Source organism: Procambarus clarkii, chromosome 65 (assembly GCF_040958095.1).
Source record: "Procambarus clarkii isolate CNS0578487 chromosome 65, FALCON_Pclarkii_2.0, whole genome shotgun sequence".
Lineage (NCBI taxonomy): Eukaryota > Metazoa > Arthropoda > Malacostraca > Decapoda > Cambaridae > Procambarus > Procambarus clarkii.
Genome location: NC_091214.1, coordinates 18,065,175 through 18,519,630, shown reverse-complemented (window position 1 = coordinate 18,519,630; position 454,456 = coordinate 18,065,175). Strand labels below are relative to the sequence as shown.

Here is a 454,456-nt window from a genome sequence, read left to right as displayed (position 1 = left end):
GCTGTGTTACCCGTCCTCCGTGGTGCTGTGGTGGTGGTGCTGTGTTACCGTCCTCTGTGGTGGTGGTGGTGCTGTGTTACCCGTCCTCCGTGGTGGTGGTGCTGTGTTACCCGTCCTCCGTGGTGGTGGTGCTGTGTTACCCGTCCTCCGTGGTGCTGTGGTGGTGGTGCTGTGTTACCGTCCTCTGTGGTGGTGGTGGTGCTGTGTTACCCGTCCTCCGTGGTGGTGGTGCTGTGTTACCCGTCCTCCGTGGTGGTGGTGGTGCTGTGTTACCCGTCCTCCGTGGTGGTGGTGCTGTGTTACCCGTCCTCCGTGGTGGTGGTGCTGTGTTACCCGTCCTCCGTGGTGGTGGTGCTGTGTTACCCGTCCTCCGTGGTGGTGGTGGTGCTGTGTTACCCGTCCTCCGTGGTGGTGGTGCTGTGTTACCCGTCCTCCGTGGTGGTGGTGCTGTGTTACCCGTCCTCCGTGGTGGTGGTGCTGTGTTACCCGTCCTCCGTGGTGGTGGTGGTGCTGTGTTACCCGTCCTCCGTGGTGGTGGTGCTGTGTTACCCGTCCTCCGTGGTGGTGGTGGTGCTGTGTTACCCGTCCTCCGTGGTGGTGGTGCTGTGTTACCGTCCTCCGTGGTGGTGGTGGTGCTGTGTTACCCGTCCTCCGTGGTGGTGGTGCTGTGTTACCCGTCCTCCGTGGTGGTGGTGCTGTGTTACCCGTCCTCCGTGGTGGTGGTGGTGCTGTGTTACCCGTCCTCCGTGGTGGTGGTGCTGCTGTGTGTACTGTGGTGGTGGTGGTGCTGTGTGTACTGTGGTGGTGGTGGTGCTGTGTTACCCGTCCTCTGTGGTGGTGGTGCTGCTGTGTGTACTGTGGTGGTGGTGGTGCTGTGTGTACTGTGGTGGTGGTGGTGGTGTGTGTACTGTGGTGGTGGTGGTGGTGGTGTGTATACTGTGGTGGTGGTGGTGGTGGTGTGTGTGTGTACTGTGGTGGTGGTGGTGGTGGTGTGTATACTGTGGTGGTGGTGGTGGTGGTGTGTGTGTACTGTGGTGGTGGTGGTGGTGGTGTGTATACTGTGGTGGTGGTGGTGGTGTGTGTACTGTGGTGGTGGTGGTGGTGGTGTGTACTGTGGTGGTGGTGGTGGTGTGTGTACTGTGGTGGTGGTGGTGGTGGTGGTGGTGTGTACTGTGGTGGTGGTGGTGTGTGTACTGTGGTGGTGGTGGTGGTGTGTGTACTGTGGTGGTGGTGGTGGTGTGTGTACTGTGGTGGTGGTGGTGTGTATACTGTGGTGGTGGTGGTGGTGGTGTGTGTACTGTGGTGGTGGTGGTGGTGTGTGTGTGTACTGTGGTGGTGGTGGTGTGTATACTGTGGTGGTGGTGGTGTGTGTACTGTGGTGGTGGTGGTGGTGTGTGTACTGTGGTGGTGGTGTGTGTACAGTGGTGGTGGTGGTGGTGGTGTGTATACTGTGGTGGTGGTGGTGTGTGTGTACTGTGGTGGTGGTGGTGGTGTGTGTACTGTGGTGGTGGTGGTGGTGGTGGTGGTGTGTGTACTGTGGTGGTGGTGGTGGTGTGTGTATACTGTGGTGGTGGTGGTGGTGTGTGTACTGTGGTGGTGGTGGTGTGTGTACTGTGGTGGTGGTGGTGGTGTGTGTACTGTGGTGGTGGTGGTGGTGGTGGTGGTGTGTATACTGTGGTGGTGGTGGTGGTGTGTGTACTGTGGTGGTGGTGGTGGTGGTGTGTATACTGTGGTGGTGGTGGTGGTGGTGGTGGTGTGTATACTGTGGTGGTGGTGGTGGTGTGTATACTGTGGTGGTGGTGGTGGTGTGTGTACTGTGGTGGTGGTGGTGGTGTGTGTACTGTGGTGGTGGTGGTGGTGTGTGTACTGTGGTGGTGGTGGTGGTGTGTGTACTGTGGTGGTGGTGGTGGTTGTGTGTGTGTACTGTGGTGGTGGTGGTGGTGGTGTGTGTACTGTGGTGGTGGTGGTGGTGGTGTGTGTACTGTGGTGGTGGTGGTGTGTGTACTGTGGTGGTGGTGGTGTGTGTACTGTGGTGGTGGTGGTGGTGTGTGTACTGTGGTGGTGGTGGTGGTGTGTGTACTGTGGTGGTGGTGGTGGTGTGTGTACTGTGGTGGTGGTGGTGGTGTGTATACTGTGGTGGTGGTGGTGGTGTGTATACTGTGGTGGTGGTGGTGTGTATACTGTGGTGGTGGTGGTGGTGTGTGTACTGTGGTGGTGGTGGTTGTGTGTGTGTACTGTGGTGGTGGTGGTGGTGTGTGTACTGTGGTGGTGGTGGTGGTGGTGGTGGTGTGTATACTGTGGTGGTGGTGGTGGTGTGTGTACTGTGGTGGTGGTTGTGTGTACTGTGGTGGTGGTGGTGTGTGTACTGTGGTGGTGGTGGTGGTGTGTGTACTGTGGTGGTGGTGGTGGTGTGTGTACTGTGGTGGTGGTGGTGGTGTGTGTACTGTGGTGGTGGTGGTGGTGTGTGTACTGTGGTGGTGGTGGTGGTGGTGTGTACTGTGGCACTAACCTATGACTACTTACCTATGAGTGAGTACTGGGGAGTGAGGTCAAGTGCTTCATGCCTCGCCTGCTAGTCCTGTTGTATCTGTTGCCTTATAATGAAACACACCTTCCACGTGTGTCTTACTTTCTCACAGTTTAAATAAGCTGCCATTGACCTCCTTGTTGATTCCCGTCTGTATCTTCTATGTTGTGATCATGTCTTCTTTCTACTGACCTCCAGAGTTGCAAGGGTTGTGTTTTGAAGCTTCTAACTATGGTGTTAAGCTGAACTAGGCCATTACACTGGTCTAACCAACGTTTGATTATATCGCTGACACAATACACTATCCCCGTGGAAATAAGAGGACGTATTTTTGTTGTATTTTGTTTTGCAGACTATTGTATTTTGTGGTGATGGCATATATGGTGATTATGGTGCGTGGTGACCCATAGTCACCCTCCTGTAGTGATGGTGAGGCTCCTCCTGGCCGCAGTGATGGTGACGGGGAGAACTGGCATGAACTTACTGCGCAAGTCATGGTGAAGGGTCGACTTGTGTGTGGATGGTGAGACATTACGGGCTTGGGACCAGTGGTATAGTGGATAGTGCCCGGCCAAAATAGCTGGACTTGATGAGGATGGTGGCAGTGATGCCCGGTGATGATGGTGCGTGGCTGTGAACATTGACAGTGACAAGAATATCACGACCAAGCCAAGATGATGATGGTGATGATGGTGGTGGTGGTGATAATGAAGGCCCGTGCCGACCATGATGGTGAAGGATGATGGTGTAGCGACATGAGGGAGAGGGAGGAGGAGGAGGTATAGTGATGGTGGGGTGCTGCTGCTGCTGCTGCTCCAGCTGCTGTGAGTGATGGTGCGCTGCTGCTACTGCTGCTGCTCCTGCTGGCGGCTGCGGGAGGCCTACCTAGCCACCACCACCACCCGTCCCCCTCACACAGGTACTGTTCTTCTTGCCGCCATATCCACCCCTATTTTCCACCACCACCCGTCCCCCTCACACAGGTACTGTTCTTCTTGCCGCCATATCCACCCCTATTTTCCACCACCACCCGTCCCCCTCACACAGGTACTGTTCTTCTTGCCGCCATATCCACCCCTATTTTCCACCACCACCCGTCCCCCTCACACAGGTACTGTTCTTCTTGCCGCCATATCCACCCCTATTTTCCACCACCACGCGTCCCCCTCACACAGGTACTGTTCTTCTTGCCGCCATATCCGCCCCTATTTTCCCACTATGTTGACATTAAATTTTTCCCATTAAACACCTATCATTGCCGGTATAGGGGAAGCCTTGTCTTCCACATGGAGCAGCGTGGAGAGGCTGGTGGCGTAACAGTGAGAGGGCCTCGTCACATGGTTTCAACACCCAATAAATAAACAGGGAACGTGTCGATCTGTTCACCGCTAGTTTGGTAACATTGGCCGCTCTATGTGTTTCAGCTGATGTGTATTGAAGTTAGGATTGTCTTCAATATCTCTTCCTGCCAGTCAAGATAGTTTTAAACGACCAGTGGTGTCATTGTTGTCACTTGGTGGTGTTGCGTTAAGCGGGTTGTAAATATGAGGAAGTGCGCGAGTCGTGCGTGGGGGTGGTGTGCAGGCACTCACGCTCTACCAGGCCGTCATTGGTGAGTGCTTTAAGGAAGTGTGTCATGGGCTGCCTGCCGGCCGGCCTGCCTGCCGGCCTGCCTGCCGGCCTGCCTTCTCACGGCTGCTTCCCCTTCACAACAACCTTCTCTATCCTCAACTTTACAGTACCCAATATGTGGGTATACGTTCATGCTGAGGGTCACGGTCCGATACAGCCTGGTGGTCCGTTACAGCCTGGTGGTCCGTTACAGCCTGGTGGTCCGTTACCCACACCCACAGCCTTGCCTGTGGCCAGGTTTGCAGTGTTGCTGTGTGGTGGAAGGTGTCTCCTGGGTGTGACCCCACATTAGGCGGGACCAAAGAGCCGAAGCTCAACCCCCGCAAGCACAACTAGGTGAGTATATTAATGAAACATGGGTACGGACACGTACTAATACGTACAGTACCTTGTTGGTCCCCTCAAGTGCGTGTGTACTCTCGCACTTGTAACCAATCACTGAGCCTACCTTACAGGGTTGGGTGTTAGCTCCTGGAACCCATTCCCAGACACTTTTCTCTCTCCCCGATAACTGGTATGGCTCCGGGGAAGGGAAGGGAATGTTCAGGGGAAAGCGCCAAGCTATCACCACTAAATAGCACTGGGAAGGGGTCAGGATAAGGATTTGGGATGGTACGGAGGGGCAGGAATGGTGCCCAACCACTTGTGGACAGTCGGGGATTGAACGCCGACCTGCATGAAGCGAGCCCGTCGCTCTACCGTCCAGCCCAAGTGGTTGGGCCGAGGTCGGGTGAAGCAATAGGGGGTATGATGTAAGCCGTGAGGCAGCGGAGGCCATGCAGGTCAGCCAGGGACGTTATCTTGAGAGTTATCTTGAGATGATTTCGGGGCTTTAGTGTCCCCGCGGCCCGGTCCTCCACCAGGCCTCCACCCCCAGGAAGCAGCCCGTGACAACTGACTAACACCCAGGTACCTATTTACTGCTAGGTAACAGGGGGCATGAGGGTGAAAGAAACGCAGGAGAGAGAGGTCAGCCAGCACGCGACCTCTTCACCACCAACATTTCCTGTACTGAACACTGCGTGGTGACGCTCCACGCGGCTGGCGTCACTCTCCAACCCGTTCTCGCACTTAAGTATAGTCAATATTGACTTATTAAATAAGTGCATATGTGACATACTAATGTATTGTGAATATTTTAGTTTACCTTGAAAAGCTTCATACAAAACACCAACCTTACCTAACCTTCTTAGTATGTTAAGATAAGCATCTTATTGCTTCGTAATTACAATTATTACTTAACCTATTATAGGTATAGTTAAGTAATAATTGTAATTACGAAGCAATAAGATGCTTATCTTATTGATAAGAAGGTTATCATACTAAGAATACATGCTTAACATACATGCTTAACATACATGCTTAACATACTAAGAAGGTTAGGTGAGGTCGGTGTTTTGTATGAAGCTTTTCAATGTAAACTAAAATATTCACAATAAATTAGTATGTCACACATGCACTTATTTAATAAGTCAATATTGACTAAAAGAAAGTGCGAGAACGGGTTGGACTCTCACTACACCAATCTTGCCAACATTTGCACTCGTCAGGAGCCTGATTCACGAAAGCACTTATACAAGCACTTACGAACGTGTACATCTTTCCTCAATCTTTGACGGCTTTGGTTACATTTATTAAACAGTTTACAAGCATGAAAACTTGCCAATCAACTGTTGTTATTGTTATAAACAGCCTCCTGGTGCTTCGGAGCTCATTAACTGTTTAATAATTGTAAACAAAGCCGGCAAAGTTTAAGAAAAGATGCACAGGTTCGTAAGTGCTTGCGTAACTGCTTGGTGAATGTGGCTGCAAGTATTCGTGACCCAGAAGACCTCATATGCAGTACAGGATGAAGGGAAGACAACTTCCAACTACTGACAAAAGTTAACACTTAAGACTGGACATAACTTTAGACCTCTTAACACCAGAGGCACACGACAACAGGATAACGAGGGGGGGGGGGGGGCATCATGTGTTATCCTGCCAACCGTCCGGTTATCCTTCACCACTTTTGACAAAGATCTCACCCCGAGCGCTGTATACCTCCTGTGTGAGACCTATTATTTATAGTTTGCTGCCCCGGCATGGAACCCCTTCCTAAAAGCAAATTAAAATGTAGGTATGAAGAACGCCTGAAGGAACTGGAGCTCACTAGAGAGCTCAAGGGAGCCGGTCGGCCGAGCGGACAGCACGCTGGACTTGTGATCCTGTGGTCCTGGGTTCGATCCCAGGCGCCGGCGAGAAACAATGGGCAGAGTTTCTTTCACCCTATGCCCCTGTTACCTAGCAGTAAAATAGGTACCTGGGTGTTAGTCAGCTGTCACGGGCTGCTTCCTGGGGGTGGAGGCCTGGTCGAGGACCGGGCCGCGGGGACACTAAAGCCCCGAAATCATCTCAAGATAACCTCAAGATAACCACTACTCTGGACGTTTCCAGGTTCCAGTTATGTGTGCTCGTTCCACTGTGGTTTACAGTAATATGAACATTGCTTCTATATCTGCTTTGTTGGTGCCTCCCTTAGTATCTTCGTTAGCGTGTCTGACCGTCTTCTGCCAGAGCTGTGTGATCCAGTTCCGGACAGTCTCTTCACAAGGCTCCGTCCTGGACCGTTATGTGACGGTTTCCGTCCGTCCTGGACCGTTATGTGACGGTTTCCGTCCGTCCTGGACCGTTATGTGACGGTTTCCGTCCATCCTGGACCGTTATGTGACGGTTTCCGTCCATCCTGGACCGTTATGTGATGGTTTCCGTCCATCCTGGACCGTTATGTGACGGTTTCCGTCCATCCTGGACCGTTATGTGACGGTTTCCGTCCGTCCTGGACCGTTATGTGACGGTTTCCGTCCATCCTGGACCGTTATGTGACGGTTTCCGTCCGTCCTGAGACCGTTATCAAGCTATTCCAGTTTTGACAATGTTGCTTTGAATGTTTTGTTTATTGCACTTTACACATTTATTTCTGTAATAATTGTGTATCTGTACTTAAAAGGTAGAATATGTTAGGTCATATGGCTCGAGCACATTCAGTAATCACATCCGCAGCATGATGGGAAAAATGTACATGACTGTAACTACTCTTGTATATATATAAATAAATAAATAAATTAATAAAATAAAGGGGGCTTAGGGAGGACCATTACACTGAAACCTGGCAGCGTCGCTCCGTAGACTTAGCCAAGACTGTAAACAGTTTCGATGAGAAAGAACCAAATAATTTCCTGGACACAATATTGGTAATGAATGTTAAACGTCAAGATAATTGTACTCATTTAGTGTACAATTATATGTTGTACTCAGAGTTAATTTTATATGAAAGTTAGGCGAAATGGGCGGAGACTGAAGTTACAAGAAGTCGGCGATCTTGGCGCCACGTCGACTTCCTCTGGCGTCACGAAGACTTCCTCTGGCCTGCAGATTCCCGAGTCTATTGGGCACCTACATTTGAAACTGTGTATGGAGTCAGCCTCCACCACATCACTGCCTAGTACATTTCATTGAGGAAACTAGATTGTTTCCTCCAAGGAGTGCCGGACCAACCGGGCTGTGGTGGGCCGGAGGGCCGCTCCAAGCAGCAGCCTGGTGGACCAAACTCTCACACGTCAAGCCTGGCCTCGGGCCGGGCTTGGGGAGTAGGAGAACTCCCAGAACCCCATCAACCAGGTATCAAGCAGGATTAACTACTCTGACACTGAAGAGGTGCTTTCTAATGTGTGTGTGGCTCATTTGGGGTACTCAGCTTACACCCATATCCCCCTGTGCAAGTACCACCCGTGTTAAATAATATTTTATCTACCCTATCAATTCCCCAGAGAATTTTGTATGAGGTTATCATGTTCCCCTGAACTCTTGTGTCTTCCAGCGACGTGAGGTGCGATTCTCACCACCTTTCCTTGTAACTCATACCTCGTAAGTTATGGGACTAGTTTAGTGACATACCTGTGAACCTTCTCCAGTGTATGTAAATTACCTAAGTGTAGTTAGGTTGTTTCCGCCTCCCCAGTGGAGGCGGAAACAAATGGGTATAGTTTTTTTTCACCCATGATGCCCCTGTTGACCTAGCAGTAAATAGGTACCTAGGAGTTAGACAGCTGCTACGGGCTGTTTCCTGGGGGGGGGGTGTAACAAAAATTAGGCCTGATCGAGGACCGGGCCGTGGGGCCGCTAAGCCCCGAAATCCTCTCCAGATAACCCCAAGAGATGAAGAGAGTTACAGGATGAGAGGCAGCAGGCTCCTGGTGTCCTGTCTTCCAAGTACTGTAATGTGATACTTGGAAACTACTCATGGTTTAGTCTCCATCACCACCTAACTTGCCCAACCGTCTACCACTCTCCTGGAACACGTCATCTTTCTAATAAATAAATAATAAATAAATGTTTATTTAGGTAAGGTACATACATAAAGAGATTTTACAAAGTTTGTTGGATTAATAGATAGAGCTAGTACATACAGTGCCTAAAGCCACTATTACGCAAAGCGTTTCGGGCAGATAATGTTTCGGGCAGATAATGTTTCGGGCAGATAATGTTTCGGGCAGATAATGTTTCGGGCAGATAATGTTTCGGGCAGATAATGTTTCGGGCAGATAATGTTTCGGGCAGATAATGTTTCGGGCAGATAATGTTTCGGGCAGATAATGTTTCGGGCAGATAATGAATAATGTTTATTCGATAACTTTGTTTCCTTTGTTTTAATCTGTGTTCTCTTGTTTTTAAAGTTTTTCAAGAATTTTTCTGTCAATTTTGTCTTCATGTTACTATTTTGTACGTAGTGATCATACCACCTCTTTTTTTCTGTTTTTTTTAGCTTTGTCATTAACATCTCTAACCTCTCCTTATATATATATATATATATATATATATATATATATATATATATATATATATATATATATATATATATATATATATATATATATATATATTATTTTTTTTTTTTTTTTTTTTTTTTTTTAGTTCCGGAAGCCATTTAGTTTCATGTCTTTGCACCTTTTCCAGTTCATTGATATGCGTCTTGAGATATGGGCACCATACGAACGCTGCATATTCTTATTTTAGTCTCACGAAGGTCATGAACAATTTCTGTAATATTTTCACTATCCATGTATTTAAAAGCAGTTGTGAAGGTGGAGAGCATAGCACGGGCTCCTCGCACAGTGTTGTGTGTGGTCCTCTGGTGACAGTCTACGATCCTGAACCACCGCTACATCTCTCTATCACAACTCTTTGAAGCTTTTACCATAACTTGTGGGTTGTGTGACCAATTTTCTTGTATCCCACATTCCATAACTGGTATTTATTCACATTAAATTCCATTTGCCAAGTGCTACTGCATACGCTTTTTTTGTCCGGGTCTTCTTGAAGGGCATGACAATTGTCATGGTTTCTTATGTTCCTTAGTAGCTTGGCATCATGAGCTAACACATTCGTATAATTCTGTATTCCTTCTGGTAGATGGCTTATATAGATAAGTAAACATTACTGGTGCTAGAACTGAACCCTGTGGCACTCCACTAGTAACATTTCTCCAGTCTGATAAACGCCTCTGATTTCTGCCCTCATCTTTCTATCAAACTCCTTTATTTATATCAGCAGTCTCCTGGTCACTCCTCCAGTATCTTATAGTTTCCAAAACAACTTCTTATGAGGGACTGTCGAAAGCCTTTTTAGGTCCAGATGAATGCAGTCAACCCAACCATTACTATCCTTTCTTTCCTGTCAACCCAACCTCTGTGGCTCTATCATAGAAATTAAGTAGATTTGGTACACGGGATCTTTACGTTCGAAAACCATACTGCCTGTCTGTTATTATTTAATTTCTCCCCAGATGTTCTACTTATTTGGCTTAAAAACAAAATTGTAACACTTGTCAACGATACAGGTACATAATTAAGAGGGTCTGCTTTATTTGTGTAGACTGGGACTATGTTTGCCCCTTTTTCCTGTATCTACCAAGACTCGTATACACAAAGATGTGTGAAGACGTGCGTGTGTGTGCGTGAGGCTCAGTGATTGGTATACTATACATGCTTAAGGTATGTATAGAGAGAGATTAAGCAGCGACACACATCCTGTCCGACCACTAGAGGGGCACTGCTGCTCATCCTGTGTGAGGCAGAGAATATACGCCACTTTGAACATCTTGGTTTATTCGTTGTTGGCACAAGTGAGCGGTGCGATATTCAGGAATGTCTTGACAGTTCTAAGTGTAGCGTATACTGCACGCCTGACCTTAGTTACTGTTCGGTCAGACTGCATCTGTGGGGCTTATTGTGTACTCTGTGATTAATTACATTATTAACGTGATGTCTTGTGGAGCCTTAGTCATTGTTGGTATACTTGTACTGACTTGCTGCTTTATCATCCTTACTTTCCAGTCACCCCTTCCCCGCTCTCTCCACCCTCCCTCCCCCACTCTCTCCACCCTCCCTCCCCCACTCTCTCCACCCTCCCTCCCCCACTCTCTCCACCCTCCCTCCCCCACTCTCTCCACCATCCCTCCCCCACTCTCTCCACCCTCCCTCCCCCACTCTCTCCACCATCCCTCCCCCACTCTCTCCACCCTCCCTCCCCCACTCTCTCCACCCCTCCCTCCCCCACTCTCTCCACCATCCCTCCCCCGCTCTCTCCACCCTCCCTCCCCCACTCTCTCCACCCTCCCTCCCCCACTCTCTCCACCATCCCTCCCCCACTCTCTCCACCATCCCTCCCCCACTCTCTCCACCCTCCCTCCCCCACTCTCTCCACCATCCCTCCCCCACTCTCTCCACCATCCCTCCCCCGCTCTCTCCACCCTCCCTCCCCCGCTCTCTCCACCCTCCCTCCCCCACTCTCTCCACCATCCCTCCCCCACTCTCTCCACCCTCCCTCCCCCACTCTCTCCACCATCCCTCCCCCACTCTCTCCACCATCCCTCCCCCACTCTCTCCACCCTCCCTCCCCCACTCTCTCCACCCTCCCTCCCCCACTCTCTCCACCCTCCCTCCCCCACTCTCTCCACCCTCCCTCCCCCGCTCTCTCCACCCTCCCTCCCCCACTCTCTCCACCCTCCCTCCCCCAGCTCTCTCCACCCTCCCTCCCCCACTCTCTCCACCCTCCCTCCCCCACTCTCTCCACCCTCTCTCCCCCCACTCTCCACCTTCCCTTCCCTACGCTCCCCCCCCCCCCTAGTACACTCAGCCCCTATATTTATTTTTCTTAAATTTCTTTGACAGTTGAAAATGAAGACTTGTTTATTTTACAGGTGTGAGGTGGAGGCGGCGCGTGTCAGGTCTGCTACACTCCCTCCACGCCCAGGCCACGCCCACCCCCGCCCCCGCCCACGCCTCTCCGTCATGCGGGAGGTTGTCGTCGCCTGGTGAGGTCTCCTCCGTGGTGAAGTACACGTGTGAGCGGGACTCTCCCACCCACATCTCCGCCGCCCTCACTCTCCACTCCCTCTCCTCCCCCTCTTCCTCCTCCTCGTCGTCACCCACATGCGCCCACACTCCGCCCACAGCTCTACCCGCCACGCCCACGGCACCCTCCTCGCCGCCCACGCCCGAGGCTGCTAGCCATGCGCACCAGTTTGAGGGGTCATCCCCACGCCTGGTGAGAGAGTCGCTCCTGCACGCCCACTTTCCCAGCGCCCATGCCCGCACTCAGTCAGACTCGTGGCACCAGGTGTGGGATCCCATACCCGTGTTGCAAGAGTGTGGTGGGCCACTCGCCCCCGCCCCTCGACCCCACCCCACCCCCACCTCCGCCGGCTGACGTGAACGGCAAGTGGGGGGCGGGTGTTGATAGCGGCGGATTACAGGTGGATATCAGGGAGGTGTTGGCCGGCCACGACACAGGAGGTGACGCTTACAGGTGTGGAGGCCTCGAACCTGGTCTCCACCACACAGCAACACCCCACTGAGCCACCCACACTTCGACACCAGCACCTTGCGCACGTTCCTCCCGACGCACGCCCGCAGCGCACGCCCGCCCTGGACAAACTCTCCACCAAGCAGAGCAGAAACTATCACACTCTGGGTAAAAAGCTGAAGAAGATTTTGTTCAGGTGGTCTGAGCCAGCGGAGGCCCGGGAGGTGGAGCCATCTGGCGACGAGAGCCAGCTGCCCTGGAGGAGGAGCCACACCCCGGCGGAGGAGCCAGATAGCGAGCCACACCCTCACACTCGACACGACACAAGCACGTGCGAGGATGGGGAGCGGCGTGCCAGCACGGCGGGCGGCGGTGTAGAGGAAACAGATAGTGGAGATAGCACAGCAACGGAAGTGAGGTCAGCGGGACAGGAGCTGGAGGCCGGCCCCGCGAGGCCAGTGTCTGCCCTACCACCGACCTCTTCACGCCCTCACGCAAACTCGCTGCCTTCTCCTCCGCGCGTAACCCCGCTTGCCATCGCCCCCTCGCGTAACCGCGCTGCCATCGCCCCCTCGCGTAACCGCGCTGCCATCGCCCCCTCGCGTAACCGCGCTGCCATCGCCCCCTCCTCGCGTAACCCCGCTGCCATCCCCTCCTCGCGTAACCCCGCTGCCATCCCCTCCTCGCGTAACCCCGCTGCCATCTCCTCCTCGCGTAACCCCGCTGCCATCCCCTCCTCGCGTAACCCCGCTGCCATCGCCACCTCAACACCACCACAGGGACGCGAACGGAGGCGTGCCTGGGCCACAGAGTATTGTGTCACCGGCCACCACTCGCACTCAACTTGCAGGCCACGCGCCACACGCACTCACGCAACGCTCGCCGGTAGAGAACGTCGGCGGTGGCGCGGAGACAAGTGAGGGCAGCGAGAAGGGCACGAGAGTGGAGGGAAGAGGTGGTGGCGGCGAGGGCGGGGAGGAGCAGAGGAGGAGCGTGTCGGGTGAGAGGGGAGGGCGACGGGAGAGTGTTGGGAGCGTGGCGAGTGAGGGCGGAGGTGTGAGGGGCGTGAACCGCGTGGTGTCGTCCACCTTATATCAGTGGCGACGACTCCAGGGCAGTGTTGGCTGCCTCACCACCGCCCTCAAGCAGCGCTACCACCACCACCGCCTCGTGCGGCAACCCTCACCTCGCGCACTCGCGCCGAGCGCAAGAGGCCGGGTAGAGCCACCAAGAGGAGTAGAGGAGCCGAGGACAGCATCCCGCAGAGCTCCTCGCCTCGCGCAGCTTGCAGCATACCGCGTGAGGACCCAGCAGCAGGGAGAGGTAGAGGCAGGCGACGCCTCGCCAGAGACCTCTCGCGGCTCAACTGAGGACTTCGGCACCGAGCAGTCCGTCAGTGACGTCTTCGGCAGTGAGGTCACCAGCCTAACGTCAGTGGAGGCGCGGGAGTGTGCACCAGTGTGCACGTCGCCGGTGGGAGTGTCGTCCCCCAGCACGTCGTCTGGCACTACCTCGTCAGACGACACTGGAGACACCAGCACCGGCACCGTCATCTTCAGGTCTCTCAAGCTCGAGTCACTGGAGGACGATGACGCTCTTCCGGTGGCGGTGAGGGACAAGGATGGACCTGTGGTACTGGACGAAGACATCACGGTAGGAAGACCCGCCACAGAGGAAGATCTAGCCACCGCAAGATCAGAGGAAGATCTAGCCACCGCAAGATCAGAGGAAGATCTAGCCACCGCAAGATCAGAGGAAGATCTAGCCACCGCAAGATCAGAGGAAGATCTAGCCACCGCAAGATCAGAGGAAGCGGCGGAGACCGCGAGCGGTGTGGCGCCACACCAGGCAGGAGTGATGAGCGGAGATCAAGCCACCTGCAACACAAGAGACGCAACACTGATGCCGCGGCGAGGCAACGACGGTGTTGAGTGTGAGGGGGAGCCCGCAGCCAAGCGTGCCAGCCTGCTCCTAGTGTGCTGTGACGACCTCGGGTCAGCCTCTCCCCTCACCTCGCCGCCACTCTCCACCAGCAGCCCCCGCGCAACACTCTCACACACTCGCAAACTGTTCTGCGAAGCTATGATGGGCGGAGGTGACGACACCGCTGAGGGCGCCGCCGCCGGTGCCGCGAAGGCAGTTGTTGAAGCCGCCCCAGAAGCTGCCCTCAACGCGCGCTGTGACACTGAACCCGGTGATGGCGGAGGCGAGAGAAAGTCTGGCGAGGACAGTTACACAAACGGGAGCAGGGTTAGTGATGAGGGTGACGCCACCAGAGATACCTCTTACAGTGATGATGACAGACCTACCGCAGACATCTCGTACAGTGAAGATGATAGTAGACCTACCACACACCCCTCTAGTGAAGAGGGTAGTAGAGCTACCAGGGACACGTCTTATAGTGAAGAGGGTAGTAGACCTACCAGGGACACGTCTTATAGTGAAGATGATAGTAGACCTACCAGGGACACGTCTTATAGTGAAGATGATAGTAGAGCTACCACACACACCTCTAGTGAAGATGATAGTAGACTTACTAGGGACACGTCTTATAGTGAAGATGACAGTAGAGCTACCACAGAAACCTCTTACAGTGAAGATGGTGATAGAGCTACCAGAACTTCTTGTTATAGCGAGGATATCAGTAGTAGTAGAGTCGCCTCTTACAGTGAAGATGAAAGTAGTAGCGGCAGCAGACGCACGTGTGGCAGTGAGGGCAAGAGTTTGGAGCACACCGCCTCAGACTGGGACTCTGAGGGAGCGACTCTTGGCCAGCAGGATGGTGGTGTTGGTGTTGGAGGGACGTCTTCCACACCAAGTAGTGGTGGAGAGAAGGCTCACACCTCCAGTGATGGTGGCAGCAGCAGTGGTGGTGGAGGAGACGCCAGTGTGGACGCTTCTTGCCTCCTACAGACTGCTGACAGTGTATCGAAACACCCGGGTCACATTCTGGCAGTTGGTGAGGACCTTGATCATGGACACCGGGATGGAAGTGTGACCCCGGTAATTGGTGGTGATGACAGTAAACAAGCGCCAAGCGTAACCACAGCGCCTGGTGGTGATCAAAGACAACCATTACCAGTTGTAACCTTGGGGATTACCGGTCATGTAGTTCCGAGGCAAGGTGACCCGTGTGACACCGGGGTAACGAGTGATGACCTTGATCAAAGACAAGAACCACAAGTGACCTCATTAATTAGTGATGACCTCAGTCGGAGAGGGCAAGAACAAAGTGTGAGCGCGTTAATTAGTGATAGTCCCGATGATGCCCACAAGGAGGAGGGGGACGCGACCCCTCCAGACCTCGGTGATGGGGAGAGCTCGGGAGTGTCGAGTGAAGCGGTCAATTCCGGTGATGGGGCGTTAGCGGTGAAGGGCGAGGTGGTTGAGAGTGGCGAGGGCGCCTGCATGAGCGGTCTTGGGGAGAGTGAGGCCAGCGATGGGATAGTCAACGGAGCCGGGCCCAGGATTCTTATCACGGCAGCTACGAGCGTGGGCGGCGGGGCCAGCACTGCGCCCGCCATCGTGGTGGAGAGTAGCAGTGCTGCCTCAGGTTGGGGCGGCTCCCTGGAGGGGGTGGCCTTCCCCCTCACCCAGGACACCTTTACCCCTACCTCCACCCTCGCCGCCCACCTGGCCGCCCACCCTCGCCCCCCTACCCCCAAGTCGCCCATCACTGTGGACGAGTGGGTGGCAGCCCTCCCTCCCCACAGCATGAGGTGAGTGGAGCTCTTTATTGTGTGTCTCTTTCCAGGTTATCACAGTTGGTAGCCTCATGTAACACACTACATCTTCACGCTCTGTGACACGCTTCAGGCCTCCACTGTCTCCATGCAACACCCTAGGCCTCCACTGCCTCCATGCAACACCCTAGGTCTTCACTGCCTCCATGCAACACCCTAGGTCTTCACTGCCTCCATGCAACACCCTAGGTCTTCACTGCCTCTATGCAACACGCACATTTCTTATCTATTCTCTATAAACATCTTAAGGTTTTCGCTGCAACACATATATTTTGGTCCCCATACTTGTGTACACTTGAGGCTGACCAAGACGGACAGTTTCCCCATCTTGTTGCTTTTACACATTAAGAGCCAATTACATCTTTCTTATGGCACCAATTACAAAAATCATGGTGAAAAGTACATTTTAAATGAAAGGTTTTCCAGTATTTTCACTTGTCCTCCTCCAGGCACCCACCACTGGTGTCCTCCTCCAGGCGCCCACCACTGGTGTCCTCCTCCAGGCGCCCACCACTGGTGTCCTCCTCCAGGCGCCCACCACTGGTGTCCTCCTCCTCCAGGCACCCACCACTGGTGTCCTCCTCCAGGCACCCACCACTGGTGTCCCCCTCCAGGCACCCACCACTGGTGTCCTCCTCCAGGCACCCACCACTGGTGTCCCCCTCCAGGCACCCACCACTGGTGTCCTCCTCCAGGCACCCACCACTGGTGTCCTCCAGGCACCCACCACTGGTGTCCTCCTCCGGGTACCCACCACTGGTGTCCTCCTCCAGGCACCCACCACTGGTGTCCACCTCCTCCAGGCACCCACCACTGGCGTCCTCCTCCTTCAGGCACCCACCACTGGTTTCCTCCTCCAGGCACCCACCACTGGTGTCCACCTCCTCCAGGCACCCACCACTGGCGTCCTCCTCCTCCAGGCACCCACCACTCGTTTCCCACCCCACACAGACACCCAGTACTTGTGTTCCCTTATCCCCCATCACTGGATTGAACACCACAAGGTCTAACATTGCTAGTTTGTTCTCTCCCTTCTCCAAGTTGCTTCAGGACCTATACCTATCCATAATCTCCATCCTCTGTATGGTCTCCCTCCATGGGAATTTTTGTTGCCTACTCAGTTACCGTGTGATTAAAGTCACCGAGAGCCAGAAGCTGATCACACTCGCATACCACCATTGCTGCTTTATCTCTGACCTTTAGACTGATACCCACTTTGGCTATAGATACTTGATAAAATCAATAGTGCTTTTTGAAGAACAGTGCTGTTCCTCTTCTCCTACATCACCTTTGTTTTATTTCTTTAATTGCAATGATAAGTGCCTAACTTATTCATTATACCATCTGCATTTGTGAACATTATTCATATCTGTTAAATATTATTAATGGGATTGTATTGTTTGTAGGATCGTAAACATGATCAAGATTTGGGGGAGGGACAAAAGATTCATACATTTTGAGTCATTCTTATAGATCATGATGCTTAGCTGGTGGGGCCAGAGCTGCATTCTGCTCTCATGTTGTTTAAGTGCATGACTTTTCCCATAGAGCAGTATACAGTGAACAGAGTAGTGCAGTAACAGATCTATTTTAGTATGGCTGCAGTAATTACTATGCTTAAAGGGGCATGCATTATTAATATTTGTCATCACATTGAATGTATTGCAATTTCCTTTATTCAGAAAATGTTAATTGTGAATCATTACTATTTAAGAAATTTGTTATTTGTTTTCATTGAAAATATTTTTCAGTTTAACATTGTTTATATGTAAATGCTGTTGATGTAAGATGCAAATAAAATACAGGATATATGCATATTTTTTATTAGAAAAATAGGTGCAATTAAGACCAAGTGGATCAAGTATAGACTTAAGTTTAATACTTTGTCAGCAAAACACAAATTTAACACTTTAGATAGACACAAATTTACTACACCAAACAGATAGAGAATGTCTTGATATTACTGTACACCACATTGAAATGTGCAACTCAAACTATTGTAATTCATTTTTATATTTGCCTCGCATGAATTTAGGCAATGGAATTAGTCCTGGACAGGGTACCTGGCCGGGCACTTCGCATATGCATTGCCGATCACAGCCCCAGCCAAAATTTGCTGGGTTGTCGAGGCTGTCACGCTCCCTTTCTTCCTCATCCAGTTTGCTGTCAGTTTTGCAGAAGACTTTCCTAAAATGATCATGAATTTCTGAACGAGACTTTGAGTCCACATCCATCAGGACATCCTCACCACCGTCTAAAAATATACGTATAAATGGTGTTGGGGTAATGTTCTTGAAAGTGGCAATCTGGAAAAAAAAGGATAATCCATGTAAGAATAAAATGCCTAACATAAAAAATTGGCTAGCTTTACTGGATACAATATGTGCAAAATGCAGAAATCAAGCTATTTTTAATAAAAATTATTATCCTTTTTTTTTTAAAAACAGCTATACTGTATTAATTTCTATAGCAAGTGCAACATGTGCCTTCAATTTTTTTGTTTATCTGTAACCTACTTTACTTGGCTCGATTACAGTGAATAGTTTCATACATAGTGCTGCACTGTATGTAATTCAGTGTGTCCTGTGATACCTTATTCTCTCCTGTGAAATCTTGCTAAGTCACTACTGTATAAATTCAATTGTAGCAATACAGTACTTGTAAACTTTTTATATGTTAACTTGGCTACAAGTCTGCATAAATGAAGCAAAGACAACTTGTATTGTATCACTACCTATACATTTATATGTCAAGACTTAGATGAAATAGCATAGTTAATAACTTGCTATGCCACAATATTCAAATTCTGTTATTCGAATCTTCAATGATTTCTGTCATAAAATTTCACAATGAGTTGGTCCATTAATCTAGAGCATGCTACTCTTCTCAAGTTTTGGAGGGTAGACCTTGTTTTTTTCCAACGCACATTGTGTTATATGATTAAATATGACAATGGTGGTAGCAATGTTAGCCTGGGGCACATTTTAAAAATTAACTAATTGTTGCATGCATATACCTGTCCTGTGATGGTATACCATCACAGGATGGTATACCATGTTGCATGCGTATACCTGTCCCTACCTATAATAGTCAATTTCATTAAACACTTATAATTGGTTGACTTAGAGATGCAGTTTACTAATACAGAAAATGATACAACAAAAAGCCCTATGTTATATTTTAAATTGTCAATAGCCGATTTAACCTCTCAAAAACAAGTAGAGTTTGGTCGAGACTTCAACATGCCATTTTGTTATACCTGTATATCTGGATTTTTATACTGTAGTTGTGGTAGGTGCCAGAACACAAACTCCTGCAGTCCCTTATGGTGGTCTCCAATTGTGTTGTAATTTAACGTCACCAACTGCAAAAAGATCCAATGGGGATATTAGTTAAATTTTCATATCTACTAATATATATACTGTATATTATATATATATATATATATATAAAGTACTTAACATTTACTATTCAAAATTGTAGATATTTTATACTCATAGAGGTAAGTTAATTGTATAATTTTAGTAGTCAGGGAGTTTATGTTTGTGCTTTACTGTTACAATCTTCTGATTAAATCTTTAATGTGGCTGAAACAAACTGCACAACAAACCCACACATTAGAGAATAATAGAGAATTTGGAAACAACTTTTATTAGTAAGCCATCAGTTGATTGAAACTAGTCATCCCAAGTTGAACCTTTACCTAATGATCATGAACAGTTCTCTACCTCTACAAGGAGGTAGTAACTCTCTTCTTACAAATGACCCTGTGGTGCTCTCTTCCCCTTGTAGGAGACCCCGTGGTGCTCTCTTCCCCTTGTAGGAGACCCCGTGGTGCTCTCTTCCCCTTGTAGGAGACCCTGTGGTGCTCTCTTCCCCTTGTAGGAGACCCTGTGGTGCTCTCTTCCCCTTGTAGGAGACCCCTGTGGTGCTCTCTTCCCCTTGTAGAAGACCCCGTGGTGCTCTCTTCCCCTTGTAGGAGACCCCGTGGTGCTCTCTTCCCCTTGTAGGAGACCCCGTGGTGCTCTCTTCCCCTTGTAGGAGACCCCTGTGGTGCTCTCTTCCCCTTGTAGGAGACCCCTGTGGTGCTCTCTTCCCCTTGTAGGAGACCCCTGTGGTGCTCTCTTCCCCTTGTAGGAGACCCCTGTGATGCTCTCTTCCCCTTGTAGGAGACCCCGTGGTGCTCTCTTCCCCTTGTAGGAGACCCCTGTGATGCTCTCTTCCCCTTGTAGGAGACCCTGTGGTGCTCTCTTCCCCTTGTAGGAGACCCTGTGGTGCTCTCTTCCCCTTGTAGGAGACCCTGTGGTGCTCTCTAGTAGGAGACCCTGTGGTGCTCTCTTCCCCCTGTAGGAGACCCTGTAGTGCTCTCTTCTCCTAGTAGGAGACCCTGTGGTGCTCTCTTCCCCCTGTAGGAGACCCTGTGGTGCTCTCTTCCCCCTGTAGGAGACCCTGTAGTGCTCTCTTCTCCTAGTAGGAGACCCTGTGGTGCTCTCTTCTCCTAGCAGGAGACCCTGTGGTGCTCTCTTCTCCTAGTAGGAGACCCCGTGATGCTCTCTTCCCTTGTAGGAGACCCTGTGGTGCTCTCTTCCCCTTGTAGGAGACCCCTGTGATGCTCTCTTCCCCTTGTAGGAGACCCTGTGGTGCTCTCTTCCCAGTCTTACAGAACCCTCTCCAGTTGGAGATCATGTGGCTCTTCCCCCATTCTAGGAGACTGATTCTCCAGTTAATTGTCACAAATAAAAATTGCCATTTGTTTTCCATATTGGTCTGCTCTTTAAAATGGTACCGAAGAATTGTATACAGTAATATCCATTAATGGCTTATTATAGAATTCTGCGACCAGTTAGCTGACCCCAGGCCTATCATGGCACCGAATGCGTAAGTAATAGAGAAGCGTAACTCCGTAGCTCAACATTTAAACAATAGACTTTAGAGGCGCCAGATCAATAATCCAATAACTAAGTTAAAGGGGAGCGGAGGAGGCCTAGAGAGGCGGAGAGGGAGTGTGGGGGATGGTCGGCCAGCCAGCCAGCAAGGCAGCCCGGCCGGCCGAGCGCAGTTGTCCGCACCTGAACTCTCTCTCGCAGCACGAGTTTCGACGCATTCAGGTACTGAAGTGTTCGCCGGATTGGTGCTCGACCCTTCATAAACGGCATCTTGCTCACTGAGGTTAGGCAAGGCCGCTAAATGGGTCGGTCTGGTCTGGTCTCGCAGCAGCACCCACCACCTTCCACCAACGAATGTAAACAAACTAGTCAGCTGGTGACAAAGGCGCAGAGCTTTGCGCACCGGGAGTCTGGCGTCAGGTGCGTTCGGAAATCCCACTATGGCACACTTGACTCTATACAAAGTGGTTTCACATGTATATTTCTTTGATATTAAACCATTAGTTAGAGAATTAGCATGTTTAAAAACACTGGTTTTTATTTTAAACCATATGTAAACTTATTTTTTTTTTTTTTTTAGATATTTAAACAAATATTGCAACAATTTGTTTGGTATCATTGGAAACACCAAAGCTCTATATAGTTTCCTTACCTGTTTCCTATTTAAACAAAACTAATTTATTATTAAAATATATAACATAAACAAATATCAGCATGTTTAATAGCACCGCTGTAAAGCCTACTAGAGTATTGTGTTAAAATTAAAAAAATCTGATGAAACTAACAAAGATGCAATTTATTATTATTATTATTATTATTAACAAGCTCGGGGTATATACAGCAGTGTGTTCCTTCCCTATTTTACACGAGACACTCAAGTAATGTTATAAATTCCTCGATAATACCTGCTTGATGGGGTTCTGGGAGTTCTTCCACTCCCCAAGCCCGGCCCGAGGCCAGACTTAATGATATAACTTTGTGCAGTATATAGTTTCCAGTGACTTGTATTTAATTAATTAGATTGCTTTTTATGTTTTCATAACAAAATAAATACGAGTATAGTTGGTAACTCCAGTATTTCCCTATTTTGGAGTGAAGTTGTCAGAGTTCTTTTGGTGCTAAAGAACTTTTGTATCTTTCGGTACAAGATTTTGAAAATTTTGATTTGAGGCCTTAAAGAGCTCATGAATCCTCCCTTTGCTTGAGTTGTCACTAGTATATATTTAGTACAGCAAAGAAAGCAGTGAAGTCTGTTAAGAGAGACCATGTTGAGTTCTATTTTGAATGTAATTACTACAGTCAATCATCCTTGGTAACTACAAATGTGACAGCTGGCACATTTTGGCAAGGGAGGCCCAGAACCTGGCAGGCAGCATGCGAGGGGAAAAGTCCAACAGGCAGCATGTGAGGGGAAGAGTCCGGCAGGCAGCATGTGAGGGGAAGAGTCCGGCAGGCAGCATGTGAGGGGAAGAGTCCGGCAGGCAGCATGGGAGGGGAAGAGTCCGGCAGGCAGCATGGGAGGGGAAGAGTCCGGCAGGCAGCATGGGAGGGGAAGAGTCCGGCAGGCAGCATGGGAGGGGAATGAGTCCGGCAGGCAGCATGGGAGGGGAAGAGTCCGGCAGGCAGCATGGGAGGGGAAGAGTCCGGCAGGCAGCATGGGAGGGGAAGAGTCCGGCAGGCAGCATGGGAGGGGAAGAGTCCGGCAGGCAGCATGGGAGGGGAAGAGTCCGGCAGGCAGCATGGGAGGGGAAGAGTCCGGCAGGCAGCATGGGAGGGGAATGAGTCCGGCAGGCAGCATGGGAGGGAATGAGTCTGGCAGGCAGCATGGGAGGGAATGAGTCCGGCAGGCAGCATGGGAGGGAATGAGTCCGGCAGGCAGCATGGGAGGGAATGAGTCCGGCAGGCAGCATGGGAGGGAATGAGTCCGGCAGGCAGCATGGGAGGGAATGAGTCCGGCAGGCAGCATGGGAGGGAATGAGTCCGGCAGGCAGCATGGGAGGGAATGAGTCCGGCAGGCAGCATGGGAGGGAATGAGTCCGGCAGGCAGCATGGGAGGGAATGAGTCCGGCAGGCAGCATGGGAGGGAATGAGTCCGGCAGGCAGCATGGGAGGGAATGAGTCCGGCAGGCAGCATGGGAGGGAATGAGTCCGGCAGGCAGCATGGGAGGGAATGAGTCCGGCAGGCAGCATGGGAGGGAATGAGTCCGGCAGGCAGCACGCGAGGGGAATGAGTCCGGCAGGCAGCACGCGAGGGGAAGGGTCCGGCAGGCAGCACGCGAGGGGAAGGGTCCGGCAGGCAGCACGCGAGGGGAAGGGTCCGGCAGGCAGCACGCGAGGGGAAGGGTCCGGCAGGCAGCACGCGAGGGGAAGGGTCCGGCAGGCAGCACGCGAGGGGAAGGGTCCGGCAGGCAGCACGCGAGGGGAAGGGTCCGGCAGGCAGCACGCGAGGGGAAGGGTCCGGCAGGCAGCACGCGAGGGGAAGGGTCTGGCAGGCAGCACGCGAGGGGAAGGGTCCGGCAGGCAGCACGCGAGGGGAAGGGTCCGGCAGGCAGCACGCGAGGGGAAGGGTCCGGCAGGCAGCACGCGAGGGGAAGGGTCCGGCAGGCAGCACGCGAGGGGAAGGGTCCGGCAGGCAGCACGCGAGGGGAGACTCCAGAGAAGTGGTGGGGAGAGTCTCTCGTCTTCAGTAGTGTCTAGCGATGGGACATGGTTACCTTACCTGGAGGTTACCTTGAAATGGTTTCAGGGCATAGCGTCCCTGCGGCCCGGTCCTCAACCAGGCCTCCTCATTGCTGGACTGGATTCTTCCCTTGGTAGCTACACTCATACCAGTATTTATCATTAAGTGCACTAAAGTACAGTATACTCATGCTTGTGTTCTTCTTTCCTGCCAGTGACGAAGATGAGGGGGACACATCATGGATCAGCACCGCCGCTGCAGATGACCAGACTGAGGATATTCTCAACCTAGGTGCCGAGGGTGAGTCATTAAACCGACTGGAGGTGGGTAAAGATGAGCGAGTTTGTGAAAGTATGATTGTATGAACATATTCGCAAGGGTCTTGATAAAAATTCGAACCTATGCTCTGGATGTTCCCAGACTCGCTCTAGTCAGCTGTGTGTGAACATCCAGCGCATAGGTTTGGGGGGCTGATAGTCAAAGCCTCCTGCTGGCCTGGGACAGGCCTGTGTAGGCTCTGGCTTGCTACTGCTGGAACCTCTCTGGTATAGCGCAACTCCTCTCTATCAACCTCGATGTACAACTCCTCAAGTATATAAGAGGGAACCAGGAGCTAAGCCCCACCTACCAGGAGATAGCGTCTGGCTATCCTCCTACTACACCTAGACAGGGGCTTGTTTAATGCGAAGAACAAAGCCAAACGTCTGCAATTACCAGCTTAGCACAAGTCGAGGTCACTTGACAGGCTCTGACCTCTGGCCAACATGTGAACAATAACATTCAAAAGGTGTGACTTTTGAAATGGTAAGGACCTGACAACCTGACACCGCCAATATTGTGTGTGAACTGACTCTTCTTGTATCGGTGAATATTTAAATACAGTACAACCATTTATAGGGTTACACCCCACTAGGAGTCCTAGTAGCTTGCTCTCCCCCCACTAGGAGACTCAGAACCTTGCTCTTCACTAAGAGACCTAATAGCTTGCTCCTGCCCCCCTCCCCCAGGAGACAGTAGCTTTCCTCTTTAGGAGATAGTAGCTTGCCTCTTTAGGAGACGGTATCTTGCTCTCCCTTCCCTAGGAGACAGTAGCGCGCTCTCCTCGAATGTATTGTAACATATTTCATACTCTACAGGAAGGTATCAAATTCTTTTAAGGCACTTATGATTCTGTTCAAAGGTTCAAATTCAGTATGGTGGCACTGTCAGCCATCTTGCTCCAAACCATCCCAAGACTGAGTAGCTATAGAAAAATAGCTATGGAATTGATATTTTAGTTTTAATCAACAATTACTCCTACAGAGTCCATTTAACACAAGCTTCATTTAGTAGATTCTGCAGAAATAATTGTGCCTTGATCATTTTAGAATTATCGAGTTAAAATGTACTACATATGTAGTATCTGAGGTCTTGATTGAATCAAAGTACTGTATCGGTATAAGTAATAATGCAATACTGTACCGTATTGATCAAAATATTGTATCAGTGCTGCTCTAAAATCTACACTGTATCTTGAAAGTCTAAACGGATATCATCAGCATTGTATACAACGTTGCCCAACATAGCTGCCTTTAAAAATCTGAATAAGAAACTATTCAAAATCTTGTATAGTATAACATCAGACCAATCCTGCAATATGCAACACGAGTGTGGAGTCCTTATCTTGTTAAAAAATAAGTTGGAGAATGTCCCGAGATTTACCAGACTAGTATCCAAATTTAGGGATATGAGTTATGAGGAAAACCGAAGAATTTAAACCTCATAACTTGAAGACAAGAGTTAGAGGAGACAAGGTTAACAAACATAAAATTCTCTGGGGAACTGATAGAGCAGATTAGGACAGAATAAACATGATTAAGGGTTCATGAACAAGGGGGACACACACGGCCCTCCTCCATATCTCTTGCCTTTTACATTTAGTTTTCCTTTCTTAGAAATTACTTAGTTTTTTATATAGAGGTGTTTGCTTCTCGTTCACATAAAGAACTCTCATTCTTTCAGGATTAGTAGTAGTATTGTATTGAGATATTCCTTTTATTTCTTGAAGATTCTTGATCTCTGTGTGTAATTCCCACATTATCCATTTTGTCGGTGATCCACTTAGTTCTCGTTTTTCAAGGATATCTCTCTCTCTCTCCATAAGGATACAGGTGTACACCCACACATGCTTATGCCAAACTTTTGTATACATGTTGCAGCTGGACACATGTGTGGCTCGGAATCCTTGGTGACCTCTTCACTTACCACCAGCGGTGCATCACGTCTAACACTGGCTGATGCTTCAGTAACTTCTGTTACTACTGCTGGTGGTGTTGCTGCCTCACTGCCAACCTTCAAGTCAGCGAGTTGCAAGAGCATAACTGAAGAGACCACTTCATCGTTAATTGGCCATTTGCATCACCCACCTCTGTCACACAGTTTACCTAGGTGAGTTACAAATGGAGTAACATCCATTTTCAGTATCTGCATTAAGGGCAATTATGATATGACTTTATTTCTGAAACTGTTTTTGGAAATTACAATTTTTAGTAAAAACATTGAAGATATTGCAGATTGCATTATGTACTGAAAAGAGAGAAATGTGACACTCATTTTGTTGTAAATGAGAAGACTATTGGATGGAATTATGCTTATGCACTTTTTTAATGAACTGTAAATGTCTATAAAAGCATATAGTGGTTAATATTTAGTAAAAGATTTAGGCAAGTGTTACACAATACAGTGGTACCTCCATTTTCAAATTTAATCCATTCCCAGAGACGGTTTGAAAACCAAAAATTTGAAAATCCAAAACGAATTTTGCCATAAGAAATACAGTATTGTAAATTGAATTAATCTGTTCCACACCTCCAAAAATATTAACTTAAAAATACATTTTATACATACTACTACTTATATTTTGTACTACAGTATGTACAAGTATATCTTACCTTTATTGAGGATTCTCGTTGGAGCGTGCCACGCGCTCAGTCAGCCCATACTTGTATCAACAAACTCGAGCACCGAGGCAAACCACGAGTACCGAGTCAAATTTTTAGAGGAAATTGAGCTTGAGAACTGAAAAAATTGAAAACAGGGGCATTTGAAAACCGAGGTTCCACTGTACTGTACTGTACCATACTGTAAAGTACTGTACAGTACAGTAATACTTTATTTAAGAAAAATCTGCATCGAGTCCAAACGTGGATACTGCTAACAAACTTAACACTTTCGCCCGCCAACGACTAAACCTCTAGTCACTCATTTTTCTCCCGATTCCTCTGCGACGACGCGGTGCTGAGTCACTCATTAATTTAACACTTTGGCGCACCCAGCGCGCCACCCCTCAACTATGCAATTTGGGTCCCAGCGTTTCACGGGAGCGCGCGGTAATTCTGAAAAGTGTATACTCTCTTCAACTTTGTCACCTCAATTCTCGTCCTATGAGATTAAATTTGGTATCATTGTGTTCGCAATAGAATTCTCTACAGCACTAAATGCATATAAACTCCAAAAGCCTGGCTAATTACCCGCAGCAAACAGAGAAAGTGCGAACGCGTTACCCAGGAGGGCGCAAAAGCGATAAAATGTGTTCACTCTTTTCACTCTGGTCACCTCAATTTTCGTCCTAGGTCTTTCATTTTGATATCAATGGGTTCGCAAAAGAATTCTCTAGAGGAATATTAGCATATAAAATAAAAAACCTGGTCACGCTCCACCCACCGAGTTGAAGACGGGCCACGCGTTAGCCGCGAGTGAGCGCCCAGACGCCTTCCAGCTACACTCCCAAATCCTGCCCACAAATGTTTAGTGGAGTCCTTCTATCTGTTGTGTAGTAGTTGTACATCACATAAGCATTGTAGATAGCCATTTTCACAAAATAGAAGGTCATTTTCTTCGTCCATTTGTGAGTTTTCCTTGTGAAGTGATAATCTTAGATCATTTGGTCAAAGTGATCAACACCTTTCATGTTTGTATTGTAGTCACAGATTGCATTCGGCTTGTTGACAGTTACCTGCTGCACTAAGGTTGTTCCATCATGATAGGCGCGCATTTATATAGCAGTCTGGTAAAGCTGTGGCAATGCCTGCTGTTGGTTGGTGAAGGTCTCAGGTGGAGTCATTTTCCTTGGCTGTTGTGCTTCCTGTGGCAGGTTCCTCTTCTGCACGTTGGCACCATTCTTTTAAACCCCAGAGAGATGGCGCCTCCTGTGATTCAATGCCGACCCCTTTGCAGTTCGCCTCTTTGATGGGGCAGTGTTAGGGAGGGGTGTCTGGCCCATGTTGTTAACTCCTGCTCCCATGATTATGGGCATTTTTGTTTGTTTCCCACGACCTCTGGTGGAATTGGTCTTTTCCTCTCCCTCATTTGAGGTCGGAGCTCTCTGGTCAAGAGTCCTGTCCACTGCTGCATCAGGTCATTGCAACTTGGTTGGCTTCAGACATGGTCAAAGTGACTTTGTCCCTGTGTTGGGTGTCTCAGTCCTGAAGCGAGACTCGGCAGACGTCTGGTTCATCCACAATCATTCAGTTTTGAATCGCCTCATTCCCTGCACAACCTTTCACATGACCACTGTGGCCCAAGTTCAACTGGTATTACAAGTGGGATCATGGATGATGTGCCTAAACCTCAAGGACATTCAATGGCATATCCCAGTTCATCCAAGGTTCAGGGACTGGTTAGGTTTTATTGTGACATGTTGAGTTTACTTCTCTCAGATTCTATCTTTCAACTTGAATTTGGCTTCCCATGTCTTTACAAGGTTAAGGGCTAGGCTACATCTTCTCAGCCTTGGGGTGGGGCTATGTGACCAGTGCTCACCAGATTGCCCAAGGTCAGTGGTCGGGTTCGTTCCTTCAGGGGCACAGCACAATGCACGTGTTTGTAGCTATGTGGCATGCACTGAGGAGGATTTGGTTTCCTCCGGGCTCCATGCTCCAGCTTCACTCTGACTGCTCCATGGTGGTCCATTGTCTGAACTGTAGGGAGTCACTTCAGTCTTTGCCCTGTGGCGATAGACACTAAATACAGTTGGGCTTCTGGATTTTGGGGGTTTGGTTCTCTGCACTTTAGGGGTGCGTCCAGTATTTTCACTGACAGGTTACCTTGATACCATCCCATTTCCATGGAGTGGACCATCATCAATACTTCCTTCCATTTGGTCTGAGAGATGTTCAGGCTTCTTGAGATGGATTTCTTCTCATCAGTGTGGAACTGGCGTATCACTCCTATGTGGCTCTATTTCCCAATCGCGAGATTCTCATGGTGGATGCCTTTCAACTGGACTGGTGGAAATTCATACATCTTTTACCCCGGTTAAGTTGTTGCTCCAGGTTTTGTCCATACTGAAGTCTTTTTGGGCTGGGGGATCCTTCTGGTTCCTTGGTAGCTGGCTTATCCTTGGTTTCTGGCTCTTTTTTTTTTAGCCTGGTGTCTGTCCTTGGGTGTTTTTCCATGGCTCCTCAATCAGTGGATCGGTCCATTGATATACCTCGCTGGTTCAACCTCCTCGTGTCTTTGTGACTGGTATTTATTATGCATGTCTATCGCCATTTGTGTGGTGAGCAGGTGGCTTGCAGTATTGGTGCCCCACCTGCATTTGTCTTCGAGGCAGTAGTATAAAATGGCTTGGCATTTGTTTCACTTTTTCTCTCCCTCCATTGATTTTCCTTAGTCTCCTGTTCCGGCTGTATTGTTCTTTTTGTTGTGGTTGTTTCTTGACCGCCATCTCATGCCTAATACTTTTGCCTCTTATTGTTGCCTCATTCTGCAAGTTGTCTTGGGCCTTTTCTTTCACCTGTGGTCAGCTCCTACTCCTTCTGAGCCATCCTGGTTGCTTGACAATGTTCTGGCATTTCTTTCATCCCCTCAGTTTGTGTCTTCCTCCTTCGGTCTGGGATATCTTTCTTAAGACTGTTTTTGTTGGTCCTTGCCTGCAACTGTCAGGTTGGGAAGCTTCATGCCCTTCCTTGGAAGTAGGGGTTTTGCTCTTTTGGCCCAGGTGGCAGTTTCTTCATCTACAGCTGTCTCCTCCTTTTCTGGTGAAGAATGAGTCATCGGGCATCTTTGGTGGTTGATACTTGGGTGGTTCGGCCGGGGGTGCATCAGTTGTTGTGTCCGGTGACGGCTCTTCACCGCTACCTGTATGCCACTGGTGCTGCCTTAGTGGATGTTTTGTGGGATGATCCTGTTTCCATGGTTCCCTGTTCCAAAGCTCTCTTTTTCCCAGGATTTCCACATGGTTATTAAATCTAGTCAGCCTGCTGTCTACCCCAGCCCATAATGTCTGCAAATACACTGCTCTTGCTGTGGTTTTCTCCAACATGTCTTGGGTTTGGGTTTAATGGTTTTGGCCGTCTAACAGGGTTTTGGTGGCCCAGTATTTGGTCACTGTCCTGACCTCTTGTCATTCTTGCATTGCTTTAGGCCATGTTTCCAAGCCTTCTTCTTCACTTAAGTACCTGCTATCTCTCCTCTCTGGTAAGTCCCTTGCTTTTATTCCCTGTGATTAGTTAGTTTCAGGGAGTCACCAGGGGTTGGGGAGGGGCTCCTCCAAATATCCAGCATTGAATGAAATGAAATGCCTGTTTCTGAAAGCTCCGGTGGCACTCTAACACCCTGTCCCCCCCCTCCCCCTCCCCTACCATTTGCATCACTGTTCATTTGCTCCAGAACTGACCTGAGAAGGTAGGCTTGGGGGTGTGGGGGATTAGCTGGGGGTGTGGGGGACTGGTTGGGGATGTGGGGGATTAGCTGGGGGTGTGGGGGACTGGTTGGGGATGTGGGGGGGATTGGCTGGGGCTCTGGGATGCCTGGTGGGGGTTATTAGTACTAATGGGTTCGAGGTACTGTATTTTTTAATGTTTTGATCATTGTATTGAATTGTTTGGGGAGTTGTTTGGATGTTTCGAGCTTTCTTTTTCTTTGAACCTAGCAGTTGTTATGTAATGCTTCAGGTAAGCAAAACAGAACTCCCTCAACTGATGTGACCTAGCAGATACGAGCAATATCAATGAGTTAGTTCCAGGGAGCCACTGGGGCTTTACTAGAAGGAGGCATTTCACTGATGACCAAATCACTCAGTCAGAAAACGGAGAAACGACGACAATTTGCTCCGTCCTGGAACATTGTCAAGTTGTGGACCATAATCACATGATAATAGTCCAGGATGGAACAAAACGTCGTCGTTTCTTTATTTTCTGATGCCTGGTTTGGTCATAATTTCTTCAGCCACATTATTGTGACTCATCGCCAGGCATTTCATTGCATTCAATGCTGGTTATTTTGAGGGGAATGATACCTCGCCACTTTATGAAGGTAGAAAACACGTTGATGATGATGTACAATACAGTGCATATATTTGTGATGTTAAAGCTTTTGTGTTAAACATATGGAGTGGATATTGTGTGAAAGCACTTTTGATGACCAAAATTATGGTGATTAACATCATTGTGTTTCTTGCATTCCTAACAGGTCGCTGACCCTGACAGATGTGACAAACACCTTTCAGAGTCAGCAGAGGCAGGCACAAGAGCAGCAGCAGGCAAATTTGGTGGGTATTGAAGGAAGACGATCTCAGTTTGCTTCACTCCGAGAAAAACAATCATCTTTCCAGAGTGAACTATCAGGCCTCTCACTCCAGAGCAAGTATGTAATATTAGCAGTGTGTGTTGCTCTTGAATATGAATTGCTTCAAATCATTAAATTTAAAGAGCGAAAGAGAAAAGATTAGTTAAGTTTATATAATGAAATTTCTTCTTGGTACAGTATGTTTTTTGCTGTTAGGTGATGGGAGATTTTGGATAATATATATTTATGAATTCACCCTCTTGATAACCATTGTATAATGTGCACAGTCTTCCTTCTATGTCGGTGTATCAGCCCTTGAAGACCTGTGTAAGTGTGCAAGTTATTTATGTTACATACTGTACTATAATTTAAATTTACAGCAACTATGTGAGAAATGTTGGAATAGTGCATGTTGCATTATATAATGATGTTTTGGGTCATTTACAGTAAAATGAATTACAATTGAAAGTCCGAGGTCCTCTTTACTGGGCAAGTATGCCAATAAAGCTTGTTCTGTAGTCAATTCTCATTCAAACTCGACATGGGTGATGAAACGCCAAATTAGTTTGGTGTTATCAGAAATATATTCCTTATGAGTGAACATACCAGTATGTTGCATAATGGATAATACAGTTTTAGTGGGTACTACCTGCCAGGCATATTTCAGACATCTTGGGAAACACTCCTGACACTCACAAAAATCCAAGAATGAAGAGAAAGGCATTCATTTATAATATTTGGGGGTCATGGCCCTATCTTTGACAAATAAATTTAAGGGACTAGTGCCTGGGGAAATACTGGAGATGAGGATAAAATCTCCTTACTGACAGGTTCTTCTGATAGATGTCCTTCACATCATAGGTTGAAATCAAAATTGTTGTCTGTGAAATTTGCCTTCAGTGTGTGTGTTGAACAAATTATGGTATGAATGATAATGCCTATAATATGGTTCTGGTCATGTCTTTAATGATTTTTGTAGATGAATGCACCATTAGGGGAAAGAGTTGATGTCTTGATGAAGTCAATGAGCTAAGATGTCTTGTTCACAACGTGATTAACATTAAAAATGGCATAACATAAGTTCTAAAAAAAAAAGAAGCTAAAAATAGGTGTTAGGTGTAATGTTAGGTCTATCAGAAGAACCTATCAGGAAAGAGATTTCACCCGCATTATCATAGGAGTTAGGGTTTGATAGAAGCCTAATTACAACATTTTGTCTCAACCACATGAAGTGACATTTAATTATGCCACCAACTGTTGACAGCATATACACTGCAGGATCCCAAACCTGTGCCAGAATTAAAAGGTTGACGTCACACACCTTGTGCATAACATGTGTAAAACACAAAATGTTATTTCATATTTTAGTTGGGTTGGGTGGATTTGATTTAAATGGTAGTAATGACATAGACAGGTGAAACTCAGAGCCTTCTTCATTTACCGGCTTCAAGAGCATGCTTTGAAGGTCAGAGAACCTATAACTTGAGAGGATTTCGGGTTTAGCGACCCCGCAGCCCGGGCGTCGACCAGGCCTCCTCCTCCAACCTGCTCGGACATTGTCCACCACATGGTGTACGTGGTCTATGAATCACTTACTGTGTTCTGGGGGTTGTATTTTCACGAATCGACCCCTATCACTCTTTGCAGTGAAAGGATTAGGCTAAAAACTGTTTCCTCTATCTTCCTGTTCGAGGCCAAATGCCTCTCCACCCCATGAAAGTGGAAAATGGTATAGTGATATGAAAATTGCTGTTTTCTTTAATAATATATTGCAGCATGCTACATGTACTTCAATTAGAGTCAAAGAATACTGTACTGAAGTTCATATTTATTTCCAGCATAATATTAATAACATACTATTGAGAAAATCAGTAGGAGCCATGAGGATTGATGTATCACATTGATACATCATGTTAATGTGATTTCATTGTGCACTGTACTATTAATACCAAGTGAAATAAGAATAAAGCAAAGCAATATTTTAAGCTACAGCTTGCCATACTTTTCATTACTCAGCAGGTCAAGCATTGACTCACTGCTCGATTCCCGACAAGCTGACCCTGTAGAGGTGCTGCTCAACCTTGGGTTTGGAGGTCATGTGCAGGACGGAATTTCGCGTATTCCGGAAAGGTTCCTCAAACCCTCACAGGTATCGGTACATTCTTGTATTGTCTCGGTGCTTTTTTACATGCTGGTACTACAGGAACACCTAAATTTCTAACTTAACTGTCTAGACCTTTTTTAACCACTAATATTGATAAAGTTTACAATAGTGGTAGTCAGTGTGTATCTTGATCATCTTGCTCATTACAGGTGGTCACCTCATTTACCCATTATACTGTAGCTGGAGTAAGGTTGCAAACACACACGTCATAAGAGAGAGAGATTAGTGTGAGGCTGAGGTTGCAGATTGAGAAATTGAGAATGAGAAATGAGAAATGAGAAATTTCTCATTGAGAAAGCACCGAACTGCTTGTCACTATCAGCTAGTTACAGTAGTAATGACTTCTTAATCCCACAATTTAGACTGAATTTAGACCGAATTTATCCTAATTTGCCACCGTGGTCGAGTTCAGATGGCTATGAGGGAGGTGAACCTAATGAATCCCTTCTGCAGTGAGCCTTATAACCTAGTTTTAGTTCACATTGACCTTGGATAGTTACATGGCATGTGCAAGATACTCTAATGTGTTTGAGAGGCTTTTTAAACAAAAATATATTCTTAAAAGAAACAATGCCAAAATATGTACGTTTTGCAAGTTGAAAAGTAGACATCATGCAATTTTGATAACTAGAAAATTCTCGCATTTTGTCAGCTGATCTCATGAGATAAAAATTTTATCAAATGTGTTGATGGTTGTTCTTTAGTATTAAAATATGAAGCTTGATCAAAGATTGTAATAAGATAATTGTAATATTTTAAATATGAGAAGACTGTAAGCCTAACAAACATTTTGTGTTTATGAGAAATATTATGAACTGATAATTGTCACTGGATAATTTTAGGATATTGATGTGCTGAGCAAAAACATGCTTTATATTATTGTTTTATCCATAAAAGAAAATGTTAAGAACAGACAAAGATAAAAATAGAAAGTACAGCAAAACTCCCTTCACTTGTTTCTTTGTGCTTCCTTCAGTGATGTGTCATTGTAATTTTAAAGTACGGTATTTAAAGTTCCTAGTGCTTACTTTTATCCTGCCAGCATGCATCCTTCACTTACACCATCCTTTCTTACGCTCATGCATTCCAGGTACAGTATTAGAAAAGATCTTCTAAGTATGATACATTTCTTTGATCTCTAAATGGTTTCTGGTAGCAAATCTAGAATCTTTGGGTTACAGGTGCCTGGCAACGACATTGAAGAGTTCATAAGATCTGAGGATGAAATATCGGAAATGATGGAGACGGCAGAGATGATGCCTGGAATTGACCCACAAGGTATGTGTGCATTCAGCTTTCATATATTATCACATGATCGCTAAGCTTGATAATGCTGTAATGCTAACTGTGCTGAGCATAAGCCGGAAAATGATCTCATGATGACTGTAGTGAGCATCAACTGTGAATACTCACATGGTGGCTCTGATGAGCACCAAGCCAAGTTTCCTGCCATTGTGACTGTTAGGGTCACTTGTGATCTAGCCGTGACAGGTATTGGCTTGTTCTTCTCCCGTATCCCTGCTTGAGACCAGGCTGCCCTTGTTATAGCTGTCTGTGAGCTTCTGTAAGCTAAGGCCCCTCAGTTGCTGCCTCAGTGTGATTTCTAGGAAAAATCTGGGACTCAAAGGCTAAGCCAGTGCCGGAGAGAACCAGCCAGAACATTTGAAAAAAAATTGTCAACAATCCTGTGACCCAAAGCGTTATGTGCGCCAAGCGTCATCTGTACTATTGAATAGGGGATTCCAAATGACAGTATCAAATCCAAAACTTGAAAACAGAACGTGATCCGGTGGCCCCTAGGCAGAGGTGTCGTCCAGACGTCCGCTCGTTGTTAAGGTTGAACCAGGAATCCAGCACTGGTTGACATCAGGCATCATGACTGAGGGTTTGTTTACATGGGAGCCAGCAGCTCCAGTGGTGCTGCCATCTGATGGTAGGCAGCATTAACTGGTAGGCGGGGGCAATCCACCCAGTCACTAAATGACTGGGTGGCTTGTTTGCCGTTTTGTTTTGCTTACTCTTTTTTGATCTTGGTGTTGTCTGTTTTGTTTCACTGCTTTCTGGAAGCTTGATCAGGGTGATCATGTGTCTCCTACTTCCTGTGCCTCCGAGAGGACCAGGTTTTGGCCGCTGGTTCTCGGTTAGATGTTAAATACTCTTTAGGCATGATGTGATTTAACAATGTGGAGCTATCTCAGTGCAGCTAGCAGCAGGGAGCCACCCTCTTTCCCTGAAAAAGAGATATTTATAATTACATTCAATGCGGGTTATTTATTTGTACATTTTCTTAAATTTTGTAGTGTTTTTAAGTTTTATGCTGTATATTAGAGAGGTGTCAAATGAAAACAGAACACTGCTGAAATCATACCATTATACTAAGCAATAATGATGAAAGATGAAATTTTTCCACATAACCTCCTTGCTTTTTTGACAAACATGTGGGTCAGCATTTGACCAGTGGACCAAATCCTAGTCAGAGAAGATGTCAGTGATCATGGTGTTGCTGTTATAACATCTGTGTAATGTCATCACTGGTGTGGAACTTGTTTTCATCAAGCGTTTTCTTCAGGAGGGTAGAAGAGGTACCGACTGTTCGTGGTCTAGGCTATATATACCTCAAACCCCAGTCCTGGGAGCCTTTCATCAACAATCCATGATGTTTGTTCTTCATGGTTAAATGGAGCTCTTCACTCTGAAGGGTGAAGAGCTACTGTCACTACTGTCCTTACTGATAGTAGATACCCTAAAAAAAGAAATGGGCTATGATTTACCCTGTTCTTGTAGATGACCACCATAACCATGTTTATCAATGGAATGACCTCAACTTCTTGAAACAGCAAGTAAGGGGGATTTACGGCTGCAACCCGTCCTCAGACCAAATTCATTCCATCCAGCGGTCAACCCCAAAGGCGCATTCGTAAATTTTAACATGTCGTTCATTCGAAACAGGAATTTTTTCAAATATAAATTAATATTATTTTATATTACCATATTGTATCTATTTAGGTACTGGCTAGGTTAGGTTTTTTAGGTTCTGTTGGCGATTATTTGTATTTGTAGTACGTGAGTGAAGCAATAACAGCGTTGTGCTGAACAAATTTCGTTAGTGAAGCACTTGTTCCGGAAGTGTTCAAATGTCATCAGTTTTGAGTCATGTGTAAACCGTTTTAATTCATAAACAGGGGATTTGGCGGGTGCATGGAATGGAATTTGGGTCTTTGTTTGGACAACCGGCTGACTGACTAATCTTGAGGTTATCTTGAGATGATTTTGCAGCTTAGCGTCCCTGCAGTCTGGTCCTCGACCAGGCCTCCTTTTTGTTACACGCCCCCCAGGAAGCAGCCCGTAGCAACTGTCTAACTCCCAGGTACCTATTTACTGTTAGGTGAACAGGAGCATCAGGGTGAAAGAAACTGACCATTTGTTTCTGCCTTCACTGGGGATTGAAACCCAGAACCTCAGTACTACGAGGATTGAAACCCAGAACCTCAGTGCTACGAATTCCGAGTGCTGTCAACTCGGCTGTCACGCCCCCTGACTGTTCTATGATTGTTTTGATTTCTATAAAGTTTCACGCCCCCTGACTGTTCTATGATTGTTTTGATTTCTATAAAGTTGTGACGACAAGTCATCACCAGTGATAATTCTGAGCAGAAATTTGCTACTGTCAATATGGGACAGGAAAATCTGTGCAACTCATAGTCACAATGGTTTTGATGTTTTTGTTTAACTAATGCATAGCCCATTTAGAACACTTCTCTGGGGCCAAGAGCAGTATGCAGTATATAATAAACATATGATATGATTAATAGGGATACAATTATCTCCCACCAAGGTTTCTGCTTGTTTGAAGGTTTGTCCTGATTATCAGCAAGATTTCTTGAAATTTTTATTTGAACTTGTATACTCTGGATCTTGAGCATGTAGTTATACATTTATATACACTCAAGTCGAATGGCTATTACTACTAACTGCACCTTTCGGGAGCCGGTCGGCCAAGCGGACAGCACACTGGACTTGTGATCCTGTGGTCCCGGGTTCGATCCCGGGTGCCGGCGAGAAACAATGGGCAGAGTTTCTTTCTCCCTATGCCCCTGTTACCTAGCAGTAAAATAGGTACCTGGGTGTTGGTAAGCTGTCACAGGCTGCTTCTTTGGGGTGGAGGCCTGGTCGAGGACCGGGCCACAGGGACACTAAAGCCCCGAAATCATCTCGAGATAACCTTTAGCAGGCATTAAGTGAATATGCCTTGAAGCTCGTCTTTTGTATTCCATATTAGAAGAAGGGGGTCTTTACAGTTTGGCTACTTTCATTTAACTGAGAGTAATAATAGATGGGTGGGAATGAAAACACTATCAAACTTACTCATATTAAATGGGCTGTACTGTATTACAATGTTTTTATTCAGCGTATAGTACTCTAAATGAGGGTGTTTCAATTTTATTTGACACTTCTCATGTACGTGTGTGTGTATATATGGCATGCATGCACACTCACTCACTGTGTTGTGTTTTACATAACATAATTTGTTTAAAAAGATTTCATACAAAAAAATAGCTCTAATGGAAACATGAAGGTACTCAATTGATTCAAGAAAATTATAAATGCTATCAAGCTAATTATTGCATGATATGGTTGAAATATATTGGTGTTGTGCAATACAAATTTATGTTGGTATCAGTTTCCAGTAATCTTAAGTGTGCATGTTTTCCTATTTTCTCTGTGTGTACTTGGCATAACAGATTAATTATTCTTTAAATGTTAATTGTTGCTAAAACAGTGATTGACAAGAAACTTACAATGCTGGATACTTTAATCATTCATAATAGGTTGTGTAATACAGTATATGCATTTTTGCTGGTAGATCTGAATATTATAGCTCATCACTAAAATGAGCTTGGTATCAAATAGAATTTGTTTCAACGTTAGACTTGAACTATGTTTGCCAAATTAGCCACAGCTCGTAACATAACATGATAAGCTGCAGTTAATAACATTGTTCTAACATTCTTAATTTGATGTTAGTGTAGTGTGAGTTGGTAGTTTAACACATGGGTGGTGTGGAGGTGCGTGTATGCAGGGGGGACCATCTTACAGAACTGATGATGATGAGAGGTGGGCTGTCTCCTAGAGGCCGCCGCCGTTACCGGCGTCGTTACTACCTGAGACCTCAGTCGCCACAGCCCTCAATCCGCTCGGCTCCACCGTCTCTCCATCATGTGAACAAGTCACGTTTCCTCACAGTCCAAAGAGATGGACATGCTCAAACCTCAACAAAGACATTCTTCAAGGACTTTTAAATATTGCATAATAATCTAATTGTTTAAATATTTAAAACGGAAATTTAGGTACAGTATGCACATGTAAATACAACACCGTTAAATTTGTTTTAAACTTTTTTTTATATAGTGAAAAGGAGGATTTTAATTGAAAGAGCAATATTTGCTGTTTCAATTATTTGAAATAGTTAGGGAAGGCATTATATTAACTTCCTATTAACAGTTTCTGAAAAATCATTTTATGCATGTAACCAATCACCGGAACTCTGTTTTTAGTGTTACTGTACAGTACAGTACTTTATTTTATATTTTTTGAAAATTTGCTCAGTATTATGAACAGTGCTCCATGAATTGTGGCTGCTACTTTGAATGGAGTGAAAAATGGTGCTGACAGGAGTAGAAGCAGTACAGTATTAAACGTATATTTGTATATATGGTAGTGTTCACAGTAGTATACGTCACATAGTTCTAGGTATATAATATACGTAGGTTTACAGTAGTGTTCTAGGTAGCTTGGCGTCCAAGTATTATAGTCCAAAGCTGGTAGTATACATGATGGCATATGATCAATTATATTGTTGGGCCCTGTTTAATGTACATCACAGTTTATTGTTGATAATACTCATATATTTTGGTGACAGCATGGCAGAACTCTCACGTGGCCCTCAAAGGTATCCATTTATCTGTATTAACACTAGTGTCTATAGTAGGTTATGATAATGATTCGAAAATCATAAAAAGTCTGTGTGTGTAGGGTATAGGACAATAGGTTAGTGCATGGAGGACCCAGGTTCTATAAATGAAGAACCTTAGTTGTACGAGCAACTCGTATTGGAAGGAAAGTTTGTAAACTTAATTTTGATGTCATATTGCACTTTTTTCAAATACACTACAGTGGTACCTTGTTCAAGCTGTCAAATTGGGACCGGACCTGTTCCAGTTTTTACCAAGGATTCCGGTCCACCAAGAATTTTGCCATTTCTCACTATTAATCTCTCTATTTTGTTTTCTGACCCAAAATTATAGAAGACATCCTTGTGCATATGTAGACAACAAATGGTATTTAAACAATGCTTTTTAAATATACTTGTGGTTAAAATAGGAGACTAAAACATAAAATTTGAAAGAAAAAGATAAATGCATAAAGATAAAAGATAAAAATCAAGTGTATTCAGTATAAAATGTATTTGTAAGTTAATATTTTGGAGGGTGGGGAACGGATTAATTCAATTCCCTTTATTTCTTATGGGAAAAATCGCTTCGACTTACGATATTTCGACTTACGATCCACCTCTGGGAACGGATTAGCATCGTAAGTCGAGGCCCCATTGTATATCCAATGATGCCATGAAACCTTTGAAATTCAAAAGACATTTGCAATCAAAACACCCGGATTTAGCTAGAAAACCACTTGAATATTTTCAAAGAATGCATGAAAATATGCAAAATCAAATAATTGCTTTAATAAAAATGACTGTTGGAGATAATTCTTTATTAGTGGTCTGCGGGATTTAAAATTATGAATTTAGTGGTCCGTGAGATCCAAAAGGTCGGCAACCGCTGCACTAGAGTACTGTACTGGGAGGGCGGGACACCACAAGCACGCCTCTCATCCTGTAACTACACCTACGGAATTGCTGTACTACAGTATTTTTAGTAAATATTCAAGTGAAGAAATTTCAAAAATGAAATAGCATATTTTTTTATAGCCATTTACTGCTAAAGGTGAGAGAAGTGTTTAAACTTTGAAAAAATATTATATATGGAAATTTGTTCAGTCAAATCACTATTCCAGTTCAACACGGCTAACTTTTTGCTAATTCTTTCTGGCCTCTGAGGGTTCCGGCCCACAGCGATCTGTTCGAGCAAGGTCCCACTGTACATTATTTTTATTTTACTACAGAGTAAAAATAAAATACTCAATATATTTCAGACAAATACTTAACTATATTTCTTAAGAGTTCAGTAGAATAAAAATGAAACGTAATATATTTATGGAAGAAGGTCAATAGTTTTCCTTTATGGGATCATTTATGGGGAAAAACAAAATATGACTTTCTTTTTTACATAGACTGTAGATAATATCATTACAATTAAGAATCTGTATCAACAAAAGACATCATTAATGGCCATTTGGTTCACTTGCATATCACTTAAGGTTGACCTCATCTCTTCATGTAAATACCATTAAGTATTACTAGTTCTCTAGGTGCCTTACTCCTTATGAGTCTTAGTAACTTAGGGTATTGACTATTCTGTGATCTTTATCTTCCCATCCATATCTCTGCACTCCTCTTGCCTATATATGAAATCTTATTAATTGATTAATAATTTCTCTGGTGTCATTGAGACATTCATCTAACCTCCGAGTATGGATGTAGTCTTGGCATGACACCACTCTGAAAGAGTCAAAGCCAAGGAGATAAACTATAGGGGGGTTATTCCTTAAAGCTTTAGCACCTTGAGGCTGTCTCTTATCATTTACCTGGATGATGAGGCTTGACAAGCCTGGCTTAACTTCCTTTTGGGTCGCCGAAGGCTGCACTTGATTTACCATGGAAAAGTTGTGTTCTAAGCTGCACTGGGACCTGATGAACACCACTAAAATAGGGAGGTAGCTTTACCATATATGATGATTGATACTATTATCACCATTATAGATACTGTATATAGTATCAGCCTATGGGCTAGTTTTCTATTTTAATACTGGCCTATGGGTTGCTGCACTTTTTGTATACAGAATATCATTAAAAACATAATTTGTATTTTACCCGTTAAACAATGCAAAAAGATTTTAATATGGCCCAAAATTAGGAACAATTTGTAATCACTTGCACAGATGCCAAGTGCATGGTTCCTGTTATTACTAGAAACAGTTAGGACCATTCAGCATTTGTTAAATCTGCCAATCCAGAAAATCTAATTTTGTTGTACTTTTCTGGGGGGAGCCCCGTCGGCTCCCCGGAGCTTTACCGGCTGATATGCTAATGTCAGACTTTGGCATCAGTCATGTGTATGGAGTTCTAGGGCCTACCGGGGACCACGAGCCAGAACCTGGCCCCCTCAGAGAGGCAAGGGGAGCAATGGCCTATAGAAACCCCCGTGTGGTTGGAAGCATTCTATGTCTGCCATCGACCGGGTCAAGCATCCAGAAAGGTAAGCATTCCAAAACAAACCCCTATTCTGGTGAAAATTGCTACCTAAGCCGAACTAGTGAATAGAACTCTTCAACAGAAAACACGGAAACTAGTATGACGTCATACGTCACCGCGCCGCTGTCTGCGCAGCTCCCCCCTCCCCGGGAGGGGGAAGGGGGAGCCCCAGACCTCCCACGCCGGCTATCCACCCATCAGTTCTTCGGCTGATGCTATAGGCAATGGTTATGTGCTCCGGCTCCAGTGGTTGTTTCAGCACTGTACCTAGAGTGTGGTGTCTGTTTTCTAGGTGGTGCGTGAGCCGGGTGTGATTCTTCAGTACTCGGGCTGCATGCGCCTAGGGTTCCCTTCCCTAGGTGCCCTGTAAGTACTGCCCTTGGGGCTTGGGGCCACCTTCCACAAGTTCCTTGGGTCCTGCCCCTGCTTGGCCGTTTACCGCTTGGTTTTCGGCCGCTCTTTGTGTGCTCGGGTGTTCTGTCTCCCTTGTTCGCCTTAGAGTAAGGGGCAGTGTTTGCACTGGTGGGGCGCGGGGTACTGTGCAGCTTGTCTTTACCAATCATAGCGGCCGGCTCTGTTCCGCTTGGGTACGCTGTCCTCTTGCGGGGTTTTCTTTTTCTTTTGTTTATATACCTGGTGGGGGGGTCTGCCTTCGTTCTTGCCCCTTGTGTCCCTTGTGTTCTGAGTATTTCTGGTGGTACCCCCTGCTAGGTCCCCGTGAGTGTACACGTCCCGGGGGTTCAGCTCTTAGAAAGTTGTTTGGTAGCTTGGGTGCCGGTTAGCAGTACCCTGCCTGGGATTACCTGAGCGCGAGTCCTCTTAAAGTAAACGCTCGGGACCCTGGGAAACCCCTGGGGGCGCGCGGGTCCGATGGATGTGACCCCAGAGCCCCCCCCTCGCTTCCAGCGAGTTTGAGGGTTGCTCTCACCTTTTGTCTCTGGGTGACTCTCTGTTTTGCCTCCGTCTGCTGCCTGTGGGGTCGGTGACACCTTCGACCCGGTGTCCTGCGAGTTTGGTTGCTCGTTGTGGCTCGGTTACCCAGTTGTGCTAACAAAGCGGGTGCGGGCAGCAGGGGCGTTGCACTTGAGCCTTGGTGGTGGCAACGTTCTCGTGGTTTCCTCCCCGGGAGCCCCGGGGCTGCCCCGTTGTATTTCGTTTTTCCCCTGGTTCACCCTTCCTGCCTGCATCCGGTTCCTTACCGTCTGTAGGTTCAGGGCGGGGTGTTTGGTGGTGTTGAGACTCGGGCAGTCTCGGGGAATTCCCCTTCCGGGGTAGTGACGGGGGCATTTGGGCCTGTTCCTCCAGCCGTGTTGTATGAGTCTGCCAGTGGGCTCCCTTCCTTAGTGTTTTCACGGCTGCCCCGGTTTTCTGGTACGGCCGGGGCTTTGGGGGAACGGCTCGGCCCCGGGGCCTGTCGTGTAGGTTCCCGGGGCTGGGGAGGGGCTGACTTGGGGGGCCTTGGCCCCGTTAGACCCCGTGGGGGGTTTTATCCCCCTCTAGGCGGGGCTTGTGGTTACGCGGAGTGGGGTTTTTCCTCCCCACTCGCCGTACGTGCTGTTGGACGTCGGCCCCTCCCCGGGCTCGGTTCCTTGGCCTTTGAGTCGGTTGGTTCCGTCCTGTGGGTGGATGTTTCCTCCCCCGCTTTTTGGGACGGTGTTTTTGTCATGTTTCCCCGTTCGATGGGGTTCTGCGTGACTTTTGATCTCGGGTGCGCCTGCGCCTTCGTGTGCCTTCGGGACTAGTGTTGGCTTCTGTGTTCTCGAGGGTACGGGAAGGTTTTTCGCTACTTCCCGCATTATTGGAACGTCTGTCGGCTCCTAGTACTTGTCGCCCTGTTGGGCTACTTGTCGCCCTGTTGGGCTACTTGTCGCCCTGTTGGGCTACTTGTCGCCCTGTTGGGCTACTTGTCGCCCTGTTGGGCTACTTGTCGCCCGGTTGGGCTACTTGTCGCCCGTTTGGGCTACTTGTCGCCCGTTTGGGTTCCCTTTTTTTGGGCTCTTTGCTTCTTTGGCCGGTTTTCTTGTTCCTGCTTCCTCTTTTGGCTCTTTTTCTCGTGCAATAGTCCTGGCTGGCGCCTTCCCGCAGGGAGGGTGTGCGGTTCGGCCAGCGTGTTATGCGCATGCGCCGTGGAGTTTGTTTTGGTCTGGGCGATGGTTCAGTGCTGGGGTTTTGCGCCCTTTTTTGCTACAGTGCTTCGCCTCTCGTTCTTCTCCCTGGCTGCGGTATGTGCCCCTTTGCGCCAGGGGTGTCCTGGTTCCCAGTTGTGGGGAGGACACCGCGGTTTTCTGTGTCATGGGTGTGGACCGCCTCCTTCGCCTCTCCCTGTTCTCCTGCGGGTCCGGCTCTGGCGTCTTCACCTGGCGGTGCTCCCAAGTTCTTCTGGGCACGGTTGAGTCGTGTCAAGTTCGAGCCACCATTCGCCAGGTGAGTTTCTGCGGTCTGGCGTCTTTTGGCCGGGCGCTGGATGCGGCGGTGTTCATATACCTGTCTTTATTTAGGTATAATTTTGTACGACTGAGACCGTTCGCACACCAGTGACTGTCCCTTTATCACCCCTTCCTGTCCCCCTCCTGTGCATGTCCAACCCATGCTACAGTCGTTCAGGGGACCCTCCTTTTTTAATGTTGTGAGGTGTGGGGGTTGTAGGGTTGGTTCTGTACTCACCTGGTGAGGCTCCTGGCTGTGCTTGCAGGATTTGAGCTCTGGCTCTTGGGTCCCGCCTATCTGGTAGAACTTGCGGGATAGTACCAGTGGAGTGCAGTGGTGCTATTGGCACTTTTGGGGAACACTGTATTACCATCAGTGGTCTGTGCTTGTTACACGACCTACTTGCGAGCATAAGCCTTCTTGCTGGTTCGTCCGTGGACTTCCAGGGCGCACTGGCCTGTTTTCGTATGGCAGTTCCGGCCCGTCCTGGTTGTGGGGGTATGTGGGCCGGTGGACTGCTCCTAGCAGCTGCCTGGTGGGCCATCCTCTGGCCGGTCTGGCCTGACCTTGGGCCGGGCTTGAGGTGTAAAAGAGCTCCCAGTACCTCATCCAGCAGGTATCGAGCGGGGTTTCTCCGCCGTCGGTCGCCTGGTGCAGGTTTCTGGGCCTGCAGGGTTTTGTCGTGTCTCCGTTGGCCCTGTCTGGGGTCTGCCTGCTCCGTTCTCTGCCTTTGCAGAGGGGAGTTGCTATTTACATGTTGCATGTTGCAGTGGTGCCTGTTGCTGCTGCTGCTGCACGTGAGCATTGGTACCGTGTTTCACGGTGGCGTGTCCTTGTTCCTGTGTCCGGTTGTGGAGTGGCGCTTTGCTGCCGTTTTGTGCCTGGGGATTGCGTGGGGTTTTTGTCCCTGCCTGATTGTCCACCCCTGGTTGTTCTCCTGGTTTTTTTTTTTTGTGCTTCTGCTCTTTCTTCCTGCCTCTTCTGCAGCAGGAATGTTCTGCGTGTGTTCTTAGGCGTTGGTCAGCCTGTGTCCTGTGATGTGCTTCTTTGTTTCGGTCTGTTGCAGTTGTTCGGGCCCCTTGGTTCGGGTCCTGTTCTGGCGGCGACCCTTCCGCCTTCTTTGGTTTTCCTAGCTTGCCCTGCCGGTTGTTGTTGTTGTTTTATTTTTTTTGGGGGGGTTCTTGCGATGTCTCGCGTCGGACCCGTCGTTTCTGAACTCCTGGCGGGCTTGCATGCTTCGGAGTTTTTCTGTTCGGCAGACGTTCCATCTCCTTGTGCCGCCTGGGTTTCGGTGGTCGCGCCCGAGATCTTCTCGCGGCTCCGCCTTTTTCCTGGGCTCGGGGGGGCCTTGTCGGGGCTGCTTATGTTCTGCCTCGTGGTCTCGCCTCCGGTTGGTGGTCGGGTGGCTTCGTGGTAGGTGTCCCACCTGCGTGCTTCTTGGCGGCAGTATGGGGTATTTTGGCGGTCCTTCCTTTTCCTGTCCCTTCTTCGGTGGGTCCTTCTTGTTGGCTTGGTTTACTCTCGGCTTGGTTTTCTAGTGGGGGTTGGGGGCCGTCGTCTTGCCACATACTGTCGCCTCTTTTCGTGCGGCGCAGGCGGAGCCGCTTCAGCTTGCTTTCGGTCTTGGTGTTGCTTCTGCACCGTTAGTCAGCTGTCTTGTGCGTCATTTCACCTCCGGCCTGTTCGTGCGCCGCTTGCACCATCCTGGTCTCTGGTCAGCGTGCTCTGTCTTCTCCTCGGTTGGTAGTGCCCCTTCGGTTCCGGTGTGTTTTTTCGTCGGCTCTTTCCTTTGGGCCTTTGCCTCTGGGGGTCGGTTCGCTGTGTTTTCTTGCTCCTTCGGTTTTAGCGTTTTGGTTGTTTGATGGCAGCAGTCTCCATCTTTTCTGGCGCGGGGTGGGGCTGCTGCATTCTGGAGGGGTCCAGGGTTTGTTGGTGCTTCGTTGGTCGGGCCGGGGGTGTGTCGTTTTTGTGTTCAGTGGCGGCCCTCTGCTGTTGTTTGCGTGCCACGGCGTTTGGGTCCGGAGCGCGTTTTGCGTTGATCCGGTTCTGTTCTTCCCGGTTCGCGGGTGATGGTGTCCCGGGTGGTCAGCCGTGTTCTTGTGGCTAAGCTGCCTGTGTTCTTCCCTTATGCCTGTGGCGTTCGTGGCTTCGCTGCTCTCGCTGCCGTCTGGGCGACGTGGCCTTGCAGTCTTTCGGGCATGGATTTTTGGTGTTCGTGCAGGGGCCTTGCTGCTCGTGGTTCTCGTGTTGTTCCCGGGATTTTCGGGGCTGTGGCGCCTTGGGTTGGCGTTTGCTGCCGGTTGTCTCGCCTCCTTGGGGGGTGCGTGGTGTCCGCCTCCCGGTTTTGTCCCTTTGACCTTCCTCTGTGGGTAGTTAGCTCCGGGGAGCCGACGGGGCTCCCCCCAGAAAACCAGCGTTGAATGTAATGAAACGCCATTTTCTGGGTGAGACCCGGAGGCTCCCCGGCAACCCTCCCTCCCTCCGGTCGGCGTTTTTCGCGTGTTTTGACATCCAGCCTCAGAACTGATGGGTGGATAGCCGGCGTGGGAGGTCTGGGGCTCCCCCTTCCCCCTCCCGGGGAGGGGGGAGCTGCGCAGACAGCGGCGCGGTGACGTATGACGTCATACTAGTTTCCGTGTTTTCTGTTGAAGAGTTCTATTCACTAGTTCGGCTTAGGTAGCAATTTTCACCAGAATAGGGGTTTGTTTTGGAATGCTTACCTTTCTGGATGCTTGACCCGGTCGATGGCAGACATAGAATGCTTCCAACCACACGGGGGTTTCTATAGGCCATTGCTCCCCTTGCCTCTCTGAGGGGGCCAGGTTCTGGCTCGTGGTCCCCGGTAGGCCCTAGAACTCCATACACATGACTGATGCCAAAGTCTGACATTAGCATATCAGCCGGTAAAGCTCCGGGGAGCCTCCGGGTCTCACCCAGAAAATGGCGTTTCATTACATTCAACGCTGGTTTTTTGCCATTTTTTTTAATACAGTTTATACTAGCACGAATGATGTAACTGGAATTTGTGCAGATGTTGATTCCAAAACAGTATAGAAAAGTGCATTTATAATATTTACTATAGAATATGAAAAATTCACATCTGTAAAAGTTTTGTACATTTATTACTTAGTATTGCAAATGTGGATAAAAAAGTTACTCAGTTATGCAGACATGTAATCTGTATGGCTGAGGTGCAATCAACCAAGACCAGATAAAGTTTTGTCCATTAAATCCAAGTTATGGCACCAGAGAAATTATCAACCATTAATAAATCCCAAAGTTCAGGGGGCCAGAGAGGAGTGTCCTCTATACATCTATATAGTGGAGTCTCATTTGAATGGAATGATTCATTCGGGTTCACTTTCACTGCAAAAGAATTTTTATCATTCAGTTAACTATTTTCTGTCCAAAAATGAAAATACTTTTATTAGTGCAAGTGACAACATGCTTTCATGCATATATTGATACAAGGATCACTTGGAAAAAGTAACTTTTTTAACATAATAAATAATAATACAGAATATTTAAATTTAATGGCTCCACATTCCAGTCCAGCAAATGCAAGGGCTTGCTTATCCAGAAGACTCATTATTTTCTTTTGTAATCGATTGCAGTTATCTTATGACCAAAAAGGAATACTTGTGTTGCCTTCTGCAGAACTGAGTCCCATTCAGATTGGACACTACTGTTGTGCATTATAGCTTTTAGAAAGGAAAATAAGATTTTCTGTGAGGCACAGTAGTGTTGGCTTGCCTTGTCACCGACTGGCGGCAGTAGTCACTCCATTACTTAATGACATCTTGCCAAGTGATGGGCTTTCTTGTGTCAAGCCTGGATTTTGCACATTACACTGTACTTTGTCAACAATCTCAAGACATGATGTTCAAAACCCTAACCGAGTGGTACTTTATATTTTGTTGGGCTTGGTCACGTTTGTTTTGGTCTGGGCTGCCAGATTCTGTGAATTGTGTTTCAAATAAAAACAATTCTACTGTACTATATCAAATTTAATAAGTCCATTCTCCACCCATACTTCAGCACGCACTGTAATTTATAATAAATATAAATTCAGGATAAAATGAGTGTAAGTGTTGGAGAATTACATAAACTGTAAGTTTTGAGAAATTTTAAATTTGCATTCAAAATTACAAAATAATGCATTTCTCAAGCACTCATTTTGTTCTTAGTGTTCCTCTCATTTGAGTTCTTGGTGAGGCATTCATTAGTCTTATTCATACATTGAGGCAGTTAGTGCTTAAATTTTGTGATAGACACTTAAGTATTTATATGGAAATATTGCAAATCTTTTTCCAGTGAATCAAGCTCAGGTGTGAAATGGTTGATTGTTAATACACATGGTTCCAGTGTGCCCTTTCTGGCTTAAAACATTGCATCTAGCATATAGTCTTTGATACAGATAGGTAAGTAACCTGTGTTCATTTTAAGGGGGGGCCCCCTCCTACATAACTCCTCAAGCTTAGTGTTTGTACAGTCAAGCCTTAGATTAGGGAGATGCACCTGCCTTCTGAGACCCCATCTTTGCCTATGGAAATGCAGGACCAAAATCTTACACTCTTTTTGAGGTGAAGAGAGCTTTTGGATCAAATATCAACCTAAACCTGAGAATATATATACCTAGAAAGTATAAGCACAACAAAACGAGAAACTGCTTTTGGAATATTAGGTAACCTCGGTTAACAAGATGAACGTCTGTTGCTGTAGTATAAACACCCAACTGTAGTATGCTTAACTGCCACTAGGCGAGAGCCCACATCTTTTGGGGTCCCTTAAAGTCATTTTCAATGTTAGTGAAAACACAATACAGTATTCCTGTACATTACATTAATAATAACTTGAGTATGAGTAAAATCAATATCACAAAAACACTGGCAATACTGTACAGTATAAATATATATTTTACCTCACTTCACCAAGTCAGTCATGGTCAGAGTAATAGTTAAAATATGCACAACATTGCAAGAAATCTCTGCAATAACTCTTCTGAGAATACTGCAATGTGTGTATCATCTCAGACATATAACAGCAATACACAGGTTGAATGTAAACTGCTGTATATATTTATATCAAAATGCTAATTACCTTGACAAATTATGCATGATGCCTAGACCAATACATATGAAGGCTACTGTACACAGGTACTAGGGCCAGCCGAGATAGCACAGATACACTCATGTCTGTCTCATAAATATTGCTCACTGTTCCAACACTTCAAAATATCACTTTAATTTGTGCACAGCAACTCCCGGCTGCTGCAGTTAGGCGAGGCATGAGTAATGCTTGTGCACCTCTCTCCGAGCCTCACCACAAACGTAAACAGAGTTACCTCGGGATTACAAAAGTGTGTTTCAGACTGATGCTTACTAGTAACACTGAAGTGATTCTAACGCTTGATGCAGTGAATATCCATCGCCACTGTGTTTCCTATTTATAAAATGGACATCAGCATCATGTACATCTTCCTGACAGTCTTTGATTTAGCACTAATTACAGCCAGTCCTTCAAAACAGAGCATGATCACTTGTCCTACTGCAGTACTCACAACAATTTGCGGCTAGGAGTGAAGAATGTGGTACATTGCTAATACTCCGCAATGTTCCTCCATGAACCAGTTGACTTGTTGTAGATTGCAAAAATAACTAAAACACATCTTCCAGTCTTACATAGACCATCACAACAGCAGTACCTTCCTGTCACACAGCAGAACACTCATGACTTTATCAGTCTTCCTCCAAATATTCGTCTACAGGTGTTCATACAGGCTGCTAAGAGGGTGTCCTCTGGTTCATTTATTTCATATAGAGAGTAGTGTTGTTTTGAACTTGAATCAGTCCAGCTTACAAGGCTCAATGAAAAAAAGGTTCTTATCACAGCAGAACACTCACTGTGACATCAGGCAGGAAAGTGATGTGCCTCTTCCCAATCACAGGCAGTTTTGCTGTCACATAATATCATAGGTATCCTCTCATTGGTTACACAAGATTGTGTGATCTCTGAATCATCATTGATGGATATGATATCAGAGCTCTACCAGGCTCCATCCTGTTTGACTAAAATGACTAATTAAAATACAGATATAGCTTCATATTGACTTACTTACATAAGATTATGTCCTAAAATCAATATTTCCAAGCAGTCCCTCATGCTGATTGTGGGCGAGTATGTCTCAAAGAAGCTTGGCAATGTTACGATGGAGAGCATATCTTAAAAAGTGCTCGTACCTGTGTGTACAGTATCTCTTCTGCCAATCCAATGTTCATTGTAGGCTGCTTTAACATTCTGTGAATGATATTGTAGTGACAGAGAATCTTATCTCACTGTATTTGTTAATTGTTATATCACTTGAGCATTATCATGTTTGATACTGTAGTATTTTTAAGTGTTATGTATGTTTGCCACTGTTAGATATGAATCACCATACCCAGAATTTTTAAATTTTGTACTCGGTACATTGCTAACTCGCCTAGTAGAGGGGAAAAAAAAAGGAGAAAAAATCTTGTTTGGTTATTAATTGTTTGTTTTGCATTTTTTGTGTATACATCAAATATATAATACTTTTCACTTGTTTCAATAGAATTTATATAGGTCAAGTGACAGCATTAAATATACAAACAGTGCTTAATTAGTCTTATGCATGTAAGATAGATAGATATACAGGTATATTTATTTATTTATTTTACTTACCCACCTACCTAATAAGAATAAGCATCTTGGACTATTAGGTTGTGTTGTAAGTTCCCTGACAAGCCGAGTTTTCCTGAAATTACTGGTTTGTACATACATTATTTTTGCAATATTTTTTCTTAGGGAATGATAAAGGGTTTTCATTATATTATATATGATTTAATATTTTTTTAATTTTAATTCAAACTAACATAGAAATTTACACTAATACAGTATGTGTGTGTGTGTGTGTAATTACATAAGTTTAATTACCTAAGTGTAGTTACAGGATGAGAGCTACGCTCGTGGTGTCCCGTCTTCCCAGCACTCTTTGTCATATAACGCTTTGAAACTACTTACGGTCTTGGCCTCCACCACCTTCTCACTTAACTTGTTCCAACCGTCTACCATTCTGTTTACAAAAGTGAATTTTCTTATATTTCTCCGGCAGCTTTATTTCGTTAGTTTAAATATATGACCTCTTATTCTTGAAGTTCCGGGTCTCAGGAATTCTTCCCTATCAATTTTATCGATTCCTGTTACTATTTTGAACGTAGTGACCATATCGCCCTCTTTTCTTCTATCTTCTAGTTTTTGCATATTTAATGCCTCTCTCTCTCGGCATCTCTCCTCGTAGCTCTTGTCCTTCAGTTCTGGGAGCCACTTTAGTGGCATGTCTTTGCACCTTTTCCAGTTTGTTGATGTGTTTCTTAAGATATGGACACCATACAACTGCTGCATATTCCAGCTTTGGTCTAACAAAAATCGTGAACAATTTCTTTAGTATTTCTCCATCCATGTATTTAAAAGCAATTCAGAAGTTAGAAATTGTAGCATAGGCTCCTCGTACAATGTTCTTAATGTGGTCCTCAGGTGACAGTTTTCTATCTAGAACCATCCCTAGATCCCTTTCTTTGTCAGAATTCTTTAAAGATTTCTCACATAATTTATAGGTTGTGTGGGGTCTATGTTCTTCAATTCCACATTCCATAACATGGCATATATTCACATTAAATTCCATTTGCCAAGTGGTGCTCCATATACTTATTTTTGTCCAGGTCTTCTTGAAGGGCATGACAATCATCAAGTTTTTTATCTTCCCTAAAGAACATTTACCAGGCGCAAGAACTGAACCCTGTGGTACTCCACTTGTGACATTCCTCCGATCCGATACATTGCTTCTGATTACAGCCCTCATTTTTCTATCAGATAGGAAATTTTTCATCCATGTTAGAAGCTTACCTGTCACCCATCCAAAATGTTCCAGTTTCCAGAACAACCTCTTACGTGGAATTCTGTCAAAAGCCTTTTTAAGGTGCAGATAGACGCAGTCAACCCAACCATCTCTTTCCTGTAAAATCTCTGTGGCTTGATCATAGAAACCGAGTAAATTCGTTACACAGGATCTTCCAGATCGAAAACCATACTGTCTGTCTGATATTATATCATTTTTCTCCAGGTGTTCTACCCATTTAGTTTTAATTATTTTTTCAAATATTTTGACTATTACACTTGTCAGTGATACAGGTCTATAATTGAGGGGATCTTCCCTGCTGCCACTTTTGTAGATTGGAACTATGTTAGCCTTTTTCCACACATCAGCTACAACTCCTGTACACGGGGATGCCTGAAAAATCAGTTGAAGTGGAATGCTGAGCTCAGGTGTACATTCTCTCAGAACCCATGGTGAAACTCCATCTGGACCAACTGCTTTGTTCTTACTTAGCTCCTTGAGCATTTTTTCCACTTCCTCTCTAGACACCTCTATGTACTCTCTGTTGTTCTCTGGAATTCTTATTGTATCTGGTTCCCTGAAGATTTAATTTTGTACAAACACACTTTGGAACTTTTCATTTAATGTTTCACACATTTCCTTTTCATTTTCCATGAATCTATTTCCCATTTTCAACCTCTGAATATTATCCTTTCTGCAATTTGTTGTTTATGAATTTATAGAATAGGCTTGGTTCTGTTTTACATTTACAATCCCTTTTTCAAAATTTCTTTCTTCCTCTCTCCTCACTGCCGTGTAGTTGTTTCTTACATCTTTGTATCGTTGGTATGTTTGGGGGTTTGGCCTCTTCCTATATTGATTCCGTTTTTGTGTCCTTTGGTCTCTGGCCCTCTTTCAATTTCTGTTGAACCAATCCTGTTTCCTAGTTCTGCACCTCTGCTTTGGTATAAATGTTTGTGCTTTTGTGTGTGTGTTAGTGTGTGGGTGGTGCCTAATAATCCCAACTGCACTACATGGCCTAGTATGCAAGGCCCAATTTGCTTAACAGACAGAGATTATTTGCTTTCAAATATTTCTTTTCAAAGATTGATGGATAAAGATTAAGCCACCCAAGAGGTGGCACGAGCATGAATAGCCCGTATTCTTTTCAAATTGGTGTATTCCAATTAATATTATGATATTTATTAACACTTTCGCATTTTGGGTGAGCAAGCATTACTCCTACCCTAGTGGTTTTGGACGTTCCGCGGGAGCTCGTGGGAGCGTGCGTTAATACTGAAAAGTGTAGACGCTTTTCAACTTTGTCACCTTAATTTTCGTTCTAGGTTTTTCAATTTTGTATCAATGTGTTCGCAATAGAATACTCTACAGAACTCAAAGCAAATAAACTAAAAAAGCCCGGCTTACCACCCGCAGCAATAAGAGAAAGTTACCCGGGAGCGCACTAGAGAGATAAAATGTGTTCTCTCCTTTCACTTTGGTCACCTCAATTTTCGTCCTAGGTCTTTCATTTTGGTATCATTGTGTTCGCAATAAAATTCCCAACAGGAGCATATGCATATATTGTCAAAAACTGTGGCGCGTTCCACCCGCCAACGTGATGAAAGTAGGTGATGAGACCAGGGATGAGCGCCAGGCCATCCATTAGAGAGCGCGGTAATACTAAGAAGTGTATACTCTTTTCAACTTTGTCACCTTAATTCTCATCCTAGGTTTTCCAATTTGATATCAATGTATTCCCAATAGAATTCTCTACACGATTAAATGCATGTGAAGTCCGAAAGCCCGGCATACCACCCACACAAAGCAGACAAATTGAGAGAGTTACTGGGGAGCGCTAAAGAGCAATGAAATGTGTACACTATTTTCACTTTGGTCACCTCAATTCTTGTCTTAGGTCTTTCATTTTTGTATCATTGTGTTCGCAATAGAATTCCCTACAGGTGTATATGCAAATATAAAGTCCAAAAGCCCGCCGTACCACCTACAACAAACAGAGAAAGTGACGGTGCATTACCCCAGTGAGCGCTAATAAAGAATAATAAAATGTGTTTACTCTTTTCAACTTTATTACCTCAATTCTCGTCCTAGGTCTTTCTTTTTTATATCAATGTGTTCGCAATGAAAATCCCTACAGGTGTATATGCATATAATGTCCAAAACTATGGTTTTCACAAAGCCAAATGTTTTTAATTTTTGATGCCATCCTTAGTCATCAGTGAGTATTGAACTAGTAAACTTTTGACTCCATACTTCATCGGTGGGCAAAAGTGTTAAGAACATGAATTACTGACTTAGTCATGTTATGTTAGGTTGGTTGGGTAAGGTTTGATAAAATTTCTTTGTTAGTTTGAATTCAAATTAAAAAAATATGAAATCATGTATGATCTAATGAAAACTTTATCATTCCACAAGAAAACAATATTGGAAAAATATATAATTTCAGGAAAACTGAGCTTGTCAGGCAACTTGGCCTACAGTACAACCTAATAGACCAAGATGCTTATTCCTATTAGGTAGGTAGGTAGGTAGGAAAGAAAACAAAAATAAGTAAGTAAATAAAAATAAAATTAATATATATACTGTATATACATATATATATAATATGTCAGCATTATAAATACATATAAATAAATGTCATATCATTTGTGTACAAAATGTGAAACATATATATCTCTGTGATACTTGATACATATTTTCATCTTCTCCATAACAAAATGTATTTTACAACATGAAGATATTAACGTACCTTAACTGTGATCTCGCCAAGATATTTGACTTGTCACCTACAACTATTCCTTCAGTTACTATTATAAGGTACCTCCTCAATAATAAATATAAGAAATAAATATACTTCTGTGTTTTGGTTATGGTACATTCTAATTCCTTACACCAGGATGTGATAGATGTTGTTACTGGGATATAATCTATGGGTGGCCTTATTGCTTGAGGTGGTAGTCATTACTACTGCTTTATATATGTTTATATATAACTTAATATATATTTATAATAAATATACAAATTTATATACTTTATAAATATATATACTGTATATTTATATATATATTTATACTGTATATAATAATTAGTATATTTTTGTAGCAGTCTTGCTTGTAAACATATGTTGTTGAATATAATCGAAATGGGTAAGATTAATGATTCTGGCACGAATCTTCTCAATATTTCTTATGTTTTTCTTCACTGTCGAGGTAAGTTGAAAAATTAACTCTTCAATGTTCATTTTCACATTTATGGTCTGATGCCTAGGGATATGTTTCGCAAGGCACTCCTTACATTTTGAAAGACAAATTTGCAATGCTTTAGCAAGAGCATATATTCTCTTGGGGAGGTGGTACAAGACGTGATTGAGAGGACCAAGTGGATGAATGAATATCAATAGGCTATTACATGCATGAACATAAGTAGCTTATGTTCTTGCTTCTACTGTCTCTGTGTTGGTTCGGGGTCGTGCTGTGGCCCCGAACCATTCTACCCACTTCAAGACCCCGAACCAACACCGAGCCGTCATTTGATGCCAAATACTGTCGCCTCGTATCGTGCAGTGCTGGTGGAGCTGCTTCAGTTTGTGTTTGGGGTGGATATCACTTCTGCCCCATTCCATAAGTTTTCTCATGCTTTGTGTCACCTCCGGCCCTGCTCATGCGCCACCTGAGCCTTCCTGGTCCTTGGACAGGGTGTTCTCTTTCATCTTCTGTTTGTGGTGGCCCCTTCGGTTCAAGTGTTTTTCCAAGGCTCTTTTTCTGTTGACATTGGCGTCTGGGGGAGTTGGGTTGGCAAGCTTCGTGCTGTCCTCCGGCGCAGGGTTTTCTGCTCCTTCAGTCTTGATGGTCATTTTGTTCGGTTGCAGCCGTCTCCTTCTTTTCTGGCAAAGAACGAGACTGCAGCTTTCCGGAGGGGCCCTTGGGTCATTGATGCTTGGTTGGTCAGGTCGGGGGTGCATCATGTGTTGTGTCCGGTTGCAGATCTATCGTTATTTGCGCACCTCAGCCCTGGTGGCCGGGGACGTTCTTTGGGTTGATCCAGTTTCCCTCATTCCCTGTTCCATGGCTCGAGTCTCCCAGATTGTTCGCAGGGTCATTAAGTCTAGCCAGCCTATGTTCTATCCTCGTACCCATGACGTTCATAAGTTTGCTGCTTTGGCTGCCATCTTTGGCAACATATCTTGGGCTGACATTTGGGTGCAGGGCTTTTTTTGGTTGAACAGGGTCCTGGCCGCCCGTTATTTGGTCAACGTCCCTAGTCCTGGTCATTCGTGTGTGTGAGACTTTTGTCGCAGGTTGCAGCCAGTTGTCTCGACTTTGAGTTGAGGAATGAGTAGCGGCTGCCTCCCTGGTAAGTTCCTCTTTTACTTGTCTTTGGTTAGGTAGCTCCAGGGAAGCCAGAGGGGCTCCCCACAGAAAACCAGCGTTGAATATAATGATACTCCATTTTCTGGGTGAGCTCCAGAGCTCCCTAGCACCATTTTTCCCTTCGGTCGGCAGTTTTCGCTTTGTTTTAATGATCAGCCTCTGAACTGGAGTTGTTGAGTAGCCAGTCGGGGGGTCTGGGGCTTTCCCCTCCCAGTAAGGAGAGGGCTGTATGGACGAGCAACACAGCGGCGGGGTGTTATGTTTGCTTGTTTGCTTGTTTTAGGTTGGGGATTCCTGTACCTCTGTTCAGTCTTCGGTTGCAATTTTCTTACTATGTGTGGTCTGTTTTGTTGTGCCTACCTTTCTGGGTGCTAACCCTGGTCGATGGCAGATGTGGAATGCCCCCAAGTACAAGGGGGTTTCCATAAGCCATTGGTCTCTTTGCCTCTCTGAGGGTTCTGGCTCGTGGTCCCTCAATAGGGTGAACTCCAATTGACTGATGCCCCAGACTAACATATAGCATATCAGTCTGATAACTCTAGGGAGCCTCCAGGACTCACTCGGGAAATGGCATTTCCTTACATTCAATGCTGTTTTTGTGGACATTGATGACCATTTCTGTTGTCCAAGATAAAATTTTTGTCTGTTGGGTTCAGGAGTCCTTTGACCCACGAGCGGGTGCCAGTTGTCAGTGTTGGACTTCTGTTTTGGACGAGCATGCTTTTTTTTTTGGGCTGGCAACCTGTTAACCTTTAGGCTGGGGTCACATTGCATGATTGGGCTTTGCACTACAGGCATTTGTAACGCTTTCTCATAGCAGTGTGGCAGTGCTGCTGATCCTCATCTTCTTTATGAGAAAGGACACTGCATATTCTGTTGCTTTTGTTTTAACCTTCGACAATCTGGTTCACTCATCTTCTGTTTGTACATGGATTGTACCTGGATGGGATTCTGGGAGTAGTTCTACTCGCCAAACCCAGCCCAGGGCCAGGCTTGACTTGAGAGGTTGGTCCAACAGGCTGTTGCTTGGAACTGGCCTGCAGGCCCACATATCCACCACAGCTCAGGTTGGTCCGGCACCTCTTGAAGGAAAACTATCTAGTTTTCTCTTAAAGGTGTCCATATTTGCTACTCAGCTTCCTAGCCATCTGCATTGATTCACTTCCTAAACAACTTAGGGCTTTGGATCCAGTGAGTAACAATGGAGAAAGGGGCTGGAGCAGTTGGCTTCTGTGGCTGCCCACTCCCCAGGAAATTGACAAAGGCTGTGCAACTTACTAACCTTTCTTCAATTACCCTATTTCTTTGGTACATTATGTGCCTTTGGGGTTCAGGACCTTCCATTGTTGATGCCTTTGAGTTGAAGGCAGTTGCTATAGATTTTAAAGGCTTTTGGCTCTTCCTTCACAGGTATCAGAGGTGCTCTGTTTGTGCCTTCTCTTATTTACTCTGTTCGATTTTAGGAGCTCCACGGCCAGGTTACCGTTAAAGGTACCTTTGGCATTAACAGCAGTGGACCACAAAGATCACACTCATCTTTAGGCGAGTCTCCATTCTTGGGCAGTACAGGGATTATTCTCTATGTAGTTGCAAATTGATGTATGTTCCTCATCTGGGGATTCCTTGTCTATTGCTTTGCTTTCTGCTGCTGCCACAGATGCCATTCTCAAGCTGTTCAATATATTCATGTAAAATGCAGTGAGTGACTTCTGTGTGACTCATGCTCATGCTGACGGAAGAAATGAAGTGAACAAAAATCTACAAGTTTATGTACTCACCTAGTTGTACTCACCTAGTTGTACTCACCTAGTTGTACTCACCTAGTTGTACTCACCTAGTTGTACTCACCTAGTTGTACTCGCCTAGTTGTACTCGCCTAGTTGTACTCACCTAGTTGTACTCACCTAGTTGTACTCACCTAGTTGTACTCACCTAGTTGTACTCACCTAGTTGTACTCACCTAGTTGTACTCACCTAGTTGTACTCACCTAGTTGTACTCACCTAGTTGTACTCACCTAGTTGTACTCACCTAGTTGTGCTCACCTAGTTGTGCTCACCTAGTTGTACTCACCTAGTTGTACTCACCTAGTTGTGTTTGCGGGGGTTGAGCTCTGGCTCTTTGGTCCCGCCTCTCAACCGTCAATCAACGTGATTGACAGCATGTGATTGTTGTCTCACGTGTTTGCTAGAACCACTCTCTTTCCTCCTTTTCCTGGAGGAGGAGGAGGAGGAGGGAGCTTTCTTGAGTTTTGCCAAAACAATATGGTGTCCCCAGTCTTGATTAATCAAGAATAATAATGAATTTGAAATACCCTGTAGTTGTGAAGATTTTTGTGAGATGCTGAATTTTTGTGTTTATACAGTATTTTTGTTTAATTTTAAAAAGTTTGGAAATAAATTTTAAGCTATTCAAGAAGGCTAACGGGGTCCATGAAGATATCCCCCCCAAAATTTTTTTAGTAGAAATGGAAGCTGTAGCAATTAGAGAGTTTTGAATTTTTCATTATTTGAGTTTTCATTATTTGAGTTTTCAAAACTATTGAGTTTTTATTATTCATTTATTTCTGTATGGTTTTGCATTTTATTTGATTTCTTTGATTTCTTTACATAACTGGCTTAGTAATAGTCAAGTTTACTACCAGTAATGACCAAGCTATACACATACTGCACTATGATACTGACTTTGGAGAATGTGTGTGCCGTTGTAAATTTTGTTGCTGCTTTTTTTTTTTTTTTTAGTTTTCATACTTATACTGTATCTTTATTTGTTTATGCATATTATTTCCTAAATTAAACTGTTTTGTTTCATTCTGTATTTATTTGTATGTTTATTTACAACCTTCTGTTTTGTTAATTCTTCTGTTTGGTTGTTCATTTTTGTGTGCAGCTCTGCGTCGGTCATCTGTAGCAACAGTTTCTCCCCTGATGACACAATTGCTCGATAACTTGCGAGAGAATCGCTCTCGCTCTATGATGGAGCGTGCCAATGAGGAGCGTATTCGCTCGCCACAGACCCCACCTCAGTCAACTGGGATCAAAAGATTTGCTGCAGTTGCCAAAAAGACTGTGGTAAAGGCTTCTATAATGAATACACTAGCAGCAGCAGGACGACCAAACAGGCTATCATCAGTGTTGAATCCTGAGAACCGACGACTCTTGGATCTTCAGGGACAGAAGTCACCTGAGGTCCCACGAAAGCGACTCATCATTGGCCAGGCCTCCTTTGACCTTGATCGTGATGGTAAGTTGCTCAATGATGAAGTAGAACCTGGGGAAGAAAGCCCAGACGATCAGCCAGAATCCGATCCTGAACTGGAAGAAAATGATGATAACTCCAGAGACGAGGAAGAACAAGATGAAGTTGACGAGCATCATTATCGACATCACACAGCCCTACATCACAAAGACTCGGTGTGGTCCATGGCCAGTTCAGCTACTAGCATTGACAGTAGTGAAGAGGAGCTGCGTGATCAACGACGACGCTTGCAGCTGAGCCTTACCCGTCGTCCCCTACCATCCGATGGCCCTGAGACACCAACAACTCCAGGAGATCCTTTGGACTCTCCCACACCGGTAATGCTATATTTGATTTGATTTTAGTATCCTAAGAGAAAGGCTTTCTTAGTCTTATAATGAGACTCGTTCCTTTTCCCCTACAGTATACTAGGAGAGACTTTCCTCCTCCCTTATAGTATCCTAAGAGAGGAGAGAGAGAGAGAGATTCTTTCTTTCTTTACAGTACTGTAAGATTCCTTTTTTTCCATAGTATCCTAAGAGTCTACAGTATTCTAAGACACTTTTCTCTACCTTGGCAGTATTTTAAGAGATGCGCTCATTTTCCTCCACAATATCCCGAGACAGAGACTTCTTTATCCGTACAGTATCCTAAGAGAGAACTTCCTTTTCCTCTTCTGTATCCTATCAGTGAGAGCTTCATTTCCTCTATAGTATCCTAAGAAAGACTTCATTCTTCTCTATAGTATCTTGAGAGAGACGTCACTCTTCCTCTACAGTATCCTAAGAGAGATCACTTTGCTGCTGCAAGAAAAGACCTTCCTTTTCCTATGCAGTAATAAAGAAAGACTTTCAAATTCCTCTACAATATACAAAGATTTTCTGTATCTTTGTATATTGTATATACATACTACTGTATATCTACTGTAGTATACTACAGATTTTCATTTTCTTCCACAGTATACAGTACTAAGAGCAGATGTTGAATTGTTTGTCTGTTGGACTTTAGGATAGATTAAGTAGATCAAGCAGGACTTGAAGTAGATTTTTGCTGACCCTAAAGCATCTTAGGATGCAACAATTAAGATCAGTATGTAATATTATATTCCTAATTATTATTGTTTTCATAAGATTTTGGCATTGTAATCAGAAATATCTTTGAATTCTGAAATATATGTTAAATAATATCCCACATTGTATCAAATATTACTGCTCAAGACCTCTGATTGGTAGTGGGAACAAAATTGACACTCCATAACCCTAGCTGTATGTGTTTACATTTAACTGCATGTCTATGGAGAAGAGATTGCTTGGGACTCAACAAAATCAGTGTTCAATGTAGTAAAAGGCCTCTTTCTGGTAGGGTGGGCATTGGTGGCTTCCTGAAGCTATTTTACTGTGATGGTTTCCCACTATTGATTCACATCATCAATAGAAGTCTTGTATGGCCTACTCAGGGGACAAGTGCTAGAACCTTCCCCCCCCCCCTCCCTCCCTCCCTCTCAGAGAGGGAGGGACAGGGAGCAGGGGATTGTTATGATCACCGTCATCGAGAAAATGCCCAGAAAGTCAGTGGAGTAATGCAAGGTCCAGAAAAATGAACCACTGAAACAGCCAAACAACTTTGCAAATGAATCTCTCAGAAACGAGGTCGAACCTCTCTTAGTTATGGCTTGCCATCAATAGGTGGCAGCACCTCTGGGAACTCAGCCTTCAACACCATCTTTGCCTCAGTACAGAGCTGAAAGACCATAAACTGATAAACCTGGTAGAGGGGAGGGAATCAGGGAGTCTGTGATGCCCTACCAGAAAGAGGCATTTCATTACATCCAACGCTGGGTTTCTGAAGGAACCAAACAGTGACACCCGAAAGTAGAAGAAAAACAAAGGACTTACTGGGATGGGGGAGAGTGAAAATGACACTTGTGAAGATAACACACTGGGACAGGAACTCGACCCAGGGCAACACAAGCGCAACACAAACCTTGGAACCTCGACCGGGGAAACTTGACCAAAGTAATGAGTCTCCAGGACTCTATTCAGAACAAGTTAAGTGAGAAGGTGGTGGAGGCCAAAACAGTCAGTAGTTTCAAAGCGTTATATGACAAAGAGTGCTGGGTAGACGGGACACCACGAGCATAGCTCTCATCCTGTAACTACACTTAGGTAATTACATAGGTCATTACCCCCCAAGCATAATGCCTTGCAAAGGAGTCAAAGATTTGTACTACTAAGAGTGAGACACCCTACACAGTAGTATGGCCTCTAAGGGAGAAGCTTCCAAACTCACCAGAGAGATCACTGTCAGGACAGGGGCAATGCCAAAATGAGCACTTGTGGGAAGGAATCTTCCTAAACACATTCAGCTCAAGGTGAAGATGTTTAAATTCAGACATCAACATTAGGACTGAGGCCAAGATGGTGTTAGATGCTGAGAGTTCCCAGTGGGACTACCACCTATTGGTAGCCAGCTGTAACTAAATGGGGGGTTCAACCTAATTTCTAAGTGAATCATTTGTGGACTCATTTGGGTGTGTCAGTTTCTTATTTTTCTTACCCTTGCAGTTGTCTGTATTAACACTTTCGCGCTCTCCGCAAAGGTCACTCAGCCAACCGAATGTGCGCGCTGCGTTTTTATCGCTTAAGCGTAAAAACAAAAATGTGTATACTCTTTTTACTCTCCTGACCTTAGTTCTCATGCTACGTATTTCATTTTGGCACCAACGTGTTTGCAATAAAATTCTCTAGAAGAACATTAGTAAAATAAGTCACGAAACATATAGGGATACCAGCACCAAATAAATAACTACGTAGATGACTCGCCGTGAGCGCCCATCAGCAACAAAATGTTTTTACTCTTGGGATTATAATCACCTCCACACTTGTTCTACAGCGTTAATTTTGGTATCAATGGACTCGCAATGAAATTCCCAACACGGTGATATGAATATAAGCGTTGAATATTGATGCAGCCCGCCCGCAAGAGTGTGGGAAGTGGTGAAATTGTTACCCGGTATCGGTGACGGGACGACGCACAGCGCTTTGAAAGTTTATACTTATTTCACTCTCATGACATTAATTTTCTATGTACGTCATTCATTTTCATGTCAATGTATTCGCAATAGAATGTTCTATGTGCCCATAGGTAAAAAATATCAACAAAGCGTAAGTTAGAATAGCGACAAATATAAAACAACGCTGGAACATATCAGTGAGCGTCAAACACACACGAAATATTTTTACTTTTGTTATGTTTGTCAAGATTATACTTGTTGCACACAGTTATTTTTGGTTGTATATTGATCGGAATAAAATTCCCTAAACAGACATATGCATATAATACATGATATGGGGGAAGAATTACCAGTATAAACGGCTAAAGTCACCCACCTGCAACCCGTTTGGGACAAAATACCATTTGATCGACGTTATCCACACCTTTCATGAACTTATTGTACCATGCAGCCTAGTGGTGAGAAAGAGAGCCTCATAGCGCGCAGTTTGAAACAAACCCAAAGTAAATCGGATAAAAATTGAATTTTATACAAATATTTTAAAAGTTGACATAACTTTATGTCCACTATGCGTTTACGTTAGACGAAACCGAACGCGCCGGCGCGTCCAGATAGCGCGAAAGTGTTAATTTGCTGACTTTCTTGATATTTCCTCAGTGAGCCCTGGGCTGGGCTTGGGGAGTAGAAGAACACGCAGAACCCTCTTCAGATATCTCCAGGTATAACAGTCCCCTGCTCCTTATGCCTCTGTTAAAAGAGGGGTGTGGAGGTTCTGGTTTTAATCCCTAGTAGGCCATACATGACACTTTTGGTTGGTGTGATTTAGTAGGGGGGGGGGGGTAGATGAGACGACTTCAAGAACCCACCATTCACCCCTTCCAGAAAATTATTTTTATTCCTGATTTTCATTACTTTTCAATAAGAAAAAATATGCACTTTCCATATCTACCATTAAAAATCCTTAAACAAAATTTTAGTGAGTAGCAAATATCTTCCCCCACTGTTTGGTAGAAAAAATTATACAATTAGCTCAAATTCTGGCAAGAATTTGAAGCTAATGTTTCTGAAGCATAATGAAGCTTGTTTCTGAAGCATAGAATGTCTTAATAAATACAGTAAATTACCTATAATTACCAATGAATATACAGTGGTACCTTCGTTTCTGAATTTAATCCATTCCCAGATACTGCTTGAAAACCAAAATGAATTTTCCCATAAGAAGTAATGTAAATTGAATTAATCCATTCCACACGCCCCCAAAATTATCTTTTACAATGTACACAGTATATTATATATAATACTGTTAAGTAGGGAAGGCCTAAAGACTTTTATCATCATATAAATGGTTAAAGCTTTGTAGTAAGTGTATGGAACAGCCAATTATAACAATGGACTATGTGGGACTCTTCACTTATAACTACATTCCCTGGTCAGGGGGCAAAGGTAAACTCACGAGCAGACTTTCACGATAGATGGCATGAATTTATAGCAATCGTGATAAGTATCATCTTATCTTGAGGTTATCTTGAGATGATTTCGGGGCTTTAGTGTCCCCGCGGCCTGGTCCTCGACCAGGCCTTCAACACCAGGAAGCAGCCTGTGACAGCTGACTAACACCCAGGTACCTATTTTACTGCTAGGTAACAGGGGCATAGGGCGAAAGAAACTCTGCCCACTGTTTCTCGCCGGTGCCCGGGATCGTACCCGGGAACACAGGATCACAAGTCCAGTGTGCTGTCCGCTCGGCCGACCGGCTCCCCACTAAGTAAGAGAGGTATAGAAAGCCCAAGCTTAGCGTTACCCAAATTATTGATGAACATATTTTAAGAAATTAAAATAGATGATGATGTTTGGCATTGTTGTATGTACAGTCCTTTTATTTGAAGTATATTTAAAAGGAAGCAAATAATGTTAGGTAAAAATGACTTGAAGCAAACACCCACTGCAAAGTGTATGGGGGACTGAATAAAGCAGCCTATTTGACACAAGGAAACACTCTTGTTTCCATAATCTGTACACTAATATGCATGTGTGCTTTTAATTTTGTGTGTAATATGATAATTTCGTTACTGGTACTCATTCATTAAAAGTAAAATAACTGTCACCTTTGGCATTATATTATTATTATTTACATTAATCTTGTAAAACACCTGACTAATTTGAGGCCTGACCACTTTCAGCAGTGTGGTATGATAGACTCTGCTGAACGACGTCGTAAACTGCTAAAGCGTTTGGGTAGCAACAAGCGCATAAGCACAGTGAGCAGCAGTAGCAGTAGGGAGGTGGATGACCTGATTCCAGAGGAAGAATTGGAGGATGACATCCCATATGGAACCTCCACACCACCAGATCATATGTGAAGCAGATGCATCGGTTCATAGCTCCAGTGATCCAGGAACCTGTCATCATTCTAGTACACCACAGCAGTTTACTCAGAATTTATCTCTTCAAATGCATAGGAGTGGACTTGACTCAGGACAAAGCATGTTGGGACAGATGCCTGCTCACAGCGCATTTCACCATACGCATTTCCCACTTCGATGTTCTGCATGCTGTCTTGATCCCACAGTACACCACTCTGCCATGTTTTCATCCTCTACTATTGCAATGGAAAATCCTAATGAAACTTCAAGGTCTCATTTATTAGCACGGCCCAATGATACTGGGGAATCGAGGAGTGCGCCAAATCAACGGGTTGGGAGTGGCCTGAAGAGACAGCAACATGTGGATGATGGTTGTGCCGATGCTGCCTGTCAGTCACAACCGACTCTACAGCTACCTTGGCCTCAAGTGCCACAGCACCACATGCATAACTTAGCTTCAGACCAGGTCAGTTCTTGCCACAGATGAGATCAATTCTAGTCTTTTTCCAAAAACAAATAAGGTAAGCATTAACCATATATTAAATAAGCAGCTTTAGTCACGGATAGGTCAGTCAGGAACCATATCACTTTAGGAGGCACACCACTTCAGTCATAGGCCAGGTATATTCTAATTACAACCAAGTTATTTCTGTGGGGAGCCCCTGGAGACTCCCTGGAGCCTATCGGACTAATACAATGGCCTCTGGAAAAAACCCCCTGTGGTTGGGGGTATTCTTTGTCTGCCATCAACTGGGGGTTAGGCACATATCCGAGGAGAGTCCAACGTCCTGGAAAACAGCCTGTCCCGGTTCATTTCCCTATCCACGGAATAGACGGTTGACACCGACTCCTTCAATTGGCTCTGCCGGACATATGGGCTCCAGGAGGTAGATCTTTTCGCGTGAGCTTCGTCAAGGTGTCTCCCGATATATGTAGCACCCTTCCTCGACTGCGAAGCCTTCATAGTGGGCGCTTTTCAGCAGGACCGATCAAGATTCCTGTACCTCTTTCTCCCAGTCCAGCTGTTGCTTTCAGGTTCTGACTCAGAATCCTACCACAGAAGAGTTGTCCTAGTGGCCCCCTTGGTGGCCGGCCCAGCCTTGGTTTCAGGCACTGCTTGCTCAGTGTTTGTACCCAGACTCCATGGGTTTTTCCATGGTTTTCCATGGCTCCGCTTCTGTCAGCAGATCGGACCGGTCCGGTACATGGATGGTTCGGTCTACTCCGCTCTTTGCTTCTGGTCTTTTTGACGTGGGTTTATTATCATATGTATGGTGATCAGGTGGCTACATTGATGGTGTCCCACCTGCAAACTTCATCTTGGCGACACAATGAAGTTTCCGGGCGTTCTTTTCACCATTTTCTGTCTCCTTGTAGGTTGTCTTCTATTTTTGATCAGGATATCTTGTCCTTTCTTGGCTCTTTCAGGACGGTCATATGATGCCGAATACCGTCGCCTCGTATCGTGCGGCACTGGCGGATCCGCTCCCGCTTGCATTCGGGATGGATGTCACTTCTGCCCCATTCTGTAAAATTTCTCGTGCTTTGTTTCATCTCCGGCTTGCACTATGCGCCTGATTGGGGAGCTTCTGTTTGCTCGTTTGGCTTTGGGTTAGCAAATTTTTAACCAGCTGTAGTTTGTTTTGAGATTCCTACCTTTCTCGGTGCCTGACCTGGTAGATGGCAGATATAGACTGCTTCCAACTACACAGGGGTATTTATAGGCCATTGCTCCTTGTGCCTCTCTGAGAGGGCCAGGTCATGGTGCTGGTCCCCGATAGGCCAAGAACTCCGTCAATTAACTGTTGCCACGGTTGAGTATATACACATCCGCCCATTATAGCTCCAGGGAGCCTCTGAGTCTCACCCAGAAAAAGGCATTTCATTACATTCAATGCTAGTTTTTCTCTGGATTTCTTTCCTAGGGGGTCTTCCTAGGGTCTCCCTCTTTGACGTTCAGGGTTCTTTGTTACAAGAGATCTTCCTGTTTGAAAACCATGCTGTTTTCTGTTATATAATTTCTCTCCAGGTCTTCTGCCCATTTGGTTTTAATTATTGTTTCTAGTGATTTGACTACTATTGTCAGTAATACAGGTCTGTATTTGAGGGTCTTCCCTTCTACCATTTTTGTAGATTGGAACTGTGTTTGCCTTTTTCCATATATCTACCAAGACTCCTGTACATGAAGATGTGTGTGTGTATTAGACGATTATTGCGTGTATGTTGGGTGGTTATCGTGTGTGTATTGGGTGGTTTGCTGTATGTGTGTTGGAGGGTTGCTGAGTGTGTTGGACAGTTGCTGTGTGTATGTTGAATGGTTACTTTGTGTATATTCTGGGTATTGTGTGGTGTTTGGGTGTATCTTCTTGAGGTTATCTTGAGATCATTTCGGGGCTTTTAGTGTCCCCGCGGCCCGGTCCTCGACCAGGCCTCCACCCCCAGGAAGCAGCCCGTGACAGCTGGCTAACACCCAGGTACCTATTTTACTGCTAGGTAACAGGGGCATAGGGTGAAAGAAACTCTGCCCATTGTTTCTCGCCGGCGCCCGGGATCGAACCCGGGACCACAGGATCACAAGTCCAGCGTGCTGTCTGCTCGGCCGACCACCGTCCCATTTGATTTCCGTCCCATGTAGCATATATTTGTAGTACAATAATTTAATTTACTATATTGTGACACTAATCCTTTCTACCACTGCCCATGGGATGGGTATAGGGTGCATAATCAATGACTATATCAACATTGTGATATATAACATGTTTAAATAGTGTAATTTGCATCAGAAACGTCTGTGTATTCTAAGAGTGCTTATCATACTGATAAACTGTAGCTCTAATATGTCAGAATAATTGTGTCTGTCATATTCTCATTTATAATTAATCTTGGCTGTTGTTACCAGAATTCATTATCACAGTAATTGTTATTCTTATTAATATGCCAGATACGATTTGGAGGACATGATGGCTCTCAGGATGATGGTGGGAGGCTGGGTGCAAGTGGACACTTGTGTCGGTCGGGAAGTGCCCAGTCTGACTCCTCAGGGCTTCATGGAGGGAGACACGGCAGAAGGGGACACCAGAGGGTCTTCTACGCACCCTCCCTCTGGGTCAGCCACTGCTCCTCCTGGCACGGCAAGTCACTCAACTGTAAGCACTGTTTCTGTTCTCGTCATTTTAAAAAAAATCATGTCATTATTTTTGTGAATTAAAGTATAGTTTTTTCAAATACTTCTTAACAAAGACTTTAGAGCCCAAGCTTCCCAACTGGTGGATTGTGACCCACTTTGGGGCTCTTTTGAGTATGGTTCTATATTAGAAAATAGAGCCATCCCATAAAATGTTAGGAATCGCTGCTCTATAGAAAGTATGGTTACTTTTCTGTGGGGAGCCCCATCGGCTCCCTAAAGCTATCTGAACTGATATGTGCTATATTAGTGTGGGGTCATCAGTCACAGAAGTTCTTAGGCCTACTGGGAACCACAAGCTAGACCCTGGTTCCCTCAGAGAGAGACAGGTAGCAATGGCCTATGAGCACTTTACATTTAAAGTATGTCATAATTGCCATCGACTGGGGAAGGACCCAAAAAGGAAGGCAAATCAAAACAGACCTGTCTGGCTAACCTGTGTAATCTACATCACAAAAGATCAAAATAACTTCCTTAGAAAGAAATCAAACAAGCAGCCCTTTGCTACCCCCTCCCTTCTATAGGAAAAGGAGGGGGTGGGGACTGGCAACCCACCGCTCCAGTTCCTAAGCTGATGTGCTTGTGGTCAGGTCAGCACCTCTTACCTCAAGTTCATGTTCTGGATTTTTGCTGTGTGTGGCTGTGTGTTGATGTGGTGTCCAGGTGTGTTAGTGTACAGGAGCACCATGTGCCTATGGTCACCTTTCCAAGGTGCTCCGTGAGTATTGCCCTTGCATGTCAGGTTTATCTTCTCTGGGGTGTTCGGGAATCACTCCCCATTCGAGGACTTCATTGCTTGGTGTTGTCTATCCCTTAGGGTACGTCGGGGGTCTAGGGTTTTCTGTCTTGCCTCGGGTAGGGGAGTGGGTGGGGCACACTGCAGCTGGCACAGCTAGCTTAACTTCAATGAAGTGGCTGATGTTTCTCTCTGACTGCCAGTTTGTTTGTTGTGTGTCTTCGGGGGTTTTGTTTTCATTTTCTTTTCGTTTACTGCCATTTTTGCCTCGTTTAGATGGAGGTCTGCTTAACGTATTATTAGGCATGCCTAAGTTGTGTTGGTAATCCTCCTCTGTTGCCCCCTAGGTTTCATAGCTACTACTGGTGGTCAGTTTGCCTGCTACCTGACAGGGTTCTACTGGCTTAGCTCGCCCCAGTGCCTGGGCTTCCCATGGGGGCTAATTCACCCTACGGGCCCTGGAAATCCCCAGTGGGCTCGATGTTATGTCATGGGGGCTGAGTTAGGATAAAAATCAAGGTAAGGGAGTTCCACCTAATGGGGTTAGGAAAGGCCTGACCACCTAGGGAAACAGATTCCCAAATAAATAATGAATTATGAAAGAACTGCTGTCTAGTGCAGATCACCTAACCCCTGAACCAGATGGGTGATGGAAACTTCAGCTGAAGTTTTACATTAATATAATTTATTAACCCTAAAACCCCCAAGTACAACAGAAATACTTTACCACCTAAATCTTACATTACCTCTCTGACTCCACATTGGCAGGAGACAAGATTTACATACAGCAAACTAGTAGCTACAATGGCTACTTCTTCCGAGCCCGCTCTCACCTTGTGCGAAGTTGATGGTTGTATGTTGCCCCTGCCTCGGGGAAACGATCATCTGTACTGCCTCCGTCACTCTGCCTGTTGGGTTGGGGACACCACCAACCTGTGAGTCTCGCGGGCCTTGTTCCCCACTTTTACTTCACCTTGCTTATTCCTTGTCTATTGATCTCAAGGGTCAGGAAGCGGCTGCATTTCATTCTCGATTCTCCTTACTGCAATGAGCTGGGTTGGTTGCCCGGTTGGAGGCCCCAGAGCTGCCCCACTTGGGGCTTAGGGTCCAGGATTTGGGGGTGTTGGTTCGCTTCGACCTTGGTTCTTTCCGCGCCCCTGCTTCCTTCCCAAGTGGATGTGGTTTGCGCCTGTTCCTTTTCCCCTATCCCCCCATCCCCTGCTTCCAGCTCCCAGACGTCTGAAGGTTTCGAAGTCAGGGCGGGGTTTAGCACGGGATGAGGCTCGGGTGGCTTCGGGAGCTTGCCCCCTTCCAATTCAGGCGCAGAGATGGTTGAGTCTGATTTTCTCGCCTTTTCCGCTGAGGCTTCTGGGTCAACCCAGCAGACTCCCTTCTTGGAAGTTTTTTCCACAGGCTCCCCCACAGAAAATCTGCATTGAATATAATAAAATGTCATTTTCTGGGTGAGCCCCAGAGGATCCCTCGACACCCTCCCTTCCTCCCTCCCTCCGGTCGGCAATGTTTCATCATTCAAGAAATTGAGTGGTGAGTTGCCGGTCCCCCTTCCCCCATATGGGGGGGGGAGAGGGTTGGTGCTAACGAGCAGAAGTGCTAGTCACATAAAGGGTTGGCTTTTTGGTTTTTTTCTAGCAGAGTTATTTTCATGTTTTGTGATGTAGATTGCGAAGGTTAACCAGATAGTGGTCTATTTTGATTCACCTTCCTTTCTGGCTCCTTCCCCAGTCGATGGCAATTATGACAGACTTTAAATGTAAAGTGCTCTTACACCATTGCTCCCTGCGCCTCTCTGAGGGGACCAGGTTTTGGCTCGTGGTTCCCAGTAGGCGTACGAACTCTTGTGACTGATGACCCCAAACTAATGCAGCACATACAAGTTCGGATAGCTTCACGGAGCCTCTGGGGCTCACCCAGATAATGGTGTTTCATTACATTCAATGGGGGTTTTTACACTTATTTTGCACAGTGCAAAATCCCCCAAAATATTTATTTAATTTTTTTGCCCTGAGGGGTTACTTTGAAATCAGTGTGCCCTGTTTTCAAAATTTGCACTGAAAATGGTGTTCCTGGAAATCCCATTTAATGTAGGGATGTGTTACTGGAGACCCCATTTTATATAGGGATATGTTACTGGAGACCCCATTTTATATAGGGATATGTTACTGGAGATCCCATTTTATATAGGGATGTGTTACTGGAGACCCCATTTTATATAGGGATATGTTACTGGAGACCCCATTTTATATAGGGATATGTTACTGGAGATCCCATTTTATATAGGGATGTGTTACTGGAGATCCCATTTTATATAGGGATGAGTTACTGGAGATCCCATTTTATATAGGGATGAGTTACTGGAGACCCCATTTTATATAGGGATGTGTTACTGGAGATCCCATTTTATATAGGGATGAGTTACTGGAGACCCCATTTTATATAGGGATGTGTTACTGGAGATCCCATTTTATATAGGGATGTGTTACTGGAGACCCCATTTTATATAGGGATGTGTTACTGGAGACCCCATTTTATATAGGGATGTGTTACTGGAGACCCCATTTTATATAGGGATGTGTTACTGGAGACCCTATTTGATATAGGTATGAGTTACTGGAGATCCCATTTTATATAGGGATGAGTTACTGGAGACCCCATTTTAAACCAAACTGCTTAGTATTTTATGAACCCCTAAAGTATGATTATCCTTGTATGTTCATTTATGGGATCAAGCAGGTATCAAGCAGGGATAATACAGTTATCATCCAGCATATCGTCCTAAAATGAAAGTACTGTATGTATAGTAACTATGTGGTCGATATTACAAATATGTCATGATGGACCAATAGAAAATAGACTTTTGTATTCTTGAATTTGGACATATAGGAAAATTTTTTATATTTATGTAGCTAATAAAACCTAACCTAACCATCCTAGGCCTAATACATATTATCTGATGCCTAATCTAGTACATATATGTGCTATGCTAGGCCAAGGAATATTTAAGTATGGTTTTTAGTTTCATTGTATCTGGAATCTACAAAAAATAGTACAAAAAGTGTCTTTCTTGGGCTCCATTACTACCTACTGGTATGATTGACGACACAGTTACGAAGCGTACCATCGTTTTAGGAGGATGGGTGGCCATTATGTTGATTTAGCTTATTATTGTCTGGATTTTACACCCCTGATGCTAAAATGAATATACTCTAATAGCTCTATACGAATGTACAGTACAGTATTGAGTTTATCTTGATCCATGAAAAGAGCCTGCGATAGTTTCATGATTGCCTTACGATGCAAATGCAGTTATCGTCACAAATGTCACTATACCAGTGCAGTAATCATCACAGCATAAAATTCCATTATAGTTACATATGTATACTGATTATAATCATATGGTTTTCACAGCTATATATGGTTGTAATGAAGTACACCAGATCAAACAATCATCATTTGAACATAATAAATGAATTGCAGAAGACCTATTGGCCCATTTGAGATCTACTTATATCCACCCAAATTTACTCATATATGGGTCAATTGGCCCATATAAGAGAGCTCCTATCTACTGTATATCCACAATATAAATAGGAGCCACCTTGTAGAGGCCAATAGGCCTTATGCAGTTTCCTTAGTTTTATGTTTTTATTTCTATACAGTATACATTTATTCACTCATATACACATATCAGATTAAAAATGATTGTCTAGACATCCAAGGTGAAGTCACTGTGAATATCTGATGTAAGGTCTGGTCGACAGATGGGGCTGGCCTGCCGCATGCTCAACTTGTTCATTGCACGAAACTGGCTACAATGTAGATATTCCGATTCTTTCCATTTTATCTTACATTTTGCATCCAAATAAATAGACCCATTATGGTATTGGACCCATTGAGATATTCAGTTGTTTGGTACCTCAATGGAGGGGGGGTGGGGGCTTCCATTGCTGCCATTCCCTTGTGGGAAAAGACCCTGTGGATAGCTTCATTTCTGGTTTATTGACGTTCACGCCTCAGTGGTACCCCTTTGTCCTATCTTCGTGTCTGGGGGAGAGTAAGGGTGAGTGTTCTGGGGGAGAGTAAGGGTGAGTGTTCTGGGGGAGAGTAAGGGTGAGTGTTCTGGGGGAGAGTAAGGGTGAATGTTCTAGGGGAGAGTAAGGGTGAGTGTTCTGGGGGAGAGTAAGGGTGAGTGTTCTGGGGGAGAGTAAGGGTGAGTGTTCTGGGGGAGAGTAAGGGAGAGTGTTCTGGGGGAGAGTAAGGATGAGTGTTCTGGGAGAGAGTAAGGGTGAGTGTTCTGGGGGAGAGTAAGGGAGAGTGTTCTGGGGGAGAGTAAGGGAGAGTGTTCTGGGGAAATGTACTAAAAATATGTAAATATGCATCACATAAGTATATATGTAGCATAGTACTTAGTTTGTTATAATGTAATATTTGTAAATATATACAAGTCCACCAACGTTGTATATACAGGTTATAAAACTGCATGTTTAATAACTAAAATAAATAACAAGGAAGCAAAATGAATGTTGTGAATGCCCCTCCAATATTACCAGTAGTCAGTAAAGTTGTGTGGACAATTAGATACAGTGCTCTGACAGTGGGAGACATTTTGCGGGCAGTGGGATACCAGCCCGTCCTCCTAAGGTTCCCCAACATCAAGAAACTGTTGTGCTAAAGTGCCCTGATCCTAACCTACCAGAGGACCCAAAACAGAAAATGGGATAGTTTGTCAATTTTGCGAGCCGTTACCATTTTCTTGTACGACAATTTTTTGCCTTGGGTAAAGTATGCGTCAAAATGTGCTATTTGGAGGACGGGTTGGGCATGCGTCATACAAACTGGGGATATAATTATCATACTCATTCCTTATCTCGTTGATTTAGTAATTTTTGTCTATTTTCGGTGCTGCAATATAGAGGTTGCGGTAGAGGTGAGAAAATTCTGCAAGTTTTAGGGTTAAATCCTTCTCGGCCTGGAATTAACATCTCAGATGTCTACACCTACTCTACTCCTTGCCTTGTATGTATCAGTGTGTGTGTGTGTGTGTGTGTGTGTGTGTGTGTGTGTGTGTGTGTGTGTGTGTGTGTGTGTGTGTGTGTGTGTGTGTGTGTGTGTGATCCCATGTAATGCACAGTATAAATATTGTGTAAGAGAGATGCTACTGAAGGATTGTTTGTGACTTAACAGTTGTTGTTTTATAAGGGAAGAATAAGGCATAATAAAACAACTCATGAAACAAATAATAACTAACAAAAATATAAAAATTCAGGTTAGATTGTAATGCTTAAAAAAATTAAGCATTGAATATAATGGTAAACTATGCACACCAAGTACTAGTGTGATCTTTGCTTGCCCGTTCATCATGGCTAGGATACTTGTCAGGATTAAAGATCAAACTACTTTGATCTTTGATAAAAAGTCGAAGTAGTTTGCCCGCTGAGAAAGGATGCATTTCAAAAATTTAACTCTGCTACAAGAATATGTTTGAAAATCTCAAATGGCCAAGTAACTCTGAATTGGCTAATTCCCACCAAGCTGATTACTTGAAATATTGTATCACCAGGTGTCACCTTGAACTAACAGAGTGTTGGGGTGAGCCATCCTACCCACACTCGAGCCACAGTGAACACCCAGTATGGGTTAGTGGGACTCCGTGATCGGAATGGGCAGTTACCAAGGTACAACTAAAAAACTGGGTATTTCATTACTCTTTGCTTTATTCTTTTGTTGCCCCCCCCCCTTCCCTCAGTAGCTCCTCTCAGCTTATTCTTAGCAGAGACTAAGAGAGGAGCAAACCATGTGAGGATTCATGGTTATGAGAGGATTCATAACCATGTGAATTATAACTGAAGAAGTAAAACAGGTAATACCCATGTTGAGGGTGCAGTACATCAGCCAAGTACTAAGCCACCGTAATAGATTGGAACACCAGAAACGTTGGGTCCAAATAGACATAGACAGACATGGAGGAAAAGGCCATGAGAGAGGCATAATTTGAGACCATGTGCCTGAGAATAGTGACCAGGCTGACTTAACCACCCAACAAATCAATTGGGACTAGCAAGCTCTGGAACAAGAATTAGTAAAATGACCCAGTGTGATTAATCTGGCATAGCCTGCAAATAATAATGCAAGGCATTAACAGGACAGAGAGTGTAATGGACGAATGAACTATGTCTCAGGGAGAAGCAGCTCATGAAGGAAAGGTAGTGCTGTCTGTCAATTGGAAAAATGATCCCCATGACGAACACTAAGAAAGTGCTACGGCAACACAAGATATACAGTATGAAAAAATCACACACCAGAAGATGAAGAAACAACAACATTTCGGTCCATCCTGGACCATTATCAAGTCACATTTGACTTGATAATGGTCCAGGAAGGACGGGAATGTTGTTATTTCTTCATCTTCTAGTTTGTGGTTTGGTCATCATATCTTCATATATCATGTTATTGTGACTCATCATCGACACAAAATATGATGCTTTCTTAACATGATGGCCCGAAGCCAGAGCCAACCACAGTGTGAAGCGTAAATAACAAAATGCCTCTGCACCAGACTGCTGCTCAACAATGAGCAACTTTTCTTAGCTGAAAGAAAGAGAAAGATCTTGGCTGAGAGCTGCACATCCTTGTATGATAATGCCAAGCAAGTGAGAGTTGTCTTAGGTGGGTCAAAGGGTTCTTGGTGATATTCAAGGTAATCAATTGGTTTAGACGAAAGAGTTGATTTTTTAAGTACTGTACTGTATTTCCTATCTCTATGGTTGACCTTGGTAATGAGGGTGATTTTGTATCCTCATGAGCTCCCCAGCCATGACGAAGGGGCAAGCAAATATGGTTCTTGTGCCCCTGATGTGCCGAGTTTGTCGCTGGAAACCTGGTGTCTTCACTATTATCATATACATCCCAGTGTTGGAAGCTTGGGGTAGCTACTGAGGAGTGCAACTCCAGAAAAGTATAATTTCAGATTGTGTTGAGTACACAGCATTGTAATGCTTCAGTCACACACACATGTTGACCATGCCTTCATTCATATATGCTCTCATTGCAAGTACAGTATATAATAATGAATTGCTAAGTTTTCATCAACTGTAAGAACTGGAACAAAAGTGCCACATATTCTAACAATAACAAGAAATATATAAAGGGCAAACTAGGTAAGTTTGGGTCACCATTTCTTCTCTTACTCTCGGGGGAAATTGCTCATAGCTAGTTTTACCTAATCCACCACCTTCCCGGTGGAGGTGTAAACAAATGGGCAGAGTTTCTTTCACCCAGATGCCCTTGTTCACCTAGTAGTAAATAGGTACCTGGGAGTTAGACAGCTGCTACAGGCTGCTTCCTAGGGGTGTGTAACAAAAATGAGGCCTGGTCAAAGACCGGGCCGTGGGGACGTCATGCCCCGAAATCATCTCAAGATAACCTAAACTAGGTGAATTAGATATTGTCAGTGTTTTCATCTAATTTGGTAGATCTCTATAGTCATAATACACTTTTCCTCTTAGGTGAGTATGTCAGTTACTATTTCAGCTATTCCCCATTGGTGAGTTATACAGAGCTTCACTTAGCTGTTTTATTTCCCATCTAGTTACATTCACTTTACATTTCTGTTTAGAAAAGCAGCCACGTTTCCATTCCAGTTAGTTATTCACATAGCTAATGCAGCTAGTTATTCACATAGCTAATGTAGCCTATTATTCACATAGCTAATGTAGCCTATTATTCACATAGCTAATGTAGCCTATTATTCACATAGCTAATGCAGCTAGTTATTCACATAGCTAATGTAGCCTATTATTCACATAGCTAATGTAGCTAGTTGTTCACATATTTTATTTGGTAGAAGAATAAAACCTTAATTAGCTGTGGTCTACAAAAGTGGCTGTCCTGTAAATCCTTTAATATGAAGGAATATTATTTATTCACTTGTTATTAGCGCTTCATCCACTTACCGTATGTCTGCTTAACTAGCTATAAAAATATGCCATATAACTGGAAAAAAGTTGGTAGTCCACAGGCCAAGGTTGGGGGTAGTGGTAAGCATTGTATTCATATACTGTATTGGAATTTATTTTAATACGTACATGGTTACCTTACCTACCTTGAGGTTACCGTGAGGTGCTTCCGGGGCTTAGCGTCCCCGCGGCCCGGTCGTCGACCAGGCCTCCTGGTTGCCGGACTGATCAACCAGGTTGTTGGACGCGGCTGCTCGCAGCCTGACGTACGAGTCACAGCCTGGTTGATCAGGTATCCTTTGGAGGTGCTTATCCAGTTCTCTCTTGAACACTGTGAGGGGTCGGCCAGTTATGCCCCTTATGTGTAGTGGAAGCGTGTTGAACAGTCTCGGACCTCTGATGTTGATAGAGTTCTCTCTCAGAGTACCTGTTGCACCTCTGTGGGTGATTTCCCATACTAGTATGGTAGTGAAGTGTAGCAGGTTTTGGCATCTTTCTGGCTTGTATTAGTTCCTATAGTTATGCTTCCTTTTGATACACAGGTGTGCTTTTCTGGGCTCAGTAGCCTCCTGGTGATTTAGCTTTGGCTCAACGGCACTCAAAGCACCATCGAGCCTTTGAACTTGCACAGTGATCGAAAACCAGACTCGGAATCTTGTATGCTCTTAAAAGTGAGGGGAAGCATGCGGATCATAGATTGACCCAAAACCAAGAAAATTCTCCTACAAAGTACAGATGCAGCAAAACAAACCATTAATCTTGATAGAAAGATACGAAAGAAAGACAGAAAAAGCAAGCAATAGTTTGCCACACATGAACCGCTGTGTTAACTCACACACTTCTAGATGTCAGCCGATGTCACCTGCAGATCCAGCTACAGCACTGTTATTCGCGTACCTGGTACCCACTATAGTGTTCTGGATCTGATTCATTAATCTTTCTGTCTACATAAGTGGTGTGGTGTTCGAGATATTTTTTCCCGCAGGGAAGATGGTAGCTGTGCTTTGTTTATTATTCCAAATTATGATATATAATTGTTCCTCTATCCACACCAGAGATACCTTGTCTGAAGAATTTGTGTATATTCTGGGACACAGAATAGTCACCACAAAAGGAACTCTTTTTTTTCTTTTTTTTTTTTTTTTAGTTGCCCCTGTGGTTTGGGGCTTGGTCCTCAATAACAGATCTATTGATGGGAATTAAATATGTTAGTTGTGTGCTTGTGTTTAGCCCTTGACCCCTCATTCATGAGTGCATTGGTGCCTTGCTCATTCCACTGGGATTGCACTTGGGTTGCAATAAGTGATTCTTCTATTATTTATCCATGGCATCATTTGCCTTTCCTCATTCCTTGTATGACAGGGTTTGGTGTGTAAATGTTGGCATCATTTCTGTTGCATTATTCTGTTGACCTTATTGATTTGGGCGCTGGTTAACCCACCTGGCCAGCTTCTGCTCGTTCAACCGCCTTGCCTCAACCACTAGTTTGGGTCCCTAAATTACCTCTATTTGAGGGCCAGTAGACAGCAATCTACGGTAAACCTTCCATGGCCTAATCCTTCTTTAATTGTTGTCCCCCCCCCCCCCTTGGATTTCTTGGATGGCTTGAGAGAAACTCCTCCTGTCCTTGGTGCTCCTGCTGTTCTTCCCTTCTTCTTTGGGTGAGGGAGCCGGTCGGCCGAGCGGACAGCACGCTGGACTTGTGATCCTGTGGTCCCGGGTTCGATCCCGGGCTCCGGCAAGAAAGAATGGGCAGAGTTTGTTTCACCCTATGCCCCTGTTACCTAGCAGTAAAATAGGTACCTGGGTGTTAGTCAGCTGTCACGGGCTGCTTCCTGGGGGTGGAGGCCTGGTCGAAGACCGGGCCGCGGGGACACTAAAAGCCCCGAAATTATCTCAAGATCTCAAGATCTCTGGGCCCTCATTCAATGGGTGTTGAACGTGCTCGTGGATGGCCAGAGGACAGGTTAAAACCCTGGGTGACCACCTGCACTGCCATCTAGTGGCGGTTAGAATATTTACCTCACAGCAACAATCTTTTCCTCTGTTTGCCTCCGGGCTACTAATTTCCTGCAATTAGTCACTTGTTTTATTGCCCTTATTCTTTCTAGGGGATTTTTTCTTTGTTTTCAGTTGATCTTTGATCTGCAAACTCCTCTTTTCATTCTTCATAGAAAGAGCCAAATCCTGATCTGAGCTGGTGGTAGGCAAGGGTGGGTGTTGAAGGCCTGGAGCAGTGTTCCCAGGCTTCACAGCACCGTACAATATAGTACTGTACCTGCTTTTAAGCTCGGGAAGCTACTGAGGATCCACCTGAAAAAGGCATTTCATTGCATTCAATGCTTATTTTTTTTATTTAAGCTTCTGTGTATTACAAAGTTTCACAATAGCATTTCTATTGCAAAATATTTGGTTTATTTTAATTTCTGTAACAATTGTGTATAAATTAACTGATTAATACATAAACTGCTGGAATGATAAATCTTTATTGTTTAAAATAAACATGTTTTGCTTAATACAGTATATAATAATAATTGTTTAGTGTATAGATAGTGTCATACAGTCTGATTGTGTAGAATTAGTCTGCAAATTTTGTAGAAATTTGACTAAGTTGCACAAAGTTTTAGGTAGTGTAATAAAATATTGTATTAAATTACTTCTCATAAATCTTACTAACCTGTTTTGCCTGTAGGTTCATTTACCTCATGTAGGTAGAGTGCATGTGTTCAAGGGTAGTGATGCTTGTATATGTGGGTGTGTATGTACAGGGTCATGGATGGTGGTGGAGTCGAGAGAGTGGGTGCAGCATGGACACCATCCGCCACGTGCCACTCAGCCGTACCTTGGCTCTGCATCCTGGTCACAGTTCTCAAGGCCAGTTCAGCCATCGCACGCATGGTCTCGAGCAGACACCCACTCATCGAGATCACGACAGCAGTATCCAAAGTGGCCGTGTCCGTAGCCTCGTACCTTCACATAGCTGTCGGGTTCGTGATACTGGTCATCCTGTAGAGAACTCTGTAACCATGAATCCCTTAACTGGCAGCCCCATCCCCAGCTATCAGTCCTACATTCATCACACCCATAGCTTAGATTGTTGCTCAAATACTCTCAACCGTAATACAAATCCTACATCATTATATCCTAGTCGTAGTTTAGACAACTCAACGCTCCATGCATACTGTTTAAAAAATTCACACAAGAATTCATCATCAGTTATTTCTAATAGGCAGCATACATCACAGTGCATACAATGTCTTCCTTCTTATCCAGAACCCACAAATGCATTACATAGTTCGTATCGTCCATGTGAAACATGGCACAGACAGCACACATCCGAGCCCAAGCCAGTAACACACAGACGACACTCTCTTCCCGAACCTCTACACTCCAGTCAGCTTCCCAAGTCATCACAGCCACAACCACAGCCACCTCAGCAGTTGGCCCAGTCATCCTGGCTGCCGGAACCTCAACAAATTTCCTTGGCCCACTGGCAGCCTGTCACTAGTGAGTATCTGTTCCCTTCTACTAACAGCAACAGCTTGGCTAGCTCCCACATCTCTAGTGTGACCAGTGCAGAAGACCGGAGACTTGAAATCGCCACCAACAGTCCTGTGCACCAAACCTGTGAGGCACAGTCCTCCTCACATGTAAGTTAATGTCTATACAGTATAATGAACCTTGTGTGTGTGAGAAATTGTTGTCACCTTGAAGCAGTGTTAGTTATGCTGTGTTGAAGTTGAATGTAATTATTGGGTGGAATAGGTGAGTGGAGAGTAGTTTACAAGTAATGCTTCCAAGAGCATCAGTATGGTTCACAAAAAATACTTTGTCATTGCTATTAATAACCAATAAAACAAAGTGTGCTATTTAATGAGTATTCAATTCGTCACCTTAAAAAAATTTGTGATTTCCTGTCCCCCTAGTGTTATTACACCTAGATTATGATAATTATAAATTGGACACTTTAAGTTTTCATAGATAGTTGAGGTTTCTGTAGAACATAGGTGTAAGGGGAAAGATATGAAGATGAATGAAGGATTTTAGAGTAGAGTACAGGATGCCTAAAAACCTAAAAAAAAACTTAATGCTCATTGCAGTGTAAGGATTAATGAATGTGCCATGGTACAAAAATCACTATATAAATTGCTTATTCACAGGAGCTGCTGAGTACCCTTCAGTCATACCGACAACAGCTGGTACAGCAGGAGCAGCTGTCCCACCAGCTGCATAAACTTGCTGCCGACTCTGCTGCTTGTCCTACATCAGCCCAACACGTGTACCTTCAACTGCACAATATTCGTGCTATCAGGGTTGCAATCCGTGCAGAGGTCACCTACATGGAGCAGCTGATGGCTGCGGCCGGACCCGACTCCCTCGGTCACTCATGTGTCACGAGTGTTATTTCACAGGTGAGCAAGGCAATGATAAGTGATTGAGCAATGTGCTGAAGTGTTGAAGTCCTGTGACTGCATCATCATTAATACCCTGCTGCCTGTATCTGCATTATCATTAATTTAAGAGGTCGGAAGCTCAAAGAACATTTGAATTTAATGAAAATTAATTGAAAATGTTTTACAAATCTCCAATAATTTGGCAGCAGCGTCATGAAAATTTCATCCCAATACAGTATGTTAAGAAATGGATTTTATGCGAATATTTAAAAATAAAAAAATGTTCCGATAAGAACAGCTCCTATTAACTGGAACTGAGGGATAATGCTATGGTAATTACAGAGTAATTACTCAGTAATTACATTACTGAGCAATACATAATTACACAAATAATAATAAGTATATTATTATGCTGTATTTTGTTATATATCTTATAAATACATTGCCCAATGCCAATATCTGTTAGTTTCAGCAAAGTCCAACAATTATTTTTTTCAAAAGGGGGGAGTGGGAGGGAGGGAAGGGAAGGGAAGGGAATTGTCGGCAAAGTGCCAAGCCATGACGACTCTATAGCACTGGGAAGGGGTCAGGATAAGGATTTAGGATGGGACGGGTAGAGGGAAGGAATGGTTCCCAACCACTTGGACGGTCAGGGATTGAACGCCGACCTGCATGAAGATTTTTATTTTTTTTTTTTTCATTTTTGTGGGTTTTTCTCCTTTGTTTATAATCTGAATTTGTTGTAGCTTCTACATCTTGTAGAATGCATGCCGTCACTATGTATGTGAAGAGTGAATGAAATTGGTCAACAACTTAATCAGCCACAGGTGGCAAACTTTTTTTTTTTTTTTTTTGTTATTTTTTTTTTTTTTTTTCCTGAAACATTTTCAGATTTCAAACTCTCTTCTTTGTCTCTTCAGGTTGTATTGATGAATGGGGACCAGATATGGGCCTTATCTCTTGTATCATGTATACTTATTATTCTTATTAACCCATTATCCTTATTCCTATACAGTATTTGTTTTTTTGGTTGGGCTATTTTTTCTTGACTTCATTTCAACACATATTGACCTACAACTTTCACATATTCAAGTATGAATGCCAAGCAGTGTTTATTAAAACATTCAAGTATATTGATAAATTAGAACTACCATATTCATTGTCAATACAGTAATTTCAACTGCAATTACCTCTAAAACAGGAATTTCAACTTTGAGTCAAATTAAAAAATATCCAGTTTCTGAGCGATTCTCACCATTTTTACACATGTGCAAAGTTCTTAGTTCTAAAGTGTCAAAAAAAGTATATTCATAAACCTATAACTTTGGAAGTTATATATTTTTTGCGTCTAAATATGGCGCATATTTTAAAGGCCACATTGTCATCTCCATCACTGGCTGATATCTCCAGATGAAGGTGGGTTCAGCTGGTTCTTCTAAGAAAGTGGGTGTTAAGAGTTTGTCCTCATGGATTTATGGTTGCAGTAAAGTGTTTTGACCCGTTCCTATTGAGCAAGTGTGGTAGTTTCTTCTGCGTTATCGGCTCCTGTGGGCAGCCCCACGCCATCTACCCAGTTTAAAATGGAGAATAGTAAACAATAACATTATAGCAGGAAATCATCCTGGAAATAACCAACCACAGGTCAGAGAACTACTGAGATTCTGTGATAAATTCTCGCTCAGTCAGCAGATTACAGAACCAACTAGGAACGAGAACACGCTGGACCTGATATTCATGAACAATGATGAGCTAATCAGAGACATTACTGTCTCAGACACTACGTACTCAGGACCACAAGATCATTGAAGTGCAAACTAACATTAATAATGGTAGTAGGCCTCAAGTCGAAACAACAGTCGAGAAGAATTATTCAGTAAATTCAATTTTAATAATAAAAGGATAGACTGGGAGAAAATAAACAGGAACCTTACAAACATTCAATGGGAAACTGTTTTTAAGTAATAAAAATCCTAGACAAGGTATAGAAAAACTGACTTCGGAAGCATATGAAGTCTGAAACACGTGCCTTTGAGGAAAGCCAGAAAGAGATCCAATGTAGAAAGTGAACGCAGACGACACTACAAAAGAAGAAGAAAAAAGGAAATGCTTTAAACAGACACGACTTTCCATACAAAGAAGAAATAATTTAAACGGGAGAGATTGAAGAAATCGAACAGAGACTGAAGCATTCATATCAGATTGAAGAAAGGCAATTAGAACAGAAAGCAATTCAAGAAATAAAGAAAAATCCAAAATATTTCTTCATGTGTGAAATCAAAACCAAAAACCACTGCCAGTATTGGACCTATTCATACGAATGAAGGTTCATACACGGAGGATGACAAAGAAATTAGTGAAATCCTAAAAAAACAGTATGAGAACATGTTTAACACTCCAATAAACAACATGAAAGTGGAAGATCCGGACAACTTCCTTATGCGTGATATCCAAACCCCTGTAAATATAACTGATATCAACACGAGAGTGGCAGATTTTGAAAGGGAAATTGACAACATGCTCATGCACTCAGCCCCGGGGCCAGACTCATGGAATTCAATTTTTATAAAGAAATGCAAGGTGCCAGTAGCGCAGACACTCAGTATAGTGTGGAGGAAGAGCTTGGACACGGGGGAGATACCAGATACTCTTAGATCAGCAGGACATAGCCCCTCTACACAAGGGAGGGACCAAAGCATTGGCAAAGAATTATAGACCAGTTGCACTAATATTTCCACATAATAAAAGTATTTAAGAGAATGATCAGGAATCTGGTCACTAGTTTCATGGAAACCAATGACCTCCACAACCCAGGCCAATATGGATTTAGAGCGGGAAGATCATGCCTCTCACAGCTACTTGACCACTACGACAAAATCACTGAGGCATTAGAAGAAAAACAATACAGATGTGGTATACGCAGACTTTGCAAAGGCATTCGATAAATATGACCATAGGAGTGATAGCACATTTATTAATTCAAGAATTTATTTCCATGTGCACAGGGGGGGAGGGTGCCATATTTGGAGTCCGAGCAGCACAGTGGTAAACATAATACAGGGTACAAAACACAATCAAATCTGCCCATAGTAGGAAAACAGCAAGTAAAGGATTTGGGAATAATGATGTCAGACGACCTAACGTTTAGGGAAGCATTACCAAGCAAATATTGCGTCATTCAGAAAAATGATAGGATGGATTACGAGAACTTTCAAATCCAGGGATTCCATCACAATGGTTGTACTCTTCAAATCACTTGTGTTGTCCTGTCTTGAGTACTACTCAATACTTTAAGATACAGTACTTTTATCTTTAAACATTTAATTATAGTACAATACTAGTACTGTATATTGTGTATGAAAAGTATATTAATTTTTGTATCCCTAGTCATTGGAAGTTTGTTGTTGCAAGTACAGTAGTTGTTAACTACTTGCAACAACAGTAACTACTTCAACCTGTAATATGTATTTGTTTATCTAAAATATATAATGATAGTATCATTATTAAGCTTTATTGCATGATTTGGTACAAATTTGAAGCACAATTGTCTAGTCAAAATTTATTTGCAGATGATGAGCCTTCTTCAACAGCAATCAGAACTTTGCCATGACCTGGAGACACTAACTCTGGCATCACAGCGAGCTTCACCAGAACCTCCTGGTCACTGTACCAGTGGTCAAGATCCTTCATTGTCCCATGGTCATTCCTCTAGTCAGTCGGTTAGATCATCTCCTCCCCGAGAATCCCTAAAAGACAGTGCAACTTCTCCAGATCCAGTGAAGGGAAGCTCATCTTCCTTGAGTTCAGAGAACCATATTACCACTGCAACAGTCAATTCTGAACTCTCTAAGCATAGTTTAATCAGTGACGGACCTTCCGATCATAATGTAACAGCTCAGGATGAACGTGTTCCTTTGAGGCTTGAGGAGTTCTCTAGTACAGTGGTAGGGGCACAGAAACCACGTGATACTAATATTGATACTCCAAATTCACAAGGAAATTCAAGCTACTTTTCCTTAGAAAATGACCTCTGTTATCAACGCTCATTCTCACAAGAATCTTCAAATTACTTAAGTACGTTGAGGAGGCAGGAAGTCCAGCTGTGTACAGAACCCGTATCGCCGCCAGTGAGAAGTACATCAGAGGCTGCTGAGGCACATGCCATCCAATCCCCTGACATCACTGGCCAGGTATATAGTACTGTATAGTAATTCTAATACTCGGTAATTTCACAAACTTGCTAAGCCACCATGAATAGTATGGTATTATGCAAACACTCTGTTTCTACATATAGTTTCCATTCTTTTATTTATATATAGAATACAAATTTAGACCATATCTAAAGGTCTAAATCAAATGAAAACAATGGCTTCACAAGCTTCCAGTAACTCCAATCTATGGCCATTGCCGACATGCCAGTTTTCTATGGCTGTCTCATCCTACCAGGAGCATGTGATATTTCATACTGATTTGGCCCCATTATAGGGGCAGGGAGCACTCAAAACTTCCCCCAAGAAATGTTTTGGAAGCAAACAAAACTTTATAAGAAGCAAATAATCTTTCCAACCTTCCCCGCTGCCACCAGAGGGTGGATGGTGCTACCTTTGGCACCAATGAGGTTCCTGTCTGGTTTTCTTCCCTAGCCCTCATATAACTAGAAGGCTTCTTTCTATTGTGCTCAAGGATATATTTTACAGATAAGTGGCCAGCCTCTTATATGGACTTAGTTTCCCACATAGTGGATGTTCACAGCTTAATGTAAAGTAAGAATAAGAATGTAAATTAAGATTAAGTATGTTCCCATGTATACAGCACTGTACAGTACTTAAAGTGATAAAAGGTAATATACACATTTTATAATTAACTTTATTGACAATCAGTGACTGTCTGTCACAAAATTAAGAGAATGTAAGTACTGTCTTTACTGCCATACAAGACCTTATTTACATGGATATTTTATAAAAAGAAAAAATATTTAGTGTTTCATCATAAATTGTTTGAAAGGGATTTTGAAGTGGGATTTTACGGTAAATAAATTATTTTGTGCACGTAACTCCAAAATAAATAAATAAATATATATATATATATATATATATATATATAATAAATATATATATATATATATATATATATATATATATATATATATATATATATATATATATATATATATATATAAATAAATAATATGCATGCATATACGGCATGCATATGTACCTTTGAAGGTGCATACTGTACCTTCAAAGGTACAGTATGTAATGTGTTACATGCTTTATTTGTACTCGTACATTTTACCTGAACTTGAGCCGCTGTTGTCCATACGCTCTGAGGCTGCCACTCTGTTCTGAGAGATAGTCCTGTATAAAACATAACCACCCCTATCATAATGAATACTAATATTTACAGTGATAATATGACTGTGAGAATATTGGTTGTGTAGGATTTATTATTTGCAGGTGGTTGAGCTGGTGCGGCGGGAGGTGTCGGGGCAGACAGAGATGCTCCAGGAGCAGCTACACAAGCAGACCAGGGATGTGGCTGATATTAAAGACATGATTCATCTCTTAATTAACAAGTTACAGTGATCGATGTGGCCATGAAAGCAGTTAATGCATGTGTTAATTTATTTGATTTTTAGTGACAATACTGTACATTTAATGATGTGAACATGCCGCTGATCAATAAAAGCCAACCTTGATATTAAGCATTTCCAAAGCTTGAACACTTCAGTGTTATGTGCTGTTTGGATACATTCATTTATACTCAAATAATGGAATAAACATCCATTTGCTGATGCTAAACTGACAGCATTTAATTATAAAGAACATGTTCATCAGATGTCGGGTGGACTTCAACTAAATAATGTTATTGGCTCACATCATATTGTAGCTATTACAATACCTGTCATGGTTTTTGTGTTTGTCCTGTATTTCAAAGGTACAGCAAGCTGACACAAGTTGTGTGCCATATGTTCCACAAAATTATGCTGTAATTTTCATTTATTAGACTTCCAAGTGCCTATGTTGACTCCCGAGTGCCTTTGTTGACCCCCGAGTGCCTATGTTGACTCCCGAGTGCCTTTGTTGACCCCCGAGTGCCTTTGTTGACCCCCGAGTGCCTTTGTTGACCCCCGAGTGCCTTTGTTGACCCCCGAGTGCCTTTGTTGACCCCCGAGTGCCTTTGTTGACCCCCGAGTGCCTTTGTTGACCCCCGAGTGCCTTTGTTGACCCCCGAGTGCCTTTGTTGACCCCCGAGTGCCTTTGTTGACCCCCGAGTGCCTTTGTTGACCCCCGAGTGCCTTTGTTGACCCCCGAGTGCCTTTGTTGACCCCCGAGTGCCTTTGTTGACCCCCGAGTGCCTTTGTTGACCCCCGAGTGCCTTTGTTGACCCCCGAGTGCCTTTGTTGACCCCCGAGTGCCTTTGTTGACCCCCGAGTGCCTTTGTTGACCCCCGAGTGCCTTTGTTGACCCCCGAGTGCCTTTGTTGACTCCCGAGTGCCTTTGTTGACTCCCGAGTGCCTTTGTTGACTCCCGAGTGCCTTTGTTGACTCCCGAATGCCTGAAGTGACCTCTGAGTGCCATCCTTTTGTAGTTTGACAAAATTAAAGCAAAATAGTTCAAGAACAAAATGTTCAGAAAATTCTGGAAAAAAAATATATATATATTTTTTCATTAAATATATATATTTTAATATATATAAAATATATATATTATTTTATTATATATTAATAAATAAAAATATATATATATATTTTTTATTTTTATATACAGTATTGTTCAAATCCAAGGATCCCATCACAATGGTTGTACTCTTCAAGGCACTTGTGTTGTCCCGTCTTGAGTACTGCTCAGTACTCACTTCCCCCTTCAGAGCAGGAGAGATTGCTGAAATAGAGGGAATACAGAGAACATATACGGCACGCATAGACGCAATAAAGCACCTAAATTATTGGGATCGTCTCAAAGCCCTCCAAATGTACTCACTAGAAAGAAGACGAGAGAGATATCAAATAATATACATCTGGAAGATACTGGAGGGCCAAGTACCAAATCTACACAGAAAAATAACAACGTACTGGAGTGAACGATATGGAAGAAAATGTAGAATAGAACCAGTGAAGAGCAGACGGTGCCATAGGCACAATCAGAGAACACTGTATAAACATCAGAGGTCCACGGTTGTTCAACGTCCTCCCAGCAAGCATAAGAAATATTGCCGGAACAACCGTGGACATTTTCAAGAGGAAACTAGATTATTCCTCCAAGGAGTGCCGGACCAACCGGGCTGTGGTGGGTATGTGGGCCTGCGGGCCGCTCCAAGCAACAGCCTAGTGGACCAAACTCTCACAAGTCAAGCCTGGCCTCGGGCCAGGCTTGGGGAGTAGAAGAACTCCCAGAACCCCATCAACCAGGTATCAACAAGGTATATATATATATATATATATATATATATATATATATATATATATATATATGTATATATATATATACATACAGAAAGTATATACATTTCCATATGATTGTGATAAATCATGTGTGTAGTTTGTAGTGGAAGGAATGGTGTGGAGGTGTCTGGAGATGCGGTAATATGCAGCCGTGTGTGTGTGTGTGTGTGTGGGGGGGGGGTAATAATGGTGTAGCATGTTACAAGCAGTGGGAAGGAGCAGGGTACAATCCAGGGGGCTGAGCTTTATTAAAGGGACCACTTGATATCTCTGCATTCTCTGAGATATTGGTACCTTCAGTGGACTGCACAGCTGAAGTTCTAAGCATGCTTATTATTAAAATGTTAAATGTGTGAAATTTTGTGGAGTCATGTATTTTTGGCATGGGTGTATGTTTGTAGCATGTACAATATTAGTACGGTTTGGACCAGGCTCGTCTCACAGGTGTGTGACAACCTTTTGTGATGCTCATCTGTGATGTTATAGTAATGTCTTTATTTTCTTTGTGGCTGATTAACACAAGTGAACTATAAACTAAATGGAATTGAAGCCTCCTTAGCCCGTTAGTTATATTTTTAACTATTGGTATCATTAACAAGCAAATATTATCTATTACTGTATGTATTGTATTGTATTCTAGTGTGCCTGAGAAGAGCTTTTTCACATTGTATACTGTATCTCGACTCCTCAGTCTGGCACGTACAGTATCATCCTCATTCCATTTCTCTCGTAGATATACACTTCTAGGAACAATACCTTTTTTTTTACTGTACAATATTTTCTTCATCATGTTTCTTTTATTTCACTAAAGCGTTGTGTGTATGTGGTTACTCGACCCATCCTTCAGGCTGCCCGATTCACCTTACTCCATGCATGTTGGATTCCTCCAGAATTCTGTGCCCTCTGTGTCCTTATCCTTCTCACCTTGTCTGCTGTACCACTCATCACTGCTTCCTCACCACTCTTGCTTTACTATAACATTGCTACTTTACATGTCGCCTCTGTAGCATCTCTCGGCTAAATTTATTATTTCCATTCGCATCTTTATTTGTCTACATTCCTTCTTTCTGTTTTAAGTTTTACTTGGTAATGTTCCACTTTTTATTGCCATCTCCCTCACCTTTGTGTGTGTCCAGGTTTGGTTTGTAGCTCCTCCTTATGCTACTCTCTCCATGTTTGGTTGTCCAATCACTTGGGCTGGACGGTAGAGCGACGGTCTCAGCTTCATGCAGGTTGGCAGTTCAATCCCCAAATGTCCAAGTGGTTGGGCACCATTCCTTTCCCCCAGGCCCATCCCAAATCCTTATTCCTGACCCCTTCCAAGTGCTCTATAGTCGTAATGGCTTGGTGCTTTTGCTCTGATAGTTCCCTTCCCTTCTTGTTTGGTTACTACTTTCCCTCATGTTTCCCTCACCCATATGCCACACCTGCCATGGGGCATCATACCAGTCCACACCTGCCATGGGGCATCATTCCAGTCCACACCTGCCATGGGGCATCATACCAGTCCACACCAGCCATGGGGCATCATACCAGTCAACACCCACCATGGGGCATCATTCCAGTCAACACCCGCCATGGGGCATCATTCCAGTCAACACCCACCATGGGGCATCATACCAGTCCACACCTGCCATGGTGCATCATTCCAGTCCACACCTGCCATGGGGCATCATTCCAGTCAACACCTGCCATGGGGCATCATTCCAGTCCACACCTGCCATGGGGCATCATTCCAGTCAACACCTGCCATGGGGCATCATACCAGTCCACACCTGCCATGGGGCATCATTCCAGTCAACACCTGCCATGGGGCATCATTCCAGTCAACACCTGCCATGGGGCATCATTCCAGTCAACACCTGCCATGGGGCATCATTCCAGTCAACACCTGCCATGGGGCATCATTCCAGTCCACACCTGCCATGGGGCATCATTCCAGTCCACACCTGCCATGGGGCATCATTCCAGTCCACACCTGCCATGGGGCATCATACCAGTCCACACCTGCCATGGGGCATCATATCAGTCCACACCTGCCATGGGGCATCATTTCAGTCCACACCTGCCATGAGGCATCATACCAGTCCACACCTGTCATGGGTCATCATACCAGTCAACACCCGCCATGGGGCATCATACCAGTCAACACCCGCCATGGGGCATCATACCAGTCAACACCCGCCATGGGGCATCATACCAGTCCACACCTGCCATGGGGCATCATACCAGTCCACACCCGCCATGGGGCATCATACCAGTCAACACCCGCCATGGGGCATCATACCAGTCCACACCCGCCATGGGGCATCATACCAGTCCACACCCGCCATGGGGCATCATACCAATCCACACCCGCCATGGGGCATCATACCAGTCCACACCCGCCATGGGGCATCATACCAGTCCACACCCGCCATGGGGCATCATACCAGTCCACACCCGCCATGGGGCATCATACCAGTCAACACCTGCCATGGGGCATCATACCAGTCAACACCCACCATGGGGCATCATACCAGTCCACACCCGCCATGGGGCATCATACCAGTCAACACCCGCCATGGGGCATCATACCAGTCAACACCCGCCATGGGGCATCATACCAGTCAACACCTGCCATGGGGCATCATACCAGTCCACACCTGCCATGGGGCATCATACCAGTCAACACCCGCCATGGGGCATCATACCAGTCCACACCTGCCATGGGGCATCATACCAGTCCACACCCACCATGGGGCATCATTCCAGTCAACACCTGCCATGGGGCATCATTCCAGTCAACACCTGCCATGGGGCATCATACCAGTCCACACCTGCCATGGGGCATCATACCAATCAACACCTGCCATGGGGCATCATACCAGTCCACACCTGCCATGGGGCATCATACCAGTCAACACCTGCCATGGGGCATCATACCAGTCCACACCTGCCATGGGGCATCATACCAGTCAACACCCACCATGGGGCATCATACCAGTCCACACCTGCCATGGGGCATCATACCAGTCCGCACCTGCCATGGCTAACATTTATTTGATCCAGTTGTTGCTATTTAATTTGCTTTGTTAGAAAATTATACAACATTTCCTTAATTTGTAGCATTATTGCTCCATGTTATCCACTTATCTCATCCATTCGTTTCTAATCATTCTAATTCTAACCGCCCCGCCCCAGGATGCAACCCCACAACAGTTGACAAACTTCCAGGTACCAGTTCACTACTAAGTGAACTGAGGCATTAGATGAAAGGAAATGTGTTCAACAATTTCTGTCCCTGGGGATTCGAACCTGGGATTCCCTATTGTGAGTCAAAAATAAACCCAACTGTACTACAAACGGAGTTTTCAAATATAGTATAAGGTGGCTTGATGATTTTGCAATATTAGTTGACTCTTCCTAAAATAAGTAGGTTACAGTACATAGAAATCTTTATGAATATACATTTTGTCAGGATTTTTCTGGCATCAATTAGGTAGTGTAATTAATTATAATGAATAAATCCTATAAGAGAAAGCACTGATGTTGTATAAACCAGATAGATTGCCCTTTATTGATGTGAATGATGGTTGTGAGACCTTGCTTGGTAATACCAGTGATATTTCCTGCATGTTGTTGGGATGGCTCAAGCCTTGAAATCATCTTGTGCCATAGGTACCGAGTGCTCAATAATTACCCGTCCTGTAGTTCATCTTAAGCCTGGATATGATGAATTAAAAGTAAATATATTCTTCAGCCCTGCCTCATCATTAGTTGCTACACACACACATTTGGGTTATTTGTCACACAAAATCTTTGCCTCCATTAATTTTAATGTTTGCAAAATACTTCCTTATCAATCTAGTGTGCAGATGTTTTGTGGCTTGCCCATTCACCCTTACCTCCCGATCATAGATTTCCACTTGAATTTTCCCCAGCCCAGCATTATGTATAGCCATACAATCCAAACAGACTGCTCAAGTTCTTTGCTTCCATCACATCTTTAGTCTTAATTCTATTTACCGTATATTAAAGGTCTCGGTAATCTCTACTGCATTCTGCTGTAACTTGTATACGTCAGAATACCAGTTTTGCAAATATGTATGACTTACTTGACCCCTTTCATTTACTAAAAGCCTCACAACTTTTACTTTTTTAATAAACAATTTTCATTTATGCTTTTCCTCTCTCACATGTATTATTATTCTCAGTTTGTCTCCGTACTTAGCAATTTTCATGCTATCTCTTTCAGACACTAGAACCTTCATGTGTTTAACAGTTACTGTACTCGTAACAGCCTTCTACACACATCTCCATCAACATTAACCCCATTTCCCACTTTCATGGGGTGGAAATAAATTTTCCAGAGATATCAGATGAACAGTATACAAAAAATCTACCTTGTTACCTTTCACAGGCAAGTAATTAGCAGCATACATATATCTGTAGCAAGATTGCTCTCAGTATTGACATCCTGAATGGTCTCTATAACTCTTGAATATTCTGACTATTCACAGTGATTTATATCCTTCTGTTTTAGCACTTTCTTTGGATGATTACTGTAATTAAGTCATGGCTCTTGGAAGCCTCCATCAAACTGTGAAGTTAAAAATTATCAACAGCGAAATTATGTGCATAAATCACTTATTTTTTTGTTATTATTAATTTCATTGCCAAGCAAATATATATATCCTAATTACTGTATATTCATCTAATGTTCAATTATGCAATTTTTTATTGTAGCTTGGGTAATTTCATTCCACATGTTCACAAATTTATCTGTATCCACTGAGTATTTTTTATTTGTGTGTGTGTTCCTGTGTATAAGGAGTTGCCATCTTTTGCCAGAGTATGGACTATGATAGTTCAATTTGATACATGTTCTACCAAAGCAATAAGACAATTATAGTATTGTATGTCTGGCATCTTGCTGTCACATGTTTGTCTGACTTTATTCTTTGTTGACTGTAGAAACTGGGTGCCAATGAAATAACAATATTGAAAAAGGAACTACAGTGTTGAGTACACTGAGCCCAATTTTCAGTATTGCTTCTGTCCATCTCTCACATTGGTGGGATGCCAGATGTTAACTCTTTGTCCAGTGATAAAATGTGAAATGATCAATGTGCCTTCCTATAGGAATTAGTCAATATGAAGAATCCATTTACAATATAACTAATAATTTAATATAGTGCTAAGATGGGCTTAAATGCAGTAGATGTTCATATTAAGTTGCTTGCCAGTCTCACTGGTGGTGTTTGCTTATGTTATGGGTGTTGTCCCATGTAGGTCAGCAGTGATGTGGTCTTATGTGACAAAGTGGCATTTATATTTGTGCATTGAACTGTGTTCAGTATATATGTAGTTTAATACCTCGTGAAATTATTTTACAATGGGCAGTGTAACAGCATTTTATATTTAGAATATTGTTGAATGCTTTATCCAATGAAAATTACGATATACATTTCACAGAAAGCTTTTGATTTTACTTATTAATCTTGCTTATAAGTTAAAACCACTTGTTTTGTTTGTAAATTATATTTTAAGAAAATAGAAACAACTGAAGCATATAGCTTATGAATAAGCAGTAGAGTATCAAAAATCCATAAGTCAGAGTGAACCCGTACAGGTGGTATGTTTGCGTAATGAACACAACCTCCCTCAGTCTTGGATCAATGTTACTGATGTTCGATAAACATTACTGACAGTGGTCTAATGGATCAATGTCAGTTACATTATTTCAACATTTGTTTAGATTTCAAGACATTTGAAAAGCTTTGACACTTAATTATATTTTTACAGAGATTTTAATAGTTTCCAGATTTTTAATGCCCTACTGTATTTGGATCTGCATAATTATAGCTATGCATGCTTCTTTTTGAGAAACTTTTCATAATGTGTACAGGCAGCCCTCAATTGTCTAGAAGTAGACTTACATCTCTGGAAAGCCTATGAAGGGAACAAAATCCCCCTCAAAGGTAAATAACATTGATGTAACATTGAATTTACATTCATAATGTTGATTTAACATTACTCCAGCTTATTTTGCTTGCTGGAAAAATACTGTACATATCACATTAGAGGCACTGAGAAATATTAGATTATATCTAAAATGCCAGTTTCAAATTTTTTTACTTTGAATATTTAATGCACCCTACACTTTTCATCCTCAGATATAGTCTGGTGCACAGTGAATTGCAGAATGTTTGGGCTGTGCTAATAAAACAAGATTGTAATTTAAAAAGTTAAAACAAAAACATGTAGCATGTAGCTGCTAATACTAGTGAGAAAGCAATAGACCCCGTATAATATCTTGCTTCCTCTGCCTACTTTAATGCAAAGCTCAAAAGTGCCTAATGTCATCATTACAGATGCTGCACACATTTAGGGCTGCCTATATACTATTTTAAAAATTATTAATTTTTAAATCTGTCCCAAAGTGAACTGTGAGTGATAATCTTTTAAGTAAAATGACAGTACAGTACTATAAATATATATATATATTCTTTCAACTATTTATTACAATTTCCTGCATTCTAAGTGGTTCTTTGTGCATTATTGTCATCAGTGCAATGTTGATTATGTAATTCTAAGTGGAAAACATGCAAGGAGGCTTAATTAGGGGTGTACTCAATTAAATATTATGGATATTTGAAAATTCAATATCTATCTTTTATATATCTTTTTGTCAAGCAAAGATATGCCTAACATGTATGTGTTAAGAGGAAGTCCCTTATCAGTGAATGTCTCCTTGACGAGGTAAGAGCTTGTGTGCTATCCACAGGTAGGTCAGGGTGCCTCCTGCTTCCCTTTCCCTCCACCTTATTATGATGGTGCACAAGCACAGTGCCCTTCTGTGTGATAGCCGTGCATGGTGACCCGTACATTCCCTTATGTTCCTTCATCTGGTAGTTCAGCCCAGCAGCTGCAGCCCCTGGAACTTGTACTTACATTGTCGAAGCCCCCTCTAAAGAGGTAGCCACTCGCCTAGCTGCCCTATCTCATTGGTGAGGCCACAGTTTTGGTACTCTTCTTCCACCCAATGTTGAGATGACAGAGAGTGAAAGGACTGCCATGAGGATAATATTTCTTGCAGCCCAGAGTTATCCTGTCCTCCAGATTGACACATTCACTCGGCCCCTTGCAATCATCATCGTCAGACAATAAGTCACAATTATGTGGCCGAAGATGTGATGACCCAACCACACATAAGATGAATGAACGACAATTATCAAGTCTTGCATGACGATATTGGTCCAGGACAGACAGAAACGTCATCTCTCCATCTCCTGATGTGTGGTTTGGTTATCACATCATCTTTCCCCCTTAATAATTACACTTTCGCGTCCCCGGTGGGCAGGCCACTGCACACCCCAAGGTAGCCCGAGCGATGTTTATATGCTTTTCAGCTTACCTCAATTTTTGTGCTACTACATCGTTCAATTTGGTATCTAATTGTTTGTAATAGAATGCTCTAAAGGAATATTTACATATAAGAACACACCTGATGGCCTGGGTGTTGCAACATTATCACTAGTAGAATTGTTGTCATCCTCATGTTTGTCATTTTTGAGAGGCCAATCAATCCTTGTACTGTACTCAAAGTATACTAGTGACCAAATGATTACAGTACTTTTGTCAACTGGAGGGATGTAAATTTCTTGGTATCAGTTGTGTATTTAGCACAAAAGCATTATGTATAGCCACAGAGAATGGGAAAACATTAGTCCATTTTAAAACAAAACACATAATACTCGGATAATAAATGGAATTTTTACAAATATTTTCATTTTGGACGGCACTGCCGTCCTCAGTATAACTACAGTACGTGTGTTGATGTTAGGACGTTGGTACCGTAATCTGGATGCAATAGTGTTAAAGTGGTCAAGGTAAAATGTAATAGATCTTCTCATCTTTGGTTATTCATGCTGGTACCAGATGCTCCATTAAGGAATACATCCCCTCAGTACCTCTGCAATAGGTGTTGGAAAGTTGGGTAAGGAACCTCAAAAACACATCGCTACCACTTCCTCCCCCTTCCCTTTTGTGGTTTCTCAGATTTATTCTCCCATGCTCACTGCATCAACGGCAGTGATGTCCACCCTGTTTTTTTGGCATGCTTGTCTACATTACAGATTTGAACAGGCTATCTTCCACCTTAGACATTGGGATTGCATTTGTTTCCTCCTTTTCTACCATGACATGCTAGGGCATTATATCATGTTCCACAAGTTTCCACGCCTGTACCCGGGCCCTTTCTGGGCCTGTACCCGGGCCCCTTCTGGGCCTGTTCCCGGGCCCTTTCTGGGCCTGTACCCGGGCCCCTTCTGGGCCTGTACCCGGGCCCTTTCTGGGCCTGTACCCGGGCCCTTTCTGGGCCTGTACCCGGGCCCTTTCTGGGCCTGTACCCGGGCCTGTACCCGAAACATCCACTAGCTACCATTCATCCCCCACCCTCCTACAATCAAAGTCTGTCGGTGTTCTTTTGATGCCACCAGCCAGTTTCTGTCCCACCTTCCAGTTCTTACCCTGCCTGTCCTCCAGATCATGTCACCACTCCAATCACCTCCAATCATGTCACCACTCTGCCTTTTCGTCCTCCTTTATTCACTATGGGCCTCTCCCACTCAATCTCGTCTTCCTTCTCACTCCTCTCGTTATCATGTTCCCATATTGGCATCTTAACATTATCGCACTCTTCGAACGCCCCTAGCGTCCACAATTTTTCTCTCGAGTCCAAGTTGTGGATGCAAGCGGCGTCCAACATTTTAAAATATTTGTTAAAAATTTAAATTTTATCCGATCAATCTGAGTGTGGTTTTAAAATGAGCGCCTTTAGATTGTGCACAATTTGATACCAAAATGAAAGATGTAACACGACAATTGATGTCAGAACACTGGGAAGATTATAAATACTTTTTTGGTCCAAATTTTAAAATGTTTGTTAAAATTCCATTTATTGTGCTATTATGGGACTAGTTTTAAAATACTCGCCTTTATATTGCGAACAATTTTATACCGAAATGAAAGATGTAACACAAAAATTTGTTATCGAACTGAAGAAGTATGCACATTAGGGTTGCGGTCTGCCAATTGGTGCTCATTCACGGGTAACTTTGTGCTTTGCTGCGGGGAGTCACGCCGGGCTTTTGGACCTTATATGCACATACACCTGCAGGGAATTTAATTGCGAACACAATGATACCAAAATGAAAGACATAGCACAAGAATTAAGGCGAGAAAACTGAAACGAGTATACACATTTTTACAGATTTTGGTGCTCACAGGTAACTTTTGCCGACTTTAGGCTTGGCTGTGGGGAGTCACGCCAGGCTTTTGGACACATGCATATAAACCTGTTGGGAATTCTATTGCGAACACAAAGATACCAAAACGAACGACGTGGCACGAGAATTAAGGTGAGAAAACTTAAATGAGTATTCACATTTCGGTGTCGCCGCATATGACGTCAAAGTCTGCAGAGCGCACGCTCTAGGCACGTTAGTGTTAAAGAGATACTTAACACCTCGTGCATATCAAGTGTTTTTTCAATGTCTAGCAATACAGATGATACACAGAGAGCAATCACACAAACATGATATATCAATGAGAAAATCCATGAGCAATGATGAGGATTCAAAACTATGTGCAGGGTATTCCCAGGCACCAGGTCACATGAAAAAGGATTGCAACCTGGGGTTCTAATGAACCCCTGAGAGTTCCTGAGGCATCCACTGAAGCCGAACCAGTGTATCACACAATCCTCTCCCATGCACTCTGGCTCTGTCGTCTAGGAATGTTCCACCTACCAGGTTGCAATCCATTTCTGTGCTGTTGTCTGGGGCGTGTGCCTGAGAATACCCAGCACATAGGTCTTCTCGTCAAGGCTCTTATGGATTTTCTAATACAGATGATAAAATCAACTGGAATTATTTAGCCAAATGTATAGCTCCCCTTGAGCTTCAGTAGTAATCTGGGAAAGTCGAAAATTCCAGGAGCACTGGAATCTTTCCTTAAAACTACTCAATAGCTCGGTCGACAGAGCTTCGGCCTTACACGCGTGGGGTCCGTGGTTCGAGTCTTCTATAGTCCAGGTGAATGGAATCAACTGCAACTCTTAGGTGACTTGAACAAATAACCAATGGACTGTCATTTGCCACCCTGACCTGGTATAAGTTATACAGCATGAGATTTTACCGAATCGACAGGAAGTCGGGCGTGGCGTGGTGGCGGCTGGCAGTCTGTTGGTCGTGGGTTCAAGTCGCCTAAGAGCTCCAGTTGATTCTCATTGATATACAGTATATCAGTGTGATTTCACCAATACAGATTGGTGCTACAGTCTTCCTGGCTTGGTACCTTCTTTTGGTAAGTGCCTTAGAGAAATGGTATACTATTAAGTTTAGCCATTTGCATAAATTTGGTGAATTTAGGTTAATTTTTTTCATTTTGTTGATAGTTCTACCACTCGTAGGACATCAAAGTTTTAGGTTTGGAAATCTTTCCTAACGTCTGTCAGTCATTGGTCTCTCTAAAACCCTCGGGGAATGTTATACCTTTAATATCGCTTTCCATGTATTGACATCCCAAATATCTAGGATCTGAGCATAAGCATATATAGCACCATCTGCATCATAGGTCTAATGTCTGCCCACATTAGGTTCTACAGATCAATGTCCCTTGTCCCTGGTTAGTTGTCTAGGCTGTTTAAGGATGATTCCATACGATTCAGATTATTAAAAAAAAAGTTACTCAAAGTACAGTAATTAATTTATTGATACCTTAAAAACCTTTATAAATATCACTGCCCTTTCAGCAAATCACAGAGCAGCTGTTAATTAGTAACAACATAAAAATATAACACCATTATTCTGCACCATTTTCCCAAGACTGTATAAACAATTGACAGATTCAAATTGGTTTTAGTAGTAGACAGTACAGTCACTAACATTCTTGTACATAACTACTGTAACCAAATTCTGTCTCAATCATGGTGTGTTTCAACTGGATAAACCAACTGGTTACACATTACCTGATGTTGCAACATCTGGCGTGTGTAGTCTTATTACCATTACTGATGCTCATAAAAAAAAAAAGTTAAAAGCAAAGTTCCTTCATGAACTTGAGATGAACCTGCATATTACCCATGTAATGAAATGGTTATTCTCTACTCAGTTTAGGTGGCAGATATTATATTGTATCAGGTGGGTTTTTATGCATGCCAGACTGAGTAGCCAGTAAAATCACATTATTACCTATCTACACTTAAGGCCACAATCTTCCAACTAGCTCCTGAAGGTATGAAATTTTTAATGACAAAAAATCTCTTCCAATCCAATAGTGTATCTAGAAAACTAAGCACAGAAGAACATTCTCTCTCTCTTTAACAGATGCTTATATTTGTTAGTAAAAATGCCTTACAACTAAAAGAACAGCCATAGCTATCAGAAGATAAACATTACATAAGACTTGTAAAGGCAAGGCTGATAAATTCTTCATAGGTGATGGTGATGACACCCTTCATCTCACGATCCCGGCTCTTGAAGGCTTCCGTCAAATTGCGAAGTTGAATATTACTGACAATGAAATTATCCAGTGTAACCTTTCTCATCCTTGGTGAAAATTTGGTCACCAAGAAACTAACGAACTGCGGGGAGAGTCGGTAGCCCATCTGTTGCAGGGCTGTCATGAAAGAAAAGTCATAATTACATTACATTACTGTAATATCCGTTCTGATACCTTACAAGTATGTTTAATGGTACTGTATTATTAATTATAATTATACACTGTGAAAAAATTAAAACAGGGCCATATTTTTAATAACAAAACAAAATTGCCAAAGATTAAATCAAGGGACAAATGACCTTAAGATATATTAGGAAATGAAGACAGATGAACATCCTGAAAATCTGAACATTCCATGAGATTCACAACTAAATGGAATAATGTAATTTGGACAATAGAGCAGGGAGGTATTCTATTAGATGCCCGCTAGTGTGAGAGTGGCCAACATGTCACCTAGAAAGTGCCGTTTCCCACCATCTATTATACTGGTAAGAGCACTGCAGCCCCTTTTACAGCTTACATCCCCAAAGTGCAAAAGAATTTTTTGGTTTATAATATAAATGCCTCGATGAGGCATTTATATATTACCTTACAACAAAGTCTATGTAGGGAAAACAGCATAAACTTGAGATCAGAAATTAACACCAAAAAAGTATGTATAATCATGGCTGGAAATAGTGCTGGAGCAAACCATAGTTGGGAATTGGATCACAGTATTGATTTCAAGGAGTATAAAATAATCTATTAAAGTAATATTAGAACTAGAAGGGAAGTAGAAAGGGTTCTAATTAATACAACACTTCAAATACTTCAGCTGGAAACAAAAGCTTTACTTCTAAGGACAGTAGTCTCAATAGCCACTCTCTTTTAGGAATGGAGGGAGTTACGAGGAATAGCATCTAGACGGATACCTTTAGTAACAACAAATCCAGTTCTCAGAATCAAGATGCCAAAGGACAACCGCTCTTAATTCACTAGAAGACATCCCCTCGGAAACATTGAGAGGCAGGAATGGAGATGACTTGATCAAGGGGACAAGAAGAAGAATAAGAGGACTGGATCCCCTGATAGCAATCGTATTAGTCATCAAGATAAATCTTGTCCAAACCATATACTCTGACTGTCTTGTTCAGACCATTACATAAAATACTTATATACATAAGTAGGTTTCAATCCTAATTATTACATTCAGCAAATCAGATGTCCAATACTGTACACATAAATTTACGTTTTCGCCTCTTGTACTCAATTTTGACTTGTGAAATGCAACTCGTTACCATCTTTATCCAACCCTTCCCCTCGTTCATTTCAGCTCTCAAATCCTCCCGCGCTCACTCACACTTTACCCTTCCCTACTCCATGCATACCCTTCCATCTCCCTCTGCACTCCAGTGTTGACTTACCTGCAAACATTTCACTCTCATCAATAGTTCCAGAGTTGTCTCTGTCATAGCGACGATAGACCTCAGTCCACTGGTTGATGAAGTTAAACAACTGTCCAAATTCATGGATGTTGATGGTTCCACTCCGGTCAGAATCAAACATTGCTTTAACAAAAATAAATATAAATTAAATCAATTTATATTCAGGAAAGAGCTGGGTTAATGCTAGTTTGAAAATATTGAAGAATTATGGAGCAACCCACTGTGTAATATATTAGATCATTGAAGTGTTTCAAGCGTATGTTAAGACATTTATATCCACCCAAACTCGTATATTTAAGAGCTTCTTCATATGGACCTACAGGTATAGGCCTTCTGCAGTTCTCTTTATTCTATGTTCTCATGAGTAATGAATGACTTTATATTCTGCTTAAAAGTACATCAAGAAGAAGAAAAGAATTTACAATTTCTATCCACATACAATACTTTGAGCTTGAAAAACTGCTTGAAGATTCAAATATCAAATGATAATTTAGTTTACTTCCAATTAAATTCCTGGTAACATGCCTATAAAGTACTATCTTTTGGTTTTAGAATCCTAAAACCCAATTTATTACTACCCTCATTTTTTGCTTTTCACACAGTATATAATACAGTATTACCAATTTGTTAAATAACAAAATTCAAACTTCACAAAGGTGGGTTTTAATAATGTTTTATTAGTGGTTTAATAATGCTTTATTGTCCTAATTAAACTAAACTAAATTAAACAAAAAATATACTATGATATGATAGATATCTGCTATTTGAGAAATTATTCATGTTATTGTCATCTGCACCAGAGTTGGTGTATGACATCTTCACAACCAAGATGATGCTTCAGTTAACAACGCCCAAACATTTTGCACATGTTTCATACATGTTTTGGTTTACATTATAATACCTCACAAGCATTGTCCATGTGATTATGTAGCGTACTGTATTTGTGCTGAAAAAAGTGGGAGTATTTAATAATGTTCAAGGCAGGCATTTCATTAAGAGAAGTGAAAACAACAATTCTTGCTTTGGGTGCCCAGTGTCCTATATTAATTGTCACACCTACATCAAACAATTCTGGGTTCAATTTCCATGGTAGGACAGATGTTTGAATATGTTTAACTCTATGCCTATGTTTACCTAGCAGTAAGTAAGTACAGTACAACCTCGATTCAACGTACCCCGATTCAACAAATCTCCGGCAAGTTCGCACACTTTTCCGGCCGGATTTACTCACCCGGTTCGACGAACAATGGTTCGCCGAAGCGGGGAATGTTCGGATTTGTTTAAGGTGAGAGAGCGTTCACAGACTGGTGGAAAACTTTCCCATTCTATTACAGATTACAATTAACACTTTCGCTCGGGGATGACGCAGCATTGCGTCATCCGTTTACTGGCGGTAATGCCGGGGATGACGCAGCATTGCGTCATCCACTTTAAAAATTGGCCAAAAATCAGGTTTTTATCCGATTTTTTTGGGACTGGTTTTAAAATGCGCGCCGATGTCTTCCCATTTTCTTTGTTGCGCCTAGTGGCCCGCAGGCGGCGCGGCACACGCCGTCGGCCCATTGTTTTCGCTCCACTGTTGTGACCGGTGTCGCCTCCCCTCGCGTCTCAAATGTGTGAACATTTCGGCTATTTTCCGTGGCTATATTTCTTACTGCGGCTTCAGAAACTATCTACTCTTACTCCACGATGGATAGTGATCATGAACAAGGCCCTTCCAGGAAGAAAATTGCGAAAGAAAGGCGTGAAAAGCAGAAGCTGAGTAGTGTACAGGAGAAGTACAAGCATGTGAGACTAACTCCCACCATCCACTCCACCTATACAAAACATGGGTTGACCCTGCAGGAAACGTTTTCCAGGAGCAGGTGGAGTGGATAAAACAAATGTTCAACCCATGTCATGTTCAACACACAACACTGAGGTGGTAAGTGCAAATTTTTGTATTATTTATTTATTTTTTTTGTTCATACTTTCCCGTATTGTACAGGCAATGTTGTTCAATTGGCCCTTATATGCACATATCCATCCGAAGAATTCTATTAGGAACATTTTCATACCTAAATGAGCGCTGTAACACAAAAATTGAGATTACCACCAGGAAATAATACTAAACATATGTGGGCAGGAATTGGGAGTGTAGCGGGAAGGCGTCTGAGCACTCACTCCTGGCTAACGCGTGGCCCGTCTTCAACTCGTCGGCGGTTGGAGCGTGACCAGGTTTTTTATTTTATATGCTAATATTCCTCTAGAGAATTCTATTACGAACCCATTGAGACCAAAATGAAAGACCTAGGACGAAAATTGAGGTGACCAGAGTGAAAATAGTGAAAACATTTTATCGCGTTTGCGCGCTCCCGGGTAACTCGTTCGCACTTTCTCTGCTTGCTGCGGGTAATTAGCCGGGCTTTTGGAGTTTATATGCATTTAGTGCTGTACAGAATTTTATTGCGAACACAATGATACCAAATTGAATCTCGTAGAACGAAAATTGAGGTGACAAAGTTGAAGAGAGTATACACTTTTCGGAATTGACGCGCGCTTCCGTGACATGCTGGGGCCCATATCGCCCTGTCGAGGGGTGGCGCGCGGGGTGCGCGAAAGTGTTAATAATTCGCTCATATGACAAGTTCGATCACACAAGTGGACCGCACAAGTGGTCCACAAGCTTACGATGTTGGGACAGAGTTCACAGAGTGGTGGAAAACTCTCATTCTATCACAGATTACAAATAATAATTCCTTCATAAGACAAGTTGGATCACACAAGTGGGCCACACAAGTGAACCATATAAACCAAACACCAGCCAGAATGGTCCACACAACAAGTGAAGCATATGAACCAAACACCAGCCAGAGTGGTCCACACAAGTGAACGACTGAGTTTCCATGATTTTCATTCACTGATTTGTGGCACACGTATCTTTGTAAATTCATTTAAAGGCTAAAGCGTGAATAGCTAGCTAATGTGTTGAAATCTTCTTATAGACATTTTCTGTGATGAAATAAGGTGAGTGAGGGTGACAAGATGAGTGAGGGTGACAAGATGAGTGAGGGTGGACAGATAAGGAAATACTGTACAGTAAACCTCACCTTTACAGCGAGGTTTCACTCACTTTCGTCTGTCATCATAGTTCAGTGACCCATGACTTTGAATGTTTCAGATTAATAAATAATTTCTAAAAAAACTGGTGTTTTAATAATGCTTTATTGTCCTAATTAAACTAAATTAAACAAAAAATATACTGTGATATGATAGATATCGGCTATTTGAGAAATTATTCATGTTATTGGCAGCACAACTCTAGCGCGAGTAGACGGGTCTAATCCGTGTGCACACCACCATCCTGAGGTTATCTTGAGATGATTTCGGGGCTTAGTGTCCCTGCGGCCCAGTCCTCGACCAGGCCTCCACCCCCAGGAAGCAGCCCGTAACAGCTGACTAACTCCCAGGTATCTATTTACTGCTAAGTAACAGGGGCATCGGGGTGAAAGAAACTCTACCCATTGTTTCTCGCCAGCTACCATGCTCGTTTTGTTCGATTTCGTCGCCACAGTTCAGTGACCTACGGCTTCAAAATAAAATTAATAAATCAGATCCAAAATAAGTATTTTTTACAGCTCTTATTATCGTAATAATGTTGCTAAACTAAATATATAACCCAAAAATATAGAATTTGATGTAAATCCAATATTTGCGAGAAATATGTTACTGGATCTGGATTACTATACACCCAACACCAGCCTACTGTAGGGTGTATAGACCTAGTCTGCGTTCGTACAGTAGGCACCCAGTGCCCTTAGCTTTGTCTGCGATTGACATTTATCCGCCAGTGGAAGAATAATCGTGGAATTTACCATTTTTTTTACTACAGCTGTATTGTTATACAATAAAATGTCTGAGGGGCTTGCTAATAATGCCTTATTAATGCCAAAAATGAAGCAATATTTTGCAAGAACTAGTAGCAGAAAATCAACCAGCACGAGCACAGCCGTACCCAGCACGAGCACAGCCTTACCCAGCACGAGCACAGCCGTACCCAGCACGAGCACAGCCGTACCCAGCACGAGCACAGCCGTACCCAGCACGAGCACAGCCGTACCCAGCACGAGCACAGCCGTACCCAGCACGAGCACAGCCGTACCCAGCACGAGCACAGCCGTACCCAGCACGAGCACAGCCGTACCCAGCACGAGCACAGCCGTACCCAGCACGAGCACAGCCTTACCCAGCACGAGCACAGCCGTACCCAGCACGAGCACAGCCGTACCCAGCACGAGCACAGCCCTACCCAGCACGAGCACAGCCCTACCCAGCACCGGTACAACAGCAGCCAGCACCATCTCAGAAGCAGCTGAAGCAAACACAGCAGCAGCAGCGAGCACCAGCAAAGCTGATGCAAACATCTAAGAACATCGTGTGTGGAAGTGTACAGTTAGAATAAGTGTTAAATTTAAGTACATAGTGTTAGTGTTCAAATTAAGGTTGCAGTACAGAAATTTTAGTGTAAAATAGTTTTCATAAACTGTATTGTAGTACTCAACATACAGCAGAACTACTTAACAATACTGTGCTAACGGCATAATACACTACAGTATGTATTTACTGTACAGCATTCACAACTCCATGAGAATTCAAGATGGACATAACTCCAACAATAATTTAAATATCAACTGTAACACAGAATTTTTTTTAGTAAAGTAGTAATATATAGGTACAGTATATAATATGATAATGCATATTTATTGTTTACAAGAAAAAAAAAAAAAAAGACACCGACGCAAATGCCTCTTGAAGGTCACATCTTACAACGAATCCAACGCACCGGGGTTGGTCCCATATAGTGCGTTAAATCGAGGTTGTACTGTACCTAGGATAAGCACCTGTTGTTGGATGCATCCTGGGAAAGGTCAGTAGATAGCCTAATAGGGTCATCGAGATCCCCCCTTGACAAACTCTGCTTAAAAAGGCTTTTAGATTTTGCATGAGTTCACTTTCTGGCTCCATTCTAAGCAGGATCACATCCTCTTCTGTATTTCCAAGCACCTTTATAAGCCAGCAAGAAACTTCAAAAAGTTCTCCTGTGCACAGATGCAGAATGTCAACCTATAATGACATCAGAACAATCTTGTTTCCACCATATAAAATGAACTTCACTGTAAATTTACCTGCAAGAGGATTTTCACAAATATCCCAGGTGCACAGCAAGGGCCTACTGTATCAATACAATCCAAATTTCCATAACCCATAATAAGTCAACTAGAATAAACACTTACAAATCATGAGTTTACAAGCCTCTTCAGAAAACTGTGACCAACTGCCATTCTGGAGGGCTTGCTGAAGCTCAGGGGCATTAATATGCCCCGAGTTATCTTGATCCACAGCACGAAACCACGATACAATGTTTGGGTCTATGCCTGGAGGGGCACCAGGATTCCCTAAGAAAGAAAAGTACACGTTTACGTTTTGTAATATAGATACAGATATTTAGGAACAACTTATCATTTACTTCAAGTTACTGTAATGTGATTTACACTGTTCCCATGACAATCGCAGAATGCAGCCCTATAGTAAAGGACTTCATTTAAAAAGGCATAAAAATCCTGTAATGTAAATCATTTACAGTATATACATTAAGGTGCAAGTAGGGCATGACATCCAATATTCTGGTATAATTCTTGTACACAGTAGGTTATGCAAAACCCCCGTGATATAAGGTGAGCCAGAACATCTAGCACACGAGGTTCATACCTGCCTGGGACTGCTGTCCTGCGTATCCTCCTTGTGGCTGCTGACCAGGATAACCCCCCTGGGGCTGCTGTTGGCCCTGCTGGTATCCAGCCTGCTGCTGCTGCTGCTTGCTGTTGCTGTTGTTGCTGCTGCTGCTGCTGATAAGCAGCATACTGCTGCTGGCTTGGGTACCCTGATGGAGGTGCCTGTTGAACCAGGAAAATTTACTTTAATATCCATAGTACAGTATTGAAATAATTTGACAAAAACATGCACTGAATGATGGCCACAAACTACTATAATTGAGTATATCACTAATTATCCACTTTATTCTTGACCAATTAAAATTAGGAGCATTATACAAAAACTGATTTATTCACTACAGTATATTAAATGCTCTATAAAGATACAGATTACTTAGCAGAACTAAAAGTTACAAGTTAGAAATGGTGCGGAGAATAAGAATGATGTATATAGGTTATTAGAAAGTCTGCAAATCTAAATACAATAAGGACACACACACACACAATTTAATAGTCTAAAGACTGGAATTGGGGGCAAGACGAAGGAATATTTTCTTGTGGGAAGGTGTAAGCTAGGAATACAGAAGATTCATCCATGGAAGAGGGCAGGTCACTGGAGGGCAAATGGTGAACAGAGTGTAAAGGGAAACGAGGGAAAGCGGGTGTAAACAAAGTCCTGTATATGTAACAACGATTAAAGGATGTAGATTTATAGAATGGACAAAGAATTTGCCAGAGGCACTGAAAAGCAGCATTGTACATGGCAAAGAAATGAAAAGCTAAATATACCATTACACAGACATTTAGAAAGAGCAAAGTGTGAAAGAATCATAAGAACTAAACTACTAAAGATAGTTAACAAAGTGATTGTCAGAATAATAGTACAAGAAATAACCAAGAAACTGATCAGTGATAAACATGCGAGGCTCTGGTGGAGGAGGATGTGTAGATCGCATATTTGCATCAAGGCAATTAATAGCAAAATGTGGCCTTTATGAACTAGAAAACGTATGACAAAGTTAATCAAGTTACGGAGAAGAGAAAAAACAAAGTGGTTGTTTAATTTAACAAAAACAAAGTGCTCAAAGTGGTTGTTCAATTTAAATACCTCATATGTTTGCAATGAAATCCCAATGACATGATATATCAATGACAATCATTCTGAGGCAATGTGGTGACTAACTGGTCGCGAGTTCAAGTCACCGCATTGCATCAAAATTATTTTAATTTATATATCATGCAATTGTGATTTCATTACAATCTGACTGGTGCTCAAGAATGGGGAACGCCATTATCGTAGGCCCGAGTGTGGTCGGGTTGGCTAGAAAACCCCGGTTGGGCCCCGGGTTTTGGGGCCTCTAGAACCTCCCAAAGGACTCGGCAGTTTTGGGTTGGTCTTTTGTACCTTTTATACCACCTTGGCCGAGCCATTAAGGTAGGCAGCTGGCAATCACCAGGTCACGAGTTCCAAGTCACTCCATTGCCTCGATATGATTTTCACTTCAATGTTATTTACTAAACAAAAAATTTGTACAAGAAGGTAGGAGTAGACTGTGTATCAGAAGGAAAGTGGTATTTACAAATGAAAGCATGATTAGAAAGACAAAATAGGAAGAAATGTGACCAGAAGGCTGCATGAAGTAGTAGTAGTGCTGACTATAATGTATGGATGATGCACACACAGAAGCACTGATGCACACCCTAAGAAGCAAATGTTTTTGTAGTAAAGTAAGCAATGAATGTGAGGAAAGGTGTGGAGGGGGGGGGGGAGAATTTATTTTTGAGTAGTATATGCAGAAATGATTTAGTCATGATGCACAGATAATGACACAAAGGCAAAGCGTGTGTATTTTGAGTGAATTTGAAGGTAAGAAAGTTGAATGTAAACGAGATGTGAAGATACAGCGAGTGAAAGGAAGAAAAAATTTATGTATGAAAGTGAGTAAGAAGAGGGCTGTGACAGCATTTGTAAATCCTTGCACATGACAACTCGTGAGAACCATTAAACAACTAATCTCATGAAGCAGTGGGGGGGGGGGGAAATCCTACTAATGATTTACTAGTGTAGTGATGCTGGTTTTCTATGATGTACAGTACAGTGTGGTGTACGTGATATGGTGAATGAAAGGGTGTCATCTAATGTTTTAGTTATATTATTATATATATATACACACACACACACACACACATACCCTTCTTTCCCTATATTACGTCCTCACCCTGTGAAGAATCAAGTGGTGCTCCAAACATAAATATCCATTCTGAATAGTGTTTCCCCAGTACCAATTATTGAAAAAAGAATTTTCAGTTTAAAATACATTATGTAGGCACACACAAAACTATTGACTACATTACATATAATGGTTATCAAATAGGTGCATCACTAGCACTTAATATATTTATGAATTAACACTAAATAGCAAATTAATTTTGTGTTGCACAAAATCTTGACAAGGCAACACAAAACTCAGGTGTTTAGATGCAAGACAAGTGTAACACTATCTAGCTCGTGCAATGGACCACCATAATCTATAAGGGCAATTGGGAAGCCTTAACACAAAGTCTGCACATGCTGCCGAGTGAAATGTTTACATCAGTCAAACTGCTGGCATTACTAAAGGCTTCAATACTCCCACTACACACCCACTAAATCATGCTGTGACATCCATAAAAGCAACAGCTATACTATATGCACTTCAAACTACTACAGTAGAATGTTCGTGTCTCACCCCTTGAGCCTGACCAGGGTAGCCTGACGGCGGAGCCTGGCCTGGGTAACCTCCCTGGGGCTGACCGTAGCCTTGATAACCCTGCAAGAAATATTTCCATCAATGCCTATGTTAAAGTAGGTCACCACATTCACAGGTGCAAGGGCATCAATGCTCACACCTGCATCATATCTACATGCTTGAAGTTTAATCTACTCTTGTGTGATGACAGCTTTTGCCATAAATTAAGAAACAGATGTAAAGCACATTCACATTATGTATTTGACCAAATGCCACACACTAACTTGGAAAATTACAGTAGGTAAATAGTATAACTAAGGTGGTCACAAAAGAATTTTTCAGAGATCAATGAAAGCAACAGTAATAGGAGAATTCTGATTAAGGGAAAAGCTTTAAAGTAAAGTATGCAAAGTTTATCAGTTAATCCAGAAGTACTTACATTACAAGAGTCTAGTACACACAGTAAACAGCTTGCCCAAATGAAACATTCAACTACACCTGGCAAGTTTGTCCAGGCAAAGACAAATGGATATATAAAGCATTGCAAGAAGACCTAGGTTAAGAGGTTTAGCTGCAGATAAAATGGTTAATGAAATTCAATGCAGTGAAGTGTTATGTAACAGAACTAGGGAAAAGTAGCTATAGATCAGACAAGATAAACAAGTTAAGGGAATAAGATACTGAAGATACTATGAACATCCGATATATTTTCTTGAGAAGTTACTACTGTATAGAGCAAGTCTCCATACAAATAAAAGTTAAGTGCCAAATTTATTATTCATCGCCATTGGACCAGTGGAACTTGACAAATTGACTAGGAGCTAGTTTTTCACAAACTAATCAGTTAACATAATATAGATGAAATAGCCATAAAATTAATAACCCTTTTGTTATAGTTTTTAATAGTTCATCAGCCAAAATTAACTGTCTTATGCAATATGATAAAATACCTGGGCAATATGCAGGATATTGTAATGGTATTTACCAGTTATAGGCTGTTTTTTTCCTTCAGTTTTTGACCATTTACCTTGTACCACATCCCAGTCAGTCATGAAACATAGATCAGGTACATCTAGCTCCTATGCAAGGTTATCATCACTTACATGGCTGGACAAATGTGTGACTGGTTTATTTGTAACATTTATCTGACCTAAGTTTAAATATGCAGTAGTGATTAGTGGTGCCATCACCTGAAGAAACACATCAACATATTAGGAACAGAAAAGTACGCTACCAAATACCAAAACTGAAAGTTATATGTGAATTCAAAATTAGAGCTTGCCACACAGGATTACTCTCTAGTTTAATTGCATCAATGGGTGTCAAAGACTGGACGAGGAAAATTTCATTATTCCATGTACAGATACAACCAAGAGTACGGTACACTAAAACAAAAAAGCCTACAGGAGATGAAAGAATTTTTTTTCTTTCCAAATGAGTTGGAGCAGCTGGAATATACTGCTGAATGTTTAAAAACACTTTAAAGGAGTAAATACAGTATTTCAAAAGTATATTAAATGGGTAAAGAAAGACGGGACATCAAAAGCCTGTTCTTTTCTACGAGTACAAATGTTACAGTCTCACTTAGCCAGTAACCGGATTCTTTACTAACCAACGGGGCCTTAGTGCCTCTTCTTACTCAATCCCACCCCAAGTCAAAGGTAAGTTATTAAGAACTGGCAGTAATAATCAATCCAAAGGAAAGGGGGTAAACAACACTAAACAGAACCATCACCAAGTGTACTTAACTATATATACAGATATGTACATGACAACACTGCAGGTGTCACTTTCGCACATGACACTAAAATAAATTCTGCAATCTTCTTTCCCGGCAAGTCCACTTTAATCTTTTATCGTACACCACTCAAGGTTCCCTCCCTGAGTCTGTCTTCTATGGTGCTCATGCCGGCAAGTTCACCCTTCTCAGTAAATCATGAGCCAGTCCTATACAGTATTGTCATGGTGCCAGAACACCACTTCTACTCTCCAGCAACACACCGGCAGACTTCCACACAGGCTTCAATTATAACAAGCCTTAACAGACGGACATTGATTCTATCTCGTAACTCAACTTGGCCATCCCGGGGTACGTCGGTCCAATCACCAATACTTCATTAAGTATCACAGACAAATCACAATCTGCACCGACTCGGCAACTTGTACCCACTGGAACACATCTTTAGTTCAGGACTGCCCTGGGTGAACTGATTCCTGTAGACCAAGATACCACCCACATCACTTCTGAGAAGTAAAATGTGATTAGTAAGAAGGAAACTACACAGGTGTCAATAAGATCACAGCCTTCCACTGGGGAACAGAAAATGGGGTCGGGTGCGCTCAACAGATGGTGTCGACATCGTCACAACAAATTAGTAATAATGTTAGTGATATTTGTTTTTTGTATAATGGGCTTAGGCCTTGAGCCAAGTACTACAATATGTCACCTCTTATGTTACATTTGACAAGTCTGTGTATTAGTAACATTTAATATTCATATTAAAAATGATTTTCACAGTAAAGGATGACATCTTTCTTACTGGCCTCCTTTTCCAGAATTTCTATTTTCCATGACTATTAATATAATAGATAATATTTAGTTTACTTAGTAGGTTTGTATTTTTAATAAAGCCACTAATTATACACAGCATTCCAGGCATATTCTAATATTAATGTGTGCACTAAATTATAGGGGATAATAATACACCAAAATATTTACCCGTGGTTGGTTGTCGTTGCTAACTAGGTCAATATCCTGTGCTATTTTGGTTTTGAGTCTTAGAACTCATCTTTGAGGTCAACTCATCTCTTTCATCAAAAGTTCATGACTTCATCGTTTGAAATTGTGCGGCTTTTTTGAGGAAGAACTGGATGGTAAAGGTATTCTTCTTTTAGGCGAATGTTGTGCAACATTCAACATGATAAACATGTCTAACTCATTTAGGCTAATGTTTTCCACTGTCTTTCCAGCTGTGTCCATACCTTATCTTAGTGCATTTTGATGAAGAAGCTTCCATGGGTATGGGAATAGATACACGATGTCTTTTTTCAACCAGAAAGGAGATGGAGAGAAATATTGAGAAACTCTTTCTTCTGTTATTGCTGCTCTTTAAACAAACCTAACCCAACCCAAGCTATCCTATCCTAAGAGATAAAATATTTTATACAGGGTTCAGGAACTGGTACACCAGTTGATTGACATCGAAAAGCAAGACCAAAGAGCCGAAGCTCAACCCCCTGCAAGCACAACTAGACGAATACATACAGTTTTGTGCACGAAGTATGTGTAACATGAAGGGAGCCAGTCGGCCGAGCACACAGCACGCTGGACTTGCGATCCTGTGGTCCCGGGTTCGATCCCGGGCAACAGCGAGAAACAATGGGCAGAGTTTCTTTCACTCTATGCCCGTTACCTAGCAGTAAAATAGGTACCTGGGTGTTAGTCAGCTGTCACGGGCTGCTTCCTGGGGGTGGAGGCCTGGTCGAGGACCGGGCCACGGGGACACTAAAGCCCCGAAATCATCTCAAGATAACCTCAAGATCTCAAGATAACGTTACTATGACAAATTTTAATGCAGGCATTAGTTTTGGATCCTACTGGTTTTCTTTACTGGAGCATACCCCAAGCAATCAACCAAGATATGCTTGAGAGAACTCGCAACAATTCTCACGGTGACATTTCTGCTTCATGCACTAGAACTACAGTGCGTCCCCAGTAGTGTAGTGGTAAAACAGTCACCCGGCGCTTCGTGAACGCTTTGGCTTGGGTTCGTATCCTGGCCAGGAAGGATTGACCGGGTGCCAATCCTTAACTGTAATCTCTGTTCACCCAGCAATGAATGGGTACCTGGTTGTTAAACGATTTGGCGGGTCGTATTCCAGGGGAAAATGAGGATAAAGGACCTGCCCGAAACACTATACATACATTCTTGTAAAGTCCCTAGCGTGCAAACTCTTGTATAAATAAACAAAATAATATGTAACCCACCCTAGTCTTCGAATCTTATTGGCACTTCACCAGTGGCACACAGGTAGTGTGAAGGGCCATAGTGCAATGGTTGGTTTTACATTTCAGTTTGTCATTTGTACGAAGATGCCTTTACACCCAAAGGGTTATAAACCCGTAGACTGCCTACCCGCCAAAGCCATAATGCCAAAACTTTTAAATTTGTAAATCCAACTGGAAGAGATCAGGGCAAATGAGGGGACCTTTGACAGTACTTGGAGGGCTTATAGGATTTGGAGGACATCCTGTTCTCACCGAGGCCCCTAGAATGTTAGTGGCCCTCAGGTAATTAGGTCCCAAGAGGCCATTAATATCTTGCAAATTCCTTGATATTTCTCTCTTGATCTTTAAACAGGACCAAAGTAGTTAAAACTGAAGAGAGGTTTAAAGGCCTTCTTTGCCTCCTCATTGGTGTCTTCATATCCAGGGAGCCAGAATAAATATGGAGTACACTTATACAGTACAGTACTGTACTGTACTTGGTGGCCAGGATAAAAATCCATTTGTGAGCTATGCAGACCAAGGGATGTGTGGAGTAGTATTGCTTCATGGCAACTTTAAATGGAATCAATGTACACTGTAACCTTGCTCAGGCAAATTAAAGTAATGCTGGAAAGAATTCACTTGTAAACTAACACTTGGCAAGCTGGAACATGGTATTGTCCTCACCAAGCTCTCACGTTGAAGCGCTCCAATTCAAACCTAATGTACAGTATAGTACTGTACTCTCACTTCATGAAACTTTCAATTCTCCTGACTTTAGTATACAAGAAAAATCATGCAATATTGGGGGTAAAGTTTTATTTAGAGCACAATAATTATTACTATTTTCTATGCACGTTTTCTTTTTCGATGCCATATTGCCTTATCGTAGCTGGAAACATCTCTGCCATGCATAGCAGCTACAGCACAAGTAGTGTTGTTACCAGCAATCATTATAAAATATGATGTGTGTGTACATACAAAATGTAAGGTGCGCATACATTTACCTGGTATGCACCAGGTAAATTGTAATAACCAGTATTGAACAACAACCAATGTGGTCTATGACTTTTGTGGCCTCTTTAATCGTTTTAAACTAATACTCTACTCACAGGATGAGTAAGGGGGGAACAAAATAAACTGTTGACCAGACCACACACTAGAAGGTGAAGGGACGACGACGTTTCGGTCCGTCCTGAACCATTCTCAAGTCGATTGTGAGAATCGACTTGAGAATGGTTCAGGACGGACCAAAACGTCGTTGTCCCTTCACCTTCTAGTGTGTGGTCTGGTCAACATTCTTCAGCCATGTTATTGTGACTCATCGCCTGCAAAATAAACTAGTCCTTACTGGTAGAACAAATTATAGACCATCACTTTTTATTTTGATAATTCATTACTCCTTTGTAAAAAGATGTCTAGTGGTAGTCAGGCTGAAACAAGCACAGTGATAAGGGAAGGGAGCCGAGCTGGCTGGTTCTGCTGCTAGTAGAGGGGCCGGTAATGGCACTGACATTGCTCCCAGCAGGTAAACTTTGCTCAAGTTCCGTTCAATCAATGCAAGATCATTATCAATATGAACCCAATGTTACATCGTTGCCTGCCCAGGTTTCTAATAAAAGAAACAGGACGACTTGGAATTCAATGGCAATAGAGAATAAGTACCACTCCTAAACCTAACTCCTACACATCCTTAGAAATCAGCACTCATTTTTATTTCACGAGAAATTAGAATTGCCTAAATGAGCCTTCCCTAAAAAATTATTAAAGTTGGATTGAGGTCTATGGAGTACTACACCATTTGTTTGATATTTGTGACAAATTGTGCTGGCAGAACAGCGATACTTTTTTATCCCGTAGCTGTCTATATACACCTCATGGACCCCATGAGTGCACCTTCCCATCAGCCTGTATATAATGAACTATCTACATTCCTAAAGTACTGTATTGGCATCAGTATTCAGACAATTCATCACATCTGAAAAAGTGCTATGCAATCTATGATAGGTCTATGGCCCACACCAAGAGGTAGAGAAATATTTGTTTATGTATGTATTTAATTATTTATTTAATTATTTATTTATACCCTTGTATATATATTCAAGAGTTCTTACATTCTTGTAGTCACTAGCAAGCATAGTGATTCGAGCAGGTCCTTAATCCTAATTTTCCCTGAAATACGACCTGCCAAATCATTTAACAACCTTTTACTTTAGCAAAGCCTTTGATACAATGCCACATGAAAGATTGATTAAAAAGATAAGAGGCTCACAGTATTGGGGTGCTATATTAAGTTCCATTTATGTTGTACAGTATACCTTTCCCTTTTGTCCATTCATCCACTTGTACACCTCTTATGTCACCCCTAATTCTTCGCCTTTCTAGAGGATGTAATTTAAGCTTCGTCAATCTTTCTTCATGGTAGGTTTCTAATTTGGGCGATTAACTTTATCATCCTGTACTGGACGCGTTATATCCATTCTATAGTACGGCGACCATAACTGAACTGCATAATCTAAATGGGGCCTAACCAGAGCAAGATATAGCTAAAGAACACCAGGTGTGTCATTACTAACACTGATAAATAAATCCCAGTGTCCTATTTGCCTTATTACGAACATTTATGCATTGATTTTTTGGTTTTAAATTCTTGCTAATCATAACTCCCAGATCCCTTTTGCAATCTGACTTCACAATCTCAACACTATGTAGCTCATATCTTGTAACTATCATCATTACCTTGACTCAAAACCTTATTTTGTCAGCGATAAACTGCCTCTGCCAATCTTTTGACCATTGCAAACCCCTATTTAGATCGTTTCGAGTGATAGCGAGTCTTTATTTTTCGGTGTTTATTTCCCTCCCAATTTTTGTATCATCGGCAAATTTGTAAATGTTGCTGCTCAAACCTGAATCTAAATCATTTATATATATTATGAATAACAGAGATCCCAGGACAGAGCCTTGAGGCACTCCACTTACAACATTTTCCTACTGACTTAACCCCATTTATACTAACTCTGTTTCCTTTGGTATTCCCTAATCCAACTTAATATAGCACCCCCAATACCGTTAGCCTCAATCTTTTTAATCAGCCTTTCCTGTGGCACTGTATCAAAAGCTTTGCTAAAGTCAAGGTACACATCACAAACCTTACCACAATTAACTGCCTCAACTATGCTGGAATAAAATGACAGCAAATTTGTTAAACATGAACAGCCATTAGTAAAACCATGTTGCGAATCATTTATTAATTTATGTTTTTCAAGATGAAGACAAATGGTATTTGCAATTATCGATTTAAGTAACTTTCCCACAATACTGTAGTCATTAAGTTAATTGCCCGATAGTTTGACGCACGTGATCTATCTCCTTTCTTGAAAATTGGAACCACATTAGCAACCTTCCATGACTCTGGCACTCTGCCTGACTAATGATTTATTAAATATGGTAGACAATGGCTCACAAAGCTCCTTTTTGCATTTTTTAAGCACTCTGATAAACAGTTCGTCCAGTCCTGGGGATTTGTTTGGCTTGAGTTTTACTATTTGTTTAATAACATCCTCCCTGGTAACTGCTAAACTAGTTAACCTGTCCTATTCCCTACCCACATAGATTTGTTCAGCTGAAGGCAATGTTAAGTTCCTCTTTAGTAAATACTGTACAGTGATAAAATATTTATTAAAAATACTCCATCTCTTTGTTACTAATCAGTTACCTGACCTGTCTCACTTTTTAATTGACCTATCCTTTCCATTAATCCTAAATTTTATTGGATAAGGTTAGATTTAGGAAAGGACCTGGGTAAATACTGGTTTGATTTGTGGAACCAATTACCACATAACAATCAAATCAAATGTTTATTCAGGTAAAAGTACATACATAGAGGATTAGTTACAAACATAATGTTGGATTTATAGAAAGAGCTAGTACAGACAATACCTAAAGCCACTAGTACCCATAGCATTTCGGGCAATAATAGATGTAGGATCCCTCGATTGTTTCAAGCGTAGGTTTGAGATATATATATATATATCAAACCTACGAGATTGAGTGGATATAAATAGGAGCTGCCTCGTTAGCCAATAGGCCTTCTGCATTACCATCATTTTTATGTTCTTATCCATTCACTCCTGGGTGAACAGAGGCTACAGTTAAGGATTAGCACCCAGTCAATCCTCGCTGGCCATGATACGAACCCTGGCCAAAGCGCTCGAGAAGCACCGGGTAAGTGCTTTACCACTGCGACACGGGCACTGCTTATCATACAGTCTGCTTATCATTTTGTTATCAAATACAATAGCTTATCATGGCTTAAACTATTTATTATTGTTGGGTACCCTCCCAATCTTTTCAAATAAAAAAACTAGTGATCTACAAACAAATCGTCTCCACACTGACCCAAAAAATCTAAAACAAAATAAGAAAGGCAAGACTCCAGCATGCAGACTTCAATCACCACATTCCTGAGAAGAGATGAAGACTTGCTGGTCCACAAGACCCTCGTGTTCACATAATTAACCTGAACATCTCCAACTCTCTGGCAGGTCACTACATCACCCTAAATACAAATCACTCGGAAAATATCTCGAATTACGAAACATGCAAATGAGATCATTTATCTTATAAGAGAAAAATGCACTACTGAGGAAGTAAATACAAAAATTGGAGGGAAAAAGGGAGAAAGCAGAAAGTGAGAGGGTAAAGAGAGAGAGAGAGAGAGGTAGAGGTGGGTGAGGTAAGAATAATAAGAGGGAGAGCCAACCTACACTCATGGTGGCGGGGGAGCGAGTGCTGGCTGCTGCACTGTTCCTTGCTGGGGCCTCAGACACAGCTCCTGCTGGTGTGTGTGTGTGTGTGGGGGTGATGTGGGCGGCGGTGGGCGCGGGGTATGGGTGCGGGCGTGACGCCACACCCGGTGATAACGGTGGCGGAGGGTGGCGAGGAGGGACCCGTGGTGGGTACTGGTGACGGACAGGTGGACGGCGCTGCTCTCTGCTGCCTCGCCCGCACCGCTCAGCTGACTGACGCACCCTGCACGGCATCCGTCTTCACCCCGCGCTCACACGAACGGCGCCCCCTCCCCTCCCTGGCCTCCTCCTGCTGCTGCTGCTGCTGCACCCCTGCTGCACCCCGCCACCCTCACCAGCCACGCCGCCTGCTGCTGCACCCCTGCTGCACCCCGCCACCCTCACCAGCCACGCCGCCTGCTGCTGCACCCCTGCTGCACCCCGCCACCCTCACCAGCCACGCCGCCTGCTGCTGCACCCCGCCACCCACGCCGCCTGCTGCTGCACCCCGCCACCCTCACCAGCCACGCCACCTACTGCTGCACCCCGCCACCCTCACCACCCACGCCGCCTGCTGCTGCACCCCGCCACCCTCACCAGCCACGCCGCCTGCTGCTGCACCCCGCCACCCTCACCACCCACGCCGCCTGCTGCTGCACCCCGCCACCCACGCCGCCTGCTGCTGCACCCCTGCTGCACCCCGCCACCCTCACCAGCCACGCCACCTACTGCTGCACCCCGCCACCCTCACCACCCACGCCGCCTGCTGTACCCCTCCACCGTCACGAACGACGCCGCTTACTTGCTGCGACGTCCACACCCGTGATGTTGCACGGGTTGATAGATCACGAATGCCGCTTGCTGCTACGACATCCACATCCGTGATAGATCACGAACGCCGCTTGCTGCTGCGACGTCCACGCCCGTGATAGATCACGATCGCCACTTGCTGCTACGCCGCAAAAAACATCATTGCAACACGAGCAGTCACCGCAAACGGACCTACACCTCTCCTCTCTCTCTCCACTCTACACAAGACAAGGCGCATTACCTTAGGAGCACCTTTCTTGCTGGCAAGCTGTGTTCCCACACAGCTGCCGGCAAACCATCCTACACTCCAGATTTTCCTGACAATCCGAGCCATTGCCAGAGAACATAACATACAAAAGGAAAGTGCGACTCCCCGGAGCTCTGAGCGCGAAATTGCAGCAGCTACTGACAAGGCAACATCAGTGGGACCAGTTGACGTCCATATGCATGGTAACGAGGTCATGGAAATCGTGGCAACAAAAGCGGACCTACAGAACCTCCTGGATCCGGAACGCCGGGTCCCACTACTGAACTTCACACCAATTCCTCCCAGACAAATCACTGCCGGGAAAACGATATTCCCGAAGTGTATGCCCGAAACGCTTTGCGTAATAGTGGCTTTAGGCATTGTATGTACTAGCTCTACCTATAAGTCTACCAATCCTTGTAAAAATTTATTGTATGTATGTACCTTACCTAAATAAAATTGTATTGTATTGTTGATATTTGTGTACAGGTTGAACCATTGGTTAGCGGGTGAGGTACCCGACACCATAGTGCGGCAAGTGAACGAAGACAACCCTACTCTGAAAGTAACAACAGCTCTACTCAAGACTAACGACGCCACTTACCCACGATGAAGATAACCTTCGAAACAGCAGAACAGGCCTAGCAGTGAAGAACCGGTACAAGTGCTTTGGAATTGCCTCCTCCCCAAACCAGATCGCCATGGAGAAGGTCTATAACGTGAGACAGTGCTACAAGTGCTTCAGCTATGAACACTTCTCCAACAAGTGCCCAGAACAAACGGCTAAGTGCAGCTCATGCTCCGGCACTCACAACTACAAAGACTGTACAGCCACCACCAAGAAATGCGCGAACTCTGGAGAACAGCACAAGGTAGGAGGTGCTGTTCCTTGCCTCCTACCTCTGCACAAAAAGGAGGGAGGAACTGAAAGAAAATTAAAGAGTAGACCACCACGCCGCCGACCACCCAGAGGCAAGTCGCCGCGACCTTAGACCTTGGACCTGACCAGTTGTTGTTGTTGTTATAGATTCAGCTACTCGGAACAAGTTCTAAGTAGCACGGGCTATGGTGAGCCCGTAACTCACCTGGCACAGGAGCGGGGCAAATAGCACGGGCTATGGTGAGCCCGTAGTGGACTTACCTGGCACTGGAGCGGTGCCCCTGACCAGTTCCCGAGCCTTCCTTCTATAAGCCAGATGCAGACGACGACTTTACTAGCCCTACCAAGCAGTGACTCCTCTCAGCAGATCACCCGGCCTCCACACTGGGAACCTAAGGCCGGCCACACACGTGCAGTTTTAACTGACAGTTATAACCGTTCAGTTAAAACTGTCGGTTAAAACTGCACGTGTGTGGGTATCTCAGTTGCTCATTTCGTCAGTTCAACAGAACTGTACAGTTCTGTACAGTTCTGACACTTATGTACAGTTGCGTCTTCCTCCAAAGACACTGGATGCTCAATCTGGGTAGCCCTGGTTCCTTCTTCCGTGGCCCACGATGAATCCACTATGACTATGACGAATCTACCCTAGCCACAGGCCAGCCAAATCACAGTCCCACTGGGTGCTTCGTCGTGGAGGCCTTCAACCACAATCCAGCCTGTATAGCTGGCAGGTAACGATCAGCTTCGCTGTGTAGGCCACTCCACGACTGATACTTAGGGTTACGTGCCCTAGCCAGGAGCCTCGTGTGACTCGCTGGTCACTCTCCTCATACAGCACCACAGTGGTTAGTCTCTTCCACCAGCCAGCCCCGGATAAGGCGATTCCCGACACTGCCACGCCTCAGGCAGGCTATTACACTCTCAACAGAGTCCGTCCGGGGGTGGCTCACAGCTTCTTCAGCAGACTGGTGAAGAGACCTTGGCTGCCTTGGGTAGACTGCCCTATCGTCCAACACAGCAGTCCCAGGTCGACTCTGCAAGCAGACACGTCATTAGTATACTGGGGGCACTACCTGGGGTCACCAGGAAGCATCCCTTACCAGCTTAGACACAAACGTCCACCTCTTCACTCCATAGATGGCGTTCACTGTCTAAGCACCACTGTCTAAGCACCATTAGACATGGCCAATTGTCTAATGCTTTGTTTGTGCATTTGTCAGAAAAAGCTCACCAAATTGATTGGGAGAGTGCTTCTTCAATAACAAATTGTAAAAGCACCTATAACAGAAACATAATTGAATCTGCTTTGATACAGATCACCAAAGAAAGTAATTTGAATATTAGCAGTGGTCTATATAACTTAGATCCATTTCTAATAGATCAGCTAAAGGGCGATTTAAGTAGGATCATTGAAAAACATTTGTCTCACTAATTCATTGTATATATTTACCTCTTTATGTTATAATTACCTATGTATTATGCTTGTATGTCTGCTGTATCAGATGGGCCATTGGGCTACATCGGATGGGCCAATTGGGTGCATCTGATGGGCCAATGGGCCGTCTACGTTGTCCAAGTATTGTACCTCACCTTACTTCACCACTCTCTCCTGCCTATTTATACCCATCACTCGATCTGTAAAATCATTCCTTCTGAAGATGTATTTAATATGCGAAAGTACTTCCTGGAAACAGGAAATTCCTGTTTCATTTTCCTCCGTGGTCCGACATTGTCACATTCTTAATCACGTGTTTATTTTCGTGATATACACACATATATATATATATATATATATATATATATATATATGACATATATATTTATATATTCATATATATAGGACTTTTTCTAGTGATACTTTAATTATTGTTATGAAATTGAATGTTACAACCGCTTGTGTTGTATATAAAATGTTTGAATGTCGTGTGGTCAACAATCCCTTGTTAACAAGCAGCAATTAACCTTTGACCTGAGATGTAAACAACATGAAATGACCCATCTAATCAATACACTTCAAAAACCCCTACAAGAAATCCCTTGTGATTCCACAGCCAATCAGCTCGCCTCTTGAGAACAAGCCGCATTGCGATTCGCCCACTGGGCGCACAAGGGCTCCTTGCAGCAACGTCCCGCACAGTTGGGACACGAGCAGCTGATTTCGGAGTGAGGAGGATGCCACTCCGGACCAAAATGTCAGCTCGTTGGTGATTTGGAAGGAATTACGGAGGTCACCGGCAAGATGGAGGCGTGTGGGGCCTCAGAGGAAGGTGTGGAGGGTGAGTGCTCGTCCTCAAGCCAGACGCCCGAGGCTGAAGCACTTCCGCCGCTCGTCTGGCAGCACCTGGGGCACCCTGGTAGGACTCTTGGATAGTCTGGCCTTCCTTGTGTCACACTTGCACACTGGTGGGCGGTAGTGGGTGGTGCTGGCTTTGTAGGGGCGAGACTTGGGTGGGGACAGTTGCGGGTGTGCTTGTGTGTAGGCTCACACTATAGGCCTACGCTCGTGGGGGGTGGATATCTTGACCTAACTTGAAGCATATTAACATCCTGCAAAGTCTGATATATATCTCTTTATTTCTCTAAATGCTTTGTCGTGTGGCCTCGTGTGCTGGCCTGGTGTATACTGTACAGTATTTGCACTTTTGATAGTATTGCTGGACTTGGAGTATTGTCCTGTCCAAGTTGCATGGTTCCTGCAATTGATCAAGATGAGACAATATCAGTGTAGTTAATAATAACTCCAGTAACCAGGAGCACCAGCACTAGGAGGTACGCAGGGCATTAAGAGGCATGCACAACACAGAGACGTGGACATTAACAGTAAAATGCAGTTTAGCTGAAGGTGTGGTAATAATTGGGAGAAAGTGCTAAGCTATTACGACTATAGCACTTGGAAGGGACGAGCATTTTGGGTAGGATAGCTGAAGTCAAGTTGATAGAGATTTTACAGCAATAGCTTATAGGCTATTAGGGCCTTTCAACAATATTCTAATACATTATTTACAATAATATCTCATTCGTAAAACTAATTTTTTTTTTTTTTCATGGTTTGTCTGGAATGCTATATATTTAGAACAAACAGGATTTTAAACATCGTAGAACTATAGAGGAATTGCAAATCTTTTTCCATTTTATTTCATTTCATTTATAGTTTTTTTTAATTTATCATTCAAAAATTTCTGCATGCTCTATATTCTGTACCTGGGAAAATTATATTATTTTGGGGGAGCTTGGAGGACCCTAGTGTTAACTATAGTAGTCAAGCTGCTCATACTCAACAGTAAAAATTATTACTCGGTGGAACACACTACCTTTGTATCGGCGAACATTGTACAATGCCCCATTATGTCGGCAGATGATTGCCATGAAGCAATATGAGAAATCAACACTAAATCCACACATTACTGCAGCAAAAGTGATAACACCTTTTTCTGAACCTATGCCAAGTTCAGGATGGCTAGTCACGTTTTCTTTAATGTGAGAGTTTAGCGTTTCCTGAATTGTATTTTATGGTTTATTATTGTCCATCAGGATTATAGAGGCTGCTCTCTCATTGTTAGTTTCTAACCTACAAACACTGCTTGTTTAAATCTAGAACAAAGTTAGGGATTAAAACTGTGTTTAGTATACATTGACAAATGTATATCTTTGTTTATATACCTCAAGTTAATTTGTCAGTATAGGTGTGTGTGTGTGTGTGTGTGCAAAAATTTTATTTCAACTTGGCATAGCATTGTTGTGAGCATCGCTTAACATGTCAAGTTAAGCATCAACTTAAGCTGTCTTAAGTTGATTCTTTTAAGGTTGTACCAATTGATCATTTCTGATCTAAACTGAACATTACTTAGGTAAGGTAATTATTAGGAGAAAGTGCTAAGCCAGTATATGACACATTTATACTTCTTAAAGTAAGTCGGATAAAATGCATCGTTAGTTTCACGTTATCTACCAGTTCGGATGACTGCATTGGTTTAGCAATTTCCCTTGGAGAAACACCCTACCCACTGAAGACTTTCATTTTTTTTCCTACAACTAATCTTGTCTTTTTTTCCCTCGTGTACCTGTACTCTTATTTCATGTGACAGCTTGCAAGAAATATATAGATAAGAGAATTAGTGAGGTATGTTATGCTAAGACTTTCCAGTTATTCCAGAACAATAATTGAAGGTAATACATGTAGGCAAGGTGGAACAGTTTGGAATCATTCCTTCATTCTATTTTCTGCATGTTCTTGTAGCAGTTAATGGAGACTAGATGTGAAAAGATTAATAGGTTGTGTTTTGGAAAAAAAAATTGAAGCTGAATAATCCAATTAGGTCCAGTACCTTGCCTAAGGCCTAAATACTATACCACCATGACAAAATGTTAACACCAGTACATGTTAGTAAATTCATTACAAGTTTTATTTACTTCATCAGTCTTAATATAATTTATCTAAGGAAGTACTAGGAATAAAATTAAAGTGCCAAGTAAAAATGTACACTAATATAGATCTCTTTCAGGTTTGGAGAATCTGTTTCTAGAATAATATTTAAAGGTCTGCACTTGCATAGCAGTTTCTACTTGTGCATCATAGCAGGCTGAGCCATGCCTCCTAAGAGATCTTTTGCTTGAACTGTACATGTACAGTACAGCTACACGAGTAGTTTTGTTATATCTTTCAGAAGACGGCACCTTTCTGCTTTCTTGGCTCGTACTGCTGCTCGCTATAGTCCTCGTCCAGAATTTTGCTATTCTAATGATTTGAATCATTTCCTTCTTGTCATCATGTTCATATGATAAGACATAATATTTGCAATGTATTTAATTTATACAATCTAGAGGCACTTAATTATTCATTATTCATACAAGGTCTGTTTTGTACTGGATCATCATACTGCTTATCATACCATAGCTTATCAATGGGCTATAATTTTCTCATCCTATTCAAAATCATTTTTCCTCTCCTTTAATATGTTTAAATATACAGTGAACATATTTAAACAGGCTCTAATGACATCCTATGCTTCAGAGTTGCAATCTAGAGTAAAGGAATTGGAAGAAAGGGAGCGTAAACTTGTAGAGAAGCACGCACGTCTTGAGGAGGACTTTGGTTATCGCCGGGCCAAGCTAAAGGAACTCTACCTCCAGAAGGAAGGCAAGTAATTTTAGGAGAGTGGGAGTGTGGGGCTGAGGGTTATACTTATCTAGCATGCCTGGTTTCTTCCGGAAATGGTTTTTCTAGAATAGCCCCACGTATATTAAATTTTTCCGATATCTTAATAATGTGGATGAGCAAAAGAATTTCTCGGGCTTTTTTTTGCCAATAAACAAAGACATTTTGGAAGAGGTCCCTAAAGTAATACTCTTAATTTAGCTCGTGAGTGTCCAACAACTAAAAGTCTAGTGTGCATGTCATCCAATGTAGATGCAAAGTTGAGATTGGTTTGGATGTTTTGCTTGATGCATTTATAAATTGGTGTAGCCATGATAAATACTGTAGTAATTTTTAACGTGTATTACTTGCTTGTTGATACTCTTAGAGTAGTTTGGACAAAGCAGTTTCAAGATTTTTCAGTTTAGTTTTTGTATATACTGTAGCTGGAACTGCATAAATACAATACTGTACTTTATTTTTAAATCTTTCTAGTTTTTAGACATTCGGTGATTAATTTTTTCCATGTACTGTTGCAAAAGAATTTCCAGTGTTAAGAGGGTTTTAATTTTCACTTTGAGCCACAGCATGATTCTGGTACTGTAGTTTGAGAGCATATTTTTGCCTGTTCTTTAGAATAACATATTTTTATGTAAAAATTCTCAATATCAAACTATGATGCACTAGAAATCATGGTGGCTTGTAAAATTGATGGGCTTGTAATGGTTCTGTTGTTACATAAAGTATGGTGACAATAAACACAAACACTAAGAGAATATATATATTTGGTCGAGTATACAGAAGTACGCAGGTGATACTTTGGTGAGCAATGGTGTGAGTTGAGCGCACTGAACGTTGTTACAGTATCTCACAAGTGTCTGTTCTAGACCACACTTGAAAGTAGACTAGTTATTACTTGCGACTCTGCTGCTTGTATGCTCGGGCAACACCTCACCGTTCTCCAAAGGTTGACAGAAATATTATGTAGAAGTTGGGAAAGGTTTGAGTTCCATAATTAGTACTAAGAAGAGCTTTGCTTCTCTCATTAGGCTAATGCATTTGGAGCGAGAGTATATTATTGGGATAATCTACTCGCTACAGGCTGTTCCGTATTCTGTTTGTGGGTCCTTGGTTAGATTATGTTCAGGCGATTTAGTATATAATTTTCATGTGATAACTCGAAAGGAAGAGCTGTATATTTATGTGCAGTGTATTTTAAGACTGAATGTCAAGAGATTTTGCAAAATAAAGTGAAAATAAATTAAATTTATTATAAATTGGCTGTAGTGACCAGATTTTTAAATTTCCCAGTTATCCGTACAATTGATGTGCAACTGATTGTAATTCTTGTTGCATCCAGAGTTCAAATGAACATAATTGTTTGAGTAAATCCTGTCCGAACAAGTCCACATCACACGTGTGCAATGAAGCCCACACAACCTCTACAAATACTCTTCCATACTCCTCTTAACACTGAGGAAACATTAAATTTAAAACATGTTCATAAAATACTAAAAACGTTTTATATATTAGTTGACACATTTAGTTCCAACATTGGTAGAGGTAAAGATGACATGATGCTAATATTGTCACAAGGGAACAGTGAACATATTAAGCCAGGTTGGGTTGTGGGGGGAATGTTTTGAGTTACCAGTTACTGTATTGTACTCTGTAAGGCAGTGTTACACTTTGCTAAAACAGTACCATACTGTACATTTTTCATGTTGATTTTGCAGAGGAGTTGAGGGTGCAGAGCGAACAGAACAATGCAGTAGAGACAGAAGTAGAGTTGTTGCGTGCTCAAGTGAGACAGCTGCAGGCAGATCTGGAGGAGGCTCACAGTGCTGTAACAATTGCTCAGTGCACTGCTGAGAATGACATTGCTGTAGAGCAGCGCAAGTGTCAGGAGGAGATTGCCACTGTTCAGCAGCTTATGAAGGGTGAGTGTTGCTCTTGTACTAAATACACAAGTTTAAGTCAGAGTGAGAAAAGAATAGATTATGAGCAAAATTTAAAAATTTCTCCCCTTGTACGCCACCAATATTTTTTTTTATTCTCGGTTAAACACTGTGTGGTTTTTCTTTGTTGAATGGAGTTGTGAATGGTGGGTGTTGCAAGGTTTAGTTGATGACATAAGCGAGTCTTTGCTCTGAAATCTGCTAGTTTTGTAGTGTATTGTATAGTATTTTTATATTATTGGTTATATATGCAGTTTAAATTGTTGTGCTGAATTGCCTAATGGTAAAACCTTCTTCTTCCTGTATTAATAAAAATGTATGTGATAGTTTTCATGTTCTCCAGTAATTGGCGGGGAAGGTTGATGAGGAAAGAGGTAGATTTAGGGTATGAGAGGGGAATGGTGCATGGGAAAAGAAAATGGTTGGAACAAGGGATTGGAAGGCAGGGTGAAGAGGAAATGGGTGGGTTAGAGGAAGGGGGGGGGAGGGGAAGAATCACTGGATGATAGAGGAAATGGGTTGGTGATAGAGGTTGGGGTGGGGAGGGGTTAAGAATGGGTGGGTGGACGAATAAGGGAATCTAATAATGAATGGAATGGGAGTGTGATAGAATTGGGGGGGTGAGTGTATGAATGGAAGAAAGGTGACTGTGGGGGTTAGCAGCATGGAGTGGAGCCGTGTATGACTAGACTGAGGGAGGGTGAATGGCGGGAGTGTGGGTGAATGAAATGTGCTGTCCTTAAGATGAACCATGTGATTAGAATGGGGGAGTGAATGATTTCATTACAATGGTAGGGTATGTGGATGGATGGATTGAACGATCAATCCAGCAATTGGTGTGTATTCACCTTTTTGTATTTGCGTAGTTGTGCTTGCGAGGGTTGAGCTCTGGGTCTTTCAGCTCGCCTGTCAATCAACGATAAATTCCCCCCTCCCCATAAACACCCTTTCCCCAGGAAGCAGCCTGTAACAGCTGTCCAACTCCCAGGTATGTATTTACTGCTAGGTCGCTAGGTCTCCCGTCGCTAGAAAGACGACGGGAGAGAGATCAAATAATATACACGTGGAAAATACTGGAGGGCCAGGTCCCAAATCTGCACAGTAAAATTACAACATACTGGAGTGAACGATATGGAAGAAAATGCAGAATAGAAGCAGTGAAGAGCATGGGTGCTATAGGCACAATTAGAGAGAACTGTATGAACATCAGAGATCCACGGTTGTTCAACATACTCCCAGCAAGCATAAGAAATATTGCCGGAACAACAGTGGACATCTAAAGGGGAAATCTAGATAGTTTCCTCCAAAGAGTGCCGGACCAACCGGGCTGCGGTGGGTATGTGGGCCTGCGGGCCACTGCAAGCAACAACATAGTGGACCTAAACTCTCATACGTCAAGCCTGGCCTGGGGAGTAGAACTCCCAGAACCCCATCAATCATGTGTCAACCATGTAGGTAACAGGGGCATCAGGGTGAAAGAAACTGCCCATTTGTTTTCCCGCCATTGCCGGGGATTGAATCCCGGTGTCCAGGATTACGAATCCTGAGTGCTGTCCACTCAGCCACTAGGCGTGTGCTTGCCTAACAGATACTACTGGCGAGTGAGGACTTGGGTTTCTATTTCTCCATCTTTCTAGGGAGGGAATACTTGTGTTTGAAAGAGAAGCAATATTAATGCAACCTTTCTCCTTGAATAATGTATAGTATTTTGACTTTAAAATCCCCAAATGTCCAAAATATGATGTACAGTATTACGTATAAATCATAGTGGGTCAATATAGATAGTTTTCTATGCATGGGTCGTCGCTTAGGTAAGCTAGGGAAATTTAGTACATCGCTTTGTCCGTAGTGACAAATCTAGCTAGTAAAGTTAATGTCAAAGTGTTTCTAAACTCAATCATTTTCACTTCAAAACAATGATGAAAACATTAAAAAATATTCAAATACTGTATAGCCTTATTAAAAAAAATAGCAAATCTTAGAGCGCCTTGGGCGCTCTGCGCAGTACAGTGGTTAGAGGATGAGCTGGTTAACGAAGAACCTTTCCTCTCGAGTAGTACATCGTATTTTGACGTACAAATCCCCTATGGCCTGAAACTGATGGACTAAAAATCATAGCAGTTCACAAAATTGACGTGATGTTCCGTTTTCTATTTGGGAGGTCCTTGGTTAGGTTAGGTTTGGGCAATTTATTACATAAGTTTATGACGTTATGGGTGCTCGAGAGGATCGGGCTGAACGAACACCGTACACTGTAACGTTTACCTATGAAATTGTATCGCTTGATAATGAGAGTTAATAGGAGCGATTGTCAAGTGTGCCTGGATGATAACAATCAGGGTGTTATCAACTTATCACAGCCACCTGATGACTATAGTACAACAGTGTTGATAGCCAGTATTGGTGTACTAGTTAATTGTTACAGTTGTCTCGTCACTTGCTAAGTAACATTTAGAAAGATGGAAGTTGTGTGCAGGAATCTGACATATAAACAAATCTCTCGGTACGAGGATGGACATGGTGCTTGTTTTTGTGGCATTAGATTAGTAATGGAAAGTTCAATACTTGGGTAGGACTGGGGTGAGGCTGTGTCTGGGGTGGTGGTGGTGGTGAGGCTGTGTCTGGGGTGGTGGTGGTGGTGAGGCTGTGTCTGGGGTGGTGGTGGTGGTGAGGCTGTGTCTGGGGTGGTGTTGGTGGTGAGGCTGTGTCTGGGGGGTGATGGTGAGGCTCTGTCTGGGGGGTGATGGTGAGGCTGTGTCTGGGGGGTGATGGTGAGGCTGTGTCTGGGGGGGTGATGGTGAGGCTGTGTCTGGGGGGGTGATGGTGAGGCTGTGTCTGGGGTGGTGATGGTGAGGCTGTGTCTGGGGTGGTGTTGGTGGTGAGGCTGTGTCTGGGGTGGTGATGGTGAGGCTGTGTCTGGGGTGGTGGTGGTGAGGCTGTGTCTGGGGTGGTGGTGGTGGTGAGGCTGTGTCTGGGGTGGTGTTGGTGGCGAGGCTGTGTCTGGGGTGGTGGTGGTGGCTGAGGCTGTGTCTGGGGTGGTGTTGGTGGTGAGGCTGTGTCTGGGGGTGGTGGTGAGGCTGTGTCTGGGGTGGTGGTGGTGGTGAGGCTGTGTCTGGGGTGGTGTTGGTGGTGAGGCTGTGTCTGGGGTGGTGTTGGTGGTGAGGCTGTGTCTGGGGGGTGATGGTGGTGGGGCTGTGTCTGGGGTGGTGTTGGTGGTGAGGCTGTGTCTGGGGTGGTGTTGGTGGTGAGGCTGTGTCTGGGGTGGTGGTGAGGCTGTGTCTGGGGTGGTGGTGAGGCTGTGTCTGGGGTGGTGGTGGTGGTGAGGCTGTGTCTGGGGTGGTGTTGGTGGTGAGGCTGTGTCTGGGGGGTGATGGTGGTGGGGCTGTGTCTGGGGTGGTGTTGGTGGTGAGGCTGTGTCTGGGGTGGTGTTGGTGGTGAGGCTGTGTCTGGGGTGGTGGTGAGGCTGTGTCTGGGGTGGTGGTGGTGGTGAGGCTGTGTCTGGGGTGGTGGTGGTGGTGAGGCTGTGTCTGGGGTGGTGTTGGTGGTGAGGCTGTGTCTGGGGTGGTGTTGGTGGTGAGGCTGTGTCTGGGGTGGTGGTGGTGGTGAGGCTGTGTCTGGGGTGGTGTGGTGGTGAGGCTGTGTCTGGGGTGGTGTTGGTGGTGAGGCTGTGTCTGGGGTGGTGGTGGTGGTGAGGCTGTGTCTGGGGTGGTGTTGGTGGTGAGGCTGTGTCTGGGGTGGTGTGGTGGTGAGGCTGTGTCTGGGGGGTGTTGGTGGTGGGCTGTGTCTGGGGTGGTGTTGGTGGTGAGGGCTGTGTCTGGGGTGGTGTTGGTGGTGAGGCTGTGTCTGGGGTGGTGTTGGTGGTGAGGCTGTGTCTGGGTGGTGGTGGTGGTGAGGCTGTGTCTGGGTGGTGGTGTTGGTGAGGCTGTGTCTGGGGTGGTGTGGTGGTGAGGCTGTGTCTGGGTGTGTTGGTGGTGAGGCTGTGTCTGGGGTGGTGTTGGTGGTGAGGCTGTGTCTGGGGTGGTGTTGGTGGTGAGGCTGTGTCTGGGGTGGTGTTGGTGGTGAGGCTGTGTCTGGGGTGGTGTTGGTGGTGAGGCTGTGTCTGGGGTGGTGGTGGTGGTGAGGCTGTGTCTGGGGTGGTGGTGGTGGTGAGGCTGTGTCTGGGGTGGTGGTGGTGGTGAGGGCTGTGTCTGGGGGTGGTGGTTGGTGGTGAGGCTGTGTCTGTGGTGGGTGGTGAGGCTGTGGCTGGGGTGGTGGTGAGGCTGTGTCTGGGGTGGTGGTGGTGGTGAGGCTGTGTCTGGGGTGGTGGTGGTGGTGAGGCTGTGTCTGGGGTGGTGGTGGTGGTGAGGCTGTGTCCTGGGGTGGTGTTGGTGGTGAGGCTGTTGTCTGGGGTGGTGTTGGTGGTGAGGCTGTCTGGGGTGGTGGTGAGGCTGTGTCTGGGTGGTGGTGGTGGTGAGGCTGTGTCTGGGGTGGTGGTGGTGGTGAGGCTGTGTCTGGGGTGGTGGTGGTGGTGGAGGCTGTGTCTGGGGTGGTGGTGGTGGTGAGGCTGTGTCTGGGGTGGTGGTGGTGGTGAGGCTGTGTCTGGGGTGGTGGTGGTGGTGAGGCTGTGTCTGGGGTGGTGGTGGTGGTGAGGCTGTGTCTGGGGTGGTGGTGGTGGTGAGGCTGTGTCTGGGGTGGTGGTGGTGGTGAGGCTGTGTCTGGGGTGGTGTTGGTGGTGAGGCTGTGTCTGGGGTGGTGGTGAGGCTGTGTCTGGGGTGGTGTTGGTGGTGAGGCTGTGTCTGGGGTGGTGTTGGTGGTGAGGCTGTGTCTGGGGTGGTGGTGGTGGTGAGGCTGTGTCTGGGGTGGTGGTGGTGAGGCTGTGTCTGGGGTGGTGGTGGTGGTGAGGCTGTGTCTGGGGTGGTGTTGGTGGTGAGGCTGTGTCTGGGGTGGTGGTGGTGGTGAGGCTGTGTCTGGGGTGGTGGTGGTGGTGAGGCTGTGTCTGGGGTGGTGGTGGTGGTGAGGCTGTGTCTGGGTGGTGGTGGTGGTGAGGCTGTGTCTGGGGTGGTGGTGAGGCTGTGTCTGGGGTGGTGGTGGTGGTGAGGCTGTGTCTGGGGTGGTGTTGGTGGTGAGGCTGTGTCTGGGGTGGTGTTGGTGGTGAGGCTGTGTCTGGGGTGGTGGTGGTGGTGAGGCTGTGTCTGGGGTGGTGGTGGTGGTGAGGCTGTGTCTGGGGTGGTGTTGGTGGTGAGGCTGTGTCTGGGGTGGTGTTGGTGGTGAGGCTGTGTCTGGGGTGGTGGTGGTGGTGAGGCTGTGTCTGGGGTGGTGGTGAGGCTGTGTCTGGGGTGGTGTTGGTGGTGAGGCTGTGTCTGGGGTGGTGTTGGTGGTGAGGCTGTGTCTGGGGTGGTGTTGGTGGTGAGGCTGTGTCTGGGGTGGTGGTGGTGGTGAGGCTGTGTCTGGGGTGGTGGTGAGGCTGTGTCTGGGGTGGTGTTGGTGGTGAGGCTGTGTCTGGGGTGGTGTTGGTGGTGAGGCTGTGTCTGGGGTGGTGGTGAGGCTGTGTCTGGGGTGGTGGTGAGGCTGTGTCTGGGGTGGTGTTGGTGGTGAGGCTGTGTCTGGGGTGGTGGTGGTGGTGAGGCTGTGTCTGGGGTGGTGTTGGTGGTGAGGCTGTGTCTGGGGTGGTGGTGGTGGTGAGGCTGTGTCTGGGGTGGTGGTGGTGGTGAGGCTGTGTCTGGGGTGGTGGTGGTGGTGAGGCTGTGTCTGGGGTGGTGGTGGTGGTGAGGCTGTGTCTGGGGGGTGATGGTGAGGCTGTGTCTGGGGGGTGATGGTGAGGCTGTGTCTGGGGGGTGATGGTGAGGCTGTGTCTGGGGGGTGATGGTGAGGCTGTGTCTGGGGGGTGATGGTGAGGCTGTGTCTGGGGTGTGATGGTGAGGCTGTGTCTGGGGGGTGATGGTGAGGCTGTGTCTGGGGGGTGATGGTGAGGCTGTGTCTGGGGGGTGATGGTGAGGCTGTGTCTGGGGGGTGATGGTGAGGCTGTGTCTGGGGTGGTGGTGGTGAGGCTGTGTCTGGGGGTGGTGGTGGTGGTGGTGAGGCTGTGTCTGGGGGTGGTGGTGGTGGTGGTGGTGAGGCTGTGTCTGGGGGTGGTGGTGGTGGTGGTGGTGAGGCTGTGTCTGGGGTGGTGGTGGTGGTGGTGGTGGTGAGGCTGGGGGTGGTGGTGGTGGTGGTGGTGGTGAGGCTGTGTCTGGGGGTGGTGGTGGTGGTGGTGGTGGTGGTGAGGCTGTGTCTGGGGGTGGTGGTGGTGGTGGTGGTGGTGGTGAGGCTGTGTCTGGGGGTGGTGGTGGTGGTGGTGGTGGTGGTGAGGCTGTGTCTCGGGTGGTGGTGGTGGTGGTGGTGAGGCTGTGTCTGGGGGTGGTGGTGGTGGTGGTGGTGGTGGTGAGGCTGTGTCTGGGGGTGGTGGTGGTGGTGGTGGTGGTGAGGCTGTGTCTGGGGGTGGGGGTGGTGGTGGTGGTGGTGAGGCTGTGTCTGGGGGTGGTGGTGGTGGTGGTGGTGGTGAGGCTGTGTCTGGGGGTGGTGGTGGTGGTGGTGGTGGTGAGGCTGTGTCTGGGGGTGGTGGTGGTGAGGCTGTGTCTGGGGGTGGTGGTGGTGGTGGTGGTGAGGCTGTGTCTGGGGGTGGTGGTGGTGGTGGTGAGGCTGTGTCTGGGGGTGGTGGTGGTGGTGGTGAGGCTGTGTCTGGGGGTGGTGGTGGTGAGGCTGTGTCTGGGGGTGGTGGTGGTGAGGCTGTGTCTGGGGGTGGTGGTGGTGAGGCTGTGTCTGGGGGTGGTGGTGGTGAGGCTGTGTCTGGGGGTGGTGGTGGTGAGGCTGTGTCTGGGGGTGGTGGTGGTGAGGCTGTGTCTGGGGGTGGTGGTGGTGAGGCTGTGTCTGGGGGTGGTGGTGGTGAGGCTGTGTCTGGGGGTGGTGGTGGTGAGGCTGTGTCTGGGGGTGGTGGTGGTGAGGCTGTGTCTGGGGGTGGTGGTGGTGAGGCTGTGTCTGGGGGTGGTGGTGGTGAGGCTGTGTCTGGGGGTGGTGGTGGTGAGGCTGTGTCTGGGGGTGGTGGTGGTGAGGCTGTGTCTGGGGGTGGTGGTGGTGAGGCTGTGTCTGGGGGTGGTGGTGGTGAGGCTGTGTCTGGGGGTGGTGGTGGTGAGGCTGTGTCTGGGGGTGGTGGTGGTGAGGCTGTGTCTGGGGGTGGTGGTGGTGAGGCTGTGTCTGGGGGTGGTGGTGGTGGTGGTGGTGGTGAGGCTGTGTCTGGGGGTGGTGGTGGTGAGGCTGGGGGTGGTGGTGGTGGTGGTGAGGCTGTGTCTGGGGGTGGTGGTGGTGGTGGTGGTGGTGAGGCTGTGTCTGGGGGTGGTGGTGGTGGTGGTGAGGCTGTGTCTGGGGGTGGTGGTGGTGGTGGTGAGGCTGTGTCTGGGGGTGGTGGTGGTGGTGGTGAGGCTGTGTCTGGGGGTGGTGGTGGTGGTGGTGAGGCTGTGTCTGGGGGTGGTGGTGGTGGTGGTGGTGGTGAGGCTGTGTCTGGGGGTGGTGGTGGTGGTGAGGCTGTGTCTGGGGGTGGTGGTGGTGGTGGTGGTGGTGGTGAGGCTGTGTCTGGGGGTGGTGGTGGTGGTGGTGAGGCTGTGTCTGGGGGTGGTGGTGGTGGTGGTGGTGGTGAGGCTGTGTCTGGGGGTGGTGGTGGTGGTGGTGGTGGTGAGGCTGTGTCTGGGGGTGGTGGTGGTGAGGCTGTGTCTGGGGGTGGTGGTGGTGGTGAGGCTGTGTCTGGGGGTGGTGGTGGTGGTGGTGGTGGTGAGGCTGTGTCTGGGGGTGGTGGTGGTGGTGGTGAGGCTGTGTCTGGGGGTGGCGGCGGCGAGGCAGTGTCTGGGGGTGACGGCGGCGAGGCTGTGTCAGGATTCGTTCCTTGGGGATGCTGGCGGGGGCGCCGCGCCAACTGGGGTGGCGATGGCGGTGATGGCGGACTTTGAGGGCGATCTCCAAAGAACGAGATTAAATGGCCACAGAGAGGTTGCAGTTGCCGCAGTCGGTATAGCTTGCGGAGTTCATTTTCCCGTGCCTCACGGCTCCGGATGTGCTCTCGCTGTGATAGTTAAAAAATAATAATTTTTTTTAATTGCGGGAGATAGGCGTGTAAGCTCTTGCTAGTGAGGCAGTTGTTGAAATAAGAAGATATGACATGTAATTGTTAGCGGTGGTGGTGTGTGCATTGTGGTGTTCTCAGGGGGTGAGAATGAGTATATTGGACAAATACTTGTAGTGTTCATGGTGACACACACGTGTATAGTGATATAGACATGTGTATAGTGATGGACACACGTGTATAGTGATATAGACACGTGTAGTTTGTGGTGGTATCCTATGTTCTTAAAGCATTAATTCCAGTGATTCACCCGTGTGATGTTAATAGTAATATCACTCGTTGTGCATTTGTGTGTAATATGTATATATCTACATATGGGGCGATATACACACCTGATAACTGTTAAGTGTTGGTGTTACAGTGTTAGCGAGTGTGGAGACCACGTAGCTCCACCCACCCTAGACCTAGCACCTGGTCCTTACCTGTGGACAATAAGAAAACACCAAGATGGAGTTAAATAATAACAATAACGATATTTTGAAGACATTTACGCGACGATTTACGAAATTGTTTACTCTGGATGATTTGGCCCAGGAAGGTAGGTGCTTTATATGTTGCTGGGGGTGGTTGTGTAAGCTGGGGTGTTGTTGTTGTGGGTGTTGTGTAAGCTGGGGTGGTGTTGCTGTGGGTGGTTGTGTAAGCTGGGGTGTTGTTGTGGGTGGTTGTGTAAGCTGGGGTGTTGCTGTGGGTGGTTGTGTAAGCTGGGGTGTTGTTGTTGTGGGTGGTTGTGTAAGCTGGGGTGTTGCTGTGGGTGGTTGTGTAAGCTGGGGTGGTGTTGTTGTGGGTGGTTGTGTAAGCTGGGGTGTTGCTGTGGGTGGTTGTGTAAGCTGGGGTGTTGTTGTTGTGGGTGGTTGTGTAAGCTGGGGTGTTGTTGTTGTGGGTGGTTATGTAAGCTGGGGTGTTGTGGGTGGTTGTGTAAGCTGGGGTGTTGTTGTTGTGGGTGTTGTGTAAGCTGGGGTGTTGTTGTTGTGGGTGGTTGTGTAAGCTGGGGTGTTGCTGTGGGTGGTTGTGTAAGCTGGGGTGTTGTTGCTGTGGGTGGTTGTGTAAGCTGGGGTGTTGTTGCTGTGGGTGGTTGTGTAAGCTGGGGTGTTGTGGGTGGTTGTGTAAGCTGGGGTGTTGTTGTTGTGGGTGGTTGTGTAAGCTGGGGTGTTGTTGTGGGTGGTTGTGTAAGCTAGGGTGTTGTTGCTGGGGGTGGTTGTGTAAGCTGGGGTGTTGTTGTTGTGGGTGGTTGTGTAAGCTGGGGTGTTGTTGTTGTGGGTGGTTGTGTAAGCTGGGGTGTTGTTGTTGTGGGTGGTTGTGTAAGCTGGGGTGTTGTTGCTGGGGGTGGTTGTGTAAGCTGGGGTGTTGTTGTTGTGGGTGGTTGTGTAAGCTGGGGTGTTGTTGTTGTGGGTGGTTGTGTAAGCTGGGGTGTTGTTGTGGGTGGTTGTGTAAGCTAGGGTGTTGTTGCTGGGGGTGGTTGTGTAAGCTGGGGTGTTGTTGCTGGGGGTGGTTGTGTAAGCTGGGGTGTTGTTGTTGTGGGTGGTTGTGTAAGCTGGGGTGTTGTTGCTGTGGGTGGTTGTGTAAGCTGGGGTGTTGTTGCTGTGGGTGGTTGTGTAAGCTGGGGTGGTGTTGCTGTGGGTGGTTGTGTAAGCTGGGGTGTTGTTGCTGTGGGTGGTTGTGTAAGCTGGGGTGTTGTTGCTGTGGGTGGTTGTGTAAGCTGGGGTGGTGTTGCTGTGGGTGGTTGTGTAAGCTGGGGTGGTGTTGCTGTGGGTGGTTGTGTAAGCTAGGGTGTTGTTGCTGTGGGTGGTTGTGTAAGCTGGGGTGTTGTTGCTGTGGGTGGTTGTGTAAGCTAGGGTGTTGTTGCTGGGGGTGGTTGTGTAAGCTGGGGTGTTGTTGCTGGGGGTGGTTGTGTAAGCTGGGGTGTTGTTGCTGGGGGTGGTTGTGTAAGCTGGGGTGTTGTTGCTGTGGGTGGTTGTGTAAGCTGGGGTGTTGTTGCTGGGGGTGGTTGTGTAAGCTGGGGTGTTGTTGCTGGGGGTGGTTGTGTAAGCTGGGGTGTTGTTGCTGTGGGTGGTTGTGTAAGCTGGGGTGTTGTTGTTGTGGGTGGTTGTGTAAGCTGGGGTGTTGTTGCTGGGGGTGGTTGTGTAAGCTGGGGTGGTGTTGCTGTGGGTGGTTGTGTAAGCTGGGGTGTTGTTGCTGTGGGTGTTTGTGTAAGCTGGGGTGTTGTTGTTGTGGGTGGTTGTGTAAGCTGGGGTGTTGTTGTTGTGGGTGGTTGTGTAAGCTGGGGTGTTGTTGCTGTGGGTGGTTGTGTAAGCTGGGGTGTTGTTGTTGTGGGTGGTTGTGTAAGCTGGGGTGTTGTTGTTGTGGGTGGTTGTGTAAGCTGGGGTGTTGTTGCTGTGGGTGGTTGTGTAAGCTGGGGTGTTGTTGTTGTGGGTGGTTGTGTAAGCTGGGGTGTTGTTGCTGTGGTGGTTGTGTAAGCTGGGGTGTTGTTGCTGTGGGTGGTTGTGTAAGCTGGGGTGTTGCTGTGGGTGGTTGTGTAAGCTGGGGTGTTGTTGCTGTGGGTGGTTGTGTAAGCTGGGGTGTTGCTGTGGGTGGTTGTGTAAGCTGGGGTGTTGTTGCTGTGGGTGGTTGTGTAAGCTGGGGGAGGGGGGGTGCAAAGGGGCTTTATTGTTAGGTTTTACATTGTCGGTTTGATGCCCTTTAGGCGATATTCTTAGTACTGTATCTAATTATTAAACTGTTCCTCCTAGAGCTGGTTCATTTGTATGACACGTGGATCATTTTCATGAAGGGATACATTGTACTAAATTTTGATTGAAACCTTTCCATTCCGTTGTCATAGCCACCATTTGCGTGGCATAATTAGTTGTAACGGTTAGCAAGATTAGTTACGGCTAGATTGTGATGGGTTGGCTCCTGGAGGCCATACCGGTCCATGGGCGGCTACTTGACGTGGTTGTCGGATAACGTATTATCTCCTTGCACCTCGACGTATCTGTGCTCTGAAATCAGCCTAATGTGAGTGAGATGAGCGTGTACATTCATCGCCTGGAGACTAGTTTAACACAACCTTCACAGCTAGATTACCTGTCAGATTAGCTACTGAACCTAGTAGCCATGGCACCTAGTAGCCATGGCACCTACTAGACCTAATAGCCATGGCACCTACTAGATTAGGTGCCACAGTCATGATTCAACAAGCATTTACGCATAAACGTACCCGAACCTCTACATATTTGATCAGTCTTCGGCGGCTTTGTTTACTAAATCTTTCACGGCTTTCTTTTAATAAAAGTTTATCGAAACTTGCCAATCAAATGTTAGTGTTATAAACAGTGTCCCAAAAAGCCGCCGAAGATTGAGAAAATGTGTACAGTTTTTGAGATATATATACAAGAGTTGTTACATTCTTGTAGAGCCACTAGTACGCGTAGCGTTTCGGGCAGGTCCCTGGAATACGATCCCCGCCGCGAAGAATCGTTGTTACAACCAAATACACATTTTACTTTTGAGTTAAACAGAGGCTATAGTTAAGGATTTGCGCCCAGTAAATCCTCCCCGGCCAGGATACGAACCCATGACAAAGCGCTCGCGGAACTCCAGGCGAGTGTCTTACCACTGCACCACGGAGACTGGTCAACGTGGTTCGTTCGTGGATTCGTAATTTGGGTTCGTGCCGGCATGATAATGGCTGTGTGCGTGTCTTAGGTCAGTCAGGTTAATTAAGTGCCCCTAGGCCTGGGCAGGGGCCATTAGCACTGCCTTAGCCTATCTGCGAAAGCTGTAAAGTATTTATATTTTTCATGTTTGTTTTTGTAAGTAGCGACGCTGGACGAAGTATTTATATACTGTATTGAGATTTAAAGCTTTTGCCTTGTGTGTCAAGATGGACACTTCTAAAGTATCGTCAGAGCGTCGACCCAAGACAGGAGGAGGACGGGCTGAATGCCTTCAGCGAGATTAGCCTAAACTATTTTCATAGTTTGTCAATCCTTGAGCACTCGTGCCGATGCGTAGTCAACGACTGTAATTTTCATACATTAATTTTTATTAGTACTGTACGTAAATTTTGTAGTGGTAGATTTTGTAAAAAAAAAAAAAAAAGTTACGTATTGACTGGAATACAGTATGGAGTTACCAAAATTTACCCTAGAGCCGCCATCTCGAATGACCTCGATGAGGATAGAAAGCCTGCGGCTTGTCAAAGTTTCCGTCCCCCATTGTTCCGAGAAGAGTCGACTCGATAATTTGAGAAGTTTAGTCATTGGACACAACCTTTTCTAATGTGGTAATATATTTTCGTAGGCGAGGTCTCCATTCTTGAGTAGAGTAATTCAGGAGTTGGCACTCAGTGTAGTTGACGGGAAAGTACCCGAAATGGATTCTTAATTGTGACCCTCAACTGACCTTGTTCTAGTGTTCCATTTACATAATAGGTTCAAGTTAAACTGTGCAGTAAGAAGGAAGAAAAACAGTACGGAACACATCTGGCACTCTGTAAATTACCTGTTCTATGGGATGCCTCACTAATTTGAGGACATTTGTGTTGTTAATTGTTACCTAGCAGTAAAATAGGTACCTGGGTGTTAGTCAGCTGTCACGGGCTGCTTCCTGGGGGTGGAGGCCTGGTCGAGGACCGAGCCGCGGGGACACTAAAGCCCCGAAATCATCTCGAGATTGCCGGCGGAGGAGGGCAGTTTGTTGTGCACCCCATACTGAACGTAGTCATAACGATCCATAAGGTTATGCCTGCTGTCTGTGTTAGAGATTGATTGAACGATGAAGATTAAGTCACCCACTGGTATGAATAGCCCGTAATGCTGTACGCGCACAGTACGAGAGGTGGTGTATTGGAGGCAGGGCAGATGTGTTGAGTGACAACTTGATGATTACAGTGAGTTGTGTGTAGTGTAGCGGATGTGGGGGAGGGGGTAGGCGAGCACACTTGTGCGTGGCTGTACGTGAAGTTAGTGGACCCGGTGTTTGAGGGGTGGGGGGGGCGCATTTAAGAATTAAAGAAAAAGGAATGGAAGGGAAGTATGGAAGATTGGATTTCGGGGGGCGGGGGGAGGAGATAGGAAGAGGGAGGGGGGATAGGCAGAGGGAGGGGGGTAGAGATAGGAAGAGGCAGGAGGAGGGAGGGGGTGAGAGAGATAGGAAGAGGCAGAGAGAGGGAGGGGGTGAGAAGAGAGAGAGGAAGAGGCAGAGGGAAGGGGGTAGGAGATAGGAAGAGGCAGAGGGAGGGGAGAGAGAGGAAGAGGCAGAGGGAGGGGGAGAGAGGAAGAGGGAGGGGAGAGAGGGCGGGAGAGTTGTGGCGGTGGGAAGTGGAAACCTGTGGCAGCTGTTGTTCAGTGGCTGGACAAGCTTGGTGGGCGGCAGGCAGGCACGCGCGGACCGTGTCTTGTGCTCTACCAGCACGGTTGATATCTCTCACACGCCTCCCTCGCTACCTCCTGGGTTTATGAAATGCAGTGAACAACATTCCCTGGCTCCTGAGGCCGTATGTAATGAGCGTTCAGTCAGCACCTTTCCGCACATGCATGCAGTCAGTCAGCACTCGCACTCTTCACACATGCATGCACTTTCTATCATTGGTGAGTGGACCAGAGTTGTCATGCACTCACGTCTCTCCCTCACACTATATAGGAGCACGTGCATCCTCCCTCCCTCCCACACATTATGTAGGTTATATATGTCTCTCCTACACTATATAAAGGTATTCATGAGTCTCCCTACACTATATAAAGGTATACATGCGTCTCCTTACACTATACATAAAGGTATACATGCGTCTCCCTAAACTATTAATATACTTGCGTCCTTTCCTCATAGAATATAAGGCTATACATGCATCCCTCCCCAAACACTGGGAGTACACTTTGCTGCATTGTAAATATTTCTGCATGCTTACCTTTGAATATAAGGCAGGAGGACTTGGGGGCTCAAATGCCCTCCTTGCCTAACTTTGCTAACCCTTTCCTGTCATCGTTAAGATATACATTTCCTGTCCACGAACATATATTTTGAAGACGCCAACATATTTTGCTGTTCTTGCTTTTACACGATGATCTTTTAACCTGTCCAGTACGAGTATATTGTGGGAGAAGCAGACGTGTGCAGGCGATGAGTCGCAATAACGTGGCTGAAGTATGTAGACCAGACCACACACTAGAAGGTGAAGGGACGACGACGTTTCAGTCCGTCCTGGACCATTCTTAAGTAGATTGTCTTGAGAATGGTTTAGACGACCGAAACGTCGTCGTCCCTTCACCTTCTAGTGTGTGGTCTGGTCTACAAGCAGACGTGTGTGTGTGTAAAGTTCTGTAAAATCATTGCATCATCACGGTGTATATATTGCTTGGGAAGAGGGCGGATGCGATTTCTTTTTTAGGTGATTGGGATGTATTTTTATCCAATGATTGACATCCGGAGGGAGTAGGGTGGCGGCGTGACGGTCGACTGGTCAGTATGACTGATGGCTGCCATTGCTATCCTGCCACCATGATCACTACTTTTCCTAATACCCAAAACTGCAGTAATTGTCATCCTAGTGATGGTGGGTTTGATGGCTTTGTTTACAGTTATTAAACAGTTAATGAGCTCCGAAGCAAGAGGAGTCTGTGTATAACAATAACAACAGTTGATTGGGAAGTTTTCATGCTTGTAAACTGTTTAATAAATGTAACCAAAGGCGTCAAAGATTGAGGAAAGATGTACACGTTCGTAAGTACTTGCGTAACTGCTTCGTGAATCTGGCCCCATACACAGCCTCAAATGTGGAAGGTGACGGCTTATAGGCTCTGGAACCTGTACACCGGTTAAAGGGTGGGAGGCACAAGGAACACTTGCATGGGGGGGGTGATGTGCACTTGGCACAGGCAGTGTGCTGGGGGAGGGGGGGATGATGTGCACTTGGCACAGGCAGTGTGTGCTTGGGGGGGGTGATGTGCACTTGGCACAGGCAGTATGTGCTTGGGGGGGGGGTGATGTGCACTTGGCACAGGCAGTGTGTGCGCTTGGGGGGGGAGGGGTGATGTGCACTTGCACAAGCAGTGTGTGCTTGGGGGGGTGATGTTGTGCACTTGGCACAAGCAGTGTGTGCTTGGAGGGGGTGGTGATGTGCACTTGGCACAGGCAGTGTGCTTGGAGGGTGGTGATGTGCACTTGGCACAAGCAGTGTGCTAGGGGGGGGTAATGTACACTTGGCACAAGCAGTGTGTGCTAGGGGGGGGGTAATGTGCACTTGGCACAAGCAGTGTGTGCTTGGGGGGGTGATGTGCACTTGGCACAAGCAGTGTGTGCTAGGGGGGGGGGGTAATGTGCACTTGGCACAAGCAGTTCATTATGCAGTTTTTTTAGGTGGATATTACAACATTTGTGGGTGTCACACATTGAATATTATGACCAGATTAGCAAGTCCTGTGATACCTGTTTAAATGTCACTGAAAGTTAAAGAATAAGAGGTGACAATGAAAGTGTTGTACAGTATTTGACTATCAAGCAGGTATGACATCTTTTAAGAAACATTTTGATATTGGCCAATTAAACATAACAGTAGTTGCTAATAATTTGTAAAGTGATCATAATCAAAGGAAGCAAATGGTTTTTTTTATTTTTTATAATGGTAAACATGTGAAATAGCTGATTATTTAAGGTACCGTAATAACAATTTGATTACATACGGTGAAAGAATGGTATGTGGGTGTACGGGGCTTTGGTGTATTGGGGGGTCGATTTGCCTGTTTGAGCGATTTGTGTAGCTTGCTAAGTGTTCTTGACCCTTCATGCTGTTGTGTACTGTATTGACCTGTATCATTCTCTGCTGGTAGAATATAATACAGCAGATAGTTCATAACATTTTGACTAAAGATTGTTACATAAAGTATTGTATTGTGCTTTAGTATTAATTTATAGGCTAAGCCCATAATATAATTTGTTTACAAATGTCTCCCAGAGCATAGGGGAAATTTGGGAAAATGCTGTACTGTAAGTACTAGTATTTACGAAAATGCAACCGAGTTCAGAAGGTATTATCTAGCTTATTGTAGTCACGATTGTGTGTTTGGCAGTCACCAAGAGTAGTTGTTTTCTGCACAGAATCGAGGTATTTTGTGAACTGGGGTTGCAATTTTTTAAATTTTATAGATTGCAGCATGCAGCTAATACTCCTTGTAATAATTTAGCTTTAGCTACTTTACTAGATACAGGATGTTCTGATGTTCTGTGGCCAGATTCACAAAAGCACTTACGCAAACACTTACGAACCTGTACAGTACATCTTTTCTCAATCTTTGGCGGCTCTGTTTCCAATTATTAAACAGTTAATGAGCTCCGAAGCACAAGGAGGCTGTTTATAACAGTAACAGTTGAATGGGAAGTTTTCGTGCTTGTAAACTGTTAAATAAATGTAACCAAAGCCGTCAAAGATTGAGGAAAGATGTACACGTTCGCAAGTGCTTGCATAAGTGCTTTCGTTAATCTGGCCACAGTTCTTTACTAGATACTAAATGTTCTTTAAAATTGGTTAGGCATTTCTTGAGTACAATGTTGAAAGAGGTAGAAATGTGGTGCTTTAGCAACAGGTGTTATGCTTGTCCACCTTACATTTCTTAGTGTTAGAAAAGACTAAAACTTTAATGTCAAGTTTCATTTGCATCAGATTAGGTCAGATAAGAGTTGTCTTCATTATGCTTAGTTATTTCTGTAAATTTTATTTAAAAAATTAAAACCTTGAAATGATTACCTAATCTACATTAATCACTGACAGAGGAGGTGGCAAATGCTGTTGGGCAGACAGGTGGCCGTTATGAAGGGGAGATCAAAAGGTTAAAAAAACTTTCGGAGAGGTTAGAAACGGAGAAGCAGCACTACCGACGCTTATACGAAAGACAATTGGAGGTAACATGATTGGTTATTGCAGTTTGACCTTGTAAAGTAAGGAAATATGTTTGAAATTGTTTTGACTAGACATGCATTTTAATTTATACAATAAACAATTTGTATAATGTAGTGCTAAGGTACACATTTCAGGTAAGTGACAAGGAAACTTAAGTTTGAGCAACACTGAAGCTTGAAGACTAACATTGTTTTGAGCCATGACAAAATTGGTTGCATGCAAAAAATGTTGGGTCATTTTTGACAGTACCTGTACTGAATGCCAAGTGTGCCTCGATTATTTAGAACATTTTTTCTTGTGCATGCCTTATCATAGTTGATTTCCTTTGCATTATTAATTTGTGTTTAAGCTAAATGCTTAAGTGCACTGCAGCTTTGTTTATAACCATAAGACCACAGCTTGAAAATAAGAAAACTGTAAAAATACAACTACACTGAGGTGTAATTTATGGGCATTAAAAAGCAAACAAAAATGTACCTTGTTTGAAACCATTAAAAGATAGGTTGGTAATAAACTGGCTTAGTCTTGGAGAGTTGTCCAGATAGTCTTATAAACTGGCTTAGTCTTGGAGAGTTGTCCAGATAGTCTTGAAATTCATCAGATCCAGTAGTGTATAAAAGAGCAAATATTGACAACAGAAATAAAATGGTGAATTTTATTATTACAGCAAATTTTTTTTTCTTCATATCAACATGAAAATTCAGTTACTTCATTTCTGCATTTGGTAGTAAACATGTTGCATCAAATTTAGCCATTAATGTACATTAATTAATGTGCATAACCAGTCTAGGGGGAAATGATAGTAAAAATTTACATAATGGGTTCCCATTATGTAAAAACAGGTACAGGAATCTGTTTTAGGCCACTGTTGAGGTTCTCCTTGGCCAACTACTGATTCAGGTGAACAGAAGTATCTGGGGAAAGGAAATATGTCAGTGTATTTTACGTAAACTGAATGTGTGAAGCTTTGCCCAAGAATGCTGAAGTGTCTTAAAAGTTCATTAATGTGATGTGTACAGTAGTTAGAAAAAAAAGACTGTAATGGAATGGTTATTACTTGGGGGGGGACCAAGTACTCTGAGCTTGGTTCTGGTACAAAACCAGGCCTCTGAAATTCCTCCATGCCTACTGGAAGCTAAAACCCGAACCTGGCTCCTTGTATAACGAGGATAGCTTTGAGATGCAAAGTTGACCCAAAGTTGGGGAGAGCCTCGCTAGACAGCATGGGTGCAACATGTCTAACAACTGCTAGATGGAAATTAAAAGCCCCAAGGAAGGTAAGGCAAATGATGGTTGCCATAGGGAGAATACCTGCATCATAATGCACCCAGCCACTACCAAATGTCAGTCCAGGTTACCTTGGCTCTCGGCCAACCAGCCTTCTCGCTCTTCAGCTGTCCATGTAGAACCCCATACCCTACCAAGAGGAAGGTCAACAAGGTAGAAATGTGGAGCTATTGGGGCCCCACCATAGAAGGTTGATTTATTATTCTAGATGTTTGGTTTCTGGGAGGGACCCCATGGTGTACCTCCCACAGCCTAATCTAAATTCCTTCTCTCGAAAATGGAAAAGACTGATTTGGATTACCAGTTAGAAAATGACAAGTGAAGGGTCTGGGGACAAAGATCTGCAGCCACACACCAAACTCTTGAGCATAACAAAAGTGTGGCGAAGCTGAGGGACATCAACAAGAAACAAATCTAACAGGACTCCCTAGAAGCCCCAAGCCCAAATATTGGCAGTTAACAGAATGGAGAGGGAAAGCAGTCAATGAAGCAAACATTCACACGTTAATAGAGCGGGGACAAAAAATCGGCTGGCATTTGGGACACTTGGGACTAGTTCTGGAATGCTATCCCAATTATGGTGTCTACACCTTAAAAGCACCTGAGAAAATATGAAAAGGAGCAGAAATTTGCAACAAGGCTGGTCCCAGTGGTCTGAAATAAGCATGGAGAGAGATTTTAAGAGCTATACTTAACAATACGGTAAAAGAGGAAAGTGAAGCTGTTTAAATGGGACACAATACTTAAAATAACAGATGAGACATGGTCGTGATAAAATACTGTACTCATAATATTAGAGTAGGAAAATGGAATGAACTCAGAGGTAAAACTCCATGTAGAATTTAAATGGTAGATAAGGCATGCGAGTTAGAAAACATTACATAAAGACAACTGACCACTGAAAGGTATGGGTGGTGTGGTTCAAATAGATGCGTACTTAATCCTGTAGGCACAAATAAGTGCGAGCGTGGCAACACTTGCCGAGACGTAATTGGTCAAATTGGCATGGAATATCGAGCAGAAGTTCTCCAAAAGATTGGTCGTAGGTCCCATTACTATTCATCTGTGAATGACTAAACTGTGGGATGGAGTCCTACAAGTCACTGTTTATGAATGTTGCAGCATTATTAACCATTAAACTGCACAGGCTATTTTAATGCATTCTGTCATGTGCAAGAAAAAAGTGATTTTTTTTTCTTATGACATTGTTAAGTAGCATCCAGGAAGCACAAAAATCCACATATAGTCTCCCTTTCATGGCTGTATTGGCCCAGAGAAATTGTTTTTTGGTAGAAATGAGGTGACATGTCAGAGTGAAATGACTTAGTCCATTTATTTGTATTGTTTCTCATTTGTATTTTAGTTTTTCATGCTCACATGTTGTACTGATGTCAATAGTGGTCTGTATGATGCATAACTTTGGAAATGTATGTATATACAGATGGGTGCATATTAAATATATGCACCCATCCTGTATTAATTCACACAATTTATTCACTTGGACTATGAGAGGTTATCTTGTTATCTTGAGATGATTTTGGGGCTTTAGTGTCCCCGCGGCCCGGTCCTCGATTACGCCTCCAACCCCAGGAAGCAACCCGTGACAGCTGACTAACACCCAGTTACCTATTTTACTGCTAGGTAACAGGGGCATAGGGTGAAAGAAACTCTGCCCATTGTTTCTTGCTGGCGCCCGGGATCGAACCCGGGACCACAGGATCACAAGTCCAGTGTGCTGTCCGCTCGGCCGACCGGCTCCCGAGAGCCTGGAACCCATGACCACAGAAGTGGAAGACTGAAGTTCTACCAACCAGGCTACAAACACCCACAATAAAAGGATCCCAGAGAACCATCACTGGTATCCAACTCTGACTTTAGGCCTGGTTGGTAGAACTTCAATCTTCCCCTTTTTGTAGTCGTGGGTTCGATGCTCCGATGGTCCAAGGGAATGAAATGTTATTTAAACATTTATTGTGGTTTGCAATTTATTCATACAAATACAAATCTTGTGATTTGTATTTGTATGATCACAAGATTTTTAAATCTTGTGATTGCACATACTGTACCAGTAATACCTATTTTGCATGCAAATATGTATGTACTGTACATGGATATACTGTACAGTATATATAGGGGTCCCGATAGTACAGTCGGGTTCGTTCTCGACGCACAATCGAGAATTCCGGGTTTGAATCCCGGGCGGGGCAGAAATGATTTGGCACATTTCCTTTCACCTAATGTTCCTGTTCACCTAGGAGGGATTAGGTACTCAGGAGTTAGTCAGCTTGTTGTGGGGTTGCATCCTGGGCAGGGTCAGTAATTCGGTCTTTGGGGACCTCTATACAAGCCAAATGTGTGTGAATAAACTCTGCCTTCCTGTTCCCAGACTCGGTGAAATATACTGTATCACACATTGGCTGTTTAAAAGTTCAATGGTTCTTAGCCTGGCCACCCTGCATGTTGTTTTGCTAGATGTGCCAGACATGGTCTGCATCTTTAACACTTTTGCTGCCTGATGACGTTGTCGTCATCATTAAACCAAAATACTGTGTATGCCCGATGACACAAACAGCGTCGTTAATTTTTAAAAATTTGTAGAAATTCCATTTATTGTTTGAATACTATAGGATTTGTTCTGAAATGCACACCAACTTCTGCCCATTCTCTGTATACCCCATGTGGCATCCTGACCCTGGTGTGTGGGCACCTACCCATGCTAGAGGCTCACTGTTCTCGTGACCTCACTAGTGATTGCCGTGGCTCTCCTGGAGTCGAAACGTTTCCCCATTCTGGTTATTTTATCTCTGGTATTTGTTGTTACTAGCTTTATAAACACTACAAATAGACTTCCAGATGGATACTGATCAAGAAAGAGCAAATCCAGGACAAAAGCAGTGAAAGAAACATGTATGAGGAAACAGTTAGTGGGGGTTTTCATCGAAAGTTTAGAAAAGTGAGACTTATATTTTCCTGTTCGCAAATATCCCTTTACAGCATTCTATTGCAAGCAATTTGATACCAAATTGAATGATGTAGCGAGAAAAATTGAGGTTATCTTGAGATGATTTCGGGGCTTTAGTGTCCCCGTGGCCCGGTCCTCGACCAGGCCTCCACCCTCCGGAAACAGCCCGTGACAGCTGACTAACACCCAGGTACCTATTTTACTGCTAGGTAACAGAGGCATAGGGTGAAAGAAACTCTGCCCATTGTTTCTCGCCGGCGCCTGGGATCGAACCCGGGACCACAGGATCACAAGTCCCGCATGCTGTCCGCTCGGCCGACCAGCTCCCCGAGGTTGGAAAGCCAAAGAGTATAAACATATGTGGGTGGTGGGGAGTTAGTGCGCACCGCTCGGCCTACCTTGAGGTGCGCAGTGAAAGTGTTAATAAGGCCTTGGAAGGAAACTAAGGGACTTTGAATTTTTTCCAAATATGGCAAATGATCAATAGAGATTTCTAGTGTCAAATTATGTCCTCCCCTTCTCTCTAGAATGGGTGGGGTTTTTCAATATTATGAGGCACTGTAATCATCTCAAATAGTTGGAGCATATGGCCCAATCACTTTCAAGTGATTGCAGCAGTTTATGGGTCAAGATTAGGAATAGAGGAAAATTAGTAGAATACGCCAAGATGACCTAGAAAGGCTGCAGAGTTGGCCCAAGACATGGCTTTTTGGAATTTAATACCAGTAAGTGCAGGATGATGAAATTGGTGAAGGGGATAAGAAACCACCAGAAATTGGTACATATTGAAAGGAAACAACTGCCCTGAAATTACTAATCTTAAAGGTCCTAAGAATGACAAAAGTCTTATCCTGAGGCATTTGCAAATAGGATATTGTAAGCGATATATGAAAAGGTTTCTTTTGCAAAGAGTTGTGGACAATTAGAATAATTTAAGTGAGATGATGGATACCAAAACCATCAGCAGTTTTAAGTCATGGGACAAATTATTGGGAAGGTGGACCACAAATGGAAGTTGTCATCCTGTAACTTGGGAAAGCATACTGAATAGGAATGTTTGTATATACAGTATACTGTACATCCACAACCCTTTATATATTGCAGTAGGAAGGTAAGGTGTTAACAGTTGCTATCTTTGTTGCTGAAAAACCATTTGATTCATAATGTTTCAGGTACAGCAAGCTTAAGGTACTTTAATTTGTTAAGAATTTATCAAGTTAATTATCTTTATTTTTAATCTAATTAACACTTTGAGATGCAGTACTGTACTGTATATAGATATTACCAAATTGGTGCTAATAGTTTCCCTGTCATGCTCAGGAATCAGATATACGAACAAAAGGCGAGAGTTTGCTGAGCCCGGGAGTTTTGTCGGCCGTTACAAAGTCTCTAGCGAAGAGAGTTCCAAGTCTGAGCCCATCAGCGTTAAGTACACCAGAAAAGACCACTTCTAGCTCTGCTGTAGGAACTCCCTCCTCATTAGGCACAGGGGTTGATGCTGAGAACTTGGAAGACAGTATGAAGAGGGTGAGTATCTAGAGCGGTCATACCTGCAATAGAAAATATCACATCTGTTGCAACGTGTGCATTGGAGGATAACGGTGCCAAGTGTCTCATAATCAAAATTGCAGAAATGGCTGGAGGTGCTTGCCAAATAATTACTGCAGACACTAAAGTTGTAAGATACTGTACCAACATATCATTAAGATAGCCATAATTAATATACTGTACATGTACTGTATTGTATATATAAATGTAAAGTTACAAGTATTATTCATTTTACTCTATAGGCGTTCAAATACTTAAATCTTAGCAGCATTAACAAACGTGCATACTCGGATCTATGCATATCTAATCTAGTAGATTTAGAAGATTTATCTCCAGTAGTTTGCTTTGGCTGAAATTGACTTGAGTTATTATATAGAGAATGGGTACAGTATAGGTTTGTGAAATACAGGCAAATAAGCTACTGTGTTTATGGTTAAAGTTCAGTAAGTAGATTTTGGATTAGTAATATGCAAGATATCAGTTAATCGTTGAGAGAGGATGGGAGTGGGTTTTTTTCCGACAACTACTGTCATTCCTTTTGGTGCAATTTTCTTGAACCTGTTTAAAAGTAATTACGTACAAAACGTAAGTGAAGTTCAGCTTTGGAAAATAGCGCTAGCCATCATGAAATTCTGCCATCTTATGTTTATTAAATACAGTATTTAGGTGAATATTGTGTACCATTCTTGTAGGTATACATTATCAGAGATCTTTTCTTATGCATTGAATGCTATATTACTTGAATGTTTCCCTGTAAATCTTTGACAATACAGTATGCCCTTTGCTGGTGAGATGCTTTCTGGGAAAGCTGTGTTCTACGTGAGCTTGCATAAATAAGTTTATTCTGTGCGGGAAAAGTAGATTTGTTCCAGACCAACTAAAGTTTCCCCTTCATTTGTTCCAGACCAACTAAAGTTTCCCCTTCATTTGTTCCAGACCAACTAAAGTTTCCCCTTCATTTATTGGTAACTTGATGTAACGGCTACCTAATCAGTATTTCTAAGGACTTTCCATATCCTAGCCACAAATATTCAGTATAAATTAGATTGTACACTCTACATTCATGTAGAAGAGAGACTTTTACATTTTGTTTCGTGTGCATCCTGGGGGTGCAACACGAATTGCAGAATGTTGCAAGAATGTTTACTTTTTCTTTAAATACACAAAGCTCAGACCACACAAACGATGCCTTGCACCTTGTTGATAGAGCTTCGGCCTTGCACACAGTTAATCTCCTAGAGCCCAGGTGAATACATTGCACATTAAGTTTTATCGAGTTAAGAGGAAATGCTTCAGCTATGGGAAATTTGCAGTGCACTGATTATACTTTATAAGGGTTTACTGTATCCACTACACACCTAACAGGCTCTGCATTTCATTTACTACCAGTACAATTTTCATATTTTTAAGTACAGTATACTGTATATATATATATATATATATATATATATATAATTATAATTTTTGTTTATACATAATGTACCCAAGAATGTAATAAATATAAATTACTACCTATCTATTGATGATTTCGAGGATTGACGTGCCCCATGGCCCAGTCTCTGACCAAGCCTCCTATACCTCTATGTACTTTTTACCTGAATTCTTGAACAGTAAGTGTAATTAATTGACAATTGGTACACTTAATTTTATTATTAGTCAAATATTTGGCCATTACAGTACTGTATATCATTAAATGTCTAGCCATTTGGAGTAGAATACCTCGGAATATTTATTGGACAGTACTGTATATAAGCAGCACTAGTAGTGTATTTGCCCTTTTATGGGTTGGCCTCTGTAAGTTACCAGTGCCCTGGCTCTGATACTAGTCATCCACCAAACTACCAAGGGCCAGATTCACGAAAGCACTTACACAAGCACTTACGAACCCTTATATCTTTTCTCAATCTTTGGCGGCTTTGTTTCCAATTATTAAACAGTTAATGAGCTCCGAAGCACCAGGAGGATGTATGTAACAATAACAACAGTTGAATGGGAAGTTTTCATGCTTGTAAACTGTTTAATAAATGTAACCAAACCCGTCAAAGATTGAGGAAAGATGTACACATTCGTAAGTACTTGCATAAGTGCTTTCGTTAATCTGGCCCCAGGCCTCTAGACTTGCACAGGCCTACCAAACACCAGGACCAGAATCTGATGTGCTGGTAGAGGTATGAGGAGGGAGAGGGGGAGATCAGAGATTGATCCAAAGCCAAATACAAAGGAAATATAAAAATACTTAATTGATGAGAATATGGAAACGGAGGCAGTAAATTTGCCCATTATCAACAAAAGCACGAGTTGATGACCAAACCACACGCCAGAAGATGGAGACGACGTCGTTTCAGACCATTGGGAAGTCGATTGATAATGATCCAGGACGGACCAAAATGTCGTCGTCTCCTCATCTTAGTGTGTGGTTTGGCAATCATATCTTCAGCCACATTTTTGTGACTCATCGTTTGCAAAAGCATGAGTTAGTACCCAAGCTTGCCTGCCTCATTACTTGTGTGCCTGGTATGAAATACATTACTACTCCTCCACAAGGACAGTTTTCAAGCCAAGTGGTGTTAACACTTTCGCGCTATCTGGACGCGCCGGCGCGTCCCGTTTCGTCTAACGCTAACGCATAGTGGACATAAAGTTGAGTCCTCTTTTAAAATATTTGTATAAAATTCAATTTTTATCCGATTTACTTTGGGTTTGTTTCAAACTGCGCGCTATGAGGCTCTCTTTCTCACCACTAGGCTGCATGGTACAATAAGTTCATGAAAGGTGTGGATAACTTCGATCAAATGGTATTTTGTCCCAAACGGGTTGCAGGTGGGTGACTTTAGCCGTTTATACTGGTAATGCTTCCCCCATATCATGTATTATATGCATATGTCTGTTTAGGGAATTTTATTCCGATCAATATACAACCAAAAATAACTGTGTGCAACAAGTATAAACTTGACAAACATAACAAAAGTAAAAACATTTCGTGTGTGTTTGACGCTCACTGATATGTTCCAGCGTTGTTTTATATTTGGCGCTATTCTAACTTACGCTTTGTTGATATTTTTTACCTATGGGCACATAGAACATTCTATTGCGAACACATTGACACAAAAATGAATGACGTACATAGAAAATTAATGTCATGAGAGTGAAATAAGTATAAACTTTCAAAGCGCCGTGCGTCGTCCCGTCACCGATACCGGGTAACAATTTCACCACTTCCCACACTCTTGCGGGCGGGCCGCATCATTATTCTACGCTTATATTCATATCACCGTGTTGGGAATTTCATTGCGAGTCCATTGATACCAAAATTAACGCTGTAGAATAAGTGTGGAGGTGATTACAATCCCAAGAGTAAAAACATTTTGTTGCTGATGGGCGCTCACGGCGAGTCATCTTCGTAGTTATTTATTTGGTGCTGGTATCCCTATACGTTTCGTGACTTTTTTTACTGATGTTCTTCTAGAGAATTTTATTGCGAACACGTTGGTACCAAAATGAAATACGTAGCATGAGAACTAAGGTCAGAAGAGTAAAAAGAGTATACACATTTTTGTTTTTACGCTTAAGCGATAAAAACGCCGCGCGCACATTCGGTTGGCTGAGTGACCTTCGCGGAAAGCGCGAAAGTGTTAATGTTCATATGGGAATTTGTCCCTTAAGGTTAAGGATGGGGGTGGAGTCGTGCTTAGTAGCTGTCCCTCCCCCACCTCTTAAATTGAAGGCTGTATTTATGCTCCATATCTCGTGTATCTTTGACTGGTTCACCTCAACATTATGGGATGCCTTCCTTGGTTTTGGCTCACATTTCCCATTTCTTCACTCATTTTCCCTGAGGCATTTTTATATTTTAGCCCAAATAGGAGTACAGCTTGAGGTTATATTGAACAATAAACTTTAATAAATTCAAGTTAGTGCTAGACTTCTCAACTTGAATAGAAATTTGGGCTATTCTGATTTCTGCCAAACAAGAATCCCGAATACATATGAATTTATTCCATTTTTGGACATTCCCCGTAAAAAGTTGACCAACTCAAATGGGTGGTCTCCACATGATTTGGATTACAGCGCAGAGCTGGTACAGTGTTTATTAAGTTTGAATATTCCTGCCTAGTCATTCCATGATGTGCCATAGTTTTCTGATTGCAAGACTTTGGCAGTGGGTTTGAGTCAGTTGAGTACCATTACCTCTCTTCACCAGTCCAGCCTCTTCCTGTCTTATCCAAGTTGAAGACCTTTGTTGCAGTGTTCTTCTTGTACAAGGTTTTAATGTTCCCTGCCCTTGATTATCTAATTCAGCCTAGGCTTCTTTCTTATAGGAGTAGTTTTTATTTTGGCTTTGGTAGTCTCATTATCATGCTCTTCTCCAGGAGTAGTTTAGCTATTTCTGGCCTGAAGCTATTATATAAATATGAAGCTATTTAGCTGTGTCTGGCCTATTTCCTCCAGCCTACTGTTTTCGGTCAGGTCTCCCAACTTGTGAAGGGGTTCCTTAGTTATTGACTCTAGTTTGTCCAGTCAGGGGGTTCATCATACACTTTGTCCTGTTGCTGCTGTACAGCTTTACTTAATATGAATGCTATTCATGTTTCCAGGCTGGAATCCTGGGTCCTTGTTTCAAAACTCGGCTCTCTTCCCCTAGAGGGTTGTTCAGGTAGGCCAACTCAATATTTATTTCCATAATATGTGCAGAACTGTGCTGTTATTGTGACATTTTAGTTTTTCAGATACGATACTGTATGTCTACAGCTAATTGCCAGGCTCTTGAGTTTCCTTATGGTCCAATATGGTGTTAACTGGTTTTTTACATACTGGAGCTCGTGTCTCCACCTTATTGGTTACTTGGGCAGTTGTCCAAGTAACCCACAGGCTGGGTGAAGACACTGCTTTTGAGGGGGCCAATGGGGCAATACAGCAATGCATTGTGTATAATGAAACACCTTTGTGCTGTTCCTCGGTAAATCTCTAATGTGCCAGTCTTCAACTTGGGGTTCGAGAAGCTACAGACAGTATATGAATGAGGCTTTTGGCATGCCAAGAGTCTGGTGGTGGTTGTGCAAGTTGAAGGTTGTTTGCTTGCTGCCAAGTATTATTTCCTTTGTTAATTTTATTTGAATAGCATTGATTGTGATTTTGCCTATGATGCTCTAGAGAGTAGATCAGCCTAAAACTGAGGAAAGTCTCTAAAGTTAGCTTACTTAAGTTGGCTTACCTAAGTTAGCTTACCTATTGAGCAAACATAATTCTGATCATGGTTTTCGGTAGGTCACAGAAGTCTTGGAGGCCTGGCACATTTTTAGAGGCTCAGTAGTACCAGTCATGAGCACCAGAAAGCCACCGAGGGACTGCATGGCGTGGCATTTAATTACGGCTTTTTTTGTTATTAAAGGCCCAGGAAGATGCAGATCTGTTGCGATCATTGGTGGAACCACTGGAGGAGGAAATCCAAGCTCTTAAAGAGAAGATCCGTGCTCAAGATGCCCAGTTAAGAGCTCATGAGGCCCAACAGGCAGCTTCTCTTCATACTGCTGACCTCGTGGCTCCACTCCTGAAGGGCACTGATGCGGCGCAGGTGGTGAAGCAGCTAGATGAGAAGGTGAGCTAAGCTAAAAGAGCACATTAATGTTATTAGCTACAGTATCATGTACATGGTATTTTCATTTGATTAATAATTTTTATTACTTTCCAGCTGAAGGGTGTGAGCAGTACTCTGGAAGCGGAGAAATCATCCCGGGCAGATTTAGAACTGTATACAGCCATTCTCAACACGCAAAAAACTGCTCTCACTGATGAAGTTGACAGATTACGTACACAGCTTACAGAACTCAGACAAGTATGTACAGTACTTTAAATACTTTAGGCAAAAGATAGAGCATTATAAATAGTTCTCTTAATTTATTCAGAAAGGTAGTGTCATCTCATGATTCAGGAACTAGCAATTTTATTTGTAGGGAATGAATATTCATAAGGAGCACTGTACACCTGACTGTGAAGTGGCAAGGTGGATGAGTCTGGTTTGGCCAGGTTGAGTGGGCAGGCTGGCTGGAGCCTCGGGTGACCTGGGTTGGGATGCCGTTGGGTGGCATTCACACACATCATTATGGTATTTATCTCGCCGCAATGATTATCTTCATTATCTGTGGGGGTCTAATTTAAAGCCATTGCTGGTTTTGTTGTGCGTAAGCTTTCTGGGCTTTTTCCTTGTATTTAGGGTGATCTTTAAAACTCAAGCTTCCCTTCACCTTTGAGGCAAGTTCTTGTCCACTTTCCAATAAATGGCAAGTTTCTGAAACAAGATGCACCTTCCTAAGGCTTGGCCAGCCACACTTTAGTTTGGGGACCTACTGAGGGCCCACCAGGAAAGGAAGTATCATTACATTAATTTTGTTATTTTTTACTAATTGTTTGAATTTGTTGATTAGATTTTTTTTCTCCAAACAATAATTTCTTGCCCGTCTGTTGTAGTACAGTATTTGGCACTGTTACTCAGCTTAGTTTTAATGTTTAATTTGTGTGCATGTGCTGTATTATATTCTTTGGAACTAATTGTCTGTTGGTGTGAAGTGTACACTGGTTAGGTAATTGTGAGCTAGTGCAGTATGATCACATTTGGGTTAATATTGTTCTTGGTGCCATTGTGAATAAGAGACAATTAGAAGATACGACTGACACACTTATATTTCGGTGGCTGTCGTGCATATAAACATTATACAGGGTACTGTATTTCTATAGGTTTAATTGGAAAACAAATTTTAAAGTAGTCTGAAATCGACAACAATTGTTAATTATCGGTGCTGTTGTACAGGTGTACGAGACGGAGCGACGCCAACATAGAGATCTGAAGCACACTTGGCAACGAGCCAACGACCAGTTTCTAGAGACACAGAGACTCCACCTTGCTGACATGAGGCGAATGCAATCTCTCTTGACTCTTGATCAGCAGCGGAGATTAGAAGGCAAGTTCTAGTTTCTAGTCATTGATAATTTTATTTGTATTGGTATGCTTGTCATTTAATTCATTAATGGTGTAGAAAATGCTTAATGCTGACAATGTGTAGATGAAACTCCAAAGTGGGATGGTTCTTGATCGGTGATATCGTTCAAGAAAGCTTCAGAGTAATGTTATCAATCAATAATATTTTCTTCAAATTTAACTTTTCAAACTCGACAGCAGTGAATGATTTACGTTCCACCACTTTTGCCTGGATCCATAATTCTTATGCCTACTTAGCTACCCAAGATTTCAAATGTTTATAAATATTTTTACATTTTTCTTTGTCCAAGTTTGGTTAGGCTACACGAACATGTGTGTGTGTGGGGGGGGGGGGGGCATGTGATGGTGATATTATACTGGGATTCTGGCAGGTTGTTTGGGAACATTTCTACTTTTGGGTTTTTCTCATTTTTATAACGAGTCTTTTTTTTCATCCTCTACTGCTACAAGTATCTTCGATCCTTTTCTTATGCACATAACTATGTACAGTACTTGGCTAGATTACGGTCTAGCAGCCATTATTCAGACCATCTTTAGTGTCAAGATCCTTAAAGGTATTCCAGCCTTACTCTGTTCTGATTATTGGTTTTGCATTTGTAACCTCGAGAGGAAATCGGCTCCTTCATAATCGTTGAAATACTATAAACAGGAAGTTGTAGCACCAATCCTTGTGTGCACTACCAGGTACCCCTCTCTCTCTCTCTCCTGATACTTCTCCTCTGTTACCCTTTGCTTCCTTCTTGAGTGGTACTCCCTCCCTCACTCATAAAAATGCACCAGCCTGCTTTCCTTACTTGAGTAGGAATATCTAATGTGGGACAGTATGAATGTGTACTTTTTTTAATGTACTCTCATAAATCTTGTTCTGCCTGTTAGTGCCTGCCTGCCTGCTGCAATTCAAAGCTAATTGGCATAGTGATTTAAGCTAGGAAACTTTCAACATTTACAGATTGAATATTATGCAGGAAACATGGGAGTACCATGGAGGCGCAGTGCAGTGATGTGGCGAGTGTTGCCAACTGTGGCAGGACACTTGGTAACTCTGGAGGATAGCAGGGCTGGCAACATATAAGATTAGGAAAGTACATAGAGATTGAAAGGACATGGATTAATTCTTGGAATTTTTTTTTTCATTGGGGTGGGAGGGGGTTTCAAGAATGACCTGAAGTAATTGCATACATTTAAGCATATTGTGTGTCTTACCCAATTGTTCCCTTGCAGAATTACAGCGGAGTGAAGAATCGATGGCCAGAGCTCCGTCCATCTCTCTCTCAGATTCTCGGACAGAGGTTAGACAGGAAGCCAAGCCAGCTTCCCCCCACTTGTCTTCTCTTTCCCCAGCTTCCAGAAAGAGAGGCCAATCTCCATCTCCAGAAAATGAGGTATTATTTTTAGCAAGTGGGATGTTTCAATGCATTGCTTTTATTAGCATGGATAGATACAGGAACATATGACTTCAGACTCGTGTTAGGAGGATTAGATCATCTCTTTCTACAGCTGGCTTAAGCTTTACCATAATAGTTTTGCCTGGAACATGAACCAATAATATGTTCACAACCAAGTCCTCCAATTACTATTGGGGAAAACAGGCAAATGGTTAAGGATAGGTAACAGTGAACTCACCCTGACCGGGGCTTGAACCTGGCTGAAATTGTTCACAAAGCATGGGATAAGCAGGCTAGATTGTTTTGAGGGTTTTATCAAGTTTAAAGTACAAGGATCAAGATTAAGGATAAGGCTAAGGGCCTTATGGATTTCTTTTTAATATACTGTACCTCAATCATTGATTGCTGGGTTTCAACCCTCTTAAATATGAATTATAAGTTATATTAATTCACTGCAGATTGATGATGATCGTTCTTCATCGTTGCTTGACCTGGACGAAGAAGCTGGTGCTTCTCTGCCTGCCACTTCACACCATACACATGGGTAAATGTCACCATAACAATCTACCACACGTGAAGATTACTGTACAGGGTGTTTGTGTTGATTTCTGCATATCTTGTTTATCTTCGTCTATCAAACTTCACTACAGCAATAACCCAATTCTACTGTACTCTTAACTCACGCATTTGGACATTGTAGTTGGACTTTGTTGCTCTTGTTTGGTTTATTGGAATGATAGGCAAGATGAGGTATGTATGGAGGTGTGTAGGCAAGATGAGGTATGTATGGAGGTGTGTAGGCAAGATGAGGTATGTATGGAGGTGTGTAGGCAAGATGAGGTATGTATGGAGGTGTGTAGGCAAGATGAGGTATGTATGGAGGTGTGTAGGCAAGATGAGGTATGTATGGAGGTGTGTAGGCAAGATGAGGTATGTATGGAGGTGTGTAGGCAAGATGAGGTATGTATGGAGGTGTGTAGGCAAGATGAGGTATGTATGGAGGTGTGTTCTGCTCCTCACCGCTCTTGCTTATTTATTGCTTGCATCTACTTCATTACAATCAACTTGACGTTTCGGTCCGTCCTGGACCATTCTCGTCGTCCCTTCACCTTCTAGTGTGTGGTCTGGTCAACAAGGTGTGTACTGTATGTATAATAACGCAAACCAGTTTTCCCTCTTTTGCATGAGGTGGGGAGGTATCAGATTAGAGGAGAAAAGGTAATGCTTTCTAGTAAAAAGGCTATTCACAAGTACAACATATAGCATCAGATAAAAATCACTACTACTGTCCACTCCATCAGTCAACCACAGCAGCACCCCACAACTTTGCAAGACCAGATGATCGTTAATGTGCATTCATTGCACACAATTGCTCCCTTACAAGTCACTTCCACCTAACTTTTTATCTTATGACCTGTGTTATTCAAGGTCTCTTCCCGCTTCCTTGCACACTGACCAAGTTTGCTCACCTTCTTCCTGGCTTTCCTCTTTTCCCCCTCATGTCTTCAAATTAATTACCTTTCACACACTTCACCAATCTCGTCCATTCGTTCAATCAATTTAGAGGTTAACATAAATGTGGGGAATCCAGGAAATTGGGATTTGTGGCATTAACAAATATAAGCATATATAAGTTTTATTTTAAAATTACAATTACAAATTACTCTTTAATTATGACTCTTGTATCCAAATTTGCATGGATACATGTTCCATCCACGGTGTTAATAAAATTTTAATCAAAATTAGCAAAAAATGTGTAAAAAAATTTTTGCATGGCATCAATTGATGTTTGAGTGAGGCATTGCTGTATTTGGTACTTTGATTCATTGTTATTGTCCTTTCATTGATGACTATGAAAGTAGTTAACATTGGGCATTTTTAAAGGGTATGACCCCAAAATGGATGGTTGTGCTAGTGAAGAGGATTTAGATTAAAATAATCGTGTACCTTGTAAACAAAATCTGGTTAATTGAAGTGTGGTACTGTATTAGTGAACAGATGGGGTTGTGCAGCATTGAAGTCAATAGTTTCATAGCAGAAAGGTTTCCAAGGGTTGCAACACTGTTGAGGGGGGTAATGTTTTTAATGTACACAGAAAGCACAGTAGCATGTTGCATCAAATGAACAAATCCACAAGGGCTGTAATGAGGGTTCGAACTTACACCCGGGATGATCCCAGACGCTGCCTTAGTCGACTAGGCAACAACATGGTCAAAAGAATTGCAATCGGGAATTTCACCGAATTCACACTGATCCTGTAGCCTCTCTGAGACAAAAATCAAGGTTTTACACAATTCCCCCCATGTACTCGGGCTCTGCCAATAAGCTGTTCTACCTCTTTGCTCTCACTTCACAATAGCGTGATTCTTTGTGTAAAGAAGTAAGGGCGAAGAGGTAGAACTTAGTGGTGGCTGGTGCAACTAATTTTGGTGATATAGCTTCATGGAGCTCACAAGGGACTCCTCTAGAAATTGTCACATATATCAGTAATGACTTCACAATAGCATGATTCTGTGTGTAATGAAGTAAGGGCGAAGAGGTAGAACAGCTTGTTGGCAGAGCCCGAGTGCATGGGGGGAATTGTGTAAAACCCTGATTTTTGACTCGGAGAGGCTGCAGGACCCGTGTGAATTCGGTGGAATTCCCAGTTAAAATTCTTTTGACCATGTCGTGGCCTAGTCGACTAAGGCAACGTCCGGGATCATCCCAGGCGTAAGTTTGAACCCTCTTCACGGCCCTTGTGGATTTGTTCAATCTTTTTAATGTTTTGTATTTATGAATTGTCAATACCATAGGAGTGAGCAGAGTGATGATCAGAGCAGCGAGGCAGAGACGCACAGCCTCCCTCCCGACAGCCTTGCCCCAGACAGTCTTGGACCTGACAGTCTTGCTCCAGACAATTTATTGGCAGAGCGGTTTAGTCCAGACAAGATGCCCCAGTTGACGCACGATCAGCAGAAAGCTCTTGCAGGTGAGGCTTATGCTCTAGCAATGTTGGCTGTGAATGCTGTAAATATAAACATTGCAGTTGTTGCAGTCAAGTATGCCATCACATGCCAGGCTGTTGCTTTGGATTAGACGGTGTTGTTCAGATGCTGCCAGATCAGGATTACATCAGCTGGAGATTGGTGCACTGCAATTATCATTATTGCATTTATAACCCATTCTGAATTTTGACATTATAAATTTCTCAATTTTCACTTGTATGCTATTAACATTTTGTTAAAGTGTGTTGAGTATTAGAGAAATTGTTTACAAATTGATAAGTTTCATTTAATTACAATGTTATACTGTAAAACCCAAATAAAGTGAATCTGTCAAACTTCAATTTTTTAATTTAACTTCATACTGTCTCTATCATGAAAATGGAAGTAATAATTTAATTTTTGTTCATAAATGTTATGTAATGCATGCACTTAGTGGGCAAGTAGAGTATAGTTGTTACTTAGTAGTGTCTATGGGGAGCAAGAGCTGCTCTTGTGCCCTGCCTCCTCATACCTTTTAAGTCTCTAGATGTACTAGTTAACTGTCGGTGAAACTATGGATGAAGGTCACATCATCCCTGAGATCTGGAACTTCCAGGGTTTGAATGTTGGCATAAAGAACCTAGTTAGCAGATTACAGAATTACAGCCTCCTTTGCAGGTGATGAGTCACAATAACATGGCTGAAGTATGTTGACCAGACCACACACTAGAAGTTGAAAGGGACGACGACGTTTCGGTCCGTCCTGGACCAATCGACTTGAGAATGGTCCAGGACGGACCGAAACGTCGTCGTCCCTTTCAACTTCTAGTGTGTGGTCTGGTCAACAGCCTCCTTTAGTAGCCTTTTGTGTATCTTTGTATCCAATTCTTATAATGTATTTCAGATATGACTCCAGATTCTGAAGGCATAACCCAGAGCGAGTCACTAATGTCTCCGGGCGAAGACGACTACATGGCTATTGAATTTACACCGAGCTATAATGCCATGCACAGTGGGACATTAGGGGTGGCAGGTGGGAGAAGAGTTGTCAGTGAGGCAGAGTGGAACCTCCTGAATGATGAGATTCGTCGTGCCAGGAGTCGCATGGGTCGCTCTTGCCAGCTGTGTGCCACCTATCAGACACAAATGCAGAAGGTAGGAGATCTTTACCAGTACTGTTTAATGGTGTTTATGCAAGGTAAAAACTATTTTGATGCCTTGTTAAAGGCTGCTATAGCGTCAGACAAACTATCAAAGTAGTCTACAGGTAGTCGACGTTATTCTGCAGCTCTTGCTTGGCTGGCTAATCTATTTGGTTGCTCCCTAATGTAAGATCTGCCATGTTCATGGGAGAGTATAAGGAAGTTATGCTTGATGACATTGACACCAAAATTGCATACATTTCAAGTATTCTGCAGGTCACATTGGTCTTGAGAGCACAGATCATTCCAGCTTGATGAAATGTTCTCTAGAGATTTTTGTAATACTGTACTGTATTCAGTCCTTCCAAGCCCTTCATTGCATCACAAATGACGACTGATAGTACTCATTAACTACCAGTTTCATCGCCCAGTCACCAGTGCAGAGATTGTCAGATGCAATTTTTTTTTTTTATGTACTGTACATTATAATAATATAGTGTCATGGTAGGCTAGATTGGGTGTTCCCCAGTGCTCCTCAACACCTTCACGTTTGTTAGGAGATGGCTGAAAAGTTCCATGGGACACTGGTCTCTGAATACTGCCTTTGCCATCTACCACTGGTCTTGTCTTGACAGATATATTTTCTTGCATTATGGAACAGTCTAGTGGTTGCTTAGTGGAGCTTTTTATATTTTTCTAGAAGCTATTATTGTAAAATGTTTAGCAATTGACATAATGAACACAATGTGTAATCATTATTACTGTACAGTACAGTGAAACTTGGTGACCCTTGAGTTTAATTTGAGTTAACTAGCTGGAACTGTTGCCCAAGACAGTATTTCATCAGTCTGCTAAACTACCTCAGCTGTAAACTAAACAATTTCATGTACTGTATGCTTATCACTTTGAATCAGAAAATGTTTTAATTTACATGGGTGATACAGATATTAAATGTGAATTTAAATTAATATATTTTTCTTCTATGAAATAAAAAATGAGCTTAATTTTGTTAATTTTTAGGCTCAGAGTGAGCATCGGGAGACAGAAAAGCAGCGTTTAGAGCTGGATAAAGCACTTGCACGATATAAGGATGATTTAGACAGAGAGGCACGTTATCGACACGTCATGGAGGAAAAATGGCGAGTCATGGCAGAAGAATATGAGAAGAAGGCAAGTTATAACTTCCACTAGTAAATGCTGCAGAATTCAGATTTTTACATTTAGAACATTGCAAGTAGTCATTGCAAATATTAAGCAGTGCATCTAATAGTTTGATCTTGCAGGTGGCAGGTGTAGCCACCATAATAGATGCAGCTACTGGGAAACATAACGAAGTTGTGGCAAGATTCCGAGCCACGGTGACAAATCTACACGATCAGTTGAAAGTGCTGACGGAACGAAGAGAAGCGGTTCAACACGAACTTACCAGGTGATGCGTGAATGGAATTTATGAAAAGAAAGTAACTTTACTGATTTCTTTAGTATTTCCAGGTAGTATTGGTCGGCAATGAGGCATATTATTTAATGTTCTGAAGATATTCACTATTGTCAGAGATTAACCTTTTTATCATTTTTGGAATTGAATTGTACAGATATAATTTTTATGGGTTGTCCGTGTGTTTCGACACAAGGTGCATGTTGGCTAAGTTTAGAAACAAATGTACTGCCAAGACAAGGTTTTAGTGTAAGGATTTCTCTCTACTTCAGAGAAAGGAACTAAGTGTACAATGTGTTTATAAGTAAACTACTAATGACAAGCTGTGTAATTTTGACATCTAAAGAGAGAGAATGATCGAGTTGATTTTTAGAGACATAATATTGCCATGAAAACCACCTTAAAGGTGAAGACCTTCCTTGTAGACCACCTTGAAGGTGAAGACCGAGATGGTATAGAAATGTTGAAGTGCTCATAAGAAAGTAGAGTATTGTATTAGTAAATACACCTACAATCGCCATGAAGTAAAGGAATGCCTAAAAGGGGGTCGTGTGTAATAATTTGTTGGCATGTTATGTACTTGTAGATAGGTTAAGAAAAAAAAAAACTGCCTTCAACAGACTTTTTCAAATTAAAACTATCATGAAATTAATGTGATATTTCTATTTGGCAGACTACAGAAGGAAAATGATGATTTAGTTGGCAAACATAGTCAGCATTCTCAACAGCTGCAGAATGAAATAATTAACCTTCCTGACAATATGGAGGTGAGTCGATTCCTGGCATGTATTAGAGCTAGTGTGTGGGGGGTGTGGTCACACTTTGAATTCTATAGACGACACCTGGCACAAATTGTTACAAATTCTTTCCAATCTTCATTACCTTATACTTGCTGGGATTGAATTGTAGCAGAAATTTGTCCGCTCATAATTAAGGGGCCTAAATCATGTTTTGTTTATTTTTTAAGTATATTTCAATAGATAGCCAAGGTTATTTGCTACTTTTTAGCTTTATTTGAAAGAAATTGGTCAACTCTTGGGTAATTTTTTTTTTTTTAGTTTAAAGTTGCACCTACTACCTAAAAGATTTTAGGAATAATGGCGAGTGTCCAACTATTCAATTTTTTATATTGAACCTTAAATGTTCTCCAATTAAATATATAGAAGTTATATAAAAGTATATACTGTGCTATGTGAAGTAAATTACCTAATTAAAATGGATATTGTTGAGAATTTGTGGCTTTGCATCTTGGGTGGGGAATTTTTTTTATTAAACATAGCCAATTTTGTGCTTTTTATTCCTAGATTGTAAAGTTGTCAATGGATTTTATGAAATTTGAAACAGGATTACACAACCAGATGGACTTTCAAGACTAATGTAGCATTTTTTTAAAAATGACCTAAAAAAAATTTTTTAATCGGATTCATGATTATTTTATTATTAGGAAACAAGTTAGAAATTTCTAACTTTTGTTATTATATGCACATATATATGCTTGTTCAAATGATTGTAAAACCTTGGAATTAAATATTTTCTTGTTTTTTCTTAATGTTTGAGTAACCACCTTGTTTTATATTTCTTTGATATTTTGGTTTAAATTTGAAAGCCATGTTTAGGTTATTAACTTTGTTGGGCCCCTTAAAGATCTCTACTCTTCTTAACTTTGTGTAGTCGCCTAGCAGTGATATGTATGTGACGACACAAAGTGGTAGCAGTGACGACACAAAGTGGTAGCCGTGACGACACAAAGTGGTAGCCGTGACGACACAAAGTGGTAGCTGTGACGACACAAAGTGGTAGCTGTGACGACACAAAGTGGTAGCTGTGACGACACAAAGTGGTAGCTGTGACGACACAAAGTGGTAGCTGTGACGACACAAAGTGGTAGCTGTGACGACACAAAGTGGTAGCTGTGACGACACAAAGTGGTAGCAGCGACGACACAAAGTGGTAGCAGCGACGACACAAAGTGGTAGCAGCGACGACACAAAGTGGTAGCAGCGACGACACAAAGTGGTAGCAGCGACGACACAAAGTGGTAGCAGCGACGACACAAAATGGTGTGTCCAAAATGGACACACCATTTTATGTCATTTATATATTAGGAAATGTGGAGGGCTCTGGAGGGACTCTAGCTCTTGTACTAGGCAATTTTTGCCCTTTAGCTCACTATCATACTTGCTTTTGAAAATGTTAGCAGTAGTATTATTATTGAAATTGAAATAAGTTTATTGAGGTAAAATACACACAAAGGGATGAGGTAGCTCAAGCTATTCTCACCCCGTTCAGTACATCGTGTTAATACACACATCACAAACAATAAACGTATTACCGAACATTCTGAGAGATAAACATATACAGTTCCTCCTTTACACAGTATTATCATTGCACTTCACTGGCGTACCACTTGCACTGCACGAGCATTTTTCTATATAAATCTCCGGTTAATTTCCATCAAATTTCAATCTCCATGTCCTCTCCTGTTAATCCTCACTTTGACAAAATGATATCTGTTCATGTTGTACTTCTCTTGTTTAGTAGCTTTTGACAGTGTATCCTCTGGTCTTTTCCTTCACCGAAGTTGAGTTCCTTAACTTATCTTCACAGCTTGCTTCTCCCAGTTCTCCCACTTCAGGCACCAGTCTTTTGCAAACCTCTGGACTTTATTAGTCATCCTAGGCCTCCTAAGAGGATTCCATTTTTGGACTATTATAGAATGGGTCTGAAGTATTTTGTATGACTCTTGAGTTTCCAAGTTTTCAGGAGGAGCGAGTCTGTCCAGTTTTGGATGTCAATAAGTACTGTATCTCTTACAGATCCTTTATATATATACATTGTTTTCGTATGGTAATTGCTTCCCTATTAGGCACTGGAGTATGTAGTATTGAATACATATCAAAGTTCCTTGGACAGTTACAGCTTCTCCTATCTTGCTGTGAATTTAGAGAATAACACATTTTAAAATAAAATTTACAATAATAATTTTCAGATACAAATATTCTTGACATATTGTATATTCTTAGGAAAAGAAGCTCTAGAATATGGAACTTTTACTCAAAATGTAATTATGCACATTTTTGTAAGAAATTATTTTTCTGGTCTCAGGAGATGCAGCTTCTCTTGCTGAGGTACCGGGAAGATATCATCGCTGCCAAGGTCTCGAAGGAATATCTAGAGGAGACTCTAAAATCTGAAATTTTGTTCCTTAAAGATCAAGTAAGTTATCGTTACCTTTGTACATTTAATGTACATTATTCATATCCTGAATGTTGCTGCGGGTTGGTGATGCCTTGTACGTCAGGTTGTAGAGCAGACTTGAGCTATCTGTACAAAATTGATGTGAAGGGTGAATATACCTAAATACTAGTAGTAGTAGTAGTAAATTTGTTGATATGTTTGCAAATGGATGGTCAGAGGGCTTGTGATTAATGGTGATTGTGCTAGGAGTCATTAATAGTTTCATGCACTGCTTGAGTGGTGGACTTTGAACCTTTGAACCTTGGGTTGACATGTGTTAATGACATTTTATGTGTACATTATTTTCCTTTTAAAGGATGAAGGAAATGCCTAATTATGAAATGATAAATTTTACAGACAATGACATTTTTGTACAGGTTTTAGCTGAGCAACATGAAAAAAACACCATTGAAGATCGTTTGTCATCAGAAATAGACCAATTAAGGTAGGCCTTCAAAGCATGTTTTCTTTTATAACTATTATTTTTAATTGCCAAATTTATGAGTTGAATACTTGAGCTATGAGAAATATTTTCTTACATTTTAAAATGGGGAATTGTTACGAATGTTAATCTTCAGTCATTTAGAGAGAGGCACAGTAACACCATATAATTTATATGTACTATATTTACAAAGGTCGGGCCCAAGAGCAAATAGATAACAGACTTTTTGTCGGTTATGAATGAATACCTACCCTAAGTTCTTTTTGGTTCTCAAGAGATGGCACAGTTGTAGAAGTGTTAGAGATGAGCTGCTAGGTACGCTGGAAGCTGTGGGCTGAACTGGTCACGTCAAGTAGTCACTATTCACACAATGTGACTGGAGGGGGGGGGGGGAGATGTAATCAGTGTGATTACTGTGTAGCACTATGCGTTTCTGTTCTCGTATTGGCTTCCTTGGTGATAATTTAGCGCCTTCTGATTATTCCGCACGTTTGGTGGTGCTACATAGCCTTCCCGGTTTGGTGCCTTCTTCTGATAATTACTTACTTACTGTGTAGCACTATTAAATAATAAATATAAAGTATTATACCCCACATACCTGTGGGTATGTGGGGTATGATACCTGTGAATTTAGTATAAAACACTTGCTAGAAGAAAAAACTAGGATGGCATTTGGATATAAGGAGGCATGGTAACATTGACAGAGGGACAGATTGATGAAACAGACCACGGTGTTGAAGTACTGAAGACTTGTGACATGTGTTATGGGAAGCTGTTACCAGTACAAGTGATATGTAAATATATACACTGAAATTGTGATTGTACTGGGATATGAGGACCTGCAGTGTGCTGGGAATACCTCACAGCATCACCAAGGAATTGTGATTGTACTGGGATATGAGGACCTGCAGTGTGCTGGGAATACCTCACAGCATCACCAAGGAATTGTGATTGTACTGGGATATGAGGACCTGCAGTGTGCTGGGAATACCTCACAGCATCACCAAGGAATTGTGATTGTACTGGGATATGAGGACCTTACTATAACTGATATAGGGATATAACTGCCTTTTACTGGTTTTGACTGCGACTTGTGTCTGAATGCTTGACTGACTGACTGTGACTTGACCAGTTAGCAGCAGCCATGGTCGTGACTGTAACTAGCTCTGACTTCTTGCTGCATAACAGGAGCAGTGAAATCTGTGAAGGGAAAATGGTGTACCACCACCGGGTGTGCCGCCCTGGTGGCCAGTCAAGGTAACAAAGCATCTCGTCCAGAAATACAAGTTTCTCATCCTGTATAACAGTTCTTTTGCCCAAAATATAAAAAACTATACAGCTGATCTTAGAGGAGGTAAGAGTTGGGATACAAAAACCACTTTAAAATACAATAAATGCATGGTGAAATGTACTAAAATAGTTTTTTCCACAAAATATCCTTGTAAAATTGGGGGGTGTCTTATGTGAGGGTGCATCTTTTATGCTGGCAAATACAGATAATTAGAGTATCTAATCTATAATAGATAGATTAGATAGGTAGATAATTATCTTTTGCCTGATGAAAACAATTATGTAGACAGCTGTACATTTATGAGAAGATGTCTAAATTTCTAATTTTCTTTTATCGTTAGAGAGAAAGTTGGGTTACTGGAGAGTTTAGAAAGTCAAATGAATATGGAGCGGAGAAGCAGAGTTGAGAGTGATGCTCAATTGAAAGAGATGGAGAGCAGACAATCTGAGGCCCAACTCAAGAATCAGCAGATTATATCTGCCCTCAAAACACAAGTGGCAGAGCAGACACAGGCCAGGGTTTGTTAATCATGCACGACACTTTTAGATTGTCTCCAACACTTCAGTTATGTACTTTGCTATAATTGTAGTTACAACAATTGTCTTCGTACAAATTCTTGAGAAAAGAAAACATTTTTTAAGTTCGTATTTATCATCGTTAATAAATTGGTACTGTCTATACAAGTTATTGACAATTATTTTTTGTCTTCCTGAATCTTTACATCATGTATATTCTTAGTCTATTGTTTTTATCATTAAACTTTGAAATTCAAATACAGAAAATTCTATCGTAACTATTTCATGAATTGATATTGGTTGTTGACAATGAAAAGGCCGATAACAAGACTGAAAGCTTACTAACTACTGCACCTTCAAATACATGGAAGATGTAACAGTTTGGATTTTATGACAAGAATGTTAGGGAAGATTTATATATTGATGAAATGCTTAAAATAGAAAAATCCGTTCTGTAGGCTCGATTGGAGGCAGAAGTAGTAGAGCTCCGTGGCAGGGTGTCAACACTACAGCACGACCTGGATACGTCTGAGGCAGTACAGCGGGATTTTGTGAGGTTATCACAATCCTTGCAGGTTCAGCTCGAGAAGATAAGACAACAAGAGAAAGAGGTACGTGTGCTTTCTGTGAAGTATTTTTGTTTAATTCTACTGAGCTATGAAAAGTAATAGAGGTTTGTGACCTGAACCTCAAAAATAGTAGTCGTTAGGTCAGTAACCAAATAATAAGTACTATAAAGCTTTCCCATGTGAGGTTCCTGCCATTTGATATGTGAAGTAACAAAGAACTTATAACTGTAATGGTTTGCTCATTAACCAATCTGTATCAATGCACCTAAATTTCGATGCCATAACATAAGGCTTCTTGTAGGCATGTTGCAAGCCGTGGGTTTTAAAGATATGCTTTACTCCTTGTTTTGTTAACTCCCGTATAAATAGACAATTTAACGATCTTTTAAAATGTGTGTTTTTAACCATAAAAGAAGAAATGTAGGATATTCTTCAGTAAGAGTATTAAAAAGTTCTCATTTTATACCAATTACTTTGCTTTGCTATTTTCCTTACGTTGACACACAAAGAGGAATATTTTATATTGTGTTAAATTTCTTCTTTACCTAATGTTTGCACTTGAAACATTTTCTTAATTATGAAGAGTAAGACTAATTACTGTAGTAAAGTTGGGTAGGTTCTGGTTTTGAGCAAGCCGGATTATAATACTCGGGCTCGTGCATACATTAATGGTGTAGTAATCCTTTATGAAACCTGACAAATTAGAATGTGGACTTGTATAGTGATCATTATTCTGACATTTAACATTTTTTTTAGGTACGATGGCAGCACGAAGAGGACCAGGAAGAGTGCAATAGTTGTAAACAGAGATTTTCTGCTGTTGGGCGGAGAAAGGTAAGATTCCAAGGGTTATATACTAATGCTTTCTCCTTTTCCCCTACATCACATCTCTGGGAAGTGTTCAGCATTCATTTTGAGTTTTACACTTAAATCACTTGAAAAGATAATACACATATAATGGAATATATCTAATGAAGTGACATAATAATGAACTGGCAGTTTAGTTTAGGATAGGAACATAGCATATCAAAATTGCTTTGCTTCTATGACAGTTTGAGATATACTAAAAGATTGGGCAGCTTACATCTGTGTGAACTTAAAGCAGGCATTTGATAAAGCACCTCTATGAGTTTGTTCTGAAAGTTGAAAAATGTTAACTGTACAGTAATGGGAAAACTACTAGAATGACAATGTTTGTAAAGAGCCGAAAGAGGAGTGGAGGCGATTAGACATAAATTGGACTCAAGGACTGTTACCAGTGTGGTTCATATGTCTTTGTGCATGCCCATGGCAACGTTCATAGTATACATAAAACCTAACTGCAGAGATACAGATCTACATGAAAATATAGATAATGTTAAGAAAATGACCTAAAGGACTGCCACTCTAAAACAACTTTGACAAAATAGAAGCATGGTGGTTTCAGCAACATGTTTGATGGCATCAGATTTAGATAAAGGCCAGTACAAGTTGTTTTAGTGTCTAATCTAGTTGTTTTAGTTGGGATATGATTAAAAATTCATTATATTCCAGACTCAATTTAGATTGTGATCAATTACATTTGTACAAAGTTTTTATATTTAATATTTTTATAACTTTTTCAGCATCATTGCCGTCACTGTGGGAAAATCTTCTGCAATGAGTGTGTAAGCAAAACTGTTCAGAGCGGACCTCATAACCGTACATCTAGAGTGTGCGATGTCTGCCACACACTTCTGGTGCAAGATGCCACTCCATACTTCAGTTCTGAGCCACCACATTCTCCCGACTGACCTGACAGACCCTCGGTTGCTTCTCCACACTGATCAGATACAGTAGACCGATGTCGCTCGTACCACTGACTTCCCTGTGCTATATATACCTGCCAATCCACATTATCATAATGCCAGACCACACACTACTATCCTCTTCGTTTGACAACTGTAATTGTTGAATATCAATGTGCCATATAGGTGAGGTGTAAGATTCTTAATTTGTCAACTTCTGCTTCTGAACTCTTATACATTTCGGATATATCTTTTTAAATTTGGATTTTTCTAATTTATGCTTTTAATAATTTGTGTAATGAATAAGTGCACTGATGTAAGTCTGCACTATTATTTGACCTCAACCTAATAATTATAAAAGCATGTGTTTGTACAACATGTTTTACATTGGCATTTGGATTAAGTAAACCTTAATTACTTTGCATAGGGTCCTTGTCATTAAATCTAGATGGAAGTTTACTGGATTAACAATGCTTAAGATGTCTGCTCTGTTTGCAGATGTTGGCTTGAGTCTCACCATCTGTATACATTATATAACTTAGTCTAAACTTAAGCCATCCACGTGAGAACTTTTTCTGCATACCTAGTCTCCTCTCTGCCTTATAAAATATTAATGCCTTTTTACTAAACATTCCCTTAAAACAAGAGTGGGAAACTTCGAGCAAAGGTTACCCCTCATAAATTATGCAAGCATCTTAGGATGAACCTCATTTATTTCATCTAATTTGGACTAGTGGTCATTCCAGTGAAGATTGGCTGCCAGAACTTCACTTCAGAATGTACATGGACTAGACCATTGTATAAAATTCAGCAAACTGATCAGAAAACATCGCTCTGTGTGCCTATCATGTTGATAGATGAATGGTGATCTTCAGAAGATAACACAGTTTCATGCCAGGTTGTCTCCCTGCGTGATGGTGCGATCAAAGTGTACAAAGTGTATATTTTCCCAGTGTAGCGTTTTGGGGAGTGCAATGGTTGTCTTATTGTAATAGTTTCCCCATAATAATGACGACATTCTAATGGCAAGTCTCATTGTATATTTTATGCTAAATATTTACATTTATAATGTGGAAAGTTTTATGTGGCTATTAACGGCTTCAGTTTACCAAATTGCATATTGTCGGTTCGTGATGTCTTGTATAGTTTCAGGAAGATTATGAACAAATAATGTGACGTTTGACATCTCTGGTAATTAAAGAAAATGTGTTGTGTATGAAAGATTTATTGTATTCAGTGTGCAAGGCTGTTGATGACAGATCTCTTTATGGAAGCATACGTTTTCTCCAATTTACTTATATATTCCCAATTTCTTGCAGCTGTTGGTGCTGTAGATGAAATCAGATACCAAATCAATTTATTTAATGTTTTTTTGACATATTGGTAACCTATTTTTGAGAATCTACTTAAGTTTTGCAAATGTGATGCATATACAAAATATTTTTGACTATATATATTTAGCACACACATTGACAGTCAATTTATCCCCTTCTATATTTTACCCCAATGGTAACTAATGTCAATAACAAAGCATTATAAAAAAGAAAATAAGGGGATGATAGGATGCAAGTTTTAAGACGGGAGAGGGATCTCTTGGTCTGTAGATTGTGAATGATCATTGGGCACAAATTGAAAGTGAACTCTGTACAAGGTGAACAGAAGGTTCACGAATATGCTAGTTTAGGAGGACAGTCTGATAACACATTGATTTTAAGAGGCATTAAGTTTCTTGTAAAATGAGTAGGGGAAAGGTCAAGCTGACCTTTCAGAGAATGGCAATACAGTAATCCAAATAAAGTGCATATAATAAATGATATTGATATTATATTATAGACTTAATAGATAGTTTCCTGGAAAAATTTATCATTCCATTGTACATACAACAGTGGATTTTTATAAATTTTGATTAAAACCTTTTAATTGTTTTTTTATGAATTTGAAAAGTTTAAGTGATGAAGATAATTTTAATAAAAGATTTTAAATTTTGCCGCAGTATTATCATTTATAAATAGGATTTATAATTGTTATATAATTGTTTGTTGAAAACGTGTGTGTAAAGATTAATATGTTCAGTAATAAATACTGTCAAGAATCCTCAAAAATACGCTGTTTTGATCCTAGAAGCATCTTTCCAAACTGACACATTCCAGCCATGGGTATTGCATTGGCACATCCCTTAAACACTGCTCCAGCTGCAACCATACTGAACTATATATTTCATCATTTCGATACACTGTAGGCACTGCCAGTGCACAGTGTATGGGTACAGTATATTCTATGGGCACTGCTTTATTACAGCAGTGAGATTCCAATGAGTTGAATTTGTTAATGAGATCACAACTTGGGTTTCTAAAAATGTCAAATAAATGACAGCATTAGCAGTCATTCTCCTGCACGATGTTGTAACTGGAAACTGGGAACTCGCTGTCTGAGGATATTAAAATATACTTGAGGCCTAAGGTTATTCTGTCCTGCAGATTAATACTGTACGTTCATTTGACCCTCGTGGATTGTCATCATCATCGGCCCCTTCAAGTAGTCAAGATCACTTTTGATGGTAGGACCCATCCGTTTTCTGTAATTCTTACCTGTGCTAGTTGTTCCATTCAGTTGTACAACCCCGCTGCAATAGCTGTTAAAAATTTGGACATGGTTCCTCAAGGTGCAATAACAAGATATCCCTTTGACCCCTTTGGTAGTGGCACCTGACTTTACGAGGAGAGGTGGTTGTTCTCCCCAAGCTTCGTGCATTAATTACAGTGAGGCTACCCTGCCTTCTTGTGCACGCATGTGCACAAGAAAGAAATTTGAACGTGTCATCCTCGCCTTAAAACATTGCGATTGTATATCAAACCATGAGGCAAGATGCCAGGTCTGCGCTCTACCAGAGATGACACAAGCAACCACCATACACAGCATCAGGGGACCACAGGTGACACAAGCCACTACCATACACTGCATTAGGGACCACAGGTGACATTCATTATTCACAAACACTTTATGTAGGTCAGTGTATGTATTATGTATGTAGGTTAGATTAGCACTTTATAAGCACTCCAATCACCTTTTGTGGCTAATTGTTCAATAACTCATTGAACTATATGTTTAACAGATCTCTTGCCCTGATAACGGAGGACGGAAGAAAAGGTCTTCATCTATGATGTCTGTGGTAGAAACAACAACTCACAAGGGGGCCTCATGGCTGAATGGACAGCACTCTGGGATCGTATTCCTAAGGAATCTGGTTTGATTCCCGATCGAGACAGAAACAAATAGGCAGAATTTTTCACCTGATGCAGCTGTTCACCTAGCTGTAAATATGTACCTGGTATACAGCTGCTTCCTGGGGATGTGTGCGTGTGTAACAAAATATATGCAGTAGACATAGAGGATAATAGATTGGTTAGAAGGGCTAATAGCTCGATTCTGCAGGCACAAATAGTAAATAGAGCTTGAACAATAGCATTTTTCACCTGATGCAGCTGTTCACCTAGCTGTAAATATGTACCTGGTATACAGCTGTTTCCTGGGGATGTGTGCGTGTGTAACAAAATATATGCAGTAGACATAGAGGATAATAGATTGGTTAGAAGGGCTAATAGCTCGATTCTGCAGGCACAAATAGTAAATAGAGCTTGAACAATAGCATTTTTCACCTGATGCAGCTGTTCACCTACCTGCAAATATGTACCTGGTATACAGCTGTTTCCTGGGGATGTGTGCGTGTGTAACAAAATATATGCAGTAGACATAGAGGATAATAGATTGGTTAGAAGGGGTAATAGCTCGATTCTGCAGGCACAAATAGTAAATACAGCTTGAACAACAAATACAGGAACTTGGACTTAAACTAGGTAACACAACGCTAAAGTGGGGCTCTAGAGCTAAATCTTGTTCCACACAAACTCAAGAAGGTAGGCACACCCTGTATCTTATTGTTCCATACACTGTACCACAGTGTACCTCACTGTACCCCGGTGTACCTCACACTGTACCCCGGTGTACCTCCCTGTACCACAGTGTACCTCACTGTACCACAGTGTACCTCGCTGTACCAGTGTACCTCACTGTACCCCGGTGTACCTCCCTGTACCACTGTACCTCACACTGTACCTCCCTGTACCACAGTGTACCTCACTGTACCACAGTGTACCTCGCTGTAACAGTGTACCTCACTGTACCAGTGTACCTCACTGTACCCCGGTGTACCTCCCTGTACCACAGTGTACCTCACTGTACCACAGTGTACCTCGCTGTAACAGTGTACCTCACTGTACCAGTGTACCTCACTGTACCCCGGTGTACCTCCCTGTACCACAGTACCTCACACTGTACCCCAGTGTACCTCCATGTACCAGTATACCCCACACTGTACCAGTGTACACCACACTGTACCAGTGTACACCACACTGTACCAGTGTACCTCACACTGTACCAGTGTACACCACACTGTACCAGTGTACACCACACTGTACCAGTGTACACCACACTGTACCAGTGTACCTCACACTGTACCAGTGTACACCACACTGTACCAGTGTACCCCACACTGTACCAGTGTACCCCACACTGTACCAGTGTACCCCACACTGTACCAGTGTACACCACACTGTACCAGTGTACCTCACACTGTACCAGTGTACACCACACTGTACCAGTGTACACCACACTGTACCAGTGTACACCACACTGTACCAGTGTACCTCACACTGTACCAGTGTACACCACACTGTACCAGTGTACCCCACACTGTACCAGTGTACCCCACACTGTACCAGTGTACCCCACACTGTACCAGTGTACACCACACTGTACCAGTGTACCTCACTGTACCAGTGTACACCACACTGTACCAGTGTACCCCACACTGTACCAGTGTACACCACACTGTACCAGTGTACACCACACTGTACCAGTGTACACCACACTGTACCAGTGTACCTCACACTGTACCAGTGTACACCACACTGTACCAGTGTATACCACACTGTACCAGTGTACCCCACACTGTACCAGTGTACCCCACACTGTACCAGTGTACCTCACACTGTACCAGTGTACCACACACTGTACCAGTGTACACCACACTGTACCAGTGTACCCCACACTGTACCAGTGTACCCCACACTGTACCAGTGTATACCACACTGTACCAGTGTACCCCACACTGTACCAGTGTACCCCACACTGTACCAGTGTATACCACACTGTACCAGTGTACCCCACACTGTACCAGTGTACCCCACACTGTACCAGTGTACCCCACACTGTACCAGTGTACCCCACACTGTACCAGTGTATACCACACTGTACCAGTGTACCCCACACTGTACCAGTGTACCCCACACTGTACCAGTGTACCCCACACTGTACCAGTGTACACCACACTGTGCCAGTGTATACCACACTGTACCAGTGTGCCCCACACTGTACCAGTGTACCCCACACTGTACCAGTGTACCCCACACTGTACCAGTGTACCCCACACTGTACCAGTGTACACCACACTGTGCCAGTGTATACCACACTGTACCAGTGTGCCCCACACTGTACCAGTGTACCCCACACTGTACCAGTGTACCCCACACTGTACCAGTGTACCCCACACTACTAGTGTGCCCCACTGTACCAGTGTACCCCACACTGTACCAGTGTATCCCACACTGTACCAGTGTATCCCACACTGTACCAGTGTACCCCATACTGTACCAGTGTACCCCACACTGTACCAGTGTACACCACACTGTACCAGTGTATCCCACACTGTACCAGTGTACCCCATACTGTACCAGTGTACCCCACACTGTACCAGTGTACACCACACTGTACCAGTGTACCCCACACTGTACCAGTGTACCCCATACTGTACCAGTGTACCCCACACTGTACCAGTGTACCCCACACTGTACCAGTGTACCCCATACTGTACCAGTGTACCCCACACTGTACCAGTGTACCCCACACTGTACCAGTGTACACCACACTGTACCAGTGTACCCCATACTGTACCAGTGTACCCCACACTGTACCAGTGTATCCCACACTGTACCAGTGTACCCCACACTGTACCAGTGTATCCCACACTGTACCAGTGTACCCCATACTGTACCAGTGTACCCCACACTGTACCAGTGTATCCCACACTGTACCAGTGTATCCCACACTGTACCAGTGTACCCCATACTGTACCAGTGTACCCCACACTGTACCAGTGTACACCACACTGTACCAGTGTATACCACACTGTACCAGTGTATACCACACTGTACCAGTGTATCCCACACTGTACCAGTGTATACCACACTGTACCAGTGTATACCACACTGTACCAGTGTACCCCACACTGTACCAGTATACCCCACACTGTACCAGTGTACCACACACTGTACCAGTGTACACCACACTGTACCAGTGTACACCACACTGTACCAGTGTATACCACACTGTACCAGTGTATACCACACTGTACCAGTGTATCCCACACTGTACCAGTGTACCCCATACTGTACCAGTGTACCCCACACTGTACCAGTGTATCCCACACTGTACCAGTGTACCCCATACTGTACCAGTGTACCTCACACTGTACCAGTGCACCCCCACACTGTACCAGTACTCACCTAATTGTGCTTGCGGGGGTTGAGCTTTGGCTCTTTGGTCCCGCCTCTCAACTGTCAATCAACAGGTGTACAGATTCCTGAGCCTACTGGGCTCTATCATATCTACATTTGAAACTGTGTATGGAGTCAGCCTCCACCACATCACTTCCTAGTGCATTCCATTTATTAACTACTCTGACACTGAAAAAATTCTTTCTAACGTCTCTGTGGCTCATCTAGGTACTTAGTTTCCACCTGTGTCCCCTTGTTCGTGTCCCACCCGTGCTGAAGAGTTTGTCTTTGTCCACCCTGTCAATTCCCCTGAGAATGTTGTAGGTGGTTATCATGTCTCCCCTTACTCTTCTGTTTTCCAGGGATGTGAGGTTCAGCTCCTTTAGCTTTTCCTCGTAGCTCAATCCTCTCAGTTCTGGGACGAGCCTGGTGGCATACCGCTGAATCTTCTCTAACTTTGTCTTGTGTTTAACTAGGTATGGACTGTGGGGTGCAGTGGGGTACACTGGGGTACCAGTGTACCCCACACTGTATCAGTGTACCTCACACTGTACCAGTGTACCTCACACTGTACCAGTGTACCTCACACTGTACCAGTGTACCCCACACACACAGTGTACCCGGCCGTAAACTCACTCACCTTGGGAGAAGGAGACTTGATCAAGCAACAAGTAGTGATCCACCTCCACAATAACGGTAATCAACTTGTCATCTTAATATTGACGTCTACTTGTCCAAACTAGCATCAACTACCATTTATTTGGGTGATAATTATCGTGGAATTATTTGCCATGATGACACTTTTGGCCTTAAATAGAAATGAACAAGTTGGTGGGGACCCGAAGTGAAAGTTTTAGGCTACAACCTCTCATTTCAGCACCTTCTAGGGAGCCATTTTCTAAACCGAATTAGTCTTTCGGTTTGAGTTAGAGTAATGGTGAGTGATTAGTGAGGCGTAGGTGGCTATGACGATATAGTGACCATGAGTATATATGAGGTATAGGTGCTGGGGCCTCGATGACGTATTAGTGACGTCACCAAGTGTGGTTTAGGAGGGAGTGTGAGGCGGGAGCCGCAGTCAGTGTGATCTTAGCCGTGCTCGAGGACGGACGCTCGCCGTCTCTCTCTCTCTACACACTACCATCCCCGCCACCTGTCTTACTGGGCTGGCACTCCCCCGAGGGACTATAAGGCTGCTGGGGACGACGCTGGCACAGGTGAGAGGCGGGGCTGGGGAGCTGAGGCACGACTGGGCCTTACTTAGCTGACTTGGAGGGGGGGGGGGGCCGACCCACCTGTTGACTAGGATGGTGAGTCCCCCCCCCCCCAGGCCGCTCCTGTGGCGGATGGTGAGCTCATTATCAACTCACCCTCCCATGAAAGGCATGTTGTTGCTGTGATGGTGACTTTGGTGGTGCTGTGATAGTGACTAGTGATACTATTGCTGTGATGGTGATTGGTAATGGTGTTGTGATAGTGGTAATAATAAGAGGGTTGACAGGCAGGGAACTCCGGTCAACTGGGGGAAGATGACCGCCAACTGTCTCAAGTGGAGTGCCCGCGGTCAACCATCTCGCCTCTTCTCCATATTATAATACATAAATCATTTATATATATACACACAGAGATCACAATAACCACGGGAGACATCTCCCGTCACGCAGGGTACAGTCGCACCTCCACAGATCTCCAGTATCAGCTCTTGATACTGGTAATGGCTCGAAAGGGCCACCACTTACGGGCTATTCATGCCCGTGTCACCTCTTGGAAGGCTTAATCTTTATCAATCATCATCACAATAGCGTGATGCATCAAATGAACAAATCCACAAGGGCCGTGATGAGGAAGTTGTATTGAAGTAAGGGGCGAAGAGGTAGAACAGGTACGGGCTATTCATGCCCGTGCCACCTTTTGGAAGGCTTAATCTTCATCAATCGCAGAACAGGTTATTGACAGAGCCCGGGTGCACGGGGGAATTGTGTAAAACCCCACACTAGAAGGTGAAGGGACGACGACGACGTTTCAGTCCGTCCTGGACCATTCTCAAGTCGATTGATCCATTCAATCGATCCATCTCAAGTCGATTGAACCAATCAATCCATCACGGGGTGAGAATAGCTTGAGCTACCTCATCCCTTTGTGTGTATTTTACCTCAATAAACTTATTTCAATTTCAATCCATCAAGTCAACTGGACCAATCGACTTGAGAATGGTCCAGGACGGACTGAAACGTCGTCGTCCCTTCACCTTCTAGTGTGTGGTCTGGTCAACATACTTCAGCCACGTTATTGTGACTCATCGCCTGCATGTGTAAAACCCTAATTTGTGTCTCTGAAGGGAAGGGAATTGTCGAGAAATCGTTGATTGATTGATGAAGATTAAGCCACCCAAAAGGTGGCACGGGCATGAATAGCCCGTAAGTGGTGGCCTTGAGCCATTACCAGTATCAAGAGCTGATACTGGAGATCTGTGGAGGTGCGACTGCACCTTCGTGACGGGAGATGTCTCCCGTGGGGAAGGCGCCAAGCCATTACGACTATATACCTCTGGGAAAGGGTCAGAAGAAGGATTTGGGATCTAGGTTATCCTGAGGTTATCTTGAGATGATTACATGTTTGTTACATGGACCGCGGCCCGGTCCTCGACCAGGCCTCCACCCCCAGGAAGCAGCCCGTGACAGCTGACTAACACCCAGGTACCTATTTTACTGCTAGGTAACAGGGGCATAGAGTGAAAGAAACTCTGCCCATTGTTTCTCGCCGGCGCCCGGGATCGAACCCGGGACCACAGGATCACAGTCCAGCGTGCTGTCCGCTCGGCCGACCGGCTCCCCGGTGAATAGGATTTTTAGATTGATATCTGGAAGCTTTAGCAATAAAACATGTAATGCTATTTCTCAGGTCATCTTGCCCTCATAGTCCCAGTTAGATTACGATAGTGATTATCATATTCTTATGATAGTAACATTGTGTGTGGGGGAGAAGGCAGCCCAAGTGTGTAGTTATGGCTGGAGCGGAAAGTGGGGCGGTGAGAGGTGGTGTAGGGAGACGTGTGTAGATTGGTAGATTGTACACTTTGAGAGACGAAGTGTACAGGTGTGGGCAAGTGGTGAGAGACACAGTATACAGGTGTGGGCGGGTAGTAAGAGACACAGTATACAGGTGTGGGCGGGATAGGGCAGCGGCCTCGCCCACAGTATAGACCAAGAGCGGCCCACACGACGCCCACGCCCACAGTATAGACCGAGAGCGGCCCACGCGACGCCCACTGCTACACTTCCTGGTCCGCGTTGCGCTCCTTCGTCTGGTAATGTGTAAACATTTTATTTCCCCGAGGAGGAATATAATTATACAAGTGCTTCTCAAGAACTTGCCTCGAAGGTCAGCCTCCAGTAAGGGCTAAACTAACTAACGATGCTTTCTCTAATTCCTTTTTCCAGCGTGTCAACCCAAATCCTTATCCTGACCCCTTCCTAGTGCTATATAGTCGTAATGGCTTGGTGCTTTCCCCTGCTGGTAGTTGCCTTCCTTCTTATCCACTTCAGCTTCCAAAAGCTTCGTAAAATGTGCATACAGGGTTTTGTTACGATAGTCACGAATATTATACCCACGGGTACCCGGCGTGGCTTCAGAGAGAGACACACACACACACACACACACACACACACACACACACACACACACACACACACACACACTCACTCACTCACTCACTCACTCACTCACTCACTCACTCACTCTCTCTCTCTCTCTCTCATAAACACTCATACACACTCTCACTCTCTCTCTCTCTCTCTCTCTCTCTCTCTCTCTCTCTCTCTCATAAACACTCATACACACTCTCACTCTCTCTCTCTCTCTCTCTCTCTCTCTCATAAACACTCATACACACTCTCACTCTCTCTCTCTCTCTCTCTCTCTCTCTCTCTCTCTCTCTCTCTCTCTCTCTCTCTCTCTCTCTCTCTCTCTCTCTCTCTCTCTCTCTCTCTCTCTCTCTCTCTCTCTCACTTTAAAGATATAGATAACTACACGACATACTTAACAATACAATTGTGCTGCTTCCATCTGTTATAAATAAAACTAGTGCACTATTAATTACTTCCTACTGACGAAAATTAAAATTAAATAATTAACGGTATATGCCGCACCTCTGTGTAACAGGTGTGTACGACGCCCAGGGTGAGGCTGCACCTGTGTAGCAGGTGTGTACGACGCCCAGGGTGAGGCTGCCGGCGTCTGCTGCAACACTTGTAAACTGAAACAAGTTTACTAACGTATTCGTGTAAATACTGATCACCTTACAAAAAATATGACAGCTTCTAAAATTGACAAGTAGTTGAGAGGCATTTTTAACCTTTTATCTGAGGTAATGATGAGCATTACCTGTCTCCCAATGTTAATTTTTAAATCAGCGCGTCCTCCTAAGGTTTCCCCAACGTCAAGGAACGGTCGTACTAACGTGCCTTTATCCTAACCTACCAGAGGACCCAAAACAGAAAACGGGACAGTATGTCAATTTTGCGTACCGCTTCCATTTTCTAGTACGATGATTTTTGGCCTTAGGTAGAGTATACTGTACGTCAAAATGCGACGTTCCATTAGGAGGACGTTGTTTTAATTCAAGTTCAAATATGTTTATTGAGACGAGAAAGAAATACATCTCAAAGGGATAGAGTAGCTTAGGCTGGGATGCTCCCGGACGCAGGTTCGAATCCTCGTCACGGCCCTTGTGGATTTGTTCAGTAGCTTAGGCTATTTCTACCCCCCCCCCCTGTTGTTTTAATATGGTCTGGTTAAAGCGACGTTCACCAAGTGAAACTTTTATATTTTAAGACAAGGGGAAATACAGTAGTCGTTTTTTTAATATTCTTATTAATTGTAGTCGGTGATTTTCACATGGAATATCATAGCACTTACGGCAGAGACTGCGAGGGAAGCTATGTTGTTGTTGTTGTTTTAGATTTAGCTACTGATGATGAAGATTGAGCCACCCAAGAGGTGGCACGGGCATGAATAGCCCGTAAGTGGTGGCCCTTTTGAGCCATTACCAGTATCAATAGATGATACTGGAGATCTGTGGAGGCGCAACTGCACCCTGCGTGACGGGAGATGTCTCCCGGACCAAGTGGTGTGTTTAGCTACTCAGAACGAAGTGTTCATGTAGCACGGGCTATGGTGAGCCCGTGGGAAGCTCTGTCCTGTGTCGCTTTATATACACACCCACCTGTCACCTCCGTCGCCTCACTACACCCTCACAACACCCACTTATCATCATTGATCATTTGTTATAAAATTCAGAAAATTACATCAAAACCAATGAAGATAATTTCACATCAGTGTTACAGAAATACTGATGTGAGCTTATCAACCAGCCGGTCGGCCGAGCGGACAGCACGCTGGATTTGTGATCCTGTGGTCCTGGGTTCGATCCCAGGCGCCGGCGAGAAACAATGGGCAGAGTTTCTTTCACCCTATGCCCCTGTTACCTAGCAGTAAAATAGGTACCTGGGAGTTAGTCAGCTGTCACGGGCTGCTTCCTGGGGGTGGAGGCCTGGTCGAGGACCGGGCCGCGGGGACACTAAAGCCCCGAAATCATCTCAAGATAACTCAAGATAACCAGTATTTCTGTAATAATGATTGGTCAATTCTTATTGTCACGAACGAAGCAGATGGTTCTCAGTGAGAATAAGATACGCAGAGATTTTTAATAAGGAAAATGCTTGATTGTTACTACAATAACAAATACAATTTGTTATTGTGTCCGCGCGCGGTCTACATGTGTGGGGTTTGACCACACCACACTAGAAGGTGAAGGGATGACGATTGATTGATTGTTGCCGCCGAAGGCGGCTAGTTTATTGTGCACCCCATACTCATCCTGTGAGCGGTAGCGCAAAAGCATTACAGAGGGCACAAAAGGTCTTTATCAGACCTCATCTCAGATTATTACATAAACAATTTCATCTATCCTTCACACCTTATAGTTACAATGTCAGCTAGTTACAGAGAAAGTGCTATTTCAAGAGGTACATATTTACAGTAATTCATCATACATTAATGGTAGGTCGTTTCGGTCCGTCCTGGACCATTCTCAAGTTCATTGTGGCTGAACTAAACTGAACTGAACATGATTGATTGATGATTATGCCCGAAACGCTTTGCGTAATAGTGGCTTTAGGCATTGTATGTACTAGCTATACCTATAAGTTAAACAAACCTTGTAAATATTTATTGTATGTATGTACCTTACCTAAATAAAATTGTAATATTGTAAATTGTTGTAAACTACTTCAGCCTCGTTATTGTGACTCATCGCCTGCATCTGTGGGGTGTCATCCCTTTTCTGCTGTTTGTTCATCTATAAAAAAGTAATTGCAATGAAATCCCAGTGGTGTGATATATCGGTGGAAATCATTTTGAGGCAATGGAGTGACTTGAACCCGGGTTCTGGTAATTCCCAGACACCTGCCTTAAGCGATTTGGCCACGATGATACAGAAGTCGACCAACCCGGAACTCTACTGAATTCACTGGGAGGTTCTGGAGGCCCCAAACCGGAGCCCATAAAGGGGTTTACAGTCGCCCTGGGGCCAGATTCACGAAGTAGTTACGCAAGTACTTACGAACGTGTACAGCTTTCCTCAATCTTTGGTTACACGTATTAAACAGTTTACCAGCATGAAAACTTGCCAATCAACTGTTGTTATTGTTATAAACAGCCTCCAGGTGCTTCGGAGCTCATTAACTGTTTAATAATTGTAAACAAAGTCGCCAAATATTGAGAAAAGTTCACCAGATGTATAGGCTCGTAAGTGCTTGCCTAACTGCTTCGTGAATCTGACCCCTGACCACACACTGGCTTACGGTGATGGCGTGCACACTCTTACGCCTCGCATCACAGTGTAGTGAAATCACAAAGGCATGATATATCAAGGCAAAGCATGTTGATGCAATGGGGGTGACTTGAACCCGCGTTCAATTTGTCTATGAATCACCAGAACGCGGGTTCAGGTCATTCCATTGCCTCAAAATGGCTTTCATAATAATAATAATAATTAGTATTATGCATGAACAAACATAAAAATATTGTGCTTCTTTGCACAACCGTTTTTCCCTCGTTTCATCTGGCCTTTCTGCTTAATTATAATTTACTGATTGTCGTTTCTAATTGTTGCTGGTTTTCCTTGTTTCTTTTTTTTTTTGAGATATATACAAGAGTTGTTACATTCTTGTACAGCCACTAGTACGCGTAGCGTTTCGGGCAGGTCCCTGGAATACGATCCCCGCCGCGAAGAATCCTTGTTACATCCAAGTACACATTTTACTGTTGAGTTAAACAGAGGCTACAGTTAAGGATTTGCGCCCAGTAAATCCTCCCCGGCCAGGATACGAACCCATGACAAAGCGCTCGCGGAACGCCAGGCGAGTGTCTTACCACTGCACCGCGGAGACTAAATAACTTTGTAGGCTAGTTAATACTGCCGCTTTCTGCTTGTGTATGTTGGTGTTTCCTGCTTGCTTCCTCTACTGCTTTTGTCTGCTTTATCCTACTATTCTGTGCTCCTTTACACCGCCGCTTTCCGCCAGGTCGCAGCCTAGTTAATACCGGGTTTTGATCGGTATAACTTGGTAGCCGAGAACGGTTTAACGTTGTCAGGCCAGGCACTGAGCCTTCCCTCTGTTGTTATAGATTCAGCTACTCGGAACACGTTCCAAGTAGCACGGGCTATGGTGAGCCCGTAGTGGACTTACCTGGCACAGGAGCGGGGCAAGTAGCACGGGCTAAGGTGAGCCCGTAGTGGACTTACCTGGCACAGGAGCGGGGCAAGTAGCACGGGCTATGGTGAGCCCGTAGTGGACTTACCTGGCACAGGAGCGGGGCAAGTAGCACGGGCTATGGTGAGCCCGTAGTGGACTTACCTGGCACAGGAGCGGTGCTGTGTGCCTTCCCTCTGGGCTCTGGCTAGTGTCATCAACACGAGCCCAGAGCCTCTCCTGTTTTATAGGTTCGCGATGTTTCCTTCGTGTTTACGGTTAAGTTCCTGGTCGAGTAGACGCGACTGTGAAACCGGAAGCAATTATGTGTAGGTAACCGGTGAGGGCGGGGGGTTGAGGAGGGGGGGGTTAATACACTGTTACTGTGTGGTGTTGGGGAGGTGGGCTGTGGGGGGGGGAGTGTTGGAGGTGGTATTGTTTTCTTGGATATACATTGTCATACACTCACACCTGTCTATCACCACTTCCTCTCCACCTAGCCCCGTCCTCCTATTTTTCCCAACGTCAAGAAAACTCGTATCCCCTTTCTCTATCCACACTTCTCTATCCTTCAACTTCACTGCCTCTCAGTCCCTCTCCGAGTCCCCCAGTAAGCGCCAGCCTCTCTCCACCTCTCAACTATATTCCTCTCTAAATCTGCATATTCCACAGCCCTTCCTATCAATCTCTCCCCTCCGCCTTACCAGTATTGGATCCATCTCCTACCTGCAACCCACGCCGTGATAAACACAAATATATGAGTGTTCCGAGGATTTAGTAAACATTGTCTCCAAGACGAGCCTCAACGCCTGGTATACCAACGCTGATGGAGTCACCAACAAACCAGTTGAAATAAAAGAATAAATGAAAAAGAAATTGATGCATCGGTGGAAACGAAAATCACTGTGATTTCTGATGCAGTATTTCCAGGTGATATTAGATAATAAGGAAATATAGGGGGGGGGAAGGCAGGGATGGTGGTGTGGCACTTGTAATAACAGGAAAGTGAATGTTTGAGGATGCTCCCGGACGCAGGTTCGAATCCTCGTCACGGCCCTTGTGGATTTGTTCACTTGATGCATCACGTTAGTGTGATCTGTGTGTGTAATCCTGCCACTCGCAAGGGTGCGAGGACAAGCTGAGCTGTGGCATTATGACATGATACAAGGATAGACTAATAGAACTGAGCACCAAATTACCCCAAAAGATAAGATAAGAGAAGAGCATATATCACACCCTACACAAGTAGAGTGTAGGGTGAATTAAGTAATTAGAAGCATACCTTGCCTTGCGGCTACCTTCCTAGGGTCAATGTCCCCGCGGCCCGGTCTCTGACCAGGCCTCTTCGTTGATGATCTGCTCAACCAGGCTGTTGGATACGGCTGCTCGAAGCCTGACGTGTGTATCACAGCTTGGTTGATCAGGTGTCGTTTGGAAGTTCTCTCTTGAACACTGCGAGGGGTCGGCTAGTTATGCCCCCTTATACATAAACATTGTTGCGAGCTGTGTAGCACTGTTGGAACAAGGGGAGGTAGTAGAGAACAAGGGGAGGTAGTAGAGAACAAGGGGAGGTAGTAGAGAACAAGGGGAGGTAGTAGAGAACAAGGGGGAGGTAGAGAACAAGGTGAGGTAGTAGAGAACAAGGGGGAGGTAGTAGAGAACAAGGGGAGGTAGTAGAGAACAAGGGGAGGTAGTAGAGAACAAGGGGAGGTAGTAGAGAACAAGGGGAGGTAGTAGAGAACAAGGGGAGGTAGTAGAGAACAAGGGGAGGTAGTAGAGAACAAGGGGAGGTAGTAGAGAACAAGGGGAGGTAGTAGAGAACAAGGGGGAGGTAGTAGAGAACAAGGGGAGGTAGTAGAGAACAAGGGGGAGGTAGTAGAGAACAAGGGGGAGGTAGTAGAGAACAAGGGGGAGGTAGTAGAGAACAAGGGGAGGTAGTAGAGAACAAGGGGAGGTAGTAGAGAACAAGGGGGAGGTAGTAGAGAACAAGGGGAGGTAGTAGAGAACAAGGGGAGGTAGTAGAGAACAAGGGGGAGGTAGTAGAGAACAAGGGGAGGTAGTAGAGAACAAGGGGGAGGTAGTAGAGAACAAGGGGAGGTAGTAGAGAACAAGGTGAGGTAGTAGAGAACAAGGGGAGGTAGTAGAGAACAAGGGGAGGTAGTAGAGAACAAGGGGAGGTAGTAGAGAACAAGGTGAGGTAGTAGAGAACAAGGGGAGGTAGTAGAGAACAAGGGGGAGGTAGTAGAGAACAAGGGGGAGGTAGTAGAGAACAAGGGGAGGTAGTAGAGAACAAGGTGAGGTAGTAGAGAACAAGGGGAGGTAGTAGAGAACAAGGGGAGGTAGTAGAGAACAAGGGGGAGGTAGTAGAGAACAAGGGGAGGTAGTAGAGAACAAGGGGAGGTAGTAGAGAACAAGGGGAGGTAGTAGAGAACAAGGGGAGGTAGTAGAGAACAAGGGGAGGTAGTAGAGAACAAGGGGGAGGTAGTAGAGAACAAGGGGAGGTAGTAGAGAACAAGGGGAGGTAGTAGAGAACAAGGGGGAGGTAGTAGAGAACAAGGGGAGGTAGTAGAGAACAAGGGGAGGTAGTAGAGAACAAGGGGAGGTAGTAGAGAACAAGGGGAGGTAGTAGAGAACAAGGGGGAGGTAGTAGAGAACAAGGAGAGGTAGTAGAGAACAAGGTGAGGTAGTAGAGAACAAGGTGAGGTAGTAGAGAACAAGGTGAGGTAGTAGAGAACAAGGGGAGGTAGTAGAGAACAAGGGGAGGTAGTAGAGAACAAGGGGGAGGTAGTAGAGAACAAGGGGAGGTAGTAGAGAACAAGGAGAGGTGGTAGAGAACAAGGTGAGGTAGTAGAGAACAAGGTGAGGTAGTAGAGAACAAGGTGAGGTAGTAGAGAACAAGGGGAGGTAGTAGAGAACAAGGGGAGGTAGTAGAGAACAAGGAGAGGTAGTAGAGAACAAGGGGAGGTAGTAGAGAACAAGGAGAGGTAGTAGAGAACAAGGGGAGGTAGTAGAGAACAAGGAGAGGTAGTAGAGAACAAGGGGAGGTAGTAGAGAACAAGGAGAGGTAGTAGAGAACAAGGGGAGGTAGTAGAGAACAAGGAGAGGTAGTAGAGAACAAGGGGAGGTAGTAGAGAACAAGGAGAGGTAGTAGAGAACAAGGGACAAGAGAGTTGGGAGCCATTGCAACATACGACAGGTTCCAAAATACATATAAGGCCAAATATGTAAGACTCTCACTCTCCTTGTACTCTTCCCCTCTTACTGTCTCTCACTCTCCTTGTACTCTTCCCCTCTTACTGTCTCTCACTCTCCTTGTACTCTTCCCCTCTTACTGTCTCTCACTCTCCTTGTACTCTTCCCCTCTTACTGTCTCTCACTCTCCTTGTACTCTTCCCCTCTTACTGTCTCTCACTCTCCTTGTACTCTTCCCCTCTTACTGTCTCTCACTCTCCTTGTACTCTCCTCTCTTACTGTCTCTCACTCTCCTTGTGCTCTCCTCTCTTCCTTTCTTTTTCTCGATCCTCTGTCCCTCCCCATCTCCTCTCTCTCCCCAAAGCGCCTTCATGCCGTCGTCAATGTTAATGTACTTGTCTTCAAAAAACAGTATTTTCTCAGATGTAAATTAATAGTAATGTATATTATAATTGTTGGTATAGTCGGTCCTAGGATACGATAGGCTAGGTTGTTGTTGTTATAGATTCAGCTACTCGGAACAGGTTCCAAGTAGCACGGGCTATGGTGAGCCCGTAACTTACCTGGCACAGGAGCGGGGCAAGTAGCACGGGCTATGGTGAGCCCGTAACTTACCTGGCACAGGAGCGGGGCAAGTAGCACGGGCTATGGTGAGCCCGTAACTTACCTGGCACAGGAGCGGGGCAAGTAGCACGGGCTATGGTGAGCCCGTAACTTACCTGGCACAGGAGCGGGGCAAGTAGCACGGATAGGCGAGGTGTTTCGGGTCTGTTGGGAATTATTTGTATTTGTTGTACGTGGGTGAAACATTTACTATAAATACAAGTGATCGCCAACAGAACCTAACCTAACCTATGCCTATATATACACAATATGCTAATATATTATAATATTAATTTATATTTGAGAAAATTCCTGTTTTGAATGAACAGCATGTTAAAATTTATGAATGCATCTGTGGGGTCGACCGCTGGATGGAATGGACTTGAATCGAGGACGAGTTGAAATGCTTCACCCACATCCAAATAATCCCTAACACAACCTAAACACCTAACCTAACCTACGCCTAACAATACATAGAATTTTTATGTATAACAATATTAACTTATATATGAAAACAAATCAATTTTTAATACACAGTATGTTAAAAATTGATGAATCCGTCTGGGGAGGACAAGGCTGCAGCTGTAAACAGCCTAGTGTGAGGACGGGTTGGATACGGGAGACATCTCCCGTCACGCAGGGTGCAGCCGCACCTCCACAGATCTCCAGTATCATCTATTGATACTGGTAATGGCTCAAAAGGGCCACCACTTACAGGCTATTCATGCCCGTGCCACCTTTTGGGTGGCTTAATCTTCATCAATGAATCAATGGACGGATTGGAAGGCAAGCACAGTTCAGCTTGCCTGGACACGGCTAGGCTGCCACTGTGCTCAATGTCAGCTGGGGGTTGACACATACGCGCCTGTGTGTCACGGCGTGTTTCAGGACGTGACCTGCCTGCACGCCATTATTGAAATGACAGTTGCGGCGTTGGCACAATCTGACTGAGGTTAGTGTGTGCGCGCGTCGATCCTAACACCATGTACATGGAGCTTAGAGCTGATTTTAACTACTTAACAAATCACACACAGAGATCACACTAACGTGATGCATCAAATGAACAAACAAATCCACAAGGGACTACGACCCCTACAAGGGTCGTAGCTCAGTCGATTAAGGTCATCCCAGTGTCTGGGATGCTCCCAGACGCAGGTTAGAATCCTCGTCACGGCCCGTGTGAATTTGTTTACTTAACAAATCTTTAGAATCTGGTACTCTAGGAGTCGTAAATGTAATAATTATATTTGAAAGTGGAGGCCACTCATTCGTCCAAGTGACTTATCAGTGTTTACATGGAAACCAATGTATGGAGTTTATGTCCACCTCTTCCTATCTCTCGGTGAACTCCACTTGTACACTTCTCCACTCAGCCACTTTCTTCTTGTATCTCTCTGGCTCATTTAGGTGTTCATAGTGCTCATGTGTGACGCCTCGTCCTTGAACCTCCATCTTATAATTTGTCTCCCCGGTTCCTTTGCCGAACTACTTGGGCTGGACGGTAGAGTGACAGTCTCGCGTCATGCAGATCAGGGTTTAATTCCTGACCGGCAATTCCCCCCGTCTCATCCGAAGTCCTTATCCTGACCCCTTCCCAGTGCTATATAGTCGTAATGGCTTGGCGATTTCCCCCCCCCTGATAGTTTCTTCCTTCCTCGGTTCCTTCACGTTTATTTTATTTGCTATTTCCTGTCCTGGCTACCTGGTGTCGACGTCCTCACGGGTGACTGGACGAGGTGTGGAGGTTTGTCCCACGGGGGAGGTAATTTTCCCACGCTATCCCCCTCCCTGTCCCCCAGCACCCCACACTGGTCCCCGGTGTTGGGGGTCCCGGGACGGTGGAGGTGTTGTCGGGGTGACCGCCTGCAGGTTGTGGGAGTGAGAGACTTGCTAAGTCAACTATTGCAGCTTATGTATAAGCTAGGGTGACGACCCCTGGCACCTTGTCCAGGCCGGTTGTGTCTGGGGTCCCGCCAAACACACACCGAAACTACGACGTTGGTACAACGTTCGAACAAGTTTTAAAACCTCCTAACCAGTTATAACATCCAATATAGCAAGTTGTAACAACGTTCTAATACGTCATAAACACGTTAAGCCAAGATGTAACAACTTTATTACAAGTTGTAACAAGCGGAAAATAGAGACAGTTTCGGTTTGTGTTTCCAAGGGCATTCCTTCCAGTCTTAGGCCTTCCCTAAGACTGGAAGACCCCAGTCTTTCCTTAGACCCCAGGCCGGGTCTAGGCCTTAGGCCTGGGTCACACTAGTCTCCTAGTAGGAGACGAGTGTGATCCAGGCTGTCAGGATGCACAAACAAACGCAAACGAGCACATACACACTAAGTACAGTATGACGATCCCCGGTTCGATCCCTAAGCCAGACAGAAATGGTTCGGCAAGTTTCCTTTCACCTGGTGCGTCTGTTCACTTTGCTGCACATTTCTACCCGAGAGTTAGTGAACTCTTGTGCGTTGCCTCTTGGGGGGGGGGGGAGTAGAAGGCCTGCCCTCGGGGGGTGGGGGGGACCGCGATATAAGCCTATTAGTATATGCTCTTCGTGCCATATATATATATATATATATATATATATATATATATATATATATATATATATATATATATATATTGTGACGGTAAAGCGTTGGTGTTCGGTTGTTTCAAAAGCTAGGGGCAGGGCCTCGTCACATTAAAGAAAAAAAAGAGAAAAAGCTGGAACTTTCGTCTGTGGTAAGGTAATGGGAAGACACACAAAACACAAGTAAATTTAACAATGAAATTTTAATTACGTTAGAAAAACAAGACATGAATAAAATTAAGCATAAAATATACAAGGCAGGTCAACAAACAAAATAATAAGAATAATCACTGGCAAATGAAAAGTTACGTTAAGACAAGTGAGTAATAGCAAAATAAATAATAATGATGCCGGAATATTGGCTTCGAGCTGCCACCTCCCTTAGTACACGAAAGCCAAGGCTTAGTCTACCAATGAGAGATGTCAACTGCAAGGAGCACTGGAATATTCTGACTACTCTGGGCCACTGCAGCCCAGACATCAACTTGTGGCGGAGGGTGGAGGGCAGGTGCGACGGGACACCAGCCAATCAGCGACAGGCAGGCAATGGACAAGCAGTTTGCCGGTTTACGGTGGCGGGGGCGGTAGCAGGTGTGCCGGTGTGCTGGATACGTTTTGCTCTCTGGGCAAAACGTTTTGGAGATACTTGCTGGATATATCTTCTATATTATCTGTTGTTGTTACGTACTTTGAAGGGAAGAGCAGGCTTAATCTCTCTCTCTCTCTCTCTCTCTCTCTATATATATATATATATATATATATATATATATATATAATATATATATATATATATATATATATATATATATATATATATATATATATATATATATATATATATATATATAGTTTTATTATGCAAGGTTATACAGTTACATATCTGATTTTATACAAAAAATTAACATTAAGAGGACACAAAAAAAAATTTCGCTTCCTAGAGGCTGTAGATTTCCTCGAACTCCTCCGACGCTGGGCATGAACCGAGGATGCAGCTAGCATTCCCCCTCTGGATCGCGACACTGAGGCGCTGAAAGAGAAAACTTGCTGCTCTAGGGTCTCTTGTGGTGTCAATGAGCTTGGAACCAAGATCCTTAAGAAACCTTCTTGCACTCTCTCCCCATGGGCCTAGGGTCTCAGACCCTATTGGTCTGAGACCAATATATATATATATATATATATATATATATATATATATATATATATATATATATATATATATATATATATATATATATATATATATATATAACTTTAGAACACTTTCCCACCATGGAGACTCGAACCCTAGCCAGCACAGAAGCCTTCCAGCAACTGGCATAACAGGTACGCCTTAACCCACTTAACCCATATATATATATATATATATATATATATATATATATATATATATATATATATATATATATATATATATAATATATATACCGTGTCCAAACCCCGTTCAAGGAACCTATTTGCAACATATCTGCACAGTCATTCATTTTCTCACGCGTATGCACGTGTTCATTCATTTCCAAACGTGAGCACACACTCATATCTCTCTGTAGGTGCGTGTGGATGCTTACTCTACTGTTTTAACACCATCAGTAATAATAATTAATAATAATAATAATTTATTATTATTATTATGTTTTATAATAATAAATATTACGTAATATTAAGTAATATTACGTCAGAAACAGGCATCTGACGACAAAATCTCACGACTAATTATCAGAAGATATATATATATATATATATATATATATATATATATATATATATATATATATATATATATATATATATATATATAAGAAGTTATATTGGGGGTTAACAGAGAATATAGAAAGTAAGTTGAATTAACATTGTTGTAAAGCCTAGCACGCATGTGTACTAGGCTTTACTCTACTGTATATATATATATATATATATATATATATATATATATATATATATATATATATATATATATATATATATATATATGTATGTCGTACCTAGTAGCCAGAACGCACTTCTCAGCCTACTATACAAGGCCCGATTTGCCTAATAAGCCAAGTTTTCATGAATTATTTGTTTTTCGACTACCTAACCTACCTAACCTTACCTAACCTAACTTTTTCGGCTACCTAACTTAACCTAACCTATAAAGATAGGTTAGGTTAGGTTAGGTAGGGTTGGTTAGGTTCGGTCATATATCTACGTTAATTTTAACTCCAATAAAAAAAAATTGACCTCATATAGAATGAAATGGGTAGCTTTATTATTTCATAAGAAAAAAATTAGAGAAAATATAGTACTTCAAGAAAATTTGGCTTATTAGGCAAATCGGGCCATGCATAGTAGGCTGAGAAGTGCGTTCTGGCTACTAGGTACGACATATATATATATATATATATATATATATATATATATATATATATATATATATATATATATATATATATATATATATATATATATACAGGAATTGCCCTAGCGTTTCGGGCAATTTCGGGCAAGATGTCATATCTGACATCCACAAGGGGCGGGCGGGTTGGGGGTGGGGGGGTGCGGCCAGTCTGACTAGGGGGCAACGCTCCTATTCTCCTGGTTTGATAGTTCTTTTTGTAACTGTTGTCGATCGTACCAACATGTAGTAATGGAGCCCCAGTATGCCATATATTGTAATTTTTGTTTTATTGAATGAGGAGAAAATAAAGCTAAAACTAAACCTCAATACTCGTAGGCCTAGCATACCACTTATATAGTAGGCTTCAGATAACGTGTTAGAAACACGTTATCTGAGGCCGCGGGGACACTAAAAGCCCCGAAATCATCAAGATAACCTCAAGATAACTGCTCTTGTAAAGTTATTTCCCCAAGGCTGATAGATAGGATGATGAGGTTAGCTTTCATTGGCAACAGAAATATACCAACTTTTCCGGGTTGTCCAAATTCAGTACTTACAAACGTCTACTTTCTGCTGTTCCATCACATTATAATACACTACTTTCTACCACATCTATAAATACTTCCATGTTAGGAGAACGGTCTGCAGTTTTCTAGTATAGAATAGGACACAATCTGGGAGTTATATTAACTTGTAGATAGAGACGCGCGTGGCGGTTTCACCAACAGTAAGTTAAGGGTCCTCTGATAGGTTAGGTGGGCAGGAAATTCTCATAAAGTTTCAAAACGTTATGAAAAACGTTAATGTAAAGTGTCCTCTTATAACGTCTGCGCGTAGGCGGGACGACTCAAATAGAAAACGGAACAGAACGTCACTTTTGTGAGTCGATTTCATTTCAAATTACGTCCAAATTTAGTCCATATCGCGCATACGAACCAAAAGTGACGTTCTTTTTAGGAGGACGGGTTGCACAGGGCAAGGTTCACAGTGATTACAGTGAGTCAGGTCATTACAAGACTTGACTCACTGTTCTTGTAAAGGTATTTCCTCAAGGCTGGTAGATCCCAGCCACCATGTCTCTGTACTAAGAGATGAGGCTATTGCTATCCCTCTTTTGTTTATATAACATCTTAAAGCTGGTGCTTTTTTTTTTGCATTCTTAATATTTAAATGTATAATTGATAATTGGATGTTTTTATATAAGACTATAATTCAGGGAAGTAGATTTCTGCAGAGATCTACAGGTAACTGCAGAAGGCCTATTGGCCCATAGGATGCTGCTCCTATTCATACCCACCCAATCCCAGTCATAAAGAAAATTTTATCAGTGTACCTCACTTCACCTCTCTCCTGCCTATATATGTCCACATCGTTTTACTTGTAACTCACCCTTTTGAAGATGGATTATTAAATACGAAAGTACTTAAGGAAATTCCTGTTTCAATGCTTCTTCCGTGGTCTGACACTGTCACATTTTTCATCACGTGTTAATTTTTGTGATTTACACACACACACACACTGGTGGAGGCTGTCTCCATACACAGTTTCAAGTGTAGATATGATAGAGCCCAATAGGCTCAGGAACCTGTACATCTGTTGATTGACAATTGAAAGGCGGGACCAAAGAGCCAGAGCTCAACCCCCGCAAGCACATCTAGGTGAGTACACACACACATACATACATTATATATATATATATATATATATATATATATATATATATATATATATATATATATATATATATATATATATATATATATATAAACACGCACACATATTTGCTGCATGTCCTCGACAAAATGAATTATTGCAATCAACCGGGAAAATTATGGGATTATTTTTGTTTATTATTGATATATACAAGAGTCCTTACATTCTTGCTCTCTGTTCAATCCCAAATCCTTATCCTGATCCCTTCCAAGTGCTATATAGTCGTTAATGGCTTGGCGCTCTCCCCTGATAATTACGTTACCTCTTACATGCTTGTAAAGCACGCTGGCGTTTCGGGCAGGACAGAATTTCAGGAAGTATTGAGTTTCACATTTTAATACTTTAGTTGCACTGGATGGTGGTGGTAGCTGGCGGTGGTGGTAGCTGGTGGTGGTAGCTGGAGGTGGTGGTAGCTGGTGGTGGTAGCTGGCGGTGGTGGTAGCTGGTGATGGCGGTAGTGGTGGCGGTGGTGGTAGCTGGTGGTGGCGGTAGCTGGTGGTGGTAGCTGGCGGTGGTGGTAGCTGGTGATGGCGGTAGTGGTGGCGGTGGTGGTAGCTGGTGGTGGCGGTAGCTGGTGGTGGTAGCTGGCGGTGGTGGTAGCTGGTGGTGGCGGTAGCTGGTGGTGGTAGCTGGCGGTGGTGGTAGCTGGTGGTGGCGGTAGCTGGTGGTGGTAGCTGGTGGCGGTGGTGGTAACTGGTGATGGCGGTAGCTGTGGTAGCGGCGGTGGCAGCTGGTGGTGGTGGTGTGGGCGGCATTGAGGTAAAGCGGGGTCAAGGGGTGAAAGCAGGACAAGGTGGGGGGTGGGGGGGATGACGGGTGGGGGGTAGTGTAGAAAGGGAACCTTGTGTGACCACCGCTGTGTGTCCGGAGGAGCAGGTTGTCCTCCTAGGTGTCAGCCCGGGACATGGCTGTATCCTGGGTAAGTGAAGTGATGGCTAATCACCCGTCTTGCCTCCCCCACGGCAGGAGGACCTTGGACATTTATTTAGTTATTTATATATATACAAGAAGGTACATTGGGTTTGTGAGAATACATTGGATAGTACAGTATATACATTCTTGTAAAGCCACTAGTACGCACAGCGTTTCGGGCAGGTAAACATAACGTTTCGGACCTAACCGCTATACTGCTAAACTTCCTCCACGCGACATGTGCTCTCATCAATACTTTTCAGGCGCGTTGATTTGGATAATTAGCGTTGAACATAATGAATGGTTTTTTTCCCTATGGGAGTCTTGACCTTTCACTGACGAGGCTTGCAAAATTTTACTTTTATAATTTATTAACAAAAAAACCTATGCCCATCCTGCTGGCAAGTGGGAGTTAAGGTTACAGTTACATAATGGGTTCAGGAACCGGCCAACAATGTTCTTCAGGCCATTTAAAAATTGTGTTGGCATATTTACAAATAATTTCAATTCGCCTATTATGCACCGGATACTCGTCCAGTAGGCGGCGGGGGAAAGTTAAGTCACAAAAACATGCTCTGCCCCGTAGTAGGCGACCTTGGGATACTTTACTTAGGCTTCTTAGTATTTAATTTTGAAGGAAATAAGTTTACATTTTTTAACAAATAAGTTTACATTTTTTAACAAATAAGTTTACATTTTTTAACAAATAAGTTTACATTTTTGAACATGTGTGATATCTTTATCTAAATTCCGATATTTTGTTCACATACCATCACAGTGACGCAGGTGTTTATCTTGATTTCGGGGCTTTAGTGTCCCCGCGGCCCGGTCCTCGACCAGGAAGCAGCCCGTGACAGCTGACTAACACCCAGGTACCTATTTTTACTGCTAGGTAACAGGGGCATAGAGTAAAAAAAACTCTGCTCATTATTTCTCGCCGGCGCCCTGGATCGAACCCGGGACTACAGGATCACAAGTCCAGCGTGCTGTCCGCTCGGCCGACCGGCTCCCGGTGTGCGAATAATTGTGGTGACAGCAGGCAACACCGTCAGTTTCTGTACACCGCTACGAACGTAATGTTTATAATGAAATAAAAACGAATATGAACCCAATAATTATTCTAACCCAAATAATTAATCATAGATTACGAAGATATAATTAACTTGAGGATACACAGAGCTTGGGCTAGTGAGACAGCAGTGAGACTGAGCTGACGTGTTTTGTTTTTAATGATGATGATAAGGTTTGATTAATACTATTAATAATACATGCTGAGAAGTGTTTTTGTGGTGAGATGAACCAAACCGGTTAACATGACCAGTAAACAACCTGCAGATCCTTAAGCCTTTAACCAAACTCAACCTTTTTTCCTGCAGGCATCAGCAGCAGGAGCAGGAGGGATGTGGGCGTGTGTGCTCCTGGTGGGCGTGGTGGCAGTGGGCGCTGCTGCCGGGCAAGGGTGAGTAGCCTCATGACGTCGCATTCAACCACCTGAGTTTGGATATCTCTCTCTGTCTCTATATATATCCGTCTGTATGTCTGTGTCTGTACTCATCTAGTTGCGCTTGCGGGGGTTGAGCTTTGGCTCTTTGGTCCCGCCTCTAAAACCGTCAATCAACTGGTGTACAGATTCTGGAGCCTATTGAACACTATACGTACAGCCACATATATACATATTGACCTCTATACATACAGCCCCTCTCTCCCTCTCCCCCTCTCTCTCTCTCTCTCTCTTTCTCTTTCTCTTTCTCTCTCTTTCTCTCTTTCTCTCTTTCTCTCTTTCTCTCTCTCTCTCTCTCTTTCTCTCTCTCTCTCTTTCTCTCTCTCTCTCTTTCTCTCTCTCTTGTAAATTTCAATATATTATTACTGTATTGCATTTATCTTTTTAGAACTAAGTATTCACCTGAATTTATCTGAGGACCACCATCTCTAGTGACCTGAATGGTGACAGGAAGCCGACGGCTTGTCAAATGTCCCACCTATTATTCCTGAGGATTATTTTCCAGCTGAATATAATTTGTGAATAGTCTCATGTTTATGTCTTGAATGTTCCAAGTGTGTTTTGGAGCTGAGCACTGGCTTGCTTCGAAGAGCTGAGCCCTATGGACTGCACCAGTTTAAACTCTATGGACTGCACCAGTTTAAGCTCTATGGACTGCACCAGTTTAAGCTCTATGGACTGCACCAGTTTAAGCTCTATGGACTGCACCAGTTTAAACTCTATGGACTGCACCAGTTTAAGCTCTATGGACTGCACCAGTTTAAGCTCTATGGACTGCACCAGTTTAAGCTCTATGGACTGCACCACTTTAAAGCTCTATGGACTGCACCAGTTTAAGCTCTATGGACTGCACCAGTTTAAGCCTATTGCCTGCGTCAATTTAAGCCCCTGGCCTACGTCAATTCTTTTATTTTGGGGGGATAGCGACCAGGAGAATCCGACCGATCACGACTCCAGTTTAGTCACCGGATGTTGAAAGTTTACCCCCTGGCCAAGTAGGACGCCTACTCTGCAAGATGCCGTCGAGGGTCACAACAGTAGCCCCCAGAGCCCCGGCCAACCTTAGACAGGAACCCTTGTAACTCGTCACTATGCTTGGGGTTCAACCCGATAGAAGTCCCGCACGAGGCTACGACGATCTTTGTGGTCATAATCGAGCTCGAGGAAGGGTTTCAGCGGCTGTGGAGGGGTCACAACAGTAGCCCCCAGAGCCCCGGCCAACCTTAGACAGGAAGCCTTGTAACTCGTCACTATGCTTGGGGTTCAACCCGATAGAAGTCCCGCACGAGGCTACGACGATCTTTGTGGTCATAATCGAGCTCGAGGAAGGGTTTCAGCGGCTGTGGAGGGGTCACAACAGTAGCCCCCAGAGCCCCGGCCAACCTTAGACAGGAAGCCTTGTAACTCGTCACTATGCTTGGGGTTCAACCCGATAGAAGTCCCGCACGAGGCTACGACGATCTTTGTGGTCATAATCGAGCTCGAGGAAGGGTTTCAGCGGCTGTGGAGGGGTCACAACAGTAGCCCCCAGAGCCCCGGCCAAGCTTAGACAGGAACCCTTGTAACTCGTCACTATGCTTGGGGTTCAACCCGATAGAAGTCCCGCACGAGGCTACGACGATCTTTGCGGTCATAATCGAGCTCGAGGAAGGGTTTCAGCGGCTGTGGAGGGGTCACAACAGTAGCCCCCAGAGCCCCGGCCAACCTTAGACAGGAAGCCTTGTAACTCGTCACTATGCTTGGGGTTCAACCCGATAGAAGTCCCGCACGAGGCTACGACGATCTTTGTGGTCATAATCGAGCTCGAGGAAGGGTTTCAGCGGCTGTGGAGGAGTAGGCATACACTTTACTGTGACGAGTCTAGTTATGGATCAGGGGCCAGATTCACGAAGCAGTTACGCAAGTACTTACGAACGTGTACATCTTTCATCAAATTTTTAATATTGAAAATGTACCTTGCACACAGGGCATAACATTGCTCATCACAACAATCAAATCGACACTACAATACAGCAGAGTGATGAATAAAGTTACCTAAAAGGCCTAGTTGGTAATGACTGGTAAAACATCACCAGTCATTGAAAGTTGCACAAGCGGGAGTTGCAGTAAATAAAGCCAACCAAACCCTGGGAATTCTCAAACGATCCTTTAATTTCAAGGGAAAGAAAGTGGTTATTGCAGACGATGAGTCACAATAACCTGAGAGAAGACAAGACGAAAGGTCGTCAGTTCGTCATTTAGAGAGTTGTGGGCTGGGTGTCTAAAATGGTTGAACACCTGTACAAACATCTGGTGAGCCCCCCCCCTCTCTACTGCAGTCAAGCATGGACACCTCCCCTTCAAAAGGATATATCTTTCTTAGAGAAAGTACAAGGCATAGTGACACAGTATAAACATCAGAGGTCCGCGGTTGTTCAACATCCTCCCAGCGAGCATAAGAAATATTGCCGGAACAACCGTGGACATCTTCAAGAGAAAACTAGATAGTTTCCTCTAAGGAGTGCCGGACCAACCGGGCTGTGGTGGGTATGTGGGCCTGCGGGCCGCTCCAAGCAACAGCCTGGTGGACCAAAGTTTCACAAGTCGAGCCTGGCCTCGGGCCGGGCTTGGGGAGTGGAACAACTCCCAGAACCCCATCAACCAGGTATCTTCCCAGAACTAAGTTGACTCATACCAGGAACACTTGAGGGCCGCAGGACTAACAAAACTGCAAACCAGGCATGATAGGGTTGATCTCATCCAAAATACTGAACCAACTTGCTGATGGTAATCCAGACCCCGTCTTCCAAAGGTCAGCTTTAACACATACAAGGGCCAACAGCATCACACGCAACAAGCCACAGTGTAGGACATAAAACACCAGATACTTCTTCACCCACAGGGTTATAATCCCGTGGAACCGCCTACCCGCCGAAGCCTTCAATGCCACAGCTTCTGCAATTCAAAATCTACTTTGAAAATTTATCGGGAAAATGGGAGAACCTCTGAACAACTGCTGGCATCTGTCCCCGTCCTGGCCTCTAGATAGGTGTTGGGTCTCGGGTAATACTAGTAGAGCTAGTACATACAATGCTTTGCGTAATAGTGGCTTTAGGCATTGTATGTACTAGCTCTATCTATAAAGCCAACAAACTTTGTAAAATCTCTTTATGTATGTACCTTACCTAAATAAAAATTATTATTATTATTATTATTATTATGATGTTAGCAGTGTGGCGTGGCAAGTTGTGTTAAATGTCTGCTGGGGATCCGTTACTCCGGTGTAGTTAACTACCTGATTCACCCTTTTACAGTTGTTGGCGTAGCCCCTGGTTGGTGACGTCATACTGTAGTCTTACACACACCTTAGGAATGATCTATGATCTGCTACCAGCCATGTCCACCTCCCCCCCGTCTACCTACCATGTCCACCCCCCCCCCTCTACCAGCCTTGTCCCTCCTCTCTACCAACCTTGTCCCTCCTCTCTACCAGCCTTGTCCCTCCTCTCTATCAGCCTTGTCCCTCCTCTCTATCAGCCTTGTCCCTCCCCTCTACCAGCCTTGTCCCTCCTCTCTACCAGCCTTGTCCCTCCTCTCTATCAGCCTTGTCCCTCCTCTCTATCAGCCTTGTCCCTCCTCTCTATCAGCCTTGTCCCTCCTCTCTATCAGCCTTGTCCCTCCTCTCTATCAGCCTTGTCCCTCCCCTCTACCAGCCTTGTCCCTCCTCTCTATCAGCCTTGTCCCTCCTCTCTATCAGCCTTGTCCCTCCTCTCTATCAGCCTTGTCCCTCCTCTCTACCAACCTTGTCCCTCCTCTCTATCAGCCTTGTCCCTCCTCTCTATCAGCCTTGTCCCTCCTCTCTATCAGCCTTGTCCCACCCCCCCCCCCTCTCCCCCTCCCCCCGCAGCCAGCAGTGTTTTCTCGTGGCCATCTGGGCCGAAAAGTTGAGTTTAAGGATCATTCGTGGGAAAAATGTGATATATTGTTACGGTTCATTGTGGAGGGTGAGGGTAGAGGCCTGTTGCGAGGGGCAGCCAGTTAGTGGAGCGCTTGCACCAGGGGCCAGATTCACGAAGCAGTTACGCAAGTACTTACGAACGTGTACATCTTTCCTCAATCTTTGACGGCTTTGGTTACATATATTAAACAGTTTACAAGCATTACAACTTCAGAATCAACTGTTGCTATTTTTATAAACAGCCTCCTGGTGCTTCGGAGCTCATTAACTGTTTAATAATTGTAAACAGAGCCGCCAAAGTTTGTGAAAAGATGTTCAGGTTCGTAAGTGCTTGCGTAACTGCTTCGTGAATCTGGCCCCTGGTCTCCTGGGTACCTGCGGGCGTCTCGCCGCCTGGCTGTGACTCCTCACACCACAGAGCCAGAGAACCCAGCTAGTGATGTTCAGCTCGGGGGGAGGAACTAGGCGTAGGTGTGTGATCCAAGGACATGCCGGCAAGGTGTGGGCACACACGCCATATCCACCACAACTGGTTTGCCCTCCCTCAGGTGTGTGTGCGCGCGCCCTCTCTCTTCCCGCCCTCAGCTACACCGCCACACCCAGCCCCTGCCTCCCGCCCTCTCTTAGCCCCCGCCATCATTGCTTCCCTGCCCGAGTTATCGCTTCGTGAACTTCCTCGTCGGACTTTATCTATCCACCTTCTCTTCCCTCATACTACCGTTACCATCCCTTTCTCTCCACTCCTCGTCATCTCCCTTATCACCTCCCTCCTCATACTCCCGCCCCTACCAAGGTTATCAACCACTTATCACAAACTAATGAGCCTTCAACCCTGAGTTCTTGGTGATGTAGGTGATTACTAATGTGTTGGAGAATGGATGTTGTGGTGGAGAAAGAGATGGAGGAGGATGTGGTGGAGGAGCCAAGCCTCCTCCGCCCTTGGGCCCATCTCCCCCAACGCCAGTCTGGAGGGGGGGGGGGGGGCAGGTGTCCCTATATGGCAACCACCAATGGCAACATTGCTTAAATGTCCCTCCGTGATTGCCTAAACATCTTGCCACATGGGTACAGCCTACTCTTCAGTCACTTGAGGGTGTGGCAGGCAAGGTGGCACCTTTACTTTTAATGCTGGTCAATTAATTCATTTGCATCCTAATATACTACATCAAGCTCACTGTTCGAAATTGAAGACCTCATGATGCGCATATATATATATATATATATATATATATATATATATATATATATATATATATATATATATATATATATATATATATATATATGAGAACAAGCCTGAATGGTCCCCAGGACAATATGCAACTTTTCAGCTGCATATTGTCCTGGGGACCATTCAGGCTTGTTCGCATTTGTGTTCCTCACGTGTGCCCCAAAGAATGAGGTGATTTGGTAAAATGCTATGCCCAAGATTACTATCCGAGTGCCGGCGGTGGGGTGGTTCAAATAGCCTCGGCTATCACCTCATTTTGTCCGGTCGTGATGGTCAAGTGGATTAAGGCGTCTTGTACATACCAGTTGCGTTGCTTCTGGGAGTATGGGTTCGAGTCACTTCTGGGGTGTGAGTTTACAGTTATATATATATATATAATAATATAATATATGGTCCCTGACAAACCAACCCGTCCTCCTAAGGTTTACCAACGTCAAGAAAACAGGCAGTGTCCTCTCCTAACCTACCAGAGGACCCAACACAGAAAACGGGACTGTACGTCACATTCGAGACCCGCTTCCATTTTCTAGTACGACAATCTTTGGCCGTACTAGAAAGCTGTACAATAGTACAGCTTCTTGGTGAACAAACTAAACATTGGTAACCGAACATGTGGGGCATTAAGATGTTCATACCCTTAGACTGGTGGGTAGAGTGACAGTCTTGTGAGCCGGTGGCTGAGCGGACAGGACACTAGACGCGTGATCCTGTGGTCCCGGGTTCGATCCCGGGCGCCGGCGAGAAACAATGGGCTGAGTTTCTTTCACTCTTTGCCCCTGTTACCTAGCTGTAAAATAGGTACCTGGGTGTTAGTCAGGTGTCACGGGCTGCTTCCTGGGGGTGGAGGCCTGGTCGAGGACCGGGCCGCGGGGACACTAAAGCCCCGAAATCATCTCAAGATAACCTCAAGTTAGGGTGCAGAGGGATAAGTTAGGTTCCACTGATTCTTGGCTGTTAAATATTAACTCTTCGAGCCTTAAACAAACTCCGCGGCCAAATTCACGACGCTTTCTCGCATTCTTGTGTGAGCAAATATTTTACACTCGTCTTGAGTTGATGTCCAGAATCACCTAGACTTTGTTCATAACTATTTATACAAATCGTTACAGTTATGTCTGAAGTGAACAGGTGTAGATCTGTGATAACAAACTTGCATTTGTATACATGAATTGACGAGGCTTAAAGCAACGGGGCGTTAAACTGTTGGAATAACGGGTGTGCTGATGTATGATTCTGCATGATACTGACCATGATAAGGCCTTGAGGGGGGTAGAAATAGCCTAAGCTACTCTATCCCTTTGAGATGTATTTATTGCTTATCTCAATAAACATACTTGAACTTGAACTTGAATAAGGCCTTGCTGCTCTAGAGGCAAGAGTGCCTCTCTGTGAATGGTCACGCCATATACAATCACAATAATTTGCCAATACAGAGGCACTACTTTGATGTTAAAGTGTGTAAATTGTGTGTTAAAGGATACCTGGTTGATACCTGGTTGATGGGGTTCTGGGAGTTCTTCTACTCCCCAAGTCCGGCCCGAGGCCAGACTTGACTAGTGAGAGTTTGGTCCACCAGGCTGTTGCTTGGAGCGGCCCGCAGGCCCACATATACCTGGTTGATGGGGTTCTGGGAGTTCTTCTACTCCCCAAGCCCGGCCCGAGGCCAGACTTGACTTGTGAGAGTTTGGTCCACCAGGCTGTTGCTTGGAGCGGCCCGCAGGCCCACATATACCTGGTTGATGGGGTTCTGGGAGTTCTTCTACTCCCCAAGCCCGGCCCGAGGCCAGACTTGACTTGTGAGAGTTTGGTCCACCAGGCTGTTGCTTGGAGCGGCCCGCAGGCCCACATATACCTGGTTGATGGGGTTCTGGGAGTTCTTCTACTCCCCAAGCCCGGCCCGAGGCCAGACTTGACTTGTGAGAGTTTGGTCCACCAGGCTGTTGTTTGGAGCGGCCCGCAGGCCCACATACCCACCACAGCCCGGTTGGTCCGGCACTCCTTGAAGGAAACTATCTAGTTTCCTCTTTGCCCACTGGTAGGACGTTGTTGTTAAAGATTCGCTACCCGGAACAAAGCTCCAAGGAGCACGGGCTATGGCGAGCCCGTAGTATTTGTGTTAAAGGTGTAGGGGAAGCAGCGGGCCGCGTGTTTGACACCTTTAAAGGTTAAGTGCGGGTGTTTGGTGTGGGGCGGGTTGTAGTAATTGACCAAACAAATCCCAATTCTCGGGCCTCGTAGCCTGGTGGATAGCGCGCAGGACTCGTAATTCTGTGGCGCGGGTTCGATTCCCGCACGAGGCAGAAACAAATGGGCAAAGTTTCTTTCACCCTGAATGCCCCTGTTACCTAGCAGTAAATAGGTACCTGGGTAGTTAGTCAGCTGTCACGGGCTGCTTCCTGGGGGTGGAGGCCTGGTCGAGGACCGGGCCGCGGGGACACTAAAAGCCCCGAAATCATCTCAAGATAATCTCAAGAAAGGTAACAGTTTATAGTGAAAGTGAAATTATTAATAATTTCCATTTGTGTAATTCCTGATAATTAGGTTATTAGAGGAATGTTCTTAGCCAGCAAATATAATGGACCGTTGTTGATTCTTTAACTTTTTATTAATTAATGAGGCAGAGTGGGCGGTATTTTTGGGTGGTCTTAGTATGGAGGCAGTCACTTTAGCTACACTGAAAGATTTTCTGACTCATTTGTATGGATACCGTCTGGCATAGGTGGTGACCAGCATGATGATAAGGACAAGGCGACAGAAGCTAGACCTGGGGATTCCAATCTCTCTTGTTAAAACCCGCACTATCTTAGCAGTTTCCGTGGTGTAGTGGTAAGACACTCGCCTGGCGTTCCGCGAGCGCTATGTCATGGGTTCGTATCCTGGCCGGGGAGGATTTACTGGGCGCAATTCCTTAACTGTAGCCTCTGTTTAACGCAACAGTAAAATGTGTACTTGGATGAAAAAACGATTCTTCGCGGCAGGGGATCGTATTCCAGGGACCATAGGATTAAGGACTTGCCCGAAACGCTACGCGTACTAGTGGCTCTACAAGAATGTAACAACTCTTGTGTATATCATAAAAAAAAAAAAAAAAAAAATCAGGAAACTATATATCCCCTGTGAGATGGCGATATTAGATGAACTGGTGACTAGCTTTTGACGACTCGGTAATTCTTCATAAAGAATAGGGTAGCAGATGTATTACCTAGTTGTGCTTGCGGGGGTTGAGCTCTGGCTCTTTAGGCCCGCCTCTCAACTGTCAATCAATCAACTTTTTACACACACACACACACACACACACACATCCCCAGGAAGCAGCCCATAGCAGCTGTCTAATTCCCAGGTACCTATTCACTGCTAGGAGAACAAAAGCATCAGGGTGAAAGAAACTCTGCTCATTTGTTTCCGCCATCGCCGGGAATCGATCCCCCAGGAGAGCGTGAGAGAGGGGGTTGGCGGCCCCCGGGCAGGATAACAATGAGGGGGCGTTCTTTCACTTCACCCGGCGGCCATGTTCCCAAGATGGAGAAAACTTCACACTGCACAATGGCAAGATCGTCATTGTCTTCTCGAAAGTGTGCTCATTCTTGCAGTGTGAGACTGTTTCGCTTCGTGACAATGCTCAAGTATCTTATATGTCGTAATTAAGTCTCCCCTGTGCCTCCTTTTCTCTAGCGTTCGAAGATTTTGTTTCCCCAAGCCAAACCATCTTTATGTGCATAAATATGTGTATTAAGGAATTGTTACTTAGCACATTCCTAAAGAAAATTCGGTGTTTATAACCCTCGTTAACAGCACAAAAGAATAATCTTGGGCTGGTTTCCGATTAAACGTAATTATCGTGGACAAGAAACATGATCCGTTAGGAAGGGATTTCCGGTAATTTTGTGAAATATTTCCTGGATGGGCGAGTATTGTCTTCAACCCAAGAGGTGAGGTCCTGCCGGGAAGTGTTCTGAGAACACGGTTACCTTTGGGACTGGTTGCCTGTGGGACAGGTTGCCTGTGGGACTGGTTGCCTGTGGGACTGGTTGCCTGTGGGACTGGTTGCCTGTGGGGCTGGTTGCCTGTGGGACTGGTTACCTGTGGGACTGATTGCCTGTGGGACTGGTTGCCTGTGGGACTGGTTGCCTGAGGGGCTGGTTGCCTGTGGGACTGGTTGCCTGAGGGATTGGTTGCCTGTGAGACTGGTTGCCTGTGGGACTGGTTGCCTGTGGGACTGGTTGCCTGAGGGGCTGGTTGCCTGAGGGGCTGGTTGCCTGAGGGACTGGTTGCCTGAGGGACTGGTTGCCTGAGGGACTGGTTGCCTGAGGGACTGGTTACCTGAGGGGCTGGTTGCCTGTGGGGCTGGTTGCCTGTGGGGCTGGTTACCTGAGGGACTGGTTACCTGAGGGACTGGTTGCCTGTGGGACTGGTTGCCTGTGGGACTGGTTGCCTGTGGGACTGGTTGCCTGAGGGGCTGGTTACCTGTGGGACTGGTTACCTGTGGGACTGGTTACCTGTGGGACTGGTTGCCTGTGGGACTGGTTGCCTGAGGGGCTGGTTACCTGTGGGACTGGTTACCTGAGGGACTGGTTACCTGTGGGACTGGTTACCTGTGGGACTGGTTGCCTGTGGGACTGGTTACCTGTGGGACTGGTTACCTGAGGGACTGGTTGCCTGTGGGACTGGTTACCTGTGGGACTGGTTACCTGAGGGACTGGTTACCTGAGGGACTGGTTGCCTGTGGGACTGGTTACCTGTGGGACTGGTTACCTGAGGGACTGGTTACCTGAGGGGCTGGTTGCCTGTGGGACTGGTTGCCTGTGGGGCTGGTTACCTGAGGGGCTGGTTACCTGAGGGACTGGTTACCTGAGGGACTGGTTACCTGAGGGGCTGGTTACCTGTGGGACTGGTTACCTGTGGGACTGGTAACCATGTCCCACCCCATGTTTATTTGTTACCTATGTTTTCTAGAAAATGAATTTCGGTAATGTAATCGTACACGCGCACACAAACAAATGGGCTGTTTCTTTTACCTGTTACCTCTGTTCACCCAGCAGTAAATATGTACTCCCAGGTTAGTCAGCTGTTGTGGTCTGCATTCCGAGGATAGTTGTGTGCGAGAGAAATATATGTAGTAGATATGATAGAGGAAAATAGGTCGGGAGTCAGTACATTAGACAACCAACGCTTAGAAAGGCGGGGTCCAAGAGCTAACATCTCGATCCTGCAGGCACAAATAGTAAACACTAATACACACCACACACATGCACAGAAGACAGGAGTTAGAGGAGATATGATCACTACATACAAGGTTCTCAGAGGAATTTATAGGGTAGTAAAGACAGATTATTTAACACAGTTGGTACACGAACAAGGGGATACAGGTGGAAACTGAGTATCCAAATGAGCCACAGAGACATTAGGAAAGAACTTCTTTAATGTCAGAGTAGTTAACAAATGAAATGCATTAGGCAGTGATGTGGTGGAGGTAAACTCCATTAATAGTTTCAAATGTAGATATGATAGAGCCCAATAGGCTCAGGAATCTGTACACCAGTTATTTAACGGTTGAGAGGCGGGACCAAAGAGCCGAAGCACAACCTCCGCGGGCACAATTTGGTGAAAACAAACACACACACACACACACACACACACACACACACACACACACACACACACACACACACTCACTCACTCACTCACTCACTCACTCACTCACTCACTCAGATGGGACATGGAGATGTTATAAAGTATTTATTTAGCGTGAGGTTGTAAATGGAATGAGCTAATGAGCAAGTTGTAGAGACAAACTCAATTCACAACTTTAAAAGCAGGCATGATTGGGAAATAAGTCAGACGTCATTGCATTAGACAACTGGCAGCTACAAAAACAAGAGTCCAAGAGCTAGAGCTCGATCCTGCAGGCACAAATAGTGAGCACACACACATTGTAGAAGCAACCCCCTTAGTGTGATCACTCTGGTTAATAATAATAACAATAATTATTATTATTACAAAATAATAGCCTAATAATAATAATAATATTATTATTATGGTGCGACTTTATTGTGTTGTAGGCTTCGCCTACCTCCAGCGTATGATTGGTTGGTTTGAATCCAATGGGTCTTTATGATAGGTTGATTTGAATCCGATGGTTTCTCATGATTGGTTGATTTCATTCCGAAGGTTAATTATAATTTAGAAGGATTAATTTGATTAAGATATCTCCCCACAATGTTTAATAATTGCTCGTAAGGAATGCATTAAATACGTAAGGGAAATTACACTGTAATCTGTTTAAACATAAACAGTGATCATAAGAACTGTCCGAAACGCTGCGCGTACTAGTGGCTTTACAAGAATGTAAACACCATGCTATGTAGCCTCACAAACCCAATGTACCTTCTTGTATATATATAAATAAATAAGTCAGCGTGTCTCATACATAAATAGGTTAACTGTCAGACAATGTTGCCATTATCTTGTTCCATTCACCCTCTTTACTGAGTACATTATCTGTAATTATAATCTAATAAGTCTTCCGCCATTTGTAATGTCGCGAGGATACGGTGTGTTTTGTGTGTTACGTGTATTGTTGGGATCGAACTGTTGACAACCCAACACATTTAATTTAGGTTTATTCTGAATGTTTATCCTAATGCTTCGTTGTACTACAACGGGGTACATGAATCAGAACAGGTGTCAGCCTCAGCCGGACCTGTTGTCAGGTGCGACACACTGTGCTGAGGTCTGACAAAGACCAAGAAAATAAGATGCTATAAAACTTCATCATGGATATATTGTGATATATCTCTAATCACCTTATATACAATATTTTACATGTATATATGCAATTGACGATCACAAAACACTGATCATTTTATGCGGAAAATCCACAGAGAAATATGAAATGAGGTGAACGTTTCGGCTTTGTTAAAGCCTTTGTCTGCTTTGAGTCAGTCTGGTGTTGACAAAGGCTTTAACAAAGCCGAAACGTTCACCTCATTTCATATTTCTCTGTGGATTTTCCGCATAAAATGATCAGTGACATGTATATATATATATGTGTGCATTGTACACAAGTACAGTTAAATATATATATATATATAGAGAGATACTACGACCATGCTACGGTCGTCGCTGGTCCGATTGATCTTCCCACTTATAAATCATCTACTTTCCTGCAATTTGTACCGCTATCAGGAAAATCAGCGCGTTACCTCCATGCCGACCTCTAAATCTCAAAGCTGTTATCTTCCATATATTTCAAGAACGTCGACCATGCCTCGAGGTCCTCTTCCTTCATGAGGGTGGAGCACACTAACAGTTGGGTCCGTTGGTCACACATCCAAACGCGACGACAGCATGTTGACTCAATGGAGGGGAGTAGATGTCTGTCTCTCCACATGCTCCGGCCAGCACACGTTACCTCGCCCGGTGGTTCTGATTGGCTAACAGAAATTCCCGCCACCGGACGAGCCATACCGTGCTGACCGTTAACGACCTCCATGGTTGTTAACCTCGTTCTTCCTGTAATAATGAACGTATGACTTAAATAATCGTGCCTTTATGCGATGAAATAACACGATACGATATATCGTAACACTATGCAATGTGTCTTATAAAGGTGTATCTTGTGGTGATTTGCTGTATATATCACATAGACCAATGGTTGGTTGGTTTATCCTTCATAAACATTAGTTATATGCCAAACGAAAAATATGACTTGGCAACTCGCTTTGTTGATGCCCGCTTGCAGTGCTGCAAATATAAGACTGACTTAAATGTCCCCATGGACCTGTGAATGAGGTTCATTTTTGTTTTAACTGAAGTAGTTTAGTGGTTTTAACCACCAAATCACTTCACTGGAAAGGGAGGGGACCTGCTGCATGGGTAACCACCCGCCGTGGAGAGAGGGGGGGTTGGGGGATGGGTCCTGCTGCATGGGTAACAGCTTCTTCCCCTTATGAACCTACCCTGGCTTTGCGCCCTGGAGAGGCCACTCCAGACCGACAACCAGAGCCCAACTCCATAGTCTCCTGAGACTAAGTAGTTTACAATTGAGTAATTAATGACTGCAATTCATAAACTAGTATAGATTTGAAAGGCATAACGGTATGCATGGCAGAGGCCCAGACAGAGAGGGTCGGGGCCCGTGCAGGAATATCCCTACTGACAATGTGTGAATGGGGGGAGTGTCGGCCACATACCCATTCACTGTGACATTACGCAGCCTCGTGTTTGTAAACATGGTGGTGTTGTCACCTAGTTGTGCTCATGCTGGGATTGAGCTTCAGCGCCTGTGTCCTGCCTCTCATCATACAGTCGACTGGTTGACAGATTCTAGAGCATTGTTGGTTCTCTCTCTCTCTTAATAAATATAATATACATGTGTATGTATGTATATGTCATACATATATGTAGTACTTATATATTTACCTTAGCAAATTCATTTCGTAGCGCACTTTATTTATTCTCTAAGACACTGATTTTGTTTGTATATCAACTGTCATTAATTTCCCTCTGATTTCCTTGACGTAATTAATCATACGTCTTTCTACTCTCGTATGATTATCTTAAGGAAATATGTAAGGACTTTATTTTTACTTGTGACTTAAATGGTCACATTTAAACTTATAAAGCTTAGCTCCTTATGCTAATTACTTACGCATGATATTATTAACATTATTGACAAAATTAATATGCAACTTTGCCTAATCCGTGTAATTCAATTAGGTCTTATTAGAGTGAGATGCTGCACGTTTCACTGCCACACTAATCCTCCCACTAGGGCACTTAGAAATGCTCAAACCCAGGAAGGAAATAGAGTTTATACCTTAAAAACAAAATATAACTTGGCATATACCACATATGTACTTATTAATTAGCCAAATAGTGACTATAAGCAATAAGTCATATATGTACTGTCTTGAGCGGGTTGCCAGGGGACGTAATGAGGTGTTGAGTGTGAGGGCGTGAGGATAAGGAGAGGGTGGTGCAGGGAAGTAAGGAGGAAGGTGAGTCAGGTGGGTGGTGGCTGGGTAAGAGGAATTAGGCGTCATGGTTGGTGGTGGTGCTCCCAGCCACAACACCTGTTGCTGCTCGCACTACGCCTCCTCCTGTCTCTCGCTCCTCACAGTGTACCTACACTTGACGCCTTGTATGGTCTCCCGGGTCATCTCCCCCACGCCTCCCCCCACTCCCTTCCCTCAGGAGAAACTGCTTTGTGTATCTCTGGTTCATTTAGGTGGTGAGGACGCGTTGGTGTCACCTCCCCCCACAGTCTTCACCCACCTGGGTCACACACTAGGGGGCAAACACCCACCAAGGTCTGTGGTCACACACTAGGGGGCAACCACCCACCAGGAAGTAGCCAGACTGTTGGATTATATCCTGTACTGTAATCGTCTGGGTGTTCTACAGTGACATACGTGTATACATAATACGTTTTGCGCCGTTCCCGGGAACACGGGTGGCACGGGGATGTGATTTTGATTCCCATACACTCCAAGGGCATGAACACACGTTGCTTTTTACCATTGTGTTAGCTGGCTAGCTAGCTGGTTAGCTGGCTAGCTAGCTGGCTAGCTAGCTGGCTAGCTGGCTAGCTAGCTGGTTAGCTGGCTAGCTAGCTGGTTAGCTAGCTGGTTAGCTGGCTAGCTAGCTGGTTAGCTAGCTGGTTAGCTGGCTAGCTAGCTGGTTAGCTGGCTAGCTAGCTGGTTAGCTGGCTAGCTAGCTGGTTAGCTGGCTAGCTAGCTGGTTAGCTAGCTGGTTAGCTGGCTAGCTAGCTGGTTAGCTGGCTAGCTAGCTGGTTAGCTGGCTAGCTAGCTGGCTAGCTAGCTGGCTAGCTGGCTAGCTAGCTGGTTAGCTGGCTAGCTAGCTGGTTAGCTAGCTGGTTAGCTGGCTAGCTAGCTGGTTAGCTAGCTGGTTAGCTGGCTAGCTAGCTGGTTAGCTGGCTAGCTAGCTGGTTAGCTGGCTAGCTAGCTGGTTAGCTGGCTAGCTAGCTGGTTAGCTGGCTAGCTAGCTGGTTAGCTGGCTAGCTTCCTAGCTGGTCTTTAATTTAAAATGAGGATGTTGAGGAGTTATAGTGACTAGTTAACTAACTAGCTGCCCAACAAGGTTATGATGCTGGTTGTCAGGCAATCGTCGTCTAGTTACTAGAGACGTGTCCGGAGTACAAATATATTTAGGTTGTCTTGCCTCCAACAGGCAACCTTTTTTTATTGATCGGAGAGAGCGGGAGAGAAAGCAATGGTTGGTAAACAAATCCACAATGGGCCGTGATGAGGGTTCGAATCTACGTCCGGTACAGTGTGTGTACAATGGTTGGTAGTTTACGAGTGACCACGCTTACCAGGACGCTGGCGGGGGGGGGGGCACTACGCAGCCCGTTCTCTCAAGTTCCCCAACGTCAAGAAACTGTCGTAGTAAGGTGCCCTTATCCTAACCTACCAGATGATCCAAAACAGAAAACGGAATATTATGTCAATTTCGCGAGCCGCTACTATTTTCTAGTACGACAATTTTCGGCCTTAGAGTATACGTCACAATGCGACGTTGTATTAGGAGGACGGGTTGCTCTACGACCCTGATTACTTGGTCACACACTAACACTTAATTTGTGGATTTAGTGTTTTTCCTGCCCGAAACGCTTTGCGTAATAGTGGCTTTAGGCATTGTATGTACTTGAGGTTATCTTGAGATGATTTCGGGGCTTTTAGTGTCCCCGCGGCCCGGTCCTCGACCAGGCCTCCACCCCCAGGAAGCAGCCCGTGACAGCTGACTAACACCCAGGTACCTATTTTACTGCTAGGTAACAGGGGCATAGGGTGAAAGAAACTCTGCCCATTGTTTCTCGCCGGCGCCTGGGATCGAACCCGGGACCACAGGATCACAAGTCCGGCGTGCTGTCCGCTCGGCCGACCGGCTCCCCCGGTACTAGCTCTATCTATAAATCTATAAATTTTTGTAAAACCTCTTGTATGTATGTACCTTACCAGAATAAACTATTTATTTATTTATTTATGTATTTATAACACCGCGTACACAACATGGGGAGCGGCAGGAGGCTACTGCCACACTGTAGGTTAGCTTAGCATTTTAAAAGCACCGAATCACCTTCTGTGGTTGAGTGTTCAATAAACCCTTGAACTCTATGTTTAACATTTCTCTAACCCTGTCCATGGAGGACAGAAGAAAATGTATATATGCTGGTTAGCATTGTAAATGTATGGCCACGTCTGTGGTAGAAAATAATAAAAAAAAAAAAAAAAACTGCCTCTTGTGATCAGCCCCGGCCTCGGGTAGCTATAATTTGTGTTCTTTTCGAGGGCTTATTTGGAGGCGTGTGGGAAACGTCAGAGAAGTGTGAGGGCTTCTGTTAGAGGAAGTGTTTGATGAGGCATCGTAGCAGAACTAGTTCTTCCTGTGAGTCAGTGCTTCTTCTCACCCCCCCCCCCTCCTCCACATCCCCCCCCCCCATACCTTCCTAGCTCTCTCGCACCGTTGGCGACATGTGGCCATTGTTATTGTTGGTGGAATGTGACAGAGGTACCTGGTTACCTGGTTGATACCTGGTTGATGGGGTTCTGGGAGTTCTTCTACTCCCCAAGCCCGGCCCGAGGCCAGGCTCGACTTGTGAGAGTTTGGTCCACCAGGCTGTTGCTTGGAGCGGCCCGCAGGCCCACATACCCACCACAGTCCGGTTGGTCCGGCACTCCTTGGAGGAATAAATCTAGTTTCCTCTTGAAAATGTGTCTGTCTGTTGAAAGGTGTTAGTGTCTGTCTGTTCCACAAGACGGCTGTATGGAATGTTAACATGAGACTGTGCCCGTCTATTCTTCAACCTGTTCTCACCACAGCTTAAACAACGAGTAATATTTTAGTCTAAAGTACAGTTATTATCCGAAGTACAGGGTTGTACAGGGGTTGTACATTAAGTACAGGCTTGTACAGGGGTTGTACATTAAGTACAGGGTTGTACAGGGGTTGTACATTAAGTACAGGCTTGTACAGGGGTTGTACATTAAGTACAGGCTTGTACAGGGGTTGTACATTAAGTACAGGCTTGTACAGGGGTTGTACATTAAGCACAGGCTTGTACAGGGGTTGTACATTAAGTACAGGCTTGTACAGGGGTTGTACATTAAGCACAGGGTTGCCCGAAACGCTACGCGTACTAGTGGCTTTAGGTATTGTATGTACTACCTCCATCTTTAAAGCTAACAGAATGTATGTACTGTAACGCTGTAACTATGTATGTACTGTAACGCTGTAACTATGTATGTACTTCTCCTAAATAAATTATTATTTATTATATACGTGACTGTAGATATACATAACTAAACACGAGTTTACATGATTTTATAAGTTTTTGTCATGTTTTGGAAAGAAACGCAGTTTTAAGTTATTTTATTAGATTAAATAGGCATTAATGGGGATGATAGACTCGTAGCCTCATAAGCGTATTTGTTGTACACTATAAAACTTTGGGTATTAGGTGAAGTTTAGTACTCGGTGAAATTTGGCGGAAGTTGAATATCGATGGAAAGTAAAAGTTTGACTAATTAGGCTACCTAGCCTATTTTGGACTAAGTATTTAGTCCAAATTTTGTATTTAGCATAATGATGACGTTATATGTTAACAACTAATTTAATACCATTTATCAGAGACAAACCAATTTGAGAAAGTTAAGTGTTTTTGATGCTGTGAATAATTTAACGTTTTTTTTTTGTTGGGCGAATGGAAGCAAAGTTTTGCCAGAACCCTAAGATCCCTCTCTAGACCAGCTGGGTCCTCGCTAGAGCAGTATACACGCATGAATACACGTACGTATGCGTGCATCCGTGCGCATACAATGCTGGACTGCAGCACGCCATAACTCAGGCACAGGAGTTTTGATTCTGGCGTGCGTGAGTCTGCGTGGGCCTGTAGCCTCGCCCACACACACACACCAAGACCAATAAACTAGAACTAGCCTAGTGCTCTTTGCTGGGTATTGTTGCCTAGGCCAGGCCGGCTCCTGAGGGACACACACACATTATGACCTGTTTGCTCAAGGCCTGTTGGGTGTGCACGCCCACACACACACACTCTAAGTCTCCTTCAGTCACCTGCACTATTATATACCACGCTACATATTACCACTGACATTTACATCCAGTTATGTTGACAAGTTACCACACGTGGGTGATAACTGCTGGAGGATGTGGATAACACCACAGGATGAAAATCCAGTACGCAGTCAAAATAATTCCGGTGGCCAATCTTGAGTAATTCGTAAGGCTAATGTGTCATTTCCGTCATGCTGTCAAGGCCTTGACTTTATAGCGACCTTGGAACATTTATATGTTGATGCCATAGGAAAGCCATAATTTGGATCTTGAGGCGGGATCCAGTGGTGATGGTGGGCGGGCTGCCTGTACCAGGTGGTGGGCGGGGAGGTGGACCTGGGTATTTGTATGACAGGTGTGTGGGTGTAGGACAGGTGTGTGGGATGTGTCACCGGTGCCCCAAGATACATACTAACGTCAGACACTGGTGTCGCCCCTAGCCTTCACATCTTCTCCAGCCATACAAGCGAGAAATGCATAATCTGAACTTGGAAATATTAGAGTGACAGGCTCCAACTAAACACAGGAAAATAACACCAGACGAGCCCAGGAGGCATGGCAGGAAGTGCAATATAGCCACCTTAAAAAGGTAGAGGTACAATAGGTGTGCTGAGAGAGAGAATACTATCACATCAAGTGACCAAGACTATTCAACACTTCCCCTACACATAAACAATCCATCTTCCTGTTTAGATAGTACCTATAGTCACGAATTTGTACGTACTTAGCTGTTAGTAGTATACTGACTAGTGAGGAATTCTTTTAAAACAAATGAAGCTAAAAACAAATATTCTTAGGCCTAGTATAGCACACATATATACTATATTAGGCCTCAGATATTGTGTATTGGGCCTAGGGAGGCTTGTTTTGTTTGTCAAAGCAACACAAGTAAAAAATAGCTTTCCGGTTGGTCTAACTCAATAGTTCAGATTTCTACTTTCTAATGTCGATGTAGGTGGGTCTATACACTATAGTCCTCATCGTCACTATTAGTACTACCATAACAGGATTGGCTGACGTGTAAGAGGCATAGCTGGCCGACCTTTACAGTGTTCAAGAGAAATTGATAAACACTTCCGTAGGATATCGGATCAATCAGGCTGTGGGTGATTCATACATCAGACTGCGTGTTGCTGCTTCAAACAGCCTGGTTGGCCAGACCACCAACTAGGAAGCCTGGTCAGAGACCGGGTCGTGGAGACGTTGATCCCCGGGACCAACAATAGGGATGTTGTTTTAGATTCAGCTACTGGGAACCAAAAGTTGCAAGTAGCATGGGCTATAGTGAGCCCGTAGTGGACTTACCTGGCACAGGAGCGGTGCTGTAATGGAATAACAGGTTGGTATAGTGTCCCTCGCGTCCTGTACAGGATATGGTGTGTGTGTGTGTGTGTGTGTAATAAATTAGCTCCCATAATGGATCAAAATTTCAAATAAAAAGTTTAATTTCTGGCGATGAAGCCAAGAAAAGACAAGATGTGTGCTTCTGTGATAGTCTCAGACGATGGGCCGTGCTAACTGCGTGTGACTGCAAGTGACAGGATGAACCACCCAGTGAGGTTTCTTCCTGCTATTGAGACGTGTTCTACTACGTGTTCATATGGCGACGTGTTCATTCACAGGATGAGTGACGGTGCTCAATATTCCCTCGACTTGAGGCACAATTACCTAAAACGTGTTTCATTTCTTCAATGGTTCCCGTCTGCCTGGCCGCCAGCCATCTCTCCCTGCCGGGGGCGGTAGACAGAGCCGGTGCCCAGGAAATAGGTTGAAGAGAAAGTGTGAGAAACGGAGTAGGAGTGAGGATGGGGTGACAGCCGTCCGTGTCTGATGTTACCTACTTCTTGTTCCAGGTAGAGAGCTGTGTGTGTGTGTGGGTGTGTGTGTGTGTGTGTGTGTGTGTGTGTGTGTGTGTGTGGGTGTGTGTGTGTGTGTGTGTGTGTGTGTGTGTGTGTGTGTGTGTGTGTGTGTGTGTGTGTGTGGGGGTGTGTGTGTGTGTGTGTGTGTGTGTGTGTGTGTGTGTGTGGGTGTGTGTGTGTGTGTGTGTGTGTGTGTGTGGGTGTGGGTGTGTGTGTGTGTGTGTGTGTGTGTGTGTGTGTGTGTGTGTGTGTGTGTGTGTGTGTATGTGTGTGTGTGCTCCTAGCGTCCTGACCTCTGCCTTGTGCCTGTTGGATCAAGCATGCTTCCTCTCTTTGTTAACTCCTATACTTGTACACACTAGTGTACTCTGAGTACGGGGGGGGGGGGTATGTAGGGGGAGTATGAGGGGGTATGTGTGGGTGTGATAGGTGTGTGGTGAAAGCCTATCCGGGGTAGGTTGTCAGCGACTAGGGGAGGTACTGTCGCAAGTCAGCTTGACTTGGAGGGTGACCTGTCTCGTGTTGGCCTGGAGGATGACTTGTCTTGACCTGTTCTAATCTCCACTCCTTCAATCCCTCCCCCGCCCCCCCCTCTGCAACCTTTGTATCATGTGTGTGTGTTAAATTTCCGGTGTGTTGAGGCAGGTGTGTCACCATCTAAGGTTACTGTTGCAAGTGGGGGGGTGGTGGTTAATGGGTCAGTCGATGGTCACAGTTTCCACACTGACATTCACACTTTCAAGCGCACCCTTCACCAAGATGACGTGAGTATGTGTACCCCACACGTGTGGTCGCGGATGGTGGACGGGGGGGAAATAAAAAAGTCCACTACGGGCTCACCATAGCCCGTGCTACTTGGAATACTTTGTTCCAGGCAGCAAATCTTAAACAATAGGTGGAGGGTAGGAGAGGGGAGGAGTCGTGCTTGTCTGAAGGGATGCGATCCTGCCCGCTCAAATAATACATTGTATTTTGACGCTAAAATACCCCCATGGGCGAAATTAGAGTCCTATAAGTCATAGTGGCTCACTAACAATTACGTTTTCTATACTCCGAGCCAGCTCGTCCTCGTCAGTAAAGGCCAGAAGCTCGTTAATCCAGCCGCCAAACCCCCTGTTTATGAAAGAAAAACGTTTTACGCACGACCCGTCCTCAGACTATGTCCATTCCATCCAGCGGTCGACCCCAAAGATACATTCATCAATTTTAACGTGCTTTTCATTTAAAATAGGAATTTTTATCAAATATAAAATAATAATATGATAGCATATTGCACATATATGCATTGGTTAGGTTAGGTGTTTCAGTTCTGTTGGCGATTATCTGTATTTGTAGTACGTGGGTGAAGCATTTACAGCGTTGTGGTTCGAACAAAATTCGTCAGTGAAACACTTGTTCCGGAAGTGTTCGAACGTCAGCAGTTGTGAGTCGTGTGTAAACAGTTTTTCATTCATAAACAGCTGGGGTTTGACGGGTGCATGGAATCACTTTTGGGTCTTTGTTTGGAGGAAATTGAAATTGAAATAAGTTTATTGAGGTAAAATACACACAAAGGGATGAGGTAGCTCAAGCTATTCTCACCCCGTTCAGTACATCGTGTTAATACATATATACACACACATGTTTGGAGGACGGGCTGACACGACTAACTGATGACGTTCGAACACTTCCAGAACTAGTGCTTCGCCGAGGACTCGTGTTCGAACCACAACGCAGTAAATGCTTCACCCACGTACTACAAAAACAAATACTCGCCAAGAGAGCGCAGATTTGGATGCGAGCCTCCAGCACGGCTCTCCTCCCTCCCTCTGCGTGTGTGTGTGTGTGTGTGTGTGTGTGTGTGTGTGTGTGTGTGTGTGTGTGTGTGTGTGTGTGTGTGTGTGTGTGTGTGTACTCACCTAGTTGTACTCACCTAGTTGTGTTTGCGGGGGTTGAGCTCTGACTCTTTGGTCCCGCCTCTCAACCGTCAATCAACAGGTGTACAGATTCCTGAGCCTATCGGGCTCTGTCATATCTACACTTGAAACTGTGTATGGAGTCAGCCTCCACCACCAAAAGCTGTGTGTGTGTGTGTGTGTGTGTGTGTGTGTGTGTGTGTGTGTGTGTGTGTGTGTGTGTGTGTGTGTGTGGTTTAGGGAAGTGGCGTCCTTGTACACATGACGGTCGACATGTCCTTGTGATTGTATGTCACGCCCAATGATTCACGTTCCCAACACTGTCACGCAGGTCTCTCTATATACAGGAAGACAGGCATCTCCTGTCGTAACCGCCTCCCCCACCCCCACCGTCTATATCTGAACTTGTATGTATATATATTTAGATTTTCTATTCAGGTAAAGGTACATACATTGAGTTACATAATGATTTTTTTAAACAGATAGTACATACAATACCTAAAGCCACTAGTACGCGTAGCGTTTCAGACAAACGCTACATCTCTCTCAGAATGTTTGGTAATATGTTTATTGTTTGTGATGTGTGTGTATATATGTATTAACACGATGTACTGAACGGGGTGAGAATAGCTTGAGCTACCTCATCCCTTTGTGTGTAGTTTACCTCAATAAACTTATTTCAATTTCATACATATACGTGTACATTGTTTACTGTTTCATTGTGTACTAAACTTGTTTACATCAGTCCTCCCGGATTATACAGTATTGGGGAGTCTCACTGGTCTTCATGGTAGCTGTTTACTAAAGCTGTTTACTTCTCAAGCGCGATATTTGTCGAGATGTGGGTGTAGTCCCAGGCAGTAGGCTTCACCTCGTGTAGCCTACTGCGCCATACTGGCCTCCTTGTCAGCCACTGTCAAATAGCTACTCGCTAATAGTTATTACATACATATAACGGATACGCGTGATGGCTACTGTTTTTGTGGGTATGTGTGAGTATATTCACCTAGTTGTATTCACCTAGTTGTATTCAGCTAGTTGTGTTTGCGGGGGGGTTGAGCTTTGCTCTGTCGGCCCGCCTCTCAACTGTCAATCAACTGTTTACTAACTCCTTTTTTTTCACCAAACACACACACACCAGGAAGCAGGCCGTGACAGCTGACTAACTCCCAGGTACCTATTTACTGCTAGGTAACAGGGGCATTCAGGGTGAAAAACTTTGCCCATTTGTTTCTGCCTGGTGCGGGAATCGAACCCGCACCACAGAATTAAGAGTCCTGCGCACTATCCACCTGGCTACCAGGTGTATAGGTTCCTGAGCCTACTGGGCTCTATCATATCTACACTTGAAACTGTGTATGGAGTCAGCCTCCACCACATCACTTTCTAATGCATTCCATTTGTCAACCACTCTGACACTAAAAAAGTTTTTTCTAATATCTCTGTGGCTCATTTGAGCACTCGGTTTCCACCTGTCTCCCCTAGTGCGTGTGCCCCTTGTGTTAAATAGCCTGTCTTTGTCTACTCTATCAATTCCCTAGAGAATCTTTATTGTGGTGATCATGTCCTCCCCTAACTCTTCTGTCTTCCAGCGACGTGAGGTTTAATTCCCGCAGTCTCTCCTCGTAGCTCATACCTCTCACTTCGGGTACTAGTCTGGTGGCAAACCTTTGAACCTTTTCGAGTTTAGTCTTATCCTTGACTAGATATGGACTCCATGCTGGGGCTGCATACTCCAGGATTGGTCTGACATATGTGGTATACAATGTTCTGAATGATTCCTTACACAAGTTTCTAAATGCCTTTCTTATGTTGGTCAGCCTGGCATATGCCGCTGATGTTATCCTCTTGATATGGGCTTCAGGGGACAGGTCTGGTGTGATATCAACCCCCAAGTCTTTTTCCTTCTGACTCCTGAAGAATTTCCTCTCCCAGATGATACCTTGTATCTGGCCTCCTGCTCCCTACACCTATCTTCATTACATTACATTTGCTTGGGTTCAACTCTAACATCCATTTCTTCAACCATTCCTGCAGCTTGTCCAGGTCTTCTTGAAGCCTCAAGCTGTCCTCTGTCTTAATCCTTCTCATAATTTTGGCGTCGTCAGCAAACATTGAGAGGAATGAGTCTATACCCTCTGGGAGATCATTTACATCCGGGTCCGGGAGTGTGTGTGTGTGTGTGTGTGTGTGTATGTGTGTGTGTGTGTGTGTGTGTGTGTGTAATTACCTAAGTGTAATTACCTAAGTGTAGTTACAGGATGAGAGCTACGCTCGTGGTGTCCCGTCTTCCCAGCACTCTTTGTCATATAACGCTTTGAAACTACTGACGGTCTTGGCCTCCACCACCTTCTCACTTAACTTGTTCCAACCGTCTACCACTCTATTTGCGAAGGTGAATTTTCTTATATTTCTTCGGCATCTGTGTTTAGCTAGTGTGTGTGTGTGTGTGTGTGTGTGTGTGTGTGTGTGTGTGTGTGTGTCAAGTTGAGGTTGTGTTGACATTTTGAGAGGCCGTCTTTGGCTGACCTCGTCTGGCAACCCACATCATTTCTTTGCTGTTGGCTCTTGGACATTTCCCATGCTTTCTGTATGTGCCTGCCAAGTGAGGGGGGGGGGGCGGAGTAAGTAAGTGGGGCTCGGAAAAAAAGGTGGAATGGGCATCCTTTCGTTACCAGCCGGACATGAACGTAATTATTAGTTAGTGTGGACCAATATAAACACTCCCGTGAACACTAACGAACACCACCCCCGCGTCTGAGACGTTATACAAGTCTGAAGTATTACAAGTCGCCGTCCCCCCCCCCCACGCCCGCATGGCGTGATATCAACCCCCCCAAGTCTTTCTCTCTCTGATTCTTGAAGAATTTCATCTCCCAGATGATGCCTTGTATCTGGCCTCCTGCTCCCTACACCTATCTTCATTGCATTCTGACCAACATCAGAACAATTATTGCTCTGACTATATTACAAGTCGCCGTCCCCCCCCATCCACGCCCGCATGGCGTGATATCAGCCCCCCAAGTCTTTCTCTCTCTGATTCTTGAAGAATTTCATCTCCCAGATGATGCCTTGTATCTGGCCTCCTGCTCCCTACACCTATCTTCATTGCATTCTGACCAACATCAGAACAATTATTGCTCTGACTATATTACAAGTCGCCGTCTCCCCCCCCCCCCACGCCCGCATGGCGTGATATCAGCCCCCCAAGTCTTTCTCTCTCTGATTCTTGAAGAATTTCATCTCCCAGATGATGCCTTGTATCTGGCCTCCTGCTCCCTACACCTATCTTCATTACATTCTGGCCAACATCAGAACAATTATTGCTCTGACTACAGGATCCTAGAAGGGAGCCGGTCGGCCGAGCGGACAGCACATTGGACTTGTGATCCTGTGGTCCCGGGTTCGATCCCGGGTGCCGGCGAGAAACAATGGGCAGAGTTTCTTTCACCCTATGCCCCTGTTACCTAGCAGTAAAATAGGTACCTGGGTGTTAGTCAGCTGTCACGGGCTGCTTCCTGGGAGTGGAGGCCTGGTCGAGGACCGGGCCGCGGGGACACTAAAGCCCCGAAATCAACTCAAGATAACCTCAAGATAACCTATTATCTCATGTTCCATGTTAATGGAACCTAATGGCTGTGTTCCATTAACAGGGAGCTTGTTAGTTCTGCAATAGTGTCTCCTCCTCCGCCTCCGTCGTCTTGCCCTTTCAATCTCCCGCCTCCATACTCTCATTCCAGTCAAGACCTTTGGTTCTTCACGGTTTGCTCCCTTTTTGTGGTCGGCTTCACCTTTGGTTTCACCTGTGTTAGTGGGGGTGGTTGCTGTCTAGGGGTAGTTCTCATGTGAGAGGGGGAGGGGCAGGTGTGGGAGGTCACAGGTGCCAGGTGTGGGGGGTCACAGGTGCCAGGTGTGGGGGGTCAGGTGACAGGTGTGTGGGTCACAGGTGCCAGATGTAGGGTGTCACAGGTGTAGGGTGTTACAGGTGTAGGGTGTCACAGGTGTAGGGTGTCACAGGTGACAGGTGTAGGGTGCCACAGGTGACAGGTGTAGGGTGCCACAGGTGACAGGTGTAGGGTGCCACAGGTGACAGGTGTAGGGTGCCACAGGTGACAGGTGTAGGGTGTCACAGGTGACAGATGTAGGGTGTGACAGGTGTGGGGGGGTCACAGGTGACAGATGTTGGGTGCCATAGGTGACAGGTGTAGGGTGTGACAGGTGTAGGGTGTGACAGGTGTAGGGTGTCACAACTGACAGGTATGGCTGGGAAGAAATGAGGAAATGAGAAATATATGGCTGGCAAACCAAGAAGGAACAGTTAGCGAATCACCGAAGCAGTAGATGGAGAGGTAGATAAACTGGTAGATAGATGGAGAGGTAGATGAACTGGTAGATAGATGGAGAGGGACATAAATGGCGTGAGGTAGATAGAGGGAAATGAGGATGGAGAGATTCAATGAGTGAATGCACACACACAAATCACCACTAACGCCTACTCTGTTTTGAAAGTCAGCTACGTCCGTTCATTGGCGCTGGCTTTCACCTCGCGTTGATTGTTTCTGCATGGGGTGGCGGCGGCGCGTTCGGGGTCACTGGCGCCCTGCCTTTCACCTAATGCCTCTCTTCACCTGGCAATCAGGCAGGTTTTGCTTGTTGCGGGGTGGAATCCTAGGAGGGAGGGATCAGTCATTTGACCTTGGGGACGATCTCAATATAAGCCTAACATGGATATATACACACTGGCTGCCTGTCCCCCCGAAGCAATGACTGTTTAATAATTGGAAACAAAGCCGCCAAAGATTGAGAAAAGATTTACAGGTTCGTAAGCAAGCGATGAGTCACAATAACGTGGCTGAAGTATGTTGACCAGACCACACACTAGAAGGTGAAGGGACGACGACGACGTTTCGGTCCGTCCTGGACCATTCTCAAGTCGATTGTGAGAATGGTCCAGGACGGACCGAAACGTCGTCGTCCCTTCACCTTCTAGTGTGTGGTCTGGTCTACATAGACGATAAACATTACTGGTGCAAGAACTGGACCCTGCGGTACTCCGCTAGTAACTCCTCCAGTCAGATGTATTGTCTGATTACTCCAGTCAGATGTATTGTCTGATTACTCCAGTCAGATGTATTGTCTGATTACTCCAGTCAGATGTATTGTCTCTGATTACTCCAGTCAGATGTATTGTCTCTGATTACTCCAGTCAGATGTATTGTCTGATTACTCCAGTCAGATGTATTGTCACTGATTACTCCAGTCAGATGTATTGTCTCTGATTACTCCAGTCAGATGTATTGTCACTGATTACTCCAGTCAGATGTATTGTCTGATTACTCCAGTCAGGTGTATTGTCTCTGATTACTCCAGTCAGATGTATTGTCTGATTACTCCAGTCAGCTGTATTGTCTGATTAATCCAGTCAGATGTATTGTCACTGATTACTCCAGTCAGATGTATTGTCTCTGATTACTCCAGTCAGATGTATTGTCACTGATTACTCCAGTCAGATGTATTGTCACTGATTACTCCAGTCAGATGTATTGTCACTGATTACTCCAGTCAGATGTATTGTCTCTGATTACTCCAGTCAGATGTATTGTCACTGATTACTCCAGTCAGATGTATTGTCTCTGATTACTCCAGTCAGATGTATTGTCACTGATTACTCCAGTCAGATGTATTGTCTCTGATTACTCCAGTCAGATGTATTGTCTCTGATTACTCCAGTCAGATGTATTGTCTCTGATTACTCCAGTCAGATGTATTGTCACTGATTACTCCAGTCAGATGTATTGTCTCTGATTACTCCAGTCAGATGTATTGTCTCTGATTACTCCAGTCAGATGTATTGTCTCTGATTACTCCAGTCAGATGTATTGTCTCTGATTACTCCAGTCAGATGTATTGTCACTGATTACTCCAGTCAGATGTATTGTCTCTGATTACTCCAGTCAGATGTATTGTCTCTGATTACTCCAGTCAGATGTATTGTCCCTGATTACCGCCCTTATCTGTCTGTCAGAATATTTGTCATCCATGTCAACAGTCCCTTCTTGAGATTATCTTGAGATGATTTCGGGGCTTTTAGTGTCCCCGCGGCCCGGTCCTCGACCAGGCCTCCACCCCCAGGAAGCAGCCCGTGACAGCTGACTAACACCCAGGTACCTATTTTACTGCTAGGTAACAGGGGCATAGGGTGAAAGAAACTCTGCCCATTGTTTCTCGCCGGCGCCTGGGATCGAACCCAGGACCACAGGATCACAAGTCCAGCGTGCAGCGTCTCTCTGTCACTCTTCCAGCATGTTCCACTCTCCAAACCAACCTCTTGTGTGGGACTGTCTCAAAAGACTTTTTTCGGGTCCAGATCCTTTTCTAGGTGTGTACTCACCTAGTTGTGCTTGCGAGGGTTGAACTTTGGCTCTTTGGTCCCGCCTCTCAACTGTCAATCAATACACAGAGAAATCACACTAACGTATTATATCAGTGGACAAATTCACAAGGGCTGTGATGAGGATTCGAACCCATGCGCTGGATGTTCTAGAGCGCGTCTGGGAACATCCAGCGCGTAGGTTCGAACCCTCATCGAGGCTCTTGTGAATTTGTTATTTGTCAACCAACTGGTGTGCAAATTCTTGAGCCTATTGGGTGCTAGGAAGTCTACATTTGAAACTGTGTATGGAGTCAGCCTCCACCACATCACTGCCTAATGTATTACATTTGTTAACTACTCTGACACTGAAAAAGTTCCTTCTAATATGTCTGTGGCTCATTTGGGTACTCAGTTTCCACCTGTGTCCCCTAGTGCGTGTAACACCTGTGTTAAATAAGCTGTCTTTATGTATCCTGTCAATTCCTCAGAATCATGATTGTCGTGAACATGTCTCCCCTAACTCTTCCAGCTACGTGAGGTTCAGTTCCCGTAGTTTCTCTTCGTAGCTCATACCCCTCAGCTCGGGTACCAGTCTGGCAGCATACCTTTAAACCTTCTCCAATTTATTCTTATGCTTGACTAGATATGGACTCCCGCTGGAGCTGCATACTCCAGGATTGGTCTGACATATGTGGTATATAAGATCCTAAATGATGCCTTACACAAGCTTCTAAAGACAGTTCCTATGTTAGCCAACTTGACATATGCCTCTGATGATATCCGGTTTTTTTTTCCTACCACAAACGTGGCCACACATTTACAATACTAACCAGCATATATACATTTTCTTCTGTCCTCCATAGACAGGGTTAGAGATCAGTTAAACATATAGTTCAGGGATTTATTGAACAATCAACCACAGAAGGTGATTCGGTGCTTTTAAAATGCTAAACTAACATACATACGTAAATACATAGATACACAGATTTACGTATGCCCTACATAAAGTGTTCGAAGCCCTCTTGAAGGTCATTTACGTATATCAAAAACAGGATAGGTCTGAGTACAGAACCCTGTGGGACTCCGCTTGTGGCATCATCCATCCCGAGACCTCACCCCTCACAGTAACTCTCTGCTTCCTATTGTTTAGGTACTCCCTTATCCATTGGAGCAGCCTACCAGTTACTCCTGCCTGTTTCTCCAGCTTGTGGGGTACTGTGTCAAAGGCTTTCCGACAGTCCAAGAAAATACAGTCTGTCCGCCCTTCTTTCTTGCTTTATCTTTGTAATCTTTATCTGGTGGTAGATTGTTGACCAGACCACACACTAGAAATTGAAGAGACGACGACGTTTCGGTCCGTCCTGGACCATTCTCACAATCGACTTGAGAATGGGCCAGGACGGACCGAAACGTCGTCGTCTCTTCAATTTCTAGTGTGTGGTCTGTTCAACATACTTCAGCCACGTTATTGTGACGCATCGCCTGCTGGTGGTAGAATTCTGTTAGAGCTGTGAGGCGAGATGTGTGCGCGTGCCAGGACAATACATTATTGGCTGTACAAGAATGTAACAACTCTTGTATATATCTAAAAAAAAAAAAAAACATTACGTGCGCGTATTAGATCTATGCGGGAAGGTGTGTGTACATGCGCGAGTGTCATTGTACGCGTGTGCGTACATTATAATGCACGGAACCAGTACATCTGAGTGAAGAACAGTACAACCTTTGGGTAGACATGTGGGAGGCGGCGGCGGTGGTGGTGGCGGAGGGAATGGAAGGGGTGAGGAAAGAGCACCAGTTGACCCGGCCACACCGCGGCACTTGGGAGATAATGTCAGGAGGCAAGACGGGTGAGTGGTGAGGCCAGCCCCTGGAGGCTGGGGCGTGGTGAGGCCAGCCCCTGGGGGCTGGGGGCGTGGTGTGGCCAGCCCCTGGAGGCTGGGGGCGTGGTGAGGCCAGCCCCTGGAGGCTGGGGGCGTGGTGAGGCCAGCCCCTGGAGGCTGGGGCGTGGTGAGGTCAGCCCCTGGGGGCTGGGGGCGTGGGCGTGGTGTGGCCAGCCCCTGGAGGCTGGGGCGTGGTGAGGCCAGCCCCTGGAGGCTGGGGCGTGGTGAGGCCAGCCCCTGGAGGCTGGGGCGTGGTGAGGCCAGCCCCTGGGGGCTGGGGGCGTGGGCGTGGTGTGGCCAGCCCCTGGAGGCTGGGGCGGGGTGAGGCCAGCCCCTGGAGGCTGGGGGCGTGGTGTGGCCAGCCCCTGGAGGCTGGGGCGGGGTGAGGCCAGCCCCTGGAGGCTGGGGGCGTGGTGAGGCCAGCCCCTGGAGGCTGGGGGCGTGGTGAGGCCAGCCCCTGGAGGCTGGGGGCGTGGGCGTGGGCGTGAGGAGGCGAGGAAGGGCAGCTGGGAAACAAGGTCAGTCGTGATTGACACAACACGACACTACTTGAGGGGTTCTTGACCTTGTATACAACAACAGACCCCATATGCTCTACCTAATGTCCCCAACACCACTATTAGTTACCTGTATGACTGCAGAGGAGGTCAGTAGCTATTCATATGTAAAGTAAAACCAAGCGAGAACACAACAGCTGAATGAATACTATAAGGATTTTATTATTTACTAGCTCTACCCGGCCACGCGTTGCTGAGCCACAGCATCCCTTCTTTATCCCCTCGTCCTTCCCCACCATTCCCCACTCCCCCGTCCCCTCGTCCTCCCCACCATCCCCCACTCCCCTCGTCCTCCCCACCATTCCCCACTCCCCCGTCCCCTCGTCCTCCCCACCATTCTACCGTCCCCTCGTCCTCCGCACCATTCCCCACTCCCCCGTCCCCTCGTCCTCCCCACCATTCTACCGTCCCCTCGTCCTCCCCACCATTCTACCGTCCCCTTGTCCTCCTCACCATCCCCCACTCCCCCGTCCCCTCGTCCTCCTCACCATCCCCCACTCCCCCGTCCCGTCCCCTCGTCTTCCCCACCATTCCCCACTCCCCCGTCCCCTCGTCCTCCCCACCATCCCCCACTCCCACGTCCCCTCGTCTTCCTCACTTCCCCGTCCGTTGCATTCCCAAATGATCTGATGTTCCCATCACTGAAAAATAAGAACAACAGTTAAATGAAATGAAAAACAATGAAAAAAGGAAAAAATAAACTATACTCGCGAAATGAACAGTATGGTAAACAACACAGCTCAATTCCAACGCAGTGTCACACGAAATAATTAAATCAAAATGAGAATAAATCGAAATCTATGAAAATTCAATTTAACAATGCAGTCGGAAACATTGAAATTGAATCGTAAGATATTTAGTATAGCGTGTGTTGCTTGTACGTCCAACAGATGGCGCTGTTTTGCAAAAAAAGCATGTGTTTACCTATCACAGGTGTGGCATGTATATAGTAGGCATATAAAAACACGCATATTCGAATGCAACGTTGTGTCAAAATTCCAATGAAGTTTCAATGCTAATTTCAAAATCGGTGAAGAACTTTCGGAAATTAGCGATTTTGAACAAAACGAACATTTACATTTGTATTTCCATAGAAAATCGGCAAATTAGAAATACAATAAGTACAACTAATGAGACTTTTATCGTTATTATACAACCAGTAATTATACAGCAGTCTCCGTGGTGTAGTGGTAAGACACTCGCCTGGCGTTCCGCGAGCGCTATGTCATGGGTTCGTATCCTGGCCGGGGAGGATTTACTGGGCGCAATTCCTTAACTGTAGCCTCTGTTTAACGCAACAGTAAAATGTGTACTTGGATGAAAAAACGATTCTTCGCGGCAGGGGATCGTATTCCAGGGACCATAGGATTAAGGACTTGCCCGAAACGCTACGCGTACTAGTGGCTGTACAAGAATGTAACAACTCTTGTATATATCTCAAAAAAAAACAAAACATAGAATCGGGATAGTTGCTGACGATGATGTCCATTCTGATATGTAGCAACTAGTTTTTACAATTCCAGATCCCCATACCCCTCGTTAATTGGTGCCCATGCCCCCGACGGGGGTATAGATACCCCGGGTTACAAACCCCTGTGCCACCATTTGGTCACCACTTGGTCCGGGAGACATCTCCCGTCACGCAGGGTGCAGTTGCGCCTTCACAGATCTTCAGTATCATCTTTTGATACTGGTAATGGCTCGAAAGGGCCACCACTTACGGGCTATTCATGCCCGTGCCACCTCTTGGGTGACTTAATCTTCATCAATCAATCAATCAACCCCTGTGCTCATGGGAGACATCTCCCGTCACGCAGGGTGCAGTCGCGCCTCCACAGATCTCCAGTATCTTCTATTGATACTGGTAATGGCTCAAAAGGGCCACCACTTACGGGCTATTCATTCCCGTGCCACCTTTTGGGTGGCTTCATCTTCATCTTAACACATTCACAAAGGAGACATCTCCCGTCATGCAGGGTGCATTCGCACCTCCACAGATCTCCAGTATCAGCTTTTGATACTGGTAATGGCTCAAAAGGGCCACCACTTACGGGCTATTCATGCCCGTGCCACCTCTTGGGTGACTTAATCTTCATCAATCAATCAATCAACCCCTGTGCGTTGGTGGCATGTACAACACTTGATACATAGCCAGGACAGTCATCCAAGACGTGTAGCTAAGTGTGTGTGTTTACATTAGTGAACTGTTGTGTAAGTTAAGTGGTGAGGCACTTGAAACTCGACACGTGTCAATGGGTGGCTGGAGGGTCGTAGTAAGTGTGTGTGGGTGAGTGTGTGTGTGTGTGGGTAAGTGCCTGCCTCGACTACACGGTCTCTTGGGGGCTACACCTGGTGTCTTGGGGGCTACACCTGGTCTCTTGGGGGCTATACCTGGTGTTGGGGATACACCTGGCCTCTTGGGGGCTACACCTGGCCTCTTGGGAGCTACACCTGGCCTCTTGGGAGCTACACCTGGCCTCTTGGGATCTACACCTGGCCTCTTGGGAGCTACACCTGGCCTCTTGGGGGGCTACACCTGGCCTCTTGGGAGCTACACCTGGCCTCTTGGGGCTACACCTGGTCTCTTGGGGGCTACACCTAGCCTCTTGGGGGCTACATCTAGCCTCTTGGGGGCTACACCTAGCCTCTTGGGGGCTACACCTAGCCTCTTGGGGGCTACACCTGGCCTCTTTGGGGCTGCACCTGGCCTCTTGGGGGGCTACACCTGGTCTCTTGGGGGCTACACCTAGCCTCTTGGGGGCTACACCTGGCCTCTTGGGGGCTACACCTAGTCTCTTGGGGGCTACACCTGGCCTCTTGGGGGCTACACCTGGCCTCTTGGGGGCTACACCTGGCCTCTTTGGGGCTACACCTGGCCTCTTGGGGGCTACACCTGGTCTCTTGGGGGCTACACCTAGCCTCTTGGGGGCTACACCTGGCCTCTTGGGGGCTACACCTAGTCTCTTGGGGGCTACACCTGGCCTCTTGGGGGCTACACCTGGCCTCTTGGGGGCTACACCTGGCCTCTTGAGGCTACATCAATCCTCTTCATCTCACCCCCACCCACCCAAGATCAAGAAAACAGGAGAAAGTTTCCTAATCCCTTGATAGGTGGGGCGTGGCGAGCCGACCTTGTGTGACCTGTAGCCCGATAGGCTCCGTACCCACGCCAACATTTGTGTACGTAAGTGTTCTTTCACTAGTGTGTCAGCAGTTGACCAGCACTGCCGTGCTATACACCAACATTATAACCAACATAACAAACATAGCCTATGAGTAAATAAGTCATTATAACCAACATAGCCAAGGAGGCCTGGTCGACGACCGGGCCGCGGGGACGCTAAGCCCCGGAAGCACCTCAAGGTAAGGTAGCCTATGTCGCCTGTTAGTAAAACATATTCTCTTGACACTCTTCCTCTCTCATGTATATCTATATGTACACAACTCATCCTTGGGCCGTAGCTATATGAACATATTATAGTCAGTTTTCTAATTAAACAATTTAGTACAAAAAGCCAACTTTAAAAATGGAAAAAAAACAAATAACGCGAACGTGAAAACGGGACATCTGAAAGGGACGGTTGGGAAATGGAGAATCGAAGAATTAAGGACCAACTCAAATGCAAATTCGAAAACCTTTTATATTGTATATTATAATCGAGTCCCAGTCTGGCCGGTCAGAGACCGGACCTCGGTGGCAATGACCCCCTGGAACTACCAAAAAAAAAAGGCATCCATAAAGGTCAGTAGGTAATGTGATGGGCTGTTGCAGAATAGTGCAAGGAATCACATGGTTTTGCAAGATGGATAACTCACACTGTGTGGTGTTGCAGGACTTACAGCGTGATGGGGTCGCGACTGTTGCGACCGAATAGGGACTACCATGTGGTGGTGTCGACCCACGGGACCACCGACCCCGTCAAGGTCAACGTGGAGGTTGGCGGCAAGCAGGACGCTGGCGGTGTCATCCTCAACCGTCAGTTGGCTGACCTCCAGCCGGACTCCACCCAGGTCCTTAACTTCCAGGTAGGTCCCGCTCCAGGTCTTCAACTTCCAGGAAGGTCCCGCTCCAGGTCCTTCAACTTCCAGGAAGGTCCCGCTCCAGGTCCTCAACTTCCAGGTAAGGTCCCGCTCCAGGTCCTCAACTTCCAGGTAGGTCCCGCTCCAGGTCCTCAACTTCCAGGTAGGTCCCGCTCCAGGTCCTTAACTTCCAGGTAGGTCCCGCTCCAGGTCCTTAACTTCCAGGTAGGTCCCGCTCCAGGTCCTTAACTTCCAGGTAGGTCCCGCTCCGGGTCCTCAACTTCCAGGAAGTCCCCGCTCCAGGTCTTCAATTTCCAGGTAGGTCCCGCTCCAGGTCCTTAACTTCCAGGTAGGTCCCGCTCCAGGTCCTTAACTTCCAGGTAGGTCCCGCTCCAGGTCCTTAACTTCCAGGTAGGTCCCGCTCCGGGTCCTCAACTTCCAGGAAGTCCCTGCTCCAGGTCTTCAATTTCTAGGTAGGTCCCGCTCCAGGTCCTCAACTTCCAGGAAGGTCCCGCTCCAGGTCCTCAACTTCCAGGTAGGCCCCGCTCCAGGTCTTCAACTTCCAGGAAGGTCCCGCTCCAGGTCCTCAACTTCCAGGAAGGTCCCGCTCCAGGTCCTCAACTTCCAGGTAGGTCCCGCTCCAGGTCTTCAACTTCCAGGAAGGTCCCGCTCCAGGTCCTCAACTTCCAGGAAGTCCCCGCTCCAGGTCCTCAACTTCCAGGTAGGTCCTGCTCCAGGTCTTCAACTTCCAGGAAGGTCCCGCTCCAGGTCCTCGACTTCCAGGAAGTCCCCGCTCCAGGTCCTCAACTTCCAGGTAGGTCCTGCTCCAGGTCCTTAACTTCCAGATAGGTCCCGCTCCAGGTCTTCAACTTCCAGGAAGGTCCCGCTCCAGGTCCTCAACTTCCAGGTAGGTCCCGCTCCAGGTCCTCGACTTCCAGGAAGTCCCCGCTCCAGGTCCTCAACTTCCAGGTAGGTCCCGCTCCAGGTCCTCAACTTCCAGGTAGGTCCTGCTCCAGGTCCTTAACTTCCAGATAGGTCCCGCTCCAGGTCTTCAACTTCCAGGAAGTCCCCGCTCCAGGTCCTTAACTTCCAGGGTATGGATTTCCAGACAGGCACTTGTTTCGTATTCTTAGACTTCCAGGTAATCCCAGACCTTGTTTCCAGGTAAGCCTACAGTGCTATTTTGGTGTCCCACACAATTTACCATCCTAGAACACGTGTTGGTCCAAACACGTGTCATTCAGGCCATACCTTTATCCTAACACCTGCCTTACTGATTGCATCCAACATTATCTGAACTCAGAGACAGGTATTAGACCTGTGTGTGTACCCACGTGTCACCTATGCTGCTGTAATTGTTGTTATCATCACCTTGTACTCACACACACACACCTGTAGCGCACATGTGTACTCCCACAGATCGGGGAGCTGGGCCCGGGCGAGTACAACCTGAATTGTTGTCATCATCACCTTGTACTCACACACACACACACACCTGTAGTGCACATGTGTACTCCCACAGATCGGGGAGCTGGGCCCGGGCGAGTACAACCTGAATTGTTGTCATCATCACCTTGTACTCACACACACACCTGTAGTACACAAGTGTACTCCCACAGATCGGGGAGCTGGGCCCGGGCGAGTACAACCTGAATTGTTATCATCACCTTGTACTCACACACACACCTGTAGTACACAAGTGTACTCCCGCAGATCGGGGAGCTGGGCCCGGGCGAGTACAACCTGAATTGTTGTCATCATCACCTTGTACTCACACACACACACACACCTGTAGTACACAAGTGTACTCCCACAGATCGGGGAGCTGGGCCCGGGCGAGTACAACCTGACGGTGAGCGGGTACTGGAGGGCTGAGCTTCCACAACACCACCATGCTGGAGTACGTGCACAAGTCGTACTCGGTGTTCATCCAGTCGGACAAGGCGGTGTACAAGCCTGGGGACCTGCTCAGGTTCAGGGTGGTGGTGGTCAACCCCATGCTCAGGCCCACCGTCACCGGCGCCATCGACGTCTTTATTAGGGTAAGGCACGGCAGAGGTGGGGGGGGGGGGTTGTGGGAGAGGCAGGGGGGGGGAGATGGGGGGGCTGTGGGAGAGGCAGGGGGAGGGGAGCTGGGGGGGCTGTGGGAGGGGGAGTATGGGGGCCATTTACCCCCGTGATGAAGAGTTGATGAGTGTTTCCTTCAGTAATGTTACTTTCAATAACACACAAAGTTCACGGTGGTTGCAAGTGAGAGTAACGGAGGAGTGTGACAAACATTGTTACCTTAACACACGATGGTAACAGCCGGGAGCCCCACACCCTCCTCCTCCTCCAGTATACCTCAGTATACCACAGTAAACCTTCCCAAACTTAATACTTTATCAATATTTAGTTATACCCCCACTCAGTTGAATGAACGCGCCAAAGAGGCTACAAAAATCCTACTTGTGTTCTTGGTGTGTATATTGAAGACGGAACTCCTAACATCGGGTCCAGTACTTGTAGACGAGCTCCGAGTACCCTTACTCAAGGAAACACTCGAGTATCTCTCTACTATTTTTTTTTTTTTAAAGTGAACATAGTGTTAGTAGGCCGTGCCTCGCAGGCGCGGTTGGTAAGCCTAGTGCCCCTGTAAGCCTAGTGTACCTGTAGGCCTAGTGCACCTGTAGGCCTAGTGCACCTGTAAGCCTAGTGCACCTGTAGGCCTAGTGGGCCTAGTGCCCCTGTAGGCCTAGTGCCCTTGTAAGCCTAGTGTACCTGTAGGCCTAGTGCACCTGTAGGCCTAGTGCCCCTGTAAGCCTAGTGCCCCTGTAGGCCTAGTGCCCTTGTAAGCCTAGTGCCCCTGTAGGCCTAGTGCATCTCTAGGCCTAGTGGCGTGTTCATTGTAATGTTATATTTATGCTTGTGTGTGTGTGGTGTGTGGGTCAGGACGGGGCGGGCCACCGCGTGAAGGAGTGGCGGCGAGTGTTCACCAACAAGGGCGTGTGGTCGGGAGAGCTGCAGCTGGCCGACGAACCCGTCTTGGGCCGCTGGAACATCACCGTCGACGTCCTCGGCCAGACCACCTCGCGCGCCATCACCGTCGCCTACTATGTCCTCCCCAAGTTTGAGGTGATCGTCTCCCTGCCCCAGTACGCCACCTTTGACCAGAAGGAGATGGTCGCCACCGTCGAGGCAAAGTACGTGTCGCTTTCTGTTTTGTTATTATTTTCTACCACAGACGTGGCCACACATTTACAGTGCTGCTAGACCGCTATAACCCTAGTGGATAGATAAGGCCGGGCTGGATGAGGGACTACAAACATAATCTCTCCTCTTCAGTAACATATACACGTAACAATCGCTCGAGTTGATAAAGACTCACAGACTAAACTTCATCTACAAATAATGTTAAAGACTCACAGACCAAACTTCATCTACAAATAATGTTAAAGACTCACAGACCAAACTTCATCTACAAATAATGTTAAAGACTCACAGACCAAACTTTATCTACAAATAATGTTAAAGACTTACAGACCAAACTTTATCTACAAATAATGTTAAAGACACACAGACCAAACTTTATCTACAAATAATGTTAAAGACTCACAGACCAAACTTTATCTACAAATAATGTTAAAGACTCACAGACCAAACTTCATCTACAAATAATGTTAAAGACTCACAGACCAAACTTCATCTACAAATAATGTTAAAGACTCACAGACCAAACTTCATCTACAAATAATGTTAAAGACACACAGACCAAACTTTATCTACAAATAATGTTAAAGACTCACAGACCAAACTTCATCTACAAATAATGTTAAAGACTCACAGACCAAACTTTATCTACAAATAATGTCTACTTTCGTGCCTGAGGGAATGTGTTGTGGTGTTGTAAGTGATGACTGTGACCTTGTGGTGACCTGATGTGATGTTCCCCGGCCAGGTACACTTACGGGCGGCCGGTCAAGGGGGAGGTCACCCTGCAGGTGACGCCCACCTACAAGTACGGCTACCTACAGGCGCCCTACGACGACCCCATCAGAGTGGTGAAGCAGATGAAGGGCAAGGCTGACATTGTCATCGACCTCCAAGGTGACGCCAGGTGAGTCTTCCCCTCTCAAGGTGGACCTCGGGTGAGTGTCGCCTCTCAAGGTGGACCTCGGGTGAGTCTCCCCTCTCAAGGTGGACCTCGGGTGAGTCTTCCCCTCTCAAGGTGGACCTCGGGTGAGTGTCGCCTCCCAAGGTGGACCTCGGGTGAGTTCGTTAATCTTAGGTGACTCCCATGGAAGTCTGACAAACTGACGCCATCCCACGGTGAGAGTCAATTAAAAGTAAGTCTATTGAGAAAATAACATGTATCCCAAAAGGCTAGAGTAACAGGTAATTTCTGCCCTCCTCGGAGGTGAGACACAGATGCACTGTGTCCCGAGGTCAACACATCTGTGTCTATGGGACACAGATTCACGCCCACTTGCTGCCGAATGTCCTAGACACATTAAATTTCATTTTGCGATGATAAATATAATGGTGAACTGCTGCAGGTGATATTTACGAGAGTAAATGTTAGTGAATATGACCTTGGTGACGTGGGCCGTGTTGCAGGCTGAAGGGTGACATATAATGAACTGGTGCAGGTTATATTTACGAGAGTAAATGTTAGTGAATATGACTTACGGGCTATTCATGCCCGTGCCACCTCTTGGGTGGCTTAATCTTTATCAATCAGTGAATATGACCTTGTTGACGTGTTGACGTGTTGACGTGTTGCAGGCTGAAGGGTGACTACGCGCGGGAGCTGGAGGTGACGGCCTACGTGGAGGAGGAGCTTGACGGGACGCGTGCAGAACGCCACCTCGCGGCTCACCGTCTACCGCTACCCGTACGCCCTCAAGCTCATCCGCACCTCCGACAGCTTCAAGCCGGGCCTCAAGTACACAGCTTTCGTAAGTTGTCAGCTTCCTGCACGACACTCGTGTTCATGTCTTGTCTGCCTGCCTCAACAAGCAGGTGGAACACATCTCTGTAAACATTACAACATTAGAGGTCGGCAGGTAGCCGGATGGCCCGTACTAGCCACGTCCCATTGTAATCCACCTTCCTCACTCGTATACCTAACCAATATATTTTTGAAACCAAACGTTCCCGTCAAATATCGTCCAACCACTTGGGCTGGACGGTAGAGCGACGGTCTCGCTTCATGCAGGTCGGTGTTCAATCCCCGACCGTCCAAGTGGTTGGGTACCATTCCTTTCCCCCGTCCCATCCCAAATCCTTATCTTGACCCCTTCCCAGTGCTATATAGTCGTAATGGCTTGGCGCTTCCTCTTCATAGTTCCCTTCCCTTCCCGTCAAATATACCAGGAAATTACGATGCCGTAATTTATCTATAACAAAATGATGACCAAACAACAACTTAGAAGATGGCGAAGCGACGACGTTTTGGTTCCCCATAGACCATTATCAAGTTGTATCTGACTTGATACGACTTGAGAATGGTCCACGAGGGACCGACACGTCGTCATTCCCTCCATCTTGTGATGTGTGGCTGGGTCACGGTATCTTGAGCGACGTTATTGTGTCTCATCGTCTACACTAGTTTCAATTAGTTGTAGTTTCAAAGCAGAGTACTGGGAAGACGGGACACCACGAGCGTAGCTCTCATCTTGTAACTACACTTAGGTAATTACACTTAGGTAATTACACTTAGGTAATTACACTTAGGTAATTACACTTAGGTAATTACACTTAGGTAATTACTATTGTCTTCCGGCAGTTAAAAGTATCGTACCAGGACGACACGCCGGTGACATCGGGGGAGGTAACGGTGAGACATACCTTCACCAGGAACCAGGAGGACTTCACCGAGAAGGTGCACGTCATCCCCCCCACAGGTATCATCACCCTGGAGTTCCTCCCGCCCCTCGACGATGACGTGTTGAGCCTGGCTCTGGAGGCTCGCTACCTCGAGCTCACCCAGTGGCTCGGGGACATCATTAGAGCTCAGAGTCCCACCAACGCCTTCCTGCAGGCCACCCTTATCACCCAGAACCCTAAGGTAGGTCTTGCTTCTTCCTCGGCGTCTTCAGTCACCTTCAGACTCTTCTCCAAGAAGCTTTAGTATATCTTAGAGATGCTTAAAGCTGCCCCAAGTGGTGTCAATTCTTTCCTTATAGCTCAGTCTTTTGTTAATTTATCTTTTTTTAATTCTGTGGAGTCCTGTAAAAGTTTCCAAATTTAGTTTAGTTCCTATAATTCCTATATAGTCCCAACTACACCTCCGGGAACCCCACACACACATCCCAGACCTCGCAAAGAACTCTCTTGAGAAAGAACTTAACGTTGATCCAAGTACTTTCCTTAGAACAGAAGGCTTCCTGTGTTACAGAACTTGTTTAAAATAATACCGTAGGTCACCGTACCTGCTAATGGGTGAAGTATTACGACATGTGTGACCCCTGAGTGTTAAGAAGCAATAAGATGCTTATCTTAACATACTAAGAAGGTTAGGTGAGGTCGGTGTTTTCTATGAAGCTTTTCAAGGTAAACTAAAATATTCACAACCAATTAGTATGTCATATATGCACTTATTAAATAAGCCAATATTGACTATAAGCAAGTGCGAGAACGGGTTGGAGTGTTAGTCCTCACACTGACCTCAGTTGGGGACTCGCTTGCAGCCTAAGAGTCCCACACTGGCAAGTCCCACACTGGCAAGTCCCACACTGGCAAGTCCAACACTGGCAAGTCCCACACTGGGACGTTTTCCCTACAGAGGACAACCTTCTGTCATCGGTACTGGGAGTCAACGTGAACTTTCTCATAAGTAGAGCTTTTAACAAAAACCTTTAACACTGAATTCTAATATAATGGATCGTGTTAGTTGAAGACAGAACGACTTGTTATTCAGTTCCAGTTCCAGGGAGGCAGTAGTTGGGGCAATAGAGGACGCTCTAGTCAGTCACTCCAATAGAGCTCTATGTATGTTAAAAGTACTTGGAAAAAATTACAATTTATGGAGAATGTCACAACGTGCCTGAAACATTCATTCGTATTCGTTTCATTCCATGTGTGGGGATGGGTTATCCCACACGTGGGATGGGTTAGCCCACACGTGGGATGGGTTATCCCACGCGTGGGATGGGTTATCCCACACGTGGAATGGGTCATCCCACACGTGGGATGGGTTATTCCACACGTGGGATGGGTTATCCCACACGTGGAATGGGTTATCCCACACGTGGAATGGGTCATCCCACACGTGGAATGGGTCATCCCACACGTGGAATGGGTCATCCCACACGTGGAATGGGTCATCCCACACGTGGAATGGGTCATCCCACACGTGGAATGGGTCATCCCACACGTGGAATGGAATGAATGTGATGACATAATGAGGGTGCACAATTTAGGTCCCCCCCCCACCCATTCCCCAAACACTTCCCCATAATACAAAATACATTCTAATGTTCATGATATAATGATAGACCTATTCTCCATCTTTTAGAAAGTTTGATATCTAAAATTATCCATTACTAAATATAAAAAAATGATAACTTATGAGAAATCTCTATAGATAAGCAGCCAATCTTCTAATTAAATACCCCCCCCCCCTTTTCAAAAATTCTTTGCTCGTAAAAAAAACATGATTTTCCAAATCCAAAATGTATATCCGTACTTCAGAGAACTATCTTTTTTCATATTAAATAAACTAATGAATAACAAGACGCCATAATTAGCATGCAAATGAGTCAACATTTCCTTTGTTAATACAAGATCTTCCATTATGTAATTATAAACAACAAATAGTTTCAATCAACCTTTTAACCAAATGATCTTTGTCTTGTATTTGATCTTGTTTATTAATGACTTTTCTAATGTCTCTAAATGACTCGTAATAACTTATTACTCCTCATAACGGCCGGCAGCTCAGATTCCTTGTTTCCAAGAAGCGGAAATGTCATTGTACCAGTTGCTGCATGTTGGTGGTGCAGTATGACCTCTTATAATGATGCATGGTTAACCTCTTCCCTCTCTCTCTCTCTCTCTCTCTCTCTCTCTCTCTCTCTCTCTCACTCCTGTCAACCTCCTCCCTCCCTCCCTCCTCACTGCATGGCTCCTCGTGGCGTCAACAGGTCGGCGACGAGGTAGAGGTCTCCCTCACCACTACGGAATTGGTACGTTACAACCTCTACACTACTTTGTTGCCACACTGTTGCTTCTCCCTGTTGCTGCCACACTATGTATCATCACCCCTTTGTTGCCACACTGTTGCTTCTCCCTGTTGCTGCCACACTATGTATCATCACCCCTTTGCTGCCACACTGTATCATCACCCCTGTTGCTGCCACACTGTGTATCATCACCCCTGTTGCTGCCACACTATGTATCATCACCCCTTTGTTGCCACACTATGTAGCTTCTCCCTGTTGCTGCCACACTGTGTATCATCACCCCTTTGCTGCCACACTGTGTAGCTTCTCCCTGTTGCTGCCACACTGTGTATCATCACCCCTTTGCTGCCACACTGTGTATCATCACCCCTTTGCTGCCACACTGTGTATCATCACCCCTTTGCTGCCACACTGTGTATCATCACCCCTTTGCTGCCAACAACAAGTTGCTAGCAGCACAGACTATGGCGAGCCCCGTCGTACTCACCCGGCACAGGAGATCTATTCTCAGGTTATCTTGAGATGATTTCGGGGCTTAGCGTCCCCGCGGCCCGGTCCTCGACCAGGCCTCCTTTTTTGTTACACATCCCCCAGGAAGCAGCCCCGTAGCAGCTGTCTAACTCCCAAGTACCTATTTACTGCTAGATGTACAGGCGCATCAGATGAAAGAAACTCTGCCCATTTGTGTCCGCCTCCACCGGGGATCGAACCTGGAGCATGGTGTACAACCCCCTTATAGTGCTGCTGTTAAGACAATCTAATTCCAGCTCTCCGCTACACAAAGGAGCTCGCTTCCGTCTTAATAACAGGGTCGAGGTTATCTTCTAATTTTCAGACAACAAGAACGGGTTTTCCTCGTATTGATTATTTGTTTTCTGGACTTGCGTCTTAACTTCCCTCCTTGCAATAAGGTTGCTTCTTGGTAGCGTATGAAACAACCTGTTATACATGGCAGGTAGTTTAAATTCTTGGGTGTTCAAGAATAACACTAGTTGTATGTCACTCATATTGACATATTGTATTGGCACTCGTATTGTATTGGCACTCGTATTGTATTGGCACTCGTATTGTATTGGCACTCGTATTGTATTGGCACTCGTATTGTATTGGCACTCGTATTGTATTGGCACTCGTATTGTATTGGCACTCGTATTGTATTGGCACTCGTATTGTATTGGCGTATGTCTTTCCATTGGAGACTTTCAGCGCCGTGGAGAAGGGGGGGGGACCTGCTGCATGGGTAACAGCTTCTCCCCCGTATCAACCTACCCTGGCTTTGCGCCCTGGAGAGGCCACTCCTCACCGACAACCAGAGCGCAACTCCATAGTCTCCTGAGACTGATGGATGCCTACTACATTACTTTCTTATCCTTGCCTGTTTTTCAAAAATATTTTTAAGAAATTATTGACCAAATTGTCTATTAAATGTCTTGAGACTTGTCTAGTAAAGCTTTTTACATACACAAGAGTTGTTACAGTCTTGTACAGCCACCAGCACGCGTAGCGTTTCGGGCAAGTCCTTCTTCCTGTGTTCCCCGGAATACCACCCACCAAATTGTTTAACAACCAGGAGCTAGATTCACGAAAGCAGTTACGCAAGCACTTACGAACCTGTCCATCTTTTCTCAATCTTTGCCGGCTTTGTTTACAATTATTAAACAGTTAATGAGCTCCGAAGCACCAGGAGGCTGTTTGTAACAATAACAACAATTGATTGGCAAGTTTTCATACTTGTAAACTGTTTAATAAATGTAACCAAAGCCGTCAAAGATTGAGAAAAGATGGACAGGTTCGTAAGTGTTTGCGTAACTGCTTCGTGAATCTAGGTCCAGATAACCATTTTACTGTTGGGTAAACAGAGGCTATAGTTAAGGCTTGGCACCCAGTAAATCCTCCCCGGCCAGGATACGAACCCAGGACAAAGCGCTCGCTAAACGCCAGGCGAGTGTCTTACCACTACACCACGAAAACTGCAATTTTACTGATACCTTGCTTCTCAAGATGGAGTAGCTTCCCTTAACGAGTTAACTAGCATGATTTTGACCTAACTCAACACTTGTAATAATTACTAAACATGTGTGGTTGTAATGGCTCGACAAGCATCTCACAAGTGACATAATAGCAACAAGTTAGCCTGTTGAGTGTTCGTGAAGGTGTTGAAGAGCCTCCATAGTTGGTAAGCTTCACGAGGGCGTGTCACTGTCTCACTGGCCGCACGCTGCAACTGCACTGTGATCTGTTATTGTTGCACGGCTTGCTTCTCCTGCCCCCTGGCACCACCCTCCTCCTCCTGTGTGTGTGTGGCGCCTCGGCACACACCACCAGCACGACGGTGGTGGTGGTGGTGGTGGTGGTCGAAGTCTCCCTCAACACCTCGGTGTTGGTACGTTGGTGCTTCCAGCTCCTTTGGTGTCACACCATCTTGGTTGGTCCCTCCCTCACTCGTGGTGCCACACTACTCTGGCCCCCTCCCTCTCCTGGTGTCACACCATCTTGGTTGGTCCCTCCCTCACTCGTGGTGCCACACTACTCTGGCCCCCTCCCTCTCCTGGTGTCACACCATCTTGGTTGGTCCCTCCCTCACTCGTGGTGCCACACTACTCTGGCCCTCTCCCTCTCCTGGTGTCACACCATCTTGGTTGGTCCCTCCCTCACTCGTGGTGCCACACTACTCTGGCCCTCTCCCTCTCCTGGTGTCACACTATTCCTTGCCACCCCCCCCTCTTGAGCCACATTACTCTGCCCCCCCCCCTCTACTGGCGCCACATTCCCCTGGCCCTCCTGGTGCCACACCCTAGACCCCTGTAGTGCCACACTACCTGGACCCCTCCCAGCCCACACTCGCCAGACCCCAGCACTAACCTGTTCCTCATTACCTCTTCATCATGTTCAGTAATCATGTTATATTTCACACCCTTAACATGGCTCCTCTCGGCATTTATCTTTCATTTAAGGATTTGAATGACCACTGAAATTAATACTGCCTTTAATATAGTATTTTAATATGGGTTGAAATATTTATATTATTATATAATATCTATTTATTATATTATTTATTATATTATATATTTATTTATATTAATTATATATTATATATTATTATTTATATTATTTTATATTATTATATATTATATATTATATTATCATTATTATTAGTGATTTGTTAAGCGTTCATTTGTCAGGAAAGTTAGTAATGACCCGCATTTGTGGCCATGGATGATCTTATTGGCAGCTGTTGACCTCTGACCTCTGTTGCACTCCGTACCAATTATACGTGTTAGCCCTGAACCTGTGACATGTCTTGACCTGTGACATGTGTTAACCTCTGACCCACCGACGGAGATATAGTGATCCCCCAGACCCGACACATATACTGACCCTTCACTGGGGGTCAATATGTGTTGATATCCGGGATACATTATGGGGCAAGCTTGGCTGTAGGTCATTACCCTGGAAACACAAACCGAAACTGTCTCTATTTTCCGCTTGTTACAACTTGTAATAAAGTTGTTACATCTTGGCTTAACGTGTTTATGACGTATTAGAACGTTGTTACAACTTGCTATATTGGTTGTTATAACTGGTTAGGAGGTGTTAAAACGTTTTCGAACGTTGTACCAACGTCGTAGTTTCGGTGTGTGTTTGGCGGGTAGTTTCTTGTGATGAATTGGTTTGACCTTTGATGACCTCAGACAGTGGAAGATAAGTTAACAAAATAGCATTTGTTTAAGGTTTATTCTCAGTGTCAGTGAGTACAACCACCTGCTCTATCCGGGCTATTATCTGACATCAGGATGTCAATATCAGTTGACCCATGACGTGATATGAGTTGACCTCTAAGGACTACTCCCATACCCCCCCCCCCCACCCCCCACCCCTTGCTCAACCACTTGGGCTGGACGGTAGAGCGACGGTCTCGCGTCATGCAGGTCGCTGTTCAATCCTCGACCGTCCAAGTGGTTGGGCACCATTCCTTTCCCCCCCGTCCCATCCCAAATCCTTATCCTGACCCCTTCCCAGTGCTATATAGTCGTAATGGCTGGGCGCTTCCTCCTCATAGTTCCCTTCCCCCCCCCCCTTACAGCTCCGACCTTCCTTTCGTATCCCCTGCCCCCTGGTGAGTGGCCCTTGGCACCATGACCAAGTGAACTGTTGATGTTGTTAACTTGCAGGTGGGAGATGCCGTGGAGGTGGAACTCAACGCCACGCAGAATATGATCCACTTCGTCTACGAGGTTATCGGTCGAGGAGACGTCCTCTTTGCTGACACTCTCCAGGCTCACCAGGGCACCACTCACACCTTCAGGTGGGTCCTCATGGTGCCACTCACACCTTCAGGTGGGTCCTCATAGTGCCACTCACACCTTCAGGTGGGTCCTCATAGTGCCACTCACACCTTCAGGTGGGTCCTCATGGTGCCACTCACACCTTCAGGTGGGTCCTTATAGTGCCACTCACACCTTCAGGTGGGTCCTCATGGTGCCACTCACACCTTCAGGTGGGTCCTCATGGGTCACCACTCACACCTTCAGGTGGGTCCTCATGGTGCCACTCACACCTTCAGGTGGGTCCTTATAGTGCCACTCACACCTTCAGGTGGGTCCTCATGGGTCACCACTCACACCTTCAGGTGGGTCCTCATGGGTCACCACTCACACCTTCAGGTGGGTCCTCATAGTGCCACTCACACCTTCAGGTGGGTCCTCATAGTGCCACTCACACCTTCAGGTGGGTCCTCATGGGTCACCACTCACACCTTCAGGTGGGTCCTTATAGCGCCACTCACACCTTCAGGTGGGTCCTCATAGTGCCACTCACACCTTCAGGTGGGTCCTCATAGTGCCACTCACACCTTCAGGTGGGTCCTTATAGTGCCACTCACACCTTCAGGTGGGTCCTTATGGTGCCACTCACACCTTCAGGTGGGTCCTTATAGTGCCACTCACACCTTCAGGTGGGTCCTTATGGTGCCACTCACACCTTCAGGTGGGTCCTTATAGCGCCACTCACACCTTCAGGTGGGTCCTCATGGTGCCACTCACACCTTCAGGTGGGTCCTCATGGTGCCACTCACACCTTCAGGTGGGTCCTCATGGTGCCACTCACACCTTCAGGTGGGTCCTCATGGGTCACCACTCACACCTTCAGGTGGGTCCTCATGGTGCCACTCACACCTTCAGGTGGGTCCTCATGGGTCACCACTCACACCTTCAGGTGGGTCCTCATGGTGCCACTCACACCTTCAGGTGGGTCCTCATGGTGCCACTCACACCTTCAGGTGGGTCCTCATGGTGCCACTCACACCTTCAGGTGGGTCCTCATGGTGCCACTCACACCTTCAGGTGGGTCCTCATGGGTCACCACTCACACCTTCAGGTGGGTCCTCATGGGTCACCACTCACACCTTCAGGTGGGTCCTCATGGTGCCACTCACACATTTCAGATGGGTCCTCCCCAGGGCGTGAAGTCTTGCGTGTAGCCACACACATGCGTATATCCAACCCGTTAAGTGATGTGAATAGTGTGCGTATTGTCACTATGCAAGCACAGTACCGACACAGCCCACTAACGTTGATGATACTGACACAGCCCACTAACGTTGATGATACTGACACAGCCCACTAACGTTGATGCTACTGACACAGCCCCACTAACGTTGATGATACTGACACAGCCCACTAACGTTGATGCTACTGACACAGCCCCACTAACGTTGATGATACTGACACAGCCCACTAACGTTGATGCTACTGACACAGCCCCACTAACGTTGATGATACTGACACAGCCCACTAACGTTGATGCTACTGACACAGCCCACTAACGTTGATGATACTGACACAGCCCACTAACGTTGATGATACTGACACAGCCCACTAACGTTGATGATACCGACACAGCCCACTAACGTTGATGATACTGACACAGCCCCACTAACGTTGATGCTACTGACACAGCCCCACTAACGTTGATGATACTGACACAACCCACTAACGTTGATGATACTGACACAGCCCACTAACGTTGATGATACTGACACAGCCCACTAACGTTGATGATACTGACACAGCCCCACTAACGTTGATGCTACTGACACAGCCCCACTAACGTTGATGATACTGACACAGCCCACTAACGTTGATGATACTGACACAGCCCACTAACGTTGATGATACTGACACAGCCCACTAACGTTGATGATACTGACACAGCCCACTAACGTTGATGATACTGACACAGCCCCACTAACGTTGATGATACCGACACAGCCCACTAACGTTGATGATACCGACACAGCCCACTAACGTTGATGATACCGACACAGCCCACTAACGTTGATGATACTGACACAGCCCACTAACGTTGATGATACTGACACAGCCCACTAACGTTGATGATACTGACACAGCCCCACTAACGTTGATGATACCGACACAGCCCACTAACGTTGATGATACCGACACAGCCCACTAACGTTGATGATACTGACACAGCCCACTAACGTTGATGCTACTGACACAGCCCACTAACGTTGATGCTACTGACACAGCCCACTAACGTTGATGCTACTGACACAGCCCACTAACGTTGATGATACTGACACAGCCCACTAACGTTGATGATACTGACACAGCCCACTAACGTTGATGCTACTGACACAGCCCACTAACGTTGATGCTAATGACACAGCCCACTAACGTTGATGATACTGACACAGCCCACTAACGTTGATGACGCCTCTCGCCTTGAACAGGTTCGTAGCGACGGCGTCCATGGCTCCGAGGGCGCGCCTGCTCGTCTACTACGTCCGAGACGACGGAGAAATTGTGGCAGACTCCCTCCACTTCGCTGTTGCTGGAGCCATCCAGAATGAGGTAGGCTTTCCACTTCGCACGTTATATACTTGCAGTTACCTTAGGGCATATATATACATATATAATATGTGTGTATATATCACGAAAATAAACACGTGATTAAAAATGTGACAATGTCAGACCACGGAGGAAAAATGAAACAGGAATTTCCTTAAGTACTTTCGTATATTAATACATCTTCAGAAGGAGTCTGAAGTTTGACTCCTTCTGAAGATGTATTAATATACGAAAGTACTTAAGGAAATTCCTGTTTCATTTTTCCTCCGTGGTCTGACATTGTCATATATAATATATTCATTCTGCAGTTTTATATCGAATTGTTTGCATGTTTGCACACTAGCAAGTGTCTTTTCACACACAAACATGTCGTACAAGCGCACACACATTTAGAGAGAAGTATGTGTGTATATCATACAAACATAGGTAAGTCATAGGCATTTACAGAGAAGGATGTATATATACCACATAAACATACACTAACACAGTTATTGGACTCTGTGACACATGTTTGATGAAGAGCTCATGGTGTTGCAAGCAGTCAGGTGTTGACACAGGCTTGGCACTCATCGGCACTCAAGTCATGTACGGTACTTGTCTGTCACAAGGATTCACCAGCAGGTACTCACCTAGTTGTGTTTGCGGGGGTTGAGCTTTGGCTCTTTGGTCCCGCCTCTCAACTGTCAATCAACTGCCGAGGTGATGTGTCCTCGGCTGCCTCCTGCTCTTCCCAACCACCTAAGCACTCCACCCTTCCATTGTATACTTGTATCGTGAAAAAATGAATTAAAAGTGAGGAATTAAAAAGCCATTGTTGCAGGGACTAACCGACCAGTGTTTGCAGAGACTAACACACCAGTGTTGCAGGGACTAACCGACCAGTGTTGCAGGGACTAACCAACCAGTGTTTACAGAGACTAACCGACCAGTGTTGCAGAGACTTAACACACCAGTGTTTACAGGTATCTGTGAACTTGACACCAGCCTCAGTGGCGCCAGGCGAGGACGTGTCCATCACCGTCACCACCAGACCCAACGCCTTCGTCGGGCTCCTTGCCGTCGACCAGAGGGCGCTCTTGCTGGCCAATGCTAACCACCTCTCGCAGGTGAGTGCGACGGGCTACATCACTCGTATGTCAGTGTGACCACTGTTTCGTCACACACTTGTGTCTCAAGAGACCCGTTCTAGGCACCAGGTCACCCGGGAGACCCAAAGTGACCTAGTCAGTGCATATAGGAACCATACATTAAACAAATATTCTCTCAAAAGATTCAAAATTTTATGGTATAGATTTTAAAATAAAAAATGCATTGTTATTTTGCATATATTTGTAGGGTATAGTCGGTGGATGCATCTGAAAGCATCCTCGATGTTTCGAGCTCTTCTGAAAGCACCGTTGGGGAAGGTGGAGGAGGAGAAGGCTAGGCTACTGGGCTTGAGGAGCCGTAGGGCCGGAGCCTCGTGTCTACAGGCGGAGTGCTAGCGTGGCATCATAAGGCAGTTGAGGCATGCTAAACGAACTAACAGGAATATGTGGTGCTCCATGGGTAGACTAACTGTAACAAATGTCAGGGGAAAGACGCCACGCGTCATTTGTAAGATTGAGCGGGTGAAGGATAATGAGACGGTTTAATCCTTAAACACCAATGATTGACGTAGAAAGTGAATTTGAGGGCAGGAAGAGGTCAGAGAAAAGATAGGATGGCGGCATCACTTTGCGTTGAGGGGTATAATTATGTAGGGTGGGTGTGTCGTGGCGCGGGAGTTGTTACCACACGTGTGTTGCAGGAGGAGGTTGTGGAGGAACTGGAGAAGTACGACCCCGGCAGGAGGAACCTGGAGGGCCCGTGGTACACCCTCAGTCGCCGCAAGCGAGCCCTCTTCAACTGGCACGGCACCACCACAGCCAATGATGTCTTCAAGGTCAGTTGAGAACACTTCTCAAAGTCTACGGGCTCATCATAGCCCGTGCTACTTGGAACTTTTTGTTTCAGGTAGCGATTCTTAAACAACATGGTCAAGGGCAGTGTTGGTACCCACCTTGCTTCCCTGTACTGACTGGTAGTGATGCTACTGCCATACCAGGCAGCTAAGGTACCGTCGTGTATAACAGTGAGTACCTGGTAGTGATGCTACTGCCATACCAGGCAGCTAAGGTACCGTCGTGTATAACAGTGAGTACCTGGTAGTGATGCTACTGCCATACCAGGCAGCTAAGGTACCGTCGTGTATAACAGTGAGTACCTGGTAGTGATGCTACTGCCATACCAGGCAGCTAAGGTACCGTCGTGTATAACAGTGAGTACCTGGTAGTGATGCTACTGCCATACCAGGCAGCTAAGGTACCGTCGTGTATAACAGTGAGTACCTGGTAGTGATGCTACTGCCATACCAGGCAGCTAAGGTACCGTCGTGTATAACAGTGATGGTACTCTCGTAACTAACCAGTCTCACTGCATATATACATAGTGGAAGTTGATATGTTGACCAGACCACACACTAGAAGGTGAAGGGACGACGACGTTTCGGTCCGTCCTGGATCTCAAGTCGATTGTCAATCGACTTGAGAACGGTCCAGGACGGACCGAAACGTCGTCGTCCCTTCACCTTCTAGTGTGTGGTCTGGTCAACATACTTCAGCCACGTTATTGTGACTCATCGCCTGCATATGGACGTTGATGTATTTTAGAAAACATAGTTGTAATAAATGTAGTGTAAACCCTACAAGGATTGTAATGCAAGTAATATTGATATACTACCATTTAGGAAACTATTTTTAGAATACAGTATTGTATTTTTAGCGTTGCTATATTTGATGACTTCTGTAGCTCCCGGATAACGTGGCCCGTGAATGTGACCACGTGTTAGTATTCTGTACTAACAGGTATTTGTAACGTAGATATCTGTAAGGTTGGAGTAGCCGCGATAGTCAATAGGAGACCCTTTTGTTGCAGAACGCTGGTGTAGTTGTCCTTACCAATGGCCTCGTATACGACTTCAACCCCTTCTGTGAGTATCATTGCTTTCTGTGAGCACCAGCCCCTTTCTGTGAGCACCAGTCCCTTTCTGTGAGCACTAGTCCCTTTCTGTGAGCACCAGTCCCTTTCTGTGAGCACCAGTCCCTTTCTGTGAGCACTAGTCCCTTTCTGTGAGCACCAGCCCCTTTCTGTGAGCACCAGTCCCTTTCTGTGAGCACCAGCCCCTTTCTGTGAGCACTAGTCCCTTTCTGTGAGCACCAGTCCCTTTCTGTGAGCACCAGTCCCTTTCTGTGAGCACTAGTCCCTTTCTGTAAGCACCAGTCCCTTTCTGTGAGCACCAGCCCCTTTCTGTGAGCACTAGTCCCTTTCTGTGAGCACCAGTCCCTTTCTGTGAGCACCAGTCCCTTTCTGTGAGCACTAGTCCCTTTCTGTGAGCACCAGCCCCTTTCTGTGAGCACCAGCCCCTTTCTGTGAGCACTAGTCCCTTTCTATGAGCACCAGCCCCTTTCTGTGAGCACTAGTCCCTTTCTGTGAGCACCAGCCCCTTTTTGTGAGCACCAGTCCCTTTCTGTGAGCACCAGCCCCTTTCTGTGAGCACCAGCCCCTTTCTGTGAGCACCAGCCCCTTTCTGTGAGCACCAGCCCCTTTCTGTGAGCAAGGGCCAACCTGTCCTCTTAAAAATAACGTCGCTTTTGGCCGTTTGCCCGTATGGCCGAAAGTGGACGTAATTTGAAAATGAAAAAAAAATGAAAATAAATTTGGGATTTTTTTTTCAACAACAGTAAGTTAAGGGTCCTCTGATAGGTTAGGTGGGCAGGAAATTCTCATAAAGTTTCAAAACGTTATGAAAAACGTTAATTGAAAGTTTCCTCTTCTAACCTTACCGAGTAAGCCGGTCGACTCAAACAGAAAACGGAACAGTACGTCACTTTTGTGAGTCGATTTCATTTCAAATTACGTCCAAATTAGGCCAATAGTGCGCATACGAGCCAAAAATGACGTAATTTTTTTAAGAGGACAGGTTGTCCTGTGAGCGCCAGCTTGGCCCTCACCTACCGCCGTCCGCCTCTCTTCACTTGCCTCTTGACACAACCCGTCCTCTTAAAAATAACGTCACTTTTGGCTGGTATGCGCACTATGGCCAAATTTGGACGTAATTTGAAATGAAATCGACTCACAAAAGTGACGTACTGTTACATTTTCTGTTTGAGTCGTCCGGCTTACTCGGTAAGGTTAGAAGAGGAAACTTTCAATTAACGTTTTTCATACTGTTTTTAAACTTTATGAGAATTTCCTGCCCACCTAACTTATCAGAGGACCCTTAACTTACTGTTGTTGAAAAAAAAAAAATCCCAAATTTATTTTCATTTTTTTTTAATTTTCAAATTACGTCCATATTCGGCCATACGAGTAAACGGCCAAAAGCGACGTTATTTTTAAGAGGACAGGTTGCTTGACAACCTTGGTAGTTAAACAGTAGTGTACAAGATGAATGTTTGCTCGGCGTGGGTACAGAGTCACATATGGCTGTTATGTAATGTTTGTGTTGTATTATTGATATTACACAGAGAGAAATCACATTAACATAAGTATCAATGAGAAAATCCGAGGGAGCAGTGATACAGATTCAAACCTATGCGCCAGCTGGGCATACCCAGCGCTGAGGTTCGAATCCTCATCACGGCTCCTATGGATTTTAGTACTGATAATTGTGATGAATATGTTCGTCTTAAAAATTTGCCCCAAGAAGAGCACACATGCTTATAATTAGGAAGAGTTGATGGAGAACGGCTTGGGAAGACAGTTGCTTCATTCTCCCTTTGTCCATCCATGGTTGATGGACAGGCTAGAATGAGGATACTTCAAGCTACATTAGAGCAATAATGCACACTAGAATATGGCAGCATTACAGGCAAGGATATAGCAGCATTATTGGCTAGGATATAACAGCATTACAGGCTAGGATATTGCAGTATAACGAGCTAGTATATTGCAGCATTACAGGCTAGTAATCTATACCTGATCAACCAGGCTGTGACCCATACGTCAGGCTGCGAGCAGCCGCGTCCAACAGCCTGGTTGATCAGTCCAGCAACCAGGAGGCCTGGTCGACGACCGGGCCGCATGGACGCTAAGCCCCGGAAGCACCTCAAGGTAACCTCAAGGTAAGGTAGTATATGGCAGCATAAAACGCTGGAAGAATGTTTAGCAGCTGTAACTATGGTGCCTCGAGGTCAGACTTGATACAAGTGGCAGAGCTGAAGCACCACGTGGCCCAAAATATAAACATTGTGCACCACGTGGCCCAAAATATAAACATTGTGCAGCACGTGGCCCAAAATATAAACATTGTGCAGCACGTGGCCCAAAATATAAACATTGTGCAGCACGTGGCCCAAAATATAAACATTGTGCACCACGTGGCCCAAAATATAAACATTGTGCAGCACGTGGCCCAAAATATAAACATTGTGCAGCACGTGGCCCAAAATATAAACATTGTGCAGCACGTGGCCCAAAATATAAACATTGTGCAGCACGTGGCCCAAAATATAAACATTGTGCACCACGTGGCCCAAAATATAAACATTGCGCAGCACGTGGCCCAAAATATAAACATTGTGCAGCACGTGGCCCAAAATATAAACATTGTGCACCACGTGGCCCAAAATATAAACATTGCGCAGCACGTGGCCCAAAATATAAACATTGTGCACCACGTGGCCCAAAATATAAACATTGTGCACCACGTGACCCAAAATATAAACATTGTACACTATATATGCTTCATTTGAAAAAGAATTCCTTACTAGTCAGTATACTACTATAAAAGCTAAGAATGCTCGAATTCGTGACTATTGACGAATGTCACAATAGGCACTATCTAAACAGAAGGATGGTTTGTCCTAGCTCTTTAAACTCTTTAATTGTCGACTGGTTCAAATATCCCAATTACACTAACAGCCATATCTGACGAAACGAAGCCCTGTTTAAAGTTGCATAAACTGTTGCAAACGTGAGTTATATTACTCAAGCTGGGCCGTTTTGACTATTTTTTCCCACTGTTGCAAAAGTTGAACTGAAATATTGTATAGTAACCTTAAAAAAAAAACTTGGCTGAATATTGAAGAAAAAAGGGTTTTCTCCTTTTTTCGGAATGTTCATCTAGCAAATATTAGCTCAAAAAGTCTTGTGTTAGTTAATATTACCTAACTAAAGATAGATTTCTTTTAAGATTTCAGTCTAATTTATACCAAAAGTAGCAAAATTTTGATTTATTAGTGTTTTGTGTTGTAGCGTAGTGAGTCTGATGTTTTGTATTCTTGTGTGTGTTGTATTGTAGTCTAGTGAGTGTGATGTATTGATGCTTAGTGATGTATTGTAGCCTAGTGTGTTGTATTATAGTCTAGTGAGTGTCTTGTAGCCTAGTGTGTCGTATTGTAGCCTAGTGTGTTGTATTGTAGCCTAGTGTGTTGTATTATAGTCTTGTGTGTGTGATGTAGTGTAGTCTATTGAGTGTGTTGTATTATAAGCTAGTGTGTTGTATGGCAGCCTAGTGAGTGTTGTAGTGTAGTGTAGCCTAAGTGTGGTGTAGTGTATCATGATGTATGTGTGGTGGCATGTTGGAAACAGAGTGTTGTAGTAGCATATACTCTGCTTGAATGTTGTAATCTTTGCTTGTCTTAACCTTCAAGCAACTTCACTAATAATACACTGACATACAAACCCAATTAGTTTCGACTTGAACAAACAAATCCCACTTGATGGGGCATTCCCACCTTTGATACATAATTTTAATTATTTTCAAGATACGTTATAGATATTAGAGAATTTTTGCAAATATATTTATATATCTAATATATAAAGGCAGATTCTATGATAATATAAATATTTGTCTATCGATTGTAAAAACCTAATTTGATTATACGTGTTATAAAGAAAAACTAAAATTCTAGATTTGTATTAAATATAAAGAAAAGTTATATATGTTGAGTATTTAGAAAACACATATATTATTGGACTGCCTATTAGACAATTTAATTAACATCGGATGGAAGGAAATTAATTAGGAGTTAAGCCCATGAATGATGTTTTGAAATATAAATTTTTCTGCCCCAAAAAATGCACCGCAAAAATTCTTAATATTTCTTCACGATATAAAATTATATAAATAATTGTATATATATATATATATATATATATATATATATATATATATATATATATATATATATATATATATTATATATATATATATATATATATATATATATATATATATATATATATATATATATATATATATATATATATATATATATATATATTCTCTCGTCACCTTTATTAAATCTGTTTATGTTCAACGTTTTCATAGTATACAATAATAGGAGAATGGCCGGCACCTCTCAGTATTGTCATATTGTGAGCCCTCTTGTCATTGATACTATCAATTAAAATATATATACTTAATTTTTGTTCAAATAAAGCTTAAAATGCAGGTGAAATGCTAGGGTTTTCTTGTGTTGTGTAAACTAAGAATTTCAACTATAAACAAAAGGTGGGACTGCTCCTTCCATTTGTGAGTTATGAGGAGGAATGAGGCACCAACGGCGAGTGTTTAGGTCAGTTTGGGTGTTGTTGAGTAAGGCTGAGGCTCCGAGTGTGTACAGGCTCTGTGCTGTTATATTGGGTCTTGCCTCATACGCCTCGAGGGCCTCGCCTGCAGGCACTTGTACCTAATGGAAGCTAGGCATCAAATCTACCGCTTGGGTACTGGTAAATTTAGTTACGATGAGTGTGTGTGTGATTAGATGCTGAAGTATACTAACACAGTAACACTGTAGTTTAGAAGATACAGTAGGATGACACTACATGACATTGTATCCCTCGTGTTCTGCCATGTTACTACACTGTTAACCCCGAGCCTCGTGTGGAGGCTCCACCACCAGCATTGTGGTTGATATTAATGTGTGTGTGTGTGTGTGTGTGTGTGTGTGTGTGGTGTACTAACCTTTGTACTAATGTGTGTGACGGTGTTGTGGTGTACTAACCTTTGTACTAATGTGTGTGACGGTGGTGTACTAACCTTTGTACTAATGTGTGTGACGGTGGTGTTGTGGTGTACTAACCTTTGTACTAATGTGTGTGACGGTGGTGTACTAACCTTTGTACTAATGTGTGTGACGGTGGTGTTGTGGTGTACTAACCTTTGTACTAACTCCTGCTTGGCTCTAGTGTACTACCGGACGATACTGGACGACCCTCGGGACCTTAGGGCCATGGAATCACAGGTGCCGGAGGCCACCCTGGTGCCCAACCCTAAAGTAGCCGCCCGAACCCGTTTCCCGGAGACCTGGGTCTTCGCCTCCGTCGACTCCGGGTATGCCAGCACCCTCCCCCTACACAGCTGTAGGCTGCACCCTCCACACCCCCCTCTAGCAGTAGGCCACCTCTCGACTTCTTTGTCACTTAGGGACTTATGTGTGTCAACTGTCTCGAGCTCTAGCACTTATTTCCGCCTTGTGCACCTCTAATATGGACTCCAGCACTTTGAGAATGGCTCTTATCCCTTCATTATAGAGTCCTGTGTTAGTTCTCCCTGCTCTTATCCCTTCATTATAGAGTCCTGTGTTAGTTCTCCCTGCTCTTATCCCTTCATTATAGAGTCCTGTGTTAGTTCTCCCTGCTCTTATTTTGATCTTCTTTGTAAATGTCTCTTAGCACTTCATACTTTGAGCATGACTGATTGACTCTCATTACTACAGAACCAGTCTTGACTGTCAGACTCTTGTATCTGGGGCACTACAGACAATATTCCTCCTGGACTGTCTCCTCTGTTCCTAAGCTCTCCCTTAAGTCTCTCGTAACCCCGTAGCTTACATTTAGAATGAGGGTAACGAGTCTTCTCTGTAGAACTGTAGATGTAAGTTATCTGAAGACTGTAAAACCCGCAGAGTAAGGCGGAAGCTCTGAGGCTCACACTCACGTCCACAACAGATAACGGCGTTTTATTTTACTCACTCGTTTTGATTTGTTGTTCTATCTGTTGGACTCTAATACGTCATAGTAGTTTTGAGTAAGGGAGTCATTTTCAAAAGGCGGCGGCAAGCCGAGAAGATAATAGCTTCTCAAATTCAAATGTATAATGTCTTGCACACGTGAAAGATGTCTCGTAGTGGCAGCGCTTCGTCACACTCGGGGTAATTACAAGATGATGCAGCAGGAGAGAACCATGTGAGCGAGGAAGGATAATTCCCCGTAGCAGCGACCAAGAATTACTTGCAGGGCGCGTCTTGTGTGTGTGTGTCCATGCCACACCGCTACAACACACCGCTACAACTATGTGTGTCAGAACAGGTGGGTCATCCCGATCGAGGGTTGGCCATCTTGGCGTGCGGGTTGAACGCTTCTGGCTAGGTTTTCGTTCCTCACCTCATTTGGAGCTCATCTTTGAACTCGGCTGGCTTCTTTGAGCCAGTGTGTGCTCACTGCAGTTACCCAGGGACTCCCAGCACCGGGGAAGGCCGGAGCCTCCCTAATGGACGCCTCCCCGAGCGGGGGCGTCATGAACGTTGACAGCAAGTCCCAGAGAGAAAAACGTCTGTTGGAAAATGAGTCGGCTGATGCTGCCCCAGAGCAAGATGCTACGAGGATGTCTTTGCCTTCAGAAGACCTTCCTCTTGTGGTATCTCATTCCTTGTTTGTGGTTGTCCTAATCCGGTCAGCAACAGGACAGTGTGTGTTTGCGAATCCTCGTACCTTAAGTGCAGCAGTTGAGGCTTCGGTATTTTGGCCACATTGTCTGCCTGAGACCGTGCATACCCTGGATAGGGGTGCAGCACTGAAGCTACACATTAGAACGGAGGCTCTATCGCACGTCTGTGTATCCGACATTATTAAGTTGGGGGACTGGCCTGTCAGGTGCCGACAGGTATTGTCGCAGGAGGAAGAGTCTCGGTCGGACCCGGTATGGGAAGATTGGCCCAATTGACCCGAGTGTTGAAGGGGTTGACATCCAGGCCGCTCTGCAGGTGTTAGGGCGGTGCATCAGCGGGATTATTAGAAGTTACCAGGATTCGTGGAGCAGCAGGGCCGACATCCATGGTCCATGTAAAGTTCGATGGGCCCCTCCCTGACTGGGTGGCACTACTCAGGCCCTCGTATCAGGTTCAGCCTTACAACTTTCCTGTGTTACGATGCTATGCTTGTCATCTATTGGGCCACAGTCGCCTCACCTGCCATAATGCACCACGCTGTGTAAACTGTGGTAAAACAGGCCATACAGACAGAGATAACGGTGGGTTCTCTGCTGCACCTAGCTGCCTATTATGCCATGGCCATCACAAGGTTACGTCCAAGAGTTCCCCGGTATATCTTGAGGCCCTCCAGTTGGATATCGATCATATAGTGGTGTCCAACCCAAGACGATACAGTGGAACACCTTCTTCTTCACTGCCCTCGATTTCATAGCGCTCGCGTCAGACTGCAGAGTGCCGTTCGTAGATTGAATATTCCCCGCCACACAGTTCCCGTTCTCCTTGACGGGGCAGGTGTGAGAGACGAAGACGTCCGTTATGACATCCTTCGACATACCTTCCACTTCATCCGTCATGTCCGTGGCCTGAAGAGACTGTAAAGTATGTGGTCTGAGGAGATTTTAGGGACTGTGGCCTGAAGAGACTGTAGGGACCCCATCCCTCTGCTATTTCCCGTTATCGGGCAGCTGGGGCACATCCGATCCCTTGATCGTTGTCGTCCCGAAAACAGCAACAACAACACTCGTGTGTGTGTCTGCACCACACCACTACGATACTCGTCTATGGAGAAGCAACATGGACAGCTCTACGCCTCACTCACACACGATATCAACCACACATCTTAAAGTTAGTGAAGGCAGTGGACTGAAGCCACGAAAAACATGTGTGCAATACCAGGCTGTAAATGTCTGTACACTAAGGACAACAATTGTACAGGAAAGTTTACCCTTGAGCACCACACAGCTCAGTGTACCGTGGCGGCGGGTGCCTGTGAAATGAAGACAACCGATGAGCCTCATTAAATGATGGAAATCTTTGGTGGTGGTGCCAGTATCTTTCTGAAATATGGCTAGCTGTTGTTACCGACTTTTGACTAACTCTAAGAATCGAGCAGCGTCATAGAGGTACATGGCTGTTATGTTATGGCATTATCACTAGAGAACTGGTCCAGTGTTACCAAATGCGATTCTTTGACCTTCCGGGTGACACCATGCTCTGTGTTGGGTGACACAATGGTGTACTGGATTACGGGTGACATGACGTGTGATAGGTTATGGGTGACTACGGTTTGTGGAGGATAACACCAGGGTGTGTGATGGGCGAGGGCCTGAGGTGTGGTAGTGACACACTGTGTGGGGTGGCAGACAGCCCACTGCGACGTCGGTCAGTCACTGCCACTGCTCGACACCAGACAACCTCGGACGTATTTGACTACTGCAACATTCACTAACAAACCACAAGGGATGTTTGTGTGTGTGTAAGTGCGTGTGTGTGTGTCTGTGTGAAGATGAGTGAATGCTTGCAAGCGTTGCCCTGGAGGAGCAGTATAAGTAAGGAGAGTGCCCCCCACTGCCCCCACAGTAGCCAGCATGCAGCCCTTGGGCGACGGTCCTGTGGACGGCTCGTCCTGGGATCCCCAACACCGGCCGGCCGCCTTCAACGGTTCCTTCGGGCGAGAGTTTGCCCCCGTGGATGCGTCGACGGTGCGACCTGACCTGGGGCCCGGGCTGGCCTATAACGCCCCCACCCGGCCGCCCCTGGCCGGACCCTACGCCTTCTCCTACCTACCGCCGCCCCCAGACAGCCGCCCGCGAGTCTACCTCAACCAAGCAGTCCCTCCAACCTGGCTCTTCCGTGATGCACAGACCACGTGTGTATCCCCCCTTCTCCTGTATCGCTGTCTCCCCTTGGCAGCTTTTCCCTCGCCTCCCTTTCCCTCTCATTAGGGCCCACACATGTATTTGTCAATTACATCTGCAGAGGGCGACTATGGGCTGTGTCCTCTAGTGGAGCCTACTGACAGCTGGAGTACCAGCTGACCTTTGTCAGGATTATGAACGCGTCGTGGCAGTCATCTTCCGTCAGCATAATCAGTGTCAACACTGTCTATAGTATTTAAATATTTAATGTAAACTAATGAACTTGCAAGAGTATTTTACCCACTTACGTAAATATGCCCTCTGAGATAAATATACACCATATTAATTCTTAAAATTCATGATATCAAGGCCAAATGAATGATACCCTCGTGTAATAGGTTGCATTGATCTAACTCGGTGCAGCCGTGTTCACTCGATCTCTCCATGTGCTGAACCTTTGCTGGGATAAACTGGCCATTGTTTGGGATAAGGTTGTTGAAAGCGGACACATACTAAGTGTGTGGTTGGCGACAGGTTCAACGGTGTGGTCACCCTGCGGGAGAAGGCTCCGGACGCTATCACCTCGTACGTCATCTCCGCCTTCGCCATCGACGACTTCTTCGGCCTGGGCGTCACCAAGCAGCCGTCCAAGGTGAGTGCCGCCCCTGGTCCCCGCTGGGCACAATACCCAAGAGCTACGCTAAATCAACGTTGAATTAGCGTAGCTGATTCAAAGTCGAACTAACACTGCTCTTAGATATTGTGCCACTGGTGGGGAGGCTCGGATTATTTACCCCTGGCCCACCTGCTCAGGGGAACCCCTGGCCCACCTGCTCAGGGGAACCCCTGGCCCACCTGCTCAGGGGAACCCCTGGCCCACCTGCTCAGGGGAACCCCTGGCCCACCTGCTCAGGGGAACCCCTGGCCCACCTGCTCAGGGGAACCCCTGGCCCACCTGCTCAGGGGAACCCCTGGCCCACCTGCTCAGGGGAACCCCTGGCCCACCTGCTCAGAAGTCCCCCTGAGCATGTTTGACCACTATTTAACATTGGTGAAGGGTTGTGTGTGTGACTCGCTATAATACTTAAGAGTAGATAATTGAGCCCCTAAGCCCCTGCTAAGCTAAGTCAGATGTAAAAGCTGACTGCGTGTTGCCTCAGTGTGTCGCCTGACCTTCCATCTTCCTTGGTCATATTGAGGACTCTTGCAGCGAGCGACCACGGGAGACATCTCCCGTCACGCAGGGTGCAGCCGCACCTCCACAGATCTCCAGTATCAGCTCTTGATACTGGTAATGGCTCCAAAGGGCCACCACTTACGGGCTATTCATGCCCGTGCCACCTTTTGGGTGGCTTAATCTTCATCAATCATCAATCAGCGAGCGACACTTGTTTTAACTTCCCCCATTTGTATTTTCGGCTTCTTTGTTTTTCCTCTTCTTCCATCACTAACTTTTGGGTTATTACGTGTGCACTCTGTATCATTATTCCCGCTTACCCCCTCCACTATTCTACCAACACCTGTAACCGGCCGTTACCTTGGTCCACTACAGCTGCAGGTGTTCCGTCCATTCTTCACGTCGGTGCACCTGCCGGAGGCCGGGGTGGTGCGGGGGGAAGCTGTGGCAGTGGAGATGGTCGTCTTCAACTATGGCGACGAAGACCTCACCGCCGACGTCACTCTCGACAACGCTAAAGGGGACTTCATCTTCGCTGACTTCGCCAACGAGATCGACCAGGGTTGTGAGTATACACTGTCAGTGTACCGGAGGTGTTCAATGAAAATATATTTACTTGTCCACACAGTGATTGGGAGTTGCGCTTTTGTACCACATCACACACATGTGTACCATCATATAGCATACATGTATACCATGATATAACACTTGTGAGAAGCTTAGCGTATAGAAGCACCTAGTGACGCGAGCTCGTCCACAGCACCGTCAGGGCGCAAGCAGCGAGAGGTGAAGGTGGCGGCTGGTAGCGGGGTGCCCGTAAGCTTCATGGTGGTGCCGCAGACGCTGGGCAACATTGACATCACCGTCACCGCCACAGCTGGTCCAAACGTTGACGTCGTCACTAAGAAGCTCCTCGTCAAGGTGGCCTCATCCTTCTCTTATCTCTTGCGTCATATCGATGTTCAGTTCCATGTTCTCTCCACGAACAGTGACTTATTCGTATTGGCTTCTCAACTGGTTTAACCTTGTATATAAATGTCAATATTGTTCGTGGCTACAACACCCGCACTGGTGCCTTTGATCACTACTCATCCCCTCCCTCCTCATGCCCACAGCCTGAAGGAACAAGGATAACGGTGAACAAAGCGGTTCTTGTGGACCTGCGCTCGGAGCCCACCTTCAGCACCACCATCAACGTCACCACCCCACGTAACATCGTCAACGGCTCCCGCCACGTCGCCGTCTCCGTCATTGGTAAGGTCTTCCCATCACAACCCATCACAGTGCACAGTTACAAACCCATTAAGATTTCAACTTAGATTCAACAGAGCAGAAGAAGTTGTTAAACACACATGGCAAAATCTTACTAAAGCGACCATACGAGTCATAAATACTCATACTCCGCCCAAGTAAAACAGAAACACACAACACTTAGTGGGCCAGCCAGAGGCTTAGGGCCCGCCCAGTGCGCCAGCCAGAGGCTTAGGGCCCGCCCAGTGCGCCAGCCAGAGGCTTAGGGCCCGCCCAGTGGGGCCAGCCAGAGGCTTAGGGCCCGCGCAGTGGGCCCAGCCAGAGGCTTAGGGCCCGCGCAGTGGGGCCAGCCAGAGGCTTAGGGCCCGCGCAGGAATATCCCTGCAAAGCAAAAAAAATCATTAGATGTGGCTCGTCCATGCCCCCCCCAAGGAAGCACTCAGCAATTTTATCGTACTCTGTATTCAACATTAATATTTCTTATATATAAATTACTAATATATATTAGAATTTTGTGTATTAATAGTCTTAGGTTAGAGTAGGCGTTTAGGTTTTGTTGGCAGTCATTAGTTTGTTTCAGTACGTTGGGCGAGTGACTTATTAGAGGTGCGATTCGAACACAAGAAGAGTATGGCGTAGGTCAAGGAAATTTCGAACGTAACCAGTCATGTACCAATTGTTTTTCTACTTGTAAAGAGGCAGGTTTGGCGCCGGAATTAAGGCGGGTTTGGCGCTGGGATTAAGGCGGGTTTGGCGCCGGAATTAAGGCGGGTTTGGCGCTGGGATTAAGGCGGGTTTGGCGCCGGAATTAAGGCGGGTTTGGCGCCGGGATTAAGGCGGGTTTGGCGCCGGAATTAAGGCGGGTTTGGCGCTGGGATTAAGGCGGGTTTGGCGCCGGAATTAAGGCGGGTTTGGCGCTGGGATTAAGGCGGGTTTGGCGCTGGGATTAAGGCGGGTTTGGCGCCGGGATTAAGGCGGGTTTGGCGCTGGGATTAAGGCGGGTTTGGCTCCGGGATTAAGGCGGGTTTGGCTCCGGGATTAAGGCAGGTTTGGCGCCGGAATTAAGGCAGGTTTGGCGCCGGAATTAAGGCGGGTTTGGCGCTGGGATTAAGGCGGGTTTGGCGCCGGGATTAAGGCAGGTTTGGCGCCGGAATTAAGGCAGGTTTGGCGCCGGAATTAAGGCAGGTTTGGCGCCGGGATTAAGGCAGGTTTGGCGCCGGGATTAAGGCGGGTTTGGCGCCGGGATTAAGGCAGGTTTGGCGCCGGGATTAAGGCAGGTTTGGCGCCGGGATTAAGGCGGGTTTGGCGCCGGGATTAAGGCAGGTTTGGCGCCGGGATTAAGGCAGGTTTGGCGCCGGGATTAAGGCAGGTTTGGCGCCGGGATTAAGGCGGGTTTGGCGCCGGGATTAAGGCGGGTTTGGCTCCGGGATTAAGGCGGGTTTGGCGCCGGAATTAAGGCGGGTTTGGCGCCGGAATTAAGGCGGGTTTGGCGCCGGAATTAAGGCGGGTTTGGCGCCGGGATTAAGGCGGGTTTGGCGCCGGGATTAAGGCAGGTTTGGCGCCGGGATTAAGGCGGGTTTGGCGCCGGAATTAAGGCAGGTTTGGCGCCGGAATTAAGGCAGGTTTGGCGCCGGAATTAAGGCGGGTTTGGCGCCGGGATTAAGGCAGGTTTGGCTCCGGGATTAAGGCGGGTTTGGCTCCGGGATTAAGGCAGGTTTGGCTCCGGGATTAAGGCAGGTTTGGCTCCGGGATTAAGGCAGGTTTGGCTCCGGGATTAAGGCAGGTTTGGCTCCGGGATTAAGGCAGGTTTGGCGCCGGAATTAAGGCAGGTTTGGCGCCGGGATTAAGGCAGGTTTGGCGCCGGAATTAAGGCAGGTTTGTCTCCGGGATTAAGGCAGGTTTGGCGCCGGGATTAACGAGCATTTAACCATTGTTTGTGAACACTGACGTCTTCCGTGCCTAAATTTAAAATTAAAAAAAATTAAAAACAAATTCAATTCAAATTCAATTAAAAAATTTAATTAAAAAAAATCCTACTTGCTCTTCGTCACGCTGTATGGCCAACAAAACAAGCAAACTGTTGTGTGATGCAGTGCGCTCTCTATCTTAACATTACCTAGCATGTGCTATGCCTTATGTCCTACCAGAGTTACACATATATAGTTATTGTTATGCAAAAGTTACGTATAAAAATAGTCATATTTATATTCATAAATACTGGAATATAAAACATAGCAAATACTTATTGCAGCTTGGTAAACGAATGACATTTATATTACAGGGTGAAGCATTAAGGTAAGTGGGTAAAGATAGATATATATATATATATATATATATATATATATATATATATATATATATATATATATATATATATATATATATATATATATATATATTATATATATATATAATATGTGTGTGTGTGTGTAAAATAATAATAAACTAATGCTAATATTTATGAATGTGAATAGTGTGTACTGGTGGTCATCTGATCTATTTCTTTATAGCAAGGTGTATCTTTACTATGTCTTTTCTGGGTGACTTGAATTGTATCTACAGGTCAGACGTAGCCTAATTTTCTAGTGGAATGGAAACATGTAGTGGACGTAATCAATCCTGCCCTTCCCCGACGCCCCTAATGTGTGTTGATCTCTGTAGGGGACGTGTTGGGCCCGGCGGTGACGGACCTCCACAACCTGCTGGAGCTGCCGACGGGCTGCGGGGAGCAGAACATGGCCAAGCTCGTCCCCAATATTGTCCTCATGGAGTACCTCAAGGTATGACGGGTCGTTACGACATTTTCTATGAAATGAACTGAAGACGAGTCGTGAAAGAAGTTATCAGGGGGGAAAAGCAACCCGTCCTCTTAAAAAGAACGTCACTTTTGGCTGGTATGCGCGATATGGCTAAATTTGGACGTAATTTGAAATGAAATCGACTCACAAAAGTGACGTTCTGTTCCGTTTTCTATTTGAGTCGTCCCGCCTTACGCGCAGAGGTTATAAGAGGACACTTTAAATTCACGTTTTTCATAACGTTTTGAAACTTTATGAGAATTTCCTGCCCACCTAACCTATCAGAGGACCCTTAACTTACTGTTGTTGAAAAAAGAAATCCCAAATTTATTTTAATTTTTTTTTCATTTTCAAATTACGTCCAAATTCGGCCATACGGGCAAACGGCCAAAAGCGACGTTCTTTTTAAGAGGACAGGTTGTTCCAGCCAAGCCATTACGACTATATAGCACTTGGACGGGATCAGGAGTTGGGATGGGACGGGGGAAAGGAATGGTGCCCAACCACTGGGACAGTCGGGGATTGAACGCCGACTTGCATGCCGCGAGACCTTCGTTCTGTCGTCCAGCCCCAGTGGTTGGGTACAGGAGTCTTGAGTTTTCTGCAACATCACTTTAAGAACAGTCCTTGACTGACTCCTTTACATACACGCGTGTGTCCGTGTCTATGCCCAGCACATTTAATTTGTTAATATAACTGGCTATTTTACATTCATGCATCTACCTAATGATAGTACATTTGAACCAGATTGACGCACACTGCCTCTTTGAACCAGATTGACGCACACTGCCTCTTTGAACCAGATTGACGCACACTGCCTCTTTGAACCAGATTGACGCACACTGCCTCTTTGAACCAGATTGACGCACACTGCCTCTTTGAACCAGATTGACGCACACTGCCTCTTTGAACCAGATTGACGCACACTGCCTCTTTGAACCAGATTGACGCACACTGCCTCTTTGAACCAGATTGACGCACACTGCCTCTTTGAACCAGATTGACGCACACTGCCTCTTTGAACCAGATTGACGCACACTGCCTCTTTGAACCAGATTGACGCACACTGCCTCTTTGAACCAGATTGACGCACACTGCCTCTTTGAACCAGATTGACGCACACTGCCTCTTTGAACCAGATTGACGCACACTGCCTCTTTGAACCAGATTGACGCACACTGCCTCTTTGAACCAGACTGACGCACACTGCCTCTTTGAACCAGACTGACGCACACTGCCTCTTTGAACCAGACTGACGCACACTGCCTCTTTGAACCAGATTGACGCACACTGCCTCTTTGAACCAGACTGACGCACACTGCCTCTTTGAACCAGACTGACGCACACTGCCTCTTTGAACCAGACTGACGCACACTGCCTCTTTGAACCAGATTGACGCACACTGCCTCTTTGAACCAGACTGACGCACACTGCCTCTTTGAACCAGATTGACGCACACTGCCTCTTTGAACCAGACTGACGCACACTGCCCCTTTGAACCAGACTGACGCACACTGCCTCTTTGAACCAGACTGACGCACACTGCCTCTTTGAACCAGACTGACGCACACTGCCTCTTTGAACCAGACTGACGCACACTGCCTCTTTGAACCAGACTGACGCACACTGCCTCTTTGAACCAGACTGACGCACACTGCCTCTTTGAACCAGACTGACGCACACTGCCTCTTTGAACCAGACTGACGCACACTGCCTCTTTGAACCAGACTGACGCACACTGCCTCTTTGAACCAGACTGACGCACACTGCCTCTTTGAACCAGACTGACGCACACTGCCTCTTTGAACCAGACTGACGCACACTGCCTCTTTGAACCAGACTGACGCACACTGCCTCTTTGAACCAGACTGACGCACACTGCCTCTTTGAACCAGACTGACGCACACTGCCTCTTTGAACCAGACTGACGCACACTGCCTCTTTGAACCAGACTGACGCACACTGCCTCTTTGAACCAGACTGACGCACACTGCCTCTTTGAACCAGACTGACGCACACTGCCTCTTTGAACCAGACTGACGCACACTGCCTCTTTGAACCAGACTGACGCACACTGCCTCTTTGAACCAGATTGACGCACACTGCCTCTTTGAACCAGACTGACGCACACTGCCTCTTTGAACCAGACTGACGCACACTGCCTCTTTGACCCAGACTGACGCACACTGCCTCTTTGAACCAGACTGACGCACACTGCCTCTTTGAACTTGATCGACTACTCTACTTGTTGAGCGATATAATACACAAGTACCATACACACACATAAGCTTCCCTCGGCCTCATGACCTTGATGAACCACATTACACCAGCAGGAGGCACTCCACATGACGCCAGCAGGAGGCACTCCACATTACACCAGCAGGAGACACTCTACATGACGCCAGCAGGAGGCACTCCACATTACACCAGCAGGAGGCACTCCACATGACGCCAGCAGGAGGCACTCTACATTACACCAGCAGGAGGCACTCTACATTACACCAGCAGGAGGCACTCCACATTACACCAGCAGGAGGCACTCTACATTACACCAGCAGGAGACACTCCACATTACACCAGCAGGAGACACTCTACATTACACCAGCAGGAGACACTCTACATTACACCAGCAGGAGACACTCCACATTACACCAGCAGGAGGCACTCTACATTACACCAGCAGGAGGCACTCTACATTACACCAGCAGGAGACACTCTACATTACACCAGCAGGAGACACTCCACATTACACCAGCAGGAGACACTCTACATTACACCAGCAGGAGACACTCTACATTACACCAGCAGGAGGCACTCCACATTACACTAGCAGGAGGCACTCCACATTACACCAGCAGGAGACACTCCACATTACACCAGCAGGAGACACTCCACATTACACCAGCAGGAGACACTCCACATTACACCAGCAGGAGACACTCCACATTACACCAGCAGGAGGCACTCCACATTACACCAGCAGGAGGCACTCCACATTACACCAGCAGGAGGCACTCTACATGACTAACTTCTTGACTAACTTACATCTCTTTGCTTTCCCAGAATAAGAACCAATTGAGCGAGGCACTACAAGGGCGGGCCAGGCGCCACCTGGAGACAGGCTACCAGCAGCAACTCAACTACAAGCGTGACGACGGTTCCTTCAGCGCTTTTGGCAGTAGAGATGACTCTGGAAGCACATGGTGAGTTACTGTGACATGCGGTTGAATAGGTGTGTGTGTGTGTCTGACGTGAAGATTACAGTCTGTGGTGGGTAATGATAACATTTGGTAATTGGATCGTGGTGATAATTGGATCGATTTGTGTTATTTAATCACAGTAATAACTATTTTTGTAGCGTTGACAAGATCCAACAACTGTTACATTTACCTATAGGTTGACGGCCTTCGTGATCAAGTCTCTGGTGGAGGCCGGGCGGCACATCGATGTGGAGGAGGCAGTGGTGAAGGCTGCCATAGACTGGCTGATAAAGCAGCAGGCGGCGGATGGCTCCTTCCCCGAGGTGGGCACCGTCAACAATGAGGCCATGCAGGGAGGAACTTCCAGAGGCATCCCTCTTACTGCCTACGTCGTTATTGCTCTTCTCACAGCCCAGGTAATGTGTAGTAGTATGAGGATTCGAACCTATAGCGCTGGGTGTTCCTAAATGCTTTATACCCACGACGGCTCCTGTGAATATACTCATTGATATATAGAGATAATGTGATTTCTCTCTGTATATTGTGAATATATCTTCTCTGTATAGTGGTTACAGCAGGTTGGAACACTTCCAGTTGTCGTAGGTTTGCATGACTCCAGACATGAGTAGTAGTAGTAGTAGTATGATGATGATGATGATGAGTATGAGTGGTGATACAGTAGACATTAACATTAACGTAATGTACACTGGTAACAGCGCCCCGCCACAGCCAAGGTGCGCAGCGTCACCAGCCGAGCGCTGGAGTTCCTGGGCTCCAGTCTGGACACCATGGACGACTTCTACAGCCTGGCCATCACCACCTACGCTCTCCATCTGGCCGATAACCCGCTCAGGGACGCCGCCTTCTACAAGCTCGAAGGGAAGGCCAAGGTTGAAAGTAAGCATTTTGATCAACTTTTGAACACGTTCGAGGAAGCTGGTGTTTATGGTGACGTTAAGTAAAGAAGCCAAGATCAAGTTTGTTTTAAGATTTGTTAATTCACCTCTGAATGTTGGTTAATTATTGACCTGATGGACTAACACGACGGGTTGATTCCCCACAACACAAGATCACGTGTTTGTCAAGGCAAACACGTGTTCTTGGATACTACACCATTAGATGATGTAGCTTATTTAGCAAGTATAAACAATAATCAGCAATAGCTCTTAAAAGTATAGCTTCTTTCTAGCTTTCAAGTGTAAAGCTTAAGCCTGGCTTTATATTGCAACATCAATAATGTGAAATTTAAGTCTTACACCCAGCATGTTCGTTGATCATGTTGCTGCTGCAAGGCCTCTCTCTCTCCAGTCTTCATCATCATGACTTGTTTCCTCTGCCATAAATGTGTTGCCCTCCCTCGTCACCCTCCTACACTCTCTCGTTGCCCTCCCTCGTCACCCTCCTACACTCTCTCGTTGCCCTCCCTCGTCACCCTCCTACACTCTCTCGTTGCCCTCCCTCGTCACCCTCCTACACTCTCTCGTTGCCCTCCCTCGTCACCCTCCTACACTCTCTCGTTGCCCTCCCTCGTCACCCTCCTACACTCTCTCGGTCATCGCCGTCTGAAACCTGATTACAAAACAAAAAGTTTATTTACATTCTCTAGAAAGACGAAGAGTGAAGAGTGACATACCTGAAATATACAGATGGGAGATTTAGATAAGGTTTTCAATCTATTAACACAAAATCTAATACGATACAGTATACTGTATATAAATTAGACAAGTTTAAATTCAGGAAAGACCTAGGTAGATACTAGATAGGAAATACGATTGTTGATTTATGGAATGAATTTCTGGGCAAAATGATAATAGTAGGAGGTCGTGCTCCTGCTCCTGACCCCCATGCTCCAGAGTCAGACACATACAGTGCCAGCAACGTGAGGTTACTGCAAGCCGTCTTGTTAAGCTTAAATGTCTCGCTTACTACTCCCCATACACATTATCTTTGTATCTACACAGCTGATGACCTTATTTGTGATGTCACCAACCATATCAAGGATGTAGTGTACAAATGGTGTGATCCCTTAAATGGATACCCTGTGTACTCGCCTCTCCACTTTCGTACAGTCACATTCTATTCCGTTTAGGAGGACTTGCCGCTTAATTATAGCTATTGGATCAATATCAGTAAACAGACACCCAGCCAATCAGCCACACCTTAACATCACCAACCTTGCCATCAGAGCACCATAAATATACTCCCTCTTTACTCTCTCACTAGCTTTCACTCATCATCAGAGCACCATAAATATACTCCCTCTTTACTCTCTCACTAGCTTTCACTCATCATCAGAGCGCCATAAATATACTCCCTCTTTACTCTCTCACTAGCTTTCACTCATCATCAGAGCACCATATATATACTCCCTCTTTACTCTCTCACTAGCTTTCACTCATCATCAGAGCACCATAAATATACTCCCTCTTTACTCTCTCACTAGCTTTCACTCATCATCAGAGCACCATAAATATACTCCCTCTTTACTCTCTCACTAGCTTTCACTCATCATCAGAGCACCATAAATATACTCCCTCTTTACTCTCTCACTAGCTTTCACTCATCATCAGAGCGCCATAAATATACTCCCTCTTTACTCTCTCACTAGCTTTCACTCATCATCAGAGCACCATATATATACTCCCTCTTTACTCTCTCACTAGCTTTCACTCATCATCAGAGCACCATAAATATACTCCCTCTTTACTCTCTCACTAGCTTTCACTCATCATCAGAGCACCATAAATATACTCCCTCTTTACTCTCTCACTAGCTTTCACTCATCATCAGAGCACCATAAATATACTCCCTCTTTACTCTCTCACTAGCTTTCACTCATCATCAGAGCACCATAAATATACTCCCTCTTTACTCTCTCACTAGCTTTCACTCATCATCAGAGCACCATAAATATACTCCCTCTTTACTCTCTCACTAGCTTTCACTCATCATCAGAGCGCCATAAATATACTCCCTCTTTACTCTCTCACTAGCTTTCACTCATCATCAGAGCACCATATATATACTCCCTCTTTACTCTCTCACTAGCTTTCACTCATCATCAGAGCACCATAAATATACTCCCTCTTTACTCTCTCACTAGCTTTCACTCATCATCAGAGCACCATAAATATACTCCCTCTTTACTCTCTCACTAGCTTTCACTCATCATCAGAGCGCCATAAATATACTCCCTCTTTACTCTCTCACTAGCTTTCACTCATCATCAGAGCACCATATATATACTCCCTCTTTACTCTCTCACTAGCTTTCACTCATCATCAGAGCGCCATAAATATACTCCCTCTTTACTCTCTCACTAGCTTTCACTCATCATCTTCTTTAATACTACTAATAATAATATATATTCAGAAGAAGGTACAATGGGTATGTGAGATTACATAACATTGATATTTCTACATTCTTGCACAGCCACAAACACGCATAGTGTTTCAGGCAGTCCTTCATTATCATCATCTACCCCGTTCATAGACCTACAGTGTTTGGTAATTAGTCCAAAACACAAATGAGCATCAGAAAGCAAGTAATTAATTGATGTTGCAATATAAAGCCAGGCTTAAGCTTTACACTTGAAAGCTAGAAAGAAGCCATACTTTTAAGAGCTATTGCTGATTATTGTTTATACTTGCTAAATAAGCTACATCATCTAATGGTGTATTATCCAAGAACACGTGTTTGCCTTGACAAACACGTGATCTTGTGTTGTGGGGAATCAACCCGTCGTGTTAGTGCGAGGCACTGCCTGGTATGGACCAATAGAGCTTCTACAGCTTCCTTCCTGTGTGTGTATCAGAGAAGGAGAAGTGGTGGGAGTCTGGGGAGATGAGAAGGACGCAGGAGACGGCGGTCGAGTCTCGGCCCCTGGACGTGGAAGCCACCAGCTATGCTCTCCTCACGTATGTTCACCGTGGTCTCACCCGAGACGCCCTCCCCATTATGAACTGGCTCGTCAGGCAACGCAACCAGTACGGTGGCTTCCAGTCTACACAGGTAACTACTTTATCATGAAACACCATTCCCCTCGGGTACAGCTACACCAAGATTCCTCTTGGGTACAGTTACATCACTCCCCCCCCTCCCTTGGGAACAGCTACATCAAGATCTCCCTTTGGTACAACTACGTCAGTCCACCCCTTGGATACAGTTGGATCAGTCCCTCCTTGGGTACAGCTACATAAAGACCCCCTTGGGTACAGTTACATCAGTCCCCCCATGGGTACAGCTAAATCAATACCCCCCCCTTGGGTACAGTTACAGTCTAAAGGTAACACTAGGCCCTAGAGCAGACAGCAATCCATGCATGTAAGACCAGTTACAAAAGACTGGTATATGCACTAACATGTTGAGCTGAGGGTGTAAAGCACAATACGTGTTGCAGGACACGGTGGTGGGCATGGCGGGGCTGGCGGCGCTGGCAGGCAAGCTCTCCACAACTGATCCACAGGTCAACATTCGCCTCATCTATGGTGCTCGCGGCAAGAACATCCAGGTCACCAGGTCCAACATCATGCTCCTCCAGCGTATTGAGGTCAGTCTCAGGCACCCACAGCCACCACAATGTATTATTACAAGGAGAATAATTAGGAGCACTAAATTTAAAACCGTCTTTCATTATTTTTACTAAAACATTGCTAAATGAAGGCAGTAGCCAACACCCGGCAACATTCACATCTATAAACCTGACTAAACGGGTGAATGACATCTATTCCTCAATTACTTTACAAGTGCGCAAGATTGATAACTATAGTGATTCACTAAACATGCCGGTATGACTACACCACTAAGCATGCCGGTATGACTACACCACTAAGCATGCCGGTATGACTACACCACTAAACATGCCGGTATGACTACACCACTAACCATGCCGGTATGACTACACCACTAAGCATGCCGGTATGACTACACCACTAAGCATGCCGGTATGACTACACCACTAAACATGCCGGTATGACTACACCACTAAACATGCCGGTATGACTACACCACTAACCATGCCGGTATGACTACACCACTAAGCATGCCGGTATGACTACACCACTAAACATGCCGGTATGACTACACCACTAACCATGCCGGTATGACTACACCACTAAGCATGCCGGTATGACTACACCACTAAACATGCCGGTATGACTACACCACTAACCATGCCGGTATGCCTGCAGCTGGCGAGCGACACAGAGAAGGTGGAGGTGACAGCGTCAGGAGCCGGGGTGGCAGTGCTGCAGGTGACCTACCACTACAACGTCAGAGTGACGGGGCCCAAGCCAGCCTTCTCCCTCGACCCTCAGCTCGACGTCACCACCGACGCCAACCGCCTCAGACTCACCACTTGTACCGGGTCAGTTTACCCTTCATTCATATCTCGCAGCTGTATCTTCACTCACTACAACCCATACCAACCCGTTCTCGCAAATTCGTAAAGTCAATATTGACTTATTAACTACGTGCATAGGTGATATACTAAACATAATAGATACCCTTAAAAAGCTCCATAGAAAACACCGACCTTACCTAACCTTGTTAGTATCTTAAGATAAGCATCTTATTGCTTCGTAATTACAATTATTACTTAACCTATACCTATAATAGGTTAAGTAATAATTGTAATTACGAAGCTATAAGATGCTTATCTTAAGATACTAACAAGGTTAGGTAAGGTCGGTGTTTTCTATGAAGCTTTTTAAGGGTATTATGTTTAGTATGTCACCTATGCACTTATTTAATAAGTCAATATTGACTTTACGAATTTGCGAGAACGAGTTGGTCACAGGTTTATACTAGAGAGTTGAATCATACCATTCAACCAGCCATTGACAGTTCATTTTATAAATGTATTAAGATGGAAACAGATAAAAGGCACAAACATTATTTATATTAAGGAATACTATGTATTATACACATGAGACATTATTAGTGAAGTTATGGTTTATGCATGATCTAGGACTGCTAGTTTCATCACAACTAAAGTAGAGGTATTTATTCAGACAAGGATCTGGTTGTAAACCAATTAGCATATCGTGTTACAGGGAAAACCAGCAGGCTAAGGCTTCAGGTAAGTTGTGAGAAGGGAGATCTCCAAGACAGGAAACCGGTAGTTTGTCAGAGGGCCCCCCCACCAATTTTTCCAATGATTTTTTCAAGCTAAATTTTAAACTCAAGTACAGTATGTTTCGGCAATGGCGGGTAGACGATTCCATGGATTTATTAGCCTTTGGTGAAAAGTATCTCTTTAAAAGATAAATATTAAAATAAGATAAGTATTATAAAAGTATAAAAGTAAAAGTAAGTACATTGGGTCTTTCGATGAAGTGGTCTGGATTAATATCTTCCAATTAAGTCTATAGATAACTAGTAAGCTTGAGTGGGATCGTGAGAAGCCACCAAAACAAAGTTACACAAACACCACTTTAAACATTATTTTAAGTTTACAATGTGTCGACTTTCCGCTCCTCTGGTGGTAATATGAGGTCGACTTCTTTATTGCAGATATATTGCAGGGAACATGAGCAACATGGCCGTCATGGATGTGTCGTTGCCCTCTGGTTATATTGTGGATAATGACCTTATTCCTGGTAAGTCAATAGTCCCCGATTCTATTATAGTTGTGGAGTGTGTTCTCTGCTCCTTCATATCCAGCACATGGCCTTGTTATCAGGCCTTGTTATCAGGCCTTGTTATCAGCCTCACACAGTTGGTCACAGAGCTCTGTGTATAAGCTTTATTATCCAGATCGTTCATGCAATTTCTTTTTTGTTTTGAATGGCACGAAGACGGAAAGCACATGATTATTGAATGTTTATTGATGGGAAGTTTTGTTAGTAAAGTGCAATTAAGTATCGATAAATTCTGTTTGGCTTTATATACAGTGCCGTTAAAAAATATATAAGTGCAAGACTTGACTGTTGTAGATATGAAGAGTGTATGTTATGTGTATTCGTTTGCCTTGTTCGGGTAGAAGGTAGACACAGTAGTCGCTTCTGTATATATTTATTGACTGAGATAGCAAGGTATATATCTGCCTAGCCGAGGTCCTTCTACTCTGTGTCTGTGAGGATAACTGAGGCTGCTGGGAGCATGGCTGATGCTCCTAGCCGAGGTCCTTCTACTCTGAGTCTGTGAGGATAACTGAGGCTGCTGGGAGCATGGCTGATGCTCCTAGCCGAGGTCCTTCTACTCTGAGTCTGTGAGGATAACTGAGGCTGCTGGGAGCATGGCTGATGCTCCTAGCCGAGGTCCTTCTACTCTGAGTCTGTGAGGATAACTGAGGCTGCTGGGAGCATGGCTGATGCTCCTAGCCGAGGTCCTTCTACTCTGAGTCTGTGAGGATAACTGAGGCTGCTGGGAGCATGGCTTGATGCTCCTCTGTCTGGCATGACGTCAGAGGCCTACTTGCCTGTGATTGGTTACATTTCAACTGACAGAATTTGAGTATAACATGTGGTGTGTAATAGACATACGTGTCCGGCAGGTCTGTACGACTACACCGGGGTGAAGCTAGTGGAGAAGAAGGCGGACGACTCTGGGGTGGTGGTGTACTTCGACTACCTCACGCCAGCCGAGGTGTGCCCGACGGTCTCAGCCTACAGGATCAACAAGGTGGCCTTCCAGAAGGCTTCTGCCGTCCGTGTCTACGACTACTACGACACGTGTAAGTTGTCAAACATTACAACTCTTCTTGCTAATGTCCTTTCCCACCGTCCCATCCCAAACCCTTATCCTGACCCCTTCCCAGTGCTATATAGTCGTAATGGCTTGGCGCTTTCCCCCCTGATAGTTCCTTCCTTCCTTCCTTCCTTCCTTCCTTCCTTCCTTCCTTCCTTCCTTCCTTCCTTCCTTCCTTCCTTCCTTCCTTCATGCTAATGTTCTCTTCCAGTACAGTATCCAATCCTGGCGGTTATTTGGTAAGATTTTGCACCTATTGCTTTTATATCTTGATAAAACTACAGTACAGTACAAAGTAACCACAAATTATGTATATATATGAATAACTTGAAAACTTCATAGATTGTACACTTTTGGTCTTGTTTACCTTTATGGGAAAACTCGCTTTTCTTTGTTTTTCTTAAGAGTCCCACCTACTGTAGCACTTGTTACTTGAAGACTTGAACCCCGCCGCCACCTGGTGGACGGTAGAGCAACACTCACGCCGCACCACACAACTCTATGAACACAAATCAAACACTTTGAGTGGTTTGAAAAGTGAAATATAACCATAATGTTGTACACTTAACATTTCTTGAAGGCAATAATTGGTAATAGCGGTATGGGTACATAGACACTCTACTGTACATATTTGCCTTCTGTTTACATATTTGCCTCCTGTTTACATATTTGCCTCCTGTTTACATATTTGTCTCCTGTTTACATATTTGCCTCCTGTTTACATATTTGTCTCCTGTTTACATATTTGCCTCCTGTTTACATATTTGCCTCCTGTTTACATATTTGCCTTCTGTTTACATATTTGCCTCCTGTTTACATATTTGCCTCCTGTTTACATATTTGCCTCCTGTTTACATATTTGCCTCCTGTTTACATATTTGCCTCCTGTTTACATATTTGCCTCCTGTTTACATATGTGCCTCCTGTTTACATATTTGCCTCCTGTTTACATATTTGCCTCCTGTTTACATATTTGCCTTCTGTTTACATATTTGCCTCCTGTTTACATATTTGCCTCCTGTTTACATATGTGCCTCCTGTTTACATATTTGCCTTCTGTTTACATATTTGCCTCCTGTTTACATATTTGCCTCCTGTTTACATATTTGCCTCCTGTTTACATAACAGTTTTTGTAGCTATGTGCACCATCATACATATATAGTTGTAATGAACAATTATATGGGAGAATTTGGTACTGTTCTCATTATAAGAAACCGGAGAAATAAAGATAAAAACCAAACTTAAATATTCCTAGGCCTAGTATAGCACATATATGTACTATATTAGGTCTCACATTGCGTGTATTAAGTCCTAGGAAGGTTAGGTTACGTTTTCTTTGCAACATTAATACAAAATCTTATTCAATAGCACCGATTTCTACTTCCTATTTGGCTTTTACGTCAATATATGTACAATGGTCCTTATTCTTACCATCAGTACTGCCTAACAAGAGAATGGGCTGGGTTTTTTTTATATAATAAGTTTTATTTAATTATTACGACACTCAATTTTTTATGAATCAAATGTTTTAAGCCAGTCTTTTTCTGTTAATAATTATTAAGTGAGCTTCTCTTTGATCGATGAACATAAATATAGACAGTAACCTTGTGTATTGTTGGACAGTAACCTTGTGTATTGTTGGACAGTAACCTTGTGTATTGTTGGACAGTAACCTTGTGTATTGTTGGACAGTAACCTTGTGTATTGTTGGACAGTACCCTTCTGTATTGTTGGACAGTACCCTTGTGTATTGTTGGACAGTACCCTTGTGTATTGTTGGACAGTAACCTTCTGTATTGTTGGACAGTACCCTTGTGTATTGTTGGACAGTAACCTTCTGTATTGTTGGACAGTAACCTTCTGTATTGTTGGACAGTACCCTTGTGTATTGTTGGACAGTAACCTTCTGTATTGTTGGACAGTAACCTTGTGTATTGTTGGACAGTAACCTTGTGTATTGTTGGACAGTACCCTTGTGTATTGTTGGACAGTACCCTTCTGTATTGTTGGACAGTACCCTTCTGTATTGTTGGACAGTAACCTTGTGTATTGTTGGACAGTAACCTTCTGTATTGTTGGACAGTAACCTTGTGTATTGTTGGACAGTACCCTTGTGTATTGTTGGACAGTACCCTTGTGTATTGTTGGACAGTACCCTTCTGTATTGTTGGACAGTAACCTTGTGTATTGTTGGACAGTACCCTTCTGTATTGTTGGACAGTACCCTTCTGTATTGTTGGACAGTACCCTTCTGTATTGTTGGACAGTACCCTTGTGTATTGTTGGACAGTAACCTTCTGTATTGTTGGACAGTACCCTTCTGTATTGTTGGACAGTACCCTTCTGTATTGTTGGACAGTACCCTTGTGTATTGTTGGACAGTACCCTTGTGTATTGTTGGACAGTACCCTTCTGTATTGTTGGACAGTAACCTTGTGTATTGTTGGACAGTACCCTTGTGTATTGTTGGACAGTAACCTTGTGTATTGTTGGACAGTACCCTTGTGTATTGTTGGACAGTAACCTTCTGTATTGTTGGACAGTACCCTTCTGTATTGTTGGACAGTACCCTTCTGTATTGTTGGACAGTACCCTTCTGTATTGTTGGACAGTAACCTTGTGTATTGTTGGACAGTAACCTTGTGTATTGTTGGACAGTAACCTTGTGTATTGTTGGACAGTAACCTTGTGTATTGTTGGACAGTACCCTTCTGTATTGTTGGACAGTAACCTTGTGTATTGTTGGACAGTAACCTTGTGTATTGTTGGACAGTAACCTTGTGTATTGTTGGACAGTAACCTTGTGTATTGTTGGACAGTAACCTTGTGTATTGTTGGACAGTAACCTTGTGTATTGTTGGACAGTACCCTTGTGTATTGTTGGACAGTACCCTTCTGTATTGTTGGACAGTAACCTTGTGTATTGTTGGACAGTACCCTTCTGTATTGTTGGACAGTACCCTTCTGTATTGTTGGACAGTACCCTTCTGTATTGTTGGACAGTACCCTTGTGTATTGTTGGACAGTACCCTTCTGTATTGTTGGACAGTAACCTTGTGTATTGTTGGACAGTAACCTTGTGTATTGTTGGACAGTACCCTTCTGTATTGTTGGACAGTACCCTTCTGTATTGTTGGACAGTACCCTTGTGTATTGTTGGACAGTACCCTTCTGTATTGTTGGACAGTAACCTTGTGTATTGTTGGACAGTAACCTTGTGTATTGTTGGACAGTACCCTTCTGTATTGTTGGACAGTACCCTTCTGTATTGTTGGACAGTACCCTTGTGTATTGTTGGACAGTACCCTTCTGTATTGTTGGACAGTAACCTTGTGTATTGTTGGACAGTAACCTTGTGTATTGTTGGACAGTAACCTTGTGTATTGTTGGACAGTAACCTTGTGTATTGTTGGACAGTAACCTTGTGTATTGTTGGACAGTACCCTTCTGTATTGTTGGACAGTACCCTTCTGTATTGTTGGACAGTAACCTTGTGTATTGTTGTCATGGTGTACTGGGCACTGAGTAGACCTTACACTACAACATTTCTTGTGTACCCCGGTGTTGTAAGGACTGACGAGTATATTGAGCAGTAAACAATGTACATATTGTGACGGTGTGTTGCAGCTCGCCAGGCCCGCCAGTTCTACAAGGCTCTGCCAGCCACACTCTGTGATATCTGCGACCTGGACGAATGTGACCCCGGCCAGTGCGAACGGCAGATCATTGAACTTAATCGTCAACAACAGGTGAGACTATGCATATACTCCTCGAGCTGATGCTCTATACACACACACACAAATTGCATATTATACATTAAGCCAAATTTATGTATTGTATATTGAAGTTACAATTATTTAATGCTCAATACTGGTACAGTAGTTTATATAATTTTATCTTTTATATAAAATTAGCAAATCAGTGAATGTTTGTAACATTATCTTATATAGAAGACGAGACTGAAAATATAATTTGGAGGTAATATTTGGCCTGGTGAAGCCACGAGAAGTGCAACATTGTCTACACCGTCTACTGTTATATTCCCCGTTGTCAACACAGCTCTCCGACCTTACTGAGCTCCTACTGGTGTAGACGCAGCCCTCACTCATAAACCCACGATAACTGTAAAGTTGACTTAACCTTTCCAGGACCCTGCCCAACCACTTGGGCTGGACGGTAGAGCGACGGTCTCATTTCATGCAGATCGGCGTTCAATTCCCGATCGCCCAAGTGGTTGTGGGCACCATTACTGTCCCCCGTCCCATCCCAAATCTTTATCCCGACCCCTTCCCAGTGCTATATAGTCGTAATGGCTTGGTGCTTTCTGCTGATAATTGGCTTGCCATTGCAGGACCCTGAGGACGTTGCACGGCCAGCCACTGTGACGGAGGTGTCCAGTGGGATGACCATGTACCCCGCCATCCTCCTCACCCTGCTCGCTCTCCTCTCCACGGCTCTCCACCATGGCTACTAGCACCTCTCGTCTGCCTCCCTACACCCTCCTTAACCATGTGATCAAGAGAGTCATCACACTATGGCGTGTGAGCACTGTACATGATAGCTGGCGACCCACATACATAACTCTCAAATGGAAATATGAGTATTATTTCTTGGTTATGTCCGGGTTCACCGTGCCTTTGAAGCTAAGTAAGTGGAGCCTAAAGTTGTGTCATCTCTCGGCTCAAGACATAATAACAAAAGTGTATACTGTAAATAACTTTAGTTTTGTATATACGAATTTCCTCCTCCTCTTAGGTTTATGGTAATGAGAGCTTTTGGGGATTTGATGTGAATACCTGAAGCCACACACAGTGGTCGATACCAAGTTGTATTTATCGGTGCTGATTACAGGTATTACTGCACACACAGGTGTAGGTGCTCTATGTATGGCTGTGTTGTCTTCTCGAGGGTGTCTTATTCCCTCTTGGACCCAGATTCTCAATGATACTTGCTTAATCAGTACAGTACCTCCAGTTGAAGATGGTAAAGCAATGTTAAAGTCAGTGAGCATCCTGACAGCATTCTGGCTACAGGAAAGAGAAACGCATTTTCCTTGGGAAACTGGGTCCTTCAACCCAAGTGACGACTTGTGTTGGCCAAAGGTATCTTTATACCTTTCATGGCCCCGAGTCATCTTAATCCTGTTATTGTCCTGAAAATAATGTTGTACACTTGAGGCAAAAGGACAATAATGTTACTTAAATAACTCGCAGATAATTATTGCATCCCATGACAACTCGGGCTAATGGGAACCTATGCAGCTCGGGCTGCTGGTAACTAATGCAGCCCCGAGCTACTGGGAACCAATGCAGCTCGGGCTGCTAATAACTAATGCAGCCCCGAGCTACTGGGAACCAATGCAGCTCGGGCTGCTAATAACTAATGCAGCCCCGAGCTACTGGGAACCAATGCAGCTCGGGCTGCTGGTAACTAATGCAGCCCCGAGCTACTGGGAACCAACGCATTTCAGTCTATTAATAACTTGCAACTCAGGCTACTAGTAACCCCATTGCTGCTGTTAACCAGTAACTCCGTCCACCAGCTTTCGGCACTGTGACGCCGCCTCGCACCACGCACTCTTCTCGACCTCCTCTGCCACGCGGGGGTCTCTCATACTACAGCTTGTTTATAAACATTAGTGTTATGTGCATGTATGCTTCATTTAATAGAGTTTCAGGAATGCCAAATACAATGTTGGGTTGTAAATTACAATGAAAGCTTTCATTGGGATGATTCTTGATGAAACGTTGGCATTTATTTTCTTACTACAATAATAAGACGCTACTCAGTAAAATCCATTAGTTTAAAGATGAAATATAATGACTGGTATTAGTTGGGAGTTTCATCTCTGACCGATTTCAACCCAAATTAGTAGGTTTTGTGTCGTAACCTTAACAGTATGATCGAGTGAACGGGAAATGTACAGAATAACGTCTGCTAAATCCATTACACATTTCTGATAATGTATAGAAGGTATCCAAGACCCATTCACTTTGTGTGTAAATTTTTTGTAATACTATTATCCTGAAATATACTAATGCAGTTGGTGACTATCTTTCTAATATATCCCGAGATGTTGCAAAGCTTAGTAAGCTGCTCCACACACGGAAACTCACCTAGTTGTGCTTTGAGGGAGAGGGGGAGGTCGAGCTTCGGCTCTTTGGTCCCGCCTCTCAAATGTCAGTCAACTGGTGTACATAATGTGTGGGTTACTTGTTCGGCTGGCAACGAAACCTGAAGGTTGTTACTAGATAATCACATACGAGATTATTTTAATTTTATAATAATACCCAGAGCTTTAATATGTTATAAATTTAAGCCTTTCTTGTGAATACATGTTTATATTATGTGCTAGATAATAACATTTGTTCTATATTGTACCTGTATAAATTGGATAAAATACGTAGGAAATGTTGGCTTGCAGCAATTAAGTTTATAAGAAGGTAACTAAGAGTGTGATGAGGTGTGGAGCCCTGACATCTGCACCCAAGGGTTGCAGTAGTGTGCCAGTGTGTTAATAAACAATTGCTATACGAATGTTGTTTTGTATTCCTGTTTGTGTGCATCTTTCTCTACAGTGTGTGTGCATCTGTCTCTCTTGCTTGTCTGTGTTTTACAGTCGTACTCGTCTGCATGAATGAATGTTTTATCCTCATATGTGTCTGTTAATCTGCCGCTAGCAGAGCACCACGGTGTATTCCGGGCTACTTACCTTGAACTGAACCAGTCTCTGTGGTGTAGTGGTAAGACACTCGCCTGGCGTTCCGCGAGCGCTTTTTCCTGGATGCGTATCCTGGCCGGGGAGGATTTACTGGGCGCAATTCCTTAACTGTAGCCTCTGTTTAACGCAACAGTAAAATGTGTACTTGGTTGTAAAAACGATTCTTCGCGGCGGGGATCGTATTCCAGGGACCTGCCCGAAACGCTACGCGTACTAGTGGCTGTACAAGAATGTAACAACTCTGTATACATCTCAAAAAAAAAAATTGCAGGATGCATTTCAGTGTCTGCAACTGGCTCAACACACCAGAGCGACCTTCACGCACACAATCCCTTGTATGTCGAAATTGCCAAGCTTTAAATTCGGCTAGTAAATAATGTCACTGAAATCAAATTACAGCACAATTCAATAACACTGGTATCAGCCCCTCACACAATTTATAGATAGTATTAAGACACTCTGCACTTAACCTATTTTTTTTAGGAGTTATTCTGCATATAACCACCCAACCTTAAGTAACTAAATAAAGATATTTTTATAAGTTATAAGTGATGCCATCCTCGCCAGCAGCTTTTTGCCCATCTTTATTGCATTATTTAATCCCCATTCAGTTAAAGGATTGAGATCTGATACGTCAATAAGTGAAGATGCAACACTGTTGATTCGTTCTGTTGCAGCTGGTGTCATTGAAATTGAAATTGAAATAAGTTTATTGAGGTAAAATACACACAAAGGGATGAGGTAGCTCAAGCTATTCTCACCCCGTTCAGTACAACGTGTTAGTACATACATAGACACACATCACAAACAATAAACCTGTTACCAAACATTCTGAGAGATAAACATGTACATTTCCTCCTTCACAAGTGGTATGGTATCAGACGTACACAAATACTTTTATGACCTAGTTATACGGATAATTCAACAATTGTTCTGTGACGGAGGCGGCGGCTACACTCTGGTTTGTACACCCCTATGGTTACATGGTACAGGTGTAGTGACCATGGCACAGGTGTGGTGACCATGGTACAGGTGTGGTGACCATGGCACAGGTGTGGTGACCATGGCACAGGTGTGGTGACCATGGCACAGGTGTGGTGACCATGGCACAGGTGTGGTGACCATGGCACAGGTGTGGTGACCATGGCACAGGTGTGGTGGCCATGGCACAGGTGTCGTGACCATGGTACAGGTGTAGTAACCATGGTACAGGTGTAGTGACCATGGCACAGGTGTAGTGACCATGACACAGGTGTGGTGACCATGGCACAGGTGTGGTGACCATGGCACAGGTGTAGTGACCATGGTACAGGTGTAGTGACCATGGCACAGGTGTGGTGACCATGGCACATGTGTGGTGACCATGGCACAGGTGTAGTGACCATGGCACAGGTGTGGTGACCATGGCACAGGTGTAGTGACCATGGCACAGGTGTAGTGACCATGGCACAGGTGTAGTGACCATGGCACAGGTGTGGTGACCATGGTACAGGTGTGGTGACCATGGCACAGGTGTGGTGACCATGGCACAGGTGTAGTGACCATGGTACAGGTGTAGTGACCATGGCACAGGTGTGGTGACCATGGCACAGGTGTAGTGACCATGGCACAGATGTAGTGACCATGGCACAGATGTAGTGACCATGGTACAGGTGTAGTGACCATGGCACAGGTGTAGTGACCATGGTACAGGTGTAGTGACCATGGTACAGGTGTAGTGACCATGGCACAGGTGTAGTGACCATGGCACAGGTGTAGTGACCATGGTACAGGTGTAGTGACCATGGTACAGGTGTAGTGACCATGGCACAGGTGTGGTGACCATGGCACAGGTGTGGTGACCATGGCACAGGTGTGGTGACCATGGCACAGATGTAGTGACCATGGTACAGGTGTAGTGACCATGGCACAGGTGTGGTGACCATGGCACAGGTGTAGTGACCATGACACAGGTGTAGTGACCATGGTATAGGTGTAGTGACCATGGTACAGGTGTAGTGACCATGGCACAGGTGTGGTGACCATGGCACAGGTGTGGTGACCATGGCACAGGTGTGGTGACCATGGCACAGGTATAGCAACCATGACACAGGTGTAGCAACCATAACACAGGTGTAGCGACCATGACACAGATACCTCAGTCCACCGAGGTGCTGGACCTCCGCCCCTCTGAGACATCTCTCACAGCAAGATCATCTTACCATCTAGTTCCTGTAGTCCTCTCAGCTACGATGACCAGCCAATTAAACAATATAAGCCAATTTAGTGGCCGTAGCTCTCGACGGGACGCCAGTAGCACATATGGATGAAGGCGATGAGTCACAATAACGTGGCTGAAGTATGTTGACCAGACCACACACTACAAATTGAAGGGACGACGACGTTTCGGTCCGTCCTGGACCATTCTCAAGTCGATTGTGTAATGTATGCATTCACAATCGACTTGAGAATGGTCCAGGACGGACCGAAACGTCGTCGTCCCTTCAATTTCTAGTGTGTGGTCTGGTCAACACATATGGATGAAGGTCGTGTACCCGGTGCCAAAGGGGTTCAAAATGATCATTCACCAAAAAAGAGCAGTTATCAACAAGTTGGTTTAATTGAAGGGGGATATGATGAGGGATGGACCCTGTTTCTCGCTGTGTGTGTATACACTCGCTTCACTTTAGTCCAGGACTATATTATGGACTAATGTATGCTTGCTGGTTGGTCAGTAGGCTATGGTGTTGGCCTGAGTAATCCTCCTAATGTTGGCCTGAGTAATGCTCCTAATGTTGGCCTGAATAATGCTCCTAATGTTGGCCTGAATAATCCTACTAATGTTGGCCTGAATAATGCTCCTAATGTTGGTCTGAATAATGCTCCTAATGTTGGCCTGAATAATGCTCCTAATGTTGGCCTGAATAATGCTCCTAATGTTGGCCTGAATAATGCTCCTAATGTTGGCCTGAGTAATGCTCCTAATGTTGGCCTGAGTAATGCTCCTAATGTTGGCCTGAATAATCCTCCTAATGTTGGCCTGAATAATCCTACTAATGTTGGCCTGAATAATGCTCCTAATGTTGGCCTGAATAATCCTCCTAATGTTGGCCTGAATAATCCTACTAATGTTGGCCTGAATAATGCTCCTAATGTTGGCCTGAGTAATGCTCCTAATGTTGGCCTGAATAATCCTACTAATGTTGGCCTGAATAATGCTCCTAATGTTGGCCTGAGTAATGCTCCTAATGTTGACCTGAATAATCCTACTAATGTTGGCCTGAATAATGCTCCTAATGTTGGCCTGAGTAATGCTCCTAATGTTGGCCTGAGTAATGCTCCTAATGTTGGCCTGAATAATCCTCCTAATGTTGGCCTGAGTAATGCTCCTAATGTTGGCCTGAGTAATGCTCCTAATGTTGGCCTGAATAATCCTCCTAATGTTGGCCTGAGTAATGCTCCTAATGTTGGCCTGAGTAATGCTCCTAATGTTGGCCTGAATAATCCTACTAATGTTGGCCTGAATAATGCTCCTAATGTTGGCCTGAGTAATGCTCCTAATGTTGGCCTGAGTAATGCTCCTAATGTTGGCCTGAATAATGCTCCTAATGTTGGCCTGAATAATCCTACTAATGTTGGCCTGAATAATGCTCCTAATGTTGGCCTGAGTAATGCTCCTAATGTTGGCCTGAATAATCCTACTAATGTTGGCCTGAATAATGCTCCTAATGTTGGCCTGAGTAATGCTCCTAATGTTGGCCTGAATAATGCTCCTAATGTTGGCCTGAGTAATGCTCCTAATGTTGGCCTGAATAATGCTCCTAATGTTGGCCTGAGTAATGCTCCTAATGTTGGCCTGAATAATGCTCCTAATGTTGGCCTGAGTAATGCTCCTAATGTTGGCCTGAATAATGCTCCTAATGTTGGCCTGAGTAATGCTCCTAATGTTGGCCTGAATAATCCTACTAATGTTGGCCTGAATAATGCTCCTAATGTTGGCCTGAGTAATGCTCCTAATGTTGGCCTGAGTAATGCTCCTAATGTTGGCCTGAATAATCCTCCTAATGTTGATAGGCCTTAAGCCCAACATCAAATCAAGTTTAAATTTATTTTATTTTTGACATCTGTTTAGCTTTGTTGTGGTCAACAAAAAGTTTAATCTAGAGAGAAAACTGTGTTTGATTAGTGGACTATATTTGTAATGGTTGTGTTGGCTACTGCTGCTCCTGCTCCTAATGCTGCTGGTGTCTGCTCTATTTCCTTTCGTCTTGTCCTCTCCAATACTTTGGTGAAACTTGCCGTACATTAAATGACAGACTTCTGGAACACAAAAGAAGTGTTAAGTCTGCAGACACAGACAATGCTCTCTTCTGTCATGTTAGGGATTCTGGTCATCCTATTGATTGATCTTCTAAAATAATCTTTCCTGTCTCTACTCTTCACAGACGCCGTCTTGTGGAATCGGCTCTGATACACAAGCTACCCAACATGAACCTGAGTCCTGGCTTTGTTGCTGTTGACTCTTCCCTTTCACAGTACATACTCAAATTCTTCAACCTAACAAACGTGACCTAACATAAGCCTTTTTCTTTCTCCTCTTATTCTTACGTTCCCATTATTATACCAATTATTACCCCCCTTATTATTCCCCACTTTATTACAACCCACCCCATCCGTACCTTCCGCCTTGCTCTTGCCTTCCTCTAGGAATTTTTTCCTCCTCACCTTTCTCCACATCTCTCTTACCTACTTATTGCCCGTACCTCCCTCGCTCACCCACACACAAATCCAACATATAGGAAAAGAAGCCCATAATCTAGGGCTGTCAATCACCTAAATTTATACCAAGTCACATTGGCATAGATGGTAATGAAAAGGCAGACTCACTAGCAAAAACTGTCACTGCTCTACCTGTTGTACAGGTTCAAATATCTCCAAGTTTTTCCACAGATTAAGGAGCAAATCAAGAAGAAAATATTCCCAACTATCAAAAGTCGCCACAGAGCCAAAGTAGCGGAAGGAAGATCCACTGCGATATGGTACGAACAAGCCACTGGGTACTACTCTTTCAAAGCATGACAAAAATATATCCAGAGACATTGCAGTAGCCATACACAGACTCAGACTTGGTTACAAGTGCTGCTGGGAGGTAATAAACCCAATAGTTAAAGAGTGTCATATCTGTGGAACAGAAGCAGAGGAGCCACTATTGCACTACTTATTAGAATGTGAAGCTACTGAAGCCCTGACCATCAAACTCAACATTAATCCAACGACAGCAGCTGCATTAGATGTACATTCCACAGCGACTACAATGATTAGAAAAGCCGTTAAAGAATGGGACTCACTAGTGAACATTCTGCGCCTACATCCGCCACCAAGATAATGTTATTAAAACAAGACTAAAACAGAAGCGAAAAAGAAACAGGGTAAAAGGAGGAAACCCCACCTCTATTTAATACTTTGACCTAAATATCAGAGAAACAAGGTTATCGCGAATAATCGAACTTGATTACAGGCTCACCATAGCCCGTGCTACATGGACATTTCGTTCTGAGTAGCTAAATCTAAAGCAGCAACAACAACAACCTCGCTCACATCACAATCAACCTCTTCTGGTGTCATATCTTCAGCCACGTTATTGTGACGCATCGTCTGCACTTGTTTTGGCTAGACTGCCACGGTTGGACTAGAGGTTGTGTTGACTAGACTGCCACGGTTGGACTAGTGGTTGTGTTGACTAGACTGCCACGGTTGGACTAGTGGTTGTGTTGGCTAGACTGCCACGGTTGGACTAGAGGTTGTGTTGGCTAGACTGCCACGGTTGGACTAGAGGTTGTGTTGGCTAGACTGCCACGGTTGGACTAGAGGTTGTGTTGGCTAGACTGCCACGGTTGGACTAGAGGTTGTGTTGGCTAGACTGCCACGGTTGGACTAGTGGTTGTGTTGGCTAGACTGCCACTGTTGGACTAGTGGTTGTGTTGGCTAGACTGCCACTGTTGGACTAGTGGTTGTGTTGGCTAGACTGCCACGGTTGGACTAGTGGTTGTGTTGGCTAGACTGCCACTGTTGGACTAGTGGTTGTGTTGGCTAGACTGCCACGGTTGGACTAGTGGTTGTGTTGGCTAGACTGCCACTGTTGGACTAGTGGTTGTGTTGGCTAGACTGCCACTGTTGGACTAGTGGTTGTGTTGGCTAGACTGCCACGGTTGGACTAGTGGTTGTGTTGGCTAGACTGCCACTGTTGGACTAGTGGTTGTGTTGGCTAGACTGCCACGGTTGGACTAGAGGTTGTGTTGGCTAGACTGCCACTGTTGGACTAGTGGTTGTGTTGGCTAGACTGCCACGGTTGGACTAGTGGTTGTGTTGGCTAGACTGCCACGGTTGGACTAGATGGTTGTGTTGGCTAGGCTGCCACTAGGCTACACCAGACTGATTCATGATCACGTACTGCTCGTTATGAGTAACACAACAAAGGCCTTATATTTTTTCATAATTTGTTACATACTGAAGAACAAAGAATCCAATCACAATAATTGTCTCTCTCTCTCTCTCTCTCTCTCTCTCTCTCTCTCTTAGAGGGATGAGACGTGGTACAACATGCAGCTCAGTTGACCAGAACCTGTTGTGCTAGAATAATAATATTTATGAACAAGTACATACATACAAGATGGGATACAAGAAGAATGTTGGAGATCTAAATAGAGCTAATATATACTATGCCTAAAGCCACTAACACGCTCAGCGTCCTCCCCCCCCCCCTCCCCATCGTGTGGTAAAAATAAACTTAAAAACTAAGACTTAAAACTGAGATTAAAGGGAAAAATTAACTGAAGTAGATAAATAATAATAAAAATTACAATAATTACATGTTGAATTGAAAGGCAGAAAATGCAACAGAATAGCAGACAGTATTCTTCACTAAATAAACATAAGAAATACGATTCTTTTCTTAATTTTTACACGGAAGATATCGGCACTTTTACAGGTTCAGACATTAATGTTCAATAATAGCAAAACATAGATTAACATTTAGAAGGTAAGGACGGTTACATGGAGTTGATTAGTTAAAAGAGAGAGTCTTTAGCGTGATTGGGAAGGCACTTAGCGCAATCTGCTCACATATGAACGAACCTGGGTTCAATTCCTGCCCAGGGCGAAACGTTTGTGCAGGTTTCCCTACTCGAGAGATTGGCAACTGTGTGTTGCATCCAGTGAAAGGTCAGGGACCTTCCCCAGGTCACTTGATAAATCTATCAGGCTTCCTGTCTCCGACAATGGGAAACCAAATAACCTGAACCCCGACCACAGACACCACCACCACCACCACCTTACCCAGCTACACACAAGATAATGATCGCTACAACCCGTCCTCACACTAGGCTATGTACAGCTACGCCCGTCCTACACAAAGTTTCTTTCACCCTAAGTGCCTCTGTTACCTAGCAGTAAATAGGTACCTGGGAGTTAGTCAGCTGTCACGGGCTGCTTCCTGGGGTGTGTGTGTGTGTGTGGTGTGGAAAAAAAAAATAGTAGTTAGTAAACAGTTGATTGACAGTTGAGAGGCGGGCCGAAAGAGCAAAGCTCAACCCCCGCAAAACACAACTAGTAAACACAACTAGTAAACACAGACACATACATCAATTTTAACATTGTATTGAAAATTGGTTTGTTCTCATATATAAATTATTATTGTACATAAAAATTATATATATAGTTAGGTGTTTAGGTTCTGTTGGCGATTTTTCAACCCGTCCTCGACTCAAGTCCATTACATCCAGTGGTCGACCCCACAGACGCATTCTTAAATTTTTACATGCTGTCCATTCAAAACGAGAATTTCCTCAAATATAAATTAATATTATAATATATTAGCATATACAGGCATAGGTTAGGTGTTTAGGTTAGGTTAGGTTAGGTTAGGTTAGGTGTTAAGGTTCTGTTGGCGATTATTTGTATTCGTAGTACGTGGGTGAAGCATTTATTAAATTCTGATTTGAAGAAAGGACGTGAGTGAAGTACTTGTTCCGGAAGTGTTCGGACGTCATCAGTTTGTGAGTCGTGTGTAAACCGCTTTTCATTCATAAACAGGGAGTTTGTCGGCTGGATTAACGAGCTTGGCTCTTTGTATACGAGGACGGGCTTCATCCAACCCGTTCTCGCATCAAAGAACGATCCAAGATTACAAAGATCGAAGCTCGTTAATCCAGCCGCCAAACCCCCCGTTTATTAAAAAAGCGGTTTACACACGACTCGCAACTGATGACGTCCAAACACTTCCAGAACCAGTCTCCGTGGTGTAGTGGTAAGACACTCGCCTGGCGTTCCGCGAGCGCTTTGTCGTGGGTTCGTATCCTGTGGGGCGCAAATCCTTAACTGTAGCCTCTGTTTAACTCAACAGTAAAATGTGTACTTGGCTGTAACAACGATTCTTCGCGGCGGGGATCGTATTCCAGGGACCTGCCCGAAACGCTACGCGTACTAGTGGCTCTACAAGAATATAACAACTCTTGTGTATATCGCAAAAAAAAACAAAAACTGCTTTGCTCATGTCCTCTGTTCGAGCCACAATTCTGTAAATGCTTCACCCACGTTCTTCAAATACAAATAATCGCCAACAAAACCTAAACACCTAACCTAAACTACGCCTAACTATACATCGAATTTTTATGTATATAATATTAATTTATATATGAGAACAAACCAATTTTTAATAAACAGTATGTTAATATTGATGAATGCGTGTGGGGAGGACGGCCGCTGCTTTAAACAGCCTAGTGTGAGAACGGGTTGCTACATCAACAGCTCCCAGTTGGCCACAGGACGAGTGAAGCCCAGACCAAACACCATCAGATGTTACACCTAGTGGCACAGTGGTAAAGTATTCACTCTGCTCTTCGCGAACGCTTTAGCTTGGGTTAGTAGCCTGGCCGGGAAGGATTGACTGGGCGCCAATCCTTAACAATGAGTTAAGGATCCTTAACAATAGGTTAAAGATTGACGCCCAGTTCTGTTTACCCAGCAGTGAACAGGTACCTGGTTGTTTAACGATTTGGCGGGTTGTATTCCGGGGAAAGTTAGGATTAAGGCCCTGCCCGAAACGCTATGCGTGCTAGTGACTGTACAAGAATGTAATAACTCTTGGATATTACACACACAGATCACACTAACGTGATGCATCAAATGAACAAATCCACAAGGGCCGAGGTTTGTGCCTCAGAGAGGCTACGGGATCCAATATATTCAGTAGAACTTTGGTTTCAATTTTTTTTTTTTTTTTTTTTTAACCCTGTCGTAGCTCAGTCGATTAAGGCAGTGTCTGGGATGCTCCAGGACGCAGGTTCGAATCCTCGTCACGGCCCTTGTGGATTTGTTCATTTACTCTTGGATATATAATTAAACTAAAAAAAAGTCACAGGCCATACAGATCGATTACTACCTAAACATGACCCCATCCCAGCGCTGACAGAGTTAGACAATTGTCTTCAAGATAAGACTGGGGAGAGAACGTTGGATATACTACATCTTCATTGACCGCTAAAAAGTGTTAAGATACTGTACCCGAAAAAAATTATTCTGCGTAGGATGCAAAAGCAGACTGGAAAACGGGGTTAGGTACTGTTACTGTCGGAGTGAAGGATGTGACAAGGGGTTAGGTACTGTTACTGTCGGAGTGAAGGATGTGACAAGGGGTTAGGTACTGTTACTGTCGGAGTGAAGGATGTGACAAGGGGTTAGGTACTGTTACTGTCGGAGTGAAGGATGTGACAAGCGAGGCAATGCAGGATGCGGTCCTTGGCTCCCAACTGTTTTTCGTTTACTTCAATGACTAATGCTTGTGATGATGCTTAACTGATTTAGAAATCCAAAGAAATAATATGACTGCCTAATATTACGGAAGAAACTGAACAATTTAATATATCCGGCAGACAAATTACTAATATAGTTATCCCTAAAAATATAATGTAATGAACTTTAGGAGACGGAAAGGGAATCAGGAACCATATTACAAATAAAATGCAGCTGCAGTATTCTGGGAAAAAGGACCCGAGAGTGGAAACAACAGCTGGACAACAGAGGAAGATAACGTAAGATTTTAAGAGTTGACAGATGTTAATCTTCTTGTTTGAGGAACTGTTCACTTAGGACAGTTAAGCAAGTCCCAGCTGTGTCTGGGTACAAGTGACAGGATGAACAACCCAGCAGGGTTCCTTCCTATTGGGGAGTGTTGTACATGCTGCTTTGGCGGTATGACCACTCACAGGATGAATGGCGCTGTCCGATAAACTCGGCCTCTCGGGGAAAATTAAATATAAAAGAGGAACATGTAAACAAAATATCATCCTCAGCATGTGAAAGAAGCAAGCATAAGGGCTACATTTAGAAAAATAAGCAAATTCAGAACATTATACACAACATATATTACGCCAGATCTAGAATATGCAGCGCCAGCATAGATTCTCTTATGAAACATACGAATTCTACTTGAAAAACCTGTTTCTACAAGACTGGAACCAGAGATTATTGACCCTTCGGGAATATAAATACATTCATGCATGGCTCGCTCAAAGTATGGTGCTGGTGGAAGTATGGTATGGCTGCTATATGACTGAGCTGATTATATGGGTAAAGATGAGACAGTAATTGGGACGTCAGTGTACTGTATGTCGCATCCTCTAAAGCTTTTATGAAAACTTTTCCGCATTTCGGTTTGGTGCCTTCTATTGATAATTACTTACTTTTCCGCATTTATTGGAGAGACCCCCGTGCGTCCGGAAGTAGTTTACGACAAGCTGAGGCACACTGGAGAGTGTCATGAGAGCTGCCAAGAGAGAGGATATCATACATTTGGGCGGGCGTAGCCAGTTCTGCCCTGGACCTTGACAAGGTAAGTTGACTAACGAGGCTCTGGTGTAACTCGCCACAGCTGACAAAGTAGCGCTTCCTGCTAAGGTTTCTCAACGTCAAGAAAGCGGTCAATTTAAAGTGCCTTTATCCTAACCTAATAGAGGATCGAAAACAGAAACACGGGACAGTATGTCAATTTCGCCAGCCGCTTCCATTTTCTAGTACGACCATTTTTGGCCTCATGTAATACAAACGAGCAAAATGCGACGTTCTTTGTAAGAGGACAAAGATACCACTATTCGAGCAAGCTGACAAGAGGTGAAAACTCGCAAGGAATCGTAAGTAGAAGCTGTGTGCTGTAATGAAAAGACTAATATTTAAGCCGGTAATCTGAGAGAGCCTCAAGAGTAGGCTTGTGTTGGTACCGCACATGGAGGCCGGTTAAGCTTTAAAGTAAAGTAAATTTTATTCAGGAAAGTACATACATAGTTGATTTACAAACATAATGTTGGATTTATGGATAGAGCTTGTGCATACAATACCTAAAGCCACTAGTACGCATAGCGTTTCGGGCAAGGTGAGATGGGGGAAAAACACTTACACTAAAACTTAATAGTAATTGAGCTTCAAGTATAAATTGCGTTGAAAAAAAAGATAAAAAAGGAGGGGGGGGGGGAACATGGTAGAAAATAGCCAATATACAAGTTGGTCAACAAACAGCATTGTTTAAAAATAGTAAGACATGGGTTGACATTTAGGGGTAAGGTAGGTTACAGGGAGTTAATTAGGTAGTACTTAGTTTTCATCTTAAACTGATTGAGAGAGGTACAGCCTTTGACATGATTGGGAAGGTCATTCCACATTCTGGGTCCCTTGATTTGTAGAGCATTCCTAGTTTGATTAAGTAGTACTCTTGGAATGTCAAATAGGCATTTGTTTCTGATGTGGTGCCCATGGGTCCTGTTACATCCTTTTAAGAAGCTTTTAAGGTCAGGATTGACATTACAATTCAGAGTTTTAAATATATAGAGTACACATGAGAGAATGTGCAGTGATTTAATATCTAACATGTTCAGAGATTTGAGTAAGGGTACCGAGTGCTGTCTGGGGCCAGAGTTAGATATTGTTCTAATAGAAGCTTTGTGTTGGGTAATTAGAGGACGTAAATGATTTTGGGTAGTAGAACCCCAAGCACAAATACCATAGTTGAGATAAGGATAGATGAGGGAGTAATAGAGCGTCACCAGGGCAGGGCGAGGTACATAATATCTGATCTTGGAAAGAATGCCAACAGTTTTAAAATCTTTTTTTGCTTTATTTAGAATATGACCCTGGAAATTAGGTTATTGAGGTTATATTAGGTTATTATGTTATATAATTAGGAAATTAGGTTATAAAGGTTATTGAGGACACCGGGTGGTGTTGGAAACTTCAATGTATAGCCTAAATTAGTGTTTACTACATCCTGTTATTGTGTTCTGGAGTACGGTGTCCTTGAGAGCTCTGGTGCAGGTCGACAACTGATAAACAAGATGTGATGACACATATTGACGTACTGAAATATGTGTAAATATTTGAGAATGTGATGAAATACATTTACAACAAGATAAGAGAGCCGAGCTATGACGACTGCATACAAGGAACTCAGTCTGATGACACTAAGAGACAGAAAGACCAGAAGAGTTATGATCACAGCATGAGATACCAAGAGGAATAATTGAGACGGACATGGAACAAACCTACAGAGCTTCAAGACAGTGCAACCTGTCCTCCTAATAGAACGTCGCATTTTGACGTATACTCTACTTAAGGCTATATACTACCTGCCTAAAAATCGTCGTACTAGAAAATGGTAGCGGCTCGCGAAATTGACACACTGTCCCATTTTTTTGTTTAGGGTCCTCTGGTAGGTTAGGATAGGACACTTTAGCACGACAGTTTCTTGACGTTGGGGAACCTTAGGCGGACGGCCTGCGTAGTGAGGTTTGTGAACACGAGGACCGAGCTTCGAGCAGAGGTCAAGGAAGCCTCCTCCATTTATTGCTTCAGGACCAAGTACGATATAGTAATAGACTAACCAGTAAAAGCAGGAAGTAAATGAACGAGGAACCATATGTATCAGGTGAAGGCCTAAGAGCTAGTTCTCGCTCTCACTGTCACAGTTAGGCAAGCAGTACACACTCAGAGGTCATAGGCTACATCTTACTGCCACACCTAAAATAACTAACGCAACATATTCCTGCCAGGCTTCAACATAAAACCTTCCGCATGGTTCCCAGTTTTACTCAGTACATCCTACGTGTAGGAGACGCACGCACCTCCACACCCCGGAATCTTGAAACACAACTACGACCTCTGTAAGGCCACAGCCATGGCCACCATCTCGCTTTCCTCTCTTTGTTCCAAACACCAAATTATAATCATTGTATATTATATATAATTACAAGTTAAAATTGTAACGAAGTCGTCTCTCAGTCAATATGTTGAACAGAAAAGTATTATTAATGAAATAAAGGTGTGCACACTTTGCACGGGACCTTCCCACATACACCTGCCCAACACAGTGCTACAGAGAAATGTTGTATTTTTTGTTGGTATTTTCACTCTCTCTCTCTCGACAGTCCAAGGTTAGGAGTATATTGCATTTTATTACACTTCCTGGGGAAACAGTACTAATACTAACACTCAATAAAGAGAAACAACAATACTATTAACGCAAATAAAAATATTAATATAATACACATAATATATAATAATATTATTATATATAATTATACAAATAATAATATAAATAATAATAAAGTACAGTACAGATTTTAATGTGGTATAATACTATCAGTAAGATATATAAAGCTCATTACTGTACTTAAAGCAATCAAAGTGTTCAGTGAGGATCCACAAGGTCTTCTCTGAGTACTCAATATTTTCTTCTCCGAGGCTATGGGTCCCTACACTTGCACCAGAGGTGGTACCCCTTTTAGGTTATATTAGGTTATATATAAAAGATAATAATAATAAATATAAATAATAAGGGGGTAGAAATAGCCTAAGCTACTCTATCCCTTTGAGATGTATTTCTTTCTTATGTCAATAAACGTACTTGAACTTGAATATAAATAATAATAAATATAAATAATAACAATATCAATAATGATAAAAATAGTAATAATCACACTGAAACTGTAAAAATAGTGAAGGTGTTGAGGAAGGAGGCTGTGTGGGCTTCAAGGCCGCCCAGCCAGCAGGCCGCGTGGGAGGGCCGCAGTTACACAAGTACTCTAGGAAACCTTTACATTCTTACCGCCGTCGTGGCGTATACGTCGTGTTTCAGGATGACATTTACGATCGCCGATCTTCCTAGGAACACCGCCTTCTGCTGCGACACCTCCAGAGCAGTCGTAGCTTTACGCAAGCAGTTCATAAGTCAAGGTTATCTTGAGGTGATTTCGGGGCTTTAGTGTCCCCCCGGTCCTCGACCAGGCCTCCACCCCCAGGAAGCAGCCCGTGACAGCTGACTAACACCCAGGTACCGATTTTACTGCTAGGTAACAGGGGCATAGGGTGAAAGAAACTCTGCCCATTGTTTCTCGCCGGCGCCTGGGATCGAACCCAGGACCACAGGATCACAAGTCCAGCGTGCTGTCCGCTCGGCCGACCGGCTCCTTAAGGTTTTCCTCAACTAATACGTACGCAAATGGCAACTCAAAATATAGTACTTTTGATGAGGTCTGGGCCCGTCCTGCCAGCAATATTGGCTCTGTGTGTCTCTAACTCGTATTAAATTTGTATTTTATTTAAAGACAAATACAAATTTCGATAGCAAGTTATTAAATAAATACTTAATAAATCAATAAATAAGAAGATTCCTTCTGAAGATGTATTAATATACGAAAATGCTTAAGGAAATTCCTGTTTCAATTCTTCCTCCGTGATCTGACACTGTCACATTTTTTTTATCACGGTAATTTTCGTGATTTACACACTTAATAAATCAATATTAACTGCTATTCATTTAAATCTATAAGAAGCCAGTAGTCAATGTGCTTTTTCAACATACCATTTTTTTTGCTAATAGAAATGGCTTACCCATAATTAAAGTTGTAAAGTATTCTAGTAATTAGAGGCGTATATATTAAATTATTAATAGCATATTAAAACTGAAGACTAGGCTAATGAATTTGAATCAGAATAAGTATTACCAAACTTTCTTAATAGTTGCCGCATTCAAATGCTGTTTATAGTGTAAAACTGCTTACCCATATAATATGTGCACAAATATAAAACACTAAATAAGGTAAGGTAAGGTAAACACCAAGTAAGGTAAGGTAAGGTAAACACTAAATAAGGTAAGGTAAGATGAACACTAAATAAGGTAAGGTAAACACTAAATAAGGTAAGGTAAGATGAACACTAAATAAGGTAAGGTAAACACTAAATAAGGTAAGGTAAGATGAACACTAAATAAGGTAAGGTAAACACTAAATAAGGTAAGGTAAACACTAAATAAGGTAAGGTAAGATGAACACTAAATAAGGTAAGGTAAACACTAAATAAGGTAAGGTAAGATGAACACTAAATAAGGTAAGGTAAACACTAAATAAGGTAAGGTAAACACTAAATAAGGTAAGGTAAGGTAAACACTAAATAAGGTAAGGTAAGGTAAACACTAAATAAGGTAAGGTAAACACTAAATAAGGTAAGGTAAGATGAACACTAAATAAGGTAAGGTAAACACTAAATAAGGTAAGGTAAGATGAACACTAAATAAGGTAAGGTAAACACTAAATAAGGTAAGGTAAACACTAAATAAGGTAAGGTAAGGTAAACACTAAATAAGGTAAGGTAAACACTAAATAAGGTTAGGTAAGACTTACCTAACCACATCCGGACCAATGTACTGGAGTACAGTACAGATATTAATGTGGTACAATACTATCAGTAAGATATATAAAGTTCATTACTGTACTTAAAGCAATTAATGTTTTGTAGATCCCACATTTACCAATAATATTTGCACATTCACAATATTATAAACATTAGGAGGCCTGAATTGTTTTATTTATTTTATTTATTTATTTATTTATATACAAGAAGGTACATTGGGTTATAAGAGTACATAACACTGGGGTTTGAGCATTATATTCCTGCAGGTCCTTAGACTGATACAAAAGTAAAAGTAATGATAGGTACATTGTAGCAGAATTTGAGTTCAACACAATACCTACAGAATAAATTGATAGCACTGATGACACTGGTGGAGTTGCATGTATTAAGTACGAAGTTAGGTCAGTAGGTAACACAAGATACAGTTTAGGCTTGGAGCACCAAGTAGGAAAACTATGATGTTAAACTTAGTCACATTAGTTTTTAGTTTTACTTTTGAATAGAGTATAGATTGGCCAGTTGTTAAATTCATTGGGAAGAAAGTTCCATAGACTGGGTATTTATATTTGCATGGAGTGTTTGCATAGATTTAGTCTGACTCTAGGAATATCAGAGATATTTATTTGAGCCACAAATGGCTCATTGCACCTGCATCAAAAACCCTCACTACTGCATTAAATGTTAAATCGGACATACAACTATCCGATTTTAACATTTAACATACAGTATTAAATCACATTTCGATACAAAATTGAACATACCGCTTAATATATTTATAGAGCAAAGTTGGTTATTTTGTTGATGAATTGCCTCCTGATGTGGTTGACTATTAGTGACCTTGGTCCCCTGATGTGGTCCACCATTAGTAACCTTGGTCCCCTGATGTGGCACACCATAAGTAACCTTGGTCCACCATTAGTAACCTTGGTCCCCCATTAGTAACCTTGGTCCCCTGATGTGGCCCACCATTAGTGACCATGGTCCCCTGATGTGGCCCACCATTAGTGACCTTGGTCCCCTGATGTGGCCCACCATTAGTGACCTTGGTCCCCTGATGTGGCCCACCATTAGTGACCTTGGTCCCCTGATGTGGCCCACCATTAGTGACCTTGGTACCCTGATGTGGCTCACCGTTAGTGACCTTGGTCCCCTGATGTGGCCCACCATTAGTGACCTTGGTCCCCTGATGTGGCCCACCATTAGTGACCATGGTCCCCTGATGTGGCCCACCATTAGTGACCTTGGTCCCCTGATGTGGCCCACCATTAGTGACCTTGGTCCCCTGATGTGTTTACTAGTTGTGTTTTTGCGGGAGTTGAGCTTTGCTCTTTCGGCCCGCCTCTCAACTGTCAATCAACTGTTTACTAACTATTTTTTTTTTCCCCACACCACACACACACACACCCCAGGAAGCAGCCCGTGACAGCTGACTAACTCCCAGGTACCTATTTACTGCTAGGTAAGAGGGGCACTTAGGGTGAAAGAAACTTTGCCCATTTGTTTCTGCCTCGTGCGGGAATCGAACCCGCGCCACAGAATTACGAGTCCTGCGCGCTATCCACCAGGCTACGAGGCCCCCTTGCCAAGGCTACGAGGCCCCCTTACCAGGCTACGAGGCCCCCCTTGGTGATGTGGCCCACCATTAGTGACCTTGGTCCCCTGATGTGGTCCACTATTAGTGACCTCGACCTTGACATATAATGTAGACAAATGCAGCGTTCTAGCATGGTAAATCTAGATGTTAATATGATTACCGAACCTCAACTCAGAAGTAAGAGAGTACATAATATCAAAGGAACATTGAGAAGCGACGACTTTTCGCTCCGTCCTGGACCATTATCAAGTCGTCTCTGGATGTTAATAATAGTGGAGGTTTACAAGCAACAGTTGCTTGATGTTGTCCAGCAGATATAAAGACAATCTTCCCCGTGACTACTCAGATCACACTAACTCGCCAGGAGTCGCATTCTTCCAGAAATAGCTTGCTGGGTATCCAATGGCGGTTTATGTATATACTGGACAGGCAACACTTGGTGGGGAACCGAATCCTTGAATGAGCTGGTTCCTGAAGCACCAGTTTTTATGATGCCGCCTATACCCACCCGAGACCATTTTGGTGCGTGCAGCATCTGTCTTAAGATGCCCCGCTACCCAAGATCCAGATTCTATACTCACGTCCTAAAGTACTTCATGTTTCTCGTTCAGAGACAGGAGCGAGGAATATAGCTAAGTTAGCACAAAGATAAACCAGGACTGGGAAAGTAAGATTTGGTCTCAGCAGGTTCCATTAGGTCAGGATGTAGACAGAATGGGCTTAGGATATATTTATATTAGTCAGATTCATATACTCTGTGTATAGGTTAACGAGTCTTTGTAGGTTGAATAGACTATATAGGTTAGAAACAATAGGTTTTCATCGGTTCTGCTCGATTTAGGCTACAGTTATGATTGGCTATGAATGATTAGGATGCAATACGTTTGGTAAGGATGGGTAACTTAGATTTTGTTAGAAATATTTGAGTGTGTATAAGTTTAGTCAGTTTTAGACTAAGACAGGATAGTGTAGGAGAGACGATAGTTGGCGTACACTTAGAGAGGTAAGGTTAAGAAAGTTAGGGTAGGCTGGGTAAGGTTTTAGGTAACGAAGGAATTAGGATATGTTAGGTTGAGTTCGTTTGAGTGTCTATAATGGGTATTGCAAAGATTAGTTAAGAAAGAGTATATTAAGACAAAAATATATTTATTAACAAAGAAGAATTAAATTTTAAGAAATCTATACAAATCCTTTAACAGCAATTAAATATAACTTTAGGATATTTTGAAAAAAATTTAAAATAACAGCAATTTGTCACTAACTTAGATTAAGATTTCCGTGGGTTAGACGCAAATTATATTTGTTATTTAAGTATCTAAGAAATCATTAGCATTTAAGAGCCATATTACTTTTGAAGTCAATAATAATAATTATCATTATTTTATTAATAAAAACTTCGTTTTCACTAAATACTCAAAATTTTGGAAGGCATTTTGACAAGAGGCTGATCACCAAACCACAATGCCGTTTCAATAATTTAAAAATCTTGTAAATAGATAGTTTACGACACACAATAGTGTTTAACAAAATATAGAATCCCCGCAGTGCTACAGATAACTTAAAATTATGTTATAGCTTGCGAACTACAAAGCAAACTAAGCTAGCGCGTAAAGGAATATATTAATAAAAGCATTAGAATTAGTAATAATATTTGCATTATTAATAATATTATATGGTAATAATAATTACTACAATTACAAAAATAATTCTGATGGAAAAGGAATCCCAGAAGAATGTGCGTATTATTTCCATTTAAAGATTATGCGTTATGAATATTGTTTTATGGGAAAGTTAGTCACTCTGTCTTGGAAATTAACGCAAATGGGGCCCCAGAAGAGAGGCGTTTTTTCCCGCCAGTAATGCGTCTCATTTCAGGAAAATACTGAACAAAAACCCCGGGAATTCCACAACGGCTTCCATTAGGTTTTATTTTTAATTTTTTTTTTAACAACATAGGAACATATACGTTTATGATGGTACTCTAGACTACAATGAAGGGTTGATTAGACTATGTGATGCTAACAAAAATCTTCATTTCACAGGATGGTTAGTCATAGAGTGAGATCTGTTGATAAACTTTGGTAAACTTTGGATCACTGGTAAACTTTGGATCACTGGTAAACTGTGGATCACTGGTAAACTTTGGATCACTGGTAAACTTTGGATCACTGGTAAACTTTGGATCACTGGTAAACTTTGGATCACTGGTAAACTGTGGATCACTGGTAAACTTTGGATCACTGGTAAACTTTGGAGCACTGATAAACTGTGGATCACTGGTAAACTTTGGATCACTGGTAAACTGTGGATCACTGGTAAACTTTGGATCACTGGTAAACTGTGGATCACTGGTAAACTTTGGATCACTGGTACACTTTGGATCACTGGTACACTTTGGATCACTGGTAAACTGTGGATCACTGGTAAACTTTGGATCACTGGTAAACTTTGGATATAGTTCTCGCCACAGACGAGATATAATCTATTTCAACGGGCATTAATAGTGAGGAGAACACCATTGCAAACTGTGTTGGCATCCATGGAATCTTACTTTTGTGCAAGCTTCTTGCAATAATGCAAATATTATTCAAAGCCAAATTTAAAACCAATAGTTCACAAACTCTTAGCTTAAAGCAAACATAAAACATAGTTAATTCAAGCTGGTTAACTAAGCTAATATTTTAAACACGTGTGCAGTTAAGGATTTAGAAAATAAGTGCATAATTTTCCGATGTTATTCAAATAAAGCAAATAATTCTAAAGTTATTTCAGAGCAACAATGGACTACATTTGCAAAAAAAAATATATATTCATATGGAAACTTACAAGTATGTACACAGATTTAGTGTGTCTGCATACAATTAATCCATATTTGCACCGCGGGCAACTGCTATATTTAATATGGAGAAAATGCCAAGATGTGTACAGGGACATTCTTGTCAAGCCATTACCACGCTTATTTCATCATCATGGAATAAATTTGCCGATATAATTACAGTATGGGAGACTTAGATCACTTTAATTTTGAAAAATCTTTCTAGAAAGCATAGGTTAGGTCAGGTGTTTAGGTTCTGTTGACGATTATTTGTATTTGTAGTACGTGGGTGAAGCATTTACAGCGTTGTGGTTCGAACAAAATTCGTCAGTGAAGCACTTGTTCCGGAAGTGTTCGAACGTCATCAGTTGTGAGTCGTGTGTAAACCGTTTTTCATTCATAAACAGCTGGGGTTTGACGGGTGCATGGAATGGACTTTGGATCTTTGGAGAACGGGCTGCTCTAGGAGGACTCGAACCGTGGAGCTGGGCTCTCAGCCCGTCCTCCAAACAAAGACCCAAAAGTGATTCCATGCACCCGCCAAACCCCAGCTGTTTATGAATGAAAAACGGTTTACACACGACTCACAACTGATGACGTTCGAACACTTCCGGAACAAGTGCTTCACTGATGAATTTTGTTCGAACCACAACGCTATAAATGCTTCACCCACGTACTACAAATACAAATAATCGTCAACAGAACCTAAACACCTAACTTAACCTATGCCTATATATACACAATATGGTATTATATTATAATATTAATTTATATTTGAGAACATTCCCGTTTTCAATGAACAGCATGTTAAAATTTATGAATGCGTCTGTGGGGTCGACCGCTGGATGTAATGGACTTGAGTCGAGGACGGGTTGCTTACCTATCATCTTTCTTGAACAAATAAATTGCATATTTAGTGAAACACAAATCTATATTCTAATAATCGCTGACATTATTATACATACAAAATATGAGTAAATATATTATATTATATATGAGTAGAGACAAATTAATATTACCAGAATTCATGAACACGTTGTCATCCTCTGATACAGCGACAACAGGACAGTGAGATTGCTGTTTTTATTGTATTGAAGTGAAATACAAAAAAGCATTGGCTGTTGAGAGATCTGCGGAACGTCTCTCACAAAACAGCTCATAAATATGAAAAGAACATTGTGAATAATGAAGAATCTGGAGCATCCGGGGACAACCCCGTTTCACTGAAGTTCATTGTAAGTAACCAATAGAAATTCCGGGTTATGGGCGCGCTGGGCTGCCATTGGCTGTTGAGAGCAGCGGGCCAGTAGAGGTTACGTCATAATAACAAAGAGTCCAGGACGTGACACGCGCCATGGTCGCCTCTTGTTGGTCGTATCCCGCACTCCCTGCCCGTGGCACGCCTCAGACACGGTCCTCGCCGCAGGCACGGTCCTCGCCCCAGGCACGGTCGTCGCCTCAGGCATGGTACTCGCCCCAGGCACGGTCGACGCCGCAGGCACAGTCCTCGTCCCAGTCACGGTCCTCGCCCCAGGCATGGTCCTCGCCCCAGGCACGGTCGACGCCGCAGGCACAGTCCTCGTCCCAGTCACGGTCCTCGCCCCAGGCACGGTCCCCGCCCCAGGCACGGTCGTCGCCTCAGTCACAGTCCTCGCCCCAGGTACGGTCCTCGCCCCAGGCACGGTCCTCGCCCCAGGTACGGTCCTCGCCCCAGGCACGGTCCTCGCCCCAGGTACGGTCGTCGCCCCAGGCACGGTCGTCGCCCCAGGTACGCAGCACCACGAACACAATGCCAGGTACGCAGTGCCGCGTACACAATGCCAGGTACGCCGTGCCGAGAGAGCGAGGAGGCGGGCTGGGAGAGGGGGAGGTGTTCGTGCTAGGGAAACACAAGGTAACATTACTGAAGACAATAACGTACAAGCGTCATCATTTTAGGGCAGCTGAGTTGTCACATGATTGGTGTTTACGTGTTCACCCATGGTGACTCGCAGTCATCAGCGGCGTATGCTAGAGTGGCCAACAAAGGAACTTCCTTCAGAAACTTGCGTATGGAATCATTCAGAACCTTGTATCACATATGTCAGACCAATCCTGGAGTATGCAGCTGCAGCCTGGAGTCCATACTTAGTTAAACACAAGACAAAGTTAGAGAAGATTTCGAGGTATGCCTTCAGGCTAGTCCCAGAACTGAGAGGTATGAACTACGAGGAAAGGCTACGGGAGCTAAACCTCACGTCCCTGGAAGACAGGAGAGTAAAAGGAGTCATGATCACCACCTACACAATTCTTAGAGAAATTGACAGGGTGGACAAAGACAAACTATTTAGCACGGATGGAACACGAACAAGGGGACACAGGTGGTGAGTCCCCGGTGAATTAGCGAGTCCCCAGTGAATTAGCGAGTCCCCGGTGAATTAGCGAGTCCCCGGTTAATTAGCGAGTCCCCGGTTAATTAGCGAGTCCCCGGTGAATTAGTGAGTCCCCAGTGAATTAGTGAGTCCCCGGTGAATTAGTGAGTCCCCAGTGAATTAGTGAGTCCCCGGTGAATTAGTGAGTCCCCGGTGAATTAGTGAGTCCCCGGTGAATTAGTGAGTCCCCAGTGAATTAGTGAGTCCCCGGTGAATTAGTGAGTCCCCGGTGAATTAGTGAGTCCCCGGTGAATTAGTGAGTCCCCAGTGAATTAGTGAGTCCCCGGTGTGGGGAAACTCTACCAGCGATTTATTATTTTGAATGACTATTTCATTATTTTGAGTGGACTGTATGGATTATTCATTTGCTAGTGAGCTGTATATAGATAGAACTTATACCACCAATCAAATTTCCACTTCACAAAAATGGGGAGGAGGTTATATTTTACTAAACGGAAGTTTAATCCTTGAGAATTTATATTATTACTAATATATATAAAATGTGGATTATTTAAACAACAAATAATTTCAATTAATATTGAAAAGGGACAATATTAGTATTAGTAGAATAATATGTGTTAGTAGTAGGCGTTCTAGTTAGTGTCAGGTTGGATTCGATTCAGTCACGATAATATTAAATTATATGTGCATGTAGTTTAAATAACATTGGAGTAAATTAATTGTTGACCAGACCACACTCTAGAAAGTGAAGGGATGACGACGTTTCGGTCCGTCCTGGACCATTCTCATCGTCCACAATCGACTTGAGTGCAGATTGTGACACTTTTATAGTAGATGCTGCCTTATGTACAGTTAATATTTTGAGTAAGGGATCCAATCTGGCTTGAGTATCATCCTCTTACATTGCCAGGTCAGACATGATCTGCTCCATATAGTCAGTTGTTGTGTCACTAGCAAGGAGCTCATTTGGGTAAAACTCAATCATTCTTTTCACTTGGTCCAATTTGTTATCAGTCACCCATGGTGAGATTTCCAGCTGCTGATAATCAACTGGAGACTTGTGACAAATTTTCACATTTACTGAGTTGCCTTGTCAGCAGGTGATCAACCATAGTAGCTGACTGTGGATCAACCTGTGGATCAACCATAGTAGCTGACTGGTTGAGTTTGGTTGGTCCCATAACGTCTAAATGGAGATAACTGGGATATTTTCTCATAGGAGTGAACAATAATAAGTAACAATTGCCTAGGGTTAAATTTTACATTACTAGGCTGTAATCCTACCTTTAATAATATGGGGGTGACAAGGTAAGGAATAAACTAGCAAGCAATCCTGTAGACCTACAGCGACTCACAATGGCTTACAGCGATACCTGAGTACATTATCTTTGACTCATGATAATGCCTAGTACCTACATTGCTAGGGAACTGTCCCATGACGACATATTGTCTTCGAACCAACCACCAGAAAAAAATTATTTCCGCTTGCGATAACTAATATTTTTGCTGTAATTTTACTGCTTCGTTAATTGATATATTTCCTAAACATGCTTTTTGGCTCAAAAACAGCCTAATATATATTGTTTTTCAACAAATTAATTTAAAAAATTGGCACATGAGATTATGAGTACGGGTGGCATTGAGCGTCGGCTGACGGAAAGGACGTGTCAGTGTGGTGCAAGCGGTGGTTGTGGACGCACGCGCTCTCCCTTCCTTCCCGCTTCTCCACATGGTTCTTTGTTTTTGTTTTGTTTTCAAGTAACTCGAACACTGTAACTTTTTGTTTTTCATTAATTTGGAAAGTTCGATGATTTGAAACGACGTGGCGTGTGTTTTATAGTGACCTTTGAGCAAATTTAGTTACTTTGTGCCATTTTTTACAAGAGCTTTTGTATAATTGACACAAGGCCTTTTTTTACAAGAGCTTTTGTATAATTGACACAAGTATAATTGACTTTGACACAAGGAACTGTGGAACGTCACTTTGATACAAGGAACTGTGGAACATCACTGTGACACAAGGAACTGTGGAACGTCGCTGCGACACAAGGAACTGTGGAACGTCACTGTGACACAAGGAACTGTGGAACATCACTGTGACACAAGGAACTGTGGAACATCACTGACACAAGGAACTGCGGAACATCACTGTGACACAAGGAACTGCGGAACATCACTGTGACACAAGGAACTGTGGAACATCACTGTGACACAAGGAACTGTGGAACATCACTGTGACACAAGGAACTGTGGAACATCACTGTGACACAAGGAACTGTGGAACATCACTGTGACACAAGGAACTGTGGAACATCACTGTGACACAAGGAACTGTGGAACATCACTGTGATACAAGGAACTGTGGAACAGTCAGCTGTGACACAAGGAACTGTGGAACATCACTGTGACACAAGGAACTGTGGAACGTCACTGTGACACAAGGAACTGTGGAACGTCACTGTGACACAAGGAACTGTGGAACATCACTGTGATACAAGGAACTGTGGAACATCACTGTGACACAAGGAACTGTGAAACATCACTGTGATACAAGGAACTGTGGAACGTCGCTGTGACACAAGGAACTGTGAACATCACTGTGACACAAGGAACTTTGGAACATCACTGTGATACAAGGAACTGTGGAACGAACTGGAACATCACTGTGACACAAGGAACTTTGGAACATCACTGTGATACAAGGAACTGTGGAACGTCGCTGTGACACAAGGAACTGTGGAACATCACTGTGACACAAGGAACTGTGGAACGTCACTGTGACAAGGAACTGTGGAACGTCACTGTGACACAAGGAACTGTGGAACATCACTGTGATACAAGGAACTGTGGAACATCACTGTGACACAAGAAACTTTGAAACATCACTGTGATACAAGGAACTGTGGAACGTCGCTGTGACACAAGGAACTGTGGAACATCACTGTGACACAAGGAACTTTGGAACATCACTGTGATACAAGGAACTGTGGAACGTCGCTGTGACACAAGGAACTGTGGAACGTCGTGGAACGTCGCTGTGACACAAGGAACTGTGGAACGTCACTGTGACACAAGGAACTTTGGAACATCACTGTGATACAAGGAACTGTGGAACGTCACTGTGACACAAGGAACTGTGGAACATCACTGTGACACAAGGAACTGTGGAACATCACTGTGATACAAGGAACTGTGGAACATCACTGTGACACAAGGAACTGTGGAACATCACTGTGACACAAGGAACTGTGGAACATCACTGTGACACAAGGAACTGTGGAACATCACTGTGACACAAGGAACTTTGGAACATCACTGTGATACAAGGAACTGTGGAACGTCGCTGTGACACAAGGAACTGTGGAACATCACTGTGACAAGGAACTGTGGAACATCATTGTGATACAAGGAACTGTGGAACTTCACCGAGTGTCAAAGTAACCCAAGGAACACAAGAACGGACCTATGATAACAGAACGCTAGAACACTTACGTAACAGTAGCAATACATCAGGAACACTTGTTCCACACAAAACTACACCAGGATTAACAAAGGAACACTGTGATACTTAAATTGTACCTGTGATACATAAATTATGCATAAGGAACACCTCTGATGCATATGTATAATCCGTTCTATATTAGGAATCGCTGTAATGCGTAAGAATTTACTGAAGGAACATCTATACAACATTAAGTAGTATCTTTGCAACCTTTAGCAATATCTGTGCCACATTAAGTAGCATCTGTGCAATAGTAAGGAGTAGCTGTGCACCATTAAGGAGTAACTGTGCACCATTAAGGAGTAACTGCACCATTAAGGAGTAACTGTGCACCATTAAGGAGTAAAGGTAGGGGGGTAGAAATAGCCTAAGCTACTCTATCCCTTTGAGATGTATTTTTTTCTTGTCTCAATAAACATACTTGAACTTGAACTTGAGGAGTAACTGTGCACCATTAAGGAGTAACTGTGCACCATTAAGGAGTAACTGTGCACCATTAAGGAGTAACTGTGCACCATTAAAGAGTAACTGTGCACCATTAAGGAGTAACTGTGCAACAAATCGCATCTGTGCAGCACTGAGGAACACATTATCTCAGCTCCTTATACTCAAAAGTATCTCCCATCAACGTCTTAATTAAACTATGCATTTAACAGCACTTGAGGTGAGTTAAAACACGCTAATGGGCCTATGTATCACAATTTAAACTAATATTTTGTTTGATTTAATATTTGACTTGACCGCTTTACATTAAGATAAGGAATACTAGAGTAGGCCTACTGGCACATGGGAGGAAAGTTCCGTTCAGTAGGCCTAATGTTACATGGTAGGCAGGGCCACTGCAGTAGGCTATTTTAATTTTTGTTTTTAAACAATAGCATATTTGACTTAATATGTTGAGAAATTTATTTATTTATCTAGTTGGGAATTTATTATATTCGTAGATTGTTAGAAGAACGGGATTAGAGACTTTTGATCTCTAATGATTAGAGACTTTTGATCTCTAATGATTAGAGACTTGATCTCTAATGATTAGAGACTTTTGATCTCTAATGTAATCTCGGGATTAGAGAGATTATAGCACAAATATTTGTAATTTATTGTGACAGGAAGCGTGTTAGGCTTATCGAGGTCCCCTCCCCTAGGCTAATGACTGATCTTCCCCAGAATGCAACCCACAACAGCTGACTAACTCCAGGGTATCTATTTACCGCAAGGTGAACAGAGGCATTGTGGGTAAGGAACACTGCACAAATGTCTCCACCTTGCCCAGGTACCAAACTTTGGTGTGTTTTCTTGTGAGCAATAGTGGTGCTACATAGCCTTCCCGGTGTGGTGCCTTCTTTTGATACTTACTTGTGAACAACAGGTTACCGTTTATATCTAGGAGACGTACTAGCAACGTGAACAGTGTTGGTATACCCCAATACGGTCAACTTTATCTAAGTCATACTGGGCAGTTTTGGGCAGCAACCTGTCCTCTTAAAAAGAACGTCGCTTTTGGCCGTTTATCCGTATGGCCGAATATGGACGTAATTTGAAAATGAAAAAAAATTGAAAATAAATTGGGGATTTTTTTTCAACAACAGTAAGTTAAGGGTCCTCTGATAGGTTAGGTAGGCAGGAAATTCTTATAAAGTTTCAAAACGTTATGAAAAATGTTAATTGAAAGTTCCTCTTCTAAGCTGTCCGAGGAGGGCCGGACGACTCAAACAGAAAACGGAACAGTACGTCACTTTTGTGAGTCGATTTCATTTCAAATTACGAGCCAAAAGTGACGTTATTTTTAAGAGGACGGGTTGCGTTATCTCCCTTGAGAGGCGTAGAGCAAGGGTTGCCATGAGAAGTATAAGTATAGTGGATATAAAGGTTTAAGCTATCGTGACGGAGCTCATAACAATCTATTAAATTAAGATGTGGAACGTTTAGGCAAGTAGAACACGCTTACAAGAACCGTCATGAAGTCAATCATTTTTGTGTACAATGGACGTGTTCTCGAACCCATTGTTGATAACCTCCCTAGGCCTAATATACGATATCTGAGGCCTACTGTAGTACATATGTGTGCTATACTAGGCCTAGGAATATTTAAGTTTGTTTTTTAGCTTCATTTATTTTAAAAGAATTCCTTACTAGTCAGTATACTACTATCTAACAGCTAAGTACATACGAATTCGTGACTATTGACGACCGTCACAATAGGCAATATAGAAACAGGAGGATGGCTTGACTACTCAAATGAGCCATAGCGATATTAGAAATCAACTTTTCCGTGTCAGAATAGTTAAGAAATGGAATGCACTCGGCAGTGATATGGTGGAGGCGGAGTCCATACACAGTATCCAATGTAGATATGATAAGAGCCCAATAGGCTCAGGAACCTGTACACCAGTTGACTGACCAGCCCGTCCTCCTAAGGTTGCCCATCGTCAAGAAAACGGTAAATTTAAAGTGCCCAGGGGCCAGATTCACGAAAGCACTTACGCAAACACTTACGAACTTACATATTTTCTCAATCTTTGGCGTCTTTGTTTCCAATTATTAAACAGTTAATGAGCTCCGAAGCACCAGGAGGCTGTTTATAACAATAACAACAGTTGATTGGCAAGTTTTCATGCTTGTAAACTGTTTAATAAATGTAACCAAAGCCGTCAAAGATTGAGAAAAGATTACACGTTCGTAAGTGCTTGCGTAAGTGCTTTCGTGAATCTGGCCCCTGATCCTAACCTACCAGAGAACCCAAAACAGAAAACAGCACAGTACGTCACTTTCGCCAGCCGCTTCCATTTTCAAGTACAACAATTTTTGGTCTTGGGCAACACATACCAGCGAAAAGCGACGTTCTTGGAAGGAGGACAGGTTGGATTAACAGTTGAGAGGCGGGACCAAAGAGGCGAAGCGCAATTAAGCAGTGTGGCAAGCACAACTAGGTGAGTAAACTAAAAGTTCATAATATGCCAGTAAGGGACACCTGACAAGTGCGCGGCAGGTGTCGTCAGCTGAGGTGAAGGTGTATACCTCCCCCAGTGGCGCGCCTCACTGAGGTGATGGTGTATACCTCTCCCCCAGTGGCGCGCCTCACTGAGGTGATGGTGTATACCTCTCCCCCAGTGGCGCGCCTCACTGAGGTGAAGGTGTATACCTCTCCCCCAGTGGCGCGCCTCACTGAGGTGAAGGTGTATACCTCTCCCCCAGTGGCGCGCCTCACTGAGGTGAAGGTGTATACCTCCCCCCCAGTGGCGCGCCTCACTGAGGTGAAGGTGTATACCTCCCCCAGTGGCGCGCCTCACTGAGGTGAAGGTGTATACCTCCCCCCCAGTGGCGCGCCTCACTGAGGTGAAGGTGTATACCTCCCCCCCAGTGGCGCGCCTCACTGAGGTGAAGGTGTATACCTCCCCCCCCCCAGTGGCGCGCCTCACTGAGGTGAAGGTGTATACCTTCCCCAGTGGCGCGCCTCACTGAGGTGATGGTGTATACCTCTCCCCCAGTGGCGCGCCTCACTGAGGTGAAGGTGTATACCTCCCCCCCCAGTGGCGCGCCTCCCTGAGGTGAAGGTGTATACCTTCCCCAGTGGCGCGCCTCACTGAGGTGATGGTGTATACCTCCCCCCCAGTGGCGCGCCTCACTGAGGTGAAGGTGTATACCTCCCCCCCAGTGGCGCGCCTCACTGAGGTGAAGGTGTATACCTCCCCCCCAGTGGCGCGCCTCACTGACGTGAAGGTGTATACCTTCCCCAGTGGCGCGCCTCACTGAGGTGAAGGTGTATACCTCCCCCACAGTGGCGCGCCTCACTCCACCCCTCAGTGTATACAGTGACGCCTGCACCTTCCAGGTCCTCTCTTGCTTACTCGTAGCCTTGAGGGGAACTGTGTGATCTATACACTGGAGCGTCTTGTCCAACTTTCTCTTCCTGTCGAGACGAACATTGACGTCACGTGATTGTTACACAACCTTGAGGCTGGTTATCGTACTCTAGGTCTATGGTTAACGTACCCAGACTAATATATGATTCCACACAATAGGTCAAATAATATAGTTGATTTTTTTATATAGAAGCAGGCATTATTCCTCAATTATATCCTTCAATAATATTAAGGCCTCGGCTAGTTATGCTCTGACATTTGAATGATATATTATATAATGGACACAAATCCTCTCGATTTATAAGGATTTCTGGAGCTTTCTGGAGAGGCTACTCAAAGTAGCCTCTCAAAGTTTCTGGAGAGGCTACTCAAAGTTTCTGGAGAGGCTACTCAAAGTAGCCTCTCAAAGTTTCTGGAGAGGCTACTCAAAGTAGCCTCTCAAAGTTTCTGGAGAGGCTACTTGAAGTAGCCTCTCCAGAAGCGGAGGACAGAGTATAGTTACAACAGGGACATGAATTACATCACAAATTATAATAATGGTTGTAATAGAAGAAATCCTGATTTAAACGATATAGAAAAATTGGTTTTCCAATAAGGTAATAAGACGAGGGCAATACATTACTAGCTGGCATTATTAAAGATAATTGTTTTTGTACGATTTAAAAATAGGATTCGCATAGCATTGTATATTTAAATAGGACCTGACATAAATTGGCTAGTAGGTCTATTGCAGAGTTGCTTACTTGCTATGCTTGCCAAGTGTAACTGTGCAATTGCAAAAATTGCAAACAGTTCCTTGAATGTGTCTTTGTTGGTGTTGTTGCAACACTGTCGATTACAACAGTGACTGGCACTCTGTGGGATCGTTTGTGGTGGCAGAGGTGCGGTGACTGGTTGTTGGTTGACTGTTGGTGGCAGAGTGGTGGTGGCAGGGAGAGTAAGAGAGGTTGGTTGATACCTGGTTGATGGGGTTCTGGGAGTTCTTCTCCTCCCCTGCTCGGCCCGAGGCCAGGCTTGACGTGTGAGAGTTTGGTCCACTAGGCTGCTGCTTGGAGCGGACCGCAGGTGGTGGCAGGTATAGTGTCAGACCACAAGACACGTGTTCGGTAACCGAGAAGTCACATGACTTTGCATCATGACTCAAACCTTCCTCCTCGGGTTATAATCCTATGACTGGCTCTCCTTGGTTCCTTCTGTGAGAGAGGAACTAGAGAGAGGAACACAAGAGCCAATTGTAACCATTCGGAGATTTGCAGACGACGAGTCCCAATAACGTGGCTGAAGATATGACAGCCAAACCATACATCAGAAAGGGAAGAAGTGACGACGTTTCGGTCCGTTCTTTATTAAATCGTGTGATAATTATCAAGTGATTTGTTTTGTTTTTGTCTCTGGATCCCTATGTCACTGGCTGATGTTGTTTTAGATTTAGCTACTCAGAACGAAGTGTCCATGTAGCACGGGCTATGGTGAGCCCGTAATGTCACTGGTACGTGTGTAGATGTGTTGGCGCTGGTAGCCATTGTTACCCTGAACTCGCCCATGAGGCAGGAGTAGGCAGGAGGCAGGACCATGAGGAAGGAGTAGGAGTTGTGAAAGGCGGAAAATATTATCTTCCTCCCTCCTTCTGCTAATTACCATGAGAAATAGTCCTGGACTACCACCCACACACACACACCTCTTACTACTACCACCTACACACACCTCACCACAACACTACCACCCCCCACACACACCTCACCACAACACTACCACCCCCACACACCTCACCACAACACTACCACCCCCACACAACCTCACCACAACACTACCACCCCCACACACCTCACCACAACACTACCACCCCCCCCACACACACCTCACCACAACACTACCACCCCCACACACCCTCACCACAACACTACCACCCCCACACACACCTTCACCACAACACTACCACCCCCACACACCTCACCACAACACTACCACCCCCACACACACCTCACCACAACACTACCACCCCCACACACACCTCACCACAACACTACCACCCCCACACAACCTCACCACAACACTACCACCCCCACACACACCTCACCACAACACTACCACCCACACACACCCTCACCACAACACTACCACCCCACACACCCCTCACCACAACACTACCACCAACCACACACACCTCACCACAACACTACCACCCCCACACACCCTCACCACAACACTACCACCCACACACACAATTTTACTGGAGATTAAACAAAATTAACTCCAATTCCCCTCTCTGCCTCTTACCAGGAGAAAGGACCTTTATTACTGTATTAATACATGTATATATTATGCTGTAGCTCCCTGGCCCCGGGGACAACGCCCTGTAGTGTGGCGCCTTCACTAGCTTGCCTCACAAGCGAGAACGACCTGGGTTCGAATCCCGGGCAGGCGGTTACTCTTGGGCACTTTTTTTCGCTAGTTTTGTTCGTGTGCCCCCCAAAATAACTGGGTACCTGGATACAACTATTATCTGCTCGTGTTCTAGGAAAAGGTGAGACTAAATAACAAAAGAAGAATTATCAGCGTAGAGCACTAAGCCAGTATGACTATATAGGACATGGAAGGGATAAAAGGATAGGATAAGCGCTGGGATATATGGTGGACGGAGATACGGAACGTTGTCCAACTTAACGTTGGGGGATTGAACGCCGACCTGCATGAATGGAGTTAGTCGCTGAAGCGATCGGTCCAAGTTTTTTTATTATTATTATTATTATTTTCTACCACAGACGTGGCCATACATTTACCATGCTAACCAGCATGTATATATTTTCTTCTGTCCTCCATGGACAGGGTGAGAGATTTGTCAACCATACAGTTCAAGGAATTATTGAACAATCAACCACAGAAGGTGATTTATTTATTTATTTATTTATTTATTTATTTATTTATATACAAGAAGGTACATTGGGTTTGTGAGAATACATAGCATAGTATTTACAATCTTGTAAAGCCACTAGTACGCGCAGCGTTTCGGGCAGGTCCTTAATCTAACAGATAATTGAAGTAGGTAAATTCTAGCAGAATTAATAAAATGACAACAAATACATTGCTAGAAGAAAAATGAGTGTAGTGCTTTTAAAATGCTAGGCTAAGCTACATACGTAAAAGTGGTCGGACTTGTGAAAATCAGCTGGTTCCAGTAGCCGGTCTCACGGTGATCTATTGACTTGGAGCTGCAATCACTGGAGACGCAGTTTTCGCTCCAGGCGGCCCTTCAAACCCTTCACAACTTGCCAAACTTGCCAATCTCTGTTTCAAAGTTACTCGGTGCTGCCGAGGTAAACTACATCTGCTGTACGTCAACATGAGAATAACTGGTAGTTGCAATATAATAAATAATTTATTTTGTCTGGAACGAAGAGTCTGTACAAACTATAGGTCTATATGGAGGGTTCCCCCAAGGTGGAACTACTGACCCTCCCCAGGATGCAACCCCCACACAACATTTCATTGTTTCTGTCAGAGGCTAGTGCTAGTTTATTGTGCACCCCATACTTATCCTGTGAGCGGTAGCGCAAAAAAAAATACAGAGGGCACAAAAGGTCTTTATCAGACCTTGACGGAGAGTTTTACATTAACCGTTACGTCTAACCTGCACACCTTATAGTGTCAGCTGGTTACACAAAATAATTACAGCATTTATGTATTTACAATAAATTCACTGATGATAGGTCTTTTACTAATGCATAAAATATTTTAGATGTGGGGGTAAAATATTATAGATCTGGGGTATAACAGGGTCATTGAAGGGCTGTTGTTAATTATTATTAGTCTTTACACAACCAAGCCTATCATTTCGTACCACGACAGGTGGTAGGCTTGGAAACATGCCCCCCAACCATTTCTCTCCCGCCCGCGGGATTCAAACCCGGAATTGCTGATTTATAAGTCGGAGAACGAACCCACCTGGGTTACTATCAGCAGTATGCAGGGGCCAGATTCACGAAGAAGATACGCAAACACTTACGAACCTGTACATCTTTTCTCAATCTTTGGCGGCTTTGTTTACAACTTTCTAACGATAATAAACCTTACCCGTACAACACAGGAAAAAAACAAATGGAGCGTCAACGTCCAGAATGGAGAGAAACCTCGCCATATTAATTCCTTATCCGATGTTCGGATTAGGCTGCTTATGTTCAAGCAGGCTATTGTGACCTACTGGGCGTGAGGATAATGGGTTTACATTCCATGTCATGCAATAGCCAGATGGTTCTTTGAGCCTCTTAGCTTTAATTACAAATTGGCTAGATTTCTCCGAATAAATTTATACTAATTGATAAGCTAGTGGGAAAATAATGTACAAATTACTGTAATATTAACGTCATGGTGCATGACGTCACAAGCCACACGTCAGCTGATGTAACTCACGACGTCACAGACCACCAGTCAGCTGATGTAACTCATGACGTCACAAGTCAGCTGATGTAACTCATGACGTCACAGGCCACCAGTCAGCTTATGTAACTCATGACGTCACAAGTCAGCTGATGTAACTCATGACGTCACAGGCCACCAGTCAGCTGATCTCGGGGTCAGCCCAACACTCACGGTTCACTTAAGTACAAAGAATTGTGTGCAATATATTTTTTGCCAGTTAATTACAGCAGTTTGTGTGTGTATTTACTATTTGTATTTACTGTTTATGACTGCAGAATCGAGCAATTAGCTCTTGGACCCCGCCTTTCTTACCAATCTATTTTTTCCTCTATTATGTCTACTACATATATTTCTCTCTGTCTCACGCACACACACACATCCCCAGGAAGCAGCCCGTAGCAGCTGTCTAACTCCCAGGTACCTGTTTACTGTTAGGTAAACAGGGGACGCCAGGATGACAGAAACTGCTGATTTGTTTTTGCCTCGGCTGGGAATCGAACTCGGGCCCTTAGGACTAAGACCCCCGAGCGCTGTTAACTCAGCCGCGAGGCACAAAAATGTATTTGTACTCACCTAGTTGTGCTTGCGGGAGTTGAGCCTTGGCTCTTTGGTCCCGCCTCTCAACCGTCAATTTACTGGTGTACAGATTTCTGAGCTTCTCAAGCTCTATCATATCTACATTTGAAACTGTGTATGGAGTCAGCCTCCACCACATCACGTCCTAGTGCATTCCATTTACTAACTACTCTGACATTGAAAAAGTTCTTTCTAATGTCTCTGTGGCTCATTTGGGTACTGTGTGTGTGTGTGTGTGTGTGTGTGTGTGTGTGTGTGTGTGTGTGTGTGTGTGTGTGTGTGTGTGTGTGTGTGTGTGTGTGTGTGTGTGTGTGTGTACTCACGTCTCGCCGCCTCCAGCAAGTTGGTGTGTCAACACTGGAAGGCTGTGTGGGTGATGGTGACTTGAGCTCCGAACCCAACGTCAAGGAAACTGTCTGGTCATCTCTCTCCTACACCACCTCCCCCTCTCCATTACACCACCTCCCCTTCTCCCCTACACCACCTCCCCCTCTCCCCTACACCACCTCCCCCTCTCCCCTACACCACCTCCCCCTCTCCCCTACACCACCTTCTCTTCACTTTCCCTTCCCTGCACTAAACGAGAAATAACAATTTAACTGATCATTTGTGCTTTGAACATTGTTGCTCTACTACATAACTGTTATTGTATTATTTATCCTACAGATGGAGGGTGTGGCAGTGGGCGGTGGGGGCGGCGGTGGGCGGGAGGAGGTGGATGAGGATTCTCCGCCCACCAGCAAGACGGAGGTTGCCAAGTCGAGTGAGGCCCTGGTGGTGGAGGACTCCCAGAACCAGCTGCTCTACACCGTCGAGGACAACCCTCCGTGGTACACCTGTCTCGTCCTTGGTCTCCAGGTGAGTGCTTCCCCCCTCCCACCACACCCTACCTCCCTCCCTCCTCCCCCCAACCTTCCCCTCCGCGGCCCTAGGTCAGGGGCTGATATCTTGGTCATTATGTCATCTTCACGGGTCACAGGTCATTAATTTAGCGCCTGATTACAGTTGTTGATCAGTTAGAGGCAACTATATTGACACAGGTGTTATAATCCTGTAGGTTGAGCAGCTTGTTCATAACCCACCCCGTCGTCTCCAGCTCTCACGTCTTAAACATGATGTACTAAAATGTCAAACCTAACCTAACCTAACCAAAGACCCACGAGTAGAAAACGTGACAATCCGTCTGTTCTGCGAGCTGCTGTGATTTATACTACATCTTATTTTGGCTGTTGGGAATTTATACATCAAATTGCGATGACGTATACATTCGAGAGGACGAGTTGTTATTTGCTTAGCTAAACCAACTAGAGGGTTCAGTTCCTGAACCGATTATATGCCTCTGTAACCCATTGCAACACCGCCCGCGGGATAGGTATGGGGTGCATAATAAAGAAAGAAATTGCATTGGGTTGTGACAGGAGACATCTCCCGTCACGCAGGGTGCAGTCGCACCTCCACAGATCTCCAGTATCAGCTCTGGATACTGGTAATGGCTCAAAAGGGCCACCACTTACTGGCTATTCATGCCCGTGCCACCTTTTGGGTGGCTTAATCTTCATAAATCAATCAATCATTGAGTTGGTGACCAATTGGTCCTGTGTGTCAATCCCTGGCAGAGGTTGAGACGTTTGAACGTTCCCTAACTCCCAGTGCCTATGGGTTCACTGGCGGTAACTTGGTATACCCGGTGGCTAGTCACCTATGTTGACCAGACCACACACTAGAAGGTGAAGGGACGACGAAGTTTCGGTCCGTCCTGGACCATTCTCAAGTAGATTGTGATTCCTTCACCTTCTAGTGTGTGGTCTGGTCAACATACTTCAGCCACGTTATTGTGACTCCTCGTCTAGTCACGTATTGTAGGTTGCATCCTGGGTAATGGCCAGTCCTTGGCTAGGGTTATCTCTATAAGCCTGTGTCCGACAACGAGACTCCAATTTCACCGAACCTTTTATGCTCTCGTCTGCTACCACCAGCTGTTCTCAGGCGTTTCAAAATTATCTTTGAAATGCCTTATAGTCATGTAATGTAGTATTATAGTTTAAATATTGTAACGCTGAATTTGTGTAGGTTTGTGAATTAACATATTTGAATTAGTATACTGCTAATGTTGGGGTTGTTGATATAGACAGTCGACTTGAGAATGGTCCAGGACGGACTGAAACGTCGTCGTCCCTTCACCTTCTAGTGTGGTCTGGTCAACCAGCTAATTCTGAATCACTATCACTAAACCCGTCTCACAAATTTCCCTAAAATGAGTATAATTTTGACCTGACCGTTGAGTGGTATAATATATATATTTAAGCAGCCTCTCCGTCCCCCTCCCAAGCACTACCTGATGATGGTGGAGTCGACTGTTAGTATCCCCTACCTGCTCACGCCTCTCATGTGTATGGCCACTAACGACCCCGCCAGAGGCGCCATCGCCTCTACCGTCATCTTCGTCAGCGGCATCGTCACCCTTCCTCCAGACTGTCTTCGGCGTCAGGTATGTGTGCCCATTCCGTCCTCTCAAGCGTTACCAACGTCACTAAACTGATGTAATAAATTGGGTCATCAGAAGTTACAAAATCTAGTAAATGTTCATACTTGAAATTATTTGATGTACCTTGCTATATATTACTTACTTGCTCTTTCTCTCTCGCACCTGTTGTGTTCTCCAGACTGCCCATCGTACAAGGAGCCACACACGGATTCCTGGGCCCCATCTTGGCCATCCTGACCCTTCTGCCCTGTCCGCCTGACGAGGTCCTCGACTCTCTGACGTATGAAGAACGAACCAACCTGTGGCAGATACGCATGCGGGAGGTCCAAGGCGCCATCTGTCTGGCCGCCGTCTTCCAGGTGGTCGTAGGCTGCACCGGTCAGTTGACGAAGATACACACAAATCCACCACCTACTGATATCGCTTTGATTAATATTTATAGCGGTGAAATACTTATTGTCTACATAACTATGACTGTAGGAAGCGTGTCGGGCGTCCTACGTCTCTGTTTACATAGATGGCGTTGGTGACCGCCGCGGCAAATTCAAACAAGAAGCATATCGTGGATTAATTTTGTTCAGGATTACGTTATGGGATATAATCGAAGAATATATTAAGCAGAGGTTAATTAGGTCGGGGTGAGGGGTTCATGGGTAGGTTTTAGGATCTATTATAGATCAAGATTGATTGATAAAGATTAAGTCACCCAAGAGGTGGCACGGGCATGAATAGCCCGTAAGTGGTGACCCTTTTGAGCCATTACCAGTATCAAAAGCTGATACTGGAGATCTGTGGAGGCGCGACTGCACCCCTGCGTGACGGGAGATGTCTCCCGTGTGTTATAGATCAGATGTGAAATTGTGCGTTTGTCATGTGAGATTGAGGCGGGAATAGTAGTTGCAGGTGCTGTTGGCGGTCTGCTGCGCTGGATCTCCCCTCTGGTGGTCGTGCCCACCATCACCCTCATCGGGTTCTCCCTCTTCAGAGTCGCTGCCGACAAGGCCGCCTCCCACTGGGGCATCTCCTCGCTGTAAGTCACTAGCTCCTTCACTCTCTCTTGCGTCACCGGCTTCCACTCTACACAATTGCTATACTCATGTACAATATATATTGTATCTTCACGATAACAGAGGTTGAATAATACATTAAAATTGTATATTAAGCTTTGCTTGCCTGAATATATATGAGGGAGACAACAAGAGGTGCCAACACTGAGGCGTGTTCCTCCCCCAGGACGATAGTGTTGTTGGTAGTGTTCTCTCAGTACCTGAGCCAGGTCGGGGTCCCGGGCCTCACGTGGTCCAGGGCCCGAGGCTTCACCAGGGTCAATGTTTACGTCTTCAAACTTTTCCCAGTAAGTCTTTGTTGCTTTTGTTGCTTGTATGTGTAGCTGCTGTGGGTGTGGGTGGCTGTTGTGGGTGTGTGTGTGGCTGTTGTGGGTGTGGGTGGCTGCTGTGGGTGTGGGAGGCTGTTGTGGGTGTGTGTGTGGCTGTTGTGGGTGTGTGTGGGTGTATGTGTAGCTGCTGTGGGTGTGTGTGTGGCTGTTGTGGGTGTGGGTGGCTGTTGTGGGTGTGTGTGTGGCTGTTGTGGGTGTGTGTGTGGCTGTTGTGGGTGTGGGTGGCTGCTGTGGGTGTGGGAGGCTGTTGTGGGTGTGTGTGTGGCTGTTGTGGGTGTGTGTGGGTGTGTGTGGGTGTGTGTGTGGCTGCTGTGGGTGTGTGTGGCTGTTGTGGGTGTGTGTGGCTGTTGTGGGTGTGGGTGGCTGTTGTGGGTGTGTGTGGCTGTTGTGGGTGTGTGTGGCTGTTGTGGGTGTGGGTGGCTGTTGTGGGTGTGTGGGGCTGCTGTGGGTGTGTGGGGCTGCTGTGGCTGCTATGTATGTGAGATTGCTCTCTGTGTGGAGTTACTCTGGATGTGGAGTTGCTCTGGATGTGTGAGTTCATGTGTTCAAACTCTTGAAGTACGAACTCATCTTTAAGTTCATTCTCGTAATTATATCTGAATGTGTTTGGTAATTATATACCCTGACGTCATCGACTCAGAAACACAACAGTTGGTTAATTTTAGTGACGTCATTGTGTTATGTAATGTTCTAAGCAGTCATTTTTCAATGTTAAATAACATTTACTTAACTTATTATAGATTAACACTAAAGTTGTGAAAGGACGGGTTAGGCTACTGAAATGCTTCGAGCAGAGTGATGTGAGATGAATAGGTTGTAGTGTGAAAATAATAATCCTTAGAGGTCCTTGAGTGACAGTGTTTTAAATTAGTTCTATCATGCACAGCCAGCATGCACTATCGGTGACTGAGCGCCTTGTGTTATAACTGCCAGTTAATTCCTTGTGGCAACGAAGTTGGACCAGGTGGAAGATACTGAAAACTATCACAATAACGTGGTTGAAGATATGATAACCAAACCACACAGAAAATAGGAGACACGACGACGTTTCGGTCCGTCCTGGACCGAAACGAATTGATAATGGTCCAGGACGGACCGAAACGTCGTCGTTTATCCATTTTGTGATGTGTGGTTTGGTCATCAACACTGAGAACATTGACTCCTCGGTGCTGGAAGCCTCTCAGCCGCTGCCGTCAAACCACTTGGCCTGGACGGTAGAGCGACGGTCTCGCGTCTTGCAGGTCGACGTTTAATCCCCGACCGTCCCAGTGGCTAGACATCATTCCTCCTCCCCCCCCTCCCCCCCCATCCCATCCCAAATCCTTATCCTGACCCCTTCCCAATGCTATATAGTCGTAATAGCTTGGCGCTTCCTCCCGATAAGGCCTTCCTGATTGCTTGCCGCCATCGTGCAGGTGCTGCTGGCGGTGGTGGTGGCGTGGCTGACCTGCTGGGCGCTCACCGCTGCTGAGGTCTTGCCGCCTCACAGCCCCGCGAGGACTGATCTCAGACTCACCATCATCACCGAGTCTCCCTGGTTCCGCTTCCCTTACCCATGTGAGTACATCTGAATGGACCGTGGCCCCCGTGAGTACTTCTGAGTGAGCCACGGCTTTGTGAGTACCTCTGAATGGACCGTGGCCCCCGTGAGTACTTCTGAGTGAGCCACGGCTTTGTGAGTACCTCTGAATGGACCGTGGCGCCCCCGTGAGTACTTCTGAGTGAGCCACGGCTTTGTGAGTACCTCTGAATGGACCGTGGCGCCCCCGTGAGTACTTCTGAGTGAGCCACGGCTTTGTGAGTACCTCTGAATGGACCGTGGCCCCCGTGAGTACTTCTGAGTGAGCCACGGCCTTGTTAGTACCTCTGAATGGACCGTGGCCCCCGTGAGTACTTCTGAGTGAGCCACGGCCTTGTGAGTACCTCTGAATGGACCGTGGCCCCCGCGAGTACTTCTGAGTGAGCCACGGCCTTGTGAGTACCTCTGAATGGACCGTGGCCCCGTGAGTACTTCTGAGTGAGCCACGGCCTTGTGAGTACCTCTGAATGGACCGTGGCCCCCGCGAGTACTTCTGAGTGAGCCACGGCCTTGTGAGTACCTCTGAATGGACCGTGGCCCCCGTGAGTACTTCTGAGTGAGCCACGGCCTTGTGAGTACCTCTTGAGTGGGTCATGGTTCTGTGAGTACTCCTGTATGGTCAATATGTTGAATGCAAGTGGGTACCTATGGAAGGTAAATGAGTATACCTTTAAAATGGAATGAATGAGTGTATCTTGAAGATGAGCGAGTAGATATTAAGTGTCTGTAGAGTGCGAGTGAGCGCTGTAGAGGGTGTGTGAGTGCCTGTAGAGTGCGAGTGAGCACTGTAGAGGGCGTGTGAGTGCCTGTAGAGTGCGAGTGAGCGCTGTAGAGGGCGTGTGAGTGTCTGTAGAGTGCGAGTGAGCGCTGTAGAGGGCGTGTGAGAGCCTGTAGAGTGCGAGTGAGCGCTGTAGAGGACGTGTGAGTGCCTGTAGAGTGCGAGTGAGCGCTGTAGAGGGCGTGTGAGTGTCTGTAGAGTGCGAGTGAGCGCTGTAGAGGGTGTGTGTCTGTAGAGTGCGAGTGAGCACTGTAGAGGGCGTGTGAGTGTCTGTAGAGTGCGAGTGAGCGCTGTAGAGGGTGTGTGAGTGTCTGTAGAGTGCGAGTGAGCGCTGTAGAGTGCGAGTGAGCGCTGTAGAGGGTGTGTGAGTGCCTGTAGAGTGCGAGTGAGCACTGTAGAGGGCGTGTGAGAGCCTGTAGAGTGCGAGTGAGCGCTGTAGAGGACGTGTGAGAGCCTGTAGAGTGCGAGTGAGCGCTGTAGAGTGCGAGTGAGCACTGTAGAGGGCGTGTGAGTGTCTGTAGAGTGCGAGTGAGCGCTGTAGAGGGCGTGTGAGTGTCTGTAGAGTGCGAGTGAGCGCTGTAGAGGACGTGTGAGAGCCTGCAGAGTGCGAGTGAGCGCTGTAGAGTGCGAGTGAGCACTGTAGAGGGCGTGTGAGTGCCTGTAAAGTGCGAGTGAGCGCTGTAGAGGGCGTGTGAGTGTCTGTAGAGTGCGAGTGAGCGCTGTAGAGGGCGTGTGAGTGCCTGTAGAGTGCGAGTGAGCGCCTATAGAGTGCACATACTTGCAGAGTGATAACATAGAGGGGCATGACTTACAGGTCAGTGGGGCTGGCCGAGCGTGAGCGTGGCTGGGACGCTGGGCATGTTAGCGGGCGTCCTGGCCAGCATTGTGGAGAGTATTGGAGACTACTTCGCCTGCGCCAGGCTCGCTGGTGAGTACTACCCCCTCCAGCCCTCACCTCCTGCCCTGGAAACACAAACCGAAACTGTCTCTATTTCCGCTTGTTACAACTTGTAATAAAGTTGTTACATCTTGGCTTAGCCTGTTTATGACGTATTATAACGTTGTTACAACTTGCTATATTGGTTGTTATAACTGGTTAGGAGGTGTTAAAACTTGTTCGAACGTTGTACCAACGGCGTAGTTTCGGTGTGTGTTTGGCGGGTGCACACCTCGCACGCACACACACGCACACACACGCACACACACACACACACACACACACACACACACACACACACACACACACACACACACACACACACACACACACACACACACACACACACACACACACTACCCTTACACCCACTACCCACACCCACGCACACCTACCACCCCCACACTCATCCACCGTACATGTAGATTATAGGAATACCCATTATAATAAACACAACATGATCAAACAATTTACGGGATCACCATAGCCCGTGCTACATGGACACTTCGTTCTGAGTAGCTAAATCTTTAACAACAACAACATGATCAAACAAGAAATTGATAAAGCAAGGGAGTTAGAAGTTATGAATCTACTAGTTGCTCAACTCGTGGGAGCTGCAAAGAAAAATAAAAATCCGCCAAACCTTAGCGAAAATCAAACAAATCTTTGATTTCAAGGCAAAGAAATTGGTTATTCAACTGTGCGGGGAGCCGGTCGGCCGAGCGGACAGCACGCTGGACTTGTGGTCCTGGGTTCGATCCCAGGCGCCGGCGAGAAACAATGGGCAGAGTTTCTTTCCTAGCTTTCCTATTACCTAGCAGTAAAATAGGTACCTGGGTGTTAGTCAGCTGTCACGGGCTGCTTCCTGGGGGTGGAGGCCTGGTCGAGGACCGGGCCGCGGGGACACTAAAGCCCCGAAATCATCTCAAGATAACCTCAAGAAGAGATCTCCGGTGCGCCTCCATCTGGACTACGGTATCAAAGCATTCAAACCTCAACTTCAAATAGACATCTTACTTTGTAAAAGGAAAAGCTGAAAAAGGTTTATTTGGAAAAGGCGTTGAGCTGACAATGACAAAAGTGATACCAGAGGTAAGTATAAGCTCTCACACCAGGCACGGTGGCGGGCCTCACGACTAACAACACCAGACATGGCACGAAGCATCTCATCCAGACACATTTAAAAAGTCCTGAACAAATTCAAAGATACTATTCAAGACTTCTTTAAAAGGTCCTAAATAACTCACATGAGGAGCAACAGCTTCAAGCTCAACAAGCTACAGTGAAGAACAGAAAACAGGAGATACTTTTGCCCCCAAGAGGTTAATAGACCCATTGAATCGCCTGTACTCCAAAGCCGTAAATACTAGAGATAACAATTCAGCTGGAAAAATTCTTGGGGATCATGGAAGCCTTTGATAAAGCGTCGATTTCCTGTCCACGTCGAGGCCACTCGAAATGATACCGCTCGGGTAAATTCTGGTAAAATTGGAGAAGAAACTATGTAAGTTGTATTAATATCTAATTCTTTATACTAAGTTGTGTTTAACCATAGCTGTTGTTTGTGCAGAAAGTTGTGATTTGGGGATGATTTAGCCATAGGATCATATGGGACCACCATAGGATCCCTAGAGATCCTATGGTGGTCCGATATGTCCATAGGATTCCTAGAGATCCTATGGTGGTCCGATATGTCCATAGGATTCCTAGAGATCCTATGGTGGTCCGATATGTCCATAGGATTCCTAGAGATCCTATGGTGGTCCGATATGTCCATAGGATTCCTAGAGATCCTATGGTGGTCCGATATGTCCATAGGATTCCTAGAGATCCTATGGTGGTCCGATATGTCCATAGGATTCCTAGAGATCCTATGGGGGTCACTTGTTGGTCAAATATTTACATGTTTGAACGCTCTAGGAACTGACTTGTTGCACAATGACTGGTTGGGGATATTATGCATCAGCAGCGATCGTTCTGGTTAGCTGACCGATGACTGAAAACTGGTGAAAGAGACATGAGGCTTCTCTGAAGACCTTGCGTGTGATTGGCTGTTTTAGTGTGGTTTATAACCCCTTCTCCTCCTCATGACTGCTCGCCCACAGGAGCTCCTCCACCACCCAAACACGCAATTAACCGGGGCATCTGGATCGAAGGGTTGGGCACAATCCTAGCCGGTCTCTGGGGCACGGGCAGCGGTACTACCTCCTATTCCCAGAACGTTGGGGCCATCGGCATCACAAAGGTACGCTATCCCAGCTCGTTTCGTTTGACTGCATCACTTACACGTGGCATATCCTAATTTGATTGATTGACTGATGAAGATTAAGCCACCCAAGAGGTGGCACAGGCATGAATAGGCCGTAAGTGGTGGCCCTTTTGAGCCATTACCAGTATCAATAGATGATACTGGAGATCTGTGGAGGTGCGACTGCACTCTGCGTGACGGGAGATGTCTCCCGTGTATCCTAACTTATTTGAGTGCCGCACTTATAAGGTAGGAGGTCACAGCTTGTTTGATAGTGTCACTAAGAATATTTCAGCTGTTTGACAGTGTCACTAAAGTAGGATGTACTAACTTTCTTTATAAGGTCACTGTGATAAAGAAAATCAGTAGTAGCCATAAGGAAGATTCGAAGCTATGCTAGAACCTGGGATAAAGTACCCCAGCTTGCTCGGGGTACGAGTGATTCGATAACTTTGATAAGGATTAACACAGTAAGATGTGTTGTTGACAGGTCGGGAGTCGTCGCGTAGTCCAGTACAGCGCAGCCATCATGCTGGGCTGTGGACTGATAGGCAAGGTGGGCGCCCTCTTCATCACTATCCCAGAGCCCATCATAGGCGGCATCTTCTGCGTCGTCTTCGCCATGATCACCTCCGTTGGTCTCTCCACTCTCCAGTACATCGACCTCAACTCCTCCAGGAACCTCTTCGTTCTCGGGTTTTCCCTCTTCTTCGGCATAGCCTTGCCCATGGTGAGTAACTAGGCATGTGGGGGTGTATTAAAATTGTAGATAATTCTGTATGTATATATATATATGGGCCACACATTAGCCCACTAACCCCGTGACTTCGTGGTCCACAGTGGATGCAGAAGCCAGAGAACGCGGCCATCATCCAGACATCGGTGCCAGCGGTGGACCAAGTAGTGTCCGTCCTCCTGAAAACCTCCATGTTTGTGGGTGGTTGTCTTGGCTTCTTCCTCGACAACACTGTACCTGGTAGGTATCAGTCGGTACCCCCCCCCCCCTCTCTCTCTCTCTCTCTCTCTCTCTCTCTCTCTCTCTCTCTCTCTCTCTCTCTCTCTCTGCTCCAAGGTAAACTTGGAATAACACTGATGTTCCTAAATATATACTGCAACCTATACATCTGTTATGGTGCAGATGTCAATAGATCAGGTATGACTCTGTATGAGTTTTCATATCATAAGCCGGTTATTATGAGCTCTGGTGTCTCCAGGGACGCTGGAGGAGCGAGGGATGGTGGAGTGGAGGGCTCAGCTGGAGACACAATTACCGGGGACAGCCGGTGCTCTCGACCAGTCCTGCTATGACCTCCCCTTCGGCATGCACGCCATCAGGAGGTAGGTGTCCTTCACACAGCAGACAATGTTCAGAAGATGTCATACTTTCAGTGGCTGACCTTTGTGCTCTTCAAGACAAAGATGTTCTTTCATAATGTCACACTATTTCTGCTCCCGCATTGTATTCAGGTGACGTAATGGTTTATTGCAGTCACCCAGACTTCGAGTCCCGGAGCGGCACCGAACTGACGATCTTCTTCACTCTTGCCTCTTTTTGGGTAGATGAATGGGTATGAACCTTATGTTGGCCAAAGCCAACATATTGAATGTATGTAAACTATATGCATGATGATTGACGGCATTTGTTTTGGTATTGCAGATGGAGCTGGACACGACTGGTACCAATCCTACCCACGTTTACAGGCTGGGGCTTCCTCAAGGGCCGCTGCTTCTCCAGGGCCTAGGGCGCTGCCTCTATGGCCGAGGGTGCTACCTCTTCAGGTGCCTAGGGCGCTGCCTCTCTATGGCCGAGGGTGCTACCTCTCCAAGTGCCTAGGGTGCTGCCTCTCTATGGCCGAGGGTGCCGCCTCTCCAGGGCCTAGGGTGATGCCTCTCTATGGCCGAGGGTGCTGCCTCTCCAGGGCCTAGGGTGCTGCCTCTCTATGGCCGAGGGTGCTACCTCTCCAAGTGCCTAGGGTGATGCCTCTCTAGGGCCTAGAGCGCTGCCTCTCCAGGGCCAAAGGTGCTGCACGAAATGATAATAGGGACAGACGAGGGTGTCACATCAACACACATCGAAAACGTACCGTCATCACCTCACTGACAGGTCTTGATGAACAAGAATTCAGACAGCAACAGCAGTGTGATACACGAAGTAGGCGCCATACAACTTCCTCAAGAATAGACCAAGATCCTGCACAAGAATTGTCAGCCCCTCAAACTGAAGACGGACGTTAACCAATCAGAACTCCACGAACCTTTTGACGTCAGAGCCACACAGACCCAGAGGGCCCCCAGGGCGACCAGTTCGAGGACACGCACAAGAGCAATAAGAACCTCGGCTAGGCCAGGTCTGTGTCCCCCACAGTAGAGAAGTCTGAGAAGACTTGTGAAGACTTCTGTACCTTTACAGGTACGACAACCAACACGCCTTACGACCATAGAGGGTAGTGATGGAATACTTGCACCTTGGAGGACCTTGCACAAGAATACCCCATGCCCCTGCACAAGAATACCCCATGCCCCTGCCCAAGAATACCCCATGTTCCTGCACAAGAATACCCCATGTTCCTGCCCAAGAATACCCCATGTTTCTGCCCAAGAATACCCCATGTCCTTGCACAAGAATACCCCATGCCCCTGCACAAGAATAGCCCCATGCCCCGGCACAAGAATTCCTCATGTCCCTGTCCAAGGATTCCCCATGCCCCTACACAAGAATACCCCCATGTCCCTGCACAAGAATACCCCCATGCCCCTGCACAAGAATACCCCATGCCCCTGCGCAAGAATACCCCATGCCTCTGCACAAGAATACCCCATGTCTCTGCCCAAGAATACCCCCATGTCTCTGCCCAAGAATACCCCATGTTCCTGTACAAGAATTCCCCCCATGCCCCTGCGCAAGAATACCCCCATGCCCCTGTACAAGAATATTCCTTGTCTGCACAAGAATAGATCATAATACAAGACCAACAGAGGTATTGTACCTGGACCAGATGATGTGACCTCCACCTACGAGGTCATGACCTACGCTCACAAAACATAACCCATGCCTGAAAAAAGGTTGTGATCTCCAACCAACACCAGGTCGTCGCCTCGGCCCACACGAGGTGGTCGTCTCCTCGGCCCACAGGAGGTCGTCTCCTCGGCCCACACGAGGTCGTCTCCTCGGCCCACACGAGGTCGTCTCCTCGGCCCACACCAGGTGGTCGTCGCCTCGGCCCACACGAGGTGGTCGTCGCCTCGGCCCACACGAGGTCGTCTCCTCGGCCCACACGGGTGGTCACCACCACAGCCTACCTACATGAGGTCATCTCAGCTAGCATAAGCCCACTGCCACGTCTCAGACATAAGGTCGTGACCCCTACCTCCGGTGGCACATAATGGCCAGTTGTCAAGTCTTCCCCTTGTATGGAGCAGTTGTGTTTTCCAAATAAATGTCTTAAAACACATTTTGATTTTTGAATCTTGCAACTAAACACTAACAATTCATTAATGCCAGGTGTTGTATCTCTCTTGTAGCCATGGGGGGAAAAATATAAATACACATCTTCATTCCTGCAAATCTCACGAGGAATCTTGGCAAAATTACCCTCGTAATATCGCTCAAGTAGACGTTGCAAACCTTTGTTTCTAACGCTTGTTTCATACTTTCATTATATTATAATTACTCTGGGCCATTATGATAAATGAAGCGTGCGCAGACGAGGATTCAAATATCTGAACATGTACTTTAACTACACAGAACTACGTTTACTACTTTAGTAAACGTAGTGGGGCACAAACATATTCACAGAATTCAGTCACTTAACATCGGTAATTAATGTAGTCAATAAACATGTAGCCACAAGTAAAATCTCAAACTCAATTTTAAAATTATCCTACTAGAATATATATATATATATATATATATATATATATATATATATATATATATATATATATATATATATATATATATATATATATATATATATATAATACATATATATACATTACGCAAAAATGCGTAAATATTGTTCAGTTTATACAAAGGACAGTTTTATCGCAATAATCTCTTGTGTTTACAAGTATCTATTGCTTGCGTATTATTTTCCGTAGCGTTGGAAGGAGACGAAAACGTCAAGCGACAATGACGTCACTTGTGGTTGAACTCTAGAAAACACTAGAATTTTAATTAAGGCATTACTGTCGAGCATTTTAAATCCTGTTGAAATCAGATCTATGTTACATGAGCTGTGTGTTCAGCTGTTTTGATCCCAGATGCTGGTATTAATTAGTAGCTATATTACCTAATCTTAACAAATGGGGGAACCTTAGTCAAGCCGCCAGCTTTCTGTCCTCGTCGAGGCCACTAAAATGCAAGTGGCTCACATGTAAATTCAGGTGAAGTAGCTGTATAAAATATACATGCAGTTGCTGCACTATAACCTTAACTATACTTCTTATTCACCATTTACCTGAATTTAATTCCTGAATTAATAATTAATCTGAATTTAATTTAATTCCTGAATTAATAATTACCTGAATTTAATTTACCTGAAGCCACTAACACTAGTGACCTCGATAAGGATAGAAAGCCGGCGGCTTGTCAAAGGTCTCCCATGTGCCCTGATGCTTTTTTTCAAGCTGGACTTTAAAGTTCAGCATAGTATTGGCATTTACGAATTCGGCGGGTAGGCTGTTCCATGGGTTTATTCAACCCGTCCTCGGACCAAGTCCATTCCATCCAGCGGTCGACCCCACAGACGCATTCATCAATTTTAACATGCTTTTCATTTAAAACAGGAATTTTATCAAATATAGATTAATATTAGTATATATTAGCATATTGTGCATATTTAGGAACTGGTTAGGTTAGGTGTTTAGGTTCTGTTGGCGATTATTTTTTATTTGTAGTATGTGGGTGAAGCCTTTACAGCATTCTGATTCGAACAAAAGTCATCAGTGAAGCACTTGTTCGGGAAGAGTTCGACTGTCATCAGTTGTGAGTCGTATGTAAACCGTTTTTCATTCATAAACAGGGGGTTTGGCGGGTGCATGGAATGGACTTTGGATCTTTGGAGGACAGGCTGGTTAATAACCCTGTAGGTGAAAAAACATCTCCTGTTTCCAGTCCTACATTGTGGCTTGTTGAGCTTGACACCGTTGCTCCCTGTTTGTGTTACATCTGACCTTTTGAAGAAATTGTCCGGGTCAACATCCTCCAGATTGTTCAGTATTTTGAACGTTTCGATGAGAGCCGCTCTGTCATGACTGGTTTGCAGTGTTGTTAGCCCTGTGGCCCTCAACCTGTTCTGGTATTTAGTCACTATATTCCACTATCCTCGAAAGTGTACAGCTTTATCACTATATTCCCTTATCTATATACAACCATTAATTAGTGCACAGTGCTCAACAATCTTGCAATATCCCCACCACACTATATTGACACTGCGTGAAGTTTCGCCACCACTTTTAGTGTATACCATTTGTCTCTAAATGGCTTCACCATCACCTTGAGTGAATCACTTTATTACTGTTCACTGTAAACAAGTTTACCTACTCGTGCAGCCCGTCCTCCAAAGACCCAAAAGAGATTCCATGCACCCGCCAAACCCCCTGTTTATAAATGAAAAACGGTTTACACACGACTCACAACTGATTATTAAAATCAGTCTAAAAAGCAACAGAAAAATTGCTGTGATCCACGACGGGAAAATCCAATGATGCAAACTCCCAGGAATTGTCAACAGGAAACCCTAACCAGCAGGACGCAAGACACGCATATTAATAGAAGGAAGCGGCTGTTATTCCCACCATTTGGTCACCACTTGGTCCGGGAGACATCTCCCGTCACGCAGGGTGCAGTTGCGCCTCCACAGATCTCCAGTATCATCTTTTGATACTGGTAATGGCTCAAAAGAGCCTTCACTTACGGGCTATTCATGCCCGTGCCACCTCTTGGGTGGCTTAATCTTCATCAATCATCAATCTGTTATTCCCACGGGAGACATCAACCGTCACGCAGGGTGCATTCGCACCTCCACAGATCTCCAGTATCAGCTCTTGATACTGGTAATGGCTCAAAAGGGCCACCACTTACGGGCTATTCATGCACGTGCCACCTTTTGGGTGGCTTAATCTTCATCAGTCTTCCTCATCTCCGCTCCTGTGCCAGGTAAGTTATGGGCTCACCATGGGTTGCACCATAGCCCGTGCTACTTGGAACATGTTCCGAGTGCCCGAAACGCAGTGCTGCGAAACGCAGAAACGCCCGAAACGCTGCGCGTACTAGTGGCTTTACAAGATTGTAAATACTATACTATGTATTCTCTCTAACCCAATGTACCTTCTTGTATATAAATAAATAAGTAAATGAATAAATAAATAAACGTATCCTGTGAACAGATGTATCAGGAAACAAACGTATCCTGTGAACAGATGTATCAGGAAACAAACGTATCCTGTGAACAGATGTATCAGGAAACAAACGTATCCTGTGAACAGATGTATCAGGAAACAAACCTGTGTTGCCGCGGAATATGATAAGGTTGATAATGGACTGCACCATACAGATCAACTCTATTACATTACTCTCCATTTAGAAGTTGCTCTAGTCCTTATTGGGCAAGACATGACTTAGACCATTACTGTCATTGGTCAGAGTGCGTATAACGTCCATTATCTGTAATGTGAACACACTGATAGTTGTTCACACTGATACTGTTCGCTAAAAGTTTCACCTGGTCTTATAGGGGTAATTGTTCATTGGCTGAGTGTCTACGGGCGTTTGGTGTTGGCCGTAAAGGCTTACCATCCTCTAAAGGGTTATTAAGGTCATTACGTAGTTCACTGACCAACCAGTAATTTACCTGATATTCCTGATTTACCTGAGGATCACTATAACGCTAGTGGCCTCGACGAGGACAGGAAGCCGGCGGCTTGTTAAAGGTCCCTCACCCCACCCATTTGCCTTGATGATCCTCTTCAGGTGGATTTTAAAGTTGTTTCTAAATTTGTAATAATCGAAAACAGTTGGATTTGTATCCACCTATATAAAAAAGAATGAATACTTAATAGCCTAAACCGCGTCGTCGCCAGCCTGTGTGTGGCAACCTTTAGGCCTAGCATGTACTAGCTCTATCTAGAAATCCAACATTTTGTTTGTAACGCATTTTGAATGTATGTAATATAATACATTATAATGTATTATAATATACAATATTATATTCTTATTCCAGATAAAACAAAATTATTATCTATCCTGGTACTGTGTAGTGACGTCACAAGCGCCTCCCGTTGACGCTCAGGAAGAACTCGTCACTCGCATCCCTGTCAGCTGCTCAAACTTCTCCCGCCTTATTTGTTGAATGTAAGCGGTATTTCTTATTATTTAACATACACCATGTTAATTATTATCCAGAGCACACGTTAAAGCCCTGTTGCAACTGTTCTATTAACTTAGACTAGCTGTAACTACTATTTACACCTTCTACACTTTGTGAACGGCACTCTAGCTAGACTTATGTAGCACTCAGCGGACATAGTGAGAGTCCTTCACTCGTTTCTTAGGTTATGAAACTTGTTGTATAATTGTCACAGTAATGTTATATATCCCAGGTAGACTTAAGTAACTCGTCCTGGTGTCTTGAGCTTGTTGTAGAGTGGACCATGGCCGGGTGAACAGATGTTTTGTTCAGGTGTAGTTAATTGCTTTATTCGGCTGACTAAAGCAATGAAGTTTAAATAAATGAATACATAATGAACTTTAATCATACCTGAGGATTTTGGTTACATTTTATGTAAACCTATGAGGTGCTGTGGTATTTGGATGCTCGATACGTCATTATCATTTAGGGTCCCGGTAGTACAGTCGGATTCGTTCTCGACTCGCAGTCAAGAATTCCGGGTTCAATCCCCGGGCAGGAAAGAAATGGTTAGCCACATTTCCTTTCGCCTAATGCCTCTGTTCACCTAGCAGTGAGTAGGTACCCGGGAGTTAGTCAGCTTGTTGTGGGGTTGCATCCTGGGCGGGTTAATTCGACCTGGGGGGGATTACTCGATATAAGTCTTAACGTGTATGAATACACTCTGGCTTCCTGTCCCCCAACACAATGAATTATTATTATTATTATCACTTAGAAATTGAGTGTGAAACCTTGCACGAGCCGAACAGATTTTACGAATACACGCAATACAACAAATGATACATTGTAACTTTGTATTCTTATAGGGAATATTTTTGTATTTACCTAACATATACGTTTGTACCTTACCTACACAAGGTGATCGAGCACTATGCTTATTGCATGCAGTTGGGATTTAGGCCTAAGGAATGCTAAGCTATTCAAATACAGTACAGTATAATGTCAAGTAATTTGACATAAAGCATTAAGTTCAAGAATAGACCAAAAGCAAGTAAACTAGTCATTGTGGCACCATTAGATAGAAAATTCTTATTGGATGTGGCAAGTTTTTCCACCCTTATACATAGCAATTTATTTTCATTATTCTCAAACCAATACAGAGGAGCCTCGATTAACGAATTTAATCCGTTCTGGCACCGAGCTCGTCACGTGAAACGCTCGTCTTGTGAAACGAATTTCCCCATTTAAAATAGTAAAAATAAAATTAATCCATTCCACCCCCGAAAAACATCAATATGAAATTTATCAATATAATGTAATTATAATATATGTAATTATTATAAAGGTTTTGTTTTACTGTTTTCAATTGTACTTTACCTTATTAAGAGTCGTTGCTGGCTTGAGGGAGACGATGGGGAGGAGGAGAGGGGGTTATGGTGTAGAAGGAGAATCCACCTTCAAGTCAGATGATTTCCTTCTTCAAATCTACAGTAATTGTGTCTTTCTTCCTCTTGACAACACTATCTTTAGCAAGCAACTTCTTTGGTGACATCATTGGTTACAAATTTTAGTCACAAATCCACAAAAACCCAAAGAAAAGCACAAATAAATGCAAAGGGATGTTTGTCTTGCATGACAAAACAACAACACTGTCGTTGGTGGAGTCTGAGAATTTGCGAGAACCAGCGGGAATGCTCGGAAGCACCACGTGGTTTTCTTGTAAATCGAGCAGAAGCTCGTCAATCGAGACAAATTTTCTGCGAGTGGCTTGCTTGCTACCTGAAGTGCTCGTAGATGGGGCTACTCGTCACACGAGGTTCCTCTGTAGTATATATAGCAGCTTGTAGATCTGTAATCAATCCATATTGCTAAAGGTTAGGCAAAGGCTTTTTGTTTTGCTAATGATTCAGTTATTCCCTTAAAAAAGCTGTAAATTCTCTATGATCTATTTTTCCAAAAGTGGATATAACATTCACATGACTAACATCTTGAACTCACAATAGTGCATTAATGTCTGAAACCTCACCCAAGTAATTGTCAATTAATAACACCACTCTACAACCAAACCTAATTTTTCACATTTAGGACCAAATGGAAAGTGGCCAATGGTAGAAAGGTTACAATCACCCACATCTAATCATATATTGTAATTATAATACAGTATATAATTAGACTGTGGGGTGCTTGTAACATTTTCACCATTGCCTACTGGATGGGGTTAGTGTGCATAATGAGCAAATCAAATTATAAAAATAGCTCACTGCAAATGTAAGTTGCTTAAAGACTGTACTTGTAGTCGTTCTTGAACCCATTGTTGATACATATATATATATATATATATATATATATATATATATATATATATATATATATATATATATATATATATATATATATATATATATATATATATATATATATATATATATATATATATATATATATATATATATATATATATATATATATATATATATATATATATATATATATATATATATATATATATATATATATATATATATATATATATATATATATATATATATATATATATATATATATATATATATATATATATATATATATATATATATATATATATATATATATATATATATATATATATATATATATATATATATATATATATATATATATATATATATATATATATATATATATATATATATATAATATATATATAATATATATATAATATATATATAATATATATATATAATATATATATAATATATATATAATATATATATAATATATATATATATATATATAATATATATATATATATATATATATATATTATTGAATTGCATAGCTAGCTTATCAAGATTAATTTGCTTAACTACCTTACCTTGAGGTGCTTCCGGGGCTTAGCGTCCCTGCAGCCCGGTCGTCGACCAGGCCTCCTGGTTGCTGGACTGGTCAACCAGGCTGTTGGACGCGGCTGCTTGCAGCCTGCCGTATGAGTCACAGCCTGGTTGATCAGGTATCCTTTGGAGGTGTTTGTCAAGTTCTCTTGAACACTGTGAGGGGTCTGCCAGTTATGCCCCTTATGTGTAGTGGAAGCGTGTTGAACAGTCTCGGGCCTCTGATGTTGATAGAGTTCTCTCTCAGAGTACCTGTTGCACCTCTGCTTTTCAACGGGGGTATTCTGCACATCCTGCCATGCCTTCTAGTCTCGTGTGATGTTATTTCTGTGTGCAGGTTTGGGACCAGCCCCTCAATTATTTTCCACGTATAGATTATTACCTGTATGTATCTCTCCCTGCCTGCGCTCAAGGGAATACAGATTTAGGCTCTTTAGTCGGTCCCAGTAGTTTAGATGTTTTACTGAGTGGATTCTAGCAGTAAAGGATCTCTGCACGCTCTCCAGGTCAAGCAATTTCTCCAGCTTTGAAAGGGGCTGTCACTGTGCAGCAGTACTCCACTCTAGAGAGCACAAGCGTTTTGAAAAGTATTATTACTAGATTAATTTTGCAGTTAAGATCCTGAGCACATTATGTGCTGTATCATTTTTCCACAGGATGGGTATTGGGTGCAAATGCCCCACAGGATGGGTATGGGGTGCAGAGTAAATAAACTGAAGTAAATTACTGTATTGAAAGAGGAATTAAACTGCATCTTGGAATAACACTGAGAGTGATTTGCTTGAAGACAAAAAAGAAGATCCATGTATCCTGGTTCTTAGCATTCATACAGTTCATATATTCAGTAATTTACCTGTAAAATTATTTTTCTTTCTTTCCAGAAAAACTTCCAAGATGGACAGGTCATTGATGAAAGAGCGGGAAGCCTTTATGAAAAGAGCCTTTGCCACTCCGTGAGTTTTTAAATCTTGTTGAGTACTGGATTATTTAAAAAATATTTCTTTAACAATTATTTTTCTGTGGAGAGTTCTGGAAGCTCTGGGAAGCCTCTGGGACTATCCCAGAAAATGGCGTTTCATTATGTTCAATGCTGGGGTTTTTTCAATAAAAAATGTTTGAGTTATCCTGTCATCTTTAATTTCATATTCAGCACAAACTGTTAACATTATTGCTCATGTTTTCACCAATTTCTTCCATGTACACAATTTTTTTCCAATTTGTTTTATGAATTATACCAATGACTATTTTTTACATTTTAACAAGTACAGGCATTTGGAAACACTGATTTTCTAATGCATAATTTAACAAGGCTCTAACATCTAATACTGATCTCGGTTGTAGATTCTTATTACCCTCCTTTGTAATACAGTATGAAGAAGTGTTGGATGTGTCTTTGATAGTATCCTTTGTAGCACCTGTAACCAAGCATAAGATTGTTGCTAGTCTTTCCCTATATCCCACCAACTTTGTAATACAGTATGAAGAAGTGTCGGATGTGTCTTTGATGGTATCCTTCATAGCACCTGTAACCAAGCATAAGGTTGTTGCTAGTCTTTCCCTATATCCCACCAACTTTGTAATACAGTATGAAGAAGTGTCGGATGTGTCTTTGATGGTATCCTTCATAGCACCTGTAACCAAGCATAAGGTTGCTGCTAGTCTTTCTCTACATCCCACAAACTTTCACTTGGTGCATTTGTCAAGTATTGACTGAATAATATTTTTTAAATCTGTCTCGCATTTGCAAATTTTATTGCAGTTATTTTGATGGTATCACTGGAAAGCCCAGATGCATGTCTATAGTTCTGTTAGAGGAAAACTCTAATTTCTTTCCAAATAATGAAAAAATTAATTTGTTTTGATCTATTTTTACCCCCCAAAAATTCTATCATAAAAAACTTGTTAAAAAAAAAAAAGCTCGAACACACATGTAAAGCCTGTTGAACTGCGTATTGTGTGAAAATTGTCAAAATTTTGGTTCGGCCTTCTCCTCGGCTCTTTGTGTCTGGTCTTTTGACGCGGGTGTATCACCATCTCTATGGTGATCAGGTGGCTTTGTTGATGGTGTCCCACCCGCGAGCTTCATCTCGGCAACAGTGTGTAGTTGCTGGCGTTTCTTTTTGCCTTTTTCTTGCTCTTCGTAGGTTATCTTCTCTTTCGCATCGGGTTGTCTTGTCCTTTCTTGGTTTTCAGGACTGTTAATTGATGCTTCTTACTGTCGCCTCGTATCGTGCGGCGCTGGCGGAGCTGCTCTGGCCCCAGACCTCCCTGGTGAGGTCCGTGGCCCCCCTGCCCCTCTTGGAGAGGGGAGGGGCTGCGTGGATGAGCGGCATGGAGTTAGTGTGTTACGTTTGCTTGTTTGCGTGTTTGCTTGTTTCCTTTGGATTGTAGGAAGTTCTACCTCTCTGTTCAGTTTTTGTTGTTAGTTTCTTACCACGTGGGGTTTGTTTGGTTATGCCTATCTTTCTGGGTACCTAACCCCAGTCAATGGCAGATGAGGAAACCCCCAACCACAGGGGGGTTTCCCAGGGCCATTGCTCCCTGAAACCTCTCTGAAGGGGCCAGATTCTGGCTCATGGTCTCTGGTAGGTCTGAACTCCATAGCTAATGTCCCGGTCTAACATAACATACATTAGCCCGATAAGCTACAGGGAGCCTCTAGGGCTCACCCAGAAAATGGCATTTCATTACATTCAACGTTGGTTTTCTTTTATTTCCAGTTATAGAGATTTTCATTCGGTAAAATATAGGCACATTTTCCTTTGAAAATAGGATTTTGAGGCTTAAGCGTGGGAAATATGCTAGATGTGGTTAACTCTCTTTACAGACGAGTTCTCCTCATTGTGGTGTTTCATATGACTGGTTGAAATGATAATTTTGCTCGGTGATAACAACCCATAGAGCATAGGAAATATTTGGGTATGAATGGTAACTCTTAACTCTTTCGCGCTCTCGGCGCTCAAAAAAAAACAATACCCCAGATGCGTTCGGCACTTCGCGCGCCTACGCGGTAAGACCAAAAAAGTGTACACTCTTTTGACTGTCCTGACAATAATTGAAGGCGCACGTATTTAAATTTGGTATCACTGCGTTCGCAATGAAATTGTCTATAAGAGCATACCTATAAAATGCCGCCCAAGCATAAGGAGTATCAACACCAAATAAAAAAACTATGCAGATCACTCGCCGAGAGCGCCAAACAGCAACAAAATGTTTCCACTTTCTTAATGGTTGCGAAGCCTACAGTTGTCCTACATCGCTAATTTTGGTATCATTGGAATCGCAATAAAATTCTCTACACGGACATATGCATATGAATGTTTAATATAGGTAATTGCCCACCCGCAAGAGTGTGTGAAGTGGAGAGTAGTTAGCCGCGAGCGCACTGGCGAAAACACAGGGGGGAAATCATGCTTGGAAAGTTTATACGTTTCCTGACCCTACTTTTCTATGTACGTATTTCTTTTTTATACCAATGTGTTTGCAATAAAATTTTCTATAAGATGAACTGTATAACATTCGTACAAAGCATGTGTAAGAGAAGCGCCAAATATAGAACCACGTCGCTCAGTATGCGTTCGCGGCAGAAACGAACGCGTTGTTTTCGTTCGTTTGATGTTTGTCATGTTTATACTTGTTGAAACATTTTATAATTTGTATGACAGTGATCACAGTAAAATTCCCTACACAGACATATACATAACACATACAAATATTTCCCACGTGTTGGATATATCAACGGCTAAAGGGAACCCACTGCCACACGCTCGCCACACCCCCAAACATATTTTGTGTATTTTTTTTTTACTCATAGAAGTTTATTTGATATAATATTCATTCTGGTACCAAAAACTTCGCAAATAAATTCTCTACAAAACAAAAGTATCCCCATCCATTTCGGTTAAAAAATGGAATTTATAGAAATATTTTTTCGATTGACGAGAAAAGTAGGCAGTTATGCGGAATCGTAAGAAAAACCAGTGACGAGTTATCTCTAATATAAGGCGCGAAAGTGTTAATATGGCTCCAATCACATTTCTGATGATTTTGGAAATGGACTCAATATTACAAGAAACAGATGTATCCTTATAAAGACTATTGAGGATATTTAAAACTAAATTCAATGGTTTGTTTTTATTTTCGGTTGGCAAGGTTTTTGTTGGGTATGGTAACGTTAGGTATGGCCCTGCTACCTTGTTGAAAATGGGTTTTGAGGCTGGGGATGTGAGAAATAACCTAGATGTGGTCATTTTTTTTTCCAGCCATGTTCACATGGTAGTTGTCGATTACATATATTATAGGTTGAAATTACAATTTTATTAAGATTAGCCCATAGAGCAAGGGAAATGCATCCTGAAAGTACAATACTGTATCTCCGATTGCAACAAATGCCTCGCTGAAACAAATTGCTGTTGGTCCTATATAGCTTGTTGAATTGACGAATCATATATACTTTAATTTGCCTGAGAGCTGCTATCTCTAGGGGCCTCAATGAGGACAGGAAGCCAGCAGCTTGTCAAAGATCTCCCACATTTGTTGTGTAGGGAAAGGGATACATCTGTTTCACGCACTGCATGCCTTGTTAATTCTCATGTGTAAAATATCTCTTAATCTCTCTAATTTCTCCAATGGAAATACTATTCACAATACAGTACAGCATCTTAATAACTTGAGCTGTACATACATGAAAATAATGGAACGTAACAATGTTTTGGAGGTCAAGGAGAAGGTGTGAAGTACAGCATGTAAGCTGTTGAAGACCTAATGACAGTTAAAACAAAGTATACAGAACATCATTGTCATGTCTATGTTACTCGGTACAGTACAGTATATATTCTATCAAAGTTGACAAGCATTGTTATTTTGGTGCTATATTCCACACGTTTGTTTCCTCACTGTAGAAAACTTAGTATACAATGCTCAAAAAATTCACCAGATGTTTATTTTGTTTCTTTGCTGATGGTGCATATTAGTCAAGCTTTGTGCTTCATTTTGTTTTATTTGTTTCAAAATATTAAGAGGTTATTATTCATATTAAACTCCGAATTCATTTTCAGATTGGAAGTAAAGAAGAGAAGTGCTCCTCCTGCCGTATCCGATCTAGCTAAAAAGAAGATCAATAAAGGTCCACCACCAGATCCAGCTGCGTAAGATCAAAGGCTTTATGTGTTTTTGTCTTTATTTCTTCAGGTTAGGTTAGGTCATCTTGAGATGATTTCGGGGCTTCGCGTTCCCACGGCCCAGTCCTTGACCAGGCCTCCTTTTTGTTCCCCCCCCTCCCCCCCCAGGAAGCAGCATATAGCAGCTGTCTAACTCCCGGGTATCTGTTTACTGCTAGGTGAACAGGAGCAACCGGGTTAAAGAAACTCTGCCCCATTTGTTACCGCCTCCACCGGTGATCGAACCCGTAACCTTGTGACTACTAATCCCGAGCACTGTTGGGATTAGTAATCCATCTCGGCTGTCAGGCCACCTTATTTTTATGTAATACTTTTCTACTTATAGTATGTTAAAACAACAGAACCCTGTACACAACATGGCTGTACAGTACTAGGTTGCACTCCGAGGTAGGCGTGGCCAAGAACAAATTTTAAAAGAAAGTGGGCATCCCATTTTTGCCCATGCTTATGGTTGTATGTCAGACCAGAGCAAGCCTGTCCACTCACTACTAACCAATGCTAACCTAGTACAGTACTTCCCATGTTTTACAATGGCAAGTCAATTTGCTTTCTGCTAGCCAACACCAATGATGATATATATGAAAGCAATAGTGCTGCCTCACACGGAATATTGCTCTTTGCTCATAGCTTCCTTCGAGGCTGGTAAAACAGAAAATGTAAAGAGATTCTTTATATCTTACATAAAACAGTTAAACGTATAAACTACTGTGACCACATTATGATACTTAATTTGCTCTCTCAGGAATGGAAATAGACAGATACTGTATCTCATCATTTACAAATGGAAAATCAGTTTCCAAAATTGCACAAAAAATTACAACATACTGAAGCAAGATATATGCTAGGAAGCATAGAATAAGTCTTGTAAAGTGTACAGATGCCATAATTCTAGGGTCACGTAAGAGAATTCTATGATCATGTAAAATCTCCCTGGCTCTTAAACTGCTTATCAGCAAATGTAAGAAATATTGCTGGAACAAAGATCAAAACTTTCAAGAAGGCTGTGATGGATAGGTGAGGCCCAATGTCTCTGGCAGTCACCAAGGAAGCTTGCTTACAAGATTAGAAACTTTTTTAAGTCTACCACATATAAAAAGATAATATTAAATGCGTATCCTATTGTAGTAATGTAATTTTTTTTTTTTTACCATAATGCTTTTCTGATATGAAAGAAACAGGTGAAGTGCTATTCTTCTGTGATTTGTGGCATTGATTTATGCAATCACTTTGTTCATTCTACAGATATAAATCAATGACAGGAGGGAGTCAGTACAAATTTGGGGTACTCGCAAGAATCGTTCGTCACATGAAAACCAGACATCAGGATGGAGAAACACACCCATTGTCAATTGAAGAGATTTTGGACGAGACGAATCAGTTGAATGCGGGACCGAAAGTTAAACAAGTAAATATTTACAAAAGCAATGACTTTCCTCTGTGGTGTATTGGTAGCTAATGTTTGCAGTAACATACAATGTATAGTTGGGTTTATATGTACAGTACAGTTTTATACTATAAATTCTTTGTTGTGTGTTTCAGTGGCTGATCACGGAGGCCCTTCCTAATAACCCCAAAGTTCATGAAGTGGATGGAAAATACAACTTTAAACCTCCGCTGCCAGTGAGGGACAGGAAGTCCTTGCTGAAGCTGCTTCGTCAACATGACATGAAGGGCCACGGTGGGGTCCTGCTTGATGACATTCAGGAGTCACTACCTCATTGTGACAAAGTTATGAAGGTCAGCTTCTCAACCTCATTTTATTAATTCTGTTTTGAATGTTATAAGCATTTTCATTTTATTTGTATTGTATAGGTAAGAAAGTCAATTGCACTCGTGTATTAGGGTCTCAAAAGTTTAGTCGGCTTTGTTCTCTGCTCACAATCGGAAATCCCGAGTTCGAATCCCAGTTGGGACAGATAGTTGAGCATGTATCCTATCACCTATTGCCTCTGTTTACCTAGCATTTGTTACCTCTAACTATAACTTATCCTTAGTCCCTGACAGTCCCCTTGGCGCAGTGGTAAGATACTTGCCCGGTGCTTTGCAAGCGCTTTGAACCGAGTTCATATCTTAGCAGGGGAGGATTGTCCGGGTGCCAATTGTTAACTGTAGCTTCTGTTCACCCAGAAGTGAATGGGTACCTGGTTGTTAAACGATTTGGAAGGTCGTATTCCGAGGAAAATTTGGATTAAGATGACCTGCCCGAAATGCTATGCATGCTAGTGGCTTTACAAGAATATAAGAACTCTTGTATGTACAGTATATATAAATAAATAGTCCTTTGGTTAATTCACTTGAACAGTATCTAAAGGCAGAGTGAAATACATAGGAACAGGGAACAACCAGGAGGCTCAGTAATATATTTACATGATACTTGGAAGATCGTGACAAGTTAAACTGGATCCCTAATTCCTTAATACCCTACAGAAATATTACCCTTAATCTAGCACTTGCTGGACTGAACAACAAGAGGAAAACAGTTAAAGTTCTCCAAACAAATGGCAGGCAGTAATGCAATCAAAAGGGCCTGCAAATAATACTGAGATACCAGTCACCAACTTAAGGCAAAATGTATAGCTTTAACTGTAAATATGCTGTCCATTACTAAATGTAAGTGAAATGCAAGTTAACAATGAATGGGGCTAGCTGCAACAGGCAAATATTTCAGTTTACTCAAACATCAACATCCAGCTCTAACACTGAACAACTCCACATTCTTGAATGTCTAGCTATAGCTGGCCTACTCCTAAGTGAGGCTATCACTAACTTCACCAAGCCACGAATCAGTATACGTGATGTCACCTCCCCTCTAGCCTTACCATTAGCCAGTGACGATATCAATCGTGACGTCGTGAGGAAACAAGCCACATGGTAGTTTAGGTAGTTTAGGGAATGATTCTCATTTCAATGGTAGGCATCTGTATCCAGAGAACTTTGCAGGGAACTTTGCAGGAACTTTGCAGGAACTTATGGACTGTCACATGCTTGACAGTCCATAACCCACTAAATAGGTGCCCAGGAGTTAGTCAAATGTTGTGGAGTTGCATCCTGGGGAAGGTCAGTAGTTCAAGTTTGGGGGAACCTTGATATAAGCATAACGTGTATCTTACACAGGCTGCCTGTCCCCCGACAAAATGGAAAACTGAAATTATTACGATTGATTTGATTTAACACTCATAAAATAATTATCCACGGAAGCAGTCTCATTGGCGAAGCAGAAAACAAAACATTTATGTTCCTGATTAAAACATATTCTCTTACTGTAAATTGTACTCTCAAAACCTTTATTTCAACAGCAATTGGATAAGGAAATCTTGCGTATAATGCGACAGACAGATAAGAAACAGATTATCTTCTACCACGACAAGGGCATCAACTTCCCAGTAGAGAAGGAATTCCAACAGCTATGGAGAAATACTTCTGTCGACGGGTTGCAAGATGACAACATTGAGGAGTATCTCAACAAGCAGGTATGTATTCAGCTAGCCAGGCTGTGAAGAATTCTGCAATCAGGCTCGGCTACCATCTTAACGGGATGGTTATAAACTCGCCTCGTACTTAGTGTTCCCTGTTATGATTTACTTTGTGTCAAAAAAGACAGACCCATTTATAGTTTACTGAGTTTTGCTTTTCAGGAATTATGGGCATATGTTTCTAATTTAATGGTATACCAAAGAGATAGTCATGATCCCTTGGTGTTTGATTAGTATTCTAGTTTGTTCCACAAGAATCTGTAGGTTTTATTTATTGGTCTCGGTGGTGACCCCAGCTTTGCTTGAAATATCCACATTTGCTTGAAATATTCACATTCAGGGTGTGTCCAACGTCATGGCAGGTGGCCTGTCTCGTTTCATTCCTCTTTCCATAGAGTGGACCCTCAACTCCGCCTCCTTCCTTTGGCTTTGTCAGACGTATGGGCACCCAGAGGTGAACCTCTTTGCGTTGGCGTGGTCTCAGTGTCTCCCATTGTATGTGGCACAGTTCCTCGACTGCGAGGCCTTTGCAGTAGACGCTTTTCAGCAGGATTGGTTGAGGTGGGGGTTCCTGTCCTACCTGTTGCTCCGGGTTCTGGCTTAGCTGGATTCCCATTGAGGGCGAGTGGTTCTCCTGGCTCCATGGTGGCTGGCCCAGCCTTGGTTTAAAGTGCTGCTTGCTCGGTGTCCGAATCCGAGCAGTTTTTCTGCGACTCCGCCTCTTTCAGTAGATCAGGCCAGTGAGGTATTTTGCTGGTTCATCTTCCTGCTCCGCACTATGCGTCTGGTCTTTCTAATGTGTGTGTTACCATTTATATGATGATTAGGTGGGTTCTTTGATGGTATCCCCACCTGCGATCTTCCCAGTGACAGCATGAAGTTTCTTGGCAGTCTTTCCGTCTTTCTTTCTCTTCGAAGGTTTTCGGCGATTTTGGACCGGGTTGTTTTGTCCTTTCTCTCGGCTTTTTCTGGCTCGGCATCTCATACCTAATACTGTCGCTTCTTATTGCATGCCTTTGGCTGAGCTGCTCCAGCTTGCATTCGGACTGGATGTTGCTTCTGTTCCTTTCCGCAAGCTTTCACGTGCATTTTTTCACCTCCAGCCTGCTCATGTGCTGCCTGAGCCTTCTTGGTCTTTAGACTGTGTTCTTTCATTTCTTTCTTCTCTTCACTTTGTTGTGGCCCTTTCCAGTTAGGGATTGCTTTTGGATGGCCTTGTTTTGGTTAGCCTTGGCCTCTGGGGGTCGGGTTGGGGCGAGCCTGCCACCTCCCTCACTCACTCACCTGGTCATTGGTACAGAAACACTTCTCTGACAAAGCCCAGCCTTTGCATCACACTTTCAGCTACATGGTGCTGGCTATACCTAGAATGATATTCCAATGAGGCCCATTGCTTTATTATTGTTTCCTTTACATTTTACAGTTGTGGTTTGTGCTACCCACGTTGCCTTTGTCCAAGTTTGCATTTCACTCTAGACTGTGTGCAGGGGGTGACTGACAGATCAGTAACCCTGTGACGTGTGAAGGATCCTGATGTCCATTGTTTAGTGATTGTAATGTCCTGATTTCATTGACTCCTGACTATTGCAGATAGACTGCTGGAGAGAGGTAACTTTATTGTGATACGCTATCACTGACTCCTTTTGTAAAAGGAATGAACGTGAAAATTCATACAAGAGTGGCTTTGAAAATAGTTTGACCAGCACCTCTTGCTTATGAAGTCATCAGTTCCACTTGTTGAGTAGTAACTTCATATTTTTCCCCCCTTCCCCCCTTACAGGGCATCAAATCTATGCAAGATACGGGGCCAAAGGTGAAGCCCATCAGGAAAAAGACAAGGAAGAATAGAACCCGTGCCACCAAGATTTCTGACAATGAACACATGCAACATGTTCTGCAGAATTATGATACGACATAATGAACTCCTCATGGTAGTTGTGCGACAAGGATAAAAAAAGGGTTTTATATTGCTTATTTTTCACAATGTATTTTAATATGTAACAGAATTGCTCCAGAAATGTATAGTATCTTAAGTTTACTGTATGAACGGAAAACATTACAAAAGTATAAGAGAGATTAAACTCATATTAAGGAAGTCATTTCAAGCTTATTGGTAAAGTTGGCCAAATTAAGGATTTGAATAATGATTTTTTAATATATTTTTATTAGTGTACATTATACTTTATTGCTCTTGTACTCTTAAAGTTATGAGATGTGTAAATGGGCCACAGAGTACTTAGGGACGGGTGATGACCAGTATTGCTTGCGCAGGGGGGGTGGGGGGAGGGTTCTTCTGGAGGTCTTAAGGTCTTCAGGGCAACCATTGTCCAAGAATATATGACCTAGAAACATTTTAATGTGTAACATATGAATGTACAACTTAGCATTTAATTCACATTTGTTTGGACTGCTCCAGTTCACGTTGTACCAGTATTTGTACCAGTGGATTTGTTCATTTGTACCAGTATTTTCATAACCTGTTCATCGCTATGATATAAAGAATTACTATACAGTACTTGTCGAGTTGGTGCCTTCTTTTGATAATTACTTACTAATACAGTATTTGCAAAGCACTTTTGTGTTTTTCATAGATATAAAGCATATTTCATCAAAAGTAAATGAGTAAAAAATCATTATCCAGACACACTTCTTTAGACTTAACATCTTGGTGTGGCAAATTTGGGCAGGGAATCAAGAAGACAATTGTAGATGTCAGGGTGTGGAAGTAAGCCAGACAAGCTTATTGCTGATAATAGCAGTCGGACATAGGAACAAACGCACATCGTCACGTAGAGTGCGGAAACATTGTCAGCGAGTTTGACCCATTGACTTCTTAATAATTTCTGAGCTTTAGTGGTGAGGCCTTCCAAGGTTTTAAAATAAATTGTGCTAAAATTGTAACAATGCTTGCTTTACACAGAGTAATCACACTGACGTGACTGTGTCAATGAGAAAATCCGTAGGAGCCGTGATGAGGATTCGAACCTATGCAGTGGGTATTCTCGGGCACATGCAATAGATGACTAGACAACGACATGGATAAGGATTGCAACCTGAAGTTCTACTGAATGCACGAGGGTTTCCCGAGGCTTCCACTGAAGCCGAATCATGGTTTTCACAATTCCTACATGCACTCTGGCTCTGTCATCTAGGCGGTAAAGGTAGAACATTCCTAGATGAATGAGCTAGAGTGCATTGGGGAGATTGTGTGAAAATCTTTGTTCGGCTTCAGTGGAAGCCTCGGGAAACCCTCATGTGTTCAGTAGAACTCCAGGGTGTTATCCTTATCCGTGTTGTGGTCTAGAGCGTGTGCATGGGAGTATCCACCACATAGGTCCGAACCGTCATCATGGCTCCTACAGATTTCCTCAATGCTTGTTGTAATAGGATTTGGGGTAAAAAATACATCAACACATACTTGCTCAGTGATAGGCATATATATGCAAACTTGTATGAGAGTTTAGACTTTATAATGCACTCTCTCTCCCTTTTGTTACCTCTTGTCCTCATTATTTTTCCTTCCTAACCTCTTCACCTCTCTCTCTCCTTGCCTCTCTCACTCTCTCTCCTTGCCTCTCTCACTCCCCTCTCCTTGCCTCTCTCACTCCCCTCTCCTTGCTCTCCCACTCCCCTCTCCTTGCCTCTTCCACTCCCCTCTCCTTGCTCTCCCACTCCCCTCTCCTTGCCTCTCCCACTCCTTACCCTTCCCACTCTCCTTCAACAGCTGCCCTACAGATTAAGCCATGAGTTTATTTCTCAGGGAGAAGACTTGCTGTACAGATGTTGGAGTGGGATCTGTGTGATGGTTTGGCAAAAGCTTGAAGTTGCGGTTTGTTTATATAACGTTATATATCCTGAACACCCTGGCCAGGATTTTTTTTTTATTTTTATTTCTATATACAAGAGTTCTTACATTCTTGTAAAGCCACTGGCATGGGTAGCATTTCAGGCAGGTTCTTAATCCTAATTAAGGATTGTCAAAGATTAAAATTATCCTTTAGTAAGGATTAATCAAGCGTTTGTGTCCACTTACAAAATCTGCACGATACATCTCTCGTCGATCATAGTGGCTTAACTCTGCATATATTAAACAGTTTATGAGCTTTGAAAAGTCATAATCCAAGGCTGTTATTGTTATAAAACAAGCCTAGTGGTGCTTTGGAGCTCATAAACTCACATACACGTAAATAACGTAAACAAAGTCGTCAGGATTGAGGAAAGATGTTCACGTGTTTATAAGTGGATACTTAAGTGTTTGATCAGTTGTGATCCCGCTCAGTATATCTTGAAGACCTGCTGGGTATCGTAATGAGATTTGCTCTCATAAGCCTTGTTTAAAGTTTTTGTTAGGCCTGTAGCCTCGAGTCTATTCTGGTATTGAAGGTGGCTTACAGATCGTGTGTGAGGTGTGTATCCTGCCTATTTATGGGCAGTCCAGTTGCTGTGATCCATATTAACTTAAATTTACAATTTCACTACTGTAATACACTAAGCAATATTATGTTTAAAAGTTTCTAAAGAATAATCAGTATTAAAATTATAAATTTATATCTATTTCATATATTGCTCCCAAGTGAAAACTTCAGCAATTTCAGATATATGTATTAAGGAAACAGGACTTACTTTTAAAATTAAATACGTGTTTAAGGATTCATAATTTCTTTAAAAAACTACAGGTAACTAACACAAAAAATTGTTACAGTATGATTAGTAAATGTACATTTTAAATAAATAGGATTTTTGCTAATAAATTTGTGTATGTATCCTAAATTAAATACCTTCAGTTTTGAAGGCCTTAGAATGAGCCTCAACCACTCTTTACAGGAGGAGACCACATGCAGAATGTCTTTATGTCGTCGTCATGCTGTTTTACAGTAGATATTTTTAGAATACAATTGGGATTATGCATGTATTCTCCACTTACCCAAGTGGTTGGGTGAGTAATTTGTTTACAATTCTCATAAAAATATTACTCACCCAACCAATTGGGCTGGACAGTAGAGTGACAGTCTCACTTCATGCAGGTCGGCATTCAATCCCCGACCGTCCCTGACCCATTTCCAGTGTTATATAGTCATAATGGCTTGGTGCTTTCTCCTGATAATTCCCTTCCCTCCCTTGGCCTTGTTTAGCATTACCTTTTTGATGTCCAAGTGTCTGTTTTTGCTTTTTAAAGTCATACAGTTTATTCGTTGCTTTTCTATATACTGTAGATTCCCCACTGGAAATACTACCAAAGAAAAGTTTTACATCCGTTCCCCAGAATATCTTCTGCATCTGTTTTTCTTTTCGTGAGATTGTAATTACTAAATTTGCTAAATTTGGCTTTTACCACTATTCTTTTTGATGCTCCAGAAACCCTGATATTTCAGTTTTGAAGACAAACAATTCTGAAATTATTTACATTAATACTGTTATGGGTGAGCATATGCCATGAACATTATTTTCCTCTAAAAGGAGTAAAACTAAGGATACTGTACTTTGTAACACTTCAGAGTGGAATGTTTGGATGCTGTCTTGCTTTGTCAATAAAAAAAGATGTTTTGCATAACCAGAAATATACAAACCCAAGCAACCTACCATTTTATATGGCTTGTCCAATTTCATAAAAAATGCATTCTGGTATGGTCAATGGTCCGCAGCAGCTGGGTGAGCAATACAAGAGGGTTGGACATATTAGACCCAAACACAGCCTTCTCCATGGGGTCTGACTGAGTAAAAGATTAAATACATACACGAAATGCACCTCTATTCTAAAATTACAAACCTTAAGTAATTTTGCATGTTGACCAAACCACACACTAGAAAGTGAAGGGACGACGATGTTTCGGTCCGTCCTTGACCATTCTCCAAGTCGACTGTGACACGATGGAAGATTGATTGATGAAGATTAAGCCACCCAAAAGGTGGCACGGGCATGAATAGCCCGTAAGTGGTGGCCCTTTTGAGCCATTACCAGTATCAAGAGCTGATACTGGAGATCTGTGGAGGCGCGACTGCACCCTGCGTGACGGGAGATGTCTCCCGGACCAAGTGGTGACCAGATGGTGACGACGATGGAAGGCGGTGAAGGCAATAAATAGGCAAGAGAGAGGTGAGGAGAAGAAAACCTTAGAGGAAGAAAAAGCAAGGCAAAAGGTACGAAAGGTAAGGTATAATAAAGGGGATAGTACTGTAATAGGAATAAAAACATAACTTCTATATTTTGCATGTTACAATTTGAGACCTTATTTTTTTCTTTTTTCCAAAGTTTAGTTTAGTTCATTTATTAAGCACCCCCATACCCATTCTGTGAGTGGTAGTGGAAAGGGTTACAGAGGCACATAATGTGCTCAGGGACTGAACCCCACAATTCATTTAGCTAAGCAAGTTACAATCTTGAAGAGCTAGTTACAAAATTCAATGCACATCGTCACATCATCAATGGGCTCGAGACCGACCACAAGTACAATTTCTAAATTAATTTAAGCAACTGGCATATGTGGAGAGCTAGTGTCACAATTGATATGTTTATCCTACACATCGCCCCCCCCCCATCCAATGGACAGTGGTGGATAGGTTACAGTTACTTAGTTACTACCTTGTATTCACCTAGTTGTGCTTGCAGGGGTTGAGCTCTGGCTTTCAACCCGCCTCAACTGTCAATAAATAATTAATTATTATTATTATTATCCTACCCCCCTCCAGGAAGGAACCCATGACAACTGTCTAACTCACAGGTACCTATTTACTGCTAGGTAACAGGAGCATCAGGGTGAAAGAAACTGCCATTTATTTTCTGCCATGATCAGGGATCAATCCCGGACCTTAGGACTACTAATCCTGAGCACTGTCCACTCAGCCACCAGGCCCCTGAGCATCTTGTGTTCAGTAAGGTGAGGGCATGTTTTTATTATTTGAAAAAGTTTAGTTATATCTTTGATAGGAGAATACATAATATATGCTGTCAAAAAACCTTTTGCAGCAGCCTAGTTACGAACAATAATTTGTAATCTCAGTAGAATTTTCTTCCTTTGAATGCTGCAAAAGGCTTTTTTGACTGCATATATTGTATATTCTCTTATCAAAGATAAAACTAAACTTTTTCAAATAACATAAAAACATACCATCACCTTACTGAGCACAAGTTGCCTCACCTTACTGAGCACAAGTTACCTTACTGTGCACAAGTTGCCTCACCTTACTGAGCACAAGTTGCCTCACCTTACTGAGCATAAGTTGCCTCACCTTACTGTGCACAAGTTGCCTCACCTTACTGAGCATAAGTTGCCTCACCTTACTGTGCACAAGTTGCCTCACCTTACTGTGCACAAGTTGCCTCACCTTACTGAGCATAAGTTGCCTCACCTTACTGTGCACAAGTTGCCTCACCTTACTGTGCACAAGTTGCCTCACCTTACTGTACACAAGTTGCCTCACCTTACTGTGCACAAGTTGCCTCACCTTACTGTGCACAAGTTGCCTCACCTTACTGAGCACAAGTTACCTTACTGTGCACAAGTTGCCTCACCTTACTGAGCACAAGTTGCCTCACCTTACTGAGCACAAGTTACCTCACCTTAGCACAAGTTGCCTCACCTTACTGTGCACAAGTTACCTCACCTTACTGAGTACAAGTTGCTTCACCTTACTGTGCACAAGTTACCTCACCTTACTGTGCACAAGTTACCTCACCTTACTGAGCACAAGTTGCTTTACCTTACTGTGCACAAGTTGCCTCACCTTACTGTGCGCAAGTTGCCTCACCTTACTGTGCACAAGTTGCCTCACCTTACTGAGCACAAGTTGCCTCACCTTACTGTGCACAAGTTGCCTCACCTTACTGAGCACAAGTTACCTCACCTTACTGTGCACAAGTTGTCTCACCTTACTGAGCACAAGTTGCCTCACCTTACTGTGCACAAGTTGCCTCACCTTACTGTGCACAAGTTGCCTCACCTTACTGTGCACAAGTTGCCTCACCTTACTGTGCACAAGTTGCCTCACCTTACTGAGCACAAGTTGCCTCACCTTACTGTGCACAAGTTGCTTCACCTTACTGTGCACAAGTTGTAATTGATAATTTTGGCTTCAGCTAAGGTACCCCCTAACCTCTGCATTAACAGCTTCCAAGATTTCTTCATTAATAGGTCCAACTGGAAAAGATTATCGAAGACAAATGGGAGGGGGTCCTTCGACAAGCCGCCGTCTTCCTGTCTTCTTCGAGACCACTATAGTGTTAGTGGCCCCCAGGTAATTTAGGTCAGCATCCCTCTAAACAGACTATTAAAATCGTAACTGAACTGAGAATGTATTAGGGTGTGGCGTGGATTGCTTACTAATACCCATTTATTGCATTTTTCTATATTAAAAACTTTTTGCCAGTTTTCCGACCCATCTGGTGAGCTCATGTAGATCTAAATCAAATCAAATCAAATATTTATTCAGGTAAAGTACATACATACAAGGTGAGATACAAAACATTGATGGATTTATTGATAGAGCTAGAACATACTCTGAGGCTTTATCTTTGGCTAGGCTTTGAGGCTTTATCTCTTTGTAAAGCCTCAATATCATTTTTACTTTCCACTTGACCATACATTTGAGTGTCCTCTGCAAATTGTGTAGATGTGGTTTGTAATATTCTCGTCTGTGGCATTGATGTATGACAAAATGGGTAGGTCCCCAAAATGGAACCTTGCGGTACCCCGCTCACTGGAAGATATTCTTGTACTTGACTAGTTGTGCTTGCTGGGGGTTGAGCTTCGGTTCTTTGGTCCCACCTTTCAACTGTCAATTAACCGGTGTACCGATTCCTGAGCCTACTGGGCTCAATACCCAATAGGCTCTACCAATAGGCTTGTGTTCTACCCAGTGTGTGCTAGTGCAGGCTAGTAGGTCATCTCGTGTTCTCTCATCCCATATATTTACCAGAATTTACCTGAGGGTCACTAACATTCTAGTGACCTCGATGAGGACAGAAGCCGGCGGCTTGTCAGTTGTCCCTCCCACCCCCATGTATCCCCATCCTGTGAGATGCGGATATTAGATGAACTTAGGCAGTTTTTTTTTATTCACACTTTGTCATCCTTCGTGTTGAATAGGGTAGCGGCACATTTATTTATTTATTTATTTATTTATTTATTTATATACTAGGTACATTGGGTTTGTGAGAATACATAGCATAGTATTAACAATCTTGTAAAGCCACTAGTACGCGCAGCGTTTCGGGCAGGTCCTTAATCTAACAGATAATTTTAAGTAGGTAAATTCTAGCAGAATTAATAAAATGATAACAGATACATTGCAAGAAAAAAAAGAGATGAGAGAGATTAGTAAGTACATTGCTTTAGTAAGTAAGGTGCCGCTACCCTATTCAACCCTAAGCCCGGTAATTAAAAAAAAAATTCTAGTTAAGTTTTGTACTGACTTCAGAGGCGGGTCAAAAGAGCCGAAGCTCAACTCCCCGCAAGCACAACTAGGTGAGTACACAAGGTGCCTGTACCCAAACAACTCCCAAGAAAGCGCTGCGCATCTTCCAGAAATACGCACCCGGAAACCACGTGTGATGGTGTTGCCAGAATAACGCTGTTATATCGTTGTTCATGGCGGGTAACTCCAGGTAATTAATTTCCCAGTGATGAGCACATTAAATGTAAACAGAAAAGTAGTTAGGACATATTCTTAAAAACTATTTTAGCGAATACCTAGTTATTAATGGTTTTAGATCAAGTGGCTTGAGGTACCTGGAGCTGTTGTATCGTAACCTGCCAGACACTACTAGTACTACAACTAAAGCCGGATTATACGAGATATATTAAGGTATTATAACACGTAGCCAGCACTAACAAAGGATTGTGTTGCTGATTACAGTCTCTGAATATTTGTCAAAAGTGAAACATCGTGATTCTCGATAATATTTAATTACCCCCCAAAACGCTGCTTGGCAGTAGTGGTTTCATAATATTTACAAATACTGAACTTACTACGTCACCTCTATACTCTGTATAGTTAACTATACTTCGTAACCTCTATATGTATTTCTATATCTTAGAAATAATATATTATTATTAATATGATGTATTTAAAGCTCTGCTAGTCTATTTGATACTTTTTCAGCCAGTTGTGAATACTCCGTCAAGATGTAGTTGCCACGTTTGTCACGATTACAATTTTAACACAGTTTTAATTACCGATTTAGGTTTATTGCCAGATTTTATATATACCATGCGCTAAATTAGTAAGTATAGTGTTTATTAATATACTTTTTTAACCATAAAACTACAGTAAAAGCCAATTCTAATCATATGAATAAAATGAACAATAATTAAAGACAAATTCTTTATATAATTAGCGCTTTCTTCTTATAATTACTTTAATTGGCCTCATATCAGAATAAAAATGAATTGTACTCATAGCTCTTTTATGCATTAAAAATTTCACTACTAAAGCAATTTAGTCAACAGAAATAAAATTCCTAGAGCCGCCGCTATAATAGTGTCCGAAAGTAAAATAAAAGATTCAGACCAATATGGAAAGTGTGAGCGTGGTGCGCACGCCGCCACTATGTGCTACAGAGATATACTGTGTAGCACAATACTTGAGGCCATTACTCCCCTTTTACACCCACAAACAACCCAAACTACCTAGTTAAATCCAAGACAAGGAAATAATCGACGGGTATAAGCTTCAGTTAGGCTTAAATACCAAATCCCGCAATGTTTTACACCAAATATACAATTGATCAAACTATTTTTTTCCCCGAGAAACACCAACCCCGTTAAACTGACCCCGAGACCAATTCCCTCCCCCAGCAAACAACAAAGCCACGATTGAAGCCAATAAAGACTTAAAAAAAATCTAATATACCAATAAAGCCGCCAATGAAAGGCCACAAACGGCGATAAATAAGATAAAACAATAGTTATATATATAAATATAGAGGCTGGTTTCTCTCCCACCTCGCCCTCAGAGCGGCCATAGGGCAGCTCAGGGCCAGACGCGACGCCGCCCTCACCCCAGGTAGACCTCCACGTTATTCCCGTATTTTCCCGGCTCGTGTCACCCGCTGGCCGCTCCTCACGGTGAGGAGGACTCGTGAGGCCATGAGGAGGGTGGGTGGTGAGGCAGGAGGGCAGGCTGGCCCACGTGTTACATAAAAATGAGAGAGAGAGAGAGGTGAGCCCGACCCGCCGCTCACTCGCAAAAACAAATCTGAGATGTCATGATGAGGTGAAATGAGTTGTGAGAGATGAGCAGTGAGTGAGAGAGATGAGCAGTGAGTGAGAGAGATGAGCAGTGAGATGTAGCGAGCAGTGAGAAGGGAAGGGCACTATGAGGAGAAAACGCCAAGCCATTACGAGCGGTGAGAGATGCATATGAGGAGTGAAAGAGAGAGATGAGCAGTGAGAAAGAGAGATGAGCACTGAGAGATATATGACCAGAGAGAGAGAGAGAGAGAGAGAGAGAGAGAGAGAGAGAGAGAGAGATGACTAGTAAGAGAGAGAGATATGAGCAGTGAGAGAGAGATGATCATTGAGAGAGATGACCAGTGAGAGAGAGAGAGAGAATGAGCAGTGAGAGAGAGAGAGAGAATGAGCAGTGAGAGAGAGAGAGAATGAGCAGTGAGAGAGAGAGAGAGAATGAGCAGTGAGAGAGAGAGAGAGAATGAGCAGTGAGAGAGAGAGAGAGAATGAGCAGTGAGAGAGAGAGAGAGAATGAGCAGTGAGAGAGAGAGAGAGAATGAGCAGTGAGAGAGAGAGAGAGAATGAGCAGTGAGAGAGAGAGAGAGAATGAGCAGTGAGAGAGAGAGAGAGAATGAGCAGTGAGAGAGAGAGAGAGAATGAGCAGTGAGAGAGAGAGAGAGAATGAGCAGTGAGAGAGAGAGAGAGAATGAGCAGTGAGAGAGAGAGAGAGAATGAGCAGTGAGAGAGAGAGAGAGAATGAGCAGTGAGAGAGAGAGAGAGAATGAGCAGTGAGAGAGAGAGAGAGAATGAGCAGTGAGAGAGAGAGATGACTAGTAAGAGAGAGAGATATGAGCAGTGAGAGAGAGATGATCATTGAGAGAGATGACCAGTGAGAGAGAGAGAGAGAATGAGCAGTGAGAGAGAGAGAGAGAATGAGCAGTGAGAGAGAGAGAATGAGCAGTGAGAGAGAGAGAGAGAGAATGAGCAGTGAGAGAGAGAGAGAGAGAGAATGAGCAGTGAGAGAGAGAGAGAGAGAATGAGCAGTGAGAGAGAGAGAGAGAATGAGCAGTGAGAGAGAGAGAGAGAATGAGCAGTGAGAGAGAGAGAGAGAATGAGCAGTGAGAGAGAGAGAGAGAATGAGCAGTGAGAGAGAGAGAGAGAATGAGCAGTGAGAGAGAGAGAGAGAAGAGCAGTGAGAGAGAGAGAGAGAATGAGCAGTGAGAGAGAGAGAGAGAATGAGTAGTGAGAGAGAGAGAGAGAATGAGTAGTGAGAGAGAGAGAGAGAGAATGAGTAGTGAGAGAGAGAGAGAGAGAATGAGTAGTGAGAGAGAGAGAGAGAATGAGTAGTGAGAGAGAGAGAGAGAATGAGTAGTGAGAGAGAGAGAATGAGCAGTGAGAGAGAGAGAATGAGCAGTGAGAGAGAGAGAATGAGCAGTGAGAGAGAGAGAATGAGCAGTGAGAGAGAGAGAATGAGCAGTGAGAGAGAGAGAGATGAGCAGTGAGAGAGAGAGAGATATGAGCAGTGAGAGAGAAAGATATGAGCAGTGAGAGAGAAAGATATGAGCAGTGAGAGAGATATGATCAGTGAGAGAGAGAGATATTAGTAGTGAGAGAGAGATGTGAGCAGTAAGAGAGATGGGCAGTGAGAGATATATGAGTAGTAACATATAAATATATACAAATATAAATATAACATATAAATATATATCCCTGAAATACAACCCACTAATCGTTTAACAGCCAGGTACCCAATCACTGCTGGGTGAGCAGAGGCACAAGTTAAGGTTTGGTGCCAAGTCAATCGTAGGAAATTAGCCAGGAAATTAACCCAGGCCAAATCGCCTGCGAAGTGCCGGGCAAGTGTGTTGTTACCAGTGCACCACAGGGACTGTGAGTTTGTGGACAACCAGTAGCTGGTATCGATGACACAAGGCTCTCAGCCATCATCAACCTCATGCTGGAACTGCCTTTCTCAACATCACCACCCCATCAGTGATCTTTCACTCCTAGGCTGACTCGCATCTGGAACTTTTTCGTTCAACAGGTTGACACATGAGAAATCAGGTCAACAAGTCAAATGAAGACTCTGGCTCGCAGTTGGCTACTGGCTCATCCTGTTCCTTATATGATTGTTACTTAGATTGAAATAAAGTTTATTCCTAATGATTCAAATAATAATCTCATGAAAGAAAGGACTCGAGGGAGAGCCTTCAGATGAGCTGACATAGGATAACAACTCTTGCTTGCAGTCTCATTAGGTACTTCAGTTGACAGCCCAAATGAATCCTAGTCTTAGTTTAAAAAAAAAGATGAGCAGTGAGAGAGATGAGTAGATAGTTGAGCAGTGAGAGAGATGAGCAGTAAGAGAGAGCTGAACAGTAAGAGAGAGAGATGTGCAATGAGAGATGAACAGTGAGGTGAACAACTATAGAAAGGTGAACAAAATGAAGAGTTGTTTAATGGTGGGCAGCTGTTGACCAGTATTACTTCTTTCAATTGCATGTACAATACTGACAAAATTCTCAGATGCTCAACTGAAGCACTCTCAACTGTACCATTTTACACACTCAACTGAAGCAATTTCTGATACTCATCCAAAGTTCTCTTTCGCCTCATCAAAACTTGGACTGGACGGTAGAGCGAAGGTCTCGCTTCCTGCAGATTGGCATGTAATCTACCCACTTGTTAGCAGGTTAGAACTTCCAACAGCTCATCTGAAGCCTTACCCCTACTAGCTTTCCCCAGAACATGACCCACCAATTGGTTTACAACTGGGTACCCAATGACTGTCAATTCATTGCAGTCCCCGTGGCGCAGTGGTAAGATACTCGCCTGGCGTTTCGCAAGCGCCTTGCCTTGGGTTCGAATCCTGGCCGGGGAGGATTGACTGGGCGCCAATCCTTAACTGTAGCCTCTGTTCACCCAGCAGTGAATGGGTACCTGGTTGTTAAACGATTCAGCGGGGTCGTATTCCAGGGAAATTAGGGTTAAGGACCTGCCCGAAACGCTACGCGTACTAGTGGCTTTACAAGAATGTAAAAACTCTTGTAATTGAACAGGGGGAAAACGGTTCAGGATTGGTGCCGAGTAAACCCTCCAGTCTTATAGGCCATGAGATTTGTTTGTTTAATTACATGATAAGCGTCTAGCAGATTGGCCAGAAATCCATCCATGATATAGGCATACAATACAAGAAGGTATTTGCTGTAAGCTATAAAATACAGAGGTGGTTTGTGGATGTTTATTTACAATATACTGTACAGTAGCAGGCTTTCTTTGTGTACGACTGCACCATCAGAATTGTCATATCCCGCCAAACACACACCGAAACTACGTCGTTGGTACAACGTTCAAACAAGTTTTAACATCTTCTAACCAGTCATAACAACCAATATAGCAAGTTGTAACAACGTTCTAATACGTCATAAACAGGTTAAGCCAAGATGTAACAACTTTATTACAAGTTGTAACAAGTGGAAAATAGAGACAGTTTCGGTTTGTGTTTCTAGGGATTGGCTTAACACTCTCATGACTTCTTTACTTAACCTTAAGTAGGCCAATGTTAGAAATTCCCCACAAGAGATTGTATGCAAGAGTTCTAGAAAGGGAAAGTGCATTGAAATACTGTATAGACATTAACCTTTAAACAAGGGTTAACAAGCCTTAGGGGCCAAGAAGCGAAAAATATTTGAATTATGTAAAAAATTACTTAAGAATGTTAAACAAATCTCCAACTTATTGGCTTCAGGGTCGTGAAACTTTCATCAAAATATTTTCACAAATTGATTTTAGACGAATTTTTTAAAAAGAAGAACGTTTTATTGAAAAGGAGAACAGCTTCTATTAACTGGAACTGTGGGATAATGCAGTAATAAAGAGATGCAAGCACCTGTCCGACGCTCAAAAGAGAATACTGTAGTAGTAAGAAGTGTCCACAAAGTGGATATTATGCAGCTGATACCTTTTTGGCATTGCTGAGTAATATATAATAATGCAAGTAATAAGGAATATGTATGTTATTATGCTCTATTTATAATTTATCATATAAATACTTTGCCCAATGTTAATATCTGTTACTTTCATCAATGTCCAAAAAATATTTTTTGGAGGAATTTTTTTTTTTTTTAAGATTTTAGTTTTTTTACTGTGTTTATTATTTATGATTTTGTTGTAATGTTTACATCGTGGAGAGTGCATACCCATCCCTAACTATGTCAAGATAGAATGAAATTGGTCTACAAATAAATCAGTCACAACTCACAAAACTCGGGACTTTGAATTGTTTTCGGCTGATTTTTTCGGAGATTTCAAACTATTTTTGACCAGACCACACACTAGAAATTGAAGGGACGACGACGTTTCGGTCCGTCCTGGACCATTCTCAAGTCGATTGTGATTCAAGTCGATTCTCAAGTCACAATCGACTTGAGAATGGTCCAGGACGGACCGAAACGTCGTCGTCCCTTCAATTTCTAGTGTGTGGTCTGGTCAACATACTTCAGCCACGTTATTGTGACTCATCGCCTTCAAACTATTTTCTTCGTCTCTTTAGGTTGTTTTGATGATCAGGGACCAGATTAGGGCCTTATCTCTTATATAAAGTGTACCCTAAATATATCTCCTAAATCATTATAATTAATATAATTATCCCAATATTTTGTTTTTTTGGGGGTTATTTTTCTTGACTTCATTTTGACTCATATTGACCTAAAATTTTCACATATTCGAGTATGAATGCCAAGCAATGTTTATTAAAACATACAAGTAAATTAACAAATTAGAACTACTGTACCTTTATTCATTGTCGATAACTTCAACTTCAATTATCTCTAAAACTAGAGTTGCAACTTTGAGTGGCTTCTAAAATTCCAGTTTCTGACCGATTCTTATCATTTTGACATATTGTGTGCTCGGCTATCTGTTTTACAATCTCTTAAGAATGGATTTTTCATAAACCCTAAACGTTTGGAGTTGCTGTATGATTTTTTTTTCTAAATTTGCTGCATAGTTTAAATGCTATAATGATGATTTTTTTTACAGTAAACTATATTGAAAACCTATAATGTATTTTAATTTGATGAAAATGAAGATCATATGCTATTCTGAAAGCATAGTAACACCAAATGAATAATTGGTGATACAGTAGTTTATATTTTTTAATCCGATTTGAAAATCTGAAGTTTTCAATATTCAATTTTAAAATTATTTTTGATTTTCTTGTTTTCAAGTTATGTTGAAAACATGACAGTCAAGTATGCCTGTAGAACAGTATTAGTATAATTGAACCTCGGGTAGTGAACGTCCCTCTTTACGAATTTTTCGGGTTACGAACTCAATTTCTTCGGAAAATGCATATCGGGTTATGAACTTTGCCTTACCTTGTGACTTTGTTGATACACATATGAGTCGACCGAGTGTGTGGTGCCTGGTGGCACAGGCGACTGCACTTCAGTTTACCAGTGCCTCTCGCTTAGTGACGATCGCACGTGAATTCTTTGTATAGTATTTCATTGTTCTGCTTTTTTGGTTTTTGAACAAACAAGTAATTATTATATATCACACCATGGGTCCCAAGAAAATCAATGGTAAGGTTCAACTTAAGAAAATAGTTGTGAGTAGAGGCAGTATAGGATGTCCCTTCCTCATTAAGAAAATGGTGAAGTATGGGAAGAACTGCAAAGTTTTGTTGAAAAAAAAACCCCACCCAGATAAAGCTGTAGCAGGCTGTTGCATTGACCTTTTTAATGACAATGTGATGTCTCACTACAGACAAGCATTAAAAGGTAGGGAAAAGCAAGCATCTTTAGATAGATTCTTAGTATGACAAGCAAGCAGTGAGCCACGACCAGGTCCTAGTGGTATGCCTGTAAAACATATGAGAGAGAGAGTACCCCAGAGAAGTCATCACTGCCTGATGTTATAATGGAAGAGGACTCCCCTTCCAAACACTAACACCTCTCCTTTTCTCCCCCTCCTCACCATCTTCCACACACTAACAAGAGTCATAAATAAAGGTAAGCTATAACTTGTACATACTATAGCACAAAATATTTGTGTGTATTATATATGAAATGTATTTTGAATTAATATTCTGGGGAGTGTAGAATGGATTTAATTCTGAATTTAAATTAAATTTTTATAAAAAATTAAATTAAATTAAATTCTGTAGAATGAATTTAATAAATAATTCAATTTACATTTTTCTTACGAGAAAATTCATTTTGGATTGCGAATTTTCGGCTTACAACCTGTCTCTGGGAACGGATTAAATTGGAATACCAGGGTATCACTGGAATGGGTAGGAAAGCAACATCATAGTTTTAATTATTCATACAACCCCCATGTCTAATTTTTGTTGATTTAGGAATAATGAGTGCAAGTTTGGTAATGCTAGTGCAGTGGTTGTGATGCTTCTTACTGAGCCTTTGCATTTTGAGTTTCTAGGCCATTGCTACTTAATATTCCTTCTTCTTACAGGAATGCAGCACTGAATTGCCATGCTCAGGAGGTATTGGTGGCCAGTGCACTGAATCAAGAGCTGACCCTGGAGGACTAAAGATGCAGGGAATGGTGAGATGTTTACTGAGGTGAAAAGTGAAGTTGCAGTGAATGATAACTTCAGTGAGATGTGAGCAGTGAAGGAGCAATGACTCATGACAACGTTAATGAGATGAGCGTTGAATCACGGCGGACTGAGTGGTGTAACGAGAGCAGTGCATTACACTCTGCACCCTGAGGGAGGTGAACAGTACAGGAATGGTGACTCGGAATGACATGTTTAGGTGGGTACTACAGTATATGTAGAATTCTTATGGTATGTAAATAATATAATACAAGTTCTGAGTATCTGATCTTAGAACAAAAATACCTCTACAAATCCACATAAGGTGGTGCCTATAACTCATTTTGCCTTTATTGACTATGGGTTCAGAGTTAGTACAGTAGTATTTTTATTAAAGGTTTCTCACGGATGTGTGTAGCCCTGAGTTGCCAAATGATCGGAGATTGTACGAAGGTTTTACCAAGAAGAACATTTTCAAAATGGATAGAGGGGCTCAGGACCATAATAAATTGTTCAAATGTTCACAGTGTGACAAAGCCTTTAATAAGAAAAGTAGCATTGTGTGTCACATGAGGCTACATACTGGCGAGAAGCCATTTGCATGTACACAGTGCAGTTCTGCATTTACTCATAAGAGTACTCTGTTGCATCATTTGAGATTGCACACAGGTGAAAAACCTTATGAATGTGAGATCTGTCATAAGAGGTTTCGCCAAAGATCAAATTATTCATTGCATAAGAAAATTCACACCAAAGAAAAATCATTTGAATGTGATATATGCTCTAAGACGTTTGCACAGCGTGTTCATCTTACCACACATAAAAGACTTCACACAGGAGAAAAACCCTATGTCTGTAAAGAGTGTAATAAAAGGTTTTCGCAAAGGTGTCACTTGAATCGACATAAGACTGTTCATGTTAGTAACAAAGAATATGACTGTCAAACATGTGATAAGAAGTTTTCATGTAGTTCCCATCTAAGAGCTCACTTGATAATACATAATGGTCAACATCAACAGCTTAAGAAAAGTGCCTATAATCACTTGGTGAAAGAATATGGATTCAATCAGAGTTTATCACGCAACTGCTCAAATGAAGCAAAAAAGCAGAGAAGCCTTGAGTGCGAGTTCTGCCACAAAAGATGTATAAAAAAATCTCACCTGCGACACCATATCTTCATTCACGTCGGAGAGAAACCCTATGAATGTATAAAGTGCAATAGAAAGTTTTCAGAGAAGGGCAGCCTCACTCGCCATATGAAGGTTCACAGTGACACCTCCACATCCAGTGTTCCACTCACTGTAGACAACATTGACAAGAAAAACTGTTCTGAAAGTAAATATGTCACTGCTGTTGCTGTCGAATCTGCCCACGACATGCATGACGGGAAACACATGACTGAGCTAATGCCAGAAATAAATGAAAATAAAATTGAAAACATTAAGAGACCAGACTTAGCATGTTCAAGGAAGGCTGGAAAGTACTTAACTTCATTAACAAGATTGGATGTTGTAAATGTGAATGGGGCAGTAAGATTTAATCCGTTGGCAAAAAAGAGAAGGAAAATACTTAAAACTGTATTGGATGATAAAAGTTGTTTCAAATGTGTGACCAAAGATGCCACAATTGGACAACATTTGCATATGGAACCAATGGGGCAGCAGTGTGAGGAACTAGTTGGGCAATGTATACATGGAGAACCAGTGGGACAGCACTCTGAGGATCCACTTGAGCAACGTTTGCATGGAGAACTTGTTGGAGAGTGTTTGCATAGAGAACAAGCAGGACAGCAGTCAGAGGACCCAGTTAAGCAATGTTTGCATGAAGAACCAGTTGGTCAATGTGCGCATGAGGAGCCAGTAATTCTTGGGGATACTGTCTCAGGACGGGAGCAGGTTCTAACTAATAAAGAAGAATTAGTAAAACATGCAGTAATGGACACTATATCAAATATCAAGCATTTTAAAAATGCTTCCAAAACTGAAGAGTATCAGTGTGCAAAAAAGACGGAAGTGGCAAAATATACCAAAACAGCAGGGGACTCTGTTGGCTATTTAGGAACTGTAAACTCCAAGTTAAAGGTGGCTAAACAGTGCTCTTTTGTAAGTGAACATCTATCCAGTCATCATAAATGTTGTTTTAACATGGATGAATGTGAGAGCGGATATTTGTCTGCTCAACATACGGAGGAAGATGGGAGTAGATGTTCATATTTTTCTAATAATGCAGCTCCAAGGAACCCTTTATTTTCAGAGATACCTGTATTATCAAGTGAATATGTGACTTCAGAGGAACCTGTAGTTTCAGGGAAACTTTTATCCCTGATCACAGAGCTGCCTGATGTTTCAGGTGATTCTTTACCTCCACAAAAAGTAGTTACATCCAGTGAATCTTTGCCAAATGAGGATCACATCGATTCAAGAGATTGTTTGCCTTTAGAATGTGAACGTACCAGCTCTTCTCAACGGGATGATTCAGCTGACAGACACGAGGATGGTGTAAAGGAAGTCACAGCTGGCAGACAGGCCAAAGGAAGTGGTTGGTCACCATCCACTCAAGTGATAGCTGTCAGCATGTTCGTTTATGGGCAGCAGGTGAAGGAAGATGGTGGCAGCCATGAAGTGGGCATCAAGCAGGAGGTGGATGTGGCAGAGGAGACCTTGGATGACCCCAGGCCCACACCACTAACCCAAATTTTGTCTCCCTTCAACACTAATCCGTGAATGTTCACACACCACTGACCCAGAGTCAAGAATAGTTAGGATGAACACTATAACATAACAAGAGGACTAGCATGGTAGCTAGACATGCCGATGGGCCTACGAATGTGAGAAATCACCTAGCCAATGTCCACAAGCAAAGTTTTCAATCCACTTAAACTCAAGCCTGCATTCTAAATCAATAATCCAAGCTGGTTCACACAACTGAAAGAGGGTACTGCTATGGTACTCGGTGTGTGTATTACATTTCATATGCTGTGATATCTGAAACTTTGCCTCTAGAAATGTTTGGTTTTAAGGCTTGTGACATCTGCATAACATAGACTGCATAACAGTCTCTGGCCCCTGTCACGTGTGGCATTGTGGACATCATATAACATGAAATTGGGGCAGTACAGCACACTCCACATGTGTCATGTATGTACTGTATATGACACATTTGTGATGATTATTTACAGGTAGTAATACTTTAATATGTTCCTGTAGGAAGTGCCAGATTATTAGTACATATATGTGGGTCTGGCAGTTGGGGGCTACAGGAGTACAGTATAAGAATTCTGAAAAACTAGCCACAGGTAATCCATAGGCAATATAGGGGTACTGTACTTAGAGTAGTGACTATTGGGTAAAATTCGTACCTGGAAATATTTCACTTAATTTATATGTCATGCTTTACTTTTTGACGCGACATTTTACTCTTTGACGCGACATTTTACTCTGACACGACACGGCTTATTATATTTTCTCAACAAAAGTACATGGTGTGGTGTCATATTTGGTTGTTTCACAAGATGGTATATTTTATATGATGTTTCCTAGTGCAGTAATTGGATATACTTTTACTGTATTTGTATTTTTATAACATTGTACACTTCATGAGAACGGTTTCAGACAGTGCACAGATTCTCGACAAACTGATGCATTTTGTGAAAAAGCATTACCTGTACTTGGTACTTTGCAAAAGTATATTTTGCCACAGGATTTATATTAAGAGATTCATATTTTGCTTGTGAGCTTTATAGTGTAATATAATAATTCATTGCATCAAGTGACAGGCAGCCAGTGTATATATATATAAATACATGGTACCTTACTTTGGAGTTTTCCGGGGCCTAGCATCCCCATGGCTCGGTCGTCGATCAGGCCTCCAGGCTAATATCGAGGTCCTCCCCACCCTCCCCCAGGATGTAACTCCCCCCTTCCCCCATATGTATTTTGTGAATAGCTATAATGAGTGGTTGTGCCTTGAGGCATCATGCAGGGGCTTCTCATCTAAGTAAGTGTTGCAACTTAATGTGTGCTGCTTTCAAACTGGCTACATTCTGTGTTGTAACTCTGTATATTTTGCATTGTAACTTTTTGCATTCTCTGGTACAACTTGATGGGTTTTCTTTTTATTTCAAAATACAGTATCATGGTGTTTCAACTTGATGCATTTTGTGTTCCACCTTGATGCAGTATATGTTCCACCTTGATAAATTTTTTGTTCCAACTTGATGAATTCTCTGTTCCATCTTGATGAATTCTCTGTTCCACCGTGATGAATTCTCTGTTCCACAAATGGGGACCTAGTTGTTAAATGATTTGGCGGGTCGTATTCCGGGGAAATTTAGGATTAAGGACTGGCGCGAAATGCTATGCGTGCTAGTGGCTTTACAAGAATGTAAGAACTTTTGTATACGTGTAAAGAAAAAAATCTATTCCACCTTTATGTATTCTTATGTTCCACTTCGACGAATTCCTTATTTCACCTTCATTCATTCTGTGTTTCACCTTGATGTGTTGTGTGTCTTCCCTTGGTGCATTCTGTGTTCCACCTTGGTGCATTCTGTATTCCACCTTGGTGCATTCTATGTTCCACCTTGATGCACTGTGTTCCACCTTGATGCATTCTGTGTTCCACCTTGGTGCATTCTGTGTTCCACCTTGGTGCATTCTGTGTTCCACCTTGATACATTCTGTGTTCCACCTTGATACATTCTGTGTTCCACCTTGATACATTCTGTGTTCCACCTTGATGCATTCTGTGTTCCACCTTGATACATTCTGTGTTCCACCTTGATGTATTCTGTGTTCCACCTTGATGTATTATAAAACAAGATGTTTCGTGTCATATGGTATGAACTGTAACATGTTAATTTGTAACATGAAATATTGCATAAATATAATGTATGGGAAGATCTCTGTTAACATATTTGGGAAAGTATGGCAGAGCAGAGAACTTTAATATCTATATACGGTATACTGTATACAGTACTGTCGTGTCCATATATATACTGTACAGTATTTAGCTACCACCATTTAGTTCATTGTTTTTTCATGTGCCAATATTTATTTTGAATAGGGAACAGTGTGTATATATATATATTTGCTAAATTTTTATGGTACACCTGAGAGATATGTATTTGCATTTTGATTATGATATTAATTAATGTGCTGTATTAGTAATTGTTATTTTTTGAATTCTTGTTATATTTTTGACATTTAAGACCTTTTGGGTGTGGATCTCTTTGTCGTCCGTGTCACCAAATGGTTATTTGTCTGTTATATAGTGGAACCTCTATATTTGTCTGCCCTTATATTGATCAAATGTTATCTTCAACATGTTTTAATGACAAAAAAAAGGCTTCTGTGTTAGTTGGCATTTTCCATATTTCAGCATCATTCCAAGTGCTGACATTAAGGAAATGCTGTTCAATTGGGCCAAAACAAAGAATATGGTTGAAAAGTGGCAACCCAATATTACCATAGCTAATCAAAATATAAATGCATTCAGTGATAATTAGATTGGCTACTTATTTATAATGTATTTGATTTACACTATACAAGAAGGGTACAGTAGGTTGTGAGAGTACATAACATTGGTGTTCTTACATTCTTGGAAAGCCACTAACATGGATAGCGTTTTGGGCAGGTAACTTCAGGAAAGTCTTAAGTGATAGACAGAAATTGACAACATTGGACAAGTGCTTTGCTAAATTGAGCACTAGTGAATCGTCGGCAAAGCGAATAAAAAGACAACGATCTTCAGAACTGGAGTTACTTGATGGTTTAATGGAAAGTGACTCCCCTTCTAAACAATTATTCCTTTCCCCCTCTTCAGCTTCTACCATCATCTCTCCTCACTATAGTTAAGGTAAAGTTCTGGCTAAATTTTAATTTATACTACTTTCTGGGGGGAGCCCCTACAGCTTCCCGGAGTTGCCGGGGAGCCTCTGGGACTCGCCCAGAAAATGGTGTTTCATTACATTCAACACTGGTTTTCTGGTGGGAGCCCCTACGGCTTCCTGGAGCTATCCATGGCCGATATGGATACCCTAACTATTTTGCATCAGTCGATGCGGGTGGAGTTCTAGGCCTACCGAGACCACAAGTCAGAACCTGGCCCCTTCACAGAGGCACGAGGAACAATGGCCCATAGAAATGCACGTGTGATTTGGAGCATTCTATATCTGCCATCGACCGGGACAGGCACCCAGAAAGGTAAGCGCCACAAAACAAACCCCTATTCTGGTTAACAACGAAAATCATCAAACGAGTGGACAGAACTTCCCAAAAGAAAAACGAGCAAACAAGCATGACGTCACACGAGCCACGCTGCATGTCTGCACAGCTCTCCCCACCCTGGGAGGGGGAAGGGGGAGCCCCAGACCCCTCGTGCCAGTGATCCCCACCCCAGTTCCGAGGCTGGATATAAAAAAATGCGAAAAAAATGCTGACTGGAGGGAGGGAGGGTTGCCGGGAAGCCTCCGGGACTCGCCCAGATATTGGCAATTCATTACATTCATTGCTGATTTTCGGGGGGGGGGGGGGGGTAGCCCCGTCGGCTCCCCGGAGCTACTTCACCAAAGACATCAAAAGAAAAAAGGGGATTTATCTGGGACGTGGTCGGTGCTCCACTCCTCAACTCGAAGTCGAGACAACGGGCTGCCACCACTGACCCAAAGCAACACAGACCCGACTGGGCCCAGGAACGTTTACAAGGTAGCGTGCTGCCAGGACCCTGTTCGACTGCAAAAACCCCATGCCTGTATGTCAGCCCAAGACATATTGCCAAAGACGGCAGCAAGAGCAGCAAACTTACGAATGTCATGGGCACGGGAATAGACCACAGGCTGGCTGAATTTAATTACCCTGCAAACAACCTGAGAGACCCGAATCCGCAAACAGGGAAGGAGGAAAACCGGATCAACCCAAAGCACGTCCCTGGACACAGAAGCCGTCGTGTGCAGATAACGGCGGAGGACCACAACCGAACACAACACATGATGAACCCCCGGCCTGACCAACCAAGCATCAACAACCCAAGGACCCCTCCGGAAGGCAGCAGTCTCATTCTTTGCCAGAAAAGGAGTCAGCTGTAGACGGACATACAGTACCTATGACCACGACCAAAAGAGCAAAAAGCCCTGCGCCAGAGAAGAGCATGAAGCTCCGTCACACGACCTCCAGAGGCTAATGCTAACAGAAAAAGAGCCTTAGCAAAACAATCCTGAACCAAAGGGGCCACAACAAACCAAGGAGAAGAAATATAGGAGAGCACCCTGTCCAAAGACTAGGACAGCTCAGGCGGCGCACGAGGAGGCCGGAGGTAAAACAACGCATGAGACAGCTTGCGAAACGGCGCAGAAGTAACATCGATACCAAAAGCAAGCTGCAGCGGCTCTGCCAGCACCGCACGATACGAGGCAACATTATTAGGCATAAGATGACGGTCCTGGAACAACCAAGAGAGAGAGAGGACAACACCACCCGAACTGAAAGCGAAGAGCAACAACGAAGGGACAAAAAGAACCGGAAGGACCGCCAGGAAACCTCATACTGCCGCTGAGAGGAAGCCCGCAGGTGGGAAACCAGCAAGGAGGCCACCCGATCACCATAGAGATGGCGATAAACATGAGTCAAAAACACCAAACATGAAGACTTGCGGAGAAGAGCGAACCAGTCTCATACCGGACTGGGCTGATCTCCTGAAAGAGGGGGAGCCGTGGAAAAACCTCGGGTTCGGACACCGGGCAACCTGCTAAAAGCTGAATCCACGGGACGTGTCCACTCATGAGGGCAAAGCAGGGGGTGCCACCACACAAAATGACCCTAATATAAGGAGGGAGGGAGAACATAAGGCAGACCCCCCCCCACACCAGACAAAAACAAAAAGAAAAGAAAAACCATGCAAGTGGTCAACGTACCTAGAGGGAATGGAGCCGGCTGCTGTTATAGGTGAAAACTAGCTACGCAGTACCCTGCGCCCCACCAGTGCAATAACTACCACTTACCCTAAGGCAAATAAGGGAGGAAAACCCCCAAATACTCGGAGCGACCCAACGCCAAGCAGCAAAAGGCCAACAGAGGTAGACCCAGGCGACTTGTGGAAGAGAACCCCAAGCCCCAAGGGCGGTACTTGCAAGGCATTCAGGGAAGGAGACCCTAAGCACATGCAGCCCAAGTACCTGAGAATAATACTCCCAGCCCAGTTACTCCCAATGAACAGCCCAGAGAGAAGACTGGAGTTGGAGCCACACAACCATGCACGATCCCATCAGCCAAGGAACTGAGGTGGGGATTGCCAGCGCGAGGGGTCTTGGGCTTCCCCTTCCCCCTCCCAGGGAGGGGGGAGCTGTGCAGACATGCAGCACAGCTCGTGTGACGTCATACTGTACTTGTTTGCTCGTTTTTCTTTTGGGGAGTTCTGCCCACCCATTTGACGATTTTCGTTGTTAACCAGAATAGGGGTTTGTTTTGTGGCGCTTACCTTTCTGGGTGACTGTCCCGGTCGATGGCAGATATATAATGCTCCAAATCACATGTGCATTTCTATGGGCCATTGTTCCTCGTGCCTCTGTGAAGGGGGTCAGGTTCTGGCTCGTGGTCCCCGGTAGGCGTAGAATGCCACCCACATCGACTAATGCAAAATAGTTAGGGTATCCTATCAGCCATGGATAGCTCCGGGGAGCTGTAGGGGCTCCCCCAGAAAACCAGCATTGAATGTAATGAAACGCCATTTTCTGGGTGAGTCCCAGAGGCTCCCCGGCAACTGCGGGAGCCTCCGGGACTCGCCCAAAAAATGGCGTTTCATTACATTGAACGCTGGTTTTTGGGGGGCTGGGAACAGATTAATTAAATTTCTTATTTCTTATGGAAAAATGGTTTCCATATTCTTTAGGCCCTCAGGAGCAGATTAATGACGATTATAGAGGTTCCACACTAAATTGTCTTCCATTATTGGTTTGGTAAGTAGAATAACTGAATTACATAACATGAAGACGATTTAGTACTGTGGGATGGTGTTTGAAGTGTTTTAGACAAGAAGGCCCCTCCTGGTTGTATGTGGTTAAGTAATTGTCTTTGTTGACGTCTTGAAATAAAAGCGCCATTCATAATAATTAAGAACAATCCCATAAAACTGAACTTTACTCTGTCTATAAATTTCAGGGGAAAACCATTTGGTGTTGACATTGTCATAGAAAAACCTAAGTCTAATGGAAGTGATTATTTAGTGTCTTTACAATGTGTGTGGCATTGATTACATTAAAGGATTTTTTTAATCTCTGTATCTAATTATAACCTGTTAATGTATAGTACTATTATTTTTCAAATCAAGAATCTAAAGCCTTGAATAACAAACTCTTCTCATAGAATAATGTTGGAGAAACGAAGCTGTGAGGTGATTGATTGTGTTCTTATTAATGCAAGTGATAAAACCTAAACCAACATATATATATATATGCACTTTTAAGAACATTAGGATTCGGGAAATTTTAGAAGGCTTATTGGTTCATCATGATCGGCAGCGCCTATATTTTATTCAGGCAATCTTGTGTATTTGTCAGACCTTCACTTGAAATTTGTTAGTGGATTTGTGTCTATAATGTTACAGTACTCTACCAGATAACAAGGAAGTTCTGCCACTTCCATTATTTGGTATAGAAAGGAGGGAAAGCAAAATCAGGTCACAGGCAAAAGATCAGTTTCCATGCTAGGACAGAAGCATTTGGGAAATGTTTCCTGTCACCTGGAAGTTAGGCAACTGTTGTGGGTTGCATCATGGGAAACGTGAGTAGTCAGTAGACCATTATCAATCGACTTGATAATGGTCCAGGACGGACCAAAACGTTGTTGTCTCGTCATCTTCTGGTGTCTTCAGTAGTTAGGTTTGCAGTCATTGGGAGGAAAGAGCCTTCACACAAGTTACATGTAACATAAAGAAGAGGAGGAGGAGGTTTATTGGGGTCCCTCAAGGCTAACTGCTGTCCTGTTCTTGACTGTGGGGGGAACTATAAGATGAACGACATTCGACAAGCTGATGGCTTCCTGTCCTCATTGAGGTCACTAGAGTTAATGGCCCCTCAGGTAAACTGAGTAAATCAGAACCATATGCCCAGGTTATTTGAAGGTGGCATATGAAGTCTTTTTCTGGGGGGAGCCCCATCGGCTCCACGGAGCTATCCAGGCTGGATGGATATGTATATTTGTCTAGCATCAGTCCAGGGACCACGAGCCAGAACCTGGCCCCCCCTCTAGAGAGGCACGAGGAGCAATGGCCTATAGACCTGTCCCCCCTGTGGATGGGAGCATTCTATATCTGCCTTCGACCGGGAGAGGCACCCAGAAAGGTAGGCGCCCCAAAACAAACCCCTATTCTGGTAAAATTATTGCGACTGAAAGCCGAACAGGTGGACAGAACTCCCCAAACGAAAATTAGCAAACTAGCCTGACGTTATCATGTCGCCGTGCCACTGTCTGCGCAACCTCCCCCCCCCCTCCCTGGGAGGGGGAAGGGGAGCCCCAGACCCATCTGCTGGTGACCCAACCTACAGTTCTTGGCTGATGGAAGTCTGGTGCAGTTGTGCCTCTGGCTCCAGTTTTTCATTGCAGTTCTGTGCCTTGTGGTGTGGGCTGTCCCTTCAGGTGATGCGTGAGCCGGGAGTAATATTCGACGGTACTCGGGCTACATGCGCCTAGGGTCTCCTTCCCTAGGTGCCCTGTAAGTACTGCCCTTGGGGCTTGGGGCCACCTTCCACAAGTCACCTCGGGATCTACTTCCGCTGTGCCGTTTACTGCTCGGTATTTAGCCGCCCTTGGGGGTCAGCTGGTTTTTTCTTACCCTTGTTTGTCTCTGGGTAAGGTGGTAGTTTTTGTCACTGGCAGGGGTGCGGGGTGCTGCACAGCTAGTTTTCACCATTAACAGCGGCCGACTCTGTTCCGCCTGGGTACTTTGTCCTCTTGCGGGGTTTTTCTTTTGTTTTTGTTTTCTGCCTGGTGGGGGCCTGCCGTTGTCGTCCCCCATCGCTGTTCTTGGGGGTGTCTTTATGACACCATTTTTGTGGGTGGTCCTCCCCACTTGGCCCCCCGTGAGTGGACACATCCCAGGGTTTCAGCTTTAGGAGTTTGGTTGGTAGTCTTGGGCGCCGGTTCGCAGTACCCTGCCTGGGCTTCCCTTAACGTGTTACCAAGGTTAAGGGCCCTGGGAAACCCCATGGGGGCTACGTGGTCCGATGGATGTGACCCCCTGAGTTCCCTCTCGCGTCTTGCGAGTTTGAAGGTTGTTCTGTCCCCCTTGTCTCAGGGTAACACTCACCGGTTTTGCCTCTGCCATGCTGCCTGTTGGGTCGGTGATTGTTTTGACCCGAAGTCGTGTGACTTTTTGTCTGTCCATACTACAGTTCACCCAAGCTACTGATGATAATATGCGGGTGCAGGCAGCTAAAGCGTTGCATGCTAGATTTAGGTTGCTGCAATGCGCTTGGTTGGTTGTGGCCCCGGATGCCCCATGACTGCCCCGTTTTGGTTACAGGGACCTGGACTTGGGGGTGGGAGTCACTTCGGCTCTGGTTCCGTCTGCCCCTCCTAGTCCTTCCCCGTCTGTAGTTCTTTCAATCCCCCCCCCCCTAGCTTCCGGCTCCGTCTGAGGGTTTCGGAGTCGGGGCAGGGTATAGCTGGTGTTGAGACTCGGGCGGTCTTAGGGGTGTCCCCTTCTGAGGTTGCGGCGGAGACCTTCGAGCTTGGTCCTTCTGCCGGAGCTTCTGGGTGTGGCCAGTGGGCCCCCTTCGTTCCTGCTTTTTCGGCAGCTCCCACCTTTTCTTTGGAGGTGGGGGGTTTGGAGGCCAGCTCAGCCCCAGGTCCTCAGGGTGAGGTTCCCGGGGTTGGAGAGGGGTTGGCTTGGGGGCTTTGAACCCCCGTTGGACCCCGCCTGGGTTTTTCTGGCCTCCGAGCGGGGCTTGGTGTTACAAGGAGAGGGGTTCTCTTTCGAACAAATCCACAAGGGCTGTGACGAGGATTCGAACCTGCCTTAATCTTTAATCGACTTAATACGACTGAGCTACGACATGGTAAGAGTTGAAACCGAAGTTCTACTGAACTTACTGGATCCCGCCGAGACACAAATCAGGGTTTTACACAACTCCCCCATGCACTTGAGCTATGTCAATAGGCTGTTCTCCCTCTTCTCCCTTACATCATTACACACAGAAATCACTAACGTGATGCATCAAATGAACAAAACAAACAAATCCGCATTTGATGAATCCCCATTTGTTCATTTGATGCATCACGTTATTGAGATTTCTGTGTGTAGTGGGTTCTCTTTCGCTCCCTCCGCTACGAGTTGGATTTGGGGTCCACCTCTTTCCGGGTTCGGTTCCGTGATCCTGCGGGTTCTTCGGTTCTGTCTTTTCAGAGGTTTCCGGCTTCTCGCATCTTGTCATCTGAGGTGCTGGAGGTCGTGGCGGCTTACCTCCTGCACTACCGGGATTATGCCTTCGTGATGAATCCGCATTCCTTTGTGTACTGCTCTTCTAGTTTGTACTGGGTTCGTTATGAAGTCTGGAGTTGTCCTGGTTGGCAGACTGTCCTCTTTTCTTTTTGGAGGCCTGGCACACGTTCTGTCAGTCCTGGGCACTTGAGTGGCGAGAGACTCAATCGGCGTTTCAGGTTTTCCTGGGGGCGACTTTGAGTATCTCAGTGCTTGTTTGTTCGCCCCTGCCCTTCTGTGGGATGTTGGTGTCATGCAGCTTCACGTGCAGGTTCCTTTCCTTCGTCTGCCTTGATTGCAGAGGATATGCGTACTCGAGGCCTGCTTGCTTAGGCCCTGCATTTCTTTTCCATCTTTGAGCTGTCCTCGGACTAGCTTGAGTTGGATGTGGGGGCACTTGGGGCTGCTGCCGGGTCCGGTGCTCTGCCTTCCGCGGTGCAGGCGTTGTCTACTTTGTTGAAGCTCTTCGCTCCACTCCTGTGTGATGCGGTTTCACGGCTCTATGCTTCTCGCCTCGCGTGTCGGCAGGCGGTGCTGGCTTCTTCCTTGGATTCCGCTTGGGCCCTGGCTCTTCGGTTGTCTTTGCCTCTTTGTTCGTTGCTGTTTGCCGAGTCTGCTGTGGTGCAGTACCTGCAGGCGGCCTCGGTTAGTTGTCGGCTTATGTCTGAGTTGTTGTTGCCCCGGGGGGCTCATGGGGGCCTTCCTGGAAGGGTCGTGCCAGGGCTCGGGGATCTTTTTGTCGTGGTAGGCCATTGGTGCCAGAATCGGGGCAGACGCAGCCTCCAGTTCTGGCTGTTTCTGGTTGGCGCAGGGATCGCCCCCTTTGCCGCTTGGGTTCTCGTAAGGCTCGTCAGTCCTTTCGTGGTTCGTCCCATTGACGGGGCGATTGGGGGAGGGGAGCTCGCCCTATTTGCTCACGCCTGGTCCCACAATTCGTGGGCTTTTTGGGTTGTTTCGTGCGGCCTGTGGTGGCCGTATATCGTATATATATAGAAGAGTATATATATACATATACTCTTCTTGCATGATATGTTGGTAGATGGAATAGTGTATATTGGGAAAGATGCAAAACGAAGCCATGAGGATCATCATCAGAACCCCCCCCCCCCCCCCCCCCCGACCATGCAACTAAATTGTTGACCAGACCACACACTAGAAATTGAAGGGACGACGACGTTTCGGTCCGTCCTGGACCATTCTCAAGTCGATTGTCCAATCGACTTGAGAATGGTCCAGGACGGACCGAAACGTCGTCGTCCCTTCAATTTCTAGTGTGTGGTCTGGTCAACATACTTCAGCCACGTTATTGTGACTCATCGCCTGCATATGCAACTAAATTATTTGACATGAAGAAGGTCCTCAATATCCCATGTGTAAGTAATCAACTGACTGAAAACCATGTTGTAAATGGTAACAAGATGCTAAGTTTAGGTTTACTTACCTGTCCTAGTGAAAAACTCAGTAGGAGTCACGAAGAAGATTCGAACCTATGCTTTGGGTACCTACCCGAACTTCTGCACAGACACCCCTCCTTTAGCGAAGGTCAGCATCCCTCAAAACGGTTTAATAAAACTGTAAGTGAACTCTGGTGTATAAAGGTCATAATCGCTATCAACTTATTACCTACTTAATTAATTACCTACTTAAAATTATCTGCTAGATTAAGGACCTGCCCGAAACGCTGCGCGTACTAGTGGCTTTACAAGAATGTAAATACTGTACTATCCAATGTATTCTCACAAACCCAATGTACCTTCTTGTATATATATAAATAAATAAAATAAATTAATCAAGAAGGGCCCCTCCCTCCCTCGCTGCACCATGGGAGATCACCCCGTTACAGATTACTGCCGCTTCCTAGCCGGTCGGCCGAGCGGACAGCACGCTGGACTTGTGATCCTGTGGTCCCGGGTTCGATCCCGGGCCCCGGCGAGAAACGATGGGTAAGAGTTTTTCACCCTATGCCCCTGTTACCTAGCAGTAAAATAGGTACCTGGGTGTTAGTCAGCTGTCACGGGCTGCTTCCTGGGGGTGGAGGCCTGGTCGAGGACCGGGCCGCGGGGACACTAAAGTCCCGAAATCATCTCAAGATAACCTCAAGATAGCCACCTGAGATGACTCAAGATCAACCCAAGCTTTGACTTGTAAAGTATAATACCTTTAGAAAGATTGATGATCTGGTCGTAGAACTCTCCCGCCCATACTGTTTACATTGATGATTCTCTGCACTATTCTACTGGTGCCACTGGAGTGCATTGCTCTTTACAACAAGAGTTGAATCATGTTCTGTTGTTGTTATAGATTCAGCTACACAGAACAAGTTCCAAGTAGCACGGGCTATGGTGAGCCTGTAGTGGACTTACCTGGCACAGGAGCGGTGCTGTGTCACGTTCTGAATGGGAGCTCATATTACTTAACTGGGCCTTCACACTTCAGACAACATTGTTTGCTAAACTCCTTGCACTGAAACAAGTATATGTATTGAAAAATTAACTATCAATTGTAAGTGACTTATCCTTGATTTCACTTAACTCCTGAAGGCATAACTAACAAATTTATTTGAGTCTGAAGTAAGGCACAGATACAGTAAAATCATCAGTGATACCAGCAGACCTGGAGAGGATCTCGAGTTGTTCTACTCCCCGAGCCCGGCCTGAGGCCAGGCTCGAAATCAGTATATCTCCTATGGATCTCTTCGCATATTGGTCCCCCTGAATACATGCTAGAAGTGGCGAGGGAGTTAAGAACAGCCGTTGATATCCTTTGACCGGCATGTCGAGGGCTTCGTTATAACGCAATCTAGGTACACCCAAACGGGACCCGATATAGACCTATCTGTTAATGACCCGCAACAGCACTGAACATACATGACTGTTTCCGTTTGTATAGCCAATGGAACCAAATTTTCCTTGAGGAAAATATCACCTTAATGTGATAATGTTGTTTGATTTATGGGTCAGGGCGGCAGTGCGTGGTGCCGGTGGTGTGCCTTGAAGTGCATGCATGCGGGGCATAACAACCCATGCCACAATTACCAAATTAATAACATTACATTACAGCAGATTGATGAAGAAAAGGACCTTGGAGCCCAAATCCCCCACTCACCGAAAGTTGCACAATAGGTAGGAGCAGCAGTCAAAAAAGCTAACCAAACCCTTCGAATAATCAAGTGTACCTTTGACTTTTAAGGAAAAGGTAGAGATTGATTTGTATAAATATCTGGTGCGCCCCTATTTGAATTGCTGTATACGAGCATGGCGACCTCATCTTCAGAATGACATTGATGCTCTGGAGAAGGTGCAACACCAGGCAACAAAAATCATTCCAAAGCTAATCCCGCCAAACACACACCGAAACTACGACGTTGGTACAACGTTCGAACAAGTTTTAACACTTTCTAACCAGTTATAACAATCAATACAGCAAGTTGTAACAACGTTCTAATAAGTCATAAACAGGTTAAGCCAAGATGTAACAACTTTATTACAAGTTGTAACAAGCGGAAAATAGAGACAGTTTCGGTTTGTTTCCAGGGAAGTCAACTATCGTATCAGGAACGGTTGAGGGCCACAGGGCTAACAACACTACAAACCAGGCATAATAGGGCGGATCTCATTGAAACATTTAAAATACATTACTGAACAATTTGGAGGATGTTGATCCGGAAAATATGTTGAAAAGGTCAGACGTAAGAAACAAGGAGGAACGGTTTCAAACTCAACAAGCCAAGGACTAAACAGATGCTTTTTCACCCACAGAGTTATAAACCCATGGAACCGCCTACACGCCAAAGTAGTAAAAGAAAATTACCGAAAAAATGTTATATTTTAAAAACCAACTGGAAAAGAGGGTGGGACCTTTGACAAGCTGCCGGTTTCCTGTCCTCGTCGTCGAGGCCATTAGTGTTAGTGATGGGGGTGAGTAGTGACAGGATGAGTATAGGGTGCACAATAAACTACCGCTCACAGGACGAGTATGGGGTGCACAATAAACTACCGCTCACAGGATGAGTATGGGGTGCACAATAAACTACCGCTCACAGGATGAGTATGGGGTGCACAATAAACTACCGCTCACAGGATGAGTATGGGGTGCACAATAAACTACCGCTCACAGGATGAGTATGGGGTGCATAATAAACTACCGCTCACATAATGAGTATGGGGTGCACAATGAACTACCGCTCACAGGATGAGTATGGGGTGCACAATAAACTACCGCTCACAGGATGAGTATGGGGTGCACAATAAACTACCTCTCACAAGATGAGTATGGGGTGCACAATAAACTACCGCTCACAGGATGAGTATGGGGTGCACAATAAACTACCGCTCACAGGATGAGTATGGGGTGCACAATAAACTACCGCTCACAGGATGAGTATGGGGTGCACAATAAACTATCGCTCACAGGATGAGTATGGGGTGCACAATAAACTACCGCTCACAAGATGAGTATGGGGTGCACAATAAACTACCGTTCACAAAATGAGTATGGGGTGCACAATAAACTATCGCTCACAGGATGAGTATGGGGTGTACAATAAACTATCGCTCACAAGATGAGTATGGGGTGCACAATAAACTCTCGCTCACAGGATGAGTATGGGGTGACAATACAACAATAATAAAATCCCATTATATATATAATATATATATATATATATATATATATATATATATATATATATATATATATATATATATATATATATATATATATATATATATATATATATATATATACATAACAATAACACTATAATAACAATAATGTTTTTTGTATTAGTATAAATGTTTACTATAGATATTATTATAATTGCTATAATTATAATTATTAATACAGTACTATTATTAACATTAAACAAATAAAGAAGTCTCCCACTCTATGCATGCGTTTTCTTCCATCACAGAAAACTTGCGCCTCATTTTTTGTGGTATCATGTTGGACTTTTTCGTTGCCATTTCATTGATGATAATCCTGCACGAGTCATCCTCCCAGGGAGGTAACCTCTCTACAGGCAGGAGCTCACAGGCTTGCTCAAGGAGATGAAGTTCTTCGAGGTAGCAGACTAATCTGTGATGCCATTTTTTGCTTCTAGCACAGAACTCAGTTTTTTCTTGGCAATATCATTGTAATAGGGATCTCTGGCTATCTTAATTGCAAGCTTAGCATTCAGTTCCTTAATTCTGGGCTTTTAACACTGGGGAGGGACAACTTTTCTCGTAGATTAGATGTTTCGGCAGTTCTCAGAACTCCAAGAATGATTGTCATGGCTTCATTTTGGATGCTTTCGAGCCTTTTCATATCGCTTTGGGAGGTATCTTGAGAAAATTTCGGGGCCTGTATATATTTCGGGGCCCGGTTCTCGACCAGGCCTCCTTTTTGTTACCCACCCCCCAGGAAGCAGCCCGTAGCAGCTGTCTAACTCCCTAGTACCTATTTACTGCTAGGTAACAGGGGCATCAGGGTGAAAGAAACATTTTGCTCATTTGTCTCCGACTCCACCGGGGATCGAACCCGGAACTTCAGGACTACGAATCCGAAGTGCTGTCCATTCACCTGTCAGGCGCCCAGTACGTGGGTAAACCCGGTGCGGCATAGCCTATGGCGGAGTGTTGATGTTTGGGGGTTATATTGGGTTAGGGTTGCTGATGAATAGGACGATGAGGTGGTGGTGGGGCCGCGTGCACGCACAACACACACACACACACACACACACTCGTGCTTCACCTCTGATTTATAACTCAGAAGTTTTGGTATTTGGTGGCGTGGCTGGCTGTGGCGGGAACCACACTGTTCCCGCCACCCTCCACCACACTGTTCCAGCCACCCTCCACCACATTCTTCCCGCCACCCTTCACCACACTGTTCCAGCCACACAAACTATACTTTTGTTAGTTTGTGTGGCCTAACCGGACTAACTACAACAGTTAGTCCGGTTTAACTTCTACAAGAAACATTCAAGGAAGCAAAATATTCAAATATACAGCTTCTGACCATAGTTATGGTCGCCAACCACTCGGGCGGTTATTAATTATACTGATCAAATCAGCAAATTAAAAAATGAATTGCGTCGTTTGATGGACACCTGGGAATGGTAGTTACAAATAGTTTGAAGGCATGTGCCGATTTATTGAAAAAAAAGGTCTAACGGATCATTATTTTTGATTTAGAAATATTAGGATCTAATTTCGACTCGAGATTATCATGCATTTGTGATAAATATGTTAAAATATATCTTAGTCAAAGGGCCGAGAAATTAATATTGGTTTGATCACCATTATTTAAGAAAGGATTTTGATAAATTTTGAAATTTGATACAAGTGTTTAAATTAAGAAAGTGAATGATTGTTATTTCAAAACAAAACTTGATTTTGATGCAGTTAAATGCAACAACACTTGCATTGTTTTAACACTATGTGTAGATAAATAATTTCAGTTTACTGATATAATGTTCAACATTTACAACAGACATACAGACATACCTGAGAGTAATAACAGATATTACTAACGGCTAAGAAGCCTCATTTGGAAGAGAAGAACATGTGTTTAATGACTTTGAATGTTTGTTTGCCTCGTTTCAGAGCAGTCGTTGGCGCCGCCACCTACACCAGTCCCCAGTGGCGCCCCGCTGCTGCCACCTACACCAGTCCCCAGTGGCGCCCCGCTGCTGCCACCTACACCAGTCCCCAGCGGCGCCGCCGCCGCCACCATGGTGCGGGACGGGTGAAGACGTTGCCAGGTGCGGGCGCCAGCTGACGACCGTCGGCGCCAAACCCACAGAACAACAAATTATATGACTCGGGTCGGCATAACGAAGACATGAATGAGCCAGAGGTGAGTGATATGAGCCATGTGAAAGGGACATGAGCAAGAGTAACATGAACCAAGTAGGAATGAGTGACATGAGTCAAGTAGGAATGAGTGACATGAGTCAAATATGAATGAGTGACGAGCCAAGACATGAGTGACATGAGTAGGATGGCCATTTCCAAATCTCCATTAAGGAATATATACCCGCAGGTGCATAGCCAGAAGAGCAATACTTGGCCTAGTATGCAACGCCTCATTTGCCTAACAAGCAGAGTGATTTACGTTATTTTCAAATATTTCTTTTAAAATTGGTTAATTCCACTTAATATTATTATTATATTACAAATATTAATTATGACTTAAGTTAGCTTAGGATAGGTTAGGTTAGATTAGGATAGCCTAACCTAGGTTAGGTTAGGATAAGATAGGTTAGGTTAGGTTAGCATAGGTTAAGTTAGATTAAGATAAAATAGATTGGGTTAGATTAGGATACTTCAGGAGAATTCAGCTTGCTAGGCAACTTGGCTTATTAGGTACTATATATGTACATGAATATATATGAATATAAAGTATATGAATGTGTATTTTCAATTACCAAATTCTAGTTAGCACTTAACAAATTAATTACTAAAGTCTTAACCTTTTAGATTTAGTCAAAATCAAACATGTTCTGTGATGAGTTAAAATGAATCAAAAGTTGTAGAAAATATACAAAATATACTTAGGAAAATTTTGTATTTATCAAATGTGATGAATCATTATTATTTGTCTATAATGTGATGAATGTCATTATTATTTGTCTATAATGTGATGAATGTCATTATTATTTGTCTATAATGTGATGAATGTCATTATTATTTGTCTATAATGTGATGAATGTCATTATTATTTGTCTATAATGTGATGAATGTCATTAGTATTTGTCTATGTGATGAATGTCATTAGTATTTGTCTATAATGTGATGAATGTCATTAGTATTTGTCTATAATGTGATGAATGTCATTAGTATTTGTCTATAATGTGATGAATGCTATTTTGTGGTATTTTCTTTAATTGAAATTTTGTTTGTTAAGCGCAGTGAATATAGTATTCAACCCATTTTCCTGTTTTTACTTAGTTCAGTCCATTTATTATGCACCACATACCCATCTTGTGGGCGGTAGTGCAAAGGGTTACAGTGCTTTTTGTAACTTATGTACTATAAAGTACTTAGTAGTAGGCATCCATTAGTCTCAAGAGACTATGGAGTTGGGCTCTGGTTGTCGGTCTGGAGTGGCCTCTCCAGGGCGCAAAGCCAGGGTAGGTTGATACGGGGGGGGGGGGGAGAAGTTGTTACCCATGCAGCAGGTTTCCCCTCCCCCCTCTCCACAGAAGTTACTAAGGTAACTACATAGTTACCTTTGTAACTGTGGATTTACTGTTAGCCCCAGTAAGCCATATTTTGTACTTTTTGCTTTATTGAGGGCGGGAGAAATAATGCTGAAACTAAAGTTAAATGTTCCTGAGCGATAATATATATATATATATATATATATATATATATATATATATATATATATATATATATATATATATATATATATATATATATATATATATATATATATATAATCACATGTTGACCAGACCACACACTAAAAGTTGAAGGGACGACGACGTTTCGGTCCGTCCTGGACCATTCTCAAGTCGAATGGGAATGGTCATTCACAATCGACTTGAGAATGGTCCAGGACGGACCGAAACGTCGTCGTCCCTTCAACTTTTAGTGTGTGGTCTGGTCAACATACTTCAGCCACGTTATTGTGACTCATCGCCTGCATATAATCACATATTTGTTGTATACTGGGCCATAAATAGCATGTATTACGCCTAAGATGGATAGATTAGGTTTAATTAGCCTCATAACTTTAAAAAACTCAATACAACAAAAGTCTTCTTTCAGCTGGTCCATCACGACTTACTAGTGCTTTCAAGCACTGCATTACTCTAAGCTCTGTTCCTTCATTTCAGGAGGATAGGCTAGTATTACACGCATTCAGACAGTAAAACTAAGGAATAGGAAGATATGAATATTAAGAGAATGTTAGTCAACTTAACCTATTTTCACAAATTACAGGAAGTAGCCTATTTTACTGTTGAGTGTATAACTTTATTGTTATTATTAGACCGGCGCCCGAAAGGACATATGAAGGGCGTGTTTAAGGCGTGGCCGGATGGGGGGCGGAGCGGCCATGCAGAAGCAGGCCGGCTGTCCTTTCTTAAGACACCATCACCACCATCTTGGCCCAGGCTACACGTGCTCAGGTGAGTGACTTTTATTAAATGTTATTTGCTGGTTTGCAGTAGTGGTTTTGACACGTTTTGAAGTATGTCAACACAACCACACCATCACAACCGAACCACACCACCACAACCACACCACCAAAGAAGGGGGTTGTAGACCCCTTCACCCCCCCCAACACCCACAACACAACAAAACTTCACAACAAGAGGATCAATAAAGAGCCATAAAGAGTTAAGACCTCAGTATGTGCCTATAGTCACAGATACATAAACACTACTAGGTGAACACCAGTGTCACCACACGCACTAACGACTCAACTAGCGGTAGTTGGCTCGTTATCGTGACCTCTACCTCCCCCCCCCCTCCCCCCTTCCAAGATACCACTGACCTCTGGGGGTCAACACCTTGACACCCACACAGCCCTCACCAGCGGTCACACGTCACTAAACAGACGCACTAAATTACCCGAACCTAACACAACCCGAGGGCAGGAGGCCTAGGGATAGAAAACAGGATATCAGATCAATATTGTCGAGCCGCTATGATTTGTAGTACATCAGATTTTGGCCGTAGGGGAAGGGATTTATACGCCGTAATGCGATGTTCTATCCGGGCGCCTGATGACTGTATCTGGCGAGGTGACTGTATCGGAATGACAGGATGGACGACTGTAAATGACTGTAACTGACAGGATGACTATAATTGGCAGGATGAAAGACTGTAGTCTGTTGCCTTAAGCATGAGCTCAAAGGGTTTATTGAGCTCATTTTAACCAAGGGCAATGTTGCCTGTGCTCTCACCCGTCCAGTTGCTAGCCGAACCCGGCCGTGTTCACCTACAGATGAACACCACTGCTCTAGGATGAACACCACTGCTCTAGGATGAACACCACTGCTCCAGGATGAACACCACTGCTCTAGGATGAACACCACTGCTCCAGGATGAACACCACTACTCCAGGATGAACACCACTGCTCCAGGATGAACACCACTGCTCTAGGATGAACACCACTGCTCCAGGATGAGCACCACTGCTCCAGGATGAACACCACTGCTCTAGGATGAACACCACTGCTCCAGGATGAACACCACTGCTCCAGGATGAACACCACTGCTCCAGGATGAACACCACTGCTCCAGGATGAACACCACTGCTCCAGGATGAACACCACTGCTCCAGGATGAACACCACTGCTCCAGGATGAACACCACTGCTCCAGGATGAACACCACTGCTCCAGGATGAACACCACTGCTCCAGGATGAACACCACTGCTCCAGGATGAACACCACTGCTCCAGGATGAACACCACTGCTCCAGGAGGAAGCAGTGCAGTCTTTAAATGCAAAATAATTATAATTTATATTACTAGGCAAATTATAATATATGATGACATGTAAATTATTTAATTATAATGTATGATTCTGTAAAATTATAGCCAGTTAAATTATCATTCACTCGTCAGTGGAGGGAATTATCAGTAGAAAGCACCAACCAATTACTATATAGCACTGAAAAGGGCCAGGATAAGGATTTGGGATGGGACGGGGGGGGGGGATGGAATGGTGCCCAAGCACTTTGGGAAGGTCGGGAATTGAACGCCGACTTGCATGAAGCGAGACCGTCGTTCTACCGTCCAGCCCCTTCAGTGGAAATAAACAGTCGATATATAGAGCTATCAACAACTCCTCAGACCAAGTACATTCCATCCAGCGGTCGACCCCACAGACGCATTCATTAATGTTAACATGATGTTCATTCAAAAGAGAACTTTTCTCAAGTATAAATTAATATTATAATATATTACCATATTGTGTATAAATAGGCATAGGATAGGTTAGGTTAGGTTAGGTTAGGTTAGGTGTTTAGGTTCTGTTTGTGATTATTTGTATTTGTAGTACGTGGGTGAAGCATTTACAGCGTTGTGGTTCGAACAAAATGCTGAAGACTATTCCATGCACCCGCCAAACCCCAGCTGTTTATGATTGAACAACGGTTTACACACGACTCACAACTGATGACGTTCGAACACTTCCGGAACGTGGGTGAAGTTTCACTGACGAATTTTGTTCGAACCACAACGCTATAAATGCTTCACCCACGTACTACAAATACAAATAATCGCCAACAGAACCTAAACACCTAACCTAACCTATGCCTACACATGCACAATATGCTAATATATAATAATATTAATTTATACTTGAGAAAAATTCTGTTTTGAATGATGATCATGTTAACATTGATGAATACATCTTTATAGTCTCCGTGGTGCAGTGGTAAGACACTCGCCTGGCGTTCCGCGAGCGCTTTGTCATGGGTTCGTGTCCTGGCCGGGGAGGATTTACTGGGCGCAAATCCTTAACTGTAGCCTCTGTTTAACTCAACAGTAAAATGTGTACTAGGTTGTAACAACGATTCTTCGCGGCAGGGGGTCGTATTCCAGGGACCTGCCCGAAACGCTACGCGTACTAGTGGCTCTACAAGAATGTAACAACTCTTGCATATATCTCAAAAAAAAATGGTTGTTGTTGTTGATTAAGGGGCGACGACGGTCGTGGGATCGGATGCGCTCCGGCGTACCCGTGAATGGTTAATGGCGAAGCCTAATGGCGAAATGAATGTCGCTTATCAGCGGAAACTAATGTGCCTCGCGGCCAATGAACACAAAGACGGGCAGATGACTGAGGCGCCCCCAGGAGTCCCCCAGGGTGACAAGCACCAGCCCCGCCCCTCACAGAGAACACTGGGGAGCGAAACCAAAAACTCGGCCCCCAGCTAAAACCCAAAAGTTATCCTGCGCCCTCCGGCACAGCAGAAGCCGGCCGCCCACCACGGCTGAGGGCACACCAGGAGCCCACCAAGACCCGCCAACTCCCCGGCACCTCTCGGCCAAGCTGGCCCCCAACACCGTCACCCCGCCAAGAGAACCAGTCAGAACCCGTAAACAAAATCTATCAACAACGCCGTGACCCAAGGCGACATGCGCGCCAGGCGCCGTACAACCGGACCCTTGAAGAAGAATACCAGACGCCAATAACAAAGCCAAAATCGCAAAAGAGAGCGTGATCCAGCGGCTCCCAGACGGAAGAGGCGTCCCAGACGTCCGCTCGGCGTCCCAGACGTCCGCTCGGCGTCCCAGACGTCCGCTCGGCGTCCCAGACGTCCGCTCGGCGTCCCAGACGTCCGCTCGGCGTCCCAGACGTCCGCTCGGCGTCCCAGACGTCCGCTCGGCGTCCCAGACGTCCGCTCGGCGTCCCAGACGTCCGCTCGGCGTCCCAGACGTCCGCTCGGCGTCAAAGTTGAACCAGGAGTCCTGTCTTTGCGGTCGACCGCTGGATGGAATGGACTTGAACTGGACGGGTTGCCTAGAGTCCAGTTAAATGAAATTATAGACAGTGTTATATCATTTCAGAGAAATTGTAATGCGGTATTTTCATAACTTTGGAATTTTCGCTCAAAGTAAAGTGTCTGTTCTTCAGTATATATATATATATATATATATATATATATATATATATATATATATATATATATATATATATATATATATATATATATATATATATATATATATATATATATATATATATATATATATATGTGTGTGTGTGTAAGTTATATTTTGATACAAAGGAATTAGAGTATAATCTCTGATATAAGCTTTGTAATTTTTAATGTTATTTTCAGAAGGTAATTCTTTCGTTCATACTGCTATCATTAGTATCTGAATATTTACAATCCACACCCTCTTAGGTATTTACAATCCACACCCTCTTAGGTATTTACAATCCACATCCTCCTAAGTATTTACAATCCACACCCTCTTAGGTATTTACAATCGGCAACCGTTGGATAGATGCAATCTACCGCCTTTAGATAGATATATAGATTGTTAACTGCTGGGAATAACAAATTAGGTCATCTGTGACCTGGCTCCGTGACCTCCTTCCTGTCACTCTACGAGGAAGTGTGGAAGCTGCTGTTGTTATTGTTGTTTTAGACTCAGCTACTCGGAACAAAAAGTTGCAAGTAGCACGGGCTATGGTGAGCCCGTAGTGGACTTACCTGGCACAGGAGCGGGGCAAGTAGCACGGGCTATGGTGAGCCCGTAGTGGACTTACCTGGCACAGGAGCGGGGCAAGTAGCACGGGCTATGGTGAGCCCGTAACATATGCGTGGAAGCTTCTCTACCGAGGTTATATATATATTGCCTACACACTATTACCTCGTGGCCACTTAATGGCTCCTGTGTACCTGACTCTCAGAACTGTATTGTTATGAACTGTTATGAACTGTTACAGAACTGTTATGTTATGTTATGAACTGTAACAGAACTGTTACAGAACTGTTATGTTATGTAAGTGACTGTTATGCTAACAGTCACTTACCTGGCCTGATGTTGTCAGGAAGATCAGGAATGTTGCTTTTCCTATGAACACATCCACAAGGGCCGTGACGAGGATTCGAACCTGCGTCCGGGAGCATCTCAGACGCTGCCCTTAATCGACTGAGCTACGACAGGGTTAAAAAGAGTTGAAAGTTTGTTCATTTGATGCATCGCGTTACTGTGATCTCTGTGTGTATTGCTTTTCCTATGTTCTTTAGAGGGAGCCGGTCGGCCGAGCGGACAGCACGCTGGGCTTGTGATCCTGTGGCCCTGGGTTCGATCCCAGACGCCGGCGAGAAACAATGGACAGAGTTTCTTTCACCCTATGCCCCTGTTACCTAGCAGTAAAATAGGTACCTGGGTGTTAGTCAGCTGTCACGGGCTGCTTCCTGGGGATGGAGGCCTGGTCGAGGACCGGGCCGCGGGGACACTAAAGCCCCGAAATCATCTCAAGATAACCTCAAGATAGTCATGTGTGTCTCCTCGATGAAATAATCTGATTCCTTTGACATCGGACTGTTACCTAGCAGTAAATAGGTACCTGGGTGTTAGTCAGCTGTCACGGGCTGCTTCCTGGGGGTGGAGGCCTGGTCGAGGACCGGGCCGCGGGGACACTAAAAAGCCCCGAAATCATCTCAAGATAACCTCAAGATAGATCGTCGTATGTCTCTTTGCATTGACATCCTTTGAGAGAGCTAGGATCTTAATACTGCCGCAGACGGTCTGTATATAGTCTTCCGGGCTTGGAGCGTCTCTGAATAATGACTGTATTCGCTCTAATGTTATTCCATTGTTGTACAAGTGTCACCTCGGCCTTAACAATGCTTCGGAGGTTCATTGACACAAACTTTGTCATCTGAGGTCTGGAAGAATCGATATTATTAACATAGGTAGACTGGGCGGCACGTATCAAGGCGCCACGGTGGTGCCCTTCACCTCTTGAGGCACGAGGCCTGGGGCTAGATTCACGAAGAAGTTACGCAAACACTTACGAACCTGTACATCTTTTCTCAATCTTTGGCGGCTTAGTTTACTATTATTAAACAGTTAATGAACTCCGAAGCACCAGGAAGCTGTCTATAACAATAACAACAGTGGATTGACAAGTTTTCATGCTTGTAAACTGTTTAATAAATGTAACCAAAGCCGTCAAAGATTGAGGAAAGATGTACACGTTCGTAAGTACTTGTGTAATTGTGTCGTGAATCTGGCCCCTGAAGCTTTGCCCCAGCCTCCGCTCGTCCCCTATCCGGCCTGACGGAGTAGGACCTCGAGTAGGACCTGACGGAGTAGGACCTCGAGTAGGACCTCGGAGTAGGACCTGACGGAGTAGGACCTGACGGAGTAGGACCTCGAGTAGGACCTGACGGAGTAGGACCTCGACGCTGCGGGTCCTCGAGTGACCGCGTGGGATTTTACCGCTGGGTTTTGATACTGTTTCATGGCATCCCCTCAACAACCCGGATTGATCTTGCGCATATCTCACCTAATGGTCACAGGAAAGTTGATAGATTTGTCAAGTTTCACAGTGTAAATGTTAGGCGGGGACTTGATGAAGACGCTCCTGAAGTTGGCGGATCTTTGAGGGCTCCTGAGTTGCCCTCTGGACGTAGTTGCTCCACCGCAGGTCATGGCACAAATTGGACTCGGGTTTTGATGTCTGGCAAAAAGTTTATTCGACTGCCAAAAAGAGTTTGTCGGATATATTATGCTCTGAGTCGGGGGCTCACCCCCTCGCGTGTAGCCACCAGGAGGCGTCAAGCAAGCGCCAAACGGCGGGTGTACTTGCTGGAAGCCAGAGTTGTATTGTTTACAAAGAGGACGACGAAGCGTTTATGGCCCCCGAAGTCGTCCTTCTTACCCCGGCTGGTGTGGGGGAGGAGTGCCACCTCTCACAGGACTCCACAACACCTGGTGTGGGGGAGGAGTGCCACCTCTCACAGGACTCCACAACACCTGGTGTGGGGGAGGAGTGCCACCTCTCACAGGACTCCACAACACCTGGTGTGGGGGAGGAGTGCCACCTCTCACAGGACTCCACAACACCTGGTGTGGGGGAGGAGTGCCACCTCTCACAGGACTCCACAACACCTGGTGTGGGGGAGGAGTGCCACCTCTCACAGGACTCTACAACACCTGGTGTGGGGGAGGAGTGCCACCTCTTACAGGACTCCACAACACCTGGTGTGGGGTGGAGTGCCACCTCTCACAGGACTCCACAACACCTGGTGTGGGGTGGAGTGCCACATCTCACAGGACTCCACAACACCTGGTGTGGGGGAGGAGTGCCACCTCTCACAGGACTCAACAACACCTGGTGTGGGGTGGAGTGCCACCTCTCACAGGACTCCACAACACCTGGTGTGGGGGAGGAGTGCCACCTCTCACAGGACTCAACAACACCTGGTGTGGGGTGGAGTGCCACCTCTCACAGGACTCCACAACACCTGGTGTGGGGGAGGAGTGCCACCTCTCACAGGACTCCACAACACCTGGTGTGGGGTGGAGTGCCACCTCTCACAGGACTCCACAACACCTAGTGTGGGGGAGGAGTGCCACTCTCACAGGACTCCACAACACCTAGTGTGGGGGAGGAGTGCCACTCTCACAGGACTCCACAACACCTGGTGTGGGGGAGGAGTGCCACTCTCACAGGACTCCACAACACCTGGTGTGGGGGAGGAGTGCCACCTCTCACAGGACTCCACAACACCTAGTGTGGGGGGAGGAGTGCCACTCTCACAGGACTCCACAACACCTAGTGTGGGGGAGGAGTGCCACTCTCACAGGACTCCACAACACCTGGTGTGGGGGAGGAGTGCCACCTCTCACAGGACTCCACAACACCTGGTGTGGGGGAGGAGTGCCACCTCTCACAGGACTCCACAACACCTGGTGAAGGACTAAAGCTCCTGGGACCCTGTTGAGTCTCCTGGCAGTAAGCTCCAGCTCCTGGGACCCTCCCACGCTGTGATAGTTCAATTGAACACTAATTATATTCTTATTAATTTCGTGTCTTTAATAATATAGTTTAGATATATTTATTACTTATTTCTATCCACAAATCCCGAGGAAAATTGTCTACATATTGTATCACAAAAGATGAGTTTAGATTACATTTGTAGACTCTAAATTCGTATTATAAACGAGTATTATACAGTAGTTTCGTTCTCCATTCACAACCCAGGATCCCGGGTTCGATTCCCGGGAGGGGACAGAAGTGACTGGGCACTTTTCCTTTCACCTAATGCCTCCTTTCACCTAGCAGGCAATGGGTAGTTGAGAGTTAGGTAGTTATTATGGGGTTGTCTCCTGGGGAAGGTCAGAGTAGTTCGAATTATTACGAACTATTGTTCACACATTTATTTTAACGGTTTAACCTCTGGAAAAGCTACTTTTTGGCGATTTTTAGAGGTTGGTAGCAGTCAGTGTGTGGCTGGCTTCCCCCGCCGCCGCCGCCATCAACACAGGAGGAAGATCTGCCCGCTGGTTGGGTGGCGCGCCCGGGAGGATCATGAGCTAACCAATCACCGACGCCGAGTTGGTGGGCGGCGGACCAATCGCAGGAGAGGGCATGGAGGCAGCGGGAGGAGGAGGAGGCGGATGGCGGGAATTACATTATAAACTATTCACCATAACGGGAAGGTTAGACAACTGGAAGGGGAACTGTTTGTGTTATTTTGTCTATAAAGAGCATTTCAGATTAGTTTGAGGATGGGAAAACGTCTGTAAGAGTCACACACAAAAGTTGTAGAGTTTATATAAAGGGTCCCTGTAGATCAGTCGGCTTCGTTCTAGATTCACAGTCCAGAATCCCGGGTGCGACAGAAATGGTTGGGCTCATTTCCTATCACCTAATGCATCTTTTCACCTAGCAGCAAGTAAGTACCCCCAGGCGTCAGTCTGGGGAGGGTTAGTAATTTGACCTGGGGAGGGGGGGGCCTCAATATAAGCCTAACGAGCATAAATACACTCTGGCTGCCTGTCAACCCGTGACACAATGAATTATTATTATCATATATGCTGGCCAGAACGCCTCTTATTCCCAGCGTTCTGGTAATATCCCGCTAAAACACACACCGAAACTACGACGTTGGTACAACGTTCGAACAAGTTTTAACACCTAACCAGTTATAACAACCAATATAGCAAGTTGTAACAACGTTCTAACACGTCATAAACACGTTAAGCCAAGATGTAACAACTGTTCTAACACGTCATAAACACGTTAAGCCAAGATGTAACAACTTTATTACAAGTTGTAACAAGCAGAAAATAGAGACAGTTTCGGTTTGTGTTTCCAGGGCGCGCGGTTACACGTTCAGGAAAACCACAAATATATCTTGAGGAAGATAAAGAAAAATATTATATATTTTATACAGTCTCCGTGGTGTAATGGTAAGACACTCGCCTGGCGTTCCGCGAGCGCTATGTCATGGGTTCGTATCATGGCCGGGGAGGATTTACTGGGCGCAATTCCTTAACTGTAGCCTCTGTTTAACGCAACAGTAAAATGTGTACTTGGATGAAAAAACGATTCTTCGCGGCGGGGATCGTATTCCAGGGACCTGCCCGAAATGCTACGCGTACTAGTGGCTGTACAAGAATGTAACAACTCTTGTATATATCTCAAATATTACGCGGTAGAGGACAATAAGTCAGAAACGTGCGGGAGAAGCTGTGCTGAAAGTGTGGGCCGCTGTGGGCGTCACCACGATTGATTGATTGATGAAGATTAAGCCACCCAAGAGGTGGCACGGGCATGAATAGCCCATAAGTGGTGGCCCTTTTGAGCCATTACCAGTATCAAAAGCTGATACTGGAGATCTGTGGAGGCGCAACTACACCCTGCGTGACGGGAGATGTCTCCCGGACCAAGTGGTGACCAAATGGAGGCGTCACCACGGCATCCCGTCCTCCTTATACGACGACGCACTGTGACGTATACTCTACCTAAAGCCAAAAATTGTCCTACTAGAAAATGGAAGAGGCTCGCGAAATTGACACAATGTCCCATTTTTTGTTTTGGGCTCCTCTGGTAGGTTAGGATAAAGAGCAGTTTAGTACGACAGTTTGTTGACGTTGGGGAATGTTAGGAGGACGGGCTGATCATGGAACAAATGCGGAGTGTATATCTGATCAAGGCTGGAGTGGGTTCAGCCAGCCTCAACACCATTATGCCTCCTGAAGTGACAAAGTTATCAGCATGTGAACACATCCTGATAACACATCAGGATGTAGGGTGAACACATCCTATTTCCCCCTGTGGCCTGACCCTCAACGCGTCGTCAGTGACCCCTCCAGGGTGAGCAAGGATGGCGCTGGCGGCAGGCCACTTCCTGGAACAGCCTTCAGGTATGACCTGGCGGAGACTGACTTCAATTGCGTCTTCTGGAACGGCAAGACTGACACCGTCTTGCCGTTCCAGAGGACGCGGCGTCGTGTCTGGAAACTCTGCCGCTCTTCACGACAGTCAAGAACTCCAAACTCTTGTGTCTGGAAGTCTTGTGTTCCTTTACTTAGACGTTTAACATTGTCCTGCCTGAGCTGCAGTACCAAAGTCCTGGTGGGAGGTCAGAGTCGCTGCGAGAGGTCACTGTCGTCACGGGAGGCACCGCTGGAGGTCAAAGGCACCGCTGGAGGTCAAGGGCGCCACTGGAGGTCAAAGGCACCGCTGGAGGTCAGAGTACGTCGCCCAAGTCGGCCTCTGATCCCATCGTCACGGTAAGGATTATTGTGTACCTGAATTACTTGTTATGTCTGCTGTGGCGGCCTTAAAAATATAGGGGAAGCCGTTTGGATTCGTCTATAAATGTATACTTCGATATAAGTCTATTGTGTATGAATACACTGGCTTCCTGTCCCCCAAGCACAATGACCTATGTAAAACATGTGGCCCGCGGGCCATAAGCGGGCCACATCACCCTTCCGGGTGTGGCCCACGACGCCCTCTCTCAACCGCACCACGAGCACCCACCTAGCACAGTTTACCTTAACAATACAGCATATGGAGTGGCCAATTACTGTGGCTAATGGGTCTATTGACAAATTGGCTGCTTGTTGGTCCCGTAATGGAGGACGTAGGCCAGTCTCGGTCTACGGTAGAACGTCGCATTTCGGTCGTACGGGTTATCTAAGGACCCAACAGTTGTCGTACTGGAAAATGGAAGCGGCTGGCGAAAGTGACTTATTGTCCCGTTTTCTGTTTTGGGTCCTCTGGTGAGGTGAGGATAAGGGGGCACTTTAGTACGTTAGTTTCTTGACGTTGGGGGAAGCCTTAGGAGGGGACGGGCTGGGATATGAACTTGATCATATTATGAACTCAAGATTGAACACCGGATAGGCGGTTCCAACTCGGTTTCAAGTGGTGGTTGGACAATTACACGCGTGGAAGGGTTGTCGAACGCATGGAGGGGGGGTTGGGGGGTTGGACAATTAATGTGGTTCCCCCTTAATCACCACAACCACCACCACCACCACCACCTGGAGAGTGGGGTGATGGGGGGGGGGGGGGTGGGACACCACACACACTTCTGAAGGTCTAATGACCTCGTTAGGTATAGAATGTGAGAGGGGGGGGGGAGGAGGGTTATGATGTGTTGGGGTGGGGGTTGTGGGGTGAGGGGTGAGGGGGGGGGGGTGTTAGTAGCCTCAAGGTGACCATGGATAAACAGACCACCTGTTGTGCTCCTTCATGTACCTGTGTGTGTGTGTGTGTGTGTGTGTGTGTGTGTGTGTTCACTCACATGTACACACACACACTCATGACGGACACTCTCACACACTCGCGCGCACTCTCATATAGCAATTATTATTCCTTTTTCCGGTTTGTGTTGATGAGGCTTCTTGTGAGAGAGAGAGAGAGAGAGAGAGAGAGAGAGAGAGAGAGAGAGAGAGAGAGAGAGAGAGTGAGTGAGTGAGTGAGTTCATCGTATACACGTATTCTGCTCCATATCTCTTACCAACCCCATAGCAAGCTTTAGTATTTTTAAATAGAAAGTTGTATTCGTAAATCCTCTTTCCCCAATTTTTAGGGGAATTACTGGAGTATTTTTAGGGGGATTACTGGACGTGTTGCGCGCTAATCCTCCCCCGTTCCGCCTGGGTCTCGTACACTGAGTTCAAGTTCGTTCATTTAACGAGCAGTCGTGTTCAACCGGTCCTCAGGCTTGGCTTGTACAAGCTCGGCCCGACCCTCCTAAAGCCGCCCTCATCAATTTGAACATCACTGTGTATCTGCAAGAGGCAATTTCTCACGTAAAACGTGAATATGATTATGTATTATAATTTGGTGTGTAGTTAGGCCTTCGTTAGGTTAGGAGTTTAGGTTCTGTTGGCGTTATTTGAGTTTCGCGGATGAAGCATTTTCAGCCCCGCTCCTGTGCCAGGTAAGTCCACTAGGGGCTCACCTTAGCCCGTGCTACTTGGAACTAGTTCCGAGTAGCTGGGAATCTATAACAACAACATGAAGCATTTACCGCGTTGTGGTTCGAACACAAGTGGTCAGCGAAGCATTATACGAGGAGTGCTCAAACGTCACCATATAGTCGTGAGTAAATTTTTTTATTCAGCCCGTCCTCGCATACAAACATCCAAGCTCGTTAATCCAGCCGCCAAACCCCAACTGTTTATGAATGAAAAGCGGTTTACACACGACTCACAACTGATGACGTCCGAACACTTCCGGAACAAGTGCTTCACTGACGACTTGTGTTCGAACCACAACGCTGTAAATGCTTCACCCACGTACTACAAATACAAATAATCGCCAACAGAACCTAAACACCTAACCTATGCCTATATATGCACAATATGCTATTATAATATTAATTTATATTTGAGAAAATTCCCGTTTTGAATGAACAGCATGTTAAAATTTATGAATGCGTCTGTGGGGTCGACCGCTGGATGGAATGGACTTGAGTCGAGGACGGGTTGCGTGAACCCACTGAATTGTGCACGTTCGTGAATTCAGTGAAGTCAGAACGGTTGTGAATCCAGATGTTTTCGAACCGACCTTTTAAAGGGGGGAATGACTCCGTTGACAGACCCGACGGTATCCGATCACCGGAAGAGTTTCCCGTTGCTTCTGAGGTCTACAAAACGATATTCTGATACCTTAGAGCAAGGTCAAGCGTTTAGGGAATTTTAAATTTCACTAGTATTCATACCTGGCAGCGCTGGAGGGTGAGTTATCGTACGCTGCCAAAGGGTAAGTTATCGCTGGAGGGTAAGTTATCGTACGCCGCCAGAGTCTGCAACATCAACCAAATTGAGAAGAATTAGTGATGTTCAGGCGCTGTTGTGAGCTCTGGAACGGACATGCGCAGTGGAGGTAAACATTTCCTAGAAGAGCTGTACCGGGACTCATGTGCAGCAGACAACTCCGGCAGCAAATGAGGCAGGAGATATGCACCAGCTGTTGCTGCCGCGCGCCAGCTGACTATCTGACCACACTGCCAGACGGTTGTTCCTACACCTGACCGCACTGCCAGACGGTTGTTCCTACGCGTGACCGCACTGCCAGACGGTTGTTCCTACACCTGACCGCACTGCCAGACGGTTGTTCCTACACCTGACCGCACTGCCAGACGGATGTTCCTACACCTGACCGCACTGCCAGACGGTCGTTCGTACACCTGACCGCACTGCCAGACGGTCGTTTCTACCCCTGACCGCACTGCCAGACGGTCGTTCGTACACCTGACCGCACTGCCAGACGGTCGTTTCTACCCCTGACCGCACTGCCAGACGTTTGTTCCTACCCCTGACAGTGATGTCAGTGTCAGTGCTTCTTCACTGACTGCGGTACCAGACGAGCCTTCAGCCAGCCAGCACTGCCAGACGTCTACTACAATACAGCGCTGTCTAAGAGTACCTGCTTCACTTTCCAGACCTCCACTGACCTGCCAGACGTCTCTCCATGATAGTGTTGCCAGATGTCTCTTCATACTGACGACGGTACGGACCCTAAGCTGGGTCCGTACTTCGGGTCCGACGGTACGGACCCGAAGCTGGCCGACGGTACGGACCCTAAGCTGGCCGACGGTACGGACCCGAAGCTGGCCGACGGTACGGACCCTAAGCTGGCAGACGGTACGGACCCTAAGCTGGCAGACGGTACGGACCCGAAGCTGGCAGACGGTACGGACCCTAAGCTGGCCGACGGTACGGACCCTAAGCTGGCCGACGGTACGGACCCGAAGCTGGCCGACGGTACGGACCCTAAGCTGGCAGACGGTACGGACCCTAAGCTGGCAGACGGTACGGACCCGAAGCTGGCAGACGGTACGGACCCTAAGCTGGCCGACGGTACGGACCCTAAGCTGGCAGACGGTACGGACCCTAAGCTGGCCGACGGTACGGACCCGAAGCTGGCCGACGGTACGGACCCGAAGCTGGCCGACGGTACTGCAGGTGGCAGCAGCAATGATGCAGCAAATCTGGTAACTGTTGCTGCCGGGAGGACGCGGGAACTATCGTACATCACCGTACCTGGACGGAGTCTACGCCTGGCGGTAACTATCGTACATCACCGTACCTGGACGGAGTCTACGCCTGGCGGTAACTATCGTACATCACCGTACCTGGACGGAGTCTACGCCTGTCGGGAACTATCGTACATCACCGTACCTGGACGGAGTCTACGCCTGGCGGTAACTATCGTACATCACCGTACCCGGACGGTGTTTACGCCTGGCGGGAACTATCGTACATCACCGTACCAGGACGGAGTCTACGCCTGGCGGGAACTATCGTACATCACCGTACCAGGACGGAGTCTACGCCTGGCGGGAACTATCGTACATCACCGTACCCGGACGGTGTTTACGCCTGGCGGGAACTATCGTACATCACCGTACCAGGACGGAGTCTACGCCTGGCGGGAACTATCGTACATCACCGTACCAGGACGGAGTCTACGCCTGGCGGGAACTATCGTACATCACCGTACCCGGACGGTGTCTACGCCTGGCGGGAACTATCGTACATCACCGTACCTGGACGGAGTCTACGCCTGGCGGGAACTATCGTACATCACCGTACCTGGACGGAGTCTACGCCTGGCGGGAACTATCGTACATCACCGTACCAGGACGGAGTCTACGCCTGGCGGGAACTATCGTACATCACCGTACCCGGACGGTGTTTACGCCTGGCGGTAACTATCGTACATCACCGTACCTGGACGGAGTCTACGCCTGGCGGGAACTATCGTACATAACCGTACCAGGACGGAGTCTACGCCTGGCGGGAACTATCGTACATCACCGTACCTGGACGGAGTCTACGCCTGGCGGGAACTATCGTACATCACCGTACCTGGACGGAGTCTACGCCTGGCGGGAACTATCGTACATCACCGTACCTGGACGGAGTCTACGCCTGGCGGTAACTATCGTACATCTCCGTACCAGGACGGAGTCTACGCCTGGCGGGAACTATCGTACATCAACGTACCAGGATGGAGTCTACGCCTGGCGGGAACTATCGTACATCACCGTACCTGGACGGAGTCTACGCCTGGCGGGAACTATCGTACATCACCGTACCCGGACGGTGTTTACGCCTGGCGGGAACTATCGTACATCACCGTACCTGGACGGAGTCTACGCCTGGCGGGAACTATCGTACATCACCGTACCCGGACGGAGTCTACGCCTGGCAGCGGCTGATGACCATTTGATTAATCGTGTCTAAAGGATTTTCATAACGATTGTGTGTGGTGTTGCTGGCCGCGCGCTCCTACAATGGCGGCCACTCCCACGCTCCGTCTCTGGGAGCTGTGAGTGGTGGTGCTTAAGGCTTGGTGGAGGAGGGTACCTGTACCCTGGTGGTGGAGGGGGGTACCTGTACCCTGGTGGTGGAAGGGGGGTACTTGTACCCTGGTGGTGGAAGGGGGTACTTGTACCCTGCTGGTGGAGGGGGGTACCTGTACCCTGGTGGTGGAAGGGGGGTACTTGTACCCTGGTGGTGGAGGGGGGTACTTGTACCCTGGTGGTGGAGGGAGGTACCTGTACCCTGGTGGTGGAGGGGGGTACTTGTACCCTGGTGGTGGAGGGGGGTACTTGTACCCTGGTGGTGGAGGGGGGTACTTGTACCCTGGTGGTGGAGGGGGGTACTTGTACCCTGCTGGTGGAGGGGGGTACCTGTACCCTGGTGGTGGAGGAGGGTACCTGTACCCTGGTGAGAGAGAGTAGGGAAGGGTGAGAGTGAGAGAGAGTAAGGAAGGGCGAGAGAGTAAGGAAGGGCGAGAGAGTAAGAAAGGGTGAGAGAGAGTAAGGAAGGGTGAGAGAGAGTAAGGGTGAGAGAGAGAGTAAGGAAGGGTGAGAGAGAGAGTAAGGAAAGGTGAGAGAGAGTAAGGAAGGGTGAGAGAGAGAGAGTAAGGAAGGGTGAGAGAGAGTAAGGAAGGGTGAGAGAGAGTAAGGAAGGGTGAGAGAGAGAGAGTAAGGAAGGGTGAGAGAGAGAGAGAGTAAGGAAGGGTGAGAGAGTAAGGAAGGGTGAGAGAGAGAGAGTAAGGAAGGGTGAGAGAGAGAGTAAGGAAGGGTGAGAGAGTTAGGAAGGGTGAGAGAGAGAGAGTAAGGAAGGGTGAGAGAGTAAGGAAGGGTGAGAGAGTAAGGAAGGGTGAGAGAGAGAGAGTAAGGAAGGGTGAGAGAGAGAGAGTAAGGAAGGGTGAGAGAGAGAGAGAGAGTAAGGAAGGGTGAGAGAGAGAGTAAGGAAGGGTGAGAGAGAGAGAGAGAGAGTAAGGAAGGGTGAGAGAGAGAGAGTAAGGAAGGGTGAGAGAGAGAGTAAGGAAGGGTGAGAGAGAGAGAGTAAGGAAGGGTGAGAGAGAGAGAGTAAGGAAGGGTGAGAGAGAGTAAGGAAGGGTGAGAGAGAGAGTAAGGAAGGGTGAGAGAGAGAGTAAGGAAGGGTGAGAGAGAGAGTAAGGAAGGGTGAGAGAGAGAGAGAGAGTAAGGAAGGGAGAGAGAGAGAGAGAGAGTAAGGGAGGGTGAGAGAGAGAGAGAGAGTAAGGAAGGGAGAGAGAGAGAGTAAGGAAGGGTGAGAGAGAGTAAGGAAGGGTGAGAGAGTAAGGAAGGGTGAGAGAGAGAGAGAGTAAGGAAGGGTGAGAGAGAGAGAGAGTAAGGAAGGGTGAGAGAGAGAGAGTAAGGAAGGGCGAGAGAGAGAGTAAGGAAGGGTGAGAGAGAGAGAGTAAGGAAGGGTGAGAGAGAGAGAGAGAGAGTAAGGAAGGGTGAGAGAGAGAGAGTAAGGAAGGGTGAGAGAGAGAGAGTAAGGGGGGGCGGGGGGAGGAAGACGGCCATGTTATCGTCAGCTGTTGTTGTGGTCAAGCTGCAGGCAATGAATTAGCCGGGTGGCGTGCAGCAACACTGCACGTGGTGGCGTGCAGCAACACTGCACGTGGTGGCGTGCAGCAACACTGCACGTGGTGGCGTGCAGCAACACTGCACGTGGTGGCGTGCAGCAACACTGCACGTGGTGGCGTGCAGCAACACTGCACGTGGTGGCGTGCAGCAACACTGCACGTGGTGGCGTCCTGCAACACTGCACGTGGTGGCGTGCAGCAACACTGCACGTGGTGTCCTGCAACACTGCACGTGGTGTCCTGCAACACTGCACGTGGCGTGCAGCAACACTGCACGTGGTGGCGTCCTGCAACACTGCACGTGGTGGTGTCCTGCAACACTGCACGTGACAGTGTTCACTCTCGTGGTGTGTTGTTATGTGTTTTCTATTAATAGTGTGTTGAGTGTGTGAGTGTTGTGTTGAGTGCGTGAGTGTTGTGTTGAGTGTGTGAGTGTTGTGTTGAGTGTGTGAGTGTCGTGTTGAGTGCGTGAGTGTTGTGTTGAGTGTGTGAGTGTTGTGTTGAGTGCGTGAGTGTTGTGTTGAGTGCGTGAGTGTTGTGTTGAGTGCGTGAGTGTTGTGTTGAGTGCGTGAGTGTTGTGTTGAGTGCGTGAGTGTTGTGTTGAGTGCGTGAGTGTTGTGTTGAGTGCGTGAGTGTTGTGTTGAGTGCGTGAGTGTTGTGTTGAGTGTGTGAGTGTCGTGTTGAGTGCGTGAGTGTTGTGTTGAGTGTGTGAGTGTTGTGTTGAGTGTGTGAGTGTTGTGTTGAGTGTGTGAGTGTTGTGTTGAGTGCGTGAGTGTTGTGTTGAGTGCGTGAGTGTTGTGTTGAGTGCGTGAGTGTTGTGTTGAGTGCGTGAGTGTTGTGTTGAGTGCGTGAGTGTTGTGTTGAGTGCGTGAGTGTTGTGTTGAGTGCGTGAGTGTTGTGTTGAGTGCGTGAGTGTTGTGTTGAGTGCGTGAGTGTTGTGTTGAGTGCGTGAGTGTTGTGTTGAGTGTGTGAGTGTTGTGTTGAGTGCGTGAGTGTTGTGTTGAGTGCGTGAGTGTTGTGTTGAGTGTGTGAGTGTTGTGTTGAATGTGTGAGTGTCGTGTTGAGTGCGTGAGTGTTGTGTTGAGTGAGTGTCGTGTTGAGTGCGTGAGTGTTGTGTTGAGTGAGTGTCGTGTTGTGTGCGTGAGTGTTGTGTTGAGTGAGTGTCGTGTTGGGTGCGTGAGTGTTGTGTTGAGTGAGTGTCGTGTTGAGTGCGTGAGTGTTGTGTTGAGTGAGTGTCGTGTTGCGTGCGTGAGTGCTGTGTTGCGTGCGAGCGCTGTGTGGCCAGAACCCAGGACACGTGATCAAGGCTAACAACCCATGCTAATAACCTGACTCAGAGCTTAACATCCCTCAAATTGTATTTTATGAACCACAGAAGATGAGGACTCATCTCATTTCCTTGACAAAACCCGCGGGGTTCGGTTCCCGCTTTGTAAACACTGCAATGTTCCCCCGTGAGACTAGGAAGCGAAGCAGAACCTGTAAAACACTCCCATTGAAAATTCGTGACCCAATGGAGGTAGTTAAGTGACAGTCTTACATGAAAAAATAAGTGAAAAGCACTGGAAGAAAGATGATGATCCGGTAAAAGATTCGAATGTCCGAACAGGTCAGTTCTATCGCAAGAGGGTCGACGTGGCTATAGAAAATGGGAGGATTAATAATTATAGGCCTCAGTTTATCACAATAAGCCTATCACCACTCACCAGCCTCTGGCAGGTGAGTGGTGATAGGTATAAACACCCGCAGGGCGGTTATTGCCCGGGACACGCGGTCAGCGTTTTCGTGAATCCGGATCCACATGACTGGGTCAGCCTCGCTGTGTTTACCTCGCGCTGGGATGTGTCTGGGCCGCCTGCCACTGGCTTCCTCGACCCGCACTCAACCAAAATTATCATTTGGAGCGTTTGTAACTATAGAAACTATGCAGTGGGATGGAACTCCCATCCCTGGACACAGTGGCTATAGTGCGGGTCGCGGGAGAGTTCGATTCTGCAATATTCTCTGTAGCAACCTTGTTTGACTGTGTGTTCCGTATCTGTAAGAGTGTTATTGCCAAACACACACACTTGGGGGAGGAGGGGGTTATACTTATGGTTTATGAGCCAGAATAGTTTGTAAAGGCGCATGTGAAGAACTGGTATGTGTGTGTGTGTGTGTACTCAGCTAGTTGTACTCACCTAGTTGTGTCTGCAGGATCGAGCATTGACTCTTGGATCCCGCCTTTCGAGCATCGGTTGTTTACAGCAATGACTCCTGTCCCATTTCCCTATCATACCTGGTTTTAAAATTATGAAGAGTATTTGCTTCCACAACCTGTTACTGAAGTGCAGGAACCCATCTTCTGTGTACTCACCTAGTTGTACTCACCTAGTTGTGTTTGCGGGGGTTGAGCTCTGGCTCTTTGGTCCCGCCTCTCAACCGTCAATCAACAGGTGTACAGATTCCTGAGCCTATTGGGCTCTGTCATATCTACACTTGAAACTGTGTATGGAGTCAGCCTCCACCACATCACCCCCCAATGTGTGTGTGTGTGTGTGTGTGTGTGTGTGTGTGTGTGTGTGTGTGTGTGTGTGTGTGTATCGAGAAGCTGTTTGTGTGTACACAGACAGGTGAGTAAATATGTACCAAACAGCTATGAATGTTTATACAAAGCAACAAACTGTGTGTACATATAGACCACATATGAACATTCATGCACTAAGCTACCACCAACAACTCCGTATCTCTGACGCCGCTACCAGCCCCCCACTCCCGTAGTACGCAGCACCCGCACGTAACTCCAACCTTGTTTAAACAAGGCAAAGACAGAGAAACTCCAGGGAGTTCCTGCCAGACTGAAGCCCGAGATGAAAGAACTCATCTATGGTTATCTTGAGGTTATCTTGAGATGATTTCGGGGCTTTAGTGTCCCCGCGGCCCGGTCCTCGACCAGGCCTCCACCCCCAGGAAGCAGCCCGTGACAGCTGACTAACACCCAGGTACCTATTTTACTGCTAGGTAACAGGGGCATAGGGTGAAAGAAACTCTGCCCATTGTTTCTCGCCGGCGCCTGGGATCGAACCCAGGACCACAGGATCACAAGTCCAGCGTGCTGTCCGCTCGGCCGACCGGCTCCCGGCCCTCCCGGCCGCTCGACCGACCGGCTTGTATGAGCACAAGTCAAGGAATCTCACTCTAACGACTCTAGAAAAAACAAGAAAAGCCAACGGAGATATGTTCACAGCATACACGATACTAAAGGAAGTAGTCAAGAGGGCGCCTCTACACACAGTGTCAACACCACACTACACTAGAGGGGAGTTCACTGTACATATAAATCACTGTCCCAAGGAACAAGGGGATGACCCAAACAGAACAATGCACAATAGCTATCACGGTCTATCTCCAGTTGACTTTAGTGTTATCTGTTTATATCTTTTGACTTCTACCGAGGACACGTGTTTTGGAGATCTTGGCACTATCTATATCTATACAAGCTGGGGTTTATAATTGTGTCTGTCTGTAGTATGGAGGTTACAGAGAGAGAGAGAGAGAGAGAGAGAGAGAGAGAGAGAGAAACAGAGAGAGAGAGAGAGTGCACAAGGACAGTGCCTCGGGGCACAGTGCCTGGCACTCCTGATTCTCTGGTTCACTGTCACTCTGTGTCACCCCCTTTGTCAGTGGAGGGGGGGGGGAGAGATGGATGGAATATCCACCTGCGAGTATCTTTTATGTGTCCACAGTATCTTAACCTCTGATACTGCAGGGTGTGTGTGTGTGTGTGTGTGTGTGTGTGTGTGTGTGTGTGTGTGTGTATTCACCTAGTTGTGTTTGCGGGGGTTGAGCTTTGCTCTTTCGGCCCGCCTCTCAACTGTCAATCAACTGTTTACTAACTACTTTTTTTTTTCCACACCACACACACACACCCCAGGAAGCAGCCCGTGACAGCTGACTAACTCCCAGGTACCTATTTACTGCTAGGTCACAGGGGCATTCAGGGTGAAAGAAACTTTGCCCATTTGTTTCTGCCTCGTGCGGGAATCGAACCCACGCCACAGAATTACGAGACCTGCGCGCTATCCACCAGGCTACGAGGCCCCCTCGTAGCCTGTGTGTGTGTGTGTGTGTGTGGTGTATTCATCTAGTTGTATTCACTTACTTGTGCTTGGTGGGTTTGAGCTCTGCTCTTTCGGCCCGCCTCTCAACTGTCAATCAACTGTTTCTACTACTACTATTTTTTTTCCCACATCACGCACACACACACACCGCAGGAAGCAGCCCGTGACACCTGACTAACTCCCAGGTACCTATTTACTGTTAGGTTACAGGGGCATAGGGTGAAAGAAACTCTGCCCATCGTTTCTCGCCGGCGCCCGGGATCGAACAGGATCACGTGTCCAGCGTGCTGTCCGCTCGGCCACCGGCTCCCGTGTGTGTGGGGGTGGGTGGGTTGGGGGGGGTCAGTGAACCAGGGCCTCGTCATGGAACAAGGACCTATAACCACTCCGCTATGGTAATTGGCGCTCCCACCCGAAGGAGCGCTGCTGCTGCTACCTCGGTCAGGAACACTGTATGGCTGGAACACTCGCCAGGAGCACCTCATCTGTTGCTTCCTGCCCTGGGTATACACGCTGCTGTTGTTGCTACCTCCACCAGCACCATCCTACCCTGGGTATACACTCTGCTGTTGCTGCTACCTCCACCAGCACCATCCTACCCTGGGTATACACGCTGCTGTTGCTGCTACCACCACCAGCACCATCCTGCCCTGGGTATACACGCTGCTGTTGCTGCTACCTCCACCAGCACCATCCTACCCTGGGTATACACGCTGCTGTTGCTGCTACCACCACCAGCACCATCCTGCCCTGGGTATACACGCTGCTGTTGCTGCTACCACCACCAGCACCATCCTGCCCTGGGTATACACGCTGCTGTTGTTGCTACCTCCACCAGCACCATCCTACCCTGGGTATACACGCTGCTGTTGCTGCTACCACCACCAGCACCATCCTACCCTGGGTATACACGCTGCTGTTGCTGCTACCTCCACCAGCACCATCCTACCCTGGGTATACACGCTGCTGTTGCTGCTACCTCCACCAGCACCATCCTGCCCTGGGTATACACGCTGCTGTTGCTGCTACCTCCACCAGCACCATCCTACCCTGGGTATACACGCTGCTGTTGCTGCTACCTCCACCACCACCATCCTACCCTGGGTATACACGCTGCTGTTGCTGCTACCTCCACCACCACCATCCTACCCTGGGTATACACGCTGCTGTTGCTGCTACCACCACCACCACCACCATCCTACCCTGGGTATACACGCTGCTGTTGCTGCTACCTCCACCACCACCATCCTACCCTGGGTATACACGCTGCTGTTGCTGCTACCTCCACCACCACCATCCTACCCTGGGTATACACGCTGCTGTTGCTGCTACCACCACCACCACCATCCTACCCTGGGTATACACGCTGCTGTTGCTGCTACCTCCACCACCACCATCCTACCCTGGGTATACACGCTGCTGTGGCCCGTCTACAACATCGGGGGGAAAGAACTGCATTATTAAATCTAAATAAACAGGCTTTGAAGACCATAATACACAGCCTATGAGCAGAGTACGCAGCACCGGCGTGGATCCCGCCCCTTAGTGAAGTATTGAAGCCTTCTCATCTTTCCTTAACTCACCCGAGGCTCTAAATCTTCTTGGTGACGTCTCGTTACCTCGTTACTCCTCCTAAACATTCTCTCGCTGCATATTGCATCGATACCAATGAGGATTTTGTATGAATAGATCATGTCCACTCTATATTTACTTCCAGGGTCAATAGGTTCGGTTCCATCAGTCTCTCTTCGTAACTCAGTTCCCTCAATTCTGGGACCAGGCTCCTGGAGGTTGTCCTCGTGGCAATATTACGAGGACAACATCAACATATAAATTAATATATCATCTATATAAATTAAATTAATAAATATAAATTAATATATCATACATCGTCAACCTATAAATTAATCCGCCAGAGGCGTGATGTTAGGGGCGTATTGGGAGAGTTTTAACATGATCAAAGAGGCAGCAAGGCAAGTGGTAGGACCCTTCGACAAGCCGCCGGCTTCCTGTCCTCATCGAGGCCACTAGTGTTAGTGGCTCTCAGGTAAACTCAGGTAAATAAGAGAAGATTTAACGTGGATATGATCCGCCCTTCACGGTAGACTCTACAACCTGAGCCCGAATTGAAATATTGACGTCATAGTCACGTCACATCACGTGCATATATTATAGTATATAACACATAATTGTATCTTGTTTCAGTTAGGTTAGAATAGGTCTTAGATCCTATAGTGTCTTGAGGTGTCTGGCGAGTGGCGGTCGTGGGCCCGCGTGCCAGCTGTGGCCATGTTGCTGGCGGCACCGCGTTCGTGTAAGCGCAGGCGGTGAAGCCGGATACGTAAACATTACCAGCGCTGAGGTTACGTGAACGGGCGTGACGCTATGCCGGTGGGGGAGAGAGTTGGCGGGCGAGGGATGGGGGGGGGGGGAGGGGTTGTATAGAGGGGTAAAGAGGGGAGGGATGGTGGGAGTGAGGGTAAAGGGGGACCAATACACGGTGTGGGCGTGGTGGAGACGTGACCCAGTGACCGCTGTGGGAGTCACTCGGCCAAGCCACGGTCCCTGGAAACACAAACCGAAACTGTCTCTATTTTCTGCTTGTTACAACTTGTAATAAAGTTGTTACATCTTGGCTTAACGTGTTTATGACGTATTAGAACGTTGTTACAACTTGCTATATTGGTTGTTATAACTGGTTAGGTGTTAAAACGTTTTCGAACGTTGTACCAACGTCGTAGTTTCGGTGTGTGTTTGGCGGGAGTGCTCTTCCGTCTACTTCCGCTAGGCTGTATCACTCGCCCCACAACCACCACCTTCCCATCCTACCCACTTGCCCACACTCATAGATACATTTACGCAAAGGTCTTGGGTTCGTCTCGACGCACAATCGGGAATCCCGGGTCCTATTCCCGGACAGGACAGAAATGGTTAGGCACGTTTTCCCTATCATATAATGCTCCTGTCCACCTGGCAGTAAATAGGTACCCAAGAGTTAGTCTGTCGTGGGGTTGCATTCTCGGAAGGTTCAGTAGTTCGACCTAAGCGTAACGTATATATATACACTGGCTGCCTGTCCCCTAGTAAATTAATTTTGATTATAATACACTTCCACACACACATATTACATTTAAATACAGGGTTCGATTCCCTTCACTCTGCAATCGTTGGCCGCCGCCACGACTCTTAAGCAATTGAGACACTAACGACAGATTCAATGTGGTCGTTAACGAGTATAAATTTCCACGTAACAAGGCATTAGAGATGATGTACAGAGTGCTGTACGCTCTACTGCGGCAGGAGGTCGGGGCTGGGAACCACTTAGACCGATACTTCCACTCAGAAGAGGCTGTGGTTCCACTCAGAAGAGGCTGTGGTTCCACTCACAAGAGGCTGTGGTTCCACTCTTCCACTCAGATGAGGTTGTGGTTCCGCTCTTCCACTCAGATGAGGTTGTGGTTCCACTCTTCCACTCAGAAGAGGTTGTGGTTCCACTCAGATGAGGCTGTGGTTCCACTCTTCCACTCAGAAGAGGTTGTGGTTCCACTCAGATGAGGTTGTGGTTCCACTCTTCCACTCAGATGAGGTTGTGGTTCCACTCAGAAGAGCTGTGGTTCCACTCCTCCACTCAGATGAGGTTGTGGTTCCACTCAGAAGAGCTGTGGTTCTACTCCTCCACTCAGATGACGCTGGGGTTGCACTCCTCCACTCACAAGAAGCTTGGCCGCTATCTTGTCTACACTCACACCTCTAATGACTGTAGTTACCATCACGGTTTTTTAAACTTTGGTGGAGTCGTTATCTCAAGGAGGACTGGGGAGGGGGGGGGGGGAGGGGGGGGAGGGGTAGTTATCTAAGAGGTCAGTAGTTCCATCTCCCGTAAAGATGGCCGCGTTTGTCTCTAATTCGGCTTGTTAGTGTCTGTACTATTGACCCCTGGAAGTCCTAATTGTACCATACATGCACCCCCCCACCATACACTATACACCCTTCATACACAGACCATAAACCACCACACATGAACCATACAACACTATACAACCATCATACACGTACATATATCTCCCATATATGAAGAGAGGAGGCTCCACCAGCTACCCCTAAACCTGGGCCCAGATTCACGGAAGCACTTACGCAAGCACTTACGAACGTGTACATCTTTCCTCAATCTTTGACGGCCTTGGTTACATTTATTAAACAGTTTACAAGCATGAAAACTTCCCATTCAACTGTTGTTATTGTTATAAACAGCCTCCTGGTGCTTCCGAGCTCATTAACTGTTTAATAATTGTAAACAAAGCTGCCAAAGATTGAGATAAGATGTACAGGTTCGTAAGTGCGAAGAATATGAAGAGAATCTTAAATATCAGGTGCCACAAGGAGCCAGTAACTACTGCATAGTTGTGTTCTATTACATTAAGGCACTGAAACAGTCGGAGGAAGCAACAGAGAGCTTGAGAATCAACCCGTCCTCTTAAAAATAACGTCACTTTTGGCTGGTATGCGCACTATGGCCAAATTTGGACGTAATTTGAAATGAAATCGACTCACAAAAGTGACGTTCTGTTCCGTTTTCTATTTGAGTCGTCCGGCGTACGCGCAGAGGTTATAAGAGGACACTTTAAATTAATGTTTTTCATAACGTTTTGAAACTTTATGAGAATTTCCTGCCCACCTAACCTATCAGAGGACCCTTAACTTACTGTTGTTGAAAAAAAATCCCAAATTTATTTTCATTTTCAAATTACGTCCAAATTCGGCCATACGGGCAAACGGCCAAAAGCGACGTTCTTTTTAAGAGGACAGGTTGTGAGAATACAGATGATGGGATTACAGGAAGGTTCGGGACAACCCGCAGATCTCGAGGAACTGAAAGAGGGAGTCGAACCAGGCAACAGGTTGAAGAGAGCAGGATGTTAAAATTAACTACTGAATCGGAAGGAAATTATGCAAATGAGATGATGGAATTCGTAATAGAGCAACACACGGAAGCAACGGAACAGTTTACACCTATCTGGAGGAAAGTGGATGAACAGAAAACAGGAAAGGCAGTGTTAAGGCTGTAGCAGTTGAAGGGTTAAGCAGTGTTCGGGGAGCAGTAGACACAAAGGCATGGGAGAAGCCTAGGGACTCATGAGTGCACTAGAATGAGGAGGGCCGCGGAGCAGCCCGTTGGAGACAACATAGTCACAAACACAAAGGATCAACCTAAGCTGATGACCAAACCACTCCGGATGATTAAGAAACGACAACGTTTTGGTCCGTCCTGAACTATTATCAAGTCGACTGTGTCCAGGACGGACCGAAACGTCGTCGTTTCCTCACCTTCCGGAGTGAGTGTGAGTGTGTGTGTGTGTGTGTGTGTGTGTGTGTGTGTGTGTGGCTTGCTCATCATTTCTTCAGCTACGTTATGGTGACTCGTCGTCTCTCAACCTAAGCTGTTGACTAGCCATACACGGAGGTCAACAACGGAACGGGACCACGTGATCAGACCGCGGGGGACTGGGAGGAACACTCTTGGAGAACGACAAAGAAGTGTGTGAAGAACTCAACGAGAGGTTCCAAAAAGTCTGCAACCGGAACATTTTTGGCGTCAAGGGACGGTGCCAACAAGCAGCCAGAAGCAACACTAGATAAACTAAAGGTTACTGAAGATGTTGTAAGAAGCCGCCAGTAGGAGCAACACGTAGCAAGAGCAGCAGGATCATACGCAGTCATACGCAGCAATGAATGGGTAGACTGCATCTTCCTAGACTGCCTGGAAGCTTTTGATACTGTCCTTCACAAGCTGGAAACACTCAGGGATAGAGGGCCAGACGCTGGAACTGAGTATAAGGGAGTACATGACGGACAGGAGAACCAGGGTCATAGTTAGAGAGGGTATGTCAGGCTGGAAAGGAGTGGAGTTCCCCAGGGGCCCCGACCTGGGAAATTTATTTCTAATTGATGTTAACGATCTTCTAGAACCATTGAGCTCGTGTATATATATATATATATATATATATATATATATATATATATATATATTATATATATATATATATATAATATAATCTCCCAAGGGGGGGAGATTATTCTGCTTTGTGTCCAGACACAAAGCAGATGCAAGAGTCCAGACACAAAGCAGATGCAAGAGTCCAGACACAAAGCAGATGCAAGAGTCCAGACACAAAGCAGATGCAAGAGTCCAGACACAAAGCAGATGCAAGAGTCCAGACACAAAGCAGATGCAAGAGTCCAGACACAAAGCAGATGCAAGAGTCCAGACACAAAGTCCCGCTTGTTGACGCTATGTTGTGGTGGGTGGTGGACTGTCCGCCTTGTTGACTGCCCGTTTGTTTCCGCCTCCGCCGAGGATCGAACCCTTACCCCTTAGGCCTACGAACCCCGAGCGCTGTCCACTCAACCGTCAGGGCTCCTTCAGCAGCCATCACATCTGTTCATTCATTTCCACAGATCCCAATATGGGATCCACAGAAACTTGACTTTTCCCTGATTGCTTACTACCCCTCACAGCTCTCTTGATCTCAGCGACTATCGCAGGATTTTCTGCCCGACATTTACTAAGGCTTTGTAGCGAAGCCTTTGAATCCCTGCAGATCATTGGCCCATTAGTGTTCCCTTCAAGGTAGCTTAACGCCGTAACAATGGCAGTTAGCTCTGCTTCTTGCAGTAGTTTGCAAGGGGGTGAGGGGGTCCAGAGGCAAGGGGGAGGGAGAGGCAAGGGGGAGGGAGAGACAAGGGGGAGGGAGAGGCAAGGGGGAGGGAGAGACAAGGGGGAGGGAGAGACAAGGGGGAGAGAGAGACAAGGGGGAGGGAGAGACAAGGGGGAGGGAGAGACAAGGGGGAGGGAGAGGCAAGGGGGAGGGAGAGACAAGGGGGAGGGAGAGACAAGGGGGAGGGAGAGACAAGGGGGAGGGAGAGACAAGGGGGAGGGAGATGGGAAGGGAGATAATGAGCCGACGGGTCAACAGCCGGCAGGGGAAGAGGGTGCCGAGAGGGAGGGGGTGTTGGCACGCCGGATTTAAGGGGGAGGCGGGAGGGGGGGAAGAATGAGGGTTGGTGGGAGGGGGGAAGGGATGTGCTTGCATGGAGGGGGGGAGCAGGAAGGTGACTTGGAGAAGGTGGAAGGTGTTCGCGCCAGTCGTGTTACAGCCGTCCACCAGAGGCCACCATGTGGAGCGTCGCTCTCCTACCACTGTGTTTACTGGCAGGTAAGGCCCCTCCCCCTCGCTCCCGTGTCCTGCCCCTCCCGTGTCCTGCCACTCCCCCTCGCTCCCGTGTCCTGCCCCTCCCGTGTCCTGCCACTCCCCCTCGCTCCCGTGTCCCGCTCCCGTGTCCTGCCCCTCCCCCTCGCTCCCGTGTCCCGCTCCCGTGTCCTGCCTGTCGTTGCTCTACCAACACGGCGTCCTCTGGTGCCTCCTGCAGGATGCGTCCCGATGCCTCGCCGTGGCCTCCCCCGTGTCCTGCGTGTCTCACGTGCGAGAAGAGGACACGGGGAGGCCCTCGGGTCGTGTCATGCTTCACTGTGTCCACCAGCCACGGTCCAGGCGCGTGTCCTCTGCATCACCTCCTTCTACCACTCTTTAAATAGAATTACGTGAAAGAATATATATATACATTATATATATATATATATATATATATATATATATATATATATATATATATATATTATATATATATATATATATATATATATATATATATATATATATATATATATTTATATATATATATATATATATATATATATATATATATATATATATATATATATATATATATATATATATATATATGCGAACAAGCCTGAATGTTCAGGCGGGAATGGTCACCACTTGGTCCGGGAGACATCTCCCGTCACGCAGGGTGCAGTCGCACCTCCACAGATCTCCAGTATCATCTATTGATACTGGTGATGGCTCAAAAGGGCCACCACTTACGGGCTATTCATGCCCGTGCCACCTTTTGGGTGGCTTAATCCTCATCAATCAATCGTTAGCAGTGTTCACGGGAGACATCTCCCGTCATGCAGGGTGCAGTTGCGCCTCCACAGATCTCCAGTATCAGCTCTTGATACTGGTAATGGCTCAAAAGGGCCACCACTTACGGGCTATTCATGCCCGTGCCACCTCTTGGCTGACTTAATCTTCATCAATCAATCAATCAAGAAGATATGCCACACTTGGTCCGGGAGACATCTCCCGTCATGCAGGGTGCAGTTGCGCCTCCACAGATCTCCAGTATCAGCTCTTGATACTGGTAATGGCTCAAAAGGGCCACCACTTACGGGCTATTCATGCCCGTGCCACCTCTTGGGTGGCTTAATCTTCATCAATCATCAATCAATCAATCATCAACAGCTTATGTTCTTGCTGCTCCTGTCTCTGTGTTGGCTCGGGGTCTTGAAGTGGGAAGAATGTAATTATGTGTTAACTGGTTGTTGATTGCTGGTCTTGAGTTTATGATGTGTAGTGCCTCGCTGATGTCGAGTCTCCTGTGCAGGCGAGGAGTCACAATAACGTGGCTGAAGTATGTTGACCAGACCACACACTAGAAATTGAAGGGACGACGACGTTTCGGTCCGTCCTGGACCATTCTCAAGTCGATTGTGATGGGGAGGTAGGGACAGGCAATAAATAGGCAAGAGAGAGCTGAGGAGGAAAGTCAGGTGAAGGGGATAGTAGTAATGAGACCTGCAGCAGGCCTATTGGCCCACACGAGGCAGCTCCTATTATAACCACCGAAGGAGATAGTCGAGTCTCCTGTTGTAGTTATGCCTGTTGATCATTTCTGTGTTGCTTGTTAAGATGTCTCAGGTGATGGTCTGGTTGTGAGAGAAGATTAGATTATATGTTCCTTGATGGAGCCCTGTTGTTTGTGTGTTGTTAATCGCCTAGAGAGAGAGAGAGGGAACTACCCCATATTGGTAGAGAGAGAGGGAACTACTCCATATTGGTAGAGAGAGAGAGAGGGAACTACCCCATATTGGTAGAGAGAGAGGGAACTACCCCATATTGGTAGAGAGAGAGGGAACTACCCCATATTGGTAGAGAGAGAGGGAACTACTCCATATTGGTAGAGAGAGAGAGAGGGAACTACCCCATATTGGTAGAGAGAGAGAGAGGGAACTACCCCATATTGGTAGAGAGAGAGGGAACTACCCCATATTGGTAGAGAGAGAGAGAGGGAACTACCCCATATTGGTAGAGAGAGAGAGAGAGAGGGAACTACCCCATATTGGTAGAGAGAGAGAGAGGGAACTACCCCATATTGGTAGAGAGAGAGAGAGGGAACTACCCCATATTGGTAGAGAGAGAGAGAGGGAACTACCCCATATTGGTAGAGAGAGAGAGAGAGGGAACTACTCCATATTGGTAGAGAGAGAGAGAGGGAACTACCCCATATTGGTAGAGAGAGAGAGGGAACTACCCCATATTGGTAGAGAGAGAGAGAGAGGGAACTACCCCATATTGGTAGAGAGAGAGAGAGAGAGGGAACTACCCCATATTGGTATTGAGAGAGGGAACTACCCCATATTGGTAGAGAGAGAGAGAGGGAACTACCCCATATTGGTAGAGAGAGAGGGAACTACCCCATATTGGTAGAGAGAGAGGGAACTACCCCATATTGGTAGAGAGAGAGAGAGGGAACTACCCCATATTGGTAGAGAGAGAGAGGGAACTACCCCATATTGGTAGAGAAAGAGAGGGAACTACCCCATATTGGTAGAGAGAGAGAGGGAACTACCCCATATTGGTAGAGAGAGAGGGAACTACCCCATATTGGTAGAGAGAGAGAGGGAACTACCCCATATTGGTAGAGAGAGAGAGGGAACTACCCCATATTGGTAGAGAGAGAGGGAACTACCCCATATTGGTAGAGAGAGAGAGGGAACTACCCCATATTGGTAGAGAGTGAGAGGGAACTACCCCATATTGGTAGAGAGAGAGAGGGAACTACCCCATATTGGTAGAGAGAGTGGGAACTACCCCATATTGGTAGAGAGAGAGAGGGAACTACCCCATATTGGTAGAGAGAGAGGGAACTACCCCATATTGGTAGAGAGAGAGAGGGAACTACCCCATATTGGTAGATAGAGTGGGAACTACCCCATATTGGTAGAGAGAGAGGGAACTACCCCATATTGGTAGAGAGAGAGAGGGAACTACCCCATATTGGTAGAGAGAGAGAGGGAACTACCCCATATTGGTAGAGAGAGGGAACTACCCCATATTGGTAGAGAGAGAGAGGGAACTACCCCATATTGGTAGAACAATGCAGGAAACAACTACACACTTACAGCAAGAGAATATAAACAGCGCCCAGATAGCATAGCCCAATAGGCTCGGGTGACTGAGAGAGACTGTGGGGCCCGGGAGGATGAGAGCTCCACCACCTGAAGGCAAGATGAAAGAACAGTATTCAGCTAATAACACACCACAACAGGAAACACAGACACACACTCCCTCCTCCTCGGCTGCTTCCATTCTCCTGCCTCTCTGGCCTCGCTACACTGCTGGGTCTCTAGCTTACACTGTTGGTTCTCTAGTTTACACTGTTGGTTCTCTAGTTTACACTGCTGGTTCTCTAGCTTACACTGCTGGTTCTCTAGCTTACACTGTTGGTTCTTTAGCTTACACTGTTGGTTCTCTAGCTTACACTGCTGGTTCTCTAGTTTACACTGCTGGTTCTCTAGCTTACACTGTTGGTTCTCTAGCTTACACTGTTGGTTCTCTAGTTTACACTGTTGGTTCTCTAGTTTACACTGTTGGTTCTCTAGCTTACACTGTTGGTTCTCTAGTTTACACTGTTGGTTCTCTAGCTTACACTGTTGGTTCTCTAGCTTACACTGTTGGTTCTCTAGTTTACACTGCTGGTTCTCTAGCTTACACTGTTGGTTCTCTAGCTTACACTGTTGGTTCTCTAGCTTACACTGTTGGTTCTCTAGCTTACACTGTTGGTTCTCTAGTTTACACTGCTGGTTCTCTAGCTTACACTGTTGGTTCTCTAGCTTACACTGTTGGTTCTTTAGCTTACACTGCTGGTTCTCTAGCTTACACTGTTGGTTCTTTAGCTTACACTGCTGGTTCTCTAGCTTACACTGCTAGTTCTCTAGCTTACACTGCAACACTGCTGGTTCTCTAGCTTACACTGCAACACTGCTGGTTCTCTAGCTTACACTGCAACACTGCTGGTTCTCTAGCTTACACTGCAACACTGCTGGTTCTCTAGCTTACACTGCAACACTGCTGGTTCTCTAGCTTACACTGCTGGTTCTCTAGCTTACACTGCTGGTTCTCTAGCTTGCACTGTTGGTTCTCTAGCTTACACTGCAACACTGCTGGTTCTCTAGCTTACACTGCTGGTTCTCTAGCTTACACTGTTGGTTCTCTAGCTTACACTGTTGGTTCTCTAGCTTACACTGCTGGTTCTCTAGCTTGCACTGTTGGTTCTCTAGCTTACACTGCAGCACTGCTGGTTCTCTAGCTTACACTGCTGGTTCTCTAGCTTACACTGTTGGTTCTTTAGCTTACACTGTTGGTTCTCTAGCTTACACTGCTGGTTCTCTAGCTTACACTGCTGGTTCTCTAGCTTACACTGCTGGTTCTCTAGCTTACACTGCTAGTTCTCTAGCTTACACTGCTGGTTCTCTAGCTTTCACTGCTGGTTCTCTAGCTTACACTGCTAGTTCTCTAGCTTACACTGTTGGTTCTCTAGCTTACACTGCTAGTTCTCTAGCTTACACTGTTAGTTCTCTAGCTTACACTGTTAGTTCTCTAGCTTACACTGCTAGTTATCTAGCTGACAATGCTATTTAGTTATGTAGTGCTATTTAGTTTAGTTTAGATTGCGAAGTCGGATTGCGAAAGGGATCTGGGAGTTATGATTAGTAAGAATTTAAAACAAAAGGATCAATGCATAAATGTTCGTAATAAGGCAAATCGGACACTTGGATTTATTAATCGCAGCGTTAGTAACAAGACACCTGGTGTGGTTCTCAAGCTATATCTTGCTCTAGTTAGGCCCCATTTAGATTATGCAGTTCAGTTTTGGTCGCCATATTATAGAATGGATATAAATTCACTTGAACGTGTCCAGCGTAGGATGACTAAGTTAATTCCCCAAATTAGAAATCTTTCATATGAAGAAAGATTAACAAAGCTTAAGTTGCATTCACTGGAAAGGCGAAGAGTTAGGGGCGACATGATAGAGGTTTACAAGTGGGTGAATGGACATAACAAGGGGGATATTAATAGGGTATTAAAAGTATCAACACAGGACAGAACACGAAATAATGGGTATAAATTGGATAAGTTTAGATTTAGGAAAGACTTGGGTAAATACTGGTTCAGTAACAGGGTTGTTGATTTGTGGAACCAATTGCCGCGTAACATTGTGGAGGTGGGGTCCCTCGATTGTTTCAAGCACGGGTTGGACAAGTATATGAGTGGGATTGGGTGGTTATAGAATAGGAGCTGCCTCGTATGGGCCAATAGGCCTTCTGCAGTTACCTTTGTTCTTATGTTCTTATGTTCTTATGTAATGTTACACTACGCATATTATATTCCCTTTCAACTCATCAGTGTTATACTGGCCAGATCAATTGCTTCCACCGGCGGTCTCTAGCCAATTGGGGGGTCCGATTGATTGATTGATGAAGATTCATTCACCCCAAGACGTGGCACGGGCATGAATAACCCCGCAGGTGGTATAGATATATTGTGTGAATGTTGGTCTGTGGTAGTGGTGGTACATCTCCAGGTGTCTCTGAGCCTCCTGGTGGTGGTAGTATTGGCTCCCTTCTCCTTGCTCTTGTGTGTCAACCAGGTGTGGAGTAGCCAGTCAACCAGTCCTGGTCGTTAGGGCACCAGTCATCCAGGTATGGAGCAGCCAGTCATCCAGGTATGGAGTAGCCAGTCAACCAGTCCTGGTCGTTAGGGCACCAGTCATCCAGGTGTGGAGCAGCCAGTCAACCAGCCTGGTAGTAAGGGCACCAGTCATCCAGGTATGGAGTAACCAGTCAACCAGTCCTGGTCGTTAGGGCACCAGTCATCCAGGTATGGAGCAGCCAGTCATCCAGGTATGGAGTAGCCAGTCAACCAGTCCTGGTCGTTAGGGCACCAGTCATCCAGGTGTGGAGCAGCCAGTCAACCAGCCTGGTAGTAAGGGCACCAGTCATCCAGGTATGGAGTAACCAGTCAACCAGTCCTGGTCGTTAGGGCACCAGTCATCCAGGTATGGAGCAGCCAGTCATCCAGCCTGGTAGTAAGAACACCAGTCATCCAGGTATGGAGCAGCCAGTCATCCAGCCTGGTAGTAAGAACACCAGTCATCCAGGTATGGAGCAGCCAGTCATCCAGCCTGGTAGTAAGGGCACCAGTCATCCAGGTATGGAGCAGCCAGTCAAACAGCCTAGTAGATAAGGGCACCAGTCATCCAGGTATGGAGTAACCAGTCAAACAGCCTAGTAGAGAGGGCACCAGTCATCCAGGTATGGAGTAACCAGTCAACCAGTCCTGGTCGTTAGGGCACCAGTCATCCAGGTATGGAGCAGCCAGTCATCCAGCCTGGTAGTAAGAACACCAGTCATCCAGGTATGGAGCAGCCAGTCATCCAGCCTGGTAGTAAGGGCACCAGTCATCCAGGTATGGAGTAACCAGTCAAACAGCCTAGTAGATAAGGGCACCAGTCATCCAGGTATGGAGTAACCAGTCAAACAGCCTAGTAGATAAGGGCACCAGTCATCCAGGTATGGAGCAGCCAGTCAAACAGCCTAGTAGATAAGGGCACCAGTCATCCAGGTATGGAGCAGCCAGTCAGCCAGCCTAGTAGTAAGGTACCAATGCAGTAACCAGTCATTCCAGTCAGTCAACCACCTGTCGGTGGCAGGGTCGACCTTCACCGCGGTCATTTCCGCTACGCTCAGCTTGTCCCCCAACTCCTGTTTTCCAAAAACCTTCCCCCCATCCCCCCCCCCGTCTCAAGCTTTGCCTCCGCCAACCTCTTCCCTCCCCCCTCCCGTCTCAAGCTTTGCCTCCGCCAACCTCTTCCCTCCCCCCCGGTCTCGGGCTTTGCCTCCGCCAACCTCTTGACGTGTTTACAAAACAATTCCTAGCTGCTCTTCAGCGGTATGTGTCTGCTTGAAGGCAGTCAGAAGACAGCAGAAGGCGGGCGTGCGTCGAAGGCAGTGGGTATGCGCAGTAGAACAGGACAACACTGCGCGTAGATGTGTTCGTTCGCCAAGAGCGGTTGAGAGCCAGATACTGTGTACAAGGAGCTGTGTCATTCACTCCCCAGGTTATACACCAGCTGTGTCATTCACTCCCCAGGTTATACACCAGCTGTGTCATTCACTCCCCAGGTTATACACCAGCTGTGTCATTCACCACCCAGGTTATACACCAGCTGTGTCATTCATCTACAGGTTATACACCAGCTGTGTCATTCACCACCCAGGTTATACACCAGCTGTGTCATTCACCACCCAGGTTATACACCACCTGTGTCATTCACCACCCAGGTTATACACCAGCTGTGTCATTCACCACCCAGGTTATACACCAGCTGTGTCATTCACCACCAGGTTATACACCAGCTGTGTCATTCATCACCCAGGTTATACACCAGCTGTGTCATTCATCCCCCAGGTTATACACCAGCTGTGTCATTCATCACCCAGGTTATACACCAGCTGTGTCATTCATCACCCAGGTTATACACCAGCTGTGTCATTCACCACCCAGGTTATACACCACCTGTGTCATTCACCACCCAGGTTATACACCAGCTGTGTCATTCACCACCAGGTTATACACCAGCTGTGTCATTCACCACCCAGGTTATACACCAGCTGTGTCATTCACCACCAGGTTATACACCAGCTGTGTCATTCACTCCCCAGGTTATACACCAGCTGTGTCATTCATCACCCAGGTTATACACCAGCTGTGTCATTCACCACCCAGGTTATACACCAGCTGTGTCATTCACCACCCAGGTTATACACCAGCTGTGTCGTTCACTCCCCAGGTTATACACCAGCTGTGTCATTCACCACCCAGGTTATACACCAGCTGTGTCATTCACTCCCCAGGTTATACACCAGCTGTGTCATTCATCACCCAGGTTATACACCAGCTGTGTCATTCACCACCCAGGTTATACACCAGCTGTGTCATTCACCACCCAGGTTATACACCAGCTGTGTCATTCACTCCCCAGGTTATACACCAGCTGTGTCATTCACTCCCCAGGTTATACACCAGCTGTGTCATTCACCACCCAGGTTATACACCAGCTGTGTCATTCACCACCCAGGTTATACACCAGCTGTGTCATTCACCACCCAGGTTATACACCAGCTGTGTCATTCATCACCAGGTTATACACCAGCTGTGTCATTCACCACCAGGGTATACACCAGCTGTGTCATTCATCACCAGGGTATACACCAGCTGTGTCATTCATCACCAGGGTATACACCAGCTGTGTCATTCACTCCCCAGGTTATACACCAGCTGTGTCATTCATCACCAGGTTATACACCAGCTGTGTCATTCATCACCAGGTTATACACCAGCTGTGTCATTCATCACCAGGTTATACACCAGCTGTGTCATTCATCACCAGGGTATACACCAGCTGTGTCATTCATCACCAGGTTATACACCAGCTGTGTCATTCACTCCCCAGGTTATACACCAGCTGTGTCATTCACTCCCCAGGTTATACACCAGCTGTGTCATTCACTCCCCAGGTTATACACCAGCTGTGTCATTCATCACCAGGTTATACACCAGCTGTGTCATTCATCACCAGGGTATACACCAGCTGTGTCATTCATCACCAGGTTATACACCAGCTGTGTCATTCACCACCCAGGTTATACACCAGCTGTGTCATTCACCACCCAGGTTATACACCAGCTGTGTCATTCACCACCCAGGTTATACACCAGCTGTGTCATTCACCACCCAGGTTATACACCAGCTGTGTCATTCACCACCCAGGTTATACACCAGCTGTGTCATTCACCACCCAGGTTATACACCAGCTGTGTCATTCACCACCCAGGTTATACACCACCTGTGTCATTCACCACCAGGTTATACACCAGCTGTGTCATTCACTCCCCAGGTTATACACCAGCTGTGTCATTCACCACCCAGGTTATACACCAGCTGTGTCATTCACTCCCCAGGTTATACTCCAGCTGTGTCATTCACCACCCAGGTTATACACCAGCTGTGTCATTCATCACCAGGTTATACACCAGCTGTGTCATTCACTCCCCAGGTTATACACCAGCTGTGTCATTCACCACCCAGGTTATACACCAGCTGTGTCATTCACCACCCAGGTTATACACTAGCTGTGTCATTCACCACCCAGGTTATACACCAGCTGTGTCATTCACCACCCAGGTTATACACCAGCTGTGTCATTCACCACCCAGGTTATACACCAGCTGTGTCATTCACCACCCAGGTTATACACCAGCTGTGTCATTCACCACCCAGGTTATACACCAGCTGTGTCATTCACCACCCAGGTTATACACCAGCTGTGTCATTCACCACCCAGGTTATACACCAGCTGTGTCATTCATCACCCAGGTTATACACCAGCTGTGTCATTCATCACCCAGGTTATACACCAGCTGTGTCATTCATCACCCAGGTTATACACCAGCTGTGTCATTCACCACCCAGGTTATACACCAGCTGTGTCATCACCCAAGTAATTAACTATAATTTACACATATTTCTCAACATGTGAGAGCAAAACCCTAAAAGATAATAATACTAATAATAATAATAAAAATAATAATTAAATTATTAATAACGCAACATTTCAATAATTAATAATAAAGGGGAAACTGAGGAGATTTCAACGCGGCTTAGGAAGTGATCTCACACAAGCTCCGTGACAATACCTTGAGGTTACCTCGAGATGGTTTCGGGGCTAAGCATCCTTGCGGCCCGGTCCTCGACTAGGCCGCCTGGTCGGGGACCGGGACAGGAAGCCTGCAGTAACATTAAATATATGTACAAGTCAGTGAGTAGCTGAGTGCCAAGCCCCAACACCTCAGCCAGAGCCCCGTGTTGTAAAAATACAGGTGTATATTCACCTAGTTGTGCTTGCGGGGGTTGAGCTCTGGCTCTTTGGTCCCGCCTCTCAACCGCAAAGGAATGAACAATAAGCAACAATGAACACACACGCACAATCCACGTCACACAATCGACCCCACAGGGGTCTCGTAGCCTGGTTAGGGGTCTCGTAGCCTGGTGGATAGCGCGCAGGACTCTTAATTCTGTGGCGCGGGTTCGATTCCCGCACGAGGCAGAAACAGATGGGCAAAGTTTCTTTCACCCTGAATGCCCCTGTTACCTAGCAGTAAATAGGTACCTGGGTGTTAGTCAGCTGTCACGGGCTGCTTCCTGGGGGTGGAGGCCTGGTCGAGGACCGGGCCGCGGGGACACTAAAGCCCCGAAATCATCTCAAGATAACTCAAGATAACCATACTGGTGAAACCAACTTTGTCGGCCCAAAAAACTCAAAGCACAAAAAACTCCTTTGCCAAAGGAAAGAAAAGCGTGGGAAGCCATTACGGAGCTACCCTCTGGTAGCCTCACACTAGCTTCCTGCTTGACACCCACAGCTTCCAGTACCTGTCACCTGCTTGACACCCACAGCTGCCAGTACCTGTCACCTCCTTGACACCCACAGCTAAGAGTACCTGTCACCTGCTTGACACCCACAGCTGCCAGTACCTGTCACCTGCTTGACAACCCACAGCTGAGAGTACCTGTCACCTCCTTGACACCCTCACCTGCCCGGTTGACAGCTCGCCCGAGACAACTGGTCGCTGGGAAGATCATTTGCCAGGGGCGGTTACTAGCGACCTCCGAACTGTTCGTCACGAAGAGACGACGATGGTTGGGTCCGTCGTGGACCATTATCGAATCCCGGTACGTCGTCGTGTGTCCCGTCTTCTCCGTCATCACTTCTCGAGTCCATCAGTCATCACCACAATCATCACCTTTGGTGTCTATGATTCAACGCCACAATCATCACTTCTAGAGTACATCATTCAATACCACAATCATCACGGGCGGCAGTGACGGTGGAAAGTGGTGGTGACAGTGACGACAGTGGTGGTGGTGGTGACAGTGGAGGTAGTGGTGGTGACAGTGACGACAGTGGTGGTGGTGACAGTGACGACAGTGGTGGTGGTGGTGACAGTGACGACAGTGGTGGTGGTGACAGTGACGACAGTGGTGGTGGTGGTGACAGTGGAGGTAGTGGTGGTGACAGTGACGACAGTCGTGGTGGTGGTGACAGTGGTGGTGGTGGTGGTGACAGTGGAGGTAGTGGTGATGGTGGTGACAGTGACGACAGTCGTGGTGGTGGTGACAGTAGTGGTGACAGTGACGACAGTGGTGGTGGTGGTGACAGTGACGACAGTGATGGTGGTGGTGACAGTAGTGGTGGTGGTGACAGTAGTGGTGGTGGTGACAGTGGTGGTGGTGGTGACAGTGGTGGTGGTGACAGTAGTGGTGGTGGTGACAGTGGTGGTGGTGGTGACAGTGACGACAGTCGTGGTGGTGGTGACAGTAGTGGTGACAGTGACGACAGTGGTGGTGGTGGTGGTGGTGACAGTAGTGGTGGTGGTGACAGTGGTGGTGGTGGTGACAGTGACGACAGTCGTGGTGGTGGTGACAGTAGTGGTGACAGTGACGACAGTGGTGGTGGTGGTGACAGTGACGACAGTGATGGTGGTGGTGACAGTAGTGGTGGTGGTGACAGTAGTGGTGGTGGTGACAGTGGTGGTGGTGGTGACAGTGGTGGTGGTGACAGTAGTGGTGGTGGTGACAGTGGTGGTGGTGGTGACAGTGACGACAGTCGTGGTGGTGGTGACAGTAGTGGTGACAGTGACGACAGTGGTGGTGGTGGTGGTGGTGGTGGTGACAGTGACGACAGTGGTGGTGGTGGTGACAGTGACGACAGTGATGGTGGTGGTGACAGTGACGACAGTGATGGTGGTGGTGACAGTGACGACAGTGGTGGTGGTGGTGACAGTGACGACAGTGGTGGTGGTGGTGGTGGTGACAGTGACGACAGTGGTGGTGGTGGTGGTGACAGTGACGACAGTGGTGGTGGTGGTGGTGACAGTGACGACAGTGGTGGTGGTGGTGGTGACAGTGACGACAGTGGTGGTGACAGTGACGACAGTGGTGGTGGTGGTGGTGACAGTGACGACAGTGGTGACAGTGGTGGTGACAGTGACGACAGTGGTGGTGACAGTGACGACAGTGGTGGTGGTGGTAGTGGTGACAGTGACGACAGTGATGGAGGTGGTGACAGTGACGACAGTGGTGGTGGTGGTGGTGACAGTGGCGACAGTGATGGTGGTGGTGACAGTGACGACAGTGGTGGTGGTGGTGACAGTGACGACTGTGGTGGTGGTGGTGACAGTGACAACAGTGGTGGTGGTGGTGACAGTGACGACAGTGGTGGTGGTGGTGACAGTGACGACAGTGGAGGTGGTGACAGTGACGACAGTGTTGGTGGTGGTGGTGGTGACAGTGGTGGTGGTGGTGGTGACAGTGACGACAGTGTTGGTGGTGGTGGTGGTGACAGTGGTGGTGGTGGTGACAGTGACAACAGTGGTGGTGGTGGTGACAGTGAAGACAGTGGTGGTGGTGGTGACAGTGACGACAGTGGTGGTGGTGGTGACAGTGAAGACAGTGGTGGTGGTGACAGTGACGACAGTGGTGGTGGTGGTGACAGTGAAGACAGTGGTGGTGGTGACAGTGACGACAGTGGTGGTGGTGGTGACAGTGACGACAGTGGTGGTGGTGACAGTGACGACAGTGGTGGTGGTGACAGTGACGACAGTGGTGGTGGTGGTGACAGTGACGACAGTGGTGGTGGTGACAGTGACGACAGTGGTGGTGGTGACAGTGACGACAGTGGTGGTGGTGGTGACAGTGACGACAGTGGTGGTGGTGACAGTGACGACAGTGGTGGTGGTGGTGACAGTGACGACAGTGGTGGTGGTGGTGACAGTGACGACAGTGGTGGTGGTGACAGTGACGACAGTGGTGGTGGTGACAGTGACGACAGTGGTGGTGGTGGTGACAGTGACGACAGTGGTGGTGGTGACAGTGACGACAGTGGTGGTGGTGGTGACAGTGACGACAGTGGTGGTGGTGGTGACAGTGACGACAGTGGTGGTGGTGACAGTGACGACAGTGGTGGTGGTGACAGTGACGACAGTGGTGGTGGTGGTGACAGTGACGACAGTGGTGGTGGTGACAGTGACGACAGTGGTGGTGGTGGTGACAGTGACGACAGTGGTGGTGGTGGTGACAGTGACGACAGTGGTGGTGGTGGTGACAGTGACGACAGTGGTGGTGGTGACAGTGACGACAGTGGTGGTGGTGGTGACAGTGACGACAGTGGTGGTGGTGGTGCAGCCCGTCCTCCAAAAATGGGGAGGTAAATGTAGAACACAAATAAGTGCAATTATGTACTATTCATAGCAGTCAGGAATTGTACTTATTTTCACTTAGTATTAAATCAAACTCTCAAATATATTGTGAATATTTGAGTTTACCTGAAAAACTGAATAGAAAACCACAACCTCACCTAACCGTCTTAATTTTTGAAGATAATAATTTTATTGCTTCTTATTTACAATTAGTACTGAACCTATAGCTTTACTGATATTATAGTTTTATAAAACTAATAAAACAAAACTAAAATATATCAATAAATTGTAAAGTAACTCAGGATATTTTCCAATTTTGCATAAAATCTCTATTGTTTAATAAACCTGAAAAAGAAATTCCTGATATTTAAAAGTTGTGTATAACATTATAAACTTGAAAGCTTCATCCTAAGATTCTGAGTGTCTTAACAGAAAACGGGAATTAATAGGGAGGTAAGTGTAAGAGCCCCATAAGTGCAATTATGTACTGTGTATGACGGTAAGGAAATGTACCTATTACACTTAGTATTAAATCGCACTGTCAATTCGGAGGATGGGTTGGGTGGTGACAGTGTGACATATACTCTGCCTAAAGCCAAAAATTGTCGTACAAGAAAATGGGAGCGGCTGTCGAAAGTCACATACTGTCCCGTTTTCTGTTTTGGGTCCTCTGGTCGGTTAGGATAAAGGCACCTTAATACGACAGTTTCTTGACGTTGTGGAAACCTTAGGAGGACGGACTGCATGAAAACTGTCACTGACAGGTTCTAACCGTCACAAACACAATATGAAATTAAATTAATGTCTTTGTCCAATCTATTTGTAATCGTTTATCTGGCCTTAATAATTGTATTACAAATACAATAGCCAACGGAACTTAAACCTCTATCCTAATTTATCCCTAACTATACACAAGATTCTAACAACTAATAATCTTAAATTATACATGAAAATAACAGATTTTTAAACAGTTTCCATAAAATTTAAAAGTGCGTGTTTGGGCTCGGTCGCTGCCTAAACCAATGCAGCCTCAAAACGGAGGAATGATTTGTTGACAAACAACATCCTCCCCCCCCCCCACCCCACACCTGTCATCAACCCCCCCCCCCCCACACCCCTCTAAAGACGGGAACACCTGTCAGCCCCCACTACCACCAGAGGGCCTTCACACCGACCCATTTAAAGACGCCAACAGCAACCACAGGCAACAGATGGTGGAGACTTGTGAGCTGGCCGGACCCACGCCGCCACCACCACCCTCCTCAGCCACTTCCAGGGTGGTTGAGGGGGTCTGTGAGTCCCTACAGGGGGACTGTCAGTCCCTACAGGGGCGACTGTGAGTCCCTACAGGACTGTGAGTCCCTACAGGAGAACTGTGAGTCCCTACAGGGGAACTGTGAGTCCCTACAGGACTGTGAGTCCCTACAGGGGGACTGTGAGTCCCTACAGGGGGACTGTCAGTCCCTACAGGGGCGACTGTGAGTCCCTACAGGACTGTGAGTCCCTACAGGAGGGCTGTGAGTCCCTACAGGACTGTGAGTCCCTACAGGAGGGCTGTGAGTCCCTACAGGAGGTCTGTGAGTCCCTACAGGAGGGCTGTGAGTCCCTACAGGAGGTCTGTGAGTCCCTACAGGAGGGCTGTGAGTCCCTACAGGAGGTCTGTGAGTCCCTACAGGACTGTGAGTCCCTACAGGGGCGACTGTGAGTCCCTACAGGAGGACTGTCAGTCCCTACAGGGGAACTGTGAGTCCCTACAGGGGAACTGTGAGACCCTACAGGAGAACTGTGAGTCCCTACAGGGGAACTGTGAGACCCTACAGGAGGACTGTGAGACCCTACAGGAGAACTGTGAGACCCTACAGGGGAACTGTGAGTCCCAACAGGAGGACTGTGAGTCCCTACAGGGGAACTGTGAGTCCCTACAGGAGAACTGTGAGTCCCTACAGGGGAACTGTGAGTCCCTACAGGGGAACTGTGAATCCCTACAGGAGAACTGTGAGTCCCTACAGGGGAACTGTGAGTCCCTACAGGGGAACTGTGAGTCCCTACAGGAGAACTGTGAGTCCCTACAGGGGAACTGTGAGTCCCTACAGGAGAACTGTGAGTCCCTACAGGAGAACTGTGAGTCCCTACAGGGGAACTGTGAGTCCCTACAGGAGGGCTGTGAGTCCCTACAGGGGAACTGTGAGACCCTACAGGAGAACTGTGAGTCCCTACAGGGGAACTGTGAGTCCCTACAGGGGAACTGTGAGTCCCTACAGGAGGACTGTGAATCCCTACAGGGGAACTGTGAATCCCTACAGGAGGACTGTGAATCATTCCCGATCTAGTAACACCCGTCATTATACATCATTATTCTCACTTCCTTCCTTCCGTCCCTCACACCAATTCACTCATTCTCATTGTAGCTTTTGTCCCGCCGAAAGTACATTATACTTCCCTCTTTCAAAATGGAAAAAAAAAGCTTTGTAAGAACGCTTCCTTCACCGGCTGCTTCCTCTCATATTTCAATGCTATTGTCTTTAATTTGTCTTTGTTTTCCCATTCTGTGTTTGTCTACACATTTATAAAGACAAAACTTTTCCCTGTTACAGACGACACAAGTTTTAATTAATAATAATAATAAAAATATTAAAATATTAGCGCAGTTTAGCCTAGTGATTCTAAATTCATGATTTTGAAAAACTATATAATTATATAATATATTGAACGAAACTTCATCTTTAATATAACATTAATGTTCATTTCTGAGAAATATATTAAGTAAAGAGCGCTAGTTATGTCATTTAGTAATTAGGAAGCGTCTTAGGAGGGTATGATAGCCTAGTATATGAGACTGGATACTCAAGAACCACCGTTCAGAGTTAATATGACGCTAGATATCAGGTTTGAAATTACGTTTATGATATCGTGATGACGTCGAATGAACGTATTGCATTCGTCTGTGTACGTATATATATATATATATACATAAGCTTTCGTGAGCGTTTATGTACGTTTACGAGTGAGCGTTCGTGTAGGTTATGTCTTGTGTGCGTTTGTGTACGTTTAAACATGTAGTCTTGGGTCCAGATTCACGAAAGCACTTACGCAAGCACTTACGAACCTGTACATCTTTTCTCAATCTTTGGCGGCTTTGTTTACAATTATTAAACAGTTAATGAGCTCCGAAGCACAAGGAGGCTGTTTATAACAATAACAACAGTTGAATGGGAAGTTTTCATGCTTGTAAACTGTTTAATAAATGTAACCAAAGCCGTCAAAGATTGAGGAAAGATGTACACGTTCGTAAGTGCTTGCGTAACTGCTTCGTGAATCTGGCCCAGGATGATCACACCTGTCACAGCCTGTCACACCCTCTCACAGCCTGCCACACTGTTACGCCGCCACACCAACACCAGACAACTACACACCCCCTCACCACACAACCACTAACCCCCGCCACCTGTTGGTGTTGCAGGTGTGGGCAGGTGTGGAGGCAGCCCGACGGCCAAGAGGGAGGCGGAGGGGACCAGCCCCAAGATCACCTACAGCAAGGAGACCATCGCTAAGGAGGGAGATGAAGTCAAGATCGACTGCGCTGTGGAGGGAGTCGACCTCACCGGCATCGCTGGCTTCAGTGTCTCTTGGAGCAAGGTGAGAGAGAGAGAGAGAGAGAGATACGTGACTATTCTCTCTCTTGTGTGTGTGCGTGTGTGTGTGAGAGAGAGAGAGAGAGAGATACGTGACTATCTCTCTCTTGTGTGTGTGTGTGTGTGAGAGAGAGAGAGAGAGAGAGAGAGAGAGAGAGAGAGAGAGAGAGAGAGAGAGAGAGAGAGAGAGAGAGAGAGAGAGACGTGCCTATCTCTCTCTTGTGTGAGGGAGATAGTTAAACATTAATAAGGTAATACAGTAATTTGTAACTAATATCAGGTTATCGAAGCGGCTCTAATTCGTTTTCATAGCAGTAACCATATTAACAAGTAATCTCATATTTTAATGGCATATAAATACTGCTTATATAAATTGTGTTCATTATGTCATTGAGTGGTGATGGTGTTTAATCATAGTGTTAACTGACAACAAAGGAGTCAGCTGAGAAACTCATATTTCAAAAATCAAAATCAAATCAAATGTTTATTTAGGTAAGGTACATACAAGAGATTTTACAAAGAGTGATGGATTTATAGATAGGGCTAGTACATACAATGCCTAAAGCCACTATTACGCAAAGCGTTTCGGGCATTTCTCTTGTTCATATGCACCGGTCATACTAAGTATTGCGCTCTGTTTGCTAAGGAATGACAATGTCAAGTTAGAGCCGCCCTGCTGGCTTACGTAGCTGAAAGTGGCATGTGTAGCCTCTTCTGGCCACAAGAGGACAAATACATATGGCGCTCTTAGGCTACAAAGCCACATTTACACTGGTGTGTAGCCTCTTCTGGCCACAAGAGGACAAATACATATGGCGCTCTTAGGCTACAAAGCCTCATTTACACTGGTGTGTAGCCTCTTCTGGCCACAAGAGGACAAATACATATGGCGCTCTTAGGCTACAAAGCCTCATTTACACTGGTGTGTAGCCTCTTCTGGCCACAAGAGGACAAATACATATGGTGCTCTTAGGCTACAAAGCCTCATTTACACTAGTTCGACTCCCAGTTGGCAAACCCAGACAGAATGATAAGTCAAACAACACAAAAATTAAATTATTAACGTACATATACGGTCACCATAGCTTCACTGTCACTATTCCACATATATTATTATATGTACTGTTGGTACTTCACTGTTGTCAGCCTGTGTAGCCACCTGCTGCCACCGTCCCATTAACCCCCCACCTTCCTCCGTCAACACCTCGGGTCCACCACCACCACTAACGCCTACTCCTTCTCCAGATAAACGAAGAGAAACCTACGAACTCGTACCCCATTGCCACCAATGACAAGGTCCTGCTCTTCTCCAACAAGTTTAGAGTCGACCACCCGGCCGACTCGCACCAGTACTCTCTCATTGTAAGTAATTGAGCCTTCTGGCCCATAGAACCCTCTTTTGGTCTATTGAACCCCTCCTCTAGCCCATAGAACCCTCTTTTGGTCTATTGAACCCCTCCTCTAGCCCATAGAACTCTCTTCTGGCCCATAGAACCCTCATCTAGCCCATAGAACTCTCTTCTGGCCCATAGAACCCTCCTCTGGCCCATAGAACCCTCATCTAGCCCATAGAACTCTCTTCTGGCCCATAGAACCCTCCTCTGGCCCATAGAACCCTCATCTAGCCCATAGAACCCTCCTCTGGCCCATAGAACTCTCTTCTGGCCCATAGAACCCTCGTCTAGCCCATAGAACCCTCCTCTGGCCCATAGAACCCTCATCTAGCCCATAGAACCCTCCTCTGGCCCATAGAACTCTCTTCTGGCCCATAGAACCCTCGTCTAGCCCATAGAACCCTCCTCTGGCCCATAGAACCCTCATCTAGCCCATAGAACCCTCCTCTGGCCCATAGAACTCTCTTCTGGCCCATAGAGCCCTCGTCTAGCCCATAGAACCCTCTTCTGGTCCATAGAACCATCCTCTGACCCCATAGAACCATCCTCTGGCCACTATAGAACTTTTCCTTGGCCACTGTAGGAGCCCTTTGCTGTGTTGATCAAGCAGAAAGTGTACTGTAATCTTGAAGAAGTGTCAAGAAAGGTGATAGTGAGAAGTATAGAAGGTGATAACCCTCTCCTCCACCCTCCTGGAGGTGATAACCATCTCCTCCACCCTCCTGAAGGTGATAACCATCTCCTCCACCCTCTTGAAGGTGATAACCATCTCCTCCACCCTCCTGAAGGTGATAACCATCTCCTCCACCCTCCTGGAGGTGATAACCCTCTCCTCCACCCTCCTGGAGGTGATAACCCCATCTCCTCCACCCTCCTGGAGGTGATAACCCCATCTCCTCCACCCTCCTGGAGGTGATAACCATCTCCTCCGCCCTCCTGAAGGTGATAACCATCTCCTCCACCCTCCTGGAGGTGATAACCCCATCTCCTCCACCCTCCTGGAGGTGATAACCATCTCCTCCGCCCTCCTGAAGGTGATAACCATCTCCTCCACCCTCCTGAAGGTGATAACCCCATCTCCTCCACCCTCCTGAAGGTGATAACCCTCTCCTCCACCCTCCTGAAGGTGATAACCCCATCTCCTCCACCCTCCTGAAGGTGATAACCATCTCCTCCACCCTCCTGAAGGTGATAACCATCTCCTCCGCCCTCCTGAAGGTGATAACCCCATCTCCTCCACCCTCCTGAAGGTGATAACCCTCTCCTCCACCCTCCTGAAGGTGATAACCATCTCCTCCGCCCTCCTGAAGGTGATAACCCATCTCCTCCGCCCTCCTGGAGGTGATAACCCTCTCCTCCACCCTCCTGAAGGTGATAACCATCTCCTCCGCCCCCCTGAAGGTGATAACCATCTCCTCCACCCTCCTGAAGGTGATAACCCTCTCCTCCACCCTCCTGGAGGTGATAACCATCTCCTCCACCCTCCTGGAGGTGATAACCATCTCCTCCACCCTCCTGGAGGTGATAACCATATCCTCCACCCTCCTGGAGGTGATAACCATCTCCTCCACCTTCCTGAAGGTGTGCTCCCGCCGCAGATCAAGTCGATGACGGAGGAGGACACCGGCCTCTATCGCTGTACCGTCAACTTCGGCGAGGACCAGAAGATTAACGCCGACGTCCCCGTCACCCTCCAGAAGGCCCCCTACTTCACGGACGACTTCACCAAGACTCTAACCGTAAGTTATCTTCCTCCTCCTCCTCCTCTATCTCCTCTTTCTCCAAAGGACGTCGACCCGGTGAGAAGGAATTAGCGAGCTCATTTGGTCGTCTCGTTTCTTTCTCCGGGACAAAACCAGGAACATTCTTCCCCGCTGTTAAGGGAATTGGTCAAATTGGTCCTTCATTATGTCTGAACAAGACGCCAGTTTCCCGGAAGTAACGGGGGGGGGGGGGGGGGGTCGCTGTTTACCTCTCTCCCTCCCCCACCCTCCCTCTCTCTCCCTCTTCTTCCCTCACTTCCTCTCTCTCTCTCTCTCACCTCCCGCCCCCCCTCCCTCTCTCTCTCTCACCTCCTGCCCCCCCCTCTCACCTTCCCATCTCCTTCCGCTATTCTTTTCCTTTCATACCCTTTCTCCTGCCCTGTCCTACGCTACCCTGCCTTACTCTGGGCTGTCCTGGCCTGTCCTGGCCTGTCCTAGCCTCCCTTGCCCTGCCTTCTGCCCTGGCCTGTCCTGGCCTGTCTTAGCCTCCCTTGCCCTGCCTTCTTCTGCCCTGGCCTGTCATGGCCTGTCCTAGCCTCCCTTGCCCTGCCTTCTGCCGTGGCCTGTCCTGGCCTGTCCTAGCCTCCCTTGCCCTGCCTTCTGCCCTGGCCTGTCCTGGCCTGTCCTAGCCTCCCTTGCCCTGCCTTCTGCCCTGGCCTGTCCTGGCCTGTCCTAGCCTCCCTTGCCCTGCCTTCTGCCCTGGCCTGTCCTGGCCTGTCCTAGCCTCCCTTGCCCTGCCTTCTGCCCTGGCCTGTCCTGGCCTGTCCTGGCCTGTCCTAGCCTCCCTTGCCCTGCCTTCTTCTGCCGTGGCCTGTCCTGGCCTGTCCTAGCCTCCCTTGCCCTGCCTTCTTCTGCCGTGGCCTGTCCTGGCCTGTCCTAGCCTCCCTTGCCCTGCCTTCTGCCGTGGCCTGTCCCTGCACCGTAGTAAAGATGGCTGGTGTTGCAGGTGACGGAGGGAGACGCCATCAGCATCGACTGTCAGCCCGGCGGGTCGCCCAAGCCCGACGTGTACTGGGAGAGACTCAACCAGGAGCTACCCTACTACGGCGGCAAGTTCTTCAAGTGAGTGTGTGTACTTATCTAGTTGTGTTCGTCTCGGGCTCTTTGGTCCCGCCTCTCAACTGTCAATCAACTGGTTATCTTCTTGAGATCTTGAGGTTATCTTGAGATGATTTCAGGGCTTTAGTGAGTGTGTGTACTTATCTAGTTGTGTTCCTCTCTGGCTCTTTGGTCCCGCCTCTCAACTGTCAATCAACTGGTTATCTTCTTGAGATCTTGAGGTTATCTTGAGATGATTTCAGGGCTTTAGTGAGTGTGTGTACTTATCTAGTTGTGTTCCTCTCTGGCTCTTTGGTCCCGCCTCTCAACTGCCAATCAACTGGTTATCTTCTTGAGATCTTGAGATTATCTTGAGATGATTTCGGGGCTTTAGTGTCCCCGCGGCCCGGTCTTCGACCAGGCCTCCACCCCCAGGAAGCAGCCTGTGACAGCTGACTAACACCCAGGTACCTACCAGGTACCTATATACCTGGTGTACAGATTCTTGAGCCTATTGGGTTCTTCTATCATATCTACACTTGAAATTGTGTATGGAGTCAGCCTCCACCACATCACTGCCTAATGCATTCCATCTGTTAACTACTCTGACACTGAAAAAGTTATTTCTAACGACCCTGTGGCTCATTTGGGTACTCAGTTTCCACCCGAGTCCCCTTATGCGTGTACCACCCGTATTAAATAGTCAATCCTTGTCTACCCTGTCATTTCCTCTGAGAATTTTGTATGTGGTGATCATGTCTTCCCTAGCTCTTCTGTCTTCCAGCGACGTAAGGGGCAATTTACGCAGCCTGTCCTCATAACTCAAGCCTCTTATTTCTGGGACTAGCCTACTGGCATACCTCTAAACCTTTTCCAGCTTCAGCTTGTGCTTGACAAGGTGCGTGTGTGTGTGTGTGTGTGTGTGTGTGTGTGTGTGTGTGTGTGTGTGTGTGTGTGTGTGTGTGTGTGTGTGTGTGTGTGTGTAATGCTGTTCCTCTCTCTCTCAACTCACCTTCCCACCACTTCAAGGCTCTTCAATTATTTTACGACTGTGACCAAGTTATGAAACGGAAATTGATAGGCCACACATAAATTCCATTCATTTGTTTTGCTTTTTCTGAGCACTTGTACATCAACATTTAAAACTACTCAAGGGGCGGACTTGGTCCACGGGGGCACCAGTTGAGGTGAGGCGTGTGTCGACCATCACACTAGCAGCTGTAGTAGTGACATTGCCGGCGTGTGTCGACCATCACACTAGCTGTAGTAACATTGTCGGCGTGTGTCGACCATCACACTAGCTGTAGTGACATTGCCGGCGTGTGTCGACCATCACACCAGCTGTAGTGACATTGCCGGCGTGTGTCGACCATCACACTAGCTGTAGTGACATTGTCGGCGTGTGTCGACCATCACACTAGCTGTAGTAACATTGTCGGCGTGTGTCGACCATCACACTAGCTGTAGTAACATTGTCGGCGTGTGTCGACCATCACACTAGCTGTAGTGACATTGCCGGCGTGTGTCGACCATCACACTAGCTGTAGTAGTGACATTGCCGGCGTGTGTCGACCATCACACCAGCTGTAGTGACATTGCCGGCGTGTGTCGAACATCACACCAGCTGTAGTGACATTGCCGGCGTGTGTCGACCATCACACCAGCTGTAGTAACATTGTCGGCGTGTGTCGACCATCACACTAGCTGTAGTGACATTGTCGGCGTGTGTTGACCATCACACTAGCTGTAGTAACATTGTCGGCGTGTGTCGACCATCACACTAGCTGTAGTAACATTGTCGGCGTGTGTCGACCATCACACTAGCTGTAGTGACATTGCCGGCGTGTGTCGACCATCACACTAGCTGTAGTAGTGACATTGCCGGCGTGTGTCGACCATCACACCAGCTGTAGTGACATTGCCGGCGTGTGTCGACCATCACACCAGCTGTAGTGACATTGCCGGCGTGTGTCGACCATCACACCAGCTGTAGTAACATTGTCGGCGTGTGTCGACCATCACACTAGCAGCTGTAGTAGTAACATTGTCGGCGTGTGTCGACCATCACACCAGCTGTAGTAGTAACATTACCGGTGTGTGTCGACAGGTCCAACCAGCTGGACATCCCGCTGATCGAGCGGAGTCACAAGGGCCACTACGTCTGCTACGCCGACAACGGCATCGGGGACCCCGCCAACTCCCACGTCATCCTCGAAGTGCAGTTTGTCCCTGAAATCACCGTCGCCAAGGACCGGGTAAGCTACGGCCCTTCCTCCTCAAACCGTTCTCGCACTTTCTTATAGTCAATATCGGCTTATTTAATAAGTGCATATGTGACATACTAATTGATTGTGAATATTTTAGTTTACCTTGAAAAGCTTCATAGAAAACACCGACCTCACCTAACCTTCTTAATATGTTAAGATAAGCATCTTATTGCTTCTTAATTTCAATTATACTTAACGTATACCGTTGATAGGTTAAGTAATAATTGTAAATAAGAAGCAATAAGATGCTTATCTTAACATACTAAGAAGGTTAGGTGAGGTCGGTGTTTTCTATGAAGCTTTTCAAGGTAAACTAAAATATTCACAATCAATAGTATGTCACATATGCACTTATTAAATAAGCCAATATTGACTATAAGCAAGTGCGAGAACGAGTTTTCCTCCTCGAGTCCTCACGTTCCTCCTCATGCATTCACAGCCATAATAATATTATTAGCAGCACTTCCATCATCATCAATAACCAAAGAGCCTCGTCACCTTCACCTACGTCCCACTGATATATAAACCTGTCCCCTGTGCGCCGGCAGGTGTTCGCTTCGGTGACGGAGGAGGTGGTGATGGAGTGTAAGGTGCTGGCTCACCCTCCAGCAGACGTCGCCTGGTTCAAGGGCGACTCACCCATCCTGGGGAGTGCCAATATGAGGTGAGTCCTGGTATATATATATATATATATATCCCTGTCCTCGTCGAGGCCCCAGGGTTAGTGGCGCTTCAGGTAAATATTTGGATATAAATATTTGACCGATTATCGTGAGGTAATCTCCTGCGGCCAGATTCACGAAGCAGTTACGCAAGCACTTACGAACGTGTACATCTTTCCTCAATCTTTGACGGCTTTGGTTACATTTAATAGACAGTTTGCAAGCATGAAAACTTCCCAATCAACTGTTGTTTTTGTTATAAACAGCCTCCTGGTGCTTCGGAGCTCATTAACTGTTTCATAATTGTAAACAAAGCCGCCAAAGATTGAGAAAAGATATACAGGTTCGTAAGTGCTTGCGTAACTGCTTCGTGAATCTGGCCTCTAGGCCTTTGTGTGTGAGTTAGGCCAGTGAGCAGAAGGAACTGTGCCAAAGTTCTCCCACGACACCTTGAGCATCTAGGGATTTTCTAGTCTCACCTGCTGTGGCCCCGGTCCTTCCAACAGGCTGAAGACGGAGACCCTGGAAGATGGTCTAGTGGTGTCGAGCCTGGCGGTGAACCAGGTCTCCCCCGAGGATGTGGGCACCTACACCTGCCGCGCCCTCAACACCATCGGCACTACGGAAAAAGACATCGCCTTGATGAGTAGGTGATATACGGGTGTCGTCTGAACGTTCAGCTTCCTCCAGCGTCACCTTGGCTGTCAGTAGATTGAGTTGGATTATATTTGTGGATAATAAAGAGGGGTTTGGCATTGTCATCATTTGTTTCTCTAATTGCTCTGAATGTTATTCGTCACAGCCAAGTCCCCGCCGCTGATCCTTAAGCAGTCTGGCAGGGAGGTGTTTTACGACAATGAGAGGAGCCGCCTGCGGGACGCCCTGCCAGTCGTCCTCGAGTGTGAGGCTGACGGCGCCCCGAGCCCAAAGTACCGCTGGACCAAGGACGACAAGGCTTTCATCTGGCAGGCTGACCCGCGCATCAGCATGGAGGAAGGCACTGGGAACCTCCTCATCAGCGACCCCACCATGGACGACAATGGTTTATACCAATGCTTCGCCTACAACGATCTGGGCACCGCCGTCTCCAACCCCATCTACCTCTTAAACATAACCAGAATCGAGTTCGCAAATGACAAAGATGAAAGCGACACGTACAACGTCGAGGCTGAGTTGGGCCGACCCTTTAAGCTCTCCTGCCCAGAGGCGTATGGTTACCCGACGCCCAGCTTAAGCTGGGTCAAGGCTATCCAGCATGAAACCCAGATCGAACTGGTGTTCTTAAGCGACGATCGAATCATCGCGGGCCCCAACGGTAGCCTGTGGTTCACTCACGTCACTCAGGCCGACGACACGCGCCTCAACAACTTCCAGTACATCTGCCTCGCCAACACCTCTTTTGCGCCGTACGACTACTCGATGGCCTCCGTGATCGAGCTCACAGTGAAGGATCCTGCCGACGGCGCTCACAACCTGCAGGAGGAGGCGCTCAACGTCGAGAGCTTCCCTATGTACACTTCGCCCGCCACCGTTCAGTTCATCGCTGGTCGGGAGAATAAACTCTACTGCATCTACGGTGGAGAGTGAGTATCCCTCCCCCTGGCACCCTCCTCAGCCCTGGCACCCTCCTCAGCCCTGGCACCCTCCTCTGCCCTGGCACCCTACTCAGCCCTGGCACCTTCCTCAGCCCTGGCACCCTCCTCAGCCCTGGCACCCTCCTCAGCCCTGGCAGTAGACGTTCCAGCTGACGCTATGGGTGCCATTGTATACCTGATGTTATCCTTATCAGTAGCAATCTTTTTTAACCTCTGAGTCATCAGTTCATGCTTACGACACCTGCTACTTCCATCACTAAATATAGTTTTATTAACATAATTAGGTACCTGATCTATATGAAGATACAGCTGATACAGATAAGATAAGATACAGCTGCCTATATGAAGGGACTATAGGGTCTATAGACTGTATGAAGGGTTACATAGGCAGATGACGAGTCACATATGATGGGGCTGAAGATATAAAGACCAAACCACACATCAGAGGATTGATAGACGACGACGTTTCGGTCCGTCGTGGACCATTATCAAGTCGTGAGACTTTATCGTGGTCCAGGACGGACCGAAACGTCGTCGGTTTCTCCAACTTTGTGATGTGTGGTTTAGTCATCAAGGGTTACATAGTGTGTGGTGTGTGTCAAGGTGTATGTGTTACATAGTGTGTGTGTGTCAAGGTGTATGTGTTACATAGTGTGTGGTGTGTCAAGAGCTAGTTCTGTAGTCTAGCTACCCTAGCTATATGTGCTACTAAATGTGCTATAGTCTAGCTAAATGTGCTATAGTCTAGCAACATGTGCTACTAAAGGCCCGATATCTCTAAGAATGGTTAGTCATACGGGGGCGTTTGTTCAGTGGTCTGTACTGACTAACTTGACTACATGTACTCAACTATCACCTTTCTAACAAGGAGTTGAGGGTCTGAGAGTGCCTTGGTTGAGCGTCAGAGAGTGACTCATTTGAGCGTCTGAGAGTGCCTCAGTTGAGCGTCTGAGAGTGCATCAGTTGAGCGTCTGAGAGTACCTCAGTTGAGCGTCTGAGACTGCATCAGTTGAGCGTCTGAGACTGCATCAGTTGAGCGTCTGAGAGTACCTCAGTTGAGCGTCTGAGAGTGCCTCAGTTGAGCGTCTGAGAGTGCCTCAGTTGAGCACCTTCCTCGACCATACGAGGAGCGCCATAACATTACAACTGTGTGAGAGTAACAGGGGGGCCTCCATCATTACAGACCGGTGCCCGAGGTGTCGTGGCGGAGGAAGGACGGGCGGGAGATCAACTCCACACACTTCAGCATCAAGAACTCCGGCAGCACCCTCATCTTCCTCGACACTAAGGTCAGTTCCTCCCCTAGATGCTCCTCTCCTCCTCGCCATAGTTTTTTCCTATGAATATCTCTTTGAATACATTTTGGTCGAGAGAAAGATATTCCGTCGACACCTTCACTCCATTGAAGCCAATGTCCTGCCCTGTACAGGTGGACGACGCAGGGGTGTACGAATGCGCGGCCACCAACGGCGTCGGTCGGGTCAAGTCTTCAGCGATGACGGTGACGGTGGTCCAGGTCCCCACCTTCGTCAGGAAGATGGCGTCGCTGACAGTGGAGGAAGGCGCCACTATCGACTTTCACTGCGAAGTTGAGGCCAGCGACAACGTCACTTTGTTGTGGCTGTATAACGGTCGCCCGCTTCCCCTTACCGGTGAGCAACCGCCCTGGTGACGGCACCCCAAGTCTTCCCTACCGTTTGTGTACTGGTGGATGGTCTGTGTACTAGTGGATGGCCTGTGAGTGTACTGGTGGATGGCCTGTTTGTGTACTGGTGGATGGCCTGTGAGTGTACTGGTGGATGGCCTGGTTGTGTACTGGTGGATGACATGTTTGTGTACTGATGGATGAACACCTGTGTTATGAGTGAAACAAAGTGAGGTGTATGTGTAAAAGATGAGTCTGTTGATCACCTGTCAACCCCCTCTGTCATCGTCAGGTGGTTCTGTCCGGCGGACAGTTGACGGGAGCCGGCTGACCCTCACAGACGTCACCACCAACGACATGGGCAACTACGCCTGCAACGCGACCACAGCCACGGCCTACGTCTACGACCAGGCTACGCTCACCGTCATGCGTGAGTATTTTTGTTATTAATCCATGAGGTACATCTGCATTTGTGCAGCTACCCTAGACTATGTGAAGTGGAGTACAGTGTGTCAAGAAAAGCTAACTAGGTGATGCTAAAAAGTCCCCATCTCGCAGGATGGTTAGTCATACAGAGCCATATGTTCAGTAGCCTGCACTGGCAGATTTTGAGTGCAATATGAGGATATCTTCAAGAACACGAGAGTGAATGAAGTAATTACAAAGCTCCAGGTACCTCATGCCAACTAGTCTGAAAGATCTAATAGCTGGGCATTCAGGGATGTAGTGTGGGAGATCATGCCGCAGTTCCTGCTCACAGAGTTTGCACCTGGAGTGCTCAGGATTGGGAGATCCGTTACCTGTAGCCACCTGCCACAGGTAACGGTAACCCAACCTGATCCTGGCAACCACTGTGTCGCACAGTGGTTGTAAAGGTTTGTGAGTAAATAAATTGGAGGGGTGACAGGTAAACTTCTAACATGGATGAAAAATTTTCTGACTGATAGAAAAATGAGGGCAGTGATCAGAGGCAATGTATCGGACTGGAGAAATGTCACAAGTGGAGTACCACAGGGTTCAGTTCTTGCACCAGTGATGTTTATTGTCTACATAAATGATCTACCAGTTGGTATACAGAATTATATGAACATGTTTGCTGATGATGCTAAGATAATAGGAAGGATAAGAAACTTAGATGATTGTCATGCCCTTCAAGAAGACATGGACAAAATAAGTAGATGGAGCGCCAATTGGCAAATGGAATTTAATGTTAATAAATGTCATGTTATGGAATGTGGAATAGGAGAACATAGACCCCACACAACCTATATATTATGTGAGAAATCTTTAAAGAATTCTGATAAAGAAAGAGATCTAGGGGTGGTTCTAGATAGAAAACTATCACCTGAGGACCACATAAAGAATATTGTGAGAGGAGCCTATGCCACGCTTTCTAACTTCAGAATTGCTTTTAAATACATGGATGGCGATATACTCAAGAAATTGTTCACGACTTTTGTTAGGCCAAAGCTAGAATATGCAGCTGTTGTGTGGTTCCCATATCTTAAGAAGCACATCAGCAAACTGGAAAAGATGCAAAGACATGCTACTAAGTGGCTCCCAGAACTGAAGGGCAAGAGCTACGAGGAGAGGTTAGAGGCATTAAATATGCCAAAACTAGAAGACAGAAGAAAAAGAGGTGATATGATCACTACATACAAAATAGTAACGGGAATTGATAAAATCGATAGGGAAGATTTCCTGAGACCTAGAACTTTAAGAACAAGAGGTCATAGACATAAACTAGCTAAACACAGATGCCGAAGAAATATAAGAAAATTCACTTTCGCAAACAGAGTGGTAGACGGTTGGAACAAGTTAAGTGAGAAGGTGGTGGAGGCCAAGACCGTCAGTAGTTTCAAAGCGTTATATGACAAAGAGTGCTGGGAAGACGGGACACCACGAGCGTAGCTCTCATCCTGTAACTACACTTAGGGAATTACAGTCTGGTGGACGTTTTGTGCTGTCCATAGATATAGGTTTCAGATCTGAACAAATCATAGCTTTTAATACTAGTACTTTCAAGTCGTTGGGAGTCAGTAATTTCTTTCCTATCAGACCTGAGTGTTTGAACCAATACAGTTTTGACAGCAGAGATGGGGATACCTAGATCTAATTCAACTTTATCTTTGTTACACGCTAATTTGGCTGCAATGTCTCTCATTATGATGGGTTGCGAACGTTGCATTTCGTTCCTGTGCGTCACCTAAGGCCAAAAATTGTCGTACTAGACAATGGAAGCGGCTGGCGAAAATGACGTACTGTCCCGTTTTCTGTTTTGGGTCCTCTGGTAGGTTAGGTTAAGGGAGATCTTTAGTACGCCAGTTTCTTGACGTTTGGGGAAGCTTAGGAGGACGGGGTTGGAATATCAAGCCGTCTTGGGCCTTGTTAAAGGTGTACACGCAGGCCAAGTGCAGCCTCTTACTTTGAATCTGTCTTTCATTTGTTTAATATTAGCGTATAAACTGTTTCAGGTATTAATACATGCTCCTCAAATTTCTGTAATTTATTTTAAATAAATTCTGTTGGATGTAGATTGTAATTAATGTTCAATATGTTTCATTTAATGCTTCATTACTATACCTGTTTCATTTCAAATAATAATAATTATAATAATTTATATAGGAGAAGTACATACATAGTTACAGCGTTACAGTACAAACATTCTGTTAGATTTAAAGGTGGAGGTAGTACATACAATACCTAAAGCCACTAGTACGCAGAGCTTTTCAGGCAAAATATTTGATTGTCTCGTCTAAAATTTATCCCCTAAAGTTTTAAGTTTGATTACGTAGCCTATCTTGCTGCAACGTTTAGAGGTGATCTCTGGTGTTCAGTAGTCAAGGTATATCTTCACTCTGCTTTATCTAATGTTTTATTCAATGCAATTATATGTCCTAATCCCAGTTCCTTGTTTCAGTGGCCTTGGTTTAGTTGAATGTTGCAGAACAAATCTCTATCATTTTATTTACCTTGTATTTTAAGTTTCTATTATATATATATATATATATATATATATATATATATATATATATATATATATATATATATATATATATATATATACAGTATATATATATATATATATATATATATATATATATATATATATATATATATATATATATATATATATATATATATATTAGTTCTTGTTAATGAATTTGATGACTACCTTCAACTGTATCCATCCCTTGTTCTGGCGACACGCTGGGAGCTAGTTATAGTTAGTTATAGTTAGTTATAGTTAGCTATTGGTAGTTAGTTATAGCGGGGGAGAATAGCCAATATTATTCGACATACATTATATACTTAGAATTATTATATTCAGTATACAGTTCGATCATTGATGTAATATGGGACTCAATATTCTCATCCTTCATCAGATAGGATGAAGGATACATCCGAAAATTTGGGCTTTTAATATACTTACACATTAGCTCAGAGAGTTTTTCCTTCACCTTCATTCAAGCACTACAGAATCGTAGTATGTTTCTTCACAATAGACATTCTCATACATTCTCAATAGACAAAAACATCAGAGTCAACTTCTTAGTCGTATTTGAATCTGTAGACATAATACGAACTTATTGTCCTCTGACTGATTCCCAGTACAAGACCCAGTTCCTATAGACTTGCTTCAAATGCAAGGGGGGGGGGGTCTATAGCATTTTTTAATCCACTCACCGCTTTCATGATAGGGGGGACCCTTGACAAGCCGCTGGCTTCTTGTCCTCGTCGAGACCACTAGTGTTAGTGGCCCTCAGGTAAATTCCTGTAAATGTACACGTTCATCTCTGGACGTAATATGACAATGGACGTATATACATGGCCAAAGGAGGCTGTGCTGATTCGTATTTGTTTTCATAGAAATAATACAATTGTGCATTTTAACTTGAATTATTAGAAATATCATTTTAATAAATATTTAAAATAACCAAATATATATCAAAATAAAATTTAGTCGTATAATTCTGTTTCTTTGATGTAATTAAATTTGTACTCGATTTTATATATCTGAACACCATCATAACACATAGCAGTTGTTGCAGTAAGAATAAAGTCATTAATATATTAACTATTTGCAGACGACGAGTCACAATAACGTGGCTGAAGATATAATAGGGGGGGGGGGGGGCCTCGTAGCCTGGCAAGGGGGCCTCGTAGCCTGGCAAGGGGGCCTCGTAGCCTGGCAAGGGGGCCTCGTAGCCTGGCAAGGGGGCCTCGTAGCCTGGCAAGGGGGCCTCGTAGCCTGGCAAGGGGGCCTCGTAGCCTGGCAAGGGGGCCTCGTAGCCTGGCAAGGGGGCCTCGTAGCCTGGCAAGGGGGCCTCGTAGCCTGGCAAGGGGGCCTCGTAGCCTGGCAAGGGGGCCTCGTAGCCTGGCAAGGGGGCCTCGTAGCCTGGCAAGGGGGGCCTCGTAGCCTGGTGGATAGCGCGCAGAACTCGTAATTCTGTGGCGCGGGTTCGATTCCCGCACGAGGCAGAAACAAATGGGCAAAGTTTCTTTCACCCTGAATGTCCCTGTTACCTAGCAGTAAATAGGTACCTGGGAGTTAGTCAGCTGTCACGGGCTGCTTCCTGGGGGTGGAGGCCTGGTCGAGGACCGGGCCGCGGGGACACTAAAGCCCCGAAATCATCTCAAGATAACTCAAGATAATGACCAAACCACACACCAGAAGCTGAAGAGACGACGACGTTTCGGTCCGTCCAGGACCATTATCACAATCGAGTAGATAAAAGTTATAAATAGCTGCCTCGTATGGTCCAATAGTCCTTCTGCAGTTACCTTCATTCTTATGTTCTTATGGTCCAGGACGGACCGAAACGTCATCTTTTCATCATCTGGTATGCGGTTTGGTCATCATATTAACTATTTGTGTATCATTATGTATCATTTGTGTATATCTGACGCAGCTGCTGGGGGCTTCTCGAGGACACGTGGCGGGGCGTCCTGTGAGGGCCTGACGGAACTGCGAGCAGAAGTCGCACAGCTGAAAGACACCCTCCAGGCGATCTACTCCGTGGTCAAGGAGCAGCAGGAGCTGGCACAGGGCACCCGGGACATCTTGACCAAGGTGGCAGACAAGCTCCAGGTCCCCGTCACCAGGACAGACGGTGCCTCGGAGGGTGGTGATAACGCGGCCACTACGGAGGAAGGAGAAGGGGAGGGAGTTGAACCAGCACTTGACGTGGAGAATCAGACAGCCACTACTCTCACCCCTTAGACTCGCGTGTCTACACTCCATACTAAAATATCTTAGGTTATTGTTGATAGTTTGCGCATGTTTTTAAAGTGTGTGTATGTGTGTGTGTGTGTGTGTGTGTGTGTGTGTGTGTGTGTGTGTGTGTGTGTGTGTGTGTGTGTGTGTGTGTGTGTGTGTGTGTGTGTGTGTCCGTAAAGCCTTGGGTATAGGCACGCCACTAGCAGAAAATGTCTGCACTATTCAAATTACAAGCGGCATTTTTTGGGTAATATAAAATTCATGGAATTTTAGATTTAAGTAGGGCCCACTTGATGAGTGTATAAATGGCCTAAGCAACTACAGCCAATTAATACACGCATCAACGGCCCTTTAGGTTAAGATGTGACCACGGCCAAGGGTAGGCCTACTCAACACAACTGGCGGTCAACAGTGAGTTTGCAAGCACCACTACCGCCAAGCCTGTATCTTTGCTGCAACTTAGGGCATTCAGTGCAATACAAGTTATCAATAAATTCACGAATATATATTTGTGTTTTAGTGCTTCCTAAACTTTATTAATGGGCCTTATGCAGACAATTCCTTCCCCTTATTACTCCAACTTCCCCAAGAGTGTAACACTTATATGCTGTGTTTACTGTATTAACCTGCAATGTAAAATGTGATTTGTGCGCCCCTTGAGGGACTTGAAGTAGAGGGGGTAGAAATAGCCTAAGCTACTCTATCCCTTTGATATGTATCCTATTGTCTCAATAAACGTACTTGAACTTCTTATTGAACGGAGTCAACTTTATGTTGATATAAATAAAATATTTGTTTACAACCTCAATATTCAAACATACATAAATATCTGTAATAAATATAATAAATTCTATGTAAATAAGAAATAACTGGAAAATATAGATGTAGCCTATTATATAAGTGAAACTACTTGCACACGGCTTTGTATATAAACCAATTAATATCGTTTAATATAATGTCATTGACGGCGTAAGAACATTTACTACTGCACACACAAGTTAACCAGATTTTAATTATAACAGTAGCAATTGTTTTCAATTTATGAAATACTGTATTAGGCTGAGTATAACATTGAATTTTGGAGATTTGCATCATCCTTCGACACACTACTGGCTCAAGAGCATCAGAGCGGCTGTGGCCAGCTTTTACCAAGACCATTTGGGACTGGCACAACGAAGCCAGCAATTGGTTGGTGTTGGAGCAGCACGAGCCCGCAAGCGACCAATCAGGGATCAGCGCATCGCTAATGTTTCAGTACTAATCTTGACCATTGGGCTTGTGTGCGCGTAGTTTGTTGCGAGCAGCCACCGCGGTCGGACGTACTCCTCACCTCTCCTGATGGCAAGCTGTCATACAGCTGCTGGCACAACTAGGCAGGGCAATTGTCAAATTGCCTTGCAGCCATTGACAAGGCAACATCAATGGGACCAGTAGACGTACATGTGCATGGTAACGAAGCCACGGTAATCGTGGGAAACAAAGCTGATCTACTGAAGATCCTGGATCTAGAACACAGGGTCCCTCTAGTGAAGAACATTTCACCGATTCCTCCCAGACAAATCACGGCTGGGAGAACGATATTTGTGAATAGGCTGAACCGCCGGCTCGGCGGTTCAGCCCTCAAAACCATGGTGAAACAAGTGAACATGGAAAACCCGAATATGAAAGAGACAGCAGTCAACTCATCAGGAACAACGAGACCACTCGATACACGATGAAGATGACCTTCGAAACGAAAGAAAAAGCACAGGAAGCAGCCAAGAAATGTTTCAAGTGCTTTGGTATCACCTCTCCGAAGGAGGTTATCGACATGGAGAAGGTCTACAGTGTTAGACAGTGCTTTAGTTATGAACACTTCTCAAACAAGTGCCCAGAGCAAACGGCTAAGTGCAGCTCTTGTTCGGGCACCCACAACTTCAAGGAATGCACAGCAACTACCAAGAAATGCGCGAACTGTGGAGAACAATACGCCGCCACCTCCTACCTCTTGTTGAAAGGAGGAACTCAAAAAACTAACATAAATGGCTACCACTCCACCGACCACCAAAAGACAAGACGACACGCCCTTGAACCTTGGACCTGCCCAGTTCCCAAGCCTCCCTTCAACTGATAGCAAACGGCATCATACCAGTTCAACTGCCAGCGACAAACGACACAACCTCAGCTACCCAGACCGACAGAGAGCAGTCGACGACGGCTCACCCAGCGGCCAAGACCGAAGCGGACACCCAGACGGACGCTCCACTGACGACTGCGACTGAATACACCCAGACGACGCTGACAGCTACTCACAGCAAGAATACTGGCGACACCGGACAATGAAGGACACGCATCCTCAGACGAACATATAGACGTAGAAAATACCGCCGGCGAAGAAGACAATGGCCCTGGCGAGGAAATCCCGACACCTCGACGGCTACACACCATGCTCCTACACTGTATGCCAGGACAAGATTCGCCTAGTATTCTGGACAAGGAAGCAGGCACAACCACAACTTTCACACACGGCCGGTCGTGCACCATCAACGTACCGCCGGAAATGGAGCTGGACGCAGCGAAAACAATCCCTATTACTCTGCCTCCTTACACCCAAATATGGACACGAAATCAAAACAAAAATTCGAAGAACAAGAAAAAATAAATACCTCGAAAGCCCCTAGAGACAGTGATGCAGTAGTGGTGGAACGCTAGACAAGAACACTGGATGCTGCTTGGTCCTCTTGTGGAAGGAAGCTCTTCCGAAGCTCTCCGGGTGCTTCGCCCAACCACTTGGGCTGGACAGTCTCGCTCCATGCTGGTCGGCGTTCAATCCCCGACCGTCCAATTGGTTGGGCACCATTCCTTTTCTCCGTCCCATCCCAAATTTTTATCCTAATCCCTTCCAAGTGCTATATAGTTGTAATAGTTTGGCGCTTTCGCCTGATAATTCCTTCCTTCCCTCCTGGGTGCTTTGAGAGGTGCGATAGATTCCAATACAATTACTCCATAAATTCTCGCCCTGTTGCTAGCTCTACTCTCTACGACTACGAAACTACCTGTATAATCGATTGATTGTGTGCGTATTACGGGCTCACTATAGCCCGTGCTACATGAACAGTCCGTTCAGAGCAGCTAAATCTAAAACAACAACATTGTGTGCGCTCAGTCAGGGAAGGGCAGCCGTGAAGAGAGGGCGCGTGTACAGGAGCTGCTGCCTGAGCACTGTTGCTGTACCCAGGGAACTCTGGATGGTGGCCAATACGAGCCCCGGGTGGGCGGTGGCTAGTGACCTCACCTGCCAAGGTAGTCAAGGAGAGCACAGTAGTGAGCACGGACAGGTTTGTCTGGCGTCGCCACGCGCCCCAGGCCCGCACTAGCTGCTGCTCTTCCACCACCCTCACTCCATCTCTCCCTCACCGCCCCCCTCACCTCTTCCTCCACCACCACCCTTACCCCATCCTTCTCTTCCTCCCGGTCTCTGGGAGCCGGTCGGACAGCACGCTGGACTTGTGATCCTGTGGTCCTGGGTTCGATCCCAGGCGCCGGCGAGAAACAATGGGCAGAGTTTCTTTCACCCTATGCCCCTGTTACCTAGCAGTAAAATAGGTACCTGGGTGTTAGTCAGCTGTCACGGGCTGCTTCCTGGGGGTGGAGGCCTGGTCGAGGACCGGGCCGCGGGGACACTAAAAAGCCCCGAAACCATCTCAAAATAACCTCCCGCCACACATTTGCGTCTCGGCAGTTGTTGTTATAGATTAAGCCACCGGGAACAAAAAGTTCTTTCCATCACACAGCCCCGCTCCTGTGCCAGGTAAGTCCACTACGGGCTCACCATAGCCCGTGCTACTTGGAACTTGTTCCGAGTAGCTGAATCTATAACAACAAAAAGTTCCAAGCAGCACGGGCTATGGTGAGCCCGTAGTGGACTTACCTGGCACAGCAGAGGGGATGTAACTTTTTTTTGCGTCTCTGCCCAACCCATTCTTCATCTACCTAGTCATCATCAGTCACCTTAGTGATTCGTACCCATGATTGTACTAACCTAATATAACTTCCAAACTTTGTTTTCTTCTTGTTCTTTTCGCCACCTGATCAAACACACTTACGTAAGACCAAGAAAAAAGGCCAAATAGGCAGTAAGCCGAACATCTTAAACCCCTGACACCCGGAGTAAACTGGTGTGGGGGGGGGGGGGAAATAGTAGTTAGTAACAGTTGATTGACAATTGAGAGACGGGCCGAAAGAGCAGAGCTCAACCCCCGCAAGCATAACTAGGTGAATACAATGCACACCTCATTCCAAGGCCCTAAATGCATGCTGTGCGGGGGATAAACACATTGCAATATCCCCACAGTATCCTAAACGGAAAGGAAGAAGTTGAGGACCAAGCCAGACAAGCCAACACAGCCAAACAACCTCACCACCTGACGAGTTCACCAGCATTCCCAGCCCTTCCTGGCCATGCCATCATCAACAAATAAAATAAAATAAAAATACAAAAAACAGCAAAGAGAAACCCACAAGAGCCTAATCCCTGTTTTGCACCCCCAACTCACCCAGCAGTCAGTCCAACAATGCCTCAAACGACATCCAGAACTACTACCAACTGAATTCAAATGCAAGTACTAATTGCAATTGCAGAAAAAGTCGCTAAAAATGACCACATTATATTTATTCACACCATTTTTTTTTTTATTATTATTTTCTACCACAGACGTGGCCACACATTTACAATGCTAACCAGCATATATACATTTTCTTCTGTCCTCCATGGACAGGGTGAGAGAAGTGTTAAACATATACCATTAACAGTCTGGTAACAGCCTACCAGTTATTAGCACCTCTGATGATATAATATTGATATCTACAGTACAGAAGCATCACCAACGAGCAGGTATTCCCGGTTCTTTAACCTGCGGCAATCAAAATGGCCGACCCAGTACAATCCACATCAAACACAACAATTGAACTCACAGACCCTAAAGAAGAACTACGATCAGTTCAGGATCTCTCTCCAAGTTCAAGTTCAAGTATGTTTATTGAGACAAGAAAAAAAAAATACATCTCAAAGGGATAGAGTGGCTTAGGCTATTTCTACCCCCCCCCCCCCGATCTCTCCCCCCTTCCCCACTCTCCACAGAACAGACAGGAGCAAGCCTATCCACCTCAATTGTTGACGATAAAAAACATTATCTGCAATGTTGTTGTTTTAGATTCAGTTACTCGGAACAAAAAGTTGCAAGTAGCACGGGCTATGGCGAGCCCGTAGTGGACTTATCTGGCACAGGAGCGGGGCTGTAACTGGAGATATTATCTGCAAGTCTACATCAAAATTAGTAGCTCCACCTGCTCGTCCGCCTACTCATCCTCGTCAGGTGAAGCACTTAATTTGGAGCTGGAGAAGTGTCTTGGCATTTACTGCTACCCTTGGATAAACTTGGTAAGAAATGTAGATGTTTATCTCTCAAAATGTTTGATAATATGTTTATTGTTTGTGATGTGTGTATATGTATGTATTAACACGATGTACTGAACGGGGTGAGAATAGCTTGAGCTACCTCATCCCTTTGTGTGTATTTTACCTTAATAAACTTATTTCAATTTCAATTTCTTGGATAAACTATTCGATAGGTTTTTAGTACCGTACTATGGGTGAAATGGGATGTACTAGTTTCTATCCTACATTGTAATTGGTTGAGTTTTAAACTGCTGTTCCTTGTATGAGTTACATTTAAAAATTTTACAGAAATGATCGTGATTAATAATTTACAATTTGTTCAATATTTGACAGGTCTCTATGAGCCCTGTCATGTCTGGTTTATAGTGATGTTAGTCCTATGGCTCTCAACCGGTCTTTTTATGAGAGTTGATTTACTTCTGGGATAACTTTTATAGCGTCTGTCATTGATGTACATAAAAAAGGGGTTAGCCCCTCCAGGGGAACCTTGCGGTACCCCACTCATCATTTTCCCAGTCAGACTCATTTCCATGTAGGACGACCCTTTGCTTTCTTTGTTTCATACTTTCCAATATTTTGCTGTTTGTTCTACGTGTTTGCATTTTCCTTCCCGGTCTTACATGTGGTACCTTATCAAAAGTTTCAGAAACGTCCATTTCCGCTGAATTCAAATCAATTATAATGATAATGATATTGAGAAACTTACTACAATGCCGTAGTGCTTGAATGAATGTGAAGGAAAGACCCAATATATGTGTAAGTGTATTAAAAAGCATTGTATTGTACCTTGAACGCTGTATACAGTACTTTGAGAAAGGATGAAGGTTGCAGCTGAAAAAATCCACAAGACATGATGGAATACATCACGCAGAAGTGCAAGGAGGCAGCAGAAAAGTTTATCCCGGCCCAGAAACGAAATGCAGATGAGAAACCCATGGTTAATCAGAGATGTAAGCTAGCTAAGCAACAAAGTAAAAGAGCATGGCGAAACTATAGAAATAAGAGAACACTTGAGAGCAGAGAAGGATACCAGAGAGTCAGGAATGAATATGTCAGGGTGAGAAGAGAGGCAGAAGGGCAAATGACATAGCAAGCAAGGCTAAGATTCAACCTAAACTGCTGCACAGCCACATCAGGAGAAAGACAACAGTGAAGGAACAGGTAATGAAACTGAGGATAGGGGCAGACAGATTCACTACAAACGACAAAGAAGTGTGCGAGGAACTCAATAAGAAATTCTAGGAAATCTTCAGATTAGAGCAAGGAGAAGTTTCAGAGATAAGAGAAGGAATAGTTAACCAGGCACCACTAGAGGAATTTGAGATTACTAGTGGGGATGTAAAGAAGCTTTTGTTAGAGTTGGATGTGACAAAGGCCATAGGCTCGGATGGAATATCACCATGGATACTAAAGGAAGGAGCAGAAGCACTGTGCCTGCCACTCTCCATGGTGTATAACAAATCACTGGTAACAGGTGAATTGACAAAAAATTGGAAGACGGCAAATGTAGTCCCGAAGTACAAGAAGGGGGATAGACAGGAGGCACTGAACTATAGGCCAGTGTCCCTAACTTGCATACCATGCAAGCTAATGGAGAAAATTGTGCGAAAAAAGCTAGTGGAACATCTGGAGCGAAGGAACTTTGTGACACAACACCAACATGGTTTCAGGGATGGCAAGTCATGCCTCACAGGATTAATTGAATTCTATGATCAGGCAACAAGAATCAGACAAGAAAGAGAGGGGTGGGCAGACTGCATATTTTTGGATTGCGAGAAAGCCTTTGACACAGTGTCACACCAGAGACTAGTGCGAAAGCTGGAGATGCAGGCAGGAGTGAAA

The 454,456-nt window shown here is 45.0% G+C and overlaps 9 protein-coding genes across 20 annotated transcripts; 7 read left to right on the top strand and 2 right to left on the bottom strand.

Annotated features, from left to right (window-relative positions):
- The first annotated feature begins 7,202 nt into the window (after positions 1 to 7,202).
- LOC123771238 (platelet binding protein GspB) lies at positions 7,203 to 95,005 on the top strand. Its single transcript, XM_069309713.1, is given in 19 exon segments — positions 7,203 to 7,226; positions 7,645 to 7,819; positions 11,400 to 11,903; positions 11,906 to 12,651; positions 12,653 to 15,723; positions 23,528 to 23,613; positions 25,512 to 25,740; positions 30,766 to 30,939; positions 32,881 to 33,010; positions 34,207 to 34,303; positions 59,057 to 59,742; positions 64,598 to 64,738; positions 64,740 to 65,246; positions 67,722 to 67,820; positions 67,822 to 67,926; positions 79,442 to 80,323; positions 80,834 to 81,085; positions 84,634 to 85,254; positions 86,521 to 95,005. Coding segments are annotated over 19 exon segments (8,658 nt in total). The 3' UTR covers positions 86,650 to 95,005.
- On the bottom strand, positions 17,555 to 21,016 carry mRpS25 (mitochondrial ribosomal protein S25). Its single transcript, XM_045763462.2, has 3 exons — positions 20,817 to 21,016; positions 19,007 to 19,111; positions 17,555 to 18,053 (listed from the first exon to the last, which is right to left on the bottom strand). The coding sequence occupies exons 1-3, from the start codon at positions 20,901 to 20,903 to the stop codon at positions 17,742 to 17,744; spliced, it is 504 nt and encodes a 167-aa protein (XP_045619418.1). The 5' UTR covers positions 20,904 to 21,016; the 3' UTR covers positions 17,555 to 17,741.
- Positions 95,006 to 99,242: 4,237 nt separating the features above from the next.
- LOC123771111 (penta-EF-hand domain containing protein peflin) lies at positions 99,243 to 118,070 on the bottom strand. Its single transcript, XM_045763459.2, is given in 7 exon segments — positions 99,243 to 100,172; positions 101,459 to 101,602; positions 106,753 to 106,914; positions 107,228 to 107,334; positions 107,336 to 107,412; positions 109,959 to 110,039; positions 118,050 to 118,070. Coding segments are annotated over 7 exon segments (801 nt in total). The 5' UTR covers positions 118,056 to 118,070; the 3' UTR covers positions 99,243 to 99,948.
- A 4,694-nt stretch (positions 118,071 to 122,764) lies between these two features.
- LOC123771110 (rab GTPase-binding effector protein 1) lies at positions 122,765 to 174,409 on the top strand. 10 transcript variants are annotated; one of them, XM_045763446.2, is made up of 21 exons: positions 122,765 to 123,030; positions 125,688 to 125,813; positions 127,547 to 127,750; positions 144,640 to 144,770; positions 150,338 to 150,544; positions 155,955 to 156,161; positions 156,255 to 156,398; positions 157,371 to 157,521; positions 158,781 to 158,941; positions 159,403 to 159,488; positions 161,740 to 161,915; positions 162,815 to 163,065; positions 164,073 to 164,222; positions 164,336 to 164,481; positions 165,161 to 165,254; positions 167,593 to 167,703; positions 168,102 to 168,169; positions 169,798 to 169,975; positions 170,431 to 170,583; positions 171,298 to 171,375; positions 172,146 to 174,409. In XM_045763446.2, the coding sequence occupies exons 1-21, from the start codon at positions 122,916 to 122,918 to the stop codon at positions 172,311 to 172,313; spliced, it is 3,105 nt and encodes a 1,034-aa protein (XP_045619402.1). In that variant the 5' UTR covers positions 122,765 to 122,915; the 3' UTR covers positions 172,314 to 174,409. The 10 variants fall into 10 exon arrangements, with proteins under 10 accessions (XP_045619402.1, XP_045619404.1, XP_045619403.1 ...); XM_045763447.2 differs by having other exon boundaries at positions 122,796 to 122,952; XM_045763448.2 differs by lacking the exon at positions 150,338 to 150,544 and having other exon boundaries at positions 122,787 to 123,030.
- Positions 174,410 to 179,983: 5,574 nt separating this feature from the next.
- Positions 179,984 to 283,958, top strand: LOC123771108 (thioester-containing protein 1 allele R1). The gene is given in 31 exon segments (XM_069309493.1): positions 179,984 to 180,135; positions 199,419 to 199,501; positions 234,207 to 234,399; positions 236,210 to 236,257; positions 236,259 to 236,435; positions 237,325 to 237,575; positions 238,331 to 238,489; positions 239,158 to 239,212; positions 239,214 to 239,330; positions 240,161 to 240,442; positions 246,731 to 246,864; positions 249,313 to 249,433; positions 250,393 to 250,536; positions 251,220 to 251,354; positions 252,386 to 252,440; positions 257,645 to 257,789; positions 261,840 to 261,957; positions 262,858 to 263,047; positions 263,243 to 263,403; positions 263,598 to 263,736; positions 266,395 to 266,513; positions 269,595 to 269,734; positions 269,928 to 270,147; positions 270,448 to 270,628; positions 273,546 to 273,742; positions 274,131 to 274,280; positions 274,921 to 275,096; positions 276,245 to 276,330; positions 277,227 to 277,406; positions 281,049 to 281,170; positions 281,773 to 283,958. Coding segments are annotated over 30 exon segments (4,377 nt in total). The 5' UTR covers positions 179,984 to 180,135; positions 199,419 to 199,442; the 3' UTR covers positions 281,896 to 283,958.
- A 2,879-nt stretch (positions 283,959 to 286,837) lies between these two features.
- Positions 286,838 to 288,202, top strand: LOC138355005 (uncharacterized PPE family protein PPE62-like). Its single transcript, XM_069309712.1, has one exon. The coding sequence runs from the start codon at positions 286,838 to 286,840 to the stop codon at positions 288,200 to 288,202; it is 1,365 nt and encodes a 454-aa protein (XP_069165813.1).
- Positions 288,203 to 309,698: 21,496 nt separating this feature from the next.
- LOC123771107 (solute carrier family 23 member 1) lies at positions 309,699 to 331,866 on the top strand. The gene is given in 14 exon segments (XM_045763440.2): positions 309,699 to 310,800; positions 319,658 to 319,849; positions 321,321 to 321,452; positions 321,454 to 321,479; positions 321,655 to 321,854; positions 322,380 to 322,506; positions 322,710 to 322,830; positions 324,288 to 324,429; positions 326,044 to 326,157; positions 328,272 to 328,411; positions 328,905 to 329,144; positions 329,255 to 329,390; positions 329,629 to 329,752; positions 330,072 to 331,866. Coding segments are annotated over 14 exon segments (1,800 nt in total). The 5' UTR covers positions 309,699 to 310,779; the 3' UTR covers positions 330,157 to 331,866.
- A 3,770-nt stretch (positions 331,867 to 335,636) lies between these two features.
- TfIIEbeta (transcription factor IIEbeta) lies at positions 335,637 to 352,058 on the top strand. Its single transcript, XM_069309492.1, has 7 exons — positions 335,637 to 335,768; positions 339,536 to 339,607; positions 343,712 to 343,801; positions 345,077 to 345,239; positions 345,374 to 345,571; positions 347,131 to 347,304; positions 349,088 to 352,058. The coding sequence occupies exons 2-7, from the start codon at positions 339,549 to 339,551 to the stop codon at positions 349,223 to 349,225; spliced, it is 822 nt and encodes a 273-aa protein (XP_069165593.1). The 5' UTR covers positions 335,637 to 335,768; positions 339,536 to 339,548; the 3' UTR covers positions 349,226 to 352,058.
- Positions 352,059 to 358,256: 6,198 nt separating this feature from the next.
- LOC123771104 (hemicentin-1) lies at positions 358,257 to 447,683 on the top strand. 3 transcript variants are annotated; one of them, XM_069309490.1, is made up of 17 exons: positions 358,257 to 358,308; positions 364,950 to 365,254; positions 370,669 to 370,890; positions 384,093 to 384,345; positions 386,488 to 386,626; positions 431,421 to 431,596; positions 432,838 to 432,954; positions 434,585 to 434,725; positions 435,696 to 435,811; positions 437,895 to 438,042; positions 438,603 to 438,718; positions 439,223 to 439,362; positions 439,519 to 440,299; positions 441,495 to 441,600; positions 441,741 to 441,963; positions 442,249 to 442,386; positions 446,870 to 447,683. In XM_069309490.1, the coding sequence occupies exons 5-17, from the start codon at positions 386,536 to 386,538 to the stop codon at positions 447,178 to 447,180; spliced, it is 2,604 nt and encodes an 867-aa protein (XP_069165591.1). In that variant the 5' UTR covers positions 358,257 to 358,308; positions 364,950 to 365,254; positions 370,669 to 370,890; positions 384,093 to 384,345; positions 386,488 to 386,535; the 3' UTR covers positions 447,181 to 447,683. The 3 variants fall into 3 exon arrangements, with proteins under 3 accessions (XP_069165591.1, XP_045619391.2, XP_045619393.2); XM_045763435.2 differs by lacking the exon at positions 370,669 to 370,890; XM_045763437.2 differs by lacking the exons at positions 358,257 to 358,308; positions 364,950 to 365,254; positions 370,669 to 370,890; positions 384,093 to 384,345; positions 386,488 to 386,626 and adding an exon at positions 414,554 to 414,671.
- Positions 447,684 to 454,456: the final 6,773 nt, after the last annotated feature.

What these genes read in the sequence shown, in the direction of transcription:
- mRpS25 (XM_045763462.2), bottom strand. Translation starts at nt 20,903, where the DNA reads ATGCCGTTTATGAAGGGTCGAGCACCAATCCGGCGAACACTTCAGTAC. An exon ending in TGCTGCGAGAGAGAGTTCAG is followed by an intron (nt 19,112 to 20,816) that starts GTGCGGACAACT and finishes ATCTTTTTGCAG; the next exon opens with TTGGTGACGTTAAATTACAA. An exon ending in ATAAAAATCCAGATATACAG is followed by an intron (nt 18,054 to 19,006) that starts GTATAACAAAAT and finishes TTTTTTTTCCAG; the next exon opens with ATTGCCACTTTCAAGAACAT.
- LOC138355005 (XM_069309712.1), top strand. Translation starts at nt 286,838, where the DNA reads ATGCTTGCTGGTTGGTCAGTAGGCTATGGTGTTGGCCTGAGTAATCCT.
- TfIIEbeta (XM_069309492.1), top strand. Translation starts at nt 339,549, where the DNA reads ATGGACAGGTCATTGATGAAAGAGCGGGAAGCCTTTATGAAAAGAGCC. An exon ending in AAAAGAGCCTTTGCCACTCC is followed by an intron (nt 339,608 to 343,711) that starts GTGAGTTTTTAA and finishes ATTCATTTTCAG; the next exon opens with ATTGGAAGTAAAGAAGAGAA. An exon ending in CCACCACCAGATCCAGCTGC is followed by an intron (nt 343,802 to 345,076) that starts GTAAGATCAAAG and finishes TTCATTCTACAG; the next exon opens with ATATAAATCAATGACAGGAG.
- LOC123771104 (XM_045763435.2), top strand. Translation starts at nt 386,536, where the DNA reads ATGGGGGGCGGAGCGGCCATGCAGAAGCAGGCCGGCTGTCCTTTCTTA. An exon ending in CGCACCAGTACTCTCTCATT is followed by an intron (nt 432,955 to 434,584) that starts GTAAGTAATTGA and finishes CTCCCGCCGCAG; the next exon opens with ATCAAGTCGATGACGGAGGA. An exon ending in AAAAGACATCGCCTTGATGA is followed by an intron (nt 439,363 to 439,518) that starts GTAGGTGATATA and finishes TATTCGTCACAG; the next exon opens with CCAAGTCCCCGCCGCTGATC.
- LOC123771110 (XM_045763446.2), top strand. Translation starts at nt 122,916, where the DNA reads ATGGAGGCGTGTGGGGCCTCAGAGGAAGGTGTGGAGGGTGAGTGCTCG. An exon ending in ACTTCACACCATACACATGG is followed by an intron (nt 159,489 to 161,739) that starts GTAAATGTCACC and finishes TCAATACCATAG; the next exon opens with GAGTGAGCAGAGTGATGATC. An exon ending in CTGCTGTTGGGCGGAGAAAG is followed by an intron (nt 171,376 to 172,145) that starts GTAAGATTCCAA and finishes TAACTTTTTCAG; the next exon opens with CATCATTGCCGTCACTGTGG.